General features: G+C 46.3%; 4 protein-coding genes and 2 long non-coding RNA genes across 20 annotated transcripts; 4 read left to right on the plus strand and 2 right to left on the minus strand.

The window, feature by feature from the left end:
* The first annotated feature begins 6201 nt into the window (after nucleotides 1-6201).
* SH3KBP1 (SH3 domain containing kinase binding protein 1) lies at nucleotides 6202-190516 on the plus strand. 7 transcript variants are annotated; one of them, XM_029079759.2, is made up of 19 exons: nucleotides 6202-6302; nucleotides 36396-36553; nucleotides 76369-76489; nucleotides 94617-94723; nucleotides 103556-103685; nucleotides 110323-110397; nucleotides 113904-114106; nucleotides 140129-140204; nucleotides 142658-142752; nucleotides 151484-151591; nucleotides 163033-163084; nucleotides 165482-165562; nucleotides 167357-167519; nucleotides 171591-171673; nucleotides 180938-181047; nucleotides 181930-182058; nucleotides 185007-185269; nucleotides 189009-189072; nucleotides 190115-190516. In XM_029079759.2, exons 1-19 carry the CDS (start codon nucleotides 6299-6301, stop codon nucleotides 190154-190156), a joined length of 2064 nt encoding a protein of 687 aa, XP_028935592.1. In that variant the 5' UTR covers nucleotides 6202-6298; the 3' UTR covers nucleotides 190157-190516. The 7 variants fall into 7 exon arrangements, with proteins under 7 accessions (XP_028935592.1, XP_039770083.1, XP_039770084.1 ...); XM_039914149.1 differs by lacking the exon at nucleotides 181930-182058; XM_039914148.1 differs by lacking the exon at nucleotides 110323-110397 and having other exon boundaries at nucleotides 6203-6302.
* LOC120638838 lies at nucleotides 180148-181975 on the minus strand. Its single transcript, XR_005660822.1, has 2 exons — nucleotides 181892-181975; nucleotides 180148-180331 (listed from the first exon to the last, which is right to left on the minus strand). It is a non-coding gene; the product is annotated as an uncharacterized LOC120638838 (long non-coding RNA).
* Nucleotides 190517-204533: 14017 nt separating the features above from the next.
* On the plus strand, nucleotides 204534-259955 carry MAP3K15 (mitogen-activated protein kinase kinase kinase 15). Its single transcript, XM_029079580.1, has 30 exons — nucleotides 204534-204596; nucleotides 204972-205215; nucleotides 210453-210592; nucleotides 214133-214156; nucleotides 217058-217251; nucleotides 222277-222445; nucleotides 222985-223091; nucleotides 233261-233431; nucleotides 234997-235109; nucleotides 235331-235490; nucleotides 236480-236630; nucleotides 239340-239447; nucleotides 242071-242120; nucleotides 243843-243938; nucleotides 244839-244926; nucleotides 246109-246242; nucleotides 246710-246837; nucleotides 247743-247873; nucleotides 248103-248208; nucleotides 249917-250074; nucleotides 250906-251089; nucleotides 252604-252784; nucleotides 253857-254031; nucleotides 254732-254917; nucleotides 255536-255641; nucleotides 256660-256867; nucleotides 257939-258051; nucleotides 258589-258695; nucleotides 258777-258853; nucleotides 259418-259955. Exons 1-30 carry the CDS (start codon nucleotides 204534-204536, stop codon nucleotides 259497-259499), a joined length of 3954 nt encoding a protein of 1317 aa, XP_028935413.1. The 3' UTR covers nucleotides 259500-259955.
* Nucleotides 259956-260147: 192 nt separating this feature from the next.
* Nucleotides 260148-274279, minus strand: PDHA1 (pyruvate dehydrogenase E1 subunit alpha 1). Of its 2 annotated transcripts, XM_029079742.2 has the most exons (12): nucleotides 274165-274277; nucleotides 269853-269867; nucleotides 268185-268244; nucleotides 266806-266979; nucleotides 265740-265866; nucleotides 264633-264724; nucleotides 263922-264014; nucleotides 263041-263196; nucleotides 262849-262920; nucleotides 262368-262435; nucleotides 260847-260955; nucleotides 260148-260490 (listed from the first exon to the last, which is right to left on the minus strand). In XM_029079742.2, exons 1-12 carry the CDS (start codon nucleotides 274219-274221, stop codon nucleotides 260326-260328), a joined length of 1188 nt encoding a protein of 395 aa, XP_028935575.1. In that variant the 5' UTR covers nucleotides 274222-274277; the 3' UTR covers nucleotides 260148-260325. The 2 variants fall into 2 exon arrangements, with proteins under 2 accessions (XP_028935575.1, XP_028935576.1); XM_029079743.2 differs by lacking the exon at nucleotides 269853-269867 and having other exon boundaries at nucleotides 274165-274279.
* Nucleotides 265866-279167, plus strand: LOC114816950. The gene is made up of 2 exons (XR_003764767.2): nucleotides 265866-266112; nucleotides 278721-279167. It is a non-coding gene; the product is annotated as an uncharacterized LOC114816950 (long non-coding RNA).
* Nucleotides 279168-363866: 84699 nt separating this feature from the next.
* On the plus strand, nucleotides 363867-443154 carry ADGRG2 (adhesion G protein-coupled receptor G2). Of its 8 annotated transcripts, XM_029079988.2 has the most exons (29): nucleotides 363867-363933; nucleotides 364867-364946; nucleotides 384940-384992; nucleotides 392179-392297; nucleotides 402574-402627; nucleotides 406786-406836; nucleotides 406927-406959; nucleotides 409795-409833; nucleotides 412024-412077; nucleotides 412598-412665; nucleotides 413994-414049; nucleotides 417511-417550; nucleotides 417675-417709; nucleotides 419591-419685; nucleotides 420468-420534; nucleotides 422100-422512; nucleotides 424477-424648; nucleotides 425221-425377; nucleotides 426995-427138; nucleotides 427300-427422; nucleotides 429134-429179; nucleotides 429293-429396; nucleotides 429571-429692; nucleotides 431988-432256; nucleotides 433180-433279; nucleotides 437031-437314; nucleotides 438529-438630; nucleotides 439292-439441; nucleotides 441153-443154. In XM_029079988.2, the coding sequence occupies exons 4-29, from the start codon at nucleotides 392180-392182 to the stop codon at nucleotides 441335-441337; spliced, it is 3081 nt and encodes a 1026-aa protein (XP_028935821.1). In that variant the 5' UTR covers nucleotides 363867-363933; nucleotides 364867-364946; nucleotides 384940-384992; nucleotide 392179; the 3' UTR covers nucleotides 441338-443154. The 8 variants fall into 8 exon arrangements, with proteins under 8 accessions (XP_028935821.1, XP_028935820.1, XP_039770149.1 ...); XM_029079987.2 differs by lacking the exon at nucleotides 363867-363933 and having other exon boundaries at nucleotides 364813-364946; XM_039914215.1 differs by lacking the exon at nucleotides 363867-363933 and having other exon boundaries at nucleotides 364813-364946; nucleotides 406789-406836.
* Nucleotides 443155-443639: the final 485 nt, after the last annotated feature.

Here is a 443639-nt window from a genome sequence, read left to right on the forward strand (position 1 = left end):
ATCAAATTGATTGCCCATCTGTCCTTTAACAAAGACAACCGGTCTCTGGTAACCTTAGACTCATCCAGGCTGTTAGCAACCTTACATATTTAGTGGGAAATATAATCCCCTAGGCGAAGTTTCAAATTTATTTAACAAACCACACAATTTTGTTGTTCCATTTGTTGTAGCTCCAGTTCTCAATGAGTAAAGTGGTTAAGTAAGCATTAATTATTCAACGATTCAGTTTTATTGTTTGTCTGGATATGCCCAAATCCAGAAAATAGCAAAGTTCTTTCCAAATACTGGCCAAAATAGTAACTTAAGTGTTCATTCAGGGAAGTTGTATGTGATCAAAAATGTGCTTAATTTTTAACTTGGCAGCCAGATCTTTAAATCACTTGAACTCGACATGTGGATAGAATGTACACGTGTTTGAAAACACGTTATTGGAGCTTCATACGGAACTTTAGCAGATTTAGACATTCCCCTAATCATTTATCCAAGTTTATATTCCCTCTTTTCTCTTCAGCACCAGATTTCTAACATTGATTTGGCCGAGATTGGAATGTTGCACATGCGTCTTCAGGATTCGATTGGGCTGATGTTTGATTGCTTAGGAAGTCATTAGCAGGAGTCATCCATTTTCTTTGTCATCCTTTAGCCAATTCTTTGAATCCTAAAATTCCTAATTTTGACCGTATTCTGCCAGCCTCTATCAGTCTACCTATATGGCAGGATATTCTCTTTCTCTATCTCTCTCTCACCTTTCCAGCTTTCTTAAGTACCTGCTGTTTATAGATATATAGATAGATATATCTAGACATCTAGGTATATATACATACACACAAACATATGTACAGATATAAATATAGATATATACATATACCATCGTTGGTGTTTGCCACCAGAGCGAGAATCTGTAGTAGCCATAAAACCCAGTGTAAGTCTTTTTGAGTGTTTATCAACAGTAGTAGGTAATGGGTCACTTAAGTTCACCCTAGTTGTGAAATGGAGGTGATGAACCAATCAGCATCCCATAAATTGACTCTGGATGTTCAATGGAGGCGGTGAACCAACCAGAAATAACAATTATGCATGTCCTGCACTTGAAGACTAAATCACTCCCAGTGAAGTTCATATACAGGGGAGCATGTGGCTGCATAGGGCCATCTCATAACCCACATAAAGATCAATCCTTATGGTGCTCTTGTCTTTATTTTTCCAAGGCTTGGGCTGTTTTCACTTTGGCCTCTTTTTCTCATGAGCCTCTTAAAACTTGTTTTTTGTTGTTTGGTTGCCTGAATGGTATAAGTTAAACACTTACCATGTACCTTGCGCTGAACTAAGCGCTGGGGTAGATATGGGATAATCAGGTTGGACACGGTCCCTCTCACGCTTGGGGCTCACAGTCTTAATCCCCATTTTACAGATGAGGGAACTGGGGCACAGGGAAGTGAAGTGAATTGCACAAGGTCACACGGCAGACTCTTGGTCGTGAGCCCGTTGTTGGGTAGGGATTGTCTCTATTTGTTGCCGAATTGTACTTTCCAAGTTCATTCATTCATTCAATAGTATTTATTGAGCGCTTACTATGTGCAGAGCACTGTACTAAGCGCTTGGGATGAACAAGTCGGCAACAGATAGAGACAGTCCCTGCCGTTTGACGGGCTTACAGTCTAATCGGGGGAGACGGACAGACAAGAACAATGGCACTAAACAGCGTCAAGGGGAAGAACATCTCGTAAAACAATGGCAACTAAATAGAATCGAGGCGATGTACAATTCATTAACAAAATAAATAGGGTAACGAAAATATATACAGTTGAGCGGACGGGTACAGTGCTGTGGGGATGGGAAGGGAGAGGTGGAGGAGCAGAGGGAAAAGGGGAAAATGAGGCTCTAGCTGCGGAGAGGTAAAGGGGGGATGGCAGAGGGAGTAGAGGGGGAAGAGGAGCTCAGTCTGGGAACGCCTCCTGGAGGAGGTGATTTTTAAGTAAGGTTTTGAAGAGGGAAAGAGAATCAGTTTGGCGGAGGTGAGGAGGGAGGGCGTTCCAGGACCGCGGGAGGACGCGACCCAGGGGTCGACGGCGGGATAGGCGAGACCGAGGGACGGCGAGGAGGTGGGCGGCAGAGGAGCGGAGCGTGCGGGGTGGGCGGTAGAAAGAGAGAAGGGAGGAGAGGTAGGAAGGGGCAAGGTGATGGAGAGCCTCGAAGCCTAGAGTGAGGAGTTTTTGTTTGGAGCGGAGGTCGATAGGCAACCACTGGAGTTGTTTAAGAAGGGGAGTGACATGCCCAGATCGTTTCTGCAGGAAGATGAGCCGGGCAGCGGAGTGAAGAATAGACCGGAGCGGGGCGAGAGAGGAGGAAGGGAGGTCAGAGAGAAGGCTGACACAGTAGTCTAGCCGGGATATAACGAGAAAGTTCATAGTATAGGGCTCTGCACACAGTAAGCGCACAGAGAAGCAGTGTGGCTCAGTGCAAAGAGCCCCGGCTTGGGAGTCAGAGGTCATGGGTTCGAATGCCGGCCCCGCCACTTGTCAGCTGTGTGACTTGGGGCAAGTCACTTTACTTCTCCGTGCCTCAGTTACCTCATCTGGAAAATGGGGATGACTGGGAGCCCCACGTGGGACAACTTGATCACCTTGTACACCCCCAGTGCTTAGAACAATGCTTTGCACATAGTAAGCGCTTAACAAATATCACCATTATTATCATTATTATTAATAAATACGAATGAATGAAGGGCCGGAGCTGGGATTGGAACCCCTGGCCTTCTGACTCCCAAGCCCTGGCTCTAGCCACTGCACCACGCTGCTTGTCACTCGCTTGACTTGGTTACGGACCAGCCTGCCTCTAGCCACATGATGTTGAGCCTTAGCCTTTAAACGATGCGGACGAAACAGCCCGGGCAATCAGATGTGACATCTCTGGGGCGGTCACAGCCCTCACAACCGGGGAGTTGGGTCAGAGGTCTGATGCCTTGCAGTCACCCGGCTCGGTTCGCGCTCCGCCTTTCGAGTGCCAATTCTCAAATGTCATTTAGCTTCGGGTTGCCAGTGACTCTGTCTCCGGTCGTGCGTACTCGGTGCTCGCCGATAGATTCCGCATTGAGAATTACTGTCGGTCTGCAGTGCCCGATGACAAGGTTCGCCATCATTTGCATGGCGTCTTGGGAGGTTGATTCGAGGGCAGAGTCACCGCAAAAAGCAACCCTTGAATGACTGTGTCTAGAAGCTCGGAGAGTGTTGGCAGCTCGTTGAGTTTGATGATTTTCTAGAGAAGCAAGAGCGTGATCTAACGCTGATTGCTTCCCCCCCCCTTTGTAAAGTACTACTCAAGCCTTGTCCTTTTTATGTTACCTCCATGGGATAGGTCCCGAATAATATGTTTTGAGGGAAAGCGGTTAATCTGGCCGAAAGGTTGTGATCCTTATCGGTAGTTTATTATTTTAGCGCCTGCCTCCCCTGCTGTTGATTGTAAACTCCTTGAGGGCGGGAACCATGTGGCGATATTAACTCTACTGCACTCCCCCAACCTTGTGGTAGGTGCTGAATGGATAATATCGATGATTGATGGGCACGAGGGCTACAATCAGAGGGGATGACTGCTTAAATGTTGACGCAGGCTATTCCTTAACATAGGGAACTGGGGGAGGAGATGCCGATGGGATTTCAGAGACACCACCGTCATAATTTTCAAGAAAAAAAGAAAAGACTGCAGCAACTCTTGAGGCAGTTCATCACACTCCAGTGTTGGCCACCCCCTCGCCTGTCCATCTAGACCCGCTCCCGAGGGATATCCTCTGCGCTCTGCTGGAATCTTTGAGACTTCACCGCAGCATGGCCTGGTTGACGCTATCTTGTTTTCGCTGTGCAAGTAATAATAATAATAATGACGACGATGGTATTTGCCAAGCGTTTATGATGTGCCAAGCAGTGTTCTAAGAACTGGGGTAGATCCAAGCTAATGAGGTTGTCCCCCGTGGGGCTCACAGTCTTCATGCCCCTTTTCCAGAGGAGGGAACTGAGGCCCAGAGAAGTGACTTGTCCAGAGTCACACAGCTGACAATCGGAGCCGGGATTCGCTTCACTTCTCCGTGCGCCTCGGTTCCCACATCTGGAAAATGGGGATGAAGACTGTGAGCCCCACGTGGGACACAGTCCAACCTCATAAACTTGTTTCTCCCTCAGCACTTAGAGTGGAGCTTGGCCCATAGTAAATGCTTAACCAGTACCAATATTATTATTAGTAGTAGTAAAAATACGATTACCATCAGTAGCAGTAGTGATAATAGCAGATAGCGTGATGATGATGAGTACCCAGGTGGTAGGAGTAGCGCGGGCTTAATGGCCGGCGTTGCCCAAGGCCCAAGGACCAGTGCGGTGGGTTAGCACTGGGCGCTGCTGCCAGGGAGCGGGGCCCAGGAGGGAGGAGGCACGGGGGTGGGGGCAAGGTGGGTGGGGCTGAGACCGAATTGTACATTAGTGATAAGAATAACGCTGGTATTTGTTAAGTGCGTACTATGTGCAGAGCACTGTTCTTGGCGCTTGGGGAGATACAGAGTCATCAGGTAGTCCCACATGGGGCTCACAGTCTTCATCTCAGTTTTACAGATGAGGTCACTGAGGCACAGGGAAGAGAAGTGACTTGCCCACAGTCACACAGCTGACGAGTGACAGAGCGGGGATTCAAACCCGTGACCTTTGTTGGTATTTAAGCGCTTACTATGGGCAGAACACTGTTCTAAGCGCTGGGGGAGATACAGGGTCATCGGGTTGTCCCACATGGGGGTCACAGTCTTCATCCCCATTTTACAGGTGAGATCACTGAGGCCCAGAGAAGAAAAGTGACTTGCCCGCAGTCACACAGCTGATGAGTGGCAGAGCGGGGATTTGGACCCGTGACCTTTGTTGGTATTTGTTAAGCGCTTACTATGTGCAAAGCACTGTTCTTGTCTGTCCGTCTCCCCCGATTAGACTGTAAGCCCGTCGAAGGGCAGGGATTGTCTGTTACCGATTTGTCCATTCCAAGCGCTTAGTACAGTGCTCTGCACATAGTAAGCGCTCGATAAATACTATGGAATCATGGCCCAATGGAAAGAGCACGGGCTTTGGAGTCAGGGCTCATGAGTTCGAATCCCAGCTCTGCCACTTGTCGGCTGTGTGACTGTGGGCAAGTCACTTAACTTCTCTGGGCCTCAGTTCCCTCATCTGTAAAATGGGGATTAAGACTGTGAGCCCCACGTGGGACAACCTGATTCCCCTGTGTCTACCCCAGCGCTTAGAACAGTGCTCGGCACATAGTAAGCGCTTAACAAATACCAACATTATTATTATTATTACTATGAATACAGGGTCATCAGGTTGTCCCCCGTGAGGCTCCCAGTCTCCATCCTCATTTTACAGGCGAGGCCACCGAGGCCCAGAGAAGTGAAGCGACTTGCTCGCAGTCACCCAGCTGACAGGGGGCAGAGGCGGGATTGGCACCCACGCCCTCTGACTCCCCAGCCCGGCCTCTTGCCACCGAGCCACGCTGCTCCTCGGAGCGAATTGTGCATTCCAAGCGCTTCGCCCCGTGCTCCGCACATAGTAAGCGCTCGATAAATACGAATGAATGAATGAGTGGGGAGGCAGGGGGGCGGGGGGGCGAAAGTGGGCGGGGCCGGGGGCGGAGCCCTCGCCCGCGAACGACCAATCCCCGGCGTCGGGGGCGTGTCCGACCCCGCCCTCCCGTCCAATGGGCGGTGTTGTGGGCGGCCCCGCCCCTTTAGGCCCCGCCCCCTCGGGGGCGGCAGGAGCGGCTTGCGGCCGCCAGGGGGAGCCGCCGCCGCACCGAGCGCGGGCCGGAGGGCGGGGCCCCGGGACGGGACGGGACCGGCCGGGGGCGTCTCCCTCTGCCCACCTCCACCCCTCTTCTCTGGACGCCTTTTTTTTTTTTGTATTTTTGGGTCTTGGGTTTTTTTTTTTTTTTTTTCCGTTTTGCTTTTTTGCAATCTCCGTCGGAAGGCGCAGGAACCGGGCGCGGCGAGCGCCGGCGGCAGCAATGCAGCAGCAGCAGCAGGAGCTGCAAGAGCTGCAGCAGCGGCGGCGGCTCAGGGAGCAGCAGCAGAAGCAGCAGCAGCGGCGGCGGCGGCCGCAGACGGAGGAAAGAAGCCGCGGCGGGCGGCGCTGAGCGGACCCGACCCGACCCGACCCGACCCGACCCGACCCACTGCCCCCCCGCCCGGTGGCCAGGACCGACCCCGCCTTGTCTGCCCTCCCCCCCTGCGGTGCTGTGCGGTGCGCTGCGCGGGGCGGCGCGGCCCGGCTCTCCACCCATGGGTGAGTGCGGGGACCCGGGGGCCCGGGGGGCCGGCCAGGCCCGCCAAGTTTTGGGGTCCGGGCTGGGCGGGGGACCCGTCGGCAAGCCACGCCGCCCAGATGGGCCGCCCTGCCAGGCGGTTGCGGGGGTCCGCGGGGGCCCGGGGGGTGCGGAGCCGCAGTGTGCGGCCGCCCGCATCGCACACAAAGCCCGGACGCCACACACACCGGGACACTCACACCCACGGCCGGCCGCCCCCCGCGCCTGGACACACGTCTTCCCCCACCCCCACCCATCCCCTGCACTCCAGCACACACAGACACACACACACAAGCACAAAAATGCGGTCGCCACCACCTCTCCCCGCACACACACGCATGCACACACGATGTCACACACAGACCCCCGGCCTCCACCCACATATGTCCGCACATCCCCCCCCCCCCCCACCATTCTCCTGCACTCCAGCGCAACACAACGCCCCCCCTTAGAGAGACACACAAATGCACACACTCCCCACCTCCCCCTGCACACATACACACACACACAAACCCCGGCCTCCACCCAGACATGCCCGCAAAGCCTCTCCCCCAACCATTCTCTTGCACTCCAGCCCAATACAACGCCCCCCCCCCCCCGACACACACACACACACAAATCCAACCTCCACCTCCCCCTGCACACGCACGCACACACACAATGTCAAATTCACAGACCCCCCCCACCCCCCGGCCTCCACCCAGACATGTCCGCACAGCCCCCCCACCATTCTCCTGCACTCCAGCCCAACACAACGCCTCCCCCATACATACCCCAAGCACGTAAATGCACACACCACTTTCCCCTGCACACACAGTGTCATGCACACAGTATCATACACACACCCCCCAGGCCTCCAACCAGACATGCCCTCCCCCCGCCTCCCCCACCATTGTCCCGCACTCCAGCCCAACACACCGGCCTCCCCCCCCATACGCACACAAAGCGCATAAATGCACACACCGCCACCTCCCCCTGCACACCCACACTCACACCCTGCCGCCTCCCACATAGCTACACACATCCTCCCACCGTTGTCGTGCACTCCGGCTTCCATAGGCACACCACGCACAGAAATGCACACACCACCGCCTCCTCCCTGCGCACACACACCAGCCCAACTTCTGTCCTGTTGCTGGGCGGATTTATGTGCCCAGCTCGCATGCACGCACTCACACAAACACACACACAAAACCCATCTTTTCTGTCTCTGTTTTTATCAGTTTTCCGTCCCCTGCACACCCTGGGCGGGGGTTGGGTAGACAGGAAGTCAGAGGAGCGTGGGTGGGGTTGGGAATGCAAGCAAGAGCCCCCACCTCCCTTTTTCCTCTGTCCCCGCCTCCCTTAGCAATCAGTGGTTTTTATTAAGCTCTTACTGTATGCGGAGCACTGTGCAAACTGCTTGGGATTGAGCACAGTACGATAGAGGGGGTAGGCGTAATTTTTTTTTCTTTTTAACGGTTTTTGCTAAGCACTTAGGAGCCAAACACCCTTCAAAACCCCGGGATCGGTAGAAGGTAATCCGGTTAAGCGCAGTCCCTGTCCCCCATGGGGCTCACAGTCTCAATCCCCATTTTCTAAATGAGGTAAGGGAGACCCAGGGAAGTGAAGTGACTCGACCGAGGTCTCACAGCTGACAAGAAGAAGAGCCGGGGCTAGAACCCAGGTCATTCTGACTCCCAGGCCCCAGCTCTAGCCCCTTGGCCGTAGTGCTTCCATATTCCTTCCCACAAGGAGCGGAGAGTGTAGCAGAGGAGCCAAGAGCACACACAACAGATTGGGGATAATAGTATAGTATAAGGATATGGTGGTAGTAGATGATAGTATAATATAAGGTAGGAAAAGGATATATTAGAGAAGCAGCGTGGTGTAGTAGAAAGACCACGGGCCTGGGAGTCAGAGGTCCTGGGTTCTAATACCCGCCCTACCCCAAACCTGCTGCGTGACATTGTGACATTGGGCAAATCACTTCACTCCTCTGTGCCTCAGTCCCCCTCATCTGGAAAAATGGGGATTCGGCCCCCGTTCTCCCTCCGATGTAAACTGTGAGCGCCATGTGGGATCTGGTTATCTTGTATTCATTCATTCGTATTTATTGAGGGCTTCCTGTGCGCCGAGCACTGGACTAAGCTCTTGGAATACACGATTCGGCAACAGATAGAGACCATCCCTCCCCAACAATGGGCTCACAGAAGCAGCGTGGCTCAGTGGAAAGAGCATGGGCTTTGGAGTCAGGGCTCATGAGTTCGAATCCCAGATCTGCCACTTGTCGGCTGTGTGACTGTGGGCAAGTCACTTAACTTCTCTGTGCCTCAATTCCCTCATCTGTAAAATGGGGATTAAGACTGTGAGCCCCACGTGGGACAACCTGATTCCCCTATGTCTACCCCAGCGCTTAGAACAGTGCTCGGCACATAGTAAGCACTTAACAAATACCAACATTATTATTATTATTATTAAAAGGGGGAGATGGCAAAACAAGTAGACAGGCATCAGTACCATCAAAATAGATAAATAGAATCATATACCTATACACATCATTAATGAAATAGAGTAATAAATATCTACCCCAGCTCTTAGTACAGTGCTGGGCACCGTAGTAAACGCCTAACAAATACCACAGTTGTAGTTATGATAATTGTTCGCATTGGAGTCTAAAGGTAAAATCGGATCCCATTTGGTTCAGGGCCGACGGTGGGGCCTGCTTCCCCCGGTCCTGACCCTGTTCAAACTGGCCCGAGGCTGTAGGAGACGCCCCACTCCCCCCAATGCCTGAACCCCCCCCCCCCCAACTCGGTCACACGGTGCGGACTGCGACAAGCCTGGCTCCAGATGGCCACCGAGGCCTCGGGCCCTGCCATTCGACGCGACTGTATTTATCGAGCTCTTCCTGGGCGCGGAGCGCTGTGCCGAGTTCTCGGCAGAGGCCAGTAAGAACCATCCACAGAGACATTCCCTGCCCACGACGACGAAACCGTTTCCTAGTTGGTGCGGGGCTCGGAAAAGCACAAGCCAACCGCCGCCAAACGTGAAAACTAATTTGCCGGGAGGAGTGACACATTTCTGGGGCTAAGCTGCTCAGAATTGTATGACTCTGCCCGCATATGCTCCCTGGATTATGGCTCATCGCTCTTCCTGTAGAGTAGTCTTTTATTTTGACTATTTAATCGTCTGATTTTGGCCAAGGTGGCAGACGTGTCTTTCCGTTTATTTTCAGGGGTGAAGCCCAAGTTTGACCCTCTAGTAGTTCAGTGAGACTGCAGTTGCTGCAGAGTTGATGACTGGTCGAGGTGAAAGTATGTCACGCTTCATTGATGCATCTGAGTCGTATTCATTGAGCGCTCACTGTGTGCAGAGGACTGGAATGAGTGCTTGGGAGAGTACAGTATAACGATATAACAGTTGACTTAAGGTTGAGCGTTGTTGTGAAGTAAAGGAAGTGTCCTGAATGTTCCTAGGTGAGCAGTAAGTTTGTCCAATGGGGCCCTGCTTTGTCTTGAATGGAAGATAATTTTTTTATGGTATTTAATAATAATAATTATGGTATTTGTTAAGCGCTTCCTGTGTGCAAGGCACTGTTTAAGTGCTTATTGTGTACCTTGCACTGTACTAATCACCAAGTTAGAGTCAAGCTAATGGGTGGGACACAATCCCTATCCCACCTGGGGCTCCCAGTCTTAAAGCCCAGTTTGTAGAGAAGGTAACTGAGGCACATTGAAGTTGTGACTTGCCCGAGGTCACCCAGCAGACAAGTAGGGGAGTCGGGATTCGAACCCATGTCCTTCTGACTTTCTGGGCCCTATTTAGTAGGCCCCGCGGCTTCTCCGTTTTATGAAGGAGACGATGCATGCTTCGATGTAGCCATTAAATGGGGATGCTAACGGTGGCGTTCCGGGAGAGATGTGTCCACGGTGTCGCTATGCGTCGGAAACGACTCGACATAAGACAAGACAAGACAATGGTTTATAATGTACTTGGTGGAGAAGAGGAGGGACTTTGGTTCACATCATTAAAGAATTTCTGTATAATTTTATGCACATCTGCAATAGCCAAGGCATTACATTTAATTTGATAAATTTAAACAGGATTGAGGGAGAGGGGAGAGAGGCAATCTCTTCCTCTCCATCTCTCCGCCCGACTCCAGTTCTTCTACCACATCTGTTTCTCTGCCTGATGATGGGAGGATCTCAATGAAAGGCTGTGATCTCCCCCCAGCCCCCACCCTGTTACCATCTTATAATTTAGAAGACGGAAACATTCAGAGCCCGAGCTCATTATCGTAGCAGGCCTCTGTCCAACAAGTGTGAACTTGTCCGTCAGCAAATGCATAATTTCATGACACCCTCGACCGTGCCGTTGGTGAATTGGTGGTTTCTTTTGCATACCGTGGGATGGATAATGTCACCTTGCTTCGTGTGGGTGGGGACAAAAGCATACGCCGGGGGAGAGAGAGGACAAGGCGGAACTACTTCTGCTGAGGAAACTTGCACCGTAATTACGATTTGGAAATGGAAATTGGAAGAACTCAGCTTAAAAAATAATAATAAAAGAAGCTTCCCCTGCCCATCTTCCTCATTTATGCGTAAACCATTTTCCTCTAATACCCAGTGACCGCAGTGTGTTATGGAAAGAAGGCAGTCAGGAAATTAGGGAAACGTTCTCCAGACAATGCGGTTGAGGCCGGACGCGGTCTGACGTGGTGTCGGAAGGGTCGATTGGATGCACGAAGGCTTCGTCCAGAACGTGCCTCCTGGGGGAGTAGGTGAACTGACTCCATCGCCAAAGAAGCGGGTCAATCATCAGTTGGTCAGTGATATCAATCAATCGGAAGCAGCGTGGCCTAGTGGATAGAGCCTTGGCCTGGGGGTCAGTAGGTCATGGGTTCTAATCCCAGCTCCACCACTTGTCTGCTGTGTGATCCTGGTCAAGTCACTTCACTCCTCTGGGCCTCAGTTCCCTCATCTGTAAAATGGGGATGAAGAGCCTCATGTGGGTCGGGGACTTTGTCCAACCCGATCGGCTTAAATCCACTCCCCCAGCACTTCGTACGGTGCCCGGCACATAGTAAAAGCTTAACACATACCACTATTATTATTATTATTGATCACCCACTTTGTGGAGAGCACTGTGCTAAGTGTTTGGGAGAGTACAACCCAACAGAGTTGGTAAGCAGGTTGCCTGCCCGCAACAAGCTGAGAGTCTAGAGGGATCGCTTCTCCTGGTGGAGGGGCTTGTGCCCACTCAGATGCGCTTTTCAGATATTTTCACGGCCGTGAGAAGCAGTATCGCCCCATCGTATTTGATGAGGAAAGCATTGCACCACCCCTGTCCCTTCTGAGATTTGATTCATTCAATCATATTTATTGAGCATTTGCTGTTTGCAAAGCAGTGGACTAAGTGCTTATTGTGTGTCAGGCACTGTACTATCTGCTGGGGTGGATACAAGCAAATCGAATTGGACACAGTCCCTTCCCACATGGGGCTCATGGTCTCAATCCCCATTTTCCAGATGAGGCGACTGAGACCCAGAAAAGTGAAATGATTTGCCCAGGGTCACCCAGCAGAGAAGTGGTGGAGCTGGGATTAGAAACCATGACCATCCGACTCCCAGCCCCCATGATCTGTGCACTAGGCCATGCTGCTTCATGCTGTCAGCTTGGATGGATCCGATTGTGTCTTCACTTGAAATGATAGAGAAGCAGCGTGGCCTAGTGGCTAGAGTCCGGGCCTGGGAGTCGGAGAACTTGGGTTCTAATTTTGGCTCCGCCGTTTGTCTGCTCTGCCAGTTTGGTTAAATGGCTTGGTTTATCCGTGGCTCAGTCACCTCACCTGTAAAATGGGACTTGATTGTGAGCCCCATGTGGGGCGTGGACTCTGTCCAACCTATTTAGCTTGTATCTACCCCAGCACTTTGTACAGTGCCTGGCACAGAGAAAGCACTTGACGAGTACCATGAAAAAAAAAATAATAATAATCGGGGTATTCACTAAGTGCCGTGTGTCAGCACTACTCAACACTGAGGTAAATACAAGATAATCAGGTTGGACACAGTCTCTGTCTCTCATGGGACTCACGGTCTAAGTAGGAGGGAGAACTGGTATCGGCTTCCCATTTTAGGGATGTGGAAACTGAGGCACAGAACAGTTAAGTGACTTCCAACGATCACAAAGCAGGGAAGTGGCAGAGGCATAATTAGAACCCGGGTCCTCAGACTACAGGGGGGCCGTGCCGTGCCTCCTCCTCACTCTGTCAGCATCTGGGATTTGTTTCAAGCGGTCCGTAGATGAGCCGGCTCTGTCCTTCGAGGGCAGACCCGAGAGTCGGGGCAGGGATTCATTCGTTCAGTTATCTTGATTGAGCGCTTACTATGTGCAAAGCACCGCACCAGGCGGTGGGGAGGGTACATTGCGAGAATAAACACATTGCCGGATCCCAACGTGCTTCCCATCTACAGGGTTCTTAGGAGGGCGCTGAGAATCTGGGGGAGCTGAGGCCAGAGAAATAAGAGTCGGGGCCCCGGGGAGCCTGGAGAAATGGCCGAGCCGGATCCTCCTCGGATGGGGCCCGTCCGACGGAGGACGCCCCTCGGGAAGCCTCCGGGGCTGCCGGGCCTTGGTCCGGGCCCTGCAGGGTTTCCCTTCTTCCTCCAGCTGGATCGAAGAGCGAGGCAGGTTTTCGATAAGGCCACCCCTCGGTTCTGCAATGTTTCCGTCCTGCATTTTAGGGAAGTGACCTTGGCCCCTTTTCCTCCTCCCCACAAGGCAAAAATCGTCGTCTTCGGCTTTTTTTGTCGTGCGAGGCGGGTCTCGCCCGAAGCAGCCACAGTAGGCTGCTTTGGCTTTCTAGGCCCCCACCCCTTTTCCCTGGAGAGCAATTAAAATAAAAATTTCACTGCCAAATGACCTCCTGACAAAACCCCCAAATCTTCCCGCCGGTAAATTGGTGATAGCTTCTCTCGTCCCGGGGCTTCCCGAAACTGCTTCAAATTCACAACATTTCTAGGGCTTAGATCTGCTTTCTCTGCAGACTGAATTCTTTTTAGTGGACATGCTGCTCGTGAAGTGAAGCCGCACCACCTAGCAGGTAGAGCAGGGGCCCGGGAGTCGGAAGGACCCGGGTTCTAATCTGCATCCACCACTCGTCTGCAGTGTGACCTTGAGCAAGTCACTTGACTCCTCTGGGCCTCAGGTACCTCATCTGGAAAATGGCGATGAAGACTGCGAACCCCATGGAGGACGTGGATTGTGTCCAATCTGATTGACTTGTCTACCGCACCGCTCCGTGCAGTGCCTGGCACATAGTAAGCGCTTAACAAATACCATTTAAAAAATGCCCAACAAGCCCTCTTGCTTCAGGCAGACAAGCTGGGGCTGGAGGAGGTGACCTGGCCAGTGGGGCACCCCTCAGCTGATCTCCATCATTCTGGATGACCTCCGTCCCCTGGCCCCCTTCCTCCTTAGACTGTGAGCTCCACGTGGGACAGGACTGTGTCTGACCTAATTAATAATAATAATAATAATAATAATGTTGGTATTTGTTAAGCGCTTACTATGTGCCGAGCACTGTTCTAAGCACTGGGGTAGACATAGGGGAATCAGGTTGTCCCACGTGGGGCTCACAGTCTTAATCCCCATTTTACAGATGAGGGAACTGAGGCACAGAGAAGTTAAGTGACTTGCCCACAGTCACACAGCCGACAAGTGGCAGAGCTGGGATTCGAACTCATGAGCCCTGACTCCAAAGCCCGTGCTCTTTCCACTGTGCCACGCTGCTTCTCTAATTAGACTGTAAGCCCGTCAAACGGCAGGGACTGTCTCTATCTGTTGCCGACTTGTTCATCCCAAGCACTTAGTACAGTGCTCTGCACATAGTAAGCGCTCAATAAATACTATTGAATAATTTGGATCTCCCCCAGCGCTCAGTACAGTGCTTGATATGCAATAAGTGCTGAGTGAGCACCCTAATACTAGTCAGAACTGGCTCGCTCAGTGGTTGTGTTGAGGTCAGGGTCATTGTAGCCATAGATCTGCCGATGCAGGGGGGAGCCCGCGTGGCCTAGCAGATCAAGGGTGAGCCTGGGAGTCGGAAGCCTTTTGGGTCTCTCATTCCGGCTCTGCCTCTTCTCTGCTGTGTGACTTTGGGCAAGTTTCTTCACTCCCCTGGGCCTCAGTTCCCTCATCTGTAAAATGGGGATTGGGAGTGTGAGCCCCAGGTGACCCCTAGCTTGATTAGCTTCTATCCATCCCAGCGCTTAGAACAGTGCCTGGCACTTAACAAATATCACAGTTATTATTATTATGCCCGGGCCTGGGAGTCAGAAGGATCGGGGTTCTAATCCCAGCCTTGCCACTTGTCTGCTGTGTGGCCTTGGGCAAGTCACTTCACTTCTCTGGACTTCATTTCCCTTATCCTTCCAATGGAAATTGAGTCTATGAGCCCCTTGGGGGACGTGGATTGGGTCCAGTCCGATTAGTTTGTGTCTACCCCAGTGCTTAGTATAGTGCCTGGCACATAATAAGCACTTGACAAAAGCCTTGAAAAAAAGAAGAGGAAAAAAAAGAGGCATATCCAGGACTGGACTTAAGCATTAAGTTTCATTTCTCCCACTCCCCACCACCACCCCGGGAGATGATTAGAGCTGAGTTGCCGACCCTCTCTCTTTCATGGAGGTGCTTTCTCTCATTCTCTCTCTCTGCATGCATGTGTGCTTATACTTGCATGCACACTGAAAGTTTGTATGCACTGTTTTTTTTGATGGTATTGGCTAAATTTACTGTATGCCATAGTGGTTCATCTGTAAGATTAATACTGTGAGCCTCCTGTGGGATAGGGACTGTGTCCAACCTGATTAGTTTTGTATCTACCCCAGAGCTTGAGATGTAGAAGTAAGTGCTTAACAAATACCATCATGTCTGGGAAGCTCACGACAGAAGGGAAGGTATCTGCTAATTCGCTTGTCTCATGTTTTCCCAAGGGCTTAGAATGGTGCTCTGCACATGGTAAACGCTCAGTAAATACCACCCATAGATCGATTGATCAGGCTGGGCCTGTCCAACATGAGACTCAGTCTCGATCTCCATTTTACAGATGAGAGAACTGGAGCACAGAGAAGTCAAGTGACTTGACTAAGGTGACGCAGTCGATCGGTGGAGAAGCCGGGATTAGAACCCTGCTCCTTCAAACTTCCAGGCATTTCATCAAAGAGCAGATAGATTTATAGTGGGTATTTTACTGGTCTGTTTGATATATTTCTGGAGGTCATAGACATTTGGGATGTTTGACGACCCCCATAAGAGAGATTAGACTGTGAACTCATTATGGACAGGTGATGTATCTACCAACGCTGTTGAATTGTACTCTCTCAAGCACGTAGTACAGTGCTCTGCACACAGTAAGTGCCCAAATACCACTAATTTATGGTTTGATTTAGAATAAATCTTCGTCAGTTGAAAAGGGACTGACTTTTTCATGGGACATCCTGAAGTTCAAGTAAATTTACCAGAGCAAGAGATCTGTTTTTCTCCTGTCCTCCTGTCTCCCTTTTTTTCCTCTTCTTCTTCTTTTTAATAAGGCATGAATAGACTTCAGCTTTGCCAATACAGGCAAGGAGACCGGGAGCCGGCAAAAAAAAAAGTTTAACCGGCCTCCCATTTCTTTAGCTTGTTTGCCTTCTTCCCTTGCCGTTGTTAAGTAAGACATCAAGTACCATGTCTCTACTTGAGGCAGACCTAGCTGCCATAAAAGTAACAATAATAGTAATAAAAAATTCTGGTATTTAAGTGCTTACTGTGTGCCGGACAGTGTATTAAGTGCTGGGAAGATGCAAAGTAATTGGGTTGGACACAGTCCCTTTCCCAAAGGGGGCTCACAGACTTAAGCAAGTGACTTTGGGCAATTCACTTCACTTGTCTGGCCTCAGTGACCTCATCTGTTAAATGGGGATTAATAATAATAACTGTAGTATTTGTTAAGTGCTTACTGTGTACCCGCACTGTACGAAGCACTGGGGTGGTTACAAGCAAATTGAGTTGGACTCAGTTCTTGTCCCACGTGGGGCTTGCAGTCTCAATCCTTACTTTACACATGAGGGAATTGAAGCCCAGAGAAATGAAGTGACTTACCCAAGGTCTCACAGCAGACGAGTAGCGGAGTTAGGATTAGAACCCAGGTCCTTCCGACTCACAGGCCCGGTCTCTATCCACTAGTCTACGCTGCTTCTCTCTGGAAAATAAACCCCAAAGTCCGCCTGCAAATAAACTCTCTCTTCACTGAGTGAGTCCCTGTTGTTAAAGCCAAGGCATGCTTTAGAGGAGTAAGCTCAATTTAACTTTCTCCCCACAAGTAATGCTCAGTTTTTTTGGCCTTTCATCATCTCCATCTTCCCCCACAACACTAACAGTGGGTGGGTTTTTTTTTTTTTCCTTAAAAGTACACGTCAAGCAGACGCCTTGCCAGAGTGCTACAGATGAAGGGCTCCAGTTTTGAGACCGCCCTTGCGTCATGTGACTTGCTTTCCTGTTGCCAGGAAACACTTTATTCGGAAGTCAAGGGTGGGAGTACCGCCTCACACCATCACTGGCTGCTGTAAAGTTTCCTCGTTCAGAATCCTCACTCCGCTCGCCTGACTTGGAGAGGTGTGCGGTCACCGATGGGTATTTGGAAGCCTTGCAGAAATGCAAGACTTCCTCTAGACTGCAAGCTCGTGGTGGACAAGGTACGCGTCTACCAACCCTGTTGGACTGTACTCTCTCTCAAGGGCTTAGTACAGTGCTCTGCACAACGCACAGGGCGCTCATTAAATATCATTGGTTGATTCCCTCATCTGTTATATTGAACTCTCCCAAGGGTTTAGGACAGTGCTCTGCACACAGAGAGTGCTCAGTGAATGCTGATAATAATTGTGGTATGTGTTGAGCACTGTGTTTGTGCTAAGCACAGGGTTAAATAAAAAAGTGGTAATATAATAATAATGATATTTAAGTGCTTACTATGGGCCAAGCACTCTTCTAAGGGCTGGTGTAGTTATAAGGTGATCAGGTTGTCCCATGTGGGGCGCATAGTCTTAATCCCCATTTTACAGATGAGGTCACTGAGACACAGAGAAGTGAAGTGACTTGCCCAAAGTCACCCAGCTGATAAGTGGCAGAGCCGGAATTAGAACCCACAGGCTGTGGCGCCCAAGCCCGGGCTCTTTCTGCTAAGCCACGCTGCTTCTCTAAGGTTCACTCTGACTTAGGTCAGACATAGGCCCAGGGATCTAATTCCAGCCGAATCACATGTCGTCTATGTAACCTTGGACAAGTCACTTCACTTCTCTGTGCCTCAGTTCCCCCATCTGTAAAATGGAGATGAAGACTGTGAGCCCCATGCGGGGCAGGGACTTGTCCAACCCGTTTAACTGCTCTCTACCCCAGCAGCAGTACAGTGCCTGGCACACAGCACTTAATCATAAAAAAAAATAATCAGATTACATAGTTTCCTTTTCCTTCCTCCCACCCCCCAGTATCTCCTGGCTAATTAAGCTATTATCTTTTTTCTATTCTTTCCTTTGTGTTTCTGCTGTAATCCTTTGGTGCACCAGTGGTTTTGGTAAAGCACAGATCGATCGGTGCTCAGTCATTCATTCAGTCAATCATATTGAGCGCTTACTGTGTGCGGAGCACTGTACCAGGAGCTTCAGTCCCAGATTGATGATGCTTCTTCACCAGCATCTCTAGACTTTAAGCTCCTGAGAGGCAGAGAACTCGTCTCCCAGCTCCATTCCTCTCCCAAGTGCTTAGTACAGCACTCTGCACCCAGTAAGCGCCCAGTAAAGACCGTCGGTCGATTCTGCAGTACTTCCCCCTTGTAGGGAGCTAATCTTTCCCGCAAGGTCGGAGGGAGGAACGAACGAGGAAGCCTAGTTTGAGCGGGCGGCTTCTTGAGTAACAAGAGAAGATAGTCATTTGATGACTGTCATCTTTTTGCAAATATTGTTCCCTTCAGCCACGGTACCTTTTGAAGTGCTGAAGCTCATTTTATAGTCTCTTAGGATCCTGTCTCTCTCATCATCTCTGGAGTGCTTAGTTCAACACTCTGCACCGATTAGGTGCTCAATAAGTGCTAGTAGTAATAATATCAGTTGAGCACCCAGCCACGAGGTGCCATCCACTGTTTTAAGCATTTGGTAAATAGAAAACAAAAGTGACACATTTCCTGCCTGTCAGGAGCTGAAGTTCTCCACAGGAGAGAGAGGGGGGAAAAATTATTTGCAAAAGGAGTTTTGGCTGATTGCTTCTTAGTCTTGTCTGCTGACTGTGCTTGTCCACCGATCCAGGGCATCCAAACTGACCTGGGTTTGAAGGAAATTAGAGATGCGTGAAAGCTTCTCAATTTTTTTGGAGTGTCAAGGACTTAAAGGGTTAACCTGGTGTTCTGCCCCCTCTCAAAGATGAGCAATGCTGGACCTTCAAGAGTTAGCACCTAATCCTTTTCAAGTTTTCCTTTTTTTCTTTTCAAATTCATGCATTTATGGGCAGAGGCTTTGATAGGCCAATGAGCTTATTTTGGTTTGGAAGATGAAATGATTGTTTCATCTGGCTCTGGTAGGGATCACCCCTGATCTGTTTTTTTTCCCTCTTGCTCTACTTTGCAGCCTCTTTGAAGAGTGGATGGTGTGGAGGAGAATTTAATAATAGTAGTGATAATAATACTTATTATGACATTTGCTAAGTGCATACTGTGGGCCAGGCACTATACTAAGCGCTGGGGTGGATGCTGGCAAATCGGGTTGGACACAGGTCCCTGTCCCACATAGGATTTGCAGTCTTAATCTTCATTTTATAGTTGAGGAAACTGAGGCACAAAGAGGTGAAGCAACTTTCCCAAGGTCACCCAGCCGACAAGTGGCGGAGCAGGAATGAGAGCCCAAACAGCCTAGAGTAGAGGATAGAGCACCAGCCTGAGAGTCATAAGGTCACGGGTTCTAATCCCGGCACTGCCACCCGTCTGCCATGTGAACTTGGGCAAGTCACTTCATTCAGTCATATTTATTGAGTGCTTACTGTGTGCAGAGCACTGTGCTAAGCTCTTGGAAAGAACAGTTTGTCAACAGATAGAGATAATCCCTACCCAGCAACGGGCTCACAGTCTAGAAGGGGGAAGAACTTTGCTTTGAGCCTGTTACCTCATCTGTAAAATGGCGATTAAGACTGTGAACCCCATGTCTCTTGATTCGCACTCCCAGGCTGCCTTTCCAGCGGGCTGCACTTTCCAGAGGGCCTCACTGCCGCCCCGCTCCATCTCCACTTTCTGATCAGTGGCCGGTGGAATGTGTAAGTGTCCTTTAAGTAGCCCAAGGAATGTTTCCCGCCCCCCCCCCCCAGGGCCTTCTGAGGAAGGGATTGAAAGACAGAGCAAATTTGGCAGAGGTGCGATGAAGCCTTTTTTTATTTCCCTGAAAAAGAATCAGAACGGACTAATGGGATAAAAACAACCAAGCTGAACTTCCCAGCCTACGCGATGCCCAGGAAAAAACTTTCCAAGTGACCCAGGATAGTCACTCAAGGTTGTTGATGGGAGAGAAGTGTACGGTAGTCAACACACCTCTCTCCCATTGACAACCTTGAGTGACATCCTGAGTCACTTGGGAAGTTTTTTCCTGGGCGTCGCATAGGCTGGGAAGTTCAGCTTGGTTGTTTTTATGGTAATTATTAAGCATTTACTATGTGCCAGGCACTGTACTAAGCACTAGGATAAAGGGGAAAGTCCCTGCCCCATGTGGGACTCGCAGTTTTAATCCCCATTTTACAGGTGGGATATCCAAGACACAGAGGAGTCAATGAGCTTGCCCAAGGTCACAAACAAGACCAGCGATAGAGCTAGGATTAGAACTCAGATTCTTCTGACTCCCAGCCCTGGGCTCTACCCGCTAGGCCACGCTGCTTCTGTTTGTCCTTCATAACCTGAGGAGGGCTACATATTCCATCTTGAGACTATTAGGTCTGAGGAAGCGGTCAGTCCAAGGGTGAGGTCAGCTTGGTCAGGAGAAAATGACATCCCCTACCTTGCCCTTACCTGTGAGCTCCCAGTGGGATAGGGACTGTGTCCAACCTGATTATCTTGTATCCACTCCAGTGCTTAGTATAGTGCCTGACATAGTACGCGCTTAACAAATACCACAGGTATTATTGTTGTTGTAATTGGTTTTAGCCAAGAGGCCTTCCCTAAGCCCTCCTTTCCTCCTCTCCCACTCCCTTCTCCATCTCCCTAACTTGGTCCCCTTTATTCCTCCCTTCTCCCAGCGCCATGGCACTTAGGTACATATTCATTCATTCATTGATTCATTCAGTACTATTTATTGACCACTTACTATGTGCAGAGCACTTAGTAAGGGCTTGGAGTGTACAATTCGGTATCAGATAGAGACCATCCCTGCCCAATGACGGGTTCACAGTCTAATCGGGGGAGACAGACGGCAGAACAAAACAGAAACAAAAACAAGATAACATTATCATGGTAAATAGAATCAAGGGGATGTACACCTCATTAACAAAATAAATAGGGTGATAAATAATATCTACAAATGAGCACAGTGCTGGGGGAGAGAAAGGGGGGAGGGGGAGCAGAGGGAAAGGGGACTCAGCTGAGGGGAGGTGAAGGGGGAAGGGGGAGGAGCCAAGGGTGGAGAGGGAGCAGAGGGAAAAGGGGGGAGCTCAGTCTGGGAAGGCCTCTTGGAGGAGGTGAGACCTCAGTGCTACATATCTCTCGTTTTATTTATTTCTCTTAATTAACATCTCCCCCTTAGCCTGTAAGCTCGTTGAGGGCAGGGAATGTGTCTGATATTGTTATATTGTACTCTCCCAAGCTTTTAGTGCAGTGCTCTGTACACGGTAAGCCTTCCATAAATGCGACTGGCTGTCTAACTAGCTAGGCAGCTGGTTGCTGAGCAAGGCGATGAGATGTGTGAAGACCTGCAAGAACAAATATCACAATCATTGACACTCCCTTCCCCACCCCCAACACCACCTTCTCATCTTCTGCTGGGAACCGGCTTGTGAGTGTCAAAATTAGGATTGTATTTATTAAATGCTCGCTATGTGCTAAATCCTTGGGTAGATATGGGTTAAATCAGACATGGGCCTTGTTTCCCATGGGGCTCTCCATCACTTAACAGTGAAATTCTCCTGTTCTGCAAATATCAGTGGCATTGATATCATCCATCCACAAAGGGCAGGATAGTTTCCGTGTTTAATTGTTCCTATACTTCATCAAGGATTTCAGACCATTCCAATCAAACCAGCTCCTCCATTTTGTCTTCTGGATCCTTCCCCGCCCCATTTTCTAAAGACTTGGGAAGTCAGATGGAAAGATAAACAGGCTGCAGGGTTATTGCCTAAGGGCATGAAGCAGCGTAGCCTAGTGGACAGGCCTGGGAGTCAGAAGACCTGGATTCAAATCCCAGCTCTCCCACTTGTCAGCAGTGTCACCTCGGGCAAGTCGCTTCTTTATGCCTCAGTTCCCTCATCTGTTCTTCCTCCTACTTAATCTGTGAGCCCCTTGTGGGACCTGATTGTCTTCTATCTACCCCAGCGTTTACTTCCTTAGGTAAGTCACTTGGCTTCTCTGTGCCTCAGTTACCTCATCTGTAAAATGGGGATTAAGACCGTGAGTGTGATGTGGGACAGGTTCTGCATCCAGTCCGATTTACTTGCATTCACCCCTGGCGCTTTGTCCAGTGCCGGGCATGTATAAGGCGCTTAAAATTACCCCGGTTATTATTATTATCAGAGTGCTTGACACATAGTCATTATTATTAGTAATTATTATTGGCATCTGGCAAGACTGGTTGGCTTTCTAAGTCTCTCATATCAATGAATCAGTCCCTTCATGAGCCAAAGACTATAAAATGCTGCTCTAGCCTGTTCATGGGTTTGATTCATTTACCCTCTGGCTAACTGTGTGTGTTAAGGCTGTGGGTGGCCAAGTGGGTAGGAATGACCCCCCTCCATGACCATAAGGGGAATATGCGTCTAGCCTTGTCCACTTAGCATTCATTGATTCATTCATTCAATCGTATTTATTGAGCGCTTAGTGTGTGCAGAGCACTGTAATAAGCTCTTGGAATGTACAATTCGGCAACAGATAGAGCCAATCCCTGCCCAACAACGGGCTCAGTTCACCCTTTCCCATTGGATGCAGGTGGAATTGCTGTATGGCTGTTTGGAAATGGTTTTTTTTTCCCCTCAGATGAATTAGCACATTCCGTCAGCTGCTTGTGTAAGGGCCCTTTTCCCTGAAGTATTTTCAGATCGGAAATCCATGTAAGAGATTGTAAACTCTTAGTGGGTCGGTGCTCACACTAGGTGCTCATTACTGATGAGGATGATAATGACAGTCTCCCACAAATGAAGTGATTTTTAATTTTTAATTTTTTTTATTTTTATGGTATTGGTTAAGTGCTTACTCTCTGCCAGGCATTTTACTAAATCTTAGGGTGGATACATGCTAATCAGGTTGGACACAGTCCCTGTCCCACACTGGGGCCCAGACTCTTAATCCCCATTTTACAGATGAGATAACTGAGTCCCAGAGAAGTGAATTGGGTTGCCCAGGGTCACACGGCAGACAGGTGGTGGATCCAGGGTCAGAACCCAGGTCCTTCTGACTCCTGGGCCCTTGCTCTATCCACTAGACCACGCTGCTTCTTTTTAGCAACCGACAGATTCCCAGAGAGGTTGTGGAAGAGAAGGACAGAATTGAGATCCCACCCATTGGGAATTTGGATTTTACATCTTCTCAAGGTGGCCTATCAAGTGATCTCAGCTGCAAGCCTTCAGATGGGTTTGACGTTCACTCCTCCCGCTGGGGAAGTTGTCAGCGTGAATTCTTCTTCTCCCCAAGGCAGTCCTACCATTTCCGCTTAACCACGATTTTAGTTGCGTCGCTCTGGATTATCGATCGTGTTTGTGGGGGGTCATGTGGGGTGAGGAAGGAGGGGACCCTTTCATTTAGCATTAAAATGATTCACCCTGTATTTTTCGTAGCCCAGAGTTCCATGGAGCCCGGTACTTACTACGGTTTGTGGCATATAGTAAGCGCTTAACAAATACCGTCATTATTATTATTATTATCATGGAGGGTGGGACAGTAAAAAGAGCCTAAATTACACTTCAGGATTAAACTTGCTATTCATCCGTGCTACCTGCTCGTTGGTGATAAATCTGCATTGAGAGTTTCCAGCTTTAGAATGGAAATCATTTTGAAACTACATCCCGTTGTTCATTCGTCTCACTTCTGCTCACCAGTTTCAGAGTATAAAGGTGGGTACAGAGGTCATATTTTCACGTGCGTTTAGTGGTGGTTGTTTAATAACGTTTCCTTGATTTTTGCACATTTTTTAGGTGACTGAATGATAGCCTAACAAACTAGGTTGTAATTGAACCCCTTGTAAACCTCATTTAAAGGGAAAATATTCAGAGACACACAGATTACACGTAGAGTAGACACACCTAAAGTATCTCTTGTGCTAACTACATGTTCTGGGCTTGGTTTTAAATGCTTTGAGTCAGAGGTCATGTTTATCTTCACTGAAAGAGGGAGGACAGGGAAATATGATTACAAACTCCTACAGGGTTGTTTGAACTTCCAGTCTCTCTTTGCAAGCGTGTCTCTGAGTTTCTTTTTGTTTTTTGTCTTGGTCCCACATTTCTCTTTCCAAAAGTCGTATGCTTTTACTGGTCAAATTGGCCAGGTTTCTCCTCTGAGTGGGTACCTCCCTTGGTACATATCTCTCGATTTCTAGTCTATTCTTCATCTCCTCTTCCCATTTCCCGCCCTCGGGCTGAGGGGGTTCGGCTGGAGCTGGGTTTCTTTGGTGCTTTCTCCATCGTTCCCCTGATGGACATGCTCACACCAAGCCTCACGTACAGTTTCAGTTTTCCAGTCCCTGCCCAGTCTCTCAAAGCTCAAGACAAGCCATGTGGCTTAGTGGATGGAGCCCGGGTATGGGAGTCAGAAGGACCTGGGTTCTAATCCCGGCTCCTTGGCTTGTCTGCTGAGTAACCTTGGGCAAGTCGCTTCACTTCTATGCCTCAGTTACCTCATTTGTAAAATGGGGACAGCGGCTGTGTCCAACGTGATCTGCTTCTACCTACGTCAGTGATTAGTATAGTGCCTGGCTTGTAGTAACCGCTTAACAGATACCATGAAGGAAAGAAAAAATCCATCACTTATCCCGAGGGGAATTCCCAGCCAACGTAGCTCAACCTGTACCACGCACGGATGCACGCGATCACACATACACTCCCACGCTGACACACACACTCACCCGCAGCCCCCTCACTGCCCCCCCCACCCTGCCCCGAGCTGGGTTAAGCGGTTTCTCCCTTCCTGCCTTTGCTGCCTTGCCTACCCTGGCACCCCTGCATCAGCCGCTTTGCCGAAATCTTCATCGGGGTCCGCCCGTGACAGGCCCCTCTCGCCTCTTGCCCAATTCTGGCCTCCGAACTCACGTCTCGCCCCCGTCCTTTCCCAAACCCTGCCGTCGGCTCGTCTCCCAGACCGGTGAGGGGCTTTGGCCCCATCTGTCAATCATCCATCAGTGGTATTTATTGAGCATTTACTCAGTAGTTACATCTCCAACTCACGGGGGCCCTGCTTCTCTGAAGTTGACTGGTTGTCCCTGTCATTCATGGGCATTATTCATTCAGTCATTCATGCTGAGAGAAGCAGTGTGGTGTAATGGATAGACATGGGCTTAGGAGTCAGAAGGACCTGGTTCTATTCCTGACGCTGCCATTTGACTGCTGGGTGACCTTGGGCTAGTCACTTCACTTCTCTGGGCTTCAGTTGCCTCATTCCTGGCGCCCAACAAGCTTACCACAGAGTTAGTAGAGACATTACTGTCAGGTCCCTCATGGGCCTCACACTGGTTAAGTAGAAGAGAGAATAAGTATTGCATTTTGCAAATGAAGGTACTGAAGCCCAGCAAAATGAAGTGACTTGCCCAAGGTCACAAAGCAGGGCTTTTAACATCCGGGTCTGCATTGAGTCCTCACTCGAAAATCTCACTTCAAACTCCCGGGGGGCCCTCTCTCTTTGGAATTGGCATTTTCAATTTAATTCAGTTTAATTCAGTCGTATTTATTGAGCATGTACTGTGTGCATAACAATACAGTACAGTACAACAGCAGACGGCTCTCCTGTCCACAGTGAGCTGATGGTCTAGAGGCGGAGACAGACATTAATATATGTACATAAATAAATTACAGATAAATACAAAGGGATGTGGGGCTGGGAGGGAGGAAACCTTCCTTAAAGCAGGCAGGAACCGTCTCATTCAGGGTATCCGTCCAGATGTGCACTGTTTGAAAAAAATGAACATCCTTTGGGCAATGTGTAACATTCGTGATAATAACTTCGGTATCTGTTAAGCGCCGTACTTTATGCCAAGCACTGTATGCAGACCAGGGTAGATAGGAGATAAGCCAACTGGCTAGGGTCCCTGCCCTGCCTGGGGCTCAGAGTTGAGGTTTAAATCGAGCTAGCTTTGGGTTTAGTCCCAGGTCGGTCTCGAGGATAGCATTGGTTCAGCCTCTGGTTCTGCATGAGAGGGGGTAATGGCGGTTGGAATCCTTCCCCACTCCCCCATCAAAGCTTGACTGAAGACCCATTTCCTCCAAGAAGCCTTCCCTGACTTGCTTCCTTTATTCATTCCCCCCGCAGCCCATTATTATTTTTATTTATTTCTATTAATGCCCATCTCCCCCACTAGACTGTGAGCTGGTTGCGGTCAGGGAATGTGTCTGTTGTTATTGTCATGTTGTACTCTCCCAAGTGCTTAGTACAGAGCACTGCACACAGTAAACGCTCAATGAATGCAACTGACCGACAGGGATCCTTGCTGCTTTCACAGACACTCAGCAGCGGGATCCTCACCGTTGTGGCCAGTCGGTCTATCAGTGGTAGGTATTAAGCGCTTCCTGCGTTCAGAGCACTGTACTGAGCGCTTGGGAGGGTACAGTGCAACAAGATAACTGACACGTCCCCTGGTCTCTGTACGCAAACAGTACAGAGTGGGAGACTGTAAATCTTCAGGACATGTCTGACACGAGAGTGCTGTGCAAGGTCAGCCTGAGTGCTCTGATCAAAGGAGCACTGTGGTCTAGAGGAGGGAGCCCCGATTGCTTCTGACTATATTGTGCCCTCCCAAGTACAGTGCCCCACACAAATTAGGCACTCAAGAAATGCCACAGAAAACAAATAGCAAATAAATAAAATTGATTGAGCTCCCGAGGGGGTCGTCCAGTGACGTATTGGTGCGGCAGGATTCAGCCGGGAGATGTGTGGTTTTCCAGAATGGTGGCTAAGTTTTCCAGGCTTGACCCTTGGTGAAGCTTAGACCTCCCAGTGCACGGTCTTATTTGCACATCTCCTCCAAGAGGCCTTCAGTCAGTCTGTCAGTCCTATTTGTTGAGCGCGTCCTGTGTACTTAAGGCTCAATGTAACAGAGTGGGACTTAATGTAACAGAGTTGGCAGACACATTCCCTGCCCTCAGTAAACTTGCAGTCCAGAGTGTCCCGGCTACGCCCTCATATCCCCTACTTCCTCTCCCTTCTGCCTCGCCCTTGCACTTGGATTTGCATCCTTTATTCACTCCTCCTTCAGCCCCACATCACTTATGGACATGTAATTAATTTTAATGTCTGTCTCCCTCTCTAGACTGAAGGCTCCCTGTGGGCGGGGAACGTGCCTATCAGCTCTGTTATTTTTGAATCCTCCCAAGCTCTTGGTACAGTGCTCTGCGCTCAGTCGATGGATCAGTGGTATTTACTGAGCAATTACCGTGTGCAGAGCACTCTACTAAGTGCTTGGGAAAGTCCAGCAATGTTCCCTGCCCGCAATCAATATCACTGATATACTCCAATGATTGATTTTCCTGGTGAGTACATCCACCTGCTTCAGGGTGGGTGAGGGGAAGGAGTTTTTGTGTGTGTGTGTGTGTGTGTTTTGGATCAGAAAAATGAGCGCTAGGTCAGTGTTGCGGAGCTGGGCATTGCCGGATGCCGACGAGTGCCTGGAATTTAGCCCGTCACCAGCAGCCGGGGCGTCGGGTGGCCACGACTACTCGGAAGTGTTGTGCGACCGCATGTAACAAGAGAGAGATTTTGGGCTTGGAGAATTGAGTCGGATGTAACAAGGTCACGTCTCCAATCCCTTAAGTTATTACTTTAAGTGGCAGCACTTCACATCGGGGCCTTTGTGCCCCGGGAAGCCGAGCACCGCCGTCACAGCAGGGACTTGGGCCGTTTAAAAATAACACACCAAAACTGCCGCGTTTTCTTGTTTGTCATGATTTTTTGGGTCCCTTCTCCCTGTCGTCTTTTTACTCTCCTCCAGTTTGTTTCATCTGCTCTGCAGTGCGTCGGGCTAGGCTACAGTCTCTTAGGATTATCCATTTAAATCACTGTGGAGAAATTTCATTCCAAGGGGATGCAGTGGAAGTGGCCGCTTTAGGCTGCGTGGGGAGGGGGCTGCAAGCTTCTTGTGGGCAAGGATCTTATCTATTACTGTCTTGCCCTCTCTCAAGAGCTTAGCACAGTGATGAGCACAGAGCGAGCGCGCTCTCAAATGCCATTGCTGAACCGATTTGTGACTATATCAAACTCCTGGGCCGTCAGAAGTTACCCAGTTAATTACTGTGGACTGCAAATTGCCTGCGTGGCCTAGTGGAGAGAGCCCGGGCCTGGGCGTCCGAAGGACCTGGGTTCTAATTCTGGCTTGGCCACTCATATGCCGTGGGGCCTCGGGCAAGTCACTATACTTTTCTCTGCCTCGGTTCCCTCATCTGTAAAATGGGGATTAAGACTGTGAGCCCTGTGTGGGACAGGGACTTGTGTCCAACCTGATTTGCTCGCATCTCTCCCGGTACTTAGTACACACTCATCTATCCCGGCACACAGTGAGCTCTTAATGAATACCACAATTATTATTATGGTTTTAATTATTAAACCCCAAAGGTACTACTTGGGGAAGATTCAGTTCCGTGTCCCACATGGGGATGACGACCTAGCTTATTGAGAAAGCAGCGTGGCTCAGTGGAAAGAGCACAGGCTGGGGACTCAGGGGTCATGAGTTCTAATCCTGCCTCTGCTGTTTGTCAGCTGTGTGACTTTGGGCAAGTCACTTCATTTCTCTGTGGCTCAGTTCCCTCAATTGTGAAATGGGGATTAAGACTGTGAGGCCCACGTGGGACATAGTGCTTGTATCCTCCCCAGTGCTTTGCACATAGTAAGCGCTTCACAAATGCCATCATCTCCATCGTATGGGTGAGGACAACGAGGCACAGAGAAGTGAAATATCTGCAAATAAGAGGCGGAACCGGACTCAGCACCCAGGTGTCCTGACTTCCAGCCCCGGGCTTCTTCTGCTAGGCCATGCTGCCTCAACTCCCCTTGATTAGCAGGGCTACTTGAGAAGCTACCGCAGAGGGTTTGGTCCATGACCACTGTTCGTGTGACTCCAGTTTGGGGAGAAGGGCTTATGTGATATGTGTGGCCTAGTGGATAGAGCAAGGGCCTGGGAGTCTGAAGAAGCTTGGTTCTAATCCCAACTCCACCACTTGTCTGTTGTATGACCTTGGGCAAGTCACTTCTCTGCACCTCAGTTACCGCATCTGTAAAATGGGGATTAAGACTGTGAATCCCACTTGGAACAGGGACTGCGTCCAACCTGATTAACTTGTGTCCAACTCAACGCTTAGAACAGTTTTCGGTACATAGTGAGCACTTAATAAGTACCATAATTATCAATACCCATCTGGTTCATGATGCTGTTTTCTCCTTGATTTTGAGGGTGAAGCACAGTGTTTCACCCTCTTAAGAACAAAAAAGAGATATCCGCTTCAGCTCCTGGAACAGCGATCAGCTCTGTCATCGCAGTAGCTTTGGCAGCAGCCACGCATGCGACGGGCAGCTCCACGGTGGCATTTTAGTAGCAGCCACCCGTGCAGCAGAGATCTGTTTGGCTTTTGCTAAGTTTAATGTTTTAATTTTGGCCTTCCGGACCAAGACAGTCCCACTGCCATTTTAACACACCCAAGTGAGTAAACCCTCATCCGTGCTCCTGCCCCAGCAGCAGCGTAGCCCGAGGAGCCGTGCGGCCTAGCGGAAAGAGCCCGGGCCTTGGAGTCGGAGTACCTGGGGTCTTCTCCCGGCGTTGCCTGTGGCTTGCTGGGTGACCTTAGGTAAGGCATTTGGCTTCTCTGGGCCTCAGTTTCCTCAACTCTAAAATGGGGATTCACCACCTGTTCCCCCTCTTACTTAGAATGTGAACCCCATGCGGGAGAGGGACTGTGTCCGACCTAATTAACTTGTACCTACCCCGGCGCTTAGAACAGTTAATCACATAGTAAGTGCTGACAGATGACATAAAAAAAAATGGGGAAAGGGGCAGTGTGTTTCAGAAGAGCCTTGATTACTGACAAGCACACAGACCTCCGGAGCCTTAGGCATTTTTATCAGGTTTCTTAGGTGAGGGGGGGACTCACAAACAAGTGTAAGTCCTCCTAGAGAAGGCAGTGGGCAAAGAGAAATAATCAGGGAACAAATTTAACCTTCTTCAAATTGAGATTCTTTTAAAGAGAAAGAACCAAGGAAGAAAACTGCAGGTGTCCAGTTGGTGATAAAAGGAGACAGTTGTGAAGCGCTTCCTGACTTTGAGCCACTTCTCTTTTCTGTAATTTTTTTTTTTCCACTTGGTCTTTCCTCTCTGGGGTTTTCTCTGGTTAAACCACACATGTGGCAAGGAGAGGAGAAAACACTACTCAGGAAAGGAGAAGGAAGTTTGTGTGAAGATTTTCATTCCTAGTTGTTCGAATTCAAAGAAGTCTGGTCTGTTGAGTAGAACTCTCATCCATTTCACAATTTGGGGTCTGAGGAAAATCGATTTTTGAGTTTAAGCAGTGATCAACGATCCGATTTAAATCATTCATTCATTCGTATTAATTGAGCGCATGCTGTGTGCAGAACACTGTCCTAGGCACTTGGAAAGTACAATACAGCAATGAAGAGAGATGGTCTTTGCCCACAATGGGCTTACAGTCTTGGGCAAGGTAGGGCGGGGAGAGACATATATTAAAACAAGTGAACAGGCATCTCATTTGAAGTGAATTTAATATTTTTCAAGGCTTTTTTTAAAAAAAACTTAGATGAAGTTTCCAATCCTTAGTTTATAATTCATTCATTCAATAGTGTTTATTGAGCGATTACTATGTGCAGAACACTGTACTAAGCATTTGGGAGAGTACAACACAACAGTAGGCAGACACATACCCAATCCACAAAACGAGTTTACAGACTAGAGGACGAGACAGACATTGTAAATCAGCGAGCGCTTACTGATACGAGCACTGTGCTTAACGGTTGGGAGAATATAATACCACAAGGAGCTTGGAACTGACCGTGGAGAAGGAACTAGGGCAGGAAGTGCTATGTTGAATTAACCGACAGCTGATTGATCAGAAGGCCTTGCTGCTATATTAATAATAATTGTGGTATTTGTTAAGTGCTTACTATGTGCCAGGCACTGTACTAAGTGGTGGGGTGGACACAAGGAAATCAGATGGGACACAGTCTTTGTCCCACGTGGGGCTCACAGTCTCAATCCCTGTTTTATATTCATTTATTCATTCAATAGTATTTATTGAGTGCTTACTATGTGCAGAGCACTGTACCAAGCACTTGGAATGTACAAATAGGCAGATGAGGTAGCTGACACCCTGAGAGGTGAAGTGACTTGTCCGAGGTCACACTGCAGACCGTGGTCAGCATTAGAATTCAAGACCTCTGACTCGTAGGCCCGTGCTCTATCCACTACACCGTGTTGTTTCGCTGTCTCTCACATGGGACTTTCTCTCTCCACCATTGAAGCTGTGACATATGGCTTTTTTGCCTGATACGTAGACTTCTAACAGGCCAAAACGTGGAGGGTTGAGCTTGATGGATGTTTAATCGGGCTTCTGATCCTCTCAGATCCCAAGAATCCGCCTCTCCAACACAGTGGGTGTTCATAGAGATGTGACTCCCCCCAACTGCCCAGACTGGCTCGGTAAGAACTTTCTTACCGCCATCCTCAGCTCTTAAGTGTAGGCATTTATTTAGACCACTCTAGTGACAAATACTTTTATGTTTGTCTCCCTGTTAGGGAAAGTATCACTCCTTTTTTCTGTACTTTCCAAGCCTCCAGTAATAATAATAAGTGTGGCATTTGTTGAGCATTTACTATATGCCAGGCACTGTACTAAGCACTGGGCTGGATACAAGCCAGTCGGGTATAGTACCCTACTCCAGGTGAGTGCTTAGTAATTATTACTGCTCAGAACCTACCCCTCTAGACTGTCAGGTTGTTGTAGGTAGGGAATGTATATGTTATATTGCTATATTATACTCTCCCAAGCACTTAGTACAGTGCTGTGCATGCAGTAAGAGCTCAGTGACTGGCTGACTGACTGCTGCAACAGCTACTGGTGTCTTTTGCCACAAACCATTTTTCTGTCTCTCCTCTTCAGACTTATTTCTTCCACAAAAGCTTCTCAGGGCAGCCCCATAATAATAATGTTATTTGTTAAGTGCTTACTATGTGCCAAGCACTGTTCTAAGCGTTGGTAGATAGAAGGTTATCAGGTTGTCTCTTGTAGGACTCAGAGTCTTCATCCCCCTTTTACAGATGAATCTGGCTTCAGTCATTCCAGGAAACTCTTCCAATCCATCAGTCAATCAGTTTATTGAACACTTCTTGTGTGCAGAGTATTGTACCGAGCATTTGGGAGAGTTCAGCATTACAGGGTTGGGAGATACATTCCCTTCCCACAGTGAGCTTTACAGTCTAGGGGGAGATGGACATTAACAGATAAAAATACATTACAGATAGATGCATAAGTGTTGTGGGGCTGAGGGGGGGGTGAATAAAGGGTGTAAATCCAAGAGCAAGGGTGACACAGAAGGGAGTGAGAGAAAAGGAAAAGAGGGGCTTAGTAAGGTAAGGCCACTTGGAGAATGCGTGATTTTTTAATAAGGATTTGAAGTGAGGCAGAGGGGTGGTCTGTCGGATATGAAGAAGGAGGATGTTCCAGGTCAGAGGCAGGATGTGGGTGAGGGGTTGGGGGTGAGGTAAGGTGGCTGAGAAGCAGCATGGCCTACTGGATAGAGCACGGGCCTGGGAGAAGGTCATGACTTCTAATCTGGGTTCCACCACCTGTTTGTGTTGTGACTTTGGGCAAGTCACTTCACTTTTCTGGGCCTCAGTGACCTCATCTGTAAAATGGGGGTTGAGACTATGAGTGCCATGTGGGACAAGGACTGTGTCTAACCTGATTTGCTTGTATCCTCCCCAGCGCATAGTATAGTGCCTGGCACAGAATGCTTAACAAATGCCACGATTATTATCATTATCATTCGTTGTTCCCATTTTTCAATTTCCCACAACTCCTATGCATCTATGAGGCATCTAATAAGAGTCTTTCTACCCAGTGGACACAATGTAAGTATTGTAGATGGGCCAGCTCTAGTCTAGGAGTTGATCTCGTTAAGAATTTCATTTCACACATCATTAAATGTTGGTATTTGTTAAGCGCTTACTATGTGCCGAGCACTGTTCTAAGCGCTGGGGTAGACATAGGGGAATCAGGTTGTCCCACGTGGGGCTCACAGTCTTAATCCCCATTTTACAGATGAGGTAACTGAGGCACAGAGAAGTTAAGTGACTTGCCCACAGTCACACAGCTGACAAGTGGCAGAGCTGGGATTCGAACTCATGAGCCCTGACTCCAAAGCCCGTGCTCTTTCCACTGAGCCACGCTGCTTCTCCAGCGTGTCCCGCTGTAGATTTAGAAGTAAGTTCAGAGGTTTATCTGATTGTGTGATTGACAGGGCATCTATGAGGTTCAAATATTCAAAGCTGGGAGGGAATGCTGTGCCTGGGTTAATTTTGGAAAACATTTTGGAAAAGCGTTCTTTTCTCAGGCAGTTTTTGGGTCGTCTTTCCTTTTGTGGGGAGCGGATGGATTTGTTTCCATTCCCTCCCTCATCATTTATGCAGTGCTACCAGCCAGACGTATTGATTGAGTGTTTACTGTGTGCAAGGTACTGTACTAAGCGCTTGGAAGAATACAGTATAACAGACATTCTCTGCCCACAAGGAGCTCACAGTCTAGCAGGTGTGAGTTTCACGGCCTGTACACCATCTTCTTTAGGCCTCAGAAGGGTTTGAGGAGAAGCAAGGGAGCCAAAAAATCCACTAGCTGAGCAGCTTCTGAGGAGTGGAGGATTGTCGCCCTTCATTCGCATCGATGGCGAGGTTAAGCGTGAATTCTTTTCATTCATTCATTCAATAATATTTATTGAGCGCTTACTATGTGCAGAGCACTGTACTAAGCGCTTGGAATGTACAAATCGGTAACAGATAGAGACAGTCCCTGCCCTTTGATGGGCTTACAGTCTAATCGGGGGGCTTACAGTCTAATCGGGGACTCCCTTCTCCATCTTCTTCTCTATCTATGAAATCTAATGAGGTTGGATTTATAAAATGTAATAAACAAATGTGATTAACCCACGAATGTCTCTCCCGAAACATCCCAATCAGCCACTTGGTGATCGTACACGGTGCTAATTTCAGTTACGGGAAGCAGCTTGGCCTAGTGGTTAGAGCACGGGCCTGGGAGTCAGAAGGTCACGGGTTCTAATCCCAGCTCTGCCACCTGTCTGCTGTGTGACCTTGGGCGAGTCACTTCACTTCTCTGGGACTCAGTTACCTCATCTGGAAAATGGCAATTGAGACTGAGAGCCCCACGTGGGACACCTTGATTACCTTGTACCTACCCCAGTGCTTATAACAGTGCTTGGCACATAGTAAGCGCTTAACAAATACCGTCATTATTAGTATCCTTATTAAATAGACACATTGTCTAAAAATTCGTGGAAGCAGCATGACCCCAGTGGTCAGGCCGGTGGTTTTGCTTGCTTCCTAAAATGTAACTTCTCTTTTAAAACCCTTCAGTCAATGGTATTTACTGAGCACTTGCTGCATGCAGAGCGCATGGTCTGAAGTGCTCCGGTGAGTACAAACCACTGGAATGAGCAGGCACGTTCCCTGCCCATAATGAACTTCCAGAGTAACACACCTCATTGCCACAGGCCAAAGAAGACAACTTTGGGTCTTTTTCACAAGATCCATAGTGACCTCTCCCTCACATCTTTCTCCTTGCTTGTCCATCCTCTCTCCCTACTCTTCCTTCCTCTTGTCCCTCTCCATTGCACTTTTCTCTTTCATTCTAATTTCCCGTGCCACCCCGTGCCACCCCGTGGCATCAGGGAACCCCGCCCAGCTCTGTGGCTGTCACAGTGAAACTGTGGAGAAGCAGAGTGGCCTAGTGGACAGTAGAGCACTAGGAGAGCACGGGCCTGGGAGTCAGAAGATCTTGGATTCTATTCCAACTCCGCCACTTGACTGCTGGGTGACTTTGGTCCAATCACTTCACATCTCTGGACCTCAGTTACCTCATCTGTAAAATGGGGATTAAAACTGTGAGCCCCATGTGGGACAGGGACCGTGTCGAACCCAATTTGCTTGTATCTGTGAGCTTAGTTCGGTGCCAGGCACATCGTAAGCACTTAAATACCACAATCATTATTACTAATTATTGTTATTATTATTATCAACTGTTCTTTGGTTCGAAGTTGGTGCTGTTTTCAGCAGTGATGAATCCATGGATGGGTCATATGGGGAATCCCTACCGCATTTTCACCGTATATCCATGAGAAGTCAGGTACCTTCTCCAGCCTCTTGACATTCAGGATGAGCCTTTTTCGGACACCAGTGGTTAAAAAAACAAAGTTCGCCTTTCCTGACTAAGCCCCCCTTTCTTCTTCCCCCATTCCCTTCTACATCGCCCTAACTCCATTTTTTCATCCCCCCTCCCAGCCCCACAGCACTTATGTACATGTCTGTAATTGATTTATGTCTATTCATGTCTGTCTCCACCTTTGGACTCTAAGCTCACTGTGGGCAGGGAATGTGTCTGTTTATTTTCATATCCTACTCTGCAGAGTGCTTGGTACAGTGGCTTGCACAGGGACTCCATAAATACAGTTGGCTGCTTGACCGACTCATAACGTCCATGGGAGAGTGCTTTGTGGTAGCGGGGAAGGTTTACACTGAGATATCTGCAGTCTCTCACCCAGTCCCCCGGTGCACAGAGGCAGGCATCACAAGGTGACATGGAGAACGGATGCACTAATGTCAGGCAAAAGACCCCTGAGCTCTGTGGTCAGCCAAAGAGTGACTATGTGGCTCTCTTTCATGGTGACGTTTCATCGTAGCAAACAGAATCTAGTTAGCATTATGGAAGATTCTAAGTCTTTTTTTAAAAAAAAAAAAAACATTTGTTAAGCACCCAGTATGTGCCAAGCACTGTACTGAGGCTGCGGTAGATACAAGCTAATCCGGGAAGACACAGTCCCTCTCCAACATGGGGCTCACAGTTGTAATCCCCAGTTTACAGATGAAATAACTGAGTTCTAGAGAAGTGAAGCAACTTGCCCGAGATCACTCAGCAGCCAAGGGGCGGTGCTGAGAATAGAACCAGGTCCTCTGCCTCCCAGGCCCGTGCTCTTTCCACTAGGTCACACCGCTTCTTTGTTCCTTCGGTCCTCTCTGCCCTTCAACCTCCCCCATGGTCATTGTCTGACCCAGCTTTAAAAGTTCTCTCCGGGCCTACCCGACCGCAATATGTTTTTCTGTGGTTATTTGAGAGAATCTTTTGGGTTAACCAAAATCTAGTAGTTTTGTATCGGTGTGTTCATTTCCGTGATTCGCAGGGGAGGTTTGGGGTTCCGGGGGCCGGGGTGGGAGGTTGCACTTAATCATCCTCATCTGGAACACTCTAGGCTATTAGCTTGTTGTGGGCAGGAGTGCATCTGTTGTTATATTGTACTCACCCAAGCGCTTAGTACAGCGCTTGGCACACAGTAAGTGCTCAATAAGTACGATAGGATGAATGAATGAACCTAACCGTCGCTGCTCTCCGTTTCCATTGCAGTGGAGGCGATAGTGGAGTTTGACTATAAGGCTCAACACGAGGATGAGCTGACAATCAGCGTGGGTGATATCATCACCAACATCAGGAAGGAGGATGGAGGCTGGTGGGAAGGACAGGTCAAAGGCAGAAGAGGTTTGTTCCCTGACAACTTTGTAAGAGTGAGTACAAAGTGAAACCGATCTCGTGTCTTGGGCGTTCGATTCGCGGGAGGTGGCTTGAGGGGGGCGTGGTTTGGGGGGTTGTGTGGCGGACAGGTCCTGTGGACTGTGCTGAAGTGATGGATGGAAAAAATAATCAATCCATCGGTGGTATCCATTGGACAGAGCATTATACTAAGCACTCGGAAGCGGACGCTACAACAGAGTTAGCAGATAATAATAATCATGGTACTTGTTAAGCACTTACTACGTGTCACACAAGTTCATCAGGTCTGCCCATTTAAGAGATAGGATAACTGAGGTCCAGAGAATTTAGTGACTCGTGCTAGGTCACACAGACAAGGGCGAAGCCGGAAGTTGAACTCAGGACCTCCTAACTCCCAGGCCCGTGCTCTATCCGCTAAACCACACTGCTTCTCTATTACATCCCCTGCCCCTAATGAGCTTACAAGTCTAGAGGGACAGATGTTAATATGAATCAGCAAGGAATTTATAATCTATAATTTAAAGATACATCCATAAGTACTGCAGGTTGGAGTCAGAGTGAAAATCAGATGTCCAGAGGTCACAGAATCATTCATTCAGTCGTATTTATTGAGGGCTTACCGTGTGCAGAGCACTGTACTAAGAGCTTGGAAAGTACAATTCTACAACAAAGACCATCCCTGCCCACAGTGGGTTCACAGTCCAGAATAGGGGAGACAGACATCAAAACAAGGAAACAGGCATAAATGGCATCAATATAAATCAATAGAATTAAATATACATATATGCATAAGAACAAGTAAGACAGGCAAATCCATACACAGTACAAAAACAGATCCAAGTTCATACACGATGCAGAAGGGAGAGCAAGCCTGGGAATAGAGGGCTTAATCGGGGAAGACATTTTGGAGGTAATGGGACCTTAATCGGGCTTTGAAGAAGGATAACTGTGACATGGGCATATACTGTGTGTTAAACATGATGCGTAATAATAATTGCAGTCTGTGCCAAGCACTAGGGTCGATTGAGTATAATCAGGCCAGACTCAATTCCTGTCCTGATTGGAGTTCACATTGTAAGGGGAAAAAGCTGGGATGTTGACATCATGAGTTGAAGAGAGAGAGCAGGAAATGGAAGATGGGCTCAGGGGCTCTATGGGTCCTTTCTTAGAAGCTATTTGGATCCTCAGGGTAATTTAAAGGTATTACTGTGTGCAGAGCACTGCACTAAGCGCTTGGGAAAGTACAATACAGCAATAAAGGGACAGGCCCTGCCCACGGTGAGCTCACAGTCTAGAGGGGAGACAGACTTCAATACAAATAAACAGACATCTATATAAATAAATAAAATGACAGATATATACCTAAATGCTGTGGGGCGGGGAGAGGGGTTAAGAGCAAAGGGAGCGAGTCAGGGCGATGCAAAAGGGAGTGGGAGATGAGAAAAAGTGGGGCTTAGTCTGGGTAGACCTCTTGGAGGAGATGGGCCTTCAGTAAGGCTTTGAGTGGGGTAGTCATTGTCTGGTAGATTTGAGAAGGGATTTCCGGGCCACAGGTAGGACATGGACCAGGGGTTGGCGGCTAGACAGGCGAGAATGAGGCCCAGTGAGAAGGTTAGCGGCAACAGAGGAGCGGAGTGTGTGGGTTGAGTTGTAGAAGGAGAGAAACGAGGTGAGGTAGGAGGAGGCAAGATGATGAACTGCTGTAAAGCCAGTGTGTGGCAGGCACTGTACTAAATGCTGAGGTAGACAGACAAGATAATCAGGTTGGAGCCAGTCTCTGATGCACATAGGGCTCAGAGTCTTAATCCCCATTTTACAGATGAGGTAACTCCCAATTAACCTCCCCACCCTTACAACCTGACAGGCACATCGTTGGGTCCACTTAAAGCAATAAGTATATAGGAGGAGGATGCATTGAAAGATAAGCTACAGTACTTGCACCTTTTTTTGGTAAGGAAATGTCGCAGAACCAAAACGAGGCTTTGAAACTATACTTAAAATGCAACAGAAACTCAGACCTTCAGATTTTGCAGATAGCAAACAGAGCTGTAGAAAGCAGGAAGCTGTGGTGGGGGGGAAAAAAAAAGACCTTGCAGGCTGCTGCTTTTGAATTTACAGAGCTGACTGAGCATGTGATGGAGAGACCTCTGTCAATCTGCTCGTCGATGCAGATAGAAAGATATAAATACATTTTACGTGGCACGGTCTCTGTTCTAGCCAACCTGGATGCATTCGGCGGTTTGTACCAGCTTCCAGCTTGCCTACAGAGTTGCCTCGTTTTGTTATGCCAGCTGATTTGCAGGCCTGGTTGGTGTAGGCGTGGTGATTCTCTCTACTCTTATTTTTGCTAACTCTGGTCCAAGCGTGGCCAGATTGGAGGATAGGGATGTGTTGAGTGCACCTGTTTTGCTGCCAAAAGGTTCAGAGAACTGCAAACTCTATCCCGCCTCCCTGTGACCCACAAGTAACTTTAGGGGATTAGAGGTAGATTCTTAAATTTCAAGTTGAACTCCTGAGTTGAGTCACAAAAGCTAATTGAAACGTGTTCGGTTCCTCCTCTAAACCCTGACAGAAGGCGTCCTTCGCTTCTACCCGCTAGTGAATTTTTTTTTGGTTACAGATTTATCCTGAGGAGATTTGAATTTCAGGGTGCCTTTTGATCTTTTTGATGGAACTAATTCTCTCCCGCATTCAGGGACGTGTATTTCCTTAGGCATTTTTAAATCTGCTAAGAGCAGAGTCTCTTAGGCATTTTCAATTTATTCTCTGTGTCTTATGCTCCTCTTCATTGGTATCATGAAAATAGAGCTTATGCAAAGTATAGTTTTCCATAGGAAATAATATAAAGTGCTCATAATCTGAATGGGACAAATACAGAGCATAGCACAGGAACAGTGTAAACCAAAACACAGTCAATTACAAAATCTGACAAACCAAGAGAACCATTTAAAAAAAAAAAAAGCCAGGTGTTGTTCTTGGGAGAGCTGTCCACCCTTATCAACTAATGGTATTTATTCAGTTCTTACTGTGTGCAGAGCACTATGCTAAGTATTTGGGAGAGCACATTACCAAAGGGTAGCTGTAGACAATCCCTGCTCTCAAGGAGCCTTCAGGGTAGAGGGAATCTTTGAGCTCTGTCCACATAAAATTAAAATGGGCTCCAATAACTGTACTGTACTTGTAAGTTGTTGTGGGCAGGGAATGTGTCTGTTCATTCAGCCGTATTTATTGAGCACTTACTGTGCGCAAAGTGCTGGCCTAAGCGCTTGGGAGAGTACATTACAACAGTAAACAATTTCCCTGCCATTGAAGGGCTTACAGTCAGGAGAAGCAGCGTGGCTCAGTGGAAAGAGCACGGGCTTTGGAGTCAGAGGTCATGAGTTCGAATCCCAGCTCTACCACTTGTCAGCTGACTGTGGGCAAGTCGCTTAACTTCTCTGTGCCTCAGTTACCTCATCTGTAAAATGGGGATTAAGACTGTGAGCCCCACGTGGGACATCCTGATTCCCCTGTGTCTACCCCAGCGCTTAGAACAGTGCTCGGCACATAGTAAGCGCTTAACAAATACCAACATTATTATTATTATTATTATTATTATTAGAGAGGGAGACAGACATTAAAATACAGAAGTATGAATAAAACATTACAGACATGTACATAAATGCTCTGGTGGGGGAAATGGTTATTCTGTTGTTATATTGTACACTCCAGGCGCTTAAGTCAGAGTTCTGCACTCAGTAAGCACTCGATAAGTACAAGTGACTGACGGATTGAGTCAAGATGCTGCCCGGTTTGAGGAAGCGAGGAAGGATGGTGTGTAACTCAGTGACCTTGGCAGAGTTATCTCCAAATGAGCACTTGGGCAAGATCGTCGAAAGCAGACCGTTAGAATGCAGTACTTTGCAGTGCGGAGGAGAGACGGCTTATTAGAGTCCAGGGTGGGACCTGGCTATCCATTTGGTTGTGGTATAGCTACATGGACCTGTGCATGTTGGAGGATGAAATTGGGGTGTCTCCATGGACACCTTTTGCCAAGGGCATGGTGCTGTAGAATTAGAATTTTTTTTTCTGGTTTTACGCACGTACTATGTGCCAGGCACTGTACTAAGCTCTGGGATGGATTACAGGCTCATCAGGTTGGGCACTTGCCCTGTCCCACAGTCTTAATCTCCATGTTGCAGATGAGGTCACCGAGGCCCGGAGAAGTGAAGTGACTTGCCCAAGGTATCACAGCAGACAAGTGACGAAGCCGGGATATTAGAACCCAAGTCCTCCTGACTCCCAGGCCCATGATCTATCAACTAGGCCACACTACTTCCCTGTTACGGTTAGTTGATAGTGATAAGTCAGCCTCCTCCAAGTGAGACAAAATAACAATCGTGATTTCAGCATTTATTAAGGAGTTATGAGATGCCAAACACCGTGCCCAGTATTGGGGTGGACACCAGTCACATCAGATCAATCAGTCATGGTATTTGAGCGATTACCATGTGCAACTCACTAGTCTAAGCTCTTGAGAGAGTGTAGTGCAACTCGTTCCCCGGCCACAGCTAGAGGATCAGAAGATCAGAGAGAGCATCCAAATCATGTCTTTGAGTGCAAGTTGCCTAGTACATATGAGCCACCAGAGGCCAGTTTCAGAATGTGACAGTTGTCCACTGACCGAGTCAAAGATTTTGAGGCTCACCACCTGTCGAGCCGCAAGGCGATCAGCAAGTCGTTGGGACTCCTGCTCCCCCACTGTCCGTTGCACCTTTCTATACGATATATATTCAGTCGTATTTATCGAGGGCTGACTGTGTCCAGAGCACTGTACTAAGCACTTGAGAGAGTTCAATAGAGCAATCGACAGACACATTCCTTGGCCACAAAAGAGTTTACAGTCTAGAGGGGGAGGCAAACATTAATATAAAGTACAAGTATGTACATAAGTGTCTAGGCCGTAAACTCATTGTGGGCAGGGGATGTTTGCTTATTGTCATGTTGGACTCTCCCGAAGGCTTAATGCGGTGCTCTACAGATGGTGCTCAGTAAATACGCTTGACTGACCGAATGACCTCCAGTGTAGTGAGCTGAAGCACGGACTGACCACACAGCACTTGTGTCTAGACTGTAAACTCTTTCGGGACAGGGATCGTGGCTCTCAACTGTCCCAAGCACTTAGTTCGGTGCTCTGCAGAGTAAGCACTCAATAAATAACCATTAATTGATCAATTACTTCAGTCCAGCGGGGAAGAAGAAGGAGTCTGATTGCTTCAGCTCCACCGACACCATCCCCGTCATTCACAGGAAGCTCATCGTGGGCAAGGAAGCTGTCTGTTTACTGTTGGCTTGTACCCTCCCAAGTGCTTATTACAGTGCTCTGCATGCAGTAATTGCTCAGTAAATACCATTGACTGACTGACTGAGAAACCAGAGGATCTTGGATTATGCGGGGAGGCTGAATTTTAATTAGCAGTGGCCAGAGCCCTGGTCTGTTTTGCTACTGTCACGTGCTGTGATATAAGGCTTTCAGTCATTCATTCACTTGTATTTGCTGAGCGCTTACTGTATGCAGAGCACTGTTCTAAGCACGTGGAAAGTACAATTAGGCAACAAATAGAGACAATCCTTTCCCCATCTTATTTAACTTGGTTGCCCAGCTGGTTTTTCTTCAAAAAATTTTCACTTCATGTGTCTACACCCCTCAAGAAGCTCTGGTGGTTGTCTCTCAACCTCTTTATCAAACAAACTCCTTAGCATTAGCTTTAAAGCACTCAATCAGTGGATCTTCTCTGAATTAGAACCCAATTCCTTCTGACTCCCAGGCCTGGGCTTTATCCATTAAGCCACGCTACTTCTCTAAAATCACATCTCTTCCAAGAGGCCTTCCCCCACTAAGCCGTCCTTTCTCCTAGTTATATTGCACTCGCCCAAGTGCTTGGTAAAGGGCTATGCACACACTAAGCACTCAGTAAATACGACTGATCAGGTGACTGGCTGATCTCCCTCTCCCTTCTGCTTCACTCATGATCTAGGGTCTGTACTCATGACGCACTCGCTATTCACCCCACCCCGAGCCCCAAAGCCCTGATTAATTTTAATATCTGCTTCCCCTCTAGGCTATCAGCTCGTTGTGATCAGAGGCAGCACTTTTACCATCTCTGCCATATGTACCCTCCCAGTCACTTAGTGCAGTGCTCTGCACATGGTAAACGTTTAATAAATACCATGAATTGGTTGATGGCTTGATTCCCAAAGTAGTGCTCTCTCTACTGGAGCTCAAAATGTGAAGTTTCTGGCTACTTAGACCCTGAACCCCATGTGGGACAGGGACTGTGTCCAACCTGATTAACTTGTATCTACCCCACCGCTTAAAGCAGTGCTTGCCACAGAGTTAACGCTTAGCAAGTACCACAACAACAATAATAATAATAATAGCCGAGTTTTCCTGAAGTCAGGGTCACACGTGTGAATCAGATACTGCCTTATGTGTCAGCGCGTGTGGTCAGAGCTAATATCTAACCTTCCTGGATTGATGGTGAACACAATTTTCAAAGTGAGGAGGGGCTGGCCGGATTTTCGTTTTGAGATGGAGCTGCAGTTCACGTCAGCGAATAGGAAATCACCTCAGCATCCGTCCCGTGAAAGACAGCTACAGACTGTCAGAGACCGAAGAGGCAGTCGTCAGGGTAGAATGTGATATCACTGCTCATTCCTTTCCATTTCTGTATTCCTAAAAGATAAAGTAACGTTGGCAGCCTGTACCATTTTCAATGATTGGGCAGGTACAGGGCTCTTTCACGCAAACTCACTCAACACTGACACCCTGGGCTTGGGGAATATTTTTATTTGCCAACGACTAACTCGCACTTGATTTCGCTGTACACCTGCAGGATGTATATGTGTGTGGGCTTTCTCCCCCTCACGTTGCGGTGCAGTCAGAGCCTCTTGCAGAAGAGAGTGTGGGAACCCAGCTCATTCAGGTGGAATGTGGTTGGGGCTCCATTTTGAGTAGAGCAAAGTTTAAATCTCAACAGCAGGTTAAAGCCAGCCTTCTGCATACGTCTCCCCGGTCCTCAAAAACCCCCTCCGCTCACCTGTCCCTCTTTGCTTCAACCAGAAACTCCTCAGCGTCGGCTTTAGTGGCCTCAAGCAGTTCTTCCCCTCCTACGTAACTGTGCTTCTCTCCCACTCCAACCCAGCTCGCGCACTGTGTTCCTCTCAAGCTAAAGTTCTCTCCGTCAACTGCTCTAGCACCTGTTCGTTGATTTATTGAAGTGCTTTCTTGGGGTGTTTATCACGTGGGTCTATTCCCCCTTCTCCTTTATCCATTATTTATTGGACAGTCTGATTCCACTTAGTAACAATAATAATAATAATAATCATGATATTGTTCAGTGCTTACTTTGTGCCACGTACTCTACTAAGCCAAGACTCCTTCATTAGATTGTAAGCTTCTCAAGGGCCGGGAAGACCCATCTTACTTCTAGCATCCACTTCCCCCAGTTCTTGGAGCCATTGGCATTCAGTAGAAGCAGTTGGTGATGGACATCATCGTGAAGTTACTTAGGTTATCATCATCACCGTAATAATAATGATGGTGTTGATTAAGCACTTACTTTGTGTCAAGGACTGTTCTAAGCGCTGGGGTAGATAGAGGCTAATCTGGTTGGACGCAGTGCCTGTCCAGTGGTATTTATTGAGCAGTTAATGGGTGCAGAACACTGTTCTAAGCACCTGGGAGAGTTGGAAGTGAGTTCCCGAGTGTGAGCCCCATGTGGGACAGGGACTGTGTCCAACCTGATTAACTGGTATCTACTCCAGTGCTTAGAACAGTGCTTGGCACATAGTGAGTGCTTAGCAAGTATTAGTAGTAGTATTATTATCTTATCGTATTTGTCAGTTTTGTGAAAATGCAGCCAACTCTCGGCCGCCTCTGGGCAAGCAGGCGCTTGGTCAGTGCTGTTGATCAGGCCTGGCCGAAGGCATCTTGGGGTGCTAGGCAGGAGAAGGGGCAGCCAGAAGTCCGAAAGCAAAGAGGGACCATGCTCCCACAGGTGCCCAGTAGGCTTCCGCAGCTGAGCTGACCCCATTTGTGATGGTGGAGCCCCCTTCTTCTCAGAACTATTCAGATCCCAAGGCTGTCTTCTGTGTGTTTTCATTTTTAAACAGCGTATGTTAAGTGCTTATTGTGTCAGGCACTATAAGTCCTGGGGTAGATGCAAGCTAATAATAGTAATAATAATAATGATGGTATTTATTAAATGTTTACTTGGTGCCAAGTACTGTTCTAAGCTCTGGGGAGATGCAAGATCAGGTTGTCCCACGTGGAGCTCTCAGTCTTAATCCCCATTTTACAGATGAGGGAACTGAGGCATAGAGAAGTGAAGTGATTTGCTCAAAGTCACACAGAATATGAGTGGCAGAGCTGGAATTAGAACCCAGCTCCCTCTGACTCCCAACCCCTTGCTCTTTCAGCTGTGTGTGTGTTTGACCTGGACTCTCCACACTTTGCCAGGACAGCTTTGGTTAAAATTCTCAGCAAGCCACAAAATACATTTAATCATCCTTTCCCCCCTCTCCAAATAAAAACTTCCTGCCTTCCACATGATTCTCGAAAAGCTCTCCCAAGCGCTTAATACAGTGGTCTGCACCCAATAAGTGCTCAATAAATACTGTCAATTGATTGATAGAATGAGTGAAAGTGACACTTTACTGCCAAAAAGCATCTCCTTCCACCCCCCTCTCTTCCCTGCTCAGAGTAGTGTGCTAACTTTTGGGTCTCCTCAAGAATTCTTCCCCCCTCAGAGTCAAAAAATTTTGTGAGTCATTTACTGAGTGCTTTGGTGGGAGAGAAGGTGGTAGCAGGTTCTGCGTGTGCCCCTGCTGCTATTTTCTAACTACTTATTCTGTCTTTGGCTTAGAAATCCCCGTTTGCTACCTTGGAAGCAATCTGGGGCAGGGGTGGGAGGGAAATCTTCCGTGTTGCAGAATATACGATGCCTTACTAAGTATTTACCGGAAATATTTTCGCGACTCGACAGGCCATTTCCATTCCGGCTCCCGATGACTTCTTGAGTTGCTTGGGCAGGAAGCATAGATCTCGAAAGCCTAACCTTGGTGAAGAAAGGGGTCTTAAAAAAATTCAGCTGCTTAATGACAGACCATCTACATATGCACATATGGAGGGCGGCTGCCTCTGGCCTAGAACGACTTTCCTCCTCATATCCCCGCCTTCAAAGCCTTATTTGAGGTCCATCTCCTCCAAGAGGCTTTCCCTGACTAAGCCCTCTTTTTCTTTTCTCCCACTCCCTACTGCGTCTCCCTGACTTGCTGCCTTTATTCATCATACCGCCCCGCCCCCCCCCCCCCCGCCCGCCACAGCCCCACAGCACCTGTATCTCTAATTTATATTAATCGCCATCTTCCCCTTCTAGCCTCTAAACTTGTTGTGGGCAGGGAACACGTCTACAGACTGTTATTTCGCACTCTCCCAAGCACTTAGAACAGAACTTAGAGCTCGTTTGGTGAGGGAGTGTGTCTGTCTGTCATAAGAGTGTACTCTCCCAAGCACTTAGTGGAGTGCTCTGCACACAGTAAGCACTCAATATATCCGTGTGAATGAATGAATGAATTTCTCTACATGCCATAAGCACTCAATAAATACCTTTGATTGGAGTGTTCATTCATTCATTCATTCATTCATTCAATAGTATTTATTGAGCGCTTACTATGTGCAGAGCACTGTACTAAGCGCTTGGGATGAACAAGTCAGCAACAGATAGAGACATTCCCTGCCGTTTGACGGGTTTACAGTCTAATCGGGGGAGACGGACAGACAAGAACAATGGCACTAAACAGCGTCAAGGGGAAGAACGTCTCGTAAAAACCGATGGCAACTAAATAGAATCGAGGCGATGTACAATTCATTAACAAAATAAATAGGGTAACGAAAATATATACAGTTGAGCGGACGAGTACAGTGCTGTGGGGATGGGAAGGGAGAGGTGGAGGAGCAGAGGGAAAAGGGGAAAATGAGGCTTTAGCTGTGGAGAGGTAAAGGGGGAATGGCAGAGGGAGTAGAGGGGGAAGAGGAGCTCAGTCTGGGAACGCCTCTTGGAGGAGGTGATTTTTAAGTAAGGTTTTGAAGAGGGAAAGAGAATCAGTTTGGCGGAGGTGAGGAGGGAGGGCGTTCCGGGACCGCGGGAGGACGTGACCCAGGGGTCGACGGCGGGATAGGCGAGACCGAGGGACGGCGAGGAGGTGGGCGGCAGAGGAGCGGAGCGTGCGGGGTGGGCGGTAGAAAGAGAGAAGGGAGGAGAGGTAGGAAGGGGCAAGGTGATGGAGAGCCTCGAAGCCTAGAGTGAGGAGTTTTTGTTTGGAGCGGAGGTCGATAGGCAACCACTGGAGTTGTTTAAGAAGGGAAGTGACACGCCCAGATCGTTTCTGCAGGAAGATGAGCCGGGCAGCGGAGTGAAGAATAGACCGGAGCGGGGCGAGAGAGGAGGAAGGGAGGTCGGAGAGAAGGCTGACACAGTAGTCTAGCCGGGATATAACGAGAGCCCGTAATAGTAAGGTAGCCGTTTGGGTGGAGAGGAAAGGGCGGATCTTGGCGATATTGTAGAGGTGAAACCGGCAGGTCTCGGTAACGGATAGGATGTGTGGGGTGAACGAGAGGGACGAGTCAAGGATGACACCGAGATTGCGGGCCTGCGGGACGGGAAGGATGGTCGTGCCATCCACGGTGATGGAGAAGTCTGGGAGCGGACCGGGCTTGGGAGGGAAGATGAGGAGCTCAGTCTTGCTCATGTTGAGTTTTAGGTGGCGGGCCGACATCCAGGTGGAGACGTCCCGGAGGCAGGAGGAGATGCGAGCCCGAAGGGAGGGGGAGAGGACAGGGGCGGAGATGTAGATCTGCGTGTCATCTGCGTAGAGATGGTAGTCAAAGCCGTGACAGCGGATGAGTTCACCGAGGGAGTGAGTGTAAATGGAGAACAGAAGAGGGCCAAGAACTGACCCTTGAGGAACTCCAACAGTTAAAGGATGGGAGGGGGAGGAGGCTCCAGCGTAGGAGACCGAGAATGATCGGCCAGAGAGGTAAGAGGAGAACCGGGAGAGGACAGAGTCCGTGAAGCCAAGGTGAGATGAGGTATGGAGGAGGAGGGGATGGTCGACAGCGTCAAAGGCAGCAGAGAGGTCAAGGAGCATCAGAATGGAGTAGGAGCCATTGGATTTGGCAAGAAGGAGGTCATGGGTGACCTTAGAGAGAGCAGTCTCGGTAGAGTGGAGGGGACGGAAGCCAGATTGGAGGGGGTCTAGGAGAGAATGGGAGTTAAGGAATTCTAGGCATCGATTGTAGACGACTCGTTCTAGGATTTTGGAAAGGAAGGGTAGTAGGGAGATAGGACGATAACTGGAGGGGGAAGTGGGGTCAAGAGCGGGTTTTTTTAGGATGGGGGAGACGTGGGCATGTTTGAAGGCAGAGGGGAAGGAGCCCTTGGAGATTGAGTGGTTAAAAATAGAAGTTAAGGAAGGGAGGAGGGCAGGGGCGATGGTTTTAAGAAGGTGAGAGGGAATGGGGTCCGAGGCGCAGGTGGAGGGGGTGGCACTTGCGAGGAGGGAGGAGATCTCCTCTGAGGATACTGCAGGGAAGGATGGGAAAGTAGGGGAGGGGGTTGTTGGGGGGGAGGGGAGAGGCGGAGGGGTGACTTTGGGGAGCTCAGACCTGATCGTGTTGATTTTCGTGAGGAAATAGGTGGCCAGATCATTAGGGGTGAGAGATGGGGGAGGAACAGGGGGCCTAAGGAGAGAGTTAAAGGTCCAGAACAATCGGCGGGGGTGACGGGCATGGGTGTCGATGAGGGAGGAGAAGAAGCTTTGCCTGGCGGAGGAGAGGGCAGAGTTAAGGCAGGAAAGGATAAATTTGAAGTGTGTGAGGTGGGATTTAGAGAGCCCGTTCTGAGCTCCGAGGAGGGGTAAAGAAGAAGTAGAAGGCAGGGAAACGTGAGTTGGCAGAGGAGAGAGATCAGGACTGGACATGTGGATTTGGGAATCATCTGTGTCCGGATGATAGTTGGAGTCATGGAAGCGAATGAGTTCTCCAAGGAAGTGAAGGCACAGTCAAGGGATGCAGTCCAGGATGATTGAAAGACTGCAGCTTCTAGTCCCAGATCTGTACCTGGCCTGATGCGTGACAGTGGCCAAGTTCCTCTGAGTCTTTGAGCCTCACTTTCCTCCTCTGTAAAATAGGGATAGGATATCTACACTTCCTCTTAGGTTGTGATTCCTGGGTCGAACTTGCAGTACATCTTATCTAGTTATCTTCTGTCTACCCCAGAACTTGCCTCATAGTGAGTTCTGGGAACTGTCTACCAACTCTATATTTTACTCTCCCAGGTGGTTGGCGCAGCACATTTTACCCAGCAGGTGCTCAATAAATACCTTTACATGACTGATTGATGTTTCAGACAGAGGGAAGAGCATAAACAAGGGGATTGTGTGCAGGGGAGGTGTCTTCCCCTCTAGATTGGGAGCTTGTGGGTAGGGAATATGTCTGTCTATTGTTCGGTTGTACTCTCCCAACTACTTAGTACAGTGCTCTGCACCCAGTAAGCGCTCAATAAATACACTAATATGAATGAATGCCATGATTTTGAAGCTCCACTGGGAAAACATTTGAGAATCCGTTCTTTTTGCGGTAGAAATGGTGTTTGTATTTCCATCTCCCACAGGTAAATTTTAATGTTTTTCTCCCACCACCCAGAATTTGGAAGGGAAGTAATATCTGGCAAAAATATCGTACAACTCTCCTGGATTTTTCAGCTTCAGGTAATGTAGCTGAAGGATGGATGACAGTAATTCACCCCGCACCTCAAGTCAAACTTGCCATCCCACTGCTGGCTGCCTTTACCCTCCAATGCTTAAATGGCATTCCTTGCTTTTGATGGGAGATGTCCTAAATGTCATGATGGTTCTTTCTTTTTGAGCTCGTGTAGTGCGTTTCAGGCCAAAGGAACTTCCCGTTTGGATTCAGAAATCTAGATGGTGGCCTGGAACACTATTTTATTACCAAACAACGGTGTTCCCAAGAAGAAAGTCTCCCCTTTTGTTCTGAACCCTACTTCCCCAGATCTGGGAGACTTCTAAATGGAAAATAAGAGGGAAAATTTGATAATATCTTAGGTAGCTACAACTGTCCTAGAACGATTATCCGCCTGGATCAGATGTCTGTATAGCCGTCATTTGTTCACTCATTCATTCAATCGTATTTATTGAGTGCTTAATATATGCAGAGCACTGTAATGAGCGCTTGGGAGAGTACAATACAATAATAAGCAGGCACATTCCCTGTCTTCCCTGGGGAAGATGATGTTTGTGTTGAGAAATGATGCTGTCTGAGATCAGATTTCATTCCCACATTAGACCATGGCTGAGATAAATCTCCTCTTCACTAATATGTTAAGAGGAATGGGTAGCTTTTCGAGCTCCTTGCCCAGAGAAGAGAGCAATGTCGTCCAGACAAAGACATCACCGACGGCTGCTGCCATCTCCCATGCCAACAAGCTTCTTTGGTAGATTTTTTTGATTAGGGCTGGGGAAAGGGAGGGAAAGGTATTTAACTGTCAGGTCAGGCATCGGCTTGGTTTTTGTTTCCAGAACCTGCACAAATGGCCACCCTCCAAGAGACTTTAATTCCTAAAAGTGTTTTTAGCCTAAAGCTTTCAGATGTGATCTGAGTTTTTGCTATTTATTGCTAGGTAACATCCAGTCAGATCTACAGGAAAAAGCTATTTTGGGATTTTTTTTATTTTCCTCTGTGCGGCATGGAGCTGTATTAGGTGTCACTTGACGCTACTTGGTCTCTTGATATTAAATTAGAGAGTGGGTTTCAACAAAGGATTAGATTTATTTTTTTCTCCATTTCTATACCTGGAAGTATGTAGTTTTTGAGTTCCAGTGGCCAGATTCATTACCGCAAAAGCTGTTCCCCAGAGAAGAGCCATCTTTTCCATCCCAGCACAGCCCTTTTTTTTTTATTTTGCAGTCACACTAATATTAAAGCAATTAATTCAGGAGTGGAGCAACGGTTATTGGTCTATTTTTTGAAATGGAGTGGAGCGATACAAGGGTGACGTGTGGAGCGTGGCAGAGAGCACACAAGCATTTCTGAAAATAATTAGAAAGGGAGAAGAACTCGGGCACAAACAGCCTGGATTATGACACTCCCTGGAGCGCCGCGAATGGTGAAAAGCCGCAAATCTGTCGCAGAAGCGACAGAAAAATAGTGATGAGCAGGCGTGCTGAAGTGTATTCTTCTTTTAAATGCCCGTTTCATCCGTGGCCATTCCTCGGAATGTCATCGGGAGTGCCGAGAGGGGTTCTTCTTTTGAATTAATGACCCACCCTTTATAAACGGTTTCCCTTTTGTGAATGTACAAAAGGCCTTTCCCTATCCCTTGTTTGATCTATTCACTTAATATTCTTGGCCAATAAATACCTAAGGTTACCATCCCCTGAGCTTCAGAGGCAGGCAGACAGAGCTAGCGTGTCCTTGGATGGCACTAGGAGTGTCCTCTGTGGGATTTATGAACTGGAATTTGTACTTCACTTTAACTTTCCCAAGCATTTAAGTATAATAAATGCCAATGACTGTGTGATTGGTTAAGTGCTGGAAGGGCTCTTTTTGGCATCCTGTTAACAAATGAATGATAATAATCGTGGAGTTTAAGTGCTTACTATGTGCCAGGCACTGTATTAAGCACTGAGGTGGATACAAGCAAATCAGGTTAGACACAGTCCATGTCCCACCTGGGACTGAATCCCCATTTCACGGATCAGGGAACTGAGGCACAGAGGAAATGAAGTGACTTGAGTGACTCGTACTGTCACTCAAGGAAACAGCGTGCAAGGGGAGCCTTTCTGTGCTCACTGGCCTCACGAGGGTTTGTTCCAGATGTTTTCACTCTTCCCTTCCTCTGCCCGAGAGGCTGGGCTGCATTATTTTCCCCTGATTTTCTAGCTCTCTCCTCCGCAATGCTAGGGTGGTTGTTTAGATGCAGTCCACTTCTAGGGGCTCTCACCACCCGTTGTATTACGGGGTTTTATTTATTCATTGGGAAACGTGAAGTACTTAGAGTTTGCAAGGCACTCAAGTAAATGCTAAGCCAATTATATTTATTTTTGCCAGGCCACGCATCTTCTCTAAGCGCCATTGACAGAAAGCAGTGGCAGAATTAGGGAGTGCTGTCCTTCCGACAAGACGGTCCCATCTAGAAGCAGCATGGCGTAGTGGATAGAGCATGGGCCTGGGAGTCGGAAGGTCGTGAGATCTCATTCCTGCTCTGCCACTTGTCTACTGTGTGACCTTGGGCAAGTCACTTGGCTTCTCTGTGCTTCAGTTACTTCATCTGTAAAATGGGGATTGAGACTTTGAGCCCTGTGTGGGACAGGGACGGTGTCCAAGCCGATTTGATTGTATCCACCTCAGTGTTTAGTACAGCGCGAGGCACATAGTAAATGCTTAACAAATACCATTATTATTAGTAGTAGTATTAGATCCAACATGGGGTCCTCTTGGAGGACGTATTCTTTAAACGAGGCTTTAAAAGTGGGGAGACGGGGGGGTCAGTCTCTTATGTAGAGGGAGGGAGTTTCAGGTCAGAGGGAGGAAAAATAAAAGTGCTGTAAACAAACAGGGTATTATTATTTTCTTTCAAAGAAATAAAAGCTGGTAAACAATCTTTCCGGTGGATCCAGACCCTTAGGCATCCAGTAGGACAGCTGGGATAATATTGCTTATCTGTCTGCTTCTTGTGCCAAATTTAAGAAATGATATCTCCGGCCATCTCTCTAATTTAAAAACGATGATTGGAATTTGATCAGGAAGCAGCTTGATGTAGTGGAAAAATCACGGGCCCGAGAGTCAGAGGACCTAGATTCTAATTCTGGCCCTGCCACTTGTCTGCTGTGTGACCTTAGACAAGTCACTTCACTTCTGTGCCCCAATTCCTCATCTGTAAAATGGGGATTAAAGCTGTGAGCCTGATTTAGGGACTGTGTCCAACTTGATTATCTTGTATCTACCCCAGCACTTTGTACAGTGTCTGACGCATATCATAAAAATCCCCAAAACACATCGAATGTCAGTCGGGTAGTTGGTAGATGGGAAAATGTCTACTAGCTCTAGTGGCAGTTGGCTAGGAAACATAATGCAGGACCCCTTCCTGAATTTATAACAGCGAGCAAGATTATTTGTCAAGTCGTCCCTCTGGGAAGGAAAGGGTATGTCTAAAGACCAGTAGAAACCATGAGTGGGAGTTGGAAAGGAGTAAAAAAAAAAATAAGTGAATGACCACCTTGTGCAGGATTGTGTAGTGGGAGAATGACGTGACCTGTTCTCAATTTGAACTGCCTCAGTGTTCAGAGAATAAACTTGGAACACATTGCATAATTCAAGTTCAGTGCTGTATCAGCCTTTCCCTGAGGCGAGGAGTCGGGGTAGAGGGGAAGTAGGGAGGGTCTTGGTGTCTCCTCATTTCTGAGATCTGGTGATTCTACAGTCATTTCTGCGCTAACATAGTTATGCCTTCGAAGACCGGCATGTAATGGAAAATGCATTGGTAACAATAGATTCAGAGGGAATTAATGAGTTAAGGGCAATATGGTTTGACACCACCATGGCAGGCATTTATTTACATAAATTGCTCTATCTCACTACTTTTTCTTTTTGGTGTTTAAGAGTTTAGTATGTGCCAGGCACTGTAAGAAGTGCTGGGGTAGATACAGACTCATCAGGTTGGACACAATCCAGTCCCACCTGAGGCTCACAATCTTAATCCCCCGCTTCACCGATGAGGCGGCTGAGACCCAGAGAAACCAAGTGACTTTCCCAAGGACACACAGCCGACAAGTGACGGAGCCAGAATTAGAATCCATGTCCTTCCGACTCCCAGGCCGTTGGTCCCAAACTACTACTGACAAGGTGCCCTGTACCTACTTGCCATTCATTGCTGCGTATCATATTAAATGCTGTATAGTTGGCAGAACCCCCCAAAAAAGACCAGGCCCTCTATCCTTGATTCTATTTATTGCTATTGTTCTTGTCTGTCTGTCTCCCCCGATTAGACTGTAAGCCCGTCAAAGGGCACGGACTGTCTCTATCTGTTACCGATTTGTACATTCCGAGTGCTTAGTACAGTGCTCTGCACATAGTAAGCACTCAATAAAAACTATTGAATGAATGAATGAATGCTTCAGTACAGCGAGGCAGAGGCTTAGAAGCATTAATGGCATCAAGCCTCGGTTGATCTCATATGAATGGGCACATCTGTTTCTTCCTACCCTGAATCTTCTCACACCAGTAAGTGGATCATGTGACCCCCAAACTGACTCACGGATCGGGATGGAGAGTCACTAATTCTCCCATTGTGTTCTAATGCAAATTGTGTAATGAAATTGGGTGATAAAGCAAAGCCCTTCCCAGAAACCCCATCAGCCATCTCTTGCACCATCACTTGCCCTTAAATCCATCCGTGGTATTTTTGAGCCATTTTCTGCTTAGTTTGATTCATTTGAATGGAGCTAAATTGCTGGGTTTTTTTGGAGGGAGGGCCAAGGGGGTATATTGGATATCTGCAGAGGAAGGTGAAGCCATTTGAAAGAGTCAGAGAGGCAGCAGTGTGTTCTACTGGAAATATTAGTAATGATGACATTTGTTAAGCACTTACTGTATGCCAAGCAGTGTTGTAGGCACTGGAGCACTGCTCAAAGTGCCGGAAAGATACCGAGCTTGGCAGTCGGGAGAGCTGAGTTCTAATCCTGGCTCTGCAACTTGTCTGCTGCCTGGCCTTGGGCAAGTCATTTCACTTCTCTGTACCTCATTTCCCTCATCTACAAATTGGAGATTCAGTACTTGTGCTCTCTCCTCCTTAGACTGTGAGTCTCATGTGGGACCTGTTGGTCTTGTATCTACTCCAGCACTAAGTACGATAATAATAGTAATAATGTTGGTATTTGTTGAGCGCTTACTATGTGCAGAGCACTGTTCTAAGTGCTGGAGTAGATACAGGGTATACGTGAGGCTCACAGTTAATCCCCATTTTCCAGATGAGGTCACTGAGGCACAGAGAAGTTAAGTGACTTGCCCACAGTCACACAGCTGACAGGTGGCAGAGGCGGGATGCTTGGCACACAATAAGTGCTTAACAAGTGCTAATCCGGCTCCAATGTGGGCTAGTCCCTTCACTTCTATGTGCCTCAGTGACCTCATCTGTAAAATGGGGATTGAGACTGTGAGCCCCAAATAGGACAGAGACTGTGTCCAACCCAATTTGCTTGTTCCTATCCCAGCTTTTAGTACAACGCCTGGGACTTAGTAAATGCTTAACAGATATCATTGTTGTTATTTTTAAATACCGCAATTATTATTATTTTGATCTGTTTCTCTGGGACAAGAAATGTATGGCAGCCGGAATGGAGGAGAAGCCGGTTGTCACTTGCAACCGTCACCCGTCCACTGTCGAAGGGGAGATTTTTTTCAGCCTTTCAGTGGTTGCACCAGAACAGAGGGAAGGATCTCTGCTTGAGTCGATGGCTTGAGGCGATCACCCAGCCTGACGAAACAGCTGGCTTTTTCAGAAGTGTACAGAGAGGGCACGGGGAGTAGATCTCATGGTAATTATTCTGATTCCTGCACCTGTCAAGAAGAAAGAGGGAGGTAGAAGTTTTGAAATCAGTTTTGATCTCCAATTCATATACACCCTCTCTACTTGTCCTCTCCCTGCCTTCCGTACTTCCTCCCACACCTTGCTCATCTCTCTTCTCTCGCTGCGTGCCCCTGTCCCCAGGGGGCATTTCCCAAATTACGAGTTTTTGCTGTGACGCCTCCTCTTGCAGACAGCATTCTTCCGCCATTAAATTATTTCTCTCATCTTCCGTGTCCCCGTCAGGGCTCTGAAACCAGACAGGGGTGGGAGGAGGATGGATGGTTGCTGCCAAAGCATTCTCCTCACTTTAATCACTCACGTCCTCTAGACCATAAGCTCGTTGTGGGCAGGGACTGTGTCTGCTGAATTGTTGTGTTGTACTCTCCCAGGAGCTTAGCACAGTGCCCTGCACATGGTAAGCGCTCAGTAAATATGATCGATTGATTAATCAACACGATCCTGACTAGCACCAGCGTGGCCTAGTGGAAAGAGCTCAAGGCCAGGGAGTCAGAGGACATGGGTTCTAATTCCCGCTCCCCCACTTACCTGCTCTGTGTCCCTGGGCGAGTCACTTCACTTCTCTGTGCCTCAGTTCCCTCATTTATAAAATGGGGACTTTTACCTGTTCCTCTTTTTACTCTGACTGTGATGCCTCTGTGGAACCCGGTGGTCTTGTATGTAGCCCAGCACTTAGTATAGTGCCTGGCACATTGTTAGTGCTTAACAAATACCACAGTAGTTGTTATTGTGGTTATTGCTATGATTATCCAGCTTAACATGGGGTCCAAAGAAATGGTTGCTTCTGTGTATATGTGGCATCAGACGGGTAATAATAATGCTACTAATAGTAATTATGATATTTAAGAGATGTGTATATATAGCTAAGTGCAGTGTATATGTACATATTGTGTGTATGTATATATATTAGTCTACTTATTTTATTAATGATCTGTATATCTATAATTCTGTTTATTTTTATTGATGCTATTGATGCCTGTTTACTTGTATTGATGTCTGTCTACCCCTTTCTAGACTGCGAGCCCATGGTTGTCTGTCTGTTGCTGAACTGTACTTTCCCAGCTCTTAGTTACAGTGCTCTGCACAGAATTGTACTTTCCCAGCTCTTAGTTACAGTGCTCTGCACACAATAAGCGTTCAGTAAATACTATTGAATGAATGAATGAATGAATGTGCCAGGCACTGTATTAAGCGCTGGGGTGGATACAAGCATATCGGGTTGGACACAGTTCTTGTCCCACATGGGGCTCATGGTCTCAGTCCCCATTTTGCTGATGAGGGAACTGAGCCCCAGGGAAGTGAAGTGACTTGACCAAGGTCACCCAGAGATGAGTGGTAGGGCCAGGCTTAGAACCATGACTTTTGACTCCCAGGCCTGTGCTATTTCCACTGTGCCATGCTGCTTTTCAGTTTTCCTTAACTTGGGGCTCTGCAAGAACATAAACGTCATGTCGTTGGAGAATCAGGAGCACAAGAAAATGAGTTGAATCACAGTCTCCGGCTCCCAAAGGCTTATAGTCTAAGAAAAAGAGAAGAGACACCTATAACAATAGTCTTAGTAACCATCGCATTTATTGACCATCCAAAGGATTCGATACACTGATGTAGGAGTCTGGGAAGTGTGAAAACAAAAAGCGATGAAGAAGCTTGCCCTCTAATGGGTTGAATCCCATCCGTAACGATATTAACAGGCAGGAAGAAAAACGATCCCAGTTTGACTCTCCAGTTAATCAATCCATGGTATTTACTGAGCTTACTGTGTCGAGAGGACCATATAAGTTGGAGAGTACAGAAAGCAGGTTCACCTCTTCTGCCACTGAATCCATTTTAAAATCCCCCAGTGGTTTTCAGAATAGTTCCTGATTGTTTCTTGCCCTTTCTGAATTGAGGAAGGCACCAACCTTATGGATAACATCGCCGACAAACCAGATGCCCGATCTTGGAAAAAATAATAGCTAACCATTGCTGGGGAAATGACCTCTCTCCCCTCTTTTAAAATCTGCTCCAGTCCTAACCTGTACCTTGAGTAGGACTTCAAATTTTGCTGTGGTCAGCAAGGATTGGAAAAATATCCGGTGATTTGCAGTTTCCTTGCGCCAGTCTACAGCTGACTCATGACCGTCTGATAATTGGGTCCTCTTTACCAATGAATCACATTCACTGGTACCAGTGAATACCAGTCACGTCTTCTTTCTTGCCTTCTGTGTTCATTAATTCTGAGTTGTGAAACGACAGCGGGGTGGATATCAGTGAGAGGTTTCAGTTGACGCCAGTCGATGTAGCGGGTGAGGATGTGTATGGTTTTGTTTTTTGTGTTTTCCTAGTGATGCTTTGGAACACCACCAACTGGTCTTACTTGTAATAAATTTATTGGACTCTTTGCTGTCAGGTAGACAGAGTGCCAAAAAGAAAAAAGAGCCTGCTTCAGGGCCGAAAATAAGTTAAATTTTCACAATAAATTGGGAGGTGGTTAAAAGTTGCGGTCCTCTTTTCTAGTGTATTTATACCTCTCCGTGTTGACGTACAGCTGCCCAAAAAATGTATTTCCCTTTTTTTGAGGAATTGGAATTGTCTGTTTGACCCAGAGTGAGTTTTCATAATTCTATGCCATTTGAGATAACTTAGATTCATAAGAGGAAGTACCTTTCACAGGGCATATAGACTTTGGTTCAAGAGAATTTTTGACTGAGAACTTGTTTCTTCTATTGTCATTTTCAAGTGCTCTCAATAAGATGGCATGAAGTGTTCCAGTGTTAGAGCGTGAAAGTGTTTTGTTGTTGTGTTCAGGTTTTTCTTGGTATTTGTTAAGCGCTTAGCATGGGTCAAGCACAGTTCTAAGCGCTGGGTTAGATACAAGATAATCAGGTTGGACATAGTTCCTGTCCCATGTGGAAGCAGCGTGGCTTAGTGGAAAGAGCCCTGGCTTGGGAGCCAAAGGTCCTGGGTTCTAATGCCGGCTCCGCCACTTGTCAGCTCTGTGACTTTGAGCAAGTCACTTAACTTCTCTGTGCCTCACTTACCTCATCTGTAAAATGGGGATCAAGACTGTGAGCTCCAAGTTGGACAACCTGATTACCTTGTATCTATCCCAGTGCTTAGAATAGTGCTTGGCATATAGTAAGTGGTTAACAAATGCCATCATTATTATATGGGACTTCACAGCCTTAAGTAAGAGGGAGGGCAGGCATTGAATCCCCATTTTACAGATGAGGAAAATGAGGCACAGAGAAGTGAACTGACAAGCCCCAAGTCTCACAGCAGACAAGTGGCCCAGCTGGGATTAGAACCCAGTGCCTCTGACTCTTGGACCCATGCTCTATCCACTTGGAGGCTGTTTCAGCAGTTGAATAGCTGATGATTGTTGAGATGGATTTATGGATGATCTGTGCCTTTCATTTTTCCATACGGTGTGATTGAGAGATGGTTGTGAAAGCTTAAGATCACTGGAGTCATTAAAATACTCATTCAGCTCATTCCAACCTGTGAATAGTATCATATCTCTTCATAGACGATCTCCCCCCCTGCACTTTCCATTCATTCGAACCTTGACATAAATATCTGTCTACTCTCTGAGCATTTCTGTTAGAAAAAAAGGCAAGTGCGATGGATTTCATCCATTCCTATTGTGATGATATGTCCCGACCAGGGTCGGGAAAGTGTCTGTATTGGAGATTTTCTGGCCATCTCTTCCAGCCACCGGCAGATGTCAGGAAAACTTGGTCAGAGAGTTGCAGGCCTAGGATGGCGGCTGGGATTATTTTTCATTCTGTCTCCGCTCCAGCTGATCCAGCAACTTGTGGCTCGGAGGAAGGGCCTGCTAAAAATATCTGCTTCCTGTCTGAGGCCCGTTTTGCCTCTGGAGTAGAGGAAGGATTCGATGCTGTGAGAGAGGGGTGGCGTCATGGCGTGGAGCACGTTCTGGAGTAAACCGCAGAGAATCCAGACCCAACCTCTTAGCTAGAAATGGAGCTGTCATTTCTTTTTCTCTTTTTTTTTTTTTCTGGTCTGTGACTTTTATTCACTTCTCTCTTCCTTCTTGGGCGATGAGCTAACATCCTGTTTGGGCCTCAGTTGCATCAGCCTGGCTCCGACCCCAGTTGGGGGTGTGTAATTGGGGGTCCGACCCTCCTCCATCCCTAAAACCCCTAGTGCCGGTGGTGGACCCGGACTTTTAGAGCCGTCTTGGTCGTCCTGAGTGAGGCTCGGAGATGACCGGCTGCTCCTAGAGCAATGCCCAGAGGCCTGGTGGAAAGAGCGCGGGCCTGGAAGTCAGAAGACTGTAAACTCGTCTTCTAGACGGTAAGCTCATTGTGGGCAGGGAATGTGTCTGTTTTATTCTTCCGTTGTACACTCCCAAGCGCTTAGTTCAGTGCTCTGCACCCAATAAGCGCTCAATAAATGTGATGGAATAAATGAGGACCTGGGTTCTAATGCCGGCTTTGCCACTTGTCTGCTGGGTGACCTTGGGCAAGCTGTGTCTGTTTCCTCATCTGCAAAATGGGGATTAATTCCGTGAGCTCTATATGGTACAGAGACTGTGTCCAACCTGATTATATGTATCAAACTCAGTGCTTAGAACAGTGTCGGGAACATAGAAAGCGCTTAATGAATGCCACAGTAATTATTATTGTATGATCAACCAAATTAAATATGATCTTCACCCGATGGCTCGGAATCGGAGCGATGATCCTACAAAAGCTACCTCTATGCTTAAGCATTTGATAACTTCTCTTTTAAGTTTTTGTTTGAGGTTTGGAGTCAAATCAAAAAACCCCAGGTTGTTTTTTTTTTTGGTGGGGGGGGTGGGTGGGGATTAGCAGAAGACTTTCTGATCTCAAACACTATGTGCAGTATGTGGGTCACTGTACAGCAGGGAAGGACTCAGTTTCCTCCACCACCGTGGAAGCTCCGGGTGGGCAAAAAAATATGTACCGTACTTCTGTTGAACGTGCCCGAGCAATGTGCAATGGTCTCAGACACTTAATCGATACCACTACCATGCTTATCTATCATTCAGTGGTATTTATTGAGCACTTTTTGTGGGCAGAGCACTGTGCTAAGCACTTGGAAAATCCAAACCAACAGAGTTGGCAGTTGCAATCCCTGCCCACAAGAAGCTTGCAGTCTACAGGACTACTATTGTAACTCTTCCTCCTACCGGTAAGTAATGAGATGTGGAGGTCAGTTGTGCTTTTTTCAGCCAACTAAAAATAGTTTTGTGGATGTCGGTGATTTCTGAAATAAAGCTGTCCAACAGAGTCTCACCAGAAATACAGTATCAACGAGGAACCCCGGTTAGTCACCACTGCCGATCGTAATCTCCCACCCCATGGGTTGTTCCATTCTCAAAAACAAAACCAAACTGATGAGTACCTTAATTTAGGTCTCATTCTATTGTACGAGACAATCACGTCCTTTTCCTTGCAATTCAAAAGAAATCATTGTATCCCCGTTCTGGTAGAGAAAGGAAGTGGAGAGAAAATGATTTAACCATGTTTAAAGAGGTTTTATTTTGGTATTCGCTGCATGGATGCCTTGAATTCCCAAACTAAGATGCCAGTTGGAACTCATTCATTTCCCATAAGCTTCTTTTGATTCACGTATCGAGACCCATGTTCCACCTGCCCTTTCAGTTGCGTTTCTGGGATTCTAGCTTGGCCCAGAAAAGAAAACTGCTTCTAATTCTGGGGACGCCGGGACTAACTAGTAGCAGTTATTTTCTCTGTAAGCTCGTCGTGGGCGGGGAATGTGTCTGCTTCGTGTTATACCGGCACTTAGAACAGTGCCCGGCACATAGTAAGCACTTAACAAATATCATCATTATTAGTGTACTCTCCCCAGTGCTTAGTATAGTGCTCTGCACACAGTAGGCGCTCAGTAGGTACTGGCTGACCGATTCCCAAGCCGGGGATGTCACTCATCTAACGATGTCTTAAATGTTCAAAGCCGGTTCCAAGTCCGGCCACCGAAACGGGCACATCTTGGAGAAAATACATTTTCTGCAACGCTAATGTTGCCCTCAACGCTCGTCGATCGTCTGCTATATGCAGTCTCCTGAATGAGGCAGACACAGTGTAGAAATGAAAGGCTTCTGCTGGAGGCATTTGAGTAATAGTAGGTGAAGCAGTATTTACTGAGTGCCTTTGGTATGCATCGGACTGTACTGAGCTCTTGGGACAGATCAACAGAACAAAAATCCATGGTCCCTACGCAATTAGGGGCTTACCGTCTTATGAGGGAGAAGGGAGCATGGCCTAGAGGATAAAGCATGAGCCTGGGAGTCAGTAGGACCAGGGTTCTAATCCCAGCTTCACCACTTGTCTACTATGTAACACTGAGCAAGTCACTCGATTTCTCTGTTTCTTAGTTCTTTCATCTGTAAAATGGGGGTGAAGACTGGGCACCCAGTGTGGGACAGGGACTGTGTCCAACCTGATTGGCTTGTCTCTAGCCCAGCAATTAAAACCGTGGCTGTCACGTAGTAAGCACTTAACAAATACCATTTTTCTTTTAAAGAAAAGTAACCTATTTAAGATGCAGTGCCACTTGGGAATCTGAAAGGATTTTCAGAGATTACAGTGGAAGAACACTAGAAGCTGCTCTGCGGTGGCAGGTGTGAGTTTGGGGTCCCTTGGCCAGGGCCCCAGGCCGCCGTCCTTTCAGCAGAAGGGGTAAATGGTGGAGCGTCGCGCTCAGCAGCTTGTGGGCTTGCGGCCTGGCTGGAACATGACTCCAGGAGCCCTGGGAGCTGGTGGTGGTCAGGTGGTTTTTGTTTTTTTTGTCATCCGGTGGAGCGGTGATGCGGGCCAGGTTCCCGGCGGCCGGGTTCTGCCTCTGTCTCGGCCAGCTGGGCCACGGCACGGTCGACCATGGCTCCGCCTCGGCTGGCTCCGCCCGGCCCGGCCCAGCTCGCCCGCCCTCTGGCCCCATCACGGTGGCGGCAGCAGCGGAGGCGGCGGCTCGGCAGCCGACGGTAAGCACCCTCCTCCTCCTCCTCCTCTCTCTTCCTCCCTTCTCCTCCACCTTCCTCCCTCTCCCCTTACCATTTCTCCGTTCCCCTCCGCCACCCTCTCCCGCCATATTCCTTACCTTTCCCTCCCTGTTCCCTCTCTCTTTCTTCCCATCCTCTTTCCATCTCTTAACCCCACCTTCTTTCTTCCGTCCAACCTTCTCTCCCTCCAACTTCTCTTCCCCATTTTCTCTCCCTCTCTCCCCCTTCTTCCCCTTCCTCTTGCTCCTCTCCCTCCCTCTCCCCAATTGTTCTCCTTCCCTCCTCCCCGTTTCTCTCCCTCTCTTCTCCAACTTCTTTCCCACCCTCCCTTCCACCTTTCCTCTGCCCTCTCTTCCACTTCCGCATCAAACAGAAACTCCTCACCACCAGCTTGAAAACACTCAATCACCTTGCTCCCTTCTACTTCACCATTCTCCTACTGCAACTCAGCCCACACTCTTCGCTCCTCTAATGCTAAGCCTCTCACCGTGTCTCAGTTTCATCTATCTCGCCGCCTACTTCTCGCCCACGTCCCGCCTCTGGCCTGGAACTCCCTCCCTCTCGTATCGGACACACGGATCCTTTCCACTCCTTCAAAGGCTTATTGAGGCACATCTCCTCCAAGTGGTCTTCCCTGACGAAGCATTCCTTCCCCTCTTCTCCCATTCCTTTCTTCTTCGCCCCGACTTGCTCCCCGTATTCATCCACCGTCCCATACCCTCGGCACTTAGGTAAATATCTGTCATTTTATATATTTATATTAATATCTGCATCCCCTTCTAGGCTGTAAGCTCATTGTGGGCAGGGAACGTGTATGTTGAATCGTTCTATTGTAGTTTCCCAAGTATGTAGTACAGTGCTGTGCCCACGGTAAGCGCACAATAAATACTATTGACTGACTGTCTCTCCCACCCTCTCTTCTCCCCTACGTCCCACCCTTTCCTCCACCTTCCCTCCCTCTTTCTTCCCCTCCTCTCTTCCTCCATCCTCCCTCCCTCTCCCGTTCTCTTTTCTCCCTCTTCTTTCCTGCCCTCTCCCTCTCTTGCCCTCCTTTCCTTTCTCCCCATGATTAGATGGAAAAGTTAGCCCTCCTGGATGGGGACAGCTTTATGTATCTAATTGGGTTGTAAATTGATGGGAAAATGGATGCCGGTGCATTGAAATTGACCTTTCCTGGGGGCCGCATGACCTGAAATCACAGAGACATCGATAAGGCAGAAGGCTCCAGGCTCCTGGCCCAAAGTATTTTCTCTGATGTGACAGAACCATTTCTCTGGCACAGGGAGGTGCCTTTCCCCCTAGCCAGCCCATGCCGTCAGAGACTCTTTGCTAGGCAGTGGGACATTCATTAGTACAATTTCCCCGAACGACTGCAAGCAAGATTCAAGGGAGAGTGAAGATTTTATTCTTTCCTCTTTGTTTGCCGTATATGTATCTGAGGCTCTAGGTGGACTGTGAAAAGGAGGCAGGACAAACTAAAGGTAACTCTGGGAATTTAGAATTCAAGGGGCATCTGGGGTTGAATTGGAAGATAGTTCAGCACTGCATTTGTCAAAAATTTGTCAGCCTGGGCATTAGAAGAACTGGGTTCTTATCCCCTCTCTGCCAACAGCTTATTGAGTGACCTTGGGCAAGTCACTTTGCTTCTCTGGGCCTCAGTTTCCGCAACTGGAAAAAGGACGTTTGGTATCTTTTTTGAGGGGCAATTTCGCCTTTCCTCACCCTCCCACTGTGAAAGGCAAAATCAAGTCACAGCTCCATCATCAGCAATGCATTCCCTCAACATTTATTGAACACTGTAGTGGGAAAATACACAAGGTTTAGAACACATGGGCCTTTCCATCGAGGAGTTTACAGTCTCCGGGGGAGACGGGTACCGCCCTAAATTTGGGATGGAGGAGTATATGCCCCAGCGCTTAGAACAGTGCTCTGTACATAGTAAGCGCTTAACAAATACCAACATTATTATTATTATTATATGAGCTATTCAACCAAGTGCTTAGGGAGCAGAGATTACTTAAGTGCTCGGGTGGCATGGTTGTACTGAGGGGCCGGGGCGGGAGGGGGTGGGTGGGCTGCCTCCCCGGGGGGATGTGATCTCTAGCGGACTCTGAAGGTAAGGGGAGAGCTGGGGTCTAGGGAAGAGTATTCCAGGCAAGGGGAGGGTGTGAGGAGGAGCTCGACCACAGGAGAGGTGAGAACAAGTCACTTGCGAGGAATGAAGATGGAAAGCTGGGGTGTAACGGGAGAAGAGAGTGCGTAAGTAGAAGGGAGAGAACCGATGGAGTGCTTCAGCGATGGGGCGTTTCTTCTCAATGTCGAGAGGAAAGGCGAGGTGTGAGCAGTGCCATCTTTTAGAGAAGTGATGTGCAGTCAGTCAGTCACATTGATTGGGTACTTATTTTGTGCAGAAAGGGGAGCTATTTACAGTGTGACCTTTTAGAGAAGTAGTATGGAGTCAATCATATTGAGTGCTTACTGTGCGCAGAACACTGTTTGAAACAGTTGGGAGAGTACAGTATAGCAATATAACAGACAAATTCCCTGCCCACAATGAGTTTACAGTCTGGGTGCGGGGGGAGGGGAGAGGGACTCGAGACAGGGAGATGAGCAAGGCGGCTGATAGAGTAGATTAGGCAGGATATGACAAGAGCCTCCATCAGTGTGGTGGCCGTTGAAGGGAGAGAAAGAGGTAGATTCTGGAAACGTGGAGTAAGAACCAACAGGATTAGGCCACAGACCGGGCATTGAGGTTGAAAAAGGGGGAGTTGATTGGTCATGTCACCGTTAAGTATGCGCTCGAGAGATGGGGAGGATGGGAAAGTGAGACGGAGAGGGTTTCGTGGGGAAGATGAGGCGTTCAGTTGTAGAAAGAGTGAGTGTGAGTTGGCAATGGGACCGCCACACATAAGCGTCCCCGAGGTAGAAAGAAAATGTGAAAGTTCAGAAAAGGAGGGATATCGTGATGAGTGAAGTTGATTTGAGAGGCATAATAGTGATGGCATTTTTTATTAAGTGGTTACTACGTGCTGTGTGCTGGGGTAGAGGTAAGCCTACCAAATGGGAAGCACTGTGGTCTAGTGGCAGGAGCCCGAGCCTGATTGTCGGAGGACCTGGAAGTCAGTGAACTTCTCTGTGTTTCAGTTTCCTCAACTGTAAAAAGGGGATTAAGTACTTCTTCTTCCTCTGTGTGGGACAGGGACTGTATCTGACCTAATTAACTTGTATCTTCCCCGGCGCTTAGAACAGTGCATGCCGCATAGTAAGCACTTAACTAACACATGTTACAATAATAATAATTAAACAGTCATCTGCCTAAAAGTGTCAGTAAAAGATATAAAAGTGGATGAGCTCCCGAAGAGACAGGAACACAGAATAAGCCCTTGTGCTACTCTCACAGGGAGAAGGTGGGAAACTGAGGAAGGGAATAGAAAGAGGTAGGAGGAGAAGGAGAGAGAGAACTGTGTGAAAAGCCAAGCATTAGCAGCATTTCCGGGTGAGGGAATTAGCCCAGCGGGTCAGAGGCGACCGAGGGGCCGGGGAGGATCAGGACAGAGTATTATCCGTTCGATTTGGCGAGAAAAAGATCACCGGTGACTTGGAAGTCAGCGGCTTCAGTGGAGTGGAGAGGGTGAAGATTGGGTTATAGCTGGTCGTCAGTGGTATTCATCGAGTGCTTACTGTGTGCTCAGCACTGTACTAAGCACTTGGGAGAGTCCGATAGAACAATTACCGGGAGTTGGAAGAGGCACGTACGGTTTGCCAGAGTAGGCTCCCTGGGATTGAATAACCTGTGGGCCGCCCCAGAGGGCAGCGTGATCAGAAAATGGTCGCTACCTAAATGACCCTGGGGCTTATGGGAGAATCTCAAAGCTCCACGATAGTTCCTTCTGAGGCCCGGTGAGTCATTAGCAGCTGTTCTCTCCTCTGAAAGAACTCGACCCGGTGGTTTCCATCTTCTGAATATCTTTTTGAGTAACGTGGCGTTAGAGTGTAGTTTAGGCTCTAGCTCTTACAGCCTGACATTTCTACAGCTCTGACACTCTTACATTCTAGACTCTCAGCTCATTGAGGGCAGGGAATGAAGGTGTCTGTTGATTTTCTATTGTAGTCCCTCAAGCATTTAGTACAGTGCTCTGGACACAGGACGTGCTCAATCAATAGTATTGAATGAGTGAATGGTAGTAAAGAAAAGAACAGCTGGTACGTAAAGTTCCTCATGCCAGTGAGCCCTGTGCTTAATGCTGTGCCCCAGGCAGCTCCTACAGTGGTTAGCAGGCCCGTGCTCTTTCCACTAGGTTATGTTGCATCTGTAATCTTGTATTGAACACTTACTGTGTGCAGAGCACTATCAGCTCCTGGGAGAGGACAGTACAGCAGGGTTAGTAGACATGTTCCCTGCCCACGGTGAACTTACAATCTCGAGGGGCCTAAATGAGTTCCAGCAGTAGGAACATAAGCCAATAAAGACACAAGATCATGATCCTTCTCCATGCACAACTGTGGAGAGACCAGATGATGGAGGAGAAACGGGAAGTCTTTCTTGTTTTTTTTCTTTGGGTGTGATATTTTTTAAGCTCTATGTGCCAGGCACTGTTCTAAGCGCAGGGGTAGGTACAAGCTAATGACACTGGACACAGTCCACGTCCCACACAATAATAATAATTGTGGTATTTGTTAAGCACTTACTACATCCCAAGCACTGGGGTAGATACAAGGAAATCAGGTTGGTCACAGTCCCTGTCCCTCTTTGGGCTCACAATCTTGATCCCCATTTTTCCGATGAGGTAACTGAGGCACAGAGAAGTGACTCCCAAGGTCACACTGCAGATAGGTGGCAGCTCCAGAATTAGAACCCATGACCTCTGACAAACAGGCCCACACTCTTCCCTCTAGTCCATGCTCAGTCTTACAGATGAGGTAATCGAGGCCCAGAGAAGTGAAGTAACTTGCCCCAGGTCCCACACAGCACACAAGTGGCAGAGCTGGGTTTAGAACCCAGGTCCTTCTGGCTCCCAGGCCCGTGCTGTGCACACTGGACCACACTGCTTCTTTCTCAAGAAAGTGAGTCAGCTGTTCCTTTCTTGCAGGCTTGGGAACAGAGGAAGGCCCCTGTTGACAAGGATGTTTCCAGCTCCCAGCTGACCCGTCCTTGGCTATGCTAAGCTGGACTGCACTGGGGTGGATTGGGCTGTGGAGGAAAAGAGCTTCCTCTTCTCGCCCCCATTTCCCCCTCCGGCTCTCTTCAAGTTGCCAACCCAGCATCGAGCACCGTCACTGCCTCCTCCCTTTGTTCCTCTTTTTTTTCCTATCTGAGATGAGAAACAGCGTGGCCTCGTGGATAGGACACAGGCCCGGGAGTCAGAGGACCTGCGTTCTAATCCCGACTCCACCCCTTGTCTTCTCTGTGACCTTGGGCAAATCACTTCACTTCTCTTGGCTTCAGTTACCTCATTTGTAAAATGGGGATTAGGACTGAGTCCCTTGTGGGACAAGGACGGTGTGCAACTTGATTTGCTTGGATCCACCCCAGCGCTTAGTACAATGCCTGGTACCCAGTAACGCTTAGCGAATACGATGCCTGTGTTTGTAACTTTTCCTATCTCTAGCCTTTTTCTAACTCCCAAAGCTCATTTTTCCTTGCCCTTCTCCCCAGCTGCGTTGTTTTTTTTTGAATGGTATCCGTCAAGGTCTTACTATAATAATAATAATAATAATAATGTTGGTATTTGTTAAGCGCTTACTATGTGCCGAGCACTGTTCTAAGCGCTGGGGTAAACACAGGGGAATCAGGTTGTCCCACGTGGGGCTCACAGTTAATCCCCATTTTACAGATGAGGGAACTGAGGCACAGAGAAGTTAAGTGACTTGCCCACAGTCACACAGCTGACAAGTGGCAGAGCTGGGATTCGAACTCATGAGCCCTGACTCCAAAGCCCGTGCTCTTTCCACTGCGCCACGCTGCTTCTCACGCTGTCACTACTATGTGACAGGCCCTGTATTAAGCGCTTGGGTAGGTACAAATAAATCAGATCAGACACAGTTCCTGCCCCACATGGGGCTCAGTCTTCCCCTCCCTTTGTCAGGGAATCTCTTTACCCTGGGGGTTAAAAAAAAAACATGGCGTCCCAGGCACAGCTTTCAAGCAGAAGCAGCATGGCCTGATGGATAGAGCCCGGGCCTGGAAATCAGAGAACCCGAGTCCTAATCCTGGCCACACCACCTGTCTGCTGTGGGACCTTGGATGAGTCACTTCACTTCTCCTGGCCTCTGTTTCCTCATCTGCAAAATGGGGATTAAGACTGTGAGCCCCATGAGGGACCGGGACTGTGTCCAACCTGATTAGCTTGTACCTATCCTAACGCTTAGCACAGTGCCTGGCACATATTAAGCACTTAATGAATACCATGGAAAGAAAAAAGGTACACCCAGAGCTATGCCCCTTAAACAGAAAACTCAGGCCAACACATACCTACAGCCAGAGGAAAGAAACCAGTAACACATGGGCAACACCTATGTGATCTATATAATCATATATCTATCTATCTATCTATCTATCTATCTATCTATCTATCTATATATATATCTATATAACACCTATAGAGAAGCAGCGTGGCTCAGTGGAAAGAGCATGGGCTTTGGAGTCAGGGCTCATGAGTTCGAATCCCAGCTCTGCCACTTAGCTGTGTGACTGTGGGCAAGTCACTTAACTTCTCTGTGCCTCAGTTCCCTCATCTGTAAAATGGGGATTAAGACTGTGAGCCCCACGTGGGACAACCTGATTCCCCTGTGTCTACCCCAGCGCTTAGAACAGTGCTCAGCACATAGTAAGCGCTTAACAAATACCAACATTATTATTATTATTATTATGATCACAGACCTTACACACACACACATGCGCGCGCGTGTGCGCCAGCATCTGATGTACAGATTTAGAGGAAGAGTTTGGTAAGAGGACGGTACCCAGAGAGAAAATGGAGGAGGAGGAGTTAAGGTTGAGGGCTCCCTGGCCGTTGAGCACCGAACTGAGCTCTTGGGGAAGTGAAACAGCTTGACGAGGAGCTAGAAAACAAAAGACAAGGTCACCATCTTTCTAACCCAGGTAAAGAATGGTGTTTTCTAGCAGTCAGGGTTGTTGTGTCGGATGTGGAGTATTGAACCCCGAAAGAGCTGGGTGAATGAAACCTGTGATTTTCAGGCCTTTTCCATTTTTCCAGTTGCCAGAGGATAGTTTGAGAAGACATTATGGTATATTTCCCAAGTTGTAGCTGTAATTTATTTCTATTAATGTCTCTCTCTCCCTCTAGACTGTCAGCTCGTTGTGGGGAGGGAACGTGTCTCTTTATTTTTCCACTGTACTCTCACAATGTTTAGTACAGTGTTCTGCCCACGGTATGGGCTCAGTAAATATGAGTGAATGAATGAATGAGTCTGTAGAGAGGCCATTTTTTTCCATAGGCCTTTTTTCAGGTACCCAGTGTCATTATGGGTATGATTGAGCCAGGGTGATCGTGGTCTGTGATTTTCTCCCGGCTTTTCCCTCCCTTCACCTCCTCGCTTCCAGAGTGGTGACACCAGGCCCCCAAATCGTCCTTGACTTGGAAGAACGTTTAGGAAGTTTTCTCTGGGGAGGTAAACATCTTCCATGCCCCTTTGGTAGCATTATCTCTCACAAAGCGTGCTGATGAGCTTGTAATGATTATTGTTGCTCTAGTCTGGGGCTTGAAGAAGTATAAAAATTCCAGCGCATTTCCCCTACCCCCCCGTCATTATGCAATGCTTCATTGCCTCTGGACTTGTCATTGATTTTTAGTGTCTCAACTTGTGATGGGGGTTATTTCGTTTAACCTGCTTCTCTTCAGCACCAGAGCAGCAGAAATCGTTTGCAGATCCGACCCCCCCGTATTAATGATTGCACAATTGTTGCCCAGAGATTTGCATAGCATCCTACTGCTCTGAGAGGGGAAAATGCCCCGTCGCCTGAAAGCTCGAGCAGCAAAATGAACGCAATTGTTTTGCATGTCTGTGATGAGCAACATCTGCTTAAGTGTCTATTTTAGTAGCCTGGAAACAAGTCCTGTTTTGGGTTCTCTTAAGAAACTCCTCCGAGCTTCTAGGGGTGTCGGTATTCAGTCAGTTGTATTTATTGAGGGCTTACTGTGTGCAGAGCATTGTTCTGAAGGCTTGGGAGTGGACAGTATAAAACAGCTCAACAGACACATTCCCTGCCCACGGCAGGCTTACGGTCTAGAGCAGTCGAGCTTACTTGTGAGAGTCGCCATGATGGAGAAGGCGTGGGCTCAGACAAGATCTTGAAGCTTTTGTCCCCTCATCCAAGCGCTTAGTGCGGTGCTCTGCACATAGTAAGCGCTCGATAAATACGATTGAGTGAACGAATTAATGCTGAGGGTGGGTGAAACATCAAACGGGGTGTCCAACAGGGGAGGCCTCCTGGAGGAGGTGGCTTTGAAGGGTGCTATATATTTTTATTACCCTATTTATTTTGTTAATGAGGTGTCCGTCCCCTTGATTCTATTTATCGTGATTATGTTATCTTGTTTTTGTCCGTCTGTCTCCCCCGATTAGATTGTGAGCCCGTCATTGGGCAGGGAGGGTCTCTATCTGTTGCCAACTTGTGCATTCCAAGTGCTTAGTACAGTGCTCTGCACATAGTAAGTGCTCAATAAATACTGTTGAATGAATAAATCCCCCAATCTTTGATCTGTGGTCTTTGAGGGAGTGGATGCCAAGAACAAAGTGGCCTGTTGGTCAGTGTGCACATTCAGCGCTTAAAGTACGGTGGCCAGGCACATAGTAGGCGCTTAAGAAATACTGTAATTATTATGTAGGCCATTTTCCTAGCAAGCCGACGGGAACTTTCCACAATTAATGAAGCCCCCACATGCCTCCCCCTCTCCAGTCTCACTGGAGCCAGTAGGAATAGTGGCAGTTATGTTTATGAAGCGCTTACTGTGTGCAGAGCTCTGTACTAAGCTCTGGGAAGGAATACAAAGGGGAGAGGTGGAAGTGGTCCCTGTCTCTCGTGGGACTTCCAGATGAAAAACCAGGGCTCTAGAGGGTGAACTGAAGTCACAGGGGTGCCCAATACCCATTGGCTTTGCGCTATGGAATTCAGGTTTCTGCCTCTTTTCCGATTCTGGGCATTTTATTGGCATAGACTTTAATGACACACTTGCCCTCATCGCTAGGACTGAGACTGTGACCCCACAGACATTACTGACAGTGGGTAAGGGCAGCATTAGATATAAAATAAATATTTGATCAGAATCGCCCTGTCCCAAAAGGGGTGCATACTATAATTAATAGTATTTATTGAGTGCATACTGTTTGCTGAGCACTGAACTTAATACTTGGAAGAGTACAATATGAGTTGGTAGACTTGCTTCCTGCCCACAACCATCTTAAAGTCTAAAAGGGGAAAAGAGCAGGGATCATATCCCCATTTTACAGGTGAAGAAATGGAGGCACAGAAGAGGTTAAGTGATTTGCCCGAGGACATGCAGGAGGCCATTGATTGAACAGGGCAGGTCAGAATCTAGAATGTAGATCTCCTGATTACCAGGCCTCCACCGGCCAGGCTATCTCCCCGCTGTATCAGAGCATCCTAATGTATTTTATTTTAAGTGGTATTTGTTAAGCGCTTACAACTTGACGGGTACCGTACTAAGCGCTGAGATAGATCCAAGTTAATCTATTTGGACACAGTCCCTGTCCCACATGAGGGTCACGGTCCCAATCCCCATTATACAGATGAGGGAACTGAGACCTAGAAAAGTGAAGTGACTTGCCCAAGTGACCCAGCAGATGAGGGGCGGAGCCAGGATTAGAACCCAGGTCCTTCTGACTCCCAGGCCCCAGCTCTATCCACCAGGCCACGCTGCTTCTCAGTCCTCTCTCAGTGATGCTTTTGGACTCAAGGGCGGCCAGTGCCGGCACTTGCTGATGGCAGACACTCAGATACACGGGACCTCACACGCATTTCCCCGAGCAAACAGCGTCTAGTCACGATGTCACATGAAATGTTGGGTAAAAGTCACCCCAAGCAGTTCCAGTCACTTTCATTCCTTCATTCAATCGTATTTATTGAGTGTTTACTCTGTGCAGAGCACTGTTCTAAGCGCTTGGAAAGTACAGTTCAGCAATAGAGACAGTCCCTGCCTACAGTGGGCTTACAGCCTGTAATGGGGAAGACAGACATCAAAACAAGTAAACAGGCATCAATAGTATCCATATAAACAAAGAGAATTATAGATATATACATATCAAAACAAGAAAACAGGCATTAATGTAAAGAGTTATAGATATGTACTTCCCAAGTCTATACGGATCCGGGCATTGCCTCAAAACAGTGGAACACAGCAACGGGAGCTGAGGCAGAGGAAGATTGGGTGCTGAGAATTCAGACCCAGTAATAGTATTCTTAACAAAAACAATAATAATTGAATTTGCTGAGTGCTTACTGTGGGTTGAGGACTGTACTAAGTGCTGGGGCAGATACAAGATCATCATGTCCCACGTGGACTCACAGTCTTTGTAGGAAGGAGAATGGATATTGAATTCCCATTCTGAAGATGAGGGAACTGAGACACAGAGAAGTAAAGTGACTTTCCCTTGGTCACAAAGCAGGCAGGTGGCGAAGGTGGGATTAGAACCCAGGTCTTGTGACTCCCAAGCTCGTGCTTTTTCCACTAGGTCACGCCGCTCCTCACGTAAAGGTGCTTGGCACTGTGCCGGTAGCGGGCAGGAGTTAGGCAGCCGATACAGTGTCATCTTCTCTCCATAACCATGTAGACTATATCTCTGTCTTGGAAACCGGATTTTTTTCTTCATTCCGTATTTCTCCATCATCATGTAGCTCGTCTTAATAAAAGGAAAAAAAAAACCCCAAGACTTTTATTGCAAAGCAGTGGTGCATAATTAATGGAGCACAGGCCTGGGAGTCAGAAGGACTTGGGTTCTAATTCTGACTCTGCCACATTTCTGCTGTGTGACTTTGGGCTAGTCACTTTAGTTCTGTGGGTCTCAATTAACTCACCTGGAACATGGGGATTGTGAGTGTGAGCCCCATGTGAGACAGGAATTATGTCCAACCTGATCAACTTGTATCTACTCCAGTGCTTAGAACGGTGCTTGGCACAGAGTAAGGGCTTAGCAAGTATCATAATTATTATTATAATCTGTGCTTTTTACCTCAGGTATAAAATGGGGAGTATTAGGGTGAGCCCATGTGGGACAGGGAGTGTGTCCAATCTGATTAACTTGTATCTACTCCTGCTCTTAGAACAGTGATTGGCACAGAGTAAACACTTAAGTATCATAATCATCATCATCATCATCATTATTATTATTGGTTCACATTTGTCGAGAAAGTGTAAAGGATCAGTGATTAGCTGCCATCCCATCCCCCAACCAGAAACGTCTGCGTGGTCCCCTTCCTTGCAGTGTACCCCGAAACAGCAGCTGTCTTCCTCTGCTGCTCAAAGCCACCTGCTGCTAGTGAAACTTTCAGCTGGCTCGGGAGGCCTCCCCAAGCCTCGCTCAGCTTGCCATCTACCCCAGCCCAACCTGGCTCTTAGAGGCTTCCACCTTGACCACATTCCGCTACCTCACCCTATAACTCTTCGCACCCCTCGGGTAAGAAGCCCACTTGAGATTCCGGTGCAGTTCACCCCCCTCTTTATGTAACTCTTGAAGGCAGCTCAGAACCCAGCTTTGTTGGCGGCTGGGCTCGAGATGCATACCCTACCAACCGAACTCTAATCCTGCTTCGGGCCTTCGCTCTCCAAGCACCGGTCATTTCAGATGCATAAATGCCCCCTGTACCCCCACACATCATCACATATATTTTCAAATGATAATTGTGTTATTTGTTAAGCACTTATTGTGTTTCCGGCACCGTACTAAGCGTTAGGATGGATTCAGGCAAATGGGGTTGCGCACAGTCCCCGTCCCACTCACAGTCTCAATCTCATGGCATAGGGGATTGAGCACGGACCTGGGAGTCATAACGTCATGGGTTCTAATCCCGGCTCTGCCACTTGTCTGCTGTCTCAACTTGGTCAAGTCACTTCACTTCTCTGGGCCTCAGTTCCATCATCTGTAAAATGAGCATTAAGACTGTGAGCCGTATGTGGGACAGGGACTGTGTCCAACCTGACTATCTTGTATCCATCCTAGCTATTAGAACAGTGCCTGGCACATAGTGAGCACTTAACAGATTACTATTATTATAATCTCCATATGACCGATGAGGGAACTGAGGTCCAGAGAAGTGAAGTGACTTGCCCAAAGTCATACAGCAGACCAGCAGCGGAGCTGGGATTAGAACCCATGAGCAGCGCTGTGTCGATTAAGCGCTCACTACGTGCCGATCGCTGGGGTAGAGATGGGATGATCTGAGGGATGGAGAGTGAGAGGTGCTTTGCGGGTAGGTGTTTGGATTGGGGGAGATTCAGTTGGTCAGGCCCAGTTCCCAAGAACTTATCAATCAATCATGAGTTTACTGTGCGCAAAACACCGCAGTAAGTGTTTGGGAGAGTACAATATAACAACAGGCACATTCCTGCCCACAAAGAGCTCACAGTCTGAAGGGGCAGAACTCAGCCAAGATGCTGCTTTGGTAAGAGAGGAAGCCTTTTCTGCTTAACGTGGCTCAGGGGAAAGAGCACGGGCTTTGGAGTCAGAGTTCATGGGTTCGAATCCCGGCTCTGCCACTTGTCAGCTGTGTGACTGTGGGCAAGTCACTTAACTTCTCTGTGCCTCAGTTACCTCATCTGTAAAATGGGGATTAAGACTGTGAGCCCCACGTGGGACAACCTGATTCCCCTGTGTCTACCCCAGTGCTTAGAACAGTGCTGTGCACATAGTAAGCGCTTAACAAATACCAACGTTAAACAGGATTGTTTGCTTCTAACCTTGACCTAGGCCTGTCAAGTGCACCTTTCCACATTCCCAGGCCCTGGGCCTTGGCCTTGTAATTATCCCTCCATCACCATCTCACCCTAGCTAGCTCCAGCACATCCTGACCTCCCTTGGCTATCTTTTCCGGGTCCTCCTCTCGCCTCTCAGGAAACCCAGTCAGTTCCGCCTCCCAACCCTGCCTCATGTCTGAACGCACTCTTTTTCACGTTGGAACAGAACGACAGGAGGGACATAGTTGTTCTTTGGGGTCTGTTCCGGGAAAGCAGGATGAGGTAGATAGCTCCTTGTGGGCAGGAATTGTGCCTTCTCCTGCATTGAAGTGCTTAGCCTTTTCAGGGCCAGACTCCCTGTCTATCATACTTTCCTCGTTCATGAATCTCTTTCCATTCATTCACTCAGTGGTATTTATTGAGCGGTTACTGTGTGTCAAGCACCGTAGTAAGTGCTTGGGAGAGTACAATATAACAATAAACAGACGCAATCCCCCGCCCAAAGAGAACTGACAGTCTCAGCATCGCCGGCCTGCCGTTACTCAGTTTTGCATCACCTTCTCACATATTTCCCTGGGAAAGAGAGGCGCAGTGGTGAAATTGGGGTTCACCCTGTTTATTCAAAGGGTCCAGCCACCCTAGGTAGTATTACCCAGTTAGGGGAAAGGTATGGCCATTCCTTCTGTTACCCCTTTATGTAGCAGCTCAGTGCTGCCTCAGACTAATCCCTTAAAGTTGTGAACCCCATTTGGGATACCTTCTGTGTTCGACCCGCTTATGTCTTCTCTACTGCAGCACTTAGTACGGTGCTTTGGCCAAGAGAAAACACTTAACAAATATCACAGTTTTTGTTATTTTGCTTTGTTGAATCAATCATGAAGCTTTACAGGTTGGCGCTGTTGGAGTTGTGCCCCCTTCCGGTGTTTTGGGTTGGATGGGCTGTATTTTAGCCGCTGTCCTTGGCAGTAAAGAAACCTGAACCTTTCAGCAGTGTCGTAAATGGAACCACCTGCCTGGCAGAGAACAAAATGCTCATTTGACCTCGGGGTGCTCCATTTGAGGAGCAGAGACAATTACCCAGTTACCCCCCTCACATCTACCTTCCTCAGTCTATCATTTCTGGAAAAATGTAACTGAAAGTGTCCACCCAGGCTGATGGAAGAGTTTACATTAAAGCTGCTCTCTTTTTCTTTTCCCACCAGGAGATAAGGAAGGAGGTGAAGAAAGAGAACCTCTCCAGCAAGCCAACCGAGAAGACGATGCACGACGCAGCCAATGGAAGCTCTTTGTTGTCTTCTGACACCATCATTAGAAGCAAGAGAGGTACGCTGCCAATCACAGCCCTTCCCGAGGATTTAATCTCAAAAACATGTTTCTGAATGGAATGTGCTCGTGGTGTTGAAAAGACGAAAGGGCAGAGAAATTCTTAATGGTACTGAAAATTCTGGGTAACAGAAGATTAAGGAAAATCTCCAACAGATGGACTGAGATGAGGTTAAAATTCTCGTATATTTCCCAGAGCCCACAGGCTTTTCCCTTTGAAATCCACTTCCAAGCACAATTTTTTTTTATCAAGATAATTTGATAAACTCTTAGCAAAGTAATGGGATAGAACCAGGGTGACCCTCCGTTCAGATGGAAGACTGTCTTGGGGACTCACGGGGAAAGAATTTGAGGTTGTTTTTGCCGGTCATAAAGGGTAAAATTTGCTTTTGCTTTTTGGGGGTCTTTAAGTTGATGTTTTGTGTTGGCTTCGCTTTCATTTTCACGAACACCGAGGGAGTTCTCTGTGCTTCCAGCTTTCGGGATCCCTTCTCCTTTTCCCTCTCACCTTCCACTGAATTCCCAGGGATAGTTTTAGAGGAAACTGTCCAAAGGAGAGGTTATTTGTTCGCTCAAAGCGTTCGGAGCTAAACGAAGACCAGTTTACATAGCTGGGGAAGTAACCGCTGATCCTTCACACAGTGCAGATGGGACAAGAATCTGTTCTATAAACTTGTAGATAGTTGGATTTTCTGTATATGACTGAAAAATAGAGTCTTGTATCTTCCTATCTTCCATCCTGGCTCCCTTCAGTTTCCTTCTTGTATGCCTTCCTTGTAAATATTAAGGTTTGAGTTTTGGCCCCGGTTCCATAGTAGCTGGGGGACACAGGGTCAGCAGTTTTCATTTTAAACCTACCGAGGGCAGGGCAGGGGAGTGCGCAGTGTAGTCAGGTAGTAGACAAGGGTGGGTCAGGGAAACAGGAATTGAGTTAACCTTGACCCCCCTCAAGATGCAGGGACTGTGTCGATTTCCCACCTGAGCATTTTCTTCTCGTGCTTAGTACAGTGCTCTGTGTAGGGTAACGGCTTACTGCTACTTCTACAACTAATAATAATTGTGGTATTTCTTAAGCGCTTACTCTGTGCCGAGGTCTGGGATAGATTCAAAATAATCAGGTCCTAAATGGGGCTCACACTCTAAGTAGGAGGGAGCCATGGGTATTGAATCCCCATTTTGCAGATGAGGGAACTGAGGCATGAGAAGTAAAGTGCCTTGTTCAGGATCACATGGCAGGTGACCACCCTCCTCCAAACTGACAGACAGAATCCCCCCATCAAAACCTTATTGAATGGCACATCTCCTCCAGGGGGCTTTCCCTGACTGAGTCCTCCTTTCCTCTCCTCCCTTTCCTTCTGCTTCACCCTGACTTACTCCCTGTATTCATCCCCCTTCCCAGCCCCACAGGATTTATGAACATATCTGTAATTTATATTAATGTCTGTCTCCCTCTCTAGACTGTAATCCCATAGTGGGTGGGGGAATTTATCTTCTTATTGTTATATTGTAGTCTCCGAAGCATTTAGTCTAGTGTCCTGCAAACAGTAAGCGCTCAATAAATACAACTGAATGAATGATTGAAAGGTACTGTGGCTGAGCTGGTGTTAGAAACCTTGTCCTCTGTCTCTAGGGCCTGTGCTCTTTCCATCAGGACACACTGCTTCTCTTCAGTCAGCCATGGTATTTGAGTGCTTACCATGTGCGGAGCACTGCACTAAGCACTTGGGAGAGTACAGTATAGCAAAGTTGGTAGACACATTCTCTGCCCACAGTGAGCTTCTCCTGATAATGACTGTGATATTTAAGCACTTACTATGTGCTAAGTACTGTTCTGTTCCGACTACTGTAGACACAAGGTAATTGGAGAGTGTCTCGGCTCTCCCTCGCATCATTCACCTCAAATCTGTTCATCCCTCTTGTGTCTCCTGGATCGGCCTCGCCACTAAACGCTCGCCACCTTGTATACACCGAGGCGGAGAATTCCCAACCCGAAGCACGTCCGCTACGGGATCCTTGGATGTGCAGTCAACACCTCCCACACTTTACAGGTGCACATCTGATCATGTCCCGGAGCTAGTCTGTAGTAGTGTATACTTGTCGAAGTTGGTCAGTCATATTTATTGAGTGCTTACTGTGTGCAGAGCACTGTCTGTACTGAGCGTTTGGGAGAGAACAAAATAATAATAATTATTGTAGTATCTGTTAAGCGCTTACTATGTGCCAAGCACTGTTCAATGCACTGGAGCGGTTACAAGGTAATCAGGTTGTCCCACGTGGGGCTCACAGCCTTTTTTCAAATGAGGTAACTGAGGCACAGAGAAGTGAAATGGCTTGCCCAAGGTCACCCAGCAGACAAAGGGCAGAGCCGGGATTAGAAACCAGGTCCTCTGACTCCCGAGTCTGTGCTCTTTCCACTAATCCACACCTGATTATTGTTATTAGTTTAACAGACACATTCCTTGCCCACAGCGAGCTTACAGTCTAGAGTAAGCACTCTAGTAGCATTAGGCCTCTCTTGGCGTCAGCGGTGAGGCCAGAAGATCCTTTGGGGTTGACGTGGTCACATTCAAGGAAACCTTTTAGGAACTTGGAACTCTATCAGGCTGTGGCACAAAAAGCTTGTGGTAGAGTAACTTGAGTTCTAGACAAAAATATGCACGTATTTCATTCATTTGTATTTATTAAGTGCTTACTGTACAGAGAGCACTGCACTACGTGCTTGGGGAAGTACAGTACAACAGTAAACCGTGAAATCACCTGCACACAACGACCTTACAGCCAGGATGGGGGGAGACAGAAACCTGTACAAATAAGTGTGGCTCACTGGAAAGAGCACGGGCTTTGGAGTCAGAGGTCATGGGTTTGAACCCCGGCTCTGCCACTTGCCAGCTGTGTGACTTTGGGCAAGTCACTTAACTTCTCGGTGCCTCAGTTCCCTCATCTGTAAAATGGGGATTAAGACTGTGAGCCCCACGTGGGACAACCTGATTCCCCTGTGTCTACCCCAGTGCTTAGAACAGTGCTCGGCACATAGTAAGCGCTTAACAAATACCAACATTATTATAAATAATATGACAGATATATACATAAGTGCTGTCCAATGGGCTGAGCCTCTCCAAACCGTTTTACCATCATTTCTTTGGTCCATCAGAAACGGCTAGAAATCCAGGTTCCACAGGGCGTCTCGCAACGATAGGTTTTGTAGTGTGGTCTTATTGGCACTTAGAATAGTGCTTGACACGTAGTAAGGGCTGAACACATACCGTAATTATTACTTCGGATCATCAAAGATTGGGCTGGTCTCCAAGACATCTGGACCAATTCCTGCTCCTTTACCTCAATCATTTTGGTTCATTAAAGAGCTTTTCAAAAAACCTTAACTGTAGATTTTTTAAAAAATTTGCCAAAAGCTCTCTTTTACCAGAATTCTAGACTCTGACAAGCCCAAACAGTCATCTGAAAGGTCTCAAAATAGTCAAGAGAACTTTGATGAAAGCGAAATGGCCACCTCACACTCAAGATAATGACACTTTTTTGAGGTTGGTCTATTTGGCTACCTTTTCTGTATCTAGACCAGTAAAGGAAAAAAAAAATCCTTTAATGAATGAGAAATGTAACACCAGCCCAGTGATTTTTATTTTATTTTGTGGATTGAATGCTGTTTGAGGTTTCTAAAAATGGATATAAACTGGAACCTTTCAGTATGTATTTTTAAAACGCTTTTCTTAGTCTTTGTGTTTTAAGCCTGATTTTTTTTTTTAGGGGGTAGCCACAATAAAAATATGCCAGTCCCAGTCAAACTTTTGGGATAAAAACATTATCATGGCCTGAGGAAGAAAGTACTTAAATCTAAATTGAAACTATTTAGTCTTTTACTCCAATTATCATTCAGGATTTATTGTGTTAAGGGTTCATTCTGTAATTTCTTTTTGTTTTTCAAACATTTATTTTGATCGGGATCATTGGAGATCAGTTACCAGAAAAGTCCAAGCTTACGTTTCAGGTCCGAATTGATAAATGTTTTGGTGGTTATCTGTGCCATGTGAACCTTGGTTCAATTTCACATTCTACTTTTGCTTCTGGGAGGGTAAGAGACTGTAGTCTATTGGAAAAAGGTGTCCACTGTCCCAGTTTCTGTTTCTTTCTCCATTTTTAGTGCTTCTCTTTTTTTAATCGGAGAAAGTACCTCTTAGCGCTTTGTGGGGTTTTTTGGTGAGATGGGTTAGGTTTGTCTCTAATTTTCTGTTGTCTTATTAAATGCGAAGCCACATAGGGTATCTGGTTGGCTTTGTAGTTCCCTCGCTTTTATTTCCAGTTTTTCATGAGTTTAGTAGTTGGGAAGTCTCTGTTTTATTTTGTGCATTTGCCATTACTTGCATTTTTTGTTGTTCGTGTTACTCACTTTTAAGATATGAAATGCTTGCAAGCACCTGGATTATTCATATTTCCATTTCTCAGTGCAGTAGAAAAATAATCTGCCTTTAACAGTGGACTTTATGATTTATTCTGCATCTCTGCAGTCTTGGCAAGGGGCCTATTATAACCTTGGATGTGATTTTTTTAAATATTTGTCAAGCGCTTACTATGTGCCAGGCACTGTACTAAGAATTGAGGTAGACATACAGGTTGGATACAGTCGCTATCCCACGTGGGGCTCACGGTCTTAATAACTCATTTAGAAGAGGTAACTGAGGCCCAGAGAAATGAAGTGTCTTTCCCAAGGTCACCCAGCATACAAGTGATGGAGCTGGGATTAGAACTAAGTCCTTCCAACTCCCAAACCCAGGCTCTTGCCACTAGGCCACACTGCTTCTAGGATCTTGCTAATAGGTGGTGTCCTGTCTCTGATAGACAGGAACTTTAGCCTCATAAAGGTGTGATATTATCATTTTAAAATGATGTGGTGTGGCTCTAGCTTCAGAGCAAAACCATATATGGATAGATTGGGGTTTAGTCTGTTGGTTTCGGGATTTTTCATGCAATCAGGGCTTCTTCTTGTAGCATCTGATATGCTTCCCCCCATTTGGGCAGGGAACTTGTCAAATTCATCTATTTTTTATGGTTTTTAGCGCTTAAGCTAGGTGTCAAGTACTGGTGTAAATACTGAGGTAGATGCAAGTTAATCAGTTTGGATACAGCCCCTGTTTCACGAGGGATTCACAGTCTAAGTAGGAGAGAGAACAGTTGTCGCGTCCCCAATTTACAGGAGAGGAAGCTGTGGGACAGAGAAGTGAAGCGACTTGCCCACAGTCACACAGCAGATCAAATGGGGGCTACTTGAAGGGCTCAGCTGGTGCAGAGGGGCTGAAGCAGCAGTTGGGGACGAAAGCCGGGAAGAAATTCAGAAAACATGAAACTGTTTCTTGTGTTAGTGTCACCCCCGCACTTAGTTTTCAAAATTAATACTCGGGCAAATTTGGATGGCTACCTTGCAACAGCCATAGACACCGTCTACCGCAACCCCCTCACCTGCTAAGCTCCATTCCCGGACAGGGACCAAGACTTCCGGAACACTCTCTCAACCACTTAGTACAGTGCTCTTCACCCAAGAGGAGGTACTCAATCGACATGACATGTGTGACTGGTTTCCTTCAAACTGAACTTGTCCTTTCCAACCCTCTCACCTGGCTTCTCCTCCCGTCTTCCCAGTCTGTTACCTTGAGGTGATCCTTCACTCCTCCCTAGCTTCTAATTCCCACATCCCATCTGTTGCTGAATCCCTTCGGTTCTTTGTTCAGAACGTTTCCAAGATAAGGCAGCTGTAGTCTTGGACTTTCAGTGAGTACTGTAATTCACTTAATTGGAGTGACACTTGCAGTAAAAAACAAAACAAAACAATTCAGCATCATCTATCCATGTGAATTTTCCTATGACAGTTGTCAAGTCAGAATCAAGGGATTTTGTTCTGAGTCTGAAATACGGTGCGTGGTACTTGATCCTGGCACTTATGTCCATAACTGCAATATATTTATTTCTCTTAAATAAATATATCTCCCCTTCTAGGCTGTAAACTCGTTGTGGACAGGGATTATGTCTGTTATATTGTTCTGTTGTATTCTCCCAAGGGCTTAGTACTGTGCTTGACACAGAGTAAGCGCTCAAAAAATAGGATTGAATGAATAAATGAATGATAGTTATCCCCGGAGTGACTAGATGAGTAAGACCGCCGTGCGTAGACCCAAACAGCTGGTTCATATTGGGAGGTGAAACCGGGCCGGAGCAGATGTCCAGATACACACGTTGCAGCCTGTGATTCCTGGCCAAATTTGGGTGTTTTGGGGGTTTCTCCCTCCTGCTGGAAGCCTTGTTCCAGGTCTTTGCTGAGGCGCCGTGACGGTGGCAGGGAGGAGGAGGAGGAGGAAGGAGGATTGAGGAGAACATTTCCTCTTCAGTTTACATTCTTGGGAGAGGGAGCAGTGGACACTTCCCCCGGCCCGCCGCTCTGGGCCTCTGGCCCAGTGGACCCAATGGGACCACCCCCAGGCCACGTTGAAAAATCAGAAGGACCTGGGTTCTAATCCTGGCTCTGCCACTTATCTGCTATGTAGACCGTGAGTAAGTCACTTAATATATCTGGGCCTCAAGTATCCTCATCTGTAGAATTGGGATTAACTCTGTGAGCCCCGTATGGGACAGGGACTGTGTCCAACCAGGTTTGCTTGTATCCACCCCAGCACTCAGTACAGGGCCTGGCCCACAGTAAGCGTCTAACAAAAGCCGCTACTATTATTATTTCTTTTTTCAAAAAAGGGCAGAAATAGTGTGAAAGTGACCACATGGTATGTGGAGAGGGGCTAAGGACATTTATTAGCTTCTTCAGCAGGCCGGTAGTTCCTTTGCTTGGAGCTTACCTGGACCCAAGAGATCTCATCCTACAGGGGCCCCGACACTTGTCCAAAATGAATGCCAGAAAGAAGGGGCTCCAGAGAGCGAGAGGGCACTTCCAGTAACTGAGAACCAACATGCCACTGGCAAGTGGCACCTTGGACATTGGTAGGCTTGGCTTCCTCCCCCTGCCCGCCGACCCACAATGAAGCCCAGGCCCGAAAACTCACAAGTAGGTAGGTGTGGCGAGAAGAAGGGGACCCCCTTCTTAGCACTTATCTTCCTCCTGCCATCACTGTCATGAATAGCAAGACAACAGAGCAACCAGCACTGGAGGAGGATCTGGACCACCTCCATCCATCAGTGGAATTTATTGAGCGGTGTGCAGAACACTATATTAAGCACAAGGGCGAGTACAGTAGATTTGGAATAGAAAATCAGGTTTCCCCCAGACCCACAAGTTGGCATTCAAGGCACAGTAGGAAGTTCTCTAAATATAAACTAAAGAATTGTTCATTTTTGCATTGGCTTCCGTGACGTGGTACTGTTTTAGAAAGGCTTTGTTCTGTTTGACAGATGATTGAAAGTACAGGCAGCAACTGCCAAAAGCAGTATCAAGAAGCAAGTCAGCAAAGGGGGAAAAAAAATGTGACCAACTGTTTAGGTTTCATATTTGGCCCCTACTAAAAAATCTTTTCGTGGCCTTTTGATAAAAGTCATGGCTAGACAGAAGAAAAAGTTTTTTTTCTGGGAGATATCTCTTATGTTTCTGGGCTTTGGGATAAACAGTAAATCCACTTCTTGGTTTCAGGGCAGCAAATCGGAAAATCAAGTAAATTCTATTATAGATAGAGTGCTTAGTACAGTACCCTGCACACAGTAAGCGCTCAAAAAATACAGTTGAATGAATAATGGATCTGTGTATCCAGCCAGTGAGAGGGCACTCGCCTTCTAGATTGTAAGCTACCTTTGGGCGGGAAACATGAAATAATAATAGTAATAGTAATAGTTATTATTATGGTATTTGTTAAGCCCTTACTATGTGCCAGGCACTGTTTTAAGCTTGGGGGTGGATAAAAGCAAATGGGGATGGACACCGTCCCTGTCCCACATGGATCTCAATCCCCATATTACAGATGAGGTGACTGAGGCACAAAAGTTAAGTGACTTGCTCAAGGTCACACAGCCGAAAAGCAGCGGAGCTCATGACCTTCTGACTCCCAGGCCTGTGCTCTATCCACTACGCCATGCTGCTTCTCTAAAGTGGCTGTTGACTATGTTGTATTGGACTCTCCCAACCACTTAGTATAGGGTTCCTCATATAGTAAGGTCTCAGTACTTATCATTGATTCACTGCTTGATTGTAGATTTGTGCGTGATGATGTCTGTGCTGGCGCCAGATATGCATATTGGCAAGTCATTGGCGGAAGCAGTGTGGGCTACTGGATAGAGCAGAAGCCTGGGAGTCAGAAGTACCTGGGTTCTAATAATAATGTTGGTATTTGTTAAGCGCTTACTATGTGCAGAGCACTGTTCTAAGCGCTGGGGTAGATACAGGGTAATCAGGTTGCCACACGTGAGGGTCACAGTTAATCTCACAGTTAATCCCCATTTTTCAGATGAGGTAACTGAGGCACAGAGAAGTTAAGTGACCTGCCCACAGTCACACAGCTGACGAGTGGCAGAGCCGGGATTCGAACCCATAACCTCTGACTCCCAAGCCCATGCTCTTTCCACTGAGCCACGCTGCTTCTAATCTCAGCTCTGCGACTTGTCTATGTTGTGACCTCGGGCAAGTCAGTTCTCACTTCTGGGCCTCGGTTGCCTCATCTGTAAAATGGGGAATTAACATAGTGAGCCCCACGTGGACATGGATTGAGTCCAACCTGGTTTACTTGTATATACCCCAGCACTTAGTGCAGTGCCTGGCACATAGTAAGTGCTTAACAAATGCCATTAAAAAAAAACACGCTTATAACACTGATTTCTTTATCAATGGACGAGAAGCCCTGGGTGATCACTTCCCCTGCATCATACGTTCCTAAGTGCTTAATAAAGGGCTCTACACATAATAAGCTTTCTATAAATACCATTGTTTGATTGATTGATCTATGCATGATCACAATTTCCCAGAATTGATTTCTTATAGCCTTGAGGCATTGAACCTGAGGCATGTTTTGGGTCTTGATCTAATAATAATGTTGGTATTTGTTAAGCGCTTACTATGTGCAGAGCACTGTTCTAAGCGCTGGGGTAAACACAGGGGAATCAGGTTGTCCCACGTGGGGCTCACAGTCTTAATCCCCATTTTACAGATGCGGGAACTGAGGCACAGAGAAGTGAAGTGACTTGCCCACAGTCACACAGCTGACAAGTGGCAGAGCTGGGATTCGAACTCATGAGCCCTGACTCCAAAGCCCGTGCTCTTTCCACTGCGCCACGCTGCTTCTCTATATCTGTCATTGGCATCACTGAGTTCCACTGCTCATATTGCAATTTCTAACTTCTCGCTTGCAATTAAGCAGGTTCCATGGACTAAAGGTCCTAACCCCGTAACAGGATAGTGTGTACTGGACCTGCTTCAAGTAAGGAAGCAGAGCCAGATAAGAGGCAGCTTTTTCAAGGAAATTGTAAACCGTTTAGTCTATTAATCAACCAGTCAAAATGATTGAGCTCTTACTCTCATGCAGAGTACAGTACTAGTGTTTGGGAGAGTACAGAATGACAGAGTTGCTGGCACATTCCCTACCCACAAGGAGCTTATATTCTAGAGGGGAAGACTGATGTATAAATAAATTATAGACATGTGCATAAAGTGCTTGGGGGCTGAGAGACGGGTGAATATTGGGAGCAAATCAGGGCAAAGCAAAAGAGAGTGGGAAAAGAGGAAAGGAGGGCTTAGTCAGGGAAGACTTCTTGGAGGAGATGTGCCTCCAATAAGGCTTTGAAGGCGGGAGTGGGGGAGAGTAATTGTCACATATGAAGAGGGAGGGCTTTCCAGGTCAGAGGCAGGACATGGACGAGTGGTCTATCTAATACATGCCCAGCCTCTACCAGATGGGCCAAAGTGGTGATTTTACTGATGGACCCTCATTGTTATTAGCTCGTTGTTGGCAGGAAATGTGTCAGTTGTTGTTCTGAACTCTCCCAATCGCTTAGAACAGTGCTCTACACACAGTAAGCGCTCAATAAATACAATTGAATGAAAGAATGAATGAATCGTTGACTTGGTGTCTTTAGGTGGAGTAATGGACTAGATCCGCTTTTCATATCATCAGGCCCGAACCCATTCGAATAATAATAATAATGGTTATGGTATTTGTTAAGTGCTTATTATGTGCCAGGCACTGTACTAAGCTCTGGGGTGGATACAAGCAAATCGGGTTGGATGCGGTCCCTGTCCGACATGGGGCTCACAGTCTCAGTCCTCATTTTATAGATGAGAAAACTGAAGCCTAGAAAATTGAAGCAACTTGCTCAAGGTCACACAGCAGACAGGTGACAGAGTCAGGAATAGAACCCGTAACCTTCTGACTCCACTACGCCATGCCGTTTCTCTGCAGTATGGTGTGTCGGCTTGGCCAGATCTATCCAGTCCTTTCATCAATCGGTACCCCCATGTAGTTCATTTACGAGGTCACCACCGGCTGCTAACAGCCAGTGTGCTCTTTATTTACATAATTCCCACAGCCATCAAGCCCCAGTGCAAAGATCCAGGTGACCATCAATTCAAATTCGGAGCTGTCAGGTTACCGGGGAGCCGAGATAAAACGAGAATAAAGTTGTGAGATCCTCTATGGCAGAGATTGTGCTTGCAGACGCTATTGTTAGGGAAGTGGCGACTGTCTTCATATTATGCCATCCAGTGGTCTCTGACCCTTAGCGACTCCATGGATACATCTCTTCCAGATGCCCCACTTCCATCTGTAAACGTTATTTCTGGTAGTGGATCCGTAGAGTTTTCATGCCAAAAATACTAAAGTGGTTTACCATCGCCCTCTTCCACACAGTAGACTTGAGTCTCCACCCTCGCCTGTCTCCCGGGCCGCTGCTGCCCAGCACAAGTGAGTTTTGCCTTGTAGCAGATGGCCTTCTACTCGCTAGCCACTGGCCAAGCTAGGAATGGAATGGGTCTGCCTCTGCTTGACTCTCCCGTGAATATATCTATGATTCTATTAATCTATTTTCATGGTATTGATGCCTGACTACTTGTTTTGTTTTGCTGTCTGTCTCCCCCTTTTAGTTGCGAGCCTGTTGTTGGGCAGGGATTGTCTCTATCTTTTGCCAAATTGTACATTCCAAGCGCTTTGTATAGTGCTCTGCACACAGTAAGTACGCAATAAATATGATTGAATGAACGAATGAATAGCCAAGACTGCTAGAGGTCTCTAGGTGCCATCCTGAGAGGAGAGGTAAGCAGTATGGCCTTATAGAAAGAGCACGGCGTCTGGGAGCCAGAGGACCTGAGTTCTAATTCTAGCGCTGCCACTTGCCAGTTGTGTGACTTTGGGCAAGTCACTTCTCTGACCCTCTGTTTCCTCATCTGTAAAATGGGGATTCCTCATTTGCTCGCTCTCTCTCTCTCTCTCTCTCTCTCTCTCCAACTTAAATAAAAAAATAAATAGTGGTATTTGTTAAGCACTTACTCTGTGCAAAGCACTGTTCTAAGCACTAGGGGATACAAGGTGATCAGGTTGTCCCATGTGGGGCTCACAGTTTTAATCCCCATTTTACAGATGAGGTAACTGAGGCCCAGAGAGGTTAAGTGACTTGCCCAAAGTCACACAGCTGGCAAGCTGTGACTAGGAGCCCCAATGGGACACAGACTGTCCACCCTGATGCTCTTGAATCTACTCCAGCTCTTAGTACAGTGCTGGTCACATAGTAAACACTTAACAATTCCGTTATTATGTTTATTGTGGTACTCTGTTCACTTTTGGCACTCAGGGAATACTATTGATCGGACGAGGTACTAGAGAAGAGAGGTTAGGTAGTTCACCTAGGTCTGGGACCATCGAGATTTCTTTGGTCCTAAGCACTGGTTCAGAGAGCAGTCTAGGTCCTCTTCAACCTTGGGTCTAGGCAAAAAGCTGCTTCAGCTGGATTGCCCCTCAAAGGCGAAAAAGTCAGCGTCACATACAGGCTTTTCATTCATTCATTTATTCAGTAGTATTTATTGAGCACTTACGATGTGCAAAGCAGTGTACTAAGTGCTTGGAATGTACAGTTTGGCAACAGTTAGAGACAGTCCCTGCCCAATGATGGGCTTACAGTCTAAACGGGGGAGATAAGTCTCTCTCTCTCTCTCTCTCTCTCTCTCTTCCATTGGAGCGAGTCTCACGGAACTGTCGTACTCAGCCAGCCCCTTAGTACAGTACGTAGTAGTTGCTCGATAAATAGCGTTCCTCCCACTACCGCCGATGGACGGATCCAAAACCCTGTTCCTCGGGTGCCAGAGAGGCAAACATCAGTGCCTTCCCAGAGCTTCAGTGGGCTGAAAGCAGAATATCCATTCCGCTTGCGTCGGGTGTTTGTTTGAGTTGGGGCAGCCCGCTTGGAAACCAGCTCCGCTGGCACTTGGAGACTCGGGTGAGAGCGGTCAGCCATGCCAGGCTCGCCTCTTGGCTCAACAGGGCCATTGCCGGCCGGTGACCCAAGAAACCGGAGGGCACCCAACGAGCAACCCCATTAACACCGTCCTTGTCGGCTTCTTTGTGTTGTTTCTTGCTACCCAACCTATTGAGCCATTCTTTTGCCAAGTCTCTGAATTATTTAAATGAGAGTCAAAACATTGGGATTCTCTTTGAAGGCATTATCTGCCCATGGTTTGAAACCAGGCCTTGGGTTTCAGAAAGCTACAGAACGGCCGCGGTTTCAGGGGGATCTCAGCTCTCAGAAATACCCCAAGATTCCAAATGGACTGGATTCAATTTGTTTGCCAAAGATGTACTTTTTAAAAGTACTTGGTAGTAATGAATTTGTAGAGTGCTTTTATTTTTGCCAAAATGCTTTCATTTCCAGCTGCTTTGAGGAGCAGGTGTTTTTGATCCTTTTTTTTTATAGTATTCGTTAACCACTTAATATGTGCCAAGCTCTGTACTGAGCACTAGGGTAGATATAAACTTAGCAGGTGGGACACTGTCCATGTCCCATTTTGGGCTCCAACTCTTAATCCCCATTCTACAGATGAGGTAGACGAGGCACACCTCTGTTATATTGTTGTTATACTTTCCCAAGCGTTGACTACAGTGTTCTACATACAGTAAGTGCTTAATAAATATGATGGATTGAGTGACTTGCTCAAGGTCACCCATCAGACAAATGGGGGAGCCACGATTAGAACCTAGGTTCTTGGACTCCTAGGCCCAGACTCTTTCCAATAGGTCATTCCAATTCTCTTGACCAGGTTAGACTTAGTAATAATTATGGTATTTTTTAAGCACTTACTATGTACCAGGCACGGTATTTAGCACTGGGGTGGGTAGAAGCAAATCAGGTTGGTCACAGTCCCTGTCCCATGTGGGCTCATAGTCGCAACCCCCTTTTAAAGATGAGGTAACTGAGGCACCAAGAAGTCAAGTGGCTTGCCAAACGTCATACAGCACACAAGTGGCAGAGCTGGGATTTGCTGGGATTTGAACTCGTGACCTTCCAACTCTCAGGCCCATATCCTATTCACAAGACCATGCTGCTGTTTGCTTCAGATAGCGGAAGGCAGTTCTTTTTAGCCCTCTGACACCCTTCCTCCTCCTAGATTTTGAAAGCTCTGCACGTGCTGTCCCAGCGCTGTCACCCAACAACTTCAGTGGTCCATGTTTGCAAAAAATGTTTTAGGGTAAGAGATATTCTGTTTATACTCAACAAGCCAACTTTATTTAGAATCTTTATTCAGTTGGTTCTTTGAAATTCTCAATTTCTCTGTGTGTTGAAAAACACTCCATGGGGTATGTAAAACGAGAATGGGTAAAACACTTTAAATATAGCATATCCTTGGCATTTTACCAGAAGCAGTGTTGCTAAGGCTGGAAGGGAGTTCAAATTTTTTTCGTATCGCCATTGCTGCAGGAGCTGCAGCATGGCCTAGTGGGTAGAGCATGAGCCTGGGAGTTAGAAGGACCTGGGTTCTAATGCTGGCTCTGCCACTTCTCTGCTGCATGACCTTGGGCAAGTTACTTAACTACTCTGGGCCTCGGTTACCTCATTTGTAAAGTGGGGATGAAGAACGTGAGCCCCATGTGGGACAGGGACTGTGACCAAGCTGATTACTTTGTATCTTCCCCAGCGCTTAGAAGGGTACTTGACACATAGCATAGTAAGCACTTAATAAATACCATCATTATTAGGAGAGCAAATGTCACAAATTATTATTATTATTAGATTAGCATCATCGTTTACCTTGGGTTGCCAATCCCTGAGAACTGCCCCTGTAGAATATGCTAGAAAGTGATTATTGGCACTCTCCCGCCCTCTCTAAGTTGTTGATATACTGCTGCTGCCCATGCTTTCTGACTTTGAAGTGGTGAATTATGATTTTCTGATTTCACCTTTATAAAGTGCTATTTTCATAGCCTCCCCTGTGAACCAAAGCAAGCTTACTCTCAAGAGCCAAGGTAGTGCTTATTAAACAGCAAGATGATACCGCAGTATCTTGCCCAGCTGCAGTCAGATGGCATTTGAATGGAAAGAATCAGCAATTCTTGGCCTTGCCCATCTGTCACCTTTCCCTCTGAGATGCACTTCATTAAAATCCAAAGATAAATGAAAATGCCGTCAATTAAGTGTGGAGGGTAAAGGCTAGCTTGAATTAATAATGCTTTTTTTTCCTGCCTTGAGTGCCCTGCGAATCACAGAACGTTCTCTAGCATATGATCTCCGCTTGCTTGATATTTATTTAGTTTTCATATTTGTCTTGGGTGCCTATCTTGAAATGAGAAATGAGGACCCTTGAATAAATGAAGAGAAAGGTTAGTTTACCGAAAACCAGCTTCTCTTCTCCCTCCCCCGCTAAGGTGTAGCTCTGTAGCTCCCACCGGGAGCAGCGATTAAAGAATCACGTCAGAGGTCACTGACTACATCTCCCATTCCAGAAACTGCCCCAGCTGGGGGAATAACTCAGGTAAAGGACGGTGTGGCCAGAGTGCTTCTAACAGGGCAAGAGCCTCAAAGACTGAAAAAGAATATGAAGGATTACTGTAAGGTTGCGGGGAGAGGGGGAGAACACAGAGATGGAGAGGGAGAGACAGATGGAGTGAGAGAGATTCTTTTTGAACAGAAGCTATGTAAGGATCAAGAGAGCAGGAGACAGAAGTGAAAATACTGGCAGCTGTTACAAACATCAGACATGACAGCAGATCTTAAGAACAACATGCAAAATGCCACTAGGGTTGTGGATCCCAAACTGGCCTTTTCAGTCACACAGAAACCCATAGGTGAATGTCACAGTTAGTGGCATATTCTTCAAGAATGAAGGTCAGTTATTTACACACTCTGCATATGACATTGAGGTTAAATAGCTGACGGTTTTGGATCCAGGCATCTCTTGCCATTAGGCTGGAGTGGATGAAGAATCTCATATTCTACATCGTTAGTTATGGGAAGAATCTAGAGGGTCTTATGGAAACACCCTAATAATAGTAATGATGAGCGTGGTATTTGTATATGCACCAGACACTCTACTAAGCACCGGGGTGGATACAAGCAAACTAAGTTGGACACAGTCCCTGTCCCACATGGGGCTCACAGTATCTTCATAGAATCTGTTGGTAGAAATCAGTCTAGCTGTACTGTAAATTTCTAAAGACGTGTGAAACCTCTCTCCACCTCACCCAACTTGGATCCCCATATTCAGAGTCCTTCTGAAATCCCTCCCCCTCCAGACTGTCTCTCTTAATTTGATTATTAATTAATATTCATGAAAATAGACTCAATTAATGTAGACTTCCCCTATTAATTTTTCATACCCTCCCAACTACCTCTTTGGCATTTCTACAGCGCAGTGCTTGTATAAATGTCAACTTGCGTACTCTACTTTTTAAGCTCTTATTCATCCACATTCCCTCCCCCATTGGATTTTCCTCTGTTTGGATTTGCAAATGGGTTTGCATTAGTCTGGAATCCAGCTAGGGGAAATTGTTCTTTTTATTTTTTATTTTTTTAAATGGTGTTTGTTAAGTGGTTCCTACGAGCCAGGCACCGTATTAAGCAGTGGGATAGATACAAGCTGATCAGGTTGGACACCGTCCCTGTCCCACGTGGGAATCACAGTCTTAATCCCCATTTTAAAGATAAGATTACTGAGGCACAGAGAAGTGAAGTGACTTGCCCAAGGTCACCCAGCAGTCAGGTGGCAGAGCTGGGATTAGAATCTAGGTCCTTGGGACTCCCAGGCCCTTGCTCAAAGCCATTCTAGTCCCGGACTTGGAGTGGCAACAGAGAGGAAAATGGCAACTAGCCCCAAGAGAGAAAATCCCCAGCTGCTGGGTGCCATCTACCCCGCTGGCTAGGCAGTGCCCCAAGAATGTGCTTGCGAGCTACTGATAACTCCTCCTTCTTGTGAAAAGGAGGTGATTCTCCTTAGAGATGGAAAGGCTCACACCCCCTTATGTGCTGGTCCTAGATGAGAATGACTGTGCACAACTTGGTGTTTTTTTTTCTGGGTCCTGTTGCTCTCCTCTAGACTGTAAGCTCCTCTTGGGCAGGGAATGGGTCTATTATTTTCATCAGTTGTACTCTCCCAAGCACTCAGTACAGTGTTCTGCACACAGTAAGCACTGAGTAAATACATTTGATTGACTCTCCTCAGATCGGCTGCTCTGTGGAAGAGAAATCTGAAGAGAGGATAGATTAGTCTACTCAGAAGTTATCAAGGATTCTCTAGTTGGGGTGTATGTCTCATACGGGCCTTTCCGTTTCCCGGTATCTTGCTGCTTGCTTGTGTGTAGCTGCTGCTGAAATAATAAATTCTGTCCCAGGGAAATGGCGATGGGAAATTTTTTTTGACTCGGCTCCCATAAGACGTCGCTTCCCCGAAGCCATCGTGGCTGCGAAGTAGAGCGGAGAGAGACGGAGATGAGATTGACCAGTTTTTCTCCCGCCGGTGGCAGTCGCCCCCCGGCCTGGTGGTCGGCACTGTAGCTGTGCACCTCAGCTCCTTCCTCTCCCTCCCGGCTTGCGTGCACACATACCCCCTTGTGCTCTCATCCATAACGCACATCTGCACTGCAGCATCGCCCGCGGCTGCCTTTGTCTCTGCTCAGACCCCTGCTGCATGGCAGCAAAGCAGGCCCCAGATGAGCTCCGAGGGCGAGAGCGGTGTGAGGTGGAGCAGCGACCTTTGAGTGACAACTGGTTTTCTTCAGGCACCCATCGAGTCAGTTCCGGGGAGCCACTCGAGTCGGTCTGGCAGAATCGCCTCCGAAAGCAAGGATTGAGGGAGGCGTCCCGGGCTTTCGGGAGCGTGGCGAAGAGAGGTTGGGTCCGGGCTCCCCGATAACGGACCTTCCATTTGCCTCTGGTAACGGGGAGGTGGTATGAGGAAGAGGATGCCTTCCTTTTCTCTTTGCGCACATGTGACATCTGTTTTAGCTGCCCGACCAGTACGCGAAGCCTATTCTTTTTATCTTCTGCCTCGGTTCATGTTTATTTGAAAAGAGTGTAAGGAACAGTGTGCTCCTTGGTTGTAGTCTTACCGATGAGAATTGATCAGATGTTAACAGTCAGTCAGGGGTTATTGAGCACTTAGTGTATAGAGAGCCCTGTACTGAGCGCTTGGGAGTGTACAGTACAATAATAAACAGACACTTTCCCTTCCCACAACAGTCTACGGGGGAGACAGACATTAATATAAATAAATATATGACAGATGTGTACCTAAGTGCTGTGGGTCTGGGAGGGGGGATGAATAAAGGGAGCAAGTCTGGGTGACATAGAAGGGAATGGGAGAAGAGAGAAGGAGGGATTATTCAGGGAAAGCCTCTTGGGAGAGACGTGGTTTTAATAAGACTTTGAATTGGGGGAGAGTCATCGTCTGTGGGTTGTGAGGAGAGAGGGCGTTCCAGGCCAGAGACAGGACCTGGGGCGAGAGGTCGGGGTGAGATGGACGACACGGAGGTAATCACGTTCATGATCCTCTAACCCAGCGGCTTTTAGCCAGTTACTAAGCACTGCTCAGCCCTGAACCACCGGTCCCAGTGGGGCGAACAGTGGTCCGCATTTAAGCCACTTACCCCAAGACTATATCCGAACCCTGGTAGCATATTTTCCCCCCAGCTCTATCTAATCGTCTCCCTCTTTCCCCACACAGGAGAACGAAGCCGCCGGCGGAGGTGCCAGGTGGCCTTTAGCTATCTGCCTCAGAATGACGACGAGCTGGAATTGAAAGTCGGGGATATCATAGAGGTGGTTGGAGAAGTAAGTAATCCGGACACGTATAAGTCTGGCCCAGCCAGGTGCTCTCATGCTCCTCATCCACCTGTCCAGCCGTCCTGTCTGGGTGCAGCGGCCTTCTCATTCTGTCATCCATTTTGGTGTCGCCGGTTTCTCTCACGTGGAACCTTCTGCACAGAAAATTCTGCCCGCCCATACCCAGCCACCCTCCCCCTCCTCGCTGCACCAGATCCTTCCTGGATTTCCCTCCCTCATTCCTCCTAATAATATTAATACTTGTGGTATCCACTGGGTGCTTACTATGTGCTGAGCTTTGTACTGAGCTGCAGGGGTAAATACAAGGTAATCGAGACTGGTACAGTCCATGTCCCACACCGGGCTCACCGTTTCTTCACCCCGGTTTTACAGTTGAGGGAACTGAGGCCCAGAGAAGTGAAGCTGCATGGCCCAGATTCACACAGCAGACAAGCGGTGGAGCCAGAATTGGAACCCAGGTCCTTCTGACTCCCAGGCCCATGCTCTATCCACTGGGCCATGCTGCTTCTTTGCTAAAATACTCAACTTAATACTAATGATAATAATAGTGGTATCTGTGAAGCACTTACAGAGTGGCAAGCACCAGGGGAGAATCAAGATTCTCAGGTCGGACACACTCCTTGTCCCAGATGGGTCTCAGGGTAAAGAGGCGGAAGAACGGGATTGAACAGAGGCAGTTATTTTAGGTCTAATCCTGTGTGCGCTCCTAGTGAGCCCTTTCTTTTCACACATCTTTAATGCTGAAAGCCTGCGGCCTCTCCCCAGTGCCACCAGGCTGAAGCACGAGCTATCCCGCACTCCTTGGCGGCAGTGTTTTCCAGTCACCTGTGAGGTCTCCGGTTTCTTCCGTTTTAAAGGAAGACCATTTGTTGTCATTTGTCTTAGGGTGTCTCATTCCCCCTACCTACTCCCCCCAACTAGATTACAAAAAAAAATAATTATGGTATTGATTACTAGCTGCCAAGCACTCTTCTAAGCACTGGGGTAGATACAAGCTAATCAGGTTGGATGTGTAGTCCCTGTCCCACATCTCCCCCGATTAGACTGTAAGCTCGTCAAAGAGCAGGGACTGTCTCTATCTGTTACTGATTTGTACATTCCAAGCGCTTAGTACAGTGCTCTGCACATAGTAAGCGCTCAATGAATTCTATTGAATGAATGAATGAACATGGGGCTCATAGTCTTAATCCTCATTTTACAGATGAGGTACCCGAGGTACAGAGAAGTTACGTGTCTTGCCTAAGGTCACCCTGCAGACAAGTGGCAGAGCTGGGATTAAAACCCCCGTCCTCTGAATCCCAAACCCATGCTCTGGCCATTAGGCCATGCTGCTCTCTGGGTCTTTGAGGGCAGGGATAATAATAATCATGATAATAATTGTGGTACTTTTAAGTGTTTACTATGTGCTGGGCCCTGTATTAAGCGCTGGGGTGGATACAGGCAAATCGGGTTGTACACAGTCCCTGTCCCACGTGGGGCTCACAGTCTCAATCCCCATTTTACAGATGAGGTAGCTAGTCCCAGAGAAGTGAAGTGACTTTTCCAAGGTCCCATAACAGACAAGTGGAGCAGAGATTACGCTGGCTACTTCTTATCATACTCTAGACTGTGAACCCATTGTAGGGTAGGGATTGACTCTCTCTGTTGCCGAATTGTACTTTCCTAGTGCTTAGTACAGTGCTCTGCACACAGTAAGCACTCAGTAAATACCAATGAATGAATGCTCTCCCAAGACCTTAGTACAGTGCTGCACACAGAGTAGGCACCCGATAAATATTGTAGATTGTTTGAGATGCAGCCAACCTGGGAACGCATGTGGTATGCGTTAAGAATTGTTTTCTGTATCCTCTAAGGACAGGCTAAGAAGAAATAGACTGGGGAGAGGGGTCAGTCCTCTCCCTAGTCAGACCTAAGAGAGGGCTGAAGAATGGGTTCACCCACACTTGTGTTCAGCAATTTTTTTGTTTCCCAAATATTCTTTGCCGTCAGCCCGTTGGATGAATAGAGTCTGATTATGGAGTCCGGGGAAGATTTGCAAAATTTCGTTCAGTTCTCTCCTGACATTTGCTTCATCGTCTATCTTTGCCAACGTTTGAATTGGACAAATGAGCTCTCTGGCTCCACCCATCCTAAGGCTGAGTGATGGTCATGTCTCCTCCGCCCACCCCCTTGCTGTCAGACAAGGGCTAGTTGCTTAACACTACTCCCGGGGACTTTCACAAGACTCGAAGGTGCGAGAGGAAGCCTAAGCAGTGATTGTGTTGTCTTTTCTCCGTGGCTCATCACCAAGCTGATTCCCGCGATTTCTGTTAGAGAAAGCTAAAAAATTTTTGGATGGTGGCGGGCGGCACATTCGGTTCCTGTTGTCACACGGCATCCTCTCCGGAATCTCAAGTATCAAGACGGCGGCAGATGCCGAGCAGTGAAAAAATGGTTGATGGGAAGAAGTCCCAAACGGCACTTGGAGGGGAACTGGAAGCCATCGGTGTCCCGCCCGGCAGTCTGTAATGCCGAGGTCCCGTGTGGCCCAGCTGAAATTCTCAGTGCACTTGGCTGAATGGATTAGCTTCCCCCACCCCCAGATTCCAGAATGGAATAATAATATATATCCACTCGGCCTCGTGAACATTTCTGGGCTCAGACTGTGGTGTGACAGCAGAAGAGACAGCTGGAGGGCAGTTCCAAAATGGCAGCCCTTTTTGTTTTCCCAGTAGGCAGCTGGCAGGGATGATATGTCAGGAGAACATCCCTGATGTGTTTCTAACTCCTGTCACTTCTTATCAGCTATATGGGGGAAGGGGAAAAGAGCCCTCAGGTAACTTTGAAGTATTCCAACGGAATGGATATGGCACATACGGTGGGGTTAGCACCAGGGGCATTTCTGCAGAAGTGCTTGCTTTTATTCTACCTGGTCATTTTTACACATCTTTGGTCAAGGAAAGGAAAAGAGGAATCCAAGCAGTAAGGTGTCTTTGTATTTACAGTTGGGCTAGTCACAGATTTTACTGGGCACCTGAATTACCAATGTGAGATACTGTAGTGAATAAAGCACTATCACATATCGGTTCCGCTGTCAAACAGTGATATTTATTGGGCATCTGCTGCTGGGTACGGGACTCTGAATCAAACGCTTGGCAGAATACAGTGACATTATTAAAAGGCATATGGTGTGGAAGGGTATCTCACTTTGGTTAAGGAACATCCTCCAGAGAGCTTTGTGTAGTTTATTGTTAAGTTTTTGAGAGGCAGCATGGCCTAGTGGAAAGAGCCCGGACCTGGGAGTCAGAGGACATGGGTCCTAATCCCAGTTTGTCGTTTGTCTGCTGTGTGACCTTGGTTGTGTCACTTCCCTTCTGTGTGCCTCAGTTCCCTCATCTGTTAAATGGGGACTAAGATGGGGAGCTCTATGTGGGACAGGGACTGTGTCCAACCCAGTCATCTTGTATTTACTCCAGCGCTTACTACAGTGCCCGGCACATCGTAAGTGCTTAACAAATACCACAGGTATCATGATTATTTCTATGTGTTTGTACATTCATAAAGATCCAGGTAAACACCCCCTCACCAAGAATTTGTCCGTCGACTGTTAAGTGCTCTTTACCCGCATACTGGTTTAGGAGATTTTTCTCTTAATCCGAGCTTCTTGGGCCCCGGACCATGGAGTTCAGATAACTTAGTGTTTTCCGATAAGAACAACCTCCATTAATCAATCTTTGGTGTTTATTAAGTGCTTAATTTTGCAGAGCACTGTACTAAGTGCTTGGGTGGCTACAGTGCAGTAGAATTGGCAGGCATGATTTCTGCCCAAAAGGAGCTCCCAGACTAGAGGGGGTGATAGACCTTAAAATAAATTATGGGTGGATGTTGTGTAAGTGTTGTGGGATAGGGGGGTGGGGTGAATATCAAGGGTTCAAGGGGTAGTAATAATGTTAATAATAATAATGTTGGTATTTGTTAAGCGCTTACTATGTGCCGAGCACTGTTCTAAGTGCTGGGGTAGACATTAGGGGAATCAGGTTGTCCAACGTGGGGCTCACAGTCTTAATCCCCATTTTACAGATGAGGGAACTGAGGCACAGAGAAGTTAAGTGACTTGCCCACAGTCACACAGCCGACAAGTGGCAGAGCTGGGATTCGAACTCATGAGCCCTGACTCCAAAGCCCGTGCTCTTTCCACTGAGCCACGCGGCTTCTCGTAGCATGGCTCAGTGCAAAGATCATGGGCTTGGGAGGTAGAGGTCATGGGTTCTAATCCAGGCTCTGCCGCTTGTCAGCTGTGTGACTTTGGGCAAGCCACTTAACTTCTCTGGGCCTTAGTTACCTCATCTGTAAAATGGGAATTAAGACTGTGAGCTCCATGTGGGACAACCTGATTACCTTGTATCCCCCACCAGCACTTAGAATAGTTCTTGGCACATAGTAAGCACTTAACAAATACCATTATTATTATGCAAATGCATAGGCAACACAGAAGGGAGAGTGAATAGAGGGAATGAGGGTCTAGTCGGGAAAGACCTGTTGAGGAGATGAGATTTTTAGGAGGGCTTTCAAAGTGGAGAGAGAGAGATGTTCTGTTGGTTATTAAGGAGAAGAGAGTTCAAGTCCAGAGGGAGGATGTGGGTAAATGGCCGGTGCCTTAATAGACAAAATTGAGGTCCAGTTGGTAGATTGGCACTAGTGGAGCCAAGTGCGTGGACTGGGTTGTGGAAAGGAACGAGCTGATTGAGTGCCTTAAAGCCAACCGTCAGGAGTTTCGGTTTGACATGGAGATGGATGGGCAGCTCTTGGAGGTTTTTGAGAAATGGAGGGATGTGGATGGAATGATTTTCTTGTAAGAACAGTGATGGTCAGTGGCTTGAAGTATTGTCTGGGGGAGGTAGAGAGAAGAGGTAGAGAGGTCAGCGAGGAAACTCATGCAGTAGTCAAGGTGAGCTAAAATAAAAATGCTTGGATCAGCGTCATTATTAATAATTAATTATGATTATTTTGGTATTTGTTAAATGCCCACTATGTGCCAGGCACTGTACTAAGCGCTGGGGTGGGTACAAGGAAATCGAGTTGGTCACAGTCCCTGTCCCAAGTGGGGCTCACGGTCTCAAACCCCTATTTTACAGATGAGGTACCTGGGGCCCAGAGAAGTGAAGCGAGTTGCCCAAGGTCACACAGAAGACAAGTGGCAGCGCTGGGATTAGAACCCATGACCTTCTGACTCCCAGGCCCGGGGTCTATCCATATGCCCTGCTCCTTGGTGGCAGTTTGGATGGTGAGGAAAGGGGCAGAGTGAGGACATCCTGACTTCTGTGTAACAGTTTCACTTTCTGACACACTCTAGATGTGATAGTAGGAAGACACAGCAATCTGTTTTCCTCCCATACTCCGTCCTCGCTGGAGGGGCAAGGAGCCGGACATTTGACTGAGTAAAACCAAAGAGTTCAAGCAGCTGGCAGAGCAACAGGGATTTTAGATCCTTTAAATTGAGCTCCGGTTTTCAGATCTGGGTAGCCATTGATTTGGGGATTTAGTCTTTCTCTTAGATGAATTGTTGAAGGGTTGGGGGTGGGGGGCGTTGGGATCAGCACCTGGGCTGCAGCCACCCTTGTTTCCGCCCCTCTGGGTAGGGAACGGAGGCGCACAGCAGAGCAGGTGGGCTTCCAGAGTGCCAGCCGGCGTTAGTGAGGCGTGTGTGGTGCTCAAAGGCTGGCTCTCGAGAACTGAGGCCACCCAGCTCGACGAGGACAGACAGCCTTGAAGTGGATTGGTGCGGGGAAATATAATGGCGCAGCCAGAAATCAGGCCAAGAATCTTTGGAGCCGGGCCATCTTTCAGAGTGGGTAGAGGGAAATGGATGGGATGTGCCAGAGGAGGAAGAGTGGGAAGCCAAAAACGGAGGGGACAGAATAATTGCAGTAATAACTGTGGCATTTGTTAAGCGTTGACCTTGTGCCGGGCAGCGTGGCTTAGTGGATAGAGCATGGGCTTGGGAGTCAGAAGGACCTGGCTTCTAATCCCCGCTCCGCCACTTATCTGCTGTGTGATCTCGGGCAAGTCGCTTCACTTCCTCTGTACCTGAAGTAAGTCATCTGTAAAATGGAGATTAAGACTGTGAACCCCATTGGGGACAGGGTGTGTCAAACCGGATTAGGTTGTATCTACCCAGTGCCTAGTATAGTGCCTGGCACATAGTAGGCACCTAACAAATATATATATATAAAACAGGAACTTTGCTGAGCACTAGGGAGGATACAAGCCCATCAGGTTGGGCACAGTCGCTGCCCCACAGCAAAGCAGCCCATGCAGGCTATGTCTTTACAGCCAAAAACCTTCACCAAGAGAGGTAAGGAAGAACTAGAGGTGATGGGGGAGGAAGATGGAGGGGATTTGGTGAAGGCGCAGCTCAGAGATGAGACTACGGCAGTGTCCAGAAAATGGTTTCCACAGGGAAAAAAAAGACGCTGAAGGAAAAGATGACTGGTGCCTCTTTTTTTTGTTTTCATTATAGTTTCTGAAGCATTTAATTCAGTGTTCTGCATACAGCAGACTTTCAAATAATATCATTTGAGAGGGGACAGAGAAGAAGGAGGTCAAGAACAGTGGCAAAAGTTCTTCCTAGAAATCAATCATTTTAGAATGAAATAGAGAACACAAGAGATTTTGAGCAGACAATCAATTGGTGGTATTTATTATTTATTTACTGGGTGTAGAGCACTATACTCAGTGGTTGGGAGAGAACAGTTCAGCAGAACTGATGGAAAAGTTCCCTGCCCACAAAGAGCATCTAGGCTCGAGGATAGAGAAATATAGAATAAATAATAATGGTATTTGTTAAGTACTTACTGTGTGCCGAGCACAGTGGGGGCTTTAAGCACTGGGTACTTTTTTGTTGGTTTGTTTTTGTGTTTTTGTTTTTAATGATAGCAGTTGAATGCTAGTAGATACAAGATAATAAGGTTGGACACAGTCTAAGTAGGAGGGATTAGGATAAAATTCCCATTTTACAGTAGAAGAAACAGAAGCACAGAGAAGTGAAGTGACTTCTCCAAGGTCACAAAGGAGATAATTGCCAGAGCTGGGATCAGAACTTAGGTCTTCTGACTCCCAGGGCTCTGGTCTTTAAACTTGGCCACGCTGCTTCTTACATTTTGTAAAGCTCGGCCTCCACTGAGCCCAGTGGAGTAATGTATGAGAAATACTTCATAAGATTTCTCCTGAACTTGACCCCACCAAGTCCTCTGGATTTTGAATTAACTACAAACACTCTTCCAAAATGACAGAATCCTGAGTCATAAAAGAACATACCTAGGACAAAGGGAGCAGGAGTCCAGATCTTTTTCTGCCTTCTTAGATACCCATATCTCTTGCATTGACTTGCTTAGTAACACTAAGTTCATTGGCTTTTTTGTTTTCTACTAAGTCGCTGTTTTTCAGGAAACTTCTAACCATATTTGAGTTTTTTGTAGCTTTGCTGTAATGGGTTTTTTCCTCACTCCTCACCTGGCTGTATTTTAGGCTCACTTTTTCTTTGTTCCCCCAAATATGGGGGGGTCTTGCTTCCCCAGAGTGGTGTAAGGTTCTTGTGGTAGCCTATTATTTGGGGGATGGTTGGAATGCCTTGTCTCATGTTGATTCAGAGTCCTCGTTTCCCTGCGGAGCAGAAAAATGCTATTCAGTCCGTGCACAGCATTGTACTAAGCACTTGGGAGATTACGCTACAACAGAATGAACACATTCCCTGTCCTTAATGAGCTTAGAGTTCTCAGTCCAAAAGTCCGTGAAATAGCAGAAAACTATGAATTAGACTGAAAAAGTATAGAATGGGAATTTTACCACTGAAAATCTTCAAATGACCTGGGTATTGTTCAAAATTTGAGGAAGAGGCGGAGTGCGTGCTGCTGTGTTCCACAGATACTTCATCATCTGAAGCCATCTCTCACCTGCCACATGTTTAAAGACGGACAGTGAGTGAAAATATTAACCTAAAATTTCAGCCACAGTGTATCAAATAGAATATGAAAATATTAATCTGCTAGTAATATGTTTATTCAGTTGCAGGTCATAGAGTCTTTTGGGGGGACTGTCGTTTCAATTTAAGATATCATTCCAGGGTGGGTAGGCTAGTAATATATCAGAGAAGATCATGTTTTATTTGTCAAGACTTAGGAGGTTATTTTCTTCTAAGCTTCATCTAGGCCCAGCTAGCAATCAATCAATCAGTGGTGTTTACTGAGCACTTACTCTTTGGAGAACACTGTACAGTAAAACAGTGTCCAGTGTACAAGAGTACAGTACAACAGAATTAGTAGACACAGTCCCTGCAGATTCCACTTCTTTCTGTGTTTTGCTGAAGAAGAGAATTTCCACTTTTTAAAATCTGAAAACATCAGTATGCCCAAATCTAAAGTGTGTCCATTAGTGAGAGCATTCTTCTGTATCAACTAGGGGTCACATCAGAAGAATGGAAGTTTGTTTCTGAATTTGCTCTTGTCCCCTCAGACCACCAAAGAAGGTGTCTCCCAGGGAATGTGAATTTGAAATAAACAAACCGACTGCCTTTTGACTATTTGCCGAGGTGGATATATAATTCACTATTATTATTGGCTTGAATACAATTTTTACTACTAGTTACTATTACTATTACTCTTATTTGAACTTTCCAGTTTGGTTTAAAATTGAGTCAATAATTGCAAAGAATTTTCCTGACAAGTATTTTTTTTGTGTGTGTGTGTCTAGCTCATCCTCTTTAGTGGAAGTAACCCTTAAAATTAAATGGATAGAGACATTCTTTTCCACTCTATTTTTGTTTCTCCTTTTGTTTCTTTGCAGGTGGAGGAAGGATGGTGGGAAGGTGTCCTGAACGGGAAGACTGGAATGTTTCCTTCCAACTTCATAAAGGAACTCTCTGGAGAGTCTGACGATCTTGGGATCACCCAGGAGGAGCAACTCATAAAGCCAAGTAAGCAAGCCGACAGTGTTAGGTTGGAAAGGAGTGGTCTGTCTTGGTTTCCTTTCACGGGCCAATGCCTCCCGATGCTCTCTGTTGATGTTACAAAGGGAGAAAGTCTAATGCGTTTCCTTCAACTTCGTGGCCTCTTATCCCTTTTACCCAATGTTTTATCTTCTTAAAAATGTAGCAGGATCAACGGGTAACATTAGAGGGTGTTGCCTTTAGCTTTCTCCTTGAAAGTATAACAGAACTGAACGTGTGGGTGTCTGCATCTGTGAGTGTGTGTTCACCTATCCAAATGCAGGCATAGGTAAAGGGAAAACATATAGATCCTTTTCCCCCCACACCTTGGAGACTGAATTTTTAACTCATATCATCACCGCGTTTCTTTCCACCCAGTATTTCTGCCTCTTTTGTGGAGTTTTCCTTTGCTTCCACAAGCCATGGTATTGTTGTAAACATGGTGGAAGACTGGCTGCTTGTGACATGGTGACGGAGGGCTGCTTGGGGAGAAAAATGTATCTTTTTGAGAAATGAGGAAACGGGCTCCTACCTGGTGCATACAATTAATGTGGGTTGATTTCTATTTGAGCAATGTTCAATTGTAAATGTTCTCGAGGTAGCAGCCTTTTAAAGAGACCTGCTTGTTACATTTTTTGGAAAAAAGGAATATTCTGGCCGCTTCAAAGTTGAACACCTCAGAACCTAAACAAGGTTTTTGTAAATAGCATAAGACACTGTAATGCTTTTTGGGAGAAAAGTGTCCTAAATAGACTCCTAGATTTTCAGGTGGGGACAGTTCTGTTACAGTAGATGCTTCAGTCCTAGCTTGGGAGAGGGGGAAAATACATAGAAAAATTTGTAATCCTTTTGGTCATTTATTTGAAGTAACATATGTCAATCTGGTGGCAAATGGCTTTTTGACAGTAATAGTGTAATCATTGCCCTTTTCCTTTTGGAAAATGACTCTAATGGAGTTTGTTATTTGGGGCCTATGAAGAAATTCCCAGCGACACATGGTTTTAATGATCTCCCTATTATCATGGTGTCCTCCTTAGACTAAAGGGCCCCAGGGGAGACTGACTGAGCCCATGTTCTGCCATCCTTGGGTGGAAACAGTGGTTAATGAGGGTTTTTATTTTCATCGTGTCCTGGGGTGACTTCTCTTCCCTCAAGGGTCAGATGAAAGAAATGATGGGCAGTAATGGGTGACAGACCACAGAGAGATCTTCACCTGATGGCCCAAATCGGTGTGGAACAGGAAGAGAAGACAAGGAGGGCCAATTGATGATGATGTGATTCTGCTCTTTAAACAACCCCTCAGAGAATGAGCACAACCAAACTGATCCACCGAACCTCATGGGAAGCCCTCTGCTCCCATCCCTCAGAAGACTCAATTTTGAGGGCTTTTTGTGTGGTTGGGGTTTTTTTAATGCTATTTTTGAAGCGCCTACTAAGTGTCAGACACTTTTCTGAGTGCTGGAATAGTAATTATCGTAATAGTGATGGTATTTATTAAGCACTTGCTATGCGTCAAGCACTGTTCTAAGTCCTGGGGTAGATATAAGCTTGTCAGGTTGGAGACAGTCCCTGTCCCCATCGGGGGCGCACAGTCTTAGTCCCCATTTTACAGATGAGATGTCTGTGGCACAGAGAAGTGAAGTGATTTGTCCAAGGTCATCTAACAGACAAATGGCAGAGCTGGGTTTAGAACCCACATCCTTCTGGCTCCCAGGCCAGTGCTCTCTCCACTAGACCACGCTGGGTTGGAAATAGTCCCTGCCCAACACGGGACTCTGAGTTTAAGTTTGAGGGAGAACAGAGAAACTGAGGGAGAGAGAGGTGAAGTGACTTGCCCAAGGTGACACAGCAGGCATGTGACAGAGGTTAGGATTAGAACCCGGTTTCTCTCCCAAGCACGTGCTCTTTCCACTAGGCCGTGCTGCTTTCCTTGAGTCCACTGAAGATGAATATTGGAAGCCATTAGGCTTTCTTCTGCACCTTTAAATCCCTAAATCCTTGCTCTGTGAAGATCTTCTCTGGGGTTGCAGTAAAATCATACCCCCATCCCCACTGCCCCTAGGGCATGAGCACCTGGAAACATTGCTTGATTCCATGGATCGATTTGCGCCCACGCAGAGCTGTGCTGCTACTTCCTGGGAGCTGCCAGCTGCTTTGCCTTGTGTCAGGTGAGGCTCCTGAGCTACAGTCTGGTTGTCCTTGGTCCGCTTCAGTGTTTGAGTTAACTGAAATTCCAAGAGCCGGGACTTAGTCTCAGATGTTTATATGTTTGCTGGGGGCAAAATCCTCTCAGCCCCACAGCTGCTGGACACCGTGTGAGGATCTGTGAAAGATCGTGCCTCTCTGTCCCCAAGAGACCAGCCGACTGCCTGCCTCCATTCCTGATGGATGGCAGCTGGGGAAAGAGGGGATCACGAGGAGATCATGAGGGCTTAGATTTTTGTGGGTTTTGCCAACATTCTGTCCCAAATTTCAAGGGATTCTGTGGGCATTAAAGTCAAAGGGGTAGTTCGCCAGGAAAAATCACTGAGAAGCGGAAAAAAGTAGGCAGGAAGTTGTGTGGGCCTCTCCTCTGGGGCTCCATGTCCAGCGCCTACAGGGACAATGACGTGTGGAATTCCATCCTCCAGGCAGCCATTTGTCTGGGAGCCCGTCTGCAGATGCAGGTAAACTCTGTATATCTGATCTGAAATGGATAGGGATAGCCTGTGGAAGGAACAATGTATCTCTTTTTGCATAAACCACCCTCGGAGATAGGTTTTTTACCAGCCCACAGATTAACTAGCCCTTACTTAATAATGCCTGGCACTAGTAAGTGCTTAACAAATACCGTCAGTATTATTACCTGTGTCCTATTAGTGATTCATTTGATGACTGTGGACTTTTTAAAAATGGTATTATGCACTTACTGTGGGCCAGGCAGTATACTAAGTGCTGGGGTAGATACAAGCTAAATAGGTTGGACACAATCCCTGTCCCACACGGGGCTCATAGTTTTAATCCCCATTATACAGATGAGGAAACTAAGGTGGAGCTGGGATTAGATACCAGGTCCTTCTGACTCCCAAGCCTGTGCTCTGTCCATTAGGCCTTGCTGCTTCTTGTGAGACTTCAAAAATCCCTAGAAGGACTTAAGAACCCCAACGAAATTGAGGTCTGAAGCTTTAAAGCATGATTTACTGTCCACAAAATATCTAACTTCTTTTAGACTGCACCTAATTTTCAGGAATCCCAGCCCGGCTAATCTGTGTTGATTTGTAAATTTGGTTTAAACAGTTTCCCATGCAGTTGGCCTCCAGATTATGGAGTTTGTCCCTCCTTTAAATCTGGCTTTTTCCCAGTTTGTTGAGGTCCCTCTTTGGCTGGTGGCCTCTTTGCAAGGATTTCTCTTTGCCTGGATTTTCATTCCTATGTGCTCTAAAGAGATTAACCAGATTGGGTTATAATATTGGTATTTAATAATTATGGTTCTATTAATGGTGCTCAAGTGTCTACTTAAGTGTTCAAGTGTTTTCCTGCTTCTAAGTATTTGTTAAGTGTTTACTTTGTGCCAGACCCTGTACAAAGAGCTGGGGTAGATACAAGATAATCAGGTTGGATGCAGTCCCTGTCCCGCCTAGGGCTCACAGTCTTAATTTGCATTTTATAGATGAGGGAACTCAGGCACACAGAAGTGGAGCGATTTACCCAAGGTCATGCAGCAGACAAGTAATAGAAGTGGGTTTAGAACCCAGGTCCTCTGACTCTCAGACCCGTGTTCTTTCCATTTGAGAAGGCGGAGGATTTTAAGGCAAATAGATAGAACTTATCCTAGAGCCGCATCTGCCCATTTGCCAGTGCAACTTCCTTCCCCGAGGAGTCCTCACTGATCATTTGAAACGTGGGACCTTAGGCACCAGTGGGGGTAATTTTGATTTGGGTTCAGAAAACATCTCTGGCATGTCTTACCATACCTTTTCCAAAGCTGTTACAGGATAAGGCTGATGCAAAGAGAGAAAAGCGAAAAGCTGGTTTATCTTAGGTATTCTGAGAGAGGTTCCCAGAACACATTTTTGGCAGGAGGAAATAGAGGTTGTCCTCATTTTAAGTCATTTTGCGATAATGGCAGAGGAAAAGGGGAGAGAATTTCAAGAGGTCAGGAGGGAGTGGAGTTGAATAGGCTGGGGACCTGGAGAGTTAACTGATCACCAGGTAGAATGTTTCCGTCATCGTCAGTGGTGTTTATTCAGCGCTTTCCGAGTGCAGAGCACTGCACTGAGTGCTTGGAAGAGCCTGTAAGGCCAAGTTGCTAGACTGGTTCCCTGCCCACAATGAGTTTACAGTCCTAGAGGACGATCTTACAGTCCTAGAGGACATTTTATTTTGGATGAAGTAAAAGTTTGGCTGCCCTTCAGGAAGACCTCTCTGATTCAGAGCAGGTATATCAGGGTAACTATTATTCATAAGAGTTTTGTAAGCGCTTCCTCTGTGCCAAGCACTGTACTAAGTGTTGGGGCAGGTACTAGGTAATCAGGTTGGACACGATCATCAATTCTGGATGGTTTTGGTCAAAAGAAAAATGAGAGGGTATTGGTCCTCGATTCAGGAGTCAATCTTCCATTTTGAACATGCTCCCTGTCAGAAAAATATTTGATTTACAGTATTTTGACTTAAGATGCCATTCCAGGAATTGATTGTATCATAAGTCCAGGGACTACATGAAAAGAATAAACAGTAAAAGTTTACTCCCGATTCTGTGGGGGCTACAAGGCCAGAAGGAAGTTTATAATTTTGTTTCTCCAGGAAGCCATGCTAGTACATCTGAAGTGACATTCTTTTGTTACTACACTTCCACTTGTACAGTCGTCTCTTGTGACAAGTATAAAATTACTTAAGCCTCTCATTTGTGCATGCTTTGCCTGTTAAAAATAAAAAAAAAACCACGTTTGGTGTCATGGTATCAGCGTTCTGCTTACGCAGTTCAAACATCCTCTCGTGGAGAATAATAATTTTCCCAGCCACAGCGTGAAACAGAAGTCAACTCTTCTCAGCCCAGGTGGCCCTTTAAATTAGCACATCTGCCTTGGCTTTGCAGGGTCATGTGACCCGACTCCAAGTCCTTCTTGAGTGCAGTATGGCCTTAAATATCATCTGTTCTAAATGGGTCACCGTATCTAAACAGAAGAGCAGTGAGAAATGCGAAATAGGAGCCAACCTGACTGTATCCGTTTCTTTTGAAAACCCTTAAGTGGCAGAGGCAGTACAGTTCTGATGAATGTGAAATAGAGGTGATGATAAAAATGAAGCCATTTGATGTTCCGCATCAGTGATATGTTCAAAGTGGGACGGATGATTTAGGAGCTCATTTTGCTTTTAACATCCCCTGTTCGCTTTCATTCTTCAGGTTTTTGGTGCTCTTTGACCTCTAGGTTCTGTCTGATCTTTATCCAACTACTCAGTCAACCCTTTAGATTAGTTCAAAAAGTCTATATGTCCACAAAAACGCTTTGCAGGTATCAAAATTTCCTCCAGACCTTTCCTGTCCTTCATGGTTCAGAGCATTAGAATCTTCCCAGTCATGCTTTCCATTGTTATTTTAAATTCTTATTTGCCCCGAAGCCTAATTTCCTTTTGGCCCAGTCTGACTTCTTTCAGATTTTTGTCCTCGTGCTGATTTGCAAGGCTTTTGGAGAAAAAAAGGTAGTTAAATTGGTTTTATGTGGTGGCGCCAAAGAAGCAAAGTTGTGCTCTTCCAAGGCACACCAATGAGCAGACTTCAAATACATGAGCTTGTGAGTCTTCCACTTGCATCTTCAGTTAGCTATTAAGGTCCAATATTTTATTTTTTTAGGCCTCTTTCCCCACCCACCATCCTTCCTCCTCCCTCTCTCCTCTTCTCCCCATCTTCCCTAGTTGGGATGACGGGAGGGTGGTAGGCTGAAGAAGGGAGGACATCACAGAATGACCTGCGTGTGCTGACCTTTTGACGGAGATCACGTTTGGTGCTGAGACCTCAGAGGATGATCTGTTTCTAGATGGACTCTTGTTTTCCTGAGGGATAGAGCCAGCAGTTGACTCTCACAGCTCTTGGCATGAATCAGGACTGCCAGCCTAGGTGTTACTAGAAAGGCAACTTGATGGGTTGGGCTAGATGTGCTCTGTTCAGTGTTACATATGGTCGAGACTCATTTTTATCCTCCATCTTTCAGAAAGTGAGATCCTGTTCCCAATATTTTCAGCAAGCCGTATAGAGGGAATACTTTTTGTTTGGACAAAGGGCATTTAATACAGTTTTTTTGGTAAATGATTTCATAGTCACGGGGTCAGAGGACAGGGGTGTGAGAACACACACTTGTATGCAATGCATTATTTAGAATACCTAGGTTTCCGACCTGAACACTGCCATGTTGTGTTGCTGACAGCATCTGCCTGCGATTAAAAAAAAATGAAAAAGGATCCAACATCGTCGACATTCACGTTCTGTATAACAGGCTCGATTCATTTTGCAAATAGATCTCTTCACGGTGCTGGTCATTGGAGGCGAATTGAGTTAAAGAGTCTCCCTCTCCCTTCTTTTGCCATCATTCGCTCTCCCTTTCCCCTTCTCTTGTTTCCTCCTCCCTTCTCTTCTCTCATTCCCTGTCAGGAAAGACTGCCTTTGAAGGGACAATTCTGTACAGGATGGCACCCGCAAAGATTGACAGCTACAGACGCTATAACAGTGAGTGAACTTAAACACCAAGAAGCAATTTGACCGATAAGATCCCGGTACTTGTGTGTATCTCTTTCACTGTGCCTTCCTCACCTGCTCACCGCTGCGCTGGGTGTGTGCTTGTGTTCATCTCTGAGCCAAGGTCATGACCAGTGTCATCTCTTTGGCATAGTAAGGACATTTGTTCCCTTCTGTCTCGCTCACTCTCTCACCCTCCTGTTCTGGACGCCTTTTTTGTGTGCGTGGCATGTGTGCATATATCGGGACCAGTGGAAGCATACTCATTCGGCTATGCTTTTGTACCCATACCTTCCTGCTGCAGGTGTGTTAGGTGATGCAAGAACCTTGATCCCATGACCTCAGAAGAGTGATGCTCTTTTATATAACATGGTTTGTTCAATGGTGTAAAATGCTATTTTGGGAGGGATGAAATAGCATAGGCCAAGAAGCGTTTGCCTATGTAACATTTGTTCTGTTTGAACAGACTGCTACATGATAGGAATCAATTAGGCTCTCGTTCCTCCGAAGAAAAATGTGGAGTGACGTCCTTCTGGTCACCCAGACGCCCTCTAATTGACAGCGGCCGGACATCCATTTTGTGATCGGTTTTAGCAAGTTTGGGGAGGAATCGATAAGTTTTCAATTTTCCTCTTCAACCGCTTTTACATATCTGTAAGAATTTAAATGCTAAAAACAAAAGATGTTGATCTGTGAAACCCCAGTTGAATGTAAAGGTCGGCGAAGTCCAGGAACCAATTTGGCGGATGCATTTCCAAAATAAGAAAGGACTTAATCGTATTTATTGAGTGGTGCCTATGTGCAGAGCACTGAACTAAATGCTTGGGAGAGTACAACAGAAGAGAGTTGACAGACACGCTCCCTGCCCACCACGAGCTTTCAGTCTAGAGGGGATCATAAAAATTAATAAGTATTTGGAGAACTGTTTTGAAAATGGTCTACACCACCCAGACACGATGAAATCAGAGCAGCTTCAGACCCAAGGATTCACGATTCCACCATCCCAAAATGATTCAATAGTTTTCCAAATGAAAACTCTTTCCAATTGCCCTTTTTTGAAAAGATTCCCTTTAGGTCAAATGCAGCAGCTTTGGTCTCACAAGCATCAGTTCTTATATAGAGCCATGCAAAAAAGCAACCAACTCCCAGTAACCAGATCTGAGCCAAACCAGATGCAAATATGAGATCAATCTTATTGAGAAAACGATTTGTGAGAATGAAGCCTGAGCTCCTTGCTGAGCTTCTCTGGAGTCCACGATGACCTGACACTGATTCTCCCTTTCAGATAAAGCGGGAATTTGACCTTCCCTGTAGCACTCTCCCAAATTCTCAGCAAAGCCAAGGGGGTTAGGAATAGTTTGTTATTTAAACAGTGTTATAAACCATTATTCATTCCTCGAATAGTAGTAATAATGTAGCATTTGTTAAGTAGTGATTTTGTGCCAAGCATTGTACCAAGCACAGGCGTTGATACATTATAAGCAGATTGGACACAGTCTCTGTCCCCTTCGGGATTCCCAGCCCAAAAGGGAGATTAAACTGGTACAGTATCCCATTTCACATTTAAGGCACTGAGAAATTAAGTGACTTGCTCAAGGTAATTTAGTGGGCAAGTGGCAGAGCTGGGATTAGAACCCAGGTCTTCTAATTCCCACTCAAACACTCAATCCCTTGGTATTTATTAAGTGCTTACTATGTGTAGAGCGCTGTAGTGAGCACTTGAGAGAGTACAGTACAACAGAATTAGCAAACACATTCTCTGCCTATAGTGCATTTACAGTGTAGAAGCTCATATTCTTTCCACTATAATAGGAAATGACACAGAAATTGTTCTGGAAATAGCAAATAGACGAATTCATAACTAACCACTTTTCTCCATGTTTGCAGGTTTATTTGGACTGTAAACCACAGAGGATGTATTTGTTGTAGAACACTGCTTACTCTTGTTCCGCTCTTCATTTTTGCTCTCATTTGGTGTTTCTTAATTTCTTAAGAATTTCTTAAGTATTTCTTAATACCAAATTCTGTATTATTTAGCATTTAAAAGCGATTGTGCTAAAAGCTTTTTTAATCTATTTGGACCACATTTAACAGTTTTCATCCGTTTCATGAGCAACTGTCGGTGTTTCTCCTGCTTTCAGTTTGCCTTGTTTGCTTTCATGCTTCCTCTGCAGCTTTAATTGCTTGGCTATCAGCCTTGTGAACTTGGAGGTTAATTGAGTTTTAGGAGCAGACAATCAGGGGTATTTATTAAATGCTGATTCCGAACAGAGCACTGTACCGAGCACTTGGGAGAGTTTGGTACGACAGGTTGGAAGACACGATGCCTGACCACAAGGAATTTAGAGATTGCAGTAGGATTTCTGATTATTTTTGGCTAGAGGAGTGAATCTGATTGCCTATCGATTCACTCAGCTGGGCATCTTCTGGAGTTTTAACCTGTCTTGAGGAAATGCCTCTGATCTGTCAATTAGTCAGTGGTATTTTACTGAACACTTACTGTGGGCAGAGCCCTGAAATAAGTGCTTAGGAGAGTACATTACAGTTGTCAGACCCGATATTGGCCCTGAAGGGGTTGAGAAGGCATGCTTAGTAGAAAAATTGGTGACGTGTCCAGTTCTGATTGAGTTCTGCCCCTCTGCAATTTTCACCAATGTGCTCCTCCTATTTGGGAATAAATGCTCGATAAAATTCCGAGCCGGGACACAGAATTTTCTCCTCAGGGAATTATCTTGGGCAGAGACGATGACTCTCATTGGGGTCATTTCACTCCCAAATCAGGCTGCTGAAGTAAATACGGTGGATGGGCAAAGATTCATAGGTTTTCTGATATTCAGCGTGGATAGAAACAAAGCATGTTAGAGGGGAATGGCATGGCTGCCCGTAGGCTTTCAGTCTGCCATGTATGGGGTGGGGTTGAGCTTTCAACTGAGGGAGGAGAATGTAAAGGAAGAAGAGACAGGTAGAGCTGGGCTCCTGGGGAAGTCCAGCCTCGAGGAGTAATTAACAGCTTCGTCTTCAGCAATGATGACCTAGCAGTGTCTGACTAATCCCAGTGTCAAGCTCGGGGAGCGCGTTTCTGGAGAAACAAGTTTGTGTGCCCTTATCCTGTGTGAAACTATCCAAAGACAGGCTTAATTCTCTAGCAGACATGATTTTGAGTAATTCCTTAATTGCAAATTAGTTGAAAGAGCTTTTAGGTTCCCAGTTTCCCTCCAAGAGATCTGACTTTCAACACTCATGGCAAAGCGCTTGACGTTAGTTGTTCCGATTTAGTGCCTCACGGGAGCGGTGCTGATGGGAGGTTGAAGGGATGTCGATGTCTGTGACACCTGAGCATTCTTCCTGTAGAAATTCTCTTCCTCCAAGAAGAGAGTTGTTCTTTAGAAAAAAAGGTAAAACATGAGGGGAAGCGACTGTGGGATCCAACTTCAGCTCTCAGCCTCTTATCTGCCATGGCCATGTCCAGGTTACTGATTTGCTCGTGTCTCCGGCAGGCCTGAGGGAAACCACGGGTTCGGAGAGTGACGGCGGGGATTCGAGCAGCACCAAATCGGAAGGCGCCAACGGAATGGTCACGACCGAAATCCAACCGAAAAAGATCAGGGGGGTCGGATTTGGCGACATTTTCAAAGACAAACCAATAAAGCTGAGGCCGAGGTCGATAGAAGTAGAAAATGAATTCCTGCCAGTGGAGAAGGTAGGTTTCAACTCTCATTTTCTACTTCTCTGCGCCGTGGAAACCGCAGGTCCACTTAGCGTGGAGCTCGGGTCTGAACCCTGACTGAGACATTCCACCTGAAACGTTTGTTCCTGCGGTAGCTGTTTCAGATGCTCCTTTTCATCCCCACTTGCATCTTCCTTCTGCCTCCTCTTCTACCTTACACAGCTTTTTCTCAGATTATGCCTCTCTTTTGGCCTAAAATTTGTGAAGCCTTGACTAGTATCTGTCGAATGAGAAGTAGCCCTCTATGTTTCCGTGGACTGCCACCCTTCTCCTTTCCCTAGTGCCTTCAGCAATTATGCCTACCTCCCTGTAGGCCTGATTTTCCAGTGTGTTTTTTTAATGGTACTCAGTGAGCACTTAGTATGGGTCAAACGCTGTTCTAAGCACTGGGGTAGGTACCCGTTAATTAGGTCAGATACCGTCCGTGATCCTCACGTGCTGACAGCCTAAGTAAAAGGGATGACTTGAAATAATTTCTGTCAAGAACATGATGATATTTTTAGGGCGGGCATGGGTGAATTCTCAGGGACTCTGGCTTCTAAAATTTGATTCCAGAAAGTAGAGGAGTGAGAGAAATTGAGTACATCTTTTCTAGCAGGTGGAGCTCAGTGAACTTGACTCAGACCGTTTTGGATGCTCCTGTCCATTGTTTTATTTCCGCAGTAGGAGGGAACTAATTCCATCCTTTTGATAAGTGCAGGATCAGCACATGGATTTGTTTTTGTGGCGGTTTGTGGGGGCAGATGGGGAATCTGGAAAACCCATATGTTAACAAAGAAATGAACGTGAGATTTTCCTGCAATATTTCAACCAAGTAAGATAATTAAAATCAAATTGTCTTCCTATAGCCATGATGACAGAACTGCTCCCCTGGCCTTTCATAATGATGCATGAGAACTCAATCTGAAAGTAAAACAATCTGGTCTGGCATATTGCCCTTCAAATGAGGCCAATAAGGAGAACGGAGAAAAATAAATTAATTTCCCTTTTTTTAGCTGTATTTTTAAAACTTTTGAAAGAAGAACCTCGTTTATTGAATTCCTGTGTCAAGTAGGCCTTATTACTTTCCTTTCTAAGCTGTTTTCCATAAATAGATTATATCACCTTCCCTCTTATAACACCTATCTTTAAGCCTTACTAAAATCGGGGGCCATATCCTAGACTCTTAAAATGAAGAATACACCTATCTCAGTGCACTATTTATTCTCTTCCAATCTGGAAAAGGTTCACTCCACTTCTCAAGACCCGGGGGGGGGGGGGCGGCGGGGGGGCGAGTTAGGAAAATGAAGAAGAGAAGATGGGTGACAAACACCATCAGCATCTTAACTCCTAAAGTAAAGCTGGGTTCAGACACTTGCTGACTCTTAATCCAGCCTCTTTCTATTAAAAGAGTGTTTTCAACCAGCTGTAGAAAACCCCAGTTGCCCTTTTTTGGACCCCCGAGTAAGTAGAGAAGCAGCATGGTGAAGTGGAGAGATCGTGGGCCTGGGAACCAGAAGGTCATGAGTTCTAATCCCGACTCTGCCACTTGTCTGCTGTGTGACCTTGGACAAGTCATTTAACTTCTCTATGCGTTGGTTCCCTCATCTGTAAAATGAATATTGAGACTGTGAGCCCCATGTGGGACAGGGACTGTGACATCTCCCCCCCCCCCCCGCTTAGTACAATCCCTGGCACAGAGTAAGTGCTGAACAAATACCATTATTATTACTTACTAAGTTGATGTACCGCGAATGTCACCAGGCTGGCAACACAGTCAGTCCACTTTAGGCGGAGTTGCCCCAGGCTTCTCCTTTCTCCCAGCAGCCTATGTGTTTGTCCCCGCCGGATCTGCCGAGGTGAGGGTCCTGCTGCAGCCGACGAGGCCCATTTCTTACTTTGGTTTGGGAGGCGGAAGATGGGGTTGGTGATTCTGGGCTGATGTCAGTCTCGTTTGCTCAGCAGAAGGATAATGTGGTTGTGTAGATTTCCTGCCCCTAGAGATAATAATAATAATAATGTTGGTATTTGTTAAGCGCTTACTATGTGCAGAGCACTGTTCTAAGCGCTGGGGTAGACACAGGGGAATCAGGTTGTCCCACGTGGGGCTCACAGTCTTAATCCCCATTTTACAGATGCGGGAACTGAGGCACAGAGAAGTTAAGTGACTTGCCCACAGTCATACAGCTGACAAGTGGCAGAGCTGGGATTCGAACTCATGAGCCCTGACTCCAAAGCCCATGCTCTTTCCACTGCGCCACGCTGCTTCTGTTAAATGACTTTTTTTTTTCACACTATGTGGCAAGCACTGTTCTAAGCACTGGGGTAAATACAAGTTAGTCAGGTCGCCCCGCCCCCCCCCCCCCCCCCCGTCCCACATGGGGCTCACACGTAAGAAGGAAGGCTCAATCTCCATTTTATAAACAGTCAGTCAGATTTAATGAGCTCTGACGGTGTGCAGAGCACTGCACTAAGTGCTAGGAAGAGTACATTACGACAGGGTTGGTATACACATTCCCAACCCACAACAAGTTTAAAGAGGGGGACACAGAATTATGAGTAAGCACATAAGTGCTGTAGGACTGAGGGAGGGGTGAATGAAGGGAGCAAATCAGAGTAAAGTAGAAGGGAGTGTGAAAAAAGGAAATGAGGGCTTTGTCAGGGAAGGCCTCCTGAGGAGATGTACTTTCGATAAGGCTTTGAGATTGGGGAGTCATGTGACTACAGGTGAGGAAACTAAGGCACAGAGAAGTTAAGTGACTTGCCCCTAAGTCACACAGCAAGCAATTGGTAGAGTTAGGTTAAGAACCCGGTTCTTATGACTCTCACGACCGGACTCTTTCCATTGAGCCACTCCCCTTGATTGCTTATTTCCTCGCATATTTCCTTGTTTTGGCATCACTACATAGATGCTCACTGAACCTCCTGCAGTGATCAGTTTGTTAGATTTAGGAGCTGATAAAATGGGTGTATATAGTTCCTTATTAAGTCTTCTCTTCTCTTCATTACTATAATTTTTTTATGGTATTTGTTAAACACTATGTGCCAGGCACTGTACTAAGCACTGGGATAGATACAAGCTAATCAGGTTGGATACAGTCTCTGTCCCACATATTGCTCCAATCTTAATCTCCATTTTACCAATGCAGGAACTGAGGTTTAGGGAAGTGAAATGATTTGCCCAAGGTCACCTAGCAGACAGGCGGCAGTGTTGTGATTCGAGCCAGGTCCTTCTGACTTCCAGGCCTGGGCTCCATCCACTAGGCCATGTTGATTTACCATTGTTCATCTACCTGTTCTTATCAGTGTAGAAAACACTTTGGGTGGGGAGAGAACCAACATGAGTGAACACATGCATCCTGGCTGTTCGTCACTCAGATGCTAATCCTCCCTGGCAGAATTTGGAGTCGGAAGAGTCAAGACTGACTGCAAATCTTACGCCCAAGTGATGTCATCAGGGAGGAGGGGAGGCCTCTCCAAGAGAAAGTGTCCCTAATACCTTTCTCTGGAAGCTGGCCTTCGTTACATTTTCCACTTTAACGCAAAGCTTTGGGGTCGAGTCGGTGTTTTGCTGACCTCCAAGCAGTATGCTCTGTCTGAAATCCCACCCACTCACCATCACTCCCACCCACTCATCCAACTTGACCTCAACCCACCCCCCCGCTCCCCCCGAAGGCAGTCTCCCCCCTAGAAGTAGGTGTGCATTTCCCAATAGCAGGTCTGAGCATCTCGTTGACATTTCAATCCCTTGTCATTGGTTTCTTACTCGGGCACAGCTTTGATCCGCCAACTCTAACTCTCTTTTCCTTAGGAAGAGAACTTTTTAGAAGACGTAGTTGCCGTGTGGAGTCGTGCTTATCGTAGACCTGTCAAAAGCAATTCCCTTTGTTCGTGGCAGAGATGCAACAGGAACTGACACCTTGAGAGCCAGTTTTTGATTCTCTTTTCCACAAGCTCCTTTTAAAATGTAGAAATCCATCTGTCCAGTAAAACCTAAAACTTCGTTAGTTTTTCTTGAAAAAAAAAATCCCAAAACAAATTTTGCTTTAACCCTTTTCTCAGTAATACTTAAAACAAAATCTCTTTGATTTCCAAATAAGAAAATTAAAACGTTTATGATTGAGCCATTTTGAAGATTTCATGAAAAATGAGGCTTCCACTCTGCTCCTTTTTTTTTTTCCCTCAAGTATGGCAAGATAGAGGAGACTTCTAAATAGGAGTAAAAGCTTCTCTTATCTTTGCTCTCAATCCTTCCCCTCCTCCCCCCTTCTCATCCTCCCTCCCTCTAAAAGAAGGAGGGCTTGTCTTGTCCAGACGAAAATACTAGGCCTGGTTTGTTACCCTCTGTCCCAAGGTGCATTAACCTGTCTTTGCTCCTCGAGATAACTCCCTGGCACTAAGTTGGCAGATAGCTGTCTCCTGACTACTCAAATGACCGGCCTTATCCTGAGATCATTATTGAATTTCTCAGAGAGCTTTTGAATGGAAAAAGGACAGGAGAAATATTTCCTTTATGGAATGTTTGTCTTCCAGAAGTTGAGTTTCATGCCCCTGAGATTTATTTTGCTAACCAATAGATTGGAACGGTTTACTTCGACGGTCTTCCCATACCGCAGAGACATTTTTCAGGAAGAGAATTTCATTATTGTTTAGGTGTCTACCAACCCTGTTGTACTGTACTCTCTCAAGTGTTTAGTGCAATGCTCTGTACTTAGTAAACATTCAGTAAAAATACCATTATCAATCTATCAGTGGTATTAATTGAGCACTTACTATGTGCAGAGCACTGTTCTAAGCTCTTGGGAGAGTACAGTCCAACAGAGCCAACAGACATGTTCCCTGCCCACCGTGAGCTTACAATTTAGAGAGGGTGACAGACATTAATATAAATGGATTGATTATAGTATATAATTTAAAGATATGTATATAATGATGATTGTTTAGGGCTACTAGCTAGGACAAATCCTGAAAATTCTGACCCAACTGCATAAATACAGTGAAGTAGTCTTAGTTATTACTTATGGCTTTCCAGCAGCACCCAGGGCACTGGATTTTTGGACATCTTTCTCTCCCATGTTCCTTTCCGTTTCTGACAGATGCTTGGAGTGTTTCTGCCACACCTCAAATTTCATCTGCTGCTGCTCCCTGGAAAGCAGCAAGGCCTAGTGGATAGAGCACGGGCCTGGGTATCAGAAGGATTTGAACTCTACTCGGGGCTCTGTCACTTGTCTGCTGTGTGACCTTGGGCAAGTCACTTCACTTCTTCAGGACCTCCGTTCCGTCATTTGTACAATGGGGGTTAAGCCTGTTGGTTAAGCCTAAGGACTATGTCCAACCCAATTTACTTATATTCATATCCACCCCAGCGCTTAGTACAGTGCTTGGCACATAATGAGCGCTAAACAAAAACCATATATGTCATTATTATTATTTTCTTTTTTGAGGCTTCTCTGGAGAGGTTTGCAAATGAGGCCAATTGGCAGTCATTTAAATATTTTCTTGCAAGCTCAGGAAGGGAAACAGCATCGCTACACTGGGTCAGGTTTCCGCACCCCGACGTAAGATTCACAATGAGAAAGGGTGAACATCAGTCTCATTCTCCTAGGATTTGAATACTTGAAAATGAGGTGTGCAAAGCTGCAGGAAGTGGGGTCGGCCGCCTGCCTCAAAGACTCAGAGCTGAGTCAGGGCTCCATCCCATATGGCGGGAAAGCCAAAGGATGGCAAGAAGCCGGAGAAACAATAAGATGATGGAGACCCAGGAAGTCCGTGGTTCTTTAGGGGAGCTGGGCCCCACCCAACGAGAAGCAGCTTAGCCTAATGGATAGAGCACAGGCCTGGGTGTCAGAGGAACTTACAAGCTAATCCCGACTCTTCAATTTGTCTGCTGTGGACACCTCATTTCTCTGGGCCTCGTCCCTTATCTGTAAAATGGGAGTGAATGTGAGCTCCTTGTGGGACATGGACTTTGTCCAATCTCATTCAGTCAGTGGCGTTTATTGAGGGCTTACCATATGCAGAGCACTGTACTGAGTCCTTGGGAGAGTTCGGTATCACATAAAACAGATATATGCTGTCTGTGTACCTCAGCGCTTAGTATAGTGCCTGGCCATAGTAAGCGCTTGACAAATGCCATAAAAAAATAAAGAAAAAAATCCCTCCTATTGAATGAGGAACCAGCTCCTCCCATCATTCATTCATTCAGTAGTATTTATTGAGCGCTTACTATGTGCAGAGCACTGTACTAAGCGCTTGGAATGAACAAGTCGGCAACAGATAGACAGTCCCTGCCGTTTGACGGGCTTACCCCCTCATCTGTCAAGCAACTCTTTCCCATTGTTCTTTGCAAATTTGACTGATAAATTGGGGAAAAATTTAGAAAAAAATGCAGACTGATATGTTGGAAACAGAAATTAGAAAAATAAATGAAGATAAACATCACAGGTTATTTTTAGCCAAGCTTAAAGCTTAAACCAAGCTTGGGTGCTTTACGATGTGACCATAGTCTCGCTGTGGGTAGGAAACGTCTTCTGTTAACTCTCTCATATAATACTCTCCCAAACTCTCAGTACAGTGATCTATACCCAGTAAGAGCTCAATAAATACCATTGAAAGATTGGTCAATTTTTTTCCACAGCTTCCTCACCAACCCTGATGTCTCCCCCATTTATGATTTCGTAAATACCTTCCCTCCAGGCTATCACTGCGAAGAGAATCCCCAGGCTTTAGGGCTCACCCATTCTTTTTGACGTGAGACTCCATCATCACCATCTTCATCATCATCATCACTCACCTCACCGTGCTTTGCACCAAGTAGGTGGTGGAGAAGCGGCGTGGCTTAGTGGAAAGAGTAGTCAGAGGACGTGGGTTCTAATTCCAGCTCCGCCATTTGTCTGCTGTGTGACCTTGGGCAGGCCACTTAACTTCTCTGTGCCTCAGTTACCTTATCTGTAAAATGGGGATTAAGACTGTGAGCCCCACGTGGGACAACTGATTTCCTTCTATCTACCCCAGCGCTTAGAACATTGCTTGGCACACAGTAAGCACTTAACAAATACCTTAATTGTTGTTGTTTTTAATAAATGCCGTGGTCGATGGAAAGGATGGGAATCGACTTCAAAGGCCACGTTTCCTGCTTTTTATGGGAACGGGAAGTCATGCTTCCTTTGACCTGTCAGGATGTCGTAGGCTGCCTTGTTGACGGTTATGAATTCACCTTGCATTTTGAAGGGACTGCTCTTGGAACCCAGCAGCGATGAACCACAGCTGCAGTTCATGTACTTGAGAGAGTGATTCATCGCTCGAACTTCATTCGAGGGAGCTAATGATGGGTGTAGATCGAGCAGTCACTGTAACTAAAAGGAGGCGTTAACAAAAGGCCCTATGGGTCTTTAAGATCAGGGCAGCATTTCATATATCTAGGGCCGCTGGACAGAAGCTTTCGGGCCGTGGGCAGGACTTCAGTCCACCCGCCAGCCAATCTCGAGCCCGAGGTACAGATCATTTTAGCAGGTCCCTATTAAGTGGCTCCCTAGGAGGCGTCGAAAGCGCCTTCCAGACCGGAGAGCCACGGGGCAAGGGGCAAAGAAAGCCAACAACAACCGCCACACAGGCGGCGTTTTTGAGGTGACCTGCTTGGGGAAGGTAACCTTCCCTTCCCTCTCTCCCCGACACGTCGTCCTGCCTGAGGGAGCGAGGAAATCTTAAACTTGAGGCTGCTCTCGGTGTGGGATGTTCAGGAGGGGCTGGCCTGCTAAATGGTTGTGTGTCTAGGCATTTGAGAGTGGCCCTGCTAATCCCCAGAGGTAAACACCCATTCCATCATCTAAATTGCCAGAGAAAAACAAACAAAGAAGAAACCACAAATCACTGTGCCGAGTTGTGTCAAACCCATCACCCGCCTCCAGCGCTTACCTGTTTATTTGTACGCCATCCCAGCGCTTGTGTATTTGTCTGAATATTCAGTTGAACATTCATTTAGTTCTTCCGAGTCCATCATTTATCAGTAGTTTTACTGGTGGTCTCCCCCATTAGCAGGAAGACTCCTCATGGGTGGGGAAGCAGCATGGCATAGTGGATAAAACACAGGCTTGGGAGTCACGAGGTCATGGGTTTTAATCCCGGCTCTGCCACTTGTCCTCAGGGTGACCTTGTGTGACTTCACTTCTCTGGGCCTCAGTTACCTCATCTGTAAAATGGGGATTGAAGCTGTGAGCCATACCTGGGACAGGGACTTTTTGCAAACTGTTTTGCTTGTATCCACCCCAGCACTTAGTACAATGCCTGGCATAAAGTAAGCACTTAACAAATACCATTATTATTATTATTTTGCTTGCCTGTGGTGGTATTACTGTTATCGTGGTATTTTTTGTGTTTACTCTGTGTCAGGCACTGTCTAAGTGCTGGGTCAGAGACAAGTTCATCAGGTTGGATTCAGTCCAATCCCAAAGGGGGCTCAGGCTGAGTAAAAGGAGTAGGATTTAATCCCCATTTTACGGTTGAGGAAACTGAGGCATAGAAAAGTTCAGTGCCTTTCCCAAGGTCACAGAGCAAGCAATTGGCAGAGTTGAGATTAGAACCCAGGTCCTATGACTCCCCGGCCCGGGATCTTTCTGCAAGATCATGCTGCTTGTTTCCCTTGTTGCACAGCCACAGAATTGTGTATTGTGTTTTGTGTTGATCTCAATCTGCGGTCAGTAAAATTGCTTTCTTGTGAGTGTTGCTAATAGAGTTAAAATCACCCCACCAGTCTGATTGTAAGCCTGTTGTGGGCAATGAAAGTGTCTACCAACTCTGTTGTACTCTCCCAAGTGCTTAGTACAGTGCTCTGCGCTCAGTAAACTCACTGTAAATACCTGGGGCCTCACAGTGAAGGTGGAGTAGTACAGATATATAATCTCCATTTTACAGATGAGGAAACTGCAGCCCAGAGAAGTGAAATTCATTCGTTCATTCATATTTATTGAGTGCTGACTGTGTGCAGAGAACTGGACTAAGTGCTTGGGAGAGTATAGTACAAAAATAGTCACATTCCCTGCTCACGAGTGTACAATCTAGAGTGGGGGAGACAGACATCAATACAAATAAATAAAATGACAGATATGTCCATAAGTGATTTTGGGCTGGGATGGGGGGGAAGAGCAAAGGCAGCAAGTCAGGGTGATGCGGAAGGGAGTGGGAGATGAAGAAAAGTGGGGCTTAGTCTGGGAAGTCCTTTTGGAGGAGATGGGCCTTAAATAAGGCTTTGAAGAAGGGGAGAGGATTTCTGATTGTCTGTCGGATTTGAGGAAAGGAGGGCGTTTCAGGCCAGAGGCAGGACCTGGGCTTGGGGTCGGGGGCGAGACAAGCAAGATGGAGGCACAGTGAGAAGGTTAGCACCGCTAGAGGAGCGAAGTGTGCGGGCTGGGTCGTAGAAGGAGAGAATTGAAGTAGGAGGGGGCAAGGTAGTGGAGTGCTTTAAAGCCATTGGTGAGGAGTTTTTGTTTGACGTAGAAGTGGATGGGCAACCACTTGTCTGCTCAACCCAAGGTCACGCAGCTGCGAAGCGGCAGAGCCCAGATCAGAACCCAGGACTCCTGGCTTCCGGTCTCGTGTCTTTGCCACTAGGCTGCCCTGCTTCTGTGCTGGAAATATCTCGTTCCCCTTCTGTTTTTTTGGTGTGGGTTTTGCCCCCTCACCCTGGGCCAGGTCCCCCATTTGTTCCTCGTTACCCTAGTTGGGTTACCCTGGTTTACTGTAAAGGAGGAAGAGAAGGGAGGAGGACTTTCTACAGTAACCCAAACCCTGAATAGTTTCAGGCTCCCTGGGCAATAAACAAATGCAGGCTTTGTTTCTCTGTTAGCTCATTTGGTCCCAAGTTGTGACTCAGTATTGGGCTTGGTCTGTCAGGCTCAGAGCCTTTGGCTGTTGCGAGGAAGTGGGAAGGCTACAGAGCCGTGCTCGTCTTGGACCTTTGTGAACTGGAGCGAGGCAGCTTTCTTCACAATGGGAGAGAAGGTATCGCCTTTTTGCCTTCGGAGATTTCACCCGGCGTCGTAACGTACGCTTCTCCTTCGGACCAGTCGGTAGGGGGGCTTTGTGTTTGCATCAGGAGACGGAAGAGGTGGGTGGGCTCGCTCTCAGGACTCTGAGCGCCAGGGTTCTTTTTCTGTCCCTGCTGGAGGAGGAACCTATAAAGTTAAAGTATCAAAGTATGAAGATGAACCTTAGCCCGGAACCGTTTAGCCGTTTTAAAATGTTTAACCTCCCCTTAATGGTCACTTTGGCCATCCATTAAAACTGTTGCAGATGTTTCCAATTTGGGTGACTTGGATTTCATAGCCTCACAGCGTAGGACGTAATTTGGACTTGCAGTCTGAATAGACATTAACTGTTACACCATGTCACAAAGATGTTTAGCAATTACAGATGTTTGCTTAGCAAACAGAAATCCGGCTAGCTTTTCTGGTTAGCCCGAGAGCGAAGTGCTGCTCCGTGGCAGCTGATGCAGGCGCTAACGCTTCCCTTCTCGGGGCTCGGCTATGTCGACTTGCAGCGAGAAGGGCGGGGATAGACTCTCGGAGCCTGTCAGACTACTCTCGGAGAGGTAATGAAACCTCGAGAACGTTCATCTCACCGGACTCGCCTTTCTAAGTTGGGTTCCCGGTCATCCAGGAGACGGCAAGATGAGGTTCTAATCAAAGTATATGACAGATTGCTCTCTCTAAAGCAGGATGGGCTCAATTCTGTCCGTATGAGTCCCATGAGCTTGGACACCTAAAAGCAGAAGTCTGTCCTGTTTCAAACACGAAATGAAAATTCCCCAAATAGACTAGACGGCATTGCTTCTGTGTGTTCTGTGTCTACTCTTTTCCTGGCTCTCGGTCGAATTTTTTTCAAGGGCGGGAAGGCTCGCTGGAAAGAATACAATCTGGGATCTGTACCCTTCCACTGTCAAGCTTCTTTTTAAGCTAACTTTCCGAAACTCAACAAGCAAGCTAGTGTAAAAAGGCAGGGGGGAAAAATCGCCATAAGTCCAAATGTTGAATTTTAAAATATCGTTCCACCGTGAGAGAACTGCTGGCCAGTTTTGCTGTCGGGTTGGAAGCGGCCTCGTACAGCAGAGAGTAAGTTGAAAAGTGGAAGGGCTGAAGACTGTGGAGAGTGGGAATCGCAAGTGTTGGTGAGAGACTTTTGTCCTGTCACATGCAGTTATTTTTTTGTGAGGGAGGAAAAAAATCCTCATCCTACTTTATTCTTCATTACTGAGAATTCAGAACGAGAACCGGAGAACCTAGGCCCGAGCTGTGTGGTCAGCCCTCACTTGGAAAATGAAGGTTAGCAGATGATCCTGGGATGTGAACTGTGGAAAATCTTAACAGTCTTTTATTGGTGGAGGCAGACTCCCCATCTACCACATTTAGCGAGGGAGAGGATAGCAAAGTGACCGAGATCACACATCAGTCATGCCGTGTAAAACCTTAGGCTTTATGAAATTAATCATTTAATACTGTCGGGTGACCCCACGTGAAATTAACCCGTCTCTAGAGTTCATCTCCAACTCCCACCCTGTAGCCATTCCACCCCATGCCCCTGCGTCCGCCCAGCATGCATTTTCCCGCAGCTCCCATACGCCTTCCCTCTTCCCTTGGTCCCGATCCCCTCCTTGCTCCCTCCTGGCCCTCAGCTAGTGTCATAAAGGAAGCTGTTGTTGTAAAGCTGAATCAATCAATAGAGCATATTTATTAATAATAACTGTGGTAATTGTTCAGCGCTAATTGTGTACCAGGCTCTGTACTAAGCTCTGAGGTGACTACAAGCAGATCGGGTTGGACACAGTCCCAGTCCCACATGGGGCTCACTGCCTTAATCCCAGGTTTAAAGATGAGGTAACTGAGGCACAGAGAAGTGAAGTGACTTGCCCAAGACCACACAGCGGACAAGTGGCTGAGCTGCAATTGGAACCCATGACCTTCTGACTCCCAGGCCCTGGCTCTATCCACTATGCTATGCTGCTACTGGGCACTTATTGTATGCAGAGCTCTGTACTAAGTGCTTGGAAGAGTACAGTGTAATAGAGTCTGTAGGCCCACTCCCAGCTCACAGCGAGTTTACGGTGTAGTTGATTCTTTTGTGTTGTAAGGCCAAACCGGTGTCAATTTAGAAATATAAACGCCACCCGTCGGAACTCAAAGCACTCTAAATCAAAGTCTGCCCTTATTTCAGCATAGGTAAATTTCCACTTACCCTACTGTATTCTTGTTTTCAATATCCTCAGCATAGTTCTTTCTCCTCTTTCTGCTACCTGTAAATCATCTGTGTTTGCCTCACTTCCTCCATTGGATTATAAACTCCCTCAGGGCAGGGTCTGTATCTCTCTTGTTGGGCTCTCTTGAATGGTATTTGTTAAGTGTTTAGTGTGTGCCAAGCTCTCTACTCAGCACTGGGGTTGATACAAACGGATTGGGTTGGACAAAGTCTCTGCCCCACGTGGGGCTCACAGTCTCAATCCCCATTTTACAGATGAGGTAACTGAGGTCCAGAGAAGTGAAGTGACTTGACCCAGATCACACAGCAGACAAGTGGCAGAGCTGGGATTAGAGCCCATGATCTTCTGGCTTTCAAGCCTGGGCTCTATGCATTAAGCCTTTGAGGGTGTGAGAGCTCTGCATCCAGTAGGTGCTCAGGTAATGTCACCGAATGAAGATCGTACCTAATGGATCAGTCACTCAATGGTATTTATCAAGCTTTTATGTTCAGAGCACTGTACTAAGCACTAGGGAGAGTATAGAATGACAGAATTAGCAGACACTTCCCTGCCTGTAATGAGCTTAAAGTCTACAAGGCTCCAGGTCTTTTTGTTATATCTCTCCGTATCCCTCCCACTCCAGTCCCCAAAATGATGGAGACTGGTATAATAATAATAATAATAATGATAATTATGGTATTTGTTAAGCACCTACTGCGTGCCAGGCACTGTACTACGCACTGGGGTGGATACAAGCAGATCGGGTTGGGCAGAGTCCCTGTTCCGTTTAGGGCTCACAAATCTTAATTCCCATTTTGCAGATGAGGGAACTGAGGCACAGAGAAGTGAAGTGATTTGCCCAAGGCCACACAGAAAACAAGTGGCAGAGCTGGGATTAGAACCCATAACCTTCCAACTCTCAGGCTTGTGCTCTAGCCACTTCGCCATGCTGCCTCCCATGGTATCCAGCCTGGGCGGATGTTGATTGAAAGCGGTTCCCTGTGCCTGTCTCCACACAGTCCCTTTCCATCCCTTGTTTCTGTAAAAACAAGATTCACTTTTAGAATTTCACATGGAGCGAGAAGGAAAGCAGAACCAGAGCAGGCGATCTGACTTTTCTGCTATCTTTTCCGACTTTCCCTCGAAGACTCTCTGGAATATCAAAGAAGCATCCATTGTGAACTCTGTGAAATAACATGGCCTAGTGGCTAGAGCATGGGTCTGAGAAGCAGAAGGACCTGGGTTCTAATCCCAGCTCCGCCACTTGTCTGCTGTGTAAACTTGGGTAAGTCACTTCTCTGTGCCTCAGTTACCTCATATGTAAAATTGGGGTTAAGACTGTGAGCCCCACTTGGGACATGGACTGTGTCCAACCCGATTACCTTGTTTCTTTCCCTATGCTTAGAACAATGCCTGGCACATAGTTAAGCACATATAACATGCCATAAATAAAAAAGCACACAATTCTGAAAATCAGCCAGAACAACTGATCATTTTAAATATTCCCAAGAGAAGTAAAAGAGAATCTAGATTCCCTGAAAAGTTGGTCTAGCTAGGGACTGGAGAGAGAGTGAGAATGAATGATAAATGTTTCTCCTTAATGGCTGTCAATCGCATTGTGAACCCATAGGGATTGACTCGGACTTAGTCTTTACTCAGAGCCCTTGGAAAAATGTCTTGTAATCCATAAATACTACAGAGAGAGCGTGAGTTGAGGAGATAAGACCTATGAGGTAAGACAGTCAAGAAAAACAGGCCCAGATTCTTCAGATGCTGGGATTCTGCTGGTAGTTTCGTTTATTTTCCCAATTTTACAACATTGGGCATGTCAAACATACTTATGTGGAGGGGCTGCTTAAGGCAGCTGAACATTTGTGTGTTGACTATACTGTTAGATATAAGTTTTTTGGAAAAAGTAGAGCAAAGGGAAATGATGTTGGTGAATAGCATTCTCTTTATGTCTTGCAGATAGTGAGTTAAGGGGCAGAAATTCAAGATGTAAGCAGGGAAGGAGGAGGAAAGTGGGGGTGGGGAGAAAAGTAGGGAAGAAGAAGATGTAGAGACAAGAGAAGACACAGGACGGAAAGTGGAGAAAAATTAGGCAGATGAGAGAGAGAATGAGTTGCGAAGAGAGACCGAGATAGGCCAATAGACAGATCAAGGGAGAGACACTAAGACCCTACTAGCAACCCACACCTCACACACTCGGTTGGTCAGTGTGATCTATGCAATGTGATCTACTGGATAGAGCACAGGCCTGGGAGTCAGAGGGACCTGTTTTCTAATTCTAGCTCTGCCGCTTGGCTGCTGTGTGACCTTGGGCAAGTCATTTCACTTCTCTGGGTTTGTTACCTCATCTGGAAAATGTGAGTCCCACGTGGAACAGGGATTGGGTCCAACCTGATTACTTTGCAGCTACACCAGCGCTTAGAACAATGCCTGGTACATAGTAAATGCTTAACAAATACTGTGAAAAAAAAAACCCACTTCCTCCACAGTGAAAGGGGCAGCCTGTCTCTGGAAAGTGAAGTTGGGGGTCCCTGAAGCCGTCCCCTAGTCAGTCACATTTAACCTGGGTCCCTTTTGCTCGCTTCTGATGAGGAAATTAGGAACTTGAAAATGGATGAACTTCCTTCTTTTCTTTTGGATTTCATTTGCTAAGCGTTTTTGCTCACCAGTGGATTTGAGACATTTTACTCCGTTGGTCTCAGCGCTGTCTGCTCAGCTTACGTGACACTTCCTTGTTCAGTTTCCGTCGCACTCAGCGGCCGCCATCTCTGCAACCTCCTGGTGGATATTGTGAGCCTGTTGGCCAGTGAATGGTGTAACTCACTCTCTGTCTTTCTCTCTCTCTCTCTCTCTATTCTTGAGGCTTCATATTCTCCCTGAGGCCCTAACTCAAGATCTTGGAGTAAGCTCTTGATACAGCCACCAGTACTGGCATTCTGGGAAATTAAGGAATAATTGGCATATTATTCCAAACAAGCAGTTGTATTTTTTGAGCATTTACAGTGTTGTCTATTTCTTCGTCTGTTGGGTAGAAGGCTTAGCATTTATTTAGAGCAATTGCTTAATAATTATAATAATAATTATGGTATTTGTTATGCACTTACTATATGGCCAGCACTGTTCTAAACACTGTGGTAAATACAAGTTAATCAAGTTGGACACAGTCCCTGTCCTACCTGGAGCTCACACTCTAAGTAGAAGGGGAGTACTTAGGGTGAGTATTAATTAATTGGCAATGCCCAGTTGACAACATTTTTGAGTTTTAAAATCTTGTTTCCCCTTGTTTGTGGTTCAAGGATAGAGTCAATTGTTTTTATTGAGTGCTTACTGTGCGCAGAGCACTGTACTAAGCACTTGGGAGAGTATAGTATAACAGACACATCCCCTGCCCACAGCAAGCTTACAGTCTAGAGGGGGCTAGAGCCTTCAAAATAGGTTTAGGTTGGGGGCTGGCTGGTAGAGGTAGTGAAGGACGGAAGAAACCTTGCCCTGGGAAATAGCCAAGTCAGAAGGGGTCCATCTCTGTGGCGACCAAATATCCACAGCTGTGGGAAAGGCTCAGCGCATTGGGCCTGTGAATAGAGTCTCCTCTCTGCCCTTCCTCCTTCCCTCCGGATACAGATACAATATCAGCCCGGCCATTTAACCTCTGCTAGTTAATGTGAGGATAAATGGGCATGGCGTAGTGGTTAGAGCCCGGCCCAGAATCAACCCCAGAGCTTAAAACAGTGCTTGACACATAGTAAGTGCTTAGCAGATGATATTAGTAGTATCATTATCATTATTAATATTATTGAGTGGCTGAATTTTTTCATATAGTGTGAGCGCCTGGGCTTCAAATCATAAAAGAAAAGATGACTTTCAAGCCACCCACCTCTCTGGGCTTGTTAGTTTCCCATAAGTCATAATTTGGATCCAGGTAAAGAAATGTGTCCTCTATTAAAAGAAAGTGTGGCGTTTCACAGAACCGACGTAATCCAAAAGTTCTCCCAATCGATCATTTATTGAGCGCAAACGTACTGAGCGTTTGGGAGAATACAACAAAGTTGGCAGACTAGTTCCTTGCCCACGAGGAGTTTACAATCTAGAGAAGGAAGACAAACATTGATAAAAATAAATCAATTAAGACTATGGATTTAAGTGCTGTGGGACTGAGGGTTCAGTGAATGAAGGGTGCAAATTCAAATGCATTCGTTTCTCTGTCTGATCCTTTCAATTATATTTATATCATATACTTATATCGGTCCCCTTTTTGACCCTGTTTCTTCGCCAGGTGCTACGCGGTTTCTTTCTAGCTCTCCCCCGGCTCCCCTTTTTCTTTATCCCAGAACGGATCTCTTTCTTTTACTTCCCAATGAATAGAGTTGGAATGTTTTACCTTTGAAAGTGTCCCCTGATTTTCTTAAGGTCAGGTCAAAATCGGCTTTAAAAAAATGAGCAGTCATATAGTTTTATGATTCACCCAGGAATATTTGTACAGTGGGTCTATTTCTGTAGAAGCAGTCCTTAATATAAGATGCTTCGGGTTACGACCTGTGGCCCTTAAACTGATAAATTTACAACTTGTTTCAGCAGTCCAACACTCATTGCCGGCTAGGGCACGAGTGTGCCAACTTGGTTGTATTGCACACTCCCAAGCACTCAGTAAAGTGCTCTGCATACGTCAAGCACTCGGTAAATACCACTGAATGAATGAATGGGGAGAAGGTTGAATGAATGGGGAGAGGGTGGGAAGGACACTCTCCTGGGGAAGGGAGCTATCCAAGAAAAGAGACCCTTGGGACTGTCACGGAAGAAAAACTACTACTCGTGGAATTTAATTACGGTATGTGTTAAAAGCTTACTCTGTGCCAGGCACTGTATTAAGCTCTGGGGTGAATACATGCAAATTGGGTTGGACACAGTCCCTGTCCCATGTGGGGCTCGCAGTATCAATCCCCATTTTACAGATGAAGAAACTGAGGCACAGAAAAGTCAAGTGATTTACCCAAGACACTGACAGGTAGTACAGCAGACAAGTGGCGGAGCCGGGATTAGAACCCGTGACCTCTGACCCAGGCCTGTGCTCTGTCCAGTAGGCCATGCTGCTTCTCTGCCTTTACCTCTGTGTTGTCCTTTTTTATTTCTCATCCTGTCTGGTTTCCCTTCCTCTCTTTCAGTATTTATTCCCCTTTCCTTTGCTTTCTAGATTTTCCCTTCTCTCCCTGCTCCCTTTTGGCAGCCCTCCTTCTTTCATCCTTTCCCAGTGCTTAGAACAGTGCTTGGCACATAGTAAGGGTGTAACAAGTGCCATAATTATTATTTCTCTGTCTCCTCACCTTCCATCTTCCTCCTCATTTATGTGCTCTCCCTAGCTCTCCCATGTCTGCTGTGCGGCCCTGTAAAAGTCACTTGTCTGTACCTCAGTTGCTTCATCTGTAAATATGGGGATTAAGACTCTGAGCCTCATGTGGGACAGGGAGTGTGGCCAGCATGATTATCTTATATCTACCCCAGTGCTTAGAACAATGCTTGGACCATAGTAAGCGCTTGGAGCTCACAGTCTAAAAGGGTAGACGGACAGTAAAATCTCTTTAGCCCTCTCCCCCACTCTTCTTTGTCCAAGACACCCTCCGCTTTCCCTTCGAAGCAGTTAGTCCTCAGTGGTATGTTTCCAGATCCTGTTGTGAGCAGAGCAGAAAACTAACTACATGGAGGAAGTGTGTCTGTTTATTGTTATATTGTACTCTCCCAAGCGCATCCTACAGTGCTGTGCACACAGTAAACGCTCAGTAAATGCAATTGACTTGACTGGCTGACTATAGTAGGACTGTAACCGTGAAGCAGAATACCACCTGCTTCTATAAAGAATGAGAGTACATTTTTCTTTCACAGAGAAATAAAATCTGTGTAAGGCCGTATGACATCTGCTGGTAATTGATAGCTTAAGTCAGGAAAGACCCTTGAGTTTTGAAGCATCCCGTTTCAACCAGAGCAACGCGGTAGATTGGAAAAAAGCCAACTTGTTTGCTCAGCGGCGGACATCAGCCGGTGCTGGTCTCCGGCCGCCTTTTGTTGCGTTCTGTGGCCGAGATGCACTTTTGGCCAAGTGTTCGTGGAACTGTGGGGCAGAGCCTGTATTCTGAGCTGATCATTTTGTACCTACGCCGGGCTTAGCGCAGAATACATGAGATGCGTGAAAGGAGCACATTTTGAACTGCTGCATTTGTGAAATCGTCACCAGTGGTATATATTGAGCGCCCACGGTGTGCAGAGAGATAAAAATAAGTGGAAAGCTTCAGTATGTGGTGCATTTTAGTAGTTTCCTAGATTTCAGAAGGGAAAAAGATCACATTTGTTTTAGAAGACTTTGGCAGGAAAGGGAAATGAGAGAGAAGTGAATGCATCCGTCAACTAATGGTATTTTTTGAGCTTATGCGCTTATTGGACGTATGAGCTCAGTAAGCTCATATGGATAAATGAATACATCATTAGGGAGGTTTTGTGCCGCTCCTACCTCTCTGTTATCAGTCAACCAGCAGTATTTACTGAGTACGTCCTGTGTACAGAACACTGTACGAAGCGCTTGGGAGAGTACAATATAACAGAGTTGGTAGACATGTGCCCTGAAGCAGCATGCCTAATGGATAGAGCTTGGGCCTGAAAGTCAGAAGAACCTTGGCTCTAATCCTGCTTCCGCCACTTGCCTGCTGTGTGACTGTGGATGAGTCACATAACTTGTCACTGCCTCAGTCGCCTCATTTGTAAAAATGGGGATTAAGACTGTGAGCCCCACATGGGACAGGGACTTCCGATCTGATTAACTTGTATCTACCCCAGTGCGTAGAACAGTGCCTGGCACATAGTAAGCACTTAACAAGTACCATAATTATCTTTTTTGTTACTATTATCATTACAAGGAGCTCACATTCTAAAGGGGAAGACAGACAATAAAATCTCTGTAGCACCCCCCCACCCCCATGCTTATTTAGAAAACAGCCCTACCTCCGTTCCAGCCTCTCTGAAAAGGGAGAGGGGGTGGTTGGCACAACTCTTGCTCTGTGGATTTAGGTCAGGCATTGGCCTTGTTCTTATCGCCAGTGCTACTGTGCCGTGCTGACTAGGGTGGTTGGGGTAAAAGGACAAGATGCCATCCAGTTCCCGAGTGGCAGCAGGTCAGACAGCACTCGCACCTGTCCTGCTTGGGCATCACTGTGACTCCAGAACTGCCTGCCCACTAACTATCCACCACTGGTGGAGAGCAGCCCTGCCTTCCACCGGAGCCAGAGGGCGAATCTAGACACTTTCCAACCGCTGGAATGGCAGGACGGTCTTTCTTGTGGGGGTGGGTTTTGGGAGGTATTTGTTAAGTGCCTTCTATGTGCCAGGGACTCTAGTAAGCATTTGGGTAGATCCAAGCTAATCAGGTCAGACACGGTCCCTGTCCCACATGGGGCTCACAGTCTTCATCCCCATTTTACGGATGAGGGAACTGAGGCCCAGGGAAGTGAAGGACTTTCCCGATCCCTGTCCCATATGACTCTTACAGTCTTAATCCCCATTTTACAGATGAGGTAACCGAGCCCCAAAGGAGTGAAGTGACTTGCTCGGGTTCTCACAGCTGACATGTGGAGGTGCCGGAATTAGAACCCATGTCCCTCTGACTCCCGGGACCAGGCTCTATGAACTAAGCCATGTTGTCCCTTGAGTTGGATGCTGAGGGAGGATGGGTGCTTTTCTAATTTTCAACTGTTCTTTCAATTAGGTACCTGTCTCTCTTGTAACCGTTTGAAGTAGGCTCTGTCATTGGCTCACTGTGTTGGCAGAGTCAGGAGTGTGCAGAAAGGTTGCCATCAAAGTCCTATGTGATGACTTTTTTTATGGCATTCATTAATCTATCAGTCATATTTATTGAGCATTTACTATGGCCAGACACTATTCTAAGCACTGGGATAGAAATAGTCCCCATCCCACATGGGGCTCACGGTCTTAATCCCCATTTTCCAGATGAGGGAATTGAGGCACATCGAGCTGTGGCTGTTTCTTCCTCAGTCAAATTGGCCTTCCCTTCGCCAGGCCCCGGATCCACTCTTCCTCTGAGGGCTTATCTCCCTCAGTAGACCTGTCAGCCTAGAGTCGTGCGATCCAGGAGAACGATGCCCTATTTCTAAGTGCTGAAGCATGGTTTCCCACCTCGGGACAAACTCAAGTTGAGCAGTGGTTAAAGGGAACCTACCCAAGATAGCCCTTATCTTTTCACTTCTTGAGTAACGTGGGAGTTTGGTTACCAAAGGCCACTTGGTAATCAGTCTCTCTAAACCCACACTCATTTCACTGAATCTCACCCCTCATCTCTCCCCAGCCTACCCAAGTAAGACAGGCTTTGCTCTGAATTGGAAGATTTTTCTGGGTAGCAGAAGCTCAGAAGAGGGAGAAAAGGCAGCGAGACTGGTGACGGGGGAGAGAAAGCACTTCCTTTTTCTGTGAAAACTGATTCCATTTAAAGACACACTTGTAAGAGGCAATGAGAAAAGCATTTAGAGAAGGTAAATTAAGTGCACACTCTAGCTCTGACTACTCACACAAGCACCACAGAAATATAGGAAGAATAAGGCCAACAGAGAGCAGTGGGCAAAACTGCAGATTTCTAAAGAGCAAAGATTTGTAAAACAAAACCTCGTAATTCCCCCTACCTCGGTTCGTCACAGATAACATGCCAACCAGTTCACAACCACTCAATTCCTATGGTTCTTGTCCCTAAATGTCCAGTTATTTTGAGGCCTGGTTAACCAATCAGTGGTATTTATTGAGCGCTTATCATGTTTAGAGCACTGTACCAAACTCTTGGGAAAGTACGATGCAACAGAGTTGGCAGACACATTCTCTGCCCACAACGAACTGGGTAAGATGAATGAACTCAGACTAATGTTAATAGTAACATTTATGGATTACCCACTTGGTGCAGTGAACTGTACTAGAAGCTTGGAAAATGGAGAATAATTGTTCTCTGCACACAGTAAGCACTCAATAAATACAATTGAATGAACAAGAAATTTATCCTCTAATGGGGGAGGCAAATATGAAAAGAAAACTCTTGTTCTAGAAGGTAGATCTCCAGGCAGACCATGACAGGCCTTCCAATGTTGTTTGGGAAATCCAGATTGTCACTTCAGTCACGACATGTACCATCAAATACAAGACACCAGAAGGAATGGGCGACTCAGAAGGGAGGAGGAGAAGAGGAAAGGAGGACTTTATCAGGGAAGGCTTGTTGGAGGAGATGGGCCTCAAGAAAGGTTTTGAAAGTGTTGAGAGTAATGGTCTGTCGGATTTGAGGGGATGTATAGCTCAGAGACTTGGTGTATCAACAGTGGCCTTCCACTGGAGCCAGAGAGTGAATCTAGACACTTTTCAAGCCACTGAAATGGTTCCCCTCAGAAGACGCAACCTCTTGGGTGACAGGGGCTGTTTCCGACCTCATTATTGTGTATCTACACTAGTGCTTAATACAGTGCATGACACATAGTAAGTGCTTAACAGGACCTCAGTTATTGTTGTTGTTAGGGTGCCGGGGAACAGGTGAGGCAATAGATTGAACTCCTTCAATAGCAATGATTTATAGCAGAACCGTGACCCTGAGCTATATCGTCAGAGGGCATTTTCAGTGGTGGCAAAGCTTTGGAAAGTGGAGCAGGTTGAGAGGGAGACAGAGTTGAGCGTTGGGCTCTACATCGATCCTGCAGAGATGTGTGTAAGCAGGATTTTTCATCATCACCTAATCTTTCTTGGGGCTTGCGGCAGTGGAAGCTCAGACACTGACAGGTCTGCAAGAGCAAGCAATCCAGAGGAGAAGCAGCGTGGCCTAGTGGAAAGAGCCCGGACTTCGGAGTCAGAGGACGTGGGTTCTAATCCCGACTCCGCCACTTGTTTGCCTTGGCCTTGGGCAGTCACTTAACTTCTCTGTGCCTCAGGTCCCTCTTCTGTCAAATCGGGATTAAAAGTGTGAGCGCCACGTGGGGTAATCTGATTACCCTGTATCCACCGCAGAGTGTAGAACAGTGCTTGGCACATAGTAAGCACTTAACGAATACCATCATCATCATCATCATTCTCTAGGCCTTAGTTCCCTCACCTGTAAAATGGGGTTTAAGACAGTGAGCCTCATGTGGGACAGGGACTGTGTCCAGTCGATTTGCTTGTATCCACGCCAGCTCTTAGCACGGAGCCTAGCACATCATAAGCACTTAACAAATACCACAGTTATCATTATTACTATTATTACTGTTGTTATTATTACAGTCTAGAGGTGAGATTAAGATGTGAGACTAAGATCAGCTGGTATCCATCCCAGTGCTTAGTACAGTGCCAGGCACATAGTAAGTGCTCAAATGCGTGGGACCTGGACACTGTCTTACCCGATTATCTTGTATCTACCCTCACTGCTTAGTTCAGTGCCTGGCACATAGTAAGTGCTTAACAAATACCACTGGGTCGGGGGAACCCATCCAAAGAAAGCTATCTGGTGATAAATCCAAACTGTGGGGAACTTAAAACTGTGCAGAGAGGAGGGAGGAGAATAGCACGATGTATTTCCCTGCCTGTACCCTCTTAGAAGCTTGGTGTTTATTGTTCTGCTGAAGCAAACACTGCCTTTGTTTTCAGGGTGGCCCATGTGTTTGGAATAGGAATGTTTTCTTTTTTCAGGAAAACGAGTGGGGAGAAATGACACAGTGGTTGTTTCGAGGGTGAAACCAAAGTTCCTGGGTTTCTGTTACTGACCGTATTTTGAGAGATAATTGCGTTTCCAAGAAGCAACGTCGTCTAATGGACAGAGTGCGGGTCTGGTAGAGGGCTTGGGTTCTAATCCCAGCTTCGTCACTCATCTGGTGTGTGAACTCGGGCAAGTCACTTCACTTCTTTGGACCTTAGTTACCTCATCTGTGTAATGGGGATTAAAACTGTGAGCCCCATGTGGGACAGGGACTTTGTCCAACCTGACGTGTGTGTATTCACCCCAGTGCTTAGTACAGTGCCTGGCGCGTAGTAAGTGCTTAACAAATGCCATTTAAAAAAACCCAGCTCCCACTGCTACAGGATGATAGTATACTAAATTATTCCTTTCCTCCCCAATCCAGAATCGGATAAGGCTATTCATCTGAAGATTTAGCAGGAATTTCAATTTTTTTTTTTTTTGCAGAAGTGTGGGTTTTTTGGGTTGTTTTTTTTTAAAACCACCATGGGAATACCAACACTTTATGTACTTGAAGCAAAGAGTGGTTTACATTCAGTCAAGAAGGATGTGTCAAAATCAGATTAAATTAGAAGAAAACTTTCCCTAAACTTACCTTCCTGGGTAAAATGCCATGCTATCCCCTTCTTTCATTCCTCAGTTTTCTTTCTTCGAAGAGACTTGTAGCCCCATTGGCTAGGTTAACGACTAGCAACCCTATTTTGAAAAATATTTTGAAAATAATATTTTGAAAAAGTATGGAATGTTTTGTTTCTTCCCTTAGTCATCAGTTCTTTTGGTGTCCAGATTCCCATCAGAGAAGCAGTGTAGTCTTAGTGGATAAGGCCTGGGCTTGGGAGTCAGAAGTAACCTAGATTCTAATCCTGGCTCTGGCTCTTGTCTATTGTGTGATTTGGGGCAAGTCACTTCACTTCTCTGAGCTTCAGTTACCTCATCTGTCAAAATGGAGAATTTAGACTGTTTCCCTCATGTGAATCATTCACCGTGTCCAACCTGATTAGTTTGTACCTACCCCAGGGCTTAGGACAGTGCCTGGCACATAGTAAGTGTGCAACAAATCCAAAAAAAAAAGAGGAGGGGGCAGGGTGGGGTTAAGTGTTCTAGAGTCTGAAAGTGACATGAAGCTGAAAGTGAGGCAGGAGAAAAAATAGAATAAAAAGTAGACCTACTTCCTGCAATCATTGTTTTTGTGAATGGAAGCATTTGCTTCCTGAAATATTTGAGCTTGTTTTAGGGAGAGCATCACCTTTTTAGGATATAACAGCAGCTTTCTATTCCATCCAGCTTCTAGAAGAAATGGTTTCACCTTTGCTAACCACGGTTACTCACAGTACCAACCGTTGACCGTGCAGTAACAGTGCTGGGAAGCCAAATCTATCGGTCGTATGTATTGAGCATTTATTATGTACAGAGCACTGTCCGGGACTCTTGGGAGAGCATAATTCAGCAGAATTAGCTGACAAGTTGCCTGCCCAAGGCAAGCTTGCAGCCTAGAGCTTAGAGTCTTCAGCCAAACCAGAAGAGTTCCAGGGTTACACTGACCTCCACTGAACTGAGGGCTTTTCTGAATCGCTAATGAAGCTTTTTGGCCCCTTTTACGCTTCTCTGTCCTCATGATGGAGGACAGATGAAGCATCCTCTTCCTAGACAAAGAGAATCTCAAATGAGCCCGTTAGCACGATTCCCACCATAAGATATCCCTCCTGAGGAAGAGCTGTATCTACACACACACATGCACACATAGTAATAATATTAATAATAATAATTGTGGTATTTTGTGTCAAGCACTGTACTTAGCACTGGGGTAAATACAAGATAATCAAGTCCCACATGGGGCTTACAAGCCAAGTAGGAGGGAGAATAGGTACTGAATCGTCATTTAGCAAATGAGAGAAATGAGGCCCAGAGAAGTCAAGTGACTTGTCGCAGGTCACACAGCAGAAAAGTGGCTGCTTCTAAGGTTACCGATTCCTTTTACGTGTCTTCTGGGTTTTCTCGAGGGAAAAGGAAAGGGAGTTTCAATCCGATTTATTTTATATTCTAGGCTTGTCAGATGGGCTAATTTTCAAGGCTGCTCGAAGTATTCTCCTGTGTTTATTAATCCCTGACCAAAAAAAAAAAGCATCATAAACAGTATCATAAATCTCTAAACTGCAGCTTAATCCACTGATAGGAATGAGTTGGTGAGCATTTTGCAAGAAGATAGTGTCACCATTCAACCTTCTCTTTCATAACATGTCACTGTTCATTGTTGTACGGTACTTTCCCAAGCGCTTAGTGCACACAATAAGCACTCAATAAATAGGATTGAATGAATGAGTGAAGTGGCAGAGCTGGGTTCAGAACCTAAGTCCTCTGACTCCCAGGACCATGCTTTTTCCACTAGGCCACACTGCTCTATTCACATACATAGAAGCTGAGCTGTAATTAAGAGAATACCGTATTTTCTATCGTGCGTTTGTGCTCTGTGGGTTAAATGTAGGTGTCCAATACGGTGTAGGATGCGGAGCAACTTTTCTCCCCAGCAGGAACCAGCCTATTCTAATTTCTCCCTGATGAGTCCCCATAAATGTTTAATGATCAATCTACCTTCAGCCGAAAAGAAGATGCATCGCTAATGAACTCCAGCGGGTCCTTCTCGTATAGAAAATGCAAGTGGCATCGGAGATTAGAGCAGGGGTTTGAAATGAAGAGCAGGCATTCAGGACTGCATCCCTTTCTCCCTATTCTTAAGCATGTTTCTTTCTCCAGTTCTCTTAAAGCGGGGGATATAGCATGAATGGCATTAGAAAACAGCTGTGGTGGAGAAAGAGATCAACTCATGCAAACCTGGCATGAGTGAGTAGTGTTCAACTTAGGGACTCCACTGTGATCACGACAGTAGATGCATATTCTGGGAATAGCAAGTGCATCATGATTTTGGCCTTCATTTTTTTTTTTAAAAAAAAAGCTATTTTCACAGTCTCCGTTGTTAATGTACTGTTCTGGTCTTAATCCTATGGTTAACTGAAGTGAATTGAGCTTGCTAAATAGACAAACGTCTGTGTTCTAGACCGTCGGGAAGAAGTTACCTCCAGCAACAGCAACTCAGGAGCCGACCAAGATAGAAATGGACAGCAGAACAAAGGGTAGGTCTCTCTGGTTTCTCCCTTTGCACTTAAAATCATTCAAACTCCATTAAAATGTTTTGAACGTCTTTCAGGCTTCAGTCTCCAAAGAGATGTTCTTCATTGAGTTGGGGATAAAGCACTTGAATTAGATTGTGAGCCTCATCTGGGCCAACCTAATTACCTTGATTCTACCTCAGCACTTAGAACAGTGCTTGGCACAGAGTAAGCATTTTAACGAGTACCGTCATCATCGTCATCATCATTATTATTAGGAATGCATCATATTTCAGTTTGGGTCGGATTTAAAAGTGTCTGTGAGTACTGCTCCCTGGCTATCGAACTGAATTCAATGGCCCTGTGTCATTCTTTGTGATATGAGACCAGTCTCTTACTGAGGGGGAATGACCACCACCTCACTGACAGATATAAAGCAGAAAAAGAGAAGAATATGTCTGTAAAAGCTCTTCAAATCCAGAAGCTGCCTATTTCAGTTAGGAGGAAAACGAATGACCCATCCTATCCTGTCCATTCTCGCTAAGCTGGGCCCTTCCTGTTATTGGCTCTCCCTAACCAAGCAGGAGCGGAGACCTCTGACGCTTCACCTCAGGAGTCACCCGCCTCCATCTCCTGTCCATGCTCAGCTCCTGTTCACGCCGGGAGTCCGGATCTATATCGGTTATGGGGACTTTTATCAGGCCCGAGTTCACTTCCGGGGGACAGAAAGATGCAACTCAAGTGCAGAGATCACTCTGGGGATGCCGGTCCAGCCAAATTATTTCTTTATATTAATGCCTGTCTCCTCTTCAAGACTGGAAGCTCGTCGTGAGCGGGAAACATGTCTACCGACTCTATTATATCAAACTCTCCCAAGCGTTTAGTACTGTGCTCTGCGCACAGTAAAGCGCTCAATAAATATGACCGATTGGGTTATGGGGTTGCCCAGGTGCAAAAGCTATTATCACCAAGTCAGAGCTTCTGCAGGGCTTTGCCATCCTCTGAACCCAGCAAGGCCCTAAATTGAGTCAGGGTTGCGAAGGATGCCATGCCAAGCTGTCCAGGCCTATGCAGGACCCAAGAGACCCCCAGTTCTCCCAAGTCATGCAGGCAACACGCTCCCCTGTTGGCAACCTGAGACGCGACATGGCCTAGTGGAGAGACCATGGGCTTGGAGGTCAGATGGACCCAGGTTCTAATCCCAGCTCTGCTAATCATATACCAGCTTTGTGACCTTGGGCAAGTCACTTCTCTGGGCCTCCATTCCTCAGCTATAAGATGGGGATACTCGTTCTCCCTCCTTAGACTGTGCGCCCCATCAGGCACAGGGACTGTGTCGGACTTAATTAACTCATACTTTCCCCAGCGCTTAAAACAGTGTTTAACACATACTAAGCACTTAAAAAATGCCATTAAAAAAAAAAAACAACTCTGCTCAGCAAGGGTGGAGTTGGGAGAATGTGTTGAAATGCCATGAACACATTATCTCTTTAGTGTTTTCTCCCTCTGTATGTAAACATCACCTGTGAACCCAAATTGTGAAGGGTATACTACACTCTGGAGCTCGCACCAGTCTCGGGAATATATAATTGGATATAATGTGTATCACATCCCCTTAAATTAGCAGATTGGAAATAAAGCAATCCCAGAACGTTTGATTGGGAATCTAATTTTCAGTATGTGCTCACCAAAGATAGGGTGTTTTCAGAGTGAGGGGGGAAGCGTTTGCTCAAATATCTTGGATTCAATATCCTGGACTGACACTAGTGGCATTTTCTTGGCCAGCGTGTTAGTCTGTTAGTTACGGTATTTGTTAATCACTTCCCATTCTCGACTTCCCTTCTGCCACGGGGCGTGGAGGAGCGGGAACAAGAATGCCTGTCCCCATGAGGTCATTAATGACACCCATTCCAACCACTCACAACAGATTTTTTTTTTTTAATGGTATTTATTAAGTGTTTACTAAATGCCAGGCACTGTACTAAGCACTGGGTTTTGAACAAGCTAATCAGATCGGACACAGTCCCTGTCACATATGGGGCTCACAGTTTTGATCCCCATTTTACAGATGAGGTAATTGAGGCACAGAGAAGTTATGACCTGCTCAAGGTCATTCAGTCTATTTTTTGAGTGTCTTTATCAGTGGGTTGTACTGGGAGTAGTGGATTAATAATAATTATATTAATAATAATCCACTCTGAGGCCCAGAGCAACAAAGTGACTTGGCCAAGGTCACACTCAGCAGACAGATGGCGGAGCTGGGATTAGAACCCAGGTCCTCTGACTCTCAGGCCCATGCTCTTTCCAGTAGACCAAACTGCTACCCTAGTAGAAAGCATTTTAGCATTTCAGTAAGTAAGTAGAACATACCCTTGGCTTGCAGCAATTCAAATGTTTTTCATCGTTCATTTGAGACTGTTGCCATGAGGTGGTTGTGGGATTGGTTATTATAAAATCATGACTTTGTTTTCTTGCAGCCAAGGATTATTGCAAAGTAATCTTTCCATACGAAGCACAGAACGACGATGAATTGACAATCAAAGAAGGTGACATCGTGACCCTTGTTAATAAGGTGAGTGGAAGAAATCATTCTTGCTGACTTGTTGTTCACTTTTTTATTTAATTTATGCTATATGTTATGCCCTTGATACGTGTCAAGCACTGCTCTAATCGCTGGGATAGATACAAGTCAAATAGGTTGGACACAGTTCCTGTCCCGCGTGTGGCTCACAGTCTAAGTAGGAAAGAAAACAGGAAAACTGAGGCACAGAACTGAAGTGACTTCCTCAAGGTCACATAGCAAGCAAGGGGCAGAGCTGGGTTTAGAAGCCAAGCCCTCTAAATCCCAGGCCCCTGCTCTTTCCGCTAGACCATGCTGCTTCTGTGCTTCCATGCTTTGCTGTATACAATTTACAGTAAAAATCCCTGTGGAAGATGATTATTCACACTTGCCAAAATTTTCAAAATAATGGATTCATGTAATTTTAGCTGTGGAGACAGCAAATATGCTTTTTTTGGAAGTAAAACCCAAGAATTCCTTTTTGTTCTGTTTTTTTCCTATTTTCCCCCTGGTCGACTCAGATTGCCTATAACAATGGGCCATTTGTGACTCAAATGGATTCCCACTGGTCTGGCATCAGTTTTGGCCAAAGGTTTGTCCCCATACGAATAGCTAGGAGAAAGCTTGCTGCATATTTAGGTTCTTGAGCTGCCTCAAACTCACCTCCCTCCCAATCGCAGACTCACTCCAACTAGAAGTGGAATGGGCCTCTCCTATTCAGAAGTGGAAATTCTCCTTCCGCTCTCTCTAACTTAAGCAGAAAGACTGGGCTCTCTCCAAAACGCCTTGAGGGCCTTCTTTTTGCCCAAACAAGCAGCAGGTTGGGCCCAGGAAAATTTGACCAAGTGAGAGGTGGCGAGAAGTTGGAGGGATTCTAGAACCTTCAGGTTTCTGAGTCTGGAGCTGGGACTAGACATTTTATGACCTTCGGTAGCTCCCAGCCAGCAACATGTATCATATCATACTTCAGTTGTCTCACCTGTAAAGTGGGGATTAAGAGCATGAGCATGTGAGACAGGGACTGTATCCAACCCGATTACCTTGTATCCACCCCAGCTCATAGAACAGTGCTTGGCACATAGGAAGCCCTTAACGAGTACCATTACTATTAGGAATTATTCTTGATGGATAAAAGTACAGTATTATTGTGGGTCAAAGAGTGCTGTGGATTTAAATCACTGCAGGTTTTTGGTTTTGTAAACTACAGTGAATGCGGGTCTCGTTGACTTCATGCAGTAGTCGTTCTACATATTTGTCTATCACTGTGTGAGTGGGAATGGAAGATAGGAATTGCTGTTGCTTATCACAAATTCGGAATAATATTTTTGTTCCTTTGACACCGAGACATTCCTGATGGCACTGCATTTTAGAGCAGCTAAAGGATTGACAGTCGTTTTCATTGTTCATCCCAAATTGTCAATTGGAATCGCTTTCAAGAAAATGAGCCAGACTACTTCAATTAATGCATAAAAACTTGCTCCGGTGCCTGAAATAATGTGAAAGGCTGTAAAATATTTGTGTGTATCCTAGAAACTAAGGTTAACAGCAATGACTAAAATAGACTGCGTTTCATTTCAACAAAACGGATTTGGTTGGGAGATGTTTTTCCCTTTTGCGAGGCAGACCTACGATCCGCTTTTATTTTAAGTTGCTCCAAAATAGTTCTCCGCCTTCTGCGTTCTTGCCACCCACCTCCCCACTATCCCAAATCTGCGATCAGAAGGTATAGGAATTAAAAAAACCCAGACCCAGAGACTCATCTGTGCAGGGCTCATTTTCCTGTGTGAATAGCTATGCCAGTGCTAAGCAGGCACTAATAATAATTATGGTATTTGTCAACACTTACTATGTGCCAAGTACTGGGGTAGAGCTAAGATAACCTGGTTGAAGACAGTCTCTGTCCCACTTGCCCAGGGTCACGCAGAAGAGAAGTGGTGGAGCCAGGATTAGAACCCATGATCTTCTGACTCCCAGGCCCCGGGCTCTATCCACTATGCCACGCTGCTGCTATTCGAATAGCTTGTGATTACTCGTGCCAAGTTGTCCACAGAACATTAAAGTTCCAGGTGTAAATCATCACCGGGGAGGTGGCACCCTTCCCATCGTAATTAATTGAAAGTCGAGGTTCCTTCCAAACCAGAGCCACTCGATTTCTGCGGCAACTGCGCGGAAGGAATTTCGCTTGGAAAAGGAATAGTTAGCTCAAGAACACCAAAGAGAAAAACCTCAACATATTGTCCCTTCAGCCACCTGAGGGTCCACAGAGCCGTTAATTATCCTGGAGCCAGAGCTTATGGTGTAACCCTGGGAATTTGGAATAGAAAGGAAATTGTAATTACCTCACCACAGGAGTAAAATGGACTTTGCTCTCATTACCCCAAATCTTGCAGACCTCCTATTGTAGTTAAGAGATTTATTCAACACTTACCATGTGCCAGGCAGAATGCTGAGCTCTTCGGTAGATACAGATGAAACAGATCAAATACTCGTATTTACTTATTCATATTAATGCCTATCCCCCACCTCTAGACTGTAAGCCGATTTGGGACTGTGTTTGTATATTGTTATATTGTACTCTCCCAAGTGCTTAGTACAGTGCTTTGCACACAGTAAGCACTCAATAAATACAGTTGAATGAATGGATGAAACATCATGGGACCCACCCCAGGCTCACAATCTGGGAGTGGTTGGAAGGTGCCAATATGAAGAAATTAACAGTAACAACCGATGAGCAGTGAATGTTAAAAGTAGTCAAGGGAATTGTGTGGAGTGAATTAAAATTCTACTGATTTTATCCTCTGGACAATCCGCAAGTCATATTTTGTGAGCACTACTGTGTGCAGAGCACACTTGGGAGAGTAGTGCCACAGGTAAAACAGAATCCTTTCCCTCCCTGAGTTTGCACTCTAGTAGAGGAGACAGTGAAATGATTTATGGAGGGAAAGGAGGAAAGGCTGCCTAGATGACTAAATGCTTAAATAGTACAATATGATCTCAGAGATTTATTTGGCACCCTACATTCCACGTTATAATGACAGTTTAGACCCCACTGATTCCATTTTCTTGAAATCATTCTTTGCTTTCTAATTTGAATGAGACGCAGCAAGCGTTCAACCAGAAGTGTGTATTGAGTGCCCGCTGACTCTCGAGCTTAGTAGTTGGCACTGAGGATAAGGGAAGGGCAATGAATCACATGTTTCCTGCCCTCGGGGACCAGGAGGAAGGGCAAGGATAGAACAGTGGTGGGATGAATATGAATCTGTAGTTGAATACACATCAGTACTTGCATGCTGAGGGGGAGAGGATGAATTACCAATAATGGCTCTCTGGGGAATGGGACTAGGGCCTTTGCGAAGTAATAGGAGAATGCTTCCTGGAGGAGGTGGGATTTCAGGAGGACTTGGAAGATGGGGAGAACTAGGTTTTGGCAGATTTGAAGGGGGAATGGTTTCCAGTCAAGGAACCAAGTAGGTGAGGGGTGGGGGGTTGGGAGGGCTTCAGAGGCGGGTGCGTCAAGAGCAGGGTACAGTTAGAAGTTGAATTTGGAAAGAGGAAAGAGTACGATTTGGGCAAGAGCACTGTCCTGAAAGATAGAGATAGTCGAGGAAGATAATCTTTGGACTTCAGTTTTGTTGGTATCGTGCATTCCCCTCAAATTTTGGTTCTCTGAAGGTTGTTCTTCTAACACAGTCAATATAGTAGGTATTTTTGTGGAATTCACTCTGAATAGCTTTTTATGAAATGGTATTTGTTAAGCGCTTACTACGTGTCAAACACTGAGTGCAATTATATAGATTGGACACAGTCCCTATCCCGCATGGGGCTCACAGTCTAAGTAGGAGGGAGAACAGGAGAACCATGGCACAGAGAAGTTAAATGACTTGCCCAAGATCACACAGCAAGCAGTTGGTGGACCGGGATTAGAACCCAGGGCTCCTGACTCAGATCTGGGCTCTTTCCAGTAGACTAGAAGATATGGCAGTTAATACTGCGGAATTCATCGTGAATAACCTGAATGCCTTAAGGCTTCTTGTTTGTCCTATTTTTTCGTTTCACCGTATATGATGCATGGTTTTCATTTGCAGCCAATAAATTCATTAAAGAGGTGAAGTATCGCTGCTGCAGTCATCATTTTAACGTAATGCATTTTTTGCCCAATATAGAAAGCATCGACACTGTTTTTTTGTGTGCTCTTAATTAAAAGTTCCATTGCCAGCTACCTGGAGGTCAAACTTTACCTCAAAGAGAGTAAATGATAAGGCTTTTTATTTTGCCTTTCAAACTGGCTGTGACGATGTGTTCCGTGAAGATTCACTTCCCACCCCACAACCACCTGGCAGTTGGTGGGTTTTCTTTTGAAACAGGGAGACGAGAAGGATAGGAAACGTGTCTACCAACTGTGGTCTATTATATTAGCCCAAGTGCTTAATACAGTGCTCTCCACACAATAAGTGCTCAATAAATACCATCGATTTTTATGATAAGCAGACAGGCTTCTATGTCTTGATTGTGGGGGACATTCCAAGAGAAAGTCTCTGCTTTCCTTTCCCATTAACCAGCTAATTGACAAGTGGTTGTGCAGTCTTTAATGACTGGCTTATTGACATGACTGGTCTACAGCCCCAACCTGTCAGAATTGCGGTCGCTAGCTGCCGGTCCACCCAAGTGTCTTAAGACTGTGACTCCATCAGTACTGATGGACAAGCCTGGCTCCTTGTGGGCAGAGAATGTGTCTGTTTATTGTTGTATTGTACTCTCCCAAGCGCTTAGTACAGTGCTCTGCACATAAATGCTCGATAAGATTAAGTGAACCAATGAATGACAAGCTGTGTGGCCTATGAGAAGCAGTGTGACTTAGAGGAAAGAGCATGGGCCTGGAAGTCAGAGGACTCCGCCACTTACTTGCTGTGTGACCTTGGGCAAATCACTTCATTTCTCCGTGCTTTAGTTCCCTCACCTGGAAAATGGGGATTGATACTGTGAGGCTCAAGTGCTCTCTTCCCCCTCCACACCCCACCGAACTTGTATATATATGTGCATATTTATAATTCTCTTTATTTATATTAATGATTTGTATATATCTATAATTCTGTTTAGCTTGATGCTACTGATGCCCATTTACTTGTTTTGATGTCCATCTCCCTCCTTCTAGACTGTGAGTCCGTTGTGGGCAAAGACTGTCTCTATTGCTGAATTGTACTTTCCAAGCGCTCTGCATATAGTAAGCGCTCAATAAATCTGATTGAATGAATAAATGACAGGGACTGTGTGCTACCCGATTTGCTTGTATCCACCAAGCGTTCAGTACAGTGTCTGGAACATAGTGCTTAGCAAATACCATAATTGTTGTTATTATTTTCAAGATGGGAAGGAAAGTGGATTTGGAAAGGGTCAAGTCGGAGAGGGGCAAGTCAGTCTTTCTCTACCTAGATAGTCTGTTGGGCTGGCAACAAAGGGTGCGTGGCAGTTTGCTTTCCTCCTGAGAGAGGTCCTGGGTATAAACCTTCTAGGCCTTTAGAAACTGGATCAGAAAAAACTGGTGTCCTTTTTGGCACTTGGACACCCCTTGGGCAATTGTGTTCACGCCAACCTCCGCCCCACCTCACTTTTATGCGTATTGTAATTTATATATTTGTTCATTTATTCAGTCGCATTTATTGAGCACTTTGTGCAGAGCATTCATTCATTGTCGTATTATTAAGTGCTTAACTGTGTGCAGATCAGTGTACCAAGTGCTTGGGAAGGTACTAATTGCTTTCACTGAATTTTTCTGTTTCCCCCTCTAGACTATAATCTCACTGTGGGCAGGGAGCATGTCTTCCAACTGAGTTGCATTGTACTCTCCCAAGCGCTTAGTACAGTGCTCTGCACACAGTAAGCATTCAGTAAATACTGTTGATTGATTATCGGTTGATTGTCGATCTCGCACTGGTTCCCTCGGGCATTCTATCCCTTCCAAGTTGAATCGGCTAGATTTGTCTGCCTCGGGGACCCCTCCCTTCTCATTTTCTTCTTTCCAAAGATTTGGTCCATCAGATAAGGTCTTCACTGAAAGAACCAAGGTGATTTTTTCTCTCTGTGCTTCTAGCAACACATTTCACTTTTCTGGCTGAAAATCAACCATGGCAATTGTGATGGTTTTCATGTTCCTGCCTTCCTTGCGTACTTAAAGACCATTGCCTGGTTGGGTAAAAGGTGGTTTCATTGTTCTTTTCGCTTTTTTTGATTCAGCATCAAAAAGGGCATTTTTAGGGGCCTCCCAGTGCCCAGAATGACTGGGAAAATGCATCTGATGGTTTTGCTCTGCCAACTTTATTTAGATATCTCACCCTTTGCTCCCTCTCCTTCCTTTCGTGCCTTGTCAGCTCCAAGTTTGGGGTTCTCCACTGTCCAAAGTCACCCGGGAAGTTGCTTTTCCAATGTATATCGTGAGATTCCAGCATTTTCCTGCACTTTCCTGAACTGTTAGTCATTTTGTTCTCACATTTTGTCCCATGTTTAGCCTTTCCCTGTCCTACTTTAAAACCTGCCAAAACAGTAGAATTCTTTTATTTTAAAAAGTGGAGTACAAATTTATGCCTAAAAATGAAAAAAAAGTGCTGAGTGTGTTCTCTCCCCACAGTTTAATTATGATGGGGACATTTACATTTGTTAGGATTTGATTATGTTCTCACAGTGGTCCTTATATTCTTGAGTAGGGAATTTAAAGATCGCAGAAGGATTGATTTGATTATTCTTAGTGTACGTGTTTGCATCCCAGTGGGTCACAGCACACACCCCAGTAAAGCCATTTTTTTGTGGCCACTTGGCTAGGGAGATTTCCTAGCCTTTCCGAGCCTGGATGATGATGGTTTCAGTCAGCCGGGGTGGCCCTTCCCGACTGGATCGTTGACTTTCTGTAGACAATAAGCTCATAGTGGGCAGGGAATGTGTCTACCAAATCTGTTGTATTAGTCTCTCCCAATTGAATAGTACATTATTTCACACTCAGTAATAATAATAATAATGGTTATTTGTTAAGCCCTTATTGCTGCAGTAAGTACTGGGGTGGATACAGGCTAATCAGGTTGAACACCATCCCTGACCCACATGGGTCTCTCAGTCTTCATCCCTATTTTACAGACAGGGGTAACCAAGGCCTGGAAAAGTGATGTGATGTGCCCAAGACCACACAGCAAACTAGTGGCAGAGCCAGGATTAGAACCCAGATCCTTTTGACTCCCAGGCCTGTGCTTTATCCACTAAGGAAGTGCTGCTTCTCATACTCGGCCACAGTAAGCGGTCAGTGAATAACATTGAGTGAGTGGGGAGTGGATTCTGATGCTGGCCACAGGTTTGGTTTTAGTCCCCTAGGATGAGCTGTGGGCCCCGACCTCGGCTTGTGAAAGAGTCTTGCGTACCGCCCGGTCCCTTGCATGCTCTTGGCAGTGCTGGTCCAGTAGGCCCATGGACAGTCCCGCCCGGCCTTGGACATCAGACTGGACTCCATGGGTCTTTCAGGGTCAGGGGCCTACAAACTGGATTAGGTCCCATGGTTTTTGGACAGTTTGCTGACCCAAACTAATGCGAAGTGGCCCGATGGTTCGCGCCGGCGAACACATTCTGGCCACGTTACCCTGTAGAATGGAAGTTCTGAAGTGGAAGAGTTGGTTTGGTCCGCCTTGTCACTCCCTGACCCCAGCTGCTTTATGTGGTGACCACATGGCCTATTTGGCTTCTTTTGCCTTTATGTCTAAGAGGTCGCATTCTTTTCTTGGGAATTGTGACAGGTAAGTATTCCGTCATTGTGGAAATTCTTCTCTAAGCATCCATGAGACCCACGGGCCTTAATCATTCGCTGCCTTCACGACGTGGGTCAACAGCTCAAGCCCCGGGAAAGAAGACTGACAGGACTGGGGCATGACGGGATTGGGTCAGGGTTGCCAACCCGTAGAAGAATTTTTACAAAGAGTTTGTCGTGACTTGGGTCAGTTTCTCCCATAGGAACACACGGGAACTCCACAATGCCTCCTTTCCACAGCTTTTGATCTATCATTTAAAAAATTTGAAAGTCAGTAATTTTATTTTTAAAATGGTATTTGTTAAGTGCTTACTATGTACCAGATTAAGATTCAAGCCAATCAGATGTGAGACATGGACTGCGTCCATAGTCTTAATCCCCATTTTACAGATGAGGTAACTGAGAAGAGAAGTGACTTGCCCAGAGTCACACAACAGATAGTGACGGAGCTACGATTAGGACCCAGGTCCTTCGGACTTCCAGGTCCATGCTATATTCACTGGGCCACACTGGTGATTTTTATTCATCTTCTTTGTGAAGATCATTCGGATGAGTTGACAATCCTGACGTCCTGCTGTGGGGAAGAAACCACTCCAGAGATACTTTCTGTAGAGCGAGTCAGAGATGGAGCATGATGTGTAGTGGATAGAGCATGAGTCTGGGAGTCGAAAGGTCATAGGTTCTAATCACAGCTCTGCAACATGTCTCCTGTGTGACCTTGGGCAAATCATTTTACTTCTCTGAGCCTTAGTTACCACATCTGTAAAATGGGGATTAAGACCGTGAGCCCCACGTAGGACAGGTACTGTGTCCAACCCAATTTGCTTGTATCCACCCCAGCGCTTAAGAGTGTATGGCACATAGAAAGCGCTTAACAAACAGCACAATTATTGTTATTCTTATAGTGGCCGACGCGAGTGAGATTCCCGACTCTGACCCTCTTCCTCCCTCCGTGTATCGCAGGACTGCATCGATGTAGGCTGGTGGGAAGGGGAGCTGAACGGCAGGCGAGGAGTGTTTCCAGACAACTTTGTCAAGCTCCTGCCCTCGGACTTTGAGAAGGAAGGGAACGTAAGTATCTGCTTTTCGTGTTCTCCCATCCTGTTGAGAGTTAGAATTGGGAAGATGCTGGAAATCCTTTCCTTGCGAAGCCCATCCTGATCCTCCTGGCAGAAGATACCCGCTGACCATGTCGGTGATGTCTGATCCACTGGGCCCGTGGACACTCTGCTTGCCAGTAGCCGTAATAATAATAATAATTATGGTATTTGTTAAGCACTTACTATGTGCCAAGCACTATTGTAAGCCCTGGGGTAGATACAAGGTAATCAGGTTGTCCCACATGGGGCTCACAATCTTAGTCCCCATTTTACAGATGAGATAACTGAGGCACAGAGAAGTTAAGTGGCGTGCCCAAGATCACACAGCAGACAAGTGGCGAAGCTGGGATGAGAACCCAAGTTCTGACTGCCAAGCCCTGGCTCTTTCCACTAAGCCATGCTGCTTCTCCTCTGAAAGGTCCATTGTTCTAGGCAGCTCTACTTCCCCTCCTTGCCAGGGATCGGGGGGGTGAGCAATTGGCCCCCCATTTCTTGTAGCTTCCCTGTCTGCCAGTTTTATTTAAAGAACACTTACTGTGTGCAGGGCACTGTACTAACTTCCCACTGTACTTCAATCACATCTACTTTGCCCATGTCCTGCCTGTGACTTGGAACACCCTTCCTCCTCATACCTGACAGACAGTTACCCGCCACCCCCGGCCTTCAAAGCCTTAATCAAAGTCCATCTCCTCCAAGAGGCCTTCCCTGACTAAGCCCTCCTCTCCTTTTCTCCCTCTCCCTTCTCCATCACCCTGACTTGCTCCCTTTATTCATCACCCCCTCAGCACTTAGGCACATATCTGTGACGCATTTATTTATATTAATGTCAGTCTCCCCCTCTAGACTGGAAGCTCCTCTTTGGCAGGGAATGTGTCGGCTTATTGTTGTACTCTCCCGAGCACTTAGTACAGTGCACTGCGCACAGTAAACGCTCAATAAATACAATTGAATGAAAGTACTAAGCACTTGGGAGAGTACAACACAACAATTGCTTATGGGCAGGGAGCTTGTCGGCTCTTTCAGTTGTTTCATCCCCTCCCAAGGGCTTAGTACAATGCTCTGCACACGGTAAGCGCTCCATCAGCCCGCGTTCTAGAATGTTCCCATTCAAGTCAGGTTCGCTGTGGGAGAGATGAGAGCGAGGAAACAAAAGACATTTGAAATCTGAGAGGGGGCTGGCCCGGAAAAGTTAGGAGAAGGAGGCAATTTTAAAGGGAAGTTGGAGTCGGTTTTATGGGGAAGGCGAGGTCAGCTTTACTCATGGGTCATCCAGTTGGAAATGCGTCCAAGGCAAGAGCTTGTAGGGGAAATCAATCAGTTGTATTTATTGTAGTACAGTGCCTGCCACATAGTAAGCACTTAACAAATACCAGTAGACAAGTGGCAGAGCCAGAATTAGAACCCAGGTCCTTCTGACTCCTGAGCCTATGCACTAGCTGGGCCATGCTGCTTCACTTTTCATTCATTCATTTGTAGTTATTGAGTGCTTACTGTGTGCGGAGCATTGTACTAAGTGCTTGGAATGTACGATTTGGCTACAGATAGAGACTGTCCTTGCCCAACAATGGGCTCACAGTCTAAAAGGGGGAGACAGTCAGCAAAACAAAACAAGTAGTCAGGCATCAATACCATCAAAATAAATAGCCACACTCCCTCCTCCCCTTACCTTAGCTGGCTTTTTCTGAGCTCTCCCCTCCCCCCGGATTCCACCTTCTGTGGCCCCCAGGCTGGTGGGTGGGTGTGAGTGCATGTATGAGCGTTCTACATGTATGAGCATTTTTGTAAGTCTGACTGAGAGTATGTCTATGCAGGCATGTCTGCAAGTGCGAAGACATGCACAAAGAAAGGGAATTTTTTTGACTTCTTATAGAGGAATAATAAACAGGGAGACTCAGAAGGACATAATCTTTGGCAAAGAAGGGGGTAATTTCATTTGTCAGTGGTGGAAGCCAAGATTCAGTGACAGTCTGTTTCTGGCACTAACAGTAAAAGGGGCTGGCCAGAGGCAAGAGATTAAATGTTCTACAGTTCGATAAAGCCAGGGGTTCACTGTGATGGCATAATTCTTGAAGAACTGAAACTCTTGCAGAAAAGTACAGTAACATTCTGGACCAGATAAAAAAACTCTGGGACTTTTTAAAATGCAGCTAAAAGTCATTTCCAGATGAGCAAGAAACCTGGGTTCCTGGTTAGAAATGAAGAAGCAGAAGTCAATCAATTGGTAGTGTTTATTAAGTATCTGCTCTGTGCCAAGATGTTGGAGGATAAAATTTCAGAACGCCCTTTGCTCGGTTTCCACCAAAAGATTTTATAGCCCAAAGGATGCGTCCATTCCTTAATTCTCCGTGCAAGTAACCAGAAATCTGGGAAATGAAAATTCTAACCGTATGTCAACCTTCCAAAAGTAACTGTAAACCTTTGCCTTCTAGAATCTGAATGGCCTAGGAGATAATCCCCAAGGGAGATAAGAACTGACATTTAAGGAACCCAGTTATCTGAAGTGATCAGGACTAAGCCTTTTGGGACTGACTCATCTTTTCAGATGCTCAACAAGATTATTAGAAAATAATGAGAAAACCTCCTAACTCATCACACTAACGTTTTCCCCCCCATCATTTTAAGGAACTAAATTAAAGAAAACAATGACCATGATGGTTAAAGTAGAAATACAGCGTAATAAAGCTCATCGTGGGCAGGGAAGGTTTCTACCAGTTCTTTTGTATCGTACTCTCCCAATCAGTACAATGCGCTGCACATAGTAAACTCTCAATAAATATCTTGAATCTTTTGGAGAGTAAAACGGAATGGTTTTTCTTCCTCCTTGCTATTGTTAATGGTATTTATTGAGTTTGTGCAGACCTCTTTTCTAAGCCCTAGGGGAACTTGAAGTAAAAAGAGCTTCATCTTTGCCTTCAAGCTGCCTACAGTTAGTTGAATGGGGAAGACAGTAGACAGAAATGCTCTGAATGGGGTTATATTCCAGCATAGGTTTCTTGCCTAATGTCCTGACAATGGGTGTTTTTCTGAGGCAGTCTCAACACAGTACACTTAGGCTGACAGATTTGCTGGCGGGAGGCACAGATTTTACCACTTGGATTTGAGGACATAATTGCTGCGTGTGATGTCAATAATGGCTTCATTTGACTTCCTTCCTGCCTTTGGCCAGCCCTCTCCTTGCCCTGCGTCCTTTTTGGGCTTTCCCTTTTTCTTAACCTGTTCCCTCAGATTCCCAAGAGTCCGACTTCTCATGCCTTTAGGTTTCCATTTTTTGTTTTTGTTTTATCTCTCTCTCTCTCTCTCCCCCCTTTCCTCCCTCCCTCTCTGTCCCTCCCGTCCTACTTCTCAGGGGCCCAGAGACCTTAAAGTTGCCCTTCACTTTCCCGAATTCCCTCCAAATGCTAACATGAGCTAGAAAGGCAAAGGTTCAGACATCTCCAGATGCCCTTAGTTCTGGCACAGTATGTGTTCTCACTGTACGATTTGTCTAGAACGCTGATGTCCACTCAGAGATCCCCTCCCAACACCTCATGTCTGCCAGGATATCGCACACCCAGGTGTCCCAAGGTGTAGGGTTCAGGCTTGCCTGCTGCATCCAACCCAGTTTGAGTTAGACAGAGCAGTTATTTTATACAGGGAGGTTCTACAGGCACACAACCCCCATGTACAAGGAGACCTGATAGGATTTCTCTGCAGAGACTGCTCCTACCTGCAGAGAAGAGATCAAACGGCTTTACTTGATCCCTCAAAAATTGCCTTTGGGGAAAGAAATCCTTGGAATTTATGTTCTCCACTGAAGGCCTGCGCTTTGCTGCCCTTGAAACCTGGAAATATGTCTTGGTCTTCCAGGCAGCTGATTTCCAGGGGAGAGTATTTAATATTTGCTGAGGACCTGTAATGCACAAACAGAAGTTATTTCTCTTACTGCTGCCTCATGAATGTTTCTCTGTCATAAAAATCTCCTGTTCATTTACCGTTCACTCTGCATTTGGAGTGGCAGTGGTGACGGGAGGGAGGATTAGGGTTCGAAAATAGAATTACTCTATTTTTCTTTTAAGAAGACCAAACACATCAAATCAAGTGTTGTCAGTCTCCCAAGATCCTGAGGATATTTTTGATACTTCATGAGAAAAACTCTTAGGGTACTCATGAGAGCCATTCAGTCTTTGACCACTAATAATAATAATTATGGTATTTGCTAAGCACTTTTTATGTGCCAGGTACTGTACTAAGCGCTGGGGTGGATACAAACAAATTGGGTTGGACACAGTCCCTGTCCCACACAGGGCTCACAGTCTTCATCCGCATTTTACAGAGGAGGTAACTGAGACACAGAAAAGTGAAGTGGCTTGCCCAAGGCCACACAGCCTACAAATGGCAGAGCTGAGATTCAAACCTATGACCTTCTGACTCCCAGGCCCATGCTCTATCTACTCCTCTGTTACTAGCCTCAGAGAGAGTCATTGATGATACTGCATCTTACTCCATCCACTTCTGCCCTGAAAAGAAGACATGGAGCAGTAGAAATGGGAGAACTTCATTAGGGTCCATCAAGTAGTATTTATTTAGGAGACATGGTTGCTGCCCTCAGGGATCTCGTATTTCTTTTTAATGGTATTTGTTAAGCGCTTACTATGTGCCAGGCATTGTACTAAATTCTGGGGTAGATACAAGGTAAGCACGTTGGGACACAGTCCATATCCCACATGGGGCTCACAATCTTAATCCCCACTTTACAGATGAGGAACTGAGGCACTGAGCAGGAAAGTGTCACACAGCAGACAAGCGGCGGAGCCAGGATTTAGAACCCAGGCTCTCTGGTTCCCGCTAGGCCCCCGCTGCTTCTCTCCGTGGTGAGTCCCACATGGGACAACCTGATTATCTTGTATCTAACCCAGCACTTAGAACAATGCTCAGCACATAGTAAGTGCTTAGCAAATGCCATCATTAGTATTATTATTATTATTATTAAGAACTTGAAACTACAGTTCGCAGGCACCATCCCAGCCTGCAAAGAACTTGTAATCCAGGAGGCAGTAAAACCAGTGGCTATAACAGTGACTGTTTCTTTTGAATAATGTGAGGGAGATTTGCATCTTTTAATATCATGTGTTCTTTAGTTCTTCCTCTTGACCCATGCCTCTGCCATGGTTGCTTTTTTCCTTCAGTGTGTTTTCCGTTGATGCTCCTATCTGGTTCCCCATTCCTTCCATCTCAGTTTTGTCATTAAACCGCTCCGAGAAGTCACGTGCATGGAAACTCTACTTGTGGAGATTTGTTTTTTAAAGGGCTATGTCCTGAAGCGTGAAGACATGGCATCCATATTATGACAGTCAGAACTTCAGTAATAATGATGGAATTTACTTAACACTTGGGCACGAGGCACTGTGGTAAGCGCAGGGATCGATGCAATGGAAACATATCCGGCACAGTCCCTGTCCCACACAGGGCTCACAGTCCAAGAGGGAAGAGCAAGTATTTTATCCCCTTTTTACAGGGGAGGAAACTGAGGCCCAGAAAGGTTGAACGAACAGTTCAGTATCTTAAAGCAGGCAGAGGCCTGTCCCCTCCTACCTCACCTTGCAACTCACGTACTATAACCCAGCCCACTCACTTTGCTCCTCTAAAGTTAAGCTTCTCACTGTACTTCCATCTCTGTCTCACCGCCAACCTCTCGCCCCCGTCCTGCCTCTATCCCGCAATGCCCTCCCTCCTCATATGTGACAGACAGTATCTCTTTCCACCTTCAAAGCCGTATTGAAGGCACATCTACTCCCAGAGGCCTTCCCTGAGTAAACCTTTCTTTCCTCTTCCCCGACTCTATTCTGGGTCGCTTTGACTTGCTCCCTTTATTCATCCCCCGCGTCCCAGCCCCACAGCCCTTATGTACATACCTGTGATTCATTTATTTATATTAATGTCTCTCCACCCCTCTAGACGGTAAACTCGTTGTGGACAGGGAAAGTGTCTGTCTGTTGTTATATTGTACTCTTCCAATCGCTTAGTTCAGTGCTCTGCACACAGTAAGTGCTAAGTCAATATGATTGAATAAATGAATGAATGAAAAGAGATACGTCCGGGATCCATAATAATAATCGTGGTATTTGTTAAGCGCTTACTAGGTGCCAGGCCCTGAACTTAGAACCCGGGTCTCCTGACCCCCACGCCTCGCTCTTTCTACCAGGCCACGTAACCTCTCTGTTGTATGGAATTGAACTTGGCTCAGGCAGGAGAAAATGAAGTGAGCCAGGAAAAAGCAGATGGCCGGCCAGTTCCTCTCAGCAAATTAGGCCCAGAGGCCAGTCAGGCCGAGCGTAAGCAAGCCGAGCTGGCACTGGCTTGCTCTCTGATTTGCTCCTCAGACACGCCAGACTTGAGCGGCACCATTTCCAAAAGTAACACCTCCTTTCAAATGAAGACTCCTCTGAAGTCACCCTCTATTTCGCACACTTGGTTTTACCCCCTTTCCACTCTGTGTGCTCTGTGTTCTCATTACTTTTTCTAATTATTTTTATTGTTATTGTATTAGGCACTTCCTGTGTGTGAAGCACTTTTCTAAGCACTGGGGTAATATTCTGTCCAACCCAATTTGCTTGTATTCCCCCATGCCCCCAGGGCTTAGTATAGTGCCCGGCACATAGTAATCATTTAACGAATATCATCACGTACAGATTAGGCAGGTGGAGCACAGTCCCTGTCCCACAAGGGGCTCACGGTCTAAGCAGGAGGGAGAACAGGTATTGAAACCCCATTTTTTAGATGAGGGACCTGAGACCAAGAGGATTTAGGTGCCGTGCCCAAGGTCAAATAGTATGTAGTTGTAACCGGATGAGAAGCCAGGTCCTCTGGCTCCAAAGGCTCCAGGCTCCCGTGGTCTTTCCACTAGGCAACACTGCTCCTGTCCCACAGTCTGTGATCATTGTTCTCTGGCCTGTCATGGGACCAACCCCTGCTCTCTCTGGGTCTCAAGGCAACATGGCCTAGTGGATAGAGTGCAGTTCAGGGAGTCAGTTGGACCTGGGTTCTAGTCCTGGCTCTGCCATATGTCTGCTGTGGGACTTTGGTTAAGTTGCTTCACTTCTCTGGGCCTCAGTCCCCTCATCTGTCAAATGGGGATTAAGAGTGTGAGCCCCACGGGTGACAGGGACTGTGTCCATCCTGATTAATTTGTATCTACCCAGCACATAGAACAGTGCTTGGCATTATTATTATTATCAACAGAGGCGGCGTCTTTCTAGCCCAGTGTAGGTGAGAAAGGTGTGGTTCCAGATGACTCTTGATTCCAAGCCCCTGGTTGCAGCCCCAAATTATTTCCGGGTTCTGAGGGAACTTGTGTAAGAAGAGTAGGTGCTGCTGTGAGAAATATGCTAGATGCCCCAAGGCTTGGGCTTGTTTTGGCTTGTGGTCCCAGTTTCTATGAGCCAGCCATTCAATTATTAGGATTTAGTAGTATCTCCATCTCTAGACTGTAAGCTCCTTGTGAGCAGAGAATGTATCAGCCAAATCTGTTGTACTCTCTTAAGCACTTAGTTCAGTGTTCTGCACAGAATCAGCACTCCAGTAAATCCAGTGATCGATTACTAATATACACGTCTAAGACAGTGAGTTGCTATTGGCCTCAGTCTAAAGTGTTACGGACAAAGGGGGGGGTAAGATACCAAAGGGGAAGGGTTCTTTGCGACTTCTCAATTTGTGGGGGTCCAGAAGGTGGGGGGCTGAAGGGTTGGCTTAAAAATAATAATAGTAATACTTAAGACTTATGTGCGCTTAACTGTCCTAAACCCTGGGGTAGATACAAGTTAATCAGGTTGGACACACTCCCTGTCCCATATGAGGCTCACACTCCTATCATCCCCATTTAACAGATGAGGTAACTGAGGCCCAGAGAGATGAAGTGACTTGCCCAAGGTCACACAGCAGATGTAGCGAAGCTGGGATTAGAACCCAGGTCCTTCTGACTCCCAGGCCTGGGCTCTATTCACTAAGCCACACTGCTTCTCAGCTGCTTAAGTAATAATAATAATTAATAATACTTTATGGTAGTTGTTAAGTGCTTACTATGTGCCAAGCACTGTACTAAGCACTGGGGTAGTTACAAAGTAATCGGCTTGTCCCACGTGGGTCTCACGGTTTTAATTCCCATTTTCCAGATGAGGTAATTGAGGCCCAGAGAAATTAAGTGGCTTGCACAAGGTCACTCAGCAGACAAGTGGCAGAGCGGGGATTAGAACCCATGCCCTCTCACTCCCAAGCCCATGCTCTTGGCACTAAGCCACACTGCTTCTCTAAGTGATTGCAGAGAAGGGAAAGGGAGATTTGGAGGGTACAAAGCATTCTCTCCGGCTTGGGACATTGCTTTCTGTGCTGTTACCTTATCTCCTCACTACCTATTCCTCCCTGAATCGTATTTTAATGTCAGCCTCCCTTGCTCGATGGTTAGTTTCTTTAGGACAGAGACTGTGTCTAACTTTAGTGTACCATGTACCCATACTCAATAGGTGGCCAATAAATACTGATTACCGTTGTTGCTCCCAGAGCTGCAATAACAATAACAGTAGAATACTAATACCCAAGAAGCAACATGACTTAGTGGCTAGACCACAGTCCTGGGAGTCAGAAGGACCTGGGTTCTAATGCCGGCTCTGTCACTTGTCTGCTCAGTGACTACGGGGAAGTCACTTCACTTCTCTGTGCCTCATTTACCTCGTGTCAAATGGGGATGAAGACTCTGAGCCCTAAGTGGGACATGGATTATGTCCAACTTGAATAACTTGTATCTACCCCATCTCACTAGTGCCTAGCACATAATAAGCACTTAACAAATACCATAAAAATGCTAAGTGGGTGGTGGAACTAAGGGATTAAGTAAAAATGGTGGTATTCATTAAGTGGGTACTAGGAGCAAAGCACTGTGCCACTGATTAGACTGTAAGCCCGTCAAAGGGCAGGGACTGTCTCTATCTGTTACCGATTTGCACATTCCAAGCGCTTAGTACAGTGCTCTGCACATAGTAAGCGCTCAGTAAATACTCTTGAATGAATGAATGAATGAACAGATTGCTCATTGGAAAATCCGGGGATTGGCCAAGTGTCCACAGCAATATCTCCAGCCAGGCCCCAACACAAACCATCCTAAAGAAATTCAAGAAGAATCCCATCAATTTTAAAGCACTCTCCCTGAAGGCTTATCCAAACGACTCTTCACGGCCTGCTCTATAATGTAAATAAATGCATATCTGATCTCAACTCTTTACCCAGCAGTGAAGCATGTTTCCTCTTCTTCCATCCTCGGGGGACCCTAAAAACAGGTGGCTGTTGCCCTGTGGATTCTTGGGGACCACTAATAACATATCCTTCCCCAGCCTTGATAATCTCAGTTCCCTGCACTTTAATTTGTAGGCCTTTCTTTTTGAGAGGCATTTATTAAGTGCTTACTATGTACCAAACACTCTACTAAATGCGTGGTTCAGTGCAAAGAGCACGGGCTTGGGAATCAGAGGTCGGGGGTTCTAATCCTGGCTCTGCCACTTGTCAGCTGTGTGACTTTGGGCAAAGTCACTTAGCTTCTCTGTGCCTCAGTTACCTCATCTGTAAAATGGGATGAAGACTGTGAGATCCATGTGGGACAATCTGATTACCTTCATCTCCCCCAGGGCTCAGAACAGGGCTTGGCATATAGTAAGCACTTAACAAATACCATCATTTGTTTTATTTCATTTTAATAATAATAATGGTGGTATTTGTTAAGCGCTTACTATGTGCAAAGCACTGTTCTAAGCGCTGGGGGGGATACAAGGTGATCAGGTTGTCCCACCTGGGGCTCACAGTTTTAATCCCCATTTTACAGATGAGGTAACTGAGGCACAGAGAAGTTAAGTGACTTGCCCAGAGTCACACAGCTGGCAAGCGGTGGAGCCGGGATTCGAACTCATGACCTCTGACTCCCAAGCCCGGGCTCTTACCACTGAGCCACGCTGCTTCTCTAAGCACATGGGTAGGTACAAGATAATCAGGTTGGACTCAGTCCCTGTCCCAAATGGGACTCACAGCCCAAGTAGAAGAGAGAGTAGGATTTAATCCTTATTTTACAGTTGAGGTAACTGAAACCCAGAAAAGTGAAGTGACTTGCCCAAAGTCACACAGCAGCCAAGTGACAGCTGGGATTGGAACCCCAGTCCTCTGACGCCCAGGCTCTTTCCACTGGGCCACACTGCTTCCCTGTTCATCAACCGTCTAGGTGATGGCTCGACAGCCCACATCCGTAGAGGAGCTTGTTGGCTCAGTGGTGGTTCTTAACTCATGGAAAATGGCTCCAAGCCATATCAGCCTCATCTGTGGCTTGGGTTGTTCCGGTGGCCTTGGCTAGAAAAACTCCTTATGGACCCTCTGGGGTTTCCTTGGCCAGAAGGAAATGAAGTACACAGCGTGAAGCTGGAAGGCGCGGAGATCCCTCCAGGAACAATAGTGGAGGAAAAAAACTCCACCCTCTCCATGCTTTCTCTCAGCATCAATTTTGCCATTAAAGTGGTTTTCCTCCAGCGTTTTCCTACTATTTTTCCTGATGGAGGAGGTGGCCTAGGGGAATTTTCTTTTTGCTTTCGTTATCATTGTATCTTTTGGTCAAGTCTCCCTTTCTAGCAATCCTCAGAGTAGGCCAGAGGGCAAAGCAATTCTAGGGCCTGTGCAGTGACTGATATCGCTGCTCCTTTTTCCTTCTAATGGCACTAAGCCCTGGGATAGACTCAAGATAATCAATAATCAGGTCATAGATAATTCCTGTCCTACAGAGGGCTCACAGTCTAAATAGAAGAAAGAACAGATATTTAATTGGCATTTTTCAGATGAGAAAACTGAGCCACAGAGAAGTTGAAGTGCCCCTGCCCAGAGCCACACAGCAGGCCAGGGGCAGAACTTGTAATTGCACCCTTTACTCACCCCTTCCTCAGCACTTAGGAACATATTCATAATTTTAAAATTTATATTATTGTCTGTATCCCCCTTATTGTGGGCAAAGCACCATTCCCGGACCACACAAAATGCCCAATAAATACTATTGAATGAATGAAGGACTGAAGGGATTGTGTACAGACTGTGTTATATTGTCCTCTCCCAAGCATTTAGTACAGCGCTCAGCATACAGTGAGTGCTCAGTAAATATGATTGATAGATTTATAGAGCTGAGATAGGAGCCCAGGAATTCTGACTTCCAGGCCCATGTTCTTTCCACTAGGCCATGCTGCTTTTCTGCTCAGCTTCGCTGGGGCAGACAGTATTACATTTGTTGACAGACATTTGATTTTGTACCATCTCAAAATACTGTCCACACCATAGCTGGAAAAGTGTCTCTGCTCCACGTGAAAGTCTCTATTGGTCGGCCCAGTGTCTGATGTTTGGTACCTTTGTTTAATTTTTCAGAGACCTAAGAAGCCTCCTCCTCCGTCGGCTCCTGTCATCAAACAAGGCGCAGGTAAGCAATTCCAACTCATGTGAACCGAGAGGCACTTTTTTTCCTATTCATTACAGTGAAAAATCAATGCCCATTCACGAGATCGCATTCGTTTGAGGGATAATGCCAGGGGTCTCTAAATCAGCCATGGCTGCGCTCGAGATTCTCATATGAAAAAATCAAAATTCGCAGCTAGCATAGTAGAGGGAAGCCTTTGCCGGCCAAAATGACAGTGGTCTCAAGCGACCTGTGTCGCATTTGGTTTTCGGTAGAACCGAGCTGTGAAATTATGTGACTGTTGTACTCATCATTCTTTCTAAGCGTTGTTGGAATCAATAAGGAAAAGACCCTCGTGATTTTTTTTTTTCATCCTGCAGGTGTCACACTCAATTTTCAGACCACCCACGAACAGATCTGGGCGGCTGGGTTATTTATTCCCGAAAGAATAGGGTTGATTATTTTCTGCCGAACTGGCACCAGAAGCTTATCCATCATCTGACAAGGCCACTGAAGGTTTCCTCAAACAGAAAGGCCATTATTTAGACTGTACAATAGCTTAAATTTTTCTAATAAAAAAACTTTATTGGGAAACGGTTATCGTTTCTGAGTAAATATTAAATTTAAAACGGATTAAGGCAAAAGGTCATTTACTCCTATAATGGTGGAAAAAGACCAATCTGAATTCGCTATTTGACGATTTTTGTGTATACCATTAATACCGTGTATACCAGAGAAGCAGCGTGGCTCAGTGGCAAGAGCCCGAGCTTGGGAGTCAGAGGTCATGGGTTCTAATCCCAGCTCCACCGCTTGCCAGCTGCGTGATTGTGGGCAAGTCACTTCACTTATCTGTGCCTCAGTGACCTCATCTGTCAAATGGGGATTAAAACTGTGAGCCCCACGTGGGACAACCTGATCACCTTGTACCCCCCCAGTGCTTAGAGCAGTGCTTTGCATATAGTAAGCGCTTAACAAATACCAACATTATTATTATTATTATTATTATTATTAAATAGCTTTATTCTTAAGTAGTTTCCTGTTTAGAATAGAGTTGAATTTGTCACCTCCCAAATGCATAGGTGAGTGAGAAGAGTCAAATTGATTTGGTTAATTCATTCTGATATTTACAGAGTTATACCCTGTAAAAAAATCGGGCCTTACGCTGATCTATTCTCATTTCCTTTGGTACAACTGACGAAGAGACTGTGTTCTAAAATGTGGTGTTAATTAGATCTCCGACACCATTGTTGTCTGCACTGAGTAGTTTGATTTTGCCACCTAGTGGTTACTCCATTATAAATAGTTTTTGTGCCAAAATTTCAGAGGGCAATTTAGCTTACCCTTAAAACAGTTTGTCACTCAGTTTGCTCACCAACTCCCTCTGTGATCTTCCTACATATGGCCTGATTGTGTGTGTGTGTTCAGTTATTTCTGACTCTGATTGCAACACTTCTTATCTTCCTGTCAAGGGTGCCAGAAGTAAATTTGCATTTAACACCAGACAAGGACTAATTTTTTGCTTAGTTGGCAAGGGATGCCCCTGTCATTGTTGGCTAACCTTCCATTTGTTCCCCCCGTTCAGTGATTGGAAGCCACGGATGAGATAGTTAGGTCTCTCTTTGCCGTTACCCTTCAGAGAGTGAATGATGTGGGTTGAAATCGAAGTCTTTTATTCAAAGACATTTGGCGAGGCTGAATTAATGATAGAGAGAGGCTCTTGCTATTGGAGTTTTGTCATCACTTCTCCTTGGAGCCAGTAGGGAGAGGGGTTTGTGGAGGAAGTAGAGACACAAGATTCATCCCCGCAATCAGTAGGACTGTTTGAAGCCGTTGTTCTCTCTAAAATTTAAAAGCAAAGTTGTCTCGGTTAAAAGTTGAATGCTCATTTTAGCAATCGCGTTAGGCGAGTGTTGCAGTTACCTGTTTTATTGGTATGAGGAAATTGTGCCAGAATCCCTTTCCTTTTATCTAACTCCTGAAAGGACTTGGAGTTACTGCTGAGTTTTTGTTTTCTAGTGGATAGAGCAGGGGCTGGGAGTCAGAAGGTCATGGGTTCTAATCCTGATCTGCCACATATGTACTGTGTGACCTTGGGCAAGTTGCTTCACTTCTCTGTACCTCACTTACCTCATGTGTAAATGAGGATTAAGACTGTGAGCCCTATGTGGGACAGGGTCTGTGTCCACCCTGACTAACTTGAATCTACCCTAGCACTTAGAACAGCTCTTGGCACATAGTAAGTGCTTAAAAAGTACCATTTCTATTATCATTATTATTAAATCTACAATTTAGCCTGAATTTTGCAATTGGATTGTCCATGCAGATAACTGTCACCTCTTTCTGGATGTAATCATAAGTGCTTAATTGAGAATATATTTGTTATATTTCAAAATTTGAGTTTGGTTTTCCTTTCTTTAATAGGCACAACTGAGAAAAAACATGAAATTAAGAAGACACCCCCTGAAAGACCAGAATATCTTCCAAACAGAACAGAAGAAAAAGGTTTGAAATCTATTGCCTATTGACTCTTTCCAGTAGGAGACAGAAAAAAAAAATAGACCCCATTGTCAGCTTTTAGAAAAAAGCAATGATTGGAGTTGTGCTTCCTAGTATACGTAGAATGTGCTGATTGATGTTACAGAATCTTGTTCAAGAGAGAAAAGCAGAGGATTATTTGGTGTGTCTTTGAGGCTTCAAATTTCTTTGAATGAACCCCAATCTCCATGGTTTGGTAGCAGCACGACGCAAAAATCTCTTTGGGGTTCTGAGTTGCTCTAGTTATCCATGTGAAGCTTGTACGTGTTTGTAACTTAAACTTTGTCATCACTGTTCAGCCTAGCAAGATAACCGAGACAGGAGAAACAATAACATAAGTTCCTTATTCGGGTCTCCCAATTTTTGTAGATTATTAACTCCTTGAGGGCAGGGAACGTGTATCTTGCTTCTTTACTCTTATCCCAAGTGCTTAGTTCAGTGCTTTATACTTAGGGGGCTCTCAGTGAACCCAACAGGTTGACTGAGAAGATATAAAAACAAATGAAGGGCCTAGTTTCAGAGCATTGCTTGTGTTCCCTTTTTCAGAAAAGATTTAGAGGACATATGCTATTTAAATAACTAGTACTTTCACCTTTAACCCCAAACAATTTTAAGGCACAGGAAGGCAAGAGGAAAATTTAGAACCAGTATGTTTTGGTGCTTCCAACTAGAAAATGCCATTATGTCCCTTCAGAAAGTGTTCTCTAATACTTTTTCAGTACGTAGATTTTAGTTGCAAAAAAAAAGTTTTACCCAAACTACAAAACCTGGAAAAGGTTACATATCAAAGTCCTTAAAACTGGATAGTAAGGCCACAGGTAGCAGTGTGGTCTATGGGCTAGAGCATGGGCCTGGAAGTCAGAAGGACCTGGGTTATAATCCTGGCTCTGCCAAGTGTCTGCTGTGTGATCTTGGGCAAGTCACTTGACTCCTCTATGCCTAAGTTACCTCATCTATAAACTGAGGAGACCATGAGCTCCATGAGGGACGGGGACTGCATTCAACCCGATTAGCTTCTATATTTCCCAGCACTTAGTACATTGCCTGGCATATAGTAAACACTTTAAAAATACCTTAAAAAAGCAAACAGGTTTACAGTGCATACCTCTTAAGTTCTTTTGTGTTTTTTTTGAGAACACAGTTCTTAATGTTAGGAAGTGTTGCATAAGCAAGTAGCACAGGGCCCTGAGAACTGCAATTACTAATAGATATAAGCTTGTATCTACTTGTATCTACTTGTATCGAATCCCAGCTCTTCCACATGTCAGTTGTGTGACTGTGGGCAAGTCACTTAACTTCTCTGTGCCTCAGTTACCTCATCTGTAAAATGGGGATTAAGACTGTGAACCCCACGTGGGACAACCTGATTCCCCTGTGACTACCCCAGCGCTTTGAACAGTGCTCTGCACATAGTAAGTGCCTAACAAATACCAACATTATTATTATTATTACTTCTCGCGTGGCATTTAGTACAGTGCCTGGCACCCAGTAAGAACTTAACAAATTCCATACCGAAGAAAAATCAAGTGAACAGTTTTATGGGGTTTCCCAGGGTGGCTGGAACAAACAACGGAGTAAGACCAGCAGGAAACAACACGGATCTCTGTCTTCAGTTCCTTTTGAGAGCGTGGTCCTTGATTTTAGGAAGTCTTGCATAAGAAAGCAGCACAGGTCCCCGAGAACTGTGATTAATAATGGATCTCTCTGTCCTCTTCCTGAATATATATATGTATATATATATATATAAAAAATGAATTAAAGAAAGACCAGAGAGAGAGCCAAAACTGGTGGACTTGCAGAAGCCGTCCGTTCCTGCCATACCTCCAAAGAAACCTCGGCCCCCCAAGACCAACTCCATGAGTAGACCAGGAGCTCTTCCCCCAAGAAGGCCGGAAAGACCAGTCGTGCCTCTGACACACAACAGGTGAGTATTGAACTCTTGCCGGTTTGTGGGTTGTGAAAGTGTCAATCGAAAAGCCTCAGGAGAGGCGGAGGGAAGGGAGCAGCCGGGGCCGGGATGTCTTAGTGTTTTACCCTCCTTTCCTCGTACTCTGCAAAGTGGCAAAAGAATGGGGTTGGCTATTAGGAGCCCTGGGTTCTAATCCCAACTGTGTGACCTGCGCTAAGTCACTTAACCTCTCTGAGCCTCCTTTTCCTCATCTGTACAGTAGAGATATGGTGTCCGCTCTCTCTTCTTCACTAAACTGTAAGCTCATCGTGGGCAGGGAATGTGTCCGTTATATCATTGTGTCGTACTGTCCCAAACAGTACAGTGCTCTGCAAACAGTAAGCACTCAGTAAATACGATTGACTGATTGATTAAAATGTGAGCCCATGTGGGACAGAGGCTAAATTACCTTGTCCTGTACTCTACCAGTCTCGGCTACGGGAGAGAGAGTCAAGCAGAGGCTTATCCATTCCATTCCCAGCTTGGGCAGTGGCTAGCGAATAGAAGGCCATCTGCTACAAGTCAAAACTCACCCGTGCTGGGCAGCAGTGGCATGGGAGAGAGTCAAGGGTGGAGATTCGAATTTACTACGCGGAGGCGGCAATGGTGAACCACTTCCAGATTTTTACCAAGAAAACTCTATGGATCCACTACCAGAATGATTGCAGGTGGAGAGCGGGGCCTTCTCGGAGAGATGTGTCCGTGGTGTCGCTATGGGTCGGAAACAACTCGACGGCATAAGACGAGACAAGACCCCAGACAAAGAGCAGGGCACGGCACATTGTAGATGTTTTATTAAATCTCCTAAGATGACTTGGCCCAGACTGGTCCCTGAGTTTGAGTTCCAACATCTGGGGCTGTGGAGAAAGATTGTTTCTTGGAAACAGATGTCTTTCATTCTACCTCAGACTCTGTGGCAAACAGCTTTGGAATTGGGAATTTTTTTTTGTTATGGTATTTCAGGGCTTATTATGTGCCGGGCACTGTTCTAAGCACTGGGGTAGTTACAAGATAGGTTGGACACAGTCCCTGTCCTGCATGGGGCTCACAGTCTTAATCTCCGTTTTACAGATGAAGGAACTGAGGAGGCTCAGAAAAGTGAAGCAACTTGCCCAGGGTCAGCCAGCAGACAGTGACGGAGCTGGGATTAGAACCCAGGTCCTTCTCACTCCCAGGCCCATGCTCTAGCCACGGGACCACACTGCTTCTCTATCCTTGAATTCCCAGCCTGGCTTCAGTTTGGCCCTCCTGGGCCTGCTTGCTTCCTTTTCCTCGCCCACCCCAGCCCTCCTGACTCTTTTTTTCCTTGCTAATTTATGCTACTGCTTGTACTGTGTTATCTTAGGATGAGGTGATCATTTGGATGCAGATAACTGCTAACTGTCTTGGATTATTCTAGGGATGAATGTTCTGATTGCAATATTTTTGAACTTGAAAAATCATAATAATAATACCACTAGTAGCAATTGGGATGTTTGTTACATACATCCTCTGTGCCAAGAACTGTATGAAGCACCGGGGTAGATATGAGCCAGTCAGTTCAGATGTAGTTCCTGTCCCATAGACTTCTAATCTAAAAAGTGTATTTAGGAATCCATCATTTTGGTGTCTTGATTATAGACATAATGATGACTTAAAACGCATAGTTTGTCCTCTGCCTAAAGTAATGTATGGAAAATGATAATGGTGGTATTTTTCAAGCCCTTACTCTGGGCTAAGCACTGGGGTTTAGACAAGATGATCGGGCCGTACTCTCCCAAATGCTTAGTACAGTGCTCTGCACACAGTAAGCACTCAATAAATATGACTGAATGAAAAGTCCGTGTCCCATGTGAAAAACCCAGACGCATTCTTTGTAGTTCTACTTTTGGTGAAGGCTGAAAAAGCTTGCATTTCACGCTAGCCATAATGGTTGTGAAAATTAACTCTCACCCTACAAAAGCATCGGGTACTTGGAACTAGGCTAAATCTGAAAGGTAGTTTTAAAAATTCCAAGACGTCACTTACTGAAAACGTGGGTGTCTAGGTAAGGTTGGGGTATTCTTGTGATCTCGAGCAGCTGGGTTTGTGACACTTCAGATAAATGTGGCCAGAGGATCTGTTAGCAGCCTTAAATACATATCTCAGAGAACAGTATTTCTGTCTTTGAAAGAGAAATCAAAACTGATCGGCAATGTGTTAATCTCTGTTTGTAAGGGAATTTACAAATCGATATTTTAAAATTCCCAACCTCTAGGAGACAATCTCCAAAATATCCCATGACACTTTTCCTCTCTAGAAGGATCTGAAACTTCTCTGAAACACCTCTTGCGTTTTTCCACATAGATTTTCAGATAGAATTTCAGGGTGGAACTGTGCATCCAACTGTCTCTGACAGGGATCCTAAGCTGGTCCAGAAAGGAAAGGGTTGGAAAAACAGAATTCCCTTTCCTGTCAACAGCTCCCTCAGAACAATTGGGTGTTTGCTCCAAGGGATGAGAAGAAACTGAATTGCACTTTCCCTGAGGTAATGAAGTCATTTCCCAGGACAATTAAGGCAGCCCCCCCCCCCCCTTCCCCCTTGCAAGGCGAAATTAAAGAATGAAGGTGAGAAATACAGAATGAAGTTTTGAACCTTCCTTAGACCTGCTTATCTAAGTGGCAGAAGGGGAATTAAGTTTAGATCAGCATTTGGGACTTAGTGTACTGAGGGAAAGATAGGGCTTCCTATCTCCAAACAGAATGATTCCTTGATGCTTGGCTTGTAGAAATAACTTCCAGTGAAGTCCATTGAGTTTTTTTTGTGGATTTTGTTTTGTTTTTCCTTTTTTGTTTTTTCTAAAATGTTATTTAAACTCTGCACTAAGCGCTGGGGGAGAAACAGGTTAAACAGGACAGACACGGTCCCTGTCCCACTTGAGGCTCACAATCTAAGTAGGAGGGAGAGCAATCTTGCATCTCCCATTTTACAGATAAGGAAAATGAAGCCCAGACAAGTGAAGTGGCTTGCGGAAGGTCACACAGCAGACAAGTGGTGGATATCTCCTCCCTGACCCTATCCATGTATGAATGCGTGTCCCTGGTGGAAGTAGCAGCGTGGCCTAGAGGATAGAGCCCAGGCCTGGAAGTCAGAAGGTCATGGGTTTTAATCCCAGCTCCACCACCTGACTGCTGTGTGACCTTGGACAAGTCACTTCACTTCACTTCTATGGGCCTCAGTTACCTCATCTGTAAAATGGGGATTAAGACCCTCATTTGGGGCAGAGGCTGTGTTCGACCCGTTTGTCTTGTATCGACCCTAGTGCTTAGAAAAGTGCCTGGCATATAGTAAGTGCTTAACAAATACCATAATAATAGTAATTATTGTCATTATCAGTTGGGGTGTGGACTGGTTGTGTCTCCTGTATTCCTGGGCCGACTTCCAAGTGAAATGACTCTATAAACTGGTAGGCCGCGGGTGACACCTTCTCCCCCCCGTCCCTTCCCGAGACTGTCCTCAAGAGAATTCTAATGTTTCAGCCCCACAGATCTGCCAGGGCCATTAATGGGCCTACGGTGCCATGTGTCCCATCCGGTTGTCAACAGATCCATCAGCGCGGAGTCTACCGGTCTTCCAGGGAGAATTCGCAGCAGGTTTTTCCCAAGGTCAAAAGCGGCCCAGCCTGCGCGAGAGGATCGCGGAACCTCTCGTGCCCTCCCCTGCAAAGAGAACCCTTCCGGCGGCCGCGCAGTCCTACCATTGCTAGCTCGGTTTTCCCTGCAGGTGATTCCCTAGGCCGAGCAGCCATTTCTCCATCCTGAGATTTCCTTCCCGACAAGTTGCTCGGGAGCAGTAGGAGGCCCTGGGCTACCTGAATTAGGCGTCTTCAAGAACAAGTGTTGGAGAAAAGGCTCCTGCAAGGCTAAGTTGGGATCAGAAACGAGGCGTCCGCTTGCAGATGATGGCTTTTTAGGGTGAGCTGTGCCTCCATCCCCTCCAGATAACCCATTCTTCAGACGAGAGGCATCCTTATTCCCACCTCAGGTGTTTCCTAATTCCATAACATCCTGTGTCTTTCTTTCATGTAGGAGTGACAGTCCCAAAATTGAGTTGGGGATTACACTGGCCAGTCCCCCCGACAAGGACCTCCCGGAAAGAAGCAATGACATCGGTGAGTAAAGAGGATTTTTCACTTTCTCTTTGGGAAGTTAAAAATAACAATGCTGGCCCGTCTTGCCGTGCCCTGCTCCTCGAAGCGGCTTGCCCGGAGGAGAGGAGCTGCTTAAATCCAAGGTCATTGGCTCTCTCGGTGTTTCGTGACATGTTTTGCAAGGAGAGAAGTTAAGTGCCGGATTCTATATGCAAAAACTAAATCTCTGTTCATTACTTAATGGCCCTTAAATGAGAATAATAAATGACCTAATTAAAGAGTGAGGACTAACAGCCATTTCCGTGTTTTTAAGTCATGTACATTTGGTTCCAGTGAGCAAGCTCCAGCGGCTGACGACGCCAGGTTTCTCCCTAAAAACAGGTCCTTGAGCTCAGCTTTAGTACCAACTCTGGGTTGTGTCGCAATTAGGAAATAATTCAGTCGCCCAGAGTCACTTAAGGGGCTGCGGCCAAGGGATCGTGGTCGTGCAAGTTAAGGTCCATCTCCGGGGAAGTGATTCTGAAATGATGATGATGGTATTTGTTAAGCGTTTACTGTGTGCCAAGCACTGTTCTAAGCGCTGGAGTAGATGCAAAGTAATCAGGTTGTCCCACATGGGGCTCACAATCTCAATCCCCATTTAACAGATGAGGTAACTGAGGCACAGAAAAGTGAAGTGGATTGCCCAAGGTCACACAGCAGACAAGTGGCGGAGGTGGGATTAGAACCCACGTACTCTGACTCCCAAGCCCGGGCTCTTTCTGCTAAACCATCTAGGAGGGGTGTCTTAAGACAGACAGGGTGGGCCCTCTAGGTTTTTTCCCTGCTTCTAAGCATCACTGGCCATTCGGTTGGGGCGGAGGTTCAGACGATGGATATCGCAAGGAGTGCTGAAACAGGCTGTTGTTGGCCCTCATTGCCAAGTTTAGAAGTGAAGGGCAGCGAGTGTCCACTTGGTACCCCGACAGAACACCACACTACTTGGTACTGTTGGCCGTATTTCACTTCGGAGAAGAAGTCGGGACCATGGTCATCAAAGTCCGGGTGGCGACTGGTGTTGTTGACGGGAGTCCCGTCATCCCCGACTGAATGGCAGAGCGGGATCAGGGCTCGGGGTGGGAGAGTGCGTTGTTACGGCGTTGGCATTGCCCGATGCCCCAGTGGGTTATTAGGACGTCCATTAGTGTCTCGTGGATGCCATGGCAACCAGGGGGAAGTTGTACTGGTCACATCATTCTCAGCCTCTGCCTCGTGTATTCGTGATAGCGGTTGAGTTCTGACTCTTCCTTTGAGTTATATACGATTTGCCCATCGGCAGACCAAGAAAACATGAACCGAGAGCTAGTCGCTATCATGAAGTCATTAGATGGGCATTTATTCCCCCGGATGGGTGGCAGTAATTAGAAAGCCACGCGCTCCTAACTTTGTCTGAGAGTACTTGTCCTCAAAACTAACTTTGCTTATAAACCATTATCACGGTAAAGAATTACACAGGCCTCGTTTGAGCCAAATATGCACTGCCAGCAGGTTGTCAGTCAAACTCACAGAGCAAGCCAACTGGGGTAGACTGTTCTGCTGTGATGCAGTATTTCTTTGGGTGAAGCCAGGAAAGAGTTTGCAGAATAGGCATGGGTGTACAAATTAAATGAGCCACTCTGTCAGCAAAGGGAAAATTCCCCTGAGACATATTAATATCTATTACCCCCCTAGACTGTAAGCTTGTTGTGGGCAGGGAATGTGTCCGTGTATTGTCATATTGTACTCTTCCTAGCTCTTAGTAAAGTGTTCTGCACGCTGTAAGCACTCAATAAATATGATTGCCTGACCGACATTGCTGATAGCGGTGCCGGGCTCCAAAGCACTTATTGTGCCTTCTGTCTCAGTTCCCGAAATTTGGAGATTTAGCGTTAAACGTTGTGTTTGTCCTGAGCTCTTCTTATTCTCCTCGTACAGACCCTTAACAGCCCCTCTAGACTGTAAGCTCGTTGTGGGCAGGGAACCGGTCTACCTGCTCTGTTGTATTCTCCCAAGCGCTTAGTACGATGCTCGGCATCGTCAGTCATCCTTCCTGTTTGTAAGCTTGTTGTGGGCAGAGAACGGATATGCCAAATCTGTTGTATCGTACTCTCCCGAGCGCTTAATACGGTACTCTGCACACAGTAAGCATTCAATAAATACAATTGAAATATGATTGAATGCTCTGCACAGAGTAAGTGCTCAGAAATACCACTGATTGATAAACAGTGTGTAAGAAAACGCCCCATTTTGGTCGAACCTAAGCTGCGTGAGCAAGGGGAAAGTCATTGCTCTTTCATCATTTCTTAGGCCTCTGTTTGTTTCTTTTTATTTTGAGTGACACTTTTCTTTTTTCTTGGATTCGTATCTCATCAAGCTTTTCCCACCTCCATCTCTTTCCCTTGAGTCAATCCTCCTCCTCTTCAGTTGATGAGGGTAAGGCTTTTTTCTTTTCCATCTTCTTTCTGTCTTTTGACCAGGAGAGGCAAGTAAGTATCCCTTGGGTGGGTAGGAGGTCGGGGGCTGCTGAGATCTGTTACACTTGGGTGGGGATGGGGGTTGACTTGCTGTGAAAGTACTTGGGCTTAGAATCGGGAATTCTGGAAGAACTTGCGTGATTCCAACTCCAACTCTGCCTCTTCAGGCAGGCCCACTTCAATTAATCATCCATCAATCAGTGGTATTTATTGAGTCTGCAGAGCACTGTACTAAGCACTTGGGACAGTACAAGAGAACAGAGTCTTCAGGCACGTCCCTGCCCACAACCAGCTCACGGTTTTAAGGGAGCTGTCAAGACGTCTAATATATGCCAGCCCATTCTGTCTGCTCTGTTGTATAAGAGGGTAATGTTATTCCGATCTACGTCATAAGAGCAGAGATAGGGTTAGTTGAGGTAATGTCCCCGACTCATTTCGAGGACATCTAGTAAAGGGTGCCTTAGGTAAAACGGATAAATAGCAGTAGCACTAATGGGAATCCACGGAACTATTTAGACATTTTAGGGCAGTTTGTTCTCAGAGCATCCTTGTCCGAATCTATCGGGTTGGTTTGTTGGCTCGTGTGTATTCATTAGTGTCGGTATGATTTTTTAAGCTTGTACTTGTTTCATATGTCTTCTGTTGGTCGCTCCGTTAGACTTGCTTTGTCAGTGAGATGCCATCGACTCGGTACCGATGCCAGAGAGGTCAAAATTCCATCAAAAAGTCAGATTTCAGATTTTTATCCAGTGAGAAATGTGGTGTTTTGGTTTTTTTTTCCCCAAGGCCAGGGCAACTGGCTTTTAGGGATGACTCATCGAAAGAGGAGAGCGAGTTAAGCCCCCATGTAGTCTAAAAACAGAAAGTCAATAATCACTGACTTTAATTATGAACTCTATACTTATGTATGAGACGCTATCCATTTGTTAGACAACCTAGGCCCCAATTCTAAAGAGCAAGAGACATAAGGCATATCCAGGATCACACTTTGAGGGACAAGTCTGGAATTAGGACTGGTAGTTCCTCGCATTCTGTTCTCCCAGCGGGCCAATGGGTTTCCTGTGAGTTTTGTTAACTCTGGCAGATAAATACAGTTTGGGAATTATTTTGTCCCTATTTAAAAGCACATTGCTGGCGATCTAATGCCAGAAGGCCCCTTTTAAAGTATATGTTAAAGTGACCCAAAGTGTCTAGCTGTTAGAGATAATCAATCAATGATATTTATTGAGCGTACTGTGTGCAAAATACTGTACTAAACATGTAAAAGAGTCCAATACAACAGAGTTGGTAGATACTCATTCAGATCTATTTATTGAGCGCTTATTGTGTGCTTCCCTGCCTAATAATAATAATAGTAATGTTGGTATTTGTTAAGCGCTTACTATGTGCCAAGCACTGTTCTAAGCTGGATACAAGGTTTTCAGGTTGCCCCACGTGGGGCTCCCAGTCTTCAGCCCCATTTTACAGATGAGGAAACTGAGGCACAGAGATGTTAAGAGACTTGCCCAAAGTCACACATCTGACAACTGGTGGAGCAGGGATTAGAAGTAGGGGGAGATGGGCGTTAATAGAAATTAATAAATACCAGATGTGTAAGTGCTTGGGGCTGAGGGTGGGGTTAAGAGCAAGTGCTCAAAGGGTACAAATCCAAGTCCATAGGCGACCCAGAAGGGAGAAGGAGACGGGAAAAGCGGGCAAAATCGGGGAAGGCTTCTTGGAGGAGCTGTGACCTTAATAAGGCTTTGAAGTGGCGGGTACCGGTGGTCTGGTGAATTTTAACGGGAGGGATTTCCAGCTCAGAGGGAATTGATTTTGAAATGAAGGTATTTAACCCCAAAGTGGGCGGCCTTTTGCCGCATCAACGGAAGCTGTCAAAGCTTCTGGTGGAAAGAACCCCACCAGGTTCCCTTCCTATATAGACTTCTCCGCACCCTCATTTGGTTATGTGCCAAACGGAAGTGTCTACAGTGTGCTGTAATCCCTCCCTCTCCTCAGGGGCCCTTGGGTATCAATCAGTCAATGGTAGTATTGATGGATTGTGCTCGTTGTGCGTAGGGAATGGGTCTACAAACTCTGTTACCAGGTGCTTAGTACAGTGCTCTGTACACAGTCAGGGTCCAATAAATGCCACTGATTGATGGGCAGAATACTGGGCTGTGTTTTTAGTATATGGTAGAAGTAAAAGTCACGGTCCCTGTTTCTACCCCAGTACACAGTCATTGTAGTAATAAAATAAAAAAAAGCAGCATTTGTTAAACATTATGTGTCCTTCACTGCACTGTGAAGACTGAGCTGGAAATGGTAGACTTCAGTCTTCTTCACTTTATAACTTAACTGGCCAGAAGTCCCATGTGATTTGGACACAAAAATGTCTATGTGGTGATCACAGATATGCCAGGATGAGCGAAGGTAAAGCCTCAGAAGCTTTTGGCAGGTCTCAAAAGCTTAAAACATAAAGAAGCTAGGGCCAAAGCCTCACCCAGAAATCTTGAGGGATGGCTAAGAAAATTTACAATCCCCAGCCCATCAGTTGTGTTAAGAAGCAGCGTAGCCTGGTGGAAAGAGTCCGAGCCTGGGGGTCTTAGAGGATGTGGGTTTTAATCCTGGCTTTTCCACATGTCTGCTGTGTGATCTTTAGCAAGTCCTTTCATTTCTCTGGACCTCAGTTCCCTCGTCTGTAAAATGGGATAAAGGCTGGGAACCCCATGTGGGACAGGGACTGCATCCACCTGATTACCTTATATCTTCCCTAGCACTTAGAACCGTGCTTGGCACATAGTAAGCACTTAACAAATACCACAATTATTATTATCATTATTATTATTATGAGCACCGGCTTAATCCAGTATTCTGGATACAGTAGGAGCCCAATGCATACTATTGACGGATTGAAGGTGGGTGGCAGAGAGATCATCGGAAATAGGAGAAAATGGTGAGCCCCTCAAAAGTATTTCAAGGGCATTTTGTTTTTATTGGATGCTCTTTATGAGTACAACAAAAGGCTTCCCTGTGACAGGGCGGGATCCGATTTATAGATCCAGAGATGTGAACCTTCTCCCCCTCTTTTCCTCCCTCCCCGCCCACAAAAAAAACCAAAACCTTCCAGAACACAGTGGTGAATGTGCTCGTTAACCCATGAACATTCATTCGTTCAGTTGTATTTATTGAGCATTTAGCACTGTAATAATAATGATGGTATTTGTTAGGCACTTACTATGTGCAAAGCACTGTTCTCAGTGCTGGGGGGATACAAGGTGATTAGGTTGTCCCTCATGAGGGGCTCAGTCTTAATTCCCATTTGGCAGATGAGGTAACTGAGGCACAGAGAAATTAAGTGACTTGCCCAAAGTCACACAGTTGACAAGTGGCAGAGCTGGGATTAGAACCCATGACCTCTGACTCCCAAGCCCATGCTCTTTCCACTGAACCACGCTGCTTCTCTACTGTAGTGAATGCTTGGGAGAGTACAATATAATGATCCTCTCCAATTTACCATAACATCCAGAAAGCACACTTGCCCCTTAGGACACTTTCAGGCATTAGGAAATGACATTTTGGTATGTTTGTTTTTATGGTAGTTGTTAAGTGCTCACTGTGTGCCAGGACTGTACTAACCACTGGGAAAGATACAAGTTAATCAGGTAGGACACAGTCCATGTCCTACATAGGGCTCTCAGTCTTAATCCCCATTTTACAGAGCGGGGAACTGAGGCCCAGAAAAGCGAAGCGACTTACCCAAGGTCACACAGTAGACAAGTGGCGGAGCGAGGATTAGAACCCAGGTCCTTCTGATTGCCAGGCCTGGGCTGTATCCATTAGGGCACGCTGATTCTCAAAGCAGTCTTGAGCAGCTTCTCAGAGCAACTTGTACAGCTACTGATATGGAGAAGACGAGTAGCTTGAAAAGGCTCGAGAATCTCAGCCAGTAACAGGGAAACGTTGATCCATCCTCAGGGCTGTTGGCCCAAGTGCTGTGTCCTGAAAAACTCTATGTGCCAGCAAGAGGGGGTTATATATAACCTCCGATTTCAGCTGACATTTACTTTGCTGTCCTTCTCTTGTCCCCGTCCGACTTTGGGGTGGCCACACAACCGACGCGACACACAGCTGCCGTGTCTCCCCCAGGAGACAAAATCCCAGGTAACCAAAGCGTTTTCCTCAGGAGTAGGCTGAGCACCTGAAGGGGTAGTATTCCTGTGGAGGCCCACAGGTAAGCGCCGGGGTGCTCTGCAGTCCAAAGGCCTGCTTAATTCCCTAAACGGCTACCCAGAAAGCCTCTCTCGCACTTCTGCCTTCCTTTGGTACAGTTTTGTTCACTAAATAGATAGAGCACAGGCCTGGGAGTCAGAAAGTCCTGGGTTCTAATCCTGGCTCCACCCCATGTCTGCTGGGTGAGACCTTGGGCAAGTTTCTTCAATACTCCGGGCCTCAGTTACCTCATCTGTCATATGGGGATTAAGAGTGTGGGCCCCTTGTGGGACAGGGACGGTGACCAACCGGATTAACTTGTGTCTACGCGAGCTCCTAGAACAGTACTTGGCATATAACAAAAATAATGCTAATAATAATGATAATTATTATTATCAGAAAAGAGATAAACTCCCGTGGTGCAGTCGGGATCATGTCTTCCAACTCTCCCAAGCACTTAACACAGTGTGCTGCACAAAGAAAGCACTCAGTAAATTCCAACCAGCAATTGTATTTATTAAATGTATGCTATGTGCAAAGCACCATATTAACTGATTGGGCGCGTATAGTATAACAAATTGTGGATATGGATGAATAAAGAGTGCAAATCCAAGTGATTGATAGATAGGGTCAGTATGTCTTATTCGTTCAATGGTATTTATTGAACGCTTACCGTTTACAGAGCACCGTACTAAGCATTTGGGAGAGTCCTATACAGCAGTAAGCTTACACAGTCTTATCGAAGGGTCGTATGATCCAGAGGTCACAGCTAAGCTAAAATGGAATATCCTGGTGTAGCTTGAAGCTGTTTCACTAACAAGATGACCCCAGGAATATCACTTGGCCCGTTCATCCTGGAGTCACCCCACCTCCAGCCTAGAGTGGGCAGGGGTTGGGAGAAGGGAATGAGTGGGGGAGAGGGTGACTGTAGAACCAAGAGAGAGTTACGAATTAGAGCCAAGAGAATGACTTTTGTTTTGGGGGGTAATTGCTGTGAATTGATGACAGCATAAGATTTTGTTCTCTGTTTATCTCTACTTAGGCTGGGAAGAGGGGGCAGACTCTGCCTACTAATTATATATTTAGTATAATGTGGCCTGGCTTATCAAGCTGACCCAAATTTGACACCATACACAATTGCACAAAGTGGAGAAAATACGTGCAGAAGCACAACCTCAGAGTTCTCAGAGAAAAGGAACCGACAGACCAGCAAAGCCTCCAAAAGAGGAATTCGAGCTATTTGCTATGTGCACCCTGGGGTGCGAGTGGCGTGGAAGCAAGATATCCATTTCCTCTTGCTGATTTGCTGATCTCTGAGAATTCCTTTGGCATCATCTGAGTCTTTTAAAAATAAAATCTCTATTGGGTTTTTAAAACTGAGAATGTAGGGGTGGTCTATGTGGCGGAGTTCCAAATAATAGTAATAGTAATTGTGTAATTTGTTAAGCACTGTCTATGTGTCCAACAGAGTATTAAGCGCTAGGGTAGATGCCAGATAATCAAGTCCAAATTGTGGCTCACTGTTTAAGTAGGAGAAAGAAAGGGTATTGAAACCCCCATTTTGCAGATGAGGGAACTGAGGCACAGTGAAGGCCTGGGCTCTTTCCACTGGATCGTGCTGCTTCCCAAGGTTAAGAATCTTGTTTCTTACCTAGGATTGGGAACTTTGCAATGGCTAGTTTAATTAATTTTACCGTGGCACCATACAGGGTCCAAGACGATTACAGTATTTTATTCAGAGGGAAATTAAGCTTCATCAAGCCCTCCTGGCCTGCATTGAGTGAATGTAGATACAGAAACAGGAAAAATGTCAAATCTAGTCAAATCCGATTTAATAGAACTGCAAATTCCATAGGAGAATCAATATCTTTTCAGGTTGTCCTTTGATTTTTTTCAGTCACTCTCTGTCCAGATCCGAAATGGACGCACAGTTGATTTGCTTTTTCCAAAAGGATTTCAGTTTAATGTATTTCAGGCTATCAGTAGGCCTCAGTGTTCCCTGGAAGCAACAAACACATCAAGATGAACAAATAGTCGAATGTGCAGAGCCTTAAATAAATGAATGTTGTTATTCATTAAGATGAAAATTTTCAAACATAGCTATCTACTAAGGATAGGTGTTTGACATGACTGAAATAGGCATGGAAAGCTTCCTGGAGGAAGTTGACATATTTACACTTCACAATGATTTCAAGCATTTGCTTTTTCTCGATTGAGATGAGAAAAAAGGAGAATGAGCTTTGTATTGCAGTTCATATAAAATTTTTTGAACTCCAGTGTGTTTAAAGAAAATGAATTTGTTTTGGTTTTAGTTTTCCTACCTCATTAAGGTAGCACATTAACAAAGAAACAACTTATCACTCTTTTGATATGTGAGCTTGCTGTGGGCAGGGAATGTGTCTGTTGTACTCTCCCAATTGCTTAGTACAGTGCTTTACTCACAGTAAGCACTCAATAAATATAATTGAATTCATGAAGTGGTCACAATGAGTGAAAGGGATAGAGGGTTTACAACTTTGAAACATTAGAAAACTTCAGTGCCTCCCTGTGTTTTTTTTTCCCCTTCCAAAGTCTTTGCTCATGATTTGGTTTGCTGTCCTTTCAGACCTAGAAGGTTTTGACTCCGTGGTGTCATCCGCTGAGAAACTCAGCCACCCAACCACCACCAGACCCAAAGCCACTGGCCGAAGACCCCCATCTCAGTCCCTCACATCTGTAAGTATCCCCATGCGGAGCATTGTACTAAGTGCTTGGGAGAGTACAGGATAACAGTTGGTAGACAATGAGCTCAATAGTCCAGAAGGGGAGTCAGACATTAGTATAAATAAATAAATTACGGATGTGAATGTAAGTACTGTGGGGCTGAAGGGAGGGGTGAAGAAAGGGAGCAGATCCACGTGCAGATCTAAGACTGGATCTCAGTAAATACCACTGATGATGATTTTTCCATCTGCCACAAAAGAGGGTTCAGTCAATTAATGGTATTTGTTTATGGTACTTATTAAGCACTTCCTATGTGTCAAGACTGTTCTAAGTGCTGGGGTAGGTACAAGTTAATGAGGTCGGACACAGTGCCTGGCCCACACGTGGGCTCACAGTCTTAAGTAGGAGGAAGAACAGGTATTGAATCCCCATTTTACAGTTAAGGAAACTGAGGCACAGAGAAATTAAGTGACTTGCCCAAGGTCACACAACAAGCAGTTGACGGAGCTGGGATTGAAACCCAGGTCCTCTACTTCCGAGGCCCATGCTTTTTCCACTAGACCACCCTGCTTCTCTTTTATAGCGTGCTCACTGTGTGCAGAGCACAGGAGAGTACAGTACAAGAGTTAGTAGATAGGTTCCCTGCCCACAGTGAGCTTACAGTTCAGAGGTTTAGGTGATTGTCTCCCTTTTCCCCTCCCTCCTTTTATCCATCTTTCTCGGTCCTCCCCCCTTCTCCCAGAAATTGATTTCTTTTTGGGGGCTCCTGAGTTTCAGAAGGATCCAGAAGGTGAAGAAGAATGAAGGAAAAATGTCAAAAATTTGTCAAGGAAATAGTTCCTCATAAATGAATTACCTTATTGGGATAGCATGTCCTCTTGTTTCTTTCTATAGTCTTCCCTTTCGAGTCCTGATCTCTTTGACTCTCCAAGTCCCGAAGAAGAGAGAGAAGAGCACATTTCTCTTGCACACAAAGGAACAGACGTGTCAAAGAAAACATCAAAGACTGTTACCATATCACAAGTAAGCATTTCAATCTCAGGAACATCACACTGGTGTGTAATAGCCCAAGCCAAGCTGTAGAACGAATTGGAATGAGTAGAAATGCCGACAGGGTCAGTAGCAAAAACCTGTTTTCCTACATGCGGAGCACTGTACCCAGCACATAATAATAATGTTGGTATTTGTTAAGCGCTTACTGTGTGCAGAGCACTGTTCTAAGCGCTGGGGTAGACACAGGGGAATCAGGTTGTCCCACGTGGGGCTCACAGTCTTAATCCCCATTTTACAGATGAGGTAACTGAGGCACAGAGAAGTTAAGTGACTTGCCCACAGTCACACAGTTGACAAGTGGTTGAGCTGGCATTCGAACTTATGACCTCTGACTCCAAAGCCCATGCTCTTTCCACTGAGCCACGCTGCTTCTCTGCACATGGGAACATAAAATGGAAAGTCGAGACAGGATCTCAACCTTCGAAGGGTTTATCCCCTAATGTTGCAATTATGATATTTAACAGAAGAAACAGTACTTGAGTAAATCCTAGGCTGTCACTGTCGCATATATTGCTAATTAGATACTCTGTGGATGTAGTCCTCTGGACTTGAAAATCATTTTGTGTTTTTTATTATTTTTTGAGCCACAGCCAGAAACCTTCACAAATTACATCCGCCTCATCTTACATAGAGAATATAGTGAACTCTTCTGTTGACCCTGTCCCAGAGTGACAGACTCTAAAACGTGTCTCCCTGAGCCATTTGTGGCTTTTTCTGACAGGATTTCATCCCATCACAAAACGTTATTGGAAATATCTAACTTTCTGTGGTCACAGGGAACTAGTAATGGACGAAAGGCTTAGTGTGTGCATTGTAAGATGTATTTCGGACTTTAACAGGCAGAGTAGTGCCAGAAAGTGCCATTTCCAGTTGTCACATGTGGGCTGGAGCTATTTTAAACAGTTGTCTCTTAGAAACAAAGGCGTGAAAATCCCTGCTCAGTGTGTGACGAATGGATCCCCCTCCACCGGCCCCACATCCCCTCTGGGCAGGAACCATGATGCAGTTGGCGAGAAATCCTCCTGAAGTGATGGTAGATCAGAGTCCGTTTTTGCTAAGCCCTACCGTTTCTCGTATTCAGAAACCAACCATATTGAGCACATTTGTTGAGGTTCGCTGGGTGGTAGTGGGATTAAGAGAGGGAAACGTTGCCTTTTCCCGAGGAATTTTCCTTTTTGCGTTGCCCATGTGGGAGGGTGGATTTATATGTGAGTGTGTTTCTCTTTTTCCCATCGCTTGACTGCGCTGTAGTGACATCTACTGGTGTCAAGTTCCTCTTTGCCAGTTGCCAGCCTCTAGACTGTAGACTGTGAGCAGGGAACCCATCTGCTAATTCTGTTGGATTGTACTCTCCCAAGCGCTTAGTGCAGTGCTCTGCACCTAGTAAGCACTGGTAAATACCATTGAGTGGTTGATCATTCAAGTTCCCCCGCCTGCCCTTCCCTTCTGGAAGCAGAGAGGTCATAAATCAGCCCTCCCCTGGGCTCACGTGATAACCAGACCAACTTCTACCCGAAAGGCCGAGAAGCAGTGTCGCTTAGTGGTTAGAGCACGGGCTTAGGAGTCAGAAGGTTATGGGTTGAAATCCTGATTCCCCCATTTGTCTGCTGGGTGACCTTGGGGAAGTCACTTCGCTTCTCTGGGCCTCAGTTCCTTCATCTGTCAAAAGAGGCTGATAAATGTGAGCCCTGTGTTGGGACAGGGACTGTATCCGACCCGATTTTCCCGTTATCCACTCCAGCGCTTAGAACAGTGCCTGGTACATAGCACCTAACAAGTGCCATCGTTAGTATTACTAAGTCTGCACTAGCCCCACGTCCTCCTTCCGTAACAGAAGAGCTGTCTCTGACCGCTGGTGAGTAGAAAAGAAGCGGGCACAGCAAAGTGACTCACTTCATTGCGAAATGTCCTTTCCTGAATTAGAGGGGCTGAGCCACTGACAGCTGCCGGTTCTTCCAACCGCTGACCTTCCTCCCCACCCAACCTCCCCCACCCTCCCCAGCTCAGCCCTCTGTGAGGTCAGAGTGGACACACAGTGAGGGTCCTTGAGCTAATTTGACATTGGCCCTGGGCACTGGCGCATTTGAAAGAACTGGGACAGATGGCCGTGGGGAAAGCCGTTTAAGGGTGAACTATGGGGCTTGGAAAGATGGAGAAGAGGTTGGTCAGGAGAATAATAATAATAATTGTGGTATTAAGTGCTTACTATATGCCAGGCACTGTACTAAGCACTGGGGTGGGCACATGCAAACTGAGTTGGACACAGTCTTAGCGTCCCACATGGGGGCTCATAGTGTTAATCCCCATTTTATGGGTGAGGTAACTGAGGCCCAGAGAAATGAAGTGACTCGCCTAAGGTCACGCAGCAGATAAGTGGCAAACCCAGGATTAGAACCCAGGTCCTTCTGACTCTTAGGCCCATGCTCTATCTAGTAGGCTGCCCTCCTTCTAGGCCAGGGAGCTAAGCCAAGGGACAAGGAAGTGAGAAGGAGAAGGGTGACCACACAGACGGGCAGAGCAGCAGCAGATGTTGGTGGGTCTAAGGAGAAGAATAAGAGGAGGAAAAGGAAGTCTCCCCATTGGCCTCAGCCTCCCCCTTTCCTCACGAGCATTTGGACACAGGGAATTGGAAGAAAAAAAGAACTGTGGGCCCTTCTCCCTTTTACTCCCTTTCTCCTAGCACCTCTTCTCCTGTCAGGCCCTTTCAGAGCCCCTGCCATCCTCAGAGTTTTCCCAAAAAGGCAGTGGAGGGTTTTGTTTTTATACATCAGGGGCCCCAAAAGAATCGAGTCAGGTGAAGTGTCGGGCAGCAGCGGGCGTAGGGATTGTGGGATGAGGCGAGCCATTGCGGGGCGGGAAAATGGGGCCTGGGAGGATGTCGGGTTTACGTTTGGCCGCCCCATTGCTTCCCTCGACAGGTGTCGGACAACAAAGCCCCCCTGCCTCCGAAACCGGGAAGCGTGGCCCTGAGCGCAAGCGGCATGCAAGCCCCACCGGCCCCAGCTCTCCATTCTGGGCCCACGGGGCCCACGGGCCACAGGTCCAACTCCCCGTTGCTCTTCAGCGCCGAAGGAAAGCCAAAGACTGAGCACTTGAGCCATGGTCAGTCAGCCATGGAGGAGCTGAGGACGCAGGTCAAGGAGCTGAGGAGCATCATTGAAATGATGAAAGACCAGCAAAAGTAAGTGTTCCTAGAAACAGCGGGCTGATAGCCTCGGGGACTTTTTTGCAAATGGCGGGCATTGGGGGTCATCCCGCCCCCTCCCCCCCCACCAGGTCCCCAAAAGCTCAGGCGCTTTGGCCATATCATTGTCGGCGGGTCTGTCGTTCTTGGGTGCCTGAGGAACATAGGACGTGGATTCTAATCCCAGCTCTCCCAAAGTCTGCTCTGTGACCATGGGCGAATCACTTCACTTCTCTGGGACTCAGTTACCTCATCTGTAAAACGGGGATTAAGACGGGGAGCCCCATATCGGACAGGGACTGTGTCCAACCTTGTTACCTTGTATCTACCCCAGCACTTAGAACAGTGCTTGGCACATGGTAAGCACTTAACAAATACCACAATTATTATTTTTAGGATGACAGCCCTGATCCCTGACCTCAGGGAGGTTACAGTCTAATCGGAGCACACAATCGGGAGTTTCGGATTACCGAAAAAGATATCGAGTTGGCACTTTGGGGCCACTTTATGAATAATTGTAGTATTTGTTAAGGGTTTACTAAATTCCAACTGTCAGGGTAGATTCAAGATCATCAGGTCAGACAGAGCACGGGACTCACGGTCCAAGAGGGAAAGAAAACAGGTATTTAATCCCCATTTTACAAATGAGGAAACTGAGGCAGAGACCATTTAAATAACTGGTCCCAAATCATACGACAGGCAAGTGGCAGAGCCAAGATTAGAACCTTGACCCTGACTCCCTCACCCGGAGTCTCGGTAGTAGTCCACGCTGCATCTCACGCTGTTTTGGATATGGAGAGGACATCTTTTCCCTTTGCCGTTGAGGGCTCCTCCCCTGATGTGAGCTTCACTGTAGCACCTCTCGGGAGGTGAAGAAATACCTGCAGTAAACCTCACCAGCATAGTCATCACACCTAATGGTCCACACCCAGATTCCCGGTCTGAATCGGGGAATCTCGGGGAATCCTCTGCCACTCTAGGGTGGGGCCCGGAAAACCCATCAGATCCACAATCAGCCAGTAGGACCGGGAAGTGCAGCCCCAGCCCAGAGGCACCCGGGGAGAGAGGTTTAGTTTTGGGGCACTATGGGGGCTTCCATCCACCTGACAGAAGTGGTGGGGGAGAAGTGGCGGGGGAGTTTCAGAGCAAGCCAGAATCCACCCGGACTATCCATCAAACGAAATGGAGCCCTGCAGCCAGGAGGAAGGTGAGGGGAAGATTGGACTAGTGCTAGAATTGACCCCACTTCTCCACGCATCTGCTCAAATCTCTGGTCAGATTGTGGCGTGCCATCCGGTGACTTCTGGATCGGAGCCCACCCGTGACTGGAGGGGTAGAGCTTACGGTCCTCTAGAGTGGAAGCTCGTTGTGGGCAGGGAACGTGCCTGCCAACTCTGTTGTATTACCCTCTCCCAAACGCTCGGTCCAGTGCTCTGCACGCAGTAAGCGCTCAATAAGTATGATTTGGTTGAATGATTGAAGTGAGAGCCAGAGACATCAGAGGGCCCACCAGGGTATGCCGAAGATCACTCTGGTTCTGGAGTGGCTGGACACTATCCAGAACCTTCTAGAACCGTAAAGGAAAGAGAATGGTCAGGCCCACTTTCACCCCAGATATTTTTTGCTGCAGGAATTTCCTGGAGAAATCCTTTTGAACCAAAGCCAGCGGTAAAGTCCTCAGAGGGCCTGGCAGGAAAGCAGTCAGTCAGCCGAGTTATTCACAAGCGTGCCCTAAATCCTGCCTATAGCTTCTATCAGACCACGGGCTTGGGAGTCACAGGTCGTGGGTTCTAACCCCGACTCCGCCACTTAGCTGTGTGACTTTGGGCAAGTCACTTAACTTCTCTGTGCCTCAGTTCCCTCATCTGGAAAATGGGGATTAAGACTGTGAGCCTCACGTGGGACAACCTCATTACCGTGTATCTACCCCAGCGCTTAGAACAGTGCTGTGCACATAGTAAGGTCTTAACAAATACCAACATTATTATTATTATTATGGCCAAACAGGTGTCCCTCCCCAGCGCCCCCCGACCCAACTCAGGTTTTTCAGAATTTTGTCGGGCTTGATTTGAGAAACCTTAGCCACCTTTTGGGATTCGGGTTCTCCGACCCTTTCCCTAAATAGAATTTCATGTTCTCACGAGCTGGCTCAGAGTGTTAGGGAAGCTAGTGACCCCCCCGAGGAGCTATTTATTAGGTTCTCTCTGTACAGACTTGGCTACGACGACTCTAGGGTGTGTGTGAGTTCCACAGCTGTGTAGCATGGTCACCAGAAAGCTAACACTCCCAGCAGTGTTCTGAGAAGATATCAGTGCATTCATAGAGATGATTGCTTTTGTAGATCAAGTAACACTGTCGTTCTTCTCGTCATTTAATTCATTCTCTTAACTGGCCTTTGGTTTCCTTTACCCTTTAAACCCTCCATATTCACCCTATCCTCTGCCCCAGGCACTCTCGTTCATTCAGTCGTATTTATTGAATGCTTGCTGTGTGCAAAGCAATGTACTAAGCGCTTGGGAGAGTACAGTATAACAATAAATGGACAGATCCTTGCCCACAGTTGTGTAAATATCCATAATTGATTTCTTTATTTATATTATTTATATTAATTATGTTTATATTTATTTATATTATTATGTCCTCCTCTAAACTGTAAACTCATCCTGGGCAGGGGACCATGTATCCCAACTCTGTTATATTCTCCCAAGTGCTTGGTACAATGCACTGCACACAACAAGTGCTCAGTAAATATCATCCGGTGATTTCATTAGTAAACTGGTAGATGATCCGCATGATCACTCCTGAAAAATGAGGAGTTGGGAATCAAATTCTCTAATTGCCCAGAATTTCTGAGAAAGAAAATCAGGACACAGTAAAGCGAGATTGTCCAAGATTTTCCAACATGTGACTCATTATAATAAACAGCCCTTTAATTGGGCTGATTTCAGATGTTAGAGTTTCCAAGGATTTTAAACTCTTCGACTTGTTTCGATTTTGATGATTTTGTCACCAGACCCTTCAGGTATCCAGTGTATAAAGTGAGTAAAATAACACCATCTGCTCTGATCTACATGTCAGAGATTTGGTGGGAAGAAGAGCATGTTCTCATATGATTTAAATTCCTTCCAAGAAAAAAAAAGCTAATAAGATATTCTAACACCAAGGATAAACAGAAATTTTGCACGAGTTGACACAACAGGAGTTGAGCAAAAACCCCATGCTTTTAAGCTTCTTTTAAGCTAATACAAGGAGAGGCAAACAGGCTATTTTGGTTTGCCCCATCAATAGTATTGAGAGGCTAGAGAGCACTCTGCTAAACATCTGGGAGAGTATGATAAAGTAAGACATATGGTCCCTGCCTTCGAGGAATTTACATTTCAACAGGGATATCCAGACTCCAGCCATTCACCAAAGCCACAGCTGCTGGTGACTAGAATTTAGCAGGATAAATAGAAAAATAAATGTCATTAAATGTAAGTCAAGAATATACCCAAGTGTTAGGGCGTGTGAACCACTGAAGGCGGCCATTGGTTGGACGTGACCTGTGACGCTAGACCGTAATCACGGAAAGCCCCCTGGAGGAGGTGGGTTTTCAGGGGAGCTCTGTCAGTGGGGAGAGCTGTGAGCTGGTGGATTTGAAAGATGAGGGGTCTGAGGGGTGGCAGGGGAAGCATTACAATCGAAGTAGTTTTTAACATGAATCCTTGTTTACATGTTTTTATTTGCCTTTGTTTAGAAAAGAGATAAAACAGTTGTTATCTGAATTAGATGAAGAGAAGAAGATCCGTCTTAGATTGCAGGTGAGTCATTAGTGGGAAAGGGTGTATGAGTGAGAGAGAAAGAGAAACAACACTCTTCAGGAAAAGAACTGCAGGTAGAAACGCTATCAACAGAAGAAATACTCATTTGAAATGATTTTTGTTATAACTCTTGCGTGGTATCGAGATTTTGCTTTTTCCTCCCATTGTGGGTCAATTATTATACTGTTTTTCGCATTTATAGATGGCAAGAATGGGAGAAGTGAATTGATGCCCAAAATCAGAGTTTGGTAATTGGAAATGCATCTTTCAGGACGGACTAAATAACTGTTCGGTGAAAACGTCTGCTGTAGGCCCGGCTGACTCCTAGACTCTTTGCACTGGGGAACTTTGCTAATAGGGTTGCAGGATCCAGAGGTGGTGGGGAGGGAGAATTCATCAGTGCCAGAGGCCTGCATTCCTGCCCTTGTCAGCTTAATACAGAGCTGCTGTCTTTTTGGAACGAATCCATCAGTGAGATTCCATCAATAGCACGGCCTAGTGGGTAGAGATGGGGCCTGGGAGTCAGAAGGACCTGGGTTCTAATGCCGGCTTCTCCCCTCGTTGGCTGTGTGACCCTGGGCAAGTCACTTCACTTTTCTGGGCCTCCGTTTCATCTGTAAAATGGGGATGAAGACTGTGAGCTGCATGTGGGACGAGGACTATGGGAGTAGCCAACCCATTCTGCTTAGATCCACCGCAGGGCTTTATACAGTGCCTGGTACTTAGTAAGTGCCTAACAGATAGCATTTATTGAGCGCCTATTGAATAATTATTATTATTATGGCATTTGTTAAGCGCTTACTATGCACTGTTTTAAGCTCTGGAGTAGAGACAACAAGGACATTGAATCAGACACAGTCCTTGTCCCACCTGGGGCTCACAGCCTCAATCCCCATTTTAAAGATGAGGTAAACCGTTGAGCGTACAGGACATGGTACTGAGCTTTAGGGAGAGGCCAGCGGAAGTCAAACCCACGCCCAGCCTTGGGGGCAGTTTTACAGGCTCAACCAATCCCACGTAACCGGATCCTTTCTCTTCGTAGATGGAGGTAAACGATATAAAGAAAGCCCTTCAATCAAAATGAGCGGTCGGTCGATGACGGAAGGGTAAACATCATTCATCGTGAGTGATTCTGAGACTCAAATTTATGCCCCAGCCAAAATAACTCTGTGCCAAAATGAATTAAGGTTTGCCTCAACATTTCTCCGACGGAAGGATTAGCACAAATGTTTTTTGACAGCACAACACAAATTCCACCCCAAAAGAAAAGAGTCCACCCGGGGTGTGGTCTCATCGTTACGCACTGGTTGTGACTTCCACTGAACGGATTGTGCTAAAGGCTTCTCTACTTCAAGATCACAAATGAAATGAAAACTCAGGCAGTTTAGTGCATAGTGGTACTATTTTGATGATATTTTCCATAAATAAAATGTATTTCAGATTATTCGTTTACAAGCTTTATAATTTTATGATTTTTTTAATTGTCCTGTCACAGATTCCTACGATATTTGTACAACATTATAGTCGAGAGTGAATGATGTTAGGGTTCTTTTTGCTTCGGGTTAGGAAACAGCCTAATTTTTGTGTTTCGGTTTGATGTTCTCTTACATATGCAAATTTATTGCGCCCTCCCCACCCCCCAAAAAAAGCTCCCACCTCTGAGACAAAGCAAAACCCATGTACAGTAGAGTATTTAAAAAACCAGAAACTCGATCATCCGGTCTTCGCAATGATCTGTGCCTTCTTTCACCACTCTCCTTCTCTCCGTTGAAGCTGTTGGGAGTCTGTGCTCACCAGCAGCCGGTGATCAAACTGTCCACTAAAGGTCACCGTCTTAGTAGATGGCTCCTCTCGACTCATCCCGGAACGCCCTGAGGCCACTGCCCAGTTGAGAGGATTTAGCTCTTACGTTCCCGGTGGAAGGAGAAAAATCCATCTTTGCTTGATTTTCATTAGCAGTTAGCACACGCAACACCTGCCTCTCTTCGCCTTTGCACCTTTGGAGTGAACAGAATATGCATTACCCAGCAAAAATAAATAAAAGTAAAATGCAAATAAAAATAAGGGAAAAGTTGTATTATTTCATGCACTGGTTCTCTCTGGCTGTTTAAATTGTATTTATGTACTATCACTTGCCTTGCTCCGTTGTATGCCTTCTCATATGAATCCAATAGGATGGTTTGGGTGTTGCTGTTTTGGGGTTTTTTTTGTTTGCTTTTTCTTTTTTTTTTCCCCCCGTCCTTTCCGATAGTTGTGAGGATGTATTTTCTTTCTAAAGGAAACCAGCGTTTGTTCTGTCGGTGTAGAGAGCAAGCAGTTGAGCCTTTTGGAGTTTTCTCTGTCCTCATTGTTCGGGCTAACCGAAAACAAGGGAATTTGTTAGAGGCGGGATATATTCCGAGTTTTTCTTTGAAATTTTATGGAATCTGTGACCTCTGAAGCTGTTTCTAATGTGCTTCTACAAACTCTGCTGCGTCCTTTCGTGAAGTTTCTATGAAGCTACTAAATACTGATCTATTTGCACAACCACACGGAATGTGAACAAGTATGTTGGGGGCGGGGGGGAAAGGGGGATATAAAAGCACCAAATGAATTAGTTCTCTGTCATGACCGTGTCATGTCTGTCTCCTTTCCCTCCCTCCTCTGCAGTAGACGCTAGCCTCGAGATCTTCCTCACACATGGAATCCCCCTTTGAGTTTCCTCATGCTCTCCCCCCGAACCCTAGACCCATCAGGCCCCTCAGTCCCCTCTCGAACACATTAGAGAGGCCCCTCCTGGTAGGATGTCCACTCATTAGTTCATTCACTTGTATTTATTGAGGGCTTTCTGTGTGCAAAGCACTGTACCGATCGCTCGGGGAGTCCAGTATAGCAATGAGCAGACGCATTCCCTGCCCACGATGATCCTCGTATGCCCTGTTGAACGTCCCGTGTAACATCTCTCCCTCGGCTCTGGTTCGGGCACGTTACTTTCCCAGCAGTGGTGTTCCTGTTCTTGACGTCCAAGGCACGGTCCCCTGAAAGACAGTGCCGACCCAACACCCCATCTGCATCCCAACCCCCGCTTACATGTCGCCAACCGCAGCTCCACGCCTTTTGAGATTTCACACTCGCTGATTTGATAAAAGAGTTGTTTTAAAACTGTTTGGTTTCTCTCATCACCATGGGAATAGCTAAGAATATAGTTCTCTCTAGGCGTGTATATTTAGGATTGCTAACAATCCTAGTGGAAGAGGCACGGGCCCGGGAGTCGGAGGACCTGGGTTCTGATCCCAGCTCCGCCGCTTCCCTGCCGTGTGACCTTGGGCAAGTCACTTCACTTCTGTGCCTCAGTTCCCTCATCTGCAAAATGGGGATCCAGTACCTGTTCTCCCTCATGCTTTGACTGTGAGGCCCATGTGGGACCTGATGATCTCGTATCTACCCCAGCGCTTAGTACAGTGCTTGGCCCATAGTAAGTGCTTAAAAAATACCAGCGTTAAAATTATATTGTAAAAAAATCTGTTGGGTGCCCCATTGTGGTTTGCAGGCTAATGGCTAAGTCATTTTGTAGAGGATGACCCTTCCCCTATCTTAAAGGGGAGGGGTGTGGGGCTAGTGGGGAGGAGAAACTAGTTTGGGGCCTTAATTTATGCGTTGTCTAGCGTCTGTTTTTAAAGACCCAGATCAGAGGATGGTACCCCCTGCTTTCATCTGCTGGGTGAGCCCGCCGGAATGCCTACTCTCTTCATTCTTTTCCCTACCAAGGAGTGGACTTGCTGATGTCCAACAAAACTTCTCAAGCGTCTCGTCAAAAATCTCTCAACGTTCAGCGTGGAATCGGCCAGCATCGATGGAGACTGTTGGCTTCATTTTATAAGGTTGTATTTTAGGAGTCTTAAAGTACCGTGCGTTGTAAAGGAGATGATTAAAACGAGATTTTGTGAAAATATTTTTGTGTGAAGCGTTCATGGTCCAAGAAGAGTGATTTCTCGGAGGACGAGCTCTCTATCTTCATTCTCCATTTTATTCTTATCAGATGAAGTATTTTTAAAAGGACGTGGGCTTTCACCCCCTCATTTTGTTTTTTTTAAGTGAACATGAATGATTCATTAAAACCTGTGGATGTGAAATTCCAGTTTTGGAAATGTCCATTTTATATTCACTGATAAACATAAAATGATGGTGAGCTATACAGTCTTTTTTAAGTGGAAATTATTAAACATTGTTATTTGAAGCACTGTGTAAAGTCACTTTTATTGCACCTAGTAACGGGAGTGAAAAAGTGCATGCAATTTTTTTCCTCAGGCACAGAGGAACCACCCGCTACCCCCCTCAGATTTATGCCTTCAGGCACCAAGTTCAGGGATTTGTGTTTGTTCTTTCCTTTTGGGAACCAGTTTCTTTAAAAACTCAATGTAGACAGTTTGTTTCTTAATGTTGCAACCTTCATCCTCCACCGCTCCCGTCCCACCCCCCTCAACTGCCTCTTTGAAAAAAAAAAATTATAGGTATTTAGGACCAGTAAATGTGCTTAAAAATTACTCTGGGTTGCAGTCAATCAGTGGTATTGAATCAACTCTTACTGTGTTCAGAGCCCCACGCTGAGAATTTGGAGAGTACCATGAAATTAGAGCTTCCTCACCAGCAGGAGCGACAAGGCAGTAAAATAAATTTCAAGTCAGAGAAAGTAATAGACTGTAGAAGTACAAAATATTACGGAGGAGTTGTGGGGAGTTAAGTGCTTAGGTGGCATGAAGGTGGGCAGTTGCAGGCTCTATCATTTCATTCTCTTATCTGCCCTCCCCTCTGAGTCGATAATGATAATCAGCCCATCCCGAGTCCTTATGTAAATTCTCTTCAATTTCTCCTCTCTAATTTTCATATCTGCCCCCGTCCAGGTAGACCGTAAGCCTCTGGTGGGCAGGGATCACATCTACCAACTCTTATGTTGTAATTTCCTGAGCGCCTAGTACAGTGCTCCTCACTTACTAAGGACGTAGTAAATGCCTCTGGCAAATCCACCAAGATTTGGTTTGTTTTTCTGTGTTCTGTTCGGGGCTGGATTCATTGTGGTACACATTTGCCCCAGATTTTCAGCCGAGACGATATTAACTGGTCAAGGCCCTTCTCCTCTGAGGTGTGTGATTGTGGAGGGGCGGGGTGAGCAGAGGGGATCACTTGCAGCCTGGGGGTTCGGAGTTAACCTCGTTGAGGGCAGTTTCGGGACGCCAGGGTTCGGTGTGATGGCTGGAAGTCCCATGACGGCCCCGATAGCCACCTCCGAGCCCAAGGACAGCAGAGGTAAGGCGGAGGACATTTTGGTGCATGATTTTGAGGCTGGGCTTTCACAATTTCCATCCTTTTATCCCCCCATTTGAGCCTGAATTTTACAAAAACAATCCTCCAAACCTGAAATGCTTTCTTTTTCGCAAAGTCTTCATGCACAGTGGAAGGAATGAAGCGAAGCAGCAGGGCCTAGTGGATGGAGCCCGGGCCTGGGAGCCAGAAGGAATTGGGTTCTAATCCCGGTTCTGCCACTAGTCTGCTGGGTGACCTGGGGCAAGTCGCCTCTCTGTGCTTCAGTTCCCTCATCTGTAAAATGGAGATTAAGACTCTGAGCCCTACATGGTACAGGGACTGTGTCCAACCCCTTTAGCTTGTATCTACCCCAGCGCTTAGTAAAGTGCTTGAGACATAGTAAGCCCTTAACAAATCCCACAATTATCATTAGCATTCCCCATTGGAACTTGGACCCCGAGCAACCGGAAGCAGCTCTAGCTCTGTCCTGACGGAGGAGCCGAGGCACAAGTTGACTGGCTGGTGTTTCCCTTGGCTGGGGCTCTTGGGAGTCGGATGATGGGGAGAAAAGGAAAGGAAATCCTAGAGGCCACCTGCTCCCCGGGGAACCCGCTATCTACTTCCTCAGGCCTCCGGTGCCCTCTGGCAACTCCAACGCCAGCCGATCCATCGGTTGGGTTTACTGAGTACCTGTTGTGCGCACACCACTGCCCTGAGCACTTGACAGAGAACAACAGAGTAAGCAGACACTATCCGTGTCCTCAAGGAGCTTTCCCTCTAAGGGCACCAGCCCCGACAGCGCTCTGTCCATCAGTGTTCTCTCAGGAGTCCTCTGGCAAGGCACAGATTAATCCAGACCGAAACATTTGGATTTGATTTTTTTCAGCAGAAGTCAAGTTCCCTGTGGGATGAAGTTGGCTTCGCGAAAGCAGTGACTCGGGAGTGAGTCGGAACCATCTCCAGGTCAACAGGTTTACACAGAGTGTGCAGAATTCCATCGCTGAGGTTAGTTATTGACAGGGAAAAGGAATTCTTGTTAAAAATGCCTTGGTGAAATCTGGATTACGTTACCAGTAGCTTCCGACTTTGGTGGGAGTTTGTGGAAAGGAGTCAGTGAGTCTGGTACGGTGTTTGACACACTTAATAAATATCATCCTAGTGAATTTCTCCACTGGAGAAAAAGTGCTTTCTAATTTTTCAGATAAGGGTCATGGGTTTTAATCCCCGCTCCGCCACTTACCTGCTGTGTGACCTTGGGTGAGTCCCTTTGTGTCTCTGAGCCTCAGTTCCCTCATCTGTAAAATGGGGATCGAGACTGTAAGCCCCACGTGGGACAGGGACTCTGTCCAACCCAATTGGCTTGTATCTACCCCAGCGCTTAGTAGAGTGCCTGGCACATAGCACTTAACAAATGCCATTATTATTATTATTATTATTAAAAGGTTAAAATGTAACCTTATGACCTTTGGTCAGAGCAATAAGCTATCGCTCAATCAGTGGCATTTATTAAGTACTACGAGAACTGCACTAAGATCTTGGAAGAGTACAGTAAAACAGAGTTGGTAGACATGTTCCCTGCCCACAAAGAGCTTACGGTCTAGAGGGGAAGACACCCATGAAAGGAAATGATTGACAGGTAAGTATTGTGAGGCTGAGGGTGCGGTGAATACTGAATGTCCAAAATATAAGGATCCACATGCAATGTCCCTGTGTTGAGAAGTCACAGAAAAAGCTATGGGCGGATAGGCATTCCTTACAGGTAAAGCCTAATGGAAGGCCAGGAGGAAGCAGTGGTTATTAATAATAATAATTGTGGTATTTATTAAACACTTACTGTGTGCCAGGTACTGTACTAAGTGCTGTGGTGGAGACAAGCGAATAGGGTTAGACCCAATCCCTGTCCCACGTGGGGCTCCAAGTCTCAATCCCCATTTTTACAGATGAGGGAACTCCGGCCCAGAGAAGTGAAGCGACTTGGCCAAGGTCACACAGCAGACAAGTGGCAGAGCCGGGTTTAGAACCTCTCGACCTTCTGACTCCCAGGCTTGTATTCTCTCCACTATGTCAGCCTGATTTTCAGGACTGCCCAAAAAAGGGTCAGGTAATGCCGTGTACCAGAATGTTTGAGTTCTGTGAAGACATGGGGAATTGTCTTCCATTCTCTTGAATTAACAATAATAATAATAATAGTGGTGGTGTTACTTACCAAGCATTGTGCTAAGCACTGAGCTAGGTACAAGATAAATCGGGCCTAGTTCCTGTCCGATGGGAGGCTCACAGTCTACATAAGAGGGAGAAGAGGTTTGAAGTCCTTATTTTACTAATGAAGAACTAAGCTAGAGAAGCAACGTGGCTTAGTGGGAAAAGCCCGGACTTGGGAGTCAGAGGTTGTGGGTTCTAATTCCGTCTCTGCCACTTCTCTACTGTGTGACCTTGGACAAGCCACTTCACTTCTGTGAGCCACAGTCACCTCATCTGTAAAATGGGGATTAAGACTGTGAGCCCACGTGGGACAATCTCATCACCTTGTATCTCCCCCAGCGCGTAGAACGATGTTGGCACATAGTAAGCACTTAACAAGTGTCATTATTATTATCATTATTATTAAATCACAGAGGTGTTAAGTGCCTTAGGAAATATGATACAACTTTAAAGGGCTGACTCCCAGGACTGTGCCCTTTCCACTAGGCCACACTGCTTCTCTCACACACTAATATACTGTCCTATTTTTGAAGCATCTTCTCTTCCTGAGGGGTTAAAAAATATCTTCCTGTTGCAGAAGCGAAACAGTGTGGCCGAACAGAAAGAACACGGGCCTGAGAGGCTCCTGCCCCTTGAATTCTGTCCCATCTTGGGCAAGTCACTTGACTTTTGTGCTTCAGTTTCCTTACCTGTAAAATGGTGATTCAGTAACTGCTCTCTATTCCCTTTAGACCTTGAGCCCCAGATATGGCACAAATATTATTATTATTACCAAATCTACTGCCAATTCTTCTACGGTTTAAAATCTAATAAATCTCGAGGTTTAATTTTGGGAATTGTTAAATGCTTACTAGGTCAAGCTACAAGAGGGAAAACCGTTATTCCGGTTAAAACTCTTCATTTTAAATTGACTATTCGGGGCCTGCAGCCCCATCTTTAAATTCTCATTTCACGTTTGGCCAATGGCCCTTGTTCACAAGCGACCTTGTTGTAATTGAGATGGCGTTTTCCAAAGGCTCGGCCTGGCTGAGCCTGGGGAAAGCAGAGCAGTGGGCAAAGGCGGCGGGCGGCCTCTCCCTCTCCCGCCCCCATGCAATACTCGTGCTGCCGCCGCGCGGCCGCCAGAGGGCGCCCTCCTCAGCACTGTCGCGGGGTGTTGGGGGGCCGCGCGTCCACCAGAGGGCGCCCTCAGCGCGCACACGGGGCCGAGAGGACGCCGCGGGGTGCTAGGTGGCCACAGGCCCGGCAGAGGGCACCCTCCTCAGCGCTGTCACGGGGTGTAAGGTGGGCGCGCGTCCGCCAGAGGACGCCCTCCTCTACATTGTCGAGGGGGTGTTAGGTGGCCGTGTGTCCACCAGAGGGCGCCCTCCGCGCCGTTGCAGGATGTTAGGTGGCCGCGCGTCCGCCAGAGGACGGCCTCCTCAGCGCTGTCGCGGGATTCATTCATTCATTCAATAGTATTTATTGAGCGCCTACTACGTGCAGAGCGCTGTACTAAGCGCTTGGAATGTACAAATCGGTAACAGATAGAGACAGTCCCTGCCCGTTGACGGGCTTACAGTCTAAACGGGGGAGACAGACGGACGAAAACAATAGCAATAAATAGAATCAAGGGGATGAACATCTCATTAAAACCATAGCAAATACATAGAATCAAGGTGATGTACATCTCATTAACAAAATAAATAGGCTAATGAAAATATATACAGTTGAGCGGACGAATACAGTACTGAGGGGAGGGGAAGGGAGAAGAGAGGAACAGAGGGAAAGGGGGGAAAAGAGGGCTTAGCTGAGGGGAGGTGAAGGGGGGGGTAGAGAGGGAGCAGAGGGAAAAGGGGGAGCTCAGTCTGGGAAGGCCTCTTGGAGGAGGTGAGCTCTAAGTAGGGTTTTGTAGAGGGGAAGAGAATTAGTGTGGCGGAGGTGAGGAGGGAGGGCGTTCCGGGACCGCGGTAGGATGTGACCCAGGGGTCGACGGTGGGATAGTCGAGAACGGGGGACGGTGAGGAGGTGGGCGGCAGGCGAGCAGAGAGTACGGGGTGGGCAGTGGAAAGAGAGAAGGGAGGAGAGGTAGGAGGGGGCAAGGTGATGGAGAGCCTCGAAGCCTAGAGTGAGAAGTTTTTGTTTCATGCGGAGGTCAATAGGCAACCACTGGAGGTTTTTAAGAAGGGGAGTGACATGCCCAGAGCGTTTCTGCAGGAAGATGAGCCGGGCAGTGGAGTGAAGAATTAGACTGGAGCGGGGAGAGACAGGAGGAAGGGAGATCAGAGAGAAGTAGACTGGAGTGGGGAGAGACAGGAGGAAGGGAGATCAGAGAGAAGGCTGACACAATAATCTAGCTGGGACATTATGAGAGCCTGTAACATCGGGCCGTTTGGGTGGAGAGGAAAGGGCGGATCTTGGTGATATTATAAAGGTGAGACCGGCAGGTTTTGGTGACGGATCGGATGTGTGGGGTGAACGAGAGAGCCGAGTCAAAGATGACACCGAGGTTGTGGGCCTGAGAGACAGGAAGGATGGTCGTATCATCCACGGAGATAGGGAAGTCAGGAAGAGGACAGGGCTTGGGAGGGAAGATGAGGAGCTCAGTTTTGGCCATGTTGAGTTTTAGGTGGCGGGCAGACATCCAGGTAGAGACATCTTGGAGGCAGGAGGAGATACGAGCCCGAAGGGAGGGGGAGAGGACAGGGGCAGAGATGTACATCTGTGTGTCTTCTGCATAGAGATGATAGTTGAAACCATGAGAGCGGATGAGTTCACCAAGGGAGTGAGTGTATATGGAGAACAGAAGAGGGCCAAGAACTGACCCTTGAGGAACCCCAACAGTTAGAGGATGGGAGGGGGAGGAGGAGCCCGCGAAGGAGACCGAGAATGACCGGCCAGAGAGATAAGAGAAAAACCGGGAGAGGACGGAGTCCGTGAAGCCAAGGTGAGATAAGGTATGGAGGAGAAGGGGATGGTCGACAGTGTCAAAGGCAGCTGAGCGGTCAAGGAGGATTAGGATAGAGTAGGAGCCATTGGATTTGGCAAAAAGGAGGTCACGGGTGACCTTAGAGAGAGCAGTCTCGGTATAGTGGAGGGGACGGAAGCCAGATCGGAGGGGGTCCAGGAGAGAATGAGAGTTAAGGAATTCTAAGCATCGATTGTAAATGACTCGTTCTAGGAGCTTGGAAAGGAAGGGTAGTAGGGAGATAGGGCGATAACTGGAAGGGGAAGTGGGGTCGAGAGAGGGTTTTTTAGGATGGGGGAGACATGGGCATGTTTGAAGGCAGAGGGGAAGAAGCCATTGGAGAGTGAGCGGTTAAAGATAGAAGTTAAGGAGGGGAGGAGGGCAGGGGAGATGGTTTTTATAAGGTGAGTGGGAATGGGGTCCGAGGCGCAGGTGGAGGGGGTGGCACTTGCGAGGAGGGAGATCTCCTCTGAGGATACTGCAGGGAAGGATGGGAAAGTAGGGGAGAGGGTGGGGGGAGGAGGCAAGAGGGGGAGGGGTGACTTTGGGGAGCTCAGACCTGATTGTGTTAATTTTCGTGATGAAGTAGGTGGCTAGATCACTGGGGGTGAAGGATTGGGGAGGGGGAGGAACAGGGGGCCTATGGAGAGAGTTAAAGGTCCGGAACAATTGGCGGGGGTGACGGGCATGGGTGTCGTTGAGGGAAGAAACGAAGTTTTGCCTGGCGGAGGAGAGGGCAGAGTTAAGGCAGGAAAGGATAAATTTGAAATGGATAAGGTTGGCTTGGTGCTTGGACCTTCTCCAGCAGCGCTCGGCAGCTCGAGCATAGGAGCGTAGAAGGTGGACGGAGGCGCTGACCCAGGGCTGTGGGTTACTGGAGCGAGAGAGGCGGAGGGAAAGGGGGGCGAGAGAGTTGAGATGAGTAGAGAGGGTGGAGTTGAGAGCGGCGACCTGATCATCGAGAGTGGGAAGAGAGGATGGGGGGCAAGGTGGGGAGAGATGCTTTTGGAGAGATGGATGGGATCAAGAGAGCGGAGGTCTCTGTGGGGGAGTAGTATAGATTTGCAGGGGGAGGGAGTGTGAGAGATGAGGCAGGTGAGAAAGTTATGGTCTGAAAGAGGGATTTCAGAGTTGGTGAGGGGGAAGATACGTTAGGTGGCCGCGCGTCCGCCAGAGGGCGCCCTCCACAGCACTGTAGCGGAGTGTGAGGTGGCCGCGCGTCCGCTAAAGGACGCCCTCCTCAGCGCTGTCGCGGGATGTTAGCTGTCCGCGCGTCCGCCAGAGGGCGCCCTCCTCAGCGCGCACACTAGAGTTGTCATGAGACCGGCAGAGGGCGCCCTCCTCAGTGCCGTTGCGGGATGTGGGGAGGCCGCGCGTCCACCAGAGGGCGCCTTCAGCGCGCACACGGGGCCGAGAGCACGCTGCAAACTGCTAGGTGGTCATGAGACCGCCAGAGGGCGCCCTCAGCGCTGCCGCGGGATGTTAGGAGGCCGCGCGTCCGCCAGAGGGTGCCCTCAACGCTGTCGCGGGGTGTTAGGTGGCCGCGCGTCCGCCAGAGGGCGGCCGCCTCAGCGCTGTTGCTGGATGTTAGGTGGCCGCGCGAAGGCCAGAGGGCGCCCTCCTCAACGCTGTCGCGGAGTGTTCCACGGCCGCGGGTCCGCCAGAGGGCGCCCTCAGCGCGCACACGGGAGTTGTCATGAGACCGGCAGAGGGTGGCCTCCTCAGCGCCGTTGCGGGATGTTAGGAGGCCGCGCGTCCACCAGAGGGCGCCCTCAGCGCGCACACGGGGCCGAGACCATGCTGCAAACTGCTAAGTGGTTATGAGACCGCCAGAGGGCGTCCTCAGCGCTGTTGCTGGATGTTAGGGGGCCGCGTGTCCGCCAGAGGGCGCCCTCCTCAGCGCTGTTGCTGGATGTTACGTGGCCGAGCGTCCGCCAGAGGGCGCCCTCTTCAGCGCTGTCACGGGATGTTAGGTGGCCGTGCGTCCGCCAGAGGACGCCCTCCTCAGCGCTGTCGTGGGGTGTTAGGTGGCCGCGCGTCCGCCAGAGGGCGCCCTCAGCGCGCACACGGGTCCGAGACCACGCTGCAAACTGCTAGGTGGTCATGAGATCGCCAGAGGGCGCCCTCAGCGCTGTCGCGGGTTGTTAGGTGGCCGCGCGTCCGCCAGAGGGCGCCCTCCTCCACACTGTCGCGGGGATGTTAGGTGACTGCCCGTGCGCCAGAGGACGCCCTCAGCGCTATCGAGGGATGTTAGGTGGCCCTCTGGCGGACGCGTGGCCACCTAACATCCCGCCACAACGCTGAGGCGGGCGCCCTCTGGCGGACACGCGGCCACCTAACACCCCGCGACAGCGCTGAGGAGGACGCCCTCTAGAGGACGCGCAACTACTTAACACCACAGGACAGCGCTGAGGCCGCCCTCTGGCGGACGTGTGGCCACCTAACACCGCTACAGAGCTGAAGAGGGCGCCTTTTGGCGGACGCGAGGCCACCTCGCAGCTCGCAGCAGTCTCCTCCGTGTACGCGCTGAAGAGGGCGCCCTCTGGCGGACGCTCGGCCACTAACACCCCGCGACAGCGCTAAGGAGGGCGCCCTCTGGCGAACGCTCGGCCACCTAACACCCCGCGACAGCGCTAAGGAGGGCGCCCTCTGCCGGTCTCATGACCACCTAGCAGTTCGCCCCCGTGTGCGCGCTGAGGAGGGCGCCCTCTGGCGGACATACGGCCATCTAACACCCCGTAACAACGCTGAGGAGGGTGCCCTCTGGCGGACGTGCGGCCACCGAACAACGCGCTACAGCGCTGAGTAGGGCGCCCTCTGCCGGTCTCATGACCACGCAGTAGTTCGGGGCGTTCTCCCGGCCCCGTGTGCGCTCTGAGGAAGGCGCCCTCTGCCGGTCCCGTGGCCACCTAACACCCCGAAACATCGCTGAGGCGGGCGCCCCCTCCCGGTCCCGTGGCCACCTAGCGGCTCGCGGTGTCCTCTCGGCCCCTCGTGCGCTCTGAGGGCGCCCTCTGGCGGACGCGCAGCCACCTACCATCCTGCAACGGCGCTGAGGAGGGCGCCCTCTGACGGACGGCGCGGCCACCTAACACCCTGCGACAGCGCTGAGGGTGCCCTCTGGCGGTCTCATGACCACCTAGCTGTTCGCGGCGTACTCTCAGCCCTTGTTGTGCGTTGAGGAGGGCGCCCTCTGGCGGACGCGTGGCCACCTAACACCCCGCGACAGCACTGAGGAGGGCGCCCTCTGGCGGTCTCATGACCACCTAGCACCTCGCGGCGTCCTCTCGGCCCCGTCTGCGCGCTGAAGAGGGCGCCCTCTGGTGGACACGCGGCCACCTAACATCCCGCGACAAAGCTGAGGCCGCCCTCTGGCGGACGCGCGGCCACCTAACACCCTGCGACAAGGCTGAGGAGGGCGCCCTCTGGCGGTCCCCTGGCCACCTAGCACCTCGCGGCATCCTCTCGGCCCCGACTGCGCGCTGAGGAGGGCGCCCTCTGGCGGACGCGCGGTCACCTAACACCCTGCGACAACGCGGAGGAGGGCGCCCTCTGGCGGTCCCCTGGCCACCTAGCACTAAACAGCGTCCTCTCGGCCCCGTCTGCGCGGTAAGGAGGGCGCCCTCTGGCGGACACGCGGTCACCTAACACCCTGCGACAACGCTGAGGAGGGCGCCCTCTGGCGGTCCCCTGGCCACCTAGCACTAAACAGCGTCCTCTCGGCCCCGTCTGCGCGGTAAGGAGGGCGCCCTCTGGCGGACACGCGGTCACCTAACACCCTGCGACAACGCTGAGGAGGGCGCCCTCTGGCGGTCCCCTGGCCACCTAGCACTAAGCAGCGTCCTCTCGGCCCCGTCTGCGCGGTAAGGAGGGCGCCCTCTCGCGGACACCTGGTCACCTAACACCCTGCGACAACGCTGAGGAGGGCGCCCTCTGGCGGTCCCCTGGCCACCTAGCACTAAGCAGCGTCCTCTCGGCCCCGTCTGCGCGGTAAGGAGGGCGCCCTCTCGCGGACACGCGGCCACCTAACACTCCGCGACAGCGGAGAAGAGGGCGCCCTCTGGCGGACACGCGGCCACCTAACATCCCGCGACAAAGCTGAGGCCGCCCTCTGGCGGACGCGCGGCCACCTAACACCCTGCGACAACGCTGAGGAGGGCGCCCTCTGGCGGTCCCCTGGCCACCTAGCACTAAGCAGCGTCCTCTCGGCCCAGTCTGCGCGGTAAGGAGGGCGCCCTCTCGCGGACACGCGGCCACCTAACACTCCGCGACAGCGGAGAAGAGGGCGCCCTCTGGCGGACGCGCGGCCACCTAACATTCCGCGACCAAGCTAAGGAGGGCGCCCTCTGGTGGTCTCATGGCCACCTAGCACTCCGCGGGGTGCTCTCGGCCCCGTGTGCGCGCAGAGGAGGGCGTCCTCTGGCGGGCACGAGGCCACCTAACAAACAACCCGCGACGGCGCTGGGGAGGGCGCCCTCTGGCGGACGCGCGGCCACCTAACACCCCGCGACCAAGCTAAGGAGGGCGCCCTCTGGCGGGCGAGCGGCCACCGAACGCCCCACGACAAAGCGGTGTCAGGCGGCCGCGCGTCCGGCAGAGGGCGCCGTCCCGAGCGCGCAGACGGGGCCGAGAGGACGCCTGGAGCCGTGAGGCGTCCGGGGGTCCGGCAGAGGGCGCCGTCGTGGGAGAGCGTCGGGGTGTGGGGGTGGGAGCGTCCGGCAGAGGGCGCCGTCCTGAGCGCGCAGACGGGGCCGAGAGGACGCCTGGAGCCGTGAGGCGCCCGGGGGTCCGGCAGAGGGCGCCGTCGTGGGAGAGCGGCGGGGTGTGGGGGTGGGAGCGTCCGGCAGAGGGCGCTGGGGGGCGCCGTCCTGGGCGCGCTCCCGAGGCCGGGCGGGTCCCTCGGGCCCCTCCCTCACAGACCCCGACCCGCCACACACCCACACACACCCCCCCACCACCCACAGACGCCAGACAGACCGACTGAGCGCCCGCCCGCCCGTCCGTCCGTCCGTCCGCCCGTCCTCCTGGGGCCATGGAGCGCGGGGCCGCCAGCGCGGGGCAGCCGGCGGAGAAACGGGCCAACACACCCACTGGGGCGCCGCAGCCTCCTCCTCCCCAGCCTCCTCCTCCCCAGCCTCCTCCTCCCCAGCCTCCTCCTCCCCAGCCTCCTCCCCCTCAGCCTCCTCCTCAGCTTCGGTGTCCTCAAGCTCAGCCTCCTCCTCAGCGTCTTCGGCCTCCGCCTTCTCAGCTTCAGGCTCCCAGTCCTCCTCGGCCTCAGTTTCCTCAGCCTGCAGCTCCTCGGGCTCCACCTGCTCCGCCTGCTCCACCTCAGCCTCCCTCTCCGCCTCAGGTCGCTCAGCCTCCGTCTCCCCAGCCTCCCCCTGCGCCTCAATCCTCTCAGCCTCCTGCCCCGGAGCCCGAGCTCCCCGCTCCCGCTCCCGCTCCCGCCCCCGCCCCCGCCCCCGCCGAGGCTCCCCCGTCCCCCGCGTGTGGCGGGCGGGAGGGCTCCTGGGAGGCGGCGGCGTGGGCGGGCGAGGGGCGCGGGCTGCGGGCGGTGTACGTACTGAACGAGGGGGCGGGGGCGGGGCCGGGGGCGGGGGCGCTGCCCTGTGTGCTGCGGGCCTGCCGGGCCCAGGGCGCGCGTCTCCGCACCGTCCGCTTCGGGGACCTCGACTACGGACACGCCGCTGTACTGGACGCCGTCTACGACGCAGGTGACCGCCCCCTCCAGGAGCAGGAGGAGCAGGAGGAGCAGGAGGAAGGGCTCGGTGAGGCCCTCAGGCCGGGACGAGCAGGGCCCCCTGCGAAGCGCCGGCGCGGGGACCCACTCATCGGGTGGTCCCGCCTCCGCCTCCCTCCTCCTTCCTCCCTCCTCCGTCCTCCCTCCTCCCTCCTCCGTGGCCCGAGGACCTAATCCTGACCATGATAATAACGTCGGTGTTGGTGGGTGAAGCGCTTACTCTGTGCGGAGCGCCGTTGGAAGCGCCGGGGGACCTACCGGGCCAGCAGGCCGGCCCACGTGGGGCTCCCGGCCTTCGGCCCCCTCCCACGGTTGAGGTCACCGAGGCCCGGCCAAGTCACCCAGCCGACCAGGGGCAGAGCCGGCATTCGAACCCGGGACCCGGGACCCGGGACCCGGGACCACGGACCACTGTCAGGCCCGCGCTCCGTCCACCGAGCCACGCCGAGGCCCGGGGAAGGGACCGGCCTCTGTCCGCTCGGACACGCCGCTTCAAGTCGCGACCGTCGCGACGAGGACGCCGGCCCTTAAGCGCCGACTGTGGGCCAAGCGCCGTCCCCAGCGCTGGCGGGGGCGATGCGAGGTGATGAGGCGGTCCCCGCCCTGGGGCTCCCGGCCTTCATCCCCCTTGAGGGGACACGTGAGGGAACTGAGGCCCAGAGAAGTGAAGTGACTTGGCCACAGTCACACAGCCGAGTGGCGGAGGGGGGAATTAGAACCCACGACCTCCCACTCCCAAGCCCGGGCTCTTTGCCCCGAGCCACGCTGTCGTAGTGATAGCGGTGCTAGCGACTGAATATATGAAGCACCTTGGGTGTACTGAGCGTTGGGAAGAAATAGACGGGGGCCCGTTGTGGGCAGGGATTGTCTCTGGCCGAACTGTACTTTCCAAGCGCGGAGTACGGCGCTCTGCGCCCCGTAGGCGCTCAGTAAATCCGATGGATTGAGTCACCGTCCCTTAAAGGGCATTGCTGCTTCCTCTCGCCTTAGTGTTTATGGCTCTCTCGGATCCCTACTGCTTTAGTGAAGTGACTCCCTCCGGGTCACACAGCTGACAAGCGGCAGAGCCGGGATTAGAACCCACCACCTGTCGCTCCCAAGCCCGGGCTTTTCCCACTAAACCACGCTGCTTTTCCACAGAGGGAAAGCGAAAGGTGCCAGGGGGTGCTCAGCGCACAGTAAGTGCCCAGTCAGTACGATGGAATGGATTTGCCGCCATCGGCCTCGTTCTGAAGACAGATAAAATCGGGTACTTGGAGGCGTCGGATGTCACCGGGGACTGGCGGCAGCCAATGCATCCGTCCCATTTTTTGGTTTCATATTTTGTTTTTGCTCGTCCCCTCCGCCCTCCCGTTTTGATTTTCGTCTTCAGCGCTGGCTGAGGAAATGGATGAGCGCACACAGGTGTGGACTGTGGTCGAGATCTTGGGAGATGGTCTGTTCTGAGCCCTCAGATTGCACCTGTTCTCCTTACTAGCTCTTTTGCAGCCTGCCCCGCCAAAAACCACAACAACAGCAATCACACTCCGGTACCCCATCGCACCTCCCCAACGTGTCTTCTGGGTGACCCTGGGTAGGCCACTTCACTTCTCTGGGCCTCAGTGACCCCATCTGGAAAATGGGAATCAAGACTGTGAGCCCCACGTGGGACAAACTGAGTACTTTGTATCTACCCCAGCGCTTAGACCAGTGCTTGGCACATAGTAAGTGCTCAACAAGTACCACAGTTATCGTTATTATTATGTCTTGAGGGTGGGAGGCAGCGTGGCTTAATGGAAAGAGCACGGGTTTGGGAACCAGAAGACGTGGGTTCTAATCCTGGCTCTGCCATTTGTCTGCTGGGTGACCTTGGGCAAGCCACTTCACTTCTCTGGGCCTCAGTGACCCCCATCTGGAAAATGGGGATTAAGACTGTGAGCCCCACGTGGGACTTTCTACCTACCCCAGCCCTTAGAACAGTGCTTGGCACATAGTAAGTGCTTAACAAATAACATAATTATTATTATTATTATTATTATTATTATGTCTTGAGGCTGGGATATCATTTTCCCCTCTTAACCATTGGTGTCTGAGCTGAACAAGAAGCCAGAAAAGGGGCTCGAGTGTCTTCACAGACACTTGGGCAAGTGAAGCCAGAGAGTGTCAATCTAGTGTGCCCCTCTAGTGCCATCGGACCCAAATAGGCTCTCTTGGTCTGTATTTCTCACTCAACCCCAATGCCTTCCTTCCTTCCGTCATTCATTCATTCATTCCTTTATTCGGTCATATTTATTGAGCCCTTACTGTGTGCAGAATACTGTAATGATGATAAATATATTTAAGAGCTTACTATGTGCCAACCACTGTTCTAAGTGTTGGGGTAGATACACAGTAGTCAGGTTGTCCCACGTGGGGCTCACAGTCTTCATCCCCCTTTTACAGATGAGGGAACTGAAGCACAGAGAAGTGACGTGGTCACACAGCAGACAAGTGGCGGAGGCCAATACAAAGCCCCATGCGGGACATTGACTGGGTCCAACCTGATCATCTTGTATCTACACCTTAGAACGCCTGTCACACAACCATTTAACAAATTATATATATATATATATATATATATATATGTGTATATGTTTGTGTTTGTGTGGAGAGAGAACAATTTTCATTATTCCCATCTCTGTTTTCATCCTCACACATACCGATGCTCAAATTCATCCATTTCCTCACGCTTTACAGCATTTTTACCATTTCAAATGAGTTTTTGCTGCTATCCTGCGGTTCTGTCTTTCCTAAGTGCGCTACCGATGGAGGAGGGGTAGACAGGCGGGCCAAAGCCCCGTTTCCAGGCTCTCTTTAGTAGGAGCTCCGTTTTCACACGACTCCAGGAGGAGCTCAGTAGACCGCTCTTTTGTGGACCTATCATTTGTTCGGGCAGTTTTTTACAGGCCCCCCCCACTGGCAGCCCCCGAGCCAAGTTGTTTGACCACCGGTGGGATTGATGGCGCCTTCCGTCAGCTAAACAATAGGCGCAGCAATGACGGAGTGTACTTATTTGTCTCACTGGTCAGTTGTGTAGAACAGTGGGTGCAGAACAGTCTGCTGAGTGCTTCGGAGAGGATTATAGAGGCGGAAGACAATCCCCATCTTTAAGGAGGTTAAAGATGTCTGGTAGGGGGAGACACGGATGACATAATTTAGGGAGGGAGGAGGAATGGATATGTAGAGGACTAGCGCTTAAAAAAGGTGTGTAAAGTGCATGTGTGTGTGTGTGTGTGTGTGTGTGTGTGTGTGTGTGTGTGTGTGAACCCAAGTGCCTAGGGCGCAGAAATGCTGAGGAGGTAGTTGGGGGGTGGAGGTGAGTTAGAGGATATTTTAAGCCAAAGGAGCAGGGACCTCAGGAGCACAAGAGTTTGGTGATGAGCCTAGAGTCCGTGGCCCCGGCCAAATGACGAAGGATTTCAGGTTGCTTTTATGAGGACAACTTGTCTATTTACTTGAGCCGGTTGGTTTTTTTAATGGTATTTGTTTAGAGCTTACTACGTGTCACGCTGTTCTAAGCGCCGGTGTAGGCGCAAGATAGGCTGGACGCAGCCCCTGTCTCACACGGGGCTCACGGCTTTAGTAGGAGGGAGAACGGATGTTGCATTCATTCATTCAGTCGTATTTACTGAGCGCTCACTGTGTGCAGAGCCCTGTACTAGAGGCTTGGAAAGTACCATTCAGCAGCAGAGCGAGACAGTCGCCCTGTTACGGTCGAGGAGACGGAGGCACAGAGAAGTGAAGCGACTTGCCCAACATCCCGCAGCGAGCAGTTGGCCGGGGCGGAATTAGAACTCGCGTCCTCTGATTGCCAGGCCCTGGCTCGGTTGGAATGATTGCTGCCTGCATTGAGATCTTGCCCTTAAAAATGGGGGAAAGCCTTTTTGACCGTTCTAATTTCTTAATAAATGAGGAAAGGAAATGGCATTCGTATTTGAAATCCGAACCCGGCATTTCCAAGTAGCGTGGCCTAGGGAAAAGAGCCTGGGCGTGGGAGTCAGAGGACCAAGGTTCTAAAGTGTGGCTTAGTGGAAAGAGCAGGGCTTGGGAGTCAGAGGTCGTGGGCTCTAATCCTGGCTCCGCCTCTTGTCTGCTGTGTGACCTTGGGCAAGTCACTTAACTTCTCTGTGCCTCAGTTACCTCATCTGTAAAAATAGGGATTAAAAAATATGAGCCCCACGTGGGACAATCTGATTACACTGTATCTACCCCAGGGCTTAGAACGGTGCTCAGCACATAGTGCTTAACAAATACCGTTCTTATTATTATTATTAATGCCAGTTCTACCTACTGGGTGAACTTGATCAGGTCACCTAACTTCTCTGTGCTTCAGTTTCCCCATCTCTAAAATGGGGATATAGTACCCGTTCTCCCCCCTCCTTAGACTCTGACCCCCATGTGGCACAGGGACCGTGTCTGATGTGATTATCTTTTATCTACTCCAGCTCATGGTGCAGTGCTTGGCGCATCGTAAGGCTTAAGACTGTAAGCTCCTTGTGGGCAGGGAATGTGTCTGTAATACTGTTAGAGTGAACTTTGCCAAGCGCTTAGTACAGTGCTCCGCACCCAGTAAACCCTCTGTAAATACGACCGGCCAACTGGTTTAACCAGGACCCCAATTATCATTATCATCATTATTAGCCTGACTTCATTCAATTCATTCGTTCAGTTGTATTTATCGAGCTTTCTTACTACGTGCAGCGCACTGTCCTAAGCACTGGGGAGAGTACAGTACAACAATAAACAGACGCATTCCCTGCCCACACCGAGCTTGAATTCAGCCTCACCTCATTGTCCATCGCTCACCGCCTGGCGTGCGGGCCACTACCTGGTGGACGACCCCCGTGCTCTCCCCGTGCTTAGAAGCAGTGTGACTTAGTGGAAGGAGGCCAAGTTTGGGAGTCGGAGATCGTGGGTTCTAATCCCGGCTCTGCCATTTGTCAGCTGGGTGACTTTGGGCAAGTCACTTCACTTCTCTGAGCCTCGGTTACCTCATCTGTAAAAAGAGGATTAAGACCTTGAGCCTCCGTGGGACAACCTGATCACCTCGTATCTACCCCAGCACTTAGAAGAGTGCTTGGCACATAGTAGGTGCTCAACAAATACCATCATCATCATCTCTCTTTCTCTCTCTCTCTCCTACTCTGCCCCCCCCCCCCCCCGCCCCGCCTTTTGTGGCCTTCCAATTTCCAGACGTGGCCGTGGTGGACATGAGTGATATCTCCAGGCAGCCGTCGCTCTTCTACCACCTTGGGGTCCGGGAGAGCTTCGACATGGCCAATAACATCATCCTCTACCACGACACCGATGCCGAGACCGCCCTGACTCTGAAGGTGAGACCCATACACGCTCTGCGACGCCTCGGCTCCTTCCCGTGGGGCCGCAGGGCACCAGCTTCTCCCGGCCCACCTGGACCATCAGCCCGGATGGTGCCCTGCGTGGGGAAAGGAGGATCATTCTCCTAGACTGGGACACAATGACTGGGAAAACCATGGTTCAGGGACCGGTGGTTCAAGGGGATTGAGCGGGTTAGGGAGAGGTGGCTTGAAGGTACCACCATGCCCGGTATGTTTCATGACAAGATCCTCCGTTGTCATCGTTTCCACCACCACCAGAATGCTCTTTACCCACACCCCTGGTTGCTATTTGTATTAAATACCCACGGTGAAGGTTCAGAAAAATAACAGCCCAACGAGACGGGAGCTGGGCAACGCCACGGCTTCCTGCGCGCACCCACATCCCATGCTCCCTCCACGCAATCCGTTCACGCCAACCTGTGGGGTGCGTTCTACCCAGAACCAACCCACGTTGGGGTCGGAACGTACCGTAATGCTTCACAAACTCGTGTCATGGTAGACGTGGGAGTGAAAGAGCCACTTGAGCCAGCTCTTCCTTTCTCTTCAAGATGATTTATTTTGGTTTTTTATGATGCTTATTAAGCACTTACTATGTTTCAGGTGCTGTACTAAGCTCTGGGGTAGAAACAAGCTAATCAGGTGGGTCCATGACCCACATGGGACTCACAGTCTCAATCCCCATTTCACAGATGAGGGAACTGAGGCCTAGAGAGGTGAAGGCCACCCAGCAGACAAGTGGCAGAGCCGGAACTAGAACCCAAGTGTTTCTGACTCCCAAGCCCATGGTCTGTTCACTAGGCCATGCTGTTTCTCACGCTGCTTGGCCTTAGAAGAGGGCACTGGGTGTGTGCATCCCCTGCCCAGATATCACCATATCTGGGCTCGGGGCGGTTTGGAATATTCGGCCTGCCCAGAGCAAACGGCCTGGATTTGCTCGTCCAGCCTCTGGCCCTCTCCCGCTCGCCTCAAATTCGTCCAAGAAATGGCCGTTGATGGCTGACACTTGGGAAACCTCTGGACCTTCCGAGACGATTCCACCAGAACCTCCCCTTGCTAATTCGCTCGCCCCGGGCTGTAAGAGGCGAAACGGATTTAGCGGGTAACTGCCACGACATGTGGGAACTCGAAACGGGACCGTTACGCCTATTGGACGTCTTACCCTTTTTTAGTAGCCTCTCATAGGACTGGCCATTTTTATGGTTTGCATTGCTCCGTGGCTGGTCCTTTTTGAACAGCTACTGAAAAGTCTAGGAAATGACAACCTGTCCGACCTGATAAACTTGGGTCTCTTCCAGACTTTAGTACAGTTTGTGGCCCATAATTTACACTTAAATACCACAGTCAGGAATTATAATTGTAATTATAATTGTTGTTATTATTATTATTGTGGCAAGTTGCTCTAATCTCTACTTTAGCAGGCTCTTTCTTAAAATCTGAGGTGTTTAACTGCTCACAAGGTTACATATTTTTCCTTTGTTGGCTGGAATATGAGTGAGCATCTTGAAGAGATGCTTGCTCCATTGGCTCCGGAGAAGGATTTTTAGAAGGATTTCACAGGTCGTGCCTTTTTATGGGCCACGGTTCACTCGTTTCTGTCTTAGCGTGGGTTTTCATGGCAGTTTTACCTAGGATTCCTTCATTCCTTCATTGATATTTATTGAGCCCTTACTGTGTGCAGAGCACTGTACTAAGCACTTGAAGTGTACAGTTCAGCAACCGAGACAATCCCTGCCCAACGTCGGGCTCGCAATCTTAAAAGGGGAGGCAGACAGCAAAACAAAACAAGTAGTCAGACATCAATACCATCAAAATAGATAAATAGAATCATAGATGTGTACACATCATTGATAAAATAGAGTAAGAAATAATATATACCAATATACACAAGTGCTGTGGGGAGGGGAAGGGAGTAGAACAGAGGGATGGAGTAGGGGAATAGGGAGGGGCAGAGAGAAAGGGAGGACTCAGTCTGGGAAGGCCTCCTGGAGGAGGTGAGCTCTCAGTAAGGCTTTGAAGAGGGAAAGGGAGTTAGTTGGGCGGAGGGGAGGAGGGAGGGCATTCCGGGACAGCGGTGGGACGTGGGCCGGGGGGTCGACGGCGGGACAGATGCGAACGGGGGACCGTGAGGAGGTGAGCGGTGGCAGAGGAGCGGAGTGTACGGCGTGGGCTGGAGAAGGAGAGAAGGGAGGTGAGGTAGGAGGGGTCAAGGGGATGGACAGCTTTGAAGCCAAGAGTGAGGAGTTTTTGCTTCACGTGAAGGTTAGTGGGCAACCACGGAGATTTTTGAGGATGTGGTCAGGGACTTAGTGGATCTGAGTGGTTGGCCTCAGGGTATCATGGGATCAAAGGAGCTGCTTGTACACGTGTGTGCAACACAGCACTGATGAATGTGACAGCGTGGCCTCTCGGCTAATGTGCGGTCTCACAAGAACTCCACTCTGCACGTCCTTGGTCCATTTGGTCCATTTCCCAAGAGGCCGCTTTATTCAGTTTCTTTCTTCTATAGAAGCACTGTAACTTAGTGGCTAGAGCCCGGGCCTGGGAGTCAGAAGGTCATGGTGTCTAATCCCGGCTCTGACACGTGCCTGCCGTGTGACCTCGGGCAAGTTGCTACACTTCTCTGGGCCTCAGTTCCCTCATCTGTAAAATGGGGATTAAGACTATGAGCCCTAGGTGGAACAGCCTGACTACCTTGTATCTACCCCAGCACTTAGCATATAGTAAGTACTTAACAAGTGCCATAATTATTATTTTATTATTATAAGTGGACCGTGGAAAGTGATGTAACTTTGACTCACTTGCAGGTGTTTAGGATTTTTAATAATGATAATAATAATGACATGCGTTAAGCGCTTACTATTTGCCGAGCACTGTATTAAGCGCTGGGATGGATATAAAGAAATCAGGTTGGATGGAGCCCCCTGTTCCACACGGAGCTCATCGTCTTAATCTGAGGTCCGGAGAAGTGAAGCGATTTGCCCAAAGTCACACAGCAGACAAGGGGCAGAGCAGGGATTAGAACCCAGGTCCTTCTGACTCCCAGGCCCATGCTCTATCCACTAGGCCACACTAACTCAGTTTCATGACTGCTGTATTCTCCACTCTTCTTCGCCCTGCCCTTCTTGTTCTGAAAGCAAGGCCCAGAGAAGAAAAATGAGGGCCGCGTGATAGACGGGAAACGGGAACAAAATCCCTCTAACGTGTCAAAGACTGAAGGCTTTGCAGCAAGGATTTGGTCATTTTCCAGAAGGTGAAAGAGGGCAGTAAGGCTGTACTGTAATTAAGGTTTTGGCCAGTTCCCAGGTGGCATGCACACTTGGAGCATTAATCCAAAACTGTGAATATTTAAACTCGCCTCTCCGATTTACAGTGTGGATGTTGCATAAAGCTAATTTTGTAGACGGTTGCAAAGCAAGAGGCAAGACGAGGTTACCATCGCCTCCCCCAGAGGCTTGTGGTAATGGGCTACGGAGGCCAGCCGGGTGATGTCTTCTCCCTTTCTGTTCCCTCTTGCAGGATATGGTCACTCAAAAGAACACAGTAAGTATTCCAAGCCCCCCCGCCATTTTGCAAATCAGGAAGACATTTTTGGCTGAATCTCCGAATGCAGAAGTTTCAGTTCCAGACTGACTGTGAGGGTGTCGTTCCCCTCCCACTCTCAGAGCTCACGGGGGATCTTTCTGAGGTGGTCACGGGTGTCACTGGTAATAAAAGAGTAAGCCACTCGTTGCTGCTCCTAGATGGCCAGAAGGTTGCTTTGGTGCGGTTGGGTTCTTTTAATGGAAGGTGCAGCCAAAAGGCAGCGGTGGGAAGGGGGAGAGAGTCCAGGCGAGACGGGACCCCGAAGCATGGGAAAAGAGGAACAACCCAAAGGTTTCGAATGCAGGGGCCTCAGCAAGCCCCAGGACTCTCCCACCCCCCTCCCAGAGGGGTCATTCCCTCACCTGTGCTCTAGCTGTTGCCCCCAGGTGACCAGGGGGGCGGGGGTGGTGGGGAGGAGGCGATCCTGGGGTGCCGGACTCTGCCTTGAAGAGCTTAGCACACCTGGGACCCTAAGAGGGACCGGAAACACCACCTGCAACAACTTCCTGACCGACCAGTCAGCCGTGGGGAATCATCTCACCCCTATCCCTGGGGAGAGGATCAGTAGTATTTAGCAAGTCCAGACTCTGTCCTGGATGCCGGGGTTACATTCAACATAATCCCATCAGATCCCGTCTCTGTCCCATCCGGGACTCGTAATCTATGTCCAGTCGGTCGTCGGTAGTCATCGAGCGCCAGCGTGTGCGGAGCACTGTGCTAAGCATTTGGGAGAGTACCATAAAGCTGGTAGGTATAATCCCTTCCCTCACAGAGCTTGCACGCAGACTACTGTGTGCAGAGCATTGTAGTTAGCGCTTGGGACAATGCAAAGAACTAGTAGACCTTGTCGCTGCCCTTAATAGTAATAATAATAATAATAATGATGATAGTTATTATCATGTTATTTGTTAAGCACTTATTATGTACCCGGCCCTCTACTAAGCGCTGAGGTGGATACAAGAAAATCGTGGCAGACACAATCCCTGTCCCATGTGGGGCTCACTGCCTTAATCCCCCTTTTGCAGATGAGGGAGAGGCCCAGAGAAGTGAAGTGACTTGCCCAAGGTCATACTGCAGACAAGTGGCGGGCAGGGATTAGAACCCATGACCTTCTAACTTCCAGGTCCGTGCTCCATCCAATACACGATGCTACTTCAAGAAGCTTACATCCATTTTGCTTAGGTTGTGTAAGGTGCGATCCTTCCTAGAGGAAGAGAATTCAGGGTTGAATGGTTTCCTTGTAATAATAATAATGGTATTTGTTAAGCCCTTACTATGTGCCAAACACTGTTCTAAGGGCTGAGCACTGTTTTAAGCGCTGCATTCCTTCAGTGTCAGCTTGGAAAGATCTCACCCACTCGTTGAAACACGACTTTGGTAGTACCAGAGTTTTCGAAAGGGCCCTGTTATGGGTAGCTCGAATGGCATTTCCCGATTAAATGCCGTTCCACGAGCTTCGTCGATTTTAGTAGGAAAAGTTTCCGAGGTGAGAGCTTTGAAACAGTTCCCAGAAAGGGAACTGTCTCCTTGAGATCTCCAACCGAGAAAAGCTCCTGCAAAAGCCATCCAACCTGCCAGTCAACCCCAGGCCACAGTATAGGGGTGGCCTTAGTAGTGATGGTATTTATTAAGCGCTTGCTGTGTGCAGAGCACTGCACTAAGCCGTGAGAAAGAGGAGCCAGGCGGAAATTAGACATGGTTCCTGTCCCTCAGGGAGGCTTACAGATCTTTAAAAAAAAAAAAAAAAAAAATCCCAACTTGCTATGTATTCATGCCCCGAGTTGTAAAAGTTGGAGGCTTGGGAGGAAGGGGATGCTGGCTCCTCTAGTCACACATCCGGCTCTTACCGTTCCGCAAGACAGGGCTTCGTCCCTTGCATCATTAAGATTGCACCATTTCCTCTTGAAGGAGGCCGGTCCGGGCCGGGCGCCTGGGCTCCGGGAGCAGGCCGAATCGTTGCCCAAAGGAGGAAGTGCCCCGGGGGTCTGCGGTATCAGGGGAAGGGGCGGGGACCCCGGGGGAGACGGTACGGAGAGCACGAACCGAACAGTGTGGTTTAATGGATCGAACCACGGGCCTGGCAGTCGCAAGATCCTGGGTTCCAATCCCGGCTCTGCCGCGTGTCTGCCCTGTGACCTTGACTTGACTTCTCTGGGCCTCAGTTACCTCATTTGTAAAAGGGGGAATTGATAAGAATAAGAATTTGTTAAGCGCTGACTGTGTGCCGAACACTGTGCTAAGCGCTGGGGTAAATACAAGGCAATCAGGTTATCCCACGTGGGGCTCACAGTCTTCATCCCCAGTTTACAGATGAGGTCACTGAGGCACAGAGAAGATAAGTGACTTGCCCAAGCTCACCCAGCAGACAGGTGGCGGAGCTGGGATTAGAAGCCCCATCCTCTGACTCCGAGGCCCGGGCTCTTTCCATTAGGCCACGCTGCTTCTCAAATTAAGCGAGCTCCATGTCCTTTCATTCGATCGTATTTATTGAACACCTACCGTGTACAGAGCACTGTACTAAGTGCCTGGAAAGTACAATTCGGCAATAGATAGAGACAATCCCTACCTGACAGCGGGCTCACAACCTAGAAGGGGAAGACAGACAACAAAACAAGTAGACTGGCATCAGTACTATCAAAATAGGTAAATAGAATCAACAGGGACTGTGTCCAACCTGATTAACTTGTATCTACTCCAGTGCTTGGCGCAGCGTTAAGCGTTTAACAAGTACCAGCATCATCATCATCATCATTATTAGTATTATTATCCAAACGGGGACCCGGAGTCGCTCTCGACCCCGAAGCTCCCAGTCTTTCCGCCGGCTCCCTGCCCTCTGAAGCCTTTCTCCGGTCCCCCTAGGCCTCCAGTGGGAACTACTACTTCATCCCTTACGTGGTGGCACCGGGCGTGGACTATTTCTGCTGTGAGAGCAGTGCCCAGCGCAGAGCCTCAGAGTACATGCAGCCCAACTGGGACAACATCCTGGGCCCGTTGTGCGTCCCCTTGACGGACAGACTCATCAGCCTCCTCAAGGACATCCACGTCACGTCATGGTAACGCCTCCCGTCACCCCTGTACGGCCTCGCCGGCGGCATCCCCCTCAGGCTCAGGGTCCCCTCTTGGGCGGCCTAGCGTTTTCCCTCGTGGATGTGTTGCGACTCCTAGCTGCGTTCATTCATTCAGTCGTATTTACTGAGCGCTTATTGTGTGCAGAGTACTGTGCTAAGCTTTTGGAAAGTACAATTCGGCAACAGATAGGGACAGTCCCTACCCTAGAATGGGCTCACAGTCTAGGGGAGAGACAATTCTAGGAGGGAGCGTTGCACAGAGGCATTTTCCCACACCTAACGTAATAAACCTTGTCGCCCCGAGCCATCTTTTCGGAGCCTCATTGGCCCAGCAGTAGCCCAGCTCAGCTGGTTTGTCTAAGGAGGGCAGGGCAGAGGCAGGCCCTGGGATGGACACCGGGGGGGAAGGCCAGAGACGCATCATCTGGCTGTGGTTTGCCAGAATCTGCCACCTATAAAGCCCAGGGGAACTTTTCCTTGGGAAGCAGAGTGATGTAGGGGATAGAGCACGGGCCTGGGAGTCAGATGGTCATGGGTTCTAATCCCGGCTCCACAACTTGTCTGCCATGTGACCTTGGGCAACCCGCTTCACTTCTCTGGGCCTCAGTTCCCTCATCTGTAGAACGGCAGTTGAGACTATGAGCCCCAAGTGGGACACAGATTGTGCCCAAGCCGATTTGCTTGTATCCACCTCAGCTCTCGGTACAGTCCCCGGCACATAGTAAGGGCTTAACAAATGCCACAGTAATTGTTATCATTGCTGTTCCATCGCACGTGTAAGAAATGCCAAGCGCCCCTGCGGTCCGCTGGGCTGGGAATTTCCCATTCCTCCCCCGCTCCCTCAGGTTCCGACCAGGATTTGAGGCCTCCAGCTTCGGGGCTGCAGCCGGGCCCCAAGATGTCCCAGTGCGGAGCTTTCCAGATCTGGGTCGTGGTGGCGGGAAACTCAGGCCCGGGAGCTCCCACCTCCCCCGCTGCGGTCCTGGGCCCGGGCCGCTTCTCCCGATGCCACGTCACAGGTGGATGCTTTCGGACAAACTCTCCCCACTTCTTCCCCCCCATGGCGTTCTAGCCACAGTGCGTGGGGCAGACCCACGTTCTCATGGAACTGAGCGTCCTCCAGGAAGTCATCTAGTCCACCCCTCTGCCCCTGGGTGGGATTCTGCTAATATGGGCAGGCTAGGATTTAGAGCCAGGATTCGGGTAGTTTGAGAGAGGCCAGCGTGTTCCTCACCAAAGCTCGTCTCCTGCTGCCCTGAGCAGCTGGCTTGGTTGTGATTTATGTTCTCCAGAAAGACTGGAATAAAGTGCCTTCCAGAGGCAACAGTTCCCACTGGACTTTGTGAAATAACCTCTCTCCTCTGCCATCACTTCTCACCCTGTGGGCTCACAACTTTTTTTTGGGGGGCGGTATTTGTTAAACGTCTGTGGGGTAGACACGAGCTAATCAGGTTGGGCACAGACCCTGCTCCACATGAGGTTTACGGTCTTAATTCCTATTTTACAGCGGAGGGAACTGTCAAGCCCTGATCTAAGCACTGGGGCAGATACAAGCCAATCAAGTTGGGCCCAGTCCCTGTCCCTCCTGGGGCTCACACTCTTAATCCCCATTTTACATATGAGGTAACTGAGGCACAGTGAACTGACTCGCCAAAGGTCCTAGAGCAGGCAAGTGGCAGAGCTGGGATTAGAACCCGTGACCCTCTGACTCCCAGGCCCTTGCTCTATCCACTGCGCCATGCTGCTCTTCGTCTCACAGTTGGGGTTGGGGGTGTCTGAAGAGATGCTGTGGCCAGTCCAGTCTGGGTCAACCCTAGTCTGGTCCAGACCCTGGCCTTGCAACCTTGGGCCCCTCCTGTCACCTCCTTACCGCTTCTCCGACAACTTACCCCAAAACCCCGCGACCAGCTGCGGCCCATGGTGGTGAGGGACATTTTTCGGAGCTCACCCAAACCTGCCTGGCTTCAGCTCTGGCAGGCCACCCGCTCAGCGGAGCCCCAGAGACTAGGAAATGGTCAGAGACTCGCCCTCAACCCCACGATGGCTGGCTGGGCTCGTGCTGGGTTCTGACTGACTATTCCCTCCTCCTTAGGTTAGCGAGGTGCTTGGGAGGGGTCATCTATGGGACTAAACTGGGCTTCCTTTCTTACTGAGTAGCTAAAAGAGAAGCAGCGTGGCTCAGTGGACAGCGTGGCTCAGTGGAAAGAGCACGGGCTTTGGAGTCAGGGCTCATGAGTTCAAATCCCAGCTCTGCCACTTGTCGGCTGTGTGACTGTGGGCAAGTCACTTAACTTCTCTGTACCTCAGTTCCCTCATCTGTAAAATGGGGATTAAGACTGTGAGCCCCACGTGGGACAACCTGATTCCCCTATGTCTACCCCAGCGCTTAGAACAGTGCTCGGCACATAGTAAGCACTTAACAAATACCAACATTATTACTAAATAGCCCAGAAAATTCATTCTTCAGTTTGCACATTGAGAAGCAGTGTGGCTTATTTGATAGAACTCAGGCCTGTGGTCAGAAGGACCTAGGTTCTAATCTCGGCTCCACCACTTCATTCACTCAATTCAGTCGAATTTATTAAGCACTTACTGTGTGCGGAGCACTGTACTAAGCACTTGGGAGAGTACAATGCAACAGTAAACTGACAATCCCTGCCCACAATGAGCTCACCGTCTAGGGGTAATAATAATGTTGGTATTTGTTAAGCGCTTACTGTGTGCAGAGCACTGTTCTAAGCACCGGGGTAGATACAGGGTAATCAGGTTGTCCCACATGAGGCTTACAGTCTTAATCCCCATTTTACAGATGAGGGAACTGAGGCCCAGAGAAGTCAAGTGACTTGCCCACAGTCACACAGCTAGAGAGGCAGTCATCAATGCAAACAAATACAATTACAGATATATGAATAAATGCTTGTCTGTTGTGTGACCTTGACCATGTCACTTCACTTCTCTGTGCCTCAGTTACCTCATCTGTAAAATGGGGACGAAGATTGTGAGCCCCATGTGGGACAGGGACTGTTTCTATCTCGATTAGCTTGTATCCACCCCAGCGCTTAGAGCAGTGATTGACACAGAGTAAGCACTTAACAAATACCAACATCATTATTATTATTACACTGCACAAAGCAGGCTCTACCATCAGAGCTGAAAATATTAGTTATGGGTTAAGCCTTCTACCCTTATCTTACATTACCCCACCACCAAGAAGGACTCAGTAAGATACCATGGATAGATTGGCAGGCTGTCAGAGAGTGTTACCCTACTGTTCAGATCCTGAAGGTGTTATGTCCCTCACTCTGCTCCTGTCTCTTCTCCTCTTCTTCCTCCTCTCACCCTCTGGGTCCTTATCCCACAACTTTGTGACTTTTCAACTTGCATGGAGGAGGAACTGTGTCGACTTGAACAAATCAAAAGAGAAGAGCAGGGCAAGTCAGGATAGTGGGAGGGCATCAAGGACACTCATTTTTCTGGTGGGGCTGGTTTCCTTTTTGACATCTGTTGGTCATTGTTTGGAGTGTTATTCTGGTCATATTATTAATAGTAGTAGCAATGATAAAATAAAAATAATGGTATTTGTTAAATGCTTACTGTATGCCAAGCACACTGAGGAGGATACCCGATAATCAGGATGGATGCAGTCCCTTCTCCCTCATGGGGCTTACAGTCTAGGAGGAGGGGAGAACAGGCACTGAATTCTCATTTTACGGAGGAGGAAATTGAATCCCAGAGAAGTTACGTAATTGGTGCATGGTCATACTCGCAGCAGACATGTGGCAGAGGCGGGATTAGAACCCAGGTCCTCTGACTCCCAGGCTCCCGCTCTTTCCACTAGCTCCCCCTCCTTTCAAAGAGGGTGGGAAAGACGGGTCCCGTAAGCACATGCCAACCCGTTTGCCCTCTAGGAGCGTGTCAGCAGCCTGCAGGGCATCTCCACCCATCCAGGCGCCACTTGGCCTTACGGAAAGGAGAGGGTTTGATGGAGGAATTACATTCATTCACTCATTCATTCAGCCAAATTTATTGAGCGCTGACTTTGTGCAGAGCACTGGACTAAGGACTTGGGAGAAGACAATAGAACAAAAAAAAGATGCATTCCCTGCCCACAAGAAGTTTACAGGCTAAAGGAGGGGCTTATAGGCGAGAGGACAAGCTTGCAATCTAGAGGAATTTGGTCACCGCCTTTGCCAGTGTAGTCCAATAGTGGTATGTACCAGTGGCACCCACTGGGTGCAATCCACTGTACTAGTTGGGCGGCAATCTTCATTTCTGAGACTGTTAGAGATGTGGAATTTGCTAAGCCCTAAGAAATCGTCACCCTTTGAAAAGTCACGATGAGCCGTGGGGCTCCGTAGTCTTCCCTTTGGAATGTCTCCTTGCCTCGGCCCGAACATCTGCCTGACTGACTTTTCAACTCTTCTGCAACACCTGAGCACTTGGGCACTCCCCCTCCACCCCCTTAAAACACTTCTGTACATATCATCAATGGTATTTTCTGAGCGCTTACTGTGTGCAGTGTACTGTACTAAGCGCATGGGAGAGTACAGCACCACAGCGTTGGTAGACACATCCCCTTCCTACAATGAGCTCATAGTCTCGGTGTCTATATACTCTGTTGCTTCCCCTAGCTGTAATTGATTTGAGTGTCTGCTCCACCGCCCGATTAGATTGTGAAGTCGTCGAGGTCGGAGGTCACTTCTACCCACTCGCTCATACTCTCCTCAGCGCTAAGTAGAGTGCTCTGCTCAGGGCTAGTTCTCAGGAAAGACTGTATGTGTCTGTTTGTGGTTGTGTTGTATTCTCCCAAGCGCTTAGAACAGTGTTCTGCTCCCAGGACCGCTCAATAAATTCGATTGAGTGAACGAATGATTGTTCATTGATATGGCTAACGGAGCTGGGTTCCTCTGAGGACGAGATCACCGCTAACACGTCTCAGAATCCGGGGTCGGTCGTCCTCCCCGCCGGCGTGGCAGACCTGACCTTTTGTCTCCCCATTTGTTCCCCCAGCACGTATTACAAGGAGACGTTGTTGAATGACATCAGGAAGGCCAGAGACAAATACCAGGGAGACGAATTGGCCAAGGAACTGGCCAGGATCAAGCTCCGTATGGATAATACCGAAGTCCTGACACCAGACATAGTCATAAACCTCCTTCTGTCGTACCGTGATATTCAGGTACGGGAAACTAGCGCGGTAATCATTAATTGGACGGGCATCAGGTCAGGCTTGCTGTGGTTGGAGCGGTACTCCTGCGGGAGAGAGAAAAGGAGCATACATGTTTTGTGGCGGAGAGAGAAATCAGGCAGTGGGGAAGGGGAGGAAACCTGCCACGGGGCACCCGGCAGATGGGCTCTGTACAAATGTGAGGAATTTCCCAACCCCAGCTCCCACAGATTGCTGCTCTGTTCGACTAAGCAGTATCTTCTTAGAGAAGCAGCGTGGCCTAGTGGATAGAGCCTGGGCCTGGGAGTCCGAAGGTCTTGAGTTCTACTCCCAGCTCCACCGCTTGTTTGCTGTGTCACTTCACTTCCCTGGGCCTCAGTTGCTTCGTCTATAAAATGGGGATTGAGACTATGAGCTTTATGTGAGACGGGGAATGGGTCCAACTCAATTACCTTGGATCTACTTCCGTGGTTAGTACAGTGCTTGGCACATAGTAAGCACTTAATGAATACCACAATTATTATTATTCCCTTCTCTCTGTCTGTCCCCAGGACTACGACGCTATGGTAAAGCTGGTGGAGACCCTGGAAATGCTGCCTACGTGTGATCTGGCTGACCAACATAATATTAAATTCCACTACGCGTTTGCCCTGAACAGGTAACAGCGATCCCGATGCAGCTATAAGCATTTTCCACGTTGACTGTCTAATGACCCTCCCAACCCCAGATTCCGCTATAGGATGGACAGAGTTCTCTGGTGAGGGCTGGAAAGGCTGTCGGGGCTTCTCAGGTAGTGAGCTGGGCATGCATGGTGCCCTGCCTTAGAACATAAACTCTCTGAGGGCAAGGAGCATGGGTCAGAGTCCTCCCAAGCCCTTAGTACAGTGCTTTGCGTTCAGCAGGAGCCAAATAATTATCTCTGATCGACTGATCTAGAAAGTTGCAACCACATGGTAGGAATGGACCTAAATGTCTTGACTCCTTCTGTCCACTATGCCAGATTGCACATCTTTTAAAAAAGAATGAAGACAGGACAGTAAGGACATGAGGTAGAGGTGCTGCTAATGATAAATGATGGAGAAGAGGTTCTGACCTCTTAAAGTTTCTGACTGTCTAGTCCAAGCACACCTGTAACAAATCCCACCCTGGTTGAATGATGCTCCCAGAAAAGAAGTTTCACTCTAGCCCACCGCATTTAACTTTAAGGTGGTGGCCATTTATTTCTTTCCTTAATCAACCCATTTATGGCAGTTTTATCTGCACACAGGGACAATGGGCAGATCTGCATCGGCATTGATTTAAGGTCCCTTTTAAGGTCTTTGATTTTAAGTTTGTTTGTTTATTCACCAGAGTTGTACCGATATGAAACACCAGTTAGGGACCAGTGCAAAAACATGCTAGCATAGCTCTTCATGAGAGAATATTTTAATGAAATTCACCCAGGGGTGAAGTCTAGAATGTGATGGTTGTGTTTTTTTTAATGGGACCTCCCGTTGAGGAAAATTTGCGTTGATCCACCACTGGATCATGCTATAGCCATACAGATGTGCGTTGTTGGGAGAATAAGAATAACAATAATAATAGTAATTATGGTATTTATTCAGCACTTACTATATGCCAAGCACTGTTTATCAGGTTATCAATCATACCGGTGGTATTTATTCAGCGCTTTTTCTATGCAGAACGCTCTACTAAGCATTTGGAACAGTTCAGGAGAGTTAGGAATGATCCCTGTCCTCAAGGAGCTTACAGGCTAGCAGGGGACACACTAAATAAAGGAGAGTTTGGCAAGGAAGCCTCTGAGCTTAAAGATACCTACACAAATGCTGCTGGGGGAGCGGGTGGTTTTAGCCACAATGTACAGTGAGAAGACGTGTTCTGGCAGAGCAGAGTGTATCGGGTTACTCTGTGTATCTATGGAGAGAGGTCAGTGCAGTGGTGGCGATGGCCGGATGATTTATTGGCCGGAGTTCTGGTTGACCTTCACCACCTGGGAAATGGGGCATGGAGCATGACCATGAATGAATTACCAGAGGTCACCAGTAATGAGAGGGGTTCCTTGTCCACAAATAGCTTCCGGTAATAGTGGCGGAGAAAACCGGTTTGAGCCTGCTGCTCCCCTCTCCCTCCATGTCGCTGCCACTTGAGAAGTGGGTTTTCCTTCATCTCGCTGACCCTGGGGGCTACTGAGCATTTCCACTGTGGCCTGGTTTCTGGGCCAGCATTTGACTCTCCGAGCCCTGGAACAAGGAGGAAGTGATGCGGGACCCGTTGGCCGTATGTCAGGGGCTTCCCGTCTTTTCCCAGCTCTGTCGCTTGTCGCCTGTTTCTGCCAGACATCCAGGGGAGGTCTCCTCTGCCTTTAACTCTGCCCTTTTCTAAAACCGACTCCTTTTGACTCTTATTTTTGGACTCATTGAATCGACAGTCGTTATTTAACCTTTCCCAAGTGAAGCGGCAGTGCCCTGTGAATCAAGCCCGGGCTTGGGAGTCAAAAGGATCTGGTTCTAATTCCGGCTCCGCCACTTCTCTCCCTGGTGACTTTGGGCAAGTAAATTTACTTCTCTGGGCCTCAGTCCCTTCATCTGTAAACTGGAGATTAAGACTGCAAGTCCCATGTGGGACAGGGACTGTCTCCACCTGATTAGCTTGTGTCTCCACCAGAGCTTAGAACAGTGTCTGGTACATAGTCAGTGCTTAATAAAGACCATTTTAAAAAGAAGTGCAAATCCCCGTTCTGTGTGCCTGGGCCAGTTCAAGGGAGGCAAGGTTATACATTCCCTGTCCTCGAGGAGGTTATGGTCCAGACGGAAAGGCAGATGCAAAGAGCGGTCAGGGATTTCAGCATTTAGAAACACAAACCCAGGGAGAATAGGCAAAGGGAAACATATATTGAGAGGCAGGGAGATGTATAGAGGGAGGGTCAACAAGAGAACACAAATCCCATCTGAGGTTTGGTTTTTGTCCTCCTCTCCTGCTAGGCTTAAACTCACTGAGGGCAGGAACCATGGCTACTTCTCTAAGAGCTTAGTACAGTGCTTGACACACAGTAGGTGCTAAATAAGTACTATTGATTGTTTGAATTTCGACTCCTTCAGGACTGCCGCCCCCCCCCAAGTTTCTTCCTTCAAACTCCTGTGTGGACAGGCCAGAGAAACGTGAGGAAAGGGGTGAAAAGAGGAAATCAGATGATCCTGTCCACCAGTGGACTAGAGGACAAATGCAATTAACAGTGCAATAATTGAGATGACTTTTTTTCTTAATGGTATTTGTTAAGCACTTACTCTATGCCAGGCACTGTACTATGCACTAGGGTAGATACAAGCTAATCAGGTTGGACACAGTCCATATCCCACCTGAGGCTCACAGCCTTAATCCCCATTTTCAGATGAGATAACTGAGGCACAGAGAAGTTAAATGACTTTCCCAAGTTCACAGAGCAGGCAAGGGCCAGAGCCGGGACTAGAACCCAGATCCTTCTGACTCAGTTGAGATGAGTCATGGGTATTGGGGTTTTTTTAGCATTAATGACAAGCACCAAAATCTGTCATAGTTTCAGAGAAGTTCATCAGTACCAGATTTGTTGGATTGGAAATTCCAGGTGAAGGGCCAATTTAAGGTAGTGGTAGCCTTGGTTTATTGGAGTTCCCAAGCTTGGTAGCCTGACCCCATTTTATTCAGGGCAGGGATTGACGGGGGCTTGCTCTGTTCCATGTCTTACTACGATGTCTAGTGTGCATTTTAACCACAGAAATGTCATCTTCCTCCCAGAAACACCTCAAACAAAAGCATTCGTCTCCGGGACCCTTAATTTCCCCCCGCCTGGGCCGCTGCCTCTCAGACTCTCTGGCCACTACCTCTCCGATAGCCACAGGCTCTCAGCCTGAAATGCCACCGCCTCTTCTCCCATACTTCTGGGTTCTTACGTTTTCGAGGGGAAGGTCTACTCTGGGTGTGTGGATTTTCAGGTGACGTTGCTCGGTAGATTCAGGCCCAAAGCTTGTTTTTCCTTCGGAGGCTCCCGGGACTGAAAGGGTTGCCCCCTCGGCCTAGCGGAAAAGTGGAAAGACTTTTAAGGGAAATGTTTTAAAGCTCATTTTTTTTCCCCTCTGGGGAACAAAAGATTGTAGAAATATATAGATCCTTGAACGGTCCACGTGCCTCTTCCCATTGGAAGCGGAGTAGCATTCGATTTTCCTAAGCCCGTAGCTCTGAGAAATGAGGCAGCGTAGGCTCCCTAACCTTACTGCAGATGATAACGGTGGAAGAGGTTTCTGTTTTGGAAATGTGGGCTGGTGAAATGGCTGTCTTCAAATGCATAAGGCATGGACACATTGATCTGTGAACAGAGGAAACTCCTATTAAGGCAGCATTTACCAGTTCACCCTAAGGTAATCTGAAAATGTCTACTTTTAAAGAGCATTTGAAATGTCAGACAGGAAAATTCCGGTCTTGTAAAGATTAAGAGCCTAATATTGTTTGAGCATAATTAGAAAGCACCTGTTCATGAAAATAGCTTTTTCCCAGCAATGAACAACTAATGTTCCACCAGTCAGAACTGGGAATGCAGCCTCAGATTGTTTAAATAGTAATAAGACTTTAGTTGGGTTGTGTCACAGGCCCCCTTTTTCCTGTAAGTCCCCCTTAGTAGGTGAAAACTCTGCTCACTGATGCAAATTGAGATAGACAACTGCCCAGTTTTTCAATGACTTTAGGCCCTAATTCTGGCAGAGCTGCCACTCTTCGCTTCAGAAAACTCCTGGGCAAACCACTCCTCCAAGTACCCTTAGGCAGAGTTTTTGGAATAATGTCAGTGACTAAGCTAAATTTGTCAGTTTCATTTTTGGCTAAATATTATTTTAAAATTTAGGATCATAATGAACCAGAAAGCAAATTCAGTCACCAAAGCAAAATAAGTTGTTAATACTAGCTTTCTTAGGTGACGCATTTTGATGTGTCCCTGGGAATTACGTGTACCCGTTTTGTTTTATCCTGAAGGGACAGCAAATCTCTGTAGTATCATGGGGTATTTTTTATTTTTAAAAAAACAAAAAAAACCAAACTCTAGGACCCTAGTTAGCTATTGCATATGTATAGGACGTTCCACATCTAGTGATAATTCAGGTAAAGACTGATGAATCCAAATTACTACGTGCCTGGCGTCACATTCAACGTTAGCACTGGGCCGCAGATCTGATAAATAGCGCTCGGTCAGTGACTCGGAGGATGTGAGTTCAAAGTCTTCTACGTCTCGCCTCGCCGAGAGCTGTATTGGCCGCCGGCTAGGTCCTTAATGGTTATTGCTGTTTTTTTGGAAAAAGAACAGAGGGCAACTGTTGGCCTCTCATCGCCACCTTGTTCTTCCCCATTGATCGGTCTGTAGATATCAGATTGGGGGCAGGGCATTTAGGAGTGGGGCAAACCGGATTAGACTCTGGACTGGCAGGCGGAATTACAAGCCAGATATGTTTGGGGTCTTGTCAGCCCTGTCTGGAAATGACTCGGTACCTCTCAGTGCCAAGGAGAGGAGCATGAGCCAAACTGAGACCCCACTGTTACAGGGGTGAAACCCCAGCTTCACCTGTGGACCCCCAGAAATCCAGGGTCCTAGCCAACACCTAGCAAAGGACCATCCTATGGCAATGGCTAGTCATGGCACTGAGTTAAATCACAAACTGCTAGATCGTAAACTGCCAACACTTAGAACAGTGCCCCGCACCCATTAGTTACACAGTAAATACTATTGATTGATTAATCATTGACCTCAACATCCTCTGCAAGTTTTCCCTAGAATCATCAGCTTCCCTTTCTCCTCGGAGCTCTCCTAACCTTACGGTTTAGTGGTCGATCCCCTCCAGAGGGGGAAAAAAACAGATTTTCCATACCATCCCAGAGTCCCTGCTCTCCCTACCTTAATGACCCCAAGAGAGGATAACTTGAGTTAGTGGCATCTCAGGTGTGGAGAGCAATTTTTGACCTTATCTGAACTTGAAATGCGTAGCTCAGGATCAGTGTCCATTAATATGAACGCCCCATGGAGCTTCACATCCTCGGGTCATTGCTTTGGGGTAATTTAGACCAGGACCTTTAAAATCCCTTGAGACTAAAGAGATATTAATGATAATAATAGTATTGGTATTTATTAAGTGTTTACTATGTGCCAGGCACTGTACTAAATGCTGGGGTGGATACAAGCCAATCGGGTTGGACACGGTCCCTGTCCCATGTAGAGTTCACAGTCTCAATCCCCATTTTATAGATGAGGGAACTGAGGCCCAGAGAAGTGAAATGACTGGCCCAAGGTTACATAGCAGACAAGGGGCGGGGCAGGGATTAGACTCCACGACCTTCTGACTCTCAGGCTCGTGCTCTATCCACTGCACAATGCCTAGAGCTCATCCTCTTAATCCCCATTTTACAGATGAGGTAACTGAGGCACCTAGAAGTGAAGTGACTTGCTCAGGGTCACCCAGCGGGCAAGTGGCAGAACTAGGATTGGAGCCCAGGTCCTTCATTTGTTTCATTCATTCATTCCATTGTATTTCTTGAGCACTTACTGTGTGCAGAGTACCAAACTGAATGCTTGGGAAAGTACAATACGACAATAAACAGATGGGCCTTCTGACTCCCAGCTCCGTGCTCTATCCACTAAAAGATGTCCTAACCTGTAGCAACGCCAATCTCCGTCTCCCCCCAAGGGAGCTCTAATCTGGCGATAGAAGGTGGAGAAGCAGGCTGCCCGTTGGCCTGGGTTCCTTGAGTCCGCAGGGCAGTAGTGGCGATCCGAGGGAGTTTCTGCCAAGTCACCGCTGCTTCTGTTTGGAATGGGTGGACCCAGGCCAACGTAAACCTCTAAATTGTCACATGGCTTAACGTGATTCATTTTCTGTTGGTCGTCTTTCTAAAAAAGATTGAAGTTAGTTTAATTTTAGGACGGGTCTGTTGTCCTCCAAATGGGTTGAGAGTTCATGGCCCCATGAGTTTCCTTGAAACTGCAGGTTAGGCAATTATTATTGTTATTGGTATTATTATTATGGTGATGCTCGTCATGGTATTTAAGTGCTTACTATGAGTCAAGCACTGTTCTAAGCACTGGGTTAGATGCAAGTTCATTCATTCAATCATATTTATTGAGCGCTTACTGTGTGCAGAGCACTCTAATAAGCAGTTGGGAAAGTACAATTTGCCTGGCACAGAGTTAAGCACTTAGTGAATACCGTAATTATTCATTATTATTCCAATACAGTAGTACAGACAATCCCTGTTAACAGTCTAGAGGGACTGTCTGAAGTAGCCCAACCCCCAAACACTGAATAATAATAAAAAAAATTAGAATAATGATGATATTTATTAAGCACTTATTATGTGTCTAGCAATGTTCTAAGTGCTGAGATAGATACAAGTTAATCAGGTTGGGCACAGTCCCTGTCCCACGTGGGGCTCACAGTCTTAACCCCCATTTTACAGATGAGGTAACTGAGGCACAGACAACTGAAGTGACTTGCCCAAGGCCACAGAACAGACACGGGCTGTGTCGGGATTAGAACCCATGATCTTCTAACTCCCAGACCCGTGTTTCATCCACTAGGCTATGCTGTTTCTCAAGCCAATTGAGTTTTCGGGGTTTTTTTTTTCCACATATTCTGACCATGAGCAAGGACTGAATCTCACGTGGCATCTGTGCCTAACCTGATTATGCCGTATCTACCCCAGTAGTTAGTACAGTGCCTGGCACATAGTGAGCCCTTAATCAATACCTCAGTTAGTACCTGGGTAGAGCACAACCCTCTGTAGCCCTGACATAAGGACCAGTTAAAGAACCAGAGGTCGGTGTGGTCATGGGAACAGACACAGCCAGTCCGAAACACTTGGGCTAAAAGAGGTAGGTTCAAATCTCCTCACCAATTAGAGATATTTATTGAGTGCTTACTTTGTGCAGAACACTGTACTAATCACTTGGGGGAGTCCAGTCCAACAGAGAGGGTTAGACACGTTTCCTACAGACAGACGGGAAACGTGGCAGCCTCTGCTTGTACTAAAAAGGAGCTGGCGACATTGAGATCTTTTTTTCCCCCCTCGACTAAACATTTAGCTTCTCCCTCTGCGGGTCTGACCCTTGACATATTCCAAGGTGCCATAGAGACCAGGCAGTTATAAGCTGATCTGAAAACTGTTAGTCTAAATCCCTTTGGTGATTTTTAAAGCTGATTTTTGAGTGGTGACTTTTAAGCTGTAAAACTGCCTATGCTTCTCATTAGCAAATGGTTTTTATATCCGCCCAAACTGGCTTTAGTTGGTAGTGCATGAAGGAGGTTTAATTAATGAAAAATGGAAGTTAAATCTAGATGTAGCAAACAAAAGCCCATGATGGCATTTATAATGAAGCACTTGAGGCATAATGTATTCTTTTCATAAACTTGCACACTAGATACAGTTTGCCCACACAGACATCTAGACCTTTTATATCTCATTAAGCTTTTCATTTTCTCTAAGGCCCAGCTATTAACAGAGAGATAAACTGAGCCTCTTTCCAATTACTTTTGCTGAAAGTCAGCCTGTTGTATTAAAGTACGGAAGATGAACTGTCGATTGGAAAATGTATCTTCTCAATCAGGTTTTCAATCAAACATGTTTATTGAGCACCTACTATTTGTAGAGCACTGTATGAAGCTCTTGGGAGAGTGCAATAATAGTAATCAGTCAATTTTATTTATCGAGCGCTTACTGTGCACAGAACACTGTACTAATCACTTTGGAGAGTACAATATAAAAATAAAACTGACCCATGTCCTGCCCACAGTGAGCTTACAGTCTAGAGGGGGAGACATACATTAATGTAAAGAATTACAATTACAGGTATGTACGTAAGTGCTGTAGGGTTGGGGGGGGGGGGTGCGGCAGATGAATCAAGGGAGTAAGTCAGGGTGGCTTAGAAGGGAGTGGGAGAAGAGGAAAAGAGGGTTTAGTCAGGGAAGGCCTCTTGGAGGCCTTCAGTAAGGCTTTTAAGGTGGAGAGAGTAATTGTCGGAGATGATGTAGCCAGAGGCAGGACATGGGGCGAGAGGTTTGTGGCAAGATAGATGAGATCAAGTTAGAGTGAGAAGGTTAGCATTAGAGGAATGAAATGTGTGGGCTGTGTTGTAGCAGGAGAGAAGCGAGGTGAGATTCGAGGGACAAGGTGATTGCTTTAAAGCCTGTAGTGAGGAGTGTCTGTTTGATGTGGAGGTGGATGGGCAACCCCTGGTGGTTCTTGAGGAGTGGGGAAACAAGGTCTGAACGTCTTCTGTAGAAAAATGGTCTGGGCAGCAGAGTGAAGTGTGGACTGGAGTGGGATGAGACCGGAGATCATCAAGGTAGAAGAAGGCAGCTCCAACAAGGAGCTATCATTCTACCTGCAGAGAGAGACATAAAATATCTTACAAATAAGAGGGAGGAATGCTTCCATCGAGTACGTAAAGCGCTGGGTGCAAAAATGCAGTAAGAGGTAATGAGTGCACGAGTGCCAAGATGAGAGGGGCCAGGATGAGACCTGGGGAAAGAACAATTCATCCTGGGTGAGAGGCATTTCAGAAGGGCTTCGAAGGGAGTTAAATCAGAGTCTCAAAAACAAGCCCACTGGCCTCCTTATCTGTTGACACTCGCCTTGATTGGACGCCCAGTCTCAGGCAATACGATTGGCGAGGTGCGTTGTATAAGCAGCCCACATCCTCAATACTGGTAGTAAAGCATTCATCCACAGCAGGGGGGAAAGGCAGTTTTGGAGAAAATTACCCATTTATGGAATCTTTTCCATAACCCCTCAGCGGGGACTGATAGCCACAGGGAAACCGTCGATAAATAGACTTAAAGCACACAGCCCACAGGCTTGGAAAATAGGCAAGATGTCCCGGTCCCCTTTACCGAGGGACATCTAAGATAGGGAATCAATCAATCAATCAATCGAAGGTATTTATTGAGTGCTTACTGTGTGCAGGGTACTGTACTAAACGCTTAGGAGGGTACAATGCAGCAGAATTAGCAAGAGGGAATTAGCAAGAGGGAATGAATATGTGGAGTGTTTCGCATTGCAGAAAAGAAGAGGTGAATTTGCTTAACCCCCTGCAATTTTCTGTCTCTTCTTGGGGGCGGCTTTCTGACAGGGAGCGTGTCTCCCATCCCACCCTGCCCCCCGCACTTCTCCGAGGCTGGGGACCGGGACTAGGTTCCCTGGGCTGTTGGCCTAGACCCTCTTCATCGATGCAAAAGAGGTTTTCCGAGGGTGATGAGGCCCCTTCCCTCCCCGCAAATCAATGGGTTGGGTAGGGCCGCTCACATTAGCTGAGGCCTGCCCGCAGATGGAACTGGGCCCGGGACCAGGGGAGACGATCGAGCAGCCCACTTACAGCGTCGCCACATTTTGAAAATGAAATGAATCAGCCCTCATCTCTGCGGCGAGAGCTGATCACTAGCCGGGTGATGACCAAATCGTGGTGGTCAAGCGGGGCGAGCAAGGGGCGGGTTGTCCCTGAGCCCACCCACCATCCACCGTTGGTTGCCTTTCAGGAGTAGCGTGAGAAGCAGTGTGACTCAGTGGAAAGAGCACGGGCTTTGGAGTCAGAGGTCACGGGTTCGAATCCCAGCTCGGCCACTTGTCAGCTGTGTGACTTTGGGCAAGTCACTTCACTTCTTGGTGCCTCAGTTCCCTCATCTGTAAAATGGGGATTAAGACTGTGAGCCCCACGTGGGACAACCAGATTCCCCTGTGTCTACCCCAGCGCTTAGAACAGTGCTCGGCACATAGTAAGCGCTTAACAAATACCAACATTATTATTATTATTATTATTATTAGGAGGAACGGAACTGGCGACCGGGAGAAGGCGCTGCAGGTGATGCTGCAGGTGCTGCAGGCCTGCGACCATCCTGCCCCGGACATGTTCTGCTTGTGCGGCCGGATCTACAAGGACATGTTCCTCGACTCGGACTGCGAGGACAACGAGAGCCGAGACAGGGCCATCCAGTGGTAATGAAGCAGCGGCCTCCGCTAACACCCCCTCCACCCCATCTTCACCGTTAACTAGCCGCTCCCCCCGGTCCCTGGAAGGGCAAGTGAGGTTGGGGGGCTGTGGTGTTTGTGTGGGTGTGGGTCTGTGTATCTCTGTGGGTGTGCCTCTGCCTCCTTGAAATTGTCTTGGAGAGAGCAAGCAGAATTTCTTTTTTTTGTCCTCCTGCTTATAAGCTGTCATGGTCGGCTCTGCTGCCCCAAAGATTTAGATGTGTGGCTTTCTTTTAAAGCACCCTCTCTGTGAAAAGATGGTGCAGAAGATGGACTTTCCCAAGGGAACATTTTGGAATGCCCAACAAGTAAACGTTGAAAGCGTATAGGTAGAGTAGCCTTGACTTCAGCGTCCTGGGGCTCAGTCTCATCTCTCTGGCCGCTGACCCTTGGTTCACACCTTCCCCCTTCACCTAAATAATAATAATAATAATGTTGGTATTTGTTAAGTGCTTACTATGTGCCGAGCACTGTTCTAAGCGCTGGGGTAGACACAGGGGAATCAGGTTGTCCCACGTGGGGCTCACCGTCTTCATCCCCATTTTACAGATGAGGTAACTGAGGCACTGAGAAGTGAACTGACTTGCCCAAAGTCACACAGCTGACAAGTGGCTGAGCCGGGATTCGAACCCATGACCTCTGACTCCAAAGCCCTTGCTCTTTCCACTGAGCCACGGTCACTTTACCTCTGACAGACCATCATTTTTCCCATCTTGAAGGCCCTTCTGCATTCCCATCTCCTCCAGGAAGCCTTCTCTGACTATCTTCTCATCTCCCTGCTGTATGCTCTGCTCCTCCACTCCCTCCCACCCCGCGGCCATTTCAGCACAGACTCTAATGCCCTGCGCTATCCCCTTGCCTGTAATTTTATCCTACTGTCTGTGCTTAAGCCCTTTATGGGAAGGAATAATGTCTCTTAACTTTATCATACTCCCCCAGATGCTCTGTACAGGGCTCTGCACGGAGTAAGCGCTCAATAAATACTGATTGAATACTGAATAGATACTCACTGAATTTCAGTGCAGGCAAAAATGGCTAATATCAAAATGCCTTAGGAATGAAAACATGTTTTAAAACCCAGAACATGAGTTGCCATATTACATGAATAGTGTGTCTCCAAGAGCAGCAGCCCAGGGCATTGTGATTCACAGTTCTTAAGATTGTCGGAACCATTAATGGGTTTTTAATTTGCCTGGAGAGAGTACTTAAAAAAAGCTGTTGGACTAAGCAAACAAAAATATTTTCTCACAGGCTGATTTTTGCCTTCAGGGAGCAACATGGGTTCTTTTCATTTTGTTTCATGTGCGAGGAGAAAGCAAGTCTGTCAGTCGTATTTATTGAGTGCTAATTGTGTGCAGAGCACTGTACTAAGTACTTGGGAGAGTATAATAGGATAATTATGGTATTTATTAAGTCCTTACTATGTGCCAAGCACCGTGCTAAATACCGGGGTAGAAGGTCACATTCCCTGCCTACAGTGAGCTTACCGTCTAGAGGACTGAAATGGGAACCGGGTGTGCTTGTAACTGCAGGTACCGGCAGGGATTTGAGCTGCAGTCGTCTCTCTATTCCGGAATCAATCTGGCGATCTTGCTGATCGTGGCCGGCCAACAATTTGAAACCTCTGTGGAACTGAGAAAAATAGGTAATGGTCGTCAAAGGTCAGTCCCGCATGCTCTGCCCTGGATTCCCTTCCGCCTGGGTCTATGTAATATCATTCATTTTCCAAGAGCGCGGGTGGGTAGCCGCTAGATAGAAGGGTCTGCTTTTCCTGCACTTGGTCTGGTTATGTCGGGGACCTACCACATCACGGTCCCTTTCAGGGTGGTGAGATCACGTGACCCCATCGCCATTCACACTTCCCAGGTGTCCGGCTGAACAGTTTATTGGGAAGGAAAGGCAGCTTGGAAAAAATGAATAACTACTGGGATGTCGGACAGTTCTTCAACGTGAGCATGTTGGCCAATGACGTTGGCAAGGCGGTACAAGCGGCGGAGAGGCTCTTTAAGTTGAAACCTCCAGTTTGGTGAGTAGCCCGTGCCTGGGCCACACCCAAAGCGTGTTAGGTGGCAGCGAGCACTTAAGTACTCTCGGCACGGCGAAGAGGATAGAGCGCTGGCCTGGAAGTCAGAAGATCATGGGTTTGAATCCCCGCTCCACCACTTGTCTGCTGTGCGACCTTGGGGAAGTCACCTCACTTCCCTGTGCCTCAGCTCCCTCATCTGTAAAACGGGGATTGAGACTGTGAGCCCCACGTGGGACGGGGACTGTGTCCAACCTGATTTGCTTGGATCCACCCCGGTGCTTAGTACAGTGCCTGGCACATAGTAAACACTTAACGGATACCACTATTTTTAGTAGTAACATTTAATAAAAATTAATTCCATTATTATTACGATCGTGCCCCAGACACCTAGCTAAACTCTGAGCGAGAATCAGCTCAGCCAGTCTGGGTCCCCCAGGGAGCTCCCAATCCCAAGAGGTAGGGAGAGAAGACAGTTATCGTTTTCCCATTTGACAGATGAGGGAACTGAAGCCCAGAACGAGAGATTGTGTCATGCCCATGGTCACACAGCCCCAGATGCCAATGAGGGCGGTAGGGTTATACAGCCTTTACTAGGTCCTTCCAAGGGGCAGAGCCCTGGACTAAGCACTGGGAAAAAGTGCACGAATACTGATAGAGGCCCTACCTCTGCCCCACAGGCACTCCTAGTAAAAAAAATGGCAGGAGGAGGAGGAGGGCAGACACCCAAGGAAAGAAGTAACATATCCCTGACCCAGCCTTCCCTTCCAAAGGCCTGTAAGTCAGAGTTGACCGAAACAGAGAAGTGCGATATTCTTTGACCGATCTCAGGACCAGCCTGTGTTGGTTGTGCGGCTGCTCGTTTGTGCTCAGGAGTTCTTGTGGGGACACGTATTATAAGGCCGAGAAGCAGGGCTCAGAAGCAGGTTAACTCTTGACGCGGGGTTACTGGACCACCCTGCCTCGGCCCCTGATTGTTGCATGTTTTCTAGGTACCTCCGCTCTCTCGTCCAGAACCTGTTATTAATTCAGCGCTTCAGGAAACTGGTCGTAGAACACTCGTCCAGGCAAGAAAGGCTTAATTTCTGGCTAGACATCATCTTTGAAGCAACTAAAGAAATCCCCAATGGACTCAGGTTTCCAGTAAGACATTCGTGAACTCATTTCCTCAGGCACCATGTACACACCTTGGGATTTCTCAGAACAAAGTCGACTACAAGGTGGAGGGAAAAGAACCTGGGAAAAGTTGAGGGGTCCAGAAGCAGGAAAGTCTTCCAGGCAATTCCATAGTGGTTTGGTTTTTTGTTTCCCACGATATCCTTTTATGGGATTTCCTGACTTTTGTAATTGTCCGTGGACAGTTTTTGCGGTTCAAGTAATTATGAACTATAGCCAAGAGCCTTTTGAATGGCATTTGATCGTGGAATAGATAGAGTTAGTACCCCATGTTCTTGGAGCCTTGTACTGTAAAATCTAATACACAGAAAATTAAATGGACAATGGTAATGTTTCTTCAAAGAATTGGATAATTGGGCCACTTTTAGGATGCTCTGATATTTTCCATAGTCGATGTCTTTGATCCTGAGAGCTCTCCAAGAGTCATAAGAAATCCAGACTTGGAAAGGGAAGTTAAGATCTAGTGAAGCGGAAACATTTTGATGTCCGAGTGAAGCTCTTTAGAAGTGAACTTAGGTATTTTCAAGAAATCTCAAACTCTTCATATTTATCATATCACCCCCAAAGCCAACCTAACATTCAGTCAAGTGGAGGACAGAACTTCCCATTTTCCAAGAAGGTGTTTTCTGTATTTAGCTATAGGGGCAAAAGCATTTAGAGATATGTGAAACCTTTAGAGAAACAAAAATTTATAAAGCAATATGCAAAAAAAGATTTTCTGATTCTGAAATAGAAAGAGTACATATAACATCGCAGGGATAAAAATCTGTATTTTGGGGTCTTTTCGACTTCAGGAAGAAATTCAAAAATTTGTGTTGACACAAACCTGCTTGAAACCAGTAGCTAGAGACTAACTGGAAAAAGGACGGAAACCATAAAGAAGAGAAAATCTGAATAGTATTACCTATTTACTGGCTTTGGGGCAAAAAGCACAGGACTCTTAGTTTCCTAAATTCTGTATTCTAAAGCCGAAGCTAACAAGGAGAGCATCAAAATATTCATATTCGTATGTGTTTTGTGCACTTTCATTAATTTTGAGTGACAAAATTCAGCCCCTTTGAATCAAACGTAATTTTTGAACGCTTACTGTGTGCAGAGCTCTGTACCAACCTCTTGGGAGAGTACAGTACAATAGGGTAGGTAGACATGATCCCTGCCCACAGGAGGCTTCCAGTCTACAGGGAGAGGCAGACGTTAAAATAAATTACAGATGGATATGTACATAAGTGCTCCAGGGGTGGGGTACAAATCAAAGTGCATAAGATTTACAAGTCCAACTTCATAGGAGATGCAGAAAGGAGGGCACATAGAGGAAATGACGCAATAGGGCGGATAAATTGGGGCAGCGAGGGCTTAGTCAGGGAAGGTCTTTTGGAGGAGATGTGATTTCAGGAGGGCTTCGAAGATAGGCAGAGCGGTGGTCTGTTGGACATGAAGTGGGAGGGAGTTCCAGACCAGAGGAAGGGCGTGGGCGAGGTGACATTTGTGAGGCAGACGAGATAGAGGTATAATGTGAGGAGGTTGGGGTTAGAGGAGTGAAACGTGCAGGCCGGGTTGTGGGAGGAAATCAGCAAGGAAAGGTAGAGGGGGCGAGCTGGTTGGGTGCTTCAAAGTCAAGGGCAAGGAGCTTATCTTGGATGCGGAGGAGGATGGGCAACCACCGGAGGTTCTTGAGGAGTGGGGAGACCTGGACTGAACAGCTTTTGATCTGGGCAGCAGAGCGAAGTAAGGACCGGATTGCGAAGAGGCAAGGGAGTTCAGCGAGGAAGCCATTGCACTGTGGCTAGTGGATAGAGCATGGACCAGGGAGTCAGAAGATCATGCGCTCTAATCCCAATTTTGCCACTTGTCTGCTGTGTGACCTTGGGCAAATCACTTCTCTGTGCCTCGGTTCCCTCATCTGTAAAATGGGGATTAAGACTGTGAGCACCATGTGGGACAGGGACTGTGTCAACCCGATTATCTTGTAATAATAATAATAATGATGGCATTTGTTAAGCGCTTACTGTGTACCAAGCACTGTTCTAAGCACTGGGGTAGATACAAGATTATCAGGTTGTCCTACGTGGGCTCATAGTCTTAATCCCCATTTTACAGATGAGGTAACAGGCACAGAGAAGTTAAGTGACTTGTCCAAAGTCACACAGCTGACAAGTGGCGGAGCCAGGATTAGAACGCATGGCCTCTGACTCCAAGCCCGTGCTCCTTCAACTAAGCCACTCTCCCAGCTCTTAGAACGGTGCCTGGCACACAGTGAGCACTTAATAAATAGCATCATCATTATCATTATAGGATAAATGCTGGGATTAGTGTGGCGACCATTTGGACAGAGAGACTAGGATGAATTTTAAAGCTGCTGTGAAGGTAGAACGGGTGGGATTTGGTGACCGATCGAATACGCTCGTCGGTTGTGGGCAGGGAATGTATCTGTTTATCGTTGTACTGCACTCTCCCAAGCGCTTAGTACACTGTAAGGACTCAGAAAATCCGATTGAATGAATGAATGGGAGAAAGGAGTCAAGGATAATGCCAAGATTATGGGATTATTAGGCAGGCTTGTGGTGCTCTCTACAGTTATGGGTAAATCTGGGAGAGGACAGGGTTTGGGTTTTTTATTTTATTTAAATGGCTGTGATTGTTTCGCCTCAGCCACCATTTTAGAAATCTCTGTTTAAGGTTCTCATCATAGAGCCGACGAAAGTCTACCAGCCATCTTACATTTCTATCAACAAGGAGGTGGAAGAGAGGACTGTCTCTCTGTGGCACGTCTCCCCTACTGAAACGGTAAGGGTAGCCGAAAGCTCCTTCCACCTCCCCGCGTGTCCGTTAATCCGAGGTGGAATTGCTCTGGTTTCCGTGGGCAGACCTGCCCTTTGGGTAAAGAACTGGACCAAGAAGACCTTGTAATCACAGGTGAAACAGGCCCTGGGTCCCCACTACCCCCATGAAGTTCATAGAGATTGGGTATTTGCTTCGGAGTTTTAGGGAGCAATCGATCCATCACTGGAATTTACTGAGTGTCTCTTGAGGGCTAAGCACTATATCATGCCCTTGGTTCAGAAAGCAGATGCAAGATCATTTTCCCTGCCCTGAAAGATCTTACAATCTAATGAGGGAGATGCAGACAAAAATAATCTGCAAATAAAGGGCACAGGAGGAAGGATTTAACAGGAGGAAGTACAAGTATATCAGGATGAAATCGGAGGATAAATAATTGACTGTTCACATCAACATGTAAATGCTCCATATTTAAATGTCTTCTCTGTACAGTTGTACATTTGTCTATATAAGTATACAAATACAATGCGCATCGGCAGGTAAAAAGAGCTAGGGGTGGGTAATGGGGTTGATTTCACAACTTTTGTTTCCAGTGAGTCCGAAATTGCTTAACTTAGTTTTCATTTTATGCAATCATTTTCAGCTGTACGGAAAAGTAGCTTAAGAAATGTGTGTGCGTGTGTGCCCGTGTGTGTACCTATGGGCACACACCTGAACGTAGGGTTCTGTTTCCTCTGCGTGGCTACTTTTTAATGAAGATAATTGTTTTCTATCCTTACCATAGAAGAAGAGTAATAATTACCATGGTATTTAAGCCAAGCCCTGTACTAAGTAAACATTAGGGTAGATACAGTACAATCAGATTGGACACATTCCTTATCCCTTGTGGGGCTAGCAATCTAAGAAGGGAGGAAGAACTATTACTGAATCCTGATTTTACAGATGAGGACATCGAGGCACAGAGAAGTGAAGCGACTTGCCCAAGGTCACCCAGCGGGCAAGTGGCAAAGCCGGGATTAGAACCCAGGTCCTCCGGCTCCAAGCCCCGTGTCCTTTCCGCGAGGCCCCCTCTACTTCTCACGGACACAAGCCTGAAAAGAATGGGTTTTGATTTCTTAAGAATTTAAGGTGAAAACGAAGTAACCATAGCTGGCTCTAAAAATAAACCAGGCCTTCAGAAAGAAAATGCAGGTCAGAAGAGAGTAAGCAGATTCCCCAGTCAAAATAGAAACAGAATGACTCACGGACCTCGCAAGCGGAGACCCACAATATCACTCGTAAGGTCAGACGGGCTCCGCTTTCAATTCCAAATAGACTCAGCCATCCTGCTTCATAAAGGCACCGCAACACGCTGCAAACACTGGGGCCTCCGGTCCGTTGAGCCTCGGGAATTCTGCGGCCATTGGGAGGAAATCAGAAATTTGTGTTCTGCAAAAGCCGGCGCCGAGTTGGCACTCGCATTTTGAGGAGCAGGTGAATTCATTTTTTGAGAGGCATTGGTGGCACATCCCGGCTTGCTTCTGAACCTGTCGTTCTCTCAAGTGCACACCGTGGCAGTTTCCACCAAAAGGAGGCTTAGTCTGTCAACTCCTCCATTAGATGGTCAGTGCCCTGTGAGCCGGGATCCAGTCTCACTGATGTCCCACTGGCTCCTGACTCCTCGCCAGGGGTGGGCTCCAAAGTTGGGATTCCCGCCACCCCTTTTTTTTCTTTCTCCTTGCTCGGGTCATTCCCCTTCGATCCAGTCTGCAAGACTCCTTTCCCATCTCTTGGTTACTGGGTCTCCGAATCCATCAATCAGTGGCCCCTATCGAGCACTTCCTGGGTGCAGAGCACTGTACTAAGCTCTTGGGAAGGGACAATACAACAGAGCTGGTAGACACCATCCCTGCCCACAAGGAGATTATAGTCTACAGGCTGTCCTCCCCACGTCTCTCCCCGGGGATCCAGTTCACGCCTCCCGTGTCTCCCCTTGATCCTCCCGTCCGCCTCAAGGAAGTTTGGACTCCGATGTCCTCCGCAAACGTCCTCCCGCTGGTAGACTTCGGACTGGACACTCCTCCTCCTGGGCCCGAATTGGGGTCCTTTCCCCCAAGAGGAATGACTAGTTCTGCTCTTGCCAACGTGGCAGATTCTGAAAGTATTTTGTTAACTGCCCACTAGGTTGTGTCTTGATTTACTGACACAGAGAAGCAGCGTGGCTCGGTGAAGAGAGGCCGGGCTTGGGAGTCAGAGGTCATGGGTTCTCATCCCGGCTCCGCCACTTGTCAGCTGGGTGACTTTGGGCAAGACACTTAACTTCTCTGTGCCTCAGTTACCTCATCTGTAAAATGGGGATTAAGACTGTGAGCCCTGCGTGGGACAACCTGATAATCTTGTATCTACCCTAGCGCTTAGAACAGTGCTAGGCACATAGTAAGCACTCAGTAAATACTGTTGAATGAATGAATGAACAAATGCCTTCATTATTATTATTACTCAATTAAGATCCCCAGATCCTGAGCTGAAGGTGCAGTAAGGAGTTGAGGAAAAAGAGAACAATTTCTGTTCAATTTACAACACTGTGGAAATGTGCTAGAGATGCTGCATTGAAATACCGAGTCTTGACGGCTATTTTTGATTTCGGCAGACGCAGATTCATGAATGGAATTTCACAGCTTGTTCCATTAGGGGAATAAGGTTAGTGCATTTGATGAAAGCTTGTTCTCGTCTCGGCCATTTTACACGTGTTCTTTGGGACCCAAAATGCGTTTTAGAACCTAATGAAGGTGATGTCTGGGAAGAAAACCTCTTGTAGTTTTCGCCCCCAGCCTCGGCTCTTCCAGAATCTGTCTATGGGATTCGGTAGGCCCCCCTGACTTGGAAATGGTCAAAGAGAGAATCTCTCGGAGGGGGTGTGCCCTAAACTGAGGCTATGCCATCGGGTTACTGTAATTGTGGTATTGACTCAGCGGACACTCTTGGCCAAGCACTGTATGAAGTGCTGGGGTCAATAGAAGACCATCAGGCTGGACTCTGTGCCCTAAATTAGGTTTGCTGATGATAGCCTTGGTTTGGGAGATAATGACGGAAATCGAGCACAAATCCATCGGTTGCAAGGATAATTTGAACTATAATCAGAGTGGAGATAACAGAGTCCCGGGGCTGGGGGGGATTGAAGGGGGTAGGAGAGGCTGGGGCGGTGGTGATATTCATTCATTCATTCAGTAGTATTTATTGAGCGCTTACTATGTGCAGAGCACTGTACTAAGCGCTTGGAATGAACAAGTCGGCAACAGATAGAGACAGTCCCTGCCGTTTGACGGGCTTACAGATATCAAATCACTGCTAAGGAGGTTAGAAAGTCTCGGTTTGCATTTGTAAAATCATTTAGACCAAAAAAAAAAAATCTCCCTGGGATATCCTTTCCTGAGCAAAGGCGATATAATTTTTTTCTAAGGAAGGGAAGAAAACTTGGGGTTTTTCCTCCCAAACCTATAAAGAGATTCCCTGGTTATTGTTGTCGGTTGATTCCACGAAATAGAGTGCTAAGTGGAAGAGTTTTAAGCAGAGAGTAGTTTCCATAGGAAATCTAGAAAGAACATTATTGTATTCCCAAGATTTAAAAGAATCGATCGAAGCAATATAAATATATTAAAAATCAGTGATGAGAAAAATACATTAAATATTACATTAGCAAAGAGCAATGAAAATGAGTTGCAGTAAATCAAAGTGATTAATGGGATTTTGTTTGTGATTGTGTACTCAGAATGTAAATATTAAATCTGCAGTGTTCTCCTTCCCAACCTATTCATCAAAAGACATCTTGTGTGAACCAACTAAAGATTTGTCATTATCTAACGTCAGGGAACAAACAGATGCTGAAAAGGGCTTTTAATTTTTCACTATTCAGGTCAAAATACTTCAGAGGTTCACAGAGTGGAGAAGGGGATGGTGTGTAAGAGGAGGGAGATGTTTAAACCAAGGTAAACTTTGCAAAGGCCACAAAACCAGAGTATCGGAGGGTTAGAGAAAACCCCCAGCAAGAACATTTTAAGGTGGTTAGAATGGACTTAATTGATTAATTAGGTAATCCGATCTATTCTTTTAAGTAAGGGCATAAATAGCGGCCAGCGAGCGGCCACTAACTCTGTCCAGGGTCACTAGTCCATCCAATAAAAATCTTGTCATTTTCAGGGGTAATCAAAAACGCAAAGAAGCCAGTGAGACAGAATCATTTACGGGTTTGTCGTATTTGTCGTGCCTGGAGCGCAAAGGTCGAAATTTGGGGATCGGTTGAGAGAGGCTCTTTGTAGCATCTTGAAATGAGAAGAAAAGCAATTATACATGGCATCTCACAAAATCAGAGACATCTCTTTCACTGTGCACTATGAGTGAGCTTTTGTATTGGAAATTTTACAGCATCTCCAAGTTTGACGAACGATGTTGCTTTCTTTATGTCCACAACAACTCTGATGACTTCCAGATATATTTTTCTACGGAACATCAGTGTAGTAGGTGAGTTAATGTCATTTTGGATTTGTGCGTCTGAGCCACGGATCCATTTTAAAAGGCACATTAACAGCTTTCTGCTGAGAATCCAACACCTGTTGTTCATTTGAGTGCCTGCGATTGAAAGGGATGAACATTACGGTTGATATTAACTGTTAGTGTGCAGAGGTTGCAATCTTTTGACATCTCAATCAAAATTTCCTCTGGTGTCCTTTGGAGGGACTACTGTGTGCATTATGTCTTGCCTTAATTAAACGGTGTATCTGACATCGCAACAGTCATAATGTTCAGTTCATTGTGTTTAACACTAGTACCCAGTGAGCTGTCTTTGGGTTGTGAGCTTCTGGAGGGCAGGGATCGTAGCTGCTGACTCTATTGTATTGCAGTCTCCCAACCACCGAGTAGAGCATTCTAGACACAGCGCTCAATAATAATTATAATAATAATAATGGTATTTGTTAAGCACTTATTAAGTGTCTCACACTGTTCTAAGCACTGGGGTAGGGGCAAGTTGTTAATAATAATAGTAATAATAATTGTGGTATTTGTTTAGCACTTACTGTGTGCCAGGCACTATGCTAAGTGCTGGGACAGATATAAGCAAATTCATTCATTCAATAGTATTTATTGAGCGCTGACTATGTGCAGAGCACTGTACTAAGCGCTTGGAATGTACAATTGGGCAAAAGATCAGGTTGGACGCAGTCCCCATCACACATGGGGCTCACAGTCTAAGTAGAATGAATCCCCAACAATCCACAGGGTTTTCATGCTCTAAGAGTCTATTATCGTCCAAATTTATACCCTTGACCCGTCAGTCGGCTGCTCGTTGAGACGCCACAAACGGGAATCCAACCCAGCCAAAATCCGTTACCCAGCTGTTGTGGTGGCATTTGTTTCTTCCAGGTTTTGTTCTTTGGTCAAGGAGATTCTGAGTGATGCTGCGGGCAGCTCGGTGGAGTTAGAAGGAGAGGTCGATGGTGATAATTTGGAGGTAAGTCCTAGCGATCGTAGGCGTCCCTTTTCTCATTCTTTGCTGTCCTCCCTCCTGCTTGGACTGTGAGCCCCATGTGGGATGGGGGCTACGTCCCATCCGATTACCTTGTATCTATCCCAGCGCTTATAACACTGCTTGATAGGTAGTAAGTGCTTAACGAATGCCACGATTATATAATAATGGTTGTAATTATCTTATTTGGAAGCAATTATAGGGGTTCTCAGAGTAACGCTGTAAGTTGGTTCCATGGAAACCAAGTGATAAATGAGTGGATAAAATGGGGAATCACACCAATACATCTTTACTAGTGTGAGGAGCCCAAGAAGTAGCTACGGTCACATGGTCTAGCAAAGATCTTGGGACAGAGTGCACTTGTGTAAATCAGAATCATGAGTAATAGAAGTAGTAGTCCTGGTATTTATCGAGTGTTTACTGTGTGCAGAACACTGTACTAAGAGATTGGAATGTACAATTTGGCAACAGATAGAGACAATCCCTGCCCAGCAATGGGCTCACAGTCTAAAAGATGGTTGTGGGCCGGGGAGGCGTTTGCCTCACTTTGGGGGCTGGAAGTAATCGGGGGAGTTTTGTTATGGGACATTGGATTTTTGGAGGGCGTTGAATCGGGACTAGGGTGCCATGATTGTGTAAGAGTAAACCCTAGTGCGTTGGATGCTTTCGGTAGCATTTCATTCATCCTTGGGCTCTTTTTCCACTCGATCTAAGCAAACGTCAAATCCAACCCGATTGCCTTTCATAAATAGTAGCGATTATTCTACGTTTTAGAGCACCCTTCTCTCCACCCCTCAAAGAGCAAGTGAAGTCTCCCGCTCTTTGGTCTCATTCTGCCAGAGTCATCAGTTTTCACACTGTGTTGAGGTGTGCGCCATCAGGAAGCACCAAATGCTTCTCCCCAGGCTTTATCCCGCTTGAAGAAGGTAGGACTCGACCCGAAGATTGCCACGGTGATTGAGGGGAGTCCAACTCTGTCCACATTCCTACCTGCACCTGTAGTGCCCTCTCCCACCCACCTCGATGAGCTGGCCAGACTTGAGGTGTGGGAGCACATTGTTTAGAAATCCTTTCCCGCTCTTGGGAACTTTTTGCCCCGGGGCGCGGGAAGTGACGTCTCCGGGGCGAGGCGTGCTCGATCTACCCCGCCTTCCTCCCTCCTTCCAGTACGAGTACGACTACGACGAGAACGGAGAGAGAGTGATCCTGGGCAAGGGCACCTACGGTGTGGTGTATGCCGGGAGGGATCTGAGCAACCAGGTGCGCATAGCCATCAAGGAAATCCCTGAGAGAGACAGCCGGTGAGTGGCCCCACGTCTCGGACGTAGAGACCGCGTGCCTCTCCCCCGTCACCCCCACCCCCCTGCCACTGTTACCCAGGCTTTAGGCCTTGCTGGTCGTGAACTCATGGCTGCAGCTACCCGGTCGCCCCATGGCATAGGTGACGACATCCTCGCCGGGTTAAAATTTGCCCCATCACTCTTTCCTCTTACCATTCTGTCTGCAGCAGCTCTGACCTGAGAGCAGGAGGGCTTTTCTGGGGACAGGGTTGTAACCAAGGAACCGACAATCAGGGTATAGAGAAAACTACTGGGGCTTCTGCAGCGTGGCATGGAGTGTTGCCGTAAGCAGGGGTTTGCTCTTCAGGGAGAGGGAACGATAGAGCGAGATGGTAGTGGTATTTACTGAGCACTCACTGGGTGCAGTGCACTGTATTAGACACGCGTCTCCGAGCTGGTTCCATCGGCCTCCATTTGTTCCTGCCCAGGTATTCTCAGCCGCTCCACGAAGAGATTGCCCTGCATAAGTACCTGAAGCACCGCAACATCGTGCGGTACCTCGGCTCCGTGTCCGAAGATGGCTACATTAAAATCTTTATGGAGCAAGTGCCCGGAGGTCGTGCCCTTCACAGCCGTATCCCTAATTCCCCTCTGCCACCCGGAAAGCCCAGGAGACCCTAACACCCACTCCCCACCCCCCACTCGGGCCTTAACCTGCTTCCCCGAGTTGTTATTACTTGTCACCCGGTATTCACCACGCAGCTTCTCTTTTCCAGAGAGGGAACCGTAATTCCCTGCCCTCTTGTTAATTAAATTGATCCTAGTTCATGCTGCCCTTGGCTTTCTTGGGTACCGGTTACAGAATTTCCCAAATTTCCAGACTGGGAAGAATCGCAATGCAGTTTTCAGCAAAATGGGGCAAAACGGTCCTGGGAGTCCCAAGACCTGGGTTCTAATGCCGGCTCCGCCACTCGCCGGCTGTGCGACAGTGGGCAAATCGCTTAACTTCTCTGGGCTCGGTTTCTTCATCTGTAAAATGGGGATTCGATCCCCATTCTCCCTCCTGCTTAGACTGTGAGCCCCATGTGGGACGGGGACCGTACCTGACCTGATGATCTTGTATCTACAGTAGCACTTAAATACGCATTAGTAAGTGCTTAACAAATACTATATTATTACTAAGCAAATGCAATTTTTCCATAATGCTGAATGTAATCCACCAGTCGGGATTGCAGTGCTCAGTCAAGGAGATGATCAAGGGTGGGCGAGGTTGGCTGGCCGGGTGGTAGCTTTAGCTGTGACCAAGCGCTGTTGTGACCGGACATCTTGCCACTTTGAAATGAAGATGTTCTCTAATAGATGAGCTACCTAAAAACAGAACAGTGTTAAGAAGAGGTTGAGGAGACGATTTAAATCTTTTTCACGCGATTTTCCCCCCTCCCCACCCTGGTGAAACAGTAGTAGCTCTGATCCTGGCCCTATTGTGCTTTTAACATGTACTTTCCATCTTCTGTTCCCTAGGAAGTCTTTCTGCTCTTTTGAGATCGAAATGGGGCCCGATGAAGGAGCCCACAATAAAGTTTTATACCAAGCAGATATTGGAGGGCCTCAAATACCTCCACGAGAATCAGATAGTTCACAGAGACATCAAGGTAACTTTCTCAGGGGACTCTTCCTGATACTTAAGAAAAGACATCTGTGTAACAGTAGCTTGAGGAGCGCTTAAAGGAGAGGGAGAAAGGGCGAGCGTATTCAGAACCAAATGAGACAGGATTTTCACTTAGGGATTTTGTAAGACTCGGTGGAATCTGGAGGTGGGTCGGGGAGAGGGGCAGTTGGAGGCCTCCTCCGCTTTTGCCCAGCTCCTCTCCTTGTCCTCAGGGTGATAACGTGCTGGTGAACACCTACAGTGGAGTGGTCAAGATCTCCGACTTTGGCACGTCTAAGCGACTGGCGGGCGTGAATCCCTGTACCGAGACATTCACTGGTAGGTAAGAGGATCGTATCTGGGATGTGCTCCTCTTCTCCCAGGTAGATGTTCTCGATTTGTTAACGATGAGATTTCGTGGCATTTGGTGGTTTTTTTCCACTTGTCCAAGAAGAGAGGAGCCGCCTCTTTTGTGTGAGAGGGCAGCTTTAGGTTTTTGAGAGGTGAAAATTGCTTCCCCAACCTTAATACTGGCTGCTTGACAAGGAGTAATCTTGGGTTGTTTTTTTTAATGGTATTTTTTTAGCGCTTACTAGGTGCCAGGCGCTGTCCGAAGTGCTAGGGTAGATACATGCTAATCAGATTGGTTTTTGTTTGTTTTTAATGGTATTTGTTTAATGCTTACTGTGTGCCGAGCACTGTACTGACCAGCATCCCGACACCTTCGGTCAGCCTGGTTCCGTTCAATGCCTCTCTCTGGCCATAGCGGTTTCATCAGTCCCCAAGAGGATCCTGACGTTTGTGGCACGATGCTTGTTTTCTTTGTATCGGTTGGTAGCCTTTGCAGGTAGCTGTGCCGGGTCAAATCGCTCTCAGTCAGGGTCCTCCGAGTCCAATATTCGTAACTGAAGCCCAGCTGATTCTGGGAGCTGGGCCGTCATTCGAGGTAAATAAGCTACCGCTGTCTGGCTCAGTGATTTCTGTACTACTGAGACCTAGCTTTCAACCTTTCCTCGGGGAAGAAATGTGTATTATGAAGAGGTGGCATTCCAGGTGAGGGTTTTTCACTGACAGTATTAGCAGCTCTGATCGCCGGCAAGGATTTTGGGTCATAAGAAAGGATCTCCCTTTTCAGAGGCCAGATGGATTTCCTCATCGTCTGTAGCATCCTGAGCCTGTCTCTTTCCCAACAGCCCCAGCCGGTGTGGGGTGTTTCAGCTGTGGGTGGGAACCTGTCGGTTTGCATAAAGTCGACTTCACTGAAAGCGTTGTCAGAAACACATTTCTCGAGGGGGAGAGGCACGCAAAAGGAAATGGCAATCCCAGCAATTTGGATTTCCTGTGGAGATGCACCAAAGGTCTTCCAGTCCATTAGCGAGGCAGTTTAAGCTTGCGTTCTATCTCGGTGAGATGGGAGACGATCAGAAAAAACACCTGGCCAGATGATAGGCAACTTTTTTCTTCTTCAGGCCCGTTACTTCCCCGGGATTGGGCCTCTAGCAGAACTCTGTGGAGTTGCTCTTTCTCTCTTTCCCTAGCAGGTGGAGGAGCTTTTCTTTGTTCCCAGGGTAGTTCAGTGTCCCATTTAAGAGCACCAGGACACCTAGGGAAGCAGTGTGGAGTCCTGGAAAGAGCTCGGGCCTGGAGCTCAGACGACCCGGCTTCACCATTCGTCTGCTATGTGACCTTGGGCGAGTAACTTCACTTCTCTGTGCTTCATTTTCCCCATCTGTAAAAGAGTCTTAAAATACCCTTTCTCCCTCCTACTTGGACTCTGAGCCCCACGGGCCTGGATCCGATCTGATTATCTCGTATCTTCCCTAGTGCTGAGCACAGGGCTTGGCACATAGCGAGCACTTCGGCTGGGAGAGAGGCAGTATTATTTGCAGCACCAAAGGCGGCACAGCTGTTGGGCGGGCCTGTTGTGTCTGAGCCCGGACCACGCAGGACCCATCGACCCGAAGACCCTGAAACTCCCGTCTAACGTAAACATGGTTGTTTTCTGTTGTCACTGTTGGTTTTGTTGTGATTTTCGGGCCCCAACCAGGCACTCTGCAGTATATGGCCCCTGAGATTATCGATAAAGGACCTCGCGGTTACGGTGCCCCCGCTGACATCTGGTCCCTGGGCTGCACCATCATCGAAATGGCAACAGGCAAGCCCCCGTTTCACGAGCTCGGGGAACCCCAAGCGGCCATGTTTAAGGTGAGTCTCGGAGGCCGGAAGGATCTGAGCCTCTAGCCTGCAAGCGATACCTTCTTTCGCCTCCCAGAGACCTCCGCTCAGAGCGCTCCTCAGCGTTATCCCAACTAGGCACGGGCCACCTCGACCGGGGCCGGTGCTTGGCCAGGTTATGGTGGCCGGGACGGGGCGTGGGAGTGTCGGGCTTCGGGCCCTGAAGAAAAGACCACAGGGGTTCGGGGGCTGAGGGGGTGGGGGTAGAGACAGAGGAGAAGGGAGGAATCTTGAGTTCTGGGCCCCTCAATTAATATTCTCTTTTAGTTGCCATTGTTTTTACGAGATGTTCTTCCCCTTGACTCTGTTTATTGCCATTGTTCTTGTCTGTCTCCCCCGATTAGACCGTAAGCCCGTCAAACAGCAGGGACTGTCTCTATCTGTTGCCGACTTGTTCATTCCAAGCGCTTAGTACAGTGCTCTGCATATAGTAAGCCCTCAACAAATACTATTGAATGAATGAATACATAAATCAGTCAATTCTATTTATTAAGCACTTCCTGTGTGCACAGCACTATACTAAGTGCTTCGTGCAATCGTGCCAGTACTCGATTCCCCAGTTAGCTGGCCGGCGGGCTGATGGGGTAGGAGGGAATGGAAGTAGCCGGTGGCTTTGGGGACGGAGGCGGAAGGGTCCGGAGCCCAGGCGTGGCTGTGGACAGACAGGCCGCACGTTGAGGGGCTTACAAGAGACGGGAGTTCTCCAGCTCCTCGGGTCGGTCAGACGAGCATGGCGTCCACCGTCCTCGACCTCGCAAAGGGGACTCGGGTGACCGGGGCCTCGTCCGAATCCCAAACCAGGTGGGGATGTTTAAAATCCATCCGGAGATCCCGGAGCCGCTGGCGGCCGAAGCCAAGGCCTTTATCCTGCTCTGCTTCGAACCGGACCCCGGGCGCCGCGTCACTGCCGCCGACTTGCTCCGAGACCCCTTCCTCAAGCAGGTGAACAAGGGCAAGAAGAGCCGGGTGGCGTTCAAGCCGACAGGTGAGGCTCCCCAGCCCTTCCTCCCAAGTCACCTCCCAGAGGGTTCGGTCTCTCTCGGGGCATGACGTTTCCGGGGAAGGAGCCCGAGGGGTCTCCGAATGCCTTTGGAGTTGGTGGCCATCGAGATTTTTATGTCTTTCTTCCCCGCTGGAGTGTTGGGCTCCTTATGGACAGGGAATTTGTCTAGGAATTCTGTTGTACTTTCCCAAGTGGCACTCGATAGCTGACACCCGCTCCTCCTCCCCTCGGACAGTCACTGTGGACGGAGGGCGACCTCAAGGCCTCCCTGCTTGCTAAGTGCTTAGTACAGTGCTCTGCACACAGTAAGCGCTCAATAAATACCACTCACTGCTTGATCAGTAGATTGCACTCTTAGCATTTGCTCTCAGAAAGGGACCAGAGGAAGGAAGGGTTTCCTAGAAGAAAACTGGAGGGAAATAATGGGCCAGACTTTTGTAGGTGAGCAAACTCCCTCCTCTGTACAAGGTAATTGCATTGCAGCCCGGGGGCCCCGAGAACTCTGCTTCACAAACGGCCTGCCAATCAGTGGATGGTATTTATTGAGCACCTGCTATGCAGAGCACTGTACTGAGTGCTTGGGAGAAGATAACAGAGTTGAAAGGCACAATCTCTTCACTGAAGGAGTTACAGTCAAACAGGGGAGACACACGATCGTTTAGATTTTGGAGGATGAAGAGACCTGCAAAGGTTGTGTGGAAGGGGAAGTGGTGGATTAGGAGAGTACATGGGTGGATGTGGGCAGGGGTGTGACCTGCCCCTGGGCAGCCCGTTGGAATGGTCTCCAAAAGAACCCACCTAATCCTGCTCTCTTAGCAGCGTGGCAGCGGGTGTGTGTCTGTGAAGAATGGCAGCAGTTCATTCATTCATTCACTCATTCATTCATTCAGTAGTATTTATTGAGCACTTGCTACGTATTTAGCGCTTGGAATGTACAATTCGGCAACAGATAGAGGCAATCCCTGCCCAGTGACGGGCTCACAGTCTAAACGGGGGAGACAGACAGCAAAACAGTTGATCACCAGGCACCGTTTTGCTCTTCCCGAACTCACCCTCAAGCCTGACTCAGTCTCCCCCAGGGGCAGAGAAGGATAGCGTTGCTGTCGGGCAGACACAGTCATGGGTTTTAATCCTGGCTCTGCCACATGTCTGCTGTGTGACGTTGGGCAAGTCTCTTCCCTTCTCTGTGACTCAGTTACCTCATCTGTAAAATGGGGATGGAGACTGTGAGCCCATGTGGGACTGGGACTGTGTCCAACCTGATTTGCTTGTATCCACCCCAGGGCCTGACACATAGTAAGCGGCGCTTCACAGATACCACGATAATTTTTATTATCCCACCTCGACCGTGGGTAGTGGGATCTTCCCCTGCTAGGACGTGCTGGTGTCCGGGTCTCCAGCTGCTTAATGTCACAGGGGGACTACAGGCCCCCAGCTTAGTGCCTTATCTCTCTCTCTCTCTCTCTCCCTCTCTCCCTCTCCTGGGTCCCACCCAGACTACTCGCGCAGCACATCCCTCCCGCTGCCCACCCAGGGAGAACAGGCCGGCAGCAGCAGCAGCAGCGAGCACGGCTCCGTCTCCCCGGACTGCGACCTGCAGCACGACATCTTCTTTGAGAAGACAAGGCGCTCCGTCTCGGAGGTTAAAGCTAAGCATCACCTCTCCCATCTGCTGAGGTAAAATAATCGTAATGGTCATAATAATAATAATTGCCGTATCTGTTAAGCGCTCACTAAACGCTGGGGCGGATACAAGGAAATTGAGTTGGACGCAGTCCCTGTGCCCCATGGGGCTCTCAGTCTTCACCCCCGTTTTACAGATGAGGTTACTGAGGCACAGAGAAGTGAAGTTGCTTAGCCAAGGCCACACAGCAGACAAGTGGCGGAGCCGGGATTAGTACTCACGATCTTCTGACTCCCAGGCCCGTGCTCTGTCCACTGGCCTGTGCTGCGCCTCGTGCATTAGTATTCGGTGTTTGGTAAGCTTCTACTCTATGCCAGAGCACTGTGCTAAACCCTGGGATAAGCAGAAGATGGCCAGAGCAGACAGTCCCTGTCACCATCTCATTATGTTGCAAGCAGTGGGCCCCAGCGGGGCTACATTCCCCAGCTCGGTGTTCCCCAGGCAGCAGCGTGGCCTGGTGGAGAGAGCACAGACATGAGAGTCAGAGGACCTGAGTTCCAATCCCGGCTCTGCCACTGATTATCTGCTGTGTGACCCTGGACGAATCACTTAACTTCTCTCTGCCTCAGTTCCCTCCTCTGCAAAATGGGAATCTAGTGCCTGGACTTCCTCTTACTTAGAGCGTGAGCATCATATGGCATCTGATTATCATTTATCTACCCCCGCGTTTAGTACAGTGCTCGACACACAGGAAGCGCTTGCCGGATACCACAGTGCCCAGATATATAAGTAGCCCAGCGGCCCTGACGGATGTGGATTTAAATTTAAATGTGGATTTAAAACAAAACCAGTCCTTTTTTCCTCGCTTCTCTCCCATACTGACCCGAGGAGGGTAAAAACACCTCCGACTGTGGCACTGGTCGATCGCTTGGTCTAACGTCGGTCTCCTCGGGCCAGCTTATTTCTTTCGGTAAATCAGAGGACGGCCCCTCCTTCCCTCCCTCCCTCTGTCCCTGGTCTGCACCCAGGGAGGACAGCGCTAGGGTTTCCGAAGAGTAGCAGTCTCTCTGGGTGTGCAGCACCAACTGCCCCGACCTCTGACCCCATTCCTTCCCCGGCGTCTAGTGCTCCGGACGAGAGCTTGGCCTCCGAGGACCGCGGCGCTTCTCCGCCCACGGAAGACCGAGACTCGGGCCTCTTCATGCTCCGAAAAGACAGCGAGCGCCGGGCCATTCTCTACAAGATCCTCAGAGAGGAGCAGGACAAAGTGGCCGCCAACCTCCAGGAGTGCGTGGCCCAGGTAAAGGGACTTGAGCGCTCCCTCGAGCCTGAAAATTCCCATTATCCTCGGCCCTGAGATTCCCAGTCTGAGGCTGGCTCCCACTCGCTGATTAGGTCACACGACCACCGGGGAGATCTTAGGGGGGTCGGGCCGGAGCTGCCCATCACAGAAGTTCCAAGAGAAAGCGGACCCTCGGTTCCTACTTCAGCGTGGTTTCACGGGGTGAGATGGGAGCAGGAAACCCTGCCGAGGTTAACCAATCTCAGGGCCCGTGTTAAGCAGCATCCCCCGGCTGGCGATTACGTTCCTGTCACTTGGATCTCAGCTGCTAACATAGGGTGGGCACCGAGAGGGCTGCCTGGGAGTGAGGTTTTTCTAAAACACTTGGTTTCGTCGGGGGACGAGTCAGCTCTTCACCCAGCACAATAGGGGTGGCACTCAATCAACCGGTCGTCTTTATAGTGCTTGGCGTATAGTAAGCGCCATCATCATCATTTATTGAGTCCTGACTGTACGGAGCACCGTACTAAGCATCTGGGAGAGTACGATGCCCCAGAATTAGCAGACACGTTCCCTGCCCAAATAATGGTGGAAGACTGAATGGACTCTTGTACATTTTTTAGAGGCAGAAACAAGAGGATCTACCTAAAACTCAGTATGTTTTCAGATATATGTAGATCGAATGTCTTTCGTCTAACCCCTACCTTGCTTTTGGCAGAGTGCTGAAGAACTGCATCTTTCCGTGGCCCACATCAAGCAGATAATCGGCATTTTAAGAGATTTCATTCACTCCCCTGAGCACAGAGTTATGGCCTCTACTATATCGAAACTGAAAGTAGATCTGGACTTTGACACCACTTCCATCAATCAGATTCACCTGGTTTTGTTTGGATTTCAGGATGCGGTAAGTTAGCAACATGAACTGTGACATTCCTTCAGCACTAAGCGGGGGTAATGGCCCTCAAGCCCAGGCCCAGTCCCACCTGGGTGTTCTCAGACTCAGAGAACTAGTACTTAAATGCGCCCATTTTACAGACGAGGAAACGGAAGCAATGAGAAGTGAAGTGACTTGCCTCGGAGGGAGAGCCAGGATTGGAATCCACTTCCCTCACCTCCCAGTCCTGCGTTCTTTGCAATACAGCATAGTGGATAGAGCACAGGCCTGGGAGTCAGGTCTCGGGTTCTGATCGCTTCTCTGCCACTTGTCTGCTGTGTGACCTCAGCTAAGTCACTTCACTTCTCTAGGCCTCAGTTCTCTAATCTGTAAAATGGGGATTAAGAGTGTGAGCCCCATGTGGGACAGGGACTGAGTCCAACCCTATTTGCTTGTTATCCCCACTTCTCAGTACAGTGCCTGGCACATAAGCGCTTAATGAATACCCTAATTATTTTTATTATTATAATTCACACAAAGCCAAGAGTCGGGGTGGCTTGGGCCAAGGAAGTAACGGCGTAACCCTGGCCCCACTAAAGTATCTGACAAATCACGGCTGAAGCAAGATGGCTTTTTGCACTTTTCCAGGTGAACAGAGTGTTGAGGAATCACTTAATCAGGCCTCACTGGATGTTTGCAATGGACAACATCATCCGGCGGGCCGTGCAGGCGGCTATCACCATCCTCATGCCAGGTAGAGGCTGCACCCGTAGTGGTCCCGCGGTACCCAGCTCGGGGCCGCCCGCCCGCCAGCATGTTTCCCTCTGTACCCGAGGCGGTCCGTCTCACATGGCGAAACCAAGGGCGGCAGGGTAGGAGGGGGCAACGAGCAGAGCGATTGTACGTTGATGTGAGGAAGCGCACGTCCTAGGCCTAGGGGTGGCCAGAGGCAGCTCTTCTGTGAGCCGCCTTAGGCTACACCTTGAGGACCTGGGGGCTGACCTGCCAGCCCAAGAGGCGGTCGTGTCCTTAAGGCTGAGCAAACGTGTGCAAGTCTGGGTGCCTTAGAGAGGAACCGACTGCATCAGGGAAGAAGGAAAACCTCTCTGGCACTGCTCAGTTAGAAGTTGCTCCAGCCAGTTCCTGGCAAGCTGAATAGGGGGGAAGGTGGGGGCGTCCACTACTGGAGCCAAGCTGGAGCGTGAGGAACAGCTGCCCCAACTCTAGTGGAAGTCCAGGGACTCCAAGGTGCGGCTTTTTGCCGCGGTGAGCGTTCATCCAACAGCCATAGGGAGGACCGATCCCGCTCTCTCATAGCTGCTTGGCACCCATGGCTTTTTTTTTTTTTGGACAAAGAATAATTTCCGTCGATCGGTCTATAATACATCTTCCCAGTGTTGGTTAGTAGAATTTGGTGGCCCTCCGTCTTTTCCTCAGTTGTAATAATAATAATAATAATGTTGGTATTTGTTAAGCACTTACTATGTGCAGAGCACTGTTCTAAGCGCTGGGGTAGACACAGGGGAATCACGTTGTCCCACGTGGGGCTCACAGTCTTAATCCCCATTTTACAGTTGAGGGAACTGAGGCACAGAGAAGTTAAGTGTCTTGCCCACAGTCACACAGCTGACAAGTCGCAGAGCTGGGATTCGAACTCATGACCTCTGACTCCAAAGCCCATGCTCTTTCCACTGAGCCCGTACTGTTCCCCAGGTTAGCATGCCGCTCCCTGCCTAGTCGATTCTCACGAGCAATTGCCTCTCCTCACCTAGAGCTCCAAGGGCACTTTGAGCCCGCTTCTGAGACCGAAGGGGCAGATAAAGATGCGGACGAAGCGGAGGATGAGCCGCCCAGGGGTCGGGATGGAAATGAAGAGCCCGCGGTCATTGCCGGGGGCGGCTCCTTCAGTTCCGCAGGGGCTCAGGAGTCACAGCAGCAGCTGAGTCTCCAACTGGACCAACTTAAAAAGGAGACAAACAGGTATGGAGAAACTGCAAGAAACGTGCTTTTAAGGTCCTTGGTGGAGAATTTCTGAAGCCACAAGGGGCACCAAGGAAGAGGAAACTGTTGGGATTCAATCCCACCCTGGAGATGAACCCTAAAGCAGGCTTTGGACCGGGCCCAGATGGACAGAGGGCTCTGCTGTCAAGGTTTAAAACCTCCTTATGAGCAGGTGCTCAGTACAGTGCTGTGCATCCAGTAAGTGCTCCAATTTGACTCCCTCGGCCCCAGAGTCCCAACCTTAATTTGCTATTGTCCCTATCTCTTCTCCGTTTCCTACTTCCTCTGGCTGCAGAGCCGGCCCTGTATTTAACATCAGCTGGAATCTCTCCTTTCCCTGCTTGAGAAACCAAGGAGGAGCTGTGAATTCTACCTACCTGTGCTGCTTTTTACATTGCTTCTGTGGAACAACAACAAAAAATTCACAGAAAACTAATAAGAGTGGTGTTGGTTCAGTCACACAGTTTTAGTTCTTTACCCCAACAAAGTTGGAGGCAAGTGGTAATCCCGCTATGTGTGATGAAAAAGAGCGAAGATCTTTTTGGAAGCTCTTAAATTAGGTCCTAAGCAGGGAAAGAAGTTTCCAGGAAATAGCATTTTCCACATTACCAAGATGGCAGGAAGTGTTGCCCTGTACTTCAGTTTTCAACTCTGTATTTTCTAGTGTGTGTTTCACCGTGGGATCGGCTACTAAGAAAAGAGCTGACCCAAGGGGTGCGATGATGGGAATCCAAAACAGATAAAAACGACTTCCTTCCCTGACCTTCAACATGCCTCTAGAGTGGTACCTGAAAGTTAGAACTGAAATCAAAGCAAGGGGTCCTCAAAATGTTGCACCCTGCATTTCCCCCAGAGCCAAGCTATCCTGCAACTATCCTGCTCTACTATCCCAATCCTGGGTTACCCTGGAAGGGGTGTGGAAAAGCAAAGAACGGATGGGGCAGTCAGTCAGTCAGGACTTGGCTTGTCCTCCGAGCTAGTGAGTGGTCGTTACTCTAGTGCGTGTCATTTCACTTGTACATCTTTCAAGCTGTCACCCTCTCTCCACAGGCTTTTGGAAAACCTAGTTCAAAAAGAAAAAGAGTACCAGACCCTCTTACGACAGACAATAGACCAGAAAAATCAAGAATTATATCTCTTGCAGTTCCACTCTAATTCGACTGGTGAGACATTTTTTCTAATTCTTTGTCTTTCCAAGGTCAGTAATTCAATTTGGAGGTTTGCCCTGTCTCAAGTGACGTTTCTCTCACGATTAGCATATTTGTCCTGCAAAATGGGATTTAAAGGGACTCATCTATCATCTAAAACCTTTATCAGGGCAGAGAAATCAGTAGTAGAAATGGGAGCTTTTGTTAGAAAAGGTTAGAATTGAGAATTAGAAAAGAATTAAATATTCTTACCTTTACCGGAGATAGGTAGGCTTTTTGTGGGGTGTTAAATATGGATCTACTTATTGGGCCTAGTGGATAGAGCACGGACCTAAGAGTCAAAAGGTCATGGGTTCTAGTCCTCCTTCTACCATGTGTCTGCTGTGTGACCTTGGCTAAGTCATTTCACTTCTGGGCCTCAGTTACCTCATCTGTAAAATGGGGATTAAGGCCGTGAGCCCCACATGTGACAGGGACTGTGTCCAACCCCATCAGCTTGCATCTACCCTAGTGCTTAGTACAGTGCCTGCCATCTGTTTATTCTGTTTACAGATGTCCTAAGGACCCAAATACCTCCTTTATCTCACTGCCAAAAAGAGGAGAGCGAGCTCGTAGACTGGTTGGCCAGGCAAGGAGCCGACACCGCTACAATTGAGAAGGTGAGAACACAGCTATCAAATTGCAGTCGCCATGCTCGGTCCCTACGGCGGGGTCTCATGCGTTCCATGTATTTGTTTCAGATTGTAGAAGAGGGTTACACGCTTAATGACGTTCTTAACGACGTCACTAAAGAAGATCTGAGATACCTTAGACTTCGGTAAGAACCTCCTCCATTCCCCAATCGTACACGCCCTCTGCTGCTATAGTCTGAGTGTAAATTAAGAAGACTTTACCTCCTCCCTAATTTACGGACTTCACCTCAGAACATCTTAGGCAACAGAATTATTTTTGTACACCCGAGTCGTGAATCTTTTTCAGGTCACCCCCCCCATCCACTTCTTAGATTAAGGGCACTTTATAGATGGGATAAAAAACAATTTGGCTCCCTCCCTGGTGGTATTGATTGAGCGCTTCCTCTGTGCAGATCACTGTACTAAGCTCTAGGGAGACTATTTTCAAAAAGAGTCTTGATGGCTTTCTTTCATAGCACATGTTTGGAGTCTCATTTCATACGCTTGCAGAATAGCTTAGGTGCTGTGCTTTAATTTTGAAGTTAGGGCTGGATTCTTGTTGCCCTCCTCCACAATAAATCACTGCCCCTCTCCTGACTCTTTAGAGTAGCTATCACCAGAAATAGGATTTCTCGTATGCTAAATGTCTTGCTTTCAAAATGGGTTTGTTTGTTTTCTTCTTACCGGAATATATAACTTGTCTCTCACAGAGGTGGTCTCCTCTGCAGAATTTGGAGTGCAGTCTTAAGATACAGAAATGGATCTACTGTGCCATCGGGAATGGAAGGTTAGGTTTCTAGATCACAGTAGCGAATGACTAAGAAACATTCCACGTTTTTATAATTACACTTTTTGTAATTTTGTATATCTTTTTCTGCTACTTTTGCACAAGGGGAAATGGGAAAAGTGTATTTTCCTATACTCTGACTACTGTTACTGTCTGTGAATCTATAGAAAGGATTGCCAGCCTTAAAAGGAACACTTATAGAAAAACACCCTTGATTTTACAAAGGTAAATGTACGAAATGGATGTAGCCATTATAGAGTTCCTGTGATTTTGTTTTAAATGTAAATTAGATACTCATCTGTTGTAGTTTTTGCACTGGAAATGGAAGCAGAAGTCTCTTTGAGGAATTGCAGTCTGCTTTAAAAAATTATAGAATTATTCTAATAAACACTATGGCCATTGTAAAAACGTGTTTAACTATTCCATCAAATGACATTAAATTATCTAGTACTAATTTAAGAGATCATCAAAGAGAAAGGTAATCATTTTTTTCACAGATTTACATTTGTTAAAAAAAAAATTTCTAGGCTTGAGATGACTTTTTTTATTTTTCACAATCCTTCAGTAATTTAGGTGTCTTTCAAAACAATGTCTGGATGGCTTACAGCACTGCAACACCCCTGCCAGACAGTGGACACAAAAGAGCACATAGCTTTTGAATGCAGCAAAGTATTTATTCAGTTCTCTGACAGCTGACGTACTTTCCCTTTACCAGTTTTATTCCCTGCTAAATAGGAGTGGAGGGCATTTTACATATTCAACCCGTTAAAGTTAACCAAATGTCCCAGGGCGGCCTTACTGTGGGGGGGAGGGTTTGGGTGCCCGCTGCTTCTAGCTTACAGACTTGTACTTGATCCACTGGTTCGGGCCACGAACTTCAAAAGGCGGCTCGCGGGAGTAGATGTGGTAGCCCAGTTCTTCCAGGGGCGGCTCGGGATCCGTTGTGGCAAACTGGGCCGCATCCTCTATCTCCTTCCTTACTTCAACGTCAATCTCCTACGGTCAAGTCGGGAGAGAGATGACACACCGTTTTCTCAAGGCTTAGACTAGATTTTTGCTGGATGCTTGTGCTCTGACACTGGACCGACAGCTAATTTCAGCATCTTTGAGGTGGGTCCGCCTACTGCTGGGTGGACTACTTGTTAAGAAAGAGAATTATTTTATGGGACCAAGAACAAGTTACATTTTCTTTTACAGAGGCCAACCTTTTCCTGCTGCTGCTCAACTGCAGCAGAAATCATAAATCCCTTATTCTGAACAGAACTCCTTTCATCTGAGTGTGTTCCCCCACTCTCCCCCCAGGCCTAACAGACCTGACGCATCACCGACAGTCACTGATGAAAGTTTCCTACCTTCAGCTCTTCAACGGTAGTGAGGTTGTTGTTGACCATCCTATCCTTCAGGAGTGTAATGGGATCGCTCTTACTCCGCACTTCTTGAATCTCTTCCCTAGTTCGGTAACTGTGAGGTAAGGACAGAGAGGAACATAGCTCCAAAAAACCGTGTGGCAACCTGGCAGTACTGGCCCTTAAAACTCATTCATGCGGGGTTCGCAGGCTTAATCCCCATTTTGCAGATTTGCTCATTCAATCGTATTTATTGAGCACTTACTGTGTGCACAGCACTGTACTAAGCGCTTGGGAGAGTACAATATAATAAACAGACACATTCCCTGCCCACAGTGACCTCCAGGCCAACCATGAGGACACTGACGCATAGAAGTTAAGTGATTAGGCTGAGGTCAAACAGCAGAAGACAAATGGCCTGTGCTCTATCCACTAAGCCAGGGTGCTTCTCTCTGCCCTGGTTACCTCATCTGTAAAAAAGGGATTAATACTGTGAACTAATGCTGATTACCTATTAATAGACCCTCAGCGAAAAAAAAATTCCAGGAGGCTCCAGTGCTACTAGTAGGCAATCTTGACTTCAGGTACAGACGGTAAGTACCCGAAAGCTTTCTGAATCTTTCTGGACTCAGACAAATGGCTTTCAATAATTAACATAAGGCCTAGCCCTCAAGAGCTAGTATTATAATCTTGGAGTACAATCAATCAGTGGTATTTACAGAGCATTTTCTGTGTGCAGAGACCGTTTCTAAGTGCTTGGGGCAGTGCAGTACAATAGAACCAGCTACATCCTTTGTAGCATGCACGGCAGGTCAGGACTTGGGATCTGTCATTGGCCTTTTTGGCCACACATTCACCAAAGTGAATCTCATCAGTGGTGTCTTCTTCGCATTACTAAGAATGACTATGTAAATGAGCGTGTGTCTATAACAGTTTTACAGTTTGTTCTCAAAACCCAGTCCCCTTAATCTAGTGCTCCACTAGATAGAGCAACTTCTGTGACTATTTCAATTTTATGTTTTCCCATTGCCACAGGCCTAAACATTTTCTGCCTCCTTTTGAGCCAATGGAGGGTTCTCCCTCTATCCCTTTCTTTACCCCCTCAGAATATTGGTGGTGAATTTCTGATTTCTACCATTTAATGCCAAGGAATTTTACATATGCCATCAAAAAAAAAAGCGTCTTAATAGTACTCTCTCCACCCTTGATTCTGGTTCTGTACTACTGGTTTCTCAAGGTTGCTTTTATATAATATGATTAATGTTCCTGTGGCAGGAAATGTGTTTACCATCTCTGTTTTCCTGTAATCTCCCAAGTATTAGTACAGTGCTCTGCACACGATAAGCGCTCAATCAATACCACTGATTGATACCTTATGGTACCAAAGACTTTGGAATACTAATTTGGACTTGGTTACTTTGATTATTTTAAGATGTTTCTTCCACACTCTTTGGAATATTAAATCTTAAAAATGAAGAACGAGTTTACCCCGTAAAAAAGGCAGACATGGCATCGTCTTTACTATACCTGACTCCAGGGTCACTCATGCTGTGTCCATGGTAACGATAGGTCTGAAGTTCCATCAACATAGGACCCTACAAAAGATGCACTAATGTAATTAAGTGGATTGGAACTGATTTCAAACAGCCTCTGACATAGGCAGATCTTGTCACTCATATGTGCTGGCTCATGCGAAAATGCCCCCTATCCGATTCAATATCTTGTGAAGAAATGTTACTCTAAAAAAACAAGACCTAGGATACGATTTTCTTATTTTGAACCAAGATCCCTGATATATTTCAATAATATCTGTCTCCCCCTGCAGTCTGAAAGCTCTCTGTGAGACGGGGTCGCGTCTACCAACTCTCTGGTATTTTCCCAAGTGCTTAGTACAGTGCTCTGCACACCATAAGCGCTCAATAAATACCTTCATTTGATTAATTATCAGTGCATCAGAAGACAGAAGGAAAGAAATCAAACAATAGGCTTAGCCCTGTGAGCATCTTACCTTTCCAGATCTACAGTGGGCAGCAGCGAACTTTGTTGCTTCACGGACACAGAGAATATCCATACCGTCTACCTGTTATGAGAAGATTCATCTGATTAGTGGAAAAGCCATTACCGTTTCATTTACGGTTTGTCTTTGACACGGATTAGTGTCGAGGCCTTTCAGTGGCCCTATAATGGCCCGTGTCCTCACCCTTATCCCCGGAATGTAATCTCCTCTTTTGTAGTAGTCGGTGCTGGCTGCAGCTCTCTCGACCGACGTGCCCATTCCATAACGGTTGTTCTCGCAGATGAAAATGCATGGCAGTTTCCACAGAGCGGCCATATTGTACGCTTCAAATATCTGACCCTAGAAAGATCATTTGCTCAATGATTACGTTTTTCCGTCATTTTTAATATTATTTGCTCTATCAGAAGGGAATCATCCATTCCTTTGAACTACGCTTTTTGAACAAGGTCAGTTGGCTAAGTGACGAATGAAGCCACACCAAGCCTCTTCTTTAAATAAAACCTTTATTAAATAAAGGTGAATAAAAGGAGGCGGCTATGAACCCGAGGAAGATAGCTACACAGAGGTAAGTATCAATGGTTACATATGGTAAGTCTGATTCCCAACTTCCCCCAGTGATTCCCTGGAAAACAGCGGAGGTATACATCGACTTGGACTTAGCTCGTTATTACAGGGAATAAATAGGAAGCCCTCCTCCTTCCAACAGCTGCAATGAGAGGTAAGATTTGTACAACCCAGAGTTCTTCAGGAAAAGAACCAATGAGAAAGGTTTCGTTTAATTAGTGCGCTGGGCAGGGCCCGTGACTACCACCTCGGTTGTACTGTCCTCTCCCCAGCGCTTAGTTCAGTGTGGTGCACAGAGGAAATGCTCCATAAATTCCATTGACTGACTGGAATGCTGATAACATTAAATGCTGGAATTATGCTCTGTCTGACGAGTCTTCAATAAATCCAACATTTAATCCTCAATGGTACTCTCAATTTAAACAGCACCTAAAGCATATACATACACACACACACAGAGAAACATATATAAAACATATATCTTAGCATACCATACTAACCTGATTAGCAGCACCATCTCCATAGAGAGTCAAACAGACCTCATCTTTGCCATTGTATTTACAGGCCAGGGCAATACCAGCCCCCAGGGGCACCTACAATGAATCACAAACAAGAATGGAAGTTAGGATACATTAAGAAATACTGACAGCCAGAAGAGTTGAAAACGGTTGGGTGAAGGTTTCTGAAATAACTGGCACTGTGAAACTATTGCCACACCAGAATATTCCAGGCTCTGGATGCTGATTGTTCTTTGCCCTTTTCAAATTCTTTAATACTGACACGTTCTAGACTATGGTGTTTAGCATGTACTAAGAACTCAATTCCATGTCTAAACCATCCATAATTATTGCTTAGAACTAGGAAAACTCTCCTTTCTGATAATATATCACGAAAAGGCTTCCTGTGACAGGGAAAAGAAGAAAAAATTTGGCTATCACCAGGATGTAATCTTTCCTTTGGTCTCTTAAAAACATTAAATGGTAAAGCCTCCCAAACTATCTCGACTTGTTCACTTAAGAACTGTTTTGAGGGAGGAGACAGGACTTTAAAATCTAAGGAAAAATCAGTAAACACCCATCAACACAGTCATCAATGACTTATCTGGAGAATGCATGGAGTGGATGGGGGTAGATAACACAACTCGCCATAGTATGATGCAAAGCTAGCTTCCAGCCGTAGGAGGCCCCTTAGTTTCAGACGTAAAAGCATACCTGAGCTCCGACGATGCCATTCCCCCCGTAAAAATTATTGGCGTACATATGCATCGATCCTCCTTTCCCTTTAGCACAGCCGCCTTTTCGACCTAAAAAGAAGGATGCATTAGTCTTAGAATCCCACCTCTCCTAGTAAGAACCAATTCTCTCATATGCCCTCTTGAAAAAGGCTCCTTCTCTTTGCAGTTGTCACTGACCCTCTGGGTTTCATACTAATTCCAAACACAACCCGATTTTCTTTTTGTAGGTTTTTAGTCTGGAGAATTAAGACGGGCAAGAAAATCGGGGAAATGGGCAGCATAGTACCCTGTTCCTAGTCTTCTATAAAAGTGGGACCAAACCCTTCGCTGATTTTTTGGCTGATTTGTTACCCTAGCTTTCCTGCACAAGGACATAAGACAATCCCTAGAGTTTTCTATTTGTCAGATTCCAAAGAAGTAGAAAAATTGAAAAACAAGGCACATGATTAAGAATTAGCATCAGTGATTTTGAGTGAGCACAAGCAGTCTCTTTACTTGAGGAACGGTGAACAGCTCTTACAACTTTTTAATGTGACCAATGTCTCTGCTTCATAACAGTTTTGAATTTATAAAAACACTCATCTCCTTTAAGGCAATAGCTCTGGGGTGATGGCACATAGGAGCTGAGGGCTGATGTGGAATTTAAAAAGTCATAATGGGGAGTTTGGGGGGGAGATTGCGGGGGGCAGGGGGAAAATTTAAATGGGTAGAAGGCCTGAGAGTCTGTCTGATGGCCAGGCAGAATTGCCAGGGAGTGCTGACGCATCCATTTTACTTCTGATGAAATAAACCTCTCCAATTTAAAATAAATATATTCATGTAGCTGTATTACTCGCTTAAAATCAAGTACATAATTGTGGGTCACTTGGGTAAAAAGAGGCTACCAACTGCCCATTCAGAAGGCTTGTTCCACTGACAAAATAGTTTCAATTTAAGACATCAGTTTTCAGGGACCAATTGTGTTGCAAGTCCGACGACTGCCTGCACCTGTGATCGGAAAACCACTAAGACATGCATTTCCTCACTTATCTGTTCCAGGTGGTTGAGATCTGAATTTGATCTCGGGTCCTTTTTCAATGCCAACCTGTCAACTCTGCCAGGATCTCCCGGACAGCCAGCCCACGGGTGTAAGTGTAGCCATGCGCCCGATAGGCGGTGATCACGTGGTCCGTGGGGTTGATCCCCGCCTCAAGCCCAACACAACATGCTTCCTGGATTAGACCAAAAAAAAAAAAGGATCATTAGGTGAGTTGATGTAACAGTCTCATTGATAACAACTGGGTTACTGAAAAGCCAATTTGGGATAATAATACAGGCATGCCTTTGTGCAAATAGTAGAAGAGAGGGGCAGAGCTTAAAACTGGGCTGAAGGAACCAAATCTCTCTCAAGAGAGAAGTGAGAAGAGAACAGAACAGAAGAGAGGAGAAGATCTGGTTTCTTCAGTTATACCAGCAAGGTAAGATTTCCTACTACAACCTAGCTTGCACACCTCCGGCCTCTAACGCCAACCCGTTTACTGCATCTCTGTCTTGGGTATCTTGCCACCCACCTTGCCCATGTCCTCCTCCCCGTTCACATATGACAGACCTTCACTCTCCCCACCTTCTAAGCCATCCTAAAAACCACATCTAGTCCAAGAGCCCTTCCCCAACTAAGCCCTCATTTCCCCTACTCATTCTCCCTCCTCCATTGTCCATGCACCTGGATCTGTACCCTCTAAAACACCTGATACCCACCCTCAGTCCCAAAGCATGTCTGTACTTATCCTTGTATTCCGCCATTTCCCCACTCTGTAATTTAATATCTGTCCCTCTCCCCTAAAATCTAAGCTTCTTGTGACAGGGACGTGCAAACCAAAACTACTTCTATCTTACTCTCTCGCCTGCTAAGTACAGTGCTCTACATAGCAGTAAGCGTTCAGTGAACCCCACTGACTGTGTTGAGTCTTCTTGGTGTTAAAAATATGTACCCCAGTTATACAGTTCAACAACCAGGGATTATCTGGTAACTTTAGGGATGTACATCTTTTTGCTTACAATACTAAAAGAAATATTTCCCTAAATTTTCAGTAGTGCTCACTTCTAATTGTCACACTAACCTAGGTGAAAAACCAAAACTCTCGTTAAGCTTGTCAAAGAACCCCTCTCACCTGTCCGTCATACAGGTGACAGAAGCCACGGATGATCTTCTGCTTATATAACTGGTCTGCCTTTAATTCCATCCGACGGATAGTCTGCATTGTCCTGTAGTATTTGAGCCCCTCCTCTCTGGTGAGCACCGTGGTGACCGGAGGGCCTTCTTCCAAGCGATGAAGATCACATTTCTTGAAACGAGCCAAAATGATTTTTCAATCATTTTCCATCTATTTTAGCTTAAACCCTCTAAATCATCCCCACACTTTAGCAGATGTAGTCACATGATCATAAAACACGAGATGCAGAGAATTAGGAGCGGTACAAGAATTTCCGTTTACCTACACCCATCCTATGATTCCGTTTGGATAAAATAATCTCTTCCTCCTCCTCCTCCTCCTCCTATACCCCACCACCTTCCCTCAATCAGCAGAGTTGGATGCAGAATGCTGGCCTCTTCTCAGCAGTTTCTAATTAAGCTTTCTTTACTTCAGTGTATTTCAGAATGTTGAGTTGTAATTCAGGGCACTTATTGTGAGTTTCTCTCTCGGGTATACAGGAGGAAGCAGCATTATCTGTGACTAGGCAGAGAAAGAAATCGGGCCCTACTGCTACTTCGGCGACACTCTCGACTTTCTGGAAACATAAAACGAGGAGTGTCGATCGGCATTCTTGTCCAAGTGCCAGTCATTAGGGAGAAAAGCTATATATAGTTGAATTCATTGCAAGTTCAGAAATAGGTATTCATACTATTTCAGAATCTACTGATTCACGAGGAGACCCAAAGGGTTTATATCCAAGGATGAAGCTGATGATGTTGGGTTTTTGTTCTTTTGTTTTTAAATAGTATTTGTTAAGCGCTTGTTATGTGCTAGACACGGAACGCCATTTTTTTGACCGAGGAAGGAGAGCCTCATGTAATCCTCACCACTTTCTCTGACACAGCCTGACCCTGCCAGGAATACCTGGCATATGAGAAACAGTGTGGCTTAGTGGAAAGAGCATGGGCTTGGGAGTCAGAGGTCAGGGTTTCTAATTCTGCTCCGTAACTTGTCAGCTGTGTGACTTTGGGTATGTCACTAAACTTCTCCTGCCTCAGTCACCTCATCTGTAAAATGGGGATTAAGACTGTGAGCTCCATGTGGGACAACCTGATAATCTTGTATCTAACCCAGTGCTTAGAAGAGTGCTTGGTAAATAGTAAGTGCTTAATAAGTACCATTATTATTATTATATGACGGTGACAGAGAGGTCCTTCTTCATATAAGGCCTGGAGTTAATGTCCCACTTTTCCCCGCTCCCTTCCCTGGCATGGGTCAGGGTTGGAAAATTTTAAAGAGATGAGATTCTAATATTAAATACCAATAGCCAAGAGCCAAATGAACGACTGCCTTACCTTGATATCAAACGTGGCATCGTTGGCGAAGTTTCGAGATGCTACCAGCACTCTTCCGGCCTTCAAAGAGAGAAAAAGAAAAAAAAGGTTTTAATTTTATAGCAGTCTGTTAAGACCAATTAATGATTAAACTGTCATAGTAAATGTTCATTTCCTCGAGGGCCGACTAACTTGTGAACCACCCCAATAACTTTCTTCTCTTGTTCCTTCCTGCTGCCGCTCACCCCTTGGCCATTTCACTTCGTTTGTTCCTCTACAAGAGGGGTGACCAGGAGGAGACAGGGAGAAAGGAGGTTAAGAGGTTAAAGCTATCAGTCACTTTTGCCACTATTCTTCTACAAGATTTGGTCTTGGAGGAGGTTGAAGCAATAGGTAAAATAAGAGTTTGGATCATTCAAAGGATTCCGGTGGCCTTCACCTTTCCCTTTCATCGCTAACTCTAGGAATGGCCGTAACTTATTTCCGGGCAGAAAATTAATTTGCTCTGTAGTTGATTCAAGTTTATTCTCAAGTCGTTTGTGTTCTCATAATTGGTTAGTTTATTTTTACTATGACGTATGATTGCATAACAGTAAACGAAAGTGAGAGTCAGAAGGAAGTGAATGCAATGATACTGAATAATAACTGCATGGCACTCGTTTCTTGTTTACCGGGCAGGTTAGAAGGTAACACACTTCACTTCTGGGGTGACTAGCCCCAGCCTGGCAGGGGAGAGAGGATTTTTGGGACCTTATCTCAGCAAGCCAGATTTACTAATTGGCCCTTCATATAAGTGGCAGTCAAGGAGGCTGAAAGGAGAGACAGGCCAATATAACTGCCTGCCTCTCCTTTCAGATAAATGGGGATTTATCTGAGTTTTGCTTCCTAATCTCGCAGGAGGAAACAGGAAGGAAGAAGACCCTTCAGGAGAAGCAGCATGGCCAAGTGGAAAGAGCAGGGACCTGAGAGTCAGAGGGCCTGGGCTCTAATCTGGCTCTGCCAGTTACCTGCTGTCTAACACTGGGCAAGTCACTTAACTTCTCTGTGCCTCAGTTTCCTCATCTATAAAATGGAGATAGAATACCTGTTCTCCTTCTTACTTAAAGCCCAATGAGGGACAGGGACTGTGTCCTACCTGATTAACTTGCATCTCCCTCAGTGCTCACTTCCCACCTACAACTTATTCTAATGTCTGTCCCTCTCTAGGCTGTATTTCTTAATTATCTCTTAATTTTCAAATAGTTTTGCCTATATTTGTTTATTGCCTTATACACAAATCATTTATGATTTTATGATTTTTTTCAACCTTTTAAAATTATTACTGATGCTATCCCGCAACGGCAGGAGATGCTCAAAGAGAGGTTCTGTGGTTTTCAAACAGCTACATTCACAATATTTTTATAATCTGAGGTTGTTTTAAAAAAAGCATCTAGTAATAGTTTTATTACTTGTCTCAGAGTTTAGAGAAGCTTTTGTTATTGCCTACATTCATTTTAGTCTTTTTTAATGAGTGATTCTATAGAAAGCTTACAACTGCAAAGTAATTCTTTCTAGAAAACATGTTTGTGCTTTACAGCTATTTAAAAAAAATTACTGGAAAGTAAAACAAGTAGGAGAAAATATAGATGGCTTACAGCCGTTTTAAAAATCTGTTAGATGAGAATAACTTTTGAAAAATGAATACCTTACCTCAATAGCAGCTCCCTAGTGTAAGCGGAAATGGGGAGAGATAGTACAGTTAAACACAACTATTTCACACACAAAAACAATTTAACCCAATGAGTTGAAAGGATATTAAAAAACCTTCCATATTGGCAAATAGAGCATTAAGAATTCTCAGCTTCTTAGAGTGAAAAAATAATCCTATTAAAAAGAAAAATAGAAAGTCCCACTTGAAACCTCATAAAAACTTCAGAATGACCCCTTTCAAAACACCCTCACTAGAGAAATACTTAATTCTTAATTTAATCCTGAGTTTCACTTTAATGTTGATGACATTCCTAAAATGGCAAATGCTAATTTCTTTTGACTACTTGATGAATGGCAACTGCTTGGGTGTAGCACCAGATAAAACCCCAGAGCTCAATTCTAAAGTCCTGAGGGAAAATTCAAGCAAAGGTAATGACTGTCAGCAGTTATCTTGGGCTACAAAGAAAGAAAAGGCTGACATTCTGAGTAGGGCATTTAAAGGCTCCGCCATTTGTCTGTTGTGTGACCTTGGGCAGGTTCATTAATTCCCCTGGGCCTCAACTACCTCATCTGGAAAATGAGGATTAAAACTGTGAGCTCTATGCGGCAGGGACCGTGTCCAACTTGATTATCTTGTATCTTCGCTGGCATTTACTACAGTGACTGGCACACGGTAACCACTTAACAGTGCTTAATCACTCAAATCAGCTCTTCCACTCTGATCCTCTACAACCCAGCCCAGATTCTTTGCTTCACATCTACCTATCGATGGCATTTATTGAGCACTTTTAAAAAATGGTATTTGCTTACTAAGTGCCAAGCACTGTACCGTTTTGGGTAGGAACAAGTTTGGACACGGTCGGTGTCCCCCATGGGACTTACTCTCAAACCCCAATTTACCAATGATATAACTGAGGCACAAAGAAGTTAACTGACCTACCCAAGGTCACACAGCAGACACCACGTGTAGAACCGTGAACTAAGCACTTGGGAGAGTACAAAGCAAGAGAAATAGTAGACACAGTCCAGCGCTTAGAACAGTGCCAGCGCTTGCAACAGTGCTTGGCATCTAGTAAGTGCTTAAATACCATCATTATTTCCTGCCCACAAGCAGGGTGGCCTAGTGGAAAGAGCATGGGCCGGGAATTCTGAGGCCTTAATCCAATAACTTCTCCTCCCCAGCCTTGATTAGTGAATCGGCCTTCTTGCTGACCTCCCTTGCCTACTGCCTCTCCCCACTTAGGTCCATACTTAACTCTGCGGTCCGGATCATTTTCTCCACCACCGTTAAGGACGTGTCTCCCCACTGCTTGAGAACCTCCCATCCACCTCCGCACCCTCTTACCTCACCTCGCTACTCTACGCCAAGCCAGCCCACACACTTGGCTCCTCTAATGCCAACCTTCTCACTGTCCCTCCATCTCCTTTATCTCGCCATTGACCTCTTGCCACCTCCTGCCTCTGGCCTGGAAGGCCCTCCCTCTTCCTATCTGACACTTATTTCCCCCACTTCTAAGCCTTATTGAAGGTCCACCTTCTCCAAGAAGCCTTCCCTAAGCCCCCTTTCCTCTTCCTCCACTCCCTGCAGTGTTACCCTGACTCGTTCCCTTTATTCATCCCCACTCCCAGTCGCGCAGCACCCAAGTACATATCCACAATTTATTCATTTATATGAAGGTCTGTCCCTCTCTAGACTGTAAACTCGCTGTGGTTGGGGTCCGTGTCTACCAACTCTGTTGCGCTGTACTCTCCCAAAAGCTTAGTACAGTGCTCTGCATATAGTAAGCGCTCAATAAGAACACTGACGGATCACTTTTCCCTAAAAAAAATATCCTTCCCTCTTCAATCTCTACCGTCTTCGGGTCTCTACCTTTGCCAACTAAGTTTTTCCCATGTCGAGGGGAGAGGGAGAGGTGACCTGCGGGGAGAGGTGGCCTGGGGATGCATGTTCATAGCTATAAATTGTATGTATAGTATAATACATATAAATAGGTTTATTTATTGATATTAATGTCTGTCTCCCCATCTTGACTATACAGTTGTTGTGGGCAGGGATCACGTCGAGCAACTCTGTTGTACTTTCTTCTCCCACGCACTTGACACAGGGCTGTTCACACAGTAAGCATGCAAATGCCATTTCTGATGACTATGATGATGGGGAGCACTGCACAGATCTAAGCCCCGCTCCGCCACATCTGCTGGGTCACCTCACATCTCTGGGCCTCAGTTACCTCACCTGTAAAATGGGGATTAAGCCTCTGAACCCCATGTGGGACAGGAACTGTGTCCAACACGATTTGTTTGTAATAATCAAAATAATAATGACCGTGGTATTTAAGCGCGTACTATGTGCCAGGAACTGTATCCACCCCAGTGCTTAGTATAGTGCCTGGCACATGGGAAGCACTTAATACCATTACTACTGTCTAGGGGTAGAAAGCCTTTTTTATTCATTCAATAGAATTTATTGAGCGCTTACTATGTGCAGAGCAGTGACTTATCCCAGGTCACACAGCAGGCAAGAGGCGGAGCTGGGATTAGAACCCATGACCTTCTGGGAAAGCAGCATGGCCCAGTGGATAGTGCATGGGCTGGGAGTCGGAAGGTCACGGGTTCTAATCCCAATTCCACTTGTCTGCTGCGTGACCTTGGGCAAGTCAATCCATTCTTCTGCCTCTCAGTTCCCTCCTCTGTAAAATGGAGATTGACAATGTGAGCCCCGTGTCGGCAAAGTGCCGATTTGCTTGTATCCACCCCAGGGCCGACAACAGTGCCTGGCACATAGGCTTTTAATTCCACTATTACTATTATTTTTTCTGACTCTCAGGCCCAGGCTCTAACCCAGTGGGTCATGCTGTTTCTCAAGCCAACAGTAAAGAGCCCCATTCCCCACCCTGGATAAATAACACCGGCCGACGGGCTGGGAGCCTGCAGGACAGGGCCCGACGGGGTCGGTTTTCTTCATTCATTCGTATTTACTGAGCGCTCTCTCTGTGCAGAGCACTGAACTAAGCGCTTGGAAAGAACAAAGCAGCAATAGAGACAATTCCTGCCCACAACGGGCCTTCCTTCCCTTCCCTTTCTTCCTTCTGAAGGGGCACGGCTGAGCGGGGAGAGCCCTGGCTGGGGAGTCAGGGGTTGTGGGTTCTAATCCCCACTCCGCCCCTTGTCCGCCGAGTGACCTTGAGCAAGCGTTTCTAATTATCTTGATGCTACCGATGCCTGTCCACTTGTTTTGTCTGTCTTCCCCCCTCTAGATCGCGAGCACCTTGCTGGGCAGGGATGGTCTCTATTCTTTCCATCGTATTTTTGGAGTGCTTACCATGTGCGGAGCACTGCGCTAATCTCTTGGAATCTACGATACGGCAAGAGGTAGAGATAATCGCTGCCCAGGAACGGGCTCTCTCTGTGGCCGAATCGTACATTCCAAGCGCTCAGTCCAGTGCCCGGCCCATGGTAAGCGCTCAATAAATACGACTGAATGAATGAATTCTCTGGGCCTCTTCATCTGGAAATGGCCGAATCGTACCTTCCAAGCGCTTAGTCCACTGCTCCTAACACAGTCAGCGCCCACTAAATACGATCGAATGAATGGATTCTTGGGCCTCCGTCCCCTCCTCTGTAAATGGCCGAATCGTACCTTCCAAGCGCTTAGTCCAGTGCTCCGCACTCAGTAGGCGCTCACTTAAATACGACAGAATGAACGAATGGATTCTCTGGGCCTCAGTCCCCCCCCCCCCCCTGCAAATGGGCGAATCGTAAATGGCAGGGACTGTCCCTATCTGTTGCCGACTTGTTCATTCCAAGCGTTTAGTACAGTGCTCTGCACATAGTAAGCGCTCAATAAATACTATTGAATGAATGAATACATGCCAAGCGCTTGACCCGAGGCTCGGCACACAACGAGCGATCACTCAATACGACTGAGTAAATTGTCTGGGCCTCAGTGAGCTCCTCTGTCAAATGGGGATGACGTGTGAGCCCCACGTGGGACAACCTTCCCATCCGGTGTCCGCCCCTTCCCCGCTCCAGCGCTTAGAACAGTGCTCGGCACCGAGTGATGGCTTAGCACAAAGAGTAGGGTGATGACGGCGACTGCCTCCCGGGCGGCCGTGCCCTTGTCCGGGTGCCCTTGGCGGGGCGGGGCGGTCGGGGCCGGTCGGGGCCGGTCGGGGCCGGTCCCGGGCTGCCCACTTCCGGCCTGGGGGGGGTCGGGAGGCCAACGTCCGCGGGCTGGGGGCGCCCGGCCGGGGCGGGAGAAGGGGGCTCCCCGCCATCGCCCATCGCCCGCCGCCCGCCGCGCCGTCCCTACCGGAGTGTGTGCGGCGCCGGGCAGCAGACGGCTGAGCGCGGCCAGCATCTTCCGCATCGAGCGAGCGGCCGCCGCTCCTTACGGCGCCTCGTCGCTCTCCTTCAACGCCGCCGCCGCCGCTGCCGCCTCGCTCCCCAACAACCCCCACCGGTGACGTCACCGCCCAAGCTGCTGCGCAGGCGCCGCAACCCCGCCCCGCGCGCTCCGCCTTCAGTCATTCATTCATCCCTTCGCTGGCTCGCTCGCTCGCTCACTCACCCATACGATCGTTTTTATTCAGCCCCTACCGTGTGCTCAGCACTGGGCTAAGCGTTTGGAAAGTACAATTTGGCAACACATATTCATCCCTCGCCCCCCCTCCCTTCTTCTCCGCCTCCTCTCCTCCTCTTCTTCCCCCCCCTTATTTTCCTTCCCCTCCCTTCTTCTTCCTTCCTTCTTATCCTTCCCCTTCCTCTTCCCCTTCCATCTTCTCCTTCCCTCCTCCTTCCTTCTCCTTTGCTCTTCCTTCCTTCCCCTTCCCTCCTCCTTCCCCTTCCTTCCTCCTTCTTCCTTCTCCTTCCTTCTCTCCCCTCCCCTTCCTTCTTCTCCTTCCCTTCCTCCCTTTTTCTCCTTCCCCTCCTTCCTCTTTTCCCTTCCTCCCTTTTTCTCCTTCCCCTCCTTCCTCTTTTCCCTTCCTCCCTTTTTCTCCTTCCCCTCCTTCCTCTTTTCCCTTCCTCCCTTTTTCTCCTTCCCCTTTCCTCCTTCCTTCTTCTCCTTCCCCTTCCCTTCTCCTTCTTTCCCCTTCCCTTCCCTTCCCCTTCCCTTCCCTTCTCCTTCCTTCATCCCCTCTCCTCCTCCCTCTCTGTTCCCCACCACCCCCTCTTTCTCCTTTTCTCACTTGTCTGCCCCTCCTCCTCCTTCCCCCTTTCTTCCCCTCCTTCTCTCTGGCACACACTTTCTCTTCCCCCGGGCCCACGTTCTGCCATCGCCTCAGCATCTTGGCGCCTCCCCACTCCCCACCACGGGGAACGGAAAGGGGTCTGAGGTGGAAGCTCTGTGTTTTTCACATTTTACCTCTCTGAGAATAGTAGCATTATTATTACGGTTTTTAAGTGGTTATTATGTGCCATACACTGTGCTAAGCACTGGGGAGGATAAAAGCCAGTGGGTTTGGACCCAATCCCTGCCCCACGTGGGGCTCACCATCTCAATCCCCATTTTTCCAGAGGAGGTAACTGAGACACCAAGAAGTGAAGAGACTTGCCCGAGGTCACACAGCAGGCAAGTGGCAGAGACAGGTAGCCTGGGACCTTGGGCAAGTCACTTCACTTCTCTTGGCCTCAGCTTCCTGCACCAGAGAAACAGAGTGGATATTCATTCATTCATTCAATAGTATTTATTGAGTGCTTACGATGTGCAGAGCACTTTACTAAGCGCTCGGAATGGACAAATCGGTAACAGAGACAGTTCCTGCCCTTTGATGGGCTTACAGTCTAAACGGGGGAGACAGACGGACAAAAACAATAGCAATAAATAGAATCACGGGGATGAACATCTCATTAAAACAATAGCAAATAAATAGAATCAAGGTGATGTACATCTCATTAACAAGATAAATAGGGTATGAAAATCTATACAGTTGAGCGGACGAGTACAGTACTGAGGGGAGGGGAAGGGAGAGGGGGAGGAACAGAGGGAAAGGGGGGAAAAGAGGGCTTAGCTGAGGGGAGGTGAAGGGGGGGGTAGAGGGAGCAGAGGGAGCAGAGGGAAAAGGGGGAGCTCAGTCTGGGAAGGCCTCTTGGAGGAGGTGAGCTCTAAGTAGGGTTTTGAAGAGGGGAAGAGAATTAGTTTGGCGGAGGTGAGGAAGGAGGGCATTCCGGGACCGTGGGAGGACGTGGCCCAGGGGTCGACGGCGGGATAGGCGAGAACAGGGGACGGTGAGGAGGTGAGCGGCGGAGGAGCGGAGCGTGCGGGGTGGGCGGTAGAAAGAGAGAAGGGAGGAGAGGTAGGAGGGGGCAAGGGGATGGAGAGCCTCGAAGCCTAGAGTGAGAAGTTTTTGTTTCGTGCGGAGGTCGATAGGCAACCACTGGAGGTGTTTAAGAAGGGGAGTGACATGCCCAGAGTGTTTCTGCAGGAAGATGAGCTGGGCAGCGGTGTGAAGAATAGACTGGAGCGGGGAGAGACAGGAGGAAGGGAGATCAGAGAGAAGGCTGACACAATAATCTAGCCGGGATATAACGAGAGCCCGTAACGGTAAGATAGCCGTTTGGGTGGAGAGGAAAGGGCGGATCTTGGCGATAGTATAAAGGTGAGACCGACAGGTTTTAGTGACGGATCAGATGTATGGGGTGAACGAGAGAGCCGAGTCAAAGATGACACCGAGGTTGCGGGCATGAGAGACGGAAAGGTTGGTCGTACCATCCACGGAGATAGGGAAGTCAGGAAGAGGACAGGGCTTGGGAAGGAAGATGAGGAGCTCAGTTTTGGCCATGTTGAGTTTTAGGTGGTGGGCAGACATCCAGGTAGAGACGTCTTGGAGGCAGGAGGAGATATGAGCCCGAAGGAAGGGGGCGAGGACAGGGGCAGAGATGTACATCTGTGTGTCATCTGCAGAGATGATAGTTGAAGCCGTGAGAGCGGATGAGTTCACCGAGGGACTGAGTGTGTATGGAGAACAGAAGAGGGCCAAGAACTGACCCTTGAGGAACCCCAACAGTTAGAGGGTGGGAGGGGGAGGAGGAGCCCGCAAAGGAGACCGAGAATGACCGACCAGAGAGATAAGAGGAGAACCAGGAGAGGATGGAGTCCGTGAAGCCAAGGTGAGATAAGGTATGGAGGAGAAGGGGATGGTCAACAGAGGTTGGGCCTGGAAGTGAGGAGAATCTGGGTTCTAATCCCACCTCTGCCACTTGTCTTCTGTGTATTTTGGGTAAGTCACTTAACTTCTCTGGGCCTCAGTTCCTTTGTCTGTAAAATGGGGATGAAGAGCGTGAGCCCCGTGTGCGACCTGGACTGTGTCCAAACTGATTAGCTGGTATCTACCCCAAGCCTTAGAACAGTGCTTGGCACATAGTAAGTGCTTAACAAATACCTTGCATTCATTCGATCCTGTTTATTAAGCACTTACGTGTGCAGAGCTTTGAACTAAGTGCTTGATCAAGGAACAGTTATTATTACTAATTCTAAAAAAGCATAGAGTGATGATTTGATACCCATTCTCCCTCCCATTTAGATTGTGAGCCCCATTTGGGAGAAAGACTGTGTCCAACCTATTTACTTGATCATAACAGTAATAATAATAGCCATATCTGAGCACTTACCTGTGTGCAGAGCACTATACTAAGCCCTTGGAAGGGTACAATATAACAGTATAATAGACATGTTTCCTGCCCACAATGAGCTTACAGTCTAGAGGGGGAGACAGAAGTTAATATAAACAAATTACAAATATGTAGCTATGTGCTATGGGCCCCGGAGGGAGGATGAATAAAGGGAGCAAGTCAGGGTGATGCAGAAGGAAGTTGAAAAGGAGAAAAAGGCTAAGTCGGGGAAGGCATTTTGGAGGAGATATGTGCCTTCAAAAAGGCTCTGAAGAGGGGGCGGGTAATTGAATTTGGATATGAGGAGGGAGGGCGATCCAGGGCAGAGGCAGGATGTGGGCGAGAGGGCGGCGGCGGGACAGGTGAAATCGAGGTAGAGTGAGAAGGTTGGCATTAGAGGAGCCAAGTGAGTGGGCTGGATTATAGTAGGGGAGTAGCGAGGTGAAGTAGGAGCTGGTAAAGGGATTGACTGCTTTAAAACCAATGCTGAGGAGTTCTGTTTGTTCTGGAGGTTCTTGAGGATGGCCTGACTGTATATGTAGAAAAATGATCCGGGCAGCAGAGTATGGACTGGAGTGGGGAGAGGTGGGTGGCAGGGAGGTCTGCAAGGAGGCTGATAGAAATATTCTCTGTGTTCAAAAGGAACAAAATTTATTTCTGCCTATTATCGCTTTGAAAAGATGATGCACTGTAATTTGCCCATCTTACTGTCTTTTTGTCTTCTGGAATGCAAGTCTAAAGTCCCCAGTGAAAAAGCACAAAAACATTACACCCCCTTTCTCACCCCTCTCCTCCTCCCCACCACACCTCCCCGGCCCCTATCTCCTCTGTCCCTTAATTAGCAAGAATTAAGTAAAAGGCTCCCTCTAGTTAGGATGTTCTAACCAGTTGAATGGAGGCCATTCATAGTTGGAATGGAACTTCTTGTAAGTAGGAAATAGGACACAAATCTCTTTTTATAGTTCTCAAAAACTACACATTATTAATAAATAATATTTGTTAAGTGCTTACTATGTGCCAAGCACTGTTCTAAGCACTGGGGTAGATACAAGGTAAGCAGGTGGTCCCACATGGGGCTAACAGTCTTAACTTCCATTTTACAGATGAAGTAACTGAGGCACAGAGAAGTTGAGTGACTTGCCCAAAGTCACACAGCAGGCAAGTGGCGGAGTTGGGATTAGAGGTACTTAATAAGTGTTATGACTCTTATTTCCAAATGGTATGTAAATTTTGGGGCAACTTCTGCTTGTTTCTCAGATTTGCCACATAAATGAAGGAAAGACAGACTTATATGGCTCTGGATAGAAGGCACCAAACTTCCAGCGGTTGGAGATTTAGAAGAAACCTTGCTAATCAAAGCTTTCTACATTTTGCAAGAGAAGAGTGTGGGTCTGGCGGGATCTTGAAGAATATCAGAGCCTCCTGTACTTTGCATCAGCTCAGACCCCTGTGACTAAGGGAGTCCACCCTAGCGAGCTCACCTTTGGAAAGTGGTCGCAGGTGGCTAGTGTTAAGGATCTTGGCCTGGCCTTGAAGTGCCTTCAAAAATGTCAGCCAAAGAAAAGTCATTGTTGGCAAAGGAGCTTCCCCAGTTCTTTGCTTCTCTCAGCTTGTATTGAATGCATTGTAAGTAGTAACCTTTATTTTATGTGATGAGGACAGAATTGTTTACCATCCTATAAATCAATTCTTTTTAAGTGCTTATTGAGTGCAGAGTTTGGGAGCGTAGACTATAAGAAGAATTTGCCAAGGTCTTAAGAAATCTTCAAGTTGTTTTTTCGAATCTTCAAACCTTTATCTTATATTCTCCCTGCTCGGGTCTGAATAATTTTCAGAGGTGGGTAATAAATAACAGTGATATTTACTGAGCACTTTTTGCGGGGAGAGGCTAAGTGCTTGGGAGAGTACTGTATGAAAGAGTTGGTAAAGTTGTAATTATCACTGAGGTACCAAGCTTAAAATACCCAAGCCATTGTCAGCAGCAGTCCCCCAACAAACACAAATTCCCGTTAAAAAAAAAAATGAGTCCTGAGAAGCAGAGTATCACAGTATGCTCCGTTATACCAAATGCTGTTAAAGGTGCTAATCTTTCACTTTGTGGCAGTGAAATGCGTTGGGAATTTTTAAGGCAGGGTGTGGGTTAAGGGGACTAACAGGCCAGAGATTTAACATTTGGGACCTTTTGGAGTCTGACTGGTGTTTTTAGTACAGCAGCTGAGAGGGTGAAAGGGTTTTCTCCCTTCATCTTTTAGAAAATAGGTGTGTGTAAGTGTGTGTGTGTGTGTGTGTGTGTGTGTATGTGTGTTGGGACAAAGAAGGGCAACACTGTCGCCCAAAGACCGCACAGTTGAAATAGCCTGAGAGAGAGACTTATTTAAAAGAGAAGGGAATGGATAGATAGAGGCAGCATGAAACAAAGGGGAAGCAGTGTGGCCTAGTAGAAAGGAAAAATGATGGACCTTTAAGTCAGAGGACCTGGGTTCTAATCCTGGCTCTGCCACTTGCTTGCTTTGTGTCCTTGGACAAGTCACAACTTCTCTGCGCCAGTTTCCTCTCCTGTAAAAGGCTTCAATACCTGTTCTCCCTCCTACTTGGACCATGAGCCTTATTATGTGAGGCAGGGACAGTGTTTGACCTGATTAAGGTGTATCTACCCCAGCATTTAGAACAGCGCTTGGCACATAGTAAGGGCTTAACAAATACCGTTAAAAATAAAAGTAAATCGGGGAAAGTGAGAGGCCTTTCTGTGAGTTCATCCATGTCTCTGGCCACCTAGAAACTCAACCTTAATTCCCCTCTGACCAAAAGCTCATCCATTAAACTACTAAAATAGCCACTAACCAATTTGCTTTTTCCAGGCCATGGCCTTCTTTAAGCACCTTTAATGCCACCCTTCTGCCGCACTAAAATCTGATGACATTTCCATCCCTCACACTTCCAGGGGGAATGAATTCTGTATGTTTGCCACTCAATGGGAAGTAATTTCTCCTCATTTCTCATTTTTAATTTACCACCAGTGTAATCACTGAGAAATGCTGACCGAATGCCTAGTGTGTGGAGAGCACTGTGTTAAAAGCTTGGGCGAGTACAATAGAGGTAGTAGATGTGATCCCTGTCCTCAAGAAATTTACAATCTGGAATTCTCATCTTGTCAAATTCATATCAAAGGATCTCCAACCCTGATCAACTTGGATGCTCTTCTTTGAACCTTCCTTGTTATCATCATCATCAATAGTATTTTTTGGGTACTTATTGTGAGCAGAGCGCTGTAGTAAGCCCTTGGGAAAGTACAATGAGGCAGAGTTAGCGGACGTGTTTTCTGCCCACAATGAGCTTCCATTCTAGAAGGGGAGACGGACATCAATAAAAATCATTGATAACATATAACTTAAAGATCTGTACATAAGTGCTGTGGAGTTGAGGGTGGGGTGAATATCAAAAGCCCAAAGGTCACAGATTCAAGTGCATAGATGATGCTGAAATGAAGGAGGGGAGGGGAAAAGAAGGTTTAATCAGGAAAGGCTTCTTGGAAGAGGTGTGATCTAAATAATTCCCAGAAAGTGGTAGTGGCGGTCTACAGAAGGAGAGAAAATTCCAGCCTCCACGGAGGATGTGGAAAGGGGTCGGTGGTGAGATTGATGAACCTGGGCACTTTATATTCTTCCAGACCGTAAGCTTGTTATGGGCAGGGAACATATCTATCTATATTGTACTCTCACAAGCGCTTAGTACAGTGCCTTGCATTCAGAAAGTGCTCAGTAAATGCAATCGTCAAGACACAACTGCTTTACTGTATGTGCTCCCGGCGTGAGCATACTAGAGTGTTGGTCGAACGGTGACCGATGTCTTTTGTCTTTTCATGCCCTTCTTCATGTGTTTTGTTGATCTTTTTGGCTGCTGCTATGCATCAGAGAAGCAGGACAGTGTATAATGGATAGAGCCCGGGCCTGGGAGTCTGAAGGTCACGGGTTCTAATCCCAGTTCTGCCGCTCATCTGCTGTGTGAATTTTGGCGAGTCACTTAACTTGTCTGGGCCTCAGTTCCCTCATCTGTAAATTGGGGATTGAGACTCTGTGCCCCACATGGGACAGCTACTGTGTCCAACCGCATTTGCTTGTGTCCATCCCAGCGCTTAGCACAGTGCCTGACACACGGTACATTATGATACTTGTTAAGTGCTTAGACTGTGTGTCAGGCACTGTGCTAAGCGCTTAACAAGTGCCATAATCAGAGAGATGCTTTAAGGGGTCAGTCAATTTCTGAGTCGTGATTTGCAGCTCGCTGTGGGCAGGGAATGTGTCTGTTTGTTGTTGCATTCTCCCAAGCGCTTAGTACAGTATCTTGCACACTCTAAGCACTCAATAAATACAACCGAATGTTTGTAATCGGGTTCTTCTCTGAACAGAAAATGGTCCGTTTTTGTTAGCACCACAAGAGGGAGGAAGAGGCAAATAGAAGAATAAGGAGTGGAGTCATTACAAATATATTAGTTTTGAGCTGCCAGATTTTGCTTCTAGTGCCTGTACCAACGTTAAGCATCACGTTTTCCTGAAAGGGGGTTTTCTGCCTCAGGGTGGACAATCATCTGAAGGCGTGTTGGGTATGGCCTGAATTAAAGAACTGGAGAATTACGTTGTTTGTTGGATTGCGATCCTGTCGGGTGTAGGTTGGTTTTGTTTTGTGTTTTGGCCTCCTGGAAAAGGTATTTTGGCCAGTAGGTGCGCTTAGTAAACCTAAAATAATCAGATGGAGAAGCAGCCTGGCCTAGTTGATAGAACACGGGCCTGAGAATCTGAAGGACCTGAGTTCATATCCCGGCTCCTCCACGTCATTGATCCATTCCTTCAGTGGTATTTGTTGAATGCAGCTCTGTGGAAAGAGTCCGGGCTTGGGAGTCAGAGGTCAGGGGTTCTAACCCCGACTCTGCCGCTTGTCAGCTGTGTGACTTTGGGCAAGTTACTTAACTTCTCTGTGCCTCAGTTATCTCAACGGTAAAATGGGGATTAGAATTGTGAGCCCCACGTGGGACAACCTGATCCCCTTGTTCCCCTTCCAGCGCTTAGAACAGTACTTTGCACATAGTAAGTACTTAACAAATACCATCATTATTATTATTGTGCGTTTACTGTGTGCAGAGCACTGTGCTAAGCACTTTGGAGAGTACGCTACAACAATAAACAGGCACATTTCCTTCCCACAACAAGCTTTTGTCTGCTGTGGGACCTTGGGCAAGTCACTCTCTAGGGCTCAGTTCCCTCATCTGTAAAGTGGGGATTAAAACTGTGAGCCCCTTGTGGGACATGGACTGTATCCAACCCAATTTGCTTGTGTCTATCCCAGTGCTTAGTACAGTGCCTGGCGCATAGTAAGTGCTTAAAAAATACCACCACCATTTACTACTACTAGATTTACTTAGATTGTGAGTCCCAAGCGGAATAGAGACCGTGTCCAACTTGAGAATCTAGTATCTACCCCAATGCTTAGTATAGTTCTTGGCACATAGTGTTTAACACATATCATGAAGAAATATCAGAATCCACATGGGATTCAGATTTAGATAGGGAATGCAGGTATTTTGTACCAATCGTACAGATGTATGATGACACGGATAGGTTAAGTGACTTGCCTAAGGTCACATACCAAACCTGGTTTTTAAATCTTGCTTTGCCCCTGATTTCCCAATTCCCACTACTAGTAATATTACTAATAATTTTGGCATTAAGTATTTACCATGTGCTAAGCCCTGGGGTAGATATGACAGCCAGGTCAGGCACAGACTTGTCCCACACAAGAGTCACAATCTAAGGGGGAGAAAGGATATATATTTAACCCCCATTTTACAGAACAGCTGAGGCCCAGAGAAGTTAATTGCCCAAGTTCACCCAGGCAAGTGATGGAGGTTGAATTATAACCCAGGTCCCCGGCTTTCAGGCCTGTGTTCTTTCTTCTAGGCCACATAGCTGTCACTGGAATGGCTGTCTTGAAAACATAAAGGATGAGCCTTTTAATATAATAATAATAATTGTGATATTTGTTAAGCGCTATGTGCCAGGCACTGTAATAAGGGCTGGAGTGAGTACAAGCAAATCGGGCTGGACACAGTCCCTGTCCCACGTGGGGCTCACAGCCCAAGTAGAAGAGAGAGTAGGATTTAATCCTTATTTTACAGTTGAGGTAACTGAAACAGTGCTTTGCACACAGTAAGTGCTCCATTAATGCCATAATTAATTGATATGATTGAATGAATGAATGACTACCTGGTCTCCCATTGTGATTCTAAATGAATTATTAAATCTATATGGTCATTGATATATCATGGTCATCAGTCATATTTATTGAGCACTTACTGTGGGAAAAACACTATACTAAGCACTAAAAAACTGGACTTAATGGTATTTATTGAACACCTACTATGTGCAGAGCACTGCACTACGCAGTAACAAAAGTGGACTTAATAATCAATGGTATTTATTGAGCCCTTTCTATGTGCAGACCACTGTATTGAGCTCTAGGAAAGTTGAACTTAATAATCAACGGTATTTATTGAGCACTTACTATGTGCAGAACACTGTACTAAGCACTGAAAATTGGATTTAAGCATTGGTATTTGAGCACTTACTATGTGCAGAGCATTGTACTAAACTTTAAGAAAATTGCACTTAATAATCAATGCTATTTATTGAGCTATGTGCAGAGCACCATACTCAGTGCTAAGAAAACTGGACTTAATCAATCAGTGGTATTTATTGAACACTTACTCTGTGTAGAACACCGAGTTTAGCGCTAAGAAAATTGGACTTAATGGTATTGAGCTCTTCATATGTGCTGAACACTGTACTAAGCGCTTGGGAGAGTACAACAGAATTAGCAGAGACGTTCCCTGCCCCCAACAAGCTTACAGTCTACGGAATGGGCTTAGACATACTCTGGACACTGTACTCTCTGCTCACTACGGACCAGAACAAAAGTAATAAGAGTCCAAGACCTCAGTGATCCTTACAAGGAGTGAATGCCAGTGATCATAGCAGGAAACAGTGTGGTCCGATGGTTAGAACACAGGCCTGGGCCTCAGCAAAATTGGTGTAAAAGCATGGACTAGAGGAAAGAGTTTGGGCCAGGTAGTCAGGGCACCTGGGTTCTAATCCTGGCTCTTCCACTTGTCTGCTGGGTAACCTTGGGGAAGCCACTTAATTTCTCTGTGCCTCAGTTCTCTCATCTGTAAAATGGGATCTATGACCGAGCCCCACATGGGACAGGGACTGTGTCCACCCTGACTAGCTTGTATCTACCCCAGTGCGGTTAGTAATAATAATAATAATGTTGGTATTTGTTAAGCGCTTACTATGTGCCGAGCACTGTTCTAAGCGCTGGGGTAGACATAGGGGAATCAGGTCGTCCCACGTGGGGCTCACAGTCTTAATCCCCATTTTACAGATGAGGGAACTGAGGCACAGAGAAGTTAAGTGACTTGCCCACAGTCACACAGCCGACAAGTGGCAGAGCTGGGATTCGATTGCATAGCACATAGTAAGCGCTTAAGAAATACCATTAACCAAAAAAAAGCATTCCACTGGCAAAAAGAATCTATTTTGAGGACCGAAATACAGCAGAGATTTGAAAATAAACCATAAGGTGGCACTATGTCATAAATAAAAAAAGAAGTGTTTGCTGCAAAATTGGGCCTTGACTGGAGTGAATATTACAGGCAATTAGGGCCCCCATCAGCTGCAACAATAATAATAATAATAATAATAATTATGGTATTTGTTAAGCCCTATAAGCCAAGCACTGTTCTGAGCACTGGGGTAGATGCAAGGTAATCAGTTTGTCCCACCTGGGGCTCACAGCCTTAATCCCCATTTTCAGATGAGGAAACTGAGGCACAGAGAAGTGAAATGGCTTGCCCAAGATGATAGCAGACAAGTGGCAGAGCCGGGATTAGAACCCACGACCTCTGGCTCCCGAGCTCGGGCTCTTTCCACTAAGCCACACTGGTTCTCGAAGCAGTAGAGAAGCAAATTTGACATCTAATGTGCACGGCAGTTCATTCATTCAGTCAGTCAATCGTATTTATTAAACGCTTACTGTGTGCAGAGCACTCTACTAAGCGCTTGGGAAATACAATAGAACAATAAACAGTGACACTCCCTGCCCACGACAAGCTCACATTCTGGATGTGTGTGTGTGCGGGGGCAGTTGTGTTCATTTCACACACCGGTACTGCAAAAGGGGGTGTTGAGATCCAGATAGGGATCCCTGCTGCTTAGTACAATGCTCTGCACATAGCACTAAATAGGTACCATTGATCGATTGATGTTGCCCTAGAGCTTATGGGAAAGCAAAACGGAGAAGGGAAAGGGGATCTTTTCCTTACAGGCTCCTTCTCACGATTAACAAGGTAGTAAAATAGCACGGAACAAACTCCATATCTCCGACCAAGGAGGGTTCTTTTGGGGACCTTGGAAAAAGGCTCTCGCCCCCTAGGCAGAATCTTATCACGCTGAATGTGGGGGGAAAAAGCGAGGGGATTTTTAGAGGGGATACAAACTGGAAGGAGCTGGGCTCCAAAGAGCTCATGAGCCTGAACGCCACCATTCTGGGTCTTGTTGGCCCCCACTGAACCTCCTCAGGTCTCAGAGAGCTGAGATGAATGAAGCTGGGAGCTCAGTTAAATAATAATAATTGTGGTGATCGTTAAGCGCTTACTATGTTGTACTAAGCGCCGGGGTGGATACAAGCTAATCGGGTTGGACACAATCCCCCTCCCACGTGGGGCTCACAGTCTCAATCCCCATTTTCCAGATGAGGTAATTGAGGCACAGAGAAATGAGGTGACTAGCCCTAGGCCACATAGCAGACGAGCGGCAGAGCCGGGACTAGAACCTATGACCTTCTGACTCCCAGGGCCTTGCTCTGGGATCACTGCTTGCCCCTGCTCTATTTCCTTTGGTTTGATGCCTCCTTAGGCAATGTCCCGAGAAGATGGAATCGCATGCTTGTCTTAAGCTTAAGCGTTCCAAACATTTGTGAATGACTGTATCTCAACACACAGAGATAAGGTTTAATAGCCTGTTGAATAAACATCTAGCTTGGAGGGTTAGAAACTGAAGGACAATGTACAGATGGCCTCTTGAGACTAATTCATTATGGGACTTATTAAACACTTAGCCCCAAGACAAAGCAATCAGATTGGACATAAACCCTATTGCTCTAGTTTGTGAGCTTCTTGTGGGCAGGGGACGTGTCAACCGACTCCAGTACCTTGTACTCTCCCAAGAGTTTCAAACAGTGCTCTGAACGCAAGCACTCGATAAGTTTGATTCCGCAGCGGGCCGCCACTCCAATTTGAGGATCAGTCACTCAGAGATATTTATCAGTTAATGGTGTCTATCTAATAATGTTGGTATTTGTTAAGCGCTTACTATGTGCAGAGCACTGTTCTAAGCGCTGGGGTAGATACAGGGTAATCAGGTTGTCCCACGTGAGGCTCACATTAATCCCCATTTTACAGATGAGGTAACTGAGGCACAGAGAAGTGAAGTGACTTGCCCACAGTCATAAAGCTGACAAGTGGCAGAGCCGGGAGTCGAACCCATGACCTCTCACTCCGAAGCCCAGGCTGTTTCCACTGAGCAACGCTGCTTCCCCAGCCACGCTGCTTCCCCCTCTATCTCTATCTGTCTCCCCCTCTAGACTGTACCATCGTTGCGGTCAGGAAATGTGTCTGTTCGTGGTTATATTGTACTCAACCAAGCGCTTAGTACAGAGCTCTGCACACAGTAAGCACTCAATAAATACAGTTAAATGAATAGTTATTATCCCTGCTTTCAATCTAGTGGAGGGAAACAGTCATTAAAATTTCAGGTTGGAGGATGCAGTGTTTCTATGCACCTAGTTGTAATAGCGGAGTTGGGTGCCCAAGAAATCGACTTTTCTGATCAATCTTGTTAATACAGTTTTGGAGGTAGCAGGGCCATCTGGAGAGAGCCCAGGAGTTAGTTACATGCAGCTTTTAATCTTGGCACTGCATTTGCCTGCTGTCAGTTTGAGCTAGGCACTAGATTTGTAATAATTGTGGTATTTAAGCGCTTACTACTTGCCAGGCACTGTACTAAGAGCTGGGGTGGATACAAGCAAATCGGGGTGGACACGGTCCCTGTCCTATGTGGGGCTCACAGTCTCAATCCCCATTTTACAGATGAGGTAACTGAGGCTCAGAACAATGAAGCGACTTGCCCAAGACCACAACAGCAGAAAAGTGGCGCAGCCGGGATTAGAACCTTTGACTTTCTGACTCTTGGGCCCAGCTGCTTCTTACCTCAGTTCCCTTCATCTTTAAAATGCAGAGGAAAAGGATTCGGTGCTTAAAACAGTGCTTGGCACATAGAAAGGGCTTAAATACCATAATTATTATTTTTATCTACTTTCTTCCCCACAACACACAATTGTGAGTACTATTTTGGATAAAGACTGATTCTGATCTAATGATTTACATCTACCCCAGGACTTGGCACATTGTAAAGCACTTAATAAAAATCATCATGACTCAAGTTACTAACCAGGAGCTACTTGATCACTTGATCACTTGAGGGTCATTAGTTAATAATATCAAACAATAAACAAATGGAAGGCCAACAAGTTCACAGGAATGCATTTGTCTGAAAACTCTTTTGAAGTATGTATCCCCAAATCATACGCCATCCACGATTTTTATTGCCGCAATAAACTTTTATCACTTTTGAGTAGGTGATACAGTTTATTCACAGTTCTCAGAGCTCGGAACAGAAACAGACATACATCAGTCATCCTCCCCCCAGAGACCTCTGAGCCAGTTGGGCCAAATAAAGAATATTACTTCTAATATTGCATCTGTTCATGAGGAAAAAATGGTTTTCCTCGATTGCCGCCGGCAGAGATTTAAGCTAAACCTGATCGGGCACCTCTTTAATCTGCCACCGATTTAGTGTGATTTCAAAGGCTTCCACTTCCCAAACTTTCTAAGGATTGACATATAAATTCACGTGTGTGAGGACTGGAATTATGAAACCCTGGGTGTCTTTTTGAGGCGGAACTAGGCTTCTTCAGAAAGCTCCATCCCGATGACGCATCTGAGAGAAGAATCTAGGCTTAATTAGACCCCGTCAATTGCCTCCGATCCAAAGCTGCCACCTTCAAGAAATATCTGCAGTGAGAAGCAGCACGGCCTGTTAGAAAGAGCACGGGCCTGGGAGTCAGAAGAACTGTGTTCTAATCCCGGCTTGTCTGCTGTGTGCTCTTGGGCAATTGGCTTAACTTCTCTGGTCCTCAGTTCTTTCGTGTGTAAAATAGGGATTCAGACTGTGAGCCCCATGCAGGACAGGGACTGTGTCCGAACCGTTAGTTTGAATCTACGCCAGGGCTTAGTACAGGGCCTGGCTCATAGTAAGCAGTTAACGAACGCCATTGGAAAAAAAAAATCTGAGGGGTGGATTTGTTTCTTCGGCCCAAGCCCCTGATTTTGGCTAAGCCGCATACCCATTTAAGGTTTGGTAAGCACTAATACGGATCTGAATTGACAGTCATTCAGAAGGATGTCTGCCAAGGGATATATCTGGCAATTCAGATAGATCTTCACAGATAGAGGAAAGTCTGGATCTTCATCATCTCTTATGTGGAAAAGTTTGCTTTCTTTGCTTTCTTAAGGGGGATGAGTTAATGCTTTTTCCTAACAGAGCTGAGTTGGAAAAGGCTTTAGATAATTCTATTATTCCCCAGGGTAGCCTCTTCCCCTGACAGAAAACAAACCTCCCTCAGAACATGTCGACTTTAGGTTTGACAACCCAAACCTTTTGGAATCCATTTAGGAAGGCTGGAGAAAGAGTGCGGTGGTAAATATTTAGAAAAAAAATCCAATTTTCTCAGCAAAATTGGTGTAAATGCACTACCTAGGGGGAAGAGTTGGGGCCTGGGAGTCAAGGCACCTGGGTTCTAATCCTGGCTCTGCCACTTGACTGCTGTGTGGGACCTTGAACAAGTCACTTGACTTCTCTGTGCCTCAGTTCCCTCATCTATAAAATGGGGATTAGGACTGTGAGCCCCATCTGGGAAGGGGACTGTCTCCAACCCGATTAGCTTGTATCTACCCCGGTGCCTAAGTACAGTGCTCTGACATAGTTAGCCCTTAATACATGCCATCGTTATTATGTATATTCTCTCTTTCCACTTAAGCGCTTCGTACAGTGTCCCGCACACAGTAAGTGCTTAGTAAATATGATTGAGTTGATTACCACCCCTCCAGTCCCCTCAGCTCCATATTACAGATTGGGACACTGAAATCTCGAGGATGAACTTGGGAAATGGTGAGGGTGACAGGAATGGAAAGCTGTTCTAAAATCTCATCTTCCTCTTCCTCCTCCTCCCCTTCTTTCCTTCATTCTCCTCCACTTCGTCCTTCTTCTCCACTTCTTTCTCCTCTGCATCACCAATTCTCAACAATTGCCTCACCTCTATCTTAATTTCCATCAATCAGTGGTATCTGAGTGTCCACGGTGTACAGAGCACTGTACTAAGCACCTGGCAAAGTTTAATACAGCAGAGTTGGTAGACATGATTCCCCTTACCATCTACAGGGAGAGACCATCATTAAAAATAGATTATGGATAGGGGAGATAGACTAAAAGAATGTATCTATAAATTTTGGGGGGCTGGGTTGAGTGATAAAATAATAAAGGAGAAATACAGCCAAGTATATAGTCGGTATAAGGAGGAAGGTGGGTAGGCTTAGTCTGGAAAGGCTTCTTGGAGGAGGTGTGATTTTTAAGGGGTTTTGAAGGTAGGGAGTGTGGTGAACTATCAGATATGAAGGGGGAGGGAGTTCGAGGCCCAAGGGAAAATGTAGACAAGGAGTCAATGGCGGGATAGATGAGATGGAGGTTAGGAGAGCTGGCATTGAAAAAAAAAGTGGCTGGATTTGGTTGAAGCAGGAATTCTGCGACACTGGGTAGGAGACTCTCTGCACTGCTCTGCACTGTGAGCAGGGAATGTGTCTCTTTATTGTTGTATTCTCCCAAGCTCTTAGTATAGTGTTCTGCACACAGTAAGTGCGCAGTAAATATGAATGACTAGCTGACTGAGGGATGGTAAGGAGTTTGATGCAGAGAACCAGTGCTCGGATCCGCAGAGTAGTTTGGATAGAGAGAAAAGGGAGAGTACAGTGCAACAGGAATGATGAAACATTAAAACACAACACAAACAAAAGGAAAAAACAATCAGTGGCATTTAGTGAGGGTTTACTGTGTATAGAGCACTGTACTAAGCGCTTGGGAGAGAGCAATAAAAAAGAGTTGGTAGCCATGTTCCCAGCCCACAGTGAGTTTACAATCTAGAGATGTGAAGGTGAAACTGACAAACTGAATGTGTTTCCTGTCTGGGACTTGAAATATTTCTACAAATGTAGGCCTTACTAAGGAAACTTTGTCTATTCTCTAAAACTCTGGAGCGGGAAACTTTTTTATTTGAGCTCAATTCATTCCCTGGGGATATTCTACTCTTTGCAATTTCAGCCATATAATGAAAAGGGAATTCGAGAAAATCAACTTTCCCGAACACAAACTTTATGAACTCTCTTGTAAGAAACCTGGAACAAACTCACCTAACTGAAATAAGAACTGGCAGAACATTAACTGACTTTGTAGTAGAAGCAATTGTATTGAAGCTATTACCGTGTGCAGAACACTGTCCCAAGCAATGGGAGAAAATACACAGGTGGAAATTAAGCACGCTTCCTGTCTCTCTCATGGGGCTCAAGATCTAAGGGCTTAAGTGGGGAGAAGGAATTGGTGACGGTCACAACTATCAATCATTTATTGAGTGCTTACTATGGGCAGAGCACTGCACCAAACACTGAGGAGAGTACAATACAGGATTGATGAACCAGTAAAACACTCTACAAGACAAAAGCCATCTATGGTAATTATTGAGCACTTATCACACGTAAAGCAGTGTACTAAGCCCTTGGGAGAGTATGATGCAAGAGTTGGTAGACCCAGTGTCTGCCCACAACGAGTTTACGGTCCAGAGGCTCCATACGCTCAGTGTCTCGGTGGTGATGGAGGAGTAAGCCAGGAAGAAGGACCCTCATTAGTAGAGAGAAAGGCAGTGCTTGTCTAGGCAGCTAAAGGAAGAAACCAAGAGCACCTGCCATCAGGAATCCTCAGCTGGGTGGATTTATAAGAGCAACAGGAACCCAGGTTTAAGCAGTCATTCATTCAGTAGTATTTATTGAGCGCTTACTATGTGCAGACCACTGTACTAAGCGCTTGGAATGTACAATTCGGCAACAGATAGAGACAATCCCTGCCCATTGACGGGCTTACACTCTAATTGGGGGAGATAGACTGACAAAAACAATACCAATAAATAGAATCAAGGGGACGTACATCTAATTAACAAAATAAATAGAACATGGGCCTTGGAGTCAGAAGGACCTAGGTGCTAATCCCAGCTCCGCTACACATCTGCTGGAAGCAGAACCCAGGTCCTCTGACTCCCAGGCCCAGAGAAGATACTAGGCGCTTGAGCACAGTACTAGACTAGGCCTTTGCCTGTCAAGGTCGATGTTGATATTTTTTTGAGCACCTAGGAAGCGTTTCTCACTTCTCTTATTTAAGAGATGAACCACCTCCTTACCTAATCATTCTTAAAGGGAAAATAGGTTTGGTTAAGAGATCACAAGATCACATGTAAGACCATTACTGCAGAGAAGTAACGATCCATAAAATACAGCCCATTGTGCTGTCACCAGTCAGAATACAATCTTTTTAATGGTATTTCAGTGTTGACTGCGTGCCAAGCACTGTAATAAGCACTGGAGTAGATACTAGCTAATAAGGTTAGACACATTCCCTGTCTCACATGGGGTTCACAGTCTTAATCCTCATTTTACAGTTGAGGGAACTGAGGCACAGAGATGCTATTGTAAATTTAAGCACTGGGGTAGATACGAGATAATCAGGTCCCTCAAGAAGCTCCCTGTGGGTCAGAGGACAAACAGGAATTGAATCCCCATTTTGCAGATGAAAGAACGGAAGCACCAAGAAGTGAAGGGACTTGACCAAGGTCCCGCAACACAAAAGCTGCAGAGCCAGGATTAGAACCCAGGTCCTCTGACTCTCAGGCCCATGCTCTTTCCACTGGACCTAGTGGCAAGGAGATTGATTAGAGGAGTAGTGTGCTAATTGTCCTCCTTGACTTTCTTTGGTACCTTGATATGGATTGATATCTGTTAAGGACTAAGTATTTGCAAAGTAGTGGGTTAGATAGAAGATGATCACATCACACGATCCATCTTCCACATGGAGCTCACAGTCTAAGAGGAAGCAAGAGTTTCCATCTTATCCCATTTTACAGATGACAAACAGAGGGCATGTAACTTGCCCCAAGTCACAAAGCAGGTCAGGTCCACCCTGACACCACCGGCTTCTCTCCCCCATGTCCTTTCTATTAAGTCTCGTCATCGGAGGTTTTTGTCGCGAGCTTCCCAAGTGCAGAACACTGAACTAAAAGCTTAGGAGAGTAAATTGCGACAGAATGGGTGGACATGATCCCTGCCCACCATGAACTTACAGTCTAGACAGGCAGGCAGATATGAATACAAATAAATCATGTATTCCCCTCACTTCTGGAGTGATTGAAATCGACCTTTTTTCTAGAGGGTCCAGAACAGAATGTTACACTGAAGACAAGTGGGACCAAAATGAATGAGACCAGAACAAAGGCTAAATTAAATTGGACTGGTTGGTTGGAATTATTCCAAGATATGTTCAGCCCCTTAATGATAACTGTGGCATTCGTCACATGCTTACGTGCCAGGCTGAAAGAGCATCTCCTCCAAGAGGCCTTCCCAGACAAAGCCCCGCTTTTCCTCAACTCCCTCTCCCTTCCCTGTCACCACGGCACTCTCTTGGCTCTTACCCCCCACTCCCTGCCCTACAGAGCTTATGAATATATGTATATATCTATTTATATTATTGACGCCTGTTTACTTGTATTGATGTCTGTCTCCCTCTTTCTAGACTGTGAGTCCACTGTGGGCAGGGATCATCTCTTTTTATTACTATAGCGTACTTTCCAAGCGCTTAGTACAGTGCTGTGCACACAGTAAGCCGTCAATAAATACAACTGAATGGATGATGAATGAATGAATGAATGAAGCTCTGGGATAGGTACGCGCAAATCAGATTGGACACAGTTCCTGTCCCACGTGGGGTTCACATTCTGGATCCCCATTTTACAGATGAGGGAACGGAGTCCCAGAGAAGTGAAGTGACTTGTCCAGGGTCACACAACAGACAAATGGCAGAGCCCGCATTAGAACCCAAAACCTTCTGACTCCAGGCCTGTGTTCTATCCACTACGCCATGCTACTTCCCATAAGCACGCTCACTCAAGGTAAGGTTGTTCTTCTCTTGATCCCTCACCAAATGATTGTTGGAAAATGGGTCCGGCTCAGAACAGAATAATGGAAGAAAAAGAAAATAGGTCTTTTTGGGCTTTTTCTAAATCATTTCGTATGGTACAAGGAACAGAACAACTTGACTTGGGTTACTCTGGTGCGTTCTGCAGTATTTACAGTGTGGGTTCTTAGTCACGAATTATTCAATGTTTGTTGCTTTTCGCGTGTGACGGTGCAAAGGGAACGAGAAACATGAAAAGAGAAATAAAGACTAATTGTGATGCTAATTTCGCTTAAAAAATATGTAAACCACACACGATATCCACCCCTGTCCCGGTGGCCTTTTGGTCCCAAACAAAAAACATAGCTCCTCCATGACACAGGCGGCTTTTACCAGGGAAGTCTCCGAAGGGGATCGGTCAATCCCGGCTCTGCCGCTTGTCTGCTGTGTGGCTTTGGGCAAGTCACTTCACTTCTCTGGGCCTCAGGTCCCTCATCTGTAAAATGGGGATTAAGACTGCGAGCCCCATGTGGGACAGCACCTTTGTCCAACCTGATTTGCTTGTATCCATCCCAGCGCTCAGCAGGGTGCCTGGCACATAGTAAGCGCTTAACAAATACCACAATTATTGTTATCATTATTATTAGAAAATGCAAAGGAACTCTGACTTCTGACTGGATAATATGAAGCTCTGACTCTTGCCCAGATCCTCGAGAGATGGGAATTCATTCATTCATTCAATCGTATTTATTGAGCACTTACTGTGTGCAGAGCACTGTACTAAGCGCTTGGAAAGTACAATTCGGCAACAGAGACAATCCCTACCCAACAATGGGAATGTTAGCATATTGTAGCCCTTCCTGCCCCCGAGGCTTTGATGCTTTCACTCAATTATTTTCCCCCCTCACTTGGGGGATGGGGGGAATGGACCCCTACTCCTTTCTCTCAAAATTGTAAGGCCTCTTTCTAAACTTATCTCATTGTGGGCAGGGAACTCTGTTCTACTGTACTCTCCCAAGCATTTAGTACAGAGCTCTGCACACGGTAAACGTGCAGTAAATACATTCAGTTGACGATGATGGTATTTGTTAAGCACTTACTAAGTACCAGCACTGGGAGGGGATACAGGCAAATCGAATTGGACACAATCCCTGTCCCACCTGGGGGCTCACAGTCTCAATCCCCATTTTACAGATGCAGTAACCACGCCTCAGAGGAATAGAAGTGACTCACCCGAGGTCACACGGCAGACTAGTGGTGGAGTCGGGATTAGACGCCATGATCTTCTGACTCCCAACCTGTGCTCTATCCACCATCCCTCATGCTGCTTCGCTGATTGGTGGATATGGTGGTAATCTTAGTAAACTCGTCGTGGGCAGGGAGTGAGTCTCTTTACTGTTCTAGGGACTCTCCCAAGCTCTCAGTACAGTGCTCTGCACACACTAATTGCTCAATGAATACATTTGAATGGATGAATAATAATGTTAATAATGTTGGTATTTGTTAAGCGCTTACTATGTGCAGAGCACTGTTCTAAGCGCTGGGGTAAACACAGGGGAATCAGGTTGTCCCACGTGGGGCTCACAGTCTTAATCCCCATTTTACAGATGAGGGAACTGAGGCACAGAGAAGTTAAGTGACTTGCCCACAGTCACACAGCCGACAAGTGGCAGAGCTGGGATTCGAACCCATGAGCCCTGACTCCAAAGCCCGTGCTCTTTCCACTGCGCCACGCTGCTTCTCATGAATGAATGAATAAAAGCTATTTCCTGAGCACCATACTAATCGTGTGTGGCTGTACAGAGGAAGCATAAAACATGTTCCCCTGACCATGAGGCTCGTACCTTCTAACCGTCTGTCAATGGCATGCTTGATTTTTTTGAGAGACAGAATGTCTTCTGCCTCAGACGTGGTTAAAATAATAGAATGAGAGTGAACATGAATCTCCAAGAGTGCATGCTTGCTTCGTGAAGAAGAAAAGGCACCAGTTGTCTTTCTCCACCTGCCAGTTTGGGATACGTTTCGTGTCAACACCTCCCACTTTTCGTTGTAAAAGAAGACACTTAACTGAGGGATAATGATAGGTCCTGGGTTTCTATCTTTCTACAGTTTTGAACCCAGGAATCAGTTTATTGAGCCCTTACTCTACATGCAGTGCACTGTACTAAATGCTTGTACTAAATACAGTTTTAGCAGTAATAATTCTTAGTAGGAATGCCACCAGACAGGCCTACTAATAATGCTCATTATTTTGGTAATAATAATAATAATTGTGTGATTAAGCACTTACTATGTGCCAGGCAGTGTACTAAGCGCTGGGGTGGATACAAGCAAATCGGGTTGGACACAGTCCCGGTCCCTCATGGAGCTCACAGTCTTAATCCCCATTTTACAGTAGAGGGAACTGAGGCCCAGAGAAGTTGTGATTTGCCCAAGGTCATATAACTGACAGGTGGCAGAGCCAGGATTAGAACCCACTTCCCTCTGACTCCCAGTCCTGTGCTAGATCCCCTAAGCCGTGCTGCTTCCGATACTTGTAAAAATGCCTAGCGCCTTGTTAAAGGCTCCGATGGGTCAAAGATAATCAGATTGGGCAGCAGTCCCTAATCTTCCTGGGGTTCACTGTCTAGGAAGTGGTAGGGAGAGAGGTATCTCCTCCCCACTTTACAGGTGAGGAAATTGGGAACCGCAGAGGGTAAGTAACTGGCTCAAGGTCACCCAGCAGGCAAGTCGCGGAGCTGGGATTAGAACCTGGGTCTCCTGACTTCCAGGTCACGCTGTCTGGCTAATGGGGCTATTCATTCATTCATTCATTCATTAGTATTTATTGAGCGCTTACTATGTGCAGAGCCCTGGACTAAGTGCTTGGAATGTGCAAATCGGTAAAAGATGGACACAGTCTCTGTCCTTTTACGGGTTTACAGTCTGATTGGGGGAGACAGACAGACAAAAACAATAGCAATAAATAGAATCAAGGGGAAGAACATCTCATTAAAACAATAGCAAATAAATAGAATCAAGGTGATGTACATCTCATTAACAAAATAAATAGGGTAATGAAGATATATAGAGTTGAGGCTATGGCTTACCTATCTATTTTCTGAGATAAAATTGGGCTCATGCTGCTTTGGAGCCAATGTCTCCTGCTCTGTATGGGACCGCCTCTTCATAAAGAATAGCCTGTTCTCCACTCCCCTGATGGTTTAAATCTGGATCCTTCAAAATGGACAAAACCCAAATTTAAATCGAATTAGAGGCTAATGGGGAAGTCCACTGAGGATGGGTGTTTTGTGTTCTTAAAAATTACTCATAGCTTCTCTGGTCCTCTTTTATTTCTCAACCATTTCAAGCCCTAATAGGATTTTATAGCCGAGTTCCAGATGGATTTAAGAGGCGAGCCTAGTTTTTTGGTGGGTTATTTTTTCTTCTTTTTTTTTTCTTCCACTAATAGGCCGTGCCGAAACCGTAGTAACCTTTCAACGTCCTATTTAAAGCCAATCCTTTACCAGCCAGCACCTATCTGGTGATGAAGCCAAAGGCTACACGGGGCTGGGTTTACTGGAATGTCTGGTTTAGTTAAGAGACAGATGGTAGAGTCACTTTTCAGGTTGCGAACAGATCGCGTCTGCTCTGCTTTGTTTTGAGCTGGGATTCCTCACCTTCGACTCCACTGCACTTAGGCACATATCTTAAAATTCTTTGATATAAATGACATATCAATGTCTGTCCCTCTAGACTATAAGCTCACTGTGGGCGGGGAATATGTCTGTTAATTGTGTACACTCTCTGCTAACTGTTGAATTCTGCGTTAGGTCAGTAGAGGGTGTACACTGTCTCCTAACCGTTGAAGGACAGTAGAGGGTATAGGCGTGATCCCTGCCGAGAAGGAGCTTACCATCCAGCAGTCGGTTTGTCCCCTGTACCTGTGACCTACCTGTGGTTATATACTTTATTTTATATTTTGCGGGGACGCTGCATTCTGAGGCTTGGAGACAAGGATGCGAACAAGAGTCTTGAACAGCAGCCTGGAAGGAGACTCTTCAGTGGAGTGGTGACAGGGTTGGGTAACAATCCAGTAGATGGTAATGAAGAACCAACTCTCCCTAGCCAGGCTTTCCAAGATAGCACACGAGTTGTTTAGCCATGCCACTGTAGATGAAGCATGATGCTGGAATGCATCCAAGGGAGCTGACTCCACAGTTCATTCATTCAATAGTATTTATTGAGCGCTTACTATGTGCAGAGCACTGTACTAAGCGCTTGGAATGAACAAGTCGGCAACAGATAGAGACAGTCCCTGCCGTTTGACTGGCTTACGGTCTAATCGGGGGAGACGGACAGACGAGAACGATGGCAATAAATAGAGTCAAGGGGAAGAACATCTCGTAAAAACAATGGCAACTAAATAGAATCAAGGCGATGTACATTTGGGGTCTAGTGGATAGAGCCTAGGCCTGTCAGAAGGACCTGGGTTCTAATCCTGTATCCTCCACTTGTCTGCTGGGTGACCTGGGGCCAATAGCTTCATTTCTCTGTACCTCTTACCTCGGCTGTAAAATGAGGATTAAAACTAGTAGCCCCATATGGAACGGGGACTGTGTCCATCTTGATTAGCTTGTATCTACCCTAGCGCTTAGAACTGTGCCTACAACATAGTAAGTACTTAACCAATACGGTTAAAGAAAAGAGAGAGATGTGACCGTTACAGTTTATTAATAATATTTTAAGTGCTTATTGTGTGCAGAGGACTGTACTAAATGCTGGGAGAAAGTCCATTAGTAAGAATTAGACATAGAATCTGTTCTTCAAGGGGCTCTCAAACTATGACTATAGTTAAATAGGGAGAGGCCTGGAGAGGGACACATTGGGAGCAATGAAACACTCAAACTTTGAAACAACATGCGGAACAGAGACATAAACAATACACACACAAAAACACCAAAATCACTGGGGACCTGTGATTTACAGCTGAAGGTCTCTTCATGATTCGGCAGCCAGTAGCTTTTCTGGGGTTTTAGGATCAGAAGTTATAAAGCTATTATTGGGTGTCTGATATGGGCAGGACACTGGATTAAGCACTAGAGGAAAGTACAAAAGAGGTATAATCATCAATCAATAATGGTATTTTTTGAACGCTTAATGTGTGCAGAGCCCTGTACTGAATGCTTGAGAGAGTATGATATAGCAGAGTTGGTAGGCACATTCCCTGCCCACAGTGAGTTTGCAGTGTAGAGAGGGAACTCAGAGTATGCAGTGCTTTGCACACAGTATGCGCTCACTAAATACGATCGATTGAATGAATGAAGACATGTTACCCAGCCCTCAAGGAGCTTACAGTTGAACTGGGGAACAGACATAAAAATATTTCACCATTGAGATAAACACAGTAAGTCAAATGACTTTATCATAGATTATATACAGCCATAACTCTCAATAAATGTGCTCTGCTCACGGTAAGCACTTAATACAGTGCTGTGCCCACAATAAGTACTCAGTAAACACCGTTGAATGATATATATGTATGTGTAGAGGGAGGCTATAAATACCTTTCTAAGGGCTAGAGGAGTCATGGGTTTTTGTGACTTTAAGGTAGTGGAAGTTAGTCAGGGAAGACTTAATAATGGAGGTGGAATTTTAGGATGTGAGAAGAGCTGTCACTCATCAGTTTAATTTTTTTAGGCTATTTAAGTGCTACAAATCAATCAGTGGTACTTACTGAGCATTTACTGTGGGCAGAGCACTGTACTAAGCACTTGGGAGAGTAAAACACGACAGAATTAGCAGAGATGTTCCCTGCCCATAACGACCTTAGAGTCTACATATCAGGCACTGTACTAAACGCTGGGGTAGATGGAGGCTAAACGCGTTGCACACAATCTTTGTCCCAGATGGGGTTCACCATCTTAATCCCCATTTTACAGATGAGGTAACTGAAGCCCAGAGAAGTGAAGTGACTTGCCCAAGGTCATACAGCTGACAAGTGGCGGAGCCGTGATTAGAACCCAGGTTTTCTGGCTCCCTTACCTGTGTCCTTTCCACTAAGCCACACTGCCGCTCAGTGAGGGGAGAGCTCTTGGGCTTTGTCATCGGTCTGCAGGCCAGCTGCCCTTTTCTGAAGGGGAAGGAGAGAGCAGTGCATTCAAGGACCACCTTTAAATTGGGATGAGCCGCTGTCTTGTAACTCTCCGTGGACTGGCCGACTGTGAAGAGGACAGGGGCTTGGGAAGGGTTCGATGGGCTGGACTAGTGGAAAGAGCCCGGGCCTGGGAATCAGAAGGACCTGGGTTCTAATCCCGGCTCTGGTACATTTCTGCTGCGTGGTCTTGGGCAAGTCACTTCGCTTCTCTGGGCCTCAGTTACCTCATCTGGAAAATGGGGATTAAGAGCGTGAGCCCCGTGTCCAACGTGGTTTCCTCGTATCGACCCCCGGGGTTTAGAACAGGGCTTGGCATGTAGTAAGTGCTTAAGGACTACCATAATTATTAGTTATTAGCTATTAGTTAATTGTTATGGGCAGAAGTGATGGATCTTCCGTCCACCCAAACTCCCACTTAGTTTGAGCCAGTGTCTGATCCGCTCAGTGACTCCATGGCCATCACCACAGGCCACCATCTCTGGCATCCTGGTGGCCGTTGGAAATCATTCATTCAATAGTATTTATTGAGCGCTTACTATGTGCAGAGCACCGTACTAAGCGCTTGGAATGGACAATTCGGCAACAGATAGAGACAATCCCTGCCCAGTGACGGGTTTAAATTACCAAGTGCCCAGGCTTCCTTGGCCTGTGATGGAAAGTGGGGCTCTGGAGCCGGGGGTGGATGGGGAGGTGGTGGTGCTTCACAAATATTATTATTATCATTACATCAAGACATTCCTCCCACAGAGTAATGCTTCTGAACCCCCTAAACTATTCAAAAATTGTCTTGTCAGCAATATTTTCAGTGGGAAATCGGGGGAAGAAGGTGTGAAAACAATCGCAAGCGTCCATGGGTTCGTCACACCAGACGAAATTCAAAAAAGGCCGTCGAAGACAAGAAAGGATGATGATGGTGCAGTAATACCGTGCATTGGACTGGTAAAATACATTTCCCCGAAAACAGGTTCTTCTGAATAGAATCACAGCCAGAACAGAGTTTAGAGACTGTCGACTGCATTGCAAAGATGGTCGCTTGTTAGCCTGTTAGACACTATTTAAAATAAGGAACTATTACACCACTTTTCCCTTCTCAGACCCCGGCTGTGCTCATCTGAACACACACAGCTCTGAGACTTGCTCACTTAACTAATGAGTTGTTCTTCCTTGGTACTTAGGCGAGCCAGACTGTAATGAAGAACCCCCCAAGGTCTCACTTGGAAAAGTTTGTGCAAACAAGGCCAGATTTCGTCGGTCATTTATAGCCGGGGGGCCGGGGGGCTGGGGGAGAGAGATGTCGGCCTCCAGTGTTTAAATGTTGTGTATACTGGGAAATTGAATTGTTATCGAAAAGTGAGACCGGTTGAGGATTGTAAGAGCATAAACCAATTGGCTGAGGAGTGCATTTTAAAAAATTTTTTATTTTTTACTTTTGGACTGATGTGGCAGTATTTCTCACTGGACTCTAATGAAGATTTTCATAGGCATGAAGTAAAAACTGCTTTCCCATCTGTTCTGTATAAAATCCCAGTTCCATGTGCGGTGTGAAATTATAGGAAATTTATGTTAAATATGGCCCAGAAAATCTGTGACTCCAAACTCTACTCTGATTTAAGCTATGGGTTCTCCATCTGAACTCTGTCTTTTTGAATCAACACCTTAGAGATATTGTAACTTCAAAATAAATCTGTTCTTTAGTGGACCTTTTAAACTGCTTATTGCTCTTTTTTAAAACTACTGAAGCATTTTTCAATTTTACTCCATGCTATTTAAAAAGTCATTTATCTACTTGGTCATATCCCCCCTTTTCTACATCAAATCTTTTGGGTTAAAAAGGGATTCCCAAATTAAAAAAAAAATTCTATAAAGGGAAAGGGGTTTTCAGTTAAAGACCACTCACTGTTGTCAAAGACGGCAAGAGAAAAGAGGCCGAATTAAACGGCAGCTTTTGGTCTTTCCGTCTTTAAACAAGTCAACAAGGACAGCTAAATCTATGGGAGCTTCAGGTGTCTTTTCAGAAAGGCCTTTGGATAGGGACTAGGGGAAAGAAGAACTCAAGCCTGGGAGTCAGAGGACCTGGGTTCTAATTCCAGCTCTGCCAATTTTCTCCTATGTGACCTTAGAGAAGTCACAATTTTTCTGTGCCTCACTTTACTTGTCCATAAAATGGGAATTCAGTGCCCCTTTCCCTCTCCTATTTAAACCTCATGTGGACCAGGGATTATATTTGGCCTCATTAACCTGTAGCTATCCCCTCTCAAAGAAGCACTTGACACATAATACGTGCTTACCAAATACGATAACATTGATAATAGTGTTCTTCGATCAGTAGAGAGATCCTTCCTTCTAGAGAAATTATCGGTCCAGTTGTTTAGGGCAGGGTTGGACCGTCCCCCGTCTGGTTTGGTTAAGGTATTGGATGACTTCGTGTCAGGTCTCCTCATCTTCAGTGGCTCAGCCTCCCCCCACCCCTCACCCTCTGCCACTAAATCCCGAGATTCAGAAGCGGCGTCTGAGATCACGAGAAACCATTGGTAGTGGTGAGGTGAGAGGGACGAGGGACAGAGGGTCAAGCCCACGACTGTGGCCTGAAAGAGAAACGGATGAGGGAAGGTCGGTCCCGGCTTCTGTGGACTTGGGCAAGAGGGTCCCTTGTGACGTTATAGTCGTGGTGTTTTTGTGTGTGTCTATGAAGCATTTACTTTGTGCCAGGCACTTGTATTAAGCACTGGGATAGATACAAGGTAAGCAGGCTGGACCCCGTCCATGTTCCACAAAGGGCTCACGGTCATAATCCCCATTTTGCAGATGGAAGCTGAGGCCCAGAGAAGTGAAGCGACTTACTCAAGGTCACACAGACCCATGGCAGAGCTGGGATTATTAATAATAATAATAATAATGATGCTATTTGCTAAGTGCGTACTATGTGTCAAACACTGTTCTAAGCACTGGGGTAGATGCATGGTAATCTGGTTGTCCCACATGGGGCTCACAGTCTTAATCCCCATTTTACACGCAGTAACTGAGGCACAGAGAAGTTAAGTGACTTGCACAAAGTCACACAGCTGACAACACGCTGATCAGCAAAGTATTCCCCTGTGCTTTTCAGTTATCTTTCGCTCCAGAAGCAGTAGCATTCGCTGAGCACTTTTAGTGTGCAGAGCACAGAACTCTGTGCTTAGGAAAGTGCATTAGCCATGATCTCCAACCTCCTGCATCCAACATTATTGCAAGATAGGTGAGGGGCGTGGTCCGGGAGGACTTAAAAAGTTCAAGAACATTCGTGTCTTGAATGAACATGGAGGGAAAGGCAAAGGAGAAGTAGGGCTGGAGATAAAATGACAGGAAATTTAATAAAGATGCTGAGATGGGGAAACCAGTTCTTCAGGCCTGTCTTTAATCAGAAGGGAAAAGGCAGTGTGGTTAATTAATAAAGAATGCTAGACTTTCCAGCAGTGTCTTCTTTGAATATAAAGAACTATGTATGCAGATTACCCAAGTTATTAAATGGAAGGAATAGGAGGGTGGGTGGGTAGAGTTATATGTAACTGCCTAGATAGATGACTAACAACTGCAGCAGTAGTGAGGAAAAATTTTAGTGGGTTTTTGGTTTTTTTACAATATTTGTTAAGCACTTAGTGTGTGTCAAACACTGTTCTAAGTGCTGGAGTAGGTACAAGTTAATTTGGTTGGACACAGTCCCTGTCCCTCATGGGGCTAAGTGTTTTCCAATGTGTGCCATCAGTCACGTTTGTTGAATGTTTACTGTGTTCATTCCTATTTATTGAGCACTTACTGTGTGCAGAGCACTGTACTAAGTAGTTACAATTAGTAGTTGTACAATTACAATTAGTTACAATTCGGCAACAGAGACAATCCCTACCCAACAATGGGCTAGAGGTCTAAAAGTGGGGAAACAGACAAGAAAACAAAGCAAAACAAGTAGACAGGCATCAATAGCATCAGTACCAATAAAGAGAATTATATAGACACATCATTAATAAATAAAATAATAAATATGTACATACATACACAAGGGCTGTGGGGTGGGGAGAGGGGTAGAGCAGAGGGAGGGAGCTGGGGTGATGGGGAGGAGGAGCAGAGGAAAAGGGGGGCTTAAGTCTGGGAGCCCCAAGACTGGAGCCCCAATAACTAAGTTGGGGCACGGAACTGGCGACAGCGGCAAGTATCTATGACGAAAAGCCTATGAAGTGATGGGAGCCGATGGAGAGAAAGCAATTTGAAAGCACATACAGCCGTCCCTTCGGCCAGAGGACGAGAATCACGGATGTTCTCCCCCAAAATGGTGGGAACGTTAGTCTTTGGGACAGTTAGATTGGACAGGCTAGCAGAGGGTGTGACATCTGAAGCAGCGCTTATCCTGCCACACGGGGAGAGAAAGGGGGGCAGTTAAATGATCCGTGAAATCTTTGACTTCTAGATTTGAGGAATTTATCAAGTGATGGACAGTTTCCTCAGAACTGATGCCTCTCCACTTTCCTCATCATCCAAACTATGTGGGGAGGAGGGAGGAAATATGAATCCACAAAGTTGCTTATTTCTACTCCGAACAGTACATAGCAATTTTGAACTGATTTCCAGAACAGGGCGATCGCTTCCTTTCCAAGCGAGGGGCTGACTCACGGCGAGGAATGTCTTCCATTACAGGCCCGCTGGCTCCAAACTTAGTTGGTTAGTTGCCGTGACAACTAGAGTCGACAAACACAAACGCTGACCTCTTTAAGAACTGACCACTGCACATCCCTTGAGGATACAATTTGAAGTGAGGGGTTTTTGTGGCGTGTGGCTGTGTTTTTTGGGTTGGTTTTTTTTTTTTTTTTGAAGAGCATCACTTCTGTCAGAAGACTTTGATATGGCTAATACCAAATCGTTTGCTTTTTGCTTTCGGGTATATTATTAATAATAATAGTAATTGCAGTAAGTGCTTAGTATGTACCAAGCACTGGGTCGGTACAAGATAATCAGATTGCATATAGTCCCTATCCCACCTAGGCTTATAGGGAAGGAGGAAGCACAGGTATCTTAGCCGCAATCTCCCGAAGCACAGAATAGTTAAGTGACTTGTCCAAGGTCACCCCACGGGCTAGTGGCAGAGCCAGAACTTGAACCCAGATCCTCGATTCTGAATCCCGGGCTTGCACCGTTATTCCACACTGCCTCCTTTGCCCTCTCTTCCTCAGGTTTCGGTAGCGAGAAACATTTAAAAAATCTCTCCTTTCAGCCTCTTTTCACATTTTTCAAAAACCCTCCCAACTTTTATCCAGAGTGAAGACATTTGAAAACATTTCAGTGAACTTAGGGGAAGATAGCATCAAATTCTGAATGGTGAACAGTAATCTGACCAATTTTGTTTTTTTCTTAATTTTTTTAAAAAAAGGTGTCCGATAATAGTTATTTATCAGAAAGCTGCTGGATTTCAGGTTCTTTTCAACTCTGTGGTGTCACACATTTTTAGGCACCGATTGCACACAAGTCGGGGGGGCCAATACCCTGGGCTCATTTCCAACCAGGGGGAGGCATGAAGAATCTTCTTTTTCGGGGCCTCCGGCTGGTTTCTCTACTTTCAGAGTACCCAGTGAGAGTTCCTTCTAAAGGTAACGCCTGGCAAGGAACTGCCCGAGAGTGGTGGCCAAACTGACTGAGGCCAGGACAGGGTACCAGCCACCCCTGTAACCCCTCAACATGGGGCATGCATGTTTCCTCATAAAGTAAGGCATTTGGGGGGAATGGCAGAATCACCACTTGCTGGAGCGAGTGTTTCCTACCAGGGATCGAAGGGCTGTGTGGAAGCAATTAGCTGGCAATACAGTACCGATGGGCAGAATGCCAGAAATAACTAATACAGTTTTAGAAGGAGAAAAAGAAACACCACCAAATTGACCTACCAGGAAAAGTCTTTTCCCGGGGACCAATCCGTGTTTCAGAGTTCCTTAGATTAGCAGGGATAGAAAATGAGAGGGTAAAACCGGGGCGAGATCCAGAGCGAAGCACTGTCAGCTGAGCGATGGCGAGTTTACATGCTAGCTTTCTTGAGACAGAGTCAGTGTTAGTTGGGATACTATAGGGCTATGTCTCTAAGGATTCATTTCTTAGCTTCCGACCCCTTGTTTGCATAATTCTTCTGGCCTGTAACTCACTCCCCCTCCAAATCCTCTAGACCTCAGCCCTCCCCGTCTTCAAAGCTCTCCTGAAATCCCACCTCCTTCAGGAAGTCTTCCCTAGTTAATTCCCCAAAGTCCGTATCATACCAACCCAACAGCTACCCTCACTGCTTGGGCGTTTATATTTATTCAGTTGTATTCATTGAGTGCTAAATGTGAATGAAGCACTATACTAAGCACTTATATACATTCTCAGGACTTATTTGTGCATATATATTCAATCATACAGTCACTGAGTTATTCTATTTCATCCTGATAGATCCATATTACTACCTATTTTATCCTTGTTTTTCCTTTTACTCTCAATATTATAAATACATTTTATTTGCCCATCTTCCCCTTTTACTCCAAACTCCCTGTGGACAGAGGAAAGGCGTTGAACTTGGCCAAGCGTTTAGTACATTATACTAAACTCAGGTGCTCAATAAAAAACCAGTGACGGACTGATTTCACAAAAAGAAAATTTGCACTTGCAGTGAAGTGGAGAAAGTAAAGTCATCAGTCAGCTTCCCTGGAAATTCATTCATTCATTCGTATTTATCGAGCTCTTACTGTGTGCAGAGCACTGTACTAAGTGCTTGGGAGAGTACAGTATAGTAATATAACAGATACATTCCCCGCCCACAACAAGCTTACAGTCTATTCTACATGTAATTGAATAATGAAAATGGTAGGATTGACGGAGTTCATGAATGTATTGCATTTCTGCCACAGAAATGCATGCTAGACTGCTCTGCTCCAAACTCTTGGGCCGTGTCGGGAAATTAAAAACACCCAATAGGATTTTAGACCCACCGGATCGCTAAGCTTCGTGTCACTGCCATCTAGGAAGTGAGGATAAAATGGTATGTAGAAAGGGTTGGAGGGAAAAGCTGGTTTCCTCATAATTATAATTATAATAATAATGGTACTTGTCAAGCACTTACTGTGTGTCAGGCGTTGTTGTCAGCACTTGGGTGGGATACCACTCAATCAGGTTGGACCCTGTCCACGTCCCACATGGGGGTCACAGTCTAGATTTACTGGGAATAATACTAGGGAGGAGGATTTCCTCACCTGAAGGGATTGTGTGCAGGTGGGGAGCTTTGGGATAGATAGAGGGTCTGAAAGTTTTTGTTGATTTGCTGTTGATTCCAGATCTCTGGAAAATTGGTTGTGAGAAGAGCACCCAGGACTATCTGTTTTTCAACGAAAGCGGAGGGGTCTGACGGAGGCCCCTCATTATTTCTCGAGGGATTAAGCTATCGCTTACGGGACTCGGAGTAGATGACCCGGTGGCCTTTCCTTCCTCAAAATTGCCAGTTGAGGTTGCTTTCACCCAATCGATAGTATTTATTGAGTCCTTCCTGTGTAAAGAGCACTGTACTAAGCGCTTGGGAGATTACAATACTTTGTCTTTGGGAGGAATTTAGAAAAAGCGATTTTTAGCCCAGGTTCTCTGAGTCCCCCTCATTAGAAACTCAAGAGTTTTCTTCCTTTTAGCTTCTCTTTAGCTCTCCCAGTCTCCTCCTCCTTTCTCATCACTGCGTCCCTAACCTTCCTTCCCTCCCTCCGTCTGTCTCTTTCCTTCTGATGCCACTTGAATGTGCCCTTTCCACATCTGCTTTTGTTCTTTTCTCCGTTCTTCTTCCCAAGTAACCAGCCCTGAGAGGCCCTGGGACGTTAAATGGGTCATCTTAGTGAAGCTTCAGCCCGACCGTCAGATTTCTCAGAAGCTGACCCCCTCCCCCACCGCCTGCGAGGCCGGGACTTGAGAAGCAGCGTCGCTCAGTGGAAAGAGCACGGGCTTTGGAGTCAGGGCTCATGAGTTCGAATCCCAGCTCTGCCACTTGTCGGCTGTGTGACTGTGGGCGAGTCACTTAACTTCTCTGTGCCTCAGTTCCCTCATCTGTAAAATGGGGATTAAGACTGTGAGCCCCACGGGGGACAACCTGATTCCCCTATGTCTACCCCAGCGCTTAGAACAGTGCTTGGCACATAGTAAGCGCTTAAGAAATACCAACATTATTATGACTCTTGCTGATGGTCTCTGGTTACTCCTCACCCTCCATTTCTGCCTCTGGAACTTTCCATTTGTCAGGATTGACTGGATCCTAGACAACCAGCCTTCTTTGTAACTGCTGGGAGTGACCCTCTTACTTATTAGTATTAATTATTATTATTATTGATTTATTATGTGCTGAATACTGGGATCAATCAATGAATGGTATTTATTGAGCACTTTAATAATAATAATAATAATTAGGGTGCTTGTTAAGCGCTTACTATGTGCTAAGCACTGCTCTAACGGGTTTGATACAAGTTAAGCAGAGGGCCATCCCTCACGGCGCTCCCACTCTTAACCCCCATTTTACAGATGAGGTATGGAGGCCCATAAAAGTTAAGTGACTTGCCCAGGGTCACACAGCAGACATGTGGTACAGCTGGGAATAGAACTCATGTCCTTCTGACTTCCAGGCCTGTGCTCTGTCCACTTGCAGAGCACTGTACTAAGCCACGTTCTCGCCTATCCCGCCATCGACCCCTGGGCCACATCCTCCCGTGGTCCTGGAATGCCCTCCCTCCTCACCTCCGCCAAACTAATTCTCTTCCCCTGTTCAAATTCCTACTTAAAGCTCACCTCCTCCAAGAGGCCTTCCCACACTGAGCTCCCCTTTTCCCTCTGCTCCCTCTACCCTTCTCCCCCTTTCCCTCTGCTCCTCCCCTTATTCCATCCCATCCCCTCAGCACTGTACTCGTCCTCTCAACTGTACATATCTTCATTACCCCATTTATTTTGTTAATGCGATGTACATCTCCCCTTGATTCTATTTATTCCCCCTGATTCTATTTATTGCTATTGTTCTTGTCTGTCCGTCTCCCCCGATTAGACTGTAAGCCCGTCAAAGGGCAGGGACTGTCTCTATCTGTTACCGATTTGTACATTCCAAGCAATTAGTACAGTGCTCTGCACATAGTAAGTGCTCAATAAATACTATTGAATGAATGAATACATCACCTTGATTCTATTTATTTGCTATTGTTTTAGTGAGATGTTCTTCCCCTCGATTCTATTTATTGCCATTGTTCTTGTCTATCTCCCCCGATTAGACTGTAAGCCCGTCAAAGGGCAGGGACGGTCTCTATCTCTTACCGATTTGTACATTTCAAGCGCTTAGTACAGTGCTCTGCACATAGTAAGCGCTCAATAAATACTACTGAATGAATGAATGAATGAACTTGGAAGAGGACAATATGACAGAGTTGGTATTATTGCAAACTTACAGTCTAGAAGCGGGAGACAGACATTACATAAGTTCTATAGGTCTGAGCGGGGGATGAATATTATGTGCTTAAAAGGTGAAGATGCCAGTGTATATATCTTCCTCTAGCCTGTAAGCTCATGGTGGACAGGGAACGTGTCTACCAACTCTGTTAATTTGTACTCTTCCCAGCTTTTAATACAGTGCCCTGCACCTCAGAAAGTGGTTAGTAAATATGACTGCTGCAGATAGATAAAATATTTCCAGGAGATAAAATATTTCCAGGTCAGATACAGTCCTATTACCACATGGTATCACTAGCTAAAAGGCAGAGACAACAGATAACTTTTTCCTTTTTGACAGACAAGGAAGCAGACCTAGAGTAGTTAAGTGACCTGCCTAAGGTCAAACAGTCTATAGTATTTTTTAAGTGCTTCCTGTGAACTGACTATACCTATGACTGCAGCTGGGAGAGTACAGTAGAATTAGCAGACATCCCTTCCCTCAAAGAACTTGCAGTCTCACAGGAAAGGCAGTCCCTAAGAAAAATTACAGCTACAAGGAAGTAATAGAGTCTATAAGTTCCGGAGCTTGTGAAAATTCAAGTGCTTAGGTGCCTAAAAGTCAATGGTCAGAAGTTTCTTCCTGATGCGGAGAGGGATGGGAAACCATAGGAGTTTTTGAGGAATGGAAAGAGACGTGCAGCATAATGGTTGAGGAATATGACCTGGACAGTAGACTAAAATATGGAATTGAGGGGCTGATGCAAGATGGAGGTAGGTGTAGGTTCCTGGACCAATTCAGCGTGGTGGCTGTCTGGACGGAGGAGCCGATTCTAGAAACGTGGAGGAAAACTGACAAGATTTGGCAGCAGACTGGGTATTGGTGTTGGAAAGAGAGGGAGGACTCGAGGATAATACCACGTTTACAGACTTGAGAGAAAGGGGAGGATATTGGTGATGTCAACTGAGATGGGGAATGTTAAATTGGAAGAGAGGATTTTGGAAAGATGAGGTGTTCCGATTTGGACATCCTGCGTTTCATTCATTTATTCGATCGTATTTATTGAAGGCTTACCGTGTGCGAAGCACTGAACTAAGTGCTTGGCAGAGGACAGTATAATGATAAACAGACACATTCTCTGCCTACCACAAGCTTACAGTCTATGTGGTGCTGATGGGAATCCAGGTAGAGATGATCCGAAGGCAGGAAGAAATATGAGATGAACAGGGAAGGTGAGGGTGCTTGATACAGACTTAGCACTTAACTAATACCAGCATCAGCATCGTCGTCATCTGGTAGGTTTAATGCTATCCTGAAGTTTCCTGCAGAGTTCAACATTCAGGCATACGAATGGTTTGGCTGCCACTGGACACTGACTTTTTCGAGATAAAGTTTGCGCCGTATCAAGTTGTGGTCGGTTCAGCCCTCAGCCGGGCATAGAGGCAGAAATACAAGTGGTCCATCTGGTCGTCGGGCAGTTTTGTAGGTGATACCATCTCCCCTGCTAAGATCTTGGTGGCTTCCTCAGTCTCTTTTTTGGCAAATGAAATATTGTGTGGGTGGTTAAGAGGTTCTCGTGTGGTGCACTCACCTTAAAATTTACCTGTTGCTATTTAACTTTTCCAAAGCACTTTCACGTCAACTCTCTCATTTGATGTTTCCTGTAGTATGTGAAGAGGCAGGGCTCGTAATCCCCATTTTACCGATGAGGAAACTAAGGTCCTGAAAAGTTAAGGACGTTGGATGGTCACTCACCTCATAGCGGGTGTGGAAGGTTTTCAATTGGGGGGGTTGATAAGGAAGCCCCCAACCGTGCCCAGGTTGAGACGCCCGCCCCTGCAGACTGTAAACTCATGTGGGCAGAGAATGTGTCTGTTTTATTATTATGTTGTTCTCTCCCAAGCGCTTAGTACAGTGCTCTGCACACAGTAAGCGCATGATTGACTGAATCTTCAGATTCAGTGGGAAGTGGTTACAGGGGCTCAAACATTCTCCTCGGTGGGAATCGGTTCAAGAATCCCCAGTCGTCCATCAACCGATCGATCGTATTTATTGAGCGCTTGCTGCGTGCAGAGCACTGTACTCAGCGCTTTAGAGGGTACAGTATAACAGAGTTGGTGGACATGTTCCTTGCCCACAACAAGCTGACAATCTAGAGGACGGGCTCATGAAAATCATGCAGGAGACGGGAAATGGAGGAGCAACATGGCCTGATGGGAAGAGCACGGGCCTGGGAGCCAGAGGACCTGGGTTCTAATTCTGCTTCCACCACTCGTCTGCTGTGCGACCTTGGCCAAGTTACTTCACTTCCCTGTTCCTCAGTTACCTAAATAGGGATTACGGTTGTGAGCCTCACTGTGTTCAACCTGTATCCACCCCAGCATTTAGAACCTTGCCTAGCACATAGAGATCATCATCAAGTGCCGTCGAGTCGTTTCCGATTCATAGCGATCTTATGGACCAGTATCCGGAGAGCTTTCCTGGAAAAAAAAAAGATACAGAAGCGTTTTACAATCGCCTTCTTCTGCGCAGTAAAAAATTTAAATGTCTGCCGTTGTCTTTGATCAGCATTTGATCACTTAATCATCCTCCTTTGACTCTTTCCCCTGCCTCTGCTGCTCAGCACAAGTGAATCAACATAGTGAGCACTTAACAAATACCATAAAGAAAAGAATCGTGTGGCCTTCCCTAGATGGTGTAAAAGGGGACCTGATACCTCAAGGCAAGCTTGAGATGGCGAAGAGCGTACCGGAAGCGGTCAGAGGACGTAGGCTCCCTGGCTGAGGAAAACGCAGTCCCTGCCTACTGGGGAAACGGTACCAATAATAGATTTATGGTGGTCGGAAGCCCGAGGCACACTTGCACACTTCCTTCTCCCTCTCCCCCGCCACCACGGCCTTCCGTCCTGGCCTTCTCTCGGAACCCCACCCCAACCTCCTCCCTTTCTCCTTGATGATGTCATCCCCGCCGCAATACTCCCCTAAAAGTAGCAACGAGGGTGAGGTGATCACAACTGGGCTCACGACAAGAGCTCAAACTTGCCTCTCTTGGCGCCGGACTTCAGACTTGCATGACCTGAAGAAATGTTTAACCTGCCCTCTCAAAGAAGGGCATTCTTGCTACTTTCTTGGGAAGCAGCGTGGCTTTGTGAACAGAGCACGGGCCTGGGAGTCAGAAGGACCTGGGTTCTAATCCTGGATAGAGCAAGGGTCTGGGAGTCAGCAGGACATGGGTTCTAATCCTGACCTGGCCTCGTGTTTGCTGTGTGACCAAGGGCAAGTCACTTTGCTTCTCTGTGCCTCGATGAACTCATCTGGAAAATGGGGATTAAGGGTACACCTCTTATGTGGGACAGGGACTGTGTCCAGCGCAATTACCTTGTATTTACCCCAGAGCTTAGTACAGTGCCCGGCAAACAGTAAGCACTCAACAAATGGCACTGTTATTAGTAGTAGTAGTAATACTATGCTCTTGGACTCCCGGTGGCAACAAGGGAGCGTGGTAGAACCCTCCAACCCCAAGGGATGGGGGATTCCCAAAACCCTGAAAACTGAAGCACGAGCCCAGGTCAGGGAGGTGTGGAAAAAGGGCATCTGTGTAGTGGCCTGGGAGGGCAGAGACTCAACGCGAATGGGATTGCTCTCTTGGCTTGCCTCACTTTTCAGAAATCTGCTTCCCAACCCAGAAGCCCCTAGGGGAGCCAAGCTCAGCTCTGGCCGTTACTCGGCTGGGACAGGGGCCATCATGTACCAGGTGTGACCATCAAGGTCCAACAGTTCCTCCCTCTCCACCACCCCCAAAAAAAACCTGTTTCCAAGGGATGTGTCGCTCATAACTTTGCTCTGATGTAACCATCATTAAAGGGCGTGGGTCCTGGATCCCTGAGCGGTGGTATGGGACATGGGGCGGGCTTTACTCCGAAAACGGCCATACCTGCCTTTCAGCCGGTTCTCAGAAAGCCGGGAGAAAGGGGCGAGCCGGCCTTGGAGAGCTTTTTCAGTGTTCTAGCCACACTAACTGGCGTGGAGTTTGGCATCCGCACTCTGAAACTGGTGCTCCATCGTCTTAACGGGCTTGTAATTGCTAGATTAGGCATTGTTTGCGCTGTACAGTTATTAATGTGGAAAAAAAAAGGGTGTTAACTGGGATCGGTGCTGCAATGTCTAGACATGAGGGAGGGGGTTCGGGGGAGGTCACTGGGGGAGAATACGCACGCACACAGTTTCAAGGTCTTCAGACTCTTCTCACCCTCTGAATTACTGTCTTGGCTCAACATTTGGTGTCTAATATGGTATTTTAATTAACTATAATTGTCTCATTGAAATATATAAACACTCTGGTTCTAGGCCACGGACCTGGCTCTTCTCTCCTTTACTGTAAATGCTCCAGAAGGAACAATGCAGCTATTGTACAGCTCAGACATGTAATAAATTCACTATCTAAAGGCTAGGGTTCATAATGTCCCTTTGCCCAGTTGTGGGAAGTTGTGGAGTAAAACCCATAATCCTCTGGAATCAGAAATCCTTCTAAGAGAGTGGAATTCTTTCTCTGTGTCCCATTAGACCAGAGCTTAGTTGATTTTAGGGAAGGGCTCTGGGAGCTGGAAACCAGGCCTCTGACACCCTTCCTTCCTGAATTGGAATAATACATATCTCCCCACCCCTCCCCCTTTTTTTAAAAAAAAGAAAGAGTATTTATTAAGCACTTGCTTTGTGCCAGACACTGTTCTAAATCCTGGGGTAGATACAAGCTAATCAGGTTGGACACAGTCTCTGCCCCATGTGGGGCTCACAGTCTTAATCCCTATTTTACAGATGAGGTAACTGAATCACAGAAGTGACTTTCCCAAGGTCACACAGTAGGTGTGTGGTGAAGCCAGGTTTAGAACCCTAGTCCTTGTGACTCCCAAGCCTGTGTTCTTTCCACTAGGCCAAGCATTGCATTCAGTAGGCACTCAGTGATGATAAGAATTACGGTATTTAAGTGCTTACTTTGTACTAAGTGCTGGGGTTGATACAAGATAATCAGGTCCCACGTGGAGCTCAAGTCTAAGGAGAAGGGAGCACAGGTATTGAATTCCCATTTTGCAGAAGAGGGATGTGAGGCACTGAGAAGTGATTTGCCCAAGGTCACATAGCAGATAAATGGAGGAGCCAGTATAAGAACCTAGATCCTCTGACTCCTAGGCCTGGGCTCTTTGCGCTAGGCCATGCTGCTTCTCCATAAATAGCATTACTATTACAGGTAATGGTGTTATCACTTTTCTTCATCTGAAGCACAAAAAACTACTCCCTCATCCTCCCTGACAACCCAACAGAGCCAAACAAGCGAGCAAATTTCCCGTCCTTATAGCCAAGAGATACATATTTTAGGGTAGATAATGCTACCTTTTCAGTACTTATATTAATCGTCGAACTCACGGCCAAGGTAGAAGGATTTGGAAGAGGACCCCTTGTGCCTTGGGGTTGTTATGGATACCAGATCAGCAGTTGAATGTCGGTTTAAACTAGACTGCAAACTCCCTGAGAGCGGTGACTTTGTCCGCTAACTCTGTCGTACTATACTCTCCCAGGAGCTTCATACAGTGCTCTGCACATAGTAAGCACTCAATAAATATAGACAATGGATAAATGTGAAGCCCCATTAAGCTAATATTAGTTTTTTGGTCGATTCAAAAATAGTGGGCAACAAACTATTCCTCAGTCAATTCAAACCATGAGTATAGTTTATTTTTAAGACTCGAATCAATAGAATTCATCAAGCATCTTCTGAATGTAAAGCTGCCCGACTTTTTTTTCTCTCTGCTTTTGTACTCCTCCAAGTTTTTATTGCAGTCTGTAGCACTCAGTAGATACTCGGTGAATACCTTTCTCTACTGATTGTTTGAATAGAATAATCTCAACCCCTTTGATCCAAAACCCAGTTTTGGCAACCACTATGCCAATGATAATGAGTTGGGGATGGCTGGATTCTGTAGTCAGCACAGAGCTGATAATAGGAATTGTGACGTCTATCTAGTGCTTCATTCAATAGTATTTATTGAGCGCTACTGTGTGCAGAGCACTGCACTAAGCGTTTGGGAGGGTACAATATAACAATAAACGGACCCATTCCCTGCCCATAATGAGTTTACAGTCTAGGGGCGAAACAGACATGCCTATAAATAAACTGAAGATATGTACGTAAGTGCTTATTATGTACCAAGCACTGTACTAAGCACTGGGGTAGATGCGAGATGATGAGGTCCTAAACGGAGCTCACATTTGTAAGTACGAGGGAATGTGGGCATTGAATTCCCATTTTGCAGAGGAGGGAACTGAGGCACAGAGAAGTGAGGTGACTTGCCCAAGCTCACACAGCAGGTAAGTAGCAGAGCTGGGATTAGAACCCAGGTCTTCTGGCCCCCAGGCCTGTGCTCTTTCCATTATATCATGCTGCTTGGCAGTATTTTTGTGCCCACTTCTTCGCTACTCTGGGGTAGAGACAGGGTAATCTGATGGGAGATAAGTCCTATCCCACACAGCAGGAGGAAGAACAAGTATTTGATCCCCATTTTATAGAGGAGCAAACCCAGCAGAAAAGTTCACTGACTTGCCCCAAATCTAATTAGGCAGAGCCCAATTAGAACCCAGATCTCCTGACTTCCAGCTGAGGGCTGTTTCCACTAGGCCACGCTGCTGTCCATCTTCTAAACGGGATCCTTTAGGAGGCTTTGAAACACAAGTGCAAATTCTCTCATTTTGAGGTTTTGACGGGCGTTCGAAGCACCAAAACATTTAAAGGAAAGCTGGGCATGCAGCAATTCCAGATGAGACTTTTCGGAATAGGGAGCCTGGAAATTTCATGAAAGAAGCACATTAGTCAAGATTTCCAGGCAGCCCCGCAGCTTGGAGAGGTTCTGGCTTGTCCGTTTGAGCCAGAGCTTAATTTAGACACCCTGTGCAGATGAAAAATCTGAGGAAATCACCCGCTTGGCATGGAAATTACAATCTTCTCTGTATTCATGTGTCTTATTAAGAGGCTGAGACATTAGCCTCCTTTTTTTTTTTTTTAGGATCTAGAAAAAGTCTGAAAAATCTAGGATAAAAGGCTTTTAAAAAGGTGCATCTTCTTTCCTCTCTAAGCGTCTTCCTTTGCTAGCGTATCAATCGATGGTATTTATCGAGTGCTTACTAAGAGCAGAGCACTGTACTAAGCACTTGGAAGAATGCAGTGAAGCAGAATTAGCAAGCATAGTCCCTGGTCCAAATGAGCTTACAGTCTTGGGTGTTGGGGTGGAGGCAGATATTAGTATGAAAAAGTAAGTAGCTTATAATAACATGTAATCTAAAGATATACACGTGAGTGCTGTGGGGTTGGAGATGGGGCACATCTTCCAAGCATTTTGTTTTCCTCAGCGTCCCATCGTACACCCCGGAACTTGTGCCTTAAGGCAAGAGTTGCAAACTTAAGAGCGATGTGCTGTACGACAGATTTATATGCACGAGGACCATTCTTCATAACTTGAACATCTTAAATTGGGAATTTTCTATGGATAAAGGGTTTGAGGAGACACGATACATACAGTGGTCGGTACATAGGAAGCACTAAATACATAACAGAAATTATTAGTGTTAGTAAGTAACCGTGCTATCTCCTGCTCTGTATTCTGTTTTTTGCAGAGGTGGTGGGGGGGTGTCGCCTCCTATAAGTGAAAAAGCTTGAAAAATTACTGTCTATACTTACTCTTTTTTGTACGGTACTTTTCCAAGCACTTAGTACAGTGCTCTGCACACAGTAAGTGCTCAATAAATGCCATTGATTTAAATTCCATTGATTATTATTGCCCAACAGGAGGAAGTGAGCCTGGACTGTAAGCTGCTCCAGATGGTATGCAGGGACTATGTCTACCAATTCTGTTGAATTGTCCTCTCCCAAGAGCTTAGTACAGTAAATCACTTGTATTTATTATTATGTATTATTGTATTTATAGAGTAGTGTACTAAGCACCTGGGAAAGTGTGATCAAGTTATCAGACACAGTCCCTGCCCCCCATCAGTCACCTACTGGTATTTATTGAGTGCTCACTATGTACAGGGCACTGTATTAAGCAGTCAGGCAGTCACTCAGTTAATCTTATTGAGCGCATACTGGGTACAGAGCAGTGTACCAAGTGCTTGGGAGAAAGCAAAATAATATAACAGGCACATTCCCCACCCACAACGAGCTTACTAAGCGCTTGGGAGAGTACAGTGCGACAGAATCGGTAGACCCGATCCTTGACCACAAGGAGCTGACAGTCTAGAGGGGCAGACGGACATTTAATATAAAATAAATGTCATCTAAGCGTAGTTGTGATCCTGTGTCTTAGCCACATTTCTCAGCAGGCAGTTGCAACCACCAGAAAACAAATCAAAAGGTGATTCATTAGCTGTCAACGATAATACTAAGGCCACAGGTTACTTGATATTTCTATTCCTGTCTCCCCCTATTAGAATATAAGTACATTGAGGACAGCGAAGGCTTCTTGTGAGTCTGTTGTTTTTCCCTAGTCCTTAGCAGAGTGCATTGCTCTCAGTGGGTGTTCAAACAATACCATTACTGAGAAGCAGCATGGCAGAGTTGACAGAGCGTGGGTCTGGGAGTTAGAAGGCCATGGGCTCTAATCCGACTCTGCCACTTGTCTGCCGTGTGACCTCATGCAAGTCACTTCACGTCTCTGAGCCTGAGATACCGCATCTATAAAATGGGGATTGAAACCGTGAGCCCCAGGTGGGACGAGGGACTGGGTCCAATCCAATTTGCTGTATCCACCACAGCAACTCAGTACGTTGCCTGGAACATAAGTGCTTAACAAATGCCATTATTATTATTATTACCTCTGCTACTTGAAAGCACAGACTTTCTAATTTCTAGGTTTTGGAAACCTGCTGTTAGGGGAGCTCATTAATTGTTAAAGAGATTTCTCTTCCCTGTCGTGGTAATCCTCTCTTGTCATTTCATTCCAAAATTCAGTCTGAATTTCCTTTGACTAAACACTTGATTTTTTTCCCTTCCAACAGCTCCTGGTTTATAGATTACTTTCTCTGGCCTCACAATATAAATAGCTCTGCAGTTTTCCAGGCCTGGGTTTGTCTTGAAATAAACCTCTCTTAAAAGATTTAGTGCATTTTAAGGATTTCTACATGTATTATAATAACTATGCCACAGTCAGCAAAAATCATATTACCATGTCCTCTGTTTCCATGTGAAAAAGCAGCATCTTAACGCCAATTCACCACTCTGCATCCCCTTTCTCTAGATGGCTAGGACCTCACTTTTTATGGTATTTGTTAAGCGCTTACTGTCCTAAGCGCTGGGGTAGATACAAGATAATCAGCTTGGATATAGTCACTGTCCCACACAGTGGGGCTCACAGTCTTAATCCCCATTTTACAGATGACGTAACTGAGGCACAGAGAAGTGAAGCGACTTGCCCAAGGTCCCACAACAGGTAAGTGGTAGAGCTGGGATTAAAACCCAGGTCTGTCTGACTCCCAGGCCCACACTGTATCCATTAGACCACACTGCTTCTCCAACCTAGTTCCCAAGAAGGATTGAGGGAGCACCCTCTAGAAAATTAAATGGGTCTTGCCACTGATCTTGGGGAAAGTCACCGGGGAAACAATGTGGCCTAGTAGGAAGAGGATAGGAAAGTCGCCTAAATTTTCTGTGTCTGTTATCTCATCTGTGAAATGGGAATTGAGAATGTGAGGCTCACGTGAGTCAGGGTCTGTGTCCAACCCGATTTGCTTGTACCCACCTCAGCACTTAGTACAGTGCCCGGCACGTAGTAAGCGCTTAGCAAATACCATAATTATTATTAACTTCTCTATGCCTCAGTTACCTCTTCTGTAAAATGGGGATTTAGAGTATAAGCAACGTGTAGGGCAGGGACTGTGTCCAACCCGACTAGCCTGTATCTACTCCAGCGCTTAGAACACACATAGTAAGCACTTAACAAGTACCATTATTATTATTATTATTATTTTTAGTCAGCTCCTCTTTCTGTCACCCGATAGCCTGGTGAGGAGGAACATGTTTCATCTGCCCTTGCGTGGTCAGGCCAGTAGGTCTGGGGCAATCTCCTCGAGGGGATCAGTGGCTCTTACTGAGATCTTTTAGCCACATAACAGTTTTGATTCTACCAGCATATCTGTGGGCTTTGAGTTCCAAGGAAGAGCCCCGATCAAACTCATGTGATACCTCAGAAATGTTTGAAGTCCAGTTTTTCTTTCAGAAAGCAGATCTTTCCAATCCATCTTTCTTTATGACTACAATTCTTTTTACGAGGTTTCCCTCACAGCGCTGGAGGGAAGAGGAAAGAGCATCATACCTCAAATAGAGTCACTTTATTAGGGTTTTCAGTTACTTGAACCACAATTTCTCGGGGAGATAATAGAATTGGTTTTGCAGGTGGTGTGGGTCCAAATTCTAACTTACTAGTCTTGGAGTTGGTGAAAAAGAGCCATGAAAAGTCTTTATATTCTCCATATTTTGCCAAATGTATGAGCAGGGAAAGGAAAGTGGGAGGGGCAGTAGGAAAGGGACTTAAAGAGATCTTTCAGAGTATTTTGAACACCCAAGGGGAAACCCTTCACATTCCTTCGAATAGATGAAATGCTTGATGGAGAGGTTGCATCCCACTCCACTATTAATCAGATATTTATTATTCACTTACTCTCGTAACTGATAATGCTGGTGATTGCTTAACGCTATTGGTAATCAAGATCTCTGACCACTTTAAAAAGTGACTTTCAGTCACGACAAGCAAATTCTACAATGCAGGACCAATCCAAAATCTGAATGATTCTGTCAAAAAAATCCACAGCACGTGACTGACATTAGATAAGCTGTATATAAATGAGTATAGACAATAATAATTAATAATCAAGGCATTTGTTAAGCGCTTACTATGTGCCAGGCACCATACTAAACGCAAGGGTGGATACAAGCAAATGCCATAGATACACACAGTAAATGCTAAACAAATATATAAAAAGGGAGAAATTGAATCATACATTGTGTTCCCAAAATGTGGTTGTTTTAGAGATGCGGTTTCTTTTTTAAGGATTCTGGCTGGCGGGGTGCCGGCAATCATTAAAAGAGGTTATATTGCTTTGACACCAACATTCTACAGCTTCTATGGATGCTTTGTCAAGACATTTAGAGAATGGATTACTGTTTGAACTCTTCTGGAGGAAGTCAGCTCCTTGTGGGTAGGGAAAGTGTCTACCAACTCTGTCATATTACACTCTGCCAAGCACTTAGTACAGATCATTGCACACAATAAGCGGTCAATAAATACCAATCAATGCACTGTATTTATTAAAAACTTTCTATGTGCAGAACACTGTAATAAGCACTTGGGAGAGTACAACCCAACAATATAACCGACACCTTCCCTTCCCCCGATGAATTTACAGCCTCGAGGGGAAGGCAGACATTAATATAAATAAATGAATTACAGATATGTGCATAAGTGCTGTGGGGCTGAGGAAAGGGGTAAATAAAGGAAGCAGATCAGGGTGATGCAGAAGGGAGGGGGAGAAGAGGAAAGGAGGGCTTAGTCAGAGGAGAAGGGTTTTCAAGAAGGCTTTGAACCGGGGAAGAGTAATTGTCTGTCGGATCGGGGGAGGAGGGCATTCCAGGTCAGAGGCGGGGCATGGGCGAGAGGTCAGCCGTGAGATAGACGAGATCGAGGTTATCGTTAGAGATGAGAAAGTTAACGTTAGAGGAGCGAAGTGTGCGGGCTGGGTCGTAGTAGGAGAGTAGTGAGGTGAAGTTGGAGGGAGTAAGGTGATTGAGTGCTTTAAAGCTGATGGTAAGGAGTTTTTGTTTTGATTGACTGAAATGGGGGTGGACAGACAGCAGGAAATTAGGGTAATGTTAGGGCTCAGCAACTCTAGATTTTTGTGCATGAGAGGGATCTTGGGAAGATCCAAGAGAATCAGAGTGGACACTGTCTGTGATCTACACCGGACTCACAGTCTAAGAGTGGGTATCATCTTCATTTATGCAGATGAGGAAATGGAGGCCCAGAGAGGTTAAGTGACTTGCCAGAGATCACACAGCAGGCCAACGGGAGAGCTAGGACTAAAACTCAGATCTCCTGACTCCCAGTACCATTCTCTTTCCACTAGCCCTCGCTGCCTCTCCATGAATGAAAAGACAAGATTTTACATTCAACAGCCTTAGGAGCTGAGAACATAATTCAGAGCTTTACCTGGATTTTTTAGTGTGTGCAAGATTGCTCAGTAAGTGAAGGTCCTAGAGTAGTGGAAAGCTGTCCATATTAAACTTTCTTTTGTCTTACATAGAATGCTCTTTATTGTCAGAAGCGTTCAAAGAAAGAAGTTTTGGCCCATCTATTTTATTCCACCCTCCTCATCCAACTCAGTCTCTCCAACCTCCTGCAATTAATCAATCAATTAATAGGATAGCTGAACGTTTACTCTGTGATTAGCAATGTTCTAACATTTCGGGAAAGTGCAATAAAATTAGTAGATATTAGTAGGTGATAGAGGAACTAGTACCCATCTTCACATCTCCGAGAGGCCTTTCCTGACTCAATCCTCATTTCCCCGTCTACCCTCCTGTCTGTGTCGACCAAGCCCACAACATTCATGTATATATCCTTGTATTAGTCTTTACTCTTTCCCCTATCTGCAATTATTATTATTATTGTTGTATTTGTTAAGAGCTTACTATGTGCCAAGCACTGTTCTGAGCACTGTGATGTCTTTTAACGTCGTGTCGCCCTGTAGACTGTAAGTTCCTTGTAGATCAGGATCACGTCTCCCAACTCTTTTGTCTTATAACTTTTCCAGGCACTTAGATCAGTGCTGGGCATAAAGTACATGCTTAATAGATATCATTTTTGATAGACAGAAATCATCCACCTCTCCCTCTCCCTCTTAAATAAATTGTGGTATTTGTTAAGCGCTTACTATGTGCAAAGCACTGTTCTAAGCGCTGGGGGATACAAGGTGATCAGGTTGTCCCACGTGGGGCTCACAGTTTTTTAATCCCCATCTGACAGGTGAGGTAACTGAGGCACAGAGAGGTTAAGTGACTTGCCCAAGGTCACACAGCTGACTAGCGGCGGAGCCGGGATTAGAACCCGTGACCTCTGACTCCCAAGCCCGTGCTCTTTCCACTGAGCCACGCAGCTTTTCTACTGCCTCTTCCCCCATTCTACTGTACTAATGACTTGGGAGAATACAACAGAATGAGTACATCCATTCCCTACCCTGCTTCTTCTTCACTCCTCCTCCTCTTTCCCTTTCTTCTTTGTTTCTGCAATTAGAATAGGTTAAAGATCAAACTGTTACTAATATAATAAAGGACTTTTACTAACCTCAACTACGACCTTAGCTTTTTAACCAGACAATATAAGCTATGAAAATATTTTTAAAAAATAATTGAATTTCTTTAAGCACACTAACTCCATATAGCTGTTCCAATGAGCAGGACCCGTAAATATTATTTTAATAAATTTATTTCTCAAATTTAATGTGTAAATGAGATTGCTTTTTCAAAAGGTAGTTTCCCTGGTCTCTGTGGAATCGGATACGTTCTTGGAATGACGGTTTTATCTCTTGATTAGTTCTAACGACAGTTTGGTGTAATCACGTTTTGGGGTGTTTCTAATATGTTTTTTCATGAATAGTACTAATAGAGAGGTTTCAAAATATATTTTAAGGAGGGTAAATTCCAACATTTATCAGTTGCATTTTAAAAATAACAATACTGTGACAGTGTCTGTTTTCTTTTACGAAGAAGAACTGTTTCATTTTTGCCACTAACGTATGTGTAATCTGGACGGGTATCATAATTACCATTGAGTAACAAAGAGGAAATCGGAGATGTTTCCTCTGCTAAGCACTGAAAATAATTTAGGAAACATTTCTATCGGCTCCTTGTTCTGGTTTTCTATTCACTCCCCAATTTCTTTGTCCCAATCTAGTTCTTGTTTTCCATTGGAGGGGTATTATATTGCCAGATTAAATTTTCAACCAATTTAACAACTCCTCTCTGAATTCCAATCCTTCTGTCCTTAGGGCCAGAGATGGCTTTCATAACAGTATGACCCATTGTTTTCTCTCTAGCTCCTTGATCCGATCTTCAGCGCCAAAGCGGTCGTGTTTAACTGCCAAAGGAGCACACAGCTAGGTAGAGTCAAATAAAAATGCATTTCGCAGCAGCACGCATGGCTTTCCCTTATGTCTCGGAGAGGTGAAAATAACATCTACGTCAGAAATTTTTACAAGACCCTGTCCGTTACTTGACTTTTAATGTGCATAGTTCAGATGGGTTTTTTTTCAAGTTCTCTTTGTTGGAATGGCCTGTTGCCCCCTTCCCTACTCAGTATCTTCCATTTCCATAGCTCCCATAGAACTTCCCCCATAGGGCAGGGGGAAGTCTCCTCATTTGGTATGGGAAGCAGACTGGCCAAGATAGAGCCTGGGCCTGAGAGTCAGAAAGATCTGGGTTCAAATCCTGCCTGCTCCTCATGTCTGCTTTGTGAACTTGGTCAAGTCATTTCACTGCTTGGTGCCTCAGTTCTCTCATCTGGGTATTAAGAGCGTGAGCCCCATCTGGGACAGAGACTGTGTCCAACCTGATAAACTTGTATCTACCTCAGCGCTTAGACCAGTGATTGACACTTAATAAGCGCTTAACAAATGCCACCATCATCATCAACTCTCCCAACAAAGTGCTCAATAAAACAGTCAACTGATTACCTAGTTTAAGAAGTACCGGTGCCACGGGTGATCGTCCACTGCATGTCCACAGTCATTTCCATCGTGATGCATCCGCGAGCAGCTAGAATGAGCCCACGGTGGCAAGACATCAGCAAATTTGGATTTTGCTCTCCTCTCCCCTTGAATTATAAGGAATGGGAATCAGATTTGGTCACCCGCATAACCAGTTGACCTTTGGGTAGAATAAATTGTCCCAAGAGCATAAGGCAGTTGTTGAAATGCTCTCTGTGTTCCCGGCTGCTATTTTTCTAGGAAATGTATCCATATTCTAGGAAAATGATCACATTGACCCCTGGCCCCGAAGAACCACTGAGAAATTAGGTTATATCATTTGGAAGCGACTTGTCTTGCAGTTTTCTGTAAATATTCAGTTAACAGGCAAATCTGAAAACCCCATTATTGTCCTTGAAAGGGCCTTTCACCGGGACTTGTAAGGGCTCCCCCGACTCAACTTTTTTTTTTTAAATGGTTAAACATCTACTATGTGGCAGGCATTATTCTAAGCGCTGATAGAAGATAATCAGTTTGGATACAGTCCTTACCCCACATGGGGTTCAGTCTTAATCCTCACATTACAGATGCGGTAACCGAGGCACAGAGAAGTGACTAACCCAAGGTAACACAGCAGACCAGTGGAGATTTGGAAGGGGGGGCAGACTGTCTAGACTATAAGGGCTTAGTGCAGTACTCTGCACACAGTAAGCACTCAAGAAATATGATTGGTGGATTGATTGATTGGAGAGGAGAGCAGTGGAAATTAAACCAGAAGCAGCTTCCTTGAAGCTCCTGCTCCCTCTCTCCCATCTTTCACCACACCAAATGGGGAAAAGCAAGCTACGACCCAGGAAGCTGAAGGTTCTCTGAGCAATCGGTCAACGGGTACTAAATACTTACTTTACACGGAGTCCTGTATTGAATGCTTTCCCAAAAGTGTAGACAACACCACTATCCCTGTTTCGCATACCACTACCTTTAGTGTTATCCTTGACAAATCTATCTCATTCAGTTTGTCACCAAATCCCATCAGCCCGCCGTCACAGCATCTCAGGAATCCACCCCTTCCTCTCCCAACAATCCTCTACCACACCTCTAGACTTTAAGCTCTTTGTGGGCAAGAAGTGTGCCTGTTTATTGTTATAGTGCAGTCTCCCAAGCACTTAGTACAGAGCTTTGCACACAGTAAGCACTCAGGAAATACGAATGAATGAATCCAAGTACGTATCATATCCCGTCTTGACTACTGACTAGACTACTTGACCAGAGAAGCGGCGAGGCTTAGTGGCAGAGCACAGACTTGGGAATCAGAGGAGGTGGGTTCTAATGCCGGCTTCGCCACTTGTCTGCTATGTGACCTTGATCAAGTCGCTTCACTCTTCACTTCACTTCACTCTTCTGTACCTCAGTTACCTTATCTGTAAATTGGGGATGAAGACTGTGAGCCCCACGTGGGACAACCCGATTACCTGTTTTTACCCCAGCACTTAGAACAGTGCTTGGCACATAGAAGTGCTTAACAAATGCCATCGTTATTATTATTATTATTACTGCATCTGCCTCCTTCTTGACCTTCCTGTCTCTCTCCCAACCCTTCCCTATCTCGCTCTGCTGCCGGATCATTTTTCTCAGGCTTTGTAGCCTTTGCCCAGGTTACCGACCCCTGGCATAACGAGGTCTCGAACCCAAGTGTCCTGATTCCCAGAGCTTCACCACAGCGAAGCCGCAATTCCCTTATGCAGGGAGCCGTCGGCATGCATTTACCCTTTTCAGTCAGTTGGACCTTGTCTGGTTTCAGGAACTGAGATGATGATGATGATAAGTGCGGTATTTGTTAAGCGCTTCCTATGAGCCAAGAGTTGGTGCTAGATAAGTTGGAGAGCCCTTATGGTGGTTTCCGGGATTGGCCAGTATATTTTCCCCCTTCCCTACCTTAGGGGGGTGTTGTGGGGCGGTGGTGGTAGTGGGGAGCCGGAAGCAATGTTCAGGCTGCTTCGATTGGAGTTTGAAGCATCAGTGACCCGACGTGCATTGACTGGGCTTGGCAGCACCTGTCCATTAGTTCTTTGATCATTGGCGATTTATTCTAGGAATAAATTCTGTGAGAGTAAGATCTAAATGTTCGAGGAGACAAGGGATTTAAAAGCACCTCTAGAAATGTTCAAAAGATGAATGGCCCAAAGAGTCAATTTTAAAAAGCAGGTTACATCACCGGAATCTCCAGAGGGCAGATCTGAATTCCCTACACAGGGACAGGAAAGAAGTCTAGCCAGGAAGGTTGCTGTGTGTTTTCTCTCTCTCTTCTTTTTCTTGCCCCCTCTTGCTCCTCTTCTCTCTCTCTTTGTCCACTTCTCTCTTTCTCTTCCACCTCTTTTCTCTTTCTTACTCCTGCTCTCTCCTGCTCCCCTTCTCTCTTTCTCTTGCTCTTCTCTTCTCATACTCATCAAGCACCAACCTCACAGAGCACTGTGGTGGGAAAGTTTTTCTCAGTCTCAGTAGACTCCAAACCTCAAAAAATTCAATTCCAATGCCCATGTGTAGCACTAACCTCACATTAACAGGATTTCTCAGAATCTCGGTTACTTATGCTTAGCGAATGTAGGAGTAGAAAGGAAGATCACGGACTCATCCAAGGCCGGTTTGATATTTTACTCAGGCAACCACAGAGTTACATTTGGGTTAAATATAAAAAGCACCTGAAGCGTTCAAATCCGGAGACGGATACACATCCACCCACGCCCTTTCCTAGGTTGGTTAATTTAAGTGAAACTCGATCCGACACTGAAAACCTAGAAAAACACCAAGGTCATTGCCGAAAGGTTTGATGAGCCATCTAAAGTGGGCTCAAGAAGAGGCTAATGGTTGGAAGACATTAAACATTAAAAAGAACTATCGATTTTAAGGCGTAACCTCAAATCCCGAGTAGAACTAGCTACTGAAAAACCACGGATCAGATAGAATCAACAACACCCGCACAATCTATTCGTGTTTATCAGGCTTTTGCAACTGCTTTATAAAGGGATGACATTGTTACCCTTTTTTTAGGAAGAAAAAAACCAAAAGGTGAATTTTGCACTTCACTTGTTGTTCAACAATAAGAACATTGCTCCAGTAGTCAGGAGACCTGAGTTGTAGTCAGGTCAACTGCCTGCAAGGGCTGTGCCATCGGTGGGAAACTTTTTTTTTTTTAATGGAACTTGTTAAGCACGTACTATGTGCCAAGCACTGGTCTAAGCGATGAGCTAGATAAAAGTTACTCATGTGGAGCACATTCCCTGTCTCCCATGGCACTCACAGTTTAAGTAGGAGGAAGGTCCAGCTCCATTTACCAGATGAAGGAATTGAGGAACAGAGAAGTGAAGTGACTTTTCCAACATAACAGGCAGGTGTCGGAGCTGAGGTTAGAATCCAGGTCCCCTGACTCCCTGGCCCATACTCTTTCCACCCACTCACGCTGCTACTCATATGGTCCTTCCTCAGCATCTGGAACTAAATAGGTACCCCCCCCAGCCAGCCCCTCTGATGAGGTGTCAGCAGGCGACTCCAGGACACCCCATCCCCCAAGATGAAGCCCAGTGTGTCACCCAGATCAGCTCCCCAAGAAATCAGCATGGCCTAGGGGATAGAGCGCAGGCCTGGGAGTCAGAAGGACCTGCATTTTAATCCTGGCTCCGTCACGTCTGCTGTGTGACCTTGGGTAAGTCGTTTAACTTCTCTGGGCTCAGGTTCCTCATATGTAAAGTGAGGAGAAGGGACAGGGACTGTGTCCAAACCTGTTAGCTTGTATCTACCCCAGCACTTTGAAAGCCTGGCACATAGTAAGTGCTTAACAAATATCATATGAATTCCCACCTCGCCTCTCCCCGGCCAGGTGATGATCTATGTCGGGCATCCTAGGAAGTCTAAAGGAAAGACTTCTCTTTATACTATTTTAAAAAAACAACAAAAAAAGTTTCAATAACTCCAACACAGACATGAAGGCTAATCCATTCTCCACCAAAAGGGTCTGAGGGGCTTTGGTATCACTAAATCACAGGTCTCTTTATTGGAACATGAAAACAATATCCTCACTTTGATCTGCTTTTCACAGAGGACCCCAACGGACCTGGTGATCCCGTCTATTTTACGTCTATCTCACTTCTTACCTCTCACCCACGTCCTGTCTCCCTCTTTATGTATTTGACAGTCAATTATCCTGCCCACCTTCAAAGCCTTATTCAAGGTCCATCTCCTTCAAGAGGCCTTCCCTTACTATGCTCTCTTTCCTCTTCTCCCACTCCATTCTGCGGCGCCCTGATTTGCTCCCTTTATTTACCTCTCCCTCATCCCCACAACACTCAGGTACGTACCTGTCGTTTGTTTATTTATTTATTTCAATGTCTGTCTCCCCCTTTTGGTAAGTGATGATTTTCTCTTCACGTCTATGTTCGTGTTATTGAAATGTGGTGAATGAAGAGCTAAAATAACATCCAGAGTGAAAGGTCTTGTGGGCAGGTCATCTTCGTATTTTCTAAGGGTTTAATTTTTTTGTGGTATTTAAGTGTTACTGTGTGCGAAGCACTATACTAACTACTGGGGTAGATACAAGTTAATCGGGTCTCACTGGAGCTCACAATTTAAGTAGTGGAGAGAACAGGCATTGGAATCTCCAAGTCTGCTCATTGTGGACAGGGAATGTCTACTACCCACTACCTTATACAGTGCTCTGCACACAGTAAGCCCTCAAGAAATATGATTGTTTGGGAAAGTGATTTGAAAATGTGCAGAAGGACCTGTGGAGAATTTTATTGGGGAGCTTGAAATTTAAATGAGAACTGGCCCCCAAAGCCCGGTGAGATCTCTAGGAGAATTTAACTTTTCACCTATGGAAACGAGTATCTTCCAATATGGGAAAATCATTCTTCAAAAAGTCAGTTTGACTGGGAGGAACTAACAAAGTGGAAAAAAAAAATAAAAAAAGAGCTGAGTGCAGGGACATTTTTCAAATACTTGGGCTTGTGAATGGCAGCATTGCCAACTCAGTCTAATGCCAACCCGGTCTGTGGCAGTGCTGCCGATGAGAGGCTGATTCACCAGATAACTGGTAGTCACTCATTCCCCTCCGCTTTCTTCCGGGACGGAATGACCTGAATCCGACCCAAATCGCCCGGTTAAAAATAAGCTATTCAAGTGCATGTGCAGTGGTAGGAAATAAGGGTACGTGGCAGTGGCGCTAACTGACTAAAGGTGCCTCTGATTGGATTTTGGATGTGCCTGATAAATGGGCCGTAGCTCAAAATGGCGCCGATCCTTTGTGGAACCCAGCCTGACCAACCTTGACAGTTGAAGCTAATGAATTGTAAAAACAAAACCTTTTTTCATACAGATATGAAAAGTTCAAAACCATTTTTCTAAGCAATAAACTTGCATTTTGGTCAAACAGTATTTCCTCAATAGATCTGGCTATATTTAGTAGCCACTTCAAACATTATTTAGGAGTCAAGGGGTTGGACTTTTTCCCTTCATACTGGTCACCGGTTCTCTGCATTTTGTAACGTGAAAAAGCAGTGAGGCAGCAATCCAGGAAAATTCCTTCTTAGCCCTTAGACACTTAACTCCATTAAAGCTAACTTTTCAGTCATTAATTGAGATACAAGAGGAGCAGAAAAGAGGCCAAAGTACAGATACCAGCAACTGAAAGCAGCCCTTTTGGACATCCCAGATTCCTTCCAAAAATCGAGGAGATCAAATTTTGATGGGGAGAAGAGAAGAAAATGTCCCACACAAAATATAGAAGATGTAAGCGTTCAAAACCTTCATTTCCATAATTAGGAACTTAACTTCGAAACCATATATGACTTCTCAAAGTCCCTGGGGAGTAAACTCTTGTCTCTGACTCTATCCTTAGCTCTTTCATTCATTTGCTGGGTGGCTGTATAGTCCATGCCTCAGCTTCCCCATCAGAAAACTGAAACTCTAGTCCTACATCTGTTAACTCATAAAAGTTGTAGGGGTCATAACCAAGCAATCAATTATATTTATTTATTGTACTAACGTTTCAGTTCTATTTGTATTTATTATTTTTTTTGTGGAGAGCGCAGTACTAAGTGCTTGGGAGAGTAGAATCTGACAGAGCTGGTAGACACATTCGCTGCCCACAGCAAGTTTTATTGAATGCCAACTTGGTGGAGTACACTATACAGGAGAAAAGTACAATATTTTACTGCATTTGGAAAAGTACACAGTATATGTACTTTCCTTGACCACAGGGAAAAATTGCAATCTAAAGGGGAAGATCAATCTAAAAATAAAAATTGAACTTTGTAATGCATTGCTCTTTTCATAAAACTCTTCTTTACTAGGCATTTGATGGGGAGTGCGGAAGTTTTTTTGGTTAATGGTATAAGCTGTTCGCTTACTATGTGCCAGGCACTGTGCCCGGTGCTGGGGTAGATACAAAATAATCAAGTTGGATACAGTCCATGATAGGGTTCACAGTTTTAATCCCCATTTTACAGATGAGGTAACTGAGCCACAGAGCCTCTGACTCCCAGGACCGTGCTCGTTCCATTAGGCCACACTCCTTCCCAGAATGCCCGAGCACTGGGCAGTAGCTCTCCCCGTGGTCTGTAAAGATGTATGGGAAAGGTTCAAGATTCTGACACGCTCTGGGCGACTGATGGGTCTCCCCTCCCCAAGATTCCCCTCCACAGCACTTTAACTCTAAACTCACCCTTCTCCTTCCTTTGCCTTGGACGAGGGGATGGGGGTGGGTTGTTTTCAGCCCAGAGCAGCCAGTGCAATCGAGGAAGGGAGAATGATTGAAGGGTGTGTTGTTTTTGAGGCCGTGAGAGTCCCTTCTTTGGCTCTTGAGGTCCTCTATTGACCATAGGAGGGTGGGAGATGGGAGGAGACTGGTGGGCTTGCATCCCTCCTCGTTTAACTCGGGGGGGTAAAGCGGTCTCATACACACAGAACACCACTCAGCGACTTCGAGAGGAACGTTCAGAGCTGGTCTGTCACGTGGAAATCCAAAGCTTTGGGTCCCAAAGCATTTTTTTGTTTGTCTGAGGGATTTCACCCCAGAAGGTGCACTTGATACTTAAGAAGACAACGTTCACGGGAAGCAGCAGAGCGTAGTGGATAGAGCATGGGACTGGGAGTCCGAAGGTCATGGGTTCTAATCCTGGCTCTGCCACTTGTTTGCTGAGTGACCTTGGGCAAGTCACTTTACCTCTCTGGGCCTCAGTTCCCTCATCTGGAAAATAAGGATTTAGATTGTGAGCCCACACGTGGGACAACCTGACTACCTTGTATCTACCCCAGTGCTTAGAACAGTGCTTGGTACATAGGAAGCACTTAACAAATACCATCATTATCATTATTGATTCTTCTTAGGATGACTCCCTTCACTGCTATTCCATTTCTTCCTTCCTCCTTTCTTCAGAGTTCACTCGCAAAACCAGCCAGAAACCACCCCCTCGGACTCGGCCCAAGTCCTTTCAGGAATCCCCCGTGCATTCCTCCGCCATTCCCAACTGTCCAATTTGGACTGTGGTGACCGGGGTCATATGTCTGTTAATATTTCTGTCACATAGGCTTTTGGCTTGCTGGGCCATTTATCTCTTCTCCCCAGTTAGCTTCTCTTCTCCCTGGTGTACCAATTATTTGTCCGTTTCCTCTGAAACCCCCTTGACCATGTTGCTCAGTTTATCTCTGTTGTTTGATTTTATGGTATTTGTTGCTTGCCAGGCACTGAGGTAGATAGAAGCTAGTCAGGTTGGACACAGTCCATGGCCCACATGGGGCTGACAGTCTTAATCTCCATTTTACAGATGAGGCGACTGAGGCGAAGAGAAGTGAAGTGACTTGCCCAGGGTCACCTAGCAGGCAAGTGGTGGAGCTGGGATTAGAAACCAGCAGTGTGGCAATAGCGGTTAGAGCGTGGAGCCGGGAGTCAGAAGGACCTGGGTTCTAATCCCAGCCCCTCCACCTGTCTGCTGGATGACCTGGGGTCAGTCACTTCACTTCTCTGTGCCTCAGTTCCCTGTGAAGTGGGGATTAAGACTGTGAGCCCCATGTGAGACATGGACTGTGTCCAAACTGATTTCCTCATAGCTACCCCAGGGCTTAGAACGGTGCCTGGCACATAGGAAGCGCTTAACCAATACCATAAAACAAAACAAATGAACAAAACACTCGAGTCCTTCTGACTCCCCAGGCTGGAGATCTATCCATTAGGCCACGTTGCTTTTTGACAAAAGGGCCAGATTTTGACTTGGGAACTTCCCGCTCTTAACCTGCTACAGACCCGCCCCAGCCTAATACAACCCTGAACTCCGGTGACCTTCAGTTCCCAAGCAGTTATCTCTCGCTCGGTTTGGGGGAATTTTATTCCTCGGCATACTAACCGCCAATGTAAACGAAGGGAAAGAGGAGAAATGAAGATTGAAATTTAATTTGTATTGCGTGTCAACCTTCTGTATCCTTATTTAAAAGGCTTGACTCCAGATCAGTCAATCACATTTATTGGGAAGGAGGAGGAATGACGATTGAAATTCAACTGGTATTGTGTATGGGCCTACTATAGCCCTTTAGTGGGCTTGACTCCAGTTCAATCAGTCAAACAAAATTATTGAGAGCTCATGGTTTGCAGAACACTGTACGAAGCGTTTGGGAGAGGACAGTACAACAGAGGTGGAAGATACTTTCCCTGCCCCCAAGGAGACAAGTATCAGAAGGGATATGTGGCCTAGTGGATAGAATTCATTCAATAGAATTTATTGATCGCTTACTATGTGCAGAGCACTGTACTAAGCGCTTGGAATGTACAGTTCGGCAACAGATAGAGACAATTCCTGCCCAATGACGGGCTCACAATCTAAACCAATGTGGGCCTGGGAGTCAGAAGGCCCTGGGTTCTAATCCCGGCTCCGCCACTTGTCTGCAAGTTACTTCACTTCCCTGTACCTCAGTTCCCTCATCTGTAAAATGGGGATTAAGACTGTGAGCCCTACGTTGGACAGGAACTGTATCTAACCCGATTACCTACCCCAGCGGTAAAAAGAGTGCCTGGAACATAGTAAGTGCTTATCAAATAGCATCATTATTATTATTATTTATGAGAGCTCCAGCACACCTGCCAAATCTGAGCTCTTTTTTTTTTAAAGAAAAGAACGTATTTTCTCTGATCTAGAGCTGCGGAGGTGACCATTTTGTTGCCATATCCAAAAGGTCTGATATGGGCAAGTGAGAGAGTTTAATGTAAAGCTAGGGAGTAACTCTCAAATATGTAGGTGTATTTTTGCCCTTTCAGGTGTTGTCTGGCAAGATGTAAATTCTGGTAGCAAGCAGGACACCTCCATTTTGTTTAGTCTGCTCTTTGAAGTAGCCACTTTTTGAAACTCAACTTGAGACCACGGTTCCCTGTGCTTGAAAAGATGCCTGTGAGGAAATCAATCCCTCTGTTATTTTTTTTTAATGGTTTTTGTTAAGCACGTACCATATTCCGTGCACTGTATTAAGTTCTGTGGTAGATACAAGCTAATCAGTTCGGACACAGTCCGTGTCCCACATGGGGCTCTCGTTTTAAATCTCCAGTCTACAGATGAGGTGACTGAGGCCCAGAGAAGTGAAGTGACTCGCCCAAGGTCACCCAGCAGACAGGTAGCGGAGCCGAGATTGGAGCCCATGACCTTCTGACTCCCAGGCCTGTGCTCTATCCACTACGCAATCCCGCTTCTCAATAGAGTTGGAGGACACACTCCCAACCCTCAAGGAGTTTACAATCTAGTGGGGGAAGCAGACATTAAAATAAATTACACACAGGGGAAGGGACAGAGTATAAGGTTATGTTAATGCAGAGCTGGGTGGGGTTATTATCAAAGTAATTAGGGGGCTTGGACCCAAATGCGTCGCAGAAGGGAGGGAGAATAGGATGGAGAGGTGAGGGGTTAGGCAGGGAAGGCTTCCTGGAGGAGATTTGATTTTAGTAAGGCTTTGAATATTCATTCATTAATTCAGGTATATTTATTGAGCGCTCACTGTGCAAAGCACTGTACTGAGCGCTTGGGAGAGTACACTACAACAGCACACAGTCACATGCCCCATCCGCAATAAGCTCACAGTCTAGAGGGATGGGAATAATAATAATAATGGTGGTATTTGTAAAGCGCTTACTCTGGGACAAGCACTGTTCTAAGCACTGGGGTAGATGCAAGGTAATCAGGTTGTCCCACATGGGGTTCACAGACCTAATCCCCATTTTACAGATGAGGTAACTGAGGCCCAGAGAGGTTTAGTGACATGACCAAAGTCACACAGCAGACAAATGACGGAGCTGGGATTAGAACTCACGTCCTCTGACTCCCGCGCTCTTGCCACTAGGCCACGTGGTCTGTCAGATATTTACTTAGCCTCTGGGCCCCATGTAGGACCCGATGATTTTCTATCTACCCCAGTACAGTGTTTGGCACATAGTGAGCGTTTAACAAACAGCGCAATTATTATATGAAGGGGGAGGGAGGCTCTGCATTCTCCTCTTATCTTTTTTTTCTTAATTTTCCCCCTCCCTCCCCTTCGTAATGTGGTCCCGCAGTTCATCCAAGGATGAAGGACAAATAAATTCCCAAGCGCTCTCGGCCACATAAATTAGAGTTAATCCGTGGACAGTTTTCATTTGCAGGCCAAGTCAGAGAGTTTCTCAGAAGCAGCATTATCCCCATGATCTCTGGAGCAAAATATGCCCGGTTCATGGAATCAATAGAAATTACAGTGTGTGTGTGTGTTTTTGCCTTTTGATGATAATTCCAGGAAAATCACTTATGTGAAAAGAGGTTAGGGTAAGACTTCAATTTTTAATGGATTTCTTATTGACCTGATCCATTTTTAAAATATTCGTACAAACAAGGACTCTTTTGAGAACGGAAATCAAAACCAAGGCCAATCTAATTTTCCAGGTAAAATGAAAAAAAGGGATGATTCTCAGAGCACTTAGGTATCTATTTATAACCATTCTCAGCATTTGGGCGCATATGAATTTTCAATTGAGCATTCATTGTACTCATTCTGATTGCACTGCTTGTAAATATTTTTATGTCTCCCTATTTAGAGTGGAAACTCTCTGTGGTCAAGAAATGTGTCTTGTGCTTCTTTTTTACTTTCCCAAGACCCTAATTCAATGTATTGCACTCAGGGGAACTCAGTATCACTACTACTTCTGCTCCTACTAATAATAATCGTGTTTAATAATAATAATAATGTTGGTATTTGTTAAGCGCTTACTAGGTGCCGAGCACTGTTCTAAGCGCTGGGGTAGACATAGGGGAATCAGGTTGTCCCACATGGGGCTCACAGTCTTAATCCCCATTTTACAGATGAGGGAACTGAGGCACAGAGAAGTGAAGTGACTTGCCCACAGTCACACAGCCGACAAGCGCTGTGTTTAAGCGCTTACTATGTGCTAGGCACTGTATTAAGCACTGGGATGGATACAAGCAAATCGGGTTGGACACAGTCCCTGCCCCACGCGGGCCTCACAGCCTCAATCCCCATTTTCCAGATGAAGGAACTGAGGCATAGAGAAGTGAAGCGACTTGCCCGAGGTCACACAGCAGACAAGTGGTGGATCCGGGATTGGAACCCGTGACCTTCTGACTCCCAGGCCTGGGCTCTGTCTTCTCTATCCCAGAGGAGCAACGTGGCTCTGTGGAAAGAGATGGAGTCGGAGGTCATGGGTTCTAACTACAGCTCCGCCACCTAGCTGGGTGACTTGAGGTAAGTCACTTCACTTCTCTGGACCTCAGTGAACTCATCTGTCACTGAAGCGTGGCTCAGTGGAAAGAGCATGGGCTTGGGAGTCAGAGGTCATGAGTTCGAATCCCAGCTCTGCCACTCGTCAGCTGTGTGACTGTGGGCAAGTCACTTCACTTCTCAGTGCCTCAGTTACCTCATCTGTAAAATGGGTATTAACTGTGAGCTCACGTGGGACAACCTGATGACCCTGTATCTACCGCAGCGCTTAGAACAGTGCTCGGCACATAGTAAGCGCTTAACAAATGCCAACATTATTATTATTATTATTATTATCTGTCAAATAGGGATGAAGTCTGGGAGCCCCACGTGGGACAGCCTGATGACCTTGTATCTACCCGGCGCTTAGAACATTGGTCGGCACAGAGTAAGAGCCTAACAAATACCATCATCCTCAACTACGCCATGCTACTTCTGCTGCTACTAGTATTAATAATAATGGCATTTACTACGGCTATTACTACCGTCTCTACTCTGCTAACACTACTATTTCTACCCGGGAGCTTTAAGGAGGCACCCTCGTCTCCCAGTAAGGAGCTAACACGGGTAGCTTCGGCTTCAACCGGACGAAGGCTTCGTTACCGTGCTCGGCCGTATTGCTTCCAGGTGGAGGAAGCTGACAAATTCACTCTCTCTTCCAGTGGGTACAGGATCTTGATCTTCAGCAGCTCCGGGGCAGATTCACCTTTCGCTTTATGACGTTGGTCAAATCTCTAATGGACTTTCTCGTGGCTCAGTGGAAAGAGCACGGGCTTTGGAGTCAGGGCTCATGAGTTCGAATCCCAGCTCTGCCACTTGTCGGCTGTGTGACTGTGGGCAAGTCACTTAACTTCTCTGTGCCTCAGTTCCCTCATCTGTAAAATGGGGATTAAGACTGTGAGCCCCACGTGGGACAACCTGATTCCCCTGTGTCTACCCCAGCGCTTAGAACAGTGCTCGGCACATAGTAAGCGCTTAATAAATACCAACATTATTATTATTATTACTTTCGTTCGAGGGCCTTTATTAAGAAAGGGAAAGGGGAGCTTCCCCCAAGAATGACTGTTAGCCTGGGGCTAGTTTTCCCTCTCATTTAGAGTGTAGGCCCCACATGAATTGTGTGCGTATGTGTGTGTATGCTCTGCTTATATTGTATCCACCCCGTTGCTTTGCACAATGCATGGCACATAATAATAATATTTGGAGTGTCATCAAGGGAGCAGGGCAGTGATGATGGAGCATGGCATAGTGGAAAGAGCACGCGTATGGGGGTCAGAAGGTCATGAGTTCTAGTCCCAGCTCCGCCACTTGGCTGCTGTGAGATCGTGGACAAGTCACCTGAGTTCTCTGGGCCTCAGTTACCTCATCTGTAAAATGGAGATTGAGACGGTGAGCCTCACGTGGGACAGAGTCTGTAGCCAACCCGATTTGTTTGTATCCACCCCAGCGCTTAGTAAGGTGCCTGGCACATATCAAGTGCTTACCAAATACCACAATTATGATGATGGTGATGATGATGATGATGATGATGATGTCAGGGCTCTAGTGAGCACCATCTCTGCACAACCTCAACTGGAGAGTGAGAGGGAATGGGGAGAGAGAGAATTAAGAGTGAAGCTCCTACAATTCTATCCTTTCTACCTTCCCTCAGTCATCCTATTAATGGGTTCCTACACTTCAGTTTGGCGGGGTGTGATCTAAGCCCATGAGTGGTAATCAGGGAAAGCCTCCTCTGAATCAGAGACCATTTCCCTGCATCGTAACCCCTTTTTGGTCTGCTCTATGAGATAAAGGCCGGCAGAAAGAAGCAAGTTTTGACAACCGAGGGAGAACATCTAAGAAGCAAGTGAACAGGTCTCCTTCTTTTACCTCTCTTTTCAGATCCTGTTTGTCTAATCTAATGATTAAGATGCCCAACTTCCTGGTTCCCAGCTTTTCCCTGTTGAGAAAAAGATTTCTGATCATTCAGGAGGTCTGAAACTTGAAAGATGCCTCTGGCTTCTTTAATCTCCCAACACAAAGATAGAAAAGCGAATGGAGACATCTGCTATCAGGGTTAAGAAAGCTACCACGGTGTGTATCTTTTAAAAAAAAACACTCTTCCTTTGTTCTGTTTTTAATCCATTGCCTCCATTGACGTTCCTTTCACGTTCTATGGTAACTTTTTTAAAGGGGGCGAAAGGATCGGAATAACTACAGGCCTCTTTCCAGGAGTTTGAGAATGGGCTGGCCATTGCTGGGAGAAAATTCTATGTGTCTCCCGCTCCTTGCACTAAATTCAGTCTGCTCTTGTGTGTTAAATAATAGTAATAACAATAACTGCGGTATCTGTGAAGCGCTTGCTACGTCCCAGGCTCTGTTCTAAGGGCTGGAGTGGATACAAGCAAATCGGGCTCACAGTTGCAATTCCCATTTTCCAGATGAGGGAACTGAGGTCCAGAGAAGTGAAACAACTTGCCCAAGGTCACACAGCAGACAGGTGGAGGAGACAGAATTAGAACCCAGATCCTTCTGATTCCCGGGCCTGTGCTGTACTAACAGTGCCATGCTGCTTCTCTAAAACATCCCATAGGTAACTGCCGGGTTTATCCTGGGAACAGGGAGGTTTTCATGGCCGTCTCCTCGGTTAGAGTGTGAGCCCCATGTGGGACAACTTGATTACCCTGTAGTTACCCCAGCGCTTAGAACAGTGCTTGGCACATAGTAAGCACTTAACAAATAGCGTCATTATTATTATTATTATTATTATTAGAGTGGGAATTCTTTAGGGGCAGGGAACATGTGCCAATTTTCTGTTGTACTTGCCCCAGTGCTTAGACCGGTGCACTGCACCCAGTGGAAGCCCCCCCAAATGTTACTATCACTACCAGAAGCACCATGGTGTAGCGGATTGAGCCAGGGCCTGGGAGTCAGAAGGCCATGGTCCTGATCCCAGCTCCGCCACTTGTTTGCTGTGTGACCTTGGGTAAGTCACTTCACTTCCTCTGTGCCTCAGTTGCCTCATCTGGAAAATGGGGATTGAGAGCATGTGCCCTCCATGGGACAGGGACAGTGTCCAACTTGTATCCACCCCAGTGCTTGGTACGGCTCCTGGCACACAGTAAGTGCTTAATAAATGCCATTATTTTCATTATTATTACTATTGTGATTACCACCAAGAACAGTATTCTGCCCACTGAAAGCACTCAATAAATGCCATCGATTGACCGAGTGAGTGTTTGGGAGTGATAACTGCAGGACAAGATATGGTCTCTGCCCACAAGGAGCTTAACAACCAGGGACTGTACAGGATGACTCTGGGGGCGGTTTAGTTCTGAGACAACAGCTCAAGACGATGTTTCCTTAAGTTTCAGCACCTGCATAGGACAGGCAGCCTTCATTCATTTAATCAGTCGTATTTATTCAGCGCTTACTATGTTCAGGGCACTGTACTAAGCTCTTGGGAGAGTGCAATTGAACAATAATAACAATAAAGAGACACATTCCCTGCCTTGTGACTCTCGGTTAAGGGGATCAGCGTCCTTTTCCAGTTGGTGTTAGTTTCTGTAATAGACGACTGCTTCCATAGAAACTGGAACTCTGGATTTACAGAAAGTGTGAAACCGTCCTCCTCTATCTACTCATCCAAGGGAACTGACACGTGAATGACATTCTGAGCTATTGATGAATGTAGATGCTTAACAAAATACTGATTCAATACGATGAACTAGTTGATAGCAGGTTTTTGTTTTTTTAATTTTCTAACCGGAATCTTAGGGCACTTTGCAATAAGCAAACCAACCACAACTAATGCATTTCAACAAGAGGAGACAATTTTTAAAGAGACAAACAAATACAGCGATGTAAAGTGACCACAAGAAACTATGCATTATGCAAAGGGATTGAGTAAAAGCAAAAACCCCGTTGTGTGTTACAAAGCAGAGCTAGATTGCAAGGTTTCCCCAGCCTGGAGAGACAACAGAGCTGCCTGAGAATTCAATGGGAAACTCCTGCAATTTGGAACGCTGTTAAAAGAGCTCTGGAGCATCACGCCCATAACGTAATAATATTGATAATAGTAATAATGATGGTATTTGTTAAGCGCTTACTATGTGTCAAGCACTGTTCTAAGCTCTGGGATAATTGTGATATTCATGATGTGCGTACTATGTGCCCGGCACTGTACTGAACCCTGGGGTGTATACAAGCAAATCGTGTTGGACACAGTCCCTGTCTCACAAAGCGCTCACAGTCTTAATCCCCATTTTACAGATGGAGTGCCTGAGGCATAGAAAAGTGACTTGCCCAAGGTCACACAGCAGACAAGTGGAGGAACCGGGTTTAGAACCCATGTCCTTCTGACTCCCAGGCGCGAGCTGTAGTCACTAGGCCACTACAGAAGATGATTAAGATACTTGTTACATTCTTATTCTGTGCCAAGCATTGTTCTAAGCTCTGGGGAAGATACAAGTTAATCTGTCTGGACACAGTCCCTGTCCCACATAGGGCTCACCGTCTCAATAGGAGGGAGTGGGATTGAATCCCCATTTTACAGATGAGGTAACTGAGAGGCCAAGAAGTGAAGCGACTTGCCCAAGTTCCTACAACAGACACGTAGCCGTGCTGGGATTAGAACCCAGGTCCTCCGTCTCCCCGGCCCTTGCTCTTCCCACTAGGCCACGCTGCTTCTCAACAAAATAACATGACCTCCTGAAGCACCAGCAACCGAGAACCAAGTGGTTATAGGAGAGGAAGCGTCTACTGGGAAGACAGCCCGCAGGCAGGATCCCGTCCAGGTTAGGAGGACCCATGAAGGGATTTATTGAAGGTTATAAATTAGCTGTGGGTTCCCCTTCAGCCTCGGAGTTAAAAGGGAGCCTGTCACTCTCTGCCTTCCAAATGCAATAACGGATGAGGTCAAGGAAGCTTCTGAAATTGTAAAAAAGTCATTTGAAATGAGGGCCAGAAGCACACTTCAAAGGCTGGGCCTTGATCTAATTGTTACACCTAAATTTTGAATCGCATTTTTGGCGGCGAATGTTACTCGTAGCAACCCAGCCTCTGCCAGGAGGGTATGATACTTTGGAGGGCGGTGGGAATCCAATCTTGGAGATGCTGAGTTTAGGAAAATTCGGCAATTCGAAGGTCTGAACTCCCTCCAGACTGTACTTAAAGGTGATCGAGGACGGTTGATGTGAAACATCTGGATGAGGTTTGGCAGCGGCGAGCGGAGGCCGTCTTGTGAGGAGTTGCGTGAAAATGTTCCTATTTATTGTATGATGGGAGAGATTTTTTTTCTTAGGCACTTACTATGTGCCAGGCACTGTAGTAAGTGCTGGGGCAGATACAAGATAATGAGGTTGGTCACAGTCCCTGTCTTACATGGGGCTCACAGTCTTCATTCCCATATTACAGATGAGGTAAGAGAGGCAAAAACAAGTAGAGTAACTCACCCAAGGTCGCACAGCAGAGAAGCGGCAGAGCAGGGATTAGAACCCAGGTCCTCTGATTCCCAGGCATGTACTCTTTCCACTGGGCCAGGATGCTTCGCTAATGATACGCCTTTTAGCCTTTTTACAGTGTCTGATGCCAACTGGGGAGATTTTTTTTGCGGTGTCCTACAAGGGGAAAAAGTGCTTCCTCCTCTTTACTCTCGCCTTATAGAAACTGTACTTCATCTATCAAACATTTCTATTAGGTACCTACCATATGCTGAGCACTGAACTAAGCACTTGAGGTCACAGAGTAGAATCAGTAACCACATCTCTGCCTTTCAGGAGTTTACAATCTAACCAGCGAAGACAGACACTAAAATGAATTGCAGGAAGGAGGAGGGAAGATAAAGGGGACTAGAGGTGCATAAATTCATGTTTCGATAACAGGGTGCGTAAGGTGTGTACAAAGTGCTTATAGGAGGTTGAAAGTATTTTATAATAGTACTAATTACGGAATCTCTTTAAGAGCTTGCTATGTCTTACGTACTGGGGTGGAGACAAAAGATCTGACCCAGATTAAGTACTCCTCCCTCCACTTTAGACTGTGAACCCCAAATGGGACAGGGACTGTGTCCAACCTGATCAACTTGTATCTACCTCAGCACTCAGTGCAGTGTGTAGCACCAAGTAAGTGCTTAATAAGTGGCATAAAGCAGACAAATCCTTCTTCCAAACGAGCTTCAAATTTTAAGTACTTGAGTGATTAAGTGGTACAGAAGTGAAGTGCAGTTGAGGGGAATAAAAGGTGGGAGGGAATTAGAAATGACCGAAAGCCTCGTAGAAGCCTATTCTCCCTTCCTTATTAAGGGCATTTTTACCGGGATATTTTAAGCGCTTACAGTTGGCCAAGTAATGTTCTAAGTACTAGAGTAATGAGAAGAAAATCAATGAAAACATCAACTGTGGGTCAGGGCTTAAGCGGAGGAGGTTAGATACACACAACAGAAGAGCGCAGTGAAAATACAATGAAAACAAGCTAGAATTCAATTCTAAAACTAACAGTAAAAAATGAAGAGAGGTGGACGGTGCTTGAAGAGGACATTTTTTAAGATATAGCACTGCTCCAGGGAAACAGGCTTCAGAAGTATTCATAGTAAAACACTGCAAATTGTATCAGATCATCAGCCATTTCTAGCTTTTATATATGTATGTCAAGCCTCTGCACTCGTGTTCAGATATATTTTCAGTCAGTCATGGTTATTACTGTGTGTGCAGAACACTGTACTAAGTGCCTAGCAGAGTACAGTACACTAGGTAGACACATTCCCTACCTATAAGGAAGCAGCGTGGCCCAGTGGATAGAGCAAGGGCCTGGGAGTCGGAAGGACCTGGCTTCTATTCCTGGCTCTTCCACTTGTCTACTGTGTGACCTTGGGAAAGTCCCTTCACTTGTCTGTGCCTCAGTTACGTCATCTGTAAAATGGGGATTAAGAGTGTGAGCTCCATATGGGACAGGGACCGTGTCCAACCTGATTCTCTTATAACTACCCCAGCACTTAGAACAGTGCCTGGCACATAGTAAATGCTTAACAAATACCTTTAAAAAAAAGGAGTTTACGATCCTGAGGGGAGACAGACATTAAAATAAATTGTGGCTAGGTACATAATTCATATTCATGAATGATTCATTTTCAACAAGACAGTCAATTTATTTTTGATTCCACTGCTTGTAAATATTTTTTGTCTGTCTCCCCCTTTACAGTGTAGGCTCCTTGTGAACAGAGAACAGTTCACTTATTTTTGCCGAACCTTCACAAGCTTTTAACACAGTGCGTGCACCCAGTGGTAGCTCAATAAATGGTAGTACTTCTATAACAACTCCTACTACTAGGAAGAGGCCTGAGAAATGACAGAGGAGGGATCCAAACCTCTAATTTAAATGAATAGCAGCCACAAAGATTTGCAAATCATAAATGAGACCAAAAGTAGTAAATGCTGAAGGTGGGTTGAATAGCTAAGTGCGAGAGATGGCTGTTGGAGAGAGGTGACTCGGACAGTTGGGAGTTTATTACGGAAGGCTTGTTGAAGGAGCTGGGAATTTAGGAAGGGATTCCAGGCTGGGGGAATAATGAGAGCGAGGAAACAGAGGCAGGAAAATTAAGAGAGTTGAGAGGAACTGAAGGGAGAACCTGGGAGGAAGTAGGTGAAGAGACACAAAGAATGGGGAGAATTGGTGGAGAGCCTTGAAGTCGAACGTTAGCATTCTTAGATGTAGGAAGACAGTGACCTTAGCCCAGAAAAAAGATCACATGACCTAGCTCATCAGATTTCCTCACCCAGTCAGGAAGAAACATGGTCTAGTGGCAAGACCATGGACTTGGGAGTCAGAGGTCGGGGGTTCTAATCCCTGTTCGACCGCTTGTCTGCTGTGTGACCTTGGGTAAGTCACTTAACTTCTCTGTGCCTCAGTTACCTCATCTGTAAAATGGGGAGTAAGAGTTAGAGCCTCATGTGGGACAAAGGACTGTGTCCAACCCGATTACCTTGTATCTACCCCAGCGCTTAGAACGGCGTTTGGCACATAGTAAGCACTTAACAAATACCATAATAATAATAATTATTATTACCCGAATAAAAGTAAGCGAAATAGAGAAATTGTCTTTCCTTTGATGTGTAGTTTGAGGGAGCAGGGTTGTGCTGTAAAAGGAGTATACAATAAAATACAGAGAGTATTCAATTGGTTGTTCTTTTGTGGAAAAAGATCATTTGTTTAGATTCAAGTGATCTACCCTAATTTTAAAAAAAAGTTTAAGGATGAATTCTTAATAAATTCTCTTCGTTCCATTTAGTTTTTTCAGTCAACATTTGTTTCCTGGTTCACGTGCTCCGAAATGGGCACCGAAAGTACAGGACTGGAAACCAGCCTCGCCTCAATGTACTATTTGTGAGAACACTTGAGAACAGAACAGCATTTTCTTTTCAAATGCTGATTTGAAGCTTCCTACAGAAATTCTCCATGACTCAGATTTGATGCCCTTAGGCTTCTTATATCAACATTCCGAGTATGGAATCATTTTCACAGGGTTTTGTTTTGTTTTTTTTCCTAAACTCAAATGAGTCAAAACAGCCCTCACGCCATTCTGCCAAGTCTATATTTTTCGGGGCCAGGATAGGATAGCCCGGATTCCATCCAGTCAGTCAATAGTATTTATTAAGCACCTACTGTTTGTGGAACATTGTACTAAGTCCTTGGGAGAGTACAAGAGAACTAGGATGCAGTCCCTTTCCCCTTGGGTCTTACAGTCTAGCGGGAAAATCATACACGAAACTAAATTACCGATAGGGGGAAGCAGGAAAAGGGAGATGCGTACTTGAATTATTACTTAATGGGGCAAGGAAGGGATATACCTAAGCACTATGGAAGACTGAGAGAACAGGGGAGAGGTGTAGCCTAGTGGAAAGAGCAAGGGGCCTGGGGATTAGAGGACCTGGTTTCTAATACCGGCTCCAACTCTTGTTCCTAGGTGACCTGGGGCAAGTCACTTAACTCCTCCCGTTTCCTCCTCTCTAAAAGGGGGATTAAATTCTACTCCCTCCTACTAAGACTTATGTAGCAAGCATGTAGTAAGCACTTAACAAATCCCATTATTATTATCATTATTATTATTATTATCATTATTATCATCATTAGATGCCCCAGAAGGTCTGAAGGGAAAGTAGAGGAGAGAAGATTAGAAAATAACCAGACCGGGCCTTCTGGAAAAGGTATGATTTCAGAAAGGCTTCAGAGAGAGGGAGAGCAGTGATCTATAAGGTGTAGTTTGTTGCAGATAGGGAAAAAGTCTGCCAACTCTTGTTCTATTGTTTTCCCCCAAGTGTTTAGTACGGTGCTCTGCACATAGTAAGCGCTCAATAAATACCACTGATGATGGTGAAGGTGGAAGAACCCCAGATATATGGAGAAAAGGTTATCTGGGTTTTCTGTATCAAAACCAGTAATTCATTTTGGAATTTCAGAGGGCAGCCCTCGTTGGCATTTATAGCTACCCTCTTCTCGGTGTTCACGGAAATGACATTTGAGAACCCCGGTTTCCGAGAATCACCTGGGAGGACAGGTTAGCAGGAAATCACTGTGGCTCTACAGAATCCACCATGCTTTAGGGAAAAGAATAAGTCACACTGATTGCAAATACAGAGTTCTGAGCTATAAAACCACACAGTTCTGTTTTAAGGACATGTCTCGATGTCTTTGAATTCAACTCCTTGCCAACAATAGCACAATGAGAATACAGTTCAACACCTCATAAATCACGATGTTATTACAAGTGTGGTTTTCATTTTCCATTTTTTTAAGGGAATGGACATTCATCCAATCTGAAAGTTACAGAGGCATGGAGGAGGACTAGACTCTATAATGGAGAGAAAAAGAGAAGCTGTAGCCCCATCGGCCCATCTTTTTCAAATATAATTATAAAATATCTGGGGTAGATGCATGATAATCAGGTCAGACCCACCTCACCTGGGACCCAATCTAAGCGGGAGGAAAAATAGAATATATAGAACTGGTTCCATTCAAAATGGAAACTATTCAGTACCCAAGTCGTCAGGAGTGATAAAGCAGTCTGATCTAAATTCAAGAAATTGAGAAGCAGCGTGGCCTATTAGAATGAACACGGGCCTGGAAAAGGACCCGGGTACTAAACTCAGTTCTACCACTTGTCTGCTGTGTGACCTTGGGCAACTCACTTCACTTCTCTGGGCCTCAGTTCTCTCATCTATAAAATGGGGATTAAGACTGTGAGCCCCATGTGGGACAGAGACTGCGTCCAACCTGATTATCTTGCATCTACCCTAGAGCTTAGTACAGTGCTTGGTACATAGTAACCGCTTTACCAATACCTGAAAAAAGAATTTAAAAATCTTCTGGAATTCAACATGATCAGATGAGAGGGGGAAAGAAAGAAGAACATAGAGTAGTGCTACAGCTTGTTTAAAGGCATCAGAGGCCCATTTGCCTCATAGAAACATTGTTTTTCGAATTTGATTCATTAAGAAGAAGAAGAAAAAAAGCCTTAAGTGCTCCCCAAATAGAATCTTGGCTATCGAGTTCCACTTGGAGTGGGATTTCTTTGAAAGCCTTTGAAAACACATTGATACGATGCAAACAACGATTCCAGGAGATAGCAGATCACTTAAAGCAACTCAAAGCGGCCAGTGTGGGGACTTGAAGTTGCCAGCGACATTCCCGCGGCAGGGGGTGTGAGGGGAGATTTCGGGACTTCTGCCACTCCTTGGGAATTGCCTCTCTCCTCTGGTCTTAGAGGAACTCAATTTTCCCACTTTCAGAGACCTGAGCTGAGCGGTGGCCATACTGAGTGTGTTCAAAGGATGGCACTCTGAAATAAGAGCAGAGAGTTGGGATTTAATTTCTTGGATGATTTGGCAGGCTCGGGAAGGGGCTTTTGAATTGGGAATAATAGCAGTAAGCCCTGTTGTTGGTCCGGGGGAAAGAGTGTGGCTTGGAGAATCAGGAGTCTTGGGTTCGAATCCCAGATCTACCCAAACGCCTTGCCAATGTGGTCTGCCCTTGCCTGCCTACTTGGTTATCTCCCTCCGCACCCCGAGGGAAACGTGATTTGCAAGGATGAGAGAGGGTAAGAGATGCTGAAGGAACCACTCGTATTGAGCAGGAAATGTGTCTGGTATTTTGTTCTCTTGCCCTCTCCCAAGCGCTTAGTACAGTGTGCTGAACATAGTAAACACCCAATAATTCTATTTAGTTATATTAAAGCCTGTTTTCTTGTTTTGATGTCTGTCTCCCCCTTCTAGACTGTGAGCCCTGTGCGGGCAAGGATTGTCTCTCTTTATTGCTGAATGGTACGGTCCAACTGCTTAGTACAGTGCTCTGCCCACAGTAAGCGCTCAATAAGTTCGATGGAATGAAGTATAGAAAGAATGGAGCTTGGGCTCTATGATCACTTCCTCTGAGCGAGTTCTCGATCATGAACTTTCAGGATTAAAGGCTCATCCATCATTCGCCTGGGAGATTCCATCACCATCAGGGTATAATAGCATGGCCCAGTTCTAATCCAGGATCTGCCACTTGTCAGTCAGTCATATTTATTGAGTACTCTCTGGGTGCAAAGCACTATATTAAGCGCTTAGGAGACTACAATCTAATAATCTAACAGACACATTTTCTGCCCACTTGGGCAAGACACTTAGCCTCTCAGTGTTTCAGTTACCTCATCCGTAAAATGAGGATGAAGACCGTGAGTCCCACTTGGAACATGGACTGTGTCCAACCTGATCACCTTGTAGCTACCCAGCGCTTAGTAAACTGTCTGGCATATAGGAAGTGTAGCAAATACCACGGAAAAAAATGTTTTTACACCTCAGTTCACCCCACAGTGACCACCAGAGAAGCTTGAATCCTATGTGATTGAGAAGGGGAAAGTTATGAATTCTTTAGTTACTCTTTGGAAGTATTTTTTGCTCATTTTAAAGCCAGATCTAGTAGAATCTTTCAATTAGAAATAGTTGTTTCTCTTCTTTTGGACCAATATTAAAATAAGGTCATGTCCATGCAAGAATTGCTTTTTCCTTCATTCATTCAATCGTATTTATTGAGCGCTTACTCTGTGCAGAGCACTGTACTAAGCGCTTGGAAAGTACAATTCAGCAATAGAGACAATCCCTGCCCACACCAGGATCACAGTCTAGAAGGGGGGAGATGGACAACAAAACAAATAAACAGGCATCACTATAAATACATGGAATTATAAATATATGCACATCAAAACAAGTAAACAGGCAAAAATATAAATAGAATTATAGATATGGACAAATATACACAAGTCCTGTGGGGCGGGGAGGAGGGTAGAGCAGAGGGAGCGAGTCGGGGTGACGGGGAGGGGAGGAGGAGCTGAGGAAAAGGGGGGCTTAGTCTGGGAAGGCCTCTTGGAGGAGGTGAGCCTTCAGTAGGCCTTTGAAGGGGGGAAATACGGTGGTTTAGCGGATTTGAGGAGGGGGCGTATTCCAGAAACATGTCAAAACTTTCTTTTTCAGTTAAGTTAAATCTGGTTTCTTTCATTTTATGCCTTCATTAGGAAACAGTGAAAGAGAGCTGATCATGAAGGGCAGGGAAAAGGTCATTGTCACAACAAAAAGTCATAATGATAGTTGATAAAATGAAGAGGAGGTAGGGATAAAATGTCAAACCCATTAGGAACTGCAACACCCCCAAAACTCCTTTCCTGTCATCTAGATGAAAACATTTCCAAAAGTATTCCAGTTCCTGAACCCTATGACTTCTCCTTCTCCTCAGAGTCTTCCCCAACTTTAGTGTTTCAAGATTTCAGTATTCCAAGCACCTGCATGCTCCTCTCTTAGATTAAAGCTCCTTGAGTCATTGTGTTTTCTACTTGAATTTTTTCCAAGATCTCACCAGTGGAGTTCAGTGTTGTTTGTCAGCATACACCAGAGGTCTATGGCTGGTAATCTACAACAGTTGAGAAGCAGTGTGGCGTAGTGAACAGAGCATGGGCCTGGGAATCAGTTGGGCTTGGGTTCTAATGCTGGCTCTGCCGCTAGTCTGCTGTGAGCCCCATGTGGGACGGAGACTGTGTGCAACCAAATTATCATGTATCCACCCGAGTGCTAAATACAGTGTCCCCTAGTAATAACATCAATCGTGGTATTTGTTAAGCGTTTACTATGAGCGGCGCTTAACAAATACCATTAAAAGAAGATCCTGAAAGTTGACTTGGCTTCAAAATACCTTTTGTCAATTTTCCCTTGCCAGCTGGATTTAAAAAAAATCTAAATAGGGTTGATGGAGGATGCTAGAGAGAGCCTGGTTAGCTTCAATTTCTTGGTTTTGAACTCTTTGCTGTAATCTATCATTCAAGATGAGCTGTTCAAGTGAGACACATGCTTCATTCTGATGCATCACTCTGTCATGTCTGGTTAGGAAATACAAAATTATAGATAATTGGCTATAGAAAGACCATTTGGAAAAGACATCTCAAGACTGTTTTGAATGAGAGGCTGGAAAATGTTTGACATCTACCACCTCTCTACCCATAATTCGGTCCTGATATATCATATTGTGATATGTCACATTGGCATGTCGATAAAAATTATAGTATTTGAGGATGTACTATATGTTAAGCGATGTTCTGAGCACTGGAATAGAGTCAAGTGAATCAGGTTGGATACAGTTCCTGACCCACAAGGGACTCACCATCTAAATAGTGGGCAGAACAGGTATTTCATCTCTATTTTACAGTTGAAAAAACAGACACAGAGAATAATAATAATAATAATAATGTTGGTATTTGTTAAGCGCTTACTATGTGCCGAGCACTGTTCTAAGCGCTGGGGTAGACATAGGGGAATCAGGTTGTCCCACGTGGGGCTCACAGTTTTCATCCCCATTTTACAGATGAGGGAACTGAGGCACAGAGAAGTTAAGTGACTTGCCCACAGTCACACAGCCGACAAGTGGCAGAGCTGGGATTCGAACTCATGAGCCCTGACTCCAAAGCCCGTGCTCTTTCCACTGAGCCACGCTGAGAGAAGCTAAGTAACTTGTCTGAGATCACGCAGCAGGCAAGCAGCAGACCCTGAATTAGAACCCAGGTTTATGACTCCCAGACCCGTGTTCTTTCCCCTCAGCCATGTCTCTATCTGTTTTTGCTGACAGTGGAAGTCATGGGATTTACTGAGTGCCGTACTAAACACTTGGGAAGGAATCATAGGAGCACAAGGCACATTTTCCTCCCCACATGAATGTTTCCTTTAGGTTTTGAAAAGGGCATCTTTTCGCTGTGGTAAAAGATCAATGGTTTACAGGTAGTGGCGGTTTAGGATTCAGGCAACAAGAAGGGAAGCCCTGTTCTGATCATGTTTTACCATGAGCATCCTGCTGGCTCAAGAGCTAGCATTCATTTGACACATCCTCTCACCGTGCCTCCATCTCGCCTGTCTCACCATCGACCCCTCCCCCACGTCCCGCCTCTGGCTTGGAATTCCCTCCCTCCTCAAATTAGACTGTTATTCTCCCCCACTTCAAGGACTAATTCAAGGCACATCTCCTCCAGGAAGCCTTCCCTGACTAAGCCCTCTTTTCCTCTTCTCCCCTTAAGTGAGTGTTGCCCTGACTCACTCCCTGTAGCACTTATGTACATATCTGTAATTGTTTTTTTATATCAATGTCTGTCTCCCCGTCCCAGACTGTCAGCTCGTTGTGGACAGGGAATGTGTCTTTACTGTTGTATCGTACTCTCCCAAGCACTTAGTACAGTGCTCTGCACACAGTAAGAGCTCGATAAATTCGATCGAACCAGGGAACGAACACATGCTCAACCTCGGAGGGCTTGAGCAGTTTTTTTTAGCTCATTCAACCAAAATAAACAAAGCATGTACTGGAAAATGTAATGAGGTCAATTTCAGCAGATGATATTTAGGTGCCTAAATCGGCATCTTCCTGATTGGTTCCTTCAAGAGACTCAGTCTTTCCCTTGTGGAAGTGGAAAATCGTGGACCCGTCCCTGCCACACTGGGAAGGACATCGCTCGCCATCGACCCCCTTGTTTCCCCCAAGATTTACTGTGATAGGAAGACCCCAGTAGACGCAGTGACAACGACTGCTACTGTGACTGTCAGTTTGGGACCCAAACCTGAGAAGCCTGAAACTCAACTCCTTTAGCCTCGGGACCCTAGTGATTTTTTTTTCTGTGGTATTAATCTTTGTTTTTGTCTGGAAATAATTGATAATCGTGGTGTTTGTTAAGCGCTCACTGTGTGTCAAGCACTCTCCTAAGCGCTGGGGTAGATACAGGGTAATCAGGCCCCGTATGGGGCTCACAGTCTAAGTAGGGGAGAGAAGAGGTACTGATTCCCCATTTTTGTGCAGGTGAGACAACTGAAGCACAGAGGAAGTGAAGTGACTTGCCCAAGGTCACACTGCAGGTAAGCGGCTGAGTGGGGATTAGAATCCAGTCCTCCGACTACCAGGCCCATGCTCTTTTCAGTAGGCCACGCTGCTTTCCCCCTTTCACATCTCTTGCATGTTGGTTTTTTTTATCCTTTCTTATTCTTGTCTCTATTCCCCCACCTCCTCATCCTATTCTTAGACGGTGAGCCCCTTGGGAGCCAGAGACTGTGTCTTATTCTCACACAGGTAACTTTTTTTCCCCTAGCACTTGGTTCACTGTTTTGCACAACGGAGGTGTCTACTGAATGTTATTTGTAATAGTACTGGTTGTTAGATTTATTTGAATTTTGTAACTCAAGCAGCAACGAAAATATACCCCTCAAATGAATGATGGAATCTCCGTCAGGATCTTCAGGACAAAGAACCTACCTGGAGCTGGTGATTTGCACGGCGCGGCTTGCACTCTTCCGAGCCCGCCAGTGGTATTCCCGATTGCGGTATCTGTTAAGCGCTTACTATGCGCTGAGCACCGTACTAAGCGCTGAGGTAATAATAATGAGTATGGTAGATGTTAAGCGCTTACTGTGTGCCAAGTACCATTCTAAGTGCTGGGGTAGATAGAAGGTGATCAGGTTTTCCCACGTGGGGCTCACACTTCTAATCCCCATTTTGCGGATGAGGTAACTGAGGCACAGAGAAGTTAAATGACTTGCCCAAGGACGCACAGCAGACGAGTGGCGGAGCCGGCGTTAGAACCCACGTCCTCTGACTCCCAAGCCCGGGCTCTTTCCACTAAGCCACGCCGGTCGTCAGGTTGGGCACTGTCACTGTCCACATGGGGCTCACGATCTTAATCCCCATTTTCCAGATGAGGTGCCTGAGGCCCAGAACAGTGAAAGGATTTAACCAAGGTCACACAGCAGAGAGGGATCAAAAGAGGCAGGATTTGAATTCAGAGTAAAAGAGCATCAGGGTACACCTGCATCCGTAGCCCAAACCATCTTGATTAGCACTGACTAAAAGTAAGATGACCCATTAACCGCACGAGAGCGATAATACCTTCCGAAGACCTGGTGGCAGAAACTGCCCGTAGAACGTGCACGCTGGGAAAATCCGTGAATGCAGCACAGTGGACCACTTGTTTTGAGTGATTCATATGAAAGGGGCAATTGTGTGCTGATCTGGCCCGTGTAGGGGAAATGAAATCTTTTGCCGTGACTAAACGAATCCCCGTCGGACCCGTTGAATCACCTCTGCTCTCGGTCCCCCGTCGGGATGGAACATCTTTGGCGATTCCTTGCATGTTGTTTAGTTTTGCCGAGCGATTTGGCTGTCTTTTCGCTTGGAGTTTCCTTGGCAGGCAGAGCGGCGTACCTGAACCCCTCTTCAAGGCGAGAGGTCACACGGCGTGCTGGGTTTTCAGAGTTTGACCAGGGTTAGAACTCTCTGCTCCAGCGTGTCCAGCGGGTTACATTATTCTGCGTCTCCTCCCAAGTGTCCACTAAAACGATGACTAACGCCCTCTGCCCAGCCCCGATCTGAGTCGGTTCTCTAGTTCAGGCCAGCGTGGAGGCTGAAGGAGAGAGAGTGGAAGGAAAAGAGGCGGGGGTGAAAAGGGAGGAGTAAGGGAGAGGAAAGAGTATGAGAAGAATTAGAACAGAGAGTAAAAAACAGGGTGTGTCCCTTGGGAATTTTAATTTCTCAATCAATCAAAGGTATGTAATGTCCTTTTACTGCATGCAGGGCACTGTATTAAGCGCTTGGGTGAGTGAACGCGTTTACCGATGCCGTTAGATTCAGTCGTATTTACTGAGCGCCTACTGTTTGCAGTGCGCTGTACTAAGCATCTGAAGAGAAGCGGTGTGGCTTAGTGGAAAGAGCACGGGCTCGGGAGTAGGAGGACGTGGGTTCTAATCCCGGCTCTGCCACTTGTCTGCTGGGTGACCTTGGGCAAGCCACTTCACTTTTCCGAGCCTCGGTTACCTCATCTGTAAAATGGGGATGAAGACTGTGAGCCTCACGTGGGACAAGCTGATTACCTTGTATCTACCCCAGTGCTTAGAACAGTGCTTGGCACAGAGTAAGCGTTTAACAAATACCATCATTATTATTATTATTGTTATTATCTGAAGGAGTACAGTATAACAGAGTTGATCGTGTGTTTCTTGCCCACGACGAGTTTACGGGGTGGAGGGGGCATTCCCTCTACGTTGCCAAGGGCTTATTACAATGCCCTGTGTACAGGTGCTCAATAAATACGACGACTGATTGATAAAATAGGGATGGTTGACATCCCTGCCTTCAGTGAGTTTACAATCCAGTGAGCTTTCAATTCTCCCCTCTTTTCCTCTGAATTTTTCTCTCCTTTTTTAGTACCTTTAGTTCCTTTTCCCCTTGAATAGCAGTGGCAAAGATAGTACTTAGGCATATTGGTGGTGGGGCTGAGGGTAATAATAATAATGATGATGGCATTTGTTAAGCAATGTGCTTTACTATGTGCAAAGCACTGTTCTAAGCGCTGTGGGGGGTGGTGGGGATACAAGGTCATCAGGTTGTCCCACTTGGGGCTCACAATCAATCCCCATTTTACGGATGAGGTAATGGAATGCCAGAGAAGTTAAGTGACCTCCCCAGTCACAGAGCTGACAAGGGGTGGATCCGGGATTGGAACCCATGACCTCTGACTCCCAAGCCAGTGCTATTTCCACGAGCCGCATTGCTTCTTTATAATGGTACTTGTTAGGTGCTTACTATGTGCCAGGCACTGTTCTAAGCACTCAGGTAGGTACCAGGTAATCAGGTCGTCCCACATGGGGCTCACAGTCTTAATCCCCATTTTACAGTCACTCAGTTGACAAGTGGCAGAGTGGAGATTAGAACCCACAACCTCTGACTCCCAAGCCCGGGCTCATCCATTAGATTGCAAGCTCCTTGAGGACAGGAAACATGTCTTGCGATTATCGTCTTCCCCCAAGCACTTAGTTTACTACCTAGTTCTCCGTAGGAACTCAATCTGGTTATTTTCTTTCCTCCCCAGTGCTTAACATCGGGCTTGGCCCAAGCTTCCATCCTTAATAAATGTCATTAACCAATGCCACTGATTGATGAACTCTCCCAAGCACTTAGTACAATGCTCTGCACGCAGTAAGCACTCAATAAATACGATCGAATGAAAGAATGAATGAAAATACCGACCGAGAGGTGGCCATTTGGAGTTTAGAAAGAATGACATTTGTTTTTCAAAATCAGTCCTGAGGTAGCCTAAGAAATCTCTCGGTGTGTTTTTTCGGTGGTTGTTTTTTTGTTTGGTTTTGTTTTTCAACCTCAGCAATGCAGTGTAAAATTGCTTAGAAGCCACCCAAGAAGTGTGGCAATTGCTGACCGACGTCCAGAGAGTTGGCCCGAAGCTCTCCGCCCCGGGGCTGCTGGCAAGTTCTTTCCACTTCGCTACCTTGTCCTCAATGCATCGGGACATCGATTTCATGCTCCAGACATCCCAGTAGGGTTCCAGGTTAAGGAAAGGAGGAACATCTTGGGCAGACGATGATGATGATCATAACTGTGGTATTTAAATGATCCCTGTGTGCCAACCACTGGCTTAGATACAAAATAATAATCAGTTCAGTCACTGCCCCACATAAGGCTCAGTCTTTCATCCCCGTTTTACAGATGAGGAAACTGAGGCCCTGAGAAGTGAAGTGACTTGGCCATGGTCACACAGCAGGCAAGCGCCAGAGATGGGGTTAGAACCGAGGTCCTTCTGACTCCCAGGCCCGGGCTCCTTTTCACAAGGCCAATCTCAGGGACATTCATTCATTCGATCATATTTATTGAGCGCTAACTGTGTGCAGAGCACTATACTAAGCGTTTGGAAAGTACAATTCAGCAACCAATAGAGACCATCCCATTAAGACAGCGGTCTTACTCCCCATTTTACAGATGAGGGAACTGAGGCACAGAGAAGTGAAGTGATTTACCCAAGGTCACCCAGCAGACAAGGGGAGGAACCAGAATTAGAACTCAGGTCCTTCTGACTCCCAGGCCTGTGCTGTATCCGCATAGGGCCTCTCGATTTATGGAGCGCTTCCTGTGTGCAGAGCAGTGTACTGAGCGCATGGGAGAGCACGATACGATTAGAAGCTCTTGTCATTGGCTCCGCTGGAACTTGGAGCAGCCAACTAGGAGCGTGGGCTGAGGTGCTTGCCTTTCAACTTCTGCTGTCGCCCCAACCTCTGAGACTGTGAGCATCGTGTGTGACGGGAACCGGGTCCATTCTGATTGTTGTTTTTCTATCCCAGTGCTTAGCACAGCATTTGACACATACGAGCTTAATAAGCACCAGAATTAACAATCACTTCGGATGCCATCTGAACAAGCACTCAAGAGGTGGTATTTATTGACTGATTCAATCATTCAGTCGTATTTACGAGTGCTCACTGCGTGCAGAGCACTGTACTAAGAGCTTGAGAAAGCACAATATGGCTCAGTGGAAAAAGCATGGGCTTTGGAGTCAGAGGTCATGGGTTCAAATCCCATGTTCGAATCCCAGCTCTGCCACTTGTTGGCTGTGTGACTTTGGGCAAGTCACTTAACTTCTCGGTGCCTCAGTTCCCTCATCTGTAAAATGGGGATTAAGACTGTGAGCCCCACGTGGGACAACCTGATTCCCCTGTGTCTACCCCAGCGCTTAGAACAGTGCTCGGCACATAGTAAGCGCTTAACAAATACCAACATTATTACATTATTATTCAAATCCCAGCTCGGCCACTTGTCAGCTGTGTGACTTTGGGCAAGTCACTTAACTTCTCCCTGCCCCAGTTACCTCATCTGCAAAATGGGGATTAAGACTGTGAGCCCCACGTGGGACAAACTGATTCCCCTGTGTCTACCCCAGCGCTTAGAACAGTGCTCGGCACATAGTAAGCGCTTAACAAATACCAACATTATTACAATATGATAGTAGGCATGACCCCTCGGCTAAAGGACTTTGCATTCTAGTGGACGCAGGAGACGTTAAAATAAATTACAGACGGGGGAAATGGGAGAGAGGTTTGCCCAAGCAGAGAGCCGTGGAGTCGGTTCATTTGTTTGAAGGGCTCTGCTTGTTCTCTGAATAACCACATACAGGGTTGATGATATGTATGCGATCCAACCCCTATTAAGGGGATTACATATAATTGTAATAACGATGGCATTTGTTAAAGGGGTACCCCCTTTACTTCCATTTTACAGGTGAGGAAACTAAAGCAGCGTGGCTCAGTCGAAAGAGCGTGGGTTTGGGAGTCAGAGGTCGTGGGTTCGAATGCTGCTCTGCCACTTGTCAGCTGTGTGACCGTGGGCAAGTCACTTAACTTCTCGCTGCCTCAGTTACCTCATCTGTAAAATGGCGATTAAGACTGTGAGCCTCACGTGGGACAACCTGATTACCCTGTATCTACCCCAGCACTTAGAACAGTGCTCTGCACATAGTGAGCGCTTAACAAATTCCAGCATTATTATCGTTATTAAAGCGCAGAGAGGTTAAGTGACTTGATCATCCCCAGGCAAGTTACAGAGCTGGAACTAGAACTCAGGTCCTCTGGTTCCCAGCCCTGCACTCTTTCGGCTAGGCCACGCTCCCTCCACTGGGCATCAGGGGTCTCACAGAGGACTGGACTTGAAGAAGCTTGCCTGGGCACTGCCTTCCGCCCACTCACTCCGAATGCCAGGGTCCCCTTGATGTTTCACCCGTTCCAGCCAGTTTAGTGCATGCCAGGTTATCCTGAAACCCTCTGGGAAAGCTTGAATTTCTAACCACCAAATAATTTGATTCTGTGCACCTCCCAGAGTAATCTCCCAAACCCAGATTCACTGGGCTTCCCCTAGTTTCCTGAGAGAGAGAGAGAAAGAAAGAGTTAGTTTTTATTTATTTTGGCTCCGTTTCGGTAGGAGCCCTTCCCTAGTCCCTTAGAACGTGCTTTAAGAGTGGGTGGATCCCCACTGCCCTAAATCTTGTAGATTGTCCAAAGTCTGGTTTCATTTTTCATTCTAGCCGAGTGAAAGCTTCCAGTGGCATATATGATAGTGTTCCATGCAAGTCTGCTCATTTTAAGAGGAGCAGTTTTTTGGAGGCTTTGTTTTTTGGTTTGGCTTTCCGTGCAGTTTATTTGTTGACTGGCTGGAGTTATTACTCAATCTGAAGCACAGTGACACCTATCAGAGACAAGACATAAATGATACAGCTAATAATGATTTTCAAGGATTTTGTTGGCAATTTTATCTTGATTTCAATTTGGTTATTATTAATGATAACAACAACAATAATAACTGTGGTATTTGTGAAGCGCTTACTATGTGCCAGTCACCGTATTTAGCGCTGGGATGGATACAAGCAAATCGGATTGGACATAGTCCCTGTCCCACATGAGACTCACAGTCTTAATCCCCATTTTTACAGATGAGTTAACTGAGGCACAGAGAACTCAAGTGACTTGCCCAACATCAACAGAAGACAAGTGATGGAGGCGGATTAGGACCCATGACCTTCTGGTGCCCAGGCCCGTGCCCTCTCCACTACACCATGCCCTTTGTAGGTGCTAGTGCTATGCCTCTCCCACAAACAATGATGATGGTGTTTATTAAGCGCTTAGTCTTTACCAAGCATTGTGCTAAATCCTGGGGTCGACACGAGGTAAATCAGATGAGGCGCAGAAGAGAGAGTAGGTATCCTATCTCATCATTATCAATCACCGTCGGTGGTACTGGAGCGCTTACTGTGTGCCGAACGCTGTACTGAGATCCCAACCTGCATTCCAGCCCGAGATCCTAGTGGGATAGTTGTAATGATGTCCATTCGACCCTGTCCGTTCAATCCCACGATCGGTGGAGATGTGCGTGGGGGGAATTTCCGACCCTGACCCCTATTTTCTGCCCCTTGCCAGGATTTCATGGGGCAGGCCGGCCGTGTCGACCTGCCATCCGCCACCGGCTTCTAAGGCTCAGTGATTTTTGGTGGCTGGGCAGATGCTGAACTGAAAGTCTGGGTTCTCGACCCACATTACCACCAGAGACACCGCCATATTGATTTGGGGGCACTCGTGTGCGTCATGTGTGTGTCACGCTCTCTCGCTCTCAATCTCTCCCTCGTTCACTCTCGTTCTCTCTCATTCTTTACTTTACTTTACTAAGCGCTCGGGAAAGTACAGTACAACAATAAACACTCTATTGTGTGAGTGATTTTTCTCTCGTGTGGGGGTTCTGTGTGTTTCTCTCTCTCTCTCTCTCTCTCTCTCTCTCATGTTTTCTCTCACAGAGGCATTTATTCCCAGTCCTGCCTTTCTGAAAGATGTCAGTCAGTTGCTGGCTGAGGTAAATGTGCATCCCTTTTTGCTGGGCATGGACCCAGAGAATTGAGGATTAATTGAAGAAACAGCTAAATACAGACACCTCCATCTCAGAACAATCCCCCTTCTGTAGGATGTTTTTTATTCTCTCTATTTCTTCACAGTGTCCTTTATCTTGTCTTATGCTGTCGAGTCATCTCCGACCCATAGCGACACCATGGACCCGTCTCTCCCACAACACCGCGCCTCCGTCTGTAATCGTTCCGATAGTGGATCCGTAGAGTTTTCTTGGAAAAAATCCAGAAGTGGTTTACCACTGCCTCCTCCCTCACAGCTAACTTGAATCTCCGCCCTCGACTCTTCCCCGTGCCGCTGCTGCCCAGCACGGGGGAGTCTTGACTTGTAGCAGATGGTCTTTAATTTGCTAGCCACTGCCCAAGCTAGGAGGGGAATGGACAGGCCTTTGCTTGACTCTCCCTCCCATAGTCGAGACTGGTAGAGGACTGGAGACTCTCCAGGTGTGGCCCTGAGAGGGTGTGGTTTTCCTACCAAGATGTTTTTCAGAACAATCAGGCTGAATGTAGGCTGAGAGGAAGTAGCCCCCATTTAACAGGGAATGGAGTCTATCAAAAACCGTGAGGTCCTTTAGGTTACCCGTTGACTCGGAGAAGGCTAAGGCAGGAATTCACCTGGAGGTGGGGGAGGGATTAGGTGTGGATGGGGTTGTGGAGACTCCCCCGGCCCTAAATTGGTCCCTGTAACAGCAAAGTTGCTTTTCCTTTCTTCTCTTCCTCGTTGCCACCCTCGCCCTTTACTGCTGCCCAGGTCATTCTGTGGGCCATCTTTCTTTCCGTTGCAGAATCATCTCATTTTTTCCTCACATCTGTGTGTGGCAGAGTGTGGGTGGCTGGCTGAGGGCGGTTTGTGGATGAGTGGTCGAATGGGTGTATGTGTGAGTTTATCCCCCCTCCCCCTTTTAATGGTGTTTGTTAAACGCTTACTATGTACCAGGCACTGTACTAAGCGCCGAGGTAGATACAAGCTAGTCAGGTTGTGACCTATGGGGTCCCAGTCTTAATCCCCATTTTACAGATGAGGTTTCTGAGGCCCAAAGAAGTGAAGCGAGGTGACCAAGGTCACACAGCAGACAAGGGGCAGAGCTGGGGTTACAGCCCAGGTCCTCCTGACTCTCAGGCCCGGGCTCTATCCACTAGGCCACGCTGCTTCTCTGAAATCTGCCGGACTCTCCCTCACCCTGGGTTCTGCTACTACTTCGGGAACATGAAATATGGATGAGAGCCCCGGCTTCAGTCAGATGGATGGAATTTCAGGACATTGATCGACTGAGGGTCAGCAGTTTTCTGCTCTTCCTCTTTAGCTCTGCTCCAGGCTTGTGTGATTTTGGGGGCGAAGCCACTGAACTTCCATGTGCCATCCTGTTCCTTTCCCCCAACAGGCCCAGAAAACCCTTCCAACCTTATTCACTCAGGATGCTTAGAAGATTAATGAATGGATGTTTGCAAACAGTTTCAAGGTTTAATTAAAAACGGCAGCTCCCTCTCTGGCTCACGGGGTTATTTGCGAGATGTTACCATGAAGACCCCTCGGTGTCAGCCGAGTCCTCCTCTGTTTTCATTTTTAACAGACATCAAAGCCATATGGGATTCCAACATTTTATTTCATTTTCCTTAATGGAAACTCTCTATTTTTTTTTCCTATATCCAGGGCAACTAACTGACCTACACTAAACAGTAACTGTAGCTAATTTCAGTATTTATATTAATGGCCATCTCCCCCTCCAGACTTTAAGTTCGCTGTGGGCCGGGAATGCGCCTGTTCATTGTTACGGTGGATTCTCCCAAGCGCTTAGTACGGTGCTCGGCACACAGTAAGTGCCCAATAAATACAGTTGACTGACTAAACTGACCGACCGACTAAACATACGCCCCCGTTTTGCTTTTTCCTGTCTCCCCTTTCATTGTCTCTGTCAGGTAGGAGAAGGGGGCAGAAGGAAACGTGGGAGAAAGGTTTTTCACTCATTCATTCATTCAGTCGTACTTACTGAGCGCTTACTGTGTGCAGAGCACTAAAAAATGGAGAGAGGTGACCCTTGATGCTTAAGGGGAGTAACCTCCCTCTAGACTGTAAGCTCGTCATGGGCAAGGAATGTGTCTGCTAATTCTGATGTGGAGTGTACTCGCCCAAGCGCCTAGTACAGTGCTCTGCAAATATTAAGCCCTCAATGAATACCATCGATTGGTTGAGAGAGGAGCCAAGTGACAGAAAGGGCAGAAGTCTCACACATCAGATTGAAAACTCCTGGCGGGATTGTGCCATATTTGCCCCACTGCTTATTACAGTGCTCTCCATGCCATCCGCCTTCAGTAAATATCGTTGGTGAAAACAGCACTGATTTTTTTTGATAGAGAAGCAGCATGACCTAATGGAAAGAGCATGGGCCCGGGAGTCAGAGTGCTCTGCAAATATTAAGCCCTCAATGAATACCATCGATTGGTTGAGAGAGGAGCCAAGTGACAGAAAGGGCAGAAGTCTCACACATCAGATTGAAAACTCCTGGCGGGATTGTGCCATATTTGCCCCACTGCTTATTACAGTGCTCTCCATGCCATCCGCCTTCAGTAAATATCGTTGGTGAAAACAGCACTGATTTTTTTTGATAGAGAAGCAGCATGACCTAATGGAAAGAGCATGGGCCCGGGAGTCAGAGGACCTGGGTTCTAATCCCGTCTCCACCTGTTGCTTGTTTGGTGACCTCGGTCAAATCACTGAACTTTTCTGTGCCTCTCATTCCTCACCTGCAAAATGGGGATTCAATCCCTGGTCTCCCTCTTATTTAGTCCGTGAGCCCCACACAGGGCAGGGAATTTGTCCGACCCGATTAGCTTGTATCTACCCCGGCGTTTACAAAAGTGCTTGACACAGAGTAAGCGTTTCACAAACATAGTTAATACTGTTATTATCGTTATCACTGTGTTCCTCTTAATGTGAGAGGGAAGGGTATTTATATTAAAGTCTGCCTCCCTCTCTAAGCTTGTTATGGGCAGGGAATGTGTCTGTATATTGTCGTACTGTACTCTCCCAAGTGCTCAGTACGGCGCTCTGCATACCGTAAGTGTTCAATAAATACGAATGAGTGAACGATAATAATAATAATTATAGTATCTGTTAAGCACTTACTATGTGCCAAGCAGTGTTCTAAGCCCTGGGGCAAATGCAAGTTAATCGGGTTGTCCCACGTGGGGCTCACAGTCTTAATCCCCATTGAACAGATTAGGTAACTGAGGCACAGAGAAGTTGAGCGGCTTCCCCGAGGTCACAGAGCGGACGAGTGGTGGATCCGTCATCAGAACCCACGTCCGTGAAGCTTGCGGAGAAGAGGCAGGGGAGCAACACCCTCTTTATCGTAACTCCCCGAGTTATGAACACCCGCCATCTCTCGGTTCCCACAGGAAGCTTTGGGGGTACTGTGGACACACGGAAGCAACACCGCCTAGGGGATAGAGCCCGGGCCCGGGAGTCGGGAGGATCTGGGTTCCGATTCCCCCTCTGCCATTTGTCTGCCGAGTGACCTCGGGCCAGTCGCTTCTTTTCTCTGTGCCTCAGTTGTTTCATCTGTAAAATGGGGTTTAAGCCTGAGCCCCACACGGGACATGGACCGTCTCGATCCCGATCAGCTTGGATCCACCCCACTGCTTAGTACAGCGAGCGCAGGGCCCGGAGCACAATCGGGGCTTAACAAATTCCATTTTCCAAAAATGGTTATCCCGATAGGGGGTGAATTCTCCTATCGGTCTTCCTCATCTCCCTCCCGCTTAGACTGTGAGCCCCCCGTGGGGCGGGGACGCCGTCCCATTCGATGACCTCCTATCCACCTCGGTGCTTAGAACAGTGCCCGGCACCAAGTAAGCACTTAGCGAATACCTGGATTCGTTCCTTCATCTATTCGATTGTATTTATTGAGTGCCTCCTGTGGGCGGGGCGCTGTACTGAGTGCTTGGGAGAGTACAGTACAATAGCAGACACGTATCAGAACGGGGGGGCTTGGCACAAAGTGAGCGGCTCAACAACTACCCTCGCCGTCATTCTCATCATTCCCTGCCCACGACGACCTTCGAGTGCCATTCTTGTGATGGGGTCAGGTCGTCCCGGGCAGGGAGCGGGGCTGCTAACTCCGTCGTGCTATATGCTCCCGACTGCACAGTGCAGCGCTCTGCACACGGTAGGTGCTCGGTGAATAGAATGGAGTATCATTACCGTTATTATGATACCAACTCCCGGGGGCTCCCAAGGGGTCGGTAGAGCGGTCCGCCCGGCGTTGGGGCCCAGGAGATAGCGGCGATTCAGGCTGGGGCCCACCGGGCCTAGCTGCCCTCCCCAGGGATGGGGCGGAGGGGGGTGTCGAAGATGCCCCAGGCAGGCACCCCGACCTGCCCCGTCTACCTGGAAACCCCGGGAATTCATTCCTTCGTTCGGTCGGTATCTAACGAGCGCTTAACTGGATCCCGGCCCCGCCGCTTGTCTGCCGTGTGGCCTTGGGCGAGTCATTTCACGTCTCTGGGGCCTCAGTGACCTCATCCGTAAAATGGGGATGGAGGCGTCGGCTCCTCCTCCCCCCCCCCCCCCCCATCAGAGCTCACGTATAACTGTCCATATTTATAATTCTACGTATCCATACGGATGCCCGTCTATCGGCCTCGCCGTGTCTCTTCCCCCATCTAGACCGGGAGCCCGATGTGGGCGGGGATGGTCCCCCTTGATTGCTGCATCGTAGTCGCCCAAGCGCTCAGTCCGGTGGCCCGCACACAGTAAGGGCTCAGTGAATCCCATGGAACGAATGGACGGACGGATGAGTGAGAGGGGGGAAGGGGCCGGGGAGTGAGAGGGGAAGGGGCCGGGGAGTGAGAGGGGAAGGGGCCGGGGAGTGAGAGGGGAAGGGGCCGGGGAGTGAGAGGGGAAGGGGCCGGGGAGTGAGAGGGGAAGGGGCCGGGGAGTGAGAGGGGAAGGGGCCGGGGAGTGAGAGGGGAAGGGGCCGGGGAGTGAGAGGGGAAGGGGCCGGGGAGTGAGAGGGGAAGGGGCCGGGGAGTGAGAGGGGAAGGGGCCGGGGAGTGGGCCCCGGCCGATGGGCCGCTCTCCGCCCCCCGCGCTCAGAGGAGTGGCCGGCGCCTATCAGGCGCCTCGCACAAATCCGCGATGGTCTTCTCATCGGTTGTTGCCGAGCGGTTGGGTTAAGGGTGAGTGGTGAATGGGTGCGGGGCGGGCAGCGGGGAGCGGGGGGTCCCGGAGGCGGCGGGGCCCCGGGCCCTGCGGGAGCAGCGGGAGCAGCGGGAGCAGCGGGAGCAGCCGCCGCCGCCGCCCCGGCCCCGCGCCCGCCCCGTCCTTGCCCGCTCCCTCGCTTTTGGCCCTTTCCCTTTCTCTCTCCTTACCCTTGCCCTCTCCTTTCGTCGTCCTCTCTTTTCCTTTCCCTCTGCTTTCCTTTCCTTCTCTTTTCCTTTCCCTCTCCTTTCCTTCACTTTCCCTCCCCTTTCCCTCTCCTTTCTTTTTTCTCTCTCCTTTCCTTTTCTCTCCTTGCCCTCTTCTTTCCTTCTCCTTTCCTTCCCCTCTCCTTTCCTTCTCCTTTCCCTCCCCTCTCCTCTCCTTTCTTTTTCTTTCCCTCTCCTTTCCTTTCACTCCTCTCTCCTTCCCTTTCCTTTTCTTTTCCTTTCCCTCTCCTTTCCTTTCCCTCTCCATTCCTTTCCTTCTATTTTCCTTTCCCTCGTTTTTCTTTCCCTTTCTTTCCCCGTCCTTTTCCTGCCTTCTCTTTTCCTTTCCCTTTCCTTTCCTTCTCTTTTTCTTTCCCTCTCCTTTCCTTTCCTTCCTCTTTCCTTCTCTTTTCCTTTCCCTCTTCTTTCCTTTCCTTCCTCTTTCCTTCTCTTTTCCTTTCCCTCTTCTTTCCTTCTCCTTTCCCCTCTCCTTTCCTTCTCCTTTCCCTCCCCTCTCCTTTCCTTTCCCTTTCCTTTTCTTTTTCTTTCCCTCGCCTTCCCTTTTCCTTTCCTTTCCTTCTCTTTTCCTTCCCTCTCCTTTCCTTTCCTTCTTCTTTCTTTCTCTTTTCCTTTCCCTCACTCTACCTTTCCCTCTCCTTTCCTATCCCTTCCCCACCTTGCTCCCTCATCCTTGCCCTGTCCCAGCTGAGACGAAGCAAGGAGAAGCCCCCAAGGTGCTGGAGCTGTTCTAGGGACCCAGAATTTGGCGAGCAGCACTCAGTGGGGTAAGGTGGGATCCGGCTACTTTAATGTGATTTTTATCTTGTCTGTCTTCTACCTCCGACCCAAGGGAGCTGAGCTAGTTTTGGGGGGGGGGGGGGGTCGACAGTGGGACTTGGGGGCAATGATGGACCAGTCCAGCCTCTGCCACTTGGCTACAGCATCCCTAGGTTCACATCAGGGGCGTCATCTTAACCTGGACCACAGAGGTTCGCTTGAATGGACGGTAGGATTTCGACCTCCTTAGAGCCAAAGGCAAAAAAACTAATAAGAATGTCTTTCAGCCAAATGGAAATAGCCAGGGCCAACTTGGCTCTCAGCCCACCGACACCCCCGATTTGAGGCAGGAGGTTGGAAGGACAGTCAGAATCAGTAAGGACGGGTTGGGGAAAGATGTGGACGAAACAGAAGTTTCCCCCACCTGAGTTGCTTGCATTTGAAGTTTGAAGGCGAGATGGCTGGGTTGTATGGGAGAGAATAATAACGATAGTGATTGTGGTGTTCGCTGTGCCGAGCACTTACTGAGCGCCAGGGAGGGGGCACTAAGACCCTTGAGAGACAGTGCCCCACCCACTTAGGATTCACGGTCACCGTGGGATAGGGAACTGGTAATATACCCCCTTTTCACAGATGAGGAAACCGAGGCCCAGATACTTTAAGTGGCAGGGCTGGGATTAGAACCCAAGTCCCTCGACTCCCAGGCCCACGCCCTTTCCACTAGCCCACGCTGCTTCCCCGGAAACGACAACGATTGGAAAGGGGTTATGAGCCACGTTCTGCTCTGCCAAGAACCCAATAAATTGGGACACCCAGAACTTTAGCAGAGCAAACTCAGGTGTGATGGAGAGGCAAGCATTTAAGATTTTTGACTTGCGTTTTCTCCTTTGAATCACCGTTTTCACCTTTAACGGCAAGAGGAGATGACATTTCATTTTTCTTTGAAAAAAGACCGGTGACTTAGTGAGTATTTCCACTGATCGGAAATCTATTGGCTTGACGGAAAGCAGGACGTTCCCACTGTACTCTGATGTAAGGATTAGAAGTTGAAGACTCGGTGCTTCGTTGCTGCTACTGCCGAGCCTCTGTCTCATGCTTTGCTCTGTTGTTTCAAGAAGTGAGGCAGGTATGTCTGAAACTCAGCAATGTTTCTGATGATTTGGGTAAAAGCGTTTATTTTTATTTAGCTCTTGTTTCACGAGTTTGTAGTTCTAAATCATTAGTCATTTAAATACCGGGCATGTTACTAATGGTGAATATAATGATTGATATGCTGATTTAAATGGAAAAATGACTGCTCATGGCTTCCTCGGGAAACAGATTTTTCTTTCTTGATCTCAAAAACTCAGCATACTCGGGGACCCAAACCTGGCTTTATTTGTACACTGCATGATTTTGCTCCTTTTGCAAGGTTAAAAAATTATCTGGACAACCTCTGAGCTCCACTGGACTCTTGTCTTAAGTGGTCTGGGGAGGAAAGCAAAATTCCCATAGCCGTTAAAGTTTCCTTACCGTTGCAAGGTGACATTGATGATTTTCTAAGAAGGACAAGAGAGAGATGTAAAACATAGAGTTACAGCACTAATTGTAATGCTGTCAGTGGAATTATTATGTCTGTACTGGGTTTTTAGAGTAGACAGAATACTGAGAGAGCATTTAAAGGAAAGCACCATTAGATCTCCAAATGTGGAATACTCACAGAATATGTGATTTTATTTCTTTTGGTTGGTATGAGAAGAGGAGCCGGGTCATGTGTTCTTGTCTGTTTTCTTAGGTGGAAATCTAGTATCGTGTCCCTAGTCCCTTCACTTTTAACCATTAAAGCCCTTTATCAATTATAAAGAAAGTTTATTCAGGTTTGAAATGTGGCCAAATTTTAAAAAAAAGCCAAAACAACAACAACAAAAAACATTTTATGCCTGGGGTTTATAGTTATGGTAGTTGGACTGTAAATCAGTATAAACTAGTAATGGTACATCTTGATTAGTTGTTCTGCTGTCCCGACCAGCCTTGGTAACCGTTTTTCTACTTAGCACAGTCAACCTCTGAGACATCATTTACTTTTCAACCTGATTAAAGTCAGGTAAAGGGTAAGAAATGAAAAACGCAACCAAAGTGTAACAGCGGGGTAATGTAGCTGAGGAAGTAGGAGGGAAGGATTCCTCCTTTGGCATACATCAGTCATGCAAACAGGTCTTCCCTTTTGTTTTTCTTTTCTTAGAAATAATAATAATGATGGTAGGTGTTGAGGGCTTACTATGTGCCGAGCGTTGTTCCAAGAGCTGGGGTAGATACGAGGTAATCCGGTTGTCCCACGTGGGGCTCACGGTCTTAATCCCCATTTTACAGATGAGGGAACTGCGGCAACAGAAGTTAAGAGGCTTACCCAAGGTCACACAGCAGACAAGTGGTGAAGCCGGGATTAGAACCCACATCCTCTGACTCCCAAACCCGGGCTCCTTCCACCGAGCCACGTTGCTCATGAGTAACACACGAGAGATTCTATAGTATCTTAGATTTAGAGGAAGCACAGCGATTGAAGAGAAAATCACATTGTCCCGGTGTGGTATCTGAAGAACGTAGAAGACATCGAACTCTCTGGGCCTCTTGTCATTTTGGTCTCTCTAATGAAAAGGAAATTATGGCCAACCATCTCATTTCCCTTAGGCCACGGAGCTGTTAGCTGGTTGGAAGCAAGAGATTTAATTTAGAGTGCCCTGAGGCAGCTGTAAAAATAAGCACATGCCCACACGACCTGGATCACTCATTCATACATTCAGTCGTATTTACTGAGCGTTTACTGTGTGCAGTGCACTGTACTAAGGCTTAATCACTGGGTAGAAGGGCAGCTGCCCTCTTCTCCCTGGCCCAGTGCAAGTTTGGCAGTCGGTCGTATTTATTGAACGCTTACTGTGTGCAGAGGACTGGACTGAAAGCTTTGGAGAGTACAGTGCAGCAATATAAGAGGCACCTTCCCTATCCACAACGAGTTTACAGTCTAGGGAGGTTTAGGGTGCGCTACCCTTTAGCATCCCACATAGCCCTCTGGCTGTTCAGGTAGCCCCTTGTACTAGCTCTTGGTGCCTCTGAGGAGTTAAAATCGTCCAGGCAGGGATAAGTGCAATCTAGGAAGGATGGAAGGGAAAAATTTTGCCCTGGCGTCCTTGGATTTCTTGCCTGCACCTAAAAAAGCTATGTCCTTTGGTCCTTCCTGTTCTCTGGTAGCTGAGCAATATGAGGAACAGGAAAGGAATGGACTGGAGGAGAAAGGATGGGTTTGGTGGAATTAGACCTGGGTTCTAATCCCAGGTCTAATGATTCTTGTCTGCTGTGTGACCCTGGACAAGTCACTTCACTTCTCTGTACTCCCGTTACCACACCTATAAAATGGCGATTAAGAGAGTGTGAGCCCCCTGTGAGACAGGGACTGGGTCCAGCCCGCTTAACTTGCCTTTCCCGTAGTGCTTTTAACAGTGCCAGGTACATAGTAAGTGCTTCATAAGTACCATAATTGTGATTATTATTCCAGTTGGATTTTTTGATCGTAGTAGCTTTGGAAAACTACTGTTCACTTTATAGAGATCGATGTTTTAGAAATAAGGGACTTCTTGATCTGCGAAGCAATCCTAGAACCAGCCAGACATTTCTTCCAGTTAAGTGAATGTGTTGAATTTTCAAGAAAGAGTTGTGTCCCTACCCAGGGTCAGAAGGTAGAAGCTAAGAATTCTCACCTGTACCATGCGTCGCTTACAATCCATCAGTTGTATTTATTGAGCGCTTACTGCGTGCAGAGCACTCTACTAAGCACTTGGGAGAGTACAGTATAACAGAGTTGGTAGACACTTTCCCTGTCCACAACGAGTTCACAGTCTAGAGGGGAAGACAGACATCAATAGAAATAAATCAATTACGGATATGGACTTAAGTGCTGTGGGGCAGAGGGAGGGGTGACTAAGGGCAGCAAATCAGGGCGAGGCAGAAGGGAGTTGGAGAAGAGGAGACGAGGGCTTAGTCAAGGAAGGCCTCTTGGAGGAGATGTGCCTTCAATAAGGCTTTGAAGGTGGGGAGAGTCATCAAGACTTTCAAGAGCAAGGCAGGACTTGGGTGAGAGTGTGGAGGTCACATAGACGGATCGAGGTACAGTGAGTAGTTTGGAGCTACAGGAGTGAAGTGTGTGGGCTGGGTTGTAGTAGGAGAGTATCGAGGTGAGAAGCAGCGTGGCTCAGGGGAAAGAGCCCCGGCTTTTGGAGACAGAGGTCATGAGTTCGAATTCCGGCTCTGCCACTTTTCAGCTGGCTGACTGTGGGCAAGTCACTTCACTTCTCTGTGCCTGTTACCTCATCTGTAAAATGGGGATTAAGACTGTGAGCCCCACGTGGGACAACCTGATTCCCCTGTGTCTACCGCAGCGCTTAGAACAGTGCTCTGCACATAGTAAGCGCTTAACAAATACCAACATTATTATTATTATTATTAGGAGGGGGCAAGGGGATTGACTGCTTTAAAGCCAAAGGTAAGAACCTGCTGTTTGATTCAGAGGTGGAGAAGAGGTCTTATAATGCAGAAGAAGTCTTATTCTCCAATTCCTTGCTGTTTACAAATTTGAAATATTTGAATAAAAAGACAAAAAGACATCGCCGGAGACGCTGCGTGTCGCAGATTTTACATCTGATGCATTTATCAGTTCATTTGCAGAACTCAAGGATATTTCCCAGCGCTAACGAATACACCTAAGTCCTAAAAATAGACAGATAATAATAGTGGCATTTATTAAGCACTCGCTATGTGTCAAGCACTGTTCTGAACGCTGGGATAGATACGAGTAAATCACGTTGGACAGAGTTCTCTCCCACCTGGGGCTCAGAGTTTAAGTAGGCAGGAGAACAGCTATTTAATATTTAATAATACTCTGCGATTATTTGTTTAGCATCTACCCTGAAAGGAACTCTTGTGATTTAGTTTCCCATTTTGTACTAGTGGGTGCTAAGGTCTGGACCATAATGCATATTTTCCTTTGTCTTTTTTTCTCTCACTTAGCTTTCTCTGCCTTTTCAAATTTCAGTTCGAAGTAAACTGTTTGGGGCAACTTGGAGCAGAGGCCCAAACTACTTTCTGTAGTGTAAACATACTTGTCGATCTGTTAATTGCTATCCAATTAAAGTCAGAACACAAAATGCAAAGGTTGAATTATAACCCTCAAATGGGGACTTGTCCTTTAGTTGAAGAGATGACCCTGTCAGTGATGAGGAGGTGGTTTTGTGTGTGAAAGCAACTAAGCTAATAGGTCCGAGAACGTGTCTCTAGACTGTAAATTCCTTGTGGAAAGGGAACATGTTTTTATTGTATTCTCTCTCAAGCGCCTAGTGCAGTGCTCGACACGCAGTATGTGCTCAGTAAATTCAGTCATTCAAACATATTTATGGAGTGCTTACTGTGTGCAAATACCAAATACTGTGTATAAATACCATTGATTGAGAATTTGTGACAAATACCTATACACCCACTGCTTCCTTTAAGACAAGATATGAAAGACCAAATCATTTTCCAATATATATATATATCAAATGGCATCGAGTCATTTCCTATTCACATCTACTTTACGGATATATTTCCTCCAGAACGTCCTTTCTTCTGTCATAATCCGGTTTCCGATATAATAGTGATAGAATTGTGTTGAATCGCCATCAACATTTTCACAAATAGTATTTGCTCCTCTTCAGCGTGGCTCAGTGGAAAGAGCCCGGGCTTGGGAGTCAGAGGTCATGGGTTCGAATCCTGGCTCTGCCACTTGTCAGCTGACTGTGGGCAAGTCACTTAATTTCTCTGTGCCTCAGTTACCTCATCTGTAAAATGAGGATGAAGATTGTGAGCCTCACGTGAGACAATCTGATTACCCTGTATCTACCCCAGTGCTTAGAACAGTGCTCTGCACATAGTAAGTACTTAACAAATACCAACATTATTATTATTATTGTCCCTCAAAGGAATTAGCTTTATTGTCTATCAGCCTGTATTTCTCTTAGTCCGCTGGGTTAAGAAGCTTGCATTGGTTCTCCCATGGGATGTTAAGCTTCTCTGCTCCAGACCCCAAATTGGGATATGATTACGGGAAGAGGTGAGAGACTCATTCCGTGTGAATTTTAGCTTTGGATCCCGTTACCGCGAATGTGATGGTCTGTCTGTAGCTCTCATGTTGACATCAATTGTTAAAATACACAGAAGGAATTTTTTCCCTAATTTAGTGCGTGCCTGAAATGCATATTTAGGGTTAGCAGTAGAGGGAAGTAGTATTTTAAAGACCTGGCTTGTGTATTTGCTCTTTAACAGAGGATGAAATGTGCTATACTTATATTCAAATAGCTCTCCTCACATGGGCATAATTTAAAGATTCTCTTGTGAACTTAATGACACATTTTCATTTGCTTTGATGTTCCTTTTATTGGACAAAAATTCCCCCCAATTGGTGATTAGAGTCTCCCTGATGCCAATCAGCATTGTACGTGACTTTTAATATTCACGCCTCTGGCATCTTTCTTAAAATGGTATTTGTTAAGCGCTTACTATGTGCCGGACACTGTTCTATGTGCTGGAGTAGATCCAAAACCAATCAGATTGGACACAGTCCAGGTCCCACATGGGGCTCGCGGTCCTAATCCCCATTTTACAGATGAGGGAACTGAGGCACAGAGAAGTGAACTGATTTATCCAAGGTCCTACAGCAGTCACTTCTGATGCCCAGGACCCTGCTCTATGCATTAGGCCACACGGCTTCTCTAACAGTGGTATCATGGCTAGTCAGTGTATCTATCCTATTTTCATGACACTTATTACATCACTTAGCATTTCCCCAGTGGATCCACATTTCTGTCTTATCTTTGATTAGGGGTTAAGGTTAAACAGTTGATTTCTCCCTTAATACTTGCATATTTATCCTGAATAGAAAAAAAATTTAGAGTGATGTGTGCCTAGGTAGAAGATGAGGAAAAGGAATGTCAGATGATCACGAAGTTTCATCTGCAGTGTGGTGGGAGGAGCTGCTTGGGCCTGGAAATCATCCTAGTTCGTGGCAGTTGACCCAGTTTATAAAAACTTTGCCCAGAACCATTTCACACACTGAACTTCCCCGCTTTTCAAAAGATGAGAAAAACCAAGCCCAGTTGTTCCGATTTCTAATTCTAAGCACTTAGTACAGTGGTCTGCACATAATAAACACTCAATAAATGCAACTGAATGAATAATTCTACAAAATCATATGGGTACAGAACCCGCCAGTGTAATGGCAGATGGAGAACTCCATTGGCACTGGAGGCTACCAGCTAGCATATTCCTCATGGCGTAGTGGATAGAGCACGGGCCTGGGAGTCAGAAGGTCATGGGTACTAATATCGGATTCCCCACCTGTCTGCTGTGTGACCTTGGGCAAGTCATTTCACTTCCTCTGTATCTCAGTTCCCTCATCTGCAAAATGAGGATTGAGACTGTGGCCCCACGTGGGATGGGGACTATGTCCAACCTGATTTGCTTAGTATGGTGCCTCTCACACAGTAAGTGCTTAACAAATGCTATTATTATTATTATTATTATTTTTATTCCTCAAGACTGAGTTGCAACAGAAAATTCTAGATTATTTGTGAAACTGCAGAGGGAAAACATAATCCAGGAAATATGAACAAATTAATCCCCAGTTTTGTGAGTAGAAGGTTCTCTATGCACTTGTGAAATCTTTGCAGAGAAAATTTTTAAAGCCCAGGAATACTAATAATGATAATTGTGGTATTAAGTGTTAACTAAAGGTCAAGAACTGTTCTAAGTGCTGGGGAAGATACAAGATAATCAGGACAAAGTCCCTCTCCCCTACAGGGCTCACAGTTATTATTAATGACAGAGATAAGGATAAAAGGAAGGCTTTTGGGTACAAATTTGTCCGGTGGAGTTAGCAGTTCCTCTGCCCTGTCCTAAGTTGTCATGCAAGAGGTGGTTAATCATTCCCTACACTCTGTGTGCCTAATGGCTCCCCAAGGTCTTTTTTTTAATGTTATTTGGGATTGGAGGTTGTTCTTTTGTTGTTTTTTGGTATTTATTAAGTGTTTACTATGTGCCAGGCACTGTACTAAGTGCTGGGGTAGATACAAGATAATCAGGGTGGACACAGTCTCTGTCCCACATAGAGATCACAGTCTTAATCCCCAGTTGGCAGATGACGGAACTGAGGCACAGCGAAGCCAAGCGACTTGCCCAAGATCACACAGCAGACAGATGACAGACTTGGGATTAGAACTCAAGTCCTCGGACTCCCAGGCCCATGCGTTTGACACTAAGCTCTGCTGCTTCTCAAGCTTTCAGGGAGTTTACCCGATTTTTAAGTAGAAGTTATTTGATCCTGTTGATTGGACTCTTACAAGGATTCAGAATTTAATCAGGGGTCCTTGGCCTTTAAGCCCAGCCCGATTCGGAAGGATAGATATTAGAAGGGAAGAGCTTGTCATTGTAAGCTCCTTGAGCGTAGGGCTCATGTCTCCTGACTCTTTATCTCAAGAGTTCTTCACAGAATGAGCGTTCAGTAGTATTCATTGATTTATGCGTTACATATCATAAAGGTAAAATAACTCGGATGTTTACTGTGGTTTCAGAAAAGAGAAACTCTGTGATTCTTTTATACATGCAACACTAGCATCTGAAGCACTTAAGGAGTTCGATTCTCTTGTAACAAATACCATTAACCAAAAAAAAAAGATTCAGAAACCCTCTAGGCAGTCAGTCAGTCGTATTCAGTCGTATTTTTTGAGCACTTACTGTGTGCAGAGCAAGTACCAAATGCTTGGGAAAGTGTAGTAGAATAATATACAGACCCCAAAACTGCTCACAATGAAAGCTCAGTCTAGAGAGGGAGACAGACATTAATATGAATTTATTTATTAATATAAATAAATATATTACAGATCGGTACAATCTTTATGGTATTTGTTAAGCGCTTACTATGTGCCAAGCACTGTTCTAAGCACTGAGCACTGTTCTAAATGCTGGTATAAAAGAGGATCCAGTCATATTTATCCTGATTATGCTCAGCACCACTTCCTTGCTATATTGTAAGTCCCTTAAGGGCAGGGGTCCTGACTGTTTATTCTAGGGTGCTCTCCCAAGTGCTCATTACAGTGCTTTGCAAACATAGGTCCTCAATAAATTTTATTGATTGATTGGTTACTTATTCCTTCACAAGGCTTGCCTCCAGCACATTTACTTAGGTCCCCCTCCAGACACATCATCTGTGAGAGGAGAAGCCAAAAGTATTCTCTTTCTCTTAAATCTGCTTTTCCGCCCATTTACTCTTTGGATTTCTTCAAATCCAGGGTTGGCCAAGGTTCCTAAGGATGTTGAGCAGATGCTACATTCTCCCATTTTTCTGTAGTGGCGCCGATGTCCAGAACCGTGCTTCAAATGGATCTTGTTTGTATAAAACCAGGGAGATCTATGACTAATTTTAGGCAAGCGAAAGGTTTTCAGGATTCTCTTTTCCTTGATTATTGGATTTGTTTTTACTGATTTTTGGACCAGTAGAGCATCCATGTAAAAGGAGCTTATGCCTGAATGTATTTTCCATTTTACCCATCTAGTTTGAGCTAGACGTGTTTTAAACAGACATCATCAATGGTATTTGAGTGCTTACTGTGTGCAGAGCACTGTACTAAGCACTTGGGAGAGTAGAATACAGCACTCAGTAGACATGTTCCCTGCCCACAATGAAGTTATCATAAATCAGTGTCTCTGTTTTTACAGAGAGGCTCAAGGCAGCAGATTCACTTCCTAAAAAGTATATGGTAGCCCACATGGATTAGAAAAGTAAAGTCAAGATGTAGATTGTTAAACTAATTGGCTGGGAATAATATAACCTCTTATCAATCAATCGTATTGGCTGAGCGCTTACTCTGTGCAGAGCACTGCACCAATCGCTTGTGAAGAAACACTGTAACAGAGCTGGCAGTCTTAGGAAGGCTTGTTCAGTGAGTGCTCTAACTTCAGAACTGGTTTTAGAGTGTTACTGTTATCTTAGAAATCAGAACTGAAACCAGTCAGGAAGGAAAAAAAAAGGAACCCAAAAATATAGCTTGAAAATAGTTGTATCTGCTCATTCTATCGTTTGTAAAAATAAAATGTGGATTTTCTGCAGTGGGGGTAGAATGAATTTACAAATACTGAAAACATGTACTGATGTTGGGGAAGGTGTATTTAAAAGTACGCTGAAAAGCGGGGTGGCTTAGTGGGAAGACCCTGGGCTTGGAAGTCTGAGGTCGTGGGCCCTAATTCCGGCTCTGCCACTTGTCAGCTGTGTGACTTTGGGCAAGTCACTTCACTTCTCTGTGCCTCAGTTCCGTCATCTGTAAAATGGGAATTAAGACTGTGAGCCCCACGCGGGACAATATGATTACCTTGTATCTACCCAGCGCTTAGAACAGTGCTTGACACATAGTAAGCGCTTAACAAATGCCATCATCATCATCATTATTATTATTATTATTAAAAGCAAATTGGCATTTAACAGTTAGTTGAATTTGGGACTACTTCAGCTCCAACCCAAAATACAAAGAAAAAAACCAAAACACAGCAATGGGACATATTAACCATGAAAGGGAAACTCAATCTTGTTTTGGGTTTAAGGCAAAGGAGATTTCTGTTCTTCCATCCTTGACTGTCATATCCCTGTAGCCCTTGCTCCAATTTTTTCCTCTGTGTGTTGACTATACGTACCAGTCCAGGAAAATAAATATACATTTTAGCAGATCTGGAACTGTTTATTGTTCTAGATATATTCAAGTGAATGCCTTGCAAAGCTCGGCTCTTAATGTCTCCCTTTAGGAGCTAGCTCACAGCTATTTGCCAGTTTACTTAAAGTAGCAATCTATTCCAGACTGAAAAAGGACTCATTAATTTTACAAGTTGCATGGGAAAGGGTGGGCTATAAAAAGTTCCAGTGCTGGTACTTTTTTGTGCTTATTTACAAGATCGGCATATGGGCTGAAACATTATTGCTCATTTAATAGACTGAGGTTTTCGATAGAAGCATAGGCATAGCCTCACAAATACTATTGCTTACAAAGGATTTACACTTTGCAATTCATTTGGGAAAAGCACTACTATTTACACTGTTCCATTCTTTTTTCCAATCTTATTATTAATAGTAATAATAATAATAATGCTATTTAAGTGCTTTCTATGTGCCAAGCACTGTACTAAGCCCTGGACTGGATAGAAAATAATCAGGTGTCATATGGGGCCCCTAGTGTAAGTGGGAGGGAGAAGAGGGATTGAATGCTCCCAATCACATTGGAGGTCTAAACTTGGTCTTTTTCTGGATTCATTCGTGATTGATACATTAATGAATGCTGTGAGGGCCATGGGAGAGATTCCACACCGCTGGACAGATTCAACACCATGGAGCCATGTTTTGCAGAGGGAATAACTCCACTTATTCATTTATATTTATTGAGCGCTTACAGTGTGAGAAGTAGAGTGGCTTAGCGGAAAGAGCACGGGCTTGGGAGTCAGAGTTCGTGGGTTCTAATGCCGGCCCCGCCACTCGTCAGCTGGGTGACCTTGGGTGACTCACTTAACTTCTCTGTGCCTCAGTTACCTCATCTTTAAAATGGGGATGAAGACTGTGAGCCTCACGGGGAACAACCTGATTACCTTGTATCTACCCCAGCGCTTAGAACGGTGCTTGGCACATAGTAAGCGCCTAACAAATACCAACATTTTCCAGCGCTTAGAACAGTGCTTGGCATATAGTAAGACTTAACAAATACCATCATCATCGTCATCGTCATCATCATCATCATCATCACTGTACTAGGCACTTGGGAGAGGACAATATAACAATGAACAGACACATTCCCTGCACACAACGAGTTTGGTGAGTGATTCTTTGGGGAGACCCTTTGCTAGAGACCTGCGTATCCTCAAACTCTATTTTTGCCAAAATCTATTGTGCCAAGGAAATTACTAGCATTCTCTCTCACTTTCTCTCTCTCTCGCTCTCTCTCTCTCTCTCTCTCTCTCTCTCTCTTTCTCTCTCTCTCTCTCACTCATACCCCCACACACCGAAAAAGGAAACGTCAAGTCAATTCACTGTTCCGTATTAAATGAAGGGGAGCACAGCAGTAGATTATATGTGCCCCTAAAGGCATCGGTGCAGGATTATTATCATTATTATAATTCTAGGTGACAGGGCTTTGTAATATATAGCTCATCACCACACTGAGTTCTATTTAGGGCTGTTATTACCAAATCACCTTACAGTAATTATTTTAATTTTACTCCTCTCGGGACCCCTGCGAGTAGGGTTCAGGTATTGCTGTCCCCCTTTAACCGATGGGGAAGGTGGGGCTTGGGGAGGTTAAGTGACTGGCCCAAGGCCATACAGTAGACTGTGGATCCTTCTGACTTTCAGGGTCTCAGCTCTTCCACTGGGCCCCGCTCAGCAGCCTTCAGAGAAATCTATTCAGGACACCCCTGAAAACCGGTTTAGCTGTCAGGTTATCCTATTTGCTCCCCTCTGGAAAAAAACTCCCCTCTATTTACTCCCCTCTGGAAAAGCAAGATTATTTGAAAAGAATAGCGCTGCTTCGGCTGTGAGCTCAGCGAAGGGTTTGGAAGCCAACTTCCACAGTGATATAAAAGTTTCCATCATCCGAATCCTCCCCATTACGTCTTCTGCTGCTACCTTGCTCAATCCAAAGTTTAAAAATAGCCTCCCAGCCTTGCCTTCTGGGGGTGCCAATTGGGGAAATTATAACGAGAGGCCGAGGGAAGCAGCGGCTAGAGCCGAGTGATGGAGAAAAAGTCGGGGCCATCCAGAACCGAAAAAGTAATTTTTTTATTTATATCTATCTATGCTCTTCCTCTTTTACTTACTGCCGTGCACTCAGTTCTGCTAGAGTGACTTTTCACTAAGCATTTTGGATAGAATGCAGTGCTAAAATAGGACATGTTTTTCCCACACCGTGCACCTGGAACAGTTGTGTGCAAAAACCTGACATGGGGTGTAGGGTGGGTCCCCTGAATTGAATTTTCTTGAACGTGGGTTCTTCCGGGGTGCAACTCCTGGAGCATGAAATAAGTTTATGCATTTGTCCGTCCCTTTAAATTAGAAGCTCACTGTGGGCAAGGCCTTTATTGTCTATTAAATGTTACCAAATACCTCTTGAACTGCTCTGCACCCAATAGGCCCCGAATAATAATAATAATAATAACAGGAATGAGGATTATTATTGTGGTATTCAAGTGCTTACTGTGTGCCAGACACTATACAAAGTGCTGGAGTGGATACGGACGAATCAGATTGGAGTCTCTGTCCCACATGGGCCTCAAAGTCCTAATCCCCATTTTACAGATGAAGAAACGAGGTTCAGAGAAGTAAAGTGACTTGCCCAAGGTCATACAGCAGACAAGCGATAGAGCCAGGATTGGAACTCATGACCTTCTGACTCCCAGGCCCGGGCTCTAGCCACTAAACCATGCTGCTTCTCACAAAATGTGGTCGATGATGATGATGATCGTAATTATGCCTCTGGACAGCACTTTATTTTCTTGGAGTTGTGTCAGGTTGGAGCATATATCAGTTTCTAGAAAGGGACAGAGGAAGAAGAAATGCTACTAAGGTTCCCACCCCCATGTCTCCCTACAAAAAAAAGAACTCTAAGTGGCAATAAAATGGTAACGGGACTTAAAATTCTGAAGTTAATCTCATTTCCAGGTCACGAGTGGACTACCTTAATCCAAGTGGTTCACTGGCCAAGGCCTTTGGTAGGAAGTGTGAAAACAATTTTTTAGCTTGTCACATGAAGACCAGTTGGATGGGATGTTTTAAACAAGCTCCGGGGGGCATGAATGAGAGTGGAGCAGACGTGTCTCTTCCCCATCTTTTCTTCCTACTTATCTCTTCCTCCATTCCCTTAATCCCCATTTCTCCCAACCCCTGCTCCAACAACCAACACCATTTGTCTGGCTAGGTCAATCATTCAGTCAGTCAGTAGTATTTATTGAGTGCTTACTGCATGTAGAGCACTGTACTAAGCGCTTGGGAGAGGACAGTAAGTCAATAAACAGACACATTCCCTGCCCACAATGAGCTTACAGTCTAGAGGAAAAGTAATGGAACTGAAAGTGACTATTTGAGACCACCTAGTTCAGTTCCTTGTCTCATAGGGAGTATTTTTGTTTCCTTATTAAACATATTTACGGTGGTTTAGCAACTATGCAATTTAGAATAGTCTTCCTACTGTAGAAGAGTTAGGGGGTGGGGAAAGTGATTAAAACAGGCATTCTCTCTCTCTTCCAGATGTAGATTGGATTGTCTCTGTTGCCGAACTGTACATTCCAAGCACTTAGTACAGTGCTCTGCATATAGTAAGCGCTCAATAAATACTATTGAATTTATTTAATATACTGGGTAAAACTGTAGCCTGTAGAAGTGCTGGGCTTCTTATCATTACTATTATCATGGTATTTATGAAGCGCTACTATGTCCTGTTCTAAGCTCTGGGGTTGGGTACAAGTTAATTAGGTCGAACAGTTGACGATTATGATATCGGATCACAAGTAGGCAGGGAAACCGAACCTAACAACTGGACTCTTGGAAATTGAGGGTAGGGCGAATTGGAAGAGCCGACAGGAGTGAGAAGGGAAGCATTTCTGGATGGCAGTAGGAACTCTGACCTTCTTAGCAGCGTGGCTCAGTGGATAGAGCACGGGCTTGAGAGTCAGAAGGATCTGGGTTCTAATCACGGCTCTGCCACTTGTCTGCTGGGTGATCTTGGGCAAGTCACTTCACTTCTCTGTGCTTCATTTATCTCATCTGTAAAATGGGGATGAAGAATAAGCCCTATGTGGGGCAGGGACTGTGGCAACCTGATTAACTCGTATCTATCCGAGTGCTTAGAACAGTGCTTGGCACCTACTAAGTGCTTAACAAGCACCATAATTATTATTATTATTATTGTTAAGCAAACATTGAGACAAGCAGAAAAGAACAAATTATTTCCTCCAAGAGGCCTTCCCTGATTAAACCCTGCTTTCCTCTTCTCCCACACCTTTCTGCATTGCCCTGACTTGCTCCCTTTATTCATCCCCCTTGCTAGCCCCATATCTGTAATTCATATCTGTAATTTATTGATTTATATTAATGTCTGTCTCCCCCTGTAGACTATAAGTTCGTTGTTGGCTGAGAATGTGTCTGTTTATTGTTATATTTTACTCTTCCAAGCCCTTAGTATAGTACAGTGCGCACAGTAAGCACTCAGTAAATAAATTTGACTGATTGCAAGTTTATTTTGGGCAGGGAACGTGTCTACCAACTCGGTATTATACTCTCACAAGCGCTGAGTGCAGTGTTCTGCGCACAATAAGAGCTCAATAAATACCATCGATTGACTGATTTCCTCAGAACGGGGTTTCGGGGTTTGATTTAGTTACTGGTGGAGCCTGTTAGAATTTTGTTAGTGGCATGTTGGTACTTGTTGGAGCTGAATTTTTATAGTTCTCATCTTCTTGTTTTTTTAAATCAAAACCACTTGGTTGGAACGCTCCCTGAGAAGAAAGGGGCCAAGAGTTGTGATTGAATACACCTACGAAATGAAGAGGAACGGTTTATTACCTCCTCTCTACTGTCTGCTGTATTGTAGGCCTCCAGTTTCACAACCACTAGAAGCCTCCACAAGTGAGTGACAGAATGTACCCATGAATGGAAAAGTCAACTTAAAAAAAAAAAAACTTGGAAAAACATAATTTGGGAAAAAAGGTTACAGACTTAAATTGAAAACAATGCTGTTCTATATTTTGAAAAGGAAACAAAAGCAACTTTTGAAAATATTTTTTTTAAATAACTTTCTGCCGGCTTCTGGTTTTGATTGAGCTAATTCCTTGCAATAGCAGCGGTGCCCCGGTGATTCATTTCTGTGATGCAAGAAGCAAATATCACTTTAATATCCCTCGATGTGTAGTACGCGCTCAGTAAATGCCATTGATTGTTGGACCGATTTAAGCTCTCTGGGTGTCCTAATGAATAATTTCTCCAGGCTTCAGCTCAGTACACCCAGATCTCCAAGGACATGGGGATTACATTCTTGCAGGACTTCGTGCTAAAGAAAACTCAGGTTCTAGGGCCCATCACTGTCTCCTTTGGGATTGCGAGCGTAATCATTTTTTCCAAGGCCATGTCATGGTGTATCCAGACATATGTGTGTTGTCAAAAGAATGCTCCCTAACTCTGCCTCCACATTCCGTCCAAAGCAGAGAGAGAACATGCAGTTTGAGAGAGCTAAGGGCATGCTGATTATGTACTAGGGAGAGAAGTCAGTCGGTCAGTCAGTTGTATTTATTGAGCGCTTACTGTGTGCAGAGTATTATGCCCTCGGGAAAATACAGTATAACAGTATGACAGACGCATTCCCTGCCTACGGTGAGTTTATAGTCTAGAGGGGGAGATACAAATGCCAGTGGCAGGATTGCTTTAAGTTCTCTCATGATGTTTTGGGGTTCTTTTATGGTATCTGTTAAGTGCTTACTATGTGCCAGGCACTGTGCTGAGCACAGGGATAGGTACAAGAATATTAGGTAGGACACAGTCCATGTCCCATCTGAGGCTCACAGCCTTAACCCTCATTTTAGAGATGAGGTAACTGAGAGAAGCAAAATGACTTGTCCAAGGTCACCCAGCGGATAAGTGGTGGAGCCGGGATTAGCACCCAAGTCCTTCTGACTCTCAGGCCCGGGCTGTATTCACTAGGCCATGCTGCTGCTTTAATGTTGGACTATTGAGGCAACAGGACCTGCAGAAGAGAGATGTGAAGCTATATGACCCATACAGTTCTAACAAAGGGACAAAGCATCATGGCCTAGAGTACTTGCCTAGGAATCAGAAAGACCTGGGTTCTGATCCCTCCTCCACCAGTTGTCTGCTGTGTGACCTTGGACAAGTCACTGCTCTGTGCCTCATTTCCCTCATGGGGATTAAGACTGCGAGCCCTATGTTGGACGGGGACTGTCAACCCAATTATCTTGTATCTTCCTCAGTGCCACCCTCTCAGAATGCCACCTGGACAGAGTTTCCAGTCCCCTACCGGTCTTGGCTACGGGAGGGAGAGTCATGCAGAGGCCTGCCCATTCCATCCCTAGCTTGACCAGTGGCCGGCCATCAGCTCCAAATTGAAACTCCCCAGTGCTGGGCAGGAGCAGCGTGGGATAGAGTCGAGAGTGGAGACTCGAGTTTAATGTGCAGAGGAAGGCAATGGTAAACCGCTTCCGTATTACCGAAAAAACCATAGGGAGGTGGGGGCGTTCTGGGAGAGATGTGTGCGTGGAACCGCTACGGGACGGAGTCGACTCGACGGCATAAGACAAGACCCCAGCGCTTAGTACAGTGCCTGATTCGTAGTAAGCTCTTTACAGATCCCATAAAAAAAGCGTCAGACAAATTCAATCATTGCATCGAAACTAAAATCTGCACTACATTACCGCCGGGCCACTTGTACTCCAGACCACCCTAGGTCGAAACCATCATGAGCCTCCATTTCTTTGTGCGTGCTCGGGGCTTAAATTGGACAGGATTTCTCAAAATCTCCGACCCGGAACCGTTTGTCGACGGAGGGCAAGGTGAAGGGCATTTGAAATGGCCTCTTCACTGGAATGGAAGGCCTTCTTGTTTAGTGCCTGTGAAAGCCCCATCCATTCCAGGCAGCTGTGGTTGCCCTTCGGCTAACCCGGTAAATATTATTTTCGACTTTTAAGGACTGCCTTTCAAAGCACATTCGGTTAACTCTTGGCTACCCTGTGCCAGCCGCCGAGAAGGTTTTCCCAGAAGCAAACTCATTGGCCAGTGGAACTGGAGATGGGAAATATTCCTTCCCTCAGTTTTGAGGCTATTAAGCTGTGAAAGAAAATCGGTTTAAGAAAATTAGAGTAAACGCATAGAGACGTAGTTTTCCGTTACTGTGCCTCTGTGCGTAGACGTCACGGACCCTTCTTCCCCAGTTTGTTGCTATTTAGATCGCATCTGTATAACCGTATTCCCTTTCGCTACAAATTTGGCCATGATCACCGTCTCCAGTTTTATAAACCGGAGGAAAAGGCCAAATATTATTGCGGCTCAGACAGAAATGGAAATTGCAGTTTATTAAAAAATGCCTGCAAAATACAGTCAATAAATATGAGTTCTGGGACCTACTTGGAATTCAGGTATTTATTTTAATCCATTTACCTTGTAAAATATTTTAATTAAAACGTGAGGCGGGTGCTCCGTTCACGTTGATAAATTTATCATAATGCCTTATAATGTCAGGTTTATATACAAGGCTAAGGATTTAGGAGCAACAGCGCATTTAATCCCCTCCTTAAGGGTCCCTTGTCTGCCTCAGCTTCTTTGAATAACTCTCACAAGATGGAAGGATGGGAGGGAGCCTGGGTTCTCATCTGGCCTAGTGTATAGAGCACGGGCCTGGGAGTCAGAAGGCCATGGGTTCTAATGCCGACTCTGCCACTTGTCTGCTGTGTGACCATGGGCAAGACACGTAACTTCTCTGCGCCTCAGTTCCTTCTTGTGTAAACTGGGGATTAAGACCGTGAGCCCCACGTGGGACAGGGACTGTGCCCAACCTAATTAGCTTGGATCTGCCCCAGTGCGTAGTATTGTGGCTGGCACATAGTAAGCGCTTAACAAATAACATTTATTATGTACAGTATTATTGCCGTGAGCAGCTGAGCGGTACTTACTCTTTGAAGGGTGACCGGAGGTCTCCAGTTCTAGACTCAGGCAGAGCCACGTTGTAGCAGAGCAGGATTTTGGGGTTCGATAATCGATCAGTCGTCGGTATTTATCGAGGGCTTCCTGGGATCTGCTGGCCTTGACCCTGTGTCTGGCCTCTGTGAGAACAAATATGAAGTGTCTCCATGACAACAAATGGCCTAAAGGAGTTGCCCCCCCACCCCTGCTGGCTCTTATACCACTGGCTGTTTTCACTGGGGCGAGATCTAACTTTGGTATTTGTTAAGCACTTATCATGTGTTCTAAGCGCTGGGGTAGATAAAAGCTGGGAGAATGTCTTCAGGATAAAAGCTCTCACTATTCCCCGATTTCTATGGAGGGTGACCATTCTTTACTGAAATCTGAGCCTATTCATTGTGCGTGGACCGATATTTACCATATGTAAAATGTTTCTCTACTAAGTCATAGAGAATATCATGTGTTGGGTTGTATGAAATGTCCTATTTAGTGCCATCTAAGACTGACTTTTGGAAGTCATGGTAAATATGCTTTTTGAGGGAAACTTAATTATGTGGTTCTCTAGCCATCAGATCGGAGCAAATTCCTTTGAGGCTAGAAAAAAATCAAAGTGGAAAGGGAGATGCTAAAGGAAATCGCCATATTGGCGAGGAATTCTCTCCATCCCAGCCAAGCACTTTGCTGTTCCCAAGACATACTTTACTCTCTCCTACAGTCACATCCCGTTCCCATTACTTATCCCATTCCCACCACTCCTCTTCAGCAAACCGTGACCTGTCATCCTTCTAGAACGTCCAAGAGGCCCACTTCCTCTAGGAAGCCATTCCGGAGTGTGGCCATCACTCTTCCCACTGTCTCCCTCATCTTTTGCCCTTCCCGGTTACCCGGAAGCATGGCTTACGGCTGTTTCTCCGTACAACCCTGGTCGGTTGAGTGTGGGTTTTGCATTTTGGGTTTGTGTGTAGGTGAAAAGATTTAGCTGTACTTTAGGATTTAGCATGTATTTTCCTTTATTTATTAGCCCCCATACTGCTTATATAACAATCTGCCCCAAACTTTAGGGGTACAGTATCCTGAGTCCAGTTACTGACTGACCAACTGGCCGTTCGATCACCAATATGTTGCGGGGATCCAGGAACCTGTTTTTATACGTTTGAAAATAGAAGACTTCTGCAATTCAAAGAAAAATGTAGCACCTTTCCCTCACCTGCCTCTTTGTCTTCATTTTTTAGATTCTCCAAGGCAGAGGCCTTCCTAGATCTTGTTCAAGTGTTCATTCAGTCAGGTGAGTTTCACTGTTTTTCTGTAGCTGAATTGTGACTGGATTATTAGATCCGTTATGTTTTCTTTATGGCATTCGTTAAGCCCTTACTATGTGTCAAACACTGTTCTAAGCATTGACACAGATACAGGTTCATCAAGCTGGATACAGTACCTATTCCAAATGGGGTTCACAATCTAAGAGGGAGAACAGGTATCGAATCTTGTATTTTGCAGTAGAGGAAACTGAGGCACAGAGTAGGGATTTGCCCAAGGCAAGTGACAGAGGCAGTTTTAGAACTCAGGTCCTCTGCTCCCCTGGTCGGTGCTTCATCCACTAGTCCGTGATATTTTCATATTTCCTTTCTCCTTTCTCTCTTTTCTTTTTTATTCTGGGTAACTAGTTCCTTCTTGTACCTGTTTTCTTCTTCTCTTTCTTTCTCTCTCCTAAAGCCCTGCCTTCTTCAAATAATAGCTCTGTCAAGGTTTTACCGTTATCTCCTTTCACTGCCGCGGCAAAGAGGAGAGAGTGGGGTGGCTTTTGTTGCATCTCTGACCGTGGTTGTTGTGAATATTGGAATCTGCATTGCAAGGAGCCCCCAGATCCACTCTTCTGGCCCCTGTTTCCTGAGGTTCTTGTGAGTTTCTTGTCTTCCTGGTCTTTCCGATTTTTTGTGTGTGCTAATCATTTCATCTTTCCTTATGTGTCCGTAGCCAGCTCCCGAACACCCTCCGGCCTTATTTAGAGTTTGTGAGCCCCTTGAGGGTTAGAAACTGGGTCTAATTAGTCATCCGTGTCTCGGTGCATAGTCTGGCTTTGTACACAGTAGGTGTTTAATGAATATTAAAGGTGATCTGGTTGTGCCACGTGGGGCTCACAGTCTTAATCCCCATTTTGCAGATGAGGTAACTGAGGCCCAGAGAAGCTAAGTGACTTGCCCAAAGTCACAAGCTGACAAATGGCAGAGCCGGGATTCAAACCCACAACCTCTGAATCGCAAGCCCTTGCTCTCTCCGCTGAGCCACGCTGCTTCTCATACTATCTGGTACTTTTGCAGAGAGTTCAAGGCACCAAAGTTGTATTTATAAACTCTATCTTGTCTTCCCTGTGATCAGTTCACCCCTGGAAGTCAGTTAGGTCCTGAAAGAGATTGTAGTGTGGCTTAGTGGGTAGAGCCCAGGCCTGGGAGTCAGAAGGATCTTGGTTCTGATTCCGCCTCTGTCACTGGTCTGCTGTGTCTCCTTGGGCAAGACACTTCACTTCTCTATGCCTCTGATACATCATCTGGAAAATGGTGATTCAACTGTTAGGTTCTTGTGGGCAGGGAATGCTACTGTTTATTGTTGTATTGTAATTTCCAAGTGCTTAGAACAGTGCTCTGCGTACAGTAAAAGTGCCTAATAAATATGATCGAATGAAGGAAGTAATGAACGACTGTGAGCCTGTGGGAGCAGTCAATACAGTGCCTGGCAGATAGTAAGCACTTCACAAAAGCCATAAAAAGGATCGTGTATTTGAGAGCCCCTATGATGGTTCTCTAGTAAGCTCTTCTACTCCTGCAGCTTTTGCTACTCATCAATCCAGAAGCAGTGTTGGCCCGTGCAGACACTGACTAGCATACTTCAATCCTCGCCCCGGGAGGATTAGGAAAAGATGAATAAAGGGTGCGAATCCAAGTGCAAGGGTAATACAGAACGAAGGGGGAAAAGAGGAAATGAGAGCTTAGTTGGGGAAAACCTAAATATATTAAATATAAATATGACATTCATTATATAATGTTAAATAATATATAATACTACCAATCGGTGGTATTTATTGAGCGCTTACTATGTGCACAGCGCTGTAGTAAGCCCTTGGGAGAGTACAATAAAAACAAATAAATGATAGTATTTGTTAAACGCTTACTATGTGCCGAGCAGCGTTCTAAGCCCTGGTGCAGATACAAGGTAATCAGATTGTCCCACGTGGGGCCCACAGTCTTCATCCCCATTTTACAGATGAGGTAACTGAGGCACAGAGAAGTGAAGTGACTTGCCCAAAGTCTCACAGCTGACAAGTGATGGAGCTGGGATTAGAACCCACATCCTCTGACTCCCAAGCCCAGCTCCTTCCACTAAGCCACGCTGCTTCAACAGAATTAGCCGACACGTTCCCTCAAGTTTACTACAATATATTCTAAATAGCATATATAAATGAATAGTAAGATTACTGCGCATTTTTAATCACGCTCAGCCATTTTTACCTAGAGGACAAAAAGGCTTGGGTCGCCTTTCAGTATTCCCCTTGCAAAGGCAGCCATTCAACCCCGGTACTTACTCATGATCTCCCAGGAGTGAATTTCCTGGGAATGTGTAATTCTGCTTCTCAGACCACAGTAATGTTGGCTTCAGTCCCTTGCGATCTCGATCTTCCTAAATTTCCTCCGTGGACATTCACAACAGCTCCTTTTTTCCTGAACTTCTTCAAGTTTCCTTGATTCCATCAAGTTTTAAAATTGACTTAAGGGATTTCGGTGTAGATACCAACAGGCCTCATCGTCTCAGTTAGCTCGAGCGCTCAACAAAACCTTTCTTGTTCCCTGGTCCATGGTGATGGGGAAGCTAAGCTAGGAGGGTTAGTGCCGGGCCTTTTAGGGGGCCCCAGGGCCCTTGAAATTGGGGACCCATTTTCTGGTATTAGAGGATTATCTGACTCCACCCAGAGGATTATCTGACTCCCGAGAAGTTAAGTGACTTGCCACAAGTTACACATCCGGTCCCTGGCAGTGGTGGGATTAGAACCCAGGTCTTTTGACTCCCAAGTTTTTGCTCTTTCCACTGGACCGCACTGATTAGATTAGGCAACTCTGCCTGAAGAGTAACACAGCAGAAAACCTTCTCTTGGGCAGAAGGAGGAAAAGCCTGTTTCAGTGACCAACTCTTTCTATAAAGTCTCCCAAATCTCATAAAATAATAATAATAGTGATAATAATGGTATTTGTTAAGCACTTAATAAGTGCCAGGTATTCTACTAAGCACTGGGGTGGTTACAGGCAAATAGAGTTGGATGGTCCCTGTCCCACATGGGGCTCACAGTCTTAATCCCTTACAGATGAGGAAACTGAGGCCCAAAGTCACACAGCAGACAAGCAGCAGAGTCGGAGTTAGAACCCAGGACCTTCTGACTCCCAAGCCCGTGCTTTATCCACTACACCCTGCTGCTTCTCCAAAATAAGAGTATTTGTTAAGTGCTTACTATGTGCCCAGCACTTTACTAAGCACTGGGTGGATACAAGCAAATCGGGTCCCTGTCCCACGTGGGGCTCACAGTCTTAATTCCCATTTTGCAGAACTGAGAACTGAGACCTGAGGAAGTGAAATTCATTCATTCATTCAAGCAATCATATTTATTGAGCGCTTACTGTGTGCAGAGCACGTGACCGAGCGCTTGGAATGTACAATTCTGCAAATGTCTTGCCCAGAGTCGCACAGCAGACAGGTGACGGTGGTAGGATTAGAACTCACCACCTACTGACTCTCAAGTCAATGCTCGACTCACTGCTTCCCTCTCATGTGAGCCTTGGAAACCGGCTGTGGGGCTAGGCCAAGCCCTTCTTTTTATCCAGCCCCTTTCAACACTTGAGGATCCTCACTGCCTTGATGAGTCCTGACTCTCTTCTCAGCCTCGATGCTGGCCAACCCATAGGGCTCTCCGCTCTACCTGCCACAGACGGATTTTGAAAGGATCAGTCAACCTGATAGCTCTTGTGTTTGCCGTTTCAATCCAAAGAGCGCTTCCAAGATCGAAACTCTCTTCCCTCTTGTTCAGGTTTTTCCTGCTGAGAGCAATCAGAGCCTTTCAGTCACTCAATCGGAGGTATTTATTGAGCGCTTACGTGCAAGAACACTGAACTAAATGCTTGGGAGAGTGATACAGCAGTTAAATGGAGTTGCTAGACACGTTCCCCGCCCACAACAGACTTATAGTTTAGAATGCGAAAAAGGTCGAAATTTTATAGCTCAGCCTCTGAGACAAGTTCACCGTGGGACCAAAGTTGTTAAAAATAGACATAGGAAGGGGATTGGATTTTAATTCCAATGTATTGACTGTAGAATTGTGACTTGCCCATTTAGATCATCTCTGAAATGGGTAAGATGGAGTTTTGGGTTTGGTTTTTTTTACAGTATTCGTTAAGCACTTTCTACGCACCAAGCACTGTACTAAGCCCTGCGGTAGGAACGAGCTAATCAGTTCGGACACAATCCATGTGCCGTAGGGAGCTCACAATCTTAATCCCCATTTTACAGATAGGGTAACTGAGATACAGAGAAGTTAAGTGACTTGCCCAAGGTCTCACACATCAGACAAGTGGCAAAGCTGGGATTAGAACCCAGGTCCTTCTGACTCCCAGGCCCGGGCTCTATCCTCTAGGCTACGGAGAGTGAGGATTTACGTCTCGTTCACTTAGCACCTTTCCAGCATTTCATGTTAAACCTCGGTAAAGGTCTTTGGAACTCTCCTTGGAAGACTTTTTCCGGGAAGATCTCATAGTAGGCTGCTCTTTTTCCTTATACTCTCCCAAGCTCATAGTACAGTGCCTTATACACGGTAAGATCTTGTTAAATGGCATTATTTGACTGATTCCAGCAGTCTGCCTGCACTGGGTAAAAATAATGGTATTTGTTGAGTGTTTACTCTATGTCAAGGACTGTACTAAGCGCTGGGTACTGTATTAAGCACTGGAGAAGCGGATTTGAACCTTCACCTCCATTGAGACACCAGGAGAAGGAGCGTGGTATAGTGGCTAGAGCCCGGGTCTGGGAGTCAGAAGGTCATGGGTTCTAATCCCGGCTCCTCTAGTTGTCTGCTGTGTGACTTTGGGCAAGTCACTTAACTTCTCTGTGCCTCGGGTCCCTCATCTGTAAAAAATGGGGATAAAGCCCGTGAGCCCAATGTGGGACAGGGACTGTGTCCAACCTGATTAACTTGTATCTAGCTCAGCGGTTAACATAGTGCTGGGCACATAGTAAGTGCTCAACAAGGACCATAGTTATTATTATTATTGTTGTTGTTACTAGGGGAAATAGCAACTTGAGCCTGGAGCCTTCGACCTCTAAACGCTTCCTCCACTGCCTCTTTGAAATACCGTAGTTCTTGTTTTTCGCTGATGGTGTCCTGATCCTTTAAATGAGTTTTTCTTTTAGAGAGTAGCCCCGTGGTGGAATAGATGGACAGAAACACTCCGGCTGACAACAGTCTTGTTTGAATTCCACGGACGCTCCGACCACTTTCCGTGGAGTTTCAGGAATCCGACGGAAACTCTTCTCGTCTTGATTGAAAGCAGCCCGGGTTTTCTGGCTTTTAGGACGGGTTGGTCCCTTACCTGTTCAGACAGTTATGAGCAAGGATCGGCAAGGGCAACCCTATGCTATCGAAATGGTGTTTTTGTTTTCAAAGGGAGAAGGCCCATTAAAAACATCAAAATGGGGCTTAAGGAAACAAGCAGTGTGGCGTAGTGGAAGTAGCACAGGCTTGGGAGTCAGGGGACCTGGCTTCTAAGCCCGGCTCCCCCACTCATCTACTGGGTGACCTTGGGTGAGTCACTTCCTTCCTCTGTGCCTCAGTTGCTTTATTGTAAAACGGGAATTGTGGGTCGGGAATATGTCTGTTATATTGTACTCTGCCACGTGCTTAGTACAGGTCTCTGAACACAGTAAGCACTCAGTATATATTACTGAGTGATGGAATTAAGACTGTGAGTCCCATGTGGGACATGGACTGTGTCTAACCTGATTAGCTTGTACCTACCCCAGGACTTGGTCAGTGTCTAGCACATAGCAAGCACTTAACAAATACCATAAAAAAGAAATACACATTCAGCTCTAATTGTTATTCTGAAATTTAAGGCTTTCTCTCTCTTGCAGGGAATTGCCAGTGATTTCTTTCTCTTTTACAGGCTTTGTTTCTCTGAGAACTGAAAGGATAAAAACTCTCTCCCTTGCTGTAGTGGCTCGCTAAAGTCTCTTGCCGAGTTGTCAGCAGTCGTTGGCAATACAGTTTTAAGTTCTATTGTATTGTGGAAAATATGTAATAAACCTTCATTTAGGAGAGAGACCACATGTGTTTGGCAGGTTTGATAATGTCAAGCGAAGGCATTTTTCTTGCTGATGTCTTCAGGCAGCTGTGATCGTAGGATCGTAAGGGAGAGATGATGCTATCATCAGTTTCAAAGCTTCACAGCACTGACACTCAGCAAGTTTTTCTCTTTTTTTGTGGTGTTTAAGTGCTTACTGTGTGCCAGCCACTGTATTAGGATTTGAGGTAGACAGAAGCTAATCAGGTTGGACAGCCAATGTCCCACATGGGGCTCATAGTTTTAATCCCCATTTTACAGATGACAGAGAAGTGAAATGAATTGCCCAAGGTCACCCATCAGACAAGTGGTGGGGCTGGGATTAGAACCCTGGGCCCCTAACTCCCAAGCCCATGATTTTTCCTTCAGGTCAATGAGCCCCATTTTAATTTTAATTTTTAACTGAATTTCTCCTTCTCCTTTCCCTCAACTTTCACGTATCCTACCTTGCTGCAATTTTAGTCCAGTCAGTCAATCGTATTTATTGAGCACTTACTGTGTGCAGAGCACTGTATTAAGTACAGTCAGCTCAGCCCAGATCAGCCAGGAATAATATAATAATAATGATAATAATAATAATGATGGCATTTGTCCCTGTCCCACATGGGGCTCACAGTCTTAAACCCCATTTTACAGATGAGGGAAATGAAGCACAAAGAAGTGAAGTGAAATCGCCCAAGGTCACACAGCAGATACGTGGCGGAGCTGCGATTAGAACCCAGATCCTTCTGACTCCCAGGCCCGTACTCTGTCCACTACCCCAAGCTGTGCCATAGCGCCTAGATTGCAGCCAGTTCCCTGGGGGCTTGGGAAGCACCTTCTTCTAGTGCGAGAGGGGCCCAAAACGGTGGAGCCATGTTTCCTACGCAGAATGCTCAGCGTATATTGGCTTGAGGGTAAACGGTCTTGGAGCCAGAAGCCAATCTGAGGCACGGAGCTCTGTGGAATCCTTGGATGAAGCCCGAGGGTCATCTAATTACTTGGCATTTTTAATTTTTTTCTTAATACTCCATTAGTCTGTTCCCAGAGCTCTTCCTCTCAAATTCTGGACACTTTCTAATTATCATTAAGGACTTTGTTTTTCTTTGTGGTTTCTAGAATGATCGCTGCTGGAAGGCAAGGCTGCTGTGTCGGCAGAGTTGAAGAACTTGTATTGAAATGTAAGATATTCCTTGCCGTCACCTGGCTTCACTTGATTCTCCTTACGTCCCAAAAAGGTAGGTATCTATTTTCTTCTGAATCGGATCCTATGGCAGGAATAGCAATAGCAGCCGAGGCTGCTATTAATTCTTTGTCCAGTAAAATAAGTAAGCTCCCGAGAAGAGGTAAATTAGCCGAACTAACCACCTCCTCCAAGAAATTTCCTGATTTAAAAACAACCATTCCTTCACACGATTCGTGGCCCATCTTTCTCTTTGAAATCACTCTTGTGATTACTGGATTGTCTGCCCGTATTTATGTCGATTTCAGGTTTGATTCTTAAGGTCTGTTACTCGTTTGTAAACTGCCAGCAAATTGTCTTCTTCTTAAGAACTTCATTATTAATCCCAGAGCTCTCACACAGTCTATCTTTGTGTATCTTGTAGACATCCTGAAGGTTTTGGAGAAGCAGCGTGGCTCAGTGGAAAGAGCACAGGCTTTGGAGTCAGGGCTCATGAGTTCGAATCCCAGCTCTGCCACTTGTCGGCTGTGTGACTGTGGGCGAGTCACTTCACTTCTCTGGGCCTCAGTTCCCTCATCTGTAAAATGGGGATTAAGACTGTGAGCCCCACGTGGGACAACCTGATTCCCCTATGTCTACCCCAGCGCTTAGAACAGTGCTCGGCACCTAGTAAGCGCTTAACAAATACCAACATTATTATTATTATTATTATTTTGAACTCACCAGTTAAGTTTGTAAGCTGACGGAAGTGGTCCTGTTCTATTGATCTATATGTACATATCTTTAAATTATTTATTATAAATTATGAGTTTATTCAGTCGTATTTATTGAGTGCTTACTGTGTGCAGAGCACTGTCTAAGCTCCCAGGAGAGGACAATAGGCTTATTGGAAAAGAGCACGGCCTTCGGAGTCAGAGGTCATGGGTTCTAATGCTGGCTCCATCACTTCTCTGCAGTGTGGCCTTAGGCAACTCACTTAAATTCTCCGTGCCTTAGTTACCTCATCTGTAAAACGGGAATAAAGACTGTGGGCCCAAAGTGGGACAGGGACTGTGTCCAACCCAATTACCTTGTAGGTACCTCAAGAGTTAGTGTGGTCCCTGGTACATAATAAACACTTACCAAATTCCATTATTAATAATAATAATGTTGGTATTTGTTAAGCGCTTACTATGTGCAGAGCACTGTTCTAAATGCTGGGGTAGCTATAGGGTAATCAGGTTGTCCCATGAGAGGCTCACAGTCTTAATCCCCATTTTACAGGTGAGGTACCTGAGGCACAGAGAAGTTAAGTGACTTGCCCACAGTCACACAGCTGACAAGTGGCAATGCCAGGATTCAAATCCACGACCTCTGACTCCCAAGCCCGGGCTCTTTCCTCTGAGCCACGCTGCTCCTCTAGAAAAGAAATAGAAAAGCCATCTTTATATGTACCAATCAGTAGTATTTTCTGAGTGCTTATTGTGTACTCACTATATTTCAATGTCTATCTACCCCTCTCTACTGAAAGCACCTTGTGGGCAGAGAACATGTGTACCAACTCTGTTATGTAGTACTTTCCCACGTGCTCAGTGCAGTGTTCCGCACACAATAAGTGCTCGATAAATACTGTCGAGTGGTCTACGGCAGCACTTAGCACAGTCCTTAGCACATAGTAAATACTTGGAGAAGCAGCATGTTGTGGTTGATTAAGCATGGGCCTGGGAGTCAGAAGATCATGGGTTCTAATCCCAGCTCTGCCACTTGTCTGCTACTTGACCATGGGCAAGTCACTTCGCTCCTCTGTGTGCCTCAGTTACTCATCTGTAAAATGGGGATTGAGACCGTTAGCCCCATTTGGGACAGCGACCGTGTCCAACCCGATTTGCTCATATCTACCTCGGTACTTAGTAGAGTGCCTGGACATAGCGCTTAACAAATGCCATTAGCGTGATAATCATAATAAATACCTTTAATATTACCATTATTCTGAATCTTCTCTGTTTCTCCCGTTAGAGGGTAATCACTCTGAGCACCAGAACCTTTTCCTCCATTTTCTCTGTAACTCCCTTTAGGACTTAATGTGGGACTTTGTCCCCAGAGGGACTCCAGTAAATATTGTTTTCTGACTTCTCTTAGGTAATGCTGTCCCAGGGGGTCTGAAATGATCTTAACGGTGAAAGATGGTTGTGACTTCATTTTTGCAAGGTTTGCTTCCCCACTGGGAAAGAGTTGCGGCCTTCAGCCAGCACTGTGATCTCATGTGCTGTAATCTTCCAGTTTTGCTTTGATTCGTCCCTTCTGTCCCCTCACGATACACATGCAAACTATTACATTCCAAGATTTGACTTCAAGAACACCCAGCTTGATTTAAGAAGGGAGAGCACCCCTTTTACTCATTTGTTTTTCCCACATTTCCCCAAAAGGTTGAGAAATAAATGAGCATTCTTCACTATTCATTCCTTCAATCATATTTATTGAGACTTACTGTGTGCGGAGCACTGTATTAAGCGCTTGGGAGGGTATGATACAACCGTGAGCGGACACATTCCCTGCCCACAGTGAGCTTACAGTGTGAGGAGTTGAGGGACTGAATAGCTGTAGACTAGTTGCTCTATAACGATTACTGGGATTAGGTGAGAAGCAACCTGGAAAAGCACATGCTAGAACTGTCTTCTTGTGTTGTACTTTCCCAAGCACTCAGTACAGTGCTCTGCACACAGTAAGCGCTCAATAAATACGATTAAATGAATGAATGAATCCCTGAAGACTAAGCTTCTGGGGCAGGGAACACCCTGCCAGTGTGGCTTAGTGGAAAGAGCACGGGCTTGGGAATCAGAGGTCATGGGTTCTAATCCCCCCTCCGCCACTTATCGGCTGGGTGACTTTGTGCAGGTCACTTAACTTTTCTGTGGCTCAGTGACCTCATCTGTAAAATGGAGATTAAGACTGTGAGCCCCAAATGGGACAACCTGATTACCTTGCCTCTACCCCAGCGCTTAGAACAGTGCTTGGCACAGAGTAAGTGCTTAACAAATATCGCTATTATTATACAGACATTAATATAAATTATGGCTGTGTACATAAGTGCTCTGGGCCTGAGGGACTGGTGAATAAAGAGTGTATATCCAACTGCAAGGGTGACGCAGAAGGGAGTGGGAGAAGAGGAAATGGGGGCTTAGTCAGGGAAGGCCCCCGGGAGGAGATAAAAACAAGCCTGGTAGCATCCAAGAAAGATCACCAAGTCACATCCTGTGTCAGCACTTGAATTCATGGCCACAGGGTCACACCGCAGACCAGATTGGTCAAGTAACCTCAAGGCCGGGTGACCTCAGGCGATCCAACCGGTCTCAGACTCCTACGTAAGCTCCCTAATCGTGGTATCTGTAGAGTGCTTTCTGTGTATCCGGCACCGTACTAAGCGCTGGGTTAGATCGTGGGCAGAGAACATGTCTATCAAGTCTGTTATTTTGTACTCTCCCAAAAGCTTCGTACAGCGCTCCGCACACAGCGCTCAGTGAGTTGGTAGACATGTTTCCTGCTCACAAAAGGTTTACCACCTCAAGGGGAGACACACATTTATTTATACCCTGAATTTTGTTAATGAGGTGTATATCTCCATGATTCTATTTATCTTGATGATGTTGTTTTTTGTTTTGTTCCGTTTTGCTTTGCTGTCTGTCTCCCCCGTTTAGAATGTGAGCCCGTTATTAGGCAGGGATTGTCTCTATCTGTTGCCGAATTGTCCATTCCAAACGCTTAGTACAGTGCTCTGCACATAGTAAGCGCTCAAAAATTACTATTGAATGAATTCCGATGATAGATTTTAAGATCGATGAATGGAAGAAAGGCAGTCACTATTACCTCGTTCTTGGGATAAGATTTATAGGTTAAAGCCTGTTCCTGGAAGCAATCTGAAATCACTTCTCAATTGCCTTTGAGTAAAATTTTCAAGTGACTCATTCTTCTGGGATGGGTTTACACCCTAAAGGCACAGGGCTAGGATTAAGAGTGATTTGAGGAATGTAAATGTTGATATTCACTTGATTTTGTATGGGTTTAGATCGGGCACGTGTTCCGAGTGAATTGAGCACGCTGGATTTAACAGGGAAAAAACCTTTACATCGGCGGCAATTCCAAGCGTCCGGCACCGTAACTTGAGGAGGAAATGCATTTTAAATAGGATGAACATTCAAGTAACTCACACTCTTACCTGATTTTCTTGTGGAGTTGGGGCTGATCATTTAATTATTCAGAAAACAGACACCGAAGTTCAGATCGGACTCCTACGTGCCTCCTAGTTAAATCAGTTTCCCCTTTGAAAACTTCTAGTCTCGTCTAGTCTAGTCTCGTATAGTCTAGTCTGCTGGACTGAGCCAGGAAACTCAGGGCATTAGTTAACTGTCCCTTTGGTTAGTCATTAGTAATTATTGACAACCAAGACGTACAGAGCCCTAAATGATCAGGATGTTACAAAATAATTGGAAGACATGATCCTTGCCTGGAGGAGTTTATGGGCTAGTAGGGGAAACCAACATGAAATAGTTTACAGATACAAGGAAAGGGAAATAGAAGGATGGATAGGTAGATGAATAATAATAATAACGTGGTATTTGTTAAACGCTTACTATGTGCCAGGCACTCTTCTAGGTGCTGGGGTAGATACTAGCTAATGAAATTAGAGCGACATAGGGCTCAAAGTCTTAATCCCCATTTTACAGATGAGGGAATTGAGGCCCAGAGAAGTGAGGTGACTTCCCCAAGGTCACGCAGTAAATGATGTTACTTGATTCTTAACCTCTGAAGAAGAAATGTAGGCACCGGATTTCTTCATTGCCAGCGCTCTTGCACCCAATCCCTGTCACTGTACCATTGGGATGCAGAGACCAAATGGAAAAAGCAAAATTTCTAATTTTAAATTAACTGAAATTTCAGAAGAGGCCAGAGACTGTTTAAACTATTTGTGGAAAATGAACCAAGGATGACCGACGACATCAAGAATTTGAGATTTTTCAAGACCACTTGAATTAATTAATTGAACAAGTCTAATGGATTTGTTCTGGCAGCCCCCCCTCGCTTCACATAGTTCAGACCAGGACCAGACCCCGCCTGTCGGCGATTTAGAATTGAGCCCGTCTGTGAGTTTAGGAATGAAAACGTTTGCTTGGAAATAACCTTTAATGATGCTATCTTCCTCCGCCTCTCTTGTATTTTATGTGCAGAGATATTTTGTGTATTCCCTTTGAGTGACTTGCCTAAGCAGCGTGGCTGGTGCCAGATAATACATTTGGGTACCCAAAGAATTCTTGCTTTCGGGACTTGTAAAAGAGGAGAACGTTGCAGAGCTTTGGAGCTGAATTTATGAAAGCTAAAAGAGACAGTATTATGTCATTCTCTAGATCCTGAATGTGTTGCAAATAATCGATTTTACGAGTTGTTTCAATGCAAATCCAGCCGCATCAATAGTTCTCGAAAGGTATTAAAATCTAGCTATTGTTCTTGAAAGGTATTATGTTAGGATTTTTTTTCATTCGATCAAATCAATCCGTCATCGATTCAGTCATATTTACTGAGTGCCTAACCGTGGGGAGAGCATTATGACTAAATGCGTGGAAGAGTTCCTAGAGTTAAGGGACAACATTTCATTTTGACTAGTTCCAAGTGTTGGTGCTTACCGCGTTTATATCACCTTGAGAGGATGGAATTGAGTTGGAGGTGAGAGGAGATGGTTTTTGGAGACCAAAGACCCTGGTGATGAGGTTTAGTCCACATTGTGGATAAGCCAAGTTTTGATGAGGCTTCTAGAAGCTTCTCGGGGCAAATATGGAAGTGAAACTCTCTCTTAAGGGAGAGTCAGGTACAGTACTTCATAGCATAATCCAAAGCTATTTTCAGACCGCAGAAACTCCTCTTTTTTTAAAAAAACAGCATTTAAGCACTTACTATCTACCACCTCTCCTATAAATCAACACTTTATTGTGGCAGGAGAGTTTGCTTATGCCAATGAAGCTTAAGAGCTATGCCACTGAGAGAGATTTTCTCGTCAGGGTTACCCATAATGGAAAAGTCTAAAGCCGAAGCGTCAGACAAAGTCGATACGCTTGTCCTGGGCAACAGACAAAGTCGATTCACTTGTGCTGGGCAACAGTGGCATGGGAACGAGTCAAAGGTGGATGATCAGGTGATCAAAATGTTGATCAAAGCCCGTCATTGGGCAGGGATTGTCCCTATCTGTTGCCGAATTGTACATTTCAAGTGCTTTGTACAGTGCTCTGCACATAGTAAGCGCTCAATAAATACTATTGAATGAATGAACGGCAGAGACTTGGGTTTTTACCGTGTGGAAGACTGCAATGGTAAACCACTTCCATATTTTTTATCAAGGAAAGTCTATGGATAAATCCATAAAGTCCCTCTGAATCGGAAGTGACTTAGCGGCATTTGATGATGATGATGATGATGTGCCAGGCCCTGTACTAAGCACTGGGGTGGATACAAACAAATCAGGTTGGACACAGTCCATGCCTCCCATGGAGTTTACAGCCTTAATCCCCATTTTACAGATGAGGAAACTGGGGTACAGAGAAGTTAAATGACATCTCCCCCTGTAGACTCTAAGCTCACTGTGGGCAGGGAGTATGTCTGTTTATTGTTATATTGTACTCTCCCAAGTGCTTAGTACAGTGCTCTGTACACAGTAAGCACTCAATAAATCCGACTGACTTGCCCAAGGTCACACAGTAGACAAGTGGCAGAGCTGAAATTAGAACCCAGTTCTTTCTGACCCGTGCTCTATCCACTATGACACACTGCTGCTCTAATCCTTTCCAGGATTTCAGGGGGTTGCTCCCTCTCTGTGCCACTGCAATGGTTACTGTGAGCAAATCGCTTAAGAACATTCTTGTGCAAGCAAGCGTTGTCTGATGACATTCACTCTATCAGTGCTGACGTCCAGCGTAAAGAAGCTGTCAGGGGATATGTGTAATATGCAAATGATGGTATAAGAAATTATGTAAATGAGTTACAAAATAAAGATGGTGTAAAAAGGTGGGGGGTTTTTGCTTATGGCTAAGAATAGGAATAAAGATTACAGAGGGAGGAAGAGGAGCTAATAAAATGGGAGAAGAGATCAAATCCAGCTGTTGGTGAAAAGTTTTGGTTTGAGTTCTCAAGCTTTGTTTCAGTTTATGCAGGTTGTATATCAACTGTAAACTACAGAGTTATGTCGTTTTCTTTGAGCAGTAAATGCGACAGAACCAAAGAGGGCAAATTGTATAAAAAGAGTTCACTAGATGCAAATTTGAGATGCCATATTATTTTGTCAAGTGTAACATTTTGGGTCTTGAAATTGTAATCTGGTGGTGATTTTTCTCTGGACTTAATTACTGCTCCACTGAGAAATGATTAAAAATAAGCCACCGCCCCAAAATAATATTTATTACGTGTGAAGCCCAAGTAAAATTGCCTTTTTGGTTTTCCTATTGACTTTTCTGGTCCTGTTGCAACAATCATTATTCCCTAAAATGATGCTCTCAAAGGTTTGGCTGTAGAAACAAGAAAATACATGAAGGCACTTTTGGCTCATAGAGGAAACCTCGCTAGACTTTTAGGTTTGCTGTCATTTTGAATATTTCCTATCACATCTTTTGTCCATAAAGAGCAGTACTAACCAAAGCATTATACTTAACGCTCGGAAGACTACAAAAGTTAGAAGATACGATTCCCTTCCCTTAAGGAGCTTTTTATATTTTAGTAAAGGAGAAAGAGGCTTCAATTACAGATAAATGGAGAAATAGAATATATAGGATATGTACGTAAATGTTATGGGGATTGAGGTGATTTGTATTTAGATGGCGTAGATGGGCTTAGGTATCAATTGAAAGGTTTAAAATGGGGAGATTAGAGATTATTTGGGGAATTACTTGTTTGTGTACTCTTTCAAGTGCTTAGTAAAAACATCCTGGACACAGGAAGCGCTCAGTAGATATGATTGATCAAATACGATGATTGAACGTTTTCTAAGGGGAGATGTAACTTCAGGAAGGGTTTGAAGATGGGGAGAGCTGTGGTCAGTTGAATGTGAAGGGAGAAGGAATTTCAGGCAGGAGGAAGGACGTGAGCAGTAGGTAATCAGAGAGAGAGAGGAAAGTGAGGTCAAATGATTAGGTTAGCTTGAAAGGAGTGAAATATACAATCCGGAGTGTAGTGGGAAAAGAGAGAGCTGATAGAGTGCTTTTAAGCCAGGGTCCAATTTTCGACTTGATAGGGAGAGGAATAGGCAACTATTGGAGGTACTGGGAGAGTGGAGAGAGCTATACAGTATGAGACCTATACGGTATGAATTAACAGGAAAGCAGGCTGAAGTGTGGGTTGGAGAGGGATGAGGCAGGAGACAGAAGGTTGATGGAGTAGTCACGTTGGGACATGACAATTAAAACAGGAACAGCATGGACTTAATAATTATAGTATTTGTTAAGCGCTTACTATGTGTCAAGCACCGTTCCAAGCATTGGGGTAGATGCAAGGTTGGACATAGTCCCTGTCCCATGTAGGGCTCACAATCTTAATCCCCATTTCACAGATGAGGGAACCGAGGCCCAGAGAAGTGAAATGACTTGTCCAAGGCCACACAGCAGACAAATGGGGAGCTGGGATTAATTATAATAATAACGATAGTGGTATTTGTTAAGTGCTTACTGTGTGCCAGGCACTGTACTAAGTGCGAGAGTAGATATAAGCTAATCGGGTTGGACAAAGTCCGTGCCCCACCGGAGGCTCACATTCTTAATCTCCATTTTACAGATGAGGGAACTGAGGCCCAGAGAAGTGAAGTGACTTGCCCAGTGTCACACAGCAGACAAGTGGGCGAGCTGGGATTAGAACCCACATCCTCCAACGCCCAGGCCCATCACTTGGGAGAAAGGGATGGATGTTGGAAATGTGGTGAAGAATCTGACGGAATCTGGGCACGGATTGAATGTGGGGGCTGAAGCGCCCGGGCTTTGGGCCGGAGAGACGGGAGCCTGTCGGTCCGGCCCAGCTGGGCGGAACCACCTTCAGCGCCAGCCGGCGCGGGGACTGAGGAGTCCAGAGAGGGGTCTGCCCATGCCCTGTGGTGAAATGGAGACAGAGCCCTCCCATGCCCTCTAAGGTACAGGGCGTCCTCCATCTGCAGTACCTGGCATGCTTTCAGGCCGCCTCTGTTCCAAACTAAAGCTGACATGAGGTATTGGGATTAGCTGGCTATGTCAGTCATCTGATAAATCATAGTGTGCTGGATTTCATTCATCCCAGCGGCTGAGAACCATTCCAGAACCTCTCCGGGGAAAATGTATATCTGCATCATTCCAGCCTCATAAACACGAGTGCCTGAATTTGGCTTGAATGATGTCGCTCCTCCTCGGGTATTTGTCAGGTTTAAGATCACCTGGCTGTGCTTTTGCAACTTGGAACGCGGCCTAGTGGATAGAGCACGGGCCCGGGTGTCAGAAGGACAAGGGTTCTAATCCCGGCTCTGCCGCCTGTCTGCTGTGTGACCTTGGGCAACAGTTTACTTCTCTATGCCTCAGTTACCTCATCTGTAATATGAAGATTAAGACTCTGAGCCTTATGTGGGACAGGGGCTGGGTCCAAACTGATTAACTTGTATCTACCCCAGAGCTTAGTACAGTGCCTGGCATATAGTAAGTGCTTAACAAATAGCATAAAAAACCCTCAAAAAAGTGTCAGAGTTGTGGTATCTACTGGGTGCCTATTGAGTGCAGTGAACTCCTTTAGACTGTGAGCTCGTTGTGGACAGGGAACGTTTCTACCAACTCTGCTGTATTGTACTCTCCCAATCTCTTAATATAGTGCTCGGCACACAGTAGACGCTCAGTAAATACCACTGACGATGGTGATATTAAGCTCTCGGGCCGATAGAACTGAAGTATGAAATGTATTTCCTGCCCATGGGAGCTTTTATTCTAATGAAAGAGCTTAAGTGATCCCTTAATGTGCACAAGCAGCCAAAGAGGGTAGAAGACAAATCTCATTAACATGGAATAATGTATTCATTTTTATAAGAAAAATCTATAATTACCTATATTTCTGTTGGAGGAGCAAATCTTATTGGAACTCAATGCTCATCTTTATGAGGACAGAGACTTCATCTCTCAAGAGTCACATTTTTCCACAGGATTTTTGTTTACGTTCTTCTAAGAAAAGTTTGATGAAATTTCATAGTAGTCCAATATTGCCCTCTCCTGGTGACCATTGGAAATTTTCATCTTACATTCAACCATAAAAAGAAAGTATTTTTAAAAACCATCAGCATCCTTTTAATTAATCTGGTGTTTTTTCCCCCCCTCCAGTGAATGCCGATCATTCCACCTCACCCCCTGAAACAACTGTGGTGACCATGACTGGTAAGAATACCACTCCCTCGCCAATTTTTAGTTGCTCAGTATTTTATATAATGCATCACGAGACTGATTCATCCCTTGTCACAGGAGAAGAGGGTGTCTGAAGTTCGTGAGTGACAAGATGTGGGGAATAAATTATGAACAGCATCGTTCTGTGGGCCACTAGGTTGGGACAGAGGATGCAGACCCTTGACGATTCGGCCTTCGGTGGCAGGGTTTACTAGCTGATGCCCGGGTAATGGTGAGGCAGGACTTCCACGGGTGTTAAGGGGAAAATGCGGGCCTGAGCGGCACAGTCTCACACAGCTAGAAGGGCAGATGTACGTTCAGGGCATGGTAGGGGGGAACAGGTGAACTCTTCACGGGGCAGGGCCGGGCGGGGAGGGATATTTTGGGTGACAGCCACACAGAGAACAGTCAGGGGGAGTTGCTGTTCGCTCATTCATTCGTTCGTATTTACTGAGGGCTTATTTTGTGCAGAGCACTGTACCAAGCGCTTGGGAGAGGACAGTATAACAATAAACAGACACATTCGCTGTCCACAACGAGATTCAGCACAGAGGCCTCAGCTGGGCAGGCCTGTAGAGCTGCTGTCTGAACTTTGATGACGAAGACTGGAGACCCTGGGCCTGGAAACTTGAACGGGCCCCAAATATATCTCTTTATTGTTCTGTGGTACTCTCCCAAGCCCCTAGTACAATGTTCTGCACGCAGTAAGTGCTCAGTAAATACATCTGAATGAGGTAGGAAAGGTTCGGGTTTCACCCACACAGTTCCACTCCGTTTTCTTTCCGATACTTTCCGATGCTTTCTTTCTTTTTAAGAAGCAGTATGGCCTAGTGGATAGAGCACAGGCTTGGGAGTCAGAAGGACCTGGGTTCTAATCCTAGCTCCGCCACTTGTCTGCTCCGTGGCCTTCGGCAACTCACTTAACTTCTCTGTGCCTCAGTTACCTCAGCTGTAAAATGGGGATTAAAATTGTGAGCTCCATGTGGGACAGGGACTGTGTCCAACCTGATTATCTTACATCTACTCCAGCGTTTTGAACAGTGCCTAACATAGTAAGCGCTTAACAAAAGCCTCAAAAAAAGACGCCCTTCTATCCATCATGTCTGAAAAAGGAGTAAAGAAGCAGAGTGGATGAGGAGAGAGGTAGCACTTGGCAAGCGATTCTTTTCTTGGCTTGCCTGCAGAATATAAGCATTAGTGGGGTAAGAGAATTGGTATTCATCTTCCAAAGCTCACAAGGGAGCAGTGAGCACTGTATTGGAGAACAGGGCTTAATGGCTTTTGGCAAAGGGAGAGGTTAAGGAACTAGTCTTATTAATCTCAAGTTATTTTCCAGCGTCTCTCTCAAACGATTCTAACATACGTTGATTATAGAAACGCGAGCCAAAGAGCTGAATAAATGTATTACAATATGGGTTAATCTTCCATATTCTCTCCAAGATCGCTAACCCAAGCTGGCCTTTTCCCCTAATTAATGGTTTTATTGAATGCCTGCTGAGCGCAAAGCACCAAACTGAGCACTTGGGCAACTTGTCTACCAACTCTGTTATAGTGTACTCTCCCAAGCGCTTAGTATAGTGCTCAGCACACAGTAAACCTTCAGTAAATACCATTGATTGATTAACTGTATTTGTTCCGTACAATCAAAGCACTTACATCCTAATGAGTGTGCTTCCTAATGAGTGTACATTCCGGAGGAAAATATTCATTCGGTAGTATTTATGGAGCGCTTATTGTGTGCAGAGATTATGACAACTTTATTAATGATGTGTACGTATCTATAATTCTATTTATTCATATCGATGCTATTGATGCCCGTCTATTTGTTTTGCTTTGTTTTGTTGCCTGTCTCCCCGCCTCTAGACTGTGAGCCCGTTGTTGGGAAGGGATTGTCTCTATTTGTTGACGAATTGTACCCTCCAAGCACTTAGTACAGTGCTCTGCACATAGTAAGTGCTCAATAAATACGATTGAGTGAATACAGCAATAAACAACACATGGCTAGTGCACAACAAGCTGTACAGTGGCAAATTTCAGTCAGAAGAGGCTGATAAATCAGCTTCAATGAACATTAAACCCTTTCGCATAGGTGTTCCCTGAAAGAAAAGATTTCTACCTTTGACTTTTCGAAGCAGAACCAACAGGGAGAATCTGGCTCATATTTGGCAGTTTGTCCGTTGTGGTTCTGAAACCCAGGGGACATTCGAATGCCTTGCCACACCCAAAACTGTCTTTATTCGTAGACAAGCACAAGCCCCGTCATGGGATGTTGCAATTAAAAGCTCATTTTTGTGGTAAAACGCTAAACGCTTAATATAATGAAGCGATGATGAATTGATCTCCAAATAAAATAGTTCCCTTGTAAATAAGTTACATGAATCATTTCAATTTTATTTGCAGTCTCACTGACATAGCACTGCCGAATAAATTGAGTGAGGCGGTGCAGAATTTGAATCTTGACAGGCTTGTTAGAGCAGTCAGTCACTGTGCCTCTTTTTTTCCGACATTTTTGTAGCAAATAGAAGATTATTGGAAATGCAGGTGTCATATATACTCCTTGGAGTTCTTGTCTAGGACTTTAATAGGGAGAAGGCATGATAAGACAGATGGAATGCTTTAAGAGCATCTACTCAATTTAAGTTTGAAGAGGGGAAAAAAATGGAAAAAACAGTTACACCACAGCTGGTTTTCCTAGACACTCCCCTCATGTCAATCAAGATTGATCTGGTAAAAAGTGTCTGCAGTCACCATAGAAAAATGTACCGTAGCTATGTCCCAAATAATAATTTGTATAGCGAACCCTTGCAATAATGTGTTTTCCAGTCCCAGGTGAGTTTGTTGTAGTATAAAATTGGGTTTCCTCAAGGAAAAATATGAAGTGTTTGCTCAAGACTTTCCTCTGCATATTTCCATGTCTTTAGAAAACTGTTCTGTGCGCTTCAAAGGGAATCCTATTTACCTACCACGCCCAATTTAAAGTTGCCCTGATTCTTTTTGCATTTGGGCTCAAAAGGTGCTTTAAATGTACTTGAACTCTAGAACTTTCCTAACATTTACCCCACCCTCAACCGCACCGCACTTATGTCCGTATCCATAAATTATTCGCATCATTGTCCATCTTCCCCTCTGGACCGTAAGCATGCTGTGGCCAGGGAACGTGTCTACCGACTCAGTGGTATTTATTGAGCGCTTACTGTGTGCAGAGTACTGGACTAAGTGCTTGGGAGAGTACGATACAGTAGAGAAGCGGCGTGGCATAGTGGATAGAGCCGGGGTCTGGAAGGCAGAAGGTCATAGGCTTTAATCCCGGCTCTGCCACTTGTCTGTTGAGTGACCTTGGGCAAGTCACTTCACTTCTCTGGGCCTCAGTTACCACATCTGGAAAATGGGGATTGGCACTGCGAGCCCCATGTGGCTTTGGGGACTATGTCCAACCCGATTTGCTTGTATCCACCCCAGCGCTTAGTACAGTGCCTGAGACATAAGCGCTTAAGAAATACCATTACTATTATTATTATTACAATACAAAAGAGAGTGGTAGGCACATTCCCCGCCCATAATGAGCTTACCGTCTAGAGGGGAACTCATTTGTATTGTAGGCTCGGTACAGTGCTGTGCACACAGTAAGCACTCAATAAATGCTGTTGATTGATGGGTGAGAATTTAGGCCTCAGAGAATACTTAGCTCTGTGAGAACTTTCATATTTCCTTCCCAGTTTCCTTTTCTCTAGACAGGTAAATGGGGTGAAAAATAAGTGGGGTGAAAAAAATGAAAAAGAAAGAAAAAGAAAGATCCCATTAAGTGGGAACATTTGCATTAGGAAAATCCCCCGAACTGGAATGTCGGTCAGTCGATCGTAGTTACCGAGCACTTACTGTGTGCAGAGCACTATACTGAGCACTTGGGAGAGTACAACAGAACAATAAATAGACACAATCCCTGCCCACATCAAGCTCACAGTCTAGAGGAATGACAAGGTGGTTTTTCAAGGTTCAGAGAAAATAACCGACTTGAGAATAAATGTGCTTTAACTGAGCACTCTCTGCAGTCACAATCTTTTTGAAACTATGAAAATTCCCTAAAATGTTGTTAATGATTATTTCAGACCACTCATAAGCTTCTCTCTTTCTCCTTTTCTCTCTCTTTCACAGCAGTGGACACCTCCATTGTCACTTTTATCACAATCCCTAATAATGCTCCAGGCAAGATTTTTGTTATATTTTCTTACACTTAGCTTCCTATCTACTTTTCTGTGTTGGCGTTTCATTCCCTTTACCTTGTTTATTTCTCAGAGGTGACATCAGTCGAACCGACAACCCTCCAAGGTAAGAATTTTACCGTCCAGCTTTGAAGAGACCCGTCAGCCACAGTGTGTTATTCACAGAACCCAAGTGTCCGTGCAGCTAGTGAATGGGGTTGTCTGAATATACACCCCCGCGATATGAACATTGTAGATACATTTGAAATTCTAAGTTGACTGCCAAGTTCCCATTACTCTCTTGCAAAAACCATTTCTGTAAAATCAAAGCAATCCTGACAAGACTTTGAGCCCTTTGAACCTTCCTCATTAGTAAGTGTAATTACGAACTGTGGTATTTGTTAGGCGCTTCCTGGGTGGATGTAGTAAGCGATGGGGTTAACACAAGCCAATTGGATTGGACACGGTCCCCGTTCCCTCATGGGGCCCACAGCCTCAATCCCCCTTTTACAGATGAGGAAACGGAGGCACAGAGAGGTGAAGTGACTTGCCCAAGCTCACACAGCAGACAAGTGGAGGAGCCAGGATTAGAACCCACGACTTTCTGACTCCCAGGCTTGTGCTCCATCCGCTATACCATGCTGCTTATCTGATTAGCCATCATGGTACCTGCAGGGTTGAGGATAAACCACTTTAAACATGCAGAGGTGTCTCTGCTGGTTTCCTTTGCATGATCGAGTGCAATTCTGGGAGTCAGAAGAAGAGGGTTCTAATTCTGACATTGCCACATTTTTATACGGCTTTTGCTAAACGCTCACTGATGGGGAGGAAACGTGTCTGCTAATTCTGTTGTATTCTCCCAAGTGCTTAGTACAATGCTTTGGGGAAGCAGCTTGGCTCAGTGGAAAGAGCCTGGGCTGTGGAGTCAGAGGTCATGGGTTCGACTCCTGGCTCGGCCACTTGTCAGCTGTGTGACTGTGGGCAAGTCACTTCACTTCTCTGTGCCTCAATTAACTCATCTGTAAAATGGGGATTAACTGTGAGCCTCACGTGGGACAACCTGATTACCCTGTATCTCCCCCAGCGCTTAGAACAGTGCTCTGCACATAGTAAGCGCTTAACAAATACCAACATTAATTGATGCTTTGCACATAGTAAGCACTGAATTAATATGATTGATTGATGCGTCAAACACTGTTCCAGGCTCCGGGGTAGATACAAGTTAATTAGGTTGGACACAGTCCCTGTCCCACCTGGTGTTCACAGCTTAAGTTGCCTTTCTCGCTTATGATCTTGGGCAGTAGCCTAGTGGAAAGAGCACGGGCCTGGCAGAGGACATGGGTTCTAATCCCAGCTCCGACACTTGTCTCCCAGGTAACCTTGGGCAAGTCACTTAACTTCTCTGTGCCTCAGTTACCTCATCTGTACAATGAGGATTAAGACTGTGAGCCCCATTTGGGACATGGACTGTGTCCAACGGGATTACCTTGTATCTACCCCAGTGCTTAGAGCAGTGCTTGTCACATAGTAAGCACTTAACAAATAGCCCAATTATTATTATTGTTAATCATGATGATAGTCATGATTAACTTCTCTGTAAAATGGCGAATCAATCCCTCTTCTCCCTCCTACTTAGACCCTGATCCTCCCATGGGCCAGGGACTGTCTGACCTGGTTGGTTTTATATGCCCCAGGGCTTAGAATGGTGCTTGATACATAGGAACCATGTAACAAATGCCATTCTCATTATTATTATTATTATTATTGTTGTTGTTGTTGTTGTTGTTGTTGTTATTATTATTTGGAACACATGGCGCATCCTGAGTACTGAGCTCTGAAAGCTTGACTTCTTGAGGTACGTTCAGTCTGTTAACATGAAGTGAAAAGTGGATCTTTAGTCCTGCTGTTAAAGAGGAAAGTTCAGGGAGCATGGATGGGAAGACTCTTTTTCTGGGCATTGTCAGGTGGAGAGGAACTGCCTCTTTTCCATGAGTCAGTAGCGTCCCTTTTCATCGAATCCAACCTCGCTCTTTTCCCAGTGCTTGCATTCACTCTAAGTAGCAACTCACCAAGGAGTCAGTGAGTTACTTGTGTAGTTTTGTTTTGTTGTCTGTCTCCCTCTTCTAGACTGTGAGCCTATTGTTAAGTAGGGATTGCCTCTCTCTGTTGCCAAATTGTACTTTCCAAGCGCTTAGTACAGTGCGCTGCACACAGTAAGCACTCAATAAATACGACTGATTGAATGAATGAATGAATTATTTTTAAAAAATGACTTCAACCCCGTTCACCGGGAGCAGTCCTTGGGAGACATCTATATCGGTAAAGACGATCACGATTGGCCAGTGTCCACACTGTGCAGCAGGAGAGAGCCTGAATTGAACTGAAAATGTGGGATTGTTCTAGAACTCCTTTGACGCCTCTGGAAGAAGATCGAGGCTTGTGATCCCATCCTGAGTAACCACACCTTTGGGAATCCATTTCATGGCCCTTTGTTAAAAATAGTGACATAAACGTATTCCACCACAAGTCGCCTTCTCGCTTTTCACATTTTCAGGACCGCAGCCAGGAATAGAAATTCTAAGTTGGTTTTCCTTTTAAATCAGTGCTCCGTGAGCGCTTGACAGGAAGTTTCATTGAGAAAGTGCTAATTGCCTGGGGTGGGATTTTCATCATCTTCCTCTAAAAGAAGCAACCAAATTTTCAGTCTAAAGGGCAGGAGTGTTTGACTCGAGTGATTAGAGCAGTTTAAGACATAAAGGTTTGACTGCTCGCTCTACAGAGCCAAGTGGCATTTACATTTAATGCTACAAACTGATAAATGTCATTATATGTCTCTGGAACACATCTGTGACCCCATTCTGTAGTATCTGGAACTGAAGGGAGATATTTTAGTTGTTTAACAGAGCATTACACATCTTCTGTGGATGAATTTTATTCTTAAACTCATATGCTTCCATTTTAGCTGGGACTTCAAATGTTCTATCCCCTTTAAGCGAAGCAGGTAACTTACATTTTGATTAAAGTTAGTCCATACGTTTCTGCATTTCGCCATTCACGTCACTTCCTCCGTTTAGTGGATTCTCTTGACTTGTATCACAGCTGCTCTTCTTTTTTTATGTACTTTGTCAATAGATTTTTATTTAACTCATCAATCTATTCCCACACCCTCTGGTGTTCCACTGCAATTGCTAGGCATCCGTAGAAGGAGTCCATAGGAAAGTCTTTTCTATTAATTACCACATATTAATGGACTTGCTTTGGAGATTGATAGGAATGGACAAAAAGGACTAATTTTGCAATTTTGCAATCTTAACCATCCACACTGCAAATAATTCAAATAAAGGCCCTTAGTTAGAATCATGTCGTAGCATACAACACTGCTGGCAGTTAGTTCTTGAGGGTGGAAGACAAATGGGACAAAAAAAACAGGCTTGCAATTTCTTTGGGAATGTAATTAAACATTTTCAAACATAAAAGCAATGGTCCTTATACTAATATATCGGTTTTGGCATGATTGAATCAGAACTGCTGGTGCTTTACCTCAGCCACCCAAAGTATAGATTAACATGTAGATGAATACTGAACTGTTTCGATTTTTTAAAAAAGTTTAGCTTAGCAATGGCTAAAGACTAGGTTGGAATATTTGCAAGCTATTTTCCCCTCATTTCAAATCAGTAATTAAGACAAGTTCTGGTGTTGGAAATGGGGCTTCAGTTCCTCCTATAAAGAAAATCAGGTACCAAATGGCAAACAGCTGAAACTTTAGTGTTCATACTGAAGTAGTTCTTCCTTTAAACTCTGGCTCTTTTAATATGGATTTTTCTCATGTCTACATATCCTCTACCTATAGTAAGCGCTCAATAAAGTGATTGTACTTGCTTATAGGGTGGAAGAAATCTGGAGCTTAGTCCCCGATTTATTATGTAAACTGGTGCTCATTTTACAAAGTCGATGAAAGGCAAGCAGGGGATACCTGTATATCTTTAATCCAAGAGCTCAGACCAATTTGGCAGATTGAAAAACCCAATTTATCTCCCTGGCCAATAATCAATATACTGATGAAATAAGTGAAGTTAGACCGTTGGGGGAATTCACTGACTCTTTCAGGAGCCTAGATTTGGCAAGTATAAGAGGCTCGTGTGCATTGAAAATCAAGTCTTCTACACAACTGGAAGCTCACTGTGGGCAGGGAATGTGGCTAACAATTCCTTTGTATTGTCCTCTCCCAAGCGCTTAGCACTGTGCTCTGCACAAAGTTAAGTGCTCAGTGATTACCATGGATGAACAGATGCGTGGCTTTAGCGCATGTCTACTCCTCCTACCCTGATGTGAGTCACTATTACTGCTTAGGAAATTTTTTTTTTTCTTTTCAGAAACTGCTTTCAAAGCAATCAGCATGGTGTTGGGGTGGAATGGGTGTCTCTTCTAGTTGGCCTTTGATTTACCCTTTCCAGCATTAAGGGATTTCTCTTCTGCTATTGACTACTAACATTTACTGGTTTATTTAGTTGTATCTGTTAAGTGTTTACTCTGTCAGGCACTATGCTAAATGCTGGGATGGATATAAGCTAATCAGGTTGAACGCAGTCCATGTCCAACACGGGGCTCACAGTCTTAATCCCCTTTCTACGGATGAGCTAAGTGAGGTACAGAGAAGTTAAGGGACTTGCCCAAGGCCACACAGCAGACAGGTGGCAGAATCCAAATTAGAATCCAGGTCCTTCTCACTCTGGGGCCGTAGTCTATCTACGAGGCCTCGCCGCTTCTCTTATTAAGGACCCTCTTTCCCTTCCCCTTTTCAAAGGGAATGGAAATGTGGGTTCCTACGGAGAGGTTAGTGGAAAATAGGCATGGGAGTCCAAAACCCTAGCTTCTTATCCCAGCTCTGCCACTTGCCTGCTCTGTGACCTTGAACAAGTACTTTACCTCACTGTGTCTTTAATCTATGAAATGAGAAGATATCTATTGTGCCTTGAGCCCGGTGTGGGACAGGGACTGTGTCTGAGCAGATTATTTTGCACCTACCCAATAGCCCAAGGGAGTGCTTGAAACATAATAAGAGCTTAATGAAGACCATTATTATAAAAATATGGCCTGGCTGGGGACAGTTCCTGAATTTTCAAAAGAACACTGTGAGTTAGAAACTCGTGTTGTTACTCTTAATGAAGTCTGTTGTTGCTTTTTTATGCAGGAGTGAAGTCCTCGAGTACTATTTGCAGCTTATCATCTGTCTGCAATGATTCAGGTTTGTAATTTGTGCTTCTTTTTCTTTACTAGATATTCCTTAGTGTTGCAGTCTAATTGTTCTCTAGATATTCTTTAGACAACCTCATTATGGGCAGGGCACTCTTAGTTCAGAGCTGAGAACAGTGCCTGGCACATAGTAAGTGCTGAACGAATATCAGTATTATTATTTTTATTATTATGTGGCAGAGCCGAGATTAGAATCCAGGTTCTTCTGACTCCCAGGCCTGTGCTCTAACCATTAGACCACGCTGCTTTAGAGGATCTGGAGGCTTGGACTTTCTAATAGCTCTAGATTCATTAGTATGGCTTGTATTTTTGTTAAGAGTAAAAATGATGATTACTGTATTTAAGAATGACTGATTCTTCCATAATGTAATGATGGAGCAGGGTGGTATCCAGGAATGAAAGAGGAAGTCGCCTTTCAAATGTGACTGTCCTCTTCAATGATTCGAACTGTAACATTGTCCCCTAGGTTTAAAGATGAAATGTTTAATTGTTTGGGGGAATTTGTTTTTTAGTGTTCTATCTGGGTGAGATAATATTTCACTACAATGAAGAAAACAGTACCACTCTGGATGTCAAAATGGTAAGTTTTTAAGTTTTGGGGGGTTTGTTTATCTTGTTGAAATGTTGGAAATTGAAATGTTTTCTTTTCAAGATGTATTATTTTTGAGGATTGATTGACTTTTAAATGCCTAGCCTATTATCTTTAACTCCAAATCTTAGATAATAAAATTCCTTATTCAGAATGACTGGCCTTTCATCTAAACATTGTTGGTCCTAAATCAAGAAAATACTATCTGTAGCTGAAGTATTTATGGTATTATTAGAGGGTATTTCTAAAGAAAATTATTGGAAAATTCAGAGGGCAACAAGTGACTGCCTGCTTTCCCATCCCCCATTTAAAGATTCCCTGTTTGGAAGTTTTGTCATTGCAATAACAATAATAATAATTATGGTATTTAAGCAGTTTCTATGTGCCAGGCACTGTACTAAACGTTGGGTATACAAGCAAATCGGGTTGGACACAGGCCCTGTCCCATCTGGGGCACAAATTCTCAAACTCCGTTTTACAGATGAAGTAACTGAGACTCAGAGAAGTGAATTGACTCGCCCAGGGTCTCACAGTAGACAAGTGGCAGAGCTGAGATTAGAACCCATGACCCGGGTTCTATCCACTACAACATCCTGCCACTGGTTCCCAGACCTTTTCATCCCATGATCGAAAAAGCCAGAATGAAAGCTCCTAGTTTGTTCCTCTCCTGGCATCAGAGCAGACCTTAAGACTGAAGGGGAGGTAATACAGAGGAAGCAGTGTGGTCTAGTGGATAGAGTACGGGTCTGGGAGTCAGAGGATGTGGCTTCTAATCCCATCTTTGCTTTTTGTCTGCTGTGTGACATTGGGCAAGTCCCTTCATTTCTCTATGCTCCAGTTCCCTCATCTGTAAAATGGGGATTAAAACTGTGAGCCCCATGTGGGACTTGGACTGTGGGACTTGATTAGCTTGTATCTATCTGGACCATTTAGTACAGGACCTGGCACATAGTAAGCACTTAACAAATGCCACAACTATTATTATTGTTATATGCTTTTGACTTGGTCATGGAAACAATTATCCACTGGGCAGAGCAGAGGAGCGATTGCCTCGGCTAGAAAAGGATAACTGGAGTGAGGAGAGGGATTTCAATAGCCTCCTGGACCTCCCCGTGTCTAAACAGCTGTTCGGAGCCTCACCCCTCCCTTGACTCCTTTGACTGCAAATTTTTCGGACCAACATTACTTAAAGAACCTTCCACACCATGATCTCACATCTTGAAAACCCAGGGAACAGGCCTTGGTTAGTGGGTAAGAAATGAAGCTTAATAGAGGTTTTATTTTCCTGAAGTCTTTTTTTCTTTAATTTTTTCTGGTAGAGTAAGGACGTGGCCAACGATACTTTAACTGAAAACCTGCCTTCAAATGAATTAACGTGAGTAATTCGTAGCGCAGCGTAACGTCGATCATCTTCTGATTAATGCTAAGTGGTCCTTTCTCTGGGGTGGGAGGGGGAGGGCATGGTTACGGTCAGTTCTCTCGGCGCTTAATATTCTTACTTACCACCACCAAACGAGAGATCATTTACGCTGATATAGGTTCACCAAGGTCTCAGACCAGCCTTGTCCCCACTCATATTCAATTTCCAGACACGTTAGTGAAGGTATCAGTCAAGTGAGAAGCAGCGTGGCCTAGTGGATAGAGCACGGTCTTGGAAGTCAGAAGGACCAGGGTTTGAAATCCGGCTCCGCCACTTGTCTGTTGGGTGACCTTGGGCAAGTCACTTTACTTCTCTGTACCTTAGTCCCTCATCTGTAAAATGGGGATGAAGATTGTGAGCCCCAAGTGGGACCGGGCCTGTCCCCTTAATAACTTGAATCTACCCCAGTGCTTAGAACAGTGCCCGGCGCTTAACAAATGCCATTTAAAAACCAAAAAAGGGAGAGTTGACTCTTGATCAGGAAACGAATACACTTCTAACCGGGTCGCACGCGTCGTCATAATCTTTAGACGTAAGTCTGGGAATGTTACATGCAGGTCACTGTGTACTTGAGGCACCTATCCAAGAAGCATGCAAAGGATTCCACAGAGAACAACACTAGATTGATAGCCAGTCTCAAGAAGCAGTGTGGCCTAGTGGAAAGAGCCCTGGGTTCTAATGCCCGCTCTGCCAATTGCTTGCTCTATGATCTTGGGCGAGTCACTTCACTGTGCTTCAGTTTCCTCACCTGTAAAATGGGATTTCAGTACCTGTTCTCCCTCCTACTTAGACTGTGAGCCTCATGTGGGACCGGGACTATGTCCAACCTAAATAAATCAGTAATTAACTAATTAACCTATTCACTTCTTCACTGAGAATAGTGTTTGACATAGAGTCAGCACTTAAGAAATACCATAAAATACCGTAAAAAAAGAAATACCATAAAAAAGGTAAATCAAAAGTATGATCCAGTCTACATTCAGGATCTAGGAAAGCAGTGTTGCCTAGTGGATAGAGCTCGGGCCCGAGAGTCAGACGGACCTGGATTCTAGGCCCAGCTCTGCTGCTTGTCTGCTGTGTGACCTCGGGCAAGTGATTGCACTTCTTTGTGACTCAGTGACCTCATCTGTAATATGGAGATTAAGATTTTGAACCCCTTGCAGGACAGAGCCTGTGTCCAATCTGATTTTGCTTGTTACCACCCCTGTGCTCAGTACAGTGCCTGGCACATAGTAACTGCTTAAGAAATGCCACTTATTAGTACTGTTATTATTATTAATAATTATAATAATGACAGACCCCACCCCAAACTAAAGACTTTTATCAGCAACACAGCACTTAACCCTTTCACCGGTTCTGCCGTTTGGACAGGAAAGCATCCAGTGATCTCCAGAGAGAGAAGTAGAAACAGGATTAAAAGACTAGCCTGGCTTTTAGCATGTGACAGAGAGTGGAGTGAAAATGGGACGAGTACTACCCTAAATTGAAGATCTTTTCATTTGCCGTTCAGAGTTGGAGCATCTCCTATGAGCAGAGAGCACGAAAGTTCGAAAACATAAGAGAGAAGGCACGGAGTCTCTGATGGTGTCAGCTTTCTGACCAGCTGGGAGGTCAAAAAATAGTTTCGAAAGCAAGGCTGACAACTACATAGCTCCTCCTTCCCCCGGTGGGACTCATTCATCCATTCAATCGTATTTATTGAGCGTTCACCACAGGCAGAGCACTTACTAAGTGCTAGGGAGAGTATAATAGAAAAATAAACAGACACATTCCCCCCTGACCATCACAAGCTTACAGTCTAGAGGGGAGGACAGATATAAATAAAGAAATGACAGATATGGACCTACGAGCTATGGGGCTGGGATGGGAGATAAATCAAGGGAGCAAGTCAGGGTGATGCAGAAGGGAGTGGGAGAAGAGGAAGTGAGGGCTTAGTCAGGGAAGGCCTCTTGGAGGAGATGGGCCTTCAATAAAGCTTTGAAAGGGAGGAGAGTATTCGTCTGTCGGATATGAGGAGGGGAGGGTGTTCCACGCCAGATGCAGGAAGTGGGCGAGAGGTTGGCGGTGAGATAGACGATGTCGCCCACCGCTTGGACTGCATAGTAGCCGTAAGCACTAGGTACTCGAGGGCATGTGAAGAGAATGGAGGACAGCAGGACACCCAAGCCTCTCCTACTGAATGGTCCACTGAAAAGAAGCACGCATAAGTAAATAGGGCAGAATCAATCAATCCATCATATTTATTGAGCACTTACCATGTACAGGGCACCGTACTAAGTACTTGGGAGAGTACATCACAATAATATAACAGGCACATTCCCTGCCCACAGCGAGCTTACAGTCTAGAGGGGGAGAATAAGCATTTAAAGGTGAAGAACGATCTCAGATAAGCAAAGTAGCAATTGACTGGCAGGAAAAGGCTCTGTCAAGGTTGGATATTATTATCATTATTATTATTACCAAGCAGCAGACTGAAAGTAAGAGACCGACCTTTTATGGGGCAAACACTTTGGCCTGGACAGGAACCATCTTAATGGAGTGTCATTCCTGCCCCAGTTTCTTCAGTCTGTTATTAACAATAGGATTAAAAGAGGGGAAAATGCACATAAAAGGAAAATGAAAATTTCAGAGCTTGACGGTATACTGAGGTAAAATAACCTTCCTTTATCTGTACGAAGATTGATTGGTAGTGATTACTGAACTATAGTTTGATAAGCTACAGTAGTAATTTGGTTGTCTGGGAATATCCTTCTTCCTCTCCTCCCCAGTCAATCAGTGGTATTTATTGAGCGCTTACTGTGTGCAGTGCACTATGTTAAGTCCTTGGGAGAGTACAAAATATTCATTCATTCATTCAATCATATTTATTGAGTGTTTACCGTGTGCGGAGCACTGTGCAAAGTGCTTGGAAAGTACAATTCAGCAACAAAGAGAGACAATCCCTACCCACACCGGGCTTACCGTCTAGAAGAAAATAACAATACAATAGACATATTCCCTGCCCACAGTGAGTTTACGGACAAGGTCGTGAGGTAGAAATCACCGAGATCCCCAGAGCTGATGTTGGACCAAATCCTGAATGGGGAGGGGACTTTCTATCATCTCCCTCTTGTCTCCTATCAAGGTCTCCTCGGGTGACTCCAAGATTATCCACTCATCATTCTAGTGAATGACCAGGCTCAATTTTCATTTTGAATTCCGCTGTCTGCACTCCCCCTGACAGAATTTTCCCAGAAGGGTATTCTCCATTGTCCATGACTTTACTTTTATTCCAGCCATGATTGTCTCATTCATTATGGGTCCCTCAAGGAGCCTTTTTGGCAAATGATGTAATTGAAGCTCGTTCCTGTGGCTTTTTTTTTAAAATGATCATAGTTGTTTTTAACAGTGATTTGATTTTAAATCTTATTTTCCAGAATTTCAGGACTCAACAAAACACTGAAAAGCCTGAGTGAGGTAATTCTGTTCAATTGGGAAACTTGCCAATTGCTATGTCTATTGATACACTTTATCTCTAATCACTCCCGTGTAAACTTCCCAGAATTTCATGTTGTGAAAGAGCTTTATTTTTTTCTTTCAGTTTTATTACATTATGTGTGCTGCAGATAACTACAGGTCAGTAACTTGATATTTCTGATATTTTCTTCCTTATCATTTAATGCTCTTTCAATTTTTGCTGAATATTATCATGTCTGTCCATATCTGGTTTGGAGGTACCCAGTTTTCAAAGAGTGGTAATTATTGAGCACTTACTGTGTGCAGAGCACTGGACTAAGCACTTGGGAGAGTAATAATAATAATTGTGTTATTTGTTATGTGTTAACTCTAAGCTAAGCACTGAGGTAGATGCAAGATAATAGGATTGGACACATCCCTGTCCCCCATGGGGTTCATAGTCTTAATCCCCATTTAATAGATGAGGGAACTGAGGCACAGAGAACTCAAACGACTTGCCTAAAGTCACCCAGCAGACGTATGGTGAAAGTGGGATTAGAACACATGTCCTCTGATTCCGAGGCCCCTGCTCTTTCCACTAGACAGCGTTGCTTCCCAAAACAATACAACAGAGTTGGTAGATGTGTTCCCTACCATCAGCGAGTTTTCAGTCTAGAGGAATTTTCCTGGCTAAGTAATAATACCATGAACTCCAACTTTACTCTTTTAAGAGCATAATACGTTTTCTTGCATACTGTCTCATCTATACCAAAAAGGGGAGAGGGAGATAATATTATGCCCATTTTATAGATTGAGAAACTGGCACAGGGTTCACAAAGGTAGCTAGTCCTTTCATCACTTGCCCTAGTTGTTTCTGCAGGGTGGGAAACATTAGGTCATAACACATGCTACAGATCAACTTCCTTTTCTGATGAGGGAATATTGGAGGAGCTTTAAAGTTGGGAAGACTGTTAACCGGGGCTTAAAACCAATTTGGGGTTCACCAAATCCCCAAGTTCCAAAGCAAAGAGACACCCAAGAAGCTTGAAGGTGATAGGCTCGGAGCAAACAAAAGCAAATAGTTTTTCAGTGAATCAATAGTATCGATCGGGCAGAGATTGTGTGCAGAGCACTGTACTTGGTGCTTGGGAGAGTACAATATTAACAGAGTTGATAGACATGTTCCCTGTCCACAAGGAGCTTAAAGTCTAGAGAGGGAGGCAGTCATTAAAATAAATTACAGAAGTACATGAGTGCTGTGGGTTGAGCGTGGGTTGAACGAAAGATATAAATCCAGTGCAACGGTGATGCAGAAGGGAGATTTTAATAAGGATTTGAAGATGAGGAGAGCGATTGTCAGATACGAAGTGGGAGGGAGTTCCAGGCTAGAGGCAGGATGTGGGCGAGGGGTCGGCGGCAAGGTGGACGAGCTCAAGGTACACAAGTGAACGTAGGGAGTCGATTACCACTCTTCGTTGAGCACTCCAGAAATCTCGGATCTTGGATCAATTCACGGACAAGCATTCAAGACCGAGATAATACAGGGAAAGTTGGGGATGCGGAGGGGAAAGCATTTGGAATGTTTGGTGATGGGTGGCTAGGTGTTGGGTTGAATGGTGGGTTGGACAACAGTCACTTGGTTTCTAGGTTTTCTGCTGTCACTTCCGGGAAAGAATCCTGGATCGGATAGATAATATTCCTTTGGGGCAGAAGGTCCTTCCTAGAAAATGGTGGTTCCTGAGCCCTCAACGTGGAACCTCTTAAATGCACTGCAATTAAAAATGGTGCCGGGAGAATCATTTCCTTTGTGTTGAGAAAGGGAAAGGGCTTTCTACCCACTCACACATACTCACGGCTCTACCCTCTTTAATTGGCACAGAGTGAGGTCATGGATCTTGGACTACAGGTTCGAGACCGTCAGATATAGCTAGAAGAATTTGCCAGTGCTCTCATGGGTTTCACAAAGACACCCCTACAGAAGAGTTGCATATTTGGATATTTGGATTGGTTGTGATGATTGTATATCAGCACTTTTTCCTTTTTTTTTTCCCCACATGGTAGCGTGTCAAATTGCACCTTCAAAATAAAAGTGAATAAGACAGCGGATATATGCAATTTAGTGGTTGCTTTAAATCAAGCTGAGATACATCCCATGGGTGAGTTATGCTGTTTATTGCCCTGTAACTTTGTATCGCAAGACAGAAGTTTCCAAGTATACTTTTAGGGCTATTTTGGATGCTCAGTAAGTAAAATGCCTGAAAGTTAATTGGTATTGAAAGCTATTTGTGAAAAACTGGGTGTTACTAATTGTCTTTATTGTGGCAAATATCCAGAATGAGATAAGGAATTGTCTCTTTCTTCTCACAAGGGACTATTCAGAGAGGAAAAATTTTTTAACTGTGATCATTTCCATAATTCCATATTCTGTGTGGGAGGCTTTTGGTTCAGAGTGGAGCTTTCTTTGCTTTCACTGCACTTTCACTGCATGTATAATTATAATGATGGTATTTGTTAAGCGCTTACTGTGTAACAGGCGCTGTACTAAGCGCTGGAGTGGATACAAGCAAATCGAGTTGGACACAGTCCCTGTCCCATGTGGGACTCACAGGCTCAATCCCCATATTACAGATGAGATAACTGAGGCACAGAGAAACTAAGTGACTTGCCCAAGGTCACACAGCAGACGAGTGGCGGAGCCAGAATTAGAACCCGTGACCTACTCACTCCCAGGCCCGGGCTCGATCCACTACACCATAATGAAATGAAAGATTTGGGTCCATTTTAGTTAAGAGCCACTTACCTATTTCATGCATCTGCATTTCCAAGTTTTCCACAGAATGAAGTGTTAGCATGTAGGTTTTGTAAGTACCAATATGAACTATGGGATTGCCCTGCAGAGAATAAAATTTAGCACTCATTTTCTTTTGGTTAACTCTAGAACGCTGCTGCTGTTCTTCCAGGACATGTTGTCCTTCAACAGTCGATGAGCTGGAAAAGTTGCAGTGGTATGTAGAAAGTTTAATAAATTTGTGTGTGTGTGTGTGTGTGTGTGTGTGTGTGTGTGTGTGTGTAAAAAGAATGAATCCTGTTGCTGCCTTAGTTGCCCTCACCAAATAGCCTGATTGATTCAGAGCAGGAAGTGTGATAAATTGTGATTATTGTGGTATTTGTTAAGCGGCTTACTATGTGCCATTCACTGTCCTAAGCGCAGGGGTAGCTACAGGTTTATCAGGTTGGACACAGGCCATGTCCTACCTAGGGCTCACAGTATTAATCCCCATTTTCCTGATGAGCTAACTGAGGTACAGAGAAGTGAAGTGACTTGCCCAAAGTCACACAGCAGACAAGCGGTGGAGCGAGGATTAGAACCCATGACCTAACTCCTAGGCCCAAGTTCTCTGCTGGGAAGTGGGGGAAGGAAAAGATTACACGTGCCAAGCGGACCCCTGGATCCCATCATCATTCTCTTTTCTCTCTTCGTGATCCTGTGTCCCCGAAGAGCAGTTTAGCTAAGGAATGAATGGGGAAGGAGAGAGACTTTCGTTCTGTCTGCTCGACCCTCCTGCCCCTCCCCCCAGCCCCAGTCCCACTTCTCTCATAGGAAGAACAGCTGGCCTACTCGTTCATTCATTCATTCAATCATTCATTCAGTCTTATTTATTGAACCCTTACTGTATGCAAAGCACTGTACTAAGCACTTGGGAGAGTACAATAGAACAATAAACAGCCACATTCCCTCCCCACAATAAGCTTACAGTCTAGAAGGGGAGACCAGAGCTGGTCCCAACGTAACCTGGCCCACACCTCCAGCAGAGCAGAACCAAGATGGTGGCCAAAGCCAAAAAGACCCATAAACGTCCAGCTTTCGGCCTAGATATAGTTCACGGTTGTGTTCCAATTGGACATAGATCTTCAGGGAAGTCAATGTATTGTAGAGCATGTCTTACATTGTCTAGGGCAATGGGACGCATTGCCATCTGCTTAGCTTCCTGCTAGCCGAAGGGCGGGAAACTTTCCCACCGCAGACAGTGTCTCTTTGGTATTCTTTTCATTTCCTTCTTCAATCAGTCATTGATATTCATTGACGAGAAGAATGGTATTTATTTACAAGAAGCAGCGTGACCTAGTGAATAGAGTGTGGGCCTGGGAGGCAGAAGGACCTGGGTTCTAATCCCAGCTCTACCACTTGTCTGCAGTGTGACCTCGGGCAAATCACTTCACTTCTCTGGGCCTCAGTTATCTCATCTGTAAAATGGGGATTAAGACTGTGAGCCCCACGTGGGACAAACTGATTCCCCTGTGTTTACCCCAGCGCTTAGAACAGTGCTCTGCACATAGTAAGCGCTTAACAAATACCAACATTATCATTATCATTATTATCTGTAAAATGGGGATTAAAAATGTGAGCCCCATGTGGGACAGAGACTGCATCCAACCTGATTAACTCACATATACCCCAGCGCTTAGAACAGTGCTTGGCAGGTAGTAGGCGCTTAACAAGTACCATAATTATTATTATTATCACTTCTCTGAAGACTCTGACCATTGTTCTTTTCTCTGATTTTCTTAGTGATAAGGAAGATCCAGTTGTCTGCGACGGTGGCTCCAAACGTTCAGAAAATCCGTCTCTTCCTCCTCCTGGGAAACCTACCACGACACTTCCTTTGGCCACTCTTCCCTTCAGCTCCCCGAGTGCAGTTCCTCTGGTCACCCCTCAGATCCTTCCCACCGTGACTCAGATTCTCACCCCGCTCATTTCATCTTCCGCCTGGGAGATCTCCGGCTCGCCTACGCAGCCTTCGACGATCACGCCTTCTATTAGAACCATCATTCTGCCGCCTCAACCTAGTCCCGTCACTCCGACCGCCCCGGAAACTAGCACTTCCACCCCCTCAACGTCTCCTGCTCAGCCTCGAGGCTCGCCTTCCGTCATCTCTGCTAATACCAGTGAAGGACCGACCGGCCTGCCGTATATAAACACAGGTAAAGTGCAAAGATTGGCAAGTAAATGATCTGGGATTCACTCGTGCGATCGTATTTATTGAGCGCTTATGGGATGTAGACCTTGAGCCGCATTTGTGATTCAAGCACACCAAGCCTCTTTTTTCATGGTAGCGTCTTGACGGTGAAGTTTAGGGTTTGAGTTCTCACTGGTGTCTGGAGCCGGTTTAGTTAGTATCCCATCCTCCCCCTGGCTCCGAGGGCCAAATTGAGAACTTTAAGGCCCGGTGCTTTACGTCCTTCTAGGACAGGGGAAGTCCCCTAGGAAGTCCTCTAGACTGTGAGCTACTCTCCTAAACACTCAGTCTAGTGATCTGCACACAGTGAGCGCTCCAATAAATACGAATAACTGACAGGAAACCACCCCCCAGTACACAGCCAAGAAATCATGCCCTAGGTTTGTCCCGTTATCGAAAATGAAAAGTTGATGATTATGCCCAGGCCTGTTGGGTTCCCTACAACTCAAGGCAAGGATCATATTCTTCAGGAGAGCTGGGATGTTTTGTTCTGCTGAGGTTCAGGGAAGACTTGAAAGGACTTTGCTTGGGCTTCAAATATCGGAAAGTAGGCGACCTGCTACAAGTCAAAGCTCCCCTGTACTGGGCAGCAGCGGCACGGGAGAGATCCGAGGGCGGACACTCAAGTTTACCGTGCTGAAGAATGCAATAGAAAGCCACTTGCGTATTTTTATCAAGAAAACGCTAGGGATACGATACCAGAATGGTTTCAGATGGAGGTGGGACATTCTGGGAGACATTTGTCCATGGAGTCGCTATGGGTGAGAGACGACTCGACGGCATAAAGCAAGACAAGACAAGCTTGGCCTAGAGGATGAAGAACGATCTTGGGAGCCAGAAGGACCTGGGTTCTAATCCCAGCTCCGCCACCTTTTTTTATGGTGTTTAAGTGCTCGCTATGTACCAGATACTGTACTAAGTGCCGGGATAGATACGAGCTAATCAGGTTGGAGGCATTCCCTGTCCCACATGGGGCCGATAACCTTAATACCCATTTTTCAGATGAGGGAACCGAGGCATAGAGAAGTGAAGTAAGTTGCCCAAAGTCACAAATCAGAAAAATGGGGGAATTTGGATTAGAATCCAGATCCTTCTTACCCCCAGGCCTGTGCTCTATACATAAAACCACGCTGAACTTGTCTGCTGTGTGACTTCGGACAAGTCACCAAATTTCTCCTTGCCTCAATTCCCTCATCTGTAAAATGGGAATTAAGACTGTGAGCCCCATGTGGGACATAGATTCTGTCCAACCCAATTAGCTTATGTCTACTCCAGTGCTCAATATGGTAACCGACACATAGTAAGTGCTTAACAAATTCCATAAAAAAGTATTATTAGCAAGGCCAGAGTGGGAAAAGAAACCTGTTTAACTCCATAGAACTTCTAGGAACTCTTTCTTGGCCCCGTAGACTGGGAACCAGATTTTTTCCTCTGCTGTCATCACATTTTTGCTGTCTATTTTATTTTATTTATTCATTCTTTTTAATGCTATTTGTTAAGTACTTACTTTGTGCCAGGCACTGTTCTGAGCCCTGGCGTGGATGCAAGGAAATCAGGTTGGACACAGTCTATGCCCCACATGGGGCTCAGTCTCTTAATCCCCATTTCACAGATGAGGGAACTGAGGCACAGAGAAGTTAAGTGACTTGCAAGGTCCCACATCAGAGAAGTAGTGGTGTGGGGATTAGAACCCAAGTCCTTATGACTCCCATGCTCTATCTCCTAGATAGTAAGCTCCTTAAGGGCAAGAATCTTGTCTTATGCTTTTCACAAGTGTTTAACACAGTATTGGGCACACAGTTAGGAGCTCAATAAAGTGTTTAACACGGTGCTGGGCACACAGGAGCTCAATAAATGCTATTGGGTTGTTGTTTTTTCTGTAGGTGGATCAGTATTTTCCAGGTTTCTGTGTTTTGTATTTTTGCCTAGAAAATTTCACCAGCCCCGCTGTGAATGCTGCGGAAATTGAGAACATTTTGTCACAAATGGAAAGGACTGTGTCGTTGGGGGATGTGGAGCCAGACCTCGCGGGGAAAATGGTCACCAATGTTAGCCATCTCTTACATGCCCCACCAGCCTTGCTTGCCCCTTGGGCCAAAAGGTGAGCCATTGCCATGTGATGAGCAGGAGGTTTCTGGTTAAGCAGTGTGGTCTAATGAGTAGAACACAGGCCTGAGAGTCTGAAGGACCTGGGTTCTAATCCCACCTGTGCCACTTGTCTGCTGTGTGACCTTGGACAAGTCTCTTCACTTCTCTGGGCCTCAGTTACCTCAGATTGTGAGCCCTAGGTGGGACGGGGACTGTGTCCAATCTGATTAGCTTGTATCAACCCCAGCGCTTAGAAGAGCGCTTGACACATCGCCTAACCAATACTGTCATTATTATTATCTCAATAGAAGGCCCAGTTGAGATTAGCACTTTTCCAGTGAAGAGTGCACTCGAAGGGCATTCGAGGAGCGAATCACAGGTTCAAAATAGGCCGGGGGTTCTCCCCTCGGAAACAGCCCCTCGATCCAAACTCAGGAAATCATGAGGCTTGGGAGGCTTGAATAGACTATCTGAAAATTTTCACCTCACGTTCTTTTTTTGTTTTCATTCTCCTTAGAAGGTTCTTTCCATAAATGTCAATTTTTGGAGTTTAGCTTTTTCGCTGTTATTTTTTTATTTAAACAGGTTGATGAAACTGGTAGATAATATTGGCTTAAAACTGAACTTTTCTACCGAGGTCATAAATTTTACCTCTCCCTCTTTGGCTCTGAGCGTGGTCAAAGTCAACGCCAGCATCTTCAAGGAAACCTCCTTCTCGGCCCAAGGCCCTTCAGATCTTCAGGTATGTAACACGGTGACTGTCATTTAATACGGGAAATATCTCCACTTGCTTTCAGAAAGCGTGAGTGGGTTATGGTTTTGAATCAAGTGCGATCTGTTTATGACATGATATATCCTGGGACCCTGCCAATTCAACATTTGCCAACATTTCACCAACCAAGGATTCAGGGGGGTGGTACCTCAAAAGGTGGAAAGGGCCAGAGGCTAAAGGCAAGAATTCACCCTCAGAAACGGGAACTACTTAACTATTCAACGCTTGGGATCTTGAGCATTTAAAGTGGCCTTTATAAAGCATTTAAAAAGCAAATAAATGGTTTTCTTTGACACCCTGAGAAATCAGTGAAAGTTAACTATCCAAGTTGCTTTGGAGCATAGGATACGGTGGAGAACATCGAACTGTTCTTTTCAGTGAACATTTGTCATTCTTATGCATCCGAAGTGTCATTTTTCTCAGAGCAAGGTGTTCAGAAAGTTTCAACTCTCCTAAATGCAGAAGTTGGTCTCTCCTTAAATTAAGGCCCATTTAATTATCACGCTTCTACCCTAGGACTAGGAAGCATCTAGGAATCACTGGAAAAAAATGCCCTATTCTGTACTTCCCAAGTACCTAGTACATTGTACCACACCAAATGTGTGGTCAATAAATACTACTCCTGCTTCTAAGAAAATGGAGGAGGTTATTCTTTCTGGGAATGGTCAAATGATGACTGGAGAAAGCGACTGGGAAATAAAGATGAGCTACTTTTCCTTTTGGTTCCTCATCCAATCTTTGGCTATCTGTGAAGTGGCATGAGGGTACAATCTTGGTCCCAGAATCTGCAGTTTATAGAAATTTGATAACGATAACAATAGTTGTGATATTTATTGAGTCATTAATAGGTTCCAAACACTGTACTGGGCACTGGGATAGATACAGTAGAATTAGATCAAGCACAATCCCCGTCCCTAAAAAACTCACACCCTACGAGGTGAGCAGAGCAGTTATTTTATCCCCATTTCACAGATGAGAAAATTGAGAGATTAAATAACTTGTGCAGGGTGGTGTAGAAGGCCGGTAGCATAACTGGGATTCCAGGTTTTCTAACCCTCGAGACTATAAATTCCCTGTGGGAAAAGAACATATCTACCAACTCTGTTGTATTGTACTCTCCCAAGCAGTTAGTACAGTGCTCTGCTCACAGTAAGCACTTAATAAACACCGCTCACTGATTCTGACTCCCATTCCCTTGCTCTTTTACAGTGCCATACTGCCATGTTGATATATTCATTAGTTTTTAAACCACTAATGACAGTGCTGTTTTTCTATTTCTTCTCTTCTTAAATTAGCAAGAAGCAGCGTGGCTCAGTGGAACGAGCACGGGTTTGGGAGTTAGAGGTCACAGGTTCGAATCCTAGCTCTGCCACTTGTCAGCTGTGTGACTGTGGGCAAGTCACTTAACTTCTCTGTGCCTCAGTTACCTCATCTGTCAAATGGGGATTGAGACTGTGAGCCTCACGTGGGACAACCTGATGACCCTGTATCTTCCCCAGCGCTTAGAACGGTGCTGTGCACATAGTAAGCGCTTAACAAATACCAACATTACAAGGATCATTTGTGTCTTTTTGGTTGAATATGCAGGTTACTCTGGGAACTCAAGTTTCTGCAAACAGTATTGGAACAATTACACTTCCTTCATCCTTGCTGGACAACTTATCAGCCAAAGATGTGGAGTTAGCTTCTAGAATCCAATTCAACTTCTATGAAACTACCTCTTTGTTTCAGGTGAATTTTGAGAGCCTTCTTAGATTCATTTTAAACCGATCATTAACACGTTTGCCCTTTCAAGAGTGATTTTCCTCATAGTACTCAAGTGGCTTACTATTGCTGTCCAATTTTATTTTCACTTGGTAAACTATAACTCCAGTGACTTTTTCCCTTCTTAGGATCCCTCACTGCAGAATCTCTCTCTGATCAGCTACGTCATATCATCCAGTGTAGCTAATCTGACAATTAAAAATTTATCGGAAAATGTTACCATCGCACTGCAGAACACCAGCCCAAACCAGGTATGAGCATTTTTTGTGGTGACTTGTAAACAAAGCATGTTATTGCCATGGCTACAATGATTTTGGACTTCAGTACCTTCGTATTGCATGTTCAGGGTGTGTTACCCTTGCCTGCCTACTTACTCAGTGCCTTCTGTGCCTCAACGGAAATGTGCCCGGAAAGGAAGGAAGCGTGCACTGCTCAAACACTGGCACCAGAATCAGTTCCTTCTCACAAGCTCTCGAGGTGGAAGTTCCAGAAAACTCAGGCATTTTGAAGCATCACTTAGGTCGAAAACCTCCCTCCCCTACTCACTCATTATTTGAAGTGCTTTGACTTGAATAGAGAGATTAAGGCCCATTTCAACAGATTTTTTTTTTGTTACCTCTATATTTAACATTAGGCACAACCAGATGTCGGCATAAGGTTTGTTTTTGCTGAATAATAAGTTGGGAGAGAGAACATTTTGAAAATCAAGGCCTTATATAGATAGACACATAATAATATTTTATTTAAAATCTTTTTTGTTGATACATTTCATTCATTCAATAGTATTTATTGAGCACTTACTATGTGCAGAGCACTGTAGTAAGCGCTTGGAATGTACAATTCGGCAAGAGGGACAGTCCCTGCCCAATGACAGACTTACAGTCTAAACGGTGGAGACAGATCGCAAAGCAAAACAGAACAAAACAAAAACAAGACAACATCAAGATAAATAGAATCAAGGGGATGTACACCTCATTAACAAAAGAAATAGGGTAATAATATATACAAATGAACACAGCACTGAGGGGAGGGAAAGGGGGAGGAGCAGAGGGTGGGGAGGTGATAGATATTTGCATTGCTGTTTGATCGCGTGCCTATCGTTTAGCATATTTATCATTTGGGTGTTTGTTTTTTGGATTTTAATATAACACTTTACATTATATCCTAAGATAAACCGAACTCCATTTAGCAGCCTTTTGCTAACGCTCTGTTTTCAGGGTACCAATTAGCAGTGCTACCAGAGGGGCTGCGGGGGAAGGGAAAGGTGTCAGTAATTCGAGCCCTTGAATAGAGAAGATATATATTGTTTAACCAAAGCTCCCGGTCAAAACCCAGAACAAGGATCACCTGTTATTCTTCTTTTGCAATGAACCTATCACAACGCTCCGCACAGAGTAGGCACTTAAATAACCGTGGATGAAAATGATCGTTCAGAAAAGATTGAGCTGAAAACCCGTCCTGGAAGTGAGGGTGGAGAGAAAGACCAGATGTTTAGAGACACAGTAGAGACACTTTTAGGAATCATGAATCCGGGCAGCTCCATGACTGTGTTGATTATTTTTAAAGGGATTAATTTGTGGAAGCTATAATCCTTGCATTAAGAATTCTGGTTCACGATAGGATTACCGGTTTGCTATATCCTTGGCTAGGGGACAGGTAAATAGTTTAATCAGGGTCACATTGAAATAATTGCGGACTGAAGCTGCAAGCTCATCCCTCTAGACTATAAGCTTGCTGTGGGTAGGGAATGTGTCTATTGTCATAGTGTACTCTTCCAAGCGCTTAGTACAGTGATTTACACACAGTAAGCTCTCAGTAAGTACGACTGAATGAATGAATGAGTGAAGGAACTGTCGTTCGCAACACTGTCGGGAAATAACAGTGGACCTGGCTAGCCCAGGGTGAGATGTCTTGCCCCTCAACAAGCCATTCTTATAAAATCTGGTTTTTATGCCACTCTAGGATAATTCATCTGTAAAATGTGCATTTTGGAACTTCAGCAAAAACGGTAAGTTGCGCTATGCCCCACCCGTATCAGTTTTCCTCCAGGGAAGTCATTGTCTTTGTAGGACAGTAGAGGAGTTCATTTCCATGATAGGCTGTCCTGCTGTCTTGTTCCAGATGGGGAAGGAGGTTGGGCTTCTGAAGGCTGCATGGTAAAAGACAGAAAAGTCAATGAAACCGTGTGCACATGCAACCACCTCACGAGCTTTGGAGTCCTGCTGGTAATGGAAGACATTTAAAAAAAAACTTACTGGAGCGTAAAGCTTTGTGGCTTAAAATTAGTCAAGAAAACTCAGAGCCATTAAAAATAATTGCAAATGACTAAGGATTTCTTTGTCAAACTTCGACCGAGAAAATATTTAGTATTTGAAAATGAATTTTTTTTTTCTTTTCAGGACCTGTCTAGACCACCTTTACCACCCATCCAAGTACTGATTCTTACATTTATCACCTACATAGGCTGTGGCCTATCGGCTATTTTTCTTTCTGTTACCCTGGTAACATACATTGCCTTTGAGTGAGTACCTTCACTGTTAAATTTGCCCCGCGAACTAGACTGTCTGGCTAGATAAATAGCATGCCCCTTCTTAGAGTGGCTACACAGATAAGGTGTCTTTGGGAAGAATTTTTGTTTTGCTTGGGGTTTTTTGATGAGAATTGCATTGCTTTGCCGTATTTCATCATTCACACCGTCACCTACAAACCGAGCAGGTAACATCCTTTCCTGAGCGTTTGGTTGGAAGATGGGAAATGGAGAGCATCAAAAGCGCTAAGTACAGTGCTTTGCACACAGTAAACGCTCCATAAATACGATGGAATGAATGAATAAATGAATCGTAATGCCGAGCAAAGATTGACACTGACAGAAAGAGTGTGGAATTAATTTCAAAGTCCAGTCTCGAGTTAGAAAGTCCGGATGCCGGCTGGGAATAGTTAGGTCCCATTACGTCTTTGGGAATATTATCGGTGAGGATTATTTTCCGTAAGCCATATTCAGCTCTCGGAACCAGGGTCAGCTTACCTTACCCAGCTCAGCTTTGTTAGTCAATCAGCAAGCAAGCCACCGGGCAGAATTTTGGGGGCAATACTTCTAGGGAATTAGTGAAATCAAAAAGGTTCAGGGATAAAGCCACAGTGAAGCAGCATGGTCTTGTGGAAAAAGCACAGGCCTGGGAGTCAGATCACCTGGGTTCTAATCCTGTCTCCTCTGTGTGACCTTGGGCAAGACATTTCACTTCTCTGTGCCTCATTTTCCTCATCTGTAAGATGGGGATTAAATCCTACCCATTCCTAGTTAGATGGTGAATCCCATGTGGGATAGGGACTTTGCCCAAGCTGGTTATCTTGTGTCTATCCCAATGCTTAGTACAGTGCATGATACATTGTAAGGCCTCAACAAGTACCATAATCATTAATGATTATTATTGCAGGAGTTGCTCTTACTTTCTCCTCTGTCTTTGGCTAACTATATAAATGAATTAATTTATAAAACCTGATGGTAATCCTAGGCTGCCTGAAGTAGTTTGACTTTCTTTGAATGAGACTTAATCCTCATAGACATGTTTATTGAGTTAAATGAGTTTTTACTCGTAATAGAGAATTTTCTACATCCATCTAGACTCTTTTGTAAATTTCTCTTTTCCACATAGCCTATGTAAGGAATGAAGAAGTAATAATGGAAGATGTACTCAGTAATAATGAAACTGTAAGCTCTCTTAGACTAAAGCTCACTGTGGGCATGGAATGTGTCTACCAATTCTTTTGTATCGTACTCACCCACGCGCTTAACACAGTGCTCTACACACTGTAAGTGCTCCGTAAATACGATCGATTAATGGATGAAAATCCGCTCACAGGTATATGCTACTGTGAAGAGATGCTAGAGGATGAATCTAGGAAAGTTATAGTGAGGAGACAAGACAAACCCATGATGAAATGCTTCCAAGGCTTCTTCCTGGCTCATCTATAACTGTGGCCAAGAGTAATTATGGATGTCATTCCCCTCCGGGACACTTCTGAGAGAGGTTCAAAGATCATTAGTAGGAATATCACTTGAGAAGGAGCATGGCCTTGTGGATAGGTCAAGGGATTAGGAGGCAGAAGGACCTGGGTTCTAATGCCGGCTCCGTCACTTATCTGCTGTGTGACCCTGGGCAAATCATTTCTCTTCTCTGTGGCTCAGCTACCTCATCTGTAAAATGGGGATTAAGGCTGTCAGCCCCATGGGGGACATGGACTTTGTCCAAGATGACTAGCTTGGGCCTACCCCAGTGCTTAGTACAGTACCTGGCACACAGTATGTGCTAAACAAATAGCACAAAAAATTAACTGAGGGAAATGGCCTAAATGGTTTTGAGATTTCTCAATGCTGCTGTGAGAACAAGGGGAAAAGGTCAGCAAAGCCCCTTGTAATTTGAAGCACATATCACATACTAAACCTATTCATTAGACCAGCTCAATTCTAGAGCATTTATTTGGATTTTCTTTTCCCAGATAAGGAAATTAAGGAACAAGACAGTCAAAGGCAGCCGAAAGGAACAAAGCGATCCAGGAGGAAAGTTTAAAATTTAAGGAGAGTCTAGTTGGTTGCTTAAGAGCTGAAAGAGTTCATTCAATCATTCAATCCTATCTATTGAGCGCTTGCTGTGTGCAGAGCACTGTACTAAGCACCTGGGAGAGTACAAAAGAACACTAAACAGACGCCTTCCATGCGTACAATGTGCTTACAGACTAGAGGAGGAGGAAGAGTCTAAAGAAAGAGTGAAAGCTCGCTGACCTTTGATGGCATGATTGACTTTTATTTCTCTTTTAGGAAAGTGCGACGGGACTACCCTTCCAAAATCCTTATTCAGCTTTGTGCCGCCTTACTCCTCCTGAACCTGGTGTTCCTTTTGGACTCGTGGATTGCTCTGTACAATGTGCGAGGTCTTTGCATCTCAGTGGCAGTTTTCCTGCACTATTTCCTCTTGGTTTCCTTCACGTGGATGGGACTGGAAGCTTTCCACATGTACCTGGCCCTCGTTAAAGTGTTTAACACCTACATCCGGAAATACATCCTCAAATTCTGCATCGTCGGCTGGGGTAAGGACAGTATTCTGGGGAATCCCAAGTACCCCCAGTGTATGGGTGGGGGAGATGATCAAGTGGAAGTTACACCGAGCGAATTCTCCCTCACACCCCTTTGCGTTCAGAAAATTCCCAGTGCTCCATCTGGCACTGTATTTAGTCCCTTTTGAGAACCACTGCTTACTACAGTTTTTCTGAATTGGTTCTGGATTCATTTAGTCATACTTACTGAGCGCTTATTGTGGGCAGAGCACACTACTAAGCACTCTGGGAGAGTACGGTAGAATAATAAACAGACACATTCGCTGACCACAACAAGTTGACAGTCTAGAGACGAGCGTTGGCTCCTTTAACTTGGTTCCCTGCTAAGAAAGACTAGTTTATCATTATTAGTATTTATTGAGTGCTTACTGTGTGCAGAGCACTGTACTAAGCACTTGGTAAAATAATACAGAGCTGGTAGATACGTTCCCTGCCCACAACGAGCTTATCGTAGATCAGAACGTTTGCCTTTTTTGTAGAAGGCTCAAGGCTGCAGATTCTTTTCTTGTAAGTACGTGCTGGGTTCGCATCGATTAGAGAAATAAGGTCAGGATGCGAGTGTAAACTAATTGGATGGAATACCATGGTCCCTGAACTATTTATCAGTTAATCAATGAATCGTATTTATCGAGCACTTACTGAGCACTTGGCAGGGAATGATATAACAGACGTTCCCTGCCCACATAGACGGTACAGTCTAGCGAGGGAGAACATGTAATCAGAGACATCTTTGAGGGATGTCGACACCACTCTTGAATACGAACCATATTTAGCTTATCTTTGGCGGGCGCACAGCTAACACGGACAGTTAGCATTTGGCCTCTGAAGTAATTACGGTATTCTGAATTTTTTTTTCGGTTCTAGCCAGATTGTGATGGGTGTTCTCCATCTTGCAGGCGTTCCGGCTGTTGTCGTCGCAATCGTGTTGGCCATATCACCTGATAACTACGGTCAAGGATCTTATGGGAGATTTCCCAATGGCTCCCCTGATGAATTGTAAGCACATCTCCACAGGGTAGCCTCAAGGGAATGATTTTGTTTCTCGGGGAAGCTACATCTTGTCTATATCCTCACAAAAACTGGCCATACTCCCAAGTGGAAGGAAATCAAGTTGGCTGGAACTATCATTTGTTCAAGGAAAATATCTCGATATAAGCCTGTGGCAAAAATGAAAATCTCATTTTGGGTATCAGTTAAAGCAGAAAAAGGCATCATGTATTGATTTTTTGGAGTTGGTTTCTGAAGGGAAGCAGTGTGGCCTAGTGGATAAAGCACAGGCCTGGGAAACAGAGGACTTGGGTTCTAATTCCGGCTCTCCCACTCGCTTGCTGTGTGACCTTGGGCAAGTCCCTTAATGTCTCTGTGCCTGTTTCCTCAACTGCAGAATGACAATTCAATACCTGTTCTAACGGTATGGCCCCTGTCTTTCTCTATTTAGACTGTGAGCTCCACCTTGGACAGGGACTTTATCCAGCCTGATTAACTTGTATCTGCCCCAGCACTCAGAACAGTGCTTGACACACAGTAAGCCTTTCAACCAATACGTTAAAAAAAGAAAAGGATTTGTATTGTCTAAAATACCTTCCCCAGCCACTCAAGGAGATGAAATGTAGACTAAAGCAAGGCATCATCTTGTTGCTTTCTGACATTGCCTGAAAGAGATTTTTATTCAGCTTTAAATGGTACCATTTCTGGATTTAATGCTCTAGAAGAGCAGCATAGAGAAGCAGCATGGTTTAATAATAATGTCGGTATTTGTTATGCACTTACTATGTGCCAAGCACTGTTCTAAGTGCTGGGGTAGGTACAAGGTAATTAGGTTGTCCCACATAGGGCTCACAGTCCTCCTGTCCATTTTACAGATGAGGGAACTGAGGTACAGAGAAGCTAAGTGACTTGCCCAAGGTCACACAGCTGATAAATGGCGGAGGAGCGATTAGAACCCATGACCTCTAGCTCCCCAGTTCAGGCTCTTTCCACTGAGCCACGCTGCTTCTCTGGTTGGGTAGATAGAGCATGGGTCTGGGAGTCAGAAGATCATGGTTTCATTTACTCATTCCTTCATTCAATCATATTTATTGAACGCTTACTGGGTGCCGAGCACTGTACTAAGCACTTGGAAAGTACAATTCAACAATATGGAGAGACAATCCCTGCCCTAATCCCAGCTCTGCCATTCGTCTGCTGTGTGACCTTAGGCAAGTCACTTCACTTTTTGGGGCCTCGTTACCTCATCTGTAAAGTAGGGATTAAGGATGTGAGCCCTGTGTGGGACAGGGACTGTGTCCAACCTGATTACCTTATTTCTCCAGGAGCGCTTAGAAGAGTGCCTGGCACATAGTAAGTGCTTAACAAATACCATCATCATCATCATTATTAGAAACTGCACTTGTTCTCTGTCTGTCATAAGAACCCCTCTTCAATAATTAAGATATTTATTCATTGCTTTCTCTCTGCAAAGCGCTGGGGTTGATATGAGGTAGTCAGGTGGGACATCGTCCCTATCTCAGAAGGGGCTCACAGTCTATGATTTATGGAGCCCGTAACTTAGCCCCATTTCTCTGAGGATCTATGACAATCTTCCCCCATTGCCAGCTGGCAGTACCGGAGCCTTGTCATCTTGTGTACTTAAGAGCCATCTGTGCCAGAAATTTGCTTTTAATTTCATATTTTTTCCCCTACTTATGGCCAAAAGAATTCTCCCCTGCACCTGCTAATGACTTCTGGAGATGGTGGGGAGAATGTTTTAATGGGCTCAGTCATTTCGGGGCATATTGCGAAACTGTAAACTCCATGTGGGCTCTGTTGTATTTTACTCTCCCAAGCATTTAGTACAGTGCTCTGCACACAATAAGCAGTCATTAAGTACCAGTGATTGATCTTTTCTACTTGATAAGAGGGATTTTTTTTCCCCTGGGCCCTCTATTTTTTTTTTACAGGGACACAAGAAAGTGAAACAAACAGTGCGAGAAAAATGGATTCCATTTTTTGTTAGATTTTTTTTTTAATGTGGTATTTGTTGAGCACCTACTATATGCCAGACCCTGATCTAAGAGCTGGGGTAGATACAAGCTAATCCAGTTGCACACAGTCCCTGTACCACGTGGGGATCACGGCCTTGAACCCCATTTTACAGATGAGGTAACTCAGGCCCAGAGAAGTGAAGTGACTCGCCCAAGTTTGCCAAGCAGACAAGTGGAGGAGTCGGGATTAGAACCCACGACCTCTGACTCCCAGGCCCAGGCTCTTTCCACTGGCCCGCGCTACTTCTCTATTTAGTTTGTAAATTTAAGTTCAGACAGCCAGGCCATTCCAAAAGGGAAGATTCTCTTGCAGGTTGGAGGTTCTCTGAAAACTGAAAAATGAAAACTCTTAAAGGTAATGCTAGGGAATGTGGAAAAGAAACCCTGGCCTGAGAGTCCAGGCGAACCTTAATCTTTCCGCTATTGCATTTCTGAATTGTGGCCATAAAGCAGCTTAATAGTACCCAGCAGTTTCCCAAGTGGGTTTACACAATTTACCAGTTTATAACTGTTCATTTACTAGTGCTTACTAGTTCTCTAGTCTGTAAACTCATTATGGGCCTGTAATTCCGTAGTACTCTCCTATGTGCTTAACGTAGTGCTCTGCACATAGTAAGCCCCCAATAAATACCATTGATTGATTGATAATATTTTAGCAGTTCCACAAAATATTTCTCTGGCCCTTCACATGCTCTCCTGGTTGATGATAATAACGATGAAGGTATTTGTTAAATGTGTACTTTGTGCCAAGCACTGTTCTAAGTGCTGGATTAGAGCTGATAGCAGAGAAGGCCATTTACTTGGAGAATAATGCTGATGTCTTGGTTCATTTTCAATACTTAGTCTTATGTATTTATTTTAGATCCAGTTTTGTGGTTTTCTAATTCGGGGCCTCTCGGCTTATGCCCACATGCAGATTGTACAGATATGAGAAGAATAGCAATTGGTCATGGTTGCAAGAATTTAAAATTTCATTCATTCATCCATTCAGTTGTATTTATTGAGCGCTTACTGTGTGCAGAGCACTGTACTAAGCGCTTGGGAAGTAAAATTCGGCAACAGTAGAAACCATCCCTGCCCACACCAGGCTCACAGTCTAGAAGGGGAGAGACAGCAAAACAAGTGAACAGGCATCAGTACATCATTATAAATTTCATTATTATAAATTTCATCATTACAAAATTTCACCTTCATGAATCTGTATGTGGAAACGTGACCGTTCTAAGCTGGACGTAACAGAATAGGATCCCCATAAAACCGATTTGACATTAATTCACTTGTGTTCAATATGGAACACGATGCATTGAAAACAAGGTAACCTTGTTCATTTCCATTGATTTCCTCCTTCATTCATTCATTCAATCGTATTTATTAAGCTCTTACTGTGTGCAGAGCGCTGTACTAAGCGCTTGGAAAGTACAGCTCAGCAACCAAGAGAGACAATCCCTGTCCACAATGGGCTCACAGTCTAGAATGGGGGAGAGAGACATCAAAACAAGTAAATAAGCCCCAGTAGAATTGATATAAATCAGTAGAATTAGAGTGATATATATACACATCAGAACAAGTAAAACGGGCATTAATATAAATAAATAGAATTAGCGATATGATATATACCCTCATCTGTGGCTTCCACAAATTTTAATAGGATCGTTTAATCAGAGTGTGATAGATAATCCCTAATGTTTTCACCCCCTGCCCCCCATATGTTTCTTATATTTCAGTTGCTGGATCAAAAACAACGTCGTGTTTTATATAACCGTGGTCGGGTACTTCTGTGTGATATTTCTGCTGAATGTCAGCATGTTCATTGTGGTGCTGATTCAGCTGTGTAGAATTAAAAAGAAGAAGCAACTTGGAACTCAGAGGAAAACAAGCATCCAAGACCTTAGGAGTGTGGCTGGACTCACATTCCTTTTGGGAATTACCTGGGGTTTTGCTTTTTTTGCCTGGGGACCAGTTAACCTCATTTTTATGTACCTGTTTGCCGTCTTTAACACCTTGCAAGGTAAGTTGACTACAGAAATGATGGAAATCGAATACATATAAAATTCCTGGTAAAGGGCTCTGTCAACTCCTTTTGGAAGGAGACTAAGAACCCTCTTTCTTCAGCTCCCCCTGCCTTCCATGTCACCCCATCTTGCTCCCTTTGCTTTACCCCCGTCTCCCCGCCCCACAGTATTTGTGTATATATGTACATATTTATTTTATATATACATATATTAATGCCTGTTTACTTGTTTTGATATGATTGAATGAATGTGTATATATCTATAATTCTATTTATTTATACTGATGCTCATTGACTTGTTTTGATGTCAATCTCCCCCTCTTCTAGACTGTAAGCCCAGTGTGGGCAGGGATTGTCTCTATTGCTGAATTGCCAAGCACTTAGTACAGTGCTCTGAACACAGTAAGCGCTCAATAAATATGATTGAATGAATGAATGAAAGAATGAATGGAATAAAAAGAGGCTTCAGGCAAAATGGGCAATTCAGCAGCCAGTAGATCGCTGGGAAGGAGTAAAGCGTGCTAGTAATAATAATAATAATAATAATAATAATGGCTGTGGGATTTGTTAAGGACTTAGTCTGGGTCTTGGTAGTCAGAGGACCTGGGTTCTTATCCCAGCTCTTCCACTTGCCTGCTGTGATCTCACTTTTCTGTGCCTCATTTACCTCATCTGTAAAATGGGGATGAGAGCTGGGGGCCCCATGTGGGACAGGGACTGTATCCAACATTTAGTGCAGTGCCTGGCACTTAGTAAGAGCTTAACAAATGCCATGAAAAAGCACTGTATTAAACGTTGGAGTCGATACAAGATAATCAGGTCGGAGACGTTTTGGCCTCTGTCTTTCATGGGGTTCACAGTCGAAGGAGGAGGGAGAACAGGTGTTTAATCTCCATTTTATGGATGAGGAAACTGGGGCACAGAGGAGTGAAACGACCTGCCCAAGGTCACACAGCAGGTAAATGGCTGTGTATTGATGGAACCCAGATTGGACTCCTGAGTTGGATTCCTGAATTGACCTGTGACCTTGGAATATCAAAGATTGTAATAATGTAAAGAAAGCTACCAAAGAACACTCTTACCAAGTGTTTATGCTGGTAGCATATTGGCGATGGCCCAGAGTGGAAGATATTCACATTTATCTTAAATAGGAATTTTTAGACACTGCTTTTTCATGATGTCACATTATTATTATTATTGATTTTTTTTAGGATTCTTCATTTTCGTCTTCTACTGCGTAGCCAAGGAAAATGTCCGCAAACAGTGGCGACGGTATCTTTGTTGTGGGAGATACCGACTGGCGGAAAATTCTGGTAAACATAAAGCAGTAGCTTTACTTTTTAAAACCCTTGTTTCTCCCCCGTTCAGTCTTCTACAGATGAACCAGTTCAAGACTTTCCTTGCTTCTTGGTGTCTTTTAGATGGGCGATGATTTTGATTCATATCGCAGCGGGTCTTAGTTTCGCTACATAATTTCATTTTATATAATACCACAGAGCAGAAGTAGTAATATTTATGGGGCGCTTACTGAGTGCAACACACTCAACCGCGCTGGGGAAAGTACAACGCACAAGACACATTCCCTGCCTTCAAGGAGCTTACACTCGAATGGGGAAGACAGACATCAAAAAAGATGTAACAAACGGTAGAATCCAAAGAAATCATTGAATGTGCTATTGAGTATGCTGCCTGAGAGGGAAAGCCACAATTCTGTGTTTGCCATTTTTGACAAGATTTAGCCCTATCTTCAATTGCAGGGAAGTATTAGCTCCTTTTTTTCTTTTACAAGGCAGTTAAACCTATGATCTAAAGACTGTAGGCCAAAAAGGACTGTAAGCCTTCAAATATAATGATGCCGTCGTAAAACCTTGAAATCGTACAGCTCGTTAGACCTAAAGTGCCACTTGTTATCTGTACTCTTCCATTTGTGCTTCAACATACTGCACTATTTTCTGAATGCTTATTCTGCTGTAGATTGGAGTAGAACTGCTACTAATGGTTTAAAGAAGCAGAATGTAAACCAAGGAGTGTCCAGTTCTTCAAATTCTTTACAATCAAACAGTAACTCCACTAATTCCACCACACTGCTAGTGAATGATTGCTCAATACATTCAAATGGGAACGGTATGTATGTCTCAATTTAGTATTTCTCGAGCTACTCTGCCTTCTTAAAAACAGATTTATCCTCGTATGACAACACTGCTTACCACCTACAATAATTCATCTCACTAGAGGACTAAAAGGTTGTGAAATGGCCATTCGGCATTCAACTTTTTTAAATGCGACGAATCTGATCTTTACTCATTTTCCACTGGAAACTTGCTCCTCTGAAGTCAAAACATACCTTTCATACTTGATGTGAATTGGTAATCACCTGAAAAATTTTTTTTCACAGTGCAGGTTCCCAATTTAGTCTCTCCTTTTGAATGTCCATACTGCCATCCTTCTTTAAGAATAGTAATTAAGTAATTTAATGAAATAACACCAATTGTTGGGCATTTTGACTAGCCACCTCCTCTGCCTTTGCCATCTTGCTCTTTGCTTTTATTTATTAATCCTTTCTCCCAGCGTAGAATCCCGGCGACAAGATTCGCGTCCGGGTTCTTTTGAAGAGTGCTTCAGATGGAGTCATTTTCTTGTATGTTAGCCAGTTGAAAATAGGTTACCAGCTCTACGCTTCTCTCATCCTTTAATTCTGACATATCAGACATTTCAATCCTCTTTCTCTCTTTCAAAGGCTTGAGCTGCCATTTCCTCATCACTCTCTCAGTGTCTGTCTTCGCAGATGGCTGCTTCTTAATATTTCTTTTTGGTTGATTTCAGAGAGAGAACCTTATTCCCTGGCTAACGACTGCTAGGTTTCTACTTACTTTTCTCAAGATTTCTGCCGAGTACGTGAATATATCCTGAAGATTCACGATCTGATTTTACGAATACCATTATTATTTGTGCAGCCTCCCCAAATGGATCTGCCTTGTTTTCTTGGATGCTAGGAGCTTGTGGTCACGCTTGGCTCATTGGGCTACGGACTCATTCTTTTAGGAAGAAAGATTTTCAACCGATCAGCGGTATTTTGTTGAGTGGTTGCTATTATTATTTGCAGAGCGCTACACTCAGCACTGGGGAGAGTACAATAAAGTAGCCCCACAGCACTTACGTCCCTATCTGTAAATTATACATCATAACTTTGATTTATATTAATGTCTGTCTCCACCCCCGTCGTCCCCCCAGGCTGTAAGCGCGCTGTGGGCAGGGAATGTGTCTACCAACTCTGTGGCATTGTACTCTCCCAAGTGCTTAGTACGGTGTTCTGCACAGAGTAAGTGCTCAATAAATACCACTGATTAAATGGACACATCCCTGCTCTGAATGAGCTTGCAGTCCAGTTGGGTTGACAGGCAGTAAAATAAATTACAGGTAGTATTAAGTATATAAAGTGGGTGTGTGTGTGTGTGTGTTTGTGAGTGTGATGGGAGGGAGGGGGAGTGCCTAAGTGTTTATGTAGTTACAGACACAGAGACGATTTTTAAAGGACACTCAAGAGCTAATCCAGTGTTAGAACAGAATCCTCTCAGTAGAAATTTCCTGCTCTTCTTTCACTTTTTTATTCCGTGGGAAAATGTTAATATTAATTTTGGAAACAGCTCCACTTTCAATTCTTGATGGATTTTAGGGAACAAATCAATAAATCACACGAAAGCACTCGATGATTTTGAGAAGTGAACGGGTCTTTGTGGAAAATATTTCGGGTGGGGTGTGGAGGAGTGGTTGGTTGAATGAGTTCCTTAGGTAAATGGTCATTTCCATTTGTGGGTTTCTTTGCTTTTTTATGAAGTTCACGTCTCTACGGAGAGAAACGGGGTTTCCTTCAACGTTCAGAACGGTGACGTGTGCCTTCACGACTTCTCAGGAAAGCAGCTAATACTGAATGAGAAGAACGATGCCAGCAACAACAAAAACCGTATCTCTCTCAGAAGGACTTCAAAGCGGGGAAGCCTGCACTTTATAGAACAAATGTGATGACTTTTTTTTTTTTTTGGCATGATGTTTTACAGTGCAAAATATCAGAATTTTAACTTTTACATAATGTGAGACTTAGCGACTGACCTTTATTTAATTCAGTTCTTAGAAGCCTCTGGGAGAACTTACCTTGGATCGTCGAGAACAACGGTTATTAATCAAGGATTTTAAACGTTATGCACGAGGTACTTCAGATACCGCATCATGGCATGCGTCTATTTGCAATCGGTGTCTCTGTTCGTCCTTTCAGACGAGGGCTAGTTTTCAGACGTCTTTTTATCGGTAAAATTAGCGACGCTCTAATCAGTAGTAGTATTGTAAAAGCGTAGGCCGCGTCAAGCTAGATTTTGCAAAATGCTAAACTCTTTCATAATGTAATATAAAGCTTCTCTTTCCTTCAGCCAATTCATAGGTTTTCCTAGCATATGTTTTTGTTGTATATAAGTCGAAGCCCATAAACCTCCCTCTTCTGTTTGTATTTATTTCTTATAATGTAATTGCATTTTTGTATAACAAATGATTAGGTTCTCTTTTTTAAGGACTGTTAATTGATAGAATGGACTCCCAGACTATCCTTTTTTTATGTTTAAAGATGATTTCTACACCACATGAAATACAGTAACTGACCCAGGCAACAGAAACGTTGGCAAGAGTGTGGCTACATAGAATCTCTCAGCTTCCTCCTGACTGAGGCTCAAGGCAAGTCTTCATAGCCTGGTACAGAATTCAATCAGGACAGGAGTGGGAATATGAATCAAGCAATCAAGGGTATTTACTGAGCGTCTCCTGTGCGCAGAGCATTGTACTGAGCGCTTGGGAGAGTACGATACCACGGAGTCGATGGTCACGTTCCCTGCCCACAAGGAGCTTACAGTCTAGAGGAGGAGACAGGCATTAAAAGAAATGACAGATAGGGGCAGAAGTGCTATGAAGCCGAGGGAAAGGCGAGACTATCAAATGCTTTTAATATGAGGATCTCAAACGAGGATTAGGGTAAGAAATGAAAGCTGGGGCCACTGGTAGGCTGAAGAACTGACAGGAGAAAGAAAATGAGGAAGATGAGAGTAAGGGCAGGAAAAAGGAAGAAGAGGCGGTCAGAGAGAGAAAGATAGATCAGGCCGGCAGTTGTAGCAAAACTTCCTCAAATGTCATCAACTGCCTGCAAACCTTTAATGGGAAGTTCGGCGTCTCAATAGCTTGAAACGCTGAGGTGGAAGTCAGCGAATCCCTAACAACGTTTCGAAGAAAGAAAGGCAGGGGACTTATATAAAGGTGAAATACACGGAAAACAATATTCTTACCAGCCATCCTTTAGTAGCGAAGGCGACTGCATCTTCCGACTGTCGGTTTCACGTATAAGCTGAAGCAAAAATGATTTTGCTTTTTTTTTTTTTTGCGTAATGTCTTGAAGAATGTTTATCGACTAAGGTGAGCACGTGGTTTGGGAAGAGTGGAATCACCCTGGTTATCGTTTGTGTGAATGTCGGACCCTCCTTTTTTCATGGACTTCATGGGTTTTTCCTTGCTTCCCACCTACTGTATCTTTTCCATTTCCATGAACTGATGTGTTTAATAGGAAGAATTTGGAACATTTAGTTAGCTCCTCCACTAACTAAAGTTATCTTGCTTCTATTCCACATGCGAAGGCCAATGTGGTACCGGGGACAAATAGAAATAATACGATATCGTAGTTCTGCGACTGAGGTGTTGGGCTTGTTGCCTCGGCACTGTTTCTTGTAAGGTTATTTAAATCTCCTGTATTTATATTTTCAAATGTTCAAAATGAGAAATAAATCTGCAGTTGAGCAATGTTCACAGCACTCCCTAACTCTTTTCCTAAAGCTAATGCACAGACCATATATTTGATAGAGAGGTCCGTAGAAAAGTAATGCTAAAGGAATTGCAGAAGTGTGATGTACAAGCAGGACATTTTGGGGTAACTGGACACCGCACTGCAGGTAGCTTTCTCGTCATTCCTCTTCTCACTCTCATCTTCCTGTTTCTGAGATCCTTCTACGACAAACATTTGGTTCAACGCTTACAAGACCGCAGAAGTGCCTCCCTTCCTGCCCCAGCCGGGGAGACCATCCCCCCCCTTCATTCATTTAGTCGTATTTATCGAGCTCTTACGGTGTGCAGAGCACTGTACTGAACGCTTGGAAAGTACAACCCCTACCCAACAACGGGCTCACAACCTAGAAACCTCTCCGCTGAGAAGAGGGTTTTATTTCACTGCAGTGTCCTCAAACCCGGGCCAAATCCACACTTGCTCTCTGCCCAAAGCTGACTGTTCTCCTAAAAA

Source organism: Ornithorhynchus anatinus, chromosome 15 (assembly GCF_004115215.2).
Source record: "Ornithorhynchus anatinus isolate Pmale09 chromosome 15, mOrnAna1.pri.v4, whole genome shotgun sequence".
NCBI lineage: Eukaryota > Metazoa > Chordata > Mammalia > Monotremata > Ornithorhynchidae > Ornithorhynchus > Ornithorhynchus anatinus.

Coding starts and splice junctions, on each gene's coding strand:
- ADGRG2 (XM_029079988.2), top strand. CDS start 392,180: ATGATCGCTGCTGGAAGGCAAGGCTGCTGTGTCGGCAGAGTTGAAGAA. Junction 409,834..412,023: donor ATCCCCTTTAAGCGAAGCAG/GTAACTTACATT, acceptor TTTTTTATGCAG/GAGTGAAGTCCTCGAGTACT. Junction 439,442..441,152: donor AATACATTCAAATGGGAACG/GTATGTATGTCT, acceptor TTTTTTATGAAG/TTCACGTCTCTACGGAGAGA.
- PDHA1 (XM_029079742.2), bottom strand. CDS start 274,221: ATGCGGAAGATGCTGGCCGCGCTCAGCCGTCTGCTGCCCGGCGCCGCA. Junction 264,725..265,739: donor GATCCTGGCAGAGTTGACAG/GTTGGCATTGAA, acceptor CCTTCTTTTTAG/GTCGAAAAGGCGGCTGTGCT. Junction 264,015..264,632: donor ATGGCATCGTCGGAGCTCAG/GTATGCTTTTAC, acceptor GATTCATTGTAG/GTGCCCCTGGGGGCTGGTAT.
- MAP3K15 (XM_029079580.1), top strand. CDS start 204,534: ATGGAGCGCGGGGCCGCCAGCGCGGGGCAGCCGGCGGAGAAACGGGCC. Junction 217,252..222,276: donor GACATCCACGTCACGTCATG/GTAACGCCTCCC, acceptor TTGTTCCCCCAG/CACGTATTACAAGGAGACGT. Junction 258,052..258,588: donor GTTCCACTCTAATTCGACTG/GTGAGACATTTT, acceptor TTCTGTTTACAG/ATGTCCTAAGGACCCAAATA.
- SH3KBP1 (XM_029079759.2), top strand. Junction 36,554..76,368: donor TCCCTGACAACTTTGTAAGA/GTGAGTACAAAG, acceptor TTTTCCCACCAG/GAGATAAGGAAGGAGGTGAA. Junction 182,059..185,006: donor AGACTGTTACCATATCACAA/GTAAGCATTTCA, acceptor TTCCCTCGACAG/GTGTCGGACAACAAAGCCCC.